The sequence below is a fragment of the Tursiops truncatus genome, chromosome 14 (assembly GCF_011762595.2).
Source record: "Tursiops truncatus isolate mTurTru1 chromosome 14, mTurTru1.mat.Y, whole genome shotgun sequence".
NCBI lineage: Eukaryota > Metazoa > Chordata > Mammalia > Artiodactyla > Delphinidae > Tursiops > Tursiops truncatus.
The window spans coordinates 26640500-27189437 of record NC_047047.1 but is presented as its reverse complement, the minus strand read 5'-3'; the positions used below and the strand labels follow the sequence as shown (position 1 = coordinate 27189437).

Here is a 548938-nt window from a genome sequence, read left to right as displayed (position 1 = left end):
TACTGGCATAAGGATAGACATAGATCAGTGGAATAGAATTGAGATTCCAGAAATAAACCCTTGTATTTACGGCTGACTGATTTTTCAATAAAGGTGCCAAGACCATTCCATAGGGAAAGAATGGTCTTTTCAACAAATGGTGTTAGGACAGCTGGATATTTGCATGCAAAAGAATTAAGTTGAACCCCTTTGCTACACCATACACAAAAGTTAACTCAAAATAGATCATAGGCCTAAATATAAACACTAAAACTATAAAGCTTTTTGAAGAAAATGCAGAAGTAAATATTCATGACCTTGGGTTAGGCAAAGACTTCTTAGATACAACACCAGAAGCACAAACAACCAAAGAAAAAATAGATAAACTAGACTTCATGAAAATTAAAAACTCCTGTCCTTCAAAAGACACCATCAAGAAAGTAAAAAGACAACCTATGGGATGAGAGAAAAGATTTTTAAATCATATATGTGATAAGAGGCTAGTATCCAGAATATTTAAAGAACTCATAATTCAACAATAAAGACAACCCAATTAAAAAATGGGCAAATGATTTGAATAGATACTTCCCTAAAGAAGATATACAAATAGCCAATACATACATGAAAAGGTATCAAAAACATTATTCATTAAGGAGATACAAATCAAAACCACAATGAAGTACCACTTCACTCCCTCTAGACAGATAATAACAAGTGTCGTCAGGATGTGGAGACCCTGGAACCCTCATACATTGCTGGTGGGAATATAAAATGGTACAGCTGCTTTGGAAAACATTTAGGCAGTTACTCAAATCGTTAAACATAGGAGCTACCATATGACCCAGCAATTTCACTCCTAGAAATATGCCCAGGAGAAATGAAAAATGCGTCTTACATAAAAAGTGTGCAAAGGGCTTCCCTGGTGGCACAGTGGTTGAGAGTCCGCCTGCCGATGCAGGGGACACGGGTTCGTGCCCCGGTCCGGGAAGATCCCACACGCCGCGGGGCGGCTGGGCCCGTGAGCCATGGACGCTGAGCCTGCGCGTCCGGAGCCTGTGCTCCGCAACGGGAGAGGCCACAACAGTGAGAGGCCCGCGTACGGAAAAAAAAAAAAAAGTGTGCATGAATATTCATTCCCAGATTCCTACCTCAAACCTACAAACCTATGACCACCTGCATTTTTCCTATCTCAGAGAAAGAGGTTTTCCTGTGTGCTCCATTTTCCTCTCTGTGCCTTGGGGCAGCCTAAGCTTTCATCTCCTCCTTCATTTCTATGTTTCTTCTCCACTGGTTCCTTCATCTCATCATATAAATATGTTCGTCTCTCCCAATAAAAACAGAGAAAACAACAACTCCCCCTCTCTATCAGTCTGTACGATGTCCTTCTTTCCTTCAGGTTTCCTGAAGATGATTTACCCTCCTCGTCTTTATCCCCTTCTTCCTCATTCACACCCCAAACCACAGCAGCCAGGCTCTCCAAGCTCCTACCCCATCTGTGATTGCAAAATTCCAGGCCCCTCCTTCAGGCTTTATCTTACTTGACCTCTCTTTGGCATTAATCACTCCCTTCTCCAAACTCCCTCAACCCCACTCTCTGCCTCTGGGCCTGCTCTTTTTTTTTTTTTTTTTTTAATTTATTTTTATTTATTTGGCTGTGCCGGGTCTTAGTTGCAGCATGCGGGATCTTTAGTTGCAGCATGCGGGATCTTTAGTTGCAGCATGCGGGATCTTTTAGTTGTGGCATGCGGGCTCTTAGTTGCAGCATGTGGGATCTAGTTCCCTGACCAGGGATCGAACCCAGGCCCCCTGCATTGGGACCACGGAGGGAGTCTTAACCGCTGGACCACCAGGGAAGTCCCTGGGCTCTTCTACGCGTTTACTCCTGCCTCTTCCTCCACTCACTACTTCTAGGTCTCCTTCAGGGGCTTCTCTTCCTCCCCCATTTCTTAACATTGGTTTATTTCTCAGCCCTCTTCTCTTTTCAATCCTCAGACTTTCCCTGGAGATTTCTTTGGAGAAATGGCTGATTCTAGGACTAGGGCAGGGAAAATACAAGATGAGCTTGTATGATTTTGTAAAGCCAGAAAACAAGGAAATCCTCAGGAAGAAAAGCAGGGGAAGTAGAAGGGTAGTGTCAAAAGAGCACAGACGCCAACATGAAAGAACTCCCAGTGGCCAGAGCTGGAACAATTTGAGTAATACAATATATCACAATAGTATTGGATTATAACCCATAAAATAAAATAAATATCCATGAGTCTAAAGTTATATCAATAAATGATTGAATGAATAAATAAGTAAATGAGGAGAAGAGAAAATTCTTCCTTACAGAAGAATTCTAATAGATACTGCCCCCTCCAAGAAGTGGAACTTAATTCCCCTCTCCTTGTGTGTGACTGGACTCAGAGACTCACCTTCAAAGAACAGAGTATGAAAAATGGAAATTTTACAGTGACAAAACCTGGCAAACACCACCTTAATCAAGTGATCTAGATCAACATCCCTGGTGATAAATCATATTGATTAGCATGTTCCCAACGCTATAAGGGCATTTCACCTCTGTGCCTTTCTAAAAACTCATAGCTGCTTTCTAAACAAGAGAAAGACAACAGACAAATCCAAGTTGAGGGGCATCCTTCAGAATACCTGAGTAGGACACTTCAAAAGTGTCGAGGTCATGATAACCATCAGAGGTGGGAGGAAATTTATGAGACATGTCCTTCCTTGAGGGGACCTGAGCCGTGTACATCCCTAACACATCCCCCAAGTGCGATCCTTAAACACTAGGTTTTAGTTTTACCTGTTATTTTGAAGAAAAGACCTTTTAAAAATTAATTCGTTTATTTATTTTTATTGAGATATAGTTGATTTATAAGATTATATAAGTTTCAGGTGTACAACATAGTGATTCACAATTTTTAAAGTTTATACTCCTTTTATAGTTATTATAAAATATTGGCTATATTCCTTATGCTGTACAATCTATCCTCTTAGCTTATTTATTTTATACATAGTAGTTTGTACCTCTTAATCCCCTACTCCTATCTTGCACCTACCCCTTCCCTCTCCTCTTATAACCACTAGTTTGATCTCTATATCTGTGAGTCTGTTTCTTTTTTGTTATATTCACTCGTTTGCTCTATGTTTTAGATTCCACATATAAGTGATAACATACAGTATTTGTCTCTCTCTGTCTGACTTATTTCACTAAGCATAAGATCCTCCAAGTCTATCCATATTGTTGCAAATGGCAAAATTTCATTCTTTTTTAGAACTGAGTAGTATTCCATTGTGTATATATATATATTTAACATCTTTATTAGAGTATAATTGCTTTACAATGGTGTGTCAGTTTCTGCTTTATAACAAAGTGAATCAGTTATACATATACATATGTCCCCATATCTCTTCCCTTTTGCATCTCCCTCCCTCCCACCCTCCCTATCCCACCTCTCTAGGTGGTCACAAAGCACCGAGCTGATCTCCCCGTGCTATGCGGCTGCTTCCCACTAGCTATCTATTTTACGTTTGGCAGTGTATATATGTCCATGTCACTCTCTCACTTTGTCCCAGCTTACCCTTTCCCTTCCCCGTATCCTCAAGTCCATTCTCTAGTAGGTCTGCATCATTATTCCCGTCTTGCTCCTATGTTCTTCTGACCATTTTTTTTTTTTAGATTCCATATATATGTATTAGCATACGGTATTTGTTTTTCTCTTTCTGACTTACTTCACTCTGTATGACGGTCTCTAGGTCCATCCACCTCACTACAAATAACTCAGTTTCGTTCCTTTTTATGGCTGAGTAATATTCCATTGTATATATGTGCCACATCTTCTTTATCCATTCATCTGTCGATGGACACTTAGGTTGCTTCCATGTCCTGGCTATTGTAAGTAGAGCTACAATGAGCATTGTGGTACATGACTCTTTTTTAATTATGGTTTTCTCAGGGCATATGCCCAGTAGTGGGATTGCTGGGTCGTATGGTAGTTCTATTTTTAGTTTTTTAAGGAACCTCCATACTGTTCTCCATAGTGGCTGTATCAATTTACATTCCCACCAACAGTGCAAGAGGGTTCCCTTTTCTCCACACCCTCTCTAGCATTTATTGTTTGTAGATTTTTTGATGATGGCCATTCTGACTGGTGTGAGATGATATCTCGTTGTAGTTTTGATTTGCATTTCTCTAATGATTAATGATGTTGAGCATTCTTTCATGTGTTTGTTGGCAATCTGTATATCTTCTCTGGAGAAATGTCTAAAAAATATGAAACGCTTCACGAATTTGCGTGTCATCCTTGTGCAGGGGCCATGCTAATCTCTGTATCGTTCCAATTTTAGTATATGTGCTGCCGAAGCAAGCACCCACTGTATGTATATTGTTGGACACTTAGGTTGCTTCCATATCTTGGCCATTGTAAACATGCTGTATGAACACTGGGAGTTCATATGTCTTTTCAAATTAATGTTTTCATTTTCTTCACATATATACCAAAGAGTGGAATTGCTGAATCATATGGTAGTTCTGTTTTTAGTTTTTTGAGGAACTTCCGTACCATTTTCCACAGTGGCTGCACCAACTTACCTTTTCACTTGTACATTTAGTGCACGAGGGTTCTCTTTGCTCCACATCCTTACCAACATTTGTTACTTGTGGTCTTTTTGATGATAGCCGTTCTGAGAGGTGTGAGGTGATATCTCATTGTGGTTTTGATTTGCAGTTCCCTGATGATTAACAATGTTGTGCATTTTTTCATGTGGCTGTTGGCCATCTGTATTTCTTCGCTGGAAAATGTCTGTTCAGGTCTTCTGCTTATTTTTTAATTGGGTTGTTTGTTTGTTTGTTTTTGATGTTGAGTTGTATGATCTGCCTATGTATTTTGGATATTAACCCCTTATCAGTCATATCATTTGTAAATATTTTCTCCCATTCAGTAAGTTGTCTTTTTGTTTTGTGGATGGTTTCCTTTGCTGTGCAAAAGATTTTAAGCTTAATTAAGTCCCATTTATTTTTTGCTTTTATTTCTTTTATCCTAGGAGACAGAGCCAAAAAGAAAATATTGCTACAATTTATGTCAAATAGTGTTCTGTCCATGTTTTCTTCTAGGAGTTTTATGGTTTCTGACCTTACATTTAGATCTTCAATCCCTTTTGAGTTTATTTTTATATGTGGTGTGAGAAAATGTTCTAATTTCATTCTTTTACATGTAGCTGTCCCGTTTTCCCAGCACAATTTATTGAAGAGACTCTCTTTTCTCCATTGTATATTCTTGCCTCCTTTGTTGTAGATTAACTGACCGTAAGTGCATGAATTTATTTCTGGGCTCTCTATTTTGTTCCATTGATCTACATCTCTGCTTTCGTGCCAGTACCATACTCTTTTGATTACTGTAGCTTTGTAGCACAGTCTGAAGGAGAAAAGACTTTTATTCTATCTTTAGAAAATATTACAAAATCATTGTTATGTGAAGACATGGTCAAATGAAACCAAAAAACAGCAGGAGAAAAGTATTACAGAAGTATGTGAGGTGGTTAGCTTTTTAAAATTACATTATTTTCTGGATTTGAGGATGTTTTTGGTATTTGTCAACTTAATTTTTTTTTAACTTTGGGGATAATTTTAGGTTTACAGAAAAGCTCCAAAACTAGTACAGAGAGTTCCCATTTATCCTTAACCCAGCTTCCATTAATGTTAACATTTTACAGGTACATTCATCCAAACTAAGAAACCAACATTTGGTACAATATCATTAACTAGACTACAGACTTTATTCCGATTTCACCAGTTTTTCCATTAACATCATTTTTTCTTTTCCAAGATCCAATCCAGGATCCCACATTGCATTTGGTCATCATGTCGCCTTAGTTTCCTCCCACCTGTGATGTTTACTTGACAGTAATTCATTAAATGATACACTTGCTTTATATGATTTTCTGAATCTGTGTTATATTTAACAATAACAAATTAAAAACAAAAACAATCATAATGGTTTCTCATTGCTCTTAGAGTAAGGGCAGCCAGCCTCAGCCTGGCCAGTGAGGCCCAAATGACCTTGTGCCAACCTACCTGTACAGCCTCTCCCTGACTCATAGTAGCCTAGTCAAGCCGGCCTCCTTTCCATCTCTTGTATTTTACCTTGCTCCTTCCTGCCACAGGGGCTTTGCACCTGCTATTTCCTCTCCCTGGCACACTCTTTCCTCCTCTTTGCCAAGGTAACTCCTACTCCTCTGTTGATATCATTTCAGCATCTCTCATGCAGTCCAGCCTTGCCTGGCCTCCCTAGCTGTGCAGAATCTCCTTACCACAGGCTCTCATTGCTGTCCACAGGGGCAATGCTACATTGGTTTGAGTTTTCAAGGAGAGGCTAGAGAACCTGAATCGCTGTGTAGAGTGAGAAGAATTTCAAGTTTCCCACAGCCACCTAGCAATCCATGAGGGAGGGGCAGGCAGAAGAGATCAGAGGGGACAGCAGAACCAGCAAAATGCAAGAGGCATATGTTTTTAAGCACGACTTTTGTTATTCTAATTTTAGTGCATTAGGGGCAGATGACATGGTCTGTATGATATTGATTCTATGAAATTTATTACAGCTTCTTTCACGGCCAGTTTAAATGTTCTTCTGGCGCTCAAAAAGAGTGTGAGTTCTCTGTTGGGTGTAGGGTTCTATTATACCTAATAGATCAAATTTATTAATTGTATTGTTTAGATCATCAGTATCTCTAATTTTTGTCTTGTTCTGTTGGTATCTAGGTTTCTAAGGGGAGTGACTTTGGAGTTACACAGGCTTAAGGATATTTATTTATAAGTAAAAAGATAAAGATTAATTTCTAAAAATTATACATTTTTCAAATTGTTGGGGTTGGGGAGAAACAACAAAGAAAACACAGACCAGAAAGCAAAATGAGGGAAAACGAAGGGGTATTAAAAAGCAATCTGAATCTATAAAAGATGACACAACTAAATCTATCTGCATAACAATAATTGAATGGGAGAGACTTGCCAGCTGAAAGAAAATACTTTCAGATACAGTTTTTAAAAACTTAATGAAAATATATGCTATCAATAAAAGATATGCCTAAAATAAAAATGCTCAAGGAGTTTGAAAGTAAAAGAATTGAAAGTCAGTGGGTTTTAAAATAACTTGACGGCTTTCTGCCCATGGATGCCGCCAAGTGAGCATCGTTGATGTCTCCCCCCTCCACTGCCGTCATGTCTAAGTCAGGGTCTCCCAAAGAGCCCGAACAGCTGCAGAAGCTCTTCATCGGAGGTTTGAGCTTTGAAACAACCGATGACATTCTGAGGAGCCATTCTGAGAGATGGGAAGCGCTCACAGTTTGTGTGGTAATGAGGGATCCAAGCACCAAGCGCTCCAGAGGCTTCGGGTTTGTCACATATGCCCTTGCAGAGGAGGTGGATATGGCCATGAATGCAAGGTCACACAAGGAACAGAATAGAAAGTCCGGAAATAGCCTTACATGTGCATAGGATTTAATCTATGATAAAGATGATATCTCAAATATGTAAGAAAAGGACAACTTTACTTCCCACTTGTAAAAAAAAGTCATAAATATTAAATACAAAGGTAGAATTCCAGCTCATAAAAAAATGTCAGATAAAGATCTACACATTAAAAACCCCACTCAAGTAATAGAATAAAATATAGGAGTTTACTTTTATATTTGGGGTTGCATCTCAACTGCTCAGAGAATTTGAATAAACAGTTCACAAGGGAAATACAAAGGGCAGTTTAACATATGCAAAAAAGTTTAACCTCACTGGTACCTTAAAATTGTAAATGAATACAAAGTGATACCCAGTGTGGGGGGCAAAAGGATACACTTGGGGTGAGTATAAACTGGCAAAGCCTTTTTAGAGACCAATTCAGCAATATCTATCAATAATTTAAAACAAGTTATCCCTATAATCTGGCAAGTCTATTTCAAGGAATTTACACTGTGGAAATCCTCACATAAATGCACAAAGAACATTGTAAAAGGGTGTTCATTTCTGCTTTAAAACAGCAAACCACTTGGGATGGAGCCTAAATATCCATTAATAGAGATGAAGTCACAGCATGTCAGAGAAAAGGCCATGAGCGCTGCAGGCTGCTGAGGAAAGGGGAGCCGTAGTCTCACTGGCCCTGTGCTGAGAGTCTGAGGGTTACTCAGACCTTCAGTCCCATCCAGGATGAGCTGTGGTCTCCAAGTGCCAGAGTTTCTTTATACTGCTAGACTTCAGCTTTGGTGACTAACTTCTCATTTATTTTTAGAAAAACACTTAAGCCCTAGGCCTTTTAGTTAGGCAAATTATAAAGATATATCCAACATCCTATTTTAAAATAAAAAAGGTTTAAAACAGTAAGACTCTCTGCATATTTTATATTGCCGCGGATGGAGGGGAAAAGTGTCTTTGTAAATGGTTCCGTTTCATTCATGTATTGATTCAACAAATGAGGGTCAGACAGCCTCTCAAGAAGCTGTCTTCACGGAGGGAGGAACTCTCGCGAGGGAACAGTTATTAAATACTTAACCACAAAAATACAAAACTGAAAACTTCAGTAAGCACTGGGAAGGGATGGCATAGGATGTGGGAGGCTGTATTATGGGGGCTTATATGTAGGAGTCTATAGTATAGGGAATATAGCTAGACTTCATTTTGGTTGGTCAGGGAAGGTTTCCCTGAGGAAATTGCCTTAGGTGAGACCCAAGAAAGATGAGAGGCAGAAAGGAATCCCAGAACAGTTTGCATAAAAAGGAAAGGGCTTGTGCAAAGGCCCAAGGTAGGGAATTGCTGGGAACATTTACGACATTAAGAAAAGGCTGGTGTGGCCTGAGTATGGAGTGGGATGGCAGGAGGGAAAGGCAGGAGCCTGTGGGCCACTTTAAGGATTTGGGATTTTCTACTAAGGGCAATGCAAAACTATTTGTGGATTAGGAAAATGTTTATTTTCAACAAATATGATTCAGACCAGGCAGTCTCCAGAGTTTTGGGCAAGGGTGTGGGTATGTACTAGTCAAAACAGTTACCCACAGGAAATTGGGAGGAGAGCCAGGAAGGCAGCCAGAAGTACTCCAGGGCGAATCTCCTCTTCAATATGGAGACCCTGAGGGGCCCCCACTGGCAGTGCCAAAGCACATTTTTGAGGCTGTTTTGTGAGGCTGTGCACAAGCTATAATTCAGACAGATGAATCCAGACATTGGGAGGTACACTGATGGTGTTCTTGGGTGGGGATGGGATGCAGGAAACGGGTAAGTTTTGAGTAAGTTCTGCCATATTGATGGGGAATTGTGCTGCCTAATTTTCCAATTAAAAAAAAATTCAGATTATAATATGAAATTTTAAAGTTTTTAGTGTTTGCAGCAATTTCAAAATTTATAAAATATAAATCAAATACATTTGAGGTTGGATATTTTATTAGTTGCCTGTAGCCAGTACAATAAATTACCACAAACTTTGTGACTTAAAACAGCACAAATGTATTCCCTTGCTGGTCTAGGGTCCAGATATCTGCAATCAGTTTTACTGGTCTAAAATCAAGGCATCAGCAGGACTGTGTTCCTTCTGGAGGCTCTAGGGGAGAATCTACTTCCTTGCATTTCAGAGGTTTTGGCAATGCCTGCATTCCTTAGCTCCTGACCCCTTCCTCCAGCCTCTTGTTTCCATCTTCACATCTCTTACTTCTGTAGTCAAATCAACCCCTGCTTCCTTCTTATAAGGGTACTTGTGATTACATGTAGGGCCCACATACGTGGATAATCCAGAATAATCTTCCCACTTCAAGATCCTTAACTTAGTCACATCTTCAGAGTCCCTTTTGCTATATGTATAAAATTATATTCACAAGTATCAGGGATTAGTATCTGAATATCTTTGGGGCCATTATTCAGCTTATCACAGGTATATAGTTGAATATAGCCCTCAGATTTGAACCTATCTCAGATTTTCCCCCAGCTACAATAATAAAATGTCCCTAAATTATCCCAATACTCTGGGCCCTAAACCTATGATACTTTTTTTTAACAGCTTTACTGAGGTTCAATGTATAGGCTCTAAAATCCACCCATTGTAATTATATAAGTACATACATAATTCAATTATGTTTAGTAGATTTACAGAGTTATGCAACTATTACAACAATCCAGATTTTTTGCAGTCAATCCCCACCCCTAAATCCGGCCCAGGCATCCACTAATCTACTTCTATCTGTATAGATTTACCTTTTCTGTATACTTCGTGTTAATGGGATCATATCATATACAGTCATTTGTGTCTTGTGGCTTTCACTTAGTATAATGTTTTTGAGGTTCATCTCTGTCATAGTGTGTGTCAGTAATCAGTAGTTACTCCTTTTTATCACTGAGTAGTGTTCCATTGCGTGAATAAATCACATTATGTTTATCCATTGAGCTGTTAATGGACATTTGGATTATTTCCTAGTTTTGGCTATTGTGAGTATTGCTGCTACGAATATTCATGTACAATGCTTTGTGTGGACATATGTTTTCATTTGTAAGCTTATTTTTAATTTTTTAAGGAACTGCCAAATTGTTTTCCAAAGTGGCTGCACCACTTTACACTCCCGTCACGAATGTATGTGGAATCCAGTTTCTCCACGTCCTTGCCAACACTTGTATAGAATATCTTTTTCCCATTGAATTGCCTTGGAAACTTTGCCAAAACTAAATTGACCTTATGTGTGAGGGCTAATTTCTGGACTCTCAATTCTATTTCATTGGTCTATATGTCCATCTTAATGCCAGTACGATGTTGTGTTGATTACTGTAATTCTGTAGTAAGTTTTGAAATCAGAAATTGTGAGTCCTCCAAACTTTTTCCTTTCAAGATTGTTTTGGCTATTCTAGATCTTTTGCATTTCCATATTAATTTTAGAATTAGCTTGTCAATTTCTGCAAAAAACACAGCTGGGATTTTGATAGGGATTGCCTTGAATCTGTAGATGAATTGGGGCAGTATAATCATCTTAACAATAGTAGTTTTTTTGTGAATTTCTTAGCATTTTCTATAAGCAGGATCATGTCATTTTTGAATAAAGACAGTTTTGCTTCTTTTCCAATGTGAATTGCTTCATTTTTATTTTTTACTTTTTGGCCTTATCACACTAACTAAAACCTCCAGCACAATGTTGATTAAAAGTGGCAACAGGGAATTCCCTAGAGGTCCAGTGGTTGGGACTCTGTGCTTCCACTGCAGGGGGCATGGGTTCAATCTCTGGTTGGGGAACTAAGATCCCACATGCCACCCGGTGCAGCCTCAAAAAAAAAAAAAAGAAAAAAAAATGGCAACAGCAAATATCCTTGCCTTGTTCCTGAATTTATAGGGAAACATTCAGTCTTTTACCACGACATTTAATATTGACTATAGGGACTTCCTTGGTGGCTCAGTGGTTAAGAATCCGCCTGTCAATGCGGGGGACACGGGTTTGAGCCCTGGTCCGGGAAGATCCCACATGCTGTGGAGCAGCTAAGCCCATGCACCACAACTACTGAGCCTGTGCTCTAGAGCGCACAAGCCACAACTACTGAGCCTGTGTACTACAAGTACTGCAGCCCACGCGCCTAGAGCCCGTGCTCCACAACGTGAGAAGCCACCACAATGAGAAGCCCGCGCACCATGATGAAGAGCAGCCCCCACTCGCCACAACTAGAGAAAGCCCGTGCGCAGCAGCGAAGACCCAGCACAACCAAAAAATTAATTAAGTATATATATGTTGACTGTAGATTTTAGTTAGATACACTTTATCACGTTGAGAAAGTCCCCTTTTATTCCTAGCTTAAGAGCTTTTATCATTAATGGATGGTGGATTTTGTCAAATGTTTTTTCCACATCTACTAAAATGACATTACGGTTTTTGTCATTTATTTTATTAATATGGTGATTTACCTTCATTGATTTTCAGATGTTAAACCAACCTTGCACTAACTATTTATATGTTGCTGGATTTTACTTGATAATGTTGTGTTAAGGATTTTTGCAAGTATGTTCATAAGAGATATTGGTCTGTTTTCATAGAATGAGTTGAGGAGTGTTCCTTTCTCCTCGGCTTTATGAAAGAATTTGTGAAAGATAATATTATATCATCTTTAATTATCTAATAGAATTCACGAGTGAAATGTTCTGGAACTGAGCTTTTATTTTTTTGGCTGTGCTGAGTCTTTGTTGCTGTGTGCGGGCTTTTCTGTAGTTGCGGCTAGCAGGGGTTACTCTTCGCTGCAATGTGCAGGCTTCTCATTGCAGTGGCTTATCTTGTTGCAGAGCACAGGCTCTAGGTGTGCGGGCTTCAGTATTTGCAGCATGCGGGCTCAGTAGTTGCTGTACGAGGGCCCCAGAGCCCATGGGCTTCAGTAGTTGCGGCATGTGGGCTCAGTAGTTGTGACACACAGGCTTAGTTGCCCCACGCATGTGGGATCTTCCTGGCCCAGGGATCAAACCCATGTGCCCTGTACTGGCAGGCAGATGCTTATTTATTTATTTAGTTTTGGCTGCATTGGGTCTTCGTTGTTGTGTGCGGGCTTTCTCTAGTTGTGGTGAGCGGAGGCTACTCTTTGTTGTGGTGCGTGGGCTTATTGCAGTGGCTTCTCCTGTTGCGGAGCACGGGCTCCAGGCACACAGGCTTCAGTATTTGTGGTTTGCAGGCTCCAGAGTGCAGGCTCAGCAGTTGTAGCACACGGGTCTTAGTTGCTCTGCAGCATGTGGGTCTTCCCAGACCAGGGATCGAACCCGTGTCTCCTGCATTGTCAGGCGGATTCTCAGCCACTGCGCCACCAGGGAAGTCCCCCCTAGAGACATTTTTTAATGTGGCTCTTAGTACAGCAAGCATTTTGAAGCCTTGTTGCCTGAGAATTTCTTTTTGAAGTATAGTTGATTTATAATATTGTGTTAGTTTCAGGCATACTGCATAGTGATTCAGGGGGTTTTTTCAGGTTATATTCCATTATAGGTTATTACAAGTTATTGAATATAATTCCCTGTGCTATACAGTAAATCCTTGTTGCTTACCTATTTTATGTATAGTAGTTTGTATCTGTTAATTCCGTACTCCTAATTTGTCCTACCCTCCTTCTCCCCTTTGGTAACCATAAGTTTGTTTTCTATGTCTGTGAGTCTGTTTCTGTTTTATATATAGATTCATTTGTATTATTTTTTTAGATTCCACATGTAAGTGGTATAATATATTTATCTTTCTCTGTCTGACTTACTTCACTAAGTATAATATTCTCTAGGTCCATTCATGTTGCTGCAAATGGCAATACTTCATTCTTTCTTATGGCTTAGTAATATGCCATTGTATGTTGTATACCACATCTTTTTAAACCAATTGTCTGTTGATGGGTACTGGGTTTGTTTCCATGTCTTGGCTGTTGTAAACAGTGCTGCTATGAACATTAGGGAGCATGTGTCTTTTCAAATTAGAGTTTTCTTTTTTCCTAGATATATGCACAGGGGTGGGATTCCTGGATCATATGGTAGCTTTATTTTTGGTTTTTTAAGTACCCTCCATACTGTTTTCCATAGTGGCTACACCAATTTACATTCCCACCAACAGTGCAGGAGGGTTCCCTTTCCTGAGACTTTTTTTTTAAGTCTTTTCACATTTGAAAGACAAGCTGGCTGGATATAAAATTATAGGTTCAAAGTTATTTTCTTTTAGTACTTAACAAATATTACTCCATTGTTTTCTGTGCCCAATGCTGTGACTGAGAGGTCTAATATCAATTTAACACTGTTAGAATTTTCTCTTTGGCATTTTTAAATTTTGACATCCATTATCTCATGTGGGCTTTCCCTTCTCTCTTTTATTTTCCACTCTATGGCCCTTTCAATCTGAGGTCATTCATCCTTTTTAAATCTGAAGAATGTAGATCTATTGTTCTTCAAATATATTCTTCTTTTCAGTTTCATTTTCTCCTTCTGAATTCTTGTTATGTGGATGTGGGCGTTCTACTTCTTTCCTCCTTATTTCTTAACTTTTATTTTTTATCTCCTCATTCTTCAATGAGTCCTTCTTGGACTCACATCTCAATATGATATTCTGACTAATTAATCTATTTTTATCTGTTATATATCTCAATTATTGTTTTCTTTATTTCAATTATTATCTTTTTCCTTTGATTCTTTCAAATTTCTTCTTGTTTTTGTTTTACACTGCTAATATCTCTTCTGTGTATTTATAGAACTGATTTGAAATTCTTGGCCCATCTGTACTAATGAATATTTCTGCTTCTGTCCTGCTGTTTCTGATCTTACATGTTGTGATTTTATTTTTCTTTTGGTTTAATTTTACTCTTTGAGTATCTCAACATTTTGGCTTGTTAGCCCATATTCCCTGGGGGTATTGGCTGCTCTGTCCTACACTGACTTTGGGGGAAGGACAGAAGGCCACTCAGTGTCTGCTAGCCTGTTAAGTTCAAGGAGAGGACAGAGACTCAGATCTCGAGTGGAGTACCCCAGGCATCACGCAGTCACAGGTCATCACTCCTGCTTGTTGGCATTTGGCCCCAAAACTCCTTGGGTTCTTGCTTTCACTTTCCACCCTGTGTTGAAAGGAAGCTGCCTCTACTGATTGGAAAGGCCAGCCTGGGGGTTTGGAGGACAAAGGGTGGAGGAGTGAGGGATTACTCAAAAACAGTTGTTCCCCCAGTTTATCAACTCTTGACACTGGCAGGGCTTTATGCTGCCCTGAATTCATCCCCAGAGACACCCTGACCAGCGGTCTGAGCCACTGCATCTGCAGTTCTGCAGCGAAGGACAAGCAATGACCGTCCAATGCAAAGGTGTGGGAGAGGCAAGAGCAAAAAGTCAATCACTTTTCCACACCTATGGTCAATTAATCTTCGACAAAGGAGGCAAGAATATACAATGGAGAAAAGACAGTCTCTTCAGCAAGTGGTGTTGGAAAAGCTGGACAGCCACATGTAAATCAATGAAGTTAGGACACTCCCTCACACCATATACAAAAATAAACTCAGAATGGCTTAAAAACTTAAATATAAGATATGACACCATAAAACTCCTAGAAGAGAACATAGGCAAAACATTCTCTGACATAAATCATAGCAATGTTTTCTTAGGTCAGTCTCCCACGGCAATAGAAATAAAGGCAAAAATAAACAAATGGGACCTAATCAAACTTATAAGCTTTTTCACAGCAAAGGAAACCATAAACAAAATGAAAAGACAACCTACGGACCAGGAGAAAATATTCGCAAATGATGTGACCAACAAGGGCTTTATTTCCAAAATATACAAATAGCTCATACAACTCAGTAACAAAAAACCAAACAACCCAATCAAAAAATGGGCAGAAGACCTAAACAGACATTTCTCCAAAGAAGACATACAGATGGCCAAAACTCATATGCTCAACATCACTAATTATTAGAGAATGCACATAAAACTACAATGAGGTATTACCTCACACCAGTCAGAATGGCATCATCAAAAAGTCTACAAATAATAAATGCTGGAGGGGGTGTGGAGAAAAGGGAGCCCTCCTACACTGTTGGTGGAAATGTAAATTGGTGCAGCCACTGTGAAAAACAGTATGGAGGTTCCTTTAAAAACTAAGAATAGAGTTACCATATGATCCAGCAATCCCACTCCTAGGCATATATCCAGAAAAGACAAAAGCTCTAATTTGAAAAGATACATGCGCCCCAATGTTCATAACGGCACTATTTACAATGGCCGAGACATGGAAGCAAACTTAGTGTCCATCAACAGATGAATGGGTAAAGAAGATGTGATAGATGATAGATAGATAGATAGATAGATATAGATATAGATATAGATATACACACACACACAATGGAAAAGAGTGAAATAATGCCATTTGCAGCAACATGGATGGACCTAGAGATTATCATATTAAATGAAGTAAGTCAGACAAAGACAAATATCATATCACTTATATGTGGAATCTAAAAAATAGTACAAATGGACTTATTTACAAAACAGAAACAGACTCACAAACATAGAAAACAAACTTATGGGGGGTGGGATGAATTGGGAGATTGGGATTGACATAGATACAGCACTGTGTGTAAAATAGATAACTAATGAGATCCTACTGTGTAGCACAGGGAGCTCTACCCAGTGCTCTGTGGTGACCCAGATGGGAAGGAAATCCAAAAAAGAGGAGATATATGTATACGTATAGCTGATTCACTTTGCTGTACAGCAGAAACTAACACAACATTGTAAAGCAACTATACGCCAATAAAAATTAATTAAAAAAAGATTAAAAAGAAAGAAAACAAACTTATGGTTACCAAAGGGGAAGGCGGAGAGGGATAAATTGGGAGTATGGGATTAAACTGCACATTACCATAAATAAAATTAAAAACAAGGATTTACTGTATAGCACAGGGAACTAGATTCAATATCTTGTAATAAACTATAATGGAAAAAAAGCAAAAAATGAATTTTAAAAAGTCAGTCACTTTTCTTTTATCCTTATGGTTACAGCTACCCTTGCCTTGGACTGTAACTACCCTCCACCCACACACACACACACAACCACAAACACACAGTCCAATTCTAAGTAGCTGTTTAGCTCCCCAGTGGTTTCTTCTTTGTTGCTATTTCCAGGATTTCATATTTCTCTCTATAATTCCTCCTGTGTTCAGCTCAGGGAGGGAGCCAGCTGCTCAAGTGAATTCCCATCTTGGCAGGAACTGGGGCAGCCATGAGATGTCTATTAGTCAATTCGAAGGAGAGGTAAACTAGACAGTTGGATAGACAAGTAAGGGGAGAGACTGGGGCTAGAGATACATATTTGAGTCATCAGGGCATAGGTGGTTTTCCAAGCCATGAGTCTGGATGCAATCCTCTGGGGAAGGAATATAAATAGAGGAGGCATTTTGTATAGATACAGGAGTATATTTTGAAAAATATACTCCTTACTGTAAGTAAAATTCTAAATCTGGTTTGTACATTAATCCCTTATCAATTTGGCCAGTGTGAATCAGTCCTGGTGAGAATGCTTACTTTGGGGACCTCACAAAATTCAAGTGTCTGGTTCAGCAAATCTAAGGCTCAGAACCTGGCCTGTTATGTCTCCATGGTCATGTGCCATGCCCTGTCCCCACCACCAGACTCCCTCTGCTCACATTTCCTATATTAGTTTAACTTCCTGGGATAATGTGAGGGGTAGAAAAAATGGTGCTTATAAAAAAGTTTTGGAAATCAATAGCGTCTGAACAATTGTAAAATACATAATCTTTCTAACTGTGATGTTCCTTTTCTCTCTGAGTGGGCAAATAGATGTGTTCACATCCTCACAGCATGCTCAGGACTTGAGGACAAGCTCCTGCACAGGCTGAAGATCCATGAGTCAGGTGACAGCAGATCCTGAGGCATATGGAAGAGCACAACTGGGCTGTTGTCATTGCTTGGGGTACCCAGGGGCTCAGGCAGGTTCCCACTCAGCCAGGAAGTTAACTGAAGAGGCTGAGTGAAGGCACAGGCAGAGAATGTACAATCAAAGACCAGTGAGTAGGGAGATCGGAGACCACAGCCTGGACATCTGAGACCCTGGTAGGCAAAGGAGGGCACTCCAAATTTTAAGATCTCCCAGCATTCAAAAACCCTCACTATCCTGTGATTTCTTCAAAAGACCTTATCTTCCACCCCATTCCATCAAGCCATAGCTAAAATATTGTCATGGCCAACACCAAACCACTGTTGAAACCCTAGCCTCTCAATATCCCACTTTCTGACACCAACCTGCTACCCCTCCAACTCTTGTACCCTTAGTCTCTCAATGCTTGCTCTTCAATCTTATTGAGGCTTCTATCCCTTGACAACCAGTATTCACTGAGTATCTACTATGTGCCAGGTATAGTATTAGGTGCTTTCCTTCCTCATTCCCTCCTATTGGATGCTCCAAGGAGCATCACTCTCAACCTGACCCCTCAAACTTCCACTGCACCTGCCCCAAACAAGGTCTACCACCCAACTTCAACAATCCTGCTAGGAAGGAATTCCCTGGAAGTCCAATGGTTAGGACTCTGTGCTTCCACTGCAGGGGGCATGGGTTCCATCACTGGTCTGAGAACCAAGAGTCTGCATGCCACGCAGCACAGCCAAAAAAAAAAAAAACCAAAAACCCAATCCTGCTCTGAAAGGGTCCTTTGATCAGGCACCAACACCATCAGTCCCCGACCATCACACATAAGCACATACACTCAGAGAAACGAGCCAGTAACAACCTTGAATAATATTCACAGCTTCCACAACAAATCATCCTGAGCCATCTACCCTTCCCAGCCTGTTTCTAATCCTTCAGACTTCCAGTTTCTCGTTCCTTGTTTGCCTGTTTAGGACCACACCTTGCCCCTCACTCCTGTTCGGCCTGCTGTCTTTCCTCTCAGGCTCCATCCTATTAGAACTTATTAGAACCTTTACTTACTCTGCTCCTATATGGTGGCTTCCTTGCCTGTCTCACTCTTTCACAGATGCGCTTCCTGGCTCCCCGCCCCACCCACCCGCCACCCCTGCCGTCTGGAGTCCACCTCACCCACAACTCGTCCTGAAGTTACCAGTAGCCTCCAAGTTGCCAAATTCAGTAGATACTTTGCAGTCCTTCCTTGGCCTCTCTGAGGCAATTGACACAGCAGAAAACTTCCTTTTTAAAAGGGAATTTACACAAATACTATGTAAGTACATTCTATTATTCCAAAAGAAAAAAGAAATCAAAACCATACTGATATAAAGGGTAAAATTCAGCCTTAGCCTCCACCCCTGCCTCTTCTTGCCCCAGAGGTAATTTTTATTAACAGACTGCTGTGGCTTCTGCAAGGGCTTTTTTAAGTTATTTACCTCCATATAGATTGACTTGGACTTTTTCTAGTATATAAATTGGATAATGCCACATTGCTTTTTCATTAACAACATGCATAAGAGATTTTCCAGTCATTATGCATAAATCCATCTCTTTTTTTATTGAGGTATAGTTGATTTACAATATTATGTAAGTTTCAGGTGTACAACATAGTGACTCAAATTTTTATAGATTATACTCCGTTTAAAGTTATTGTAAAATATTGGCTATATTCCCTGTGCTATATGACATATCTTTGTAGCTTATTTTGTACATAGTAATTTGTACCTCTTAATCCCATACCCCTATCTTGCCCCTCTCCCCTCCCCTCTCCCCACTGGTAACCACTAGTTTGTTCTCTATACCTGTGAGTCTGTTTCTGTTTTGTTATATTCACTCGTCTGTTTTATTTTTTAGATTCCATATATAAATGATAACATAAGAATATTTGTCTTTCTCTTTCTGACTTATGTCCATCCATTTTGTTGCAAATGGCAAAATTTAATTCTTTTTTTATGGCTGAGTAATATTCCATATATATATTATCTCACATCTCATTACCCATTCATCAGTTGATAGACACCTAGGTTGTTTCCATGTCTTGGCTATTGTAAATAATGCTGCTATGAACACTGGGGTGCATATATCTTTTCAAATTTTGTTTTCTTCAGACATATTCCCAAGAGTGGAATTGTTGGTAGATCCGTCTCTTCTATTTTTTTTAAGATTTTTTTTGATGTGGACCATTTTTAAAGTCTTTATTGAATTTGTTACAATATTGCTTCTGCTTTATGCTTTGGTGTTTTGGCCATGAGGCATGTGGGATCTTAGCTCCCCGACCAGGGATCGAATCCGTACCCCTTGCATTGGAAGCTGAAGTCTTAACCACTGGACTGCCAAGTCCCCATCTCTTCTTGATTTAAACTATTCCATAGTGTTCCATTGTAGCAATGTTCCATAATTCGTTAAATTGTCACCCTACTGATGCAATTCAGGTTGTTTCCACATTTTAATTCTACAAACTGTGCTGTCAGCTCCCACTTCCTTGCAAGAGTGTGGCTTACTAGATACTTATGAAGGTCCCTCCCACTACAAAACAACTAGAGGTTACATAAAATGTGAAATTTTTCTGAGCTCACTAAAAACAAGAAAAATCTCAAAAAAGAAAAGAAAAACAAAACCAAACAAAATACAAAGAAACAAAAACCTTAAGCTGAAACCAGAAAGGTAAATGATAGGAATTCAAGTCAGGGCTGCCTGAGCCAAATGCCAACAGCAGCCCTCGATCAATCTGCAGGACTGAAGCAGGTGGGCACCTGAGCCTGGGGATCAACATCAAGGCCAGGACTCTATAAGGGAACCAAGGTGTTTCCATGCCCTGGTGCCCACAGTTTCTCCTGGAAGCAAAACCAGCCCCTTTCTGGAGGAAAGCATCCCTATTCACCTAAACAGTCAAAGAGTACCACGCAAACCACGAAGAGTGGCAGTCAGCAGAAACAACAAACAACAGATGTAGATTCTCAATTAGAGTGGAATTATCAGCTACATAATGGAAACTCCTATGTATGAAGTGTTTAAGGAAATAAGAGATGGAATCACAAATGAGCAAGAGAAAAGAAACTATTTAAAAGGACAAAATAGGACTTCCCTGGTGGTCCAGTGGTTAAAAATCCGCCTGCCAATGCAGGGGACACGGGTTTGATCCCTGGTCTGGGAAGATCCCACATGCCGAGGGGCAGCTAAGCCCGTGCAACACAACTACTGAGGCCAAGCTCTAGACCCCATGAGCTGCAGCTACTGAGCCCATGCGTCACAACTACTGGAGCCCGCGAGCTCTGGGCCCCACGTGCCACAACTACCGAGCCCACAACGACTGAGCCCGCTCTGCCTAGAGCCCGTGCTCCGCAAAAAGAGAAGCCAACGCGATGAGAAGCCCGCGCACCGCAACGAAGAGTAGCCCCCGCTTGCTGCAACTAGAGAAAGTCTGCACGCAGCAACGAGGACCCAGTGCAGCCAAAAAAATAAATACATAGATACAATTTTTTAAAAAGGACAAAATAGAATAGAAAAAATTAGTGCTTCTAGAAAAGAAAAATGGAATTGTTAAAGTGAGAAAACAGTGAACATGGAACAAATGGACAATATGAGCATGTTGATGTGATGCAATATATAGTACACAGCCCACTGTACAAAGTGGTCTCAACAAAACAAGAACCCAAAGCTGATCAAGCCTTCAGAGCTGATTTCCAGTTTACAGCAACACAGGACAGAAAAAAAAAAAAAATTAAACGATACCACACCACAAGGAAGGTCAGAGATAAAAACAAAAATTGGGACATTCCACAGGACAACTGATCCAATTTTTTCAACATGTCACTGTCACGAGAAAAACAAACAACAAAGAAAAAAAGGAGAGATGGCCCTAGACTAAGAAAAATTTATAAGACACAATTACTAAATGTAGTATGTGGATCCTAATGCAAACAGACCAACTATGAAAAGACATTTCTGAGAAAATTGGGGAAATTTGAATATGACCTGATATTAGAGAATACCAAGGAATTATTGTTAATTTTGTTAAATGTGATAATGGCATTATGTCTATGAAAGAAAAAGTTCACATATTTTAGAGATGCATTAAGTCTAAATTTTGTTTCCAAATACTTCATCAACACACACACAAGGGGAAAAGATGAAGCAAGTTTGACAAAATTTTGATAATTGTTGAATCTGGGTAATAGATATATAGCAATTCATTAAACTGTTCTCCCCCATTTTTCAGGCATGTTTGAAATTGTCCATAATAAATTACTTTTAAATCTCTAGAGAAAGATATTATACTTATCTTGTTAACATTTGTAAAATCTCCCAAGTTTTACTGTTAGAGAATGCTTTATAAATTCTATATGAACAGGGCTTCCCTGGTGGTGCAGTGGTTGAGAATCTGCCTGCCGATGCAGGGGACATGGGTTCATACCCCGGTCCGGGAAGATCCCACATGCCGCGGAGCAGCTGAGCCCGTGAGCCATGGCCACTGAGCCTGCGCGTCCGGAGCCTGCGCTCCGCAATGGGAGAGGCCACAGCAGTGAGAGGCCCGCGTACCGCAAAAAATAAATAAATAAATAAAAATTCTATATGAACAATTTTATGCTTAGTCTTTCTAATTCATTTTTCACAGTAATTAATACTTGTAGAATACTGTGTAACATTCTCTCAGTGTCATCACTTTGAGAACATTGCAATAATCTTGTGAGGTACATATTATTGCCATCATGCAAAAAACAAAAATACATGTTGTTTTCTTCTTATGCATGAGGGACAGTAAAACATCGCACCTAAATTTTCGGGTTTTTTTTAACATTCCAATAGAAGACTCATTTCTTTTTTTTTTAACTTTAAAATTTTTATTTATTTATTTATTTTTGGTTGTGCCTCATGGCTTGTGATATCTTAGTTCCCTGACCAGGGATTGAACCCCTGTCCCCTGCATTGGAAGGACAGAATCTTAACCACTGGACTGGCAGGGAAGTCCATGAGGCTCATTTCTAAAAACAGTCTTCTTTTTGCTGCCAACTTTCCAACTTAACTAGGAGATTTTTTTCTGACCATAAAAGTAATACATTCTTGCTGTATAAAATTTTAATGACATATAAAAATATAGAAGAGGGGAAAAAAATCACACATAATCAAAATGCCCAGATGCAGTAATGAATATCACTGTGATATATTTCCTTTTATTCTTTTAAATATATGGTCTTATTAAATACTGAATAATTATAAAAGAATATTTATTACATATGTTTAAAATACAAGGAATAAAAACAAAGCAAACATCAGTGGATCCACCACCCAGTTAATAAACCAGAACTTTTGAAATCCCTGCTGCCCTTCCCAGATCCCAGACCTTTCATTCCCAACGACATTAAGGTGTTTTGAATTTTCACTTCACTTTTCCTTATAGTTTTACCACATATGTATTAAGCAATTCCACATGGTCCAAACTGGTACCCACTTCTAAGCAATATGTTGTTTCATTTAGTCTTGACTTTTCTATAAAATCATACTGCATGTATTTTTCTGTAGTTTGCTTTTTCATGGTCATGAGATTTGCTTTTTCATGGTCATGAGATTTGTTCGTGTTGATTTGTGTAGCTATATTGCATTTATTTTTCACTGCTCTATTGTGTTGCAAGGACCACAATCTTGTCTATTTTTCTTATCTTTCTTGTCTATCTTTCTTGTCTATTTTTCCAAAAGTGGATCACACTTTTATTTCTGTGCATGATTTATATATAATTGAGATAAGTGTGTATATAACTGATATATTGATTTTTTTGCTTAAAATTATTTAATATAGGGCTTCCCTGGTGGCGCAGTGGTTGAGAATCTGCCTGCTAATGCAGGGGACACGCGTTCGAGCCCTGGTCTGGGAAGATCCCACATGCCACAGAGCAACTGGGCCCATGAGCCACAATTACTGAGCCTGTGCATCTGGAGCCTGTGGTCCGCAACAAGAGAGGCTGCAATAGTGAGAGGTCCGCGCACCGCGATGAAGAGTGGCCCCCGCTTGCCACAACTAGAGAAAGCCCTCGCACAGAAATGAAGACCCAACACAGCCAAAAATAAATAAATAAATAAGCCAAGCATTTGAAGCCCTTTTAAAAAAAATTATTTAAGATAATTTTGTACACTATTTTTAAAACTTTATCAATACCATGTAAATGACTTCATAATATTCATTTTATATACATATAATAATTTAGTTAAACATTCCCCAGTGGTGGAATTTAATCTTCCTTCAGTTTTTCCATCAATAAATAATACCACACAGAGAACTATATTCAATATCCTGTGATAAACCATAATGGAAAAGAATATGAAAAAGAATATTATGTAAAAATAATATAGAGTATATATTCAGTTGTCTAACTGAAATACCAGAAGGGCATTATAGAGAGACTATAGGAGAAGCAATATATGAAGAGATAGAGGAAGAGTATTCCAGAACTGATGAAGTATATGAATACACAGATACAGGATGGATGCACAGCATAATATCAAGCATGATAAATAAAAAGAAATCCATCCCTAGATGCTTGGAAGGAAAGTGGAGAATACTAAAGACAAAGAACGAGTTGTAAAAGCAGCCAGAGATTAAAATTTGTTTAAGTTTAGTTAAAAATCTTATAATTTTAAAATTGAATTGGAAATATCAATATGAACTCAGGGCTTACTTTTTAAAAAAAATAACATGTATTTTCCAGCTCTGTCTTCTGAAGAAATGAGAATCCAGTAGCAATAAGCACCTTTAGTGACCAAACTTTGCTCTATAAATACCATCTCTCACAAAAAGGAACCAGGGCTCCCTGGAGAAAAGAATGATTCCCGCTCTAGGGCAGGAAACGTTCAAGTTGAACCTAGGAGATCTATTGAACCATAAAGTAAAGAAGTTGTCAACAACTACCTGAGGAATTTTTAAAAGATCATGGGAGGCAGTTTGAAGGGACATTGGCTAAAGATCGAATAATTTCAGCATCAAAAATAATAAATAATAATGACTGTATATTGAAGCACATGGAATACAGAAACTTCCATAATTTCATAATCCCACATATACACACCCCTCATCAGTCACCTTGAGGGTACATCAACTGCATTTCAATCAAGTAGTTAATGAAGAAAAGTTTCTGTTAGATTAATTCCAGCTAATAAATGGAGAAGGAATGACAGATTAGAAGGAAATTGCCATTTTGCACTCCCTAATTCAGTAACGGATGAATTTAACATCAAAGTGAAACAATCAGGGACACAGTGGTTAAGAATCTGCCTGCTAATGCAGGGGACATGGGTTTGAGCCCTGGTTCGGGAAGATCCCACATGCCACGGAACAACGAAGCCCATGTGCCACAACTGCTGAGCGGGCACTCTAGAACCCATGAGCCACAACTACTGAACCCTCGTGCCACAACTACTGAAGCCCGCGCTCCTAGAGCCCGTGCTCAGCAACGAGAGAAGCCACCGTGGGCTTCCCTGGTGGCGCAGTGGTTGAGAGTCCGCCTGCCGATGCAGGGGACACGGGTTCGTGCCCCAGTCCAGGAAGATACCACATGCCGCGTAGCGGCTGGGCCCGTGAGCCATGGCCGCTGAGCCTGCGCGTCCGGAGCCTGTGCTCTGCAACGGGAGAGACCACAACAGTGAGAGGCCCACATACCGCAAAAAAAGAAGCCACCTTAATGAGAAGCACACGCACCGCAACGAAGAGTAGCCCCCACTCGCCGCAACTAGAGCAAGCCCTCACGCAGCAGCAAAGACCCAACATAGCCAAAAATAAATAAGTAAAATAAAAAATAATAAAAAGCCAATTCTTAAAAAAAAGTGAAACAATCAAACACAGTGTGCCTCCTGTCATGATGCACCAGGAGCTACATAGTGCCACCTATGCAGGTTTTCCAAAATAATTTAACCTAAATCTAATTAAGGTTCTAGATATAACTACCAATTTATGGGAAATACAGGGCTAGAGGAACAAGTGAGATGACACCATGAAGAGGTAATCAGCAAATCCTGTTTGTGGGAAATTCTATAGGACAAATACCCTGTTTTTATCAACAAATAAATGACATAAAAAAGGAGGTGGAGTGGGACTATGATAGATGAAAACAGACTTGAAAGCCATATAAACCAAATGCACAGCGGACTTTGAATGCTGAGTCAAACAAACCAACTGTAAAAGACCTTTTTGGAACGGAGGAATTTGAACATGCATGAGGAATTAGATGACATTAAGAGATTAACATTAAAATAAAGCAAAAAGTCCTTATCTATCAAAGACACAATCTGGGGGCTTCCCTGGTGGTCCAGTGGCTAAGACTCCATGCTCCCAATGCAGAGGGCCCAGGATTCGATCCCTGGTCAGGGAACTAGATCCCACATGCCACAACTAACAGTTTGCAAGCCTCAGCTGAAGATCCTGCATGCTGCAACAAAGATCTCACATGCAGCAACTAAGACCTGACACAGCCAAATAAATAAATAAATAAATAATTTTTAAAAAGACACAATCTGACCCGTATATCCATATAAGATGTTTCCATAGCATCGTATGGAAAAACCCGAACGAATTTTTTGGCCAACCCATATATAATCTGGAATTTTCTTTAAGTGCTCCAGCAAAAACAAAACATGCTTCCGGAAGCCAGGTATTGGGAATGTGGAAGTTCATTAAATTCTTCTCTCTGCGTTGGGGTATATTTGAAATTTTCCATAATACAAAGTTTTTTTGGGAATTCCCTACTCGTCCAGTGGTTAGGACTTGGCGCTTTCACTGCTGGGGCCTGGGTTCAATCCCTGGTCAGGGAATTAAGATTCCACAAACTGCGTGGTACGGACAAAAAAAAAAAAAATGTTTTCTTAAGGCAATCAGGAATAAAAGTCTTATCACCTACAAAGAAACAACAATTAAGCTGACAAAGATTGCTCAACAACGAGTGGGAAACAGAAGATACCAGAATAATATATACAAAGGACTAAGAGAAAATAGCTGTCATGCTAGAATTATATATTCAGCAAAACTATCTTTGAAGAATGAGGGGAATTAGAGACATATACAGATAAACAAAAACTGAGCTTTGCACGAATAAACCTGTACTAAAGAATGTTTTTTCAGGAAGAAGGAACATCAGAGATTTAAGAAGGAATGGTGAGCAAAGAAACTGGTAAACATGTAGCTAAACAAATGTTGCCTGTATAAAATAATTCTAATAATGTCTAATTTGTGTGGCTTAAAAACATAATTAAAATACTAAACAACAATAGTATCTAGGAATGTGGTGTATCTCTCCATTTGTTTAGCTTTTCTTCTTTTAAGTAATGCTTTAGAATTTTCTTCATATAGGTGTTGCTCTTTTTTTAATTAATTTAAATCCTAGGTATAGTGTTTTTTATTTTTTATTGTGTAAATATAAATAACATAACATTACCAATTTTAACCATTTCAAGGTGTATATGCACAGTGTTTTATAGTTTTGGGGGGATTTTTTTGGCCACACTGCACAGCATGAAGGATCTTAGTTCCCCGACCAGGGATCGAACCCTTGCCCCTTGCATCGGAAGCGTGGAGTCCACTGGACCACCAGGGAAGTCATGATACAGTGTTTCAGTTTTTAGTTCCTATTGGAAATGGTATCTGTTTTTTTTTTTTTTTTTTTTGCGGTACGCGGGCCTCTCACTGTTGTGGCCTCTCCCGTTGCGGAGCACGGACGCACAGGCTCAGCGGCCATGGCTCACGGGCCCAGCCGCTCTGCGGCATGTGGGATCTTCCTGAACCGGGGCACGAACCCGTGTCCCCTGCATCGGCAGGCGGACTCTCAACAACTGTTCCACCAGGGAAACCGGAAATGGTATCTTTTAACTCATGTTTTTTAATCACTTATTGTTGGTCTGTAAGAGAACTGCTGATTTCTGTACGTTGATATTGTATTGGCCACTTAATTCTCTTGTTCATTATAATAGTCTTTCAGTTAACTCTCTTTTCTAGGTACATAATAGCAACATCTGCAAATAATAATATTTTGATTCTTCCTTTCCAAAAAGTAGACTTTCTTTGTATCTTCTTGTCAAAGTAGGACCTTCAGTACAATGTTGAGTAATAGCAATGATAATGGACATTTTTGTCTTGGTCTTACGTTTTATGGGAATGCTTTTAACAATTCACCATTAAGTATGCTATTGATTTCTGGTAGTTTCCCTTTGTTGTGTAAAGGAATATTTTTTTCTATTTCTAGCTTGCTAAAGTCTAATGAATTCTAATAAAGCTGAGATCCTATGTGATTCAAAGATGTGTTTCACTCAAAGATGTGTTATCTGGCCTCCAAATAGAAATCAAGAAGAAATTTCTATTTGTATTCTACTAGAAGAACATACTTTCCAAGAGCCCCTTTTTCTTTCCTTCCTCCAATTTTCTTTTACCCTGGAGCTACTCTGGAGACCTTAACATTCCCAAACCCAAAGCTTTTCTTAAGCACCAATGCAGTGACACCGCCCCGCCACCCTGCATGGATTTTCTTTCTCTAATTTTTTAAACGTACTCTTTTTATTAGGTACTTAGTCTCTCAAGCTAAGGGTCCCACCTTCCCTCCAGCCTCTTGGTTTTGTCTCTCTTTTCTCACTCTCTGGGCCATACATCATAAAAGATCCTGGGACCAGGCTGGCAGCTTCTTCTTTAGAGGACTAGCAGTTGGGACACTCATCTACTTTTAAAATGTCTCATCCTTTGCATCTACCACATTATCCCTTGGTTATTCTCCAACCTCTCTGATATATCCACTCCCTCTCTTCCCAACCCCTTAAATACTGAGGCTCCCCAGGCCTCTGCCTTTGGGCTGTCTCTTTCTCATGCTCTCTGGGCAATCTCAGCCACTTCAGATCTTGCACCATTGCGTACACAATGATGACCCCAAATCTGCATGTTTACCCCAAATCTCTCCCCGCTCCAGAATTGTATATCAATTGCCTAGTACACATCTCCCACAGGGTGTCCCTCAGGACCTCATACTCCATAGGTATGAGAACCCCACTCACTTTCCCTGACTACCACCACACTGCTCCTCTCCTGTATTCCTGACTTTCGGATGTTATACATGTGAGAAACGTGGAAGTCAGCTCACCTCTCTCTCGCACTTGCTTCCCACATTCAATAGCTTATCAGAACCTTCCCATTACATCTTGCCTGGCACACTCCTCCCGCAAGGAGCAGAGGTGAACTGAGCGCTCCCTCTGCTGGTAGTTTGAAGAACTACAACTCCTTCGAGCCGCTGAGCTCCCTGAGTCCTCTGGACTTGGACTTGGATCTCTCCACTGAATTTGGTTGCTTTGCCCCAACCAGCAAGGCCGCCCCCAGGGAGGTCTGCGAGCAGTGAGGAAGTCGCTCATTCCCCCCTCTTCCAGCTGCAGGCCATCCTCACTGCACCCACTGCTCCACGAGGCACACTGCCCCTCTGCCCCTTCCCCTCCCCTCCTACCACCTCTCCTGGCTAACCGCAGAGTGGGACCTCCCCGAAGCAGGAGTCCCCTGCTTTCCTTGGGCTTAGTTGGATTTGCAGCCTGCTGGACCAGACTCTGGGCGTGGATGGATCTCGCCTTTGAGTGTTGAGAAAGAGCTGCCCCTTTTGATGCAACTCTGAGGACATGCAGATTTAAAGGCTCCCCTTCCCCTTGGATGGAGGGTGGCGGCCAGGGAGGCATAAGGGGAAGCCCTGTGCCAGGTCCCACAGTTTGGTGCCCTGAGAGCAGGCTGGATTTCATTCTCCTGTAGCATCTTATTAAAGTGTCCTGGGTTCACAGCTCTGCCACCTCCGAGATGGGTCCCACAGTCTAATGGAGGAACAAACAAATAACAGGCAGTAGAAGATGGTGGAGGGAGGTCAACAGGTCTTAGTGTCATTCAGACAGTGGAATCATCTGGACTTGGTGGTTGATTAAAATCATTAAATGAGTATTAATTGAATGTTCCTGAGTGCTGGACACTGTGTGGAGTCTGAAGAAGGGGGGCAGGGGACGGGGGGAACTCCCAAGTACCTAGTGTGAGAATCTGGAACCGGGAAGTGGAAAGGACAGACTAGAAAGCTAGAGGAGGAAGATAATGGGACAAACTGAGTGCGTGGTGCATGTGAGACCTCCACGTCAGCTGCCCAGCAGACAGCTGACAGACAGGCTGGAGCTCAGGTATGACGTGACAGCAGGGAGCTCATAGGACCTGATGGGAGCCCTCAACATACAGGTGTAACTGCGGCCATGGTGAGTGGGCTCCCCGGAGAGGGGGGTGTAGAGTGAGGAGAGAAAAGGACCAAGGAGAGAGACGCCCCAAGATCATTTACTCTGAAGAGCCTGAGAAAGAGGAGTGGGCAGACAGGTAGGGAGAAGGTGTGTGGACATGGAAACCCAGGCAGAGTAGTTCAAGAAAGAGGAAGGGGGCAACAGTGGGAAGTCCTAGGGTAATAAAGGTACAGAGAAGTGGCTAGGACTTAGCCATAAGGAGACTATGGAGGAGGGAATGGTTTTGCTGAGTGGATACAGGCAGCAGGTGCACTGCAGTGGACGGAGAATTTGGTAGTGAGGAAGGGGAAGCAGCAAATGTAGGAATTCTTGGGGAAAGAAGAGTGCTGTTTGTCTTAGTGAGAGAAACCTGAGTGGGGTCTGGGAAATCAGGGAGAGAAAGTTGAAGATAAAGGACAAGAATTGGTGATAGAATAGGTAACATAACATATGGCCCCAAACAATCTGGCCAAAAGTAATCTGGTTTGAGATGGGATGGGATCATTTAAATATCCAAAAAGGGATTGTTTAGGTCAGATAAATGTCTAATAATATGGGATTTATAGCAAAATATTCGTCTAAAACTTGGTAACTAATTGGAACAAACACAACATCTAACAATATAACTTTAAATGCTTTCTTTTCTTATGTTTTCTTTTTTTTAATATTTATTTATTTATTTGGCTGTGCCGGGTCTTAGTTGCAGCACGTGGGATCTTCACTGTGGCATGTGGGATCTTTAGTTGTGGCATGCAGGATCTAGTTCCCTGACCAGGGATCGAACCTGGGCCCCCTCCATGGGGAGCGCAGAGTCTTAACCACTGGACTGTGGGGCGCGGTCAGCTAACTGCTACGCGGCAGGAAGCTGAAATAAGCTGAGTCATCCTTCCTGTGGCCACTGCGCTTGCGCTAAGTATACTAATGAGGTTTTAAAGTAGTGACCTATCCGATGCTGGCTCACAAATCGCACCATCGGCGAAGGCCAATCACAGAGCGACACATGTTCTTAATCCCTATATAAGCAGACTGCTATAGGATTGCGGGGTCTTCCTTCCATCTTTCTTCAACCAAGCTGTGCTCCAATAAAGTGTGATACGAGAAGAATCTTGCGTGTGGCGGCTCGTTATTCTGCTGGTCGGAAACGGCCCGCCGCACTGGACCACCAGGGAAGTCTCTGTTATGTGTTCTTATAACTAAGAAATACATACTTCTTTCAGGAAAAATCAGAAAATGCCATGAAACGAAGGCACTTAAAGAACACCCATAATCACTCACCCAAAGTGAGTGATACTTATACTGGCATTTTTTATTCCAGATCCTCTTCTACGCGTTTATCATTATTCGGCAAAAACTGGGATCATAGTGCACATATTAGGGTATGCATATTATGGATCTCCTGCTGCAGAGTATGTTATCCCAATTCTTAGTGGACTAAAACAAAAGATGTTTATAGTTAGTCCTCCTTATTTGTGTATTCTGTATTTGTGAACTCACCTACTCATGGAAATTAATTTATAATCCCCAAATCAATACTCGAAGTGCTTTCATGGTCATGTGTGTGTGTGTGTGTGTGTGTGTGTATACAGAGCAGCAAAAATTTGAGTTGCCCTGTGGGCATATTCCCAGGTGAGTTTGAATAAGGTGCTCTGATTCAGCTTTCATACTGTAAACAAGTGTCCTTTTCTTGGTCTATTTAGTGCCATGTTTTTTGTATTTTTTTTGGTGATTTCACTGTTTGAAATGGCCCCCTTAGGCATAAGAAGACTGTGATGTGCTTTATAGAGAAAGCACATGTGTGAGAGAAGCTTTGTTCAGACATGAGTTGCAGTGCTGTTGGCCATAAATTCAGTGATAATGAATCAACAATATATGTTAAATTAAGGTATCCTTAAACAGAAACACAAATAAAACAGGTTATGTATTGATCAGTTGATGAAAATGTGACCAGAAGTTTGCAGGAACCTAACTATATTTCCCCTAGGAGCAATGGTTTAGTATATGACAATTCAGTGTTCTTGGTGACTTTATAGAACATAACTGCCATGAATAATAACAATCAACTGTATTATCTCATAATCTCTGTAGGCCAGAAATTTGGGTACTTAGCTGGGTTGTTTTGGCTCAGGGTATCTCATGAGTCAAGTTGCAGTCAAGTCATGGGCCAGGGCTGCAGTCATCTGAAGGCTTGTCTGAGTGGAAGTTCTGCTTCCAACACACCTCCCTCACATGGCTGTTGGCAGGAGGCCTCAGTTCCTTGTCATGCAGGCCACTCCAGAGGGCTTGCTTGAATGTCCTTATGACATGGCAGCTAGATCCACTAGAGCAAAACAAGGAGAAGGCCACAATGCCTTTTACACCCTAGTCTTGGAAGTCTACCCACTACCACAAGTGAGTCAATTAGTCCATCCCACACTCAAAGGAGGAGTATCAAAGAATTTTTAGACATTTTTAAACTACCACAACCAACTATCTCTGAAAAAAAATGCACAAGATACTAATAATATTTGTTTCCTGTGAGCGTAAGAACTGGGTGGCAGGGAGATGAGAGGGAGAATTTTACTTCGTACCCTTTCTATCTGCAGAATTTTTAACAATATAAATCTATTTGTTATCCAAAAATAAACAAATGAATTTTAAATGACTCTGGAGTATCCTTTTTAATCTTTTCCATCAAACTGGTTTCAGTCCAGCATAGTCGTTAAAAGAGACCTCTGAGCAGGTAGCACTGGTTAGAGTGGGAGTACAGAGGCTGGTAAGGAGGAGAGAAGTCTGAGTTGAAGGTATTCTCTTTTTATGGCCACTATTTACTTTGTGAAGTGGGAGGCTTTGTGGAGGAGGTAACATTTAGCTGAGCCATAAAGGATGGCATGGATTTGACCTGGCTGAAAAGGGGGACAATGGCACTCCCAGCAAAGGAACGCGTGAGCCGAGATGGAAACGTGGGACTGAGGAGGACACACCCAGACAACTGGAGGTTCAGGCGCATGTGGGAGGCTGGATGGGCAGGCTGCGCCCAGGGCATGGAGGACCTTGTATGGCAAGCCTGGCATCAAGGTTTTATTTGGAGGTAGTGAAGGGTTTTGATCCAAGTTATGGCCTAGTTAGAGCAAGGCTTTAGGGATATCAATCTGTGAGCCGACTATCAGTTGGATATGGTAAGGTCTGGAGGCCAGACAATCTGTTATAAAACAATCTCAATGAGTAAGGTGGTGCGATGATGTCGTCGCATGCACAGGCTCTGGACTGCTCGGGACCAAATCCTGGGTTCACCATTTCCTAGATGTGCTACTGGATCTGAGCTTTAAAAGCTAATAGAATCTTTCTTGAAGGCTGTGTGAGGTTTACATTCACTTGGTAATTCTTTTTTGTGTGTGTGTGGTACGCGGGCCTCTCACTGTTGTGGCCTCTCCCGTTGCCGAGCACAGGCTCCGGACGCGCAGGCTCAGTGGCCATGGCTCACGGGCCCCTCCACGGCATGTGGGATCTTCCCGGACCGGGGCACGAACCTGTGTCCCCTGCATCGGCAGGCGGACTCTCAACCACTGCGCCACCGGGGAAGCCCCACTTGGTAATTCTTGCACCATGTCTGGGACACAGCAAATGCTCAGCAAGAGTCAGCCCTTACTGTGAAGGGAAGCCCAGCCTCAGAGTGATTGGTCGTGGAATTAGAAGGGGAAGAATCATGCGAGGGGCAACTTTGGGTGACTAATTAGTAGGAGGAGAGAGTGAGGGGACACAAAGCCCTCCAGTTTCCTAGAAGCATGGCAGCTGCATAAATAAAGCCAGGGCTGGCAAGTGAGGAACAGCTGTGGAGGGCAGCAAGATGCTGAGTCAGGTTTGGGATGTTGGGCTCACAATGTGGGCAGGAAGTTGACTAGAGCTGGGAACAGAGCTCGGAACTGTGGACTTTAAAGCAGGAGCTGCCTGATAGCAAGTGCAGCTGAAGATGGGGGTGGGATGCAAGGGGCGCAGGAGAGAGCCGAGTGTATCATGCTGAATGTCTGCAAGGGCTGTGGGGAGGAAGTGGAAATGTGGAAGAGATCATCAGACAAGTAAGGAACCTAAGAGAGACCAGAAACCCCGAAAGGAATGTTTCAAACAGAAGGGTGGTGTCAGCAACACTGACGGCCTCTGAGAAATCGAGGAGGATGAGTGTGAAGGGCCAGTGCTAGCCTTGGTGACAGCCATTTCACTGGTGTGCTGGGGGCACTGGCCAAACTGCTATGGGCCAGGCAGGAGTGGAGGCAGGCGGCAACTGGCAGTTGGGATGTACACTATTCTTTTAAGAACTCCACCTTTGGGCTTCCCTGGTGGTGCAGTGGTTGAGAGTCCGCCTGCCGATGCAGGGGACAAGGGTTCGTGTCCTGGTCCAGGAGGATCCCACATACCGTGGAGCGGCTGAGCCTGCGCGTCCGGAGCCTGTGCTCCTCAACGAGAGAAGCCACAACAGTGAGAGGCCCGCGTACCGCAAAAAAAAAAAGAACTCCACCTTTGAGTTACCCTGTAGTTGTGCTCAAACCACAGCTCAAGAAGCATATACGGGTGTCCCCCACTTTTCAAAAGCTCACCCCATGCCGCTTCGATCTTACGATTTTAAAAAAGATGGGCATTGGCAACTGTTTTTGCTAACCAAAAGAAATTTGAAGAGGAGTTTCCCTTTTACGGTGAAAAGCGAAAATAGCCTTCCGCGTTTGTTTTGCAGTGAGCTGTCCTGGAGGCAGCTCGCACCCTCAGCAGCAAGAGGGGCACCACCAAACTCCTCCCCTGGGAACTACTCTCAGCATCTCAGCATCAGCTGCCATCGCTCTGAACTGTGTCCGTGAGCATCTTGCTTTATCTCCATTTATTTTGTGCATCTGTTAGCAAGATGTGTCCTAAGGTATACGCTTCTTCACTTTACACCATTTCAGCTTATAAAAGGTTTCATAAGAACACTTTACTTTCAGACAGCAAGGAAAACCTGTACAGGATGTTTGTTACAACATTGTAATTTTAAAAAAAAATCAGAAATCATCAATACGGAGTTGTTAAGTAAAGTATGGTATATCCAGTACTCATAGAAAAGAATGAGACAGAGTTATATGAATTAAGAGGGTATAATCTTCAAGATCCACTAGGTGAAAAAGGCAACAAAAGCAAAATATGTGTATTATCTGATCACTTCTATTCTTTAAAAAAGATTATATGTTTTCTCTGTGTGTGTGTGTCTCTCTCTCACACACACGCACACACATCTTTGGCCAAATACAAAGAAAAATGTAATGGAGGCTTCCTGGGGAGCTAGAGGACTGGGAAGGAGATTTGTTCTCTTTACTTTGAAATAACTTGCCTGTGACTTAGCAACCCTACTCCTAGGTATTTACTCAAGAGAAATGAAAACTTATGTTCTTACAAAAACCCGTACACCAACGTACATATAGCAGCTTTATTTATTATGGCCCCAAACTAGAAACTACTCACATGTCTGTCACCTGTAATGGGTAAGCAAACTGTGACATACTTATAGAATGGACTACTACTCAGCAATAAAAAGGCACAAACTATTCATACATGCAATAACATGACTGAATCTCAAATGGGCTATGCTGAGTGAAGAAGTCAGGCTTAAAAGGCTACATACTCTAGCATTCCATTTATATGACATTTTTGGAAAAGTTAAACTATGGGGAAGGAGAACAAATGAGTTGCTGCAAGCGGGTGGGTGGAGGAGAAGCTGAGTAAAGTAAGAGGGAGGACGAAATTTGGGGAGGTGATAGACTGTTCCATATCTTGATTTTGGTGGTGGTCACAGGACTCTCTGCGTTTGTCAAAACCCATAAAACCATATGCCAGAAAGAGAAAAATTTCAATTTATTCAAATTTAAATGCTGGGGCTAGTTCTCTGGTGCTTCTTTGTTCCACCCTTGTGTTGTTTGTCTCCATTAAGACAGCTAAAACAAACAAACACAGCCCTTTTGAATGCTTTTTTCAGGTTTCTAAAGATGAAGAAATTGAAGGTGCTGGCCTCGTGGCCAGTGATGGCTGAGATGGGCCTGGCTTAACCCAGGTCAGGGAAAGGGCTTTGGGGAGCCAGGTGCATTAAGCATTCTTTTTAGCAGGACCAGAGAAGAGAGGAAGGAGGCTGACCTGAGGACGAAAGCCCTGGGGAGAGGTGAGCTTGTACAAGAGTGCTGCCGGTGGTAGAGAGAAGGAGCAGAGTCCGCAGGAGGGAAGTGGCGGGCTGCTCCCACCTTCCCAAATGACCTTAGGTTGGCACACTCGATCCAGGTCTGCAGGGCGTGTCTGTCTCCCGCCCCACTGGCTAGGGGAGGGGGGTGGGCAGTGCTGGCCAAGATAGGCCTGCCTGGGGTGGGGGGGATGGGAGGAGTCAGGGGTCGGCGGCCAGGCCCCCCAGGCTGGGTCACAAGGGAGCGGGACTCGTGGCTTATCAACCTCATCGGTGCCTGCCACGCTCCACCACCCCTCACCCCGACCAACTGCTCCAGCCCTTTGCCCAGCCGGAGGGAAAGTCTGGAAATAGACTCTCCTGGATTTCATTCATGTCTGCAGTTATTTGACCACTAAAGGGCTGCCCGCCCGCCAGTCACATCTCCAGAGTGGGAGCAATCGGAGGGAAAGAAGTGTGATAATAGCTTACAATTACTGACTGCAGGCACTGTTCTTAGGGCTCTATATGTATTAACTCATTTGATCTTTGAAACTCTTTGAGGGAAGGAGGTATTATTACCTATGCCCATTTTACAGATGAAGAAACTGAGACACAGAGAGGTTAGGGAACTTGCCCAAGGCCACTTTTGAACTTGGGTGGGATTTAGTTCCATTCTTAAGACTTCGCTACACCAACGGGGGGAGGGGGAGTCTGGGCTGCTCACCGTGGAGTGTTTTGAGTTTTTGCTTTGCTTTCTATATGGGGGCCTGCCTGTAATGCCTTTCGATTCAGGGGCCCCTTGGGAGGTAGGGGTGAGCATAGGCGATGGTTCAATTCTGTTTTAAAGATAAACCTCTGGGCTGACACTTGGGTTGGTAGTGAATGCAGCCAGCGCTGCCACCCTGTGGTCACTCCAGCAAAGAACATCTCTCCCAATTCCCTCAGGGACTTGAAACAGAAAAATCTCCTTGCTTCCTCTCCAGAACTGGCAGGACTCTTGAGAGCCAAGGCTCTCTTAAGAGGGCCCAGGAGCCCCATCAGTTTAGACAGTGTTTTCCAAACTGCAGTTTGGAACCCATTAATGCTTGAAATCTATTTAGAGGATCACAACCAATAGTTTTTTTGTTTTTTGGTTTTTTTTTTTGCGGTACGCGGGTCTCTCACTGTTGTGGCCTCTCCCATTGCGGAGCACAGGCTCCGGTCGCGCAGGCTCAGCGGCCACGGCTCACGGGCCCAGCCGCTCCGCAGCATGTGGGATCTTCCCGGACGGGGGCACGAACCCGCGTCCCCGGCATCCGCAGGCGGACTCTCAACCACTACGCCACCAGGGAAGCCCACACAACCAATAGTTTTAAAGGGAAATTTTTAAAAGAATAGAAAATACTATGGTGTATGACATGTACTAAATGCAAATATCATTTTGTGGAATTTCAGATATATATACATGTGTGTACTGGGATCTGCTAAAAACCTATTTCTCACTATGACATGAGGCCAAAATTATTTTTTTCAATCTCAAATCTACTGATTCGAGAGTCTAGACTTCCTGGGATTAAGTATCTATTTTCTTCAATTTATCTAACACCTACATCCTCCTCTGTGCCATTTTTTTTTAAATATAGCTATTTGGTTTTTTTCCTAACAGTATTCTTCACTATATTCTTTTTGTTTTAATTACAGAAGTTATGTAAGAATACATTCTGGTTGTAAGAGTCAAGCATTTCAGGAGTGCCGAGGAAAGAAGCTTGCCTTCTTCTCACTCCACTCCCAGGCACAGAGGTCACCCCAGAACGGTGTGCTGCACTTCACTGCCCCTCTTTCATAGACGGGCAGGTATATATGTGCACAGGTGCACATTGTTTTACTTAAATTAAACTGTGTGTACTTAAACTTGCATTTTTTTCACTTATGATATCATAGAGATCTTTTGCTGTCTGTACCTATAAATTTATCTCATGTCTTTTAAGGGTTGAGTGATATTCCACGGTATGAATGAACCACAGCAAACTTAGCCTCTTGCCTGTAGGTTCCTTACCCTATTGTCTGCCGTCCCCTCCTATGAGCCTTGGCCTCCCTTTTCTAGACACTCCTCTTCCCTTCTCTCTCCAGTGCACTCCTCTCCCTTACCCTGGCCCTGAAACATCTGGGGCTCCCTCCCCTCTCCAACCTCTGGCTCCACCCACCAGCCTCCCCGTCTCTGCTATGGCCAGACGCTGGCTGGCAGCAGCCACGGCCTGGCATGGGGGAGCCTCCAGGACTGGAAGATGCTTTGCTGAGGGTGCCCAGGAACACTCTGAGTTAATTATTTAATTGGGGGAAACATCCATTAGAGAGGATTCTCACTTTCCAGACAGCCTGTGAGTAAACATGTCAAGAAGAGAAGAGTGAGGTGTTGGCGAAAGCTGCCATTCACCCTGGCTCCTCCTCCAGCCCCCACTCCAGCTAGGGAAGGGGAGCCTGCAGGACCCTGCCCAGATGCATCTGCAGCCTGGACCGGGACAAGCTGGCCAAGCAGGCCCCAGAGACAGGCTGTGTCCCTGAGGAGGGAAGATGTGGCTCGGGGCCCTCAGCCCCACTACTGGCATGTATGGGGAATAATGTTACAGTCAGGAAAAGCCACTCACACCAGATTGCTCACTCCAGAGGGGATTTAATTCACGAACCCAGTTACAGGAGTGTTGGAAGTGATGAAAACTGGGGAAGGCGAGGCAACTGACAGATTAACTGTTGCAGGAAGCTACTAGGACCCCGGAGCTGGACCATCAGGGGAGGAGGTGGTATTGACCAGAGCCAGAGGCTGGGGCTTGCAGGTGAGAGCTACAACTCCGAGGGGCCAACAGCTGGGAGCTGGAGTCATTTGGGGGAGGGTGGTGCCTGGCAGAAGCTGGCTACACAGAATAGATGCCACTGGAAGCAGAGAGAGGATGAGAAATACTCTGGGCTTTTCCCTCCTCCCACCTTCCAGTCTCCCACCAGTGCCTCACGTTGGTTGAACCCAGCAGGAAACCAATGGACAGAGCGGCTTGGGAAACATAATTTGCAGGGTCAGCTCCCTGCACATGGGGCAGAGCAGGGGAAGGGCAGGAGGTGAATGGAAGTACAAACGAGCAATGACCAGCACGTGAAGCCCATGTGGTGCTGGGTCTGCAGGTGTGAAGGGTGAGACTTTCTCGGAGAGGCGGAGACCTTGTAGCTCCTGCGCTGTGAGTATGCAGGATAAAGAGAAGTCCTGGTTTGCACCTGTGCCTGTCAAGGTTCTGTGTAGAAAAACCCTTTGGACATTTTAACCAAGGAGAGATTTAGTAAGGAGAATTAGGTGTTTTCCAAATTGTTGGAAGGGCCAGAATAGTAAATTTGAGACTGAACACCCAGGCATGATTTCCGGAAGAATTCTAAACTGACCCCAGTGGCACTACAAACTCTATTGGTCTCATCTTTTGAATGGGCTCAAACCCACTGTAGCTAAAATACAGAGATCAAGAAACCAGAATCAAGTCACTACTGACGTTGTCACCACTGTCTGCCTCTTGACGTCCAGAAGCTAGAGAAGGGACCATGTGAAGCTGCTGTAGAAAACAAACAAAAACCCAGAAACAACCAGAGACAGAAAACAGCCTCAGCCTCACATCCACCTTCCAGATGTCACGAATGTAATTGATTGGTGGAATCCTTTCATTTCTAGAGCCCTAGCTGCAAAGGAGACTGGGAAATGCAGGTTTTAGTTTTCCAGCCTCTCCAGCCAAAAGGAGGGAGGAGACATGGGAGGTTGGGAGAGCCCATTCTCAGTGTCCACCACCCCACTTGTGGGAAACTCCGATGGAGGAAACAGTGCAAGACTGCAAGCCACATAGTGTGACGGGGACTCCAAGTGGTACAGATGTTCTGAGAGGGCAGCTCACCTTATGGCCTCCCAGAGTGGTAAGCTAACATATTCACACATTCACAAGGCCCAGCCCCCTGCACAGCTCATTCCATCCTCCCACCTACCTCATAAGACAGGGCTTAGTACATCCCCATTTACTCACAGGGAAACGGAGGCTCAGAGAGGTTAAACAGCCTGCCCAAGAGGGGCAGGTACACACAGGCAAAGGGCAAAATAGGGCATAGAACCAGGGCTGGTTGACACCAAAGCTCTTTGGCTGGGTATGAAGAAGGGGACGAAAACAGAGTAGATGGGAGGTGGGAGGGGGCTGAAGGAAGACCCTCCGGGTGAGGAAGCCACATGAGCAGAGGCGCTGAGGTGTCCGAGCGTGCTGGATGCGGGCAGCAGCGAGCAGGAGGTCTGGCAGGGAGTGGGCATGCTTAGGGGAAGGGTGGAGAAGGGGTGGACCATGGGCTACTTGGGAGGAGACTGCCTGCTGCACACACCATGAGGGACACTGGCTGAGCACAGAGGGAAGGGGAGCTGCAGGGCCTGGCACTGCGTGGCAGGAGCCCATGGGGAAAGGGGCAGGAACTGGAGGAAGGCACTGGTGAGGGAAAGAGTGGGGTCAAGGTCAAAGGAGGAAGCCGAGGCTCAGGTGAGCAACAGAGCATGGGGGCAGCCTTGCCCAGGTGGGAGCTGTTAGTTCCACCACCAAGTAAGCATCATTTCTGGGCTGGAGAACAGGCACTGCCAAGGGGAAATACAGCCGTGCTGACAGCTGTTCAGAAGCTGGGGGTTCCTGCCTTGTCCCCTCCACCCACCCAGGGCTAGCCCTGGTCAGCTGGAACCCTCCCCAGGGTCTCAGGAACAGCACTCCTTGCTTAAGAATGGCCTCATTCCTCCCCCAGAAAGCCTTCTTGGATTACCTCCACCAGGAGCTCCTGCAGCCAGGGCCAGTTACATGTATGACCTGTGCAGTTGCCCAGGCCCCGTGCTCAGAAGAAGGTCCCCGTGCTTGGTTTAGCGAGTGCTCGGCCATCACCACCTTGAAATTCTCAATAAGTTTTTAACAAGGGTCTCTGCATTTTTGCTTTGCACTGGGCCCACAGATTATGAAGTTAGTCCTGCCTGGCATGAAGAATAATCTAAGAAAGGTTTCCATGATTCCTTGGGATTGGGGTGGGGTCTCCCCATGGACCTTTCAGGGAGGGTGACTGAAGGCCTTAAAAGGAATTCCTCCTGTTGTTTTGGGTTCCTGCACCTCACAAGCCCCCGGTATATTCCTCTATAAGTGCGTGTGACTCTCCCATATCCTGTGCCCAGCCTTGCTCTAAGCTCTGAGAAGCAGCGGCTGTATCAACTGTTTAGTGCGCACTGGTCCCCCGCACCCTGCCAACTCCACAAAGAGCCATGCACGTGGTGGGTGCTCCATGGGGCTTGCTGAGCCAACGTGAAGGCCAGGTGGACTGGATGGACAGACTGACCATCTCCGATGGTCCTCTCCTGCAGCCTGGGCAGGAGTGGAGTGGGGAGAGAAGGGAGGGAGACTGAGTGTGTGTGCGTGTGTGTGTGTGAGAGAGAGAGAGAGACAGAGACAGAGACAGAGACAGAGACAGAGGGAGGGAGGGGGCACATAAAACAGAAACAAATAAAGAGTTCCAATGTGAAACGATTAAAAAGTAAATCGAAGAGAGTGAGATAAGGCGGAGGAGCCTCTGCTCCCTAGTTAACATTCATTGGATTGAATAATCAGGCTTCATTATCTCAAATTGTCTGCATATTTGCCCTCAAAATGCTAATTTACAGTTGGCTGGGAGCAGTCTCGGCCTATTTTGACTAAAATGTTATTTCACTTTATTGAGCATTGTTCTTAGCTGTCGGGCATCTTGGTTCACAGGGAAAGGAGGGGAAGAAATAGAGGGACAGAGGAAAACATTTTCTATCAAAGCTCTGCCCCGCTCAAGTCTGATTATGGGCTCCCTGTTTTGCGTAGAAATGGCATTTCTGAGCCTCCAAGTAAAATTAGAGTCTTTATCATTTTCTTTTAGGGGATAGACAGTTTATCATTAATCTCAGCCAAGGAAATAGGAGAAATGATTTTTTTTGTTTCACTGAAGGGATGGAAAGTCTCACTCACCACTCCCCCCTCCCTCTTCAGCGCTGAGGCAGCCGGCTCCCTCCTCCACCACGTTCTCCCACCAAGTTCTCCCGACCTCCAAAGGTCTGGTGTTCTCTGCCTCTTGCCCTTCTCTGTCCTAAAGGCCTCAGTGACCAAAGAAATGGTCGCAGGTTACTCACATTAGCTCTGGAGTTCGGCTGGACTTTCCCAGAATCTCAGCCCTGGAAGTCCTAAAGATGTGAGCTCCAAATTTAATTCTAGAATTGACTTAGAAAGACACAGCCCTCCTTGGAGCTAAAAGTTTGTAACTGTCCTTTCAAGTCTTTGTTCACTTGTGAGCACGGTGTTCCAGACAGCGAGATCTGGGCCCTGGGCTGGGTTTCCACTCCACTGAGCGGCACACACTCTCCCAGCTTCCCCGTGACTGAGGGCAGGAGCTAGTGTGAGCCGTCACTGGGTCAGGCCGAGGCCAGGCCAGTTCTCTGTGGTTAGAGTCACAGGGAAATGAACCTTAAAATTGTTTTAGTTCAACCCCCAAAACCAGATGACAAGACTGAGGACAGAAGTTAGCAGTTGGGGATTGCAAATCCAGTGAGTGGGTCATCTTGGTGACTCTTATTACTGTTTGGGAGGCTTCTCTCCTCTCCTCTATCAAACTCCTTTCTGAATGCCCTTTTTGGTCAGCCCTCCTTCTACTTTTTTGTCATCCATTCCCTGTCTTAGCTCTTCCGTGGGCAATGAGTGGCCATTCTGGCCCTCTGTGGAGTGGAGAGGTTCTGGATTGCGGGTGCCTTCTGCCTTGCCTTCCCTGTGAAGGTCAGCCCAGGACCCAGGAGTCAGTGTGCCCAGCCAACAGGCCTCCAGCTATCCTGCCCCAAAGCCATCCCCTCCTCAGCCAGCCAGGCCTTCCACCGCCTTCAAAGCCTAAGAAAGCCGTCCTCTTCTTCTCTACCCCAGAGTAGGCAAAAGTTGCAGGTTCCCAGGCCAAGGTCCAGGGTCACTGTGTGCACTTGGGCAGACTGTACATTGTACAAGGGCACTGGTCAGGTCAGCAATGGGGCTGAGATCCAGCCCCTGCTTCCTTAGCGCTCAGAGCTGACTCACTTCTCTGTCCCACCTTCCCTAACCATCTGAGCTCAGCCTTCTCCCCGGGCTCTTCTGAATTGTCCTAAGCCTGAATGTGTTGACTGGATCGAGACCCAGATTGATGTGTCCGCTCCCATCCCCCATCCTGGATCTGTGTGGTGTGTGGGGCCTTGCCATCTATACTCAACGGGATTCGAGACTGGCCTCTGTCCACTTATTGCAGCCAGCTCCTGTCCCTGCCTGGGTCTCCATGCCCCTGCTCACAGTAGTTACTGCTGTCTCTCAGCTTCTTGACCTCCTGAGACACTGGACTCCCCAGACACTCCGTGCATGGCTCCTTAGCCAGCCTAGGCCTAGAGGCAGCAGCCTCTGGCCAGGCACAGGGTCATTGGTCAGGGGATATCATCAGGCATTTTGCACAGAGGCTTCTGGAAGGCAGTATCGTGTAACAGCCTATAGGCACTCTAGCCATCATGCACACAGAGCAGACATCACATACATACATCCCAGCCAGCACAGCACACACTCCGCAGACACACCCCACAGACACCACTTACCCTCATCCTTCGCAAACACTACAAACACATAGACACAACCCAAGAGATACTACACACACACCCACACTCAACAGACACACACACCCAGCCAACACCCTCCCCACCAACCTATGCTCATATCCAACAGAAGCTGTATACACCCTCTGCTGACGGAATCCATATACACCCTCACACTTTCCCAGGCACACACACATTCATACGCAGCAGACACCACACAAACACACACACCCAACAGATACTATACACAAGCCCACCTGCTCACACGTGCTCTGTCACATTTATTACAGTTGGTGGCCATGCACCTGGTATGATATGAGAAAGCTGAGAAGCCCCCACCAGGCCGCACCTAAATGCATGAGGCGGAGAGCATTGTACCTTCATAATTTGCCTGATGAAATTACGAAACAGGAGGAGGAAATTCCACTGCTTCTGGGATGCAGGACTCTGGCTTTAGCTCAGTTCTGTCACTGCGGAAACATGTGACCTGGATCACCCTCTCCACAACAAGAAATAAGGCATTAGGAGGACTTGTACAAAGTCTTCAGATGGGTGTTAGGGCCCTGGGTGTTCATCATACAGCATATATTGAGGGCCACCCCGGCCTGGGTGCTGCAGGGCAGATAAGGAATTCCAGGCCAGGCTTGGTCCCTGTCCTCAGAGAGTCAGCGTCAGGCTGGAGAGAGAAGCAGGGCTTAGTATCAGAGGATGGAAGAACAAACACACACCAATTGTGCAAATTCATTCTCAGGCAGAGGGCCTGAGGATTAAACGGGGTTCGAGGTAAAACAAGAAACCCTGGGGTGGCCACTGCAGCCGGCCATGTCCAGAGGGAAGAGTTCAGACTTGGGGGCAAGGAGGGTAGGAGATACAGTCATTTATTCATCCATCAACTATTTATTTATTCAGCACCTACTGCCTACCTAGTGCTTTGAGGAATGAGGTCCCTGCCTCATGCTGCTTCTGTTCCAGCTGAGAGGCTGTCAGTATGAACCAAGTGAATAGTAAGGATGATATCAAGGTGGTGTCAGGCTATGAGGCAAATCAGCAGGTAATGGGCAATGACTGGGGCCACCTTTGTACAGGGGAGTGCTCACTTAGGGCAGGTCTGGGACTAGGGTGAAGCAAGGAGACACTCCCTCTCAGGAGTGTACGACCTTGAAAGGGAGTGCCTCCTTAAATTTGTGCCCTCAGTGGTGCCTCACTTGCCTCACCCTCATCCCAGCCCCATTCAAGGGCATTAAGGGGAGGCATCTAGGCATGAGCCTCTAGTTATCAAGTCCTCGCAGCCTGATTTCTCTCCTATATCTCTGTTTTTGTGCTCCATTTCCGTAGACCTCCACTTACCCTGGCCCAGCCTCTGGCCCCAGCCCTAGCTTTCCTCCCCTAGGCCTCAGGGTGTCAGAGAAGGCCCCTGCTCCCTGCCCACCAAACCCCCCCACTACCACCACCACAGCGCCGAGGCTTGCCACCGACCGCACAGAGAAGCCAAGCTTTGAACTGTGGGCCTAGGCCCAGGGAGGTCGCTCAGAAGGCCAAGGTTCAATTTCCCGGGCCTGCGGTGGCTGTGCTGGGAGGGGAAGGGGTGCACTGTGGGGCCTGGATGGGAGGCTGGGAAGAAAGAAAACTCACCCCAGCGAGGAACAGAGTCTTTTCCCTGTAACGCCATCACCTGGCCTCAGTGGGTTTGCCCCCAAAGGCTCCCATATCACGCTATTTCTCTCTTCCCCTGGCACTGACGTCTCTCATTAAGAACTTGTAGAAGAGACCATGTCTATTTCCCAGCTTGGAGCACTTGGCACTCTGCACCCCATATTCAGTGAAGAATGACTAAATGCGGTTGCAGTGAGATTCAGGCCACTCTGGCAGACCCCAGGAAGTGGGTCCCCGCCACTGCAGAAGCACTGAGGTCTACGGGGTGGTTTGGGGCACACAGGGACCTCTCAACCCCCAGCTCCATAGTGGGTTCTCAGGGGGTCAAGCCCAGCGAGGCCCCTGTGGGTCCTCTGCACCCCTGCCTCACCTAACAAAGGCCGGCGCGATCTAGGATCTCACCTCCCTCAGCCTGGCAGGCCGGGGCAAGTTTGCGGGTATTCCCTCTTCGCCCCACCCCCCCATTTACCCCTGGCAGCCTCGGTGCCCTTTCCAAGGACATTCTCCGCCTCCAAGTCCGGACTGACCTCGGCTAGAGAGAGGCGCCAGGGATAGGACATGGGGGACGGGTAGGTGGGTCCGGACTGTCTCCTAGACCCCGGGTAGGGGGTGGGGCGCCCCTCCCGGAGCTGGGCCGAGACCCCGGCTCCTGCGCTAACAATCAATGGGCCGCAGCCGGCGGGCGGGGCCGGGCCGGAGGATTAGGGCGGGGAAGGGCAATTACAGCCGAGCGGCCGCGCTCCGGATTTCGTCCGCTGCGCTGCTCAAATGCCACATTTCGGATGCAGCGCCGCGCCCGCCCTGTTTGCTCGGGGAGTGGGGGCCCCGGGGCAGGAAGCCAACTCGCAAGTGTATCGGAGATTAGGGCCGGCGGCGGCGGGGGCGGGCACTGGACAAACACGCGGCGGCCGCCTCAATCCTCCGTCCTCTATTCCGCCCGCGGCGACGCTGGCCGGGCCGTGACTCGGCGACGCGCGGACGCGGGTTGGGAAGGCCGCGGCCCCTACCCCGCCCAGGGCCTCCGCGCCCGCCTCAGGGGACTCCCCGCCTGGGCTTGCGAGCGGGCGGGGGCGGGGCGCTGAGCTAGCAGGGCCGACTGGCACCTGGCGGGGGAAGCAATGGATTTTTTTTCTTCCTTCAAATATTTATGAATTTTGCATCTTTTCCTTAATGAGCTTACACGTGGAGGACCAACTCCCGTAAAAATTGGCTTGGTACCAAAGATCATGGTGGGAGAATGAGGAAAAGAAGGAGGGCACGGGAGAGAGAGCAGGACTTGGGTGGAGTCGGGAGGACGAGGAAAGGGCGGGGGAAGGGGAAGAGGGAGGGCGAATGGAGGAAACCCAGGCGCGGTCTCCTTCAGTCCCTTCGACCCTCCGTGACTCGCCCCCCAGGCCTGGCTCAAACCCTCGTCCTCAAACCCCTACTTCCCCTTCTGCCTGGTGAGGCGAGGGGAAAGAGCCCCCGGTTGGGGATGGGGAAGGAAAAGGAGGAAAAGGTGAAGGTGTGGGAGTGGTGGGCCCCTCGCCCGAGTGAACACCAGGGAGCTTAGCAGCACTGCGGAAAATCCAGCGGTCCCTGGGCGGAGCAGCCCCGGACCCGCGTGGCAGTGGATGGCGCCTCCTGGTGTTCAGGAGACCGCGCTGCCCGGCGCTAACCGCTGCCCTAGGTCTGAGTTCTCTGCCCTGGGAAGTGAGCCTTTGATAGGCCTCCAGGAGCCCTGGAGGACATGTCCAGACTCTTAAGCCAGAGTTTCCAGGGACTCAGAGGTCAGAAGGACCCCAGAACAAATTCCTCTCCTGGGAGCTGTAGGGTTCATCCCTACACTGGCTTCTGCCACATCCCCAGCTAGAGCTCCTCCTGCCCTTCCACAACTCACCCTCAATCCGTGCTGCTTCTTGTTCCCTGAGCAGACTGACCATTCCTACAAACATGCCTTTGCTCAGGTTTCTGGGAGGGTCCAAATCATCACCACCTACCAAGGCACATCTAGTGTGCAACCTCTTCCTCCAGGAAGCCCTCCAGGGCTGCTCCAGCTCAGAGGCTCTTTCAACCAATTTAGCATCTGATTCCATCTCAAGATCCCTCTGTTGGGCTTCCCTGGTGGCGCAGTGGTTGAGAGTCTGCCTGCCGATGCAGGGGATACGGGTTCGTGCCCCGGTCCGGGAAGATCCCACATGCTGCGGAGCGGCTGGGCCCGTGAGCCATGGCCGCTGAACCTGCGCGTCCGGAGCCTGTGCTCCGCAACGGGAGAGGCCACAACAGTGAGAGGCCCGCGTACCGCAAAAAAAAAAAAAAAAAAAAAGATCCCTCTGTGGTGGGTCTTGGCCTTCTCTCTTCTTCAAAGTCAGGCTATATGTTCTCTTGGAACTGAGTGGTTTTGGCCAGGGACAGGATCTGCCCCCCCCCCACCCCCGCCTCCAGACAGCTGGAGCTTAAAAGGTTAGTGGGCTGGTCCCTGAGGCACTTGTGCCCAGGAGGGCCCTTGTCCCTTAGGAGTAACAGAGTTTCTCTTCCAGGGAACCCCACCCAGTTCCTCACTCCTCTGACTGGCTCCTCTGCTCCATCCTGCACCCCACTATGATCCCTTGGGAGGTAAGGCCACTTTGTAATCACCCCTGTTCTCAGAAAGGTTATGAAGTCCTTTCTCTTGCTATTGACACCCCTGAACTGAACAAACAAGCTTCCTTTTCACACTCTCATGAGGTCCTTAGTGAGCTGCTGAAACCTCCAGAAATGACCAGTTCAGGCAAGCTCCAAGATTTGGGAGGTTAAGCCCTCACCTCAAGAGAGGTTGTAGCTAAACCCACAAGGAACCTGCCCTCACCATGGGTGGATATACTGACCAGAGAGACAGTACAGCCTGTGGAGGGCAATGCAGCAACATCAGCCATTTCAAATGAGCCTCTCTCTCATCCCAGGAATTGCACATTTAAGAATCTCTCCTAGGGACTTCCCTGGTGGCGCAGTGGTTAAGAATCCGCCTGCCAATGCAGGGGACACGGGTTTAATCCCTGGTCCAGGAAGATCCCACATGCCGCGGGGCAACTAAGCCCATGTGCCACAACTACTGAGCCCGCATGCCGCAACTACTGAAGGCCACACGCCTAGAACCCGTGCTCCGCAGCAAAAGAAGCCACCGCAATGAAAAGCCTGAGCAAAGAAGAGCAGCCTCCGCCCACTGCAACTAGAGAAAGCCGTCACGCAGCAACGAAGACCCAACGCAGTCAAAAAAAAAAAGAATCGCTCCTAAAAAGTACTTGCAGGGAGCACAGCGCCTATAAGGATGCTTGTCATGAGGGGAAAGGGAAAACCATCTTAAAGCCCATCAGTGGTGGGCTGGCTCAACTATTTGCATGCTGTGCAACCATTTGTTAAAAATTTGGTGGAGGTATATACACTGACACAGTGATGTGTCCAATATATATTAAGTGAGAAATAAAGCAAGATTAAAAACAGTTTAAAATACTTTGATTCAATGATTTTTGTAAAAATCATTATAATAAATGTTAGTATATGTATGGAATAGAAGTAAACCTGAAAAAAGGTGGTAATTTTGTTAGGGGATTACGGAGGGGCTTTCATTTTCTTAATGGTAATTTTGGTATTGTTTAATTTTTATGCAAAATGTATATATTATGTTTGGAATCAGAAAAGAAAAATAAGTCTATGGACCCATCTTGTCAGGACAGAAGGGTCTTGGCTGGAAGCACATTTGAGGCTGGCAAGGGTTGTGGTCTAGGAGCAGGAAGATGGGTCCCACCGACACACAGCCACCTCCTAGGTGTGACTGCGTAGGAGGAGGGTGGATTTCCTAGTAACCCCCCCTCTGTCCCCCACCCCACCCCCCACCTCCCCGCCCCAGGGTCTGGAAGGGAACCAGACGAAAATTGTAGCCTTTTTCGTTTTAACATTTGGGAATCTCCTGCAATTGACTATCCTCTTCCCACTGGGAGGAGGGGGGCATGCTTGTTTCTACCCCGAAGTTAGGAAGCGTTGACTCCACCAGCCAGAGAGCAATGATCTTAGGCACCCGACCTAACTAACGTCCTTCCTTCCCCCTCTACTGCCCTCTGAGCACAGCGCCGCGCGCCACCTCCCGAATCGGGCTTCATTTCCCGGAGCTTCTGAGAGGTGTGTACAACAAGCTGGCCCTAACTCCTAGCCTCGCGGGTGAGGGGCCTCTCCCTCCTCGCACAGCCTCCTCGCGCGCCCTTGCCGGGGCTGCTGAGACCCCGCAGGTGCGGTTGCAGGGGACGGCCAGCGGAGGCGGTGCCCCCATCACACGGTCTGCGCGCGCTCCCTGCTGCCCGCCGCGAGAAATGACACTCCCCATCGGCCCGGCCATTTGGCCCTTCAGTCCCTGAGTGCCGAGCACACCCCGCCCCCGCCCCCGAACCTCTCCTATTACGTGCGTTCCCCAGGCCTTCCTAGGCCAGAGCCCAGGAGGGACAGGCACTTAAAAAGCAAAATGGTGTCCCCGAGGCTATCATCCCACTTCAGAGGAGGCCTAAGTGCCTGCTGCATCACATCACGCAAGTTAGATACAGGGGCAGGGCAGAGCAGAGCCTACATTTCCTGACCGCATGTCCAGACCTCTACAAAGCACTGAGGGAACAGAGGGCTTAAATTCTCCAGGGCACTGTATGAGGAGCTCTGAGGAGGCTGAGAAAACGGGGTCCTGCCTTCCAAAAACCTAGAGCCCCAGAGCAGGAGCAGGACTGATTCTGTGTCCTGTCAGCTGCCCACACAGGCCAGGGGCCAGCATTGTGAGTGTACCTGTTCTGTCACTGGGCTGGGCCTACCCAGGTGATGAGCACTGACAAGGGCCTCCCCAGTACCAAGTCCAGGTGTGCTTCCAGTCAACAGAAAAGCACCAGCTCAGGAAAGCTCCAGAAGCACCTCCTCCCCCAGGGCTGAGGCTATGAGTTCCCTGGGGAAGAAGAGACAATGCAAGATCAGGGCCAGAGGATCCTGGAGGGAGGAGAGGGTGCCCTTCTACTATGTACTAGCTGTGTCACCTGGATAAGTAGCTTACCCCCTCTGAGCCTTACATTCCTTATCTGTAAAGTAGCATACGTGATTTTTCACAGGTTGAGATGCGGATTCACTGCTACAATTTTGCTATATCCAGCACATAGCACATGATCCATAAATGTCCATTAACAGTATAATGGAAAAACAAATTGTAGTCTATTCATTTTTGGAATACTCTATAGCAATGAAAATTAATAAACTGGCTACGTATATAAAACTCACAAACATAGTGCTGAGTGAAAGAGACAAGCTGAAGAATGACAAGTACAGTATGATGCCACATATATAAAGTTTAGAAGCATGCAAAACATTTCATGCTGTATGCTGCTTATGGGTAAGTAACTGTGGAGCAATTGTATGAGACCATGAATGGAAATGATAACACCAGGTTAGAATAGTAATTAACTCCAGTGAATGGAACTGCTGAGAGGTGCAAAGGGGCTACATATGTGTCCGTAATGTACTTTTACTTAAAAAAACAAAAACTGAAGTAAACGTAGCAAAAGCTGCAGTCTATAAAGTTGGATGTTGAGTTCTTGGGTATTTATCATATTTTTATCTATAACTTTCTTAGTGTTTGAAATATTTTATTGTAATAAAAAAGGAGAAGAAAACAATTGCTTACCTAATAATAGACCCTATGATAACCCCCTGCTTTCAGCAGCCCCACCCACTCACCTCCCCACTTGACCTATTCTCCTCCATCTTTGATCTCATCCATCCATATTTTTCTTTTAAAACTAGAACCCAAATGCAGATGACTCCCAAATCCAGCCCAGACACCTTCTCTTACCTAACTTCTTGTCAGATGTCCCCACTGGAATACTTCTCAGAAAACTCACCCTCAATACAGCCAAAAGTACCCCCCTCCAAATGCCTGCAGCCCACAGCTGGAAGGACATGCAAGTTGAGAGAAGATAGATACCTAAACATCTTGTTGAAATCTTTGAATGCTGATGATAAATAAAAAGATCTTCCAAGCTTTTTAACATTAGAAAAGGTTTTCTACAAATAAAAATCAACCTGACAGCAGACTTTTCATCTGCAATGTGAAATACTAGAAAACAGCTGTTAGAAGCAATGAAACTTCTATCCATAGAGCACCAAAGAGAGAACTTTAAAATGGTTTTGAGTAAAGAGGAAAAGAAAAAGAAAGGTTTACCATTTATGTAAATTTAAAACATATATACAAAACAGCCCTACATGTTTTACATGGGTCCATAGATAGTCAATAACAAATGGTTTATTAGGGTAGCAGGGGAATTGGCAAGGGGATGAGGATAAAGAGGAAAAGACAGACAAAAAGAAGAGTGGGATCTGGTATGGACCTCAGATAGTAATGGCCATGAACAGGTAGGAAGGATTACCTCAACCTTCTGCTCCTGAGGTCCAAAAGGGGAAAAAAATCATTAAAAAAGAAAAGTGTTCCCAAATTCAGAAAAAAGGTTGACAGGCAATGGATTAAATGATGAGTTAGTTATAAGATGATTTGGAGAGATGGCGAGAAGAGCTTGCAGGAACTTGAGATCAGGTATTTATTTTTGCTTAGAAAAGGGACATTTGAAGAAATATGGCAATGTATTTGCCTAAATCAATCCCTATCCCAAATTCCTTAAGTAAAAGCTGAAGCCCTGGTAATCCTGGGCCAGAAACTCAGGCTGGTGGCAGCTCACCTGGCTCCTTTAGAGCCCTTGAGAGGGACACCTGGCCATAGGGGCAGACATTGATTGGGCTGATGATCTATCTGTTCCTGCCCTGCTCACATCCCACGAGCCTCTGTTCCGTGCCAGGAACTGTATCTTTAGTACTTGTTTTAGATTTCAGTAAACCCAACAAAGTGGGCTGTATTAGGTGAAGTTAATACCATCAGTAACATTCACTCACTCATTGGTTTATTCATGTAACAAATATTTGTGGGCTGACCATTCTGTGCCAAGCTCAGTTCTAGGCTCCAAGAGAAAAATCAGTAAGCAAAGCAGATAAAAAACCTCTGCTCTTTAGGGAGCTTACATTATTGTTGAAAGAGCTAATAAAAATAAATAAATAAGGAAAATATATGTTTGTTGGATAGTAATAAGTACTATGGAGAGAAATTAAGCTGTATAGGGAAATAAGGAGCGTAGGACAAGGCAGGGAAGGCCTCATTAAGAAGGTGATATTGGGACTACCCTGGTGGTGCAGTAGTTAAGAATCTGCCTGCCAATGCAGGGGACATGGGTTCGATCCCTGGTCCGGGAAGATCCCATATGACGCAGAACAACTAAGCCTGCGTGCTGCAACTACTGAGCCCACACGTTACAACTACTGAAGCCCGTACACCTACAGCCCGGGCTCCACACCAAGAGAAGCCACTGCAATGAAAAGCTCACTCACCACAATGAACAGTAGCCCCCACTCACCGCAACTAGAGAAAGCCCGTGCGCAGCAACGAAGACCCAACGCAGCTCCCCCCACAAAAAAATTTTTTTTAAAAGGTGACATTGTAGCAAGGACTGCAAGAAGGTGAGGGAATGAACCATGCAGATAGCTGAAGGACAAGCAGGAGGAGGGAATAGCAAGTGCAAAGGCCCTGAGGCAGGAGTGTGTTTAGTCAAGGGAAAACCAGAAGGCCAGTGTGTCTAGAGCAGAGTGAGACTCGGGAACAGTCGTGGATGAGGTTAGAGAAATAAGGGGAGTGGAGGGCCTTGTCAGCCCCCACCTGGGGTGACTTGGGGAGTCAGGGGAGTTGAGAAAAGGGGTGACATGATCTTACCCTGTTTACCAGAACCATTGAGTTGAAGTCTGTAGAAGAACAAGGGTGGAAGCAGGGGAGCAGATAGGTCATTATTGCAGTCATCCTAGCAAGAGACAGGAGGCTTGGTCCACAGTGATATCAGGGGAGGTGACTGGGCGAGGTCAGATTCTGGATATATTTTGAAGGTAGAGCCTTATGAGAAGTATGCTGATGGACTGGATGTGAGGATGAGAGAAAGAGTGGATCCAAAGATGATTCCAAGTTTTCTGGCCTGAGCAGCTAGAAGGATGAAGTTGCCATTTTCTGGGGTGGGAAAGGCTGTAGTGGGAGCAGGATGGGGACAAATGGGGAGGTGGGAGGCTCCTCAAACTCTCACAGCTTGAATGTGCACAAGCCTGATGTGAGCCTACGTCTGTCTGACTCCAAAGACCCTTCTTCTTTAGCTCCTCCACACTGCCTGCCCCAGAGAAAAGGCAAAGCAAGAGGGGTCCTACCCCTGCCCTCCTCTGCCCTCGTCAGGTCAGCATATTGTGGGGAAATGACACCTTCAAACACTGGATTGTAGTTAGTTTTTGACTCTGTTGCATTCTGTAAGCAGTCTTCATCTTCAAAGATCTGTCCGTTTAGTGAACAAGCATTATCATTTTTCATTGGTCTTAACCCATGAGATTCCCAAATCATTGACCTTCCCCATCCTCCTCTCATGAGTCTCCCATTCTGCCAGAGTAAACCATTCAATGTGTTTTGGTTATCTGCTGTTGCATAGCAAACCACCTCAAAACTTTGTGGTTTAAAACAACTATTTTACCTGCTCACAACTCTGGGGGTCAGGAATCTGGCAGGGCTCGGCTGGGATGTGCTTCTTCCTCACAGGGTGTCAACTAGGACCTCTTATGAGGTTGCAGTCAGGCCTGGCTTCATAGGTGTGGTACCTGTGCAATTGCACAGGGCCTCACGCTGAGAGAGACTCTGCAACTGGCTTAATGCTCTACTCTTGCTGTCTTGAAATCGTAACTATTTTTGAACAATAGACCCTATGTTTTTATTTTACACTGGACTCCACAAATTATGTAGCTGGTCTGGCTTGCAGTCAGATGGTGGCTGGGACTGGAACATTCAGGATAGCTTTATTCACAAATCTAGTGTCTTGGCAGGGTTGGCTGGGAGGCTGGGACTCTCTCATTCTCTCAACACAACTAGCTTAGTCTTCCTCACATATAAGCTGGATCCCAAGGGCGAGCACCCCAAATAGCAAAGGGAAAACTTCAGATCATAGGGTCCTGCCTCAGAAGTTACACAGTGTCACTTTCTTCATATTCTGCTGACCAGAACAAGTCATAGGGCTAGCCCAGATCCAACAAGAGGGGATAGGGAAATGGCAAGGCCTCTCTGAAAACAGAGCATATGGGAAGGAAGCCATCTTTGGACACATACCCTACCGCTCAATGTTTGTGTCCTATCTGCCCGTAGGGCCTGAGTTCCCAAGAGGACAAGAGAAGGATGCGCCTGCTGCTTTTGCTGCTGCCCTCTCCATGCCTCTGCCACACTCCCCAGCTGGAGCCAGTTGAATTGGTTTGTCTCAGGTAGGGTAAGGGATCTGTTTTGTCCACTTAGACTCTGAAAATGACTAGAGGACTGGCCTTGGCCAGAGAGGCTGTGAAGTATGCTGATCACTTTACCAAGCAAGGTGGTGGGGAAAGGGTGGGTCGAGTAAACAGGTGCAGAAAGCTTGGGGACACGGCCCCACCCCCTTCCCCCTGATAATTGGAAGGAGAAGTTGAAAGCAGGTATAGGGGCTTGCCATTCAAGGAATGGTCCCCAGACTAACAGCACCAGCATCACACGGGAATGTGTTAGAAATGCAGAATGTAAGGACCCACCTCCGACCCACTGAGTTGGATCTACAATTTAACTAGATTCCTGGGTGATGTGTATGCACATTAAAGTTTGAGAGGCTAGTAGACTCTAGAACAGAGGTTCTCACCTTGGCCACACAGTGGAATCACTTGGGAAAGTTGTACAAGTCCCGGTGCCCCAGGCACACCACAGACCAACTAAATCAGCATTTCAAGGTGGGAGCCTGGCATTAGGATACTTTGTTCCTCACTAGGCACTTCCCCCGGTGAGTGAGGAAGCCAAACTCCGAGGCTTCCTGCCTTAGGACTCCTCACTGGGTGAGCCCCATGTGGTTCTCCTCTGGAAAGCAGGGAGCCAGGGCTGAGCTTCCAGTGGGGTCCAACCCACCTTCTCATCAGGAGCTTGTAGACATTGATTTTCCCAGAGTACTCTCTGGACCCTGCAGGCTCTGAGTCTGGCCATCATTCCCACTTCCCATGCCTACCCCTACGTTTGAAGCCAGGACTCCAAGGGGCAGCTCACCATGTGAGTGTGAACAGCAAACAAATCAGTCTGAACACAAATAAGGTAACTTCCTAACAGGAACCTCAGTTCAGGGCTGAACAAACAGGCAGCCAGAGCCCCCACCCGACTCCTAGACCCCCAGCTGGTGGCAAGGACCAGCCTCTGCACCTGGCCTGGAAAGTGAGGTTTCCCAGGACTTCCAGTGCCCCCTTCCACCCAGTTCTCTCCCCATCCCCGGACTTGACCTCCTCAGCCTTAGTAGGGGATGGCAGAGGCTTGGTGACAACCCCAGAAGCCCACTTGTGGAAGAGCCTTAAAAAGGTTACAAGGGCATGAGGGAAGGTCTGGGCTGGTGTGAGGGCCCATGACAAGTCTGTCCTCTTCTCCCCGCCCAACACCCCTGACACCTGCCTGCAATCCACACACACCATCACCACCACCGTCATCTCTATTTTCCTTTCTTCTGAACACAGAAACCGCTTTCTAGGTGGTTCTTTCATCCTCTCCCCCTCGAACACCATCTGCTTACAAGACACTTGGAGAGATGACACACATGATAACCCAACTCTTTCTGTGTTTTTCCATTTCAACAACACCCCTGAGTTTCTGGACCCTCAGACCAGGTTTGAATGTGATGATGCAGAGACGGGCTGAACCTGTCAGTGACTTTTTAAAAAGAACCAATACCTTTGTTCACTTCTTCTACTGGTATTGGAAGTTCAGTCAGTTATGAGTAGTTGAAACAAGTTGGTCTTTAAAAGGATTTATTCTCTCTTTCACACACATACACCCTTCTACTACAGCTCTATCCCCCGTGCACCCCCAAAGGGAAAAAATAATCCTTCCCCCTTGAAGGGCTGTGGGGCACAGAGGAGAAATTAACTCAATTAAATTCAATTTCAGCCATTTAAGTTGATACTCTTAGTGTGGAATTTACCGTCAGATGGACCTGGGTTTGAATTCTTACAGTTCACTAGCTGCAAAACAAATCTTAGCTCTTCAAGATCCAGTTTCCCCATCTATAAAATGGGAATAACAGCAGAATCATGGGGATCAACAAGATACACCCCTTACCCAGTGCCTGTGGTATAAATAGTGGTTTGGTAGAGGACCATCCCTCTTTCTTTCTTTTTTTAAAAAAATTTTTTTTAATTAATTTATTTATTTTTGGCTGTGTTGGGTCTTCATTTCTGTGCGAGGGCTTTCTCCAGTTGCGGCGAGCGGGGGCCACTCTTCATCACGGTGCGTGGGCCTCTCACTGTCGCGGCCTCTCCCATTGCAGAGCACAGGCTCCAGACGCGCAAGCTCAGTAGTTGTGGCTCACGGGCTTAGTTGCTCCGCGGCATGTGGGATCTTCCCAGACCAGGGCTCGAACCCGTGTACCCGGCATTGGCAGGCAGACTCCCAACAACTGTGCCACCAGGGAAGCCCCCCATCCCTCTTTCTTGTTCCTTTCTTTATAAACTGGAGGAATAAAGGAGAAATAGAATTCAATTCAGCAAATATGTGTGTACCTACTGTGTGCTGGGTACTGTGGTAGGCGTGGCTGGTGGGTAACATGACAAAGAAGCTGCTGACCTGGGTCTGGGGTTGTCACAGGGGTATGGTGTACAGTGAGCTGGAAGCTGAGTCCTGGACCAAGTTTTGCCTTTTGTGCAAATCTCTCCCCACTTAGTTCAGTCTCAATGTCCTTCCTTTCAGTACAACAAATGGCTTTGACTAGTTGGCTGCGAAGGCCCCAACCAGCTCTAAAGTACTCTAAGTGGGTAGAAAACATACTAGTCGCACTGAATGAGGTTGTTTGCCCTGGTCCTTACACTTCCTCTCTGATCACTGTTTCTTCCCCCTGCCTTTGGCCCTCCTTAAAGCTGGGAGTCCACACGGGTCCATACTAGCTAGCCCTTCTCTCTTCTCTCACAGCACATTCTTTTTGCATAATCTCCCCCACTCCTTGCCTTTGTAGGCTATCCTCTCTCTGGAAGTATCTGCAGAGGAAAGCCTCCCCCAAGAAGCCTTCCTGGATCTCTGAAGCTATAGCTAATCTCTGTCCTTCATACTCACATAGAATCTGCCCTTTTAGTTTGACAGTCGCATTACTTAGTTGTGAATCTCCCCCAACATGAGATTGTGAGTTCCCAGTGGGAAGAAATGGTAGTCTTCATTCCTTTGCACCCCTCATAAACCCAGGACATAAAATAGGTCTCAAACAAATAGATGTTTGTTGACTTCAGTCTAATTAAAGAGCACAGGATTTCAGAGAAAGTCTTAAAAGCAGCATACATAAGAAAAAGCTAGGAAACAGTAGGTAACTGCAAAGTGCAATGTGTGTTAGCAATGTGTGCCTCTTCTGTGTCACTGTGCATTCCTGGGAGAGAGGAACAAACAACAACTTGTTTGCTCTTGGCCTGTCAGGTGCAAGGGGGTGCAGGAGGGGCAGATGAGGGGAGAAGCAGGTGTGGGGGGAGCTGAGACAGCTGGGCAGGGGGAGGAGGTGTAGGGCTTCCCCCGAGGTGGCCCTCAGGCCTTCTCTTCCTGTAGGCTGGACTTGAAGACTGATGTGTGTGGGCCCTGCATCTCAGCTGCAATGACCACCATATTCCCTAGTTAGCACTTTTCTTCTGGGTGAAAAAGTCTCCCTTTGGCAAGATGAAAGAGAAAGAGGGATGAGGAGAGACTCTGCGAAAGAGAAGGTGGAAAAGGAGAAAAGGGACAAGGATTCTCGAGGGTGTTGGAGGAAAGGGGAGCCAAGGGGCCTCCCAACATGCCTTCTCCAACTTCCTCGGTCCCGGTGGCCCTGGGGTCCTGACTAGGGTTCAGAATATTGGTGTCTACAGCTATGTTTCTTCCCTCAGTCCAGAGAAAGAAACTAGTTCTCTACTTAAGTGTGATAATCCAAGTGCAAAGCTTAAGCGATCAGTAAGTATTAGCAATCATTATGATTACCATTTTCCCCCTCTTCCTGCTCTCTACATGTCAAACCTATAGACAAGTATAGAGAATTAATACAAAGCATATCCATATGCCCACCACCACCCACTTTTATCAACCATTTTTACTCTAGTTGTTTTAAGAAATATTACAGAAAATTAACAGTATATGTACCCCTCCCTAGTCCCATTCCCTTCTTCTTCCCCGGAGCTCATCCCTATTTTAATTGTCATATTTACCATGCTCAAGAATGTCTTTATACTTGTACCACTTATTTATGTTTTACCTTATACATGTTTTAAACCTTTTTATATAAATAGGCTCGTGTCTCTGTACTGGGTCAACTTAGCTAAGCTAGAACTACATTTCCCAGAATTCCCTTCCTTACATGGTTCTGGGCTAGGTTCAGCCACAGGAGAAATCTGCATGATACTCATGTGGCAGAAGTGACGCTGCAGGAAGCACGTTCACACTGTGTGAGGTAGGCCCTGGGGTGGCTCACGCATCGCGGCTGAGCTGCTGGCTCCCCTTGCTGGTGGGGGCAGCAGCTGGACACAAAGCTCCTTTATCTGTCCCCAGACCCTCTTCACTTTCCCCAACTCCTGGGCTAGGTATGTATTTAGCTCTAGAACAAAGGACACCAGAGTCTTTTGCAGGTCACCTACATCAGTGACGTTAGAGGCTTGGAGAGGGTGTGAGATGGAGGCCGTTTCCAGCTCATTCTCGCTCTTCCTCCTGGATCCTGGTTCGTCCTTGCTTCCCCACTTCATATCCATCTTTCCTTCTCGACTGCCTTTCCAGGGGATTTCAGTCCCTAGACCCAGAAAAAGAAGTAACAGCCTCACATAGAGTCTATAACCAGCTCCCATGATTGCATAAAGTCAAATTCCCATAATAAATCCCTTATCCTATGTCACTCCTCGTGGCTCTGCTTCACAGATTGGATCCTGACTGGAATAGAATTTGCTAGCAGACATAGTTCCAAGAAGAACAGAACCTTAGTGAGTGATGGGTTCTCTAAATTTGGTCTAAATTGTCTAGAATTGATTCTGTGATCTAATTAGATCTAAAGGCATAAATGACACTTACCAAGGGTCACCAAGGGTTACCAGGGGTAAAGGGATCACTGTTACTCCATGGCATATAACAGGAGAAAACGTTTTAAAATAGTAACCTGTAGGGACTTCCTTGGCAGTCCAGTGATTAAGACTCCGTGCTTCTACTGCAGGGGGAGTGGGTTCAATCCCTGGTTGGGGAGATAAGATCCTGCATGCCCTGTGGCATGGCCAAAAAAATTTTAAAAAAAAAAAAGAAGGAAAGAAAAAAAATCACCTGTAGACAATCGTAATCAAGTGCCTATAGAAGTCAATACTTTGATTGACCAAGTATTTGCTTGAGCATAACAATTAGAATGAGATTGGTATGTTGCTAAAGTGCCCTGAAGAACTTGGGGAAAGAATATGATGAGTCAGGGCTTTACATTCCCATCTCAAGGTCCATGTAGGGACTACGGCTTGTGTCCTCAGAATTCTCTTCTGTTAAAATTAGGTAGTTGATGGGGAAGGAGTGGGACCATGAAAGTTAGGATGGAGACATGTATTGACAGATTCCTGTGAACCTGGGGACCTTGAGTCCCTAAGTTCTGCTGAACCACTTTTTTCAGTAGAAATGGCCCTTCCACCCCTACATGAGGAAGTCTCCCTTGCCTGTGGGGCCTGTAGTGGCCTTCCCTGAAGTAGAAGTGTTGATTTTTCTCAGGATCTACCTCCATTGCTTATAGGCTCAAGTCCAAACAGACTCCAAAGGGTGAAGTACAAAGCATGACCCAAGAGAAGGTGTGATACACACCAAAATAATTTCATGACTTTGCCAATTTATATCAATGGAAACCTGGGGAAATATATAGATATGGATCCCTAACGTGCAGACTCGGGGTGGAAGGAATATAAAGTCAGATTAGGCTACATTTATTTATTAGTGTAGAAATTTCTGATTCAATGTGTTAGCTTGAGTGGTTCCAACCATTTGCTCAGTTGGCTGATTGAAATCTGGAAGCTAGAATGCCAAAACTTCTTTGGTATACAGTAGAAGAAAGTGTTCAAAGGCTAAGGAAGATTGGAATGCTACAGTAGATTTATCATATAAGACCTATTTACCTACCTCCTAAAAATGTGCTCAGGAAAGTCCAGAGGACACTCCTTTCCCCAAGGCTGTGAGAAGCACATTCACAAGGAGAGCCCTGACATCCTTGAAGAGCTCTGTGGTGGCTATTCTCTGTAGGCCAAAAATAATGGTAGGAATTTACACTATTGAATCTGGCTCCCCACATTCAATGGGGATGATGAAATCCCAGGTTAGCAGGGACCAAGTAATGGTACTTAATCACCAAAGACAAAGTAGGTATTGTTATTATAATGGACTCATGGAAAATGTGGCCATGGTGGGAGGGATAGAGGTCATGTGTGGGCTTAGTAACATGGATTCTCACTCACCAAGGCCAGTCTGGCTACAGCCACTGCTGAGTGCCCAACCTGCCAACAGTAGAAGCCAACACTGAGTTCCCAATTTGGAAGTCAATCAGCCACATGGTGGCAGGTTGTTTACAAAGGAAGGAGCAGGGCTTTGTTCTCAATGGAATATCCAGTAACTGTGACATGGATTTGTTTTTCCTGCCCACAATGCTTCTGTCAAAATCACCATCTGTGAACATACAGGATGCCTTATCTGTATGTCATGGCATTCCACATAGCATTGCTTTTGACCAAAGAATTTCTTTTACAGCAAATGAAGAGAAACAATGGGCTCAGGCTTACGGTCTTCACTGGTCTTACCATGTTCCCCATTACTCTAAAGTAGCTGGCCTGAGAGAACAGTAGAATGGTCTATTGAAGACTCAGTTATGGTTCCAGCTGGGTGGCAACACCTTGAGGGCTTGGGTAATGCCCTTCAGGATGAAGGATATGCTCTAAATGAGCAACTGACATAGGGTGCTGTTTCTCCCAAAGCAAGGATTCGTGAGTCAGGAAACAGAGTATAAATGAGATAACACACAGTACTTCTCTAGCAGAATTATTGCTTTCTGTCTCTGAAACTTTGGGCTATGCTAATCTAGAGTATTAGTTCCCCAAAGAGAAATATTTCCACAGGAAACACAGCAGTGGTCCCACTGAGCTGTAAAGTGAGACTGGCCCTGGCTACTTTGGGCTTCTCTTGCCAGTGAATCAACAGGCAAAGAAGGTTATTGTACTGCCTGGGGTGGTTGGTCCTGACAATCAAGGGGGGAATGGGGAGTCTCTTTACCAAGTATTCTCACCTCCTGTGATTAAAATCGACAGCAAAACTACTACAAACTAATGCAGGAAGGAGTGCTATTGGCAGAAACAAGGGTCACCCCATCAGGCAGGGAATATGAAATGGGGAGTGGAATCGTATTTTTAAATATCAGCTAACACAACACAACCAGTTGCAGGAATGAGGACGAAAATGTCTTCTTATTTCAATGTAAATATTTTTGTGTTTTAACCAAAATTTCCCTTCGGCTTCCCATCCCTCTACTGTCTAAATAAGTTTTTAACATTATTCATCAGTAATTGTTACAGGATATCACAGGGGCAGTGTGACATAGCTAGAAGAGAAGTGAACATCACCAAACTATGAAAACTATGAACTTACAGACTTTGTATCTTCTTTTGGCAGGGGAGGGTTAGAAATGAACTTTTTCTTTTTCCACATGGATAACCACTTGATCCGACATATTTTCATTGTACAGGGATAGGTATATCATGTTAAGCAGAAACAGAATTTCGCTGTAGTTTGCTTTCAAACTTTATTTGAAAGTTACGTCTGGTGAAAACAGGTATTTATGGATGCCAAGTTGACAAAAGGTGGGCAGTGATGGCTTTGGACTGTATCACCTTAACTAAGCTGGAATCATACTTCCTAGAATTCCCTTTCCTCTATGGTTCTAGGTTAGGGTTGGCCACAGGAGAAATTTCCATGATATTTGCAAGGTAGAAGTGAAGCAGCTATGTTTATACTTGGAAGGTCGCTGTAGGGTCAGGTGTTATTGCAGTTCAAGCACAGTGTTGTGGACCTATTGGTTCACTTTATTGGTGTGAGGCAAGAGCCAAGTCTGCAGCTCTTTCAGCTCTCATTGGATCTCCTCCTTCAGCTTCTTCAACTCCTGGGCTAGGTGCATTTTTAGCTCTGGGATAAAAGACACCAGATTCTTCTACTGATCTCCTGCATCATGGAAGTTGGAGGCTTGGAGGTAGTGAAAGAAAGAAGTGAGTTCCAGTTTCTTCTTGAGAGCTTCAGCTCTTCCTCGAAGGTTCCAGCGATCCCTATCCTCCCCACTTCATGTTCACTTTTCATTCCTCACTGCCTACCCTGCCTACTTGAGGCCTCAGTACTAGATGCAGAAGCAATAGCTGTACGTGAACTGTTTAAATAGTACCCATAATTACATAAGATCAAATTTCCATAATAAATGCCTTATGGCATGCCACCCCTAGTGGTTTGGATTCTCTGATTGAACCCTGTCAGCTCTGGGGGTTGTACATATATTATCTCAGTTTGTGACTTGGCTTTTATCTTTGTTTATGGTGTCTTTTACTATACAGAAGTTTTAAGTTTGAATGTATCAAAGTTTATTGTGTTTCTTGTATTTAAGCAAGTCTTCCTTATCCTGAGGTCATAAAACTATGCCTTTTGAAAAAAGAAATCTCCTTTTTTCTTTTTCCATATTCATAACCAAATAATATGTCCACATTTTTACTATAGCTTTATAAGAAGTGTTGATATTGGGTAAGGTAAGTTCCTTTACCTTATTCACTTTTTTCAAATTGTCTTAGATACTCTTGGTGTTTTGTTCTACAGTTTTTGAATCAGTATGTCAAGCTCTATAATTGGGATTTTTTAAAATTCTAATTGCATTTAATTTTTGGATAATTTTGGGAATAGTTGTCATCTTTTGACCTTGAGTCTTCCCATTCATTTATTAAGGTCTTATTTTATGTCCTTCAATACTGTTTTCTACTTTTCTCTTTAAATATTTCACACATCTCCTAAGTTCATTCCTATGTACCTTATAGTTTATGTTGCAGTTATGAATGAGATATATTTTTCTATTACATTTGCTAATAATATTTATATTTACCAATTTTTATATATTGATCAGATACCCAGCAACTTTACTAAATTTTCTGATTAGTTTTAATAGTTTCTTTGTGAATTTGCTTGAATTTTCTCTGTAGTCATATTGTCTACAAATAAGAGTAATTTTATCTATTCCTTTCCAATTCTTACATCTTTCTTTTTGTGTCTTATGGCATTGTATCACCAGTACAATGATAAATAGACACTACAATACTGGGTATACATCTTATTCCTGACTTTAATTAGGGCTACTTCTGAAGTGTCATTTTGAAATATAATTCTTCCTGTAGGTTTTTTTTTGATTTTTTTTTGTTGTTTTTTTGGCTGTGTTGGGTCTTCATTGCTGTGTGGGATTTCTCTAGTTGCGGTGAGTGGGGGCTACTCTTTGTCGCGGTGCGCAGGCTTATCGCGGTGGCTTCTCTTGCTGCAGAGCACAGGCTATAGGCCCGCAGGCTTCAGTAGTTGTGGCTCGTGGGCTCTATAGCGCAGGCTCAGTAGTTGTGGTGCACGGGCTTAGTTGCTCTGCGGCATGTGGGATCTTCCCGGACCAGGGCTTGAACCCATGTCCCCTGCATTGGCAGGTGGATTCTTAATGACTGCACCACCAGGGAAGTGCCTAATGAGGATAGTTTAAAAGACTTCTGGGACAATATCAAACATGGTAATATTCACAATCCAAGGGCCCAGAAGGAGAATAGAGAGAAAAGGGGGCAAAGAACTTATTTGAAGAAATAATAAGTGAAAACTTCCCTAACCTGGGAAGAGAAACAGATATTCAGATCCAAAAAGCATAGAGTCCCAAACAAGATGAACCCAAAGAGGTCCACACCAAGACATGCTGTAACTAAAATGGCAATAATTAAAGATAATTATATTTAGATATAAAATAATTGGCATAAATATAAAGATATTTAAAAGCAGCAAGAAAAAAGCACTAGTTATATACAAGGGAACTCCCATAAGACACTCACAACAAAGGAAAGGAATCCAAACATAATACTAAAGATAGTCATCAGATCAAAAGGGAAGAGAGCAAAAGGAGAAAGGAACAAAAAAGAACTACAAAACAACCATAAAACAATTAAAAAGGCAATAAGTGCATACCTATCAATAATTAGGGAATTCCCTGGTGGTCCAGTGGTTAGGACTCCATGCTTCCACTACAGGGGGCATGGGTTCAATCTCTGTTTCGGGAGCTAAGATCCTGCAAGTCACACGGCATGACCAAAAAAAATTACTTTAAATATAAATGGATTAAATGCTCCAATCAAAAGACATAGAGTGGCTGATTGGATACAAAAACAAGACCTATATATGTGCTGCCTATAAGAGACTCACTTCAGATCTAAAGACAACACACAGACTGAAAGTGAGGAAATGGAAAAAGTATTCCATCCAAATGGAAATGAAAAGAAAGCTAGGTTAGCAATACTTATATCAGACAAAATAGACTTTAAAACAAAGACTGTAACAAGAGACAAAGAAGGACATTACATAATGATCAAGGGAACAATCCAACAAGAAGATATAACAGTTGTAAGTTATATGCACCGAACATAGGAGTACCTAGATATATAAAGCAAATATTAACAAAACATAAAGGGAGAAATTAACAAAAATATAATACTAGTATGGGACTTTTACACCCCACTTACCCCAATGGACAGATGATCTAGACAGAAAATCAATAAGGAAACAATGGCCTTAAATGACACGTTAGACCACATCGACTTAATAAATATATATAGAACATTCCATCCAAAAGCAGTAGAATATACATTCTTTTCAAGCACACATGGAACATTCTCCAGTATATATCAAATTCTAGGCCACAGAACAAGTCTCAATAAATTTAAGAAGCTTGAAATCATATCAAGCATCTTTTCTGACTACAACAGTATGAGACTAGAAATCAACCACAATTTTTAAAACTGCAAAAAATGCAAACACATGGATGCTAAACAAAGTACTACTAAACAACCAATGGGTCACTGAAGAGATCAAAGAGGAAATTTTTAAAATACCTGAAGACAAATGAAAATGGAAACACAATGATCCAAAATCTATGGTATACTAAAAAAGCTGTTCTAAGAGAGAAGTTTATAGTGATACAAGCCTACCTCAGAAAACAAGAATAATCTCAAATAAACAATTTAACATTACACCTAAAGGAACTAGAAAAAGAAAGACAAAAAATAAAACATGTTAATAAAAGGAAAGAAATAGTAAAGGTCAGAGTAGAAATAAATAAAAAGAGACTAAAAGAACAATGGAAAAGATCACTGAAACTAAGAGCTGATTCTTTGAAAAGCTAAATAAATAGATAAACCTTTAGCCAGATTCATCAAGAAAGAAAGAGAACAGTCCCAATAAATAAAATCAGAAATAAAAGTTACAACCGACACTACAGATATACAAAGGATCATAAGAGATTACGATGAACAATTATATGCCAATAAAATGGACAACCTAGGGGCTTCCCTGGTGGCACAGTGGTTAAGAGTCCGCCTGCCGATGCAGGGGACACAGGTTCTTGCCCCGGTCCGGGAAGATCCCACATGCCGCGGAGCGGCTAGGTCCGTGAGCCATGGCCACTGAGCCTGTGCGTCTGGAGCCTGTGCTCTGCAACGGGAGAGGCCACAACAGTGAGAGGCCCACGTACCGCAAAAAAAAAAAAAAGAAAAGAAAAAGGACAACCTAGAAGAAATGGATAATTTCCTAGAAATGTACAACCTCACAAGACTGAATCAGGAATAAATAGAAAATATGAACAAATCAATTACCAGTAATGAAATTGAATCATCAATCAAGAAACTCCCAATGAACAAAAGTCCAGGACCAGATGGTTTCTCAGGTGAATTCTACCAAACACTTAAAGAAGAATTAACACATATTCTTCTCAAACTACTCCAAAAAATTCAAAAGGGAGGAATGTTTCCGAACTCATTCTACAAGGCCAGCATCACCCTGATACCAAAACCAGGCAAAGACACCACGAAAAGATAAAATTACAGTCCAATATCTCTGATGAACATAGATGCAAAAATCCTCAATGAAATACTAGCAAATCAAATTCAATAATACATTAAAAGAATCATACACCATGATAAAGTAAAATTTATTCCACAATGCAAGGATGGTTCAATATCTGCAAATCAATCAATGTGATACACCATATTAACAATTTGAAAATAAAAATCATATGATTACCTGATGCAGAAAAACTCTTGACGAAATTCAACATCCATTTATAATAAAAATTCTCAACAAAGTGGGTATAGAGGGAGCATACCCCAACATAATAAAGGCCATATATGATGAACCTATAGCCAATATCATATTCAATGGTCAAAAGCTGAAAGCATTTCCCCTAAGATCACAGGCAAGACAAGGATGCCCACTCTTGCCACTTTTATTCAACACAGTATTGGAAGTCCTAGCCACAGGAATCAAACAATAGAAAGAAATAAAAGGAATCAAAATTGGAAAGGAAAAAGAAAACCTGTCACTGTTTGCTGATGACATGATACCACATATAGAAAATCCTAAAGATGCCACCAGAAAACTACTAGAGCTCATCAATGCATTTGGCAAAGTTTCAGGATACAAAATTAATATACAGAAATCTGTTGCATTTCTGTACACTAAAAAAGAAGTATCCAAAAGACAAATACAGAAAACAATCCCTTTTACAATTGCATAAAAAAGAATAAAATACCTAGGAATAAATCTAAATAAGGAGGTTAAAGACCTGTACTCAGAAAACTGAGACATCAATGAAAGAAACTGAAAATAACACAAACGAATGGAAAGATATACCACGTTTATGGATTGGAGGAATTAGTATTGTTAAAATGACATACTACCCAAGGCAATCTACAGATTCAGTGCAATTCCTATCAAAATGCCAATGACATTTTTCACAGACCAGAACAAATAATTCTAAAGGTTTTGTAGTAACACAAAAGACCCTGAATGGCCAAAACAATCTGAGAATGAAGAATAAAGCTAGAAGTATTATACTCCCTGATTTCAAGTTATACTACAAAACTACAGTAATCAAAACAGTATAGTACTGGCACAAAAAGAGACACATAGATCAGTGGAACAGGATAGAGAGCCTAGAAATAAGCCGATACACTTACAGTCAATTAATCTATGACAAAGGCAGCAAAAATACACAATGGAGAAAAGACAGCCTCTTCAATAAATGGTGCTGGGAAAACTGGACAGCTAGATGCAAAAGAATCAAACTGGACTACTTGCTCACACCATATACAAATATAAACTCAAAATGGATTAAAGACTTAAAAGTAACACCTGCAACCATAAAACTCCTAGAAGAAAACATAGGCAGTATGCTCTTTGACATAGCAATATTTGGGGGGATATGTCTCCTCATGAAAGGGAAACAAAAGCAAAAATAAACAAATGGGACTACATAAGGCTAAAAAGTTTTTGAACAGTGAAGGAAACTATCAACAAAAGAAAATGTAACCTACTGAGTGGGAGAAGATATTTGCAAATGACATATGCAAGAAACGGTTAATATCCAAAATATACAAAGAACTCATACAACTAAATAGCAATAAAACAAACAACCCAATTAAAAAATGATCAGAGGACCTGAATAGACATTTTCCCAAAAAGACATAACAGATGGCCAACGAACACATGGAAAGATGCTCAACATCACTAATCATCAGGAAAATTCAAATCAAAACCATAATGAAATATCACCTCACACTTAGCAGAACGTCTATTATCAAAAAGACAACAAAAAAAAATGTTGGTGAGGATGTGGAGAATAGGGAACCCTCATGTGCTTTGGTAGGAATGAAATTGGTACAGCTACTATGGAAAACAGTATGGTGATTCCTCACAAAATTTAAATAGAACTACCATACAATCCAGCAATTCCAGTTCTGGGTATTTTTCTGAAGTAAAAAAAACACTACTTTGAAAGCATATATGCACATCTATGTTCATTGCATCATTATTTACAATAGCAAGATATGGAAGCAACCTAAGTGTCTATCCATAGCTGAATGGATAAAGAAGATGTGGTATATATACATATACAATGGAATATTACTCAGCCATAAAAAAGGATGAAGTCTTGCCATTTGCAACAACATGGATGGATTTAAAGGGTATTACGCTATGTGAAGTAAGTCAGTCAGATAAAGACAAGTACCATATGATTTCACTTATATATAAAATCTAAAAAACAAAACAAATGAATAAACTTAAAACAGGAACAGACTCAGAGATACAGAGAATTAACTGGTGGCTTCCAGAGTGGAGGGAGGGAGACGAGTGAAATGGGAGAAAGAGATTAAGAAGTACAAACTTCCAGGGACTTCCCTGGTGGTCCAGTGGTATAGAATCCGCCTTCCAATGCAGGGGACATGGGTTCGATCCCTGGTTGGAGAACTAAGATCTCACATGCTGTGGGGCAACTAAGACCACGCGCCACAGCTACTGAGCTCCCACACCTCAACTAGAGAGGCTGCGTGCAGCAAACTACAGAGCCCACATGCCCTGGAGCCCGCACGCCACAACTAGAGGGAGAAAACCCACAGCCACAACTAGAGAGAAGCCCACATGCTGCAACGAAGAGCCCACACACCACAACAAAAAGATCCCGCATGCCACAACAAAGACCTAATGCAGCCAAAAATAAAAATAAATAAATAAATAAATAGAAGTACAAACTTCCAGTTATAAAATAGGTAAGTCATGGGGGTATAATGTACAGCATAAGGAATATAGTCAATAATATTGTAATTACTCTGTATGGTGACAGATGGTAACTAGATTTATTGTGGTGATCATTTTCAATTATACTTCAGTAAAAAAAGAAAAAAAGAAAAAAGATTCCATTGTATGTATAAACCACGGTTTGCTTACCCATTCTTCCATCAATGCACACTTGGGTTTCTTCTATGTTTTAGCTATTGTGAATAATGCTGCTATGAACATGGGTGTGTAAATATTTCTTCGAGACCCTGCTTCCAACCCTTTTGGGTATAGACTCAGAAGTGGAATGCCTGGATCATACGGTAATTCTATTTTTAATTTTTTTTTTTTTTGCAGTACGCAGGCCTCTCACTGTTGTGGCCTCTCCCGTTGCGGAGCACAGGCTCTGGACGCGCAGGCTCAGCGGCCATGGCTCACGGGCCCCGCCGCTCCGCGGCATGTGGGATCTTCCTGGACCGGGGCACGAACCCGTGTCCCCTGCATCGGCAGGTGGACTCTCAACCACTGCGCCACCAGGGAAGCCCTTCACTGTAGTTTTGATTTGCATTTCCCTAATGATTAGTGATTTGAGCATTTTTTCATGTGCTTATTGTTCTTTCATATATATTCTTTGGAGAAATGTCTATTCAAGTCTTTTGCCCATTTTTGAATCAGGTTGTTTGCTATTTTGTTGTTGAGTTTAGGAATTCTCTATATATTCTGGATATTAATCCCTTATCAGATATAAAATTGCAAATATTTTCTCCCATCCTGTGTGGCCTTTCTACTCTGTTTATAGCATATTTTGATGTACAAAATTTTTACATTTTTTGTTGTTGTTGGGTAGAGTGTTCTGTATTTGTCTGTTACATCTAGTTGGTTAATTGTGTTGTTTAAGTCTTCTATTTCCTTACTTATCTTCTCTCCATTTGTTCTATCCATTATTGTAAGTAGGATATAAAAGTTTCCAACGATTATTGTTGAACTATTTCTCCCTTCAATTCTGTCAATTTTTGCTTTGTATATTTTGATGGTCTGTCATTAGGTACATAAATGTTTATTATACTTCTTCCTGTATTGAATATTTTATTAATATATAATGTCCTTCTTTGTCTCTCGTAACCCTTTTTTTTTTTTTTTTGGTTTAAAGTCTATTTTGTCCAATATTAGTATAGCTACTCCTATTCTCTTTCGGTTACTATTTTCATGGAATATCTTTTTCCATCCTTTCACTTTCAACCAGTTTATGTCTTTGCTTGTCAAGTGAGTCTCTTGTATAGAGCATATAGTTGGTTCATGTATTTTTATCCATTTTGCCAATCTGTCTTTTGACTGGAGAGTTCAATCTATTTAAAGTAATTTAAAGTAATTGATTATTACTTTATTGATAAGGAGTGGCTTACTTCTGTCATCGTGCTGTTTTCTGTATGCCTCATAGCTTTTGTCCCTCATTTCTTACAGTATTGTCTTCTTTTGTGTTTAGTCAATTTTTTGTAGTGAAATGTTTAAATTTCTTTCTCATCTTCTTTTATGTATATTCTATAGCTATCTTCTTTGTGGTTACCATGGGCATTACATTTAACTTACATCCTAAGTTATAACACTCTAATCTGAATTTATACCAGCTTAATTTTGATAACATACAAAAACTCTGCTTCTTCACAGCTCCATCCCTACTCTCTTTCAGTTGTTGATGTAACAAAATTACATTTTTATATGGTGTGTGCCCCAAAACATAAGCTAATACTTATTTTAAATGCATTAATCTCAAATTATGTAGAAAACAAGATTTGGAATTACAAATAAAAATTACAGTAATACTAGCTTTCACACTAATAATATTTTCTTCAAATGTGTTAGTCTCAAATCATTTAGAAAACAAAGTACAGTTACAAACCATTATTATAATTAATTTTTAAATTTTTGTGTATTTAAATCAATCAATATTTTCCTTTATTGATTCAGATTTTGACTCATCCTTGAAAAGTCTTTTTTCTAACACCTCCACAAAAATCAATTCCAGACCTAAATATAAAAGGTAAAATAACAAAGAATTTTAAAAATAACAGAAGAATATCTTCATGACTTTGGATAGGCAAAGGTTTCTTTTAAAGGACACAAAAGCAGATGATTAAGCTTGATTAAAATTAGTAATTTTGTTCACCAAAAGAAAACTTTAAAAGAATGAAAAGGCAGGCCGCAGAGTGGAAGAAGATATTTGCTTATATATAAATATTTAACAAAAGACTTGATTCCAAAATATCTATCTCTATCTATACATAAATATTCTTACAAATTAATAAGAAAAAGATAGTAACCCAATGGAAAAATAAGGAAACCACTGGAACAGGCGCTTCACACAAAAGGGGATATCCAAATCGCTGATAAGCTTAAGAAGAGATGCTCAACTTGAACAGTCTTCAGGGAAATAAATGTAAATTAAAACAAATTTTGCTAAGGGTGAAATAGCTAGGGGATTTGAACCTAGGCAGTCTGTTAACCTCTCTTGCTCTATTTACTTATATGTAAATTGAGGATATTAATGTCTATACCCTCAGGAGCTTACAGTTTGAGGAGAAATAAGTGAAACAACAGAATATAGATAACTATGTACTGAAATACAGTGAATTATGTATGGAAAATCCAGACCTAGAGACAGTGACCATATTTTTTACCTAAAACTCAGCACAAACATACTTAACAAAATGGTCATACACCTTCCATCTTACAAGCTTTTTCTTGTTCTTTGTCAACTTCCCCTGATTCCAGGGTGCATGCTGTTATTGTAAATAGCCTCTCTCCTCCCCATAATAGCTAGCATGTAGCTAAAAACTCAATCTCATTCAACTCTTGTAAGAATCCCATTAGGTATGATTTTCTCACTTAAGAGACCATTCCCGTTTTATAAGAAACTGAGGCTTAGAGTGAATAAGCCACTTATCTGAAGTCACAGAAAAGTTCAGTGACAAAGTTGGGATTTGAAGCCAGGTTTGTCCAACTCCAAAATCCACATTTTCCATCATCTTGCTCCACTGTTCCCTGACTGCATAAGCTGCTGTCTTTGTGGGCCCAAAAAAGTGGGTGTGTGTATCCAGGCTCACAAGGCCTGCTTCTGGTGCCTTGGCACTGCAGTCTGGGTGGGTCCTGGGTGGGGTGGGGGGGGTAACACAGCCCCTCCTTCTTGGAGAAAAAGCTCCTCCAAAAGAAACACGTTGAGAAATGGAATGGTGTGTGTAAGATTTGGGAGTTATGGGAGGGGGGAGCATCTAGAACTTTCCAAATCCCAGTGGGTCTGACCTCACGTAAGACAGAGTCCTTCCCATCCATGCCCCATCCCTAGGGCTCTCATTCCTGTATCCTCATCTCTGACCCTGCGTACTCTGGTCAGAACACAGTAAGCCTAGACCTGGGATCAGATCGGACGCTTGCACATCATTTTGCCCACAATCTCACGTTCCAGGCTGCCTGGGGGGTTGCTCAGAAGGCAGGGCCGGTAGTTGCTGAATTAGGAAGTGGGGGAGGGCAGGAACCCAGTAAGGTTCCTCCAGCCCTTACTTTGCAGAACAGACAGGGCATGTTGGTGTTCCAAACAGCTGACACCTATGGACAATGCCACTGAACTGCACCTCGACCTGGTAGAGTGGTTTCAATGTTAGGCATTGATTTGGGGAGGCAGAATGCTATGGGAGCCTGGAAGGCAGGAATCCCTCAGAACTCTGCAATCACAGCATAGTGCTCACCGGCCAATTCTAAATGATTTACATGCATTAACTCATGTAATCACACAGCAACTCCATGAGGTACCTACCATCGTTATCCATTTTACAGGTGAAGAAATTCAAACAGCAACTTGTAACTTGCCCAAGGACATGGGTAAATACTGATTATCCAACTGTAAAACTGGATACAAATGCCTGCCTTACACCTACATAATTCAGGTTTTGTAGGACATCAACTCTCATGCATTTGCAATAAATTAGTATTTCTTAATCTGGAACCATTAATGTTTTTACCCTTCTACTTTTTTGAATACAGGAAAGATTTTTCCAGTGGGCCCTAAGTAATGTGGGTGCAGAAAGTTCCTGGAAAGACTCAAAAGAAATTGGTAACTACAGCAGTGTCTCCAGTCAGGGAAAGGTGGGAAATTTACATTTCACAGTGGTTAAACAAGATATTTAAATTAATTTTTTTTTAAATTTAAGGGCTTGCGCAGTCACAGGTGAGTGTGGCCAGGGGCTTCTGCTTCACAGACAGTGAGAGGATGAGCTAAAGCTTGAAGGCAAAGCTTAACATCCATCTACACTGGCAGGGTGGCTCGCCCAGGATCACCAGCAAGTCACAGCGAGCTCAGGGTCCTTTACCCGACAGCACGGGCTGGGGTTGGGGGTGGGATTTTTTTAATGCGTAAGGAGGGAGGGCGCTGGGGCACACGGAGCTTTGGAACTTTGCGGGGTTGGCTGCGCCCGGGAGGCGGTGCCTGGGCTGCGGGAAGAAAAGGCCCGGCCAGTCCGGCCCCGCCCTGTCCAATTTAAGAGACCTCGCCGGCAGCGGCGGCTGTTCCTGGACAGCAAGGCTCGCTCCCTTATTTAAAGCAGGTGTCCTCACTCTCTTCTCGCGCTGCCCACACAGCCCAGAGGCCCCCGGCTCCCCTCCCTGCGCCCGTCCGGGCAAGGGCAGCGCCATGCCCAGCCCCGGGCAGCGAGGCTGCCGGCCGCCCGCTACCTCGGGCGCCCGGGTCCAGCGCCCGCGCTCCAGCTGCTCTCCCGCGCCCGCGTCTCCCGCGCCCGCGTCCCCCGCGCTGCCGCGCCGCTCGGCAGGCCCAGGCCCACCCCGTGCAACCGGACGCCTCGAGTCCTCCTTCTCTGTCGAGGCCATCCTGGCCAGACCCGACCGCCGTGCGCCCGCCATCTCCTCTCTGTCTGTCTCCGCCGGCGCTGCCGGGGGCCTCTGGACCGCGCCCGCCCGGCCTCCCGCTCCGGCTCTGCCCAGCGCGTACCCGGCTACGTGGCTGCCCGCCTACCTGAACGCGGGGCTCGACCAGCGGTGCCCCCAGCTCCCGGTGCTGCGGCTGCGCACCGCCCACTTTTGCGGCCTCCAGGGCCTCGGCGTCACAGGTACGAGGTGGCGGACGGCCGTGACTGTGGGCACAGGGTAGAGGAGAAGTCCCCGAGTTTGAGAGCCACACACTGTTAGAGTGGGTGGAAACGCTATGACCCTTGAGCCTGCCGTTGATACCGGGCGGAGAGAGGGACCCAGACCGGGTGGGAGGCTGCCCGGCCCGCCGCTGAGGTGGGAGAAGATGTGTGTGGTGAGGCGGGTGCGGAGCGGGAGGTGAGGGCGGGCCAGAGGGGGCTCGGAAGACAACTAGGACCAGCGCAGGGCTGCAGCGGGCCCAGCCCCGCGTCGCTGGACGAGGGATTGGTAGAGGCCCTTGCTCCCTCCCACACCCGCTTCGGATAATGCTTGGTGGCGCAGGCTCTTTCCCAAAGCGGCTCTCGCCGCGAACCCAGGGCCCGGTCTTAGACGGGAGAAGCGGATGCTGCCGCTGGTACCCTCCAGCGAGGAGCTGTTGGGAGTTAGCCGACGCGGTTACGGCTCTGCGCCTGCTTGCTTATAGCTCTTAGAGTGGTACCTTGAGGCTCTGGGTCCTTGGAGCGCAGTCACTTAAATCCCAGCGAGACTTTAACCATTGAGGTAACTTTCTCCTCTAGCATTAACATCCATCTACACGAGTTTCTGCCATCTTTGGCTCTCTGGTTCATGCGTCTGCGTGGTTCCCATGAAGGAAAACAGAAGCAAAGTTAGTGCAAGCATTATTGACCCATACCAAGATCCTTGTAAGACAATCTTACCTGGTTCCTACTTCCTGGGTTCCCCCCATCCTGCATCTCTTCAACTCCTTTCAGCTGGCATTTCTCCTAACCATGTGGGAGAGAAACACTGGTCTCCCAACCCCATCCAAATTCGTGCCATGAATAAGAGCCACAGCCCTCACTCCAAGCCACCTTTTTCTAACATCCCCACACACCTGAGGTTTGAATTGCAGTTTACGACTTTGTATATGGTTGTCTCATTTTCAAGTTAGTTTTTGCATGGGTATTACATCCATACAGTTCAAACTTCAAAATGTTAACTGAGATATAGTATGGAAAAGAGTTTCCTTTACCACTCTTGTCCCCCAGCCACCTGGTTCTCCCCACCCCGCAGGCAGCCAGACACCAGTTTCTTTATTCTTCCAGTGGTATTTTATACCTGCACACACGTATATATGTGTGAGAATAAATATATATATACATACATAAACACGCACACATTCTTCTAACCCCCATACTAGACACACTGCTCTGCACCTTACTGTTTTCACCTGACCGTGAATCAGAGATTTTTCCTTGTAAGTCCATGCAGAGCTTCTTTGCCACAGAATGGGCCATTGTTAGGATGTACCATATTTTAAATCTGGCCCCATTGATTGTTCTTCATAGTTTTCTATTAATGCTTATGTTTATGGTAAGCCAGGTGAGCCCAGTGGTTTGGGTCTTGGGCAGCCAGGCCTCACTCCCTTCACTGGGGCAGTTTCGTTTGCCAGCCCTGGAGCCTCCCCAAGGCTAGTGGGAGCTGAGCAGTCTTAGCACTGCACTTGCCAGGCCTCTGTCTGGAACACTTCCCTCCAAGCTAGCCCAAGGGCTTACTTCCTCACTCCTTTGGAGTTATGACTCAGGTACTGCCCTCTGGCAGACCAATCTCCATCTCTGCTGGCCCACAGCTCTATGAGCTGAAAAGCACCCTTGTGTGCATTAGAAAAGGTCACCCCCTAACTTCAAGCTGGCACAACACCTTGTCAGGCAGGAAGAATTGGCCTGTGGAGAGTGGTCAGAATTTCAGACTCCACTTACCCTCTCAGCTGGGTACCTGTGTGCAGGGCACAAGCTATACATAGTGGCCCTGTTCAAGTGTCAACTTAGTGAGGTGCCTACCTTTCTAAAGATACAAACTATCCCCCCTCCCCCTCCCACACACTTAACCCTGTCCTTCCTTGCTTTATTCTTCTCACTAGTGCTAATCCTTTTCTGACATACTCAATATTTTACTTATTTGCCTTTTTTTTACTATTAGGGATTTTCTGTTTTGTCCTGGAACCATGCCTGAAACATAGTAGACATTCAAAAAGTTGAATGAACAAAAAGGATGAACCCTCACTCTTTGTTCAGAAGCAGGTCTCTTCTCTGCTCATCCCATAGGGTTTTCCTGAAGTAGCCAAGGAAAGGAAAGGAGAGATGGAGGTTTGGCAGCTCCTCTTAGGGCCAAAGATTATGCCACTCACTTGAAGAATAATGGAGCCCGAAGCGGTCTCACAACACTGTCCCTTCTTTCTCATTTGTTTTACTTCTGCACAGTCTCTTCCCACCCTGCCTTCTTGCTGTGTTACCTGGCCAAGGGTAAGACAGGGCAGTGGAGCTGTGAGCTTGTTCTCTCTCCTCTAAGATGAGAAGCTAGGGGGTTACTGGCTAACCTCTCCTCCTGCTAATTGCTCTTCAGGCTTGGAGCTGGCTCACTGCCTAGGCCTCTGGGGTCCCCGCAACTGGGCCCAAGCTCAGGACCTTCAGGACACTGAGAGATCCCAAAAGAGGGTCCGAACCATGTTTAACTTGGAGCAGTTGGAAGAGTTGGAGAAAGTGTTTGCAAAACAGCACAATCTAGTGGGGAAGAAGAGAGCCCAGCTGGCAGCCCAGCTCAACCTTACAGAGAACCAGGTGAGAGCAGGGACTCCTGTGGGGCCTGGGCTGTACCTAGGGACAGATACTACTCTCTCAAAGACCCTGAGTTGGGGCTGGGAGGAATTTGTAGGCCTTCATCCTCTGTGCCATGCCGATGGGGGAGACAGGCCCTAACCACTGGCACACTCCCTTCCCTATATGTTGAGAAAAATAGTCCTATTTGAAATCACATTATGGAAACAACACATGGTGTTAATCTAGAACTTTATAATGTAATGTCTCCATGCTAAATAAGGAGCTGACAGTGAAATTAAGTAGGTATTCAAGGGACTAAATATTAAAAATAATAAACATCCCTTGACCTCATATTCCCCTCTGGCTACTGCATCATCTTTCTGCTCTTTTCAGAGGCAAACCTATCAAGAACTGGCTATGTTCTCTGTATGTCCTCACCTCCCATCTACTCCTTAACTCATTGCATTGTGAATTCTTTACCTACCATTTCATTGAACCTTCTCATCAAGGTCTCTAATGTCCTCCATGTTGCCAAAGTCAGCAGATGCTTTCCTTTCCTCATCTTACCCCACCACTCAGTACAGGCAACCACTCCTTCTCTTAGGAAATACACTCTTCTCTTGGCTTCCAGACACCACACTCTCTTGGTTTTTCTCCTGGCTTTTTGGTCCTTTCTTCTTGGTTGCCTTTGTAGGCAACTCTTCTCTTTGTGACCTCGAATTTTCCTCCCTAGCTGATTTAATCTATCCCCATGGGTTTTAAATACTATCTGTAAGCCAATGACTCCCTAATTTTTATCTTCAGCCCACCTCTCTTTCCTGACTTGTACATCTAACTACCTTCTTGCGGCCTCCACTTGGATGTCTTGTGGGTAGCCATTTTAAACTTAAGTCAGAACCTCAATTCTTGATTTTTTTTCCTCCCCATATCTCTTCCTTTTCCCACACATGGCACCACCGTCCACCCAGTTGCTCAAAACACTTAGTCATCCTAGATTCCTCTTTCTCTCCCACTTCCAATCCATCAGCTAGCCTTTTCACTTCTACCTCCAAAATACAACTGGAATCATTTCATTTCTCTCCATTGCCCCCAGTTCCAAATGGGACTGTTTTTCTCATCACACAGGGAAGGGAGTGTGCAGCCCCAGCTCTCACTAGATCCCTGCAATAGTCTCCCCAGCTATCTCCCCAAATCTGTTTATATCCATTCTTCACACAACTGCCAGATGTGCAATTTACTTGACATGTAAATAGGACTGTGTTTCATCCCACTTAAAAGCTCAAAGTTGACACTTCTAACCCATGGCCTTCACAGTTTCCCTTCCTTTGCTTTCCTCTCTCAGATGTGCCTGCAATGCTGTCCTCTTTTTTGGTCCTCAGACGCTCCAAGCTTGGTTCCCCTGCCCTGGCTTGCTTTTTTCTCTGTTCCCATCGGGCTGGCCTCTCATCCTCTGAGCCTCAGCTTAAGTGCTGGTTCTTCAGGGAGGCTCAAACCCCTGTTCATACCCCCTTTTGTGTTTATACATTTGTTTCCATGTTTGTTATTAGTCTCCCTCCACTGGACTATGAGCTCCATGAGGGCAGAGATCATGCCTCTACTGCTCACTATTATCACCGTCACCTAGGGTGATGCCTAGTTCATATCAGGAGCTCAATAAATATTTGCTGAGTGAATGAGTGGTGACTGGCATTAGAGGGAAGGGTGTGCTTCCCTTAGAATGAAGAGTAAATTTTGACCAGAGAGGAGTGGGGACTGTGGGAATGGGGGAAGCAGTGGGAACTGCTGGTCACATTCTGATCTCTTCTCACTGCCTCAATTACAGGTGAGGGTCTGGTTCCAAAACCGCAGGGTTAAGTATCAGAAGCAGCAAAGGCTGAGACTGCCAGCTGCATCTGCCATGGCTGCCTCCCCGGATGAGCCCTCCAGCAGCTCCAACACCACCATCCAGAGAGAAGATGCAGAGTCAGGAGTGGACAGCTGAGGACTGGGACAGAGGCTCAACCCAAGCTGTTTGGGCTAGTTCTTCCTGGGGGCACCAACTGGACCTCCCTGTTCCAATTCTTAATGAAGAGCTTGTCAGGTCAAAGGGCATCAGGGGAATCTGAACTGTCAAGCAGGGGTCCCCCTTTCCTATATCTACCCCTGGGAGCTGTAATAATGCAAATGGTCATGGGTACAGACTTTGGCCTTCAGCTGTGTCCTTGGCTAAGTTACCGAACTTCTGAAGTTTTTTTCCCCACCTGTATAATGGGTATGTTGATAACGTAGACCTCCCAAGACTGAGATGATGTCTGTAAAACACTTATAGTGTGCCAGGCTCAGTACTAAGTGTGCAGTAACTATTAAGGCTTATAGGCCCCCTTCATCTGTGGGAGTAATACCTCACCCCTGGCTTCTCCAGGGATTAATCTTTGCCTGGCCTGGCTGTAGACGAGAGAGGGCCTCCTTGAATCAGTATATGGGCCTAGAAGACTTCGCCATTGGAGATGGTGGAGTTGAGAGCAAAGAAGGAAGGGCAGATCATTTAGCCCATTTCCTCTCCCAGAATTTACCAAAGTTTTCTTATTTTGTCTGAAATGTTAACACTCTCAGAAGGAGCTCAGGCCCAGCTGCCTCCTTGGAGCAGACATACTACCCTGAACACCATCTTTTTCCGTCTAGCTACTTGACTTGACCCCCTATCCATCTTCATACAGAGAGATTTAACTCTGCCTTTGCCAAAACTGGCATTTTGTCATAAACTCTGCTGTATTATTATTCCCCTGCTTCACAACCAGTTCTCATGGCTCCCGTTCCTTCCCAGGAATCTACTCAGTTTCTTTCCAAGAAGCGTAGCTGATAGCCTACTCTTGTGAAGCCTGCCACCAATATTTCCAGAGCTAATTTCTCTAGCACTCCACATTCCCTGGCGGGCTTCCGTTGAGGGTATTCATTTAGAATACAGAATGACTTCTGGGTGTTGAGATGAACTGGTGGAAGGAGGACTGCCCTGCCACCTGGTGGTGGCAGAGTTTTCTGAGGGAGGGAGAAAAGGCAGGGAGCAGGGGTGGCCTTGGGAAACCACCTGCCGCCAAGTCAGTTGACCATCGCCTCCAGGACCAAGCTGCAGCTGGAGGGAGGCCAGGGTCCAGCTTCAAGAACCCTCCTGTTCCTGTCTTCCGGGAAATCCTTCCTAATGCTGGACCCAGTCAGCTCTATTAAAGGAACACAGCTACATTGCCTCTTCCGGGAACCATGGGCTCACTTTTTTTTCTTTTTTTTTTTTAAATCACCAGCAGTGACCTATTCAGCAGTTACTGTGCTCTATCAAATCCCTAAATGTCACCATGAGACCGCAGCAGATGCAGACACAGGTCCCTTTTCAAGTAGCACGGAATCAATTGGAGGACGAGAGAACAAACTGAGACATGGTGGTCAGGCCTGGCTGTGGGGACAAATGTTCAGGTCAGTCCTGAACAAGAGAATAGATCCCTCTCCTGTTGTCAGGACAATGAGAATCTGCAGACTCACTTCTGCATACAATTTCACGGGTCCTTAGACCTCCAGCACCCCCAGGCTACAAGGTCCCTACGCCCTGAAGAGTCTGAGGAAGACACATGTCCAGCTTGATCTTTCGTAGGACAGTTTGTCCCGCTGCCAGACTGCCTACGGAAATAGGAAATCTTGCGCCGGACTTTGTAGGATGGATAGGTGGGGGTAAGCTAGTTCTTCCCTTCAGGTTGAGGGCCAGAGAGGATAGCAGTAAGTCAGCCCGTTGCTGTCCCACCCCATGACTGGGTCCAGAGAGCGCTTTACTCAAGACGGACCACTGGGTGGCAGAAACAACAAACACAAACGTGAACTCGGATACAGGTACACAGGTCAAAACTACACGCACACACAAGCTCTGGTACTGGCCACGAAGATAGAGACAGGCAAAACTGCGCAAAGGCAGGCCCAGCTACACCCAGTAAACGAACTACTTAACCTACAGATACATAAACCAAAAAGATCCAAATTAAGACCGGCTAGCGCGCAAACCCTCGCAGCCTCGGGGACGCTCACGCTGGGGTCGGGGCCAGTGAGGGGCGGGGCCTCCCGGGTCGAGGCGGGGTCAGGGGTCAGCAGGCGGAGGTACGCCCAAGATGGCGGCCTCCATGTGCGATGTGTTCTCCTTCTGCGTGGGCGTGGCGGGCCGAGCCCGGGTAGCCGTGGAAGTCCGCTTCGTGAGCAGCGCCAAGGTGAGGCCGCGGCGGACCGTGCCGGGGTCCCCCCACTCGGCCCGGCCTTGGAGACAGCCCCACCGGACCCCATGCCTGGAATCTAGAGGCTCCTCTGCCGCTCGGGCGCTGCGGCCCGTTCCCGGCTCGGGGCCCGGGGGCTACCTGTCCCCGCGCGCAGGGTTCCGGGGCGGTCATGCGGTGGGCCCGAGCCCGCTGAGTTTCCGTGCGCGTCACCTGCCCCCGTGGAATCGGGCCTTTCCGCCAGTGGGGCCGGGGAGCGCCAGGCCGGGGGACATTACTGCTGGGTCCTGGGAGCTTTGGGCGGGACGTGCTGGGCAGGGGGAGCTGCGGTACAAAAAGGCCTGGGTCCTCAGGGAACTTTATGAGTGAGATTTGGGTGGGGGTTGAGGGAAAAGGCCAGGACACTTCACGAAGGGGCTTGGAGTGTTAAGGAGTTTGGACCGAAGCCCGTAGTAGCATTGAAGGGTTTAAATCAAGAGGGTGACATTTTGTTGTTTTATTATCGTGTTTTAGAAGTTCGTTGTAGAAAAAAAAGCGCATGTAAGGAAAGAGAAGGTAAAACACTCAGAATCTATATTTGTGCAAATATATGCATATTAAAACTGTATTTTTAGAAACTGCTTTTTGATGCAGCAGTCAATATTTCAATATCAATAATGCTACATATTAATTTTTAAGAGTTGAGTAATAGTCTGTTTCATGGGAGGACCATTGTTCACTCAACAACTGCTCATTTATGGACCCTTATGTTGTATCTTGTTTTTTATCTCTGAGGTCAAAGATATTGGAGCTCAGTGTCTGTGCACACATCCTTTTGTTCTCACCAGCACTGAGTATTTTCTTTCTTGGATATCTTTGCTGGTTGATTTGTGCAAAATGATATCGCTTTGTTCTCATTTATATTTGTTTACTAATGAGGTTGAACAGTTTGTCATGTGTAGTGGCTGTGTGTATCCTTGGTCCTTGCCCTAGATGTCAGCCTTCTAGTCATCTGTCTCCTGCTCTCAACATCATCCTACTCATCCAGTTCCCGAACCCAACCTTCCATTGTTCTCTTTTCACTCCAGAGGCATCTGGAGTGTTCCTCTCTTCCCGTGGTAAATCAGCTCCCATATCCTTGGCCTCCTCAGCTGCCCACAACTCCATCTCTACCCCAACGCCTCCAGTGCTCTTCATTGGTTCACAGTTTGATGGTGTCTCAGTTCCGTCGCTCCTAGCCTGCAGAGATACTCACCTTTACTTTCACTTCACCCCTATCTCTCAGGCCCCTCCTTGTTTTACTTCTTCCCTCCTACTTCATCACTTCAGCCACTCTCCTTGCCCAATTGTCCAGTCCTAGCCTTCTATCAAAACCCCAGCTCTGGAAGAATGAGTTGGCTTCCCTCTTCATGCCTACATCATCTGCTGCTGCAGAAGAATCACATACCCAGACCTGGTGACAAGATGGCTTATCCTGGGCTTTTTGCCTCTACATTCATAAAGTGAGATTAGTTTGTGATTTTTTTTTTTCCTTTATGGTATCTTCCTTAGGTTACCACATCAAAATTATGCTTGTTTGTTTTTTAATAGAGAGGCTTTCCATTTTTTCTCTGTTATTGGATAGTTTAAATAGCACAAGAATTACTTATTTGGTTTGAGAGAGCTTGCTCATGAAACCATATAGACTAGGGGTCTCACATGGGGATAGTTTTTGACCACTTTCTCTATTGCCTCTATGGACATTGGCAGGAATGATTTCCAAAATTTTACCAATTGCTATGCCAGGGACATGACCAGTCAGAACAGAAACCTGACCAAATATGGTAGATGTCAACCAGGATGCTGTACTAATGCACATCAGGCAGGTACTGGCATTGCAAGTCTGTCTTGGCTTTCTTCCTTTTGAATTCACTTTTGGCACTTGATATTTTTCTAGAAAATAATTTAATAAAGAATTAATTTACTACATAGTCTTAGATATTTTGGTACAATCTTTTTTTTTTTTAAACTTGAACTTTTCAAATTGGAGATAAACTTTGCATAGTTTGTACCCTTTCCATTCAGGTTCCGTTCTCTCCAGTCTTCTTGGTAATATGAATTAGAGTTGTTTTTCTTGAAATACTTTATATGTTTGGGGGATAAGTGGTTTCACAGAGGAACAGCTCTGATTCTTCCCTTTGCTTTACTAAATATTTCCTACATTTGGTCCTCCAGAAGGAGGGAGAAAGAGATCAATATTTATTCAATATTGAGATTTGGGATTGTCAGAAGTAATGTGGATAGCTGTCCATATCTTGTTGTCCCACAGAGGAAGGCCAGGTTTTCATTTTGCTGGGTGGGTCCCAGGGGCTACTAGGCATGGAGGTGGGCTTCTAGAAAGACAACCAGGCTGCATCCACGGCTTTGCCAGTGGTTTTGTTCCAGCTGCCCCACTGTACCATATTAGAGCTCCCAGAGTTATTCACAGGATTGAGATGTGTGGCTCACGGGGTGCTCAGGGCCTGTCCAGGTCTTTACATCCTGCTGCTGATTTTGGGAGGTGCCCCTGTCTATCCAGAGTGCCAGTGCTAGAAGGAAACCGGGAGCTACCCAGGAGGCAACGTGACAGGACATTTCACTGCTGTGTCAATCATTTCCTTTCTATCTCTTTTCATGACAGTTCACTGTTGGCAGGGGCACCACTCCTCTGTAGAGTGGGAGAAAGTGCCCAGCTGGGCCAGTAACTGCCTAGGTTCTGAAGCTGTCTCCTGCGTCCCTTTGCACATTTGAGAGATGGCAATTCAACAGTTTTCTCATCCTTCATCCTGTACATATCCACAGTGCTTTAGACCAGTATTTCTCATTTAATGTGCATATGAATTGCCTGGGTATCTGCAGCTGATTTTAACAATGCAGATTCTGATTCAGCAGGTGTGGAGTGGGGCCTGAGATTCTGCATTTCTAACATCTCCCAGGCAATACCCATGCTGCCCAGTCCATCACTTCACTTTGAGTAGTAAGGAGCTAGAGTTCATGAAATTCCTTCACCTGTGTTATATCACTGCATCCTGGAAACTACCTGGTAGGTATTATTATAATACCCACTTTTCACATGGTAAACAGATGCAAAAAAGTGAAGCAACTGGCTCAAATTTTCACAGCAAGTTAGCATTAGGACTGGTGCTAGGATTAGTCATTCCTTTCAGTGTAACACCTGAGAACTTGTTGGGTACCAGGTGCTATGTATGCTAGGTGCTGTGAGTACCCAGCTGACCAGGGAAGAAGGGCATATTCTCCTGCATAGGCCTCTCCCTCCCGTGGTGTAGGATTTCTATGCAACCCTGAGGAGCAGCATCACGACCAGGATCCTGGAGGGGCATGTGGGTGACTCAGAGAAGGCCGCCCTGTACCAGTTCCTGGTACTGGAGGCTCCAGCCTGCTGTGAACCTTGGCCCTGCTCTGGCCATCCTAAAAATTCTCTGATTAGTCTGACATGGCTGATGTGGTGGCTCTCTTCCCATCCCAAGCCCTCTGCTCTAGACAGGCTGGTAGAAGTGCGACTGAAACTGGGCAGAGCTGCGTTTCCAGAGAAGGCAGTTATGGAGGGTGCCGACCATGCTCCGTGAACCCTCCTGAGGCAGAGGCCTCTGATGAGAGGGAAGCACGTGGGGGTGAGGGGCCCTTGAAGCTATGTCCTCTGTCTCTTCTTATGGCCATCCTATTCTTCTCTGCCCTCTTAGGGAAAGGGGTTGTTTGCCACACAGCCGATCCAGAAGGGGGAGACCATATTCATCGAACGGCCCCTGGTGGCTGCACAGTTTCTCTGGAATGCACTTTATCGCTACCGAGGTGAGCACATCTCACCTACTCCTGAGGGCTGTTGGGCCCAGCAGCCTTTGCGCATGGAAGAGAGTACGTACATCCCTACCGGCTGCCATCTCTAGGACTCCAGGTGTTGGGAGGAAAGTGCGTCTTCCCTTGGAGAGCTGCACCTGAGAACCATGCCTCTGTCTAATCTCAGGCCATTTGGGGCTGTGAGCCTGCTGCAGAGAGGTTCTTCCAAAGTGCTCCTTGGGGGAGGACTGCTGGAACTCAGTGTGGCCTATACTGTAAGGTACTAGATGTCGTGCTGAAGGGCTCTGTGCCAAAGTGGAGCCCTCTACCAAGTGGAGACCCCATGCCCCTTGGTCAATAAAGGCTGTGTTAGGGGTCAGAAACAAATAGGACGCTCTTAGCTTTGCCAGTCACATGCTTTTTTCACACTTTTCTTGGGCTAGAGAAAAATCTGTGAAAGGAGGGTCACTCGGCTCCAGAATGTGGGGAAAGCCCAGTTTGGGGGCTGGGTGGGGAACCCCATAGACTAAGTCCCATCAAGAAGCAGAGAGAGTCTGCCGGGAGGAGTGGGGACTCCGGAGAGGGAAGAAGGCATCATCTATAATGCGTGTGAAATACATTCATTTAACATATTCATTCACTCACTTCTCATACTTTTATTGAACACCTTCTCTGAGCTAGGTGCTATATTAACCCTGGGCATATTGCTGTGAAAAGGACAAATGTGGCCCCTGCTCTCAAGACACTTAATTGTCAACATCTGGCTCTCTCCCCCAGCCTGTGACCACTGCCTTCGGGCACTGGAGAAGGCAGAGGAGAACGCCCAGAGACTGACTGGGAAACCAGGCCAGGTTTTGCCTCACCCTGAGCTGTGCACTGTGCGGAAGGACCTGCACCAGAATTGTCCCCACTGCCAGGTGAATATCCCTGGGGGCTAAGCTGAAGTCCTCTCTGGGGAGACAGGAGTGAGGACAGACTTGGTCATGGCCCTTGAGAGCCCGAATGTAGGGAAAGACATGAAAAAGACATTACTGTGCCAGTTTCGTCCTCTGTTCCAGTCCCATTGTCTAGAAAATAGGCTTGGTGGGAGCTTGCCCTCTTCCTAGGAGCCTGGCAGGGGCCCTTCCCTGTACCTGAGAAGCAGTCTCTCCTTCCCACGTTTTTACAAGCCTGGGTCAGGTGCCCCTCTCACATGTCTCCAGAGCACTGTATGCTTTTTCATCTCACAATACCACTGACTACTGCTTAGGGGCTGTTTGTGGAAGGAGTACAGTTAGAGGAGGTGAGACCACATGGGTGTCTGTGCCTCACCCCACTGCCAGATCCTAGGGTGCTGACCTCCACCTCCCCCAACAGGTGACGTACTGCAGTACAGAATGTCTGCTAGCCGCAGCTGAGCAATACCATCGGGTCCTGTGCCCAGGCCCCTCCCAGGATGACCCCCTGCATCCTCTCAATAAGCTGCAGGAGGCATGGAGGTAGGTAGCATTTCCTCTCTTCTTTCCTTTATCCTTCCCTCCCTGCCTGCCTTCCCCACGCTTAGTGGATGCAGCCATCTTTGTTAAGTTACCACCCCCTAGATTTTTCCTCCATTCTTAGGGCTAAACTATCACCCATTCCCCCTGCCTTAAATCTGAGCCGCCAGTCCTACCATTCTCAGTATTTTACACACTCCCAGGAAGAGCCCCATGAAGCCCATAGGGATATAAAATCCTGCCCAAGTCCTTGCCAATGACTTTCTCTCTTTGGTTATAAATGAGATTGGTAGGAAAGATTCTCTGTAGTAATCAGACTGGGCTTCCCTGAATTCAGCTACTGGGGAGGGAAGTTCTAGGCCAAACCTTTTTCTTTCTCCCCAGGAGTGTTCACTACCCCCCTGAGACTGCAAGCATCATGTTGATGGCCCGGATGGTGGCCACAGTGAAACAGGTGAGCCCACCTGATCTTCTCAGGGAAGCTGACTCCGGCCTCATTCAACCCTTGGCCTCAGTTTTCTTCTCACCTTAACACTCTGGCTTGGATACAGAGTTCCTTCTGGGCTTCCCAAAGGAGAGCTGCTTGCTGTGTAAACCTTAGGAGTAGCTAACCATAAATCTAGCAGGGGACATGGGGGCTCATCTTGCCTGTGGTCTGTGATCTATGGATGACTTCCTGTGCAGCAGCAATTCATATATAAGCACCACCTTTTCAGGATTGTGTCTCTTAGATAAAGCGAGAGAAGCCACTCTGACCCCTTTAGTGTTGTTGCTCGTCAGCCTCATCCTCCTATTTTCCCAAGTGTCGTGAACTGGCTAGCTTGGCACCAGCTGGGAAGATGGTTGGGTGTGGGCAGGGTGGGCAGGAAGGGTCTACTTAGAAGCTCATGTGTGATGGTGTTTCTCAGGGCAGGGGTTTTAGAATGACAGCTTACTCCTCTCACGTGGGCAGGAGTGGCAGTAAAGAGGAGGGTGTCCGTGAGTCCATGTGTGCACATGCATGCGTGAGCATGTGTGAACCTGACCCTGAAGTATATTTGTTCACTGCAGGCTAAGGATAAGGATCGTTGGATCAGGCTCTTCTCCCAGTTCTGTAATAAAACCGCCAATGAGGAGGAGGAAATTGTCCACAAACTCCTGGGGGACAAATTCAAGGTTGGTCTCTCCACATGACCCTCCCACCCCCCCAGTAGCCTGGGGATGTCCATGGCTACCTAAGGGAAGCTCCACATTTGCTGCCTTCCCAGCCACAGGAAGAAGTTAGAGCCTGGGTCCAAAAATCTGTTCAGAGACTTGTATTCCTGCCACTATTTAACTTCATGACCTAATGTGGACTTAAAATTGGGAAGTGGGGTGATGACAGAGGACAGAAGGGCTGGGTGCCCTGATGTGGGAAGGCAGGACCCCATGATAGGATAGCAGTGGGTGAATCAAGTGTAATGGAAAGTGAAGGGCTGGGGTTCCACAGGGTCAGGGAGCGGTGTGAAACAATTTTAGTTGCCAATGTACTGAGCACTTGCTTCAAATCAAAGAACTATGCATTCTCCCTGAGAATAGCAGACTTCCATGCAGGAGCTGCCTGAAGGTGGAGGTAGGTGTGTGAAAGGGCGCTGGGGTGGGCCTTCCTGCACTGAATCTGAGGAAAGGAGGGGGAGGGTCAAGCTGGTCTGGAGGCTGGGGCAGGGAGCCTGGAGGGTGGTGGTGAGGACAGACATTTTAAGCCAGGCTGCCTCCGCCCTGCTGGTACAAGGGCTAGAAAATAGGGAGGAATTTGGGTTTGCTACCCTGGGTTGGAACAGGCCAGTAGACTGCCAAGTCTCTTGGAGATAAGGATTCTGTGGCTTTCCTTTGCCCCCAGAGAAAGCTCGGTCTGCAGAGCTCACCCTTTTCCTTCCCTTATGTGGTCTTATGGGCCCTGCCTGGGTGCTAATGGGAAATCCCCAGGGATGCAAGTCTCTCCCTGCTTCCCCTAAACCAGGGCCAGCTGGAGCTTCTGCGGAGACTCTTCACAGAGGCCCTTTATGAGGAAGCACTCAGCCAGGTGAGTGTGGGGAAGGTGGGACCAATGGCCTCCCAGTCACTCCAGCACTCCAGGAGCAACCAGGTCAGCGTCTCCTACTGGGACAGCTAAGCCAGAGCAGACCTGGTCTTCTGGAGTTGGGATGGGACTGACTCAACAGCAAACTTCCTCAACAGGAAGAAAAGCTAATGGCTGTAACCTGAATGCTCTTCTCCCTTTTTCCCCACAGTGGTTCACTCCGGATGGATTCCGGTCTCTCTTTGCTCTTGTTGGGACCAATGGCCAAGGAATTGGGACCAGGTTAGGAGAGAATGTTCCAGAGCTGTTGGGTTTGTCCCTCAGGGCTGGGGTGGGAGATTGACTGAGGAAGGTAGCCACATCTCTTTTCAAGACTAGGGTGGGGCAGGGTGTGACTCTGGCCAGAATGCTGGACTAAACTCAGTGGTGGGGGTCAGAAAGATTGAGTCTTGGGAGCACTTAGTCTGTTGGGGAAGGACACACCCACCCACCCCCACCCTCCCCCTGGAGAAAGAAATGGACTTAACTTGCTTGGAGTGGGGGAGCCCTGTGAGCTAGGCCTCCTCCTCTCCAACCATGGCTGCCTGGGACCCCCAGCTCCCTGAGCCAGTGGGTGCATGCCTGTGACGCTCTGGAGCTGAAGCCTCAGGACCGTGAGCAGCTGGACGCCTTCATTGACCAGCTGTACAAGGACATCGAGACAGGTTGGTGAGATGGAGTCTTGGCCTCACCCAACTTTGGAGACATCCGTCAGTTAGACAGTGGACACAGTCTTCCCCCGGGGAGCTCTGAGTTCGTGGTTGGGGAAGGTAATTCCTGTGTGCCTATGGGAAGCTTCAGATCTGTTTGCAGGACATACACAAGAAATGGCTCCGCCATCCGTGCGGAGGCTTGATGCTGGGGGTGGGGGAGGGCTGGACAGTAAGGTGGTACCATTTATAGGAAAGCAAGGCTTGTGCCTCAGAGAAGCAATTTCAGGTAAAATAGTAGTGATTGGGTGGCAAGACAGTGGAGCCAGTGCCTGTCCTTATTAGCCTAGTTTCTTTTTCCCACCTATAAAGTGGATGCAATAACATCTGCATATTACTGTCTTACAGCAACTGGTGAGTTTCTTAACTGTGAAGGATCTGGCCTCTTTGTGCTGCAGAGCTGCTGTGAGTCCCAGCATTGAGAAGGGGTAGCCCCACAGCTGCAGTTCATCTCTCTTGGCCCCTTCTGGGCTGGTAGAGTTGAGTCTAGGAGTGGGGTTAGGGCTGAGCTTCCTGGGGATTTCCCCTCAGCCTTCTCCTTCTATTATTTTTCATTCATTTATTGGACTCTTGTGCCTTGATATAAAAGCTTCCAGTGGGCTAGGCCCAGTACTGAGGCAGGGCACAGAGCTCTGATTCTTGCAAAGGGAAGCCTGGGTTTTGCCCCACCACTGCCCTGTGAGCTTTGGTAGGAGAGTGTTGTGATAGCCCGGGAGGAGCTCAGGCTGGAAGGCAGTCTCATCAGCACCTGATGGAGCGGGCAGAGCCAGCTCAGACTGTTGTCTTTTCCAGATCCCAGCCTCCCACCCTCTGCTCTCCTCACTGCAAAACCTTCCTCCCAGGCTCTGGGGACACTACTCCTCCCAAACTGGGCTCTCAGAGGGCCTGGCTCAGCTGTTACCAGACATCCAATAACAGACAGGACTGAGTTAAGTGGCCTGGCACGGGCATCCCTTTCACAGCCCTGTCCCTCCGTTTGTGAGACACTGGGAACACATCTGAGGATCAAGTTGACCAGTGAGGAGAGAAGGGGCAGTCATGGCAGGAGGGGAGGGGAGTGATGCGGGATTGCATTAGTGCCTGTGCTCTTCAGGAAAGAGCACTGGACAGGGATATAGGAAATGGGTCCCAGGACCTGCCTAGCCCTAGCAGGGATCAGAGAACAAGGAAAGATGGGACCTAGTGCTCTGCACAGTTAAGGCTGTTATTTTTATTAGTCAACAATCCTCATTACCTGCCTCTCATGACCCAGGCAACCACAGCTGTGTCCCCAATGCAGAGACCTCCTTCCCAGAAAACAACTTCCTTTTGCATGTCACCGCCCTGGAGGATATTAAGCCAGGAGAGGTGAGGGGGCCAGTAGCTGTCGGGGTGGGTGGGCAGTGGGCCTTGCAGGTTCTCTCCAGGAATTGGGAGCAGCAGTGGCTACAGTCCCAAGTTCAGGCTGTTGGGTTGAATCCCCACATGCTCCAGGACATGAGTCTTCCCCATGAGTATACTCTAACCCCACCCCACTTCAAAAAATAACTCCAGAAAGCGTCAGAGCAGTGTTTCAGAGACAACAGTGTGCCTAAGTTCTTGTCCCCAGCTATCTTTTGATCAAGGAATCTGCAGCATCTAAGGAAGCAGGACATGGCCCTTTGTGGCTTGGACTGTGGGGTACTAGTGTGGGTGTGGGGTCCTGGCTCTTAGAGCTGTGCACGGAGCCTGGCTGAAACGTCTTTCAGGGCAAGTAGCTTCACACCAAGATAACCTCTGCCCCAGCCACAGACCTTGGCCATGGCCCAAGGCCAAGCATAGCCCCCTGTCTCAGACACAGATTGTGAAAGCCTCATAGTGGCCTCTGCTGTGAGCACAGGGGAATGGATCAGGGTGACCTGCGCCTTCGCTGAAGGGCAGCTCCGGCTCCTGGGGATGGGGCAATGGTTGGACATAGGGCAGAGGTTGGGGAGGCCCTAATCCCATCTGTTAGAAGCACAGACTGTCAGAGCCCACCTCTCTTCTGCCCGTTAGGAAATCTGCATCAGCTACTTAGACTGCTGTCAGCGGGAGCGCAGCCGCCATAGCCGCCACAAGATCCTCAGGTGCCAGCTGGGGGTGTGGTGGGAAGCCGGGCTCTGGGCTTCTCCGTGCTGGTGGCTGCCTGACTTTGTACCCTCACCATCATCCCCCCCAACCCTCTGCAGGGAGAACTATCTGTTTGTCTGTTCCTGCCCCAAATGTCTGGCAGAGGCTGATGAACCCAACATGACCTCTGAGGAGGAGGACGATGAAGAGGATGAGGAAGGAGAGCCGGAAGATGCTGAGCTGGGGGATGAGATGACTGATGTGTGATGTCATCCTGCCTGGAAGTGGTCCTACCCTAGACCCTGCCAGAAGAGGGGGCCTTCCCCCAGAGCAGAGGCTTGGAAGGAACTCCCACTCCTGTTGCCTGCTTTCCCCCCATGCCAGCTCTGTTTCTTCCAGAGGGTAAGACAGGCTGGACCCTAGGCCCTCCACCTCCCGCCAGACCTCATGCCCAGGACACTGCTGTTGGGCGGCTCAGGCTCTGCGCTGTCACTGAGCCTCTCAGAACTGGCCTCCCCCTGAGGTATGGGTGTAAGTGGCTGGAACCAAGGTCAGGGCCTAACAGTGTTTCTTCCCCTTGGCTCCATGGCCCCACTTACTCATCCACCTAAGGCTTCACCCTTCTCAACTCACTGTTGGGGGGGTGGTGGTTGGGTCACAAAGTGGCAACCTGCGAACAGCCTGACTCCATTGAAGAAGAGAGGGGGTTAGACACCCTTACCCTCTTCCCCACTAGCACAGCTGGGAGAGGCAAGAGGGAGGAACTGGGTCTCCAGAGCACCTTCCTAAGGCTTTCTGTGGGGGACACTGAACCGGGGGCATTACCTCCCTCTGCTCACCTCCCCACACCCACCATTTAGACATCCGGGGAGTAGAGAATCTCCCCAGACCCCAGAATCTGTCCTTATGCCTTGCCTCTCAGGCCCTGGCACAGTGCCTGGCCTCACAGGGTGTGGAAGAGGTCTCTGCCTCCCTTGGGAGGGACATCATGACCCCTTCCTCCCACCCTCCTCCCACTGAGGACTCTAGCAGCATGGCTGAATTCTGGGGGATGAAAGGCCTGTGCTCCGTAATTTAGGATGTCCTAGAATCTTCTAGAGCATGGGTCAGTGAGGGGCTCTCCTAGTCTCAGTCTCCATCTTTAGGATCATTTAGGAACACTGAAGTCTTCCAGAAACCTAGGAGAGCTAGGCTAGATACTCAGATTAGCCCTGACTCTCTCCCTCTCCTCCCCAGATTAGCACTACCCCTTACTCTTGGGTTGGAAGCTGTGGAAATTATAACCTATCACCTGCAATTCCTTTCTGCCTACCTTTCCTGAGGGGCTGCCACATGCCCCTGCTGAGGGATCCCAGGGAGGGCAGGTGCCGCCCCACAGGCCCTTTCCTGCATCGTGAGCCAGGTGGAATCTGCCTGTCTGGCCTATTGGGTTCTTAATCCTTCGCAGTAGCCAGCACCCCCTCCCCACCCGCCCACTGTTCTCAATAAAATATGAGTGGTGACAGGCCTTTGCAGGAATGCTTTGTGGAGAATGGCTTGACAAGCTGCTCCAGGAAGGCAGCAGTCACATGGGTGGTGCAAAAGTGCATAGGATAGAGCAGGTGACTGCAGGAGATGGGAGCTGCAGCTCCCCAGTTTGGGTTCATCCCTGGTCTTGCCTATACTCTGCTGTGCAAATGTTTCTAAAGTCCAAGAGCAGGGCTCTTCTGAGGTCCAGTGTGGATCCTCAGTACCAGGCTACAAGATGAGGCTTTTGCTCATCTGAACTACAGCTTCCCAAGTTTTTGAGCAGGAGGCTGTTGTGATCCAAGATTAGCAATCTGAGCACTGGTCCTACAGGACCTTGGGCAAGTCATGTATCCTCTCTGGGCCTCAGTTTCCTCCCTTCAAAACAAGAGCATGGGACCAGATAAGTGTTTGAAGGCCCCTCCCACCCCTGTGTACTTTCACTCTAGGACACAGTTACAACCCTGATGAGAGGCTTTATTGCTAAAAAAAGTCAGTGAGGGTTTATTATGTAGTCCTCAAACACCAGCTCCTTATACCATTCCAGCAACTGCTGTGAAAGACCCTGGGTGGGGAGGCTGAAGCCAGGTGGGATGTGACAGGTCTCAGATGGCTCTCAGACCACCTGCTGTTGGCCCCTTTAGTTCCAGACCCTAGCCCATAAGACCTGGGGCCTGGGTCTTGCCTCTTCCCATAGCATGAGACACCTTAGGAGCCCAGGGGAGGGAAGGCCAGTGGTGTGTCTTCCTTTAACTTAGCCAAGGCCCAAGCCCTTTTCCTCTGCCTGGCTCCCCCAGTCCCCAAATGCTATCCCCAAGTCCCAAACAGCAGAATTCCTGGATTTTCCCCTTCCCAGCCCAGAGTTGCTTATGGCTGGAATGTGGGACCAACTCTTCTACCAGAAGGTCCAGGGCGGTTGCAGCAGCTCAAAGGTGGGGATGCTGGTGACATTGACTGGGATGGAAATGATGGCCCATGGCAGCCCATGCTGTTCCAGGGAGCGGCGGATCATGTAGCTGGGAGAGCATGAAGAGAGGTGGTGATGGTCACTTTCCTGACACCCCATTCTGCCCCACTGTCCCCATCACTCTGGGAGTTCCAGAGCCTGAGGACTTTTTTGGCCCTCCAACCAGGGCATCCCAAGATGAGGCTTGTGGGTAGGGACTGGTGATTGCCCTTGACCTCCCCGAGTCATGGCACCCAGCTTGGGGCTGATACAGCCAGAGACAAAGAGCCCTCACCCATCTCGGCCAAGCAGGAAGAGGGCGGGGATGTCAGCTGTGCGCTGGGTACTGTCTTGGATCATCTCCACGTAGAAGCTGTCATTGTCAACTGCGTTGTCAGAGATGATCACTGCCCGCCCACCGTGCTCCTGCACCACCCGGGTCTTGGAGAGGAAGGAGCAGCCCCTGGAAGAGGTGGTGATGAGACCAAAGGAAAGGCAGGGTCCTAGCTATCCGTTCCCCAGACCACCACCCTGGGAAGATGAAAGGAGGACCTTGGAGGCTTTTTGATAAAGGCTCACAAGTAAATGGCCAAAGGCTTGGATAATCTTAAGATGTTTCTTAAAGACCCTTAAAAAGATGAATTATTTAAAAGCAGCTATTTCAAAGCATCACCACCAACACTGATCTCAGAATCTACCCTATGCCTGCCTTCCCCTTGTGCCCATGCCTGTCCGCTCCTTACCCCCTCTCCACCAGAGCGATCTGGTCCTGGATGAAGAAACCGTTGCTGAGTTCCCCGCAGGCCTCTGAAGGTTCAGCAGGGACAAGGTGAATCTGCTCATACCTTGTGTGCTGAAAGACATTTAGACAGGTGAGAGTGTGGGGAGACACACCTGCTTCTCACAAAGTGTGAGGGAAATGAGGAACGATTTCTGTGTACTGGACACTTGAGCATTTTTACTTAATTCTCACAAAGGTCTGTCTACTCCTATCCCACCCTGCCTTTCCCAGACATAGGAAGGGAAGTTGGTATGGACCCAGAGAGGGGAAGTAACTTGCCTTGAGTCATGTAGTTCAGAGGTGGAGCTAGCAGAGCCCTTGGTTTTTCACTACTTCATGTCCCTAAGAAGATAGCTTTTCCCTCCGTGGTGCCCAGGTCTGTATTATACCCAGAGGAATAGCTGGAAGCCATTCCTGGCTTTGTAGCCCCTGGAAGACAGCTGGATTCTGCCCCCTTCTCTGTCCCAGCACTCAGGTATGGGTTGAAGCCATGAGGGTCACCTCGGCTTAGTGCGGGGAATGTGGAGACAGGATCAGAGATGAGGGGGCCTCCCTGAACTTACAAAGATACCACCAAAGTCCTTGGCAGGCGTGGCAGTAAAGATGTATCGAATGTCCCCAGGACTCAGCACTTGAAAGTACAAATAATCATGGATGCGTAAGCCTGAAAGGTAAAATGTACAGGTGAGAAGGCTCAAGGGAAAAAAGCTGGTTCAGGTTCAGATCATGGACCCCATGCCTTCAATGGGGCTGGTTAAGGTCTGGGCCCAGAGACCCAGCTTCAGCCAGTTGGGTCCTGCAGGTGGGTAAGATAGAGGTCTCTGCCCTGGAGAGGATAGAGTTGATGCAGACAGAGTTAGTAACCCCAGAGATTTACAGCTGCTGCTGTTGCTGCTTACACAGATGAGCCAGGAAGACATAGCTCCAGTGTTAACCTCTCTGAGGGTTAATTCATTCATCTTTGCTCTGAAGCAGACTTGGGAATTTCAAGATGGAGATGTGGTAGCCTACGTATAAAGCAACTCTCACCAAAACTTAAAAGTTGACTCTGGTTCCACTGCCATCCTCCTAGTCCAGCCACTATCATTTCTTGTCCTGGCTGTTGCAGCTTTTTAACTGGTCTTTTTTTTTTTTTTTTTTTTTTTTTTTTTGCGGTACGCGGGCCTCTCACTGTTGTGGCCTCTCCCATTGCGGAGCACAGGCTCCGGATGCGCAGGCTCAGCGGCCATGGCTCACGGGCCAAGCCGCTTCGCGGCATATGGGATCTTCACGGACCGGGGCACGAACCCGTGTCCCCTGCATTGGCAGGCAGACCCTCAACCACTGCGCCACCAGGGAAGCCCTAACTGGTCTATCTTAGCCTCCATGTTTGCTCCCTACGGTCCATTCCCCCAATAACTGCCAGGGATTTTCTTAAAACATCTTAAAGCAAATATGATCATGTCACCACTTCAATACCCTTCAACGACTTCCCTTTGCACTTAAAATCTAAACTGTGGTCTGCAAGGCCCTGCTTGATCTGGCCCTCCAACTTCATCTCTTCCTATGTTCAAGCTACACTGCCCTCCTTTCAGTTTCTTCACATCTCCAAGGCTTCTTGCAAGTTCCCTCACCCTACCCCCACCTCTACCCCTTTATATGGCTCACTTCTATTCATCTACTAGGTCATAACTTAAATGTCACTTAGGGAAACCTGCCCTGTGACTGCCCTCCCCTTATGCCCATTCAAAATGTACTTTTTCTCCAATGACACTTCTAACATCATTTGTAATTATACAGTATTTGTAATTTTTTGTTTATTGTCTATCTCCTGCACTAGGACAAGGGCCTAAGTTTGTAACTTCATTCAATACTGTATCCACATTATCTAACATAGTGGCTAGGATACAGTTGGTGCTCAAAAAGGTTGTTGAATGAATGAACAGCTATTTCCAGCTCTACTGTGTTGAGGAAGGGAATTGCCAGAATAACCAGATATTTCTGGGGTGTGGATCTCTTTAGCACCAAAGTCTAATGATTTACCTGAACTTGAGTCCCTGGTTTCCTTAGCCCAGAGAGACTGAGGAATGTGAAAAGGTGGAAGCTGCTGCCACAGGTCTGTTAGTCAATCAACAAACTATCAAGTCGCTACTGTGTGCCAGCGTTGGGATGGATTGTGGCTTTTGCTGTCCTTTTCTACTGTCCAAAATCAGCCACCCGGTAGAGCTCCACTGGCTTGGCACTGGGCTACATATATGGCCTTTTATCCTGGGAGTGAAGACTTCCCATCGGGTACAGATACACTCCCAAGGAAGCTTTCCTGGATTAGCACTAAGCTTCCCCTCCTCCCCACATACATCTTTGCCTGGCCTTTGCATCTGCTGATCTGTGTAAATCAAGTGTAGGTATACACATGTGCTCACGTACGTATATGGGTGTATGTTTATGTTCTCGTGTAGGTGCAAACAAGTTGGGTGTGTACGTATGTGCTAGTGCCTGTGAACCCACGTGTAGCAATGTGTGGCCCCGTTTACGTATGTGAGTGCTCACGTATCTCCAGCTTGTCGTATCGCTAGTTGCTCCTTGTTCCTCGTCCCCTTCGCCACCTAAGTCAGCGCTAGTGGGGGTAGAGGGAGTCTTACTTCGACGTGGGGGGCTGAGGACTCACAGCCCAGTCTCAGGCCGCACACAGTTCATGTCCCTCGGGAACCACTACCCACCCACTCCAGGCGCCCGTCTCTGAATCTGCCCTGCTCCGAATTCGCGGGGTCCCCAAGGTGACCCGTGGCCCCCGGCCCGAGCCGGGCTTAAGCTGGACCGCCAGCCCCACCCTGAAGCGCAGCCCCGCCCGTTGCCGCTCACCGTGGGCCGCGACGCACGCGGGGAGCCAGAGCACGAGACAACACCAGCCCGCGGCGCCGGGGACCATCTCCAGGGCCCGGCCCGGCGCCGCGCTTCCTCCAGCCGCCCTGCTGCGCGTAGCTCGCCGGACTTCAGCCTGACAGCTGCTCTGGACTCCCGCCCCCAGACCCGCTTACGCCGCCGGTTGGCGCACCGGAGCGAGGCCCAGGGCTGATTGGTTCTGACGCCTGCTCGTGTAGCCACATTTGTCGCCCCTGTGCCCTAGCCCACTTCCTATTGGTGGAGAGAAGTGGGGCCGAGGGCTAATTTGTTTTAACTCTTAACTGCAACTGCCGTCCCCGCCCCAACATTTCTCTGATTGGATTCGACTCCGCAGGACCTCGCTGGCTGGGGCGGGGGCGGGAGAACTGCAGGTGGGAGACCCGCAGGACTCGCCTCAGCCGCCGAAAGTCTGGGCCAATCAGCTCGTGAGGTCTCGGCCGGATCCTCCCTGTGGCCGCTTCGGAAGACGACGATTTACCTTCCCCTAGTTGTGTTTTCCTCCTTCCCATCCCCTCTTTGGGAAGGCATTCGTCTAGCGCCCAGGTGGTCTCCGGCGACCCCTGCCTAGTTCTACCGGCGCTTGCGCTCTCATAGTCAGTAGGCTCTGGGGACATAGACTGATGTACACGACCCTCGAGGAAGCGCTGGCCAGTGCCGAGCCAGAAAACGAGCATTGGGGCCAGGTGCCCGAGCCTGTTTATCTACCATTTACTGTACAACTGTGATTTTGGACACCTAACCTCTCAGCCTCAGTTCTCTCATCTGTAAATTGGGCATGATTTCAGTGCCATCGCGATAGCGTTGTGAGGGTTAAATGAGCTCACTTACGTCAAATGCTTACTCAGCAAAAGCCTATTCCGCAGTCAGCGCTAAATAAATATTTGCGTTTATTGCATTCCTTGGGCTGGCGTTTGAGGGGAGAAGGGAAATGGAATTAGAGTTAGTGGGCGACGCGGGCCGAGCAAGGATCCTACATGCTCAAAAAGAATGGCACCATCGAAAACCAGCGACTGACTGTTCCTTTACCACCGCTTCTCGTAAGACGGCTGGCGGAAGCCCAGCCTCTGGCCCTTCTAGCTACGCCGACTCTGTGATAGCGAACCATAGAGTGGCGGAAGCGGCCCATCCCCTTCCTCTCCCTTTGCAACGGCTTGGCGAAGCTTCTGGGGGTTTCTCTGGCGCGGAGGATTGTGGGGTTGCTGGGCGGCCCGGGCGCAGAGAAGAGGAGCAGCGGGCCACTGAATAGGCTTCCAAAATGATGGTGAGTGGTGTCTTGCGCATCTGGCTCCATCCGCTGCCATCTGGTCAGTAGCTGGCGCCGCCTGGCCGGGGCCGGTCCAGTAGGACCTTCCCCCCCCCCCCACCGCCCCCGCCAGCCTATTGCCTCGGTCCTTCCCCCGAGCCCTGTCTGTGGGTGATCCCGGCCCGCCGCCGTCTGGTGGGCCCGGGCACGGAGCAGGGGCCCTCGATGAGGGTTGTGTGGGGCTCAAGAGGAGGCTCTGGTCGGCCCGGCTGGGGACTGCAAATCCCAGGGTGCTTCGGGGCCGCGAATCCGCATCGGCCACCCAGTTTTCTGAGCCCCCATAATCATGACCTGGGTTAAATGACTGCGGGTTGAGCGTGCATACGCGGTCGAGGCCAGCCTAGGAAGCTCTGGCTGCCCTGGAAAATGCGGATGTGAAGCGGGTGCTTCCTAGAACCTGCAGAGGCAGCATGGGGACCTTATGTTGGGCCGAGCCCAAGGTCTCAACTGTGGTCTCCCACTGCTCCCCGCCTGCTGCTGCGTAAATGGAAACAGACCTCTCCGCTCGTACTTTAATTAACTCACTCGTTCATTAAGCAAACGCATATTTATTACCTACTGAATGTACCAGGCTCTGCTGGTTGTCGGAGGTCCACCTCCTCAGCCAGGAGAATAGGTAGGGCAGATGGGGACACTGCATCAGAGGTGGGAAGACCCGGCCTCTGAGTCCGACCCTGTCTGCGCCTCCAGATGTGACATTAGACGGCTTTTCTAGTTGGCCACCTAACTCTGGTTCTCGTTTTCTTAAGTTAGGGAGGTTGGTGAATCCTGGAGTGTCTCTGTAGCCCTCCTCCCCTCCCCGCTTCCACGTTGTCCGTTTTTCCATCTCAGCTGCAGATACCTTACGTGGGTCCCAAAGCACCTCGGTGGTGTCTCCTGAGTTGCTGTTGAACAGTGTTTGAAGCGAAACCCTAAGATACTGCTCCCTGTGCACTTGGCAGTTCACTCGTTCATTTTAGCCTCTCAATCCAACTCAGTTCTCTGTTCTTTTCCTGCTTCCTCAGCTTATCCCTGACCTAGTAGATGTCAAACTGACCCTTATGAGGTGTTCATTGTGGCCAAATGCCCTGTGAATCCCGCCTGTACCCAAGATAGAAGGAACCTGGCATTAATCTGTATTCCCTCTCCCTTTCATACCTCTAGTACTGCCTTTTTCAGTCCATCTTCAACGTTACTGTTCCTGAAGTCATCTTCATCTTGTGTGCAGAGGCAGCATAGTAGAGCAGTGGAGAGTAAGGGCTTTGGAGCTACACTGAATGCCTAGGTTCGTAACTAGCTCTGCCACTTACTAGGTGTGTGACTTTGAGCATGGTATTACATTTCTGGCCCTCAGTCTGTTAAAGGGGATTAAATGAATGAATACATATGAAGTGCCCATCAGGTAGTAACACTCAGCATGTTAGCTAGTCTGCTAGGTGGTTGCTTGCCTTTTCGTCCCTGTAATCCACCTTCCTGCCAAGGCTACCATAAGAGTTTTGGTTGGCCTTTAAAGAACTGGGGATCAGAACCAAGATTCTTCTGACTGGTGATAAAACCCTTCACCAAGAGGCTCCAGACCACCACCTTGGGTTTTTCCTGAACTGACATCTTTTCTGTTTCTTTGCTGTATTGACCAATTATAGTTGTCCTTTTGGTGTGTGAAACTTCAGTCACCAAGAATTCTCCTTGCTGTTATTGAATTGGTACTTGATATTCTGGAAGCCTTCTGGGATTGAGAGGTAAAACGGTTCCCCAGAAAGCTCAGTCTTTGGTACAGCCGTACAGAATGTATGCTTGCCTTTGTGGTGTTGAGCACTACATGACTTAGCATATGAACACCTGTTGTTTTATAGAGCGTCAAGCTTAATAATGCTTAATACAAGTTTTTAAGGAGGATGAAGAAGAAGACTATTAAGCTGAAATTACCAAGGCTTCCATGGTACCCTTGGCAGATTACTGGATTCTGCTGTTGTTTCTTTACTTGAGTAAAAATGCGGTTGGAAAGTAACTTAGGGACAGAAGCTGGGCTTTCCATAGCAGTGCTTACCCCCGGGAAACTGACAGAAGAGGACCCATCCTGATTGATCTGGCTTGGCTCAATCCAGCCCTGCCACCTTTCCCTCCTTAAATGATCTCTGTACCCAGCCTGCCATTTATGTAGGGCCTCTAAAGCGTAGGGAACTTGGGGACAACGTGGTGAGCTGCTTCCAAGCCCTCCTTGCTTTGTACTTAAGAATTTTCAGTGAATTTAGTATCACCGTGATGCCGATGCTTTTCCAAAAATAACTGACTGCCACCTTATTTCATGACTTGTATAAAGCATTTTCAAGTGTAGTTGACCCTTGAAGAACTCGGGGGTTAGGAGGTCTGACTCCACTCAGTTGAAAATTTGCATATGATTTAGTCAGCCCTCCATATCCGGGGTTCCTCTGTATCCGAGGATTCAACCAACCTCAGATAGTGTAATACTGTAGTATTTACTATTGAAAAAACATCCAGGTATAAATGGATCCACACAGTTCAAACCCATGCTCTTCAAGGGTCAGTTGATATGTAACAGTTGAATTTTCAGCACCAAAAGCTTCTGTATATTGTTTCGTATGTGACCAAATCTAGGCATTCTACACATTGAGATTAGTGTACTCCTTACCTTTGGGAAGCTTGTACTTTAAGATGGATGGCAATGTAAACATTGTGCTCAAGAAGGAGCAGGGAGTGTTGGGACCCCCTGTTCCCAATGCTTATGTTAACGGCTGTTGAGAAAATTTGGAAGAATGGAGACTCTGAGGAATTGCTGGCCTAGTGGTAAGCAGGTGGTTTTGGTAGAACAGGGCAGTGTGGCTCTTGTTGGCGGGGGTACAATTTGGAGGTAGAGGGAGAAAAAGTTTATAAAAACATTGGATAAGTTAGCCTTGGAGAGGTGAAAGAATCTGTCAAAGGAAATAGGAAGGGATTAAGACTCAAGTTGGTTTTTGATTTAAAACGTAGGGCTTCATCCGGGGCAGGGTTGGACCAGAGGTGACTTGAGGTTGCCCTGAGGAATGATTTAGCAGGACTGGGAGAAGGTGGGGCCTTTTGGGGGACACAGCTTTCCTTGTGAGGAACCCGAAGGAAAGCTGAGAGTATAGAGAAGCCATTTCTTGCCACCAAACCTGGGATTCTACCATGAAAAGGAAGGAATTTTCCTTCCAGTATTCTTTAAAAAAAAAAAAAAAGTAATGTGTGATATGTTTGTTAGAAAAAGTTGAAACAAAACAAAATATCCAAGTGTCAAAACTTTCTTTACTTACCATACTTACTCATTAGAGTTTGTTGTACATTTTTCCAGCCTGTTTTTATGCATTTGCACATTATATCTTGCCTCTTCTTACCCATTTTCTATAGTTGTTTTTTGTTTTTTTCCCAGTGTAAATTAGACTATGCCATTCCTCTGCTAAAAGCCTTTCCAGGGCTTCCCTTCTTTGTAGGACTAAAATCTAAACTCCTTACGATAGTCTGTAAGTGAGTAGTGACCTGGTTCCTGCCTGCTTCTTCAGCCTCATTCCAGTCTTCCACTTACTCACTACCCTCCAGCTACACTGGCCAAAGGAGTCGAATTTTTAAAGAAACTGCTCAGTTAATGTGGAGTCAGCCTCATGGGTTGCTCGACTTTGTAGTGTGTGAATTCCTGGCTCCTTTTTGTTGGGCTGAAACAGCCCTGTGCTTTCCTATGCCTTCCCTGCTCAGACACCTGAAGTACCCCCTAGGGGTGGACATGGGCAGTGATTTTCAAACTTTATATTGTAACCCACAGGAAAAAATAAATTTCAAAGCATAGCGTAATAGCACTTGCATAACTAACATAACAAAAATGTTGCAACAGTATTTATCCTTAATTTGTTTTATACACATAAAATCAGTCACAAATGCAGGGAAGACTGGGCCTGGTTCATGAGCTCATCTCTGAAGGCACAGGCTTGGATGCAGAGAGAAAGCAGTCTTGTGTGCTAAGCTAAGGAATTACTGTCTGCTAATGGTCACTGGAGCAAAGGTACCTAAGCAGGCGCTTTAAAATAAGCAGATATCCCTGTCTTCCCAGAGTTTCTAAAGCAGTTCCACAGATAAAGCCTCTACGAGAACAGTGACTGTTCTGGAAACCAATGCAAAATAGAGAAAAACTTGTTTAGGGTATCTGGTTGGAGATTAGTCACAAGGAGGCTTTATGGACCCAGCATGAGAGAGGGAAACATTGCTGTACAAATTAGATTTGTTGTCATTTTGTGAGGCGGACAAAGGTGCCATTTGTTTCTCTGCCTAGCCATTTCCCTACACTCCAGCTAAACATCATTGGTAAAGCTGTCTGCCTGGGCATCTCCAGGACAGCATCTGAAGCTGTTAGCACCTCATGTTTTGCATCAGTGCCCCATCTACTTCTCTACGATTAAGCTCTAATGCAGATAAATGAATGCTTGCTGGAGGGTGAACACTGAGCATGGCCTGCTTCCTCCTGTGATGTGGCCTAATTCCTTAAAACAGGGAATAAGTTCAGAAGTTGAAAGGGCTATGCTTATGCAGTTGGGCACTGGAGAACACATTATTTGATTTGTTCTTTTTGACTAAATCAGTGCTTCTCAAACCATTTTCTGGCACACCTGCAAGTATGCTATCTCTGGAGGTAGAGGCAGTTTAAGGAATTGATATAGTGGATGGACAGTGGAGGAATGTGGTTTAAAAGGGCCTCCAGATATATTTCTGTTATTGGGGAGATGAGAGCATTTTTCCTCTCCCTCCTTAAGTCTTATGTAATGAATGATTATTTTTTTAAAAAAACCATTCAATTGCTCTTTCTTCTCTAGCCCACACCAGTTATCCTGTTGAAAGAGGGGACTGATAGCTCCCAAGGCATCCCCCAGCTTGTAAGTAACATCAGTGCCTGCCAGGTGATTGCTGAGGCTGTAAGAACTACCCTGGGCCCCCGTGGTATGGACAAGCTCATTGTGGATGGCCGAGGTAAGTCTGCAGAGTTCCTCAGGCCAGTTGCAGAAGAGGAGGCTCCCCCAGAGTGTTTGGGGCTAGCAGAGGTTGGCATTAGAAATCTCACTGCCTTTTTTTTTTTTTTTTTTTTTTTTTTTGCGGTACGCGGGCCTCTCACTGCTGTGGCCTCTCCCGTTGCGGAGCACAGGCTCCGGACGCGCAGGCTCAGCGGCCATGGCTCACGGGCCCAGCCGCTCCGCGGCATGTGGGATCTTCCTGGACCGGGGCACGAACCCGTGTCCCCTGCATCGGCAGGAGGACTCCCAACCACTGCGCCACCAGGGAAGCCCAGAAATCTCACTGCTTTTAAGACCTCTGAAGGATTGCTCACTGTGAAGCAGTTTCTTTTCAGACATTGTCCTGAATCCTGAGCCCCCTGGGAATATATGAGAGAAGCCTGGCTCAGGAGCCTGTTGCCTTGTAGAGAGATTTAGCCTAGAAACACTATGGAATCTTCCGGAGTTGCCTGTGGTCACTCCCATTGGATCATGTTGCCAAGACAAATTCCCCCTTACGTTTTAGTGTATTAATTTACAAGTGAAATACTAGGGTATCAACTGTTAAGAATATCTAAATGATTATTCATTCTTATTTTTTAAAATGTTTTCTACATCCAGTAGAGGTGTGCTCTTTGCTCTTCAAGGAAAATCAGGAGTTCATGGTCTTTGGAATGTGTGATTTTAGGTGGCCCTTTTTGCACAGAGCTAACTCTGTAAAAAGATCAGTTCATTCCCACCATGAGCCCCTCTGTCCCATCCCAATAATGTGTATATGGGCTCCAAGTCCAACTAGAAGACAGAATTTAAGAAAAGGTCTTTACATTTTTACTTTGTGTTTGTTCCTTTTAAGGCAAAGCAACAATTTCTAATGATGGGGCCACAATTCTGAAACTCCTTGATGTTGTCCATCCTGCAGCAAAGACTTTAGTGGACATTGCCAAATCCCAAGATGCTGAGGTAGGAAAATCAAGCCTATGTGTTTCAGTGAAACACATGCCTGCTTGCTCCTTTGCTCTCCTTTCTTTAAAAATTTTGATTTTATATCTAAAATTATAATTTCACAAGTAATTGCTTGCGAAAATATTTAGGTGGAATTAATAGTCTTTTAAAATTCCTGCTGATCCACTGTGTGTGGCTGAGATCTTAAGATCAGGCCTGTGTGCTGTCATTCATTTGAATTGCTCGGTAAATAATTTAACCTCTAATCTGTTGGTTGCCTTATAAGATGGGGCTGGAAACTGTTTCCAGTTTACCTTTCTTTTTAAAAGAAAATATTTTTATGGTGGTAAAATATACGTCGCCTAGAACTTACCATCTTAACGTGTGCAAATCAGTGACATTAACTCGTCTGCCTTTTTCAAAACCATTTCTGACACTGTAGTCTTGATAATAAATGTTGAGAGAGGCAAGTTTGCATTTCAGAGTATTACAGATATGTCCTGAAGTTATATCAAAAGGTCTGTTAGGACCCAGTAGCCTGTAAAACAGTATGGGTTATATAAAATTAAAGTGAGAAGAGTATAGATTTGATTGGTTAATATTTTCAACAAAGGAATACCTTTCTGTTCAGGAATTTGGTGGCTTAAACCCTTCGCCACAGTAACCATTTTTTCTCCCTGAAGTCCCTTATATTATACAGTGGACATAAGTGAATAAAAAATAAGTATCTTCTAAATCAGAGGTTAGCTAGTTTTTTTCAAAAGCTCTTATTCTTAAAAGAGAGAGAGAGAGAGAGAGAAAGCTCTTATTCTTTTCCTCCTTCATTAAAAATAAGGTTTAGATCCTATCATAGAAAATAGCTATGTAAGAAAGATTAGCAGACTAGTGATCTGCTAATTCCAAATAGTGTTTAAAATAAAAAGGACCTTAGCTGGTCCTTAGAGGTTTGTTTTGTAAACTCCTGTAGTATTTTGTGCTCCTTAAAGAATATTTATCTCATACCTCTTGCTACTATGGTTATTTGTGACATGTGAGCATTGTATTATAAGCATCTCTGGAACTGTCTTACTCATCATAGTATCTTGTCCGTAATAAATAAGTTCTTGGCTAATATACATATATGATTTCATATTCTGGGGAAATTTGTCCAAATCAGCTCTCTTTGGAGAATGGCCTGGCTGGGGAATTAATTTTGTGGCCCAGGACCATTTGATGGGATGAGTACCTATCCACCAACACCTTTCTTCTACTTGTTGCAAAAAGCTGTGCTTCCCAGAAAAGGCTTAATATCCATTTAAACAGTCCCCAGTTTAAATGGGTAGATTGCTTAAAAAGTGGAGTTTTGGAGCTTTATCCCTGAACGTGAGAAAACGTGAATTTACTGTCATCCTCTTCCAGGTCGGTGATGGCACCACCTCAGTGACCCTGCTGGCTGCAGAGTTTCTGAAGCAGGTGAAACCCTATGTGGAGGAAGGTTTGCACCCACAGATCATCATCCGAGCTTTCCGCACTGCCACTCAGTTGGTATGGGAGTGCTGGTGAACTTGGGCGCTTTGGGCACCTTTGTATTTCTCTTAGGATACTATCTTTATTGGGGTGTGGAGGGACTGGGAACAAGGTTCCTTGGACATTTTCTGAATTCTGCTGCCTAGGAATCTCAGTTCTACCATTCAGTAGCTTTTGACTAGGTATATTACTTAATCTCTTTAAGCCTCAGGTTTCCTGATAGACTATGATAATAAGCTCTTGGTGAGAGCTGTTTTTGTTTTTATCAAGTACTTCATGGCACATCTTGAGACCTTGCTTTTATTGACCTTTGACTTTCATTCTGTAACCGGGGGTAAGTCAGTTCCTCTATGCCTTACTTTGTCTCGTTACTATCTCTGTTTTGGGGTGGTGGCATTAAAACGAAATCATACATGAGAAGTAAGTATGAACGGATATCTTTTGAAAAAGATGGCTTTGAAAAGATACCATGTTTAACATACAAATATGTGTATCGTATATAACATACCTAATTAATATATAAAGTGCTAAAAGTTGTCACAGGTGCTGTTTGTAAGCCAGAAAATTTGGCCTAATTTAGTGTCGTAGTGTGTTTCCATTCATTTGTTTTAGTGTGTTACCTGCAGATCCAGAGCTGAATCCTGATGTACCCTGATGATTCTTCAGAACTATACCTACTCTACATTTCTAACTTTGGGCATTTTCTAAACTATAGAGATTTATATTTTTCTGGGCAGCTACAAGACTTAGAAATGTTGTTTCAGCTGTGGAGTAGAAATGCTTGAGATTTGGGAGCAGACAGATTAGGGACTAGCAGGAGCTACTGGGACGCACTTCTCCAGTTTGTCTTGAGCATGAGAGACTCACCCAGCTTGTGTTCTTGGCAGGCGGTTACCAAGATCAAAGAGATTGCCGTCACTGTGAAGAAGGAAGATAAAGTGTAAGTTTGCAGTGAACTTTGTCAGACCGTTGACTTCCGTGGCCAAATTGAATGGAGAAGCAAGTGGAATCCCTGCATGGCCTGGGGCTGTTTGGCTCTTGCTAGACCTCTGGCTGTGCCCCAGCCCATGCATTACAAAAGAGGCTGTAGGTTGTAGTTTAAAAGCTATCACTCATAAGGTCTTTGACTGCAAGTCACCGGCTGTCACTGATAATCTGCCCTAAAGATACAGAAGATGAAATTGTTGAGGGCTGAGTTTAGAGACTAGAACAGAAACTATCTCCACATTGCAGTAGAGTCAGGTAAGAGGGGCTTTCAAGGCCTGATGCAGGTCCCACCCTTGTGTCCCAGGGAGCAGAGGAAGCTGCTAGAGAAATGTGCCGTGACTGCTCTGAGCTCCAAGCTGATCTCCCAGCAGAAAGCCTTCTTCGCTAAGATGGTGGTGGATGCGGTGATGATGCTCGATGACTTGCTGCAGCTTAAAATGATTGGAATCAAGAAGGTTCAGGGTGGAGCCCTAGAGGTGAGCCTGCTGTGGCCTCCCTAGGAGGCTCTTGCTTTCACATTGACCCTTCAGACAGCTTGGTGTAGGAGAGCACACGGTACAGGAACAGAGAGAATGCATGTTGGGCTGGAAGGCAGACTGGAGCTGTTCCCCATACTGCTGCTACAGGCTTCTCCTGTAGGTGCATTTTGTAACCTCTGCAGACCTGTATTTACTTGTCAGCAGAATGGAAGATTGAACTGGCTGATTTTAAGAATCTCATTGTTAATGTGGGAGGGGGATAGGGCTAGCTCTGATAAATTATCTAAAACCCTCAATAAATATATGAGAAGTACATTTCAGTCCATTCTTCTCCAAGTGATATGGCCAACCTCTCCCTTCTTTTATTCATTAATTTTGAATAGATAATACATAATTCAAACTGTTTAGAATTCCTAAAAGAAAAAACAAATGTCCCCTACACCACTCCTGCCCCAGATACAGCCACCAGTTAACTGTGTGTGTGTGTGTGTGTGTGTGTGTGTGTGTGTGTGTGTGTGTGTCCCCGTGTCCCTGTCCATGTCCCTCTTCTTCCAGAAGTACTCTGCATCTCTAAGTACAAATGTAAATATTGTTTTCTTAAACAACTGCTCACTTGTAATACATAGTGTTCTGCAACTTGCTTTTGTCTACTTAACAACATATTTTTTCACTTATTTAAATTTAAATAGAGACATGTTGGCTAGTGGCCACTATATTGCACAGCATAACTATAACTTTTTTCTTTTTTAACACAGAAGTATCTTTCTGGAAACCTTCTTTAATGTTGGTGTCTCCATGTTGGACCTTTCTAGTCTTTGGCCTGCTCTACTTCTTACTTTACTCTTCCTTGGTGACCTCAGCCTGAGGTGATTTGGACAGGACAAGACCTGCTTGAAATATTATATCCTGGCCCTTTACTTTTTGTTCTTTGAAGTCTTTGGAGGGACTTCTACCCCTCCAAATTGCATTTCATTCTGTCCACCTCCCTCTTCCTCCTGTCATGGCACATGTCAGTGGGATGAGGTTCTCTATATAATAAAGCTGTGAGGAATCTGGAGGTCATCTGAGCCATTCCCCATCTTCAGCCCCCACTACCACTCATGTTTCCGCCCATTCTTTGCATCATGGCTTGCCGACTTTGTCTTTACACACTGCTTTGATAGCAATATTCCATTTTCTCCTGGGCCTTCCTACTCCCGTAAACCCTTGAGATTAGACTGGCATTCACTAAACTAGGGGTCAGAACTAATCTTATCTGGTGAGAAAGCCAGGGGCTCCAAGCCACACGTATGTTCTTCAGACTGTCCCACATCTCTTAAATGCATGTAAAACCCTTAACACAATACTTGACACACAATTCAGTAAATGGTGGTAGTAATTATTTACTTGTTCTCAGGATTAACTGAAAACTTCCTGATATATATCTTCAGCCTTTACCTCTCTCTTGAGCTTCACACTCCTGGATCTCACTGCTACTGAACTCATTATCTCATCCTCCAAACCTGTAATATTTTCTGTATTCCTTGACATAGCTGCTATCACCACCATTATTCAGTCACTCAACCCAGAAGTCTGGGGTCATCCTTAAAAATATTTCCAATTCCCCCCAACCTGTTGATCACTGTTGTTTCATTTTACCTACCAATCTGTTGTTTCCTAAGTCTGTCTCTTTTACTAGACCATTGTCCTGGTAGTGGTCACTCTTCCTCCAGTCTTGCATCCCCTAAGTCCATTCTATTTTTTGTTGCAGCGTGAAGTTCCCCAGTTTACACTCTGTGTGTAAAGCATTTTGGGGTTCCACATTGTGTACAGGATAAGAGTCAGGCCTTAGCAGAGCCTTTAAGATTCTCCTAAACTGGTCCCTGTCCTCTTATTTTGTATTCCAGCAACTGCAGGTAGCTTTTCATCCCGATTGCACCACACTGCCTCTGTCTTTTGGGAACATCTCTTTCTTTTTTCTGTTTGACTAATTTCTGCTTATCCATCTTGATTCAGCTCAGGCATCACCCCCTTTAGGAGGCTGTGGATTTGAATGATGTAGCAATCTGTTTCACCGATAGGCTACAGTATTATAGACTAGTATTGTAGATTAGCACTAGCAGAGAACATATAGGTCGTTGAACTGAATACACTATTTTAAAAAATTTATTTTTTTGACGTATAGTTGATTTACAGTGTTGTGTTAATTTCTGCTGTACAACAAAGTGATTCAGTTATACATATATATGTATATATTCTTTTTCATACTCTTTTCTGTTATGGTTTACCACAGGATACTGGATATAGTTTCCTGTGCTATATAGTAGGACTTTGTTGTTTATCCATTCTATATATAATAGTTTGCATCTGCTAATCCCAAATTCCCAATCCATCCTCCCCCTTGGCAGCCACAAGTCTGTTTTCCATGTTTGTGAGTGTTTCTGTTTCATAGATGAGTTCATTTGTGTCATATTTTAGATTCCACATGTAAGTGATATCATATGGTATTTGTCTTTCTCTTTCTGACTTACTTCACTTACTGAATACACCCTTCTTTACAGAGTGGGAAATGACTAGGTTTTTGAGTAAGAAAGAGATCTGAGATTTGAACCTGTCTTCTGATACTGCTGAAGCCACTCCCAAGTGCAACATGCTTTCTATTATGCCCTGCTATTAAATCCACCCCACAGCAAGCTCTGTTATGGAACAAGTGGTAGTAGTTCATATTTTGAGGGATCAAGATGGGAATAGCCACAATGATAGCTTGGGAACTGCAGGAAATTTCTGACCCTTAGGACCTTTTGTTTTCATCTCCTGGAAGGAGGAAGCACCTAGGCTACAGCACACAGGTATGTGTGTGCTCGTGTGCAGTACAGGTAGGGAGGGGTATGTGTACGTATGTGTAGAAGACTGGGAGGTGGGGAGTTGGGATCAAAGTTCATCCCTTGGCACCCGCTTTGGAAGTCAGCCTCAGAGAACAGCCCAAACAGGCCTTTACCATGCTTAGTCTCTGCAAGCAAACTGGTTTTCCTTATACTGAAGACACAACCAAAATATGCTCTGTATTTTTCCTAGCTTTTAGGATGATGGAAAAGCTTTGTTACAACAGTGAAATAAAAACATGGTTAACTCTTTCAGGTTCACAGAAATGGACACGCATTATTAGTCCAGCACACCACTAACTTGATTTCATTTCATGCCAGTACTGAACTGTTGAACTGTTTGTTTTTTTAAACAGGAGTCCCAGCTTGTAGCTGGTGTTGCATTCAAGAAGACTTTCTCTTATGCTGGGTTTGAAATGCAACCCAAAAAGTACCATAATCCAATGATTGCCCTTTTAAATGTTGAGCTCGAGCTGAAAGCTGAGAAGGATAATGCGGAAATCAGAGTCCACACAGTTGAGGTAGGCCCTACCAGCTGGCAGTGGCATGGAAATGGGCAACATTCTGGGCCATAGCCTTGGGCCTTTGTGGCCATCTTGGGCTTAGCTTTGTTTCTCAGGTACCTTATGGGCTCCTTTCTCTTCCTATCCCCCTAAATATTAATGTCTAAATACTGGGTCCACTTCTTTTCTCACTCTATGCTCTCTCTCAGTGACCTGGACCTGAGGAGGTTTGGATAGGGCAAACATGCTGAAATACTATCCTCTGGCTCCAGGGAAGGGGCTTGCAGGGGCCTCTCAGCTATATAGTGAGCCCAGTATTTTGATTCCTCTTATTTGGGCAGATGTGAACCCTGCCCTTTCTATACTGGGTCCCGTGTTGCAGGGACAGGTGTGCTCCCAACATTGATATCACCAAGGCTGTCTCTGGAGGTAGCAGTGTCACCCAGCTGTAAGCAAGTATTTTTGGAAAATGTATCCCCAACACAGAATGGCCTTTGGGGGAAAGGGTCTTGTCATTGGTAACTCCATGGGTGCAGTGCCTCAGAGGAGCTAGAACTTAGCCGGGCTAAAGTAGGTCTCGCACCGTAGCAAGTGCTAGCTCTGGAGTAGCTCCTAGTCCTGGGGTTACTTTCTGCCTTTGTGTTTGAAAGTTTTAGGTGACTCTTACGTTACGTTATAGGGTCCTTGTATATTTGGACTGAGAGGAGGCTCTTCTGTTTATCCCTGTTAATTCCCAAACAAATCAGTATATTTTAGTTGGCAGGGGTGTGTTATATTTTAACATACCACATAGGCTAACCTCCACTCCAAAGCACCCTCATCCTTTTCTGGGTCTCTTCAGGATTATCAGGCAATCGTTGATGCTGAATGGAACATTCTTTATGACAAGTTAGAGAGGATCCATCACTCCGGAGCCAAAGTCGTCTTGTCCAAACTCCCCATTGGGGACGTGGCCACCCAATACTTTGCTGACAGGGACATGTTCTGTGCTGGCCGAGTGCCGGAGGAGGACCTGAAGAGGACAATGATGGTAACCAAACTTTCACAGGCTGCTTCTTGGTCTTTGTGGCCCCAGGGGGGTTTTCACTTACCCCTGGTGTACTGGAGTGATTGGTATGTGAATCTAGACCTGTCTTCTTAACTCTTTTTGCCATGAAACACTCCAGTTCCAGTGTGTATATGCTCGGTATACAAGAGTTAATCTAACCAAACAAGTCAGGGAAGCTGATTTGTAAGGAAACCTAGCAGTAGGGCTATGATTAGCTGGCTAAACTCCAGGCTGGATGCTTCCGGCCAGGTTTCCTCCCTTTCTTCTTGAGCATCTCACCAAAGATGTTTCAGGTCTAAGGCACTGACCCTGACTTCAGTCGCTGGGCCCAAAGCACCCTAGTTTAGGGGAGGGGGTATTGGGTGAAACAAAGGGTCACCATCTCCTTTTAACCAGGCTTGTTTGCCCTTCATGTGTCTTAGTTCTGTTTTGTTTTCTCCTCTTCCAGAGGGAGCCTGGAGGTCAAGGGTGAGAGTGGGTCATCCAGTGAGGAGAGCTCCGGGGCACCATGGCAGTCTAACATGGGAATTGGCTTTAAGACTAAGTGGCAGGAAGCTCACTTCTGGCCTCGTGTGAGCCTTCACTGCTAGATGATGTTGTCTTGTGTTCCTCAGGCTTGCGGAGGCTCCATCCAGACCAGTGTGAACGCTCTGTCATCAGATGTTCTGGGCCGCTGCCAGGTCTTTGAAGAGACCCAGATTGGAGGCGAGAGGTGAGCAGTAGTCCTGGGCTCCCTGTTTGCTTAGCTCACGAGACTTGCCTGATGGCCTTCTGCCATCTTTGGGGTGTGCTGTATGTATAGCACATGCTATTATTCTCTTCTGAGGTCTTATACCTCATGGGGCATAAAGAGCTCAGATATAGAGAGTGTTTTGGGAGGGAAGAAGATCAAGTTGGGTCTAAAGTCTGATTCCACATCTTTTATGCCCCTGTGGTACAACCAAGCCCCTGTGGTACCTTCCCAAGAACATGTCTTTAAGAGTGGGCTTGGAGAACCTTAGTGAGGAACAGAAGAGCAGCTGCTGAGTGTTGGGAGGACTTGGTAAGGTTCGAACACAGCAGGTTGGCAGCAGAAAGGAGTTCACAAATATGATTTGACCCTGGGTGTAGGTACAATTTCTTCAAAGGCTGCCCCAAGGCCAAGACTTGTACTATCATTCTCCGTGGTGGCGCTGAGCAGTTTATGGAGGAGACAGAGCGGTCCCTGCACGACGCCATCATGATTGTCAGAAGGGCCATCAAGGTACTAGGCTGGGAGCTTCCAGCCTGCACAGCTCACTCTGCCTCTTGAGCTGATGAGACCCTGGATTTGTGTGGTGATTCCTTCCCTGTATAACTTGTGTCCTTCCATGTGGGGCATGTGGGCCCTGATTCGTCTCACAGATGATAAAGAAACAGCCTCAGTCTCTCAAAATAAGTCATGCTGCCTTAAAAGCTAAGACTTGTTCTTGGGAGCAGCTGTGGAGCTGATAGAGTCAGCCATCCCAGGGATTGTGCCAGTGCCCTCAAGCTACAGGTGACCTTGAAGATGGTCAGAAACCATAAGATTCACCAGATTGAAGTTGGGATGTGCTAGACAAGGTCCATGTCTGGGCTTCCTGGGGCTTGGGCTGAGGGAGGGAATGTGGAACCAGCCCTCTTTCTGGGCTGGAGGGCCTATTGACTGAACGGCCTAATTTGGCCAGGACTGGAGCTTAGACCTGGGGACCCCTTGCATTTAGTGGTGGGTCTGGTCTCTGCAGAATGATTCAGTGGTGGCTGGTGGCGGCGCCATTGAGATGGAGCTCTCCAAGTACCTGCGAGATTACTCAAGGACCATTCCAGGAAAACAGCAGCTATTGATTGGGGCCTATGCCAAGGCATTGGAAATTATCCCACGCCAGCTGTGTGACAACGCTGGCTTTGATGCCACAAACATCCTCAACAAGCTGCGGGCTCGGCACGCCCAGGTGGGTTATTCCTCTCCTCCGGGTCCAGGGACTGGGTGGACGGGGCTAGATTCTGAGTGTGTGTTGTGCTTACTCAAGCTCTGTGTGGTCAGCCCAGGTGATAGTGCTGGAACCAAACCCAGTACCAACTGCCTGCCTCCTCTGAGGTCAGAAGGAAAGACCAGTGCTGGGACTGGTGGTTCCAGGGTTTGTTCAGTGCTTCTTCCAAGAGTCTGATCACTCCTCACGGTGCCGTGAGGGGAACCAAAGGAACCCTGTGGCCTTCTGCCTGGAAGCACATACCATGTGTACTGGGTTCCTTGGTGGTGAAGCACTCCAGGGCCCTGCTGACAGCAGTCCAGCCATGGCTCTACCACTTCCAAGTTGTGATCTTTCTGAGAATTTAATTTGTTCATCTGCTGTTTAGCAAATACTCATTTAGAGATGTTTCTTAAATGCTGTCTGTTAAATGCTCAGTGCGGTGACAGCAGCATTAAGTGAGTGACTTAGTTTCTGACTTGTGTTAGAACTTTAAGTAAGTCACTCTCTGCGTCTGTTTCCTTGTCTGTAAAATCGGGACTAATGGAAGCAGTGAGATGATGAAATGAGATAAGGGATTGGAAAGTGTTCCTCTTGAAAAGCCTGGTTTGACATACACAGTCCTCAGGTGACCTGAGGATGGGGCCTCCCTAAAAGCCAGCAGCTTGCCTGGGAGAGGGCCCGGAGGTCTTCTGTGGTCAGCACTTCTCAGGTTGGGGGTGGGGGAGGGGTGGGAAGAGGCTTCCAGGCTCCTGTTGTAATGCCACCTTCCTCAGGGAGTTGCCAGCGGGTTCAGAGAACCTGAAGATTCCTAACAATCCGAGTCGTTCAGAGGGTGTGCAAGAAGAAATTTGAGAGCAGTTCCATATCACTTTCCCTCTTTTTCTTCTCTTTCAGGGGGGCATGTGGTATGGCGTGGACATCAACAATGAGGACATTGCTGACAACTTTGAGGCCTTCGTGTGGGAGCCAGCTATGGTGCGGATCAATGCCCTGACTGCAGCCTCTGAGGCTGCGTGCCTTATTGTGTCCGTAGATGAAACCATCAAGAACCCTCGCTCCACAGTGGATGTTCCCCCAGCTGCTGGCCGGGGCCGAGGTCGTGGCCACCCCCATTGAGAGGCACCCCAGCTCTCACTGCAGGCTGCCTGCAGGCTGTGCTCACTCTGTCTTGGTGAAATGGTATTACAAGGAAGGGGTAGTATTTGGCCCACTCTCTTCTCACTGGAGGTTATTTAAATAAAACTTAAAAGACTTAGAATTCATTTTGCAGATTATTTGGGCACAGGAGTTGTACTCATACATGTCTGGACTGCAGCTCACAATTGTAGCTTTATATGTACTCACCCAACAGGTAGAAAAGAGAAAATCATCTTCCCTCTTGGGCTGAGTCCTTCACAGCCTCTAGTCATTGTTGGGCAGAGTGTAGGTCCACTCTGCCAGGGGAGGAGGAGCTCCACCTGAGTAGCCCCTGTCTGGAAGTTTAGCTTTGGTTGTTTTCTCAGTCCTAGCAGTGGCTGGGAGGTGTGGAGTTGCTTCCTTTTCTTCTGACATCACCTTACATAGCCCTGGCCTCGCCTGGCTCTGCTGCCAGGGTTTCTCTGGGTTTGAGTTAAATGCATTACATTACCTTGTCTACCCCCTTCTACTTCTGTATTCTTTTGGCTCAGTCTTTTCATCCCTCTTTTTCAAGATCTTGAGGTTGAGGGCTTTCGGAGGAATGTTTCAGAGAGGACAGATCCTTTCTAAACTCTGTGACTTCTTAGAAGTAAGCCCATTGAGGAGGAGGCTGAAGGAGCCACCCGGTCTTCTCAGTTCGGCCACCAGTGGTCCTTTCTGCTTTCTTCTGACCAGAGGAAGTTTAGAACAGCCAGCACAGATAAAATCAGCAGTCTGACTGCCTCCTTGTTTATTGCTAGTTCTGAGAGTTGGCCTGCAGCTACCTGTAATTAATAGGAAGCTTCTGCTCCCTAAATCTGGGAAGTGATTTTTTAAAAAATCTCTTGAGTTCCAGCCAAGTCAGATGAACTCAAAAGCAGAATGGGGGTGGTGGCAGGTTCAGACTTCGGAGTTTGGCATCCCTCCTAACTTGATTGTCTGTAAGTAAATTTTTTTCAGCTCTTCTACCTGTATAACGGTAATAGCTGACTCAGAGTTGTGGGGATAAGTTCTCCTCTACTTGTTTGATGCTAGAGCCACACACAGTTTAAGCCTAAACACCTGTTCTTTTTTCTGATTTTAAATGTTTCAAGACCTGAGTAATTAAATCAGTGGGGCAGCCCCATTTTGTAAAATGGGAAAGTTGAGCCAGACCATGATGGGGAACTGGTCTCCATCAGGCCAAAGTCGGATTGGCTGGCCAGAGCATCCTAAGGTTACCAAGCCAGTGAGGGGATGGGCAAGTGTGTGCTGTTCCTGCTATATTTGTGCTGGGGTTGCCCTTAAAAATGGCTTCTCCTGGCTGAGAGCCAGAAGGGACACCCTGAGGCTCTTTATCTGCCTGCACACACTGAAAGCTATGGCACGGTCAGTGACCTGCATGGCCTTCCTCCAGCAATGATGTCTACTGTCCTGATACAGGTCTTCCTAATGCTTCAGTTCACCTCACTGATGCCATTCAGATCATCCACCTCCTTCCTACCTCAGTGCATTTCAGCTGAAGGAATGTTTGGTGACAGACTGGGAAATGTGGCCACCTACCATTTACTTCCCTGAGGCAGATACGATTCCAGTTTCACCATCTTTTATTGGATACAGAGCCACAAATTCTGATGCCCATCTGAGTCCTTTTAAATACATACGCTCGGGTACATTCAGCAAAGGGCATCTACGGATGATGTGGGGCAAAGTGCTGGGATGGTGATGCCTGGGTGGGTGGGGCAGAAAAGTGTGGCCAGGGAAGGCCCCCTAGGGGCTGGAGGTACTGGCGCCACTTCGGAAACAAAACCAAAAAACGCTCTCCACCCCTCTGCCTGATGTGCTCGGGGTGAGGGAAGCTCCATTCTCCCAGCTCAGGCCCACTGCAGCCTGGCTGTGCAGGGAAGGCAGAGCCTGGGGCCAGTTGTGGAGGTCCCCGCCAGCAGGGCTCACTAGAGCCAGGCCTACTGGCACTAGCCATGAGGTGAGTCTGCCCCTGCATGCAAGACCCCTGCCAGGGCAAAGCTGAGGCCTGGGGCCCTGCCAGCAGTGGCAGACAAGGCTCGGACTTGTGGCGGGGAAGCCTGCCTGATTGTCGGGGCAGTCTTGGGACTGGCCAGGGTCCCAAGGGGTTGGGGTCAGACTAGGAGCTGGTTGCCTCAGTTGGCCCTGGTATTCTGATCTTCACCCAATCCTAAACCTTATCCTCAGGCAAGGCTGTAGATGCACACACTTGTCCGGGAATAAATACACACACAATACACAGCAATATATACAGAAATGGGGCCTGGGACAAGGCTGGGTGAGAAAGCACAGCCACCAGGGGTAAAAAGAGAAGTGCCAGGCCCCTGGGGGAGGGAAGTTGCACTCATCAGGGGCTGATGGGCTGGGACAGATCCCACTGGTATGAGTTAACTCCTCTGGGCACTTGGGCCCTGCACCCAGTCACCATCTCTCCTGTTTTCACCCCAAGTCCACCAGGAACTGGGTCTTTGGCACCAATAGTCCCTCTGGAAAGATCTTCAACTTGGCGCCCAAGAGGGACTGGGGCATGGGCAGCTCCCCACCGGCAGCCCAGAGGACTAGAGACCAGGACCAGGGGGACAGGCAGGACCCAAAGGCAAAGGACAGAGTCAAACCTTGGAGCAGCAGGCCTTGGGAAGGAGGTGGCGCTTTTTTTTTTTTTTCCCCCCCAGCAATTGCTGAGGGACTGGCTCAAACTCCACTCTCATGGGACTAGGAAACCATGAGCTGCCTTGGTCCTTAGGTGGTCTCCTGGCCAGTGAAAAGCCATGGTTCTGGGTAGCCCACTTTCTCTCCCTCAGGGATGCAGATACAGCATCTCCTTTGTTCCCTGCCAGTGCTGTGGGGAGGCAGCCTGAATAAAGCACGATACACTCAAGCCAAATACCCCAAGCCTCCCAGGCGCTGGGCTGGCAAGGAGAGGTGGTAAGGACACCAAGTGGCCATCACCCATGGGGCCTCTACACATGCTGGGACCCCTGGAGCAGGGCCTGTGTTGGTTTGCTCTCACAGATACTCCTCTTTTGCATCTCATCAAGGTGTGAGATGTGGAAGAGGGCTCTCCTGTGGGTGAGTGAGGGATAAGGTGCTCCTAGGGGGTGGCCAGGCCCTCCCCATCCCTGTTCCCCACCCTCAGCCCTAGCTGTGTGCTTGCCAGAGAAGTGACCAAGTGAACAAAAGCTCTCCACTCAGCAGCAGGGCTCATCCCCTGAGGAGAGGCAAAAATAGCATCAAGCTGGTGGGGAGCCCGCAAACCCGCCAGTTCTCAGGGCACATATGAAGGCCAGGGCACGCAAGTCTGTCAGCCCCAGGTGTGCAGCGGTACAGGCTGTGACCCATCGTTCCCACGGACCTGTGCAATATGCTCCCCACACAGCCCTCACACACTCAGCTAGAAAATACAGGGCGGGGGGCTTGGTGGGTTTCCTGGAAACAGCCATACTTGTTGAGAGGCAAACTCCCCACCAGCAGGAGAGAGGAGTCTCGTTCACTCTGCTGCCCCAGTGCCGGTGGTGCTCGGCGCTACTGCACAGAAGGAACCTACGACAACCGTCAGGCCTTTCAGCACCACCTTTCTCCCACTCAAGCCTGCTGCCTGTGCACCCTGACCTCTCCCAGAACTGATGCCAGGCATTCCAGCAGGCATCTTCCCAGGGAGAAACTGCCCAAAGCCTTGTATTCAGGGATGGAGGCTACCTAGGGCAGAAAAAGCCCCTCAGTAGGACAGGCTCAGGCCAAGCAGGGCATCCCTTTGTGCTTTGTCCGGGAGACATCCTGGGGTCACAGGGGGCAGGGGCTAGGGAGGGAGGATGCAGTTGGCAAAGCAGAACAGACACACCCAGGGCAACCAGGCCGAGTGGACCTCCACCTCCGTCCCAGGCCCCAGAACAGAGGAAAGTTGTGCTTCTCCTTCATGACTCCTGGGGACAGGGCTGAGGAGGTAAGAGCCAATGGAACTAGCTGCTCTGGGGTGGGGATGCCACACAGACAAGGCCTCGTGCAGGACTGGACAAGGAGCTGCCAACATGCCACCCTTGGTATTTGGCGTCTTCAAAGGGCAGGGCCCGAACAAGCCACGGGAGGAAAATCATCAACAATGAAAACAGCCAGGACACAGCTGAGTGGGGAGCCAGGAGAGCTGGGTACACTTCTGATCCTGTGGGGTCCCAGCTCTGGACGCCTCGTTGCAGGGTAACCCAGAGCAGGGCTGATGTCCGTGCCAGGTTGCGGCAGAAAGTTGGGTTTCTGGAAAGGACTGAGAAACTAGAGGAGCCCAGCCCCAGCCAGGGCCAGTGGCCTAATGATTAGGGCTGAGAGCCCACCCTGTAACAGGAGAGAAGGAAACCCTAAGATGGACCTAGATCAATGTTTGAAAGAACTTTCCAAATGAAGGTTGGCAGGACCCACGGCCTTTGCGCCACTGTGGAAGTCCTGAGAGGCGGAACTGGGGAGACCTGAGTCTTTAGAGCCATAGTGCCAGGACCTAGCCCTCTGGGAACCGTGCAAGGGTCGGTGAAAGCCCCCATTTGCATTTTAAGTCAGTGGTTCTGGCTCAGGTCCCAGCACTGCCCCTGGCAGAAGACCCCCAACACAGCCCTCAGCCTGTGAGGCCAGTGGAGATTGAGGAGGGAGGCAAGTCCAGTGAGGCGGGGGCTCTTCCTCATTCTTGGCCCCATGGGTCTGGCTCCCTACCAAAGCCACATCTTTAAGCAAGCTAGCCAGACGAGGAAGCAAACTAAACCACCCTCCTTCTGGACTCCTCCAGGCCCTAGCACAGAGGGCAGCCTAGTGATTCCCTCTCACACAGCCTTGGGGACCCAAAGACCATCAGATTCCTGCCCAAGCACCCGGATTAGAAGTACATTCCTGGAGGACAGGAACTGCTGACACCGTTTCCCAGAGACTTGGGATTGGTGGAAGTTATAGAAACATGCACCTTTTAGCTCTGAATTTAGTTCTGGTGTGTCGTGGGTATGTGGTGGCTGGGAGGGATCTTGTCTTTTCTACAGCAATAAAAACTCGAAGTTTTCTCTACCTTGGTAGGGGTGGTCTCGATGTCCTGGGGAGAAGTTCTGGACGAACGTCTTGCCCTTCCACGCCCACCCCACTACCTCGCTGCACCCCCTACCTCTCACTTTCGGCTGGCCGCATCCCCAGACCCCTAGGGTTATCCCTGGAAAATACGGACCCAGAGCCCCAGCGGGCTGCCTGGAGGGGGTGCCCCACAGAAGGCTGGGACACGGCAGGGGGAAGAGAAGAGCCCTCCTTGCCAAGTCCGAGCTGCCTTGTGGAGCAACCCTCTGGCCTGGAGCTTAACAGAGGCTCCTGACCAGGAGGCTGGACCTCACAAAGGGGAGGCCTGCCCCAGCAGCCCGAGCGGCCGAGGCGCCACTGGTGGTTATTGCAGATCTTCAGGGCGACGACACCAAGTGCTGGTGGGACTCAGCTCTTCGCTGACTGGGCCCAGAAAGCTGCTTCAGCTGGGGTTGGGGTGGGAGTCGGGGGACAGCTGTCCAAGCCCCTGCCCTGGAGAGGCAGTGCTCAGGGTCAGGCCTCTTGCTCCACTGTCCCAGCAGGACAGGAGACTGACAACCCCTCCCCGGAAGCCAGGGATAACACTAGGCCTCCAAAGGTCTAGTACAAATCAGGGTCCCTCTGGAGGTCCAAAGAGGGTGCCCTGGTGTGGGGCTGGCAGGGGCCCTGCCGCCCCCCACCCGGGTTAGCAGCCGCCTTCCACCTTGATGTGCAGGATCTTAGAGAAGCCGGGCCTCCGCCGTAGGGCCTGCGGACCAAACCTGCGTTAGTTCCCCTCAGGGCAGACAGGTGGAGCCCTCCCTTCAAACACCCAGGTCACCAACCCCAACCTAGGGATGCCACTGGGGGTCTTGGGCAGCCTCAGAGACAGCTGCTCACCTGGAGTTTTGTCACCATGTCCTCAAACAGCTTCTGGGCCTCAGGGCTGCTGGGCTCTTTGAAATAATCGGCAATCCCAATCTGGACCACAATGGACTTGAGGTTCCGGCAGATGCCTGGGAAAAGGTAAGATGGGGGCCCATGCCTGATCTGTTTACTAATTAACAGAATCAGAACCCTCTGAGAGACAATCGTGTGCCAAGCACTGGGAGCAGATCCATGCTGCCCCGGACTCAACTGGGCAAGGGGAGAAGGTGGAGGGTGAGGTCAAAGAGCAGAGGCTGTGGTGGACTCTGGGAGGACGAGTGGACAACAGCCAGTTGTGCAGGGGCTCTAGCAACTTCCCTGGCAGAGGAGACCGCTGTGCTATGGTCTGGGCATGTGGAAATGAATTACAAGGACGGAGTGGCTGAGGTTAGGCTGACGGATCTCAGCTGGAGCACTGGAAGGGGGGAGGCAGGGAACAAATAAGCGGGGAGCAGAGGGCTTAAGGGACTGGATGTTGCCATGAAGTCAGGGGAGGAGAAGCAAGAAGGCCAGGAGGCTGAGAGGATTCTAAAGGTTATGATTTTGGAGGCCAAGCAGTTAGTTCTGGTGGTTAGTCCAGGGCGGGGCCCTGAGGCTGAATTGGGGGAAGAAGAGGATCCTGGAGATGATAAGAAGGTCGAGGAACCTTCAGTGCTCAGGACGTGAGGTCCTGCCAGGGGCCAAATGGTCCCGGATGATGGTCTACCCTTGGGCGTGTGCAGCCCCAGCTGGGTACCTGTGTCCTTAATGAAGGTGGAGGAATGACTGGGAGGGGAGTAGGGGCTGGAGGGAGGCAGGGGCCAGCGGAGGTGTGTGTGTGAGTCCCCTGAGAACTGTTCTAGGGGGCTCACACATTATCTCATTAATCCTCCCACTCATTCGGTTTAGAAGTCAGCTTAAAAGATGGGGATACAGGGCTTCCCTGGTGGGGCAGTGGTTGAGAGGCCGCCTGCCGAAGCAGGGGACACGGGTTCGTGCCCTGGTCCAGGAGGATCCCACATGCTGCGGAGTGGCTGGGCCCGTGAGCCATGGCCGCAGAGCCTGCGCGTCCGGAGCCTGTGCTCCGCAACGAGAGAGGCCACAACAGTGAGAGGCCCGCGTACCGCAAAAAAAAAAAAAAAAAAAAGATGCGGATACAGAACCCAAGAGAAGTACAGTAATTTGCCCAAAGTCACACAGCTAATAATCAGTAGAGCCAGAACTGAGACCTAGGTCAGCCAGTTCCAGAACCCATCTGTTCTGCCTTTGCCCTTGGCTGGAGGCTCGTGTGGGGGTAGATGGTAGATGGTGCTGAACAGCTCATGCCTCCAACGTGGACAGAGCACAGGGCAATACATATCACTGAACCATTTGGGTCAGATGCTGGCAGGCCTTAAATGCCACACTGGCCTCAGAAGGCACTGGTGGCAAAGCCAGGACTAGAACCCTGGTCAATCTGACCCCAGTGCTGGTGTTTGCTGACTAGGAGCGAGAGGGAGTCGGTTATGCTACTTACTGACAAGACATGGTAAGAGGCAACACTGGGACCCCACCCCACGCTACCCATCACTCACTGTTGAAATGCAGCAGGGCCTTGGGGGTGACAGGGGTGGCCGTGAGCACCAACATCTCCAGTCCCTTCAGGCCTTCCCGGCAGACCTCAGCCGCCACCTCTTGGGTGATCTCCGACACGTGGTCCAGCTCCAGGACCTGCAGTCGCATGCAGTTTCTCGCTAGGAAGAGGGAAGAAGAGGCAAGGTCCTGCTGACAAACAACCCCAGGTCACCTCCTGCCACCACCCAGGCTGCAGCCCCGAGTCCCTCTGGGATTTCAGTGTTGCATCCACGCCTGCTTCCCATCACCCCCTACCCCAGTCCCAAGGAAAGACTCACCGAGTGATGCCAGGCCCTGCACCCCACAGCCAGCACCCCCGACCCCCAGGGCCCGGAGGTGGGGCCAACAGCGACCGATCATCTGTAGGCAGCGGTTACTGAAGCGCGTGGGCTGCTGGCTGGAGAACAGGGTGGAGGGAGGGCTGTCAGGGAAGCCCCTGGCTGCATGATACCCTGAGCCTGCTCCTCTGTCAGGACCCGCCCCTCAAAGGCGAGGCCCCACCAACCACCCAGCTGTTCAAGTCAGAAACCTGGGATCTTCCCTGACTCCTCCCCCTCACCTCCTGGTAAGACCTGTAGATTCCGATTCCTGAATAACTCTTCAACCCACAGTTCAGACCACCATCCATATTCATCTGAGTTTACAACTAGTCTCCCTGTCAGTTCATCCAGCGGCTGCTGACAGCCAGCCACTCACTCCCATATCCTTTCACTCAGTCATTCAACAGAAGCTTCGCAAGTGCCTGTCATGACCAAGAACAATTGAGCTGGGCCCTGGGGACACAGTGGTGACACAGAGACATGGTCCCTGCCTCCAAGAGGTGGGCAGTGGGGGGGATGACACAGAACATTCCTAGTCTGACGTCATCCCGTTTTTTAAGATCTAAAATCCCCCAGTGGCTTCCCAGTGCTTTCTAGACAAAATGCAAACATCTAAAACCCCTTAGGCAAGGCCTTCTGACCTTGGCCCAAACCTTCCTTTCCACACTCATTGCTCGCTGGGCCCTGCCCACCACTCACACCACACTTGCTCCTTCCCTGAACACTTCATCACTTAACAATCGCCCACCATCTGCCACGTGCTCAGTACCAGGGATACAGAAATGGACATTCACAGCCTCTGCCCTTAGAAACATGAGTCTGGTGTAGACTGAAATATAGAGAAATTATTGTAAAATGGACTACAGCAGGGGCCATTCCTCTCAGAGGAATGGAGACAGGGGAGCAGTGACAAATTCTACCAGGGTGTTAGTGACAGGACACTGGGGGAACCCGGAAGGAGGTGTCACGTGGAGAGCGGCTTGAAGGGCAGGCACAGGGAGTGAAAAAGCCTGGCATGTGTGAGGAATTCCAAGTAAAGCGATGAATGATCTCACACCCTGGATTCTCAGAAAACCAGCTCTTTTTTACATTATACGATGACCTCCCTGAACTGCCTTTCATGTGCCAAACAAACCTGGCTATTGCCGGCTAGTGTGGGAAATAGCCCACTGTGGGCTCTGTAGCCTTTATGCACACATCTCATTTGAGCCAGCTATAGTCCTAATAAGATCGACAGATCTAATACCACCTTCATTTTACAGTTGAGAAACTAAGGCACGACTGGGTAGCCCAAAGTCACACTGCTAGCCGGCCAGGACATGATCCCATGTCTGATTCTGAAGCCCTGCTCCTGTCGCCTAAAGACACAGACTGATGAATGTGAATCTGTCACCCCAAACTGCATATGGAATGGGCCCAGATCTGCTCAGCCCTCAGCCCCACACCCAGCCCCAACCCTGCCCTTCCCCGCCCATGCCTGGGCTCACCAGGGGTGAAGTGGCGCCACCTGGAGGGAGACAATCTCTCTGCAGCCTGCGCCCAGGGCCCAAATGACCTCATGGCCCACCGGGTCCGTGGCGCTTCTGTTGAAAAGATAAAGCTGGGGCCACCAACTCTGAGGGCCTCTGCTCCTTTCCCTTGGGCCACAGAGCTCTTGGGTCCCTTTGCCCAAGAGCCCTGGGGGAAGGGTATGCAGAGTCCAGGGATCCCTGGGGCCCGAGGCCTTGCTTCTTGCGGTGCGGACCCACCTGTAGGTGACAGCCTGCAGGGCGCGGCAGTAGCAGCTGGCCAGCCAGAGCGAACGGTCGGTGAGGACGTTGGGACAGTGGGAGATGCGCAGGATCAGCAGATTCCCCCCAGCTGCCTTCAGCAGAGATTCTAGCCCTGCTTCCAGACAGCCCCTGGGGATAGCCAAGAGGTCAGGGCACTGTGTGTGGCCAGCTCCTCCTCTGGGAAGCATCCCAACATCACTCTGGGTCTGCAGCCCAGAAGCAGCCCCCACCCACCCACCGTGGCCTCACCGGGTACTCCGGGCATACTCCTCTTTGCTCTCCTTCTTGCCCCGCTGCCGGGGCTTCAGGTTCTGCAGTGTCAGCGAGTGCGCCTGGGTGCACCACTGAGCCAGCATTGCCAAGAACTGCAGGGAGAGAGGGGTTACCTGGGGATGAGGGGATCTGAGTTTGGTTGGCTGGAGGTGGACCAGCCCCAGGATAGGAGGCCTCACAAGAGCATTTCGGGGAGTCAGGTTGGAGCCGGGGTGCTGAAAAGGTTGCAAGGACCAGAACTTGCGGGGCCAGACTCTGCCAGGAAAAAGGTGGGTTCACAGCAAGGGTGATTGGGAGGGCAGGGCGGCAGGCAGGGACAGGCACCTTGGAACAGACGCGGGCATTCTCAAGCAGCACCCGTGTCCAGACGGCAGGGTGGCGGGCCACGAAGCGCCAGTCCCGGCAGACCTCGGCGGCATGTAGCAGTGTGCGCGTGTCCAGGTAGGTGAAGATGCAGAACAGGGCGGCTCGCATCTTGAGGATCTCCGGGCTGATGACCTCATTGGAGCGTGAGGGGCTGCCCCTCTCAGCTCGCCGACCCCGCCCACTGCCTCCCTCAGGGCGGGCTGCACAATATCATGGGGTCAAAGGTCAGTGTGGGGTATGGGTGGGGAGCTGGGGTAGGGTAGGAGCTGCAGGAGGAATGGGCATGACAGAACCATACCAGGGGACCAGCAACTTGGGAGGAGGGACAAAGGGCCTCTGCTTCCCCCTCCTCTGCATCACCCTCATTCTTAATTTTGCAAATTAGAAAAAGGTGGCCCTTCCTCAAGGGAGCTTTCTTTTTAAGGTCGTATATCATCACATAGTCCAAAGTCATCCCCCAGATGAGGTGACTGAGTCAAGGTTGGAGAAGGAAGGGGCTTGGACAGAAACCCTGCATCTGTGAACAGAATGCCGGCGAGAGGTTGCCCAGAGCAGTCACCAAGGCACAGCCATGCACCCTGACCTGAACTCTCCAGCCTCTTGACCCTGACCCACTCACATATGCACATGGCTTTGTGTGGATACAGGAGAGGGTTCACCCTGCTGTGTCCAGGCTTCAGTTTGAACACTCAACTCCTCTCCTGTGAATGTCATGTGAAGGGACCCCCTTAGCTGTGGCATCCTTGTGCAATACCTAACCTGAGTGCCCCTGTGCTACATCACCGCCCTGTCCCAGCAGCTCCTGCTCCAAACTTGCTGGGCCCTGTGCGGGAGCGAGTTTGTCATTCTCATTGTGGGAAGTCTGGGGCAAGGCGAAAGGCGGTGCAGAAGCCCAGGAGATTTACTGCCTCAGCCCCATGTCCCGAGAGTGCCCAGCACCATGGAAAGACTGGCCTCTCAGTCCCCCTCCTGAGACTCACCAGAGAGCCGGCAGCTGCTCAACGGCCCAGCCATAGCAGGCCCAGGGCGGGGGGCATCCGAGGGGCCCTCAGCCTCTGACTCGGTGGTTCGGGAGCCCACATCCGAGACGTCACCTTCCTCCCCCTCCGTGCTGTGTTGGCGAGGTCTGCGCTGCCAGTTCTGGATGGCCTGGCGCCGCAGGCCTGAGCTGCGAGGGGGCTGGGCCCGTTCCAAGCCGCCGTTGGCAGCCTGGACCCGTGTGCCCAAGCCCCCGGGGCCACTGTCCTCAGGGGCCCCCTCTTCTGGCCGGGGCAGCTCCAGACTGTCACTGTCATAGCAGCCTGAGCTCTGGGATGCAGCTGGGATGCGACTGCAGGCCCTGGGGTAGGGTGGACCAGGTGGTGAGGAGCAAGGGGTCCTAGGCCTGCCTGAACTCCCCATGCCACCCCACCACTGGCCAAGGGCAACCCACCCACCTTACTTTCCAAGAGTCCCCTCTGAGTGTGGAAAGCCAGACAGAGGTGACCCGAGGAGGACGGGGGGAGAAGGGGAAGCCACGGCCCAGATGGGCCAGCCAGCCAGCGAGCCAGTGGATCTTTCCAGGGGGAGGGTGGGCTGTGTGGGGCGGGCCAGGCCCGCGGCTTACCCTGTGCTGGGAGAGGAGCCATGCCGTGACACTGCATACGTGCTAGGCATGGCCAGGCCCGCGTGGTGTTCTCGCTGTGGGCCCCCAGAGTGGGAGGGAAGGGCAGGGGGCAGAGAAGGCCAGAGGATGAGAAGGAACAGGAGAAACAGGGTACAAGATGGAGAGAAGGGGGGGTGGAGAAGAGAGAAGGAGAACAGTTGGGAAAGATGGACAAGTAGACAGATAGACAGCCCAGAGAGGCAGGCTCCCCAGCCCCCTCCCCACACCCACCAAGCACCCCAGACCCCGGCTTGTGGCTCCTGGGCTCTCATTTGCAGGGATGGGCAGAGGCAAACCCCTGCCTGAGGACTGGGGTTGCTGGATGGTATCTCACTACAGCCTCAGGGCTGGCACGTCTGCTGTCAGAGGGTCTCCCCTATTCCTGGACCCCAACTTCAGGCCTGGAATCTGCTTATGGGGAAGAGCCAAAGAAGGAAGCACGGAGCATCATGGGGCGGGGGGTTGTCAGGCCATGTGTGAGGCATGGCTGTAGGGGGTCAGGTGTGCAGGTGGAGGAGGAAAGGCAGGTGGGCACTCACCGTCCTGCCTGGACCCCGGGTACTGGGCCCAGCACCACTTCCCCCACCTCCGCGGCCCAGGCTGGCACTGGGAGTACTGCCACAGCTGCTGCTGATGACCTGCAGCTGCCGCTCAGCGCGGTCGGCCCGCTCGAGGAGCTCCTCGATGAACTGCTGCAGCCGCAGCTTGGCGCTGGCCTCCCGCGCCGCTGTCTCCTTCAGGAACTGGTCAATCTGCACCACCTCCCTGGGCCCGGAGCAGTCTCTTTACCCCAGTGCCTTGGCCTGGCTGCCCACCCACCCTCCGGAGGAGACCCTGAGCGGTAGGGAGAGACAGGGGCACAGCTGGCCGCAGGGTCCGCTCGCGGTCACGTGGGTACACACAGAACACACCCAGGAACACTGCCCCACACAACACCACGGCACACACAAAAATGCAAGCGCATGTTCCGAGTCATACACGCACACCCCACCAACCCAGGCCCAAACACACAACCAGACACCGCTGCTCCCCACAGAAAGACTCACAGGCGTGCTCAGTCACACACAGTCACCTCCCCTCTCCAGAAACGCTCACGGGCACACGCTTACAGTCCACATAGCCCAGCAGACAGCCCCCCACGCTCATGTACATGTACTCGTATCCCATTCATTCACAGGCACACAGTCTGAGGCACAGTCCTACCAACACATTCAAACACACACACTTTCAGAAACGTTCTCAGATTCAGAAAAGCACACTTATAGTTGCACCAACCTCCAGGAGTTGCACGGACACACAGTACACTTAACAGTCATGTGAGTATTTACTCTCGAGTGCATTCACAGTTGTTCATGCATCCATTCACCATTTACAGGCACCTTCTAGGTGCCAGGCACCATTCTAGGTGTTGGGGTGTCCCATCAGTAAACAAAGCAGAGAAAAATTCCTGCCCCCCATGGAGCTTATATCACAACGGGGACAAATAAATAACATCTGTGTTCTTCATAATTCTACACTGAAAGACCAGAGGAATGAGGAGAAGCCAGCAAAGAAGACTCAAAAGAAGCCAATAGAAAGACAGACGGTAATTCCAAAGAGAGTGTCTTAGAAGCCAAGTTAAAGAGGCGTTTCGAGGATCAGCTGTGTCAAATGCTGCCAATGGGGCAAGTAAGATGATGACTTGGCCTCCGTAACATGAAGGTCATTTACGACATGGAGGATAGTGATGGAGGTGGACAACTGATCAGAGTGGGTTCAAGAGAGAAAATGGGGAAAGAAATTGAAGATGAGGAGTAGAAACAATATTTTCAAGGAGTTTTTCTGTAAGGAGGAGAGAAGGGGTAGTAGCTTAAGGGGGAGATAGGGTTAGGCAGAGTGGAGAAAGGACCGTATGTCTGTATGTTTTCAGTAATGATACAGTAGATAGGGAAAACCTGACGGGGGCAAAGGGAGAAGGGAGAATTGAGCCATGTCTTTGAGTAGGCAAAAGGGAAAACGATCTGGTGTCACAATCAGGAACTGGCCTTGGTAGGAGGTCAGATAAGGAAGAGAAACCATCTTTACACACGCGGTCACACTGCCATGGACTCAGAGTCCTAAACACACACCTTCATGACACTCTTGGCCACACGCGCACCACCATTACATGCTAGTGGCCACAGATCCCATATAATTTGGGCACATACATAGCCACACTCACGGTGGTGGCGGCGGCACAGTGACACGCGTGGTCACCTACTCAGGAACATTCGCGGACACACCCACCCACAAGGCCCTTCGGGCCACTCACTGCTGCTTGCGGCTCAGCTCCTGTTCCTTGTGCACCAGGTCCTGCTTGAGCGAGGCCAGCAGCTCCACACTCACGTCCACCTGGCGCGAGAGCTCGGAAGCGCGCTCCTCCAGCTCCTCCTTCTCGCGCCCCAGCCGCGCGCTCTCCTGCCGCGCAGTCTCCAGCTCCGCCGCCTTGCGCTCCAGCTCGGCCTGAAGCCGGCCCACCTGGCCCGCGATTTTCTGCTCCACCTCCTCGCTCAGCCGCTCCAGCCGTCGGTCCACCTCCAGCTTCTCCAGCGCGCGGATCTTAAGGCGAGCCAGGCCCTCTTCGTAAGCCACATCGGCAGGCGAGGGAGACGCGGGCGAGGCAGAGGCGGGCCCGGGGCCAGGCCCGGGCGGCGGCGTCGAGCACGCCGAGGAGGCCACGGACTTGCGGGCGAATAGCTCCCCTAGAGGGATCTCGATCTCGCGGAGCGCGTAGCGCGCGGCGGCGGCGGCGGGCACGAGGCCCGGCTCAGCCAGCTCCTCGCAGGGCAGGCTGGCGGGCACCAGGTCGCCAGGGAAGTGGGCGAGGGGTGCGTGGTGGTGATGGTGGTGCAGCAGGTGTGGCGTCGCGGGGGACGGCCCGGCCGCCTGCTCCTTGCCCTGGAAGGACGTGCTCTCGAAGACCTCGCGCCGGGCGCCTGGCACGGCCAGCAGGGCGGCAGGCTCAGGCGCCAGAGGGAAGCCGGAGGCGGCGGCGGCGGCGGCGGCTGCCGCCGCGGCCGCCGCGGCGCCGTCGCAAATGCTGTTGGTCTTGGAGAGGATGTAGAGCGTCTCGTACGTGTGGCTGTACTCCAGGTGCGCGCGCAGCGACGACAGGCTCCGGAAGCGCTTGTGCTCCCCGCAGCGGGGGCAGCGGTAGGGCAGGTCCAGCGAGGCCATGGTCCCGCCGTACCCGCGACTCCCGGGCTCCACCGCGGCCGCCCTGAGGGTCAGCCGGGCGCGCTCATGGGGGGCTGCGGGCGAGCCCCCCTGAGGGGTCAGGCAGACTCAGGGCGCTGGCGGCCAGGGGCAAGGAGGCTAGAAGAGAGGGAGCAAGCCTTAGGAGGTTGGTATCCCTCCCCACCTCCAACCCGTATCCTCCACCCATGACAAAATTGACTTCCCCAGAAAACACGTGCCCAGAAGAGAGAGGCGAGGGGAGACCAATGGCCAGACCTCCCAGAAGGGACTGGCCTGCTCCAGTACCTGTGAGGGCTGTGCATGTATGAGAGTGAGAAAGAATGAGAATTCTCTAAGAAAGAAAGAAAAAAAAAGCATTAGTTTTATTTATAATAGTTACAACCTGGACATAACCGAAGTGCCCATCACCAGTAGAATGGATAAATTGTGTTATATTCATAATGGGATGTTACCCAGCAATAAGAAAAGGAACTACTGGTACGTGCAACAACATGGGTGAATCCATTTAATATTATGCTGCATGAAAGAAGCCAGACTAGGTTGCATACTGCTGGATTCCACACATATGGAGTTCAAGAACAGACTAAATTGATGATGACAGAAGTCAGAAGAGAGTTTACCCCTGGGGCCTATACAGACTGGGCAGGGGCAGGAGGGAACTTTATGTAATGCTGAAAATGCTCTCTATCTTGATATGAGTGGTGGTTACACAGGTGTATATGTAAGGTTATACAGTTTACACATATGTACACTTACGATTAGTGTACTATATGTACTAGCTTATTACATCTCAAAAAACATGCTTATTTCGTGTCTTGCAAACCACACTCATTAGGCCAGCTGGACTACTGGTACCATGTTGCAGTGACCAAGATGTCACCTCACCTGATGATACCTATGTATGTCACTGTTCCCGTTCCTGCTTCTGTCCCACTCCCTCCCATCCCTGCTCTGCCCTTTGCCTCAACGGCCATGATACTTGTCTTCTCCAGGTTCCTTCTGGCACAAGTCACCACCCTTCCTGGCATCCCACTCCTGGTCACCCTGAATGCCTGCTGCCCATCCCCCCTCATCTCTGGCTTCCGGTCACCCTTCCCCTGCCTTGTGGGATCCCTACCCTATTCTTCACTGCCCTCCTCTTCCTAACTGCCTGCTACCAGGCTTCAACCACCTCCGCTATCACTGTGCTCTTCAAGTCACAGACCACCTGCTAATCAGACAATGTAGTTGTCATCAAGGGTCTTCACCTACTTCGTCCCTTGGATAATACTACTGACCACTCCATGTTCATAGGCTGCCATGAAGCTGCCCCGTTTGGGTTCTCTGACCTTTTCTTCTTGCTGTCTTCCTAATCTTCCTATCTCCTGATGGGAGGTCTGCCTTCAAGCCCCCTTTGCCTCTCTCTGGTTCACTCCCACAGTCTGGTTTACTCACATCTTTAAGCCTTGACTCTCAGCCCTACCTCTCCATCCTGACCTACTCTTGAGTTCCGTTTGCCTTCTGGCTTTCCACATGGATGTATGGGTGGATGCCTGTTCCCTTTGCCAGCCCAGCACCCAGTCATCCCCCTGGCAACAGCACCCTGCTTTGACCTTGGGGAACCATCCTTCCTTCCCCACTTTCTCAGTCCATGTGGTCTGGGTGGGGGTTGATGGTTCACCCTTGCTCCAGGGGTAAGAATGTGATATAGGCCTGGCCAATCAGAGTCCTGAGATGGGCACAGATCACCCAACTTGAGTCAATGAGTCATTTCTCCGGGACTTCTCTGGCATTACTGGGGAAAGCATCCTCTTTGGGCTCAGGTTTCAAAGCTGATGGGGAGGGCCAGAGCTGTGAGGGCCATCTTTGCCTCCTTTGGGAATGAAGCCTGGGAATGAAGCCAACACAGACAGGTAGAAGTGAGATGGAGAGAGATTCCTCACACTGTTTGAGATCCTGGTCTGTTCAATTGTGTGAGCCAATCAATTCCTTTTGCTTTAGCCAGTTGGAGTTGGGTCTGTGTTATCTGCACCAGAAAAAATTGCAAACTCAGAAATTAGAATCAGAAGTCAAATTTTTGGGGAAAAAATTTTAGAAGGAATTAGCTGAAGAGGGACCATAATGCTTCCCCTGCTCAGAAGTCGGTGAAGCCTGCTACACAGCAGCAAAGCAGCTGATGAAACTCTCCCACGGCCTCTAGAGCTCAGATGTTCCTACCAAGGCTGGAACTTTAGGGGACTTGTAGAAAAATGTCCAACAAGAAAGAGACACACTCTGGCTAAAAGGGGCCCATCTGAAAGCAGAGAGGAAGAAAATGCTCCTTTGCCCAGAGAGGCCCTTTCTGCCTGAGGCCAGTAATTCAATATGGCTGAGAGTCAGATAATTAAGAGCCAGTTCTCTGCTTCTAGCTAAAGTCAGCTCAAGCAAAGACAGGCAGGCTGGAAACGCAGAGGGAGACAAACCTGGGGCCTGAGAGGTTCTTCACTCCTCAGGCCTTCTTGAACCCCTCCTGCTGTGCCCTCCCAGCTCAACAGAGGCAACCGTTGCTTCCAATACAAGTAGCCTTCCAGTGGGATGCAGCTTGAGGGAGAAGGGGCAAACGAAACTCTGCCTCTCATCACAGACTAGGAGTTTGCATTGCCCTGCGGCAGAGGCCTAGCTAGAGCCACAGAATCATGGGCTCCTGGGACAGGCAGAGCATCAAGCCCTGTTGCTAAGAGACAACTCCTCCTCCTCCCCCAACAGCATCACCAGGGACTTGATTCAAGAATTATAACTTTCGGGCTTCCCTGGTGGCGCAGTGGTTGAGAGTCCGCCTGCCGATGCAGGGGACACGGGTTCATGCCCCGGTCCAGGAAGATTCCACATGCCGCGGAGCGACTAGGCCCGTGAGCCATGGCCGCTGAGCCTGCGCGTCCAGAGCCTGTGCTCCGCAACAGGAGAGGCCACAACAGTGAGAGGCCTGAGTACCGCAAAAAAATAAAAATAAAGAATTATAACTTTCAATAGGTCTCTAGTTTGGTTAATAGCTCTGGGGATGGCTGAATACGAACTGACTGAGAGCTTTCTAATCATTAAAGGGATTGTATTGCCAGGAAAAACCCACAAACCTGGAAAACAAAGGCCAGGGATTACTCAGCCCCTAAAGTTTCCCACCCCCAAACCTGCATGGGAGGTGACCCCTCAAAGCCCCTTTTGCACATGGCCACAGAGCATGAAGGATAAGGGATGCTCTCCGAGACAGCAGAACCAGAGCAGCCGATAGGTGGGCCAGGGAACCTCATTCACGCCGACTGGTCAAGCATGTGGACTGGGCTATGGACTTATGACCCCTGAGCGTTCTCCCTCACCTCCCCTCTTCAACTGGGAGGGTTTTGTTCTTTCAGTTATCCAATTTTTCTTCCATCATTGTAGTTTGGCCATAAATTGAAAGACCATGAGGGGCTAGCTCAGTACCACGACAGATAAGATCTTGAATTGGGGCTGGGCATGGTAAGTGGTGAGAACTTGGAACGTCTCCTTCCGGAGGTGGGACAAGTGTGTTTTAAGTTTTGTGAGGGACAATTGCATTATGAGAAACAGAGAAAGTTTTAAAATTATACGAGAAGGGGGATCTGTCTAGATCTTGGACAGAGGTGGAAGGTAGTGGACATTTATTGGTTTTGCTGTTCAACTCCAGTCCCCCTTTGTAGGTAGACACCCCAGTTTTCCCTTGGAGAACCGTTTCCCCCCCACTCTGAGTCGATGTTGTTTGGGTAGGGCTGACCCCACCCCCAGGCTCCAGGGGAGCTCATGTGACCTTGGCCTGTTCATCAGTCACAGTTATCCCTCCGTACTGGGTGAGTTTCCTAGGCCAGGCCAATACAGCCACTCTAGACCTGTGCTCAGCCGGCAGAGTGTGAGGCTGGAGCTGCTGGTGGCCCTTTCTGTCCTCTCTCTGGGTGAGAAGAAGAAAAAGACTCCTCATGACATCCCTTGAGCACCCAGATCCAGATGTGCCCAACACTTTAACCCAGGACTTGTCAATTGTGTGAGGCAGCAAATTTTTTTGTAGATTAAATCATTTGAATTGGTAGCCAGTAATGAGGCTCTAAACTACCACAAAGACCCACAGCACCAAAAAACAAACCTTGGACTTCCCTGACCCACTCCCCAGCATCCCTGTTTCCCTCAACAGTGCCACTGTCCTCCCAGGCACCCCACAGCCCTGGCCACCTTGATTTGGCTGTCTGCTAGCCATCAAGACCAGCTGATTTCTCCTTTGAATTCTCTCAACACAGCTGTTCTCTTCTCATGCTTTGTGCTCCCCTGACCCCTGGACTGCTAGTCCAGCCTTTGGTCTCACAGCTCTCTACCGCCCTATATCAGGCACCAGATGCCTCTGACTAGACATAGCTCCTGCTTACGATCCTTCCATGATGCCGATCATCTGTCGGCTGCAGCCAAACTCCACAGCTTCATGCTTTGGCCTTGATGTACTCTTGCCCATTTGAAAAATGGCCTGGCTGTGTCACTTGCATTTTTTTGATTACTAATGGCTGGACATTTTTTCACAATTTATCGGTCATTTATATCTTTTTGGTGCCTTGACTATGTACTACTTTGCTCATTTTTATACTGAACATTCATCTTTTCTTGTTGATTTTTTTTTTTTTTTTTTTTTTTTTGGTGGTACGCGGGCCTCTCACTGTTGTGGTCTCTCCTGTTGCGGAGCACAGGCTCCGGATGCGCAGGCTCAGCGGCCATGGCTCACGGGCCCAGCCGCTCCGCGGCATGTGGGATCTTCCCGGACCGGGGCAAGAACCCGTGTCCCCTGCATCGGCAGGCAGACTCTCAACCACTGCGCCACCAGGGAAGCCCTCTTGTTGATTTTTGAAGACTTTTTATAATATTGATATTTTGTCATTTATATACTACAAATATTTTTCTCGAGTGTGTTGATTAGCTTTTACTTTTGTTTACAGTCTTTATTGATATACTAAAGCTTTAAAGTTTCCTTCAGTAAAATCTTTAGGATTTCTCATTTTGTTGTCATGCTTAGGAAGTCCATCCCTATCCAAGGATTATATAAACTTTTAGTACTTTGTGATCTCTTTTTTTTTTTTTTTTTTTTTTTTTTTTTGCAGTACGCGGGCCTCTCACTGTTGTGGCCTCTCCCATTGCTGAGCACAGGTTCCAGACGCGCAGGCTCAGAGGCCATGGCTCACGGGCCCAGCCGCTCCGCGGCATGTGGGATCTTCCCAGACCGGGGCACGAACCTGTGCCGCCTGCATCGGCAGGCGGACTCTCAACCACTGCGCCACCAGGGAAGCCCTGTGATCTCCTTTTTTAAAAAGTCCAGAACATTTTTTAAATTAAGGGCTTTAAACAAATAACCATAATATTATAACTGACAATGACTGGTAGCATGCAAATATTTCAGGCTGTGTGGTTTCCTTTATACACTGGAGTTTTCATCCATCTAGAAATTTTTGGTATGCATGGTGAAACAAGGATTTTAAAAAACCCAACTTTTTGTTATGGAGATTTTCACACATATTCCAAAATAGAGAGAAAATGATGATGAACTCCTATGTACCCATCATCTAGCTTCAGAAATTATCAACTCGTGGCCAGTTTTTTTCATCTGTACACTGTTCTCCGGCTCACACCTCCTCCGTCACTGGATAATTTTGAGCAAATCCAAGTTATTGTATCATTTCATCTAAAAGTACATTAGTATGTATGAGATAGGGACTTAAATTTCTTTTAAAAAACTAAATATTAGTCACTGTTCTAACATCACCATCTTTTAGGTATATTAACACTCAAGAATCTGAAAAAATTGGTATAGACGATCTTATTTACAAAGCAGAAATAGAGACAAGACATACACAACAAACGTATGGATACCAAGGGGGAAAGGGAGGGTGGGATGAATTGGGAGATTGGAATTGACATATATACACTATTGATACTATGTATAAAATAGATAACTAATGAGAACCTACTGTATAGCTCAGGGAACTCTACTCAATGCTCTGTGGTGACCTAAATGGGAAGGAAATCCAAAAAAAGAGGGGATACATGTATACATATAGTCGATTTACTTTGCTGTACGGTAGAAACACAATATTGTAAAGCAACTATACTCCAATAAAAATTTAAAAAAAAAGAGAGGAAAAAAACCCCCTCAAACAGTAGCCTTGAGGGGTAAATCCAAAAGATGGTTCTCTGAAAAGACCAACAAAATAAATAGCCCTCTGGCAAATCTATTCAAAGAGAAAAAGAAAGAAAACAAATACATAACACTATAATGAAAAGATGGATATAACCACTGACACAGAGATTTTTTTTTAATTACTGAAATGCTACCAGTTACAACTCCTGGCCCAAATTTTTGAAAATCTGGATGAACTGAATGCTTTTCTAGGAAAATATAAATTATCAAAATTGACTCAAGAAGAAATAAAAAACCTGAATAGACTAATGGCTATAGATAAAACTGAGGAAGTTGGCAAAGTGATCAGGTATATATTATAAGGAGAACTTGGTTCACACACACACAACTGTTCAGGAACAGGGTTATTCTTCATGCACGTTCAGCCGGGTTTCTGAGCGCCTGTGTATGCCTGTCCATCTCAGCTAAACACTGGTCCTTCCTGTGGGGGAATCTTGCCTACACCTTGCTAGCACCTTGCTAGCCAGGCTTCTAGAAGAGCAGGGGAAGGGGGAGGCCTGGGGGTATAGGCCTAAGTGTGGATGTGCGAGCTAGAGGAAGGAAGGGGCTTCTGGGATCCAGGTGGCTCTTCACCTGAGGCCAGCCCACCCCACAGTTTCCCTCCATCTGCTGGAGCTGAGGAATGACTATGAATCATTCTTAGGAATATTTCTGCCTAGATCTACCCACCTTCTCAGCATGAGCATGAAGCTTTGCCTGAACGCAAGCAAGAAGGTGATGGAGGGAGGAAGGGAGAGAAGGAAAGGGCAAAATAGAAGTGTTGTCTATTCAAATTCCATCACAATCCTGTACTGTGATCACCTTGACAGAACAGTCAGAGATTTTCCTTTTCTAGTCTCCCCAAATCAGCAACCTCTGCAGACCGAAGACCTGCCTCCCTTCTCAGCCTGGCCCTGCCTCCCTGCCATCCTCAGGACCTGTTATCTCCTTCCCCCATCTCAGATACCTATCTCAAGTCTACTTTTTTTTTTTTTTAAATCTAGGGGGATTCCAGGGACTCCAGTCCCCAGTCAATACTATTAATACCTCATTTTTTTAATTTATTAATTTATTTGTTTTTGGCTGTGTTGGGTCTTTGTCGCTATGCACGGGCTTTCTCTAGTTGCAGCGAGTGGGAGCCATTCTTCGTTGGGGTGTGCGGGCTTCTCATTGTGGTGGCTTCTCTTGTTGTGGAGCACGGGCTCTAGGCACACAGGCTTCAGTTGTTGTGGCAGGCGGGCTCAGTAGTTGTCGCACACGGGCTTAGCTGCTCCGCAGCATGTGGGATCTTCCCAGACCAGGGCTCGAACCTGTGTCCCCTATATTGGCAGGGGGATTCTTAACCACTGAGCCACCAGCGAAGTCCAAGTCTACTTTTTTTTAAGTCCAGCCCAAGGTTGTTTTCTTTGGGTAGAAAACTCGATCAGAAGCATTAGCTTTTTTTTTTTTTTTTTTAAGGCTTTCCAGTGTGTGAGTTTCATCTCCTCTCAAATAAGACCAACCATGTCCAGATGTGTGCCTTCTCTGGCTCCTGTCTACTGTCACATTTTCACATGTTGACTCTGCCAGAAACACAGACAGTCTTGCATTTTCATGGCCTCCACTACCACGTAGTCACTAAGAGTTCCTGCAGTGAACATTATTATTTTTATCTGCTCAGCAAGTCTTCTTTACCTTCTGGTAATAGCAACATCTCATCTCCTCTTTGGTGAGCTGCCCCTCCCCACTCCATGTGGTTCTGACAGGGCTGCCAATCCTAGTAGGGTGGACCCAGACCTGACCAATCACTGTACCCCCATCTTCTTGGCCATAATGATTCCTCAGGCTGAACCAACTGAATCCTTCACTGAGAATTTATATGAAAGACTGAGGAGTCCTCTTGACTCTCTGGGATCACATGCTAGGGATGATGAAGCTGTCTAAGGCCTTTTGCAACCTCCACCCATGACATGGAGAAAACCCATGACTGGTGGGGAAAAAATGTGGCAACACTCAGAGTGAAGCCTAGTCAAGAGTTAGAGAGTCTTCACCCACTTTTTTTTTTTTAATATTTTTCTTATTTATTTATTTGGCTACGTTGGGTCTTCGTTGAGGCACATGGGCTTTCTCTAGTTGCAGTGAGCAGGGGCTACTCTTTGTTGTAATGCGTGGGCTTCTCACTGAGGTGGCTTCTCTTGTTGCGGAGCACGGGCTCTAGGCATGCAGGTTTTCAGTAGTTGTGGCACGCGGGCTCAGTAATTGTGGCCCTCAGGCTCTAGAGCACAGGCTCAGTAGTTGTGGCGCACGGGCTTAGCTGCTCCGTGGCATGTGGGATCTTCCCGGACCAGAGCTTGAACCCATGTCCCCTGCATTGGCAGGTGGACTCTTAACCACTGCACCACCAGGGAAGTCCTTCACCCACCTTTGAGAACCTGTGTACAGTTATGCCCAAGATCCACTCATCCCTCTTTTTTCCAGTTATATGAATTGGTACATAAATAATACTCTGGGTTGGGTTGGATTTCTGTCATTTGCAATCAAAAGTCTTAACTAATACCCTTATAAATCTGTATTTCAAACCTAGAATTCTCTCCTAAACACTATTCCAACATGAATTCATTCAACGTACATTTACTGAGTACCTCTCTGTGCCATGAACTATACCAGGTGCTGTGCTAGGGATGTTGAGGACACACAGACCTACAAGATCCAATCCTTGCCTTCAAGCAGCCTGTGATCTGGGACAGACTAAGGGATTGGATGGTGTAGTCATGAGATAAATGTTATGCAAGAGACTGGCACAGAATTCTACACTTAGCTTGAGGAACTGGGGGGGGGGGTGGGGAACCCCCAGATGTAGTAGCATCTAGGTCGACTCTTTCTTTATTATTAATTTTTATTGGAGTATGGTTGCTTTACAATGTTGTGTTAGCCTCCACTGCAGGCTGACTCTTGAAGAGCAAAATAGAGTTGTCAGGTGAGGAAGGGCAATTATAAGGTTGGGGAGGGGAAGAAACAATCCTGAGCAGCAGAAAGAGCACGTACAAAGGCAAGGAACTGAGAAAGAGTATACCTCTCACAGGGAAGGAAAATGTAAACTCCATGAGGGTAGAGACGTTATCTTTCTCCATCACTGCTATTTCTCCAGCACTTAACAACAATGCCCGCTAAGTGCTCAGTAAATGTTTGTGGAATGAAGGGATGGCAAGGACTTAATCAGATGTAGTTTAGAGAATGGACTACAGAGGGCCAACGTCAGGAGGAAGGCTACAGGAACACACACGGAAATTGTTAGCCAAGGTAGCAGGAGTGCAAATTGGGAGAAGGATGGATCTGGGAACAATTAAGAAAGGAGAAGGGAGAAGGCTTGGTGACAGAATGACTGCGGTGGGTACGAAAGGGAGGAGTCAAGGGTCAGGCTCAGGTTTGGAGTTTTGAGCATCTATGTAGATGGGGATGAGGTTCAGTAAGGAGGGAAAATGAATGAGGGCAGGTTTGGGGGAGAGAGAGTGAGTTTGGTTGTAGATTCCATGAGTTTGAGGTTCCAGTGGGCCTTGGAAATAGAGATATTTGGTACATAGTTTGCAATATGCAATATGGAGCTGAAAATACAATTTTGGCAATTTAAGCCTAAAAACAAAAGTGGATGAACAGGACCACGGAGAGGGTGCAGAGAGAGGAGAGCAGGGGTGGAAAGGTGGACCCTCAGAGAGGCAGAGGAGGGAGAAGAACCAAGAAGTTCCTAAGAACCAGCAGCAGAAATGGGAATTCTGGCAGGAAACCTTCAGGAAGAGAGGACGTCATGGATGGAAGGAGTGGGAAGGAGTAGAGAAAACAGTGTAAACAACAGGAGTTGACAACTCGGTCAGAGCAGAGGTGGAAAAGGTCCACTAGTGACTTTAGAGAGGGCCACTTTGATGAGCCTGGCTGCTGTGGGTTAAGAAGAGAGTGAGGTGAGGATGTGAGTAGACAGTGAGTAGACGCAGGAAGCTCAGCCGTGAAGGGAAGGGGGTTGCATGGGAGAATCAGAGACAGTATTGAAAATGAAAGACACCTGACATATTTAAATGCTTCTTAGAGATAACCTAATTTTAATCTATACCATCACTTCCGCTAGCCTGAGGCATGGATAACTCAATGCCTCAGACCTGTAATTTATAGCAATTCTTTTTTTAAAAGTGTTTCTTAGAAGCAGCAAGTAGGGAAGACGAAATGGATGATATTTTAATGTAGGCGGCTGAGAGCTTAATATGACCAATAGTGAACTCATGATACCACAGTGCTCCCCTTGAACCCTGCTTCTTCCTCCTGTTTCCCATCTTGACTAACATGCTCATTGTCTACTTGGCACCCTGCGTGCAACCCCCAACGCATCTCTGAATTCTCAAAGTCCCCCTCAGATCTCATCAGTTGCTGATTTTTGTCAATACTATCTTCTAAATATTTGACTCTATTTGTTGCTTTTCCTATAGCCCTTTTCCTATTATCCTCTTCTATCTGGACATTGATACTGTTTCTAACTGGAGTCTAACTCCTCCAGCTTTGAATTCTCATGGTTTCCTCAAAAAGAGATCCAGTCATGTCACTCTAATTCTTATAAAACATCTCTGAAGGCAGGCCATCTTCTAAGAAGTAAAGGCCACCCTGCCTTGCCTGCCCTCAAGGCTGACTGGAATCTGACCACCACTCAGCCTTGTCAGCCCTAGCTTATGCTTCCCACGTGCATCCTTAGTGAGCCCTATGGGGCTTAGCTTCACTGAGAAGTGCCATGTGATGTCATATCCTTGAGTCTTGGCCCATGCTGGTCCCTCTTCCTGGGACTACCTCCTCTAATCGGTGAATTCTGCAGGCCCAGCTCAGATGCTACCCTTTCCATGCGGCCTTCTACCCGCTCCTCCAGCTCAAGTCACATCACAACATGAATCACTCCTCATCATAGCTCTTCACACATGGTAACAAGTATCACATACTGGATGGTCATGGACCTGTTTGCACATCAGATCCTACCCTTCACATATATTGGAGGGCAGGGGCAATGCAACTGACTCATCCTCACACCTTCCACACACACATTAGACCTCAGTATATTCTTAGAGGAATCACAATGAATAATGGAGGATGAATTGATTGATTTATGTAACCAAGGTGATTTCCACCACTCATTGTCATGGAACTGGGTGAATTTGGTTACAATTAAATCAATCCGAGAATCACCTTGAATAACATTTGCTTCTGCAACTCTGCAAGTCACCCACTGGGAGGTCAGAACTTGCTGTGTCTTCTCAACACTGTCGCTCTAGCAGAGCTCCAAGGCTTAGGACTTGTCTGCTTCATTCTATTTTATCCACCCAACAAAAAGATGTTGAACACAAAGGCCCATGCCAGGCACTGAGGACACAAAGATGACTAAGACAGTAATGCTCTCAAGGTGCTTGCAGTCTAATAATCAAAGCAGGGAACATTGACCTACTAGTTATTCTGGTGAGACAACATCGTTTTCACTTAGTTCTCACGACAGTGCTGCCAAGTACGTAGTATCACCTCCATTTTAGGATGAGGAAATTGAGGCTCAGAGTGGCCAAATCACTGGTCCAAGGCCAGTAAGTGACTTAACAAACTGTCGCTTTGGTGGCACCCAATGAGCCATCCCTCCCAGTATTCTTGCCCTTATGCGGTCCTCTCCCACACTGACTCAGAGCTTCGCCGTGTGACTTTGGGCAATGGGACATTAAAGCCTGATGCAGGCAGAGGTTTGATAAGCAGTTCCACAGACCTTATCCTCTTTGAATACTTCCTCTTGGAATCCAGCTGCCATGGAGAAAACTTGAGCTAGACTACTGAGTGATTTAGATGCCGTGTGTGGAAAGGCCCTAAGGCCTAAGGCCAAGATGGAGGATGAAAGGCCATCTTGATGTTCCTTTCCAGCCAGTCTCTCTCAACTGTATGCACCTGAGAAGGGCCAAGTGAGCCCACAGTCACAGCCAACCCACATACCATAATAAGTAATAAATCAGTGTAGTTTTAAGCCCCTGTATGCCGGAGAGGTTTGTTATACACCAGTGAATAACTGAAACGGTGACAAGCTGGGATTTGAACCCAGTCAGTCAGTACCATTTGACTGACTTCAAAAACCATGCTCTTAGTTTCAGTACTATGTTCCTTCTGGTTGGGAGTGGAATGTCATACCAATACTATAATATTCATAGGTTGGCCCATAGTAGCACTCAGTAAGTATTTGTTGAATGAATGAATAAAGGGTGTGGTGGGCTACCAGAGAGGTAGGAAAGCCCAGGGAATTCAAAGGCAGGTTGGCAATTACCTTTCCACAACCATGACCCACTTTCCCACTACAAATATTCCAAAAACAAATATTCCCTAAATCTAGAAACAAGTATGTGGATATCACCAAACTCCCTCTCTAGGTCTCTTTCTCTGTTAAATTCAGATCAGGCAAAATTGAGAATTTCACAGAGTTTGGTTTTCGATGGTCATTCCCCTTGCCCCCAACTCTCTACCATGCCCCTGGCATCTTCTCTCCCTCCCACCTGGCCTTCTGGGCCCAGCAGCTCTTTCTCCCTCTTTCCATATAAAATCCACACGCAGGAAAGCAGAGAAGGTGGAAATTACAGAAATGGGGGAGGAAGATTTGGATATTAGTAGATGGCATTACAGGCCAAAGAAATGAAACTCTAAGCTCAGTGCTTCCAGGAGACATCTGCCAGCAGGTGGAGGAGGTATTTTAAGGATGGGGAGCCAGCTGGAGGTGTCCCTGTGGTTGGGGAATAAAGGAATGCCCCCTGAATCCCCCAAGAAGGCAGAGGCTCTGGCTCTCCACACCTGGGGCTGTGGCCCAACATCTGTAGTTCCCAGAGTAGTCACTATAGCCTGGTGAAGACCCACAGGGGTCACTGCGTCCAGTCCGCTGCTTCTTGGCAGCTCTGACAACTGCCTTTTCTGTTCTAAGCTCCCCCTCATTCTTAGGCTCCTGCAAGCATGCACACACCCCCCAAGGTCACACACACATGGCTCCAGCACCTGGATCCACACCCTGAAAACCATCTGGGTCCTTCACTGCAGACTCAACCTAAGGAGAGAGCAGGCCCCACTCCTGCTCACAGGCAGACTGTGGCAAGTGCACACAGGCACCGTGGCACACACTCACATGCAAAGCAATGCAGTGGGGAGCACACATCCAGACCACTGTGGGCACAGTCACCGGCGGAGGCACTGGGATATGAGGAGACATAAACATGCGTGCACACACATGCACACCTCCAGACCATCCAGACTTACCACACGTGCACAGGGGCACCCAAACCCTCCCACCCTCAGACACCCGCACAGGTGCCCAGCCAGGCCGCAACACCAAGCCCCTCCCCCACCCCTTTTCAGAAGCAGGTGGAGAGGGCTGGGGTTCGAGGGCGCTCTTCCTCCTCTCTCCCTCTGGCCCCGGCTCTCCAAGGTCCAGAGTCCCAGTGGGATCTGGAGCCCGCCCCGCCCCCCAGCCTGGCTCGAGGAGCGACTGGCGAGAGGGGGGATGGGAAGCCTGGTCCCAAATCGTTCTGATTTTAAGTCCTTAAATTAACCGCCTCCTTGCCTCTGCCCTGGCCTGCCCAAATCCCCTCCCCCGCCCCGGTCCGGGAGCCTCTCCGGCCTCCAGAGGGCTGTGGGAGAGAAGCAAGAGAAGGCGGCAGCGGCTGGGGTCCTCCCTGCCTTCTCTCCAGGAGCGGTCCCGCAGCACGCCCGCGACTCGCCCTTACCTACTCCACCCCGCGACGAGGCCAGGCCCCGCGGCCCTCGGCTGGGGGTGCAGAAGCAGCCCCCGCGTGCCCGGGCCAGATGCAGGGCCGCCTCGGGGCCTCGGATCTCTTTCCCCTCCGCAGCCTCGGGTAGCCGCCGCGGCTTGCGCCCCCGCCTCCCTCTCGGGGCGGGGGCGGCCAAGCCTCCCAGCCAGTCGCAGCGGGAGGGGCACACAAACAGGGTGGGGGAAGGATACAGGAGGGAGGAGGGGGCGCGCGGCCCGAGGAAAGGAAGGGAAGGGGGAGGGAGGTGGCAAGGAGGTGGGGCGGAGCCGGCCCCTCCTCCGGGGCGGGCTCTCCCGCGAGCTGGGGAGCCGCAGATACCGCCAGAAGCGGCTGCGCCGGGACCCCACGTTTTCCGCTGAAGGTGGCTTCGGTGGGGGAGGGGTCCGCGGCGCCGCCCTGGGGGTGCAGGGGCCTCTCCAGCCGCGCTCCTCCTGAGTCCCTGTCTTCCCGGATCGCGGCACCGCCCAGTGCACTCTCCCTGCCCCGGGCACCTCCAGTTGTGACCTCTGCTGCCCACCTTTAATCCGAACCTCTCCGCCCTAACTCTACCACTCTGGCTTGGGCCTGCTTCCACTCGGAGCACGTCCTGGGGTGGGCGATTCTGTGGGTCGGGAAGAGGGCCGGCGCGCTGCATTTCTACTGGGATCTGCGCCACGGGCTCTGTGCAGCCTCCTGAGACGCGCGCCTGGGTGTGCACTCAGCGACCCCGGGTCCGAGACACAGTCTCCGCAGACACTGCCTATGTCAGTCCCCTCTGGGCATCCCTAGGGAACCACGGGAACTAGGAGTGTCTTCGGTCAGACTCCGTCATGTCCCGGACCCAATCTTGCCCTTGAGGGTGCCGTCTAGGAGCACGTGTCCCCGTCACAAATCCTATCCGGGACCTGGTGGAGGAAGAAAGGGACAGTGGGCTCCGGCCCTGGTTCCTTCCCACCCACTCCCACCTCAAACTTGGTTAGGGGAGAAGCCTGGCTCCCTGGGACTGGAGCACCTAGAGGGCCCGCCCTTGGCTTAAGGCCCATCCAGCTATTGAAGCAGGAGCAATCTGACTGTCCTGGGCTTGGAGGAAGTTTACAGGGCTGCAGTGGGTAAATCAGATAGGGTGTTGGGGCTACTAAGCCCTGGGCTGAGATGAACTGAGCTTTGGATGAGGAAAAGAAGAAATGGCATTTCAGGCTAGGGGCAGTGCTTGGACAACGGCAAAGAAACTGGCTTGGGCAGGGTTGAGGTCCAAGACCACTAGGGGTCGTACAGCTGCAGCAGAACAGAAATCTAGCATAGCCCCAGGATTCTCCAATAAACGAGGCTGATGGGGACTTTCCTTGACCCCATCCTATTCCTGCTAAGGCAGGGACATTGGGCATTTAGTATCTGGAGGGATAATTTGTAGAGTTGTCAGGTGGCTTTTGAAGAAAGGCAAATTTAATAAGGACCCAAGCCAGTCAGTTCAAACTTCCCTCCTCCCCCACATCTTCTCTTCCTACCCCATAGCTCCTGAATTTCCTTTCTCCTCAAGAAAGTCTTAGATTGAGCAAATAAGAAATCACTTCTCCTAAGACCTAAGTTATACCAGCTCCTATTAACCAAATGCCGGGCATTACACTAATCATTTTTAAGCATATCATTCAATTGTCAAACCTATTGAGTAGGTATTATTATTATCCCCACTTTACAGATTGGGAAACTAAAGCTCAGAGCTCAAAAAAGGGCACCGTCAGGATTTGAACTTAAGTCACCAAATTCCAAAGTCTGTGCTTGAATACAGTGCCCTCCTGCCACCCCTTTGCTCTATTAAGCCTACTGAGCCTTCCACTGCCAAAATGAAGATTCCCTAAATCCACCTGCTTTTGCAGACTGCCAAAAATATCCATATATTATTTTTTCTTCTAGTGATGTTTGTTCTCACTCTGTGCTTCCTATGAATATGCAAAACCAATTTGAGGGACTTCCCTGGTGGCGCAGTGGTTAAGAATCCGCCTGCCAATGCAGGGGACACGGGTTCAAGCCCTGGCCCCGGAAGATCCCACATGCCGCAGAGCAGCTAAGCCCGTGTGCCACAACTACTGAGCCTGTGCTCTAGCCCGTGAGCCACAACTACTGAGCCCGCATTCCACAACTACTGAAGCCCACGCGTCTAGAGCCCATACTCCGCAACAAGAGAAGCCACCGCAGTGAGAAGCCCACGCACCGCAACGAAGAGTAGCCCCCACTCGCCCACGCGCAGCAACGAAGACCCAACACAGCCAAAAATAAATAAATAAATAAAATAAATTTTAAAAAGAACAAACCAATTTGAGGCATGCTTGTGTATGAACACGTGTTTTCGTGAATGTGTACATACATGCATGTGCATACAGGTGTATATCTGTGCATATGCACGCGTGTGCATTGTGTTTGTGAGTGCATGCACGTGTGAATGTATGCATGTGTGTACATGTGGGTGTGCTTGTGCATATGAGTGTGTATATACGAGCGAATGTAAGTGGGCATGCATGTACTTTATGTGTGTATTCGGGTATGCATGTGCACACGTGCACACATGTGCGTATGTGTGTGTGCATGTGTGCCCAGGCTACGTTTTATGGACAACAGTTTCTGCTTGGTTGTTATGGGAACCACAGTTCTAAAAATGTTAAACTGAATCCCACTCCATGTGGGCCAGAAAAGCCAAAAGGGAGAGAGAAAGCTGAATGACAGACACATCTGGGGACCCAGACCTGAGGGAGAGAATCATGGGCTCTGGAAGAATTAGACAGGCACAGACCATCCAGGAGTGTGGTCCTACTCATGGAACCCCACGGATTGCATCGGTGCCTCGATCTTGCTTCTTCCCATCTCCCTCCTGATCCTTTCCCAGTTTCATGCTCTCCAACCACCTTCCTTCCTTCCTCTTTCCCCTTCTCTTTTTCTCCTCTCCTTTTAGCCAACCAATCAACCCAATAATTAAGCACTTAAGGTGTGCTGGGCAGAAGGCCTAGTGATATGGTGGCCACACATGTGGATGATCAGACAAGGCCTCTTGCCCTTGAAGGAGCTCAATGGTAGGAGGATTTGGACAATACGTAGGGGGGAGGAATGAGCACAGAGCAAAGGGAGAGACTACAGAGGAGGGTGGGTGATAAGTTTGTATCAGATATGGAGGGCTTTAACTGCAATGTATTTTTTGTAGGAAGGTGGAAATTGTGGTCAGTTTGGGATAAAACACTACGAATAATGGTTTAGGGAAATTACATCAGTAGTGCTGTGTAGTATGAAACGGAAGGAGAGAGAATGGAGGCAGAGGGACCACAGGAAGCAGTTTGGTCTAGTGCAGGCTTGTTTCAAACAGGGCACAGAGGTTGGGGTGAAGAGGGAGGAAGGAGCACTCTGGGTTGCTTTGTCAAACTCTCCCCCATATCCTGCCTCATCAAGATTCTTATTACTCTTCCCTGTCTCTCCAGGGTGAGAGTCAGGATTTGAGTGAGGCTTTGTTACTGATGTGCGTGTATCGAACTCCTCAGGTGCACTAGAAAGTAAAAAAGTTGGGAACCATGGGCCCAACATATGGTAGGCACTCAGTAATACTTGTGAAACAAGTGGATATATGGATATGCACTGGTCTTGGAACTGGAAAGCCCAAGTTCAAGGCCCACTTCAGTCTCTCATCATCTGTGTCCCCTTAAGAAAATCCCAAACTTCTTGGGCCTCAGTTTCCTACTCTGTACAATGAGGGGTCAGACAAGATGTTCTTGTAAGCTCCTTCCAACTATTATGTGATTGTCATAGCCAAAGTGTTTGCGTATGTGGAAGGGGTGGAATGGACTGAGGTGCTGGCAATAGGAACAGAGAGGATAAATGGGGGAAATATTTTAAAAGAGGAATCAATATCTTCTGGCTTTAGTTTTCAGCAATACTGTGGAATAAACCAAAGTCCCTCAAGAATGCATGGACTGATTCACAAAACATAACAGACATCTGAAATGCTTAGCTGAGCTTGCAAGAAAGGGAAGAAAATCTACTTGGACCAAAACAAGGGAACTGAGACCGACAAATGTAAGCTCAAGATGTGCTGTGACTAACCCCAGGAAGTATGGGGAAGGAGTACCTTCCCATATTGCTTGTCTGTCCTGACCTGGGCCCTGGGTGGAAAAGGGGGAGTTCCCTCTGAGAATTTATAACTACTTGAGTTAGAGTTTAAACTCACAACACCTACATAGTACAAGAAGCCCAAGTCAAGAAATGAACATAAAGATTGGTCTTCGTCAGTTGATATTCCTGGAATGCCTGGCAGAAGCAAGCACAAAACTACTCAGGAGAAACATACCCTCAACCCAGCCTACAGAATATTACTGACCAGGTAAACCCCCACTCACTGAAAATTAAGATGAGCTCACAAACTGAAAATTACAGTATGTAAAAGGAAACAATGTACCATGAATTAGAGTAGATAAGACCCTTTAGCACTTCAATAAGATCCAGTAAGTCTGAGTGACAGCCTGGATGTGGGGGAAAGAGGGGTAAAAAATGAATCCTACAGAAGAACTGTAGTGGGCTTCCCTGGTGGCGCAGTGGTTGGGAGTCCGCCTGCCGATGCAGGGGACGTGGGTTCGTGCCCCAGTCTGGGAGGATCCCACATGCCGCGGAGTGGCTGGGCCCGTGAGCCATGGCCGCTGAGCCTGCGCGTCCGGAGCCTGTGCTCCGCGACGGGAGAGGCCACAACAGTGAGAGGCCCGCGTAACGCAAACAAACAAACAAACAAACAAACAAAAAAAAAAGAACTGTAGTTATTTAGGTGATTTGGGGGAACCAAACAAATGATGGTCGCCTTTAGCATAAACTGGGTATATGGAAGGATGATTTGATTTTAGACAGATCGTATTTGAAATTGTGGTGAACATCCCCATATGGAGGTGTTCATTAGTCAGAACCATGGGCTTCAGCTGGAGTAGAGATGAGGGCTGGCTGGCTTAGAAGTCATCCATGCATCAGTGATAGCTGAAAGCCTAGGAATTCATGTGATCTCCAAGAAGAGTGTGGAAATGGGGAAGGAGGGGGCTCAGAACTAAGTCTGAGAAAACAACATTTTGAGGACCAGATAAAAAATAGGAGCAAGTAAAGAAAATGAGCTCTCTGTTAGTCCCCGATTATGTTTGGGTCCTGGGTTTGGGACGATTTTCTGATTGTTTTATTTAATTCTTTCCATCTCTGGCCTAACATTCTTTTCCATCAAAATCCCTAGGGGAAGTTCCAGTAAATGGAGCAGTTTCCCTTGGGAGTAATAGGAGGGACTTCTCAGCTGGGAGTTGTAGAACCAGGCTGGGCCCTGGTACCAGCACCACTATGAAGTCACTTCTTTGGGGTGCAATTTTCTCATCAGTGATTTTAGGCCTAGGTGGGTATGAGGACAAGGTGGGGCACAACAGAGCTGATAGTACTTGATGGGACGCTGCTCAAGGGGGCAAGGGTGGACCGGTTAGACACCACCCACCTACAGCCTGTCTGCCCTTCTTCTTTTGTTCAGGTTGTGTGGTTTGGGACCAGTTGCTTGAAATCTGGGCCTTTATGCTCTTTCTTACCCTATTCTGCATGGAAAGTGAAGTCAGGTGGTCCATGCCTATAAGTGAAAGGTGTGGTCACTTAAATAGTAAGATAATGAGAGTCATCATCGTCTTATGTCTCCATGAATCTACCACTTCCCTATTACAGTGCCTGATGGTCCATCATTTGAGCCTCACTACGGGGTTAAACATTGCCCTCTATAGGCTACTCTATTAAAATGTTAACTCTCCTAGAAGAGGTAGTATTGAATCCTTTACCACAAATTGGTTTATTAGATGCAAGGTACTCAACCACATGAAAGCACTTACCACTCAGGGAGAAAAATGGGTGGAATTCACTGATAATTGAATTGATAATTTTGTCTCTGGTCAAATGGACTGTGGGGGTGGAGGGTGAGCACATCTGAGAGTGAAGGGATGAAGTAGCCAAAGGATTAGAAGCTGGGTTGATCTGGCATCCTAGGGCTGTAGAACTCTCTTAATTCAAGAATAGCTCAGCTCAGAAAAGAATGAAGCCCCCAGACAGGCTCTATCCTTTCCTTAGCAGAGAGGAGCTGTTGGGGAGGAGAGATGGGAGCACAGCAGGCTTTTAATGCTCCAGCGTCTACCCAAGATCGCCAGAAAGAGTAAAAGCTTTTGGGTTGGGAGTTTAGGGAGTAAAGTGTGTGTGGGGGGGGGAGTTTCACCCATTCCCCACTTTCCCCATCACAGGATCATACTTTCCTCACCACCCTCCTAGCTCCACCACCTGCCCCCCGCCCTGAAAAGCCATGGAAGTTTCATCTGGAAGGAGAGTTAGGGAAAAGGGGCTGTGGCCAGTGCTTGACTAGATGGTAAATGGGCTGCTGTGGGAAAAGCAGCCTCTGGCAAGCACCCTCTTCTTACTGGGCTTGGCTCTGCCCATCAACGGTCTAGCTGAATGCTGAGTCCCTTTTGGGCCTGACAGCATGTGATTCTCATACAGATGCAAAGGCACTGGCTGGAGCCTCTGTGATACCCAAAGCTCTGGGTGTTCACAAACAGCACTGAAATACTGCAGTCTTTTGCTGCTGTTGCTACTGCCTGGAGCTCCCTCTAGTTGCCAAATCTATTTCACCTCTTGGATGCCTTTCCAAACAGTGCTGATAAGCTGAGGTGCCGCCATTCTGGGGTTGGGAAAAAAAGCACTGGCTTTGGAGCCAGACAGATCTGAGTTTGACCCTGTCTGTTCCTAGCTGGGTTACCCAGCAAGTTATGTCTTTGCTTCCCCATGCTGCACTCAGGATTGTGAGGACTGAGGAGGATAATATATGCACAATGTTTAATACCTAAGCCTCTCAACCACTCTGAAAGTTCCAGAAACACCTTGAACCCTTAGGTCAGCTGTGATTAAATTCATTTGTTAATTCAGTACACATTTATTGAATGCCTACCACGTGCCAAAGTGCCTGACGGTAGGTGTGTAATGATGCCATGAGCGTGAGGATCTCCCGTCTCTTCTGGCACATATACTCCTGGGGGAGTGGGTGGGGAAATGGTCAGGAGCTTGGATGGCAGATTCAGTAAGCTTTTAGCACAATAATTTTAATTGCAAAAATAAACAGTTTTGTCAACTGCTTGAGAGTAGCGTCTGCTTTACAAAAATTAACGACAACAAAAAAGGAAATAACCCCAAAGCAAAACGTTACAACCAACGGCTGCTGAAAACGACATTGCTGTACAAAATCCCGCGCGAGACCAGCTCGGCTCTGCCCCTACCCGTCTCTGGGGGTCTAGGAGAGGGCGTGGGGCGTGCGCCATTACAAAAGAGTGTCTTAAGTCCCAGGGAAGTGCCTACTCAGTGGGTGGCCTGAGAGAACTTCCCTCCAAAGCGCGGCTGACTCGGAAGACAGCGCCCGGACCGCGGGAGCTGTCCATGGAGCTAGTGCTGTACGGAGAGTGTGCGGCGGGCGCTTCAAGGGAACTAGAAGCCGGACCAGAGGCCCGCCCTAGGGCGTGCCGGAAGAAAGTGGGCAGAGGAGCGGGGAGGGGTGGGCAGGTTTTCTCGTGCGCGCCGGACTGCGGCGCCCCAATGTGCAAACCCATTTCACCCTCACAGCGCAGCGAAGGAGAGGCCCAACGAGTAAAAGCCAAGGCCCTTGAGCCGCTCCTCGGCGCGCGCCTTCTGCTTGAGGTGCACCTTGCTGTGCCGTTTCTTCTCATCGCTGCGCGCGAAGCGGCGGCCGCACACGTCGCAGGCAAAGGGCTTCTCGCCTGTGTGGGTGCGCACGTGTGTGGTAAGGTGGTCGCTGCGGCTGAAGTTGCGGAGGCAGATGCGGCACTGGAACGGCTTGTGGCCCGTGTGGATGCGCAGGTGGCGGTTGAGCTCGTCAGAGCGCGCAAAGCTGCGCACACAGCTCTCCACCGGGCAAGCAAATGCCTTGGCGTGCGGCCGAGGGCAGAAGCAGCGTGCGCTGCACTTGCCGCCTCGGCGCCCCTTGCGCCGCGCCTTGGCTGTGGGGAATGGGACCGGCGGCGGTCCTGGAGGCTCAGGCACGCCACTGCTCCCGGGGAGGTCCGCCACCAGAGGTTTTGGGAAGTCCGCCCCGGCGCTGCGAAGGCCCAGCGGGGAAAGCTCAGGCTGCGTACCATCTAGAAACTCTCCGCCTTCGCCGCTACTCCCTCCCTCCCCACTAGTAGGGGTCAGGAGCCCCGGGAGGCTCTCGGTTCCCTCCCCTAAGTCACCCGGGGCCAGCGGGAAAGCCTCGTAGGCCCCCGTGGTGTATACTCTGCTGGAAGGGCCAGCCGGCAGCTCCGCGGGGCAGCTGATGGACAGCAGGTCTTCAATCTTGGCCCCCATCGGGGGGAAACGGGCCTCCGGGGCGCCCTGGTAGCCTCCCTGTGACCCACAGCTCCCTGGCGCCCCGGCTGAGAGCAGCTCCCATGGAGCGTAGGGACCTTTGAAGGCCGAGGCAGTGTCCAGCGCAGGAGAAGCCGGAGGAGCCCGGAGGCCGGGCTTAACGTCGGGTGGGGAGAGATGAGGCTCATACAGGCACTGTGAGGGGGCGCCCGCCGAGGGTGAGGCCTCCCAGAACGCCTCTGGGAAGACGGTAGCGCCCAGATCCGGGGAGAAAAGGTCTGGCGGTCCCGGCAGCAAGGCGTCGGAGCCTGCGGGAAAAGAGGCGTCCAGAGGAGACCGGGATGCTGCCGCCTCAGCGCCCGGGAAAGGTGCCAGGCCTAGGATGCCCGACATGAGGTTGAAGAGTGCCTCCGGATCGTGCGGGTGTTCGGGTACTGCCTGGATGAAGAAGCTACCACTGTAGCTGAGGCCGGGAGGAGGCGTGGGCGCAGGCCCCTCCAGGAAGCAGGAGTCGGCTAAGTCCCCCCCGGCGCCGCAGCTGCTCAAGGCCCAGCTCAAGAAGTCACCTGCTGAGGAGGGAGCAGGAATCAGCTCCGCGCACATCAAAGGCCGTGCCTCGGAGCCCGCAGCCCCTACGCAAGAAGCCCTTGGTGCGCACTGGCACACACAGAGTGCCTTTTGCACATTCTGATCCAGCCGGAGCCAGCATACGCCCCAAGACGCACATACAAACATGCACACGCAAAACACACGTGCAAAGGCAAAAGGATGCCTTGATACACGCACAGGTTCCTGCGGAGGCGCTGGAGGCGTGGTGGGGGTGGCATTGGGGGTACGCACACACAGGACCCCGAATCTCCTTCCGCCCCTAGCCCCACAGCTCCAGCGTCCCAGTCCCTGCCTGTTCTCAGGCACCTTGCGTCCCCGCGCTGCGCCGCCGTCTGAGCACCCCTGGCCGCGCTCCTTACCTCCGGGATAGCCGGCGGCTGCGGGTGGGTCCCTGGCGGGCAGCCGGGTCAGTTCGGTACTGGATTCAGAGCAACAGCCCTCGGTGGACTTTACCAGGAGCGCGTCGGGGCCAGAAAACTCGCTAAGGTGGAGCATGGTTCGGCTGCGGCTGCGGGGCTCCGGGGGCCTCGCCCGCTGGGCTTGGGGGCGCACGGATGGCCGGGAGGCCGACAGTCGGGGCGCCCAGCGCCTCGCAGACCTAGGCTCTCGGGCTCCTGGCTCCGGGCTCTCACCTCTGGGAAAGGGTTGGGGGTGGTGGTGGCCGAGGCGCCCTTGCTCGCTGGGACCCGCCTCGGGTGGCGGTTCCTCGCCTGTCCAAAGCGCAGCCGGGCTCCCCCAACCCGCGGCCCCCCCACTTATATAGCAGCGGCGGCGCTGGCTCAGGGCTTCCGACTCCCAGGGCCACTGCCATTTCGGGAGGCCCCGGCCCAGCCGCCGTGACGTAAATGCCCAAACATGGACACAGGATGTGTACCGGGGACTCCCGAAAAGGAAAACTCGGGCTGTGACGTCTTCGCCACAGCCACCGCCGGGCCCGCGCCGCTGCGTGCGCGCGCACTCGCTGAGCGTGGAGCACCGTGCGCGCCGGGACCGCGGGTGCGCCTGGCTGGGGCGCTGCGTCGCCTGGGTCCGGACGTCAAGTAAGTGCACTTCTCTCTTGGAGGGAGAGGCCGAAGGACGGTTAGGAAAAACAGTGGGCTTAGGGTTTCCACAGTTTGGGCTCGAATCCTCTCTCTGCCACCTTCTAGCTCTGTCATTTCATCTCCCCGAACGTCAGTTTCGTCACCTGTGAAATGGAGATACGTACGTCTACTTCATAAATTTGCTATAAAGATTAATTGGGTTAGAGCATATGAAATTCTAGGCACGGGGCACTCAATAAACCGTAGGGATTATTGCCATTATTCATTATTTGCTCACATCTGTGTGTTTTTCATATTCTTAATAGTCTTTTGTTGTTTAGCTTGTTCTAGGAAAAATAACTTATTTAAATTAAAAAGGATCATATCGTGAGAGAAAACGTCAATTAGCACAGAAAGGTATAAATTGAAAATTAAAAGTCTCTCTTTTCTCTACTCACCTCCCTCCTGAGGTAGCCACGTCTAAATTTCCTGTGTATTCTTTAAGAAAAAAATTATGCATATTGCAAGCATACACACTGTCCTGCAATAGAATTTCCCCCCGCTTATAATAGCCGAGCGATTGCTCCATGTCCAAACAGAGAGGTTGGTCATTCTTTTCTAAGGCTGTATAGTACTCCACTGTAAGGGAGGTAAGTTTGTCCCCTATCCATTAACGTATAGGAAGTTTCCAACCTTTTGCTTGTCATCGTTGTTGTAGTCCTTGAGTAAATAAATGTGAATATATCTGTGGGATAAATTCCAACGAGTGTAACTCTGGGTCAAAGAGTATGTAAAATTTTGATACAACTGGCAATTGTCCTCCAGAGAAGTAAGGCCAATTCCTGCTCCCTCTTCTCTCACCTACAGGGTGTGAGATGCTTGTGTAGTAAACTTTTTTTCCTACCTTTGTATAAATGGCTTTACTCTAGGGGTGTTGTTCTCAGGAGCACACGGAGAATCTACAGGCTATATTTCCCTGGAATCAGTTCCTGGAATAATTGGGCTGCTTCTGAAAAACTTAAAAAATATATTTCATATCCTTATGGAAGCCGTGGATATTGGCTGCAGAAGGCTAGTCAACCCCTGCAAAGAAGCCTGCCTACTCTCCTGATCTCATCTCTCTTCTGCTATGGTTTTCCCTTTGTTTTATCTTCTCATCTTTTTAAATTTTTCATTTTATTTTGTGTTATAGTTCACTTAACTCCTTTCTGGACCAAATTAGGGGATTAGGTATATACATGGGATAGTATGTTTTTTTTATGAAGAGCATCAATTCTTGGGACTCTGGGTGCCAGAAGGTAGGAGGGGCAGGGCTGGGATTCCCTCTTACTTCTCTACTTTCTTAGGAATGGGCACAAAGCCATTCAGGGGTGATGGGCTACAGCATGACTGGCAGTGTATCTCCCAGCCCCCCTTGCCCAGCCTCCTTTTTCAAGGGAGAGTGCCAAGAATGCCCAAACTCCACCAAATTCTCAGGTCTTTCACCCTGTGTTCATTTTGCAAACATTCATTCATTCAGCTTCTCAATGTTTGTTCATTCAGTATTCATTCCTTAAGTGCTTACTATGGACCAGAAGGTGGATTTTGGTTTTTATTCTACAATGACTGTGAGACCTATCTCCATTGCTAGCTGCACTGTGAGATCCATCTCCATCCCTAGCTGCCCTACCCACCACCCCAAAACAATGCTACAAGTGTGTTCACAGAATATGTCATCACATAATCACCTGCAAAATACATGCTGACACACCTGCATTTATCCTCTTGTGTCTGGAAATCATGCACGTGCAGCATGACCTAACAAATGCCACAGACATAGGTCTATGTTAGCAGCACATGTGTTTCCATTTAGGAAATGCAGAAACCCAGCACTTGTCTGTAAGGATTAGACACACAGGGCAGCATGTCCTTTATACTGTATTTCAGACTCTGGGTTTGATTCTAATCCAAATGCATTGCTAAGGCCAGGTGATCCCACACCACACATACAGGGCACACATGTCTCAAATCCATGCTGGCATCTTGCTGCCTGGGAGGGAGGGGGAGTGGAGGAGTTTGGCTAGGCCGGTGTCCAGGGCTCGCCAGGTTGCCCCGTCAGGCCAGATTGGCCAGCCCCAGGTTCTCCATCCCTCTGCTGTTCTTCCCTCTGCCGCGGCATTCCTCCTCCTTCTTAGTCATGGATAATTCTCCTACTCCTTTGGCACGTTCCCAGGCCATTGCTGCTCTTTGCCAAGGGCAGTTGGGCTAGGTCTGTGTTAAGACAAAGGTCCAGCTTCCTCTTGTTAGAGGCCAGGCCTGCAGGCAGAGCTGGGGAGGAAAGAGGGAATAGGAGAGGAGGTGGGGGACACAGCTTGTGCTCTGGATGTGGGCTGGCCCATATTCCTACCCCTGTGCCCCTCACCTTCAGCAGACACACATACACATACTCTCGCACATGGGATGGTTACCTCTGGAGGGCAGTTGCATCTACATTTGGCTCCTTGAGGAGGAGGAGGGAATATAAAGAGGGAATGGGCATTTTGTAGCCCTTCCCAGCTCAGTCCATCTTACTCCCAAATTTTAACAGCTTAAAAATAGATTCCTGGTGGTCTAGTGGTTAGGATTTGGCATTTTCAATGCTGTGGCCCAGGTTCAGTCCCTGGTCGGGGAACTAAGATCCTGCAAGCTGCGTGGCATGACCAAGATAAAAAAAAAGAAAAGAAAGATTCTGGGCCCAGATAGAATAAAGGTCTTTGGGTGGGCATGGAAGAGAGAGGAGTTTAGATCTATGAGCTCTACTTTAATTCACACTTCAAATATAAAAACACGAATTTACACACAAGAGGGAAATCTCATACACTGAGCACTCTACAAACATATCACTTAATCATTACAAAAGCTCTATGGAATAGGGAAATTAAGACCCATTTCACAGATGAGGAAACAGACTTGAAAAGGTTAAACAACTCACTCAAGGCTATACTTCTATTCAGTGGTGGAACTGAGAGTCAAGCCCGGGCTAGCCTACTCCACAAGATAATTTAGGAAAAGATCATTCATTTTACAAAGAGTTTAACTTTAAGATGGCTTTAGGTGGAGAATCTTCCTCTAGATTTTCAAATGTGCAAACTCCATCTGGCTGGTTTCCATCCCTGCAAGAATTCTCTGGAGTGACTGCCATTAGGAACACTGTGGGTCGCATCAGACACGTGCTGAGGAGGAGAGCATTCCAGGTTCTTGGGAGCCATTGTGAAAGGTGGTGGTGGTGATGGTGTGTATGTGACCCTGGGGAGGCTGAGAGGAAATTTTGGATTTCCATGGGAAAAGGTGATGGAAGGAGAGTTTACTTTCTAGACAAGCACCGAATAGACAATTACTGAATGAATTAATGAATGAACAAATTCATTCATCAAATGTTCATTGAATACAGCCCTGTGCCAGGGGCGCTGCATGGGCCCTTTGGATGCTGATGCTCATGTCGCAGTGGATGAGACTGGAAGCTCTGGGGAGGGCAGAAGGAGAGGGATCAGAGAAGTAAGCCTCCCTTTTCTGTCTCCTGGGAAGAGCCCAGCCCCTGTCATCATTCTGGTAATGCAACTGTCTCCTCCCCCACTCCCCACCTTGATCTTTCTGCTCTAAATATCATTGTGTTCAAATAATAGTGTATATTTTAAAAGACTCCAAGAAGACAGCTGCCTCAGAGTATTAATCACGTAGAGGCCAGCGCTCAGTCTCCATGGCGACTCCTGGCACAGAATGCTGAGGAGCAGCTCCACGTCCCACTTCCTGGGGCCATGGAGATGCAGGCACGTAGCATTTTTCTTTCCTCTCTTCCTCTTCTCTCTCCTCTGGCCCCTCTTCCTCTCCTTTCTTCTTCTCTCCCATACCCCCTTCCACTGCCTCTCATTTTCTCTCCCTAAAGGATTTATTTAAAAGCATGGGCAGAGGCAAGATCCAGACATCAGACTAACACAGAATAAGGCCATTGAGGCTGTAGCAAAGATGAAGTTTGCCTCCAGCTGCAACTTCTGCAGTACACAGCTCCTGTCCCCAAGACCCTGCGGTGCCCCTAGGCTTCACTGACCACTAGGCCAGAAGGAGCCCAATATCTGTCCCTGAGGCAAGGTACCCATCATCAGGGTCCTTCTCTGTCCCCTCCCTCTTCCCTGACCATGTTCAGTTGTTGGTTTGTGGTTTGGGTTCTCACTACTATTATTTTTCTTAATGACCACACAAGTAACATAGGCTCGCTGGAAAAAGACAAACATGTTAAAATTTATAATGCAAAAAGTGAAAATATCTTTCCCTTCTCTACCCAGATATATACAGCTTAAAAGTTTTAGGTCGATTCCTATAGATTTTTCTTCATGCATATTCATTCAACATTCATCTATTCAGCTGTAGCGTCGTTATCCTCATCATTATTGATACCGATGGTATCATACTATATATACTCTTGTAACTAACTTGACATTGTACCTTGAACAGTTTCTTTTTTCCCCCAATCATGGTACAGACTAATCTATAGTATTAATAACAATTGCTTCAGAGTATTCCATCATGTAGATGTACCTAATTTTTTAACTCGATAGTTCCTTTTTTTCACTATTATGAAGAATCTGGCTGTGCATAGCCCTTTATGTATACTTGGTGTACTGATAAGGGTAATAATAATACAGTATGCTGGCTAACATTTGTATACCACTTACTGTGGGCACTATTAACTGGGTATTGAGAGCTTTACATATACTCACAATTTAATCCTCACAACAACTTGCTAAGTACTATTACTATCTCTACTTCATGGAGATAGTGATGGGGAAATCGAGGCATGAGGAGGTTAAGAAACTTATCCGAGTGTACAAGGTTAAGATTAATGAGAGTGCCAGGATTTGTATAGCCATAATATACAAACCATAACCATAGAATAGATTCCAAAAAGTAGAATTCCTAGGTCAAGGTAGAAATATTTAAAAGTACTATATATGTTGTCAAACCTTCCTCTAAAAAGATTGTTCCAATTTGCAGAACAGAGAGCAGCACATGAGAGCCAACTGGTAAGCAGAAAAAGGTATCCCTGTGATATTTAAATTTGCATTCTAAAAGTTATCAGTAAAGACAAGGTACTTTTCACAGGGCCTTGCTCTTTATTTCCTTTTCTGTGATCTAGGAGCCTAATGCCTCACCCAAAGACATCTGAGTGGGAGCCTTCCTCATGCTACTTAAAACCCCGCACTGGGCACTAGAGATGAAGCTGTTCTCATGTGGACTGGCGTGGGGACATGGGGTATAGGGGCTTCTGCACCCTCCTTAGTTTTGTTTTTTTCTAGTTTGGGTCGTGGGGGAGGTGGAGAGGAGAACAAGGCAGCTGCAAACCATTCAGGAAAAGCTTCTTAGTTTCTTCCAAAGCAGCTTCTAAGCTTTTCTCCCACAGGAGAGAGGGAGGTTATCCTTTCTCTTATCTTCCATTCTACATTCCTCCTTGGGCAAAATCAACATTGGACAGAGCTGATCACAGAAGAGGTGTGACTAGAATGGGTTCTAGGAGGGTCAGAGGCAGGGGGATGGACAGAATGATGTCTCCATGCTGCTACCCACCCTGGTATTTGGAATCAGCCTCCCACCACCCCTTTGTCTCTAAGCCTGGTTCTCCCTTCATGGGCAGTAATGGACTTGGATCTTGATATGTGTTTTTATCTGATTAGGTAATGGTGTTCAGAACATTGGTTTTCAATTCATGAGCTGAGAAGGAGAAAAAGAGGCTGAGAGTAGACTGAGAGGCCTATAGCTCTAGAACAGAAGCAGAATCAGAAAGAAGCCCATTAAACCAACCTGGTGTGCTTCTCTTCTCCCTCGCCTCCTCCTGCTTCCTCTCACCTGCGCTCATCTCCTATTTTTTATCATCTCTCCTCTCCCATCTTGTAATAGGGTTCCTTAAACTGCTTTGAAGTAGATTAGTCAGTGTACTTGGATCTGACAACATAACTCCAAAATACTCAGGCAGTTAATCTACAGCTGGGCCACTGAGCCATAGCCTGAGTCCTCTGTGTGTCCCTGAACACTGTCCACCACTAATCTAGGCTTCTGCTTGCAAGTGATAGAAATGCAACCTGAATTAGTTTAGACAAAAAAAGAAAAGAAAAGAAAAGAATTTATCAGCTCACAGAATCCAAGGGAGTGTCAACCAACCAACCTGCAAGGGAGTACGGACACAGCTGGTGTCAGGAGCTAGTGGAACCAGAGGCAAAGAGTTTTTCAAATACTTTCAGCTCTTCCTCTTTTCTCCTACTGATGACTGAAACCCTGGCCACTAGCAGATTCTGTATTCTCCATGCCCACCTCCTGTGATGAGTGGGTTCTCATTCTCAATTCCAGGTAGGAGATCCCAGGAAAGACCTCTGCTGTCCTTCCTAGGACAATGATCTGGCTAGGGGTCAGAGTAATATACCTGACAAGACCACTAGGGGCTTACACTTGGGTTTTGAGAGCAATTCCTGGAGAAGGGGAAACCAGTGGGAGCCAGGAAGCCTCCCAAGAGGCCTCCATCTCAGGTCTTGAGGGCAGGAGCTGGGCAGCAGTGGGCTCTGCAGGTTCTCATAATGGGGGCAGAAGTGGATATTTCCCTCTGCTTAACAATGCCCCTGGAGCAAGTTGCATACTCCATCTGTCTGCGAGCTCCAAGGAGCACTGCCCAAAATAAAAAGCCCTAATTAGCAATTCCTGCAATCCAAAGCAAAACAATGTATTTGTTTCCTAGAATAATCTGGAGCCATATTTGGCTTGGCAACCAGTGGGTCCCGCACATGCATGTGGTGTGCCATGTGAAGACTCTAGCAGGGACCTTTCCTCAGTCAGGGCATGAGGGGGAAGGCCCCAGGGGCCCCTGCCCAGATAGCAGCAAGCTGGGGCCCAGAACAGAACCGGATTTATCAATCATGTACAGCAGGTTTCTGAAACAGGGAGGTAGGGAATGGAGGGAACGTCAACAGGACTTCTACATCCAGTCCCCATGAAAGCCAGACTAGGCACACACGGCCTGCAGGGTCATAGAGAATCCCGTAATAGAGTAGTGACCTCAAGCCTGGAGTCAGGGGAGCAGATTCCAACTCAGCTCTGCTGTTAGCTTGTTCTGTGACCTTGAACAAATTCCCAATCTTTCTGTGCTTGCATTTCCTCACCTGTGAAAATGGGAGTATGTTATCTGCTCTACCTACAGTCTGAGGACTGAGAGCTAGAATTAACAAATTAGGCAGCCGAAGCACAATTGTGCACTTTCTGTAGCAATGAGAGGTGATGTGAGAAGCAGTATATCCAGTTAAGAAATAGTGGATAAGGAAAACATAGGCAGAACACTCTATGACATAAATCACAGCAAGATCCTTTTTGACCCACCTCCTAGAGAAATGGAAATAAAAACAAAAATAAACAAATGAGACCTAATGAAACTTAAAAGCTGTGTACAGCAAAGGAAACCATAAACGAGATGAAAAGACAACCCTCAGAATGGGAGAAAATATTTGCAAATGAAGCAAATGAAAAAGGATTAATCTCCAACATTTACAATCAGCTCATGCAGCTCAATATCAAAAAAACAAACAACCCAATCCAAAAATGGGCAGAAGACCTAAATAGACATTTCTCCAAAGAACATATACAGATTGCCAACAAACACATGAAAGGATCCTCAACATCACTAATCATTAGAGAAATGCAAATCAAAACTACAATGAGGTATCACCTCACACCAGTCAGAATGGCCATCATCAAAAAATCTACAAATAATAAATGGTGGAGAGGGTGTGGAGAAAAGAGAACCCTCTTGCACTGTTGGTGGGAATGTAAATTGATACAACCACTATGGAGAACAGTATGGGGGTTCCTTAAAAAACTAAAAATAGAACTACCATACACCCCAGCAATCCCACTACTGGGTATATACCCTGAGAAAACCATAATTCAAAAAGAGTCATGTACCACAATGTTCTTTGCAGCTCTATTTACAATAGCCAGGACATGGAAGCAACCTAAGTGTCCATCGACAGATGAATGGCTAAAGAAGATGTGGCACATACATACAATGGAATATTACTCAGCCATAAAAAGAAACAAAATTGAGTTATTTGTAGTGAGGTGGATGGACCTAGAGTCTGTCATACAGAGTGAAGTAAGTCAGAAACTGAAAAACAAATACTGTATGCTAACACATATATATGGAATCTTAAAAAAAAAAAAAGGTTCTGAAGAACCTAGGGGCAGGACGGGAATAAAGACACAGACCTACTAAAGAATGGACTTGAGGACACTGGGAGGGGGAAGGGTAAACTGTGACAAAGTGAGAGAGTGGCATGAACATATATGCAGTACCAAATGTAAAATCGATAGCTAGTGGGAAGCAGCCGCATAGCACAGGGAGATCAGCTCAGTGCTTTGTGACCACCTAGAGGGGTGGGATAGGGAGGATGGGAGGGAGGGAGACACAAGAGGGAAGAGATATGGGGATATATGTATATGTATAGCTGATTCACTTTTTTATAAAGCAGAAACTAACACACTATTGTAAAGCAATTATACTCCAATAAAGATGTTAAAAAAAAAAAAAAAGGAAATAGTGGATAATCCTGACAAGCCCAGATGTGCTCCCTATGTTTTCTGGGCACCTCCTTATATGGGGGTGGGACTGGTCACCATGACCTGAATTTATTTTTCTGTATAAAACAACATCCATTTTATTATATCTCATTATTTTTGTGGGTAAGGAATTTGTGTAGGGCTTGCTTAGCCAGCCCATTTTTCTGCTCCACATGGCTTTTTAAAAAAACCATTAAAAAAATTGAAGTATAGTTAATTTACAACATTGTGTTAGCTTCAGGTGTACAGCAAGGTGATTCACACACACACACACATACACACACACATATACATGTGTATATATATGTATATACATATACATATATATATATTCTTTTTCAGATTCTTTTCCACTAGAGGTTATTACAAGATACTGAATATAATTCCCTGTGCTGTACAGTAGATCCTTATTGTTTATCTATTTTATATATAATAGTGTGTAGATGTTAATCCCAAACTCCTAATTTATCTCTGCCTCATCCCCTTTGGTAACCATTAGTTTGTTTTTTATGTCTGTGAGTCTTTCCCTGTTTTGTAAATAAGTTCATTTGTATCATTTTTTTAGATTCCACATATAAATGATATCATATGATATTTGTCTTTCTCTGACTTACTTCACTTAGTGTGATAATCTCTAGGTCCATACAAATGGCAGTATTTCATTCTTTTTTTTACTTCATTCTGTTTTGTGGCTGAGTAATATTCCATTGTATATATGTACCACATCTTCTTTATGCATTTATCTGTCAGTGGACACATAGGTTGCTTCCATGTCTTAGCTATTGTAAATAATGCTGCTATAAACATTGAGGTGCATGTATCTTTTCAAATTAGAGTTTTCTCCACATAAATGCCCAGGAGCACGATTGCAGGATCAGATGGCAACTCTATTTTTAGTTTTCTAAGGAACCTCCATACTGTTCTCCATAGTGGCTGCACCAATCTACATTCCTATCAACAGTGTAGGAGGGTTCCTTTTTCTCCACACTCTCTCCAGCATTTATTATTTGTAGACTTTTTAATGATGGTTATTCTGACTGGTGTGAGGTGATACTTCATTGTAGTTTTGATTTGCATTTCTCTAATAATTGGTGATATTGAGCATCTTTTCGTGTGCCTGTTGGCCACCTGTATGTCTTCTTTGGAGAAATATCTATTTAGGTCTTCTGCCCATTTTTTTTTTTTGACCACGCCACACAGCATATGGGATCTTAGTTCCCCAACCAGGGATTGAACCTGTGCCCCCTTCAGTGGAAGTATGGAGTCTTAACAACTGGACCACCAGGGAAGTTCCTCTTCTGCCCATTTTTAAAATTGTTTTGTATTTTTTATATTAAGTTGTATGAGCTGTTTGTATATTTTGGAAATTAATCCCTTGTCAGTAGCATTATTTGCAAATATTTTCTCCCAATCCATAAGTTGTCTTTTTTGTTTCGTTTATGGTTTCCTTTGCTGTGCAAAAGCTTTTAAGTTTAATTAGGTCCCTTTTTTAAAAAAAATTCCATTACTGTAGGAGTTGGATCAAAAGAAAATATCACTGTGATTTATGTCAAAGAGTGTTCTGCCTATGTTTTCCTCTGGGAGTTTTATAGTATCTGATCTTACATTTAGATCTTTGATCCATCTCAAGTTTATTTTTGTATATGGTGTTACAGAATGTTCTAACTTCATTATTTTACATGTAGCTGTTCAGTTTTCCCAGCAGCACTTACTGAAAAGACTGTCTTTTCTCCATTGTATATTCTTGCCTCCTTTGTCGTAGATAAGTGCATGGGTTTATTTCTAAGCTTTCTATCCTGTTTCATTGATCTATATGTCTGTTTTTGTGCCATTACTATACTGTTTTGATGACTGTAGCTTCATAGTATACTCTGACGTCCATGACCTAAATTTTTTTTAACATCTTTATTGGAGCATAATTGCTTTACATTGTTGTGTTAGTTTCTTCTGTATAACAAAGTGAATCAGCTATACATGTACATATATCCCCATATCCCCTCCTTCTTGCGTCTCCCTCTTACCCTCCCTATCCAACCCATGACCAAAATTTTATGACTAGCTCTTTTCTTCTAATCCTTGCTCTCCTTCACTCATTTATTTATTGAGGACTTAGCTTATCAATACTTCAGTAGATTATTACAGAAATGTGTGATGCATGTGAAACTAGGGGAAGGAGAGGGTGGTTTGGGATCATAGAATGAGGCAGAAGGTAGTTATCTAGCCAAGAAATTTGGGGGAAGCTTCCTCAAGGAAGTGACATTCTAATTGAAACCAGAAAGTTGAGTAAAATGTTAGCCAAGAAAAAAGGAAAAGTTGCATGGGGAGAATGTTCTAGGCAAAGGGATAGCATGTGAAAAGGCCAGAAGGTAAGAGAAAGAGGGGTGGAGGAGAGAGAAGGATTCAGGGAACTGACAGAAAGCCATGATGGCTGGAGCATAAGGTGTAAAAGAGGCTAGGAAGTGGGGAAGTGGGGTCAGGCTGCAGACTCAGGATCATAGAGGACCTTTTGTTTGAATTTTATTTTATTTGTTTTTATACAGCAGGTTCTTATTAGTTATCCATTTAATACATATTATTTTATATATGTCAATCCCAATCTCTCAATTCATCACACCATCACCCACCCCACCCCCTGCCACTTTCCCCCCTTGGTGTCCATATGTTTGTTCTCTACATCTGTGTCTCAATTTCTGCCCTGCAAACCGGTTCATCTGTACCATTTTTCTAGGTTCCATGTATATATGTTAATATATGATATTTGTTTTTCTCTTTCTGACTTACTTCACTCTGTATGACAGTCTCTGGGTCCATCCATCTCACTACAAATAACTCAATTTTGTTTCATTTTATGGCTGAGTAATATTCCATTGTATATATTGTCCATTCATCTGTTGATGGACACTTAGGTTGCTTCCATGTCCTGGCTATTGTAAATAGTGCTGCAGTGAACATTGGGGTGCATGTGTCTTTTTGGATTATGGTTTTCTCACGGTATATGCCCAGTAGTGGGATTGCTGGGTCATATGGTAATTCTATTTTTAGTTTTTTAAGGAACCTCCATACTGTTCTCCACAGTGGCTGTATCAATTTACATTCCCACCAACAGTGCAAGAGGGTTCCCTTTCCTCCACACCCTCTCTAGCATTTGTTGTTTGTAGATTTTCTGATGATGCCCATTCTAACTGGTGTGAGATGATATCTCATTGTAGTTTTGATTTGCGTTTCTCTAATAATTAGTGATGTTGAGCAGCTTTTCATGTTCTTCTTGGCCATCTGTATGTCTTCTTTGGAGAAATGTCTATTTAGGTCTTCTGCCCATTTTTGGATTGCGTTGTTTGTTTTTTTAATATTAAGCTGCATGATCTGTTTATATATTTTGGAGATTAGTCCTTTGTCCGTTGATCCATTTGCAAATATTTTCTCCCATTCTGAGAGTTGTCTTTTTGTCTTGTTTGTAGTTTCCTTTGCTTTGCAAAAGTTTTGAAGTTTCATTAGGTCCCATTTGTTTATTTTTGTTTTTATTTCCATTTCTCTAGGAGGTGGATCAAAAAAGATCTTGCTGTGATTTATGTCAAAGAGTGTTCTTCCTATGTTTTCCTCTAAGAGTTTTATAGTGTCCAGTCTTACATTTAGGTCTCAAATCCATTTTGAGTTTATTTTTGTGTATGGTGTTAGGGAGATTTCTAATTTCATTCTTTTACATGTAGCTGTCCAGTTTTCCCAGCACCACTTATTGAAGAGACTGTCTTTTCTCCATTGTATATCCTTGCCTCCTTTGTCATAGATTAGTTAACCATAGGTGCATGGGTTTATCTCTGGGCTTTCTATGCTTTTCCATTGATCTATATTTCTGTTTTTGTGCCAGTACCATATTGTCTTGATTACTGTAGCTTTGTAGTATAGTCTGAAGTCAGGGAGTCTGATTCTTTCAGCTGTGTTTTTTCCCCTCAAGACTGCTTTAGCTATTTGGGGTCTTTTGTGTCTCCATACAAATTTTAGGATTTTTTGTTCTAGTTCTGTAAAAAATGCCATTGGTAATTTGATAGGGATTGCATTGAATCTGTAAATTGCTTTGGGTGGTATAGTCATTTTCACAATATTGGTTCTTCCAATCCAAGAATATGGTATATCTCTCCATCTGTTTGTATCCTCTTTAATTTCTTTCAGCAAAGTCTTATACTTTTCTGCATACAGGTCTTTTGTCTCCCTAAGTAGGTTTATTCCTAGGTATTTTACACTTTTTGTTGCAATGGTAAATGGGAGTGTTTCCTTAATTTCTCTTTCAGATTTTTCATCATTAGTGTATAGGAGTGCAAGAGATTTCTTTGCATTAATTTTGTATCCTGCAGCTTTACCAAATTCGTTGATTACCTCTAGTAGTTTTCTGGTGGCATCTTTAGGATTCTCTATGTATAGTATCATGTGCTCTGCAAACAGTGACAGTTTTACTTCTTCTTTTCCAATTTGTATTCCTCTTATTTCTTTTTCTTCTCTGATTGCCATGGCTAGCACTTCCAAAACTATGTTGAATAATAGTGGTGAGAGTGGACATCCTTGTCTTGTTCCTGATCTTAGAGGAAATGGTTTCAGTTTTTCACCATTGCAAATGATGTTTGCTGTGGGTTTTTCATATATGGCCTTTATTACGTTGAGGTAGGTTCCCTCTATGCCCACTTTCTGGAGAGTTTTTTTTTTTTATCATAAATGGGTGTTGAATTTTGTCAAAAGCTTTTTCTGCATCTATTGAGAGGATCATATGGTTTTTATTCTTCAGTTTGTTAATATGGTGTATCACATTGATTGATTTGCGTATATCGAAGAATCCTTGCATCCCTGGGATAAATCCCACTTGATCATGTTGTATGATCCTTTTAGTGTGTTGTTGGATTCTGTTTGCTAGTATTTTGTTGAGGATTTTTGCATCTATATTAATCAGTGATATTGGTCTGTAACTTTCTTTTTTTGTAGTATCTTTGTTTGGTTTTGGTATCAGGGTGATGGTGGCCTCATAGAATGAGTTTGGGAGTGTTCCTTCCTCTGCAATTTTTTGGAAGAGTTTGAGAAGGATGGGTGTTAGCTCTTCTCTAAATGTTTGATGGAATTCACCTGTGAAGCCAACTGGTCCTGGACTTTTGTGTGTTGGAAGATTTTTAATCACAGTTTCAATTTCATTACTTGTGATTGGACTGTTCATATTCTCTATTTCTTCCTGGTTCAGTCTTGGAAGGTTATACCTTTCTATGAATTTGTCCATTTCTTCCAGGTTGTCCATTTTATTGGCATAGAGTTGCTTGTAGTAGTCTCTTAGGATGCTCTGTATTTCTGCGGTGTCTCTTGTAACTTCTCCTTTTTCATTTCTAATTTTGTTGATTTGAGTCCTCTCCTTCTTTTTCTTGTTAAGTCTGACTAATAGTTTATCAATTTTGTTTATCTTCTCAAGGAACCAGCTTTTAGTTTCATTGATCTTTGCTACTGTTTTCTTTGTTTCTATTTCATTTATTTCTGCTCTGATCTTTATGATTTCTTTCCTTCTGCTAACTTTGGGTTTTGTTTGTTCTTTCTCTCGTTCCCTTAGGTGTAAGGTTAGATTGTTTATTTGAGATTTTTCTTGTTTCTTGAAGTAGGCTTGTATTGCAATAAACTTCCCTCTTAGAACTGCTTTTGCTGCATCCCATAGGTTTTGGAATGTCATGTTTTCATTGTCATTTGTCTCTAGGTATTTTTTAATTTCCTCTTTGATGTCTTCAGTGATCTCTTGGTTATTTAGTAACATACTGTTTAGCCACCATGTGTTTGTGTTTTTTACATTTTTTTCCCCTGTAATTGATTTCTAATCTCATAGCGTTGTGGTCAGAAAAGATGCTTGATATGATTTCAGTTTTCTTAAATTTACTGAGGCTTGATTTGTGACCCATGATGTGATCTATCCTGGAGAATGTTCCATGCACACTCGAGAAGAAAGTGAAATCTGCTGTTTTTGGATGGAATGTCGTATAAATATCAATTAAATCTATCTGGTCTATTGTTGTCATTTAAAGGTTGTGTTTCCTTATTAATTTTCTGCTCAGATGATCTGTCGATTGGTGTAAGTGAGGTGTTAAAGTCCCCCACTATTATTATGTTACTGTCGATTTCCTCTTTTATAGCTGTTAGCAGTTGCCTTATGTATTGAGGTGCTCCTATGTTGGGTGCATATATTTATTTATTTATTTTTGCGTTACATGGGCCTCTCACTGTTGTGGCCTCTCCCGTTGTGGAGCACAGGCTCCAGATGCACAGGCTCAGCGGCCATGACTCACAGGCCCAGCTGCTCTGCAGCATGTGGGATCTTCCCGGACCAGGGCACGAACCCGTGTCCCCTGCATCGGCAGGCAGACTCTCAACCACTGAGCCACCATGGAAGCCCCATATGTATTTATAATTGTTATATCTTCTTCTTGGATTGATCCCTTGATCATTATGTAGCGTCCTTCCTTGTCTCTTGTAACATTCTTTATTTTAAAGTCTATTTTATCTGGTATGAGTATTGCTACTCCAGCTTTCTTTTGATTTCCATTTGCATGGAATGTGAGTTTCCATCCTCTCACTTTCAGTCTGTATCTGTCCCTAGGCCTGAAGTGGGTCTCTTGTAGACAGCATATATACAGGTCTTGTTTTTGTATCCATTCAACAAGCCTGTGTCTTTTGGTTGGAGCATTTAATCCATTCATGTTTAAGGTAATTATCGACATGTATGTTCCTATTACCATTTTCTTAATTGTTTGGTTTTTTTTTTTTTTTCGGTACACGGGCCTCTCACTGCTGTGGCCTCTCCCATTGGGGAGCACAGGCTCCAGATGCACAGGCTCAGCGGCCATGGCTCATGGGCCCAGCCACTCCGTGGCATGTGGGATCTTCCCGGACCGGGGCACAAACCTGAGTCCTGTGCATCGGTAGGCGGACTCTCAACCACTGCGCCACCAGGGAAGCCCTGTTTGGGGTTTTTTGTAGGTCCTTTTCTTCTGTTATGTTTCCCACTTAGAGAAGTTCCTTTACCATTTGTTGTAGAGCTGGTTTGGTGGTGCTGAATTCTCTTAGCTTTTGCTTGTCTGTAAAGCTTTTGATTTCTCCATCAAATCTGAATGAGATCCTTGCCAGGTGGAGTAATCTTGGTTGTAGTTCTTCCCTTTCATCACTTTAAATATGTCATGCCACTCTCTTCTGGCTTGTAGAGTTTCTGCTGAGAAATCAGCTGTTAACCTTACGGGAGTTCCCTTGTATGTTGTTTTTCCCTTGCTGCTTTCAATACTTTTTCTTTGTCTTTAATTTTTGCCAATTTGATTACTGTGTGTCTCAGTGTGTTTCTCCTTGGGTTTATCCCGTATGGGACTCTCTGTGCTTCCTGGATTGGGTGGCTACTTCCTTTCCCATGTTAGGGAAGTTTTCGACTATAATCTCTTCAAATATTTTCTCGGGTCCTTTCTGTCTCTCTCCTTCTGAGACCCCTATAATGCAAATGTTGTCATGTTTAATGTTGTCCCAGAGGTCTCTTAGGCTGTCTTCATTTCTTTTAATTCTTTTTTCTTTATTCTGTTCCGCAGCAGTGAATTCCACCATTCTGTCTTCCAGGTCACTTATCTGTTCTTCTGCCTCAGTTATTCCGCTATTGATTCCTTCTAGTGTAGTTTTCATTTCAGTTATTGTATTGTTCACTCTGTTTGTTTGTTCTTTAATTCTTCTAGGTCTTTGTTAAACATTTCTTACATCTTCTCGATCTTTGCCTCCGTTGTTTTTCCGAGGTCCTGGATCATCTTCACTATCATTATTCTGAATTCTTTTTCTGGAAGGTTGCCTATCTCCACTTCATTTAGTTGTTTTATCTTGTTCCTTCATCTGGTACATAGCCCTCTGCCTTTTCATCTTTTCTATCTTTCTGTGAATGTGGTTTTTGTTCCACAGGCTGCAGGATTGTAGTTCTAAGAGGCTTGTGCAAGTTTCCTGATGGAAGGGACTGGTGGTGGGTAGAGCTGGCTGTTGCTCTGGTGGGCAGAGCTCAGTAAAACTTTAATCTGCTTGTCTGCTGATGGGTGGGGCTGGGTTCCCTCCCTGTTGGTTGTTTTGCCTGAGGCAACCCAACACTGGAGCCTACCTGGGCTCTTTGGTTGGGGTAATGGCAGACTCTGGGAGGGCTCACACCAAGGAGTACTTCCCATAACTTCTGCTGCCAGTGTCCTTGTCCTCACGGTGAGACACAGCCACCCCACCCCCTGCCTCTGCAGGAGACCCTCCAACACTAGCAGGTAGGTCTGGTTCAGTCTCCTATGGGGTCACTGCTCCTTTCCCTGGGTCCCAGTGCGCACACTACTTTGTGTGTGCCCTCCAAGAGTGGAGTCTCTGTTTCCCCCAGTCCTGTCAAAGTCCTGCAGTCAAATCCCACTAGCCTTCAAAGTCTGATTCTCTAGGAATTCCTCCTCCTGTTTCCGGACCCCCAGGTTGGGAAGCCTGATGTGGGCCTCAGAACCTTCACTCCAGTGGGTGGACTTCTGTGGTATAAATGTTCTCCAGTTTGTGAGTCACCCACCCAGCAGTTACGGGATTTGATTTTATTGTGATTGTGTGCCTCCTACCATCTCATTGTGGCTTCTCCTTTGTCTTCGGATGTGGGGTATCTTTTTTGGTGAGTTCCAGTGTCTTCCTGTCGATGATCGTTCGGCAGTTAGTTGTGACTCCGGTGCTCTCGCAAGAGGGAGTGAGAGCACGTCCTTCTACTCCGCCATCTTGAACCAATCTCTCTCTAGAGGACGTTTTAAAGCATGTTTAGCATCTGGACTCTATCCCTAGGGCCATAAGATGCCTTTGAAGAGGTTTAAGCTGCGTAGGAGATGCAGGTTTTATTTTAGAAAAATCAGTCTGCCTCCTGTATGGAAGGTGACCTGGAGGGGAGGTCAGTTAGGAAGGAGGCTGCTGTAGTAATTCAGGTGAGAGAAGTGCATGAGGCCTGAACCCTGTTAGCAACAGGAAAGGAGAAGCTTTCAGAATCAACAGCAGTTTAGGAGCTAGTCTATAATGGACATATATGGGTGCTTAGCTACACATCGGGCAGAAGGGAGAGGAAGGAATCAAGGTTGACTCTTGGGTTCTGGGTTTGACAGTGAGGTAGTCATTTATTTAGGTGGAGGATCAGCAAGAAAAGCAGAGTCCTCCAACCAAACAAAAGTGTTTTATTTATGGAGCTATTATTCACATACAGTAAAAGGAGCAGCTCTTAAGTGTACAGTTTAATGACTCTATACCCCCATCAAGATATAGAACATTTATATCCCCCAGAAAGTTCCCTTGTGCCCCTTTCCAATTGGGGTAACCACTTTTCTCAATTCTATCCCGATAGATTAGTTTTGCCTGCTCTTGAACTTCATAGACATGGAATAATTCAGTAAATACTGTTTTGTGTCTGACTTCTTTTGCTCAACACAATGTCTGTTAGAGTTATCCACTCCATGTTTTGCATGTATCAATAGTTTATTCATTTTTTTGGTAATCACTGACTAACATGCCATTGTTTGAACATACCACCGTTTGTTTATCCATTCTCCTACTGATGGAAGTAGGTTTTTGTTGTTGTTATTGTTTGCTTTTATGTTTGTTTGTTTTGAGGAATCCAAAAGGGAAATGATTTAGAAATGAATGACAATGAAAAGATGTAACAGGGACTTCCCTGGTGGCACAGTGGTTAAGAATCTGCCTGCCAACACAGGGGACACAGGTTCAAGCCCTGATCCAGGAAGATCCCACATGCCTTGGCGCAACTAAGCCCATGCGCCACAACTACTGAGCCTGCACTCTAGAGCCCATGAGCCACAACTACTGAAGCCCACGCACCTAGAGGCTATGATCTGCAACAAGGGAAGCCACTGCAATGAGAAGCCCGTACACCGCAATGAGAAGTAGCCCCTGCTCGCCACAGCTAGAGAAAGCCCGCGCACAGCAACGAAGACCCAATGCAGTCAAAACTAAATTAAAAAAAAAAGATATAACAGTTATAAACTCTTGTGCCCTACTATATAGCATCAAAATATATAAATAAAACTGTGAATAAAAGATCTCATTTACTTCAGCAAAAAAGAGAGAAATTTTGTAAAAATTTAGTAACAAACTCAAGAATGTGTAAGATGAATATGAAGAAAACTATAAAAATTTCCTGAAGGACATTAAAAAATAGAATAAGTGGGGAGATATGCTTTTTTGGTTGGAAAGACTCAATATTATAAATATGTCAATGTGTCTGTGTCAGTGGGTTCTCTGTGAAGCAGACATTGAGATGGAGTTAGGAGTACACAGGGTTTATTTGGGAGTAACATATGTGACAGATAAAAGAGAGGCAGGAGAGCGTCAGCCTGCAATGCATATCTGACAGGGTTTCAGTCAATCCAGTGATGAGTTCCAGAGCAAAAAATGCGCATTACAAGAGTCTTGCCCTGGGAAGACGTGGCCTGATACCCTGATACCCCCTCTGTACTCAGTCACTGGTGGGAGCCTTCCTGGAAAAGGCATGGCCTTGGCTTGAAAGCTGAGGTGAACCTTAAAGGTGCTAACAGCTGGAGGCTCAGCTATATCTGCACTCCATGCAGCTGTACAGCACATTCTTTCCTGAAGCAAAACTTAAGGGGCACACCTCCATAGCTGCCACAGTTAGTTCTCCCCAAATTAATCTGTAAATTTAATGCAGTGCCAATAAAAAATGCAAAGATGACATGATTATGTACAGGAAAATATCCAAAGGAATAAATAGATGAATTATGAGAAATTATGAGACTTTATAAAAGTTTCTTGATACAAAGTAAACATATAAAAATCTATTTTTCTATATATCAGCAAGAATGAGTTAGAAAATGAAACGTAACAGGATAAGAAAACAAAGCAGAATTTTAAAAATTCAATCATTTTCCAAAAACAAAAATATGAAGTACTGAAGTATAAATATAACAAAAAAGTAAAATATAAAGAAATTGATAACATTTTATTGAGAGACATTATACAAAGCTTAAATTAAGTGGGGCAATCTATCATTTTCATGTATTGAAAATTAAGAAATTTTACGATAACAGACTTCCCCAAATGCATTGATAGTGAAAACAAACAAAATAATGTTTTTTGGAGTTCTTGATAAGTTGATCATGAGGTATTTATGAAAATGCAAAGAACCAAGAGCAGTTAAGATGCTTTTTGAAAAGAATAAGGATGGGTGGGTCATGCTGTTTAATATCAGAACATATTATAAATCTAGAGTAAATGGTGTAGTATTATCATAAGTAGTAGGGGAAGGTATCCATGAATACAAAAAAAAGTAATGCCAATAAGGTGTGGGGTTTTTTAGGAATTGGGGTGCAATTTAACAAATTATTTCTGAAGTATGTTTGGAAGAATATGAGAGAATAATCAAGAGAATTTTAAAAATTATGACTAATGCGCTATTAAATATCAAAACCTATTAAAATAATGTAGTGTTTGAACAAGAGATACCCAAATAAATCAGTGGAATAATTAAGAAACCAACTCACATATATATGGAATTTAGAATATGATAAAAGACAAATTGTCACAGTAATGACAGAAATTTGATTATTGAATAAATGGCATTGAGAGAACAGGGTAGACCTGAAGAGGAAAAAGTAGAATACATATTTTATAAGATATTCAAAAGTAAATTACAGACATATTAAAAAAATATAACAAACCTAAAACTATAAAATGGCAAAAGAAAATTGTATGGGAGAATACTTTTATAATCTTGGCATGAGGAAGGTCTTTGCAAGCATGAAATAAAACTTGGAAGAAAAAAATTGGCAAGTTTGTCTATATGAAAATTTTAAATGTTTGACAAAAGCCTTCATAAAATTTAAAACAAAGGACAGTCTTGGAGAAAAAAATCTCTATATATTTAATAGACATGGCTTAATACCTACAAATAAATTTAAAAAGACAACCCAGTAGAAAGATAGCCAGAGGATATGACAGGCAACTTAAAGAAGGAACAATACAAATGATAAAGAGATAAAAGATGTTCAACCTCATTGTTAATAAGATAAATGAAAATCAAACAATGAGATGTAAGAGATGAAGATTTTTACCCTTCAGACAGGCAAAAGCTTAATAATATTCATATTGGCATTAAAAAAGAATGAAGTGTATCTAAACAGAGAGAGTTATTTGTGATAATGCTATTATTATACATTTAAGTTTTTAAAATATTGTTAAGTTTAAAAGCAGCACAGAACAATATATACATAAAATGATCCCATTTTTGAAAAACAAACAATTTATGTGTATGTGTTTCTGGTGTGTGTGTTTGCATATTCGTACAGGAAGGCCTTGAAGGACACACATCAAACTGTTAGGAGTATTTAACTCTGGGGAAGTGCTGTGGAGGGATTTCTACATTTTACTTTATATAACTCCTTGTTCGAATTTTTAAACATTAAAAATGGCTTTAAAAATCAAGGAAAACAGTAAGAATTTTCTTTGATTCAACAGCTACACTTCTACATCTCCGTGCACCACAACTAGAGATCCTGCGGGCCACAATGAAAGATCCCGTGTGCCGCAACGAAGATCCTGCATGCTGCAACTAAGACCTGACACAGCCAAATAAATAAATAAATATTTTTTAAAAAATTGTTAAAGCAACAACAATCATTTATTTTGCTCACAAATCTGTGATTTGGGCAGGACTTGGCAAGGAAAGCTCATTGGAAGGGTTCTACTGAAGGCTAACTATGCACTTTCAAGAGGACTCACTCATATAGAGGGCAAATTGGTGCTGGCTGTCAGCTGAGTTGCCTCTTCCTATACCCGTGGGCCTCTCCTCACAGCACAGTGGTTGGGTTCCAAGGATGAGTGTGTGTATGTATGTGTGTGTGTGTGTGTGTGTGTGTGTGTGTGTGTGTGTGTGTGTGTGTGTGTGAGAGAGAGAGAGAGAGAGAGAGAGAGATCATCTTTATTACTTACCTTCAGAAGTCTGTAGCATCACTTCTGCCATACTGTAGTAGTCGAGACAGTCACAAAGACCCACCCAGGTTCAACCCTCTCAGGTTCAAGGGGAGGAGACTTAAGATACAACCTCTTGATGGAAGAGTGGCAAAGTTCTAGAAGAGCGTGTGGGATGGAAATATTGTGGCCATTTTTAGGAAGTACAATCTGCCACATTCCTGCTCTGAAACATAACTGATACAGTTAATAACAAAGTTGCTTTTCTTTTTAAACCTTAAGAATAAAAGATTAAGCTAAAATTAAATTCAACAGAAAATATTAAGACTGAAAATATCTAAACAAGTAACATTTTAAAGGAATATACAAGAAAAGAAAAGAAAGGGTAGATCTTTACAAGATTTTTTTTAATAGAAAGCCTAAAATATAGAAGCAAATAGTTTTCTAAAGAATAAAGTTTAATACATAGGATGTGAAGGTAAAGGAAAATAACAGAGAGAAGGTAGAACTAGAACAGGAGTCCCCAACCCCCGAGCCATGGACCAGTACCGGTCCGTGGCCTGTTAGGAACCAGGCCACACAGAAGGAGGTGAGCAGTGGGCAAGCGAGCGAAGCTTCATCTATATTTACAGCTGCCCCCCATTTCTCCCATTACTGCCTGAGTGCTGCCTCCTGTCAGATCAGCGGCGGCATTAGATTCTCATAGGAGCGCCCTGCTGTGAACTGTGCGTGAGAGGGATCTAGGTTGTGCACTCCTTACGAAAATCTAATGCCTGATCATCTGAGGTGGAGCTAAGGCAGTGATGCTAGCATGGGGAGCAGCTGCAAATACAGATTATCATTAGCAGAGAGGTTTGGCTGCACAGAGACCATAAAAAATCAATTACTTGATTGGGAAGAAGAAAATATTGAAAATGTGATTGAAAATATTTAGTGTCTCCTTCTTTTAGAAAATTAAAGAATGGTGGGTGTGGTGGTGGGGTTCAATGGGGGATGAGGCCCCTGCCCACAGCTGCTTTCCTATAGGGCCTCCCTCAAGACCAAGGGCACCTGTTTTCCAGTGGCTGTCTGCTCCCCACCAGGGTGGGGTCTGTGCTGGAGGTGTGCTTCATCTCTGATGTAGAGCCAAGAAGTGTTAGTGGACCCATAGGAAGACAGAGCCCCAACCCACTGCCTCAGTAGTACACGTTTTGACCAATTGAATGAATTGTCCCTGGATTAAATGGAATGTGGGGATAGAGAGATGACGGGCAGGTGTGGGGCACTGAGGCTGAGTGCCTAGAGGCTAATCCTAGCTAACACTGATGAGGGCTAACTATATGCTAGTAGTTGTCAACTCATTTCCTGCTCATCTCAGCTCTAAGAGGTAGGTCATTTTATTGTCCACATTTTACAGAAAAGAACTCTGAGGAACAGAGTTTAAATTTTAATCCAAGATTAAGGAGCTAGAAAGTGGAAGATATGAGACATAAATGCAAAAGTTGGATTCCAGACCATGTCCCTGGCCACTACAGTCTGATGGCTGTACTTTCTCACATCCCAAGCAGCACCTTCCTACAAGTATCTTGACCCAGACCCCGATTTGCCTCTCCAACCAGGGAGCCTCCTACCCTGCACCAGAGCTTCCCCTTCACAGACAGCCTCCCAGGTGGTGGGTCCCAGGACAGATGCAGCCTTTCGTCTTTCCCAGCATCTATGCCTGACCCTCCTATCATTTTGGCCATGTTAACTTCATTCTTAGGGACCCTTGGGCCTTCTGGGAAGCCCAGAGTGTGATTCAGATTTAGAGGCTGCCCTTCCTCATGTCTCTTGTTTTCGTTGCTTCTCATCCACCCTTTCTAAGCCTTCGAGCATGTGGTATCCCTGTCTCTCTTCTCCAAGCCCCTCACTCATGGACTTCTCAGATGAGGCTCTCCCTGGCTTTTCCTCTGGGCCCCAGCATAAGGTGACTCAAATTTCCAAACTAGTCCTTTCCCTTCTCACTGTGCATTCATTGTCTTCCCCCATCTCCCCACCCCCCACCCCCCACTTTTTAATTCCTGGTCAAATTCTGTGTTTTTGTATAAAATAGCTATCCGTGTAGACACCTATCTCCCCAGTGAGACTCCAAACTCCTTGAGGGCAGGCACCACACCTTATTCATGTTTGCAACCTTTTCAGCACCCAGCCTGGGCCTGGCACACCTTAGACGAAATGCACGTTTGTCCAGGTGACTTGCCAGGGAGGTGCAGTTTATTATTGGCCCCACACTTTACTTGTCACTCATCAAATGCCCTTTACTTTTTTCTTGCTTGAATGGAGTGAAAGCACCCTCCTTTACATTCATGTAGTCATTTAATAACTGGTGTTCCAGTCTTTCCTAATCATTCCTAAATAGCAAGCTCATGAGAGTTCCAGGATCTGGGTCCATTCACCTCACTTTGCTCATTACTGAGACTCACATCATGGAAAATATTTGTGTGGAAACACTTTTGAAGATATTTAAAGGGATATTTTAACCAAATGGATTGAGGGAGCTGATGAAACAGAAGATCTGCCTACTATAATGCCATTTTCTAAGTTAGGAAATGCCCACCCCAACCCCACTGTGGTCCCCTTCAGGATTTAGAGGGGTGGTGGGAGAAATGTTTATAATTCTCACATCCAACACAAAATAGGGTTATAGAGATGTTTACTCTTTTATCAATCTAGTATTTTCTAAACATTAAAAAAATCCCATTTAAAAGATAGGAACATGTAGTTGCTAAAGGCTGACTCTTCTGCCCTACCCCTCATCCTCCTTTATAACTTACTTTTATTTAGTTAATTTTAATAATGTAATAAGCACCCATAAACTCACTACTCAAAACAAAACCCGGCCCTTGGCAGTACTCCACATCCGACTGTGTGGCCCCCCACCCCATGCCTTCACCTTCCCTCACCCAAGGTGACTTTCCATGCTACAGTAAGATCAGGTTTGGAGTCAGGGACCTGCCTTGCCATATTACTTTCTCATCTGTTCCCACTGTCACCAATAGGGCAAATCTACTTTAGCAGGCTTAACATTTTAAAATATCCTTAAATGGCCTCACTTGGCAGAGAATAAAGCTCAGATTAAATGCTACTTCTTGTAGGATAATTTTCTATGTTTAACAGGAGCTCAAATATAGCTGAGATATTATTCATCTTGAAGCCATCACCCACTAATTTGGATATAACTTCTTTTGTCATATTCCAGAAATTCTTCTCTCTAGGATAGGACCAGGGCCGCTGACTAAGAGATTCCCACCCCACACGCCCTGCCCACCTCCTCTCCAATACCAATTAGTGTTTTTCCCTCAGCCTCTGCCATGGGACATAATGGCTCCTGAGTGACAGTCTCCATCTAGGCTCATAATTTAGAGAATTTAGAGGCTGCTGCATGGAGTGACACATACTGCCATTAGTCACTTCTCCCCCCACTGAGTTAGTATCATGTTTCACAGGTACAGACACCAAGTAGGAGTCATAAGACACACACCCAGACTTGAAGAGGGGATAAAAAGAATGATACGTTGTGGAACCCTTCTTGTGGCGAGGGTCTCTTAGAATAAAAATGAATTCTGGGATATGGAAAACTAATGGTTACCAGTAGGGAGAGGAAATGGGGGAGGGACAAGATGGGTGCAGGGGATTAAGAGGTACAAACTACTATGTGTAAAATAAATAAGCTACAAGGATATATTGTACAGCACAGGGAATATAGTCAATATTTTATAACTGTAAATGGAGTATAACCTTTAAAAATTGTGAATCACTATGTTGTACACCCGAAACTAATATAATATTGTCAATCAACTATACCTCAATTAAAAAAATGAATTCTGGGAGATGATTTGAATTAGCAGGATAAATCCCTGTTTGTCTTACAGATGTCTTACTCTGAAGAATCTGCAAGACCTAAAGTTATCTAGACTTGAAGTGCTATAAGGAGGCTCCATCTACCACCAAGAGAATGCAGTCTCTAAGACATTGACCACAAGGGGCTCTGTCAGAATGGAACCGGAGCCTGAAGCCTGTGGGTAGGGTGAGGGTGGGGGTGGGGTGTGATAGGTGGGAACCAAGGAGTGTTTTTGTTTTTGTTTTTGTTTTTGTTTTTGTTTTTGCGGTACGCGGGCCTCTCACTGTTGTGGCCTCTCCCGTTGCGGAGCACAGGAGCACAGGCTCCGCACGCGCAGGCTCAGCGGCCATGGCTCACGGGCCCAGCCGCTCCGCGGCATGTGGGATATTCCCGGACTAGGGCACGAACCCGTGTCCCCTGCATCGGCAGGCGGACTTGCAACCACTGCGCCACCAGGGAAGCTCAGAACAGAGGAGTAGAAAGAGAAGAGGGAGGAAGCCAGGGAAAGGAGGGCCTTGGGACTTCCCACCTAAGGCTGATTCAGTCTGCACTGAAGGACTGTATTAAGGAAAAAGTAAGGACATGTTTATCATTCTCTGGGTTCTTGGTGTCATCATGGCTGGCCACAGGAAAGATTGTTTCTTTCTGGTCAAGACATTGAAGGACATAAGAACAGGGTGACATAAGGAAGTTCATAAGCAGGGGCAAAGATTTGGGTTGGCTCCTGCAAGCCAGAGCTCTTCTAAGATGTTGTGCTAGTGAATATGGCTTACGATGGGCCCTGTGGTAGGGAGCTCTGTAGGTGGTACCCAGCCCACAATTGCTCCTTGTCTGAGAGCTGCCCCCAAATCAGCAGCATGGCCCAGCAACCAGATCTGTGTTCTTTAAATCTTCCCTGAGGTAGGTGGTTGGCCCAGAGGAGAACAGGTCTAGGTTGGACCCATTGTATCCTATCTTCTGATAGGATCTGTAATGTGAAACAGAGACACATGGAATGGGAGTCCTTAGAGCCAAGTCACATCCATGGTGATGTTGTAGAGGGAAACGGATCCTTCAGCCTCAGTCAGGCTTTCAGGCCAACCTCTTTTTATTTATTTATTTAGCTGCACCATGTCTTAGTTGCCGCATGCGGGATCTTTGTTGCCCCATGCAGGTTCTTCATTGCGGCATGTGGGATCTTTTTTACTTGTGGTATGCGGGGTCTTTTTTAGTTGCGGCATGTGAACTCTTAGTTGCAGCATGTGGGATCCCCTTCCCTGACCAGGGATTGAACCTGGGCCCCCTGCATTGGGAGCGCAGAGTCTTAGCCACTGGACCACCAGAGAAGTCCCCAGGCCAACATCTTGACTTTAACCACCCGAGACTTTCACCAGAGCCAGAACCACCCACTTAAGCTACTGCTGAATTCCTGACCCATAGAAACTGTGTGAGATAATGTTTTTGTTGTTTCAAGCTGCTAAGTTTGGGGTGATTTGTTATACACCTAAGTACATATGTATATACATCTAAGATGTATCAACTAGGAACGTTTTTGGCAGCAACTAACAGAATGCCTGACCACAGTAAATCTTGAGGACATTTAGAGGTATGAGTTTCCTAGAGCTGCCATAATAATGTCCCACAACCCGGGTGGCTCAGAACAACATAAAGTTGTTGTCTCACCAGTCTGGAAGCCAGAAGTCTAAAATCAAAGTGTCAGTGGGGCTATCCTCCCTCTGAAGGAGCTAAGTAAGGATTTGATCAGGTTTTCTCCTGGCTTCTGATAGCCTCAGGCATCCCTTGGCTTGTAGATGGCTGTCTTCTCCTTGTGTCTCTTCACATTGTATCCCTCTGTGCGTGTCTGTCTTTGTGTTCAAATTTTCCCTTTTTATAAGGACAACTGTCATATTGGATTAGGGCTCACCCAGATGACCTCATTTTAACTTGATTACCTCTGTAAAGACCCAAAGAAGGTCACAATCTGAGGTATTGGGAGTTAGGACTCCAACATATCTTTTTCTGGAATATAAAATTTAACCCAAACAAATGTTTACATATCAAGAAGTCTGGAGGCAGTTCTCAGGACTTGTGTGGCATTCATTAGTGTAATTCCTAACCTTTGACCAAGGAAAATGAAATGACTTCTCTGATCAATAAGGCTGGGTAGAATGATCTGAGGACCTGTTTTACTCCAGCTTTTTTCCCTCATGGCAGTCAGCTGCCAGCAGAAAGGTCACGTGTTCTTCAATGCTATTTCTCACAACAAATGTTATATGGGAATGGGCCTTGCCCCTGGATGCACCTTCAGTTTCGGAATGTGCAATCTCAGAAACTTAGGCATCTGCTACATTGGCCAGAAACATTTAGAAACAACGTAAGAGTGGATGTGGAGGAACGAAATATTCATATGGAAAAGGTTTTGGTGGGCCAGGATGTGTGGTTTGTCTTGTACTCTAGTTACGGAGGTTTGTTAAAGGAGGAAGGACTTTTTCTGCAGCTCGTTTTTTAATTTTATGACCCAGGTGACAGGATTTTAGCTGCCTATATGGTATTTAGCTCTTAAAGTGACTGTAACTGATGGAGGTTTTGTCTGTAGCTGAGTGACTGTTTCAGTGGAGCAGTGGTTCTCAACCTTGAATGTGGATGGAATTGCCCAAAGGGCTTGTTAAAACACACTTCATTGTTCTCTTTCCCCCAAAGGAGTACTCTGAGGCAGGATTTTTCCACATGGCTTACCTGGAAGATATCCTGTATGGCTGAGCAAGCAGCCATGTTTCCTGTGAAGCTGTGGCCAGCTTGCTAGTGCAGCAGCTTGGGTTTGCTCCCCTCCTTACCTGCCTTGCTTCCCATTTTACCTCACTCTTGGTGCCCTGGGCTTGTCTCTCTCAGTAAAGCACTAGCACATAAGCTTTGCCTCTGGGTTGTTTGCTAGGCAACCGGGGCTAAGAAAGGGCTGAAAGGGAAGTGGAAATTAAGGGATTATATGTAGGTGGATTCTCCCCACAGAAATGACTTAACACAGAAGTCATAGCTTTTAGCAAAAGAGACCCTATCGGGCTTCCCTGGTGGCGCAGTGGTTGGGAGTCCGCCTGCCGATGCAGGGGACGTGGGTTCGTGCCCCAGTCCGGGAGGATCCCACATGCCGCGGAGTGGCTGGGCCCGTGAGCCATAGCCGCTGGGCCTGCACGTCCGGAGCCTGTGCTCTGTAACGGGAGAGGCCACTACAGTGAGAGGCCAGCATATCGCAAAAAAAAAAAAAAAAAAAAAGAGCCCCTATCAAGTCTGAACACCCTGTAAGCCTGGGCTCAGCTGGGGATGTGGGGACTAGAGTTTGGATTTCCCATTTGTGTCCCAGTGGGAACCAAGAGCAAGCGATCAGACTCCTTCTGGTCTACAGCTACCAATATATGTAACCCTGGGAAATTCATGTAGTTTCTTTGAGTCACAATTTTATCAAATCACAGGTGCTGAGAATTGAAGGCTCATTTTACAAAAAGGTGTGTGTAGTGTGAAGAGCACTGGACTGAGAACCAGGAGAGGTTGCTAGACTTTCTGAGCCTTAATTTCTACCTCTATAAAGCAAGGTGGTATAACAATGCAACCAGCAACCAGAGGAAGAAATAAAATATTAACCTGAACATAAAATAAAAACAAAAACATACATGAGGTGGCAGGAATAAATAAACTTCAAGACTTCTCACTCTAAATTGTGAAATTAAAGATTTTGAGACTTACTTGGGGTCATAGCATGAAGAAATCGGGAACTAAACCTGCTTTTCCCTGCTCCCAATCTGGGATTCCAGTCTTATGGCTTGAGACTTGAATGTGCTCACTGTCTTTGACTCTTTAGCTCTGCTCTCCTCTTGACTCTTTGGGGTTGGGCTATGTAGGTTTGGGACTATGTGGGATTTGAGGTTGGACTAAGTGTTTCAAGACCTTCCCAAACCTGTGGGGACATTGTTTATAACACTGTATACTTTGTGTTTTGTTTTGATGTGGACCATTTCTAAGGTCTATTGGATTTGTTACAATATTGCTTCTGTTTTATGTTTTGGTTTTTTGGCCACAAGGCATGTGGGATCTTAGCTCCCTGACCAGGAATCAAACCTGCACCCCCAGCATTGCAAGGCAAAGTCTTAACCACTGGAGGACCAGGGATGTCCCTAGCACTGTGTACTTTGGAAGGAGATTTTAAATATATTATCTGGCCAGGACCCGACAGTTTCCTAAGAACTACGTATTTATATCTACTTTCCAGATGAGAAATTGACTCTTGGAAGAGTTAAGGACTCAGAGTCCCAAGGCTGGCGATTTAGGGGCAGAACTAGGTGAGAATCCAGGTCACCTGACTTCCAGCCACAGGCTGTTTACTCACAAATGTAGAGGATTCTGGGGAGAAATAGAGTGGCTCAATGAGGGGAAGCAAAATGTAGTAGGAAGGAGTTGAAGTATGGCTCAAAGGAGAAGAAAAGAGGAGGGGTTTCCCTGCCTGGCTCCTCTTCCCTGCTGCTGAGCCAGGTTAATGCCTCCGTTTTCTTTCAATCACTTCTTTATTACTGTAGAAGCCATATGGGCTCATCATAAGTGATTCCATTAGAACAGAAGGATAGAAAGTAACATGTCAATCTCTTCTGCTCTCACCCATCTCAAGAGTCCTCTCAGAATGTCTCAAGAGTGTCTGGATTAGTGTTGCCACCTTTCCATGGTCCCTGGCATGGGTCATGTACTCTTGAAATGTTTGTGAAAATATTGAGGTTCATCCCACATGTCCCCTACTTCAATTTGGGGTGGAATTTTAGAGTCCGGATCATAGCACATGTCCCTTATCCATCCTGGGATTCCCTCAGCTACACGTGGAAGTGGGAAACACAGCAATAGTGAGTAATAGTGCACAGCAATAGTGAGTAATAGTGCACAAGTAGATGTCACCTGTAAGAAACAGGGCTTAGTTCTGAAAATCTAGGAGGGGTTTCCTATGCCCTCTCTTCTAAACTGAGAAAAATAGAGCCTGCAGAGCCTACACACTCCCCTCCCTCCCACAGATCCAGGCAGACAAGACAGAACAGGATGGCTGACCAGAAGGACAGCCAAACCTGCTCTCTCACTGCATGAAGGCACGGAGTGGAAGAAAGAGTAGAGCCCAAACTCTCACCTGTTACAAAATGCAGTCACTCTGCCCACCAGTAAAACATGGCTCAGGAATGCCCTAGGCTTTGGGCAACTCTTCCTCCCTCAGAAATGACTAATAATGTGGTATTCCCTCCCTTAAGGGCAAAAATGGACATAGGAGTAAAATAGTAGAAATAGCCTTGATTTACATATAACTGAAGTTTCCCCTTTTGGGAAACAAAATTGACACTTTATTTAGGGCACAATCCTTACAACAGCCCCATTTAAATGTACAAATTACCCTTTGAGCAGAATATATTAACCCTTACTGTGTTAGGGATTGGGAATCAGAGATAACAAAGATGTAGTCCCTGCTCTCAAGGAGCTTACAATCGAGAATGGGAGACAGACACCCACCTAAATGAAATAAAGTTCTATAATAATAACAATGACAATGGCTAAATGTCCATGGAACAATTACTCTGTATAGGTATTATGCTGATCACATTACATGTTTTATCTTGTTTAGTCTTCACAACAATCACACTAAGGTAATTTTAGTATTCCCAGTTTTCAGATGAGGGAGCTGAGGCTTAAAGAGGTTAAGAGCTTGCCCAAGTCCACATAGATAGCATGAGGCAGAGCCTGGAGTCACACCAAGTTCTGATTAAAGTCTCTGTGTGCAACCACTACATGATGTTCCTACAATAGAGGACAACACAGGTGCTACAAGAGCCCAGGGACGGGCAGTCACCCTGATTGCTGGGGTCAGGGGAGGATCACAGAGAAGCTCACACATCACTCTGTGAACGCTTGAGCACCTATTAGGGACCAGCCAGTTAAATTAGGGCAGAAAGAGGGAGCATTAGTAGGTCAGGTCTGCACAGGATATCTCAGTGGGAAAGGGAGGGGAGGAGGATGCTGAAAGGGGCAAGAGGAGTGGAAAGGGGTGATATGAAGGCTGAACTTCACAAGTGTATATCATTAAGCTCATTCACCTCAAGGTTAATCCAGAAATGTTCAATAATGACCACTATTGAGGCTGGTTGATATAAAAATATTTATCTTTGAGGAGAACACAAATGAAAATATCTAAGAGAGGAGGGAGGGGAAGACATCAGGGCATCAGGAGCCGGAATCTCAACCATCTGGAATCCTACTGAGATTTGGCAGCCCATTCCAGAGTCTCAGGTATCTTGCCAAAATGTTTTTGAAAGGAGAAAAAAAATAATGTTGCCTCTGCTATAATAATGCACTGGAAACTCCTCACATGGACATTTACAGATTTCCTGCCAATGACCCAGAGAGCATATAATGGATGGATAGCAAAGGCAGCAAGGGGGAAAAAAGCAACTGAGTGATTGAGTTGTGCCTCCTTGGGTTTTTATTATCATTGCTGCCTTTAGCCATATGCTTTTCAAAGGCACTGACAAGCCTGGACCAATTTCAAAGGAATTCCTAAACCCAGATTTCAAAATCATCATTGCATCTCCGGATTGTCAGTGCTCTGTACAGGAAACACAAATTTATGTAAGTTCTTAAATGTTTCCCCTAAATGTTGATCAGCCTCTCCTGTCAATACATGAGATACCTCGGATGTTGAAATAGATGCTAATAAATTGCCAATCCAGCTTATTGCCAAGTAATGAAAAGCATTTCTCTTCCTTGGAATAGGATGTCTTACCGCTTGAGTGGCTTCCAGAAGCTGCATAAAAAAAGGAAAAAGATGGTTTCTTTTTTAGCCTGGTTGTTCCTTACCACCCCCACCCCCACTGCCACTCTTTAAAATGGAATGGAAACAGATTCAATCTGGTGGGAACGCCGGTCTTTAAGTACAGGATGGACTCTGTTTGCGCTGCAGCTGTCATCCAAGACTTTTGTCATTCTTTGCCACCACTGGATAACCTAGGTGGTATGATTCTCCACTCATTCCAGGTCTTTCCCTATCCATTTTCTTGTCCCCCTTCTCCATACCAATTTTGCTCAATCTTACGAACAGAAAAATTAAACCAGAGGCTGATAAATTAGGTGGTTGATGAGTCAGGAACACAGTCTGGGAGAACCCACAACCAAGCGGGACTCTGGAACACTGCAGTGTCCCTGAATCCATCTCCATCCCAAAGGACAGCATGCTGCTTTGCAAGAATGATGGTGTCATACTAAAGGCTCTGGAGAACTAGAAGCCACAAGTACACTGGGTATTTTGGTAAGATTTGTGTGAAGAGAGCAAAGCAAAGGGATAAATCCTGTGAAAATACAGAAGTCTTTTACTTTAGAGAAATTCTTGGATGGATGGAGTGTGCAGAAATCTGGGTTATTTTGGGATATTCCATCCAAAATGAAAGACAAGTTGCTTCACCTTGTGCCTCATCACTGAAAAGAAGACCAATGTTTCAAAGACACCCTTGAATTTTGGAGGCAGCATAATAATGTTTTAACTCTCTGCTCCACACCACTAATTGGATCACACAAAATACTCCCCAGCAACCAATACAAAATCACATTCAGCACCTTGAGATGAAAGCATGGGACTATTAAATTCTTTTCCTGAACACATATTGTGTGTCAGGCATTTTTCTAAGTATTTTATTCATGTAGTCCTCACAGAGCACACATGTTGTATGGCAGAGTGAGTATTTGAACCCAAGCATGTGGCTCCCAAGTCCATTGTTCTTAACTACCATGTTCTATTGTTTTCATTTTCAGAGCTGCTAGTTAATCTTGGAGATTGCAATTTCCAGGTGATGCCCATTCCTCCTCTAGTCTATCATAATTCCAGGATTCTTTGACCTGTGAAATGAATGATAAATTTAACTACTGCCTACACACCTACTTAGAATAGTGAGAGGTAGGAATGAGTAAGAGGAAGAAATTTGCCATAAATAATATTTTAAAGGAAAGGAAAAGGAGAAAATAATTATTCAATCTTCAAATACTCAAGAAGTAGTACACAAGTATGCAATTAATTAAGAATATGGTATCTGCACATACTTGTCCCTTTTTCTTCACTACCACAATTGGGGGAGTATATAACCTCCAGGATTTAAGGATGAATCCAAAAGCCTATAACTTCTAAAACAATATTTTTTTCAGCATTTTCCTTCAGAATTCTAATGTCAGATAAAGCAGTGCTTCTTGTTCATGTCTCACACAGCCTTGAGTACTTTAAAGCTCTGGTGTGATTCTTCCTTTGGCTGCACTTAACATTCTACCCAAGTGAGAACATACTTTGCTCCCAGCCCTGAGCTACCTCCTCAACTTCTTTCACTCTTCAGCAAATGGAGGGTCCCCAACGTCTAATTTTCAAGGCTTATTTTGTAGAACTCTCAAATATGGTAGAACAAAATTTTCCTATTATTTTTTAATCCCCCACTGCCCTCTAAAGATGATGGGGTCTTTTGTTTGCTAGGTTCAAATGAAGTCATCATCCTTAGTATAATAAGAATATACATATATACTTCTACATTCTTGAGGATAGAATGTAAATGCTGGGAGGGGTATAGATATGCAATTTTATTTCTTTTTCTTTTTTTTTTTTGGCCGCACCACGTGGCATGCAGAACTTCCCCGACCAGGAATTGAACCCGTGTCCCCTGCATTGGAAGCATGAAGTCTTAACCACTGGACCACCAGGGAAGTCCTAGATATGCAGTTTTAGATACAGAGACTAGAAGAGAAAAAAATTACCGTGTTTACGGAATAAGGAACTATAAAATAGAAATAATAACTTCCAGACGTAGGATTGTTTTGAGGGCTAAATGAGATAATTTAAAGTGTTTGGGTAATAATATTGTTTATATGTGGAATCTAGAAAAATGGTAGAGATGAACTTATTTGCAAAGCAGAAATAGAGTCACAGATGTAGAGAACAAACATGATTACCAAGGGTCGGGGGATGAATTGGGAGATTGGGACTGACATATATACACTACTATGTATAAAATAGATAACTAAGAAAACCTACTGTATAGCACAGGGAACTCTACTCAATGCTCTGTGATGACCTAAATGGGAAGGAAATCTAAAAAAGAGTGGATAGGGACTTCCCTGGTGGGAAGAATCCGCCTCCAATGCAGGGGATGCTGGTTTGACCCCTAGTTGGGGAACTAACATCCCACATGCAGCGGGGCAACTAAGCCCACATGCTCTAGGGCCCGCGCACCACAACTAGAGAGAAGCCCACACACTGCAACTAGAGAAGCCCACACGCCACAAGGAAGAGCCTCATGCCACAACGAAGATCCCACTTGCCTCAACTAAGACCCGACGCAGCCAAACAAATAAATATTAAAAATTAATAAATAATAAAAAAAGAGGGAATATATGTGTATGTATGACTGATTTACTTTGCTGTACAGCAAGAAACTAACACAGCATTGTAAAGCAACTATACTCCAATTTAAAAAAAAAGTATCTGGGTACAGTTCTCAGCACTAAGCGAGGGCTGAACCAATGTTAAAATGTTTTGCACTGCTATTATTGTTGTTGTTGTTGCTATTGTTATATATTGCTGTTGAAAAAATATGCTAATGATAGAAACAGAATCAAGAAGAGAATCAAAATAAGAACTAGAGAAATGTTTGGAAATGTTATTTGCAGTACTAATTTAAACATAGAGATAGAAATAAACACAAAAATCTAAGGTTATCAAATGAAATGTATACGTTATAAACCTTGACAATGGAAAATAAAATAACATGTACTAAAAGTCAGGGAATGGGAAGAAGTATAAAAATACTAATTTGTTTTAGGTGTGTCTCTAGAATATAGCATACAGTTGGCTTTTGCTTGGTAAGTCAACCTGAAAGTCTTTTTGTCTTAATACCTAAATTTTGCTCATTTACATTAATTAAGATGTTTTGTTTCCCTTTGTTTCTGTAATATTTTGGTCTTCAGTGCGTTTTAGCTTTAAAAATATTTTGCTCTGTTTGCTTTGTTTTCTTTTTCATTGCAATTTTAACTGAGATAATTGTAGATTCACATGCACTTGAAATAATACAGAGAAATCTCATGTACCCCTTATCCAGTTTCCCTCAATGGTAATGTTCTCCAAACTCTAGTACAATATCACAACCAGGATATTGTCACTGATACAACCACCAATCTTATTCAGCTTTCCTCAGTTGTTTGAGTGTGTGTTCCTTCTAATAATTTGGAAATTAAACATTTTTATTCTGGTTTTTAGCTTTGTAATTTTAAGTAACTATCTTTTAAAAATTGATATTAATTGACATGTAATGTTGTCTGAGTTTTAGGTGTACAACATAATGGTTTGATATATGTATATATTGCAAAATGATTCTTAGAATAAGCTTAGTTAACATCCATCACCCCACACAGTTTCAAAACTTTTTTCTTGAGATGAGAAATTTTAAGACCTGCTCTCTTAGCAACTTTCAAATATACATACAATACAGTGTTGTTAACTGTGGTCAACATGCCCTACATTACATCCCCATGACTTTTAACTGGAAGTTTATACCTTTTGACCACCTTCACCCATTTTGCCCACCCCACAGCCCTACACCTGCCTCTGGCAACCATCAATTTGTTCTCTGTAAATATGAATTCAGTTTTTAAAATTTTGCTTTATTTTTAAAAATAAATTATTTTATTTTATTTTTAAAGGGCTCTTTTTTTTTTTAACATAAATGTATTTATTTATTTATTTTTGGCTGCCTTGAGTCTTTGTCGCTGTGCAAGGGCTTCCCCCAGCTGCCGTCATTCTTCGTGGCAGTGCGCAGGCCTCTCACTGAGGTGGCTTCTCTTGTTGCAGAACACGGGCTCTAGGTGCACAGGCCTCAGTAGTTGCGGCTTGCGGGCTCAGTAGTTGTGGCTCGTGGGCTCTAGAGTGCAGGCTCAGTAGTTGTGGTGCATGGCCCAGTTGCTCTGCAGCATGTGGAATCTTCCCGGATCAGAGCTCGAACCCGCATTGGCAGGCGGACTCCCAACCACTGCGCCACCAGGGAAGTCCCAATTAATTTATATTTTTGGCTGCACCGCACAGCTTTCAGGATCTCAGTTCTCTGACCAGGGATTGAACCTGGGCCGCAGCAGTGAAAGCCTGGAATCCTAACCACTAGGCCACCAGGGAACTCCCAAATTCAGTTTTTTTAGATTCCACATATAAGTGAGATCATACAGTATTTGTCCTTCTCTCTGTCTGATTTCATTCTACATAAAGACCTCAAGGTCCATTCATGTTGCAGCAAGTGGCAGGATTTCTTCTTTCCATTGTGTGCATCTTTATCCATTCATCTGTTGATGGACACTTAGGTTGTTTGCTTGTCTTGGCTATTGTAAATAATGCTGCAATCAACATGCTGCAACGCAATGCTGCATCAAATCTAGTGAAGGGAAGTCCATATTGAGTTCATGCATAGTGTCCATCCCAGCCACTACTTTGTTCAGGTGCCCATGCTCCGGACCGCATTCTAGGCACCTGCTACCCATAGAAGTTTTCTGTTTCTCCACTGAGTTCCATGAGCTACTACTTTCCTTTCCCCCAATGTTAATTGAAATCTCACTGCCTTTTGGGTCACCCCATATAGGGTCACCCAATATGAGGGTGACCTCATATAGGGACGCTATATGAGGGGTCCTTCCCATATAAGTTTGCTGTAATCTTCCATTGACTTTTATTACAGCATATGTCATTGTTAGGAAGTGTTCCAGAGGATCACTTGTGTTCCAGACATAGCCTTCTCTCACTCAACGTTGTGGCAGTGTTCTTATTTCTCTTTGATAATACTATTGCCCTTTGGTAATCCCCAGCCAAACAGTAACCTCCTTTTTGTCCTGTTAATCCAGGTGCATAAGGAGCACAAAATGGTCAGGTGACAGTTTCGACTTTCAGTTCAGTGGAACCCTTGTTTTGTCCAATGGTGGAAACACTAATTCCTTGGGTACAAAGACCTCTTAACCAATAGGACCAAAAATTGAAGGAACAAGAAGCAAACATGTAGATTTAATATTGAAAAGTAACACTACCACTTTCATCCCTTTGGCTCTCAGATCCATGTATTCTGCCTGTAGGGGAAAGAGCACTGTATATTAGTTCAGAGCATGTATAGCACCCACCCCTTTCCCCTGACTGCCCCAGTTTTTTGCCAGTCGGTTCAGTAACTGAGTCTTAATTGGACAGTTAACCATTCTATATGTTCAGCTGTTTCTGGATGATGAGGTACATGACAAGACCACCAATTTCTGTCTGTATTAGCCTATTGCCTTCTCTGCTAGCTAGAAACAATGTTGTGCAGATACCATGACCAGGAATAAGGCATCCAGTAATTTCAAGGATGGTGTTTGTAGCAGAAGCATGATAAGTAAGAAAGGCAAATCCATGTTTAGAATAAATGTCTATTCTAGTATAGACAATACCCTGGCAGGGATCCAATAAAATCAATCTGCCACCAGGTGGCTGGCTGGTCTGCTCAGGTTATATTACCATATTAAGTGCTCACCATTGGTTGGTTTGGTTGGTTGGTTTTGTTCTTTTTTCCCCCAGCTTTATTGAAATATGACTGACATATAACATTGTGTAAGCTTAAGCTGTACGACATGATGATTTGATACACGTATATACTGTAAAAATGATTACCACAATAAATTAGTTAACATATTTACCACCTCACATAATTATCATTTTTTGGATACATGTATATAACATTTCTTTATCCATTTATTCATCAGTGACACTTAGGTTGTTTCCATGTCTTGGCTATTGTGAATAATGCTGCAGTAGAACATGGGGGTGCAGATAACTCTTCAAGATAGTGATTTCATTTCCTTCAGATATATACCCAGAAGTGCAGTTGCTGGATCATACAGCAGTTCTATTTTTAATTTTTTGAGGAACCTCCAGCTCCATACAGTTTTCCATAGTGGCTATACCAATTTATATTCCCATCAACGGTGCCCAAGAATTCCGTGTACTGCACATTCTTGCCAACATTTATTTCTTGTGTTTTTTGTATTTATATTACTATCTTAATTTTCTATTTTTCTAAAGAGTCTATTAATTCCTCACTATGAGCAATGGTGAAATTAGTATGTTTCTACTTCCTTCCCATTTCCTCTACTCTCCTCACCCCCTCCTAATTTTAATTGATAGTTTTATTTTCATAGAGTTAAATTTTGTATTGTTAAATATACTTCTCTCACTTGATTTGGCAGCTCCGTAGCCCAAGCTATTAAAGATGAAGAAACACATTTATGCTGCAATGTATTTATCCTACCTTTGTCCCCCCTTTTCATCTGAACTTTTGTCAGTTAGATCATTTCCAGATCATTTCTAATCTGCTCTTCAGCCATATTCACTGCATGTGTTTTGTCTTGGTCTATAGTAATATACATCCAATGCTCTCTGCCAGTTCTTTTGTTGCAGCTTTTCCATCATCCCTTGGTAGGCCCAAGTTTACACTCCAATAGAATCCTCCATTTGAACTCATAGGAATTCTCAGAATTCTTTTATGTTCGAAGCTGTTTATCTGTTACCTATGTACTTGAATGACAGTTCGGCTTGGAGTAAAATGTCATGTTTATTTTCCTTGAGGTTTTCCTGATTCTTCACTGTCTTACAGCATTTAAAAAGTTGTGGTGAAGTCACATGAAAATCAAGTTATTATTCTTGAGGAGAGAGAGAGAAGAAATGAGGAAAGAGGACTGAAAAATAAAAGAGGTTATTTAAAAAATTTTATTTATTTTCTTTTTGACTGCTTTGGGTCTTCGTTGCTGCCGGCAGGCTTTCTCTAGTTGCGGTGAGCGAGGGGTACTCTTCCTTGAGGTGCGCGGGCTTCTCACTGCAGTGGCTTCTCTTGCTGCAGAGCACGGACTCTAGGCGTGTGGGCTTCAGTAGCTGTGGCACGTGGGCTCAGTAGTTGTGGCTCATGGGCTCTAGAGTGCAGGCTCAGTAGTTGTGGTGCACAGGCTTAGTTGCTCCACGGCATGTGGGAACTTCCTGGAGCAGGGATCGAACCCGTGTCCCCTGCATTGGCAGGCAGATTCTTAACCACTGTGCCACCAGGGAAGCCCCAAAAGAGGTTATTTAATAATATCAATAAAGAAAAATACGTCATTAAAAGGAATAAACAAAAAGAAAGTTGGGTAGCAATCTTTGTGTCTCATGAAATATCAGTAGATTCCTAGAGAAATATAATAATAACAGACAAAGAGTATCATCATATGCTGGGAAAAGGAACCACGGGACAAGGACATATAGCCATCATGAACATGTATGCAGCAACATAGCCTCAAAATATATAAAATAACAACTGACAGAACACTGAGAGAAACAGATTACCAATTATCATCAGAGATTTTAACTACAAGTTGATAGATCAGCAAGCAAAAAATTAGCAGAGATATGGAAAATCTGAATATCACTAATATTTAGCTGCTAAATTTATATCAAACTCTATACCAAACAGAGAATGTATTCTTTTTTAGTATACGTGTAATATATATAAAAATTTACCATATACTAGACAACAAAGTAAATATTAAAAAATTCCATAGAATCAATATCACACAGACTATTTTCTGTAAAGGACCAGATAGTACTAAATATTTTTGTCTTTGCAGGCCAGAGGTATCGGTCTTGACTACTCAACTCTGCAGTTGTAACACAAAAATAGCCATAGACAAGTGAGTCGGTGTGTTCCAGTAACTTTTTTTTTTACACAAAAAAATGGTGCTGGGCAAATATGAAGCATGGATTTTAGTTTGCTGACCCCTGGTGTAGGCTAATAAGGACATTCTAGAGGGTAATAATATAATCTGTGGCTTAGTAATCCTACTCTGCATATATATCACAAAAGAATTCTCACATAAAGTCATAAGGTGGGGGGGCATATCTGGAGATTTCAATGCTCTTTGCAGGGATTTGGAGGCAATCTAATGTTAATTTCTGGGGAGTTGGATAAGTAAAATGCACTGGACATACCCCAGGGAAGACTATGTAGCGTGTAGAAGCAAGAGACTGGATGTGCCCAAGCAACACAAATATAGTACTAATAACAGAGTGCTGAGTCAAAAACATGAGAAACAGAATGAGGTCTAAAACAAAATAATAATTTTTAAAACTCTTAATAAATTAGGAATATGGGATTAACAGATACAGACTACTCTACATAAAATAGATAAGAAACAAAGATTTCTGTGTAGCACAGGGAACTATATTTTCTGTATAGCTCAGGGAACTATCAATAGCTTATAATAACCTATAATGAAAAACAATCTGAAAAAATATATATAACTGAATCACTGCCAAAACCTGAAACTAACACAATATTGTAAATCAACCATTCTTCAATAAAAAAAAATACACAAAACATAAATACATGTTTTGTGAGACATGTATGCAAAATATATGTTATACATGTGTATATGTTAAACACATTTGAATGTGTTATACACACATTATACATGTATGTTATGTATAATGTATGTTTATATATCTCTCTCTGTGTATAAAGGATACATTATAAATTCATTTAAATACTTGCCTGTGTGTGTATGGGGGTAGATAGGCTTTGGGGAATGAGCATAAACAAAGAACAAACTAGAAAGTGCTTTGCCCAGAACAAGCATGATAATGGTCATGGATTATCTCCGCCTCTGAGGTCCAAGATGTTACAGATCAGTTGTAGAGTGTTTTCAACTACTTATACTCATTTCTCTTTGAGTGCATTGTTGTTTCACTGTCTTCCCATTTAGCAATTATAGTTTGATAATTACAGTTTAAACAGTGTTATAACGTTGTAATTTATCTTTTGATAATGTTTCGGTATAGCTAGTTTTGCAAAAGCATTACTTGTCTATGACTTGTATCTAGTTAGAACCACATAATCAATTGCTCTAATTGATTCGGCTCCTAACATTACACTGCAATCAAGAAAATATTGCCCAAGTATTCACAGCCCCATGAACAGTATGAAACAAAAATGTTCAAATTTTAAAACTTGGATGTACACTTTGAGTATCTTACACTCTCATTTGTCAATTATACCTCAATAAAGCTGAAAAAAGCTTGATTAAAATCTTACCATCAATCAGGACTTCCCTGGTGGCGCAGTGGTTAAGAATCCGCCTGCCAATGCAGGAGACATGGGTTCGATCCCTGGTCTGAGAAGATCCCACATGCCGCGGAGCAACTAAGCCTGTGCACCACAACTACTGAGCCTGCGCTCTAGAGCCCACGAGCCACAACTACTGAGCCCGCGTACCACAACTACTGAAGCCCACGCGCCTAGAGCCCATGCTCCATAACAAGAGAAGCCACAGCAATGAGAAGCCCGCACATCGCAACGAAGAGTAGCCCCAGCTCGCCACAACTAGAGAAAGCCCAAGTGCAGCAATGAAGACCTAACACAGCCAAAAATAAATTAATTAATTAAAAAAATCTTATCAGTCAAATTGTACTTAATTTTAAAATGTATTGTACATATTTATCTTTGTTGTACTCAATGACTAAAACATATAAGCTACTATTAAAGACTTTGAAATAGATATTACCATCCATAGCAAATGAAATTGTTCTTGAGAATTCTTTCAAAAACAGATTTGGCTTGAGGGTTGAACTTATTTACTATCCCAGTCTAGGGGAAAGGATCTCACATTTATAGAGCAACTACCATAAGCCAAGCACTATACATGTGTTATTTCAATTAATACTCACAACAAGTCTGTAAAGTAGGCAGTATAATTCCATTTTATAGATGGAGAAATTCAGGTTCATATAAATCAAGTAATTTCCCCAAGGTCTCGTAGCCGGTAAGCGGTGATGTTAGAATATAAACTGAATAAACACAAGTTTTATATCAATATTCAAAGTTTAAAACATCATGACAAGGTTTGAATTCTACCATGGTGGTATGCACAGCCCATCTCTCCTACTGATTATGAGTAAGATCACTAGACAAAATACAAAAAACCACTACCTGAGGACTCTGAAAATTAAAAAAAAATTTTTTTAATTAAAAGTGCAAAAAAAAAAAAAAAAAAGTGCAAGCAGGGCTTCCCTGGTGGCGCAGTGGTTGAGAGTCTGCCTGCTAATGCAGGGGACACGGGTTTGAGCCCTGGTCTGAGAAGATCCCACATGCTGCGGAGCAACTAGGCCCGTGAGCCACAACTACTGAGCCTGCGCGTCTGGAGCCTGTGCTCTGCAACAAGAGAGGCCGCCATAGTGAGAGGCCCGTGCACCGCGATGAAGAGTGGCCCCCGCTTGCCACAACTGGAGAAAGCCCTTGCACAGAAACGAAGACCCAACACAGCCAAAAATAAAAATAAATAAATTAAAATAAGGCTCAACATTAAAAAAAAATGCAAGCAGATTGTGGAGGAAAGTAAAAAATTGGAGAGGCAACTACCATGGAGTGAGCTGCCCTTTGTTTCCCCTCTTTTCCCTTTTGACCTTGCTCTGTGGCTGAGCCCTGGTTGTGGAGAAGTATAGAGGCACCTACAGCTAGAATGTGATCAGAAACCCAGTGTTTAGGGCCAAAGAAAACAGGAAAAGAGTCCCTGCATGCCCGATACTAGGGAGTAGAATCCTATATGGAAAGACCCAAAGAAGGAAATCCATTAATTCTATACATGAACCCACATAAGTCTTAGCACAAGCCCTGAGCTATGAATGCATGGACAGATGCCAAGGTTTGAACCACATGATCAAATATTTGTGTCTAACCACTGAAGAGCACATATGCAGAACAGATGCAGACAAAGGTGGCGAAGGCTTGGAGAACTAAAGCAGAATTTGAACCACCCGAACAACTTTCAGAATAATCTCTGTGTTGCACCTGAACAGGTCAGAGCCAAAGCAGCATTACAGAGGCTTAGAGAACTGAACTGTGATTTGAACTACCAGAGAAGGTGAGGCAAAAATGTTGATTGCCTGCTAAAACAAAAACATAAACATTCTCCAGAGGACTTTAATAGAATCCAGAGTCTATCCAACATGACATTCACAACTTCAAGATACAATACAAAATTCCTCAACATAATAAAGAACCAGGGGGACTTCCCTCATGGCGCAGTGGTTGGGAATCCCCCTGCCAATGCAGGGGACGTGGGTTCGAGACCTGGTCCAGGAAGATCCTACATTCCACGCAGCAACTAAGCCCATGTGCCACAACTACTGAGCCTGTGCTCTAGGGCTTGCAAACCACAGCTACTGAAGACTGCATGCCTAGAGCCCATGCTACGCAACAAAAGAAGCCACCGCAATGAGAAGCCTGCGCACCACAAAGAAGAGTAGCCCCCGCTGGATGCAACTAGAGAAAGTCTGCATGCAGCTACGAAGACTCAATGCAGCCAAAAACAAACAAACATCTGTCACCATTGGCTTCTGCACATCTCCAATATCTTGATTTCAAGCATCTCTTTCTTTGACTATACCTCTTATCCTTCCAGTGTACTTGCTCTAGTAACCCATTCCAGCAATTCTTAACCACAGTGAGATTGTAATTCAATGATTTTCACTATCCATCAACCCCTTCACAACCTCATTCAGTTCTTATCCAGCCTGGGCATCTAAGACTCAGGGAAGTTGTGAATCTAGATGTTTATTTACTTTTAGTTGATTCCTTACAATTTACCTACTTCCCAGAACAGTTTGAGGTAGATTGAAATAGGAAAAACACTTATGACAGAACAGAGTACAGATTAAGAAAGGGAAACAAAATTATTTAAAACGTCAATCAAGAGAGAATTGGTTACATAATTAGAAGAGGAAACATCTTTTCTCTCTCGCTATCAGAGAGTAGAGGGAAGATGGGCCTTGGCTAGTAATTTAATTTGGCTGATGGTTAAGAGAAAGGGCAATTCCAAAGACAGTTCTTTGTGTAGCTAACCATTAGTTATTAAGAGGTCTGTAGTTTAATAATGAGTCCAGAACACTAGTGGTTTGAAGGGAGTGAAGAAAGCTTGAGAGAGTAAGATGGATAAGAGGAACCCACAATTTTGCATAATTTCAGGTACTCTCAGGTAGGGGGCTGTCTTAAATTTATGTGACACTAAGGAAAAATCTTTTCTTCTGCAATATAAATTTAGACTGTGCTATCTCCAAGAAATCAGTATTTGTTCTTGGGAAGTAAGTGTGATTGTGTGTGTGTGTGTGTGTGTGCGCGCACGGTGTGTGTATTTGATCAGTAGTTACCTGTTGGATATCAGGAAGACAAAAAGGAATAGATGCAGCCCACTCCATGTGGTGAACAGACTCTAAGGTGGCTCCCATAATTTCTGCCTCCTGGTGTCCACAATTTTGGTAATCCCCTCCCTTCAGTGCAGGTAGGACCTGTGACTTATTTCTAACCAATATAATGTGGTAAAGATGATAGGAATATCACACTTGCAATTACATAATATAATGTAATATAATATATAATATAGTGTGAAGTTCCGTTTTGCTAGCTGACTCACACACACACACACACACACACACACACACACACATACACTGGCTTTGAAGAAGCCAGCTGCCATGGAATAAGTGGCTCTGCTGGAGAAGCCCACATAGCAAGGGACTATGGGTGGCCCCCTGGGACTGCAAGGAAATTAATTCTTCCAACAATCTAAGGGAGCTTGACAGTGGATCTTTTTCCAGTCAAACCTCTAATGAGACCACAGCCTCAACTGACTCATGGATTGTAGCCTGATGAGGCCTTGAGGCAGAGAACCCAGCTAAGTGTGCCCAGACTTCTGAGCTACAGAAAATGTGTGGTAATAAATGTGTTTTTTAAAAATTGAAGAAAAAATTTATACAATTTTTAAACGTTAGTTTCCATCTACATATATTACAAAATATTGGCTATATTCCCCATGATGTACAATGCATTCTTTTTAAAAAAATTTTATTCATTTGTTTATTTATTTTTTGGCTGCATTGGGTCTTCTTTGCTGCACGCAGGCTTTCTCTAGTTGCGGCGAGCAGGGGGGTACTCTTCATTGCAGTGCACGGACTTCTCATTGCAGTGGCTTCTCTTGTGGCAGAGCACGGGCTCTAGGTGCGTGGGCTTCAGTAGTTGTGGCTCGCGGGAGCTAGAGCCCAGGCTCAAGTAATTGTGGCACATGGGCTTAGTTGCTCTGCGGCATGTGGGATCTTCCCGGACCAGGGCTCGAACCCATGTCCCCTGCATTGGCAGGTGGATTCTTAATCACTGCGCCACCAGGGAAGTCCCTACAATACATTCTTGAGTCTATCTTACACCCAATACTTTGTATCTCCCACTCCACCACCTCTCTATGTTTCCTACTCCTGTCTCCCCACTCGTAATCACTAGTTTGTTCTCTACATCTGTGTGCCTTCTTCTTTTTTGTTATATTCACTAGTTGGTTTTTTTTTTTTGTACTTTTAAGATTCCACATGTAAATGATATCATACACTATTTGTCTTTCTCTGTCTGACTTATTTCACTTAGCAGAATGCCCTCCAAGCCCATCCATGTTGCTGCAAATGACAAATTTTCTTTATTTTTTTATGGCTGAATAGTGTTCCATTGTATATATATGCCACATCTTCTTCATTGATTCATCTGTTGATGGACACTTAGGTTGTCTACATGTCTTGGCAATTGTAAATAATGCTGCTATGAACATTGGGATGCATGTATCTTTTCAAATTAGTGTTTTTGCTTTTTTCAGATATATACCCAGGAGTGGAATTGCTGGGTTATATGGTAGTTCTATTTTTACTTTTTTGAGAAACATCCATATTGTTTTCCAGAGTGTCTGCATCAATTTACATTCCCACCAATAGTGTACAAGGATTTCCTTTGCCCCACATCCTCACCAATATTGGTTATTTGTGTTCTTTTTGAGGATAGCCATTCAGACAGGTGTGAGGTGATATCTCATTGTGGTTCTGATTTGCATTTCCCTGATGATTAGCTATGTCAAGCATCTTTTCATGTGCCTGTTGGACATCTGCACTTCCTCTTTGGAAAAATACCTATTTAGTTCTTCAGCCCATTTTTTAATTGGGTTGTTTGTTTTTTGGATGTTGAGTTGTATGAGTTGTTTACATATGTTGGATATTAATCTGTTATTGATCCAATCATTTGCAAATATTTTCTCAGTATGTTTTCTTTTAGTTTGTTGATGATTTCCTTTGCTGTGCAAAAGCTTTTAAGTTTAATGAGGTCCCATTTGTTTATTTTTGCTTTTGCTTCCTTTGCTTTAGGAGACAGATCCAAAAAATATTGCTGTGATTTATGTCAGAGAGTGTTCTGCCTGTGTTTTCTTCTAGGAGTTTTATAGTATCGAGTCTTACATTTAGATCTTTAATCCATGTAGAGTTTATTTTTGTATATGGTGTTAGAGAATGTTCTAATTTCATTCTTTTACATGTAGTTGTTCAGTTTTCCAGCACTTACTGAGAGACTGTCTTTTCTCCATTTTATATTCTTGCCTCCTTTGTCATAGATTAATTGACCATAAGTGTGTGGGCTTATTTCTGGGCTTTCTATCCTCTTCCATTGATCTATGTGTCTGTTTTTGTGCCAGTACCATGCCGTTTTGATTACTGTAACTTTGTAGTATAGTATGAAGTTGGGGAACATGATTCCTCCAGCTCTGTTCTTTCTCAAGATTATTTTGGCTATTTGGGGTCTTTTGTGTTTCCATACAAATTTTAAAATTATTTGTTCTAGTTCTGTGAAAAATGTCATTCATATTTTGATAGGGATTGCACTGAATCTGTCGATTGTCTTGGGTAGTATGGTCATTTGAACAATATTGATTTTTCCACCCAAGAACATGGTATATCTTTCCATCTGTTTGTATTGTCATCAGTTTCTTTCATCAGTGTCTTATAGTTTTCAGAGTATAGGTCTTTTGCCTCCTTATGTAGGTTTATTCCTAGGTATTTTATTCTTTTTGATGTGATGATAAATGGGATTGTTCTCTTAACTTTCTTTTTGATATTTCATTGTTAGTGTATAGAAATGCAACAAATTTCTATATATTAATTTTGTATCCTGCAACTTTACCAAATTCATTGATAAGCTCTAATAGTTTCCTGGTAGTGTCTTTAGGATTTTCTATGTATAGTATCATGTCATCTTCAAGCAGTGACAGTTTTACTTCTTCCTTTTCAATTTAGATTCCTTTTATTTCTTTTTCTTCTCTGGTTGCTGTGACTGGGACTTCCAAAACTGTATTAAATAAAAGTGGCAAGACTGGGCATCCTTGTCTTGTTCCTGATCTTAGATGAAGTGCTTTCAGCCTTTCACTGTTGAGTATGATGTTAGCTGTGAGTTTGTCATATATGGCCTTTATTATGGTGAGCTATGTTCCCTCTATGCCTGTTTTCTGCAGAGTTTTTATCATAAATGTGTATTGTTTTAAGCCAGTAAGTTTGTGGTAATATGTTACATAGCAATAGAAAACTAATACACTGGGGATGGTGGTGCATTTTTGGAAACAGAAAGCACTGGGGAGAAAGAGATTGGAGACATAGTCATGTCTTAAAAGTTATGTTTCAACCATGTTAAGTTTAAGTTTCCTATTAGATATCAGATTGAAATGTTAAGCAGGCAATGAGACATATAAGTCTGGAACTTAAAGAAGAGCCAGAATCATAATATAATTTGGGGAGTTATCAGAAGATGACATTAAAGTCATGAAACTGGATGAGCTCTCTACAGATAAGGTGAAGAGGAAAACGAGAAGAGGGTCCAGATTGTTCACTAAAATATACCAACGTTTAGCTGTTGGACAGAGGAGGATGAGGAGAAATCAAGGGAGAGAGAAAAAGTAGAGAAGTTAAAGAGAAACTAGGAGAGTGTGGAATCCTGATACCAAGAAGGAAGGAATGATTGATTATACATGTTGAGTGTTGCTAAAAGGTTGAATAAGATGAGAATAGAGAAGTGGCCATTGCATTTGGCTGCATGGAGGTCACTGGTGACCTTGATAAAATCAGTTTTAGTGGAATGTAGGAATGAAATAAGAGGGATGAGGAGGGAATAGAAGGTGAAGGGCCAGGAAGTATGAGTTTAGGTAAATTGCTAAGTTTTGTTGTAAAGAGAGACAGAGAAATGAGACAATATTTGGAGGAAGATGTACAGATAAAGGTGGGTTTTCCAATGATGGGTGATCCTAGGACATCCTTATAATCAATGGGAATAATACAATAGAGAGGGAGAAATTAATGATGGAAGAGAACAAGGGAATGGTTGCAGGTACAAGATCTTAAGGCAAAAGGCAATGGGATTCAAAGCATTAATGGAAGGACTGAACTTAGATAGGGTTAGGAATCCATCCGCTGTTAGAGGAAGAAAGACAGTGTATGGATATAGATAGAGGCAGCAGATCCGGTGGCGGAAAGGTGAGACTATTCCTATCTGGCTGTCACTGTGATTAGTGACATTTGACATGAGGGCTTCAGCTGAGAAAGGAGGTGGAAAGGGTGTTGGAGGTTTGAGGAGAGATAGGAGAAGCTTTAAAACAGACTTCTCGTGCACATTCATCTCAGCAGAGAAATGTAGGACTGCCAAGCAGTATGGATTTGTGATCCCACTTTAAATTTTCAATCATGACTTTAGCGTGAAACCACTTTAAAATGGAGGATATTATGCTAAGTGAAATAGGTCAGACAGAGAAAGACAAATACTGTATGATATCACATATGTGGAATCTAAAAAATAAAACAAAGTAGAGAATATAGCAACAACAAAAAAAGAAACAGATTCTCAGATATAGAGAACAAACTAGTGGTTACTGGTGGGGAGAAAGGAATGGGGAGGGGCAAGATGGGGTAAGGACTTAAGAGGTACAAACTACTATGTATAAAATAAATAAGCTACAAGGATATATAGTACAACACAAGGAATATGGCCAATATTTTATAACTGTAAATGGAACATAACCTTTAATAATTGTTACTTTGTTGTACGCTTGAAACATATAATATTGTACATCAACTGTACCTCAATTAAAAATAATAATAAAAAATAAAGTGAAACCAGTCCAGATAATAATACAGGAAACACTGGGGAGAAACAATATTGTTCAACTCTTCAGGTACGTAAGTAGGCAGATTGTTGAGCTTGACCAGGCAAGTGAGTTGGAAGAAGAGAGGGTCAAGGAATTAAGGTTGTTTGCAAATAAGTCTGTGTAGTGAAAGACCATTAGGAAGGGTCTGGGTACAGAGGATACTAAGAGAAGGGAAGGGAGAATGAAAAAAGGCAGAGTCACTGGAATGGAGAATTGCCTAGTGTGGGGTACTAGAATTAGCAGACTGGAAGTTTGGGTGGTGGTCAGAGAGATGCTTGAAACTGAAATTTTTGGAGGCAGCATATTGATTGATAATGATAGCTATTTGGATACTTGTCCTTTGCTTTTATCAACCATCTGAACCCTTGAAGTCCTACTTTCATGATTCACACAGACCACAGTCTCTAATTATTTAACCTCACTCTTTCTCTTATTCCTAAAATAGTGAAATCACATCATTCATGTTTTAAACTAATTTAAATTTGGTTCTACAGCCTGTGAAAAAAATGAGAAAAAGAAAGAAAGAAAAATTTAAATAGCACAGTTGTGGGACTTCACTGGTGGTCCAGTGGGTAAGACTCTGAGCTCCCAATGCATGGGGCCGGGGTTCGATTCCTGGTCGGGGAACTAGATACCGCATGCATGCTGCAACTAAAACATACCGCGACGAAGATCCCACATGCCACAACTAAGACCGGTGCAGCCAAAATAAATAATTTAAATAAATAAATAGCACAGTTGTTTCATGGCCTTTTCTTTCAATGAGTATGTGCTGAAGAGTGAGGATGAGGTGGGAGCCATGACTGCTGTTTTGTAGGTTAACCTCAGTTCCCTTGTACCTCTTATTGTGGGAGCATCTCGTTGCCCTCACTGTGATTCTAGGGGTTAAAGAACACTCCTTATTTTTGTCTGTATGGCCTCTGAACACATGCCAACTACTCACATGCTGCTCAACCAAAGATAGAGTTCTAGGCCAGTGCTGACTTACTGAAAAATGGTATGTCAGGTTGTCAGTGCAAACTATATTTTAAGGCTAATTTAAGGAATTTTCAACGGGAAGTTTGACCTCATGAAATTTATGCCCCAAGTGCTGCCTTTAGAGTCTGGTCCCTTCTGTGATGCGACTCCCTATATTCCCATTTTGGCCACAATCTGACAGTAGGTCCCTCGTCCACTCCATTCTTTCCCAGTGAAATCAGCATCCTCATGCCATCACTTGTTTCCTGTTGAATCTCTACCCTTTTATCCTTTCTATTTCCCTAGGCCTTTTTGACCTTTGACATGCCAGTGTACTTGACCTACTGAACCCCAAACCTCAGTTAATCCAAGCATTCAATTGCTCAGTTTATTGCTGCTGAAGAAATTTACACAAGACTGCTTTCCAATCAAAGTCTCCAATTTTATCTGGGCCTTTATACCTGCTCATCAATCCCTCTCTTTTTTAGAAGTTATGCCCCTTTTCATCTCTCCAGCACTTAATTCAACCTCTTCGCTCTTTCCTCAAATCTCTTTCCCCATTATCTTCTTCTCAGCTAAGGACTTACCTATTCCATTGGGAAAATTGAGGCCATTAGGCAAGAACTCTCTCAACTTCTTTCCCAATCACCTACAAATTAAACCCTCTCTTGACCTGTTCCTGTCTCCTTCCCTCTTGCCTCAGGGAAAGTGGTTTCTCCCTCCACCAGGCTTGGAATCTCTCTCACTTCTCAGGAATTTGTTCACTGACCTACAACTCTCTCCCCTGTATCTTCAACCTCTTCTTCACTCATGGTGCTTTTCCTTAAGCACTTGCTCAAGTCAAATCCTCCCTATCTTACTATCCTATAACTCTTCATCATTTCACAGCCAGGATATTTGAAAGAGTCATCTGCAAGTACTGTTGTTAATTATTTCACTCAAAACCACTGCAGCCATGCTTCTGTCCCCACCACTCCAATGAAACTCTGTTCCCTGAGGTCACTGATGACTTCCTGAATACCAAATCCAACGGACCATTGCCTTTCCTTATCTTATGTAACTTCTCACTTTAGTCCTCTTTGAAATTCTCTTGTTACTTGGTTTCTGTGATACTACACTGTCCTGGTTTTCCTCTACCCTGGCTGAACCAGCTTAGCACCCCTAAAATCTCCCTCCTCACTCTGGCCATGAAGGGAAGGGCTGCCATTACAATCTAAAAATCTATACAGCTATGATATATTGTACCAGTCCTTAGGCCAGTGGCTCTCAAAGTGTGGTCCTAGACCAGCTGCCTCAGCATCATCTGGGAACTTGTTAAAAATGCAAATGATTGGGCCCTGCCCCAAATTTACTGAATCAGAAACTGTGCAGATGGATTCCAGCAAACTGTGTTTTAACAAGCCCTCCAGGTGCTTCTGAAACAAGCTCAAGTTTGAGAATCACTACCTTAGGCCTCTGACTCCCAGCTTTCCACCCCAATTAAAATGTCTTCATTTATGTGGTTACATCTCTGGGGGTACTTCCAGCTAATAGCTGGGAAAGCAACGATTGGAAGATGACCTTAGCCATTTTGGCTTTGCCATGATGCCTGTATGTTTGGGCAGAACTCTGAAAATTTTTTGGCACTTAATAGCATCTCGAGTGTCCGTAGTGAAAAGGAGCAAGAATTTATAGGGAAGGGAAAATCACAGTAGGAAAGGCAAATGTATAAAGGGATTGATGGTCACTTAAATAAGGCAGTACATAGATTAGAAAACAATAAAAAAATTTTGTAAAAGTGATTGTAACTACAATTAACAGCAAAAGGATAAGCATGAAGATGTAAAATAGGACCTCAAAAATCACAAAATGTGGGGGAGGGGAATATAAAAATAGAGATCTTTTAGAATGTGTTTGAACTTGTATGACTCTCGGTTTGAATGTCCACAGAACTCTGGATAATACCCCGATGCATTCCCCAAACTGACATCTCAGTAGTCATGTATTCTACGCAGTCCTCACTGTCTGCTAAGTGCTTCCCCTGGAAAAATCTGGGGAAGTGGGGGCCTGGTGGTTCAAGGTAGAGTTTCCAGGGTCTTGTTCTATCCAGCCAAGAGGTGGGCATACTTACCAAAAAGAGGCCTTTGATGTGGAGTGGGGCCTCTGCTGTCAGACAACCAGAGTCTCCTGAGATTGCTAGATTCTCCTGATAATTCATTCCTGACATTTTCACCCTCTGATATTGTTCCAATATCAGACATCCATAGGAAGGAACGCTTGGGTGATGAAGATTTGTACAGCCAAAGTACTTATTATACAAGTCTCTCTCCTGGACACTTTTATGGGTCTGCCCTCCTCCATGGCTCTTCCCTGCTTTTGAATCCTGGCTTTGCACTTTACTAACCAGGTGACCTTGGCCAAGTTGTTTAACCTGTTTGAGCTTTAGTTTCTTCATCTGTAAGATAGGTATAAAGATACTACCTTTTAGGGTTGTGAGGATTAATTCATGTTAAGCTTTTAGCACTGTATCTGACAATAATAGGCATTTTATATATGGGGTCTAGTATGAGCATTATTACTTTTTTTTTTTAAATAAGGCACCTACCGTGGTTTATGTCTGGAGATTTTATGGCTGTGTCTCTTGTAGACAGAAAAAAAATCCAAACACTGAGAAAATATACAGAGAAACAGAATGACTTTAAATCCAAGTTCCAGCAGGACACTGGGAACAGAATATTAGGTTCAAAGAGATCTAATGAGAGAAACAAGATCACACAACAGGAAAGCTCTAACTGAAGCCATTTCAGATTTTTAGTTTAATGATTTGTATAGTGGGTTAATTTTGCTTTCTGCCTGATTCAGATACCATGGGGAGAATAAAAGACTACTTTGACAGAATCAGGGGATATATAAAAGAGTATTTAGTGGATTGCCAACAAAGTTCTGAATAGATTTTCCTTCTCTTTCTTTTTTTTTCAACATTTAACAAAATATAAGTAGAACATGTTTATGATAGAAATATCAAATAATTCAGAAAGGCAAAAAAAGAAAGAAACCTGTAATCACCAGTTAATGTTTTGGAGTGAATCCTTCCACTTAATTTATGAACACACACACACACACACACACACACACACACACACACACACCAGAAACACATGCCACACACATATATATTTTTTAAATATTTATTTATTTATTTGGTTGTGCTGGATCTTAGTTGCAGCAGGCGGGCTCCTTAGTTGTGGCATGTGAACTCTTAGTAGCAGCATGCATGTGGGATCTAGTTCCCCGGCCAGGGATTGAACCCGGGCCCCCTGCATTGGGAGTGTGGAGTCTTAACCACTGCACCACAAGGGAAGTCCCACCACATATATTTTTTAAAAACAAATGGACTTGTACTGGATATACTATTTTGTACTCTGCTTTTTCCACTTAGTAAAATGTTATGAAAGTTTTCCATAGACGTTATTTTAAATGACAACAAAGTATTTAATTCCGTGGATATACCTCAATTTATTTAACTAATACCATAACTGATGAATCCAATGACATTATAGATAATGCAATGAGGAACATTGTTGTATATACATATTTTTCATTAATAAAGTAATTGAGGTATTACATACAAAAATGAAGAAATTATATGTGCATAGCTTGATAAACCATCGAAAAATAAATATACCCAGGAAACTCCTCCCAGCTCAAGAAATAGAAATATACCAGCATCCCAGAAGTCCCCCATTGTGTCCTTCCTAATCACTACCCTTTTCCCATTCCTCAATCTTAACCATTATTTTAATTTCAAGTACCATAGATTATTATTGCCTGATTTTGCATTTTATATACCTGGAATCCTACAATATATGTTATTTTGTGTATGGCTTCTTTCACTCGATGTTATAAATATGAGATTGATTTAGCATTGGTTGGTTCATATTCATTGCTCTATACTATTCCATTGCATGAGTATACCTTTATTTATGTATTTATTTGTTTGTTTGTTTGTTTTTGGCCCCTCCCTGTGGCTTGTGGGATCTTCATTCCCTGACCAGGGATCGAACCCGGGCTCTCAGCAGTGAAAGCACAGAGTTCTAACCACTGGACCGCCATGGAATTCCCTATCATAATTTATTGATTGATATTATTGTTAATAGACCCTTGGGTTGTTTCCATTCTTGTCTATTAAGAAAAATATTGTTCATAAATGTTCTTCTACATGTCTTTTGGAACACAAATGTATATATTTCTGGAGTATAGGAGTAGGAGTAGAATTGCTGAATCATAGTATATTTTCAACTTCAATTTATTTTCACTTCCAAATGGATTGTATCAATTTATATGTGGGAGAGAGCTCATTGCTCCATATTCTCTCCAACACTATATTGTCAGTTATTTTAATTTTAACCATGCTGGTAGGTAATATCACATTGTTGTAATATTTTGCATGAGGTTGTGCCCTTTTTAATATGTTTATTGACTATTTGGATATTCTCTTTTGTGAAATGTCCATTCAAGTCTTTTGATGATTTTTCCATTTGGTTACTAACTTTTTCATTCTAAGAGTTCTTTCTGCAGTCTGGAAAAGAGCCATTTGTCAGTTATATGTGTACTATGGCCTGAATGGTTTTGTCCCCCCCAAATTCACATGTTAAAGTTCTAGCCCACAATGTGATAGTATTAGGAGGTGGGGCATCTGGGATGTGATTACGTCATGAGGGTAGAGCTGTCATGAGTGGGATTAGTACCCTATAAAAGAGACCCCAGAGAGATCTCTCACCCTTCTTCCATGTGAGGACACATGGAAGAGGAGATGACTGTGCATGAACCATACAGCAGACCATCACCAGACAATGAATCTGCAGGTGCCTTGATCTTAGACTTCCCACTCTCCAGATTGAGAAATAAATGTTTATTGTTTGTCACCAGCCTGTGGTATTTTTGTTATAGAAACTTGAACTGACTAAGACAATGTGTTACAAATATCTTTGCTAGTATGTGGCTTATACTCTTTTTTTTTAACATCTTTATTGGAGTATACTTGCTTTACAGTGTTGTGTTAGTTTCTGCTGCATAACAAAGTGAATCAGCTATATGCATACGTATATCCCCATATCCCCTCCCTCTTGCATTTCCCTTCCACCCTCCTTATCCCACCCCTCTAGGTGGTCGCAAAGCACCGAGCTGATCTTGCTGTGCCATGCAGCTGCTTCCCACTAGCTATCTGTTTTACATTTGGTAGTGTATATATGTCAGTGCTACTCTCTCACTTCGTCCCAGCTTACCCTTCCCCAACCCCGTGTCCTCAAGTCCATTCTCTATGTCTGTGTCTTTATTGCTGTCCTGCCCCTAGGTTCATCAGAACCATTTCTTTTTTTTTATATTCCATATATATGTGTGTTAGCATATGGTATTTGTTTTTCTCTTTCTGACTTACTTCACTCTGTATGACAGACTCTAGGTCCATCCACCTCACTACAAATAACTCAATTTCGTTTCTTTTTGTGGCTGAGTAATATTCCATTGTATATATGTGCCACATCTTCTTTATCCATTCATCTGTCGATGGACACTTAGGTTGCTTCCATGTCCTGGCTATTGTAAGTAGAGCTGCAATGAACATTGTGGTATATGATTTTTTGAATTATGGCTTTCTCAGGGTATATGCCCAGTAGTGGGATTGCTGGGTTGTATGGTAGTTCTATTTTTAGTTTTCTAAGGAACCTCCATACTGTTCTCCATAGTGGCTGTATCAATTTACATTCCCACCAACAGTGCAAGAGTGTTCCCTTTTCTCCACACCCTCTCCAGCATTTATTGTTTGTAGAGTTTTTGATGATGGCCATTCTGACTGGTGTGAGGTGATACATCATTGTAGTTTTGATTTGCATTTCTCTAATGATTAATGACGTTGAGCATTCTTTCATGTGTTTGGTGGCAATCTGTATATGTTCTTTGGAGAAATTTCTATTTAGGTCTTCTGCCCATTTTTGGATTGGGTTGTTTGTTTTTTTGATATTGAGCTGCATGAGCTGCTTGTAAATTTTGGAGATTAATCCCTCGTCAGTTGCTTCATTTGCAAATATTTTCTCCCATTCTGAGGTTGTCTTTTCATCTTGTTTATGGTTTCCTTTGCTGTGCAAAAGCTTTTTAGTTTCATTAGGTCCCACTTGTTTGCTTTTGTTTTTATTTCCATTTCTGTAGGAGGTGGGTCAAAAAGGATCTTGCTGTGATTTATGTCATAGAGTGTTCTGCCCATGTTTTCCTCTAAGAGTTTTATAGTGTCTGGCCTTACATTTAGGTCTTTAATCCATTTTGAGTTTATTTTTGTGTATGGTGTTAGGGGGTGTTCTAATATCATTCTTTTACATGTAGCTGTCCAGTTTTCCCAGCACCACTTGTTGAAGAGGCTGTCTTTTCTCCATTGTATATTCTTGCCTCCTTTATCAAAGAGAAGGTGACCATATGTGCGTGGGTTTATCTCTGGGCTTTCTATCCTGTTCCATTGATCTATATTTCTGTTTTTGTGCCAGTACCATACTGTCTTGATTACTGTAGCTTTGTAGTATAGTCTGAAGTCAGGGAGCCTGATTCCTGCAGCTCCATTTTTCTTTCTCAAGATTGCTTTGGCTATTCAGTGTCTTACATGTTTCCATATGAATTGTGAAATCTTTCGTTCTACTTCTGTGAAAAATGCCATTGGTAGTTTGATAGGGATTGCATTGAATCTGAAGATTGCTTTGGGTAGTATAATCATTTTCACAATGTTGATTCTTCCAATCCAAGAACATAGTATATCTCTCCATCTGTTTGTATCATCTTTAATTTCTTTCATCAGTGTCTTATAATTTTCTGCATATAGGTCTTTTGTCTCCTTAAGTAGGTTTATTCCTAGGTATTTTATACTTTTTGTTGCAATGGTAAATGGGAGTGTTTCCTTAATTTCTCTTTCAGATTTTTCATCATTAGTGTATAGGAATGCCAGAGATTTCTGTGCATTAATTTTGTATCCTGCTACTCTACCAAATTCATTGATTAGCTCTAGTAGTTTTCTGGTAGCATCTTTAGGATTCTCTATGTATAGTATCATGTGCTCTGTAAACAGTGACAGTTTTACTTCTTCTTTTCCAATTTGGATTCCTTTTATTTCTTCTTCTTCTCTGATTGCCGTGGCTGAAACTTCCAAAAGTTGAATAATAGTGGTGAGAGTGGGCAGTCTTGTCTTCTTCCTGATCTTAGAAGAAATGGTTTCAGTTTTTTCACCATTGAGAACGATGTTGGCTGTGGGTTTGTCATATATGGCCTTTATTATGCTGAGGTAGATTCCCTCTATGCCTGCTTTATGGAGAGTTTTTATCATAAGTTGTTGTTGAATTCTGTCGAAAGCTTTTTCTGCATCTATTGAGATAATCATATGGTTTTTATCCTTCAGTTTGTTAATATGGTGTATCACATTGATTGATTTGCATATATTGAAGAATCCTTGCATTCCTGGGATAAACCCCACTTGATCATGGTGTAGGATCCTTTTAATGTGCTGTTGGATTCTGTTTGCTAGTATTTTTTTGAGGATTTTTGCATCTATGTTCATCAGAGATATTGGCCTCTAGTTTTCTTTTTTTGTGGCATCTTTGTCTGGTTTTGGTATCAGGGGGATCGTGGCCTCGTAGAATGAGTTTGGGAGTGTTCCTTCCTCTGCTATATTTTGGAAGAGTTTGAGAAGGATAGGTATTAGCTCTTCTCTAAATGTTTGATAGAATTCGCCTGTGAAGCCATCTGGTCCTGGGCTTTTGTTTGTTGGAAGATTTTTAATTATAGTTTCAATTTCAGTGCTTGTGATTGATCTGTTTATATTTTCTATTTCAGCCTGGTTCAGTCTCAGAAGGTTGTGCTTTTCTACGAATTTGTCCATTTCTCCGAGGTTGTCCATTTTATTGGCATATAGTTGCTTGTAGTAATCTCTCATGATCCTTTGTATGTAGTGTCAGTGACTACTTCTCTTTTTTCATTTCTAATTCTATTGATTTGAGTCTTCTCCCTTTTTTTCTAGGTGAGTTTGGCTAATGGTTTATCAATTTTGTTTATCTTCTCAAAGAACAACCTTTTAGTTTTATTGATCTTTGCTATCGTTTCCTTCATTTTTTCCCATTTATTTCTGATCTGATCTTTATGATTTGTTTCCTTCTACTAATTTTGGTTTTTTTTTTTTGTTGTTGTTCTTCTTTCTCTAATTGCTTTAGGAGTAAGCTTAGGTTGTTTATTTGAGATGTTTCTTGTTTCTTAAGGTAGGATTGTACTGTTATAAACTTCCCTCTTAGAACTGTTTTTGCTGCATCCCATAGGCTTTGGGTCGTCGTGTTTTCATTGTCATTTGTTTCTAGGTATTTTTTGATTTCCTCTTTGATTTCTTCAGTGATCTCTTGGTTATTTAGCAGTGTATTGTTTAGCCTCCGTATGTTTGTATTTTTTACAGATTTTTTCCTGTAATTGATATGTAGTCTCATAGCATTATGGTCAGAAAAGATACTTGATACAATTTCAATTTTATTAAATTTACTAAGGCTTGATTTGTGACCCAAGATATGATCTATCCTGGACAATGTTCTATGAGCACTTGTGAAGAATGTGTATTCTGTTGTTTTTGGATGGAATGTCCTATAAATATCAATTAAGTTCATCTTGTTTAATGTGTCATTTAAAGCTTGTGTTTCCTTATTTATTTTCATTTTGGATGATTTGTCCATTTGTGAAAGTGGGGTGTTAAAGTCCCCTACTATGATTGTGTTACTGTCGATTTCCCCTTTTATGGCTGTTAGTATTTGCCTCATGTATTGAGGTGCTCCTATGTTGGGTGCATAAACATTTACAATTGTTATATCTTCTTGGATTGATCCTTTGATCACTATATAGTGTCCTTCTTTGTCTCTTGTAATAGTCTTTATTTTAAAGTCTATTTTGTCTGATATGAGAATTGCTACTCCAGCTTTCTTTTGGTTTCCATTTGCATGGAATATCTTTTTCCATCCCCTCACTTTCAGTCTGTATATGTCCCTGGTCTGAAGTGGGTCTCTTGTAGACAGCATATGTAGGGTCTTGTTTTTATATCCATTCAGCCATATCTTTTGGTGGGAGCATTTAATCCATTTACATTTAAGGTAATTATCAATATGTATGCTCCTATTACCATTTTTAAAATTGTTTTGGGTTTGTTTTTTGTAGGTGTTTTCCTTCTGTTGTGTTTCCTGCCTAGAGAAGTTCCTTTAGTTGTCAAGCTGGTTTGGTGGTGCTGAATTCTCTTAACTTTTGCTTATCTGTAAAGGTTTTAATTTCTCCATCAAATCTGAATGAGATCCTTTCTGGGTAGAGTAATCTTTGTTGTAGCTTTTTCCCTTTCATTACTTTAAATATGTCCCACCACTCCCTTCTGGCTTGCAGAGTTACTGCTGAAAAATCAGCTGTTAACCTTATAGAGATTCCCTTGTGTGTTATTTGTTGCTTTTCCCTTGCTGCTTTTAGTACTTTTTCTTTGTATTTAATTTTTGATAGTTTGATTAATATGTGTCTCAGCATGTTTCTCTTTGAGTTTATCCTGTATGGTACTCTCTGTGTTTCCTGGACTTGATTTACTATTTCCTTTCCCATGTTAGAGAAGTTTTCAACTATAATCTCTTCAAATATTTTCTCAGACCCTTTCTTTTTCTCTTCTTCTTCTGAGACCCCTATAATTCGAATGTTGGTGCATTTAATGTTGTCCCCGAGGTCTCTGAAACTGTCCTCAATTATTTTCACTCTTTTTTCTTTATTCTGCTCCCTCGCAGTTATTTCCACCATTTTATCTTCCAGCTCACTTATCCATTCTCCTGCCTCAGTTATTCTGTTATTGATTCCTTCTAGAGTATTTTTACTTCCAGTAATTGTGCTGTTCATCACTGTTTGTTTGCTCTTTCGTTCTTCTAGATCCTTGTTAAATGTTTCTTGTATTTTCTCCATTCTGTTTCCGAGATTTTGGATCATCTTTACTATCATTACTGTGAATTGTTTTTCAGGTAGGTTGCCTATTTCATCTTCATTTATTTGGTCTTGTAGGTTTTTATCTTGCTCCTTTGTCTGTAACATATTTTTTTGTCATTTCTTTTTTTTTTTTTTTTTTGATGCGTGGTGCTGTATTCCTGTCTTACTGATGTTTGGCCTGAGACATCCAGCACTGGAGTTTGCAAGCAGTTAGATAGAGCTGGGTCTTGGTGCTGAGATGAGGACCTCTGGGAGGCCTCACTCCAACTGATATTCCCTGGGGTCTGAGGTTCTCTGTTAGTCCAGCAGTTTGGACTTGGACCTCCCACCACAGGAGCTCAGGCCTGACCTCTAGCCTGGGAACCAATATCCCGCAAGCTTCGTGGTTCATTTTTTTAAAAAAAGGAAGAAAGAAAGAAAAAAGGAGCTGTACAATATCAAAGAATAAAAACCATATAAAATTAGAGAGATAAAAAATAGATTAGGAAAAATAAAACTGTAATTGAAACAACTGCAACAAGGTAAAATAAAACCACAGCGGAAAAAAGAAAAAAAAAGGTGGGGGGGGGCAACAAGCTGAAAGGAGAGATCACTAACAAAGTATAAAGAATAAAATAAAATCAGAAAAATAAAAGATTTATTAGGAAAAATAAAAATATAAAAGAATCAACAACAATGAATCAACAAGGAACCCCGATCTAAAAGAGGAAAAAAGAAAAGGAAAAAAAAAATAGCCTTGGCTATGTGGGCAGAGTTTAGGTGGGGTGGAACTTAGGCAGGGGCAGGGTTTAGGGTGGGGCAGGACCTAGGTGGGTTGGGGGGTGACGTTTGAGCATGGGGTGGGGCCTATGCGGGGCAACTTTCAAGCATGTGGCAGGGCCTCTGCTTAGGACCTGTGCAGAAGGGGCGAGGCAGCAAGTGGAAAGGAGGGCCTCTGGAGTATGGGATTCTGGAGTTTGTCGGTAGGGCCCTGAGTGAGGGTGTGTGGGTGGGGTTTAAGCCCAGTTCGTTGGAGGAGGTGCCTGAGTGTAGAGGTAGAACCCTGGGTGGGCGTGTAGGGGAGGGGCTTGGGCTCTGTGTTGCAGGAGGGAGGCTCGGAGGGCAGAGCCGAACAGGCTCCTCAGTGCCTAAGTGGACAGGGAAAGCACTGGCCCCATTTCCTTCTGTTTCTTTGTGCCCCTAAACCACTATCTCCCCCAGGGTCTCCCCCCCAATTTCCACTGGACCCCTAACTGTGGATGGGTCCCACTGGGTGTAGGAACTCCTTCCCTTCCTCAGCCACCCCTCAGAGGTGCCTGCCCAGAGGTCTGGCCTTTACTTTTGCTCGCCCTTCCCTCCCTCCCACTCCCTCAGCACCCGCGCTGCTGTAGGGGCCCTTAGTGGGCAGAGGATCAGGCCCGGGATCTCAGCAGATTCCCGGGGGGCCCAAGTGGGCAGGGGAAACCTAGCCACGCTCCCTTTTGATCCTCTGCCCTCCCCGTGGTTCCCCAATTTCCCCGTTCGGGCATGGGATCCCTTCCCCTCCCCCAGCCGCCCCTCAGGGGTGCCAATCCCGTCCCACCTACACGTCTCCTCCCCCTTCACTCCCCTCACGCCCCACGTCCTACCCAGTCGTTGGGGTTTCCTCCTGTCCCCTTAGGTGTCCGTGGTCCCCCACCGGTGCCTGGTAGGTGCCCTAATTGTGAGGAGATGCGAATTCAGTGTCCTCTTAGTACGCCATCTTGAATCCGCCCCTTACTCTGTACTCTTTATGGTGTCCTTTGGTGAGCAACAGTACCTGATCTTAATGGAATCAAATTTATTTGATTTAATCTTTTCCTTCTTAGCTAAGCACTTTGTGTCCTGTTTAAGAAATTTTTGCCCTACCCCAAGGTCAGGAAGATATTCTCCCATGTTTTATTCTAAATCTTTATTGTTTCACCTTTTGCATTTAGATCTGCAATCCACCTGGGAATGACTGTTGGGTATGGTGTGAGGTGTGGTTAAGTCTGATTTTTTAGGTAGGTATATTCCATCGACTCAATACCATCTACTGAAAGGACTATCTTTTTTTTTTTTTCTTTTCTGCTCTACAGTGCTACCTTTGTCATTAATTCAGTGTCCATGTATGTGTAGAACTGTTCCTGGACTCTAGCCTTCTCCATTGGTTTATTTATCCATCTTTTTACCCAGACCACACAGTGTTAATTACTTAGTTTTATAGTAAGTGTTCATATCTGTTTGCGTAGGTCCTCTCACTTTGTCTCCTTCAGCAACTGTAGATGAGACTATGGAGCAAGAGGAAGTCTTCTATACTGTTAGAGAAAGTATAGAGAAACTGTTTAGAGAAACTGTTTTTGAAAAACAGTTTGGCAACACATGCTGAAGATTCATATATGCTATGACCTAGCAATTCCATTCCTATGTATGTACCCAACAGAAATGTATGCAGATGTTCACTAAGAAAGTATGTACAAGAATATTCTTAGAAACATTATTTATGAGAACAAAAATCTGCAAATAACCCAAATGTCCATCAACAGTTGAAAGGATGAATGCATTGTGGTATAGTTATCTACATAGCCATACAAATGAATGGATCCAGGGTGTGACTGTGTCCTTCTACAACTATAGCTCCTGTCAGGTGGCTCCTCCATCCCCCAGCTCTTGGTGGGCTCCTGTAAGACACCTCCTCTTGTCTTCAGGGCTCCTGTAAGACATCTCTTGTCTTCAGGCTTTGGAGGGGTAACAGCTTCTCACTGTTGTGAGTCTGTAAGTACAGTAATCCTGCCCACATGTCTGTATCTAGCTCCTTCATTACATCTCTTTATTAAATTGTATATGATGAATTATTTTTCTTGCCAGGACACTGGACAACATACATACACACACAAACTTTTCATATGGATGCATAAATGTGATCATATCATATATGCAACTGTTAAAAGTTTTATACAATTAAACTGTTCTAATACAATCTCTATTTTATTTCTTTTTTTTAAGATTATCAGATTCTAGAACGAAGAGAGACTTAAAAACTCAACCTAGCCAATCCCAGCTTTGGGCAGATAAACTGTTTTCACCATGTAACATATATGTCACTGTGGCCCAGAGAGGTTAAAACCCTTACTTCAGGTCACACATCTGTATTGGTGGCTATGTGAAGACTTGAACCCAGGCCCTTGATACTGAGCCAGTGAAGTACCATTCCTCTTACACAATGGTTCTTAAACTTGGCTGCACTTTGGAATCACCTGGGAGCTTTAAAGAATACTCATGCCTGCGTCTCACCTCCAGAGAACTTAATATAATTGTCTGGGGTGTGACTGGGGTATAGGAAGTTTAAATATATATATTTTTTGTTATAAAATAAAACAACATTACAGAACACCACACAAATAAAACATGTGGCTTAATGAATTATTTTAAGGTGAACACTATCCAGACAAAAAAAGTAGAACTTTGCCAGGCATTCCAGAAGCTCCTTCCATGTACCCCATCCCAATCACACATTCTTTCCTCCCATAAGTAGCCACTATCCTGACTTTTATAGTATCACTTCACTGAGTTTTCCTTTTTTATAATTTTATCACCCAAATGTGCATTCCTAGATACCATAGTTTACTCTTGCCCATTTAAAAAACATATTCAAAAAAAGAAAAAGAAAAAAGGAATTCCCTGGTGGTCCAGGGTCAGGACTTAGCACTTTCACTGCCCAGGGCCCGGGTTCAACCCTGGTTGGAAAACTAAGATCCTGCAAGCCATGTGACGTGGCCAAAAAAAAAGAAAATATATATTTATATAATGTTAAGTATCTTTTAATCTATAGGTTTCTCTTCCATCCTTTCTTTTGCTTTCAGGCCTTTTGATCTGTAGAGTCTCCCCAGGTCTGGAGTTTGTTACTTGAATACTCTTGGTGCAGTTCAGTGTGTTCCTCTGCCCTCTGAATTTCCTATAGATAGACAGCGGGTCGAGAGGATGTAGAGATACAGTTTTGATATCTTTGACAAAACTATAGGTATTATATGGCAATACTATAGGAGGCACATGTTGTCTGGTTGTCATTTTCTGTGATTTTTAGCAGATGCATAATGCCTATATCTATTATTCACTGGGGGAGGCTTGCCAAATGTTGATATTCTGATGCTATAATGTCTGTTTCATTTTTTACTGGAATATTCCTATAAAAACACACTTTACCTCATCCACTCTTTTGTTATACAGTAGTAAAATTCATATAGAAAAGGTAGGATAGTTGTTATATTTATTCCTTTTATTCACCAGTTTCAAGATAATAAATCTGTTCCCTATCATTCTCTGAAGGTGATCAATTCTTGTTTTTAAAAGTATCATTATGAACTCGTAGATTTAGACATATTTAATGAATTTTAATCCATTGCATTAACATTATTGAAGCTCAAATAGTCTTATGGCCAGTGAGAACCTCCTCAGATTGGCTCTTGAGTCCTTTTGACATAATCCTAATAGTCTTCAGTAGCTTCCTTGCAACCTGGAGCATTACAAGATGCTCCAGGTTCATCTTATACATTTACTTGTCCCAGACTTGAGATGAAATATTTCTTCAGAAGTCCTGTTTTTTTTTTCCCCCCACCTCACGACTTCCGGGATCTTACTTCCCCAACCAGGGATTGAACCCAGGCCACAGCAGTGAAAGCACCGCATCTTAACTACTGGACTGCCAGGGAACTCCCCAGAAGTCCTGATTTTTTTTAGTGAGAAATGATATTTCAAGACTAGAGTCTAGATACTAAGGGATGCTCCTTGCTACATAGTTGCTTATTATCTTTGGGCTTTTTCAGCAGACAGAGCTAAATAATTCATGAGTTCATATTAATATTTATAATTCCAATGACAGACTATAGAACTTGCTTAACCTCTTCTCTATTACGATAGTCTTCTTTCTTTTATGCTGAGAATCCTGTTTCTCAAGGATATAGGGGATGACAAATTACTCATTATTTTTATCCCATATTACACATATGACTGTCAGAATAACAATTCTAATACTACCACAAATATAATTGCTGAAAACACTTAAAATTTGCATAATCCTTCTCTGTCCTCTCTCACCATTAAAAAAAATGTTGTTCTACCAGGACAACTGGATCCCACATTCAAAAGAATGAAATTGAACCTCTACTTTATGCCATAGAAAAAAATTAACATGGATCAAAGATAAAAATGTAAGAGTTAAAATGGTAAAACAAACTCAAAAGATAACATAGGTGCAAATCTTTATGACCTTGGATTAGTCAACAGTTTCTTAGATATGACATCAAGAGAACAAGCAAGAAAAAATAGGTAAACTGACATCATTAAAATGAAAAACTTTTGGGAACTTCCCTGATGGCGCGGTGGTTAAGAATCTGTCTGCCAATGCAGGGGTCACAGTTTCAAGCCCTGGTCTGGGAAGATCCCACATGCCACGGAGCAACTAAGCCCATGAGCCACAACTACAGAGCCTGCACTCTAGAGCCCATGAGCCACAACTACTGAGCCCTCGCACCACAACTACTGAAGCCCGCACACCTAGAGCCCGTGCTCTGCAACAAGAGAAGCCACCTCAATGAGAAGCCCGCGCACCACAATGAAGAGTAGCCCCCACTCACCACAACTAGAGAAAAGCCTGTGCACAGAAATGAGTACCCAATGCAGCCAAAAATAAATAAATTTATATTAAAAAAAACTAAAAACTTTTGTACTTCAAAGGGTACCATCAAGAAAGTGAAAAGACAACCTACAGAATGGGAGAAAGTATTTGCAAATCATGTATCTGATAAGGGACTTGTAGTTAGAATTTATAAAGAACTATTACAATCCAATAATGAAAAAGACATATAATCCAATTTAAAAATAAGCATTGGCTATGAATATGAATAGAAATTTCTCCAAAGAAGATGTACAAGTGGACAGTAAGAACATGAATAAATGTTCATCATCATTAACCATTGGAGAAATGTAAATGAGAACCACAACGAGACATCACTACACATCTACTGGGATGGCTATTATCTGAAAAGATGAGAAGTCAGCATCCCTATACATTGCTGATGGAAGTATAAAATGGTGCAAACTGCTTTGAAAAATAGTCTGGCAGTTCCTCAAAAAGTTAAACATAGAGTTGCTATATGACCCAGCAATTCCATTCCTAGGAATCTACCTACGAGAAATGAGAACACACAAAAAAGTGTGCACACAAAAACTTGTATAGTTGACCCTTGAACAACTGCTGGGGTTGGGTTGCCAAACCCCCAGCAGTAGAAAATCCATATATAACTTCATAATCTGCCCTCCGGACATGCAGTTCCGGAGGATTCAACCATCTGGGGATTCAACCAACTGCAGATCAAGTAATACTACGTATATACGTAGTATATACGTATATACTACGTATATACGTATATATCAAATACTACTACGTAGTATTTATTGAAAAAAAAAATCCACGTATAAGCGGACCCAAGGACAGTTCAAACCTGTGTTGTTCAAGAGTGAACTGTACAATCTGACTACAAAGTAGTCAGTCACAAAGGATCACATGATGTATGATTCCATTTATATGAAATGTCCAGAGTCAACAAATCTACAGAGTCAGAAAGCAGATTAGTAGTTACCTGGGGCTAGGGGGTTTGGCTGGGAGGTTTAGGAAATAACTCAAGAGGTATGGGATTTCTTTTGGGGATAATGAAAATGTTCTAAATTTGATTGTGGTGATGCTTGCACAACTCTGTAAATATGTTAAAAGCCATTATTAAATTGTATACTTTAAATGGATGAACTGTATAGCATATGAATTATAACTCAATAAAGCTGTTTTTAAAAATTAAAAATAAAGAAGACACTGACATATTTACATTGTCAGAGTACATATTCATTATATATGATACTCTATCTTTTAACTCTCATTTACTCATAGTTCTACATTAATTATATATTGAATGCCTAACATCTGCCCTTATATCAGTGACTCTCTAGTTATTTTGGTGGTCTGAAGCTCTTTCTCTGGTAGATTTTTCTGGGAAGGGCTCATGAGAATAATGTTCCCTGGTCTTCACCTGTTGATAATAGTTTCTCTATGTTCTTTATATCTGCAAGTAATTTGGGAGGGATATAAAACCCTTATTTCACATTTTCTTTCCTTGATTATGTTATGTTACTCCTTTTCTCTCTCTCTCCTTTTTTTTCCTGGTGTAAAGCATTGCTTAAAAATTCTGATGATAATCTAATTTCCTTTTCCTTAAAAATCACATGCTCTTTTTTCTAGACGTTGAGCCTTTCTCTTTTTCTTTAAAGTCCAATAGTTTAAAATAATGTGTGGTATTGTTTGCTCTGGGTCAATAACCTCAACTGTGTGGTATGCTCTTTTGCATGTGCAGTTTCAAATCTTTTCTATATTCAGGGAAGAGTTGTTGTTGTTGTTATTTGTTTTATTTTTTAATTTATAGGTTGTAGCACTTGTTCTATGCCCTTGCTTTGGTTTTCTCCTTTAGGAATTCCTATTCCCTGTGTGTTTGATCTCCTTTACCTTTCTCTCTCTGCATTTCTTTTTGATTTAAAAAAATTTTTCCTCTTTTTCACTTTCTATTTCTCTTCAGATATTATCTTGCATTTACTTGCTCTTGTGTTCTTTCTAGCTTAGTCTTCATTTATGAAATGATTTTTTTCCTTTTGATTCTTATTCTTCCTTGAGTTTGGTCACCTCATTTCTGAGTTTTTCTAATTTATGTAGTTTTTCTGTGTTTTCTATAATTTTCTTAATATTTATTTTGAAATAGTATGTTACAACTTTTGTGGGCATGTCTTTTTGGCATGCCTTTGTTGTCTTTGGAATGTTTTATGCTTCTTATTCCCTTTTTTCTTATAATAATTTTGTGTGGGATTTGACTTTGAAACTATGTATTCTGTTTCTTATTTTTGTGTGAAATTAGTTTTCCTGAACTTATAAAGAAATAAGATGGAGTTTAGGAAAGTTTTTCTAATTTCATAGAGCTCCCTCTTCTGTTGTTTCTGTGTAGTGTTCAGAAATACGGTGGTTTGCTTTCTGGGGTTTTCTGGTTCTGTTCCCCTCCCCCATTTAGATCTAGAGTTTCTATTTCCATGCAATATTTGGGACATACTTATACTAAAAAATTATTCATTGTTTACCGAAATTTGAATTTAACTGGGCAGCCTGTATTTTTATTTGTTAAATCTGGCAATCCTAGTTGTAAATATTTTTCATGTATGTTGGCTTTGCTATCTAGTTGCTCTGCTGTTGTTATGTGGAGATTTGTAGAGGTTGAAAAACTATGCTGATGCTACTACTACTGCCACCTTCCAGGAATCCATCATGTAATTTTCAAATGTAGTCTCCTTTGCTTTCTTCTTTCTTCCTTCGTATAGTCTTCCCTTCCCTCACACATATATCACCCCATATCTCCTCTGATAACCCATGTTCTAAACTTACTGCCTGTTTTTCTATAGTTTTTATTATATTCATATAATCATGTACATTAAGCATTATATATGGTTTCCTTTTAATTATTTTTTACAGAAACAAGATCATATGTACTTTTTTTATCTTGCTTTTTTGTCAACATCCTAAGGAAATGGCTCCAATAGGTGAATAGAGTTCACCTTATAAAACTCTATTTCCTTTTTTTTAATTATAGCATTCAGAGATGCGCATGGACTGTAAATAATTCAACCATGTTCTTAGTGTTGGGCCTTCACTTTGTTTATGGATTTTTGCTGCTACAAAGCATCTGTAATAGACATCCTTACATAAATCCTTACATGTGAGTTCTTTCGTTTCCATGAGGTAGACTCTCAGTAGTATATTTACTGGGCAGAAAGTGTTTCTCATTGCTGCAGGAATGAAGATTGGGTAATTCAATATCCGTTGCATCCCTCTTCTAGCATGCTTTCCCATAGAAGCAGGGATGGAAAACTAAAACAAAATCCCAGACTCCAATTAGTTCATCCAAGTTAATACACCTGTGAAGGATTAGTTGCTAGAAGTGAGCTATGTGAGAAGTGGCTATGCATATCATGTGGGGGAAGCATTTGATTCTTTTGGGGGAAGCTGTGTTGGAGTTCCTTTCTACTGTCTTTCTCCAGCCTCATACATGTCTATGAAAGGCAGTGGTAGCAGTGGAATTTCCACTGGGACCTTCCACGGTGAGGTTGGGTGTTTCTCCTGGCTGCATTATCACCCCCAATTTCCTGGAAATTCTTAAGACAATATTATATAACAAACCTCTCTTTATTAAAACATGCTAGAGTAGAGTCTGTTGGCTAAAGCAAATAATCCTGACCAATAGCAGCTGTGACTGCAGACAGTACTACCTCCGTGAAATGGGAAAGTGGGATTGGTCATTTGACCTGGGTGTTTCACATCAGAGAACGGGTTGTTAGAATGGTGCATCATACACAGTGGTGAACAATTACTTCAACTATCATCTGTGGTTGTCTGGAGTGAAAAGTACATATTGAAGACAATACCTTGGGACTTCCCTGGTGGTCCAGTGGGTAAAGCTCTGCGCTCCCAATGCAGGGGGCCCAGGTTCGATCCCTGGTCGGGGAACTAGATCACACATGCATGCTGCAACTAAGAAGGCTGCATGTCACAAGTAAATGATCCTGAGTGCCGCAACTAAGACCCGGTGCAGCCTGAAAAAAAAAAAAAAAAAGACAATATCTTAATGATCAAAGTGCTTGCTGTGATAGACCATGTGAAGGGCAGAGAAATATAAATGTTGTGGCTTGGACTGGCTATTTCTAACTCTGCTTAAAGAAAGAAAATGAAAGTCTTTGGGTGTTAAATTCTTGCCTCGAGGCATAGTTAGAGAATCAAAGAGTTCTTACGACTGCTCTAAAAGAATCTCTTCAGGTAGTCCCACATGGCTGAGTGGGTTTCTGGATTAACATAAACTGAACCCTTAGTCTTATCTAATCTTTTAGGCAAAAGTTAGGGCATCAGTTGCAAAAGGGTGGTACTATGAGATTGGAATGGGAAAGCTGGAGGATCTGGCTGATACAAAGTACCTTAAACATCACTGAGCTTCTCTTGATAGCAGAAGAAGCCCCTCTTCCCTGCCTTTGTCTGATGTGCCTATTCCTGCCCTGGTTGAAAAGCCTTTCTTATGACTTTACCTGAGATAGTTTCCTTGCAAGTGAATGCCAATTCTCCTCACACCCCTCCTATCCCCTCTCATTACATTCAGACATATGTCATATTGTCCCATGTCCCAGGGGACCAATTACAAAGTCAAAAATTACTTAGCAAGAGAATTGCAAAATTTTGCTAATTTATTTCAACACAAAATGTATAATATATGTGAACATGGAGTTCAAGAGATTAGGGACATGATTCTGTTGGTCTAAATTAATTTTAGAGGCTCCAACGGCTTAGTTGGTTGATTGAAACCTGGTGTGGCTTATGCTACATGAAGTTTAGATACCAGAAAGTCTTCAGTATGGCATAGAGAAATCCAAAGACTTCGGTATTTTGGTATTCTGGAGTGGATTTATTAAATGTGGATTTATCATTCACTCACCCCTCTCCTAATTAAGTCACTTAAGAAGTCTCAGAGAACATCCCCTTCATTATGGCCTAGAAAAATACACTGGTGTGGAGAGCCCTATATCTCTAAAAGGAACCATAGTAGCTGTCCTTTGTAAGCTGTGGATGAGGTGAGATATTCTGCTATTGAAATGCATTCCTTGATTTCAATGGAGATAATCATATCTCAGAATGGCAGAGGCTATAGCTTGGCACTTAACCAATGGAAAAAGGTGAGCATGGCTACCACAATAGGCAGAAAGGCTAGAGTGGTAATCAGGATAATTTGACCCACAGAAAACTTTGATAATGCCTAACATGGGGTATTTAGGGCCAAAACAAAGAGCCCACTGAGGTTCTACTAAAATTGCAATAACAGGAAAGATCTTTAGGTGTATGAAAAGAGTCCTGACATAAGCCATTGCAGTGAAGAGTCATGGCCTCTTACCTCCTTTCCATTACTGAATCAGTTCAATGTCCTAGGACCCCTTGAATGAAGGAGAGATCAGGAACCCTTGTGGAAGTACCATGTGATAACTTAGATACCTACAAAACTCTTTTTCTTAGTCTTTCCCAAAGGGACTCATGCCTACTTACTGTGGCAACTGAAGCTAGGGAAAGAGAAACACCCAGACCTCTCAGGAATTATTAGTTACTAGCTCAGAGCCAGAGTTAATCCCTTAAGGAACTTGAGTTCCCCTGTGGTCTGCCAGTCAGTGTGGGGCTTATGAGAGCTATGTGATGGAGTTTCGTTATCATTTTTCTCACAAGGGCCCAATGGGTCTTCAAATCCACCTGTGTTTATTTTCCTAGTTCTTGAGTTTATAGTTGGAGTAGAGACATTTAGCTCCTGATAAAAAAATATACTTTGCTCTCTGACCCATGATATAATGTCTATTATGGTAGAAAGAACCAAATGGAACGTCCTTTTAAAAAAATTTTTTTTATTTATTATTTTTGGCTGTGTTGGGTCTTTGTTGCTGTGTGCAGGCTTTCTCTAGTTGCGGTGAGTGGGGGCTACTCTTTGTTGTGGTCGTGAGCTTCTCATTGCGGTGGCTTCTCTTGTTGCGGAGCACAGGCTGTAGGCACGTGGGCTTCAGTAGTTGTGGCATGGGGGTTCAGTAGTTGTGGCTTGCGGACTCTAGAGCACAGGCTCAGTAGTTGTGGCGCACGGGCTTAGTTGCTCCGCGGCATGTGGGATCTTCTCGGGCCAGGGATCAAACCCGTGTCCCCTGCATTGGCAGGCGGATTCTTAACCACTGCGCCACCAGGGGAGTCCCAAATGGAAGTTCTTAAGAGTTACTTCCCTACCAAAATTATAAACTAAAGACAATATCAAGTCCCTTGGGGGAATTTAGGTGACTAGGCACCATCAAAGACTTGGAATACTTATAATTGGTGATTCTTATCACATCTCCATTTCACTCACCTGTTTGATGTGTGTCTTAGATATTTTTATTGGATTACCATAAGCTTAATCAGATGATAAATTTGATTGTAACTGCTGATTCAAATGTGATCTCTTTATCAGAGAAAAATCAATACAGCCCCTGGTATCTGGTAGGCTGCTATTGATCTTGAAATTGCCTTTTTTCTATCTGTAATAAAAGTCAGTGAAAGATTGCAGCAACCCTATATGGGAAGGACCCCTCAGAAATGGTGGTTTGGGTCACCCCAAGAGTAAAAAAGCCCAGCTGGTTGAGATGTCTGCTGAAAGAGAACATGAAATAGACATTATAGAATCATAGTAGTGCTGTGTAACTTGTGCCCAGCTACAGAAATGAGGACACTAGAAGTCATCTTATTTTCCTCACATTATGCATATACATATGTGAATAAATATCTATTTAGAACTATACATCTTAATTTTCCTTGTATCTTTCTTCTATTATTTTATATAAGGTGGATGCTTTGTTATCTGATGCTGGGTAACAAACCACCTCAAAATTTAATGGCTTAAAACAACAATTTATTACCTTTCACAATTCTGTGAGTTGACTGGGTTGTTCTGATTCACGTAGTATGTGAGCTAGACTATATCTTTTCAATAAATTTCTCTTTTAATTAAGCTGACCAGAGTCATTTCTATTGCTTATAATCAAAGAACACCAAATGGAACAGAAATTGTTACCTGAGAGTGTGTCCCAAGCGAAAGACCCTTGAAGAAATATGGGGTATTTGGAATTGATCATCAGACCAAGATAAGGCAAAAGGCAGTAAGACTTCAATTAATATTGGGGGAGAGGAAAGTAGTAGCTCATGAAACTCAGTGGAGAAACAGTGAATTTCTACGGGTAGCAGGTGCCTAGAATGCAGTCCGGAGCATGGGCACCTGAACAAAGTGGTCCTAGTTGTGGGGATGGATACTATGCATGAACTCAACAATATGCACTTCTCTTCACTAAATTTGATCTGCCTACCACCACTGTTACCTACCCAAATGCTGATAGTAGCATCCACTTGTGATCCAGTAACGTGGTAGCAACCCTCAAGGGGATCAGTGAGTTGAGACAGTAATTTTGCACTTACAGGAATAGAAACTTTTTGCATAGTCTATGTTGTCCTTACTGATTTATCATTTACTAAAATTATTATATATATATATATACACACACACACAGACACACGTATACATGTATAAAACAAAATTTCTCTCTACATATGCCATATACTAACTTTTATAATTTCTTTTTCTGATTATAAAAGCGTTATAAAAATGAAGCTATTAACTTAGCCATCAGTGGAAATGACTCCTCCTAAGGGAGAGCTTGCCACCAAGAGTCAACTGCAGGTTGTAATCAGCTTCGCCTCCACCCACTCAAGCACCTGAGATGCACCTCACTTTCTGCTCACATAATACTCCCAGGAGCCAGGTGGGAGAGGAAATTAAAGGTTCCCTAGTAGGCAGACATCTTTATCAGCTTCAGTGAAACCAAACTTATTCTGAAGTTCTATTCAGAAACTTTTGACTGGCTAATTCAATTCAATCTCCATTCATTTCATTCAACAATGTTTACCAAGCACATTTTTTGTGCCAGACTGTTTTAGGCACTAGGCATACAGTGGCATGCAAAACAGACAAAAAAATTCCTTCTCTCATGGAGATTGCATCCTAATGGGGGGTGGGGTGGGGAATTAACAAGACAATAACAAACAAATTTTGGGTAGTGATAAGTGCTAAGAAGAAAAATAAAGCATAGGTAAGGGTGTGGGTGTATTGGGTTACTAGAGAAGCCCTCTCTGATAAAATGAGCAGAGACTCTGTGGTAGTGTGTTCCAGCAGTGGGAACAGCAGGTGCAAGGGCCCTGAAGTGGGAGTGGGCTTTGCATATTGTGGAACAGTGAGGAGGCCAGCGTGGCTGGAGTGGGGTAAGCAAGAAGGATGGGCAGAAGTTTAGATCTGGAAGTATCCGGGTAGGAGCCAGATCATGTAGGCTCTTGTAGGCCCTGGTTAGGACTTCGGATTTTATTCTGAGTGATGTTGAAAGCCCTTGTGAGGTTTTGAATAGAGACATGAAATACTCAGATTAAAGATTTAATTAGATCACTCTTGTTCCCCTATAGAAAATTGTCTTTGATGGAAACTAGTTCCATACCTCTAAGTTTCTTCATTTCAGCCACATCCACACAGGTGAGCTCCTCCCATTTCCTGTTGCTGCAGGGCTTTCCTCTGCATATTTCTGCAAGTCTTCTTTAGCTCTTCTTCCTGCTGACCTCCTTTCCCAAAACCTATCCCACAACTGTTGAAAGCCTTCCCTCGTCGCCACAGCCACTCACCTCATTCTGCCTTTAACTGATACCTAGTTTGCTCCTGAGGACATGGCTGTCCTTGTAGCCTCTGCAGGGAAGGTTGACAGTTTCCCATGTTCCACTTACAACTGGACTAGGAGTTGGGCTGTGCTTGCTCCTGCTGCCCCACTGGATGCTTCTACACCACATGGTTAAACAGGAAGGGGCATAGACTGTGTAGTCAGACTGGGCTTGGAACCATACATCACCCACTCTTACTAGCTGGGTTATGTTGGGCAAATTATTTAACTTATTGACCTTGGATTCCTCATCTGTAAAATGCTTTGGCAAATTGTTGTGAAGATTAGAGGAGGTGATGATTGTAAAATACCCATCATAGTACCTGGCACTCAGAAAACCATAGACTTCCCTTCCCCCGTCCCTTTGATGTCCATATTGTCCTCCTTGTCACTCATCTGGTTAGTGTGCAGGGAGAATGTGGCATCTGGCCCACCTTCTCTCTAATTCAGCTTTTGTCTCCATCCTAGGGGGTTTTAGTAAGTGCATAAGGAGAACTGTTTTAGGAACTCACTCCTGTAGCCACACCTGAGGCCTTTTAAACTCCTGTAGCCACACTCTGGACATTCTAAACACCAGTAACTTGGTCTCCAGTCAAAACCCCCTATTTCTCCACTCACCCGTTCATGCCATCTCACCATCGTGTGCACTTAGTCTCCAAGCGCTTCTTCTCCAAGTCTGACAGCTGCATCCTGGGACTCCACCTTCTCCCCCATTTGGCTTAGACTTCCTCCTGTGGATCAGTCAGTGAGGGTTTTTGGTTTCAGGCAACAGAAGCTGGCTCTGGCTAGCTGCAGCAGAAAAGGAACCTCCTGGAGGGATTTTGCAGGGGTCCTAGAACCAGTGGTAAAGCTGGAAGCCAGGCTTAGAAAAGGGGTGGTATCATATGTTAGGTTTATCATTCAGTAAATATTTATTACTTCTCCTCCATCAGCCTCCATGGGAGAAGCATGAAGTTGGATGGGCCCATGTGATTTGCTTTGGCCAATGAAGTGTGGGAGGAATGCCTGCGGCCTTAAGAAGGATTGGTGTTTCCACTTACCTCTGAGAGCTTCCTTCCTCTGTCATAGAAGGAGCATGCATTGGGTAACCTGTCCCAGAATAATGAAAAATTTGTGGAGAAAAGTCACCTCAGCCAAGTCATTCACTGACGACACAGATATCCCCAGGCAACTATTTGGTACACAAGCAAGAAACAGTGTTTTTTATTATAGGTCACTAAGATTTTGTGTTTGTTTGTTACACAGCATTGTGTGAATAGCTGACCAAGAAAGGCATGAACCAAGGAAGGTGGGGGAGTAGAACCCATTACTAAGGTCATGCCAGAAGAACAAGTTGGTGAGGATATCTCTGCTTGTTCCATTGGTTGTTGCTACTGCTGAACTCTCGACTTCACTACTACTACTTCTAAACCAGTGCTCTTCAAACTTTAATGTGCCTACGAATCACTTGGGTCTCTTGTTAAAATGCAGATTCAGTAGGTCTGGATGGGGTCTGAGATTCTGCATTTCTAACAAGCTCTGGGTGATGCTACTGGTCCCCAGACTATACTTCGAGTAGTAAAGTTCTGAACTGTTTCTGCCTTACCCCCTTAAGAGTCAAAGGCACAGAGGAGAGCAACCAAATGTGTGAATCTAGGTCACATGTCTATTCCCTGGCTGCTGGGTGGCAGGGAGAAGGATGGCTTTCTATAGTGGGTGGGGAATATTGTCCTTGAGAAAAGGAAGGAGTGATTCTCTACCATGACCGTGCATCAGCATTACCTGGGGGTGGTATGTGTGATAGTTTAAAGATCAGATCCTGAGCACCAATCCAGACTCCCTGAATCTTATTCTCTGCATGATGGGAGCTGGGATTCTTCATAAAATATATACCTCAGGTAATTCTGATGAAGGTTGTCTGTGGATCACACTTTGGTTAACATGAATAAAAACCAGGAAACATGAATTCAATAAACTTATTGCCCCACTCTCCTGAGTAAATGATATTTATTGGCACGTATCTTTCTTCTGCTTTATGAGAAAGCCACATACTTCTCTTGTCTGAGGGTAATTCCTCCACCTGAATCACCCAAAATTCTCTCTGCTTTTATCAATTTCCTTTTTGTGTTCTAGCTTCAATGTCTTTCTTTCCTTTGGGTCAGTCTTCTCAGCATAGCAATATTAAAAAATCCCAATAGTTCCTTTCCTGCCCTGGCTACTACCTAATCAATTTCCTTTCTTTTCATGGGCAACTTCCTTCTTTCTATACTCAATGTCTCACCTTCCTCACCCCCAATCATTTCTCAACTGCTGGACTAGTTTCCTCTTACTATCTCATCAAAATAATTTCTTATGCAGGTTACCAATAAATTTCTTAATGCCAAATTCAATAGACACTTTTCAGTCCTTATTTTATCTTTCTGCAGCATTTGATACTGTTGGCTTCTCCCACCTTGAAACTCTTTGAGTTCCTGTATTATATGATACCACTCTTTTTGTGTTTTCTTCCTATCCCTCTGGTAGTTCTTTCTTAGTCTGTGTTCACCTCTTCCTCTCTTGGGATGTGTGTATTATTCAGGGTTCCATCCTTGGCACATGTACTGAGTTATGACTTCCTCTAACACATATATGCTCATTGTCAGCAACCTACACCTCCCTCTTTCCTGAGTCCTAGATCTGTATATATAGCTGCTAACTGAACTTCCTTCCTGGGTATCTCTCAGGCAACTAAAACTCAATGCTCATAATTAAACACATGACTTTTCCCTTCAGAGCTGCATCTTTCTACTTCTATATTTCTATCATCAACTCAGTTGCCCAAACCAAAACCTGGGATTTAGCTTTACTCTTTCCTTTCCACCTCTCTTCCCCACATCCAGTCACCAGGTACTACTGATGTCACTCCCTACATAGCTTTTGCATCTGTTCTCTCCTCTCCTCCGTTCTTTCAATCATCATCTGAAGTACTGTTGTAACTTCCTTAGGGGATCTCCTTTTTTCTACCAGGGCTCTCCTCCACAACATCATATGTTTTGATTTCTAAGGACAATGGGTGAAAAGATATAGGGACATATTTGTATAACTCAAGGATGCAACCATTTGTTTAAAGGGTGCTGTAGTTGAAGGATGATTCCAGTTTGTTCTCTAAAAAGCTCAGACCCATGTGACACCAGTTTGTCTTTCAGACTGTTCGCTTGGAATGTGAAAGCTGCTGGACAGGCTTAAACATTTCAGATGTAGACATTGGGATAGCTTGCCACCAGCTGATAGATCTAATTACTTCCTCACTTATACCTAACTTTATACATTCTTGAAGAGTCATCTTTGGAGAAAGTCACAGTATGCAATCACAGCAGAAGGACTCAATGAGAGCTCTGCCATATTGACCAGTCCCAGGCTTGGTTCATACACTATAGAGAGCAATGGCAATTAAAATGACTTTAAAAAAATATTGTGGTAAGAACCACATAAAATCTACCCTCTCAAAATTTCAATTATACAGTATATTATGGTTAACTCTATTACAAGGATTACTGAAGTTCCTCAATTCATAATTTTATTACTGGCTTCATGAAAAATATCACCATGGTGGAGTCCAGTGATGCTTTGGAAATGAGATACAAGCAAGACTGGACATTGATTTCTAAGGGTCAAGTCTGACTACGTCGCCCCATAGATTGTAACTCTTCTGAAGGCAGAGAAAGTGTCATTCAGTCTCTGTTGCTCTAGTATCTGGCAAAGTGACTGGCATTTAGTAGTTGGTCAATAAATATTTGTTGAGTAAATGCCATTGGAGACTTGGGGCTGACCCAGAGATGCCAAGGTGACAAGGCACAGCCTCAGGCCTGACAGGTAGATAAAGAGGGATGTAACTTGATTAGCTCTGTTGTAACCTGACTATCTGGGGTAATCTGCCTATGTACACTCTTTTCCCATTTAAAAACAAAAGCCTGAACCTTTAAAGGCTTCAGTTTGAAAAGTGAATCTTTTGATAGGAGAAAGCCAGCTGACCCTGCAATTTGAAGTAGCCCAGAGTTTCATCTTTTACAGGCAGTAGGCTCAGTTTAATGACTCCTGTCACTGCCATACAGGGCCCACATGCTTCACATGTTCTGGCTCAAAGGTCGTCGGAGACTTTTTCCATGGATTTCCCTTAGCACAGCTCTGGCAAGCTGGAGATTCATAATGTTTTTCCAAACTAAAACTTCACCAGCCTCTGGCTTCAGATAAGTCCCAAGTTAATAGTAATCTCCCAATTCATTGGTTCTGTTCTTTCTTCAAATAGTGCCTCATTTCCCCCTTGCCCCCAGGTAGTGGTGATATTAAAATAATTAACAACTGGAATGGCAAGGGCATAGGCCAATCAAACCAGAGGCTCAAGCTATAACAGGCATTAACCCTTTAGTTTTTCTATCCTAGGGAGGTAGATCTGGGGTACCAGAAAGTAATGGGAGTGGAGACGGGAAGGGTGCTTGAGGCATTGGCTAATTACCAATGAATATGGAAATACCTCAATATTTTAACAGCCAATATGGCTGTACCTGTGCATATCAGATGAGTATCAGCCCTGCCTCCAGATTTTTCTGGAAGTTGTCAGTCTGTCATTCATGACTTTCCCAAGAAGCCTAGCTAGCTGTCATGTGATGGGTGGCATTGTTGCCACTCCAGCAGTGGACAGCTTCTCCCATGGTCACACTGGCCTCATCTGGGCATGGCTGTAGTTTCTCCTAGGTTGTTCATCTCTGGAGCACTAATTCCTCCACTAGACTCTATAATTGCTTCTGCTATTGCCTGATAGGCCTTGTGGTCTTCAGTGGGTATCAAAGCTGCCTTGGGCATCTCTGGGCCTCACCACCAAAGTCTGGAAGCCCTCACATCTGATTTTCCAGACATCTATGGTAGAATGGGTGAGAATGCCTCTTGCTCCTTTTAAATTCCTTTTGTGAGAGGATTACCAAAATAGCATTCATTTATTCATTCACTGGACAAATATTGAGGGCAACTATATAGCAGGCATAATTCCAGGTGTTAAAGTTGTGAAAAAGATAGGGTCTCTGCTTTCATGAAGTTTATATTCTAGTGGGTAGAAATAGAAAATAAACAAACATATACAATGTCAGCTAATGATAAATGTATGAAGAAAAATAAAGCAGAGTGATGGGTTAGAGAATGAAGGAGGAGGTGGGGATAGGGATGCCATCTTAGACCAGGTGATCAGAGAAGACCTCTGACGTTTGATCAGAAACCTTAATAAAGTAAAAGAGTGAGCAATAGGGGGTATCTGAGGGGACAGAAAATGCAAAGACCTTGTAGTTGTTTGCATGTGATCTCGTGTTTTATGGTTTTAGTGAATCGGATCCTTCATTTTTTACTGAAATCTGCCTTTTGCTCTACATTTGAACTTCAAAAACCCAATTAAGATTTCTTTCCTTCCTAATAGATAGCTTTTTGCTTTCCTCATCTCTGTTTATCCAGAAAAGGAGACGGGGAAGAAGAAAGGAAGTGGAGGAGGGTGAGGCAACGACAATGAATGTGGGAGGAGGAATGGAGGGCATGATGCCCTTACCCCTGTTTCACTGCCTCCTGGCTCCTAGATGAAGGAGTGGGCATGCCCCATGAGTGGGCAGGTGTAGTCTGATCAGCCTCTCAGTTCTGTGGGCACATTAGATATGTGGTATGGGAATCTATACCATTTTGAATTGGCAAATTTCAACTTTTTATGCACTCATTTAGGTGTAGTCCTGCTATAGGAAGTGATAGCCAGGAACATGCACTGTAAGTCTCAGTTGTCAGACCGTCTGTTCAAGGTGTATGGGTAGGTCTCATCCTCTCCATAGTTCTCCACCTGTCTTTTCCCATCCTTTGGGCCTCTGCTTCAATAGATGGCTATCACAAATAATAGTAATTTTTTTTTCTGAGTGCAGTATCAGTACCTAATTTATGCTTAACGTTTTTAGCTAGGACCCTTTGCCATAATCTCAGGCAGCAGGCAAGGTAAACTTATTATTCATTGATGTACCTATGTACTTAATCTATAAACAGGGTTAAGTGGTTAAGAATCTGCCTGCCAATGCAGGGGACACGGGGTCGAGCCCTGGTCTGGGAAGATCCCACATACCGTGGAGCAACTAAACCCATGCACCACAACTACTGAAGTCTATGCTCTAGAGCCCACGAGCCACAACTACTGAGCCCACGTGCCTAGAGCCCATGCTCTGCAACAAAAGAAGCCACTGCAATGAGAAGCCCACGTGCCACAACAAAGAGTAGCCGCCGCTCGCCACAACTAGAGAAAGCCCGAGCACAGCAATGAAGACCCAACACGGCCAAAAATAAATAAATAAATAAATAAATAAATCTGTAAACAACATTTGTACAGCACTCTTTGCCAGAGCTGGAGCCACTACAATGTATTATGGGTGGTAAAATTGTATGTGTGGTAAAAGTGTATGTGTGTGTGGTTTTTGATGTCTCCAAGCACAGTGTGCTCAGAATCACCACTCTCTTTCAGTGACTAAAGCTTTCTGTTCCTGCATTGAGTGCATCCTTGCCCAGTTTCTTCCTTCCTAGAGAAACAGGAAGGCCTGAATCCTGATTTGGGCAAAAGCTGAACTCTCCAAAGAGATAACAGCAGGGAAACAGTTTGGAGAACCCAGGGAATAGGAAGAGTCTGAATGATGAGGCTTGGGTTTAATCTTACTATAGTGGATGGCCAGGTTTCTCCGTGCTCTCAGGGAAAAAGGATCCTCAGCTCCTGTCCTGTCTTCTTGTGGCAGCGCCATCTTTAACACCAGCTACTACTACTGCTAGAAGGAAATATCAACAGGGGCGCTTGCTTAGACATAGAAAGATTGGTGCCTGGAGATGGCATTCCTACTTCCTAGCACGTGCCTTGAACCTACAAAGCAATCAATCTTTGATCAGGAGGTATTGTGCTTCAGAGCAGAAACCAGAATTCTAGTAACTGAGAATGCACTCCACTCACAGTAAATTTAAAACTAGCATAGAACTTACATAGTTCCTTTAGTTTAATATGTCAATGCTCTCCAGCCAGGGAACATCACTGGGAATATTCCTATAGTTAAGCAAAGTTGGATTTATTATTTGTTGCAACAAGGGAGAACACACATAATGGGAAATTGTGGAGTATCTCAGTAAGAGGATGTTGTTAGGACTTAACAGAATTTGGGCTTGTGTTAAGTGATTTTGAGGAAGGTTCAGAGAAGCAGGGCTTTACTGAGTTGGATGATATCAGGGGGGATAATTCTATGATTGAGTATCTTAATGAACCTTATCTAGAAGAAGGAAGAACAGAGTGATGCTACAGCTATAACTGAAAAAGAAGCAGCAGTCCCTCAAATTAGTTGGAAGAGGGAGATGTTTAGTATGTTTATGGTTTGCACAGTAACACTGTCTCTGTGCTTAGACAAGACTATGAAGCGGTCTTGTTTTTTGTCTCCATTCATCACAGTCACAGAGTGACCTTGTGTGATGCTGGTGTTCTATGAGATTGCTTATGCTCAATAGGAAAATATTATGGCATAGCTCTGACTGCCAGGCCAGCTCCTAGCAACACTGAGGCTTAGTTCTTAGTGTCAGGCCAGTTTCCAGATGCCAGAGGTTTATTTTCTTAGTCCCCCAACCCAAACACTTTTGGTCAAAGGCAAAGTTAGGCCATGGAATGTTAATCCATGATATTCAGATTTTTTTTTTTTTTTTTACTATTGCTGGGATCCTGCTGACTCAGAGAATGGACTGTAGTGGGACTAGGGTTAATCTTTCCTTGTCCTCCAGCTGTAGGATAAGTTGTTGAATCATACGCCATGACAATGACTGTGTAGTAACATTTAAGACTCTGGACAGGGTACAGTGACCAACTGCCAAAAAAACAATTACCAGAAACAAAATGATTATTCACCTTTGCATTAAGTCTGGAAGCCAGGGCCCCAGATTATAAAACCCTGCAATGAAAAAATACCCCAGAATAATCCAGCTGGGTCTGTTTTAGAAAGCCAGGTGGTTTTATCATCTTTTATCCTACTCATGTTCTACTATCCTGAAGGATACAGATGGAGCAATAAGTATTGCTAAACACAAACTCCCCTGTGGCTAGCTAAATGGAAATCAATGCCTATGTGATTGTTCATGAAAACTCTGGCTAATGAACTCAAATTTAATTGGTTGAGCTTCTAAAGCAGAAGTTGTGATATTTATAATGTTTGCTAAAGTCAGAGAAAAGAGTTTGGAGCGTCTTTTTCAGTTGTGTTACTTTTGTTGTGGGACTGAATTTCATTCACAGTACATATGCAGAGAAAGTCAGTTATCCCTCCTGGGTGTTCTCCCAAGTAGCCTGTGAGTCTGTGCTTGCCTCATTTTCTTGGTTTGTGGGTACTGCTCTCAGAGAAATATGAGCCACTGGAGGAGTGGTAATTTTAAGCTCCTGAAAACCTCTAACAATTAGATTCAATATACAGGGTAAGTTAGTAGGAGGGTGTAAGCCTTATGTTTATGTAAGAAGTAGTACTCTAGCGGGGTACAGACTATACTGGGAGTATAAGTATTATTAAGTATATCAGGAGCAAGCCAGTATTTTGTCCTCAAGATGGGCAGATTTCTTGTTTAAGTAAAATAGGTTTTTGCAAAGTGGGCTGTAGTGTTTCTGAAAAGAACAAACTGACTATTGGAGCAAGGATAGCCCCAATATTAGTTGCTATTCCTGAAGGGCTAGGTTTTTCTGATACGGTTGTGATACTCTCAGAGAAACATTTTGTTGAGGTGTGGATCAAGGTCCAATTTTTATAAGATTGAAGTTTGGGATTAATCACGCGAGAAAAGCTTAAGAACCAGAAGAGACCTATAGATGAAAATCTACATTATGAAGTGTTTAAAAGTGCAGCTACTGAATTTTGTCAATAGTCAGTTTAATTAAGAGCAGTAGTTATGGTTTGAGAAAAATACACCACGAGGCTTCTTTTTCTTAAGCAGCAGAAGAGCACAGGAGTCAAACGTAACAGGATGAAGATAAGGGAGATCATACTGAGAAATCATTTTGTTAGTTGTTAAAGTACAATAATAGGCAAGATTAGTGGTAGGGTAAAGGATGCTGAAGAATCAGAAAGTTAATCTTTTTCTGTTGTCATGGGTCAAGCTGTCCATTTCTATAATCAGCAGCTTCTGGAGAATTCCCAAGGATCTTCAGTCTTCCAAAGGAATGGACGTCCAGTAGTCAGGCAAAAATGATGCATGTATTTTTAGCTGGGAAACGTGAACCCAAGATCAATGCCTTGGAATTTTACTGCTGAGTCAGTTGTTAGCAGTGCCTAATAAGTCTTTTCCATCGAGGTTCATGGGAAGTTTTCTTCTGATGTTTTTTTCAGAAAGATCAAATCTCCAGCTTTGAGGTCATGCAAAGTTTGCTTAGGTGGGTGCTTTGGAAATGCAGCTCCTACCTATTGTTCATAAAGCAGTAGTTATTGTGTGGGCTCCCTGCAGTAATTAGTCATATCAGCTTGCATCAAGGTAGAATCTAGTACTGGAAGTAATTCCCAAATACATGAGGCAGCCTATTATTAACTCAGAAGGAGATATGTATATCCTAGAATGGTTCATGTTATTGCTATCAAGGTAAACAGAAGTTCTTTGGGTCTTGGAAGTCTGAGGGTTTCTGAGAGCTTTGATAATTAGTTTTATAATTCCATTAGTTCCCTTTATTTTTCCTGACATTTGTAGATGATAAGGACAGTGAAGTTTCTAAGTAAATGGTAAAGCTTTACAGAATTACTTAATGATAGTGTCAGTGAAATGTGTGACCCTGTTACTGGAGAGGTACATTGGAATTTCTCAAGTCAGAAATATAAAACCAAGCAATTTTTTCCCCACCATTACAGCCATAGCTCTCCAGCAGGGAACATCTTCAATCTACCATAAAAAGAATTGTATTTGTATGTACTCAGTTCATTTCGAGGTGTTCAAAGGAGCACTGAGGCTTTGGGCTCCAGCCCATATTCTAGCTTTATAGTTTTGCCAGGATTGAGTCATTGGCAGATAGGACCTACATCCTTGGCAATACCCCTAATTTATGCCACCAATGTTGGTTGCCAACTTATCTCTGCTTTTGTGGGTAATACCGTGAAGAATTTTTTGCTGGACTCCACTTTAATTGTGGCTATCTCCTTAGATAATAGCAAAGGATCTCAAGATTCTTTAATTTGCCATTCATTTCATAGGGCTTCTTAAGTGATAAGGAAATCTTTGTTTTTAAAGCATTTTGAAATCATTGACTAACCCCCAAATGTAGGTACTATCAGTATAAATATTTGCTCTTTTGTCCTTTTTTAGCTGATAGGTCTGGGCAAGGGCAACTACTGGACTTACAGAAGGCCTGGGATGGCATTGCCAGCCCCTTACGAGGTAAGAGACATTGGGCAAGTTATTTTTCTGAGGCTTAGATTCTTCAAATACAAAATGGTAATAATACTTGTCTCACAGAACTGTAAGCATTTAATGTTACTGTACAATAATCAACAAATAATACCTACCACTAAGTCCTTCATATTGGTTATCTCCCTTAACTATCACAACCATCCTATGCGAGGGCCTATTACCTCATTTCATAGAGGCTTAGTCTCACTGCTGTTAAGTGGCCATGTTTGGATTCAGTCCCATCTTACTGATACCAGAGCCCTGTTCTTACTTAACCCTCTACTGCCTCTGACACTTTTCCACTGTTAGGTTCAAGTGCCCATGATACAGCCTGTCATACATTAGGCACTCAACCTTTAAAAATTTATAATTTTTAGGTTTGATTATTTTGGGTTTGTCCGAGGGTCTGATCGTCCCTCTGTGCAGGGGCAAAATTCAATTTTGGCCCGGCCCAGCCGAGGACTGAATTCTCCCCTCTTCCGACAGAAGCCCAGTCCGGGTTCATTGTGAGCTTACAGTACTGTGAGCAAGATCCCATCGCGTGACAGGGGCGAGGCGTCGGCGTCGCCTGTCAGCAGCTCCGCCCCTCTGAACTTCCCGCTGTCCCCGCGGGGCACCCTTAGCAACAAGAGCGCGCACTCCCTGCCCCGACCAGTCCGCGCGGCGCCGGCGCGAGGCGTCGGCGGTCTCCGCGCCTGCGCGCGGCCACAACCGCCAGTAGGCTCTCTTCCCCTCCCTTCCCTCCCTCCTCCCCCTCCCCCTCCTCCTCTTCAGCTTCCTGGAGCTAGACGCCAATATGGAGCTAGAGGACATACCGTGGCCAGGAGAGCTCGAGGAGGAGGAGGAGGCGGCGGAGAACTTGGACGAGTACGACGTGGTGATGGCGGAGGAGATGGAGGAAGAGGAGGGACGGAAGCCGGACGCGGATTTTAACCACGAGAGCCAGCGTCGGGAGAGTACGGACGACGAGGAGGATGAGGAGGCCAAGGCCTGGCTGCAGGCGCACCCCGGCCGGACTTTGCCTCAGCCGTCGCTCCCGAGGCACCGCTGCTCGGAGGGCGAGCTGACTAGCCTGGGGAAGGTGAGCCGGGTCGGGGAGGGGTATGGGCCGTGGTCGGGCAGGGTGGATCCTGAGCGCTTTGCCTGCTCTCCCTTGCGGGCTTCCTCTTGCTCTCTGACTGTCATGGTGCCTGACGAATAGTACGCGTGCTTTTAAAGGTTTGTAGGGCCATTTCGTCTCCTAGGCCCCGACTCTTGCCCAGGCTTCTGGCCGACTACTCCAAGTCTCCTGTTCTTTCAAGGCAAAGATCTCTCTTGTTACCTCCCCACCCTCCCTCTCTCCCCTGGGCTTTTAAAATTACTCCAGATGTTCAGAGGAGCCAATATGGTGGTTAAGAAACGCTCTGGGGAGGAGGTGGGCTTTATACCCTGAGGGAGGGGAAAAGGGCGTTGTAGGAGTGGAGACAGTGGTTGCCCAGGGACTATCTTGTTGGGGAGACAATTAGGAGATTAGTTTGCCTGAAGGGCGGGACTGCCCTTGAGGGAGCAGAGTGGATTCTGTGCACCCTTTGAGTAGTTAGTCTCTAGAGGCTTCTTGCCAACTGTGCTTCTCTGACCTCTCGTTTGTAGCAATAAAGGGGTCCCCAGCCGGTAGGAGGGGCTTAGAAACGCAGGAGGCTTAAGTTGCAGCTCCCAACTGTCTGGAAAACTAGAAAGAGCTGATTTTATGGTTGCCTCCTGAAGATCATTTTGAAAATAACTGCATTTAATTGATTCCTTTTCAGGGACAAAGGAAAGGTTTGCTATACGATTCAGATATCTAGTCATCAGACATTTATGAAATTTCTATTCTGTGAAAGGTACCTTGTGGGGACAAAAAGAAACCTAAGGTTTATTGTCTAGGACTGCTCCTTAGACAAGATGTCAACTGTGCAGAGTAAAACAACAAGGTACAACAATTGAAAAGACAGAAGAAAGACTATATAGGCCTGTGCCGTTCAATACAGTAGTCATAGCAGCGTGTGGCTCCTTACATCTTAATTTGTTAAAATTAAATAAAATTAAAAATTCAGTGCTTCTGTTGTACGAACAATGCTCAGTAGTCACACTTGACTAGTGGCTATGTAATTGGACAGTGCAGATATAGAATAATTTCATCACTACAGAAAGTTCTGCTGGACATTGATGCTGTAGACTGTTGATCATTAAAGAGTAATAGTTGTTGTTTTGCCTGGTAAATGTTCCAATTGGTGCTGAGTTCACTGAACATATATCATTGAGCATTCTTCATGGGCCACACATTGTGCTGGGTGCTGTGGAACCTTGGTGAACCCAAACATTTGTTGTCTCTGCTTTTCTAGCGTACGCAGTCTAAAGAGGGAGGCAGACAAAATTCAGTTGGGTCACAAAAATAAAAGTAAAATTGATATGTGCTAACATGCTTTGAAAACATTCAATAAGGGAATCTCATCTTGCCAGTGAAGCTGGGGAAAGCTTCTCTGAGGAAGCTATGACAAGCTGAGATCTGAAGACAGGTTACAGTCAACTAGGTGAAGTGAAAAGGAAGGAGCTTTGCAGCTGAGGGAAAGGCACATAGAAAGGTACTGTCGGTAAGAGAGAGTGTGGCATTGTCAAGGAACCAAAAGCCAGTATGGGTTGAGCAGAGACTTCAAGGCTTTGTGTGCTGTGCAAGGGATTTGGAAGCTTTATCCTGGGAAGTCATTGAAAATGTTTTAAACAAAGGGGTATAGGATAAGATTTGTGTTTCAGAAAGATCACTTTGTAGCACAGTAGAGAACAGCTTTGACAGCAGGGTGGGGTGGGGAGCTGCATTAATAAGTCAGGGATGCTAATTAGGAGGTCATTGCAGTATTGCCAGGCAAATGATGATGATGGTATTTTGGAATAAGGAAGTGTTGGTGGATATAGTAAAACGTAGACTGATTCAAGAGATATTTAAGAGGTAAAGTAATCACACTGATACACTAATTTTACATTATTTTTACACTAATAGTGGATTAGATGTGGAACACTAGGGCAAGAAGGTGTCAGGTTATTGGATAAATGGTTGAAATATGGCCAGGTTTATGGTAGGGGTGGTGGCCATGGGGTGGGGTGATGGGATGGTTGGGATGGGTGTTAAGATTATGGGTTTGGTTTTAGAGATCAGAGGAGGGGTCTGGGCTGGACATGTCAAGTTGTAAGTTATCTACATATGGACCATAATTAAAGCCACACTTGTGGATGAGGTCTCCTAACTTTAATTTTGTTCTATGACTTCTTGTTTGAATAACTATTAATGTATAAATTTAATATTCCGAGAAGATTTTAATTAAACCACTTTACCGCTTATTACAGCCAGTGTGAAAAAATTATTATCCTGTCTAACAGTGATCTATCTATGTGTAATAGAAGATATTGCTTCTTAGAGCCCAGAGTGCTTTTTCCATAGAGCTGTTTTGTTTCTGTTTTTGAGAGAAATCAGATATTGTCCTATTTACCTTGGAGGGTATATGAAGGTGTGGGTGATGTGCTGTATTAAAGGTAGTTCTAAGATGATATAAAGAGTATTAAAATAATTTTTTGTTCACTAACATATTAAGATTTACTGGTGTAAGTTGGAAAATGTTTAAAGGAGAAACTTTAATATATTTCTTGCTAGAAATTTATTATAACATTTCTTTTTTTTTTTTTTTTTTTTTTTGGCCTCTCCTGTGGCGGAGCACAGGCTCCAGACGCGCAGGCTCAGCGGCCATGGCTCACGGGCCCAGCCGCTCCGCGGCATGTGGGATCCTCCCAGACCGGGGCACGAACCCGTGTCCCTTACCTCGGCAGGCGGACTCTCAACTACTGCGCCACCAGGGAAGCCCCTATAACATTTCTTTTAAATTAATTTATTTTTGGCTGTGTTGGGTCTTCGTTGCTGTACGTGGTCTTTCTCTAGTTGCGGTGAGCGGGGGCGGAGCACAGGCTCCGAACGCGCAGGCCCAGCGGCCATGGCCAACGGTCCCAGCCGCTCCGCGGCACGCGGGATCCTCCCGGACTGGGGCACGAACTCGCACCCCCCGCAGCGGCAGGCGGACTCCCAACCACTGCGCCACCAGGGAAGCCCACGGTAGCTTCTCTTTTTGCGGAGCACAGGCTCTAGGCGTGCAGGCTCAGTAGTTGCGGCACATGGGCTTAGTTGCTCTGCGGCATGTGGGATCTTCCCGGGCCAAGGCTGGAACCCGTGTGCCTTGTATTGGCAGGCAGATTCTTAACCACTGCACCACCAGGGAAGCCCTGAACTATAAAATTTTTGAAGATGAGTTTGTTGTGTAGTATTTAATTCAGTGTATTCAAAGGAAGACACCAAATGATAGGAAACATTAATTTCATTCAGTCTAGTCTCAAGTTAAATGACAAAATTGTAATATTTGATTCACTCTCATGTATCTCTCTTAGTAGGCAATTAGGATGTTCTAGTGGTGATCTGTAAGGTGTTGATTAAGTTTGCAAGTCCTATTAATGAAACTGAGCTAAGGCGTGGAACTGTTTTAAGTTCAATGCAAAATATGACCCGCCTTACAACCAAGTTTTTTTGAGTTCAGGGAAGTGAGCCCTTGCTGTATTGGTCTTATGCTGGTCCTGCAGACCATTCAACATGGACCATTTCAAACACCTCTACTTGTAATTCCTAAACCTAAATTTCTGAACTGTGCTAGGGAAAATAATTCAATTCTGTGGATTGGTATCATAGAAATTCTTGGTCTTCAACTTTTTTTTTCTTTTAGTTTTATTGTTTATTTACTTTTCTTCCAGTTTTATTGAATATAATTGACATAAAGCACTGTATTAGTTTAAGATATACAGCATAATTATTTGACTTATATACATCATGAAATGGTTATCACAATAAGTCATCTCATATAGCTAGAAAATTAAAGAAATAGAAAAAAAATTTTTTTCTGGTGTTGAGAACTCTTAGGATTTACTCAACAATTTTCGTATATAACATACAGCAGTGTTAATTATATTTATCATGTTGTGCATTGCATCCCTAGTACTTATTTATCTTATAACTGGAAGTTTGTACCTTTTGACCACTTGGACTCCAACTTTTTTTTTTTTTTTTTTGGCTGCATTAGGTCTTCATTGCTGTGTGCGAGCTTTCTCTAGTTGCGGCGAGTGGGGGCTACTCTTCATTGCAGTGAGAGGGCTTCTCATTGCGGTGGCTTCTCTTGTGGTGGAGCACTGGGTTCTAGGCGTGCGTGCTTCAGTAGTTGCAGCACACGGGCTCAGTGGTTGTGGCACGCAGGCCCTAGAGTGCATGGGCTTCAGTAGTTGCAGCATGTAGGCTCAGTAGTTGTGGTGCATGAGTTTAGTTGCTCCATGGCATGTGGGATCTTCCTGGACCAGGGATCGAACCCGCGTCCCCTGCATTGGCAGGCAGATTCTTAACCACTGCACCACCAGGGAAGTCTGGTCTCCAACTTTTAAATGGGTCATCAACAGTGCTTGGAAATCTTTTTATGTTTCCTCCTTCAGCTTCTGCTTTTTCACTCTTTTTTTTTTTTGCGGTACGCGGGCCTCTCACTGTTGTGGCCTCTCCTGTTGCGGAGCACAGGCTCTGGACGCGCAGGCTCAGCGGCCATGGCTCACGGGCCTAGCCGCTCCGCGGCATGTGGGATCTTCCCAGACCAGGGCATGAACCCGTGTCCCCTGCATTGGCAGGCGGACTCTCAACCACTGCGCCACCAGGGAAGCCCTGCTTTTTCACTCTTTTCCTCTAGATTTCACCCAATGTTCAGCATTCTCCTATCAACAGGTTACCATTTCATAGAAGGAGAGAACACAGGCCTGAACCCCTACACCTTCCTGCTCCCCATCTCCAAATTTATCTACACTGTACAATTCTTAATCTTTTTTGACCTGTTAATACAGATTTTATTCTTAGTATTAATCCTTTCTTGTGCTTATAGGATAAAAACTATCAGTTATTGCGTATTTTTCTCTTAAGGAAGTGCTGGATTTTATTTGTAGATATTTGATAAATGATAATGGTTTAAGTTTTTTTAAAAGTGTTTTCTTGACCTTTCTTTGTCAAATTTGGAATCAGAATTATGCCGTTTTTCTGCAAGGTACTGGGAAGATTTTTATTTTTCTGTGTCTTGGAACAGTTTAAATAATGTAAAATTTTCTTGCATGTTTGAAAAATAATCACTTGTGAAACTACTGTGCCTCTGGATTCCTTTCAGGGTTATAATCTGTATATACTCTCTCACTTTTCTTGGGTTAATTTTGTAATTTATGATTTTTCTAGAAAATCATTTCAGCAAGGGTTTCTGGTTAATTATAGTATTCTTTATTTTTTTCTACTGCATCTGTGGTTATTTCCATTTCTCATTCCAGATTTTATATGATTATGTTTTATTCTTCTCTTGATCTGACTAGCTATGGATTTGTCTTGTTAATTGTTTTCATCCAAGGAAACAGCTCTTAGATTTAAGTTTAATTCTATTGCTTTTCATCATTTAATTCATTAATTTCAGTTCTCATCTTTTACTATTTCCCTAGATATATTTTATTTAATTTTACTTAATGTGCTGAATGCTTACCTGGCTTATTTAAAAACATTTTTAACAGTTTTGTTGAGATATAATTCAAATACCATACAATTTACCCTGAATTTTAATGCACAATTCAGTGGTTTCAGTAAATTAATAGATATGTGCAGCCATCACCACAATTTTAGAACAATTTTTTCATTACCTCAAAAAGAAACTCTGTATACTTTGGCTATCACCCCTCTAGCTTCCATTCCGCTAAGCAACCATTAATCTACTTTCTCTCTCTTTAGATTTGCCTATTCTGGGCCTTTAATATAAATGGAATCATATAACATGTAGTGCATGCCACACAGCTTTCAGGATCTTAGTTCCCCCAGCAGTGATCGAACCCAGGGCCTTGGCAATGAGAGCACCGAGTCCTAACCACTGGATCACCAGCGAATTCCAATATGTGGTCTTATGACTGGACTCTTTCACTTAGCATAATGTTTTTAGGAAACATCCATGTATATAACATCAATTTTTCATTCTTTTTTATGACTTAATAATATTCCATTGTATGGATATACTACATTTTTTTATCCATTCATCAATTGATGGACATTTGGGTTGTTTTCTGCCTGTTGTCTATCTCAAAATGTTTGAAAATTCTCTTCGTGATTTCTTTTTTTGACCCATTGGTTATTTAGGAGTCTGTTGCTTGATTTCCACGTATTTGTTAATTTCCTCAATTTCCTTCTGTTATTGATTTCTAATTTCATTCCATTTTGGTTGGAGAATATACTTTCCATGATTTCAGTTATTTAAAAAATTTGAGACTTATGTGTATAATTGAGTCACTGTGCTGTACAGCAGAAATTAACACAACATTGTAAATCACTTATACTTCAATAAAATAAAATTAAAAAAAAAATTTGAGGCTTGTTTTATGGCCTAACATATGGTCTGTTCTGGAGTTGTTCCATGTATGCTGAGGTGTATTCTGCTACCCTAGGCTGGAGTGCTCTATAATATCCATAGACGTAGTTTGTTTATAGAGTATTCACATCTTATATTTCCTTGTTGGTCTTGTCACAGGTAGCTATCATTTTTTTTTCATTTTAATTAATAGACTTTTTTGGGAGCAGATTTATGTTTAGCAGAAAGTACAGAATTCTCATGTACCTCTTTTTCCTCCCCTGTTTTCTCTATTATTAGCATCTTGTATTAGGGTGGCACATTTGTTACAATCGGTAAGCTGATATTGATACATTATTAATTGAAGTGTATGTTTTTATCAGAGTCCACTTTTTGTACATTCTGTGGGTTTTGACAAATGTATAATGACATATATCCACTATTACAGTATCACACAGAACAGTTTCACTGCCTAAAAAAATCCGTGTGCTCTACCTGTTTATCCCTCCCTTTCTTCCTCTGAAACCCTGGCAGCTGCTGATATTTTTACTGTATCCACAGTTTTGCTTTTTCCAGAAAGTCATGTAGTCAGAATCATACAGTATGTAGCCTTTTTATTTTTTATTATTTATTTATTTTAAAAATAAATTTATTTATTTTTGACTGTGTTGGGTCTTTGTTGCTGCGCGTGGGCTTTTTCTCTGCTTGCGGTGAGTGGGGGCTACTCTTTGTTGTGGTGTGCGAGCTTCTCATTGAGGTGGCTTCTCTTATTGCGGAGCATGGGCTCTAGGTGCATGGGCTTCAGTAATTGTGCACGCAGGCTCAGTAGTTGTAGCTCGCAGGCTGTAGAGTGCAGGCTCAGTAGTTGTGGCACACAGGCTTAGTTGCTCTGCGGCATGTGGGATCTTCCCAGACGAGGGCTTAAACCTGTGTCCCTGCATTGGCAGGCGGATTCTTAACCACTGTGCTACCAGGGAAGTCCCTATGTAGCCTTTTTAGAATGGCTTCCTTCACTTAGCAATATGCATTTAAGTTTCCTCCCATGTGTTTTCATGGTTTGGTAGCTCATTTCTTTTTTTCCAACTTGATTTCTTTTTCTTTTTTTAAAAATTGAAGTAAAATATATATAACATAAAAGTTACCATTTTAACTTTTTAAAAAAATTATTTATTTTGGCTGCGCTGCGTGGCTTGCAGGATCTGAATTCCTCGACCAGGGGTTGAAGCCATGGGCCCAGCAGTGAAAGCACTGAGTCCTAACCACTGGACCACCAGGGAATTTCTCCATTTTAGCCATTTTTATGTGGCATTAAGTACATCCACACTGTTTTGTAATCTTCACTACCATCCATCTCCAAAACGTCTTCATCTTTACAAACTGAAACTCGAATATGTCTGCCTTATCTGATTCTGGTTCTGATGCTTGCTTTGTGTCTTCAAACTAGTTTTATGTATTGTATGTCTTGTAATTTTTTTTGTTGAAAGCCAGGCATGTACTGAATGAATATGATATGAAAGGAACTGAAGTAAATAGACCTTTAATGTGAAGTTTTATAAGTTTATCTGGTTAGAGGTGATTTTGTGTTTATTGTTTGCTATAGCTGTAGGTGTCAAAGGCTAAAATTTCCTCTGGTGACCTTGTTTTTGTTCCCCCTGTTGTCTTTGGATTTCTCTAAGGACTTCTTTTTTTTTATTTTTAAATATGGAATTTTAAAATAAATTTATTTTTATTTATTTATTTTTGGCTGTGTTGGGTCTTTGTTGCTGTGCACGGCCTTTCTCTAGTTGCGGCGAGTGGGGGCTGCTCTTTGTTGCGCTGCGCAGGCTTCTTGTTGGGATGGCTTCAGGTGCGTGGGCTTCATTAGTTGTGGCACACGGACTCAGTAGTTGCAACTTGTGGACTTCAGAGCGCAGGCTCAGTAGTTGTGGTGCATGGGCTTTGTTGCTCTGCGGCATGTGGGATCTTCCTGGATCAGGGCTTGAACCCGTGTCTCCTGTGTTGGCAGGCGGATTCTTAACCATTGTGCCACCAGGGAAGTCCCTCTGAGGACTTCTTAAGTAAGGTATGAGTTGTGCTGTTCTTTCATTCATATACCATCATTATCAGGAGCCCTGTTGATGTAGTGGTAAGGTGTGGGTGGAGGGTAAGTGTTCTATAGTCCTATTATTAGGACTTTCCCTGGGCTGTGATCTTCACTAGGGTTTCTCATTGTTTTCCCCTTAGGTGAGACAGGAAAGCTAGAAGGGGGCTGGAGTTGGGTATTTCCCTTCCCCTGCATCACTTAGTCTCTGGTAAAACCCCAGGCTCTGGTAAAATAGTTTCTTTTGAGGGCAGGTCTTGTTAAGAACAGAATACTCTAGGCTTGTTTCAAAATGGCTGCTTTTGCCCTCCCCCTGCCAGAGCGAGAGGAGATTTTTCTCTGATCTTAACTGTGGAACCTGGTACAGTTCCTGGAGGTAAAACTCATAAAGTGTGGGAGCCCCTCTAAGATTGTTTCCCAGGAGCTTTTAAATCTCAGGGTTGTCTACCCTGAGCCTCTAGCAATTTGTCAATTACAGTTTAGGCTTGCCTACCCTAGTACAGGTCCCCATGGTGGTGTCTGCTCTGGGATTCTGTTCCATTAAGTTGTGATTCTCTGTATCCGTTTGTCTCTCTAATTTGGGAGAATGTAGTTTGCCCTTCATTTCAGTTCCCTGGTGGATGTAAGAAGAGTTGTTGATTTTCAACTTGTTCAGCTTTTTCTCTTTTTGTGGGGATGGGAGTGATGATTTCCTAACTCCTTGCATTGCTGGACCAGAGGTTTTTTTGTTTTGGTTGTTTTTCAATAGACTATGTTGTTGTTGTTTGTTTGTTTTTTTTGCTGCACCCCACAGCTTGTGGGATCTTAGTTCCCCAACCAGGGACTGAACCCGTGCCTTTGGCAGTGAAAGCACGGAATCCTAACCACTAGACCACCCTGGGGAATTCCCTCAACAGACTATTTTTTAGAGCAGTTTTAGGTTCAAAGAAAAATTGATCAGATGGTACAGAGATTTCCCATCCACCTCCTGCCCCCACACATGCACAGCCTCCTCCACTGTCAATATCCCACATCAGAGTGGAGTGTGTTTGTTACAATGAATCTACATTGACATCCAAAACCAGAGTTTACATTAGGGCTCACTTTTGGTATTGTACATTCTATGGTTTTTGACGAACGTATAATGGCATGTATCCACCATTATGGTACAGTATAGTTTCTCCATGTCTTTTCATGACTTGGTAGCTCATTTCTTTTCTCTTTTTTTTTTTTGCGGTATGCGGGCCTCTCACTGTTGTGGCCTCTCCCGTTGCGGAGCACAGGCTCTGGATGCACAGGCTCAGCAGCCATGGCTCACGGGCCCAGCCGCTCCGTGGCATGTGGGATCTTCCCGGACTGGGGCACGAACCCGTGTCCCCTGCATCGGCAGGCGGACTCTTAACCACTGCGCCACCAGGGAAGCCCAGCTCATTTCTTTTTAGTGCTGAATAATATTACGTTGTCTAGTTTATCTTATCCATTCACCTACTAAAGGATATTTTAGTTGCTTTCAAGTTTTGGCAGTTATGAGTAAAGCTGCTCTAAACATCCATGTGCAGGTTTTTGTGTAGACATATCTTTTCAGTCCATTTGGGTCAGTACCAAGGAGTTTGATTACTAGATTGTATGCTAATAACATGTTTAGTTTTATAAGAAACTGCCAAATTGTCTTACAAAGTGACTGTACCATTTTGCTTTCCCACCATCATTCAGCAGTGAATGAGAGTTCCTGTTGTTCCATATCCTCGGCAGCATTCGTTGTCAGTGTTTTGGATTTTGGCTATTCTAATAGGTAGGTAGTAGTGTCTCATTGTTTTACTTTACAGTTCCCTAATGATAAATGATACTCAGCATCTTTTCATATGCTTATTCCAGTTGTATATGTTCTTTGGTGGTCTGTTGCCCATTTTCTAACCAAGTTGTTTGTTTTCATATTGTTGAGTTTTAAGAGTTCTTTGTATATTTTGGTTAACAGTCCTTATCAGATATGTCTATTAGAAATATCTCCCAGTCTGTGGCTCGTCTTCTCATTCTCTTAACATTATCTTCCACAGAACAAAGGTTTTTAATTTTGATGAGTGCAGCTTATCAGTTATTTCAGGGATTGTGCCTTTCGTGTTGTACCTAAAAAGTGATCACCATAGCCAAGGTGATCTAGGTTTTCTCCTATATTATCTTCTAGGTGTTTTATAGTTTTTATAGTTTTGCATTCTGCATTTACATCTATGATCCATTTTGAGTTAAGTTTTGTGAAAGGGGTAAGATCTGTGTCTAGATTCACTTTTTGCACGTGGATGTCCAGTTATTCCAGCATAATTTGTTGAAAAGACTGTCTTTGCTCCATTACGTTGCCTTGGTTCCTTTGTCAATTATCAGTTTTCTTTATGTGGGTCTATTTCTGGACTCTGTTGTGTTACAGTGATCTGTTTGTCTAGTCTTTCACCAATACCACACTCTTGATTGCTGTAGCTTTATAGTAAGTCTTTAAGTCAAGTAGTATCAGTCCTCCCACTTTGGCTTCTTCAATTTTGTGCTGGCTATGCTGGGTATTTTGACTCTTCATATAAACTTTAGAACCAGTTTGTCAATGTCCACAAAATAATTTTCTTGGATTTTGATTGGAATTGTATTGAATCTATACAACAGGTTGGGAGGAACTGACATTGACAGTATTGAGTCTTTCTAACCATGAAAAAGGACTATTCATGCATTTAATTAGTTCCTTTTTGATTTCTTTTGCTGGAGTTTTATAGTTTTCCTCATGTAGATCTTGTATATATTTGGTTAGATTTATACCTAAGTATTTAATTTTTGGGGTGCTAATGTAAATGGTATTGTGGTGTTTTTTTGTTTTTTGAGGGTTTTTTTGGCCATGCCATGTGGCATGTGGGATCTTAGTTTCCTGACCAGGGATCAAACCTGCACCCCCTGCAGCAGAAGTGTGGAGTCTTAACCACTGGACCGCCAGGGAAGCCCCAATGGTATTGTGTTTTTAATTTCAAATTCCAGTTGTTCATTGCTGGTATATAGGAGAGCCATTGACATTTGCTCTGTTGTTTTTTTTTTAATGTTCAAGAATCATCCACAGAATCTCCATCCATCCACTGCTTTTGGAACCTGGAGTATTGAGGTCTAATTATTGTTGGATTGTCTCTTTTTTCCTTCAGTTCTGTTAGTTTTTTTTTTTTAAATAACCTTATTTATTTATTTATTTTTGGCTGTGTTGGGTGTTCGTTGCTGCGTGCGTGCTTTTTCCCTAGTTGTGGGAGTGGGGGCTGCTCTTTGCTGCGGTGCCTGGGCTTCTCATTGCAGTGGCCTCTCCCTTTGCGGAACATGGGCTCTGGGCACACTGGCTTCAGCAGTTGCAGCACATGGGCTCAGTAGCTGTGGCTTATGGGCTCTAGAACGCAGGCTCAGTAGTTGTGGTGCACGGATTTAGTTGCTCTGCAGCATGTGGGATCTTACCGGAGCAGAGCTCGAACCCATGTCCCCTGAATTGGCAGGTGGATTCTTAATCACTGCACCACCAGGGCAGTTCCCAGTTCTGTTAGTTTTTACTTAAGGTGTTTTGGAGCTCTGATGCTAGGTGCATATATATTTTTAATTATTAGGTAGTCTTGGTGGATTGACCCTTTTATCATTCTGAAATGTCCCTTAGGCACTTCCCTTAGTATTTCTTGTAAAAGAAATAAAGAAATTTTCTGTTTTGGTTTATGTGGGGATTTTTTTGAAAAAAAAAATTTTTTTTTAAATTTTATGTGGTAAAATACACATAACATCTTAACCACGTTAACCATTTTAAAGTGTACAGTTCAGTAATGTTAAATATGTTAACATTGTTGTGCAATCAATGTCCTGAACTCTTAAACTGAAGCTCTGCACCTGTAAACAACCAACTCCGCATTCCCTCTCACCCCAGCCCCTAGTAACAACCATTCTACTTTGTGTTTCTGTGAATTTGATTAATCTGGATACCTCATTTAAGAGGAATCATACACTATTGGTCTTTTGTGACTGGCTTATTTCACTTAGCTTAATGTCCTCAAGGTTCATGCACGTTGTAACATGTGACAGATTAACTTCCTTTTAAGGCTGAATAATATTCTCTTGTACTTTTTTTTTTTTAACATCTTTATTGGAGTATAATTGCTCTAAAATGGTGTGTTAGTTTCTGCTTTACAACAGAGTGAGTCAGATATACATATACATATGTTCCCATATCTCTTCCCTCTTGCGTCTCCCTCCGTCCCTCCCTCCCACCCTCCCTATCCCACCCCTCTAGGTGGTCACAAACCACCTAGCTGATCTCCCTGTGCCATGCGGCTGCTTCCCACTAGCTATGCACCCTACGTTTGATAGTGTATATATGTCCATGCCACTCTCTCACTTCGTCACAGCTTGCCCTTGCCCCTCCCCATATCCTCAAGTCCATGCTCTAGTAGGTCTGTGTCTTTATTCCCATCCTACCCCTAGGCTCTTCATGACATTTTATTTTCTTACATTCCATATATATGTGTTAGCATACGGTATTTGTCTTTCTTTTTCTGACTTACTTCACTCTGTATGACAGACTCTTGGTCCATCCACCTCACTACAAATAACTCAATTTCGTTTCTTTTTATGGCTGAGTAATATTCCATTGTATATATATGCCACATCTTCTTTATCCATTCATCTGTTGACGGACACTTAGGTTGCTTCCATGTCCTGGCTATTGTAAATAGAGCTGCAATGAACATTTTGGTACATAACTCTTTTTGAATTATGGTTTTCTCAGGGTATATGCCCAGTAGTGAGATTGCTGGGTCGTATGGTTGTCCTATTTGTAGTTGTTTTTTTTTCTTTTTGTGGTATGCGGGCAAAAGCTTTTAAGTTTTATTAGGTTCCATTTGTTTATTTTTGTTTTTATTTCCATTTCTCTAGGAAGTGGGTCAAAAAGGATCTTTCTGTGATTTATGTCATAGAGTGTTCTGCCTATGTTTTCCTCTAAGAGTTTGATAGTGTCTGGCCTTACATTTAGGTCTTTAATCCATTTTGAGTTTATTTTTGTGTATGGTGTTAGGGAGTGTTCTAATTTCATACTTTTACATGTACCTGTCCAGTTTTCCCAGCACCACTTATTGAAGAGGCTGTCTTTTCTCCTTTATCAAAGAGAAGGTGATCATATGTGTGTGGGTTTATCTCTGAACTTTCTATCCTGTTCCATTGATCTATATTTCTATTTTTGTGCCAGTACCATACTGTCTTGATTACTGTAGCTTTGTAGTATAGTCTGAAGTCAGGGAGCCTGATTCCTGCAGCTCCATTTTTCTTTCTCAAGATTGCTTTGGCTATTCGGGGTCTTCTGTGTTTCCATACAAATTGTGAAATTTGTTGTTCTAGTTCTGTAAAAAATGCCTGTGGTACTTTGATAGGGATTGCACTGAATCTGTAGATTGCTTTGGGTAGTAGAGTCATTTTCACAATGTTGATTCTTCCAATCCAAGAACATGGTATATCTTTCCATCTATTTGTATCATCTTTAATTTCTTTCATCAGTGTCTCATAAATTTCTGCATACAGTTCTTTTGTCTCCTTAGGTAGGTTTATTCCTAGATATTTTATTCTTTTTGTTGCAATAGTAAATGGGAGTGTTTTCTTAATTTCACTTTCAGATTTTTCATCACGAGTGTATAAGAATGCCAGAGATTTCTGTGCATTAACTTTTTATCCCGCTACTTTACCAAATTCATTGATTAGCTCTAGTAGTTTTCTAGTAGCATCTTTAGGATTCTCTATGAATAGTATCATGTCATCTGCAAACAGTGACAGCTTTACTTCTTCTTTTCTGACTTGGATTCCTTTTATTTCTTTTTCTTCTCTGATTGCTGTGGCTAGAACTTCCAAAGCTATGTTGAATAAGAGTGGTGAGAGTGGGTAACCTTGTATTTTTCCTGATTTTAGTGGAAATGTTTCAGTTTTTCACCATTGAGGACGATGTTGGCTGTGGGTGTGTCATATATGGCCTTCATTATGTTGAGGAAAGTTCCCTCTATGCCTACTTTCTGCAGGGTTTTTATCATAAATGGGTGTTGAATTTTGTCAAAAGCTTTTTCTGCATCTATCGAGATGATCATATGGTTTTTCTCCTTCAATTTGTTAATATGGTGTATCACGTTGATTGATTTGCGTATATTGAAGAATCCTTGCGTTCCTGGAATAAACCCCACCTGATCACGGTGTATGATCCTTTTAATGTGCTGTTGGATTCTGTTTGCTAGTATTTTGTTGAGGATTTTTGCATCTATGTTCATCAATGATATTGGCCTATAGTTTCCTTTCTTTGTGACATCTTTGTCTGGTTTTGGTATCAGGGTGATGGTGGCCACATAGAATGAGTTTGGGAGTGTTCCTCCCTCTGCTATATTTTGGAAGAGTTTGAGAAGGATAGGTGTTAGCTCTTCTCCAAATGTTTGATAGAATTCGCCTGTGAAGCCGTCTGGTCCTGGGCTTTTGTTTGTTGGAAGATTTTTAATCACAGTTTCAATTTCATTACTTGTGATTGGTCTGTTCATACTTTCTATTTCTTCTGGGCTCAGTCTGGGCAGGTTGTGCATTTCTAAGAATTTGTCCATTTCTTCCAGGTTGTCCATTTTATTGGCATAGAGCTGCTTGTAGTAATCTCTCATGATCTTTTGTATTTCTGCAGTGTCAGTTGTTGTTTCTCCTTTTTCATTTCTAATTCTATTGATTTGAGTCTTCTCCCTTTTTTTCTTGAAGAGTCTTCCTAATGCTTTATCAATTTTGTTTATCTTCTCAAAGAACCAGCTTTTAGTTTTATTGATCTTTTCTATCGTTTCCTTCATTTCTTTTTCATTTATTTCTGATCTGACCTTTATGATTTCTTTCCTTCTGCTAAATTGGGGTTTGTTTGTTCTTCTTTCTCTAATTGCTTTAGGTGCAAGGTTAGGTTGTTTATTTGGAATGTTTCCTGTTTTTAAGGTAGGATTGTATAAACTTCCCTCTTAGAACTGCTTTTGCTGCATCCCATAGGCTTTGAGTCCTCGGGTCTCCATTGTCATTTGTTTCTAGGTGTTTTTTCATTTCCTCTTTGATTTCTTCAGTGGTCACTTTGTTATTAAGTAGTGTATTGTTTAGCTCCATGTGTTTGTATTTTTTACAGATCTTTTCCTGTAATTGATATCTAGTCTCCTAGTGTTGTAGTTGGAAAAGATACTTGATACGATTTCAATTTTCTGAAATTTACCAAGGCTAGATTATTGACCCAAGATATGATCTATCCTGGAGAATGTTCCATGAGCAATTGAGAAAAATGTGTATTCTGTTGTTTTTGGTTGAAAAGTCCTATAAATATCAATTAAGTCCATCTTGTTTAATGTATCATTTAAAGCTTATGTTTCCATATTTATTTTCATTTTGGATGATCTGTCCATTGGTGGAAGTGGGGTGTTAAAGTCCCCTACTATGATTGTGTTACTGTCGATTTCCCCTTTTATGGCTGTTAGTATTTGCCTTATGTATTGAGGTGCTCCTATGTTGGGTGCATAAATATTTACAACTGTTACACCTTCTTCTTGGATCTATCCTTTGATCATTATGTAGTGTCCTTATTTGTCTCTTGTAATAGTCTTTATTTTAAAGTCTATTTTGTCTGATATGAGAATTGCTACTCCAACTTTCTTCTGATTTCCATTTGCATGGAATATCTTTTTCCATCCCCTTACTTTCAGTCTGTATGTGTCTCTAGGTCTGAAGTGGGTCTCTTGTAGACAGCATATATACGGGTCTTGTTTTTGTATCCATTCAGTCAGTCTGTGTCTTTTCGTGGGAGCATTTAATCCATTTACATTTAAGGTAATTATCAATATGTATGTTCCTATTCCCATTTACTTAATTGTTTTGGGTTTATTTTTGTAGGTCTTTTCCTTCTCGTGTTTCTTGTCTAGAGAAGTTCCTTTAGCAGTTGTTGTAAAGCTGGTTTGGTGGTGCTGAACTCTGTCAGCTTTTGCTTGTTTGTAAAGGTTTTAATTTCTCCATCAAATCTGAATGAGATCTTTTCTGGGTAGAGTAATCTTGGTTGTAGGTTTTTCTCCTTCATCACTTTAAATACGTCCTGCCACTCCCTTCTGGCTTGCAGAGTTTCTGCTGAAAGATCAGCTGTTAACCTTATGGGGATTCCCTTGTGTGTTATTTGTTGTTTTTCCCTTGCTGCTTTTAATATGTTTTCTTTGTATTTAATTTTTGATAGTTTGATTAATATGTGTCTTGGCGTATTTCTCCTTGGATTTATCCTGTATGAGACTCTCTGTGCTTCCTGGACTTGATTAACTATTTCCTTTCCCATAGTAGGGAAGTTTTCAACTATAATCTCTTCAAATATTTTCTCAGTCCCTTTCTGTTTCTCTTCTTCTTCTGGGACCCCTATAATTCGAATGTTGGTGCATTTAATGTTATCCCAGAGGTCTCTGAGACTGTCCTCAGTTCTTTTCATTCTTTTTTCTTTATTCTGCTCTGCAGTAGTTATTTCCACTATTTTATCTTCCAGGTCACTTTTCCGTTCTTCTGCCTCAGTTATTCTGCTATTGATGCCTTCTAGAATATTTTTAATTTCATTTATTGTGTTCTTCATCATTGCTTGTTTCCTCTTTAGGTCTTCTAGGTCCTTGTTAAATGTTTCTTGCATTTTCTCTATTCTATTTCCAAGATTTTGGATTATCTTTACTATCATTATTCTGAATTCTTTTTCAGGTAGACTGCCTATTTCCTCTTTATTTGTTAAGTCTGGTGGGTTTTTACCTTGCTCCTTCATCTGCTGTGTGGTTTTCTGTCTTTTCATTTTGCTTATCGTACTGCGTTTGAGGTCTCCTTTTCGCAGGCTGCAGGTTTGTAGTTCCCATTGTTTTTGGTGTCTGCCCCCAGTGGCTAAGGTTGGTTCAGTGGGTTGTGTAGGTTTCCTGGTGGAGGTGCCTAGTGCCTGTGTTCTGGTGGATGAGGCTGGATCTTGTCTTTCTGGTGGGGAGGTCCACGTTTGGTGGTGTGTTTTGGGGTGTCTGTAGCCTTATTATGATTTTAGGCAGCCTCTCTGCTAATGGATGGGGCTGTGTTCCTGTATTGTTAGTTGTTTGGCATAGGGTGTCCAGCACTGTAGCTTGCTGGTCATTGACTGAAGCTGGGTGTGGTCTTGGTGTTGAGATGGAGATCTGTGGGAGATTTTCGTGGTTTGATTTTACATGGAGCTGGGAGGTCTCGTGGACCACTGTCCTGAAGTTGGCTCTCCCACCTCAGAGGCACAGCACTGATCCCTGGCTGGAGCACCAAGAGCCTTTCATCTACACGCCTCAGAATAAAAGGGAGAAAAAATAGAAAGAAAGAAAGAGAGAAAGAGAGAAAGAAAGGAAGGAAGGAAGGTAGGAGGATAAAATAAAGTAAGATAAGATAAAATAAAGTTATTAAAATAAAAATAATTATTAAGAAAAAAAATTTTTTTTAAGTAAAAAGAAAAAGAGAAAAACCGGACGGTCAGAACCCTAGGACAAATGGTGAAAGCAAAGCTATACAGACAAAATCTCACACAGAAGCCTACACATACACACTCACAAAAAGAGGAGAAGGGCAAAAAATTATTTGTCTTGCTCCCAAAGTCCACCTCCTCAATTTGGGATTATTCATTGTCTATTCATGTATTCCACAGATGCAGGGTACATCAAGCTGATTGTGGAGATTTAATCTGCTGCTTCTGAGGCTGCTGGGAAAAATTTCCCTTTCTCTTTGTTCACACAGCTCCCGGGGTTCAGCTTTGGATTTGGACCCGCCCCTGTGTGTAGGTCGCCTGAGGGCGTCTGTTCTTCACTCAGACAGAACGGGGTTAAAGGAGCAGCTGATTGGGGGCTCTGGCTCACTCAGGCCGGGCGGAGGGAGGGGTACGGATGCGGAGCGAGCCTGCAGCAGCAGAGGCCGGCGTGACGTTGCACCAGCCTGAGGCGTGCCGTGCGTTCTCACGGGGAAGTTGTCCCTGGATCACGGGACCCTGGCAGTGGCGGGCTACACAGGCTCCCGGGAGGGGAGGTGTGTATAGTGACCTGTGCTCGCACACAAGCTTCTTGGTGGCTGCAGCAGCAGCCTCAGCGTCTCATGCCCGTCTCTGGGGTCGGCGCTGCGCGCCCGTCTCTGGAGCTCCTTTAAGCAGCGCTCTTAATCCCCTTTCGTCTCGCACCAGGAAACAAAGAGGCAAGAAAAAGTCTCTTGTCTCTTCGCAGCTCCAGACTTCCCCTGGACTCCCTCCTGGCTAGCAGTGGTGCACTAACCCCTTAAGGCTATGTTCACGCAGCCAACCCCAGTCCTCTCCTGCATCCGACCTAAGTCCGATCCTCAGCTCCCAGCCCACGCCTGTCCCGGCGGGTGAGCAGACAAGCCTCTCGGGCTGGTGAGTGCTGGCGGGCTGGTGAGTGCTGGCCGGCACCGATCCTCTGTGCGGGAATCTCTCCGCTTTGCCCTCCGCACCCCTGTGGCTGCGCTCTTCTCCGTGGCTCTGAAGCTTCCACCTCTGTCACCCGCAGTCTCTGCCCGTGAAGGGGCTTCTAGTGTGTGGAAACTTTTCCTCCTTCTCAGCTCCCTCCCACTGGTGCAGGTCTCATCCCTATTCTTTTGTCTCTGTTTTTTCTTTTTTCTTTTGTCCTATCCAGGTACGTGGGGAGTTTCTTGCCTTTTGGGAGGTCTGAGGTCTTCTGTCAGCGATCAGTGGGTGTTCTATAGGAGTAGTTCCACGTGTAGATGTATTTCTGGTGTAACTGTGGGGAGGAAGATGATCTCCACATCTCTGTTCTCCAGAATCCTTTTTGTATCACATTTTGTTTATCCCTTTATCAGTTAGTAAGACACTTGGAATGTTTCTGCCTATTGGCTATTGTGAGTAGTGCTGCTGTGAACATGGGTTTGTAAATATCTCTTTGAGACGGTGCCTTCAGTTCTTTTGGATATATACTCAGAAGTGGGATTGCCAGATCATGTGGTAGTTCTATTTTTAGTTTTCTAAGGAAACTCCCTCCTGTTTTCCACAGTGGTTGCACCATTTTATATTCCCACCAACACGACACAAGGGTCCCAGTTTCTCCACATCTTCACCAACATTTGTTATTTTCTCTCTCTTCCTTTTTTTTGTTTTTGATAGCAGCCATCCTGATGAGTGTGAGGTGATGTCTCATTGTAGGTTTTTTAAAATTGTTTTTACAGTAGGTCCTTGTTGGTTATCTATTTTATTTTATTAATTTATTTTAAAAATATTTATTTATTTATTTGGCTGCACTGGGTATTAGTTGCGGCACGTGGGATCTTTTAGTTGTGGCTTGTGAACTCTTAGCTGTGGCATGTGGGATCTAATTCCCTGACTAGGGATCGAACCTGGGCCCCCTGCTTTGGGAGCAGAGAGTCTTAACCACTGGACCACCAGGGAAGTCCCTCATTGTAGTTCTGATTTGTATTTTTCTAATGATTAGTGATGTTGAGCATCTTTTCATGTGCTTATTGGCCATTTGTATATGTTTGGAGAAATGGCTCATCAAGTTCTTTGCCCATTTGATAATTGGTTAATTGGGTGTTTTGTTTTGTTTTTGTTTTTGAGTTTGAGTTCTTTATATATTATGGATATTAATCCCATATCAGATACATGATTTTCAAATATTTTCCCCCATTCTGTGGGTTGCCTGTTTACTCTTTTTTTTTTAAAATTGGAGTGTAGTTGCTTTACAGTGTTGTGTTAGTTTCTGCTGTACAGTGAAGTGAATCAGCTATATGTATACATATATCCCCTCTTTTTTGGATTTCCTTTCCAGTTAGGTCACCACAGAGCACTGAGTAGAGTTCCCTGTGCTATACAGCAGGTTTCCTTTTTACTCTGTTGATGGTGTCTTCTGATATACAGAATTTAAAAATTTTCATGAAATCCAGTTTGTCTGTTGTTTCTTTTGTTGCTTGTGCCTTTGGTATCATATCCAGGAAATCACTGCCAAATTTGCTGTTGTGCAACTTTTGCTCTGAGTTTTCTAAGAGTTTTATAGTTTTAGGTCTTAACATTTAAGTCTTTGGTCCGTTTAGAGTTGAGTTTTGTGTATGTTGCTAGGTGAGAGTGTAACTTCATTCTTTTGCATGTGGATAACCAGTTTTATGAGCAACAGTTGTTGAAAAGACTATCCTTTTCCCATTGAATGGTCTTGATACCTTTGCTGAAAATCATTTGACCATGTATGTGAGAGTTTATTCCTGGGGTCTCTTTGCTCTAGCCTGGGACTTCCAATAATGTGTTGAATAGAAGTGGCAAGAGTGGGCATTCTTGCCTTGTTCCTGGTCTTAGAGGAAAATCTTTCAGTTTTACACTGTTGAGTGTGGTGTGAGTTAGTTGTGGGCCCTCATAAATGGCCTTTATTATATTGATTAGTTTCCTTCCATTCCTGATTTGTTGAGTGCTTTTTCATGAAAGGGTGTTGAGCATTGTCAACTGCTTTTTCTGTATCAGTCAAGATGATCATGTGGTTTTGTCCTTCATTCTGTTAATGTGAAGTATTATATTGGTTGATTTTTATGTGTTGAATCATCCTTACATTTCATGGTTAATTCCCACTTGATCATGGTGTATACATACTTCTTTTAATGTGTTGTGAATCCTGTGTGCTAGTATTTTGTTGAGGATGAGTGAAGCCATCTGGTCCTTGGCTTTTCTGTGTTGGCAGGTTTTTGATTACTGATTGAATCTCCTTGCTAGTTATATGTTTGTTCAGATTTTCTATTTTTTCATGATTCAGTCTTGGTAGGTTGTGTCTTTCTAGGGATTTATGTATGTCTTCTTGGCTATCCAATTTGTTGGTATACAGTTGTTCATAGTATTTATTCTCTTATAATCCTTGTTTCTGTGGCATTGGTTGTAATATTCCCTCTTTCATTTCTGATTTTATTATTTGAGTCTTCTTTTTTTCCTTAGTCAGTCTGGCTAAGAGGTTGTCAATATTGTTGATCTTCTGAAAAATACACTTTTAGTTTCATGATTTTTTTTTTTCTGTTGACTATTTCATTTATCTGTGCTCTAATCTTTGTTATTTCCTTCCTTCTGCCTGCTTTAGGTTTAGTTCTTCTTTTAGTTCCTTGAGGTACAAGTTAGATTGCTTACTTGAGATCTTGCCTTTTTTTTAATATATACATTTACGGCTATAAACTTCCTTCTTAGTACTTCTTTCGCTGCGTCCATAAGTTTTTTGGCATTTCGCGTTTTCATCTGTGTCCAGGTATTTTCTAATTTCCTTTGTGACTTCTTGTTTGACCCATTGGTTTTGTAAGACACGTGTTTAATTTCCACATATTGTAAAATTTCCAGTTTTTCTTGTGCTATTTGTTTCTAGTTTCATTCCATTGTGATTGGAAAAGATACTGTGTATTATGATTTCAGTCTTCTTGAATTTATTAAGACTTGCTTTGTGGCTAGACATGTGTTCTATCCTGTAGAATGTTGCATGTGTACTTGAGAAAATGTGTTCTGCTGTTGTTGGGTGGAGTGTTCTGTGTATATGTTATGTCTGATTGGTCTGTAGTGCTGTTCAATTTCTATATTTCCTTATTCTTCTGTATGGTTGTTCTGTTCATTATTGAAAGTGGGTGTTGAAGCCTCTTATGTTGCTGTGTATTTCTCTCTTCAATTCTTTCAACATCTGCCTCATTAATTTAGGAGCTCTGAGGTTTGGTGCATAAATACTTAACAAATCTTGGTGAATTGACCCCTTTTTAAAAAAATAAAATTTATTTATTTATGGCTGCATTGGGTCCTTGTTGCTTTGTGTGGGTTTTCTCTAGTTGCGGGCTTCTCATTGCAGTTGCTTCTATTGTTGCAGAGTATGGGCTGTAAGCGTGTGGGCTTCCGTAGTTGTGGTATGCGGGCTTCAGTAGTTGTGGCTCGTAGGCTCTAGGGTGCAGGCTCAATAGTTGTGGCTCATGGGCTTAGTTGCTCCGCGGCATGTGGGATCTTCCCGGACCAGGGCTCGAACCTGTGTTCCCTGCATTGGCAGGCAGATTCTTAACCACTGCACAACCAGGGAAGCCCTGAATTGACCCTTTTATCATTATATGATATTTTTCTTCGTCTCTTGTAACGGTTTTTGACTCAAAGTCTATTTTGTCTGAAACTAATATAGCCACTCCTGTGCTCTTTTGGTTACTATTTGCATGAAATCTCTTTTTTCATCCTTTTACTTGGAATCGATATGTATCCTTATATCTAAAATGTTTCTTTGATAGACAACATGTAGTTGGAAGACTACTAAAGACCAGTATTTCTTTTTTTAAATATTTATTTATTTATTTTGGCTGCACTGGGTCTTAGTTGTGGCACACAGGATTTTCGTTGTGGCACATGGGATCTTTAGTTGTGGCATGCATGCAGGATCTATATCCCCGACCAGGGATCGAACCCGGGCCCCCTGCATTGGGAGCGCAGAGTCTTAGCCACTGGGCCACCAGGGAAGACCCAGACTGCTAACTTGTAATATTAAAAAATGACTCAGGGAAAGACTCTGAAACTGTTTATTTATACCAAAAGACATTTAATCTCAGATCAGAGAGTTGCTGATGACACCTGCTTAGTTTTGAAGCATTATTCTTAAGAATTCTCTTTCAAGTATTTGGGTTATACCACTATCCAGAGGCAACTGGGAAAACTGATCAAACATGTGGGAATTATTAGAAATTAATTTCCTTAATGAAGTCTATAAACCATCAAGTAGGTAATAAAAGTAAGTTCAGGGAAATGTATTTTTTAATAAGAACTTTTAATATTTAATTTTAACTTTTGGGGTTTTTTTTTAGCTGATAAAATTGAGAGTGTTCTTTTTTCTCACACGTTGGGTTAGTTGTCAAAGTGCTGGTTTCTTAATATTGTATCATTAGTGTTCTACAAATATCCTAATGAATCAAACTCTCTTATTGTAAGCTAATGTGAATCAGCAATTTTCAAAGGCAACACCCTGTGCTCTACACCCAGTATTATTTAGTTGCAGTGAATAACCATTTTGAACATTCATTTTGGCATTCTTTCCTCGAGGGCTCAAAGAAGACTGACTGTGCCAAAACATTGGCTGCATTGTTATTTATTTAGGGATTTCAAATTGCCAAAATGAATTTGCAAAATGCCTTTCTTTGTTTTCTGTTCTTTATCCCTTAAAAAATGCCATTGAAGCAAGGTGGGTGTGCCCCATGGTGTTCTACCTTTTGAGAAAAACCTCTTGGAAGAGTTGATACCATAGAAATCTCTTTAGTTGAATAGATTTTAAGTTAAGCTTGCCTTTCTATGGTCAAAAGCACATTGTTGTAAGCGCTCTGTAAAAATGTTTTGTTAGTGTAGTAACTTTTAATTCTGGGGGGAAAAAATCTTAATGACCTTGAGTTTCCTTCAGAGGCTCTTTCACATTTTTGGTTGTGTTAGCATTCATCTTTTCTTGACTCATAACTGCCTGTTTTACTTTTAATAACCTCTTCTTTTTTTATGGACATTGTGTCTTTTTAAAAAGTCTCTTTAAGGGTCTGAGATATTCTCATTTTAAAGTCTTTTGAAAGTATAGTTTGTAATCTCATTTTTAGCAGGAGTGTTATTTTGTTTTCTCTTTTGGTGCATCCTTCTCTACCTGGTGTTTTTTTTGGTTGTCTCTGCCTTGCCCCTTGTGGTTCCTTCTTTATAAGGAAGGTTTATATTGGAAGCTTTGGGTTCTTACTCTCCAGGAATATTGGGGAAAATCTCAATAACCAGTACCTGAACCAGCAGGTGAGTTGACTGAGGTCACTTTTGTTTGATAACCTCTGATCTTTTCCATGTGCATTGCTTCAGCCTTGGGCAGTAGTCACAGCTTTTATTGCCTTCTTTCACAGAAGGGAGAGCCCTGCTTCAACTCCTGATTTCACAGAATGAGCCTAACTTTGTCCCCACTTTCCATGCTATAAGATGATTTTAGTTCCTATTATTAGAGTTAATTTCTTAGGTGTCTCAAATAGTAAGATTGTAAAATAGATAACTTGCTTGTTTCTGCTTGCTTCTTTTACTGCTACAAATATAGGAGGTTAAAGAACTGCTGTGGTTTGTTGGAATATGTTGAGTCCTTACTGGGTAACCTTAAATCCCTGTTTCCTTATTTTTAAGTGAAGATAATTTGGACAGTGGTTGTGAAGCCCAAATGTTACTATATTTGTGAAAGTGCTTTATAAACAGAGAAACATAATCTAAATGTTAGACTTTATTATTGTTTAGTCATAAGGATTGTGTTATTATTCTATTTAAATCTTTTGATCTTCAGGTTGTTCCATTGACCTGTCATGTATGGCAACAGCCATTATATCAAAACAATAGTGGAACACAGATTTCTGATACTAATACGGTCTCTTTGGAAAAAACAGCTCAGTGGTGTTCTGGGGATGATCTGGTATGTCTTGCATAACTGGCAAACTATCTTTTGGTAAGCAGCATGAGAAATTCTGATTTAGCTATGAAGAATGGAAAGAGGTGAATTACTTTAATATTCCATTTTTCTAATAGATCTTTGGCAGCCTTAATTATGTAGAACAGCGTTTACTTTTTTTTTTTGGTCTCAGGACTCCTTCACATTCTTCAAAAGTATTTTAAAGAGCTTTTGTTTATAAGGGTTATCTGTATCAATATTTAGCTTACAAAAAAATTAAAACATTTAAAAAATATTTACTTAGAAATAACAAACTCATTACATATTAACATACAAATATATTTTTAAATGAAAAATGGCTATTTTCCAAAACAAAAAAAATTAGTTGAAAGGGTGGCATTGTTTTACAGTTTTGCATAGCTCTTTAATGTCAGGCTTACTAGAAGACAGTTGGTGTATTAGGCAGGGTTCTCCAGAAAAATAGAACCAATAGGAAACATATACGTATGTAAATAGGTAAATACAAATATATATATATATATATATATATGTAAAATAAGGAATTGGTTCATGTGATTATAGAGGCTGAGAATTCCCAAGATCTGTCCTGGGGATCCAGGAGAGCTGACAGTATAGTTCCAGTCTGAAACTGAAGGCCCGAGAACCAGGAGCTGACTGATGGTGTATGTTCTAGCCCAAGTCTAGAGGTCCGAGGACCAGGTGAGCTGATGGTGTAAGTTCCACTCCAGGTCCAAGTCCGAAGCAGAAGACTGATGTCCCAGCTTGAAGACCATCAGGCAGAGAGAGCGAATTATCTTTTGCTCAGCCTTTTGTTCTATTCAGGCCTTTAATGGCTTGGATGAGGCCTGCCCACCTTAAGAAGGGCAGTGTCCTTTACTAAGTCTGTGGATCAGATGTTAATCTCATCCAGACACACCCTCACAGACACACCCAGATGTTTAACCAAATACTTGGCACAGCCAAGTTGACACATAAAGTTAACCATCATAACTGAATTCCCAGATCTGCTTCTGCATTTAGTCCATTGGGATATATTGTTTTGGTTGAATTATGTGAAGAAAATCTGACCTTACATAGATATGTAGTTAGAAAAGGGAGGCCCACTTAACTTCCCTGAAAGGGTGTCAGTGACCCCCAGGGATCTTTGGACCATACTTTGGGAACCACTGATCTAGAGCATAGTAATAAACTTAGAAGAAATGGAAAAAATTGTGAGCAGATAGGAAAAAGCCTCATATATGTTTGTTGGAGAAAAAAATGCATCCTTACTCATAATGATTATTTAAGGTTGATTATCTAATAACTTGGGTATCAGATTTCTTCTAGTACCTTCAATTTCCCCTAAATTGCATTTATTATCCATTAAATGCAAGGTATGGAGGAAGGAGATTTACTGTTGCCAAGTGAAAAGGGTTAAGAGAAACCCTGACCAGAAAAAGCATGGTACTCTGTGATCATTAAATGGAAGGGGGATTGTTATGGGTTGAATTGTGTGCCCCAAAATGATGTGTTGAAGTCCCAATCTGCAGCACCTCAGAATGTGACCTTATTTGGAAATATAGTGATGGAAGATAGAACTATTTAAATTAAGAAGAGATCATACTGGATTTAGGGTGGGCCCTTAATCCAATATGACTGGTGTCCTTGTAAGAGAGAGACACACAGGAAGAGGTCTGCTCTATGAAGACAGAGGCAGAGATGGAGTTATGCTGCCATAAGCCAAGAAATGCCTGGGGCTTCGAGAAAGAGGAAGAGGTAAGAAGGATCCTCCCCTAGAGGCTTTGGATGGAGCATGGCCCTGCCAACACCTTGATTTCAGACTTGTAGCCTCCAGAACTGTGAGAGAATAAATTTCTGTTGTTTTAAGCCCTCCACTTTGTGTAAGTTCATTATGGCAGCTTTAGGAAACGAATACAGAGGTATATTCCTAAGTAGTTTAATATTCTCTGAGGGCATGTTTATGGTAGAGCACAGTCCAAAAATGGATATCTTGCCTTTTTTTGGTCCTTGTTTTATAAAATATAAACTGTGGATAGATCCTGTAGCTCTTCATTTCTGCCTTTATGCCTGTGTTCCTCAGAAGAACTGGAGGATTATACCACTTCCTAATTCTCTCCCCTCTTTTCTCCTTCTGGTTATTCTGCTCATTCATCCTTGTTGCTGTCATCCAAATTAACTTTTTTTTATTCATTGAAAACTATAGCCCTTGCTACACTGTCGTCTTTTAGTTTCTTTCACTTCAGCTTACATTACCCATCCAAGGTCTGAAACTCTTGGATCTTTGATCTAATGTGCAGAGATTTTTTTCCTTCACTCCTCCCAACCTTCTCCTATCCCTGCTTACCCCATGGTCACAGTCTAGACCTTATCAGCTCCAGCAACTTGAGTACAAATGTCTCATCCTTTCTTCCCTCCAGCTACTGCCCCATTTAATGTTTCTGCTCCCTGTTAAGTGAAATTTTCAAGAGTTTTTGGTCTCTATTTTCTGATACCTTATCCTCATGTTTTAAAAAGTCAGGTTTATTGAGGTATAATTTAAATACAGCAAAATTAACTCTTTCAGGTGTGCAGTTTGATGAGCTTTGACAAATACATACAGTTATATAACTACTACACATTTGACTGCCATCACTCCCAAAAAGTTTCCTTGTACCCCTTTGTAGTCAGTCATCTCCCCCATGCTTAGTCCCTGGCAACCGCTAATCTCATTTCTGTCTATAGTTTTGCCTTTCAGAATTGTAGTGTGTAGATTTTTTAAAAAATAATTAATTTATTTTTGGCTGCATTGGGTCTTTGTTGCTGCACGCGGGCTTTCTCTAGTTGTGGCAAGTGGGGGCTACTCTTCTATGCAGTGCGCAGGCTTCTCTTTGCAGTGGCTTCTCTTGTTGCGGAGCCTGGGCTCTAGGTGTGTGGGCTTCAGTAGTTGTGGCACGCGGGCTCAGTAGTTGTGGCTCACGGGCTCCAGAGCACAGGCTTGGTAGTTGTGGCGCATGGGCTTTGTTGCTCTGTGACATGTGGAATCTTCCCAGACCAGGGCTCAAACCCGTGCCCACTGCAGTGGCAGGCGGATTCTTAACCACTGCACCACCAGGGAAGTCCCATGTGTAGATTTTTGAATCTGACTTCTTTCACTTGGCACATGCTTTTGAGGTTCATCCATGTTGTTGCATAAATCAGTGGCTCTTTAAAATTTATTTCTGAGTAGTATTCCACTTATGTACAGGTTTTCAGGTAGACAGCTGGTTTCATTTCTCTTGGGTAAATACCTAGGAATGGGATTGCTGGCTGATATGGTAACTGTACGTTTAACATTATAAGAAAGTGCCAAACTGTTTTCCGAAGTGCCTGTACCATTTTGCATTCCCCACGATGTATAGGAGTTCTAGTTGCTTTGCATCCTTGCCAGCTCTTGGTATTGTCAGGTTTTTTTGTTTTTGTTTTAAAATTTTTAGTCATTCTAGGTATGTTGTGGTGTCTCATTGTGTGTTTTTTTAAAAATTTTATTTATTTGTTTATGGCTGTGTATGGTTCTTTGTTTCTGTGCAAGGGCTTTCTCTAGTTGTGGCAAGAGGGGGCCACTCCTCACCGCGGTGCGCAGGCCTCTCACTATTGCGGCCTCTCCCGTTGCGGAGCACAGGCTCCAGACGCACAGGCTCAGTAATTGTGGCTCACGGGGCTAGCCGCTCCGCGGCATACGGGATCCTCCCAGACCAGGGCTCGAACCCGTGTCCCCTGCATCGGCAGGCAGACTCTCAACCACTGTGCCACCAGGGAAGCCCTCATTGTGGTTTTAATATGCATTTTCCTAATGATAATGTGCATCTTTTTGTGTGCTTATTTGCCATCCATGTTTCCTCTTAATGAAGGGGTTGGTTTAAATCTCTTCCCCATTTTTTATGGGTGATTTGTTCCATTTGTTGAGTTTTGAGAGTTCTTTATATATTCTAGATGTAAGTCCTTTATATGTTTTGCAAATATTTTCTCCCAGTCTGTGGTTTTCCTTTCAATTGTTCTATTTGTTTTTTGAAGAGTAGAAGTTTTAATTTTGATGAAGTTGAAGTTGGTTTATTGATTTTTTTTTTTTATGGTTTTTACTTCTTATGTCTAACCTGGTAAATTTTGACCTAATCCTAGATCACAAAAATTTTCTCCTATATTTTTTTCTAGAACAGGATTTCTCAGCCTTGGTGCTTTTGATATTTGGGCTAGATAATTCTTTATTTTACAGGACTGTCCTGTGTATTGTAAGATGTTTAGCAGCATCCTTGGCCTCTTCCCACTAGATATCAGTAATACTGCCCCATGTTTGTAAATGTCAAAATGTCTCCAAACATTGCCATATGTATCATGGTTGAGGGGAGAGGAGGGTGTCAAAATCTTGCCCAGTTGAGAATGAGTTTTTGAAGTTTTATAGTTTTAAGTTTCACATTTATATCTAAATCTGTTTTGAGTTGGTTTTTGATTATGGTGTGAAGTAGGGGTCCAGCTTCATTTTCTTACATACGCATATCTAATTGTTATTCCAACACCATTTGCTGAAAATACTCCCTTTTCCCTTGGCATCTTTGTGTGGGTCTATTTCTGGACTCTCTATTCCATTGATTTATATCTCTATCATCATGCTAATACTGTGCTCTTAATTACTGTACTGTCTTGAAATCAGATAGTGTGAGTTCTCCCACTTTGTTTTTCTTTTTAAAAATGGTTTTGTTTATGCTAGATTCTTTGAATTTCCATATAAATTTTAGAATCAGTTTGTCAATTTCTATTTAAAAAGTCTGCTGGAATTTTGATTAAAATTGCCTTGAGTCTGTAAATCAATTTGAAGGGAATTGACATCTTAACAATATTGAGTTCTCTAATCCATAGACACAACAGTTCTTATAGTTTTATTTAGATTTAATTAGATTGCTAATTTCTTCATCAGTGTTTTGTTGCCTTCAGTGTACCAAACTTAACACATGTTTGTATTAGACTTACTGAAATGTTAAAAAAATTGCAATTCCTACTGTTCATCACAATTATATAGGAATATAATTGACTTTCAATATTGACCTTGTATCCTATGACCTTGCTAATCTCATTTACTAGTTCTAGTATAGTTCTTTTGTAGATTCTTTAGGACTTTTTAATGTATAGACAATCATATCCATTGTATTTTTTTTTCCTTTTTCCTTTTTGATATATATGCCTTATCTGCTGGCTGGGATCTACTTATTCTTCTACTTGATCTTCTTGTGTTCTGTCCTCACTTCTGTGAAAGCAAGTGTCACCAACAAATTTGTGTAGCTGAATACAGTAAGCACTTTTCTGTCCTCATCTTAGATGCAATAAATAGCATTTCATGTTCTTAACCAATGCTTAACTTCTTAAAATTATTTCCTTTCTCGGCTTCTCCTGGTTTTCTTTCTACTCCTCTGGCTATTCTTTCTCATCCCCTGTTAAACCTTAAAATCAGAGGTTGCAAGCTGTGGGCCTGCATATGGCTCAAATGTGGTTTGCAGAAAAAAAATTGGGGGGGCACAGTGTTTTAAAAATTTTTAAACAGAATACTTTAAAGTGTGCATGCAGTGCATAGTTGGCCACAGGTCCCATTACTCTCTAATATCAGGCAGGTTTACTCATTTCTTTTACCTCCCTGTACCTCATTTCTTTTACCTCCCTGTAAAAACACATTTGAGTTTTTAACTTCTGTTTGAAATGTTGGAATGTTTTGGTTCTTGTCTAGATCTAGGGCTTTAAATATGCCTGTGTACTTAAAAATCCCAAGTTTGTATCTCCAACCTTTACTTCTCCCTCAAAATTTGTTTGTATTTATTCTGTTGTTTATTTGTCATCCCTCTTCACATCTGTCAAAAAATATTTAGAGATTTGAGGCCCTTTTTATATTGGTTAAAAAGGTATAACACTCAGAATCATAGCAGCAAAATAAGCAGAAAGAAAAGAATGGTCAACAAATTTTTTTAAATTTTATTTTATGAGGGGAAATTATAAGAGCATGTTTACATGGAGAGAGGAATGATTCAGTAGAAAGGGAAAATGCATGAAGGAAAATGGGAGAATCACATATAGGAAAGAAATCATTGAAAAAAAATGGAATGAGATGGGAAGGTCTTTGATAGGTAGTAAGACTTTTTTTAAATCACAAGATGAAAAGCTGGGTTAGGTAATGGGGTTGTAGATCTTGTGCTAGGAAGATAAGGAAGGTCCACCTCCTGTTCTTCACTTACTAAAGTAGGAAATGAGGTCATCAGTTGAAAAATGAGGAAGGAGGGTTCAGTAGTTCTGAGGAGAGAAAGTATAAAGTAATCATTTTAGCCAATCAACTTACCCGGAAAATAGAGTAGAATTTCCAGGCAAGGCTGAGTGCCCTTGAGGTTTAATGTCATCAGTCTAAAGGAAAACCAGTGTAGGTGTGTGCTTTCTTCAGCAGTGTGCTACTGCTTGGATTAAGGCAAGCAGAAGGTTCAACCAGAACTGAGCTTTTGCCAGGCAAATAGGATAGTCGGGGAAAAGGGTAAGAAAGAAGAGATGTTTGCAAGGTAGTGATTATAAGGATGATTATGAACTCTCAGAGTGGTAAAGAGGGAAATACAAGTAAGAAAGGAATTATGAAAAGTGTAAATGTGACAGGTTAGTTGTCTTCAGAAGGTTACAAAATTATTGCAGTTGAGGAGCTAGAGTTAAGTAAGTGATCTGTGGAGGTCAAAGGATGGGCAGGAGAACACATGGATATGTCTCTCATCAGTAGTGAGGAATAAACTATGGGATGAGGCTCAAACCCCGGTCAAAGGGGCTAAGAGATGAGTTGGGGACCCGAGATTTTGCTATAATGAGAGTCACAAGATGACTGGAATTCCCTTGCTTTAAAACCTGTTCATTTGGCCCACTATCCCCTATTGAATAGAGTGCTCTCAAAAGAAAAAAATTAAAATAATCATTCTCGTATTCCTTTTATTTTCAAGTATTAAAAATGTAAAAAGCATGTTTCCAGTAGTAATGTTCGATGTTAAGGATTTGACTGATTTATCTGACATAGATGGGATTGGTATATTTTGGAATGTGAAAGGTCTATAATCCCATAAGCCATAGATGAGTAGTGTTAATATTTTAGAATATTCACTCCAATATTTTTCTCTATACCTATTTATATAACTGATATTAGGTAGTGGATAGTTGTGTATCTTTTTTTTTTTTTAACTTACTGTAAGAGCATTTGGTTGGTGAATTTTAAATACTGGAAATAATCCTTTAAAGAAAAAAGTCTTGTTGAAATTGTGAAATCTTTCTAAATTGTAGTACAACATATTTTTATGGGTGGGTCATTTGGGAATGAAAACAATATATATTCTCTTAAAAAAATTTGAGTTGATTAAGGAAGGAGAGTAATAGACTACAAAATAATGAAAATCAGTACATTATATATCTAAGCATGTTGATTGCCGTCAATATAATGTCTCATCTTTTTATTTAAACAAATAAATGTAAATCAAGTGAATTCATTATTTAACAAAAAATTTTACGTAAATAATGAAAAACTGCAAGTAGAAGAAACATGGCAAAGAGAAAAACAAATAATTAAGTTAGAAAACAGAATTGTTAAATTCAAGACAAAATATATACATTCCTAGCAAATCCAGTCAAGAAAAAGAAAAACACCTTAATAAAATAGACTTAATACAAACCTATCAAAGCTTATAGAGTTGGATTAGAACTAGGAAGAAATCAAGAATGTTATAATAGTACCAGCTATCAAAAAGGTTTCTGGATCTAATGGATTCACTGATGAAATCTTTTATATTTTTAAGGAAAATCAAATTTCCTTGTATTAAAAAAATATAGAACAAGGTTAGAAAACAAAAGAAGCATTCTAAAATACTGATTAATCTAATGAGTGAAAATGTAAAAGACTGTGCTAGCAAATATGATTAAGGTCTAATCTACTACTACCAAGTAAGAAATGTGAAGTTGTTGCAATATGAAGAAATTTATTGCTGTATTTTAACAGATGTAATTGGGGAAAAAAAGATGCTATAATGCAGTTTGATCAAATTTAGTGCTCATTCCTAATAAAATTAATTTAAAATGAAAATAAAAGAATAATAGCATGATAGGACGAATATTCTTTTTTTTTTTTTTGTGGTACACGGGCCCCTTTCACTGTTGTGGCCTCTCCCGTTGCACACGCTCCATTTGCGCAGGCTCAGCGGCCATGGCTCACGGGCCCAGCCGCTCCGCGTCATGTGGCATCCTCCCAGACCGGGGCACGAACCCGTGTTCCCTGTATCGGCAGGCAGACTCTCAACCACTGCGCCACCAGGGAAGCCCAGGACGAATATTCTTAATTATTAACTAATACCAAATTTAAAAAGAAAATGTGTTTAAAAACTGCTTACCGTTAGTATTTAATTCAACTTTATTTCAACATTGCTACCTAGTGTGGTCTGTGGATTGGTGCCAGGCCATGAATTGCTTGTTACTGTCAAGAGATAAGTACAAGAATTAAGAAGTGTTTAGAAACTTTTATAGCAATTTGATGTTTTTTAGAACTAGAAATCAGATACTTAGACTTGTGTTTTGTATTTTGGGCTTATATATCTTTTCAATTTCATTTTCCTAGTTATTTTTACTAGTTTTTAAAATTAGTTTATTATTTTTTTTTACTTGTTACCTGTTAATTTTTATTAGTATTTTAATAAAATGTCAGTCTGTAATGAATAGGAAGTAGGAAAAACTGATCCTTCCTATAGATACTTTGAGAAACATTTTTCTGAATCATGCCACTAATATAAGAGTAAATATTTGAAAGAGACAAGTGAACCACTCACTACGCATGAACCATATGATGTTTTGCACTGAGAAGTCCGCTAGAAACTAGTATAGCAAGTAAGAATTCAGTAAAGTGGTCACATGTAGAGAATATCGTAGCTTTAGTTTTGGAATCTTTTTTTCAGTTTTATTATTATCACATTGTAAGATTTCATCATGAAGAACCAAATTTATTGTTTTAATGATGAGAAGTAACTATTAAAGAATAGCAGAAATGCCAGTGATTCAACATGTTGAAAGATGGGTAATAATGGGAAAAGATCAAAAATGTTATCAATATTGTGAAAAACACAGAACAGCTTTACTTTTTACAAATTTTGATGAGAATGTTGTGAAATAGGAAGCTGTATCCTACGTGAAGGGACGTTTTAATCTAAATGTTAATATGTATGGTAACTCAGTTAATGATTTAGCATATTTTCCTTCAAAATTATTGTTTTAGAGAACAGAATCTTGGCATTATCTTCCTCAAGAAATGGACTCTTCCCACACCTTGGATACAACCCAGACCAGGTTTAATGTGAGAGAGAAAGGGACTGAAGTGACAGACTTCCCCTCTCTGGAGGAAGGTATATTGACCCAATCAGAAAATCAAGTAAAGGAGTCGAACAGAGATCTCTTATGTTCGCCATTGCTAGGTAATGCCTCTTTATTTTTAACTAGTAGTAATACCTCACATTTGTAAAATACTTATGGGGGAGTGCAAATCTTGCGTCTAAATCCTTTCTTGAGCTGAGGAGCTCTGTAGAACTGTACTCAAAGGTAGTAGCTTATTTCTCGTTTTCCACACTGGCCAGCCCGCCTAGTTATATTTAAATGTGCAGTTGCTCCTCATTTTATCTCCCCTTGTTGTTCTCAGAAGGGAAAAAAGTGGTAACTTCCTCTAGTGGGTATGCCTCCTTAGTCCTGAATTTGTAAACATATATGTAAACCATATATTTATCCTTTGACTACTTCTCTCAGCAGTGGAGGCTCCATGATGTATAAAAAACAAACAAAAAACAAATGTTCATGCTTAAGCTCATTAGATTCTTAAAATTAGTTAAGACATATATTATTATCCTAAGTTTTCAGACCCAGACATTGAGATAAAGAGGTTAAATGACTTGTCTGAGGTAGAGCTTCCTGCTTTCCTCTGTTTAATGTGGAACTGATTTATTAGCTCTTTACAAAAGATGAACTTTAAGTACTTTTCAAATCATCAAGGTAGGAGGTAGAATTGTATTATCATTACTTTGGATTGTTGCACATATATAAGAATGCTTAGCCAATATGGTAATTTCAGTTTTTTCATTCCTAAATCATAATTCAGACAAATATTCTTTGGTTTTTCCTTCCGTTTTCTTCAGATTTTTATTTTCAAAAATTGAAGAAAATGCCACAACCACATATTTTACAATTAACTTTTGTCAAGGGAGTGGGATTCAACCATGGAGTTGTCGTATCAGTTTTGTAGAGGAGCAAGAATTAGGAATTAATTCAACAAGTTCCTTTCAAATACAAGCAAATACTATCCAAGTAAAAATACTAGTGCCAGTATATTCAGTGATGTAGATCATCAAAGTCAATTTTAGTTTTATATTTTAAGAAAGATGTTAACATTAGAGTTCCCTTGTGGGAGGAGATTACTATGATAGTAGATGAAAGGGAAGACTTTGCTATGATCAGGTATTTGAAGGGCTGTCATGCTAAAGAGGAAGCAATGTATTTTTCATTTATTCATTTATTTAACAAATATCTAAGTGCCTATTGTGTGTTGGATGCTAGGGATATATAGATGAAAGCTACTTCTTCTTTTGGGAAGACAATACAGTAAAAGGAAAATAATAGTACCATGGGATGAGTTGGATAGTGGTTTAGAGCAGGAGTCTGCAAACTACTAGCCATAGTCTAAGGCCTGATTTTGTGAGCTAGAAAAGGTTTTAGCATTTTTAAAGGATTGTAAAAAGAAAAGAAGTATATAGGATAGAGATACCATGTGTGATCAACAAAGCGTAAAATATTTACTAGCTGACCTTTTATAGAAAATGTTTGCTAATTCCTATTCTAGAGGTTAAAATGAGACTACGTAGCTTATAGGGAGGCTGTTTTCAACTTGATACAAGAAAGAACTTTCTAATAGAGCCATTTAATACTGGAAAGGCTGTATAACAAAAAAAAGTGAGCATTATGTCATAGCAAAATGTCAAGCGAAGTTCTCTAATAGGATAGTTTCAGCATTGGGTTGGAGATTGTGCTACATGGCTTCTAATGTATTTTCTAATGTAAAGTTTTATAACTCCAGCTTCTCATTTACTATAGATAAAGTAGAACATTTTAATTATTAGATCCCAGGATCTGATGGCCAGAGGAAATTTCATCATTGCTTTTTTGTTATGCTTGAATCCAGTCATTGTAGGGTGTACCTCACCAATGGCAAATGTCATGATGATGACTGGTGCCAGAACAGTTAGGTATCTCAAAAAAGAGTGATCCAGGCCATCAGTAATTGCCAAAATGTGAGGAAATGTGGGGTCTTTGTTAAAAAATCTTCATGATTCTTAGAGGGGTAAAGATTTCTGTTATGAAGGTTTAAGACTGAGTCTGTAGCCAAAGAGGAACCATACCGATTAGTCCTTGGTGGTAAAGGTTATCGTTATCTTTCAGTTTCTTATTTTTAATTAATCCATTCAGTAAATAAATAATTGTATTTTGAGTGCCTACTAAATGTAGCTGGTACTTTGCTAGGCACTGAGGGTACAGCTGTGAATAATGCAGACATGGAGTTGATAACCTAGGTGGGAAGCAGACAGACCAAAGATTAAAACAAGAGTGTGACAGTTATGATAGGGAAGGTATGCAGTATTATTAGAGGCATTCTGAAATCAAGAAAGTATACTGTAGCAACAGTATTGCCTTTATATTGAAAGAACAATTCAGTTTTAGCAAAACATCACCAATCTATTTAAATTAATATGAAATAGAATGCTGTTGGTTTTATAGTTTTGTTTCTATTAATATTTTTTTGTTTTATAGTTGTAGAAATACTATAAGGAATAAGGAGTTTATACCTAGTTGTACATATTTAAGGACATTATAATAAACCTTATTTAAGGTGGCATTCAGGAATTCAGAAGAACTTTTTTTCCTTTATATTAGCAATTCTCAAACTTCTTGTTCACAGAATTTCCTTGACACACTTTAAAGTTACTGAGAACTTTTGTTGATGTGGATTATTGATATTTTCCCATATTAGAAATTATTAAAACTGAGAAATTTAAAAAATATTTATCAACTCATTAAAAAGTAACAACTCCATTGCATGTTAACATAAATTATCTAGTTTTTTAGAAAAATAACTATTTTCCAAACCAAAAATGTTTAGAAGACTAGCGTTGTTTTACTTAAAAAAGAAAAAACTGTAATGTCTGACTTAATAGAAGACAGGTGGCTTCTGCATTCAGGATGTTGCTTTATCATAGGTAATGTAGCTTCTGGAAAATTCCAGTGTATCCTTATGAGAGAGTGAGAGTGAATAAGGCACATGATATGTTAATATTACTTTGAATATAATTTTGACCCCAGGCATCTTCTGAGAGTGTCTTAGGGATGCCTGGGAGTCTGTGGACCACACTTTGATGTAAGATAGGAAGAAACACTCATAATGGTTAGGAGCACTTGCTAAAAAGTAGAGTGTTTAGATTCAGATTGCACTCTGGTACTTAATCTATTTGAATGTGGACAAATTACGTAGTATTCTTTAAGATTTATGATCATGTTTCCTCATCTATAAGATGGGTATAAAAATACCTATACTTCAAGGTTGTTATGAGGATTAAATAAAATATTGTATGTTAAGTGCCTGGATCTTGTCAGGCTATTAATAAATGGTATTTGCTGCTGCTGCTGTTATATTATCATTCTAATGCTTGTAGAAACTTCCAGATGGCAGCATATTTAGGTTCTTTAAAATACTATATAAGCTAAACAATTAATTTTCAGCATTCCCAACATCTTTATATTTGAAACTTTGCAGTCATACAAGACAATTTCGCTTCTCCTGATTTGCCTTTGCTGACATGTTTGACAAAAGATCAAGAGTTTGGGCCTGATTCCTTGTTTCACCAAAGTGAACTAGATTTTGCTCCTCTGAGGTAGGATGATTTATTTTTCTGTTTGCATGTAACCTTTCTACTCTTTCTTTTCTTCTAAGTTGTTACTAATATTAATGACTTCAGGTGAGACTTTGGGTTGGGAGCTAGATATTCTCAGTACACACTCTGAAGATAACAAGGCCCTAAATTAAGGCATGATACATGTTAATTTGGCATAGTAATATGTGTAAAAATGAGCCAGGGGACTTCAGTTTCTTTAAAAATAATTTCTAATGTATTCTAGTATATTAGGCATATTTTAATTTAGAAGGCACACTAATTTTCTTCCTTCTAAATCTTCCCTTTTGCTGCTCATCAGCCCACACCCATTCTGTAAAAAGCATTCATTTCATGGTCACTAGCTTGTTTGGCACTGTCATTTTTGTCAGCCAATATTGAATGAATCTAGCTATCCCTCCTTCATAGGAGGTGCGAATATGAACTAACACGATTTTTCTAATAAACACATCGAAATTAACAGTTACTCCAAATTAATGCCCTTTAGTCATAATGAGAGACAAGTCTGGAATTCTCCAAAGCATATTTGGAATTATCCAAGAATATGTTTTCTTCTTTTAGAAATAAAAAAGAAGCCTTAAATTAAAAAGTATAAATGTTTACAGAGTAAAAACCTCTGCCCTGTGCTATGTATTACTTTAAAATTACTTTTGTGAAAAGTGTTCTATACACAATAGTCAACCAATGCTTAGGTTACTGTTTTGTTTGGGGAGTAGCTCACTTAATTGGTTTTCAAGAGCATAATAAATGAGTAGTAGAAGAATTAATGCAGGTTAAATGAATATTAAATTATGGTAGGTGATAAACTATGCATTTTAAATAGTAAAGTTTGATATTTTCATTTAAAGAATCACTTTTTGGGGCAATATTGTTTTGAGGGAAGCCTGAGAAAATATCAGGGTCATAGGATGGTAGTTTACCTTCTGTTTTAAAAGAATTTGCTTTGTTCAATCATTAGCCACCCTAAAGGAATTTGAAATTAGGACTTTGTTTTTCAATATACTTTCGAATAACCTCGATTTCAGTGACATATCAGTTTTGTATTTTTTCATGTTAGTATTTTAAAAAATAAATGTTTTTAATGTGTTATTTATTTATTTTTAACTGTATATTTTCAGGGGAATTCCTGGTAAGTCTGAAGACACTGAATGGTTTTCTCGACCGTCGGAAGTTAGTGAAGCTTTATTCCAGGCAGCCTCAGAAGTAGCTTCAAACTTAGTTAACAGTTGCTTTAGAGTATCTCAGCACCCACTTATAGGTAGTACAGCTATTGACTCTCAGCGCTCTTTATTAACTCTTGAACAAGGGACTAAAGAAGAGATTGTTTCACCTGATACACTTGAGGATCTGAAAACCCCCAAAGACTCTGATAGTTATGATGCTCTTTATTCATATATGTCATGGAAGACACAAGAAGTTATACAGGAGCCAGAAACCAATTTAGCTGATAAAGATCAAGTTTCTTTTTCAACTGCATCTGATACAAGTGATGAATACATAACTCCTAAAGGAAGTGACAATTTTGATGCTTCTTGTTCATATGTGCAATATGGGAAACAGGAAGCTTTACAACAGTTAGAAAAATATTTAACCAGTAAGGACCATGATTCTTATTCAGATTCATCTGACACAATTGATAAAAATAAAATTCATAAGGAAAGTGACAATTTTAGTGCCCCTTTTTCAGATATGCCATGGAGCAAACAGGGAGCTTCACACCATCCAGAAATATGTCTAATCAGTAAGGACTGTGTTTCTTTTCCACATGAAGTTGCTCCTCGCTTTTATAGTAAAACGCCACATTGTTTTTTGCATTGTTTGTTGGAAAGAGGAGGAAGAGAGGTTCCCTTGACAGCTGATAGTCATTATTTTGAGAGTGTTTATTTAAGGGCTCCTGCTGAGAATGAGATGAAACAAAAGATGGATTCTTTGGAGGGTTATAAAGGAATTGAAGAAGATCTGGGGAAAGAATTATCTCAATGTTTTGAACTAAAGGAGAATAGAAATACTTTAGTATTATCAGAGGTGCATCCCAGATCTTCAGAAATACAATATATTGAGAATGTTGTAGTTACTGATAATTCTGTAGAAGTGTCAGAAGCACATATACTCTCCACGGGGCATGATACCTCTAAGATGGAGGTTTTTGGTGGTCCTCTTCAGACTATTAAATCCAACTCAGATGAGACATCAGAACAGCTGTGTTTTCAAGAAGAAGGAAACCAAAAGCCACCTTCTGCTTTTGGTGGGAAAAATGTTGATGCTACTGAAAATGTAGCCTTTCAGGCAGTTATTGCCTCTATTGAACCTTCTGAGAAAGAGAGTACAGTAAATGAAATCCAAACTGACATCAATAAATCTTTAACAAATGACAGCCAAGAAAATGAACCAAAAAATCCAGATCTTTCCCTATTAAATTATGCTGAAAACTTTTTCTTTGATAAACTTAATCACCCACACTATCAATCTACTCCTGGGGTGTTTGAATCAGCAGCTTCAAAACCATTGTTGTATAAAAAAGATGATGGTGATAGCTCCCTGTACTGGCATCCTAATATAAAATCACTCCCCAGTGCTCCTCAGGAAATATTCATTAAGCCACTTTCTCTTAGTCCAGAGCTTAAGTCGTCATCTTCTTTAAGTGAAAAATCTCTCAGACAGGCTGTTGGTCTTGGCAAGACACAGTCAGCTTTATTTCAGTATGATACAGACAATGAACCATTTCTTCCCATTGGGAAGATAAAGTCTGTTTCTGCTCTTGACCTTGCAGAGAAGTTAGGATCTTCAAACATTATTTATCCAATGAAAGTATGGACTTCAGATTCTTTGGTTTTACAAGATTTAAAGCAGCACACCTTTGAAGAAGTTGCAGATTCCTCAAACTGTATTTTGGGTAAGAATGGAAACTCTAGTAACGTCATTGAAGGTCCATCTGCAGCTGTAGGAAGCAGCTTTTCAGCAAACTTGGTGGCATGTAATGCAAAGTCACAAGGTACTTTGCCAGTGATCAGTGATGCATCATTAATTGCAGTTGGCCAAGAGACATTGCTGAAAGCTGATATAGACCAAGGTGAAATTCCTTGGCCTGTGGGAGCCAAGTCCAGTTTTACTGTCTATACAATTATGCAAAATGACTCCTATTTTGTAGAGGGCCTGCAGGGGAAGGCTGAATCTGACATCTGTACTCTGGATGATGATACTGAATGCTGTAGCCTAGATGAAAATGATGTTGTATGCAGGAAAAGAGTTGTTGAACCACAAAGAGAGGTGAGACAATAAAATGATGGTTGGGGAGAGACATGGTCTTTTCCAGTATTGTTTCAGAAAATGGTATTGTTATTTGTTTTTACTTTTACTCTTTACTGTTTCCCAGATATGTGACCAAGGTGACTTGACTGGTGAGTGCATTAAGCTAGCAGGTTTAGAAAATTTGCTTGATGATCTAGAGATTTGTGACAGCTCCCTGCACTGGCAGTCTACTGTACAGCTACCATCTAAGGAAGAGAGCAGTTTTGAAGAGCCTGTAAGTTTTTCTGTTTGACATTTCTTATGCGGTAGGGAAAGAAATATTTTAGTTGAAAAATGGGGATGAAAGTATAGGGCCATTTATATCCTCTAATACCAAATTGTGATGTGTAATCTGGTTTTCATCTGATATCCAGGAATATGCTGCATTAATTTGTTAGAGGTTGGCGTAAAAGAAATATTTGTGCTTCGTAGACCATGAGATTTAGTGACTTCTGTGGTGTTTTGGAAAAGACCATCCTTTGGAGCTTGCAGGCCTTTCATCTTGAGGCATCTTAACTCTTCCAAATTGTGCCAGCAGGAACCTTTGGGATGGTGTTAAGATTAGACTCATTCATGGAGATATTCAGTTGTGCTTTTTTCCCCCTCTGGCCTTCAATGTACAGGCCTTGGTATATAGGCCCTGACATATTCAAGTATTTGTTTAGAAACCCCTGAAAGATTTTAACTTCAGAGGTATCTTGAAGTCACAATTTTCTTTTATGTACAAGGCTTCATTTACCTGGATCCTTGGATCTTTTGGCTTTAATGTTTCTCTGGTCCCATTGCTCATCCGGTTTTGTCTGATACTGTCAGCTCCAATCTGGGTCCCACTTCCTGATAATATATCCTTACATTCTGTTAGTCATTAAAGACAGTTAGGTCATATATGTGGTATACTTAATGTTACTTTCCTTTTCCAGTTTTCCCATGTATAAGATTAGTATGTCATTGGAAAGCTGCTAGTTTGAGTTGCAATTATATTTTAAAATATTTATTTATTTATTTATTTCACTACGCCGGGTCTTAGTTGCGGCATGTGGGATCTAGTTCCCTGACCAGGGATCGAACCCTGGGCCCCTGTATTGAGAGTGCAGAGTTTCAACCGCTGGACCACCAGGGAAGTCCCTGCAATTATATTTTGACCTTTAGGTTCAGGTAGTTGAAAAGAGAAACTGAACAAAGATATTGTGATGAATTTTTCCTTTTATTTACAATTTATTTAAAAATTTTAATATAGAGAACTGTTAGGTTAGTTTTATTTTCTTCAACATTCTAGACATTGTTTAATTCTAATTTTCAATTTAATAACGATGGGGGTGAAAATGATAGCTAACACACTGTGCTCAAATAATATGCTAAGAGATTTACTTACATGCCTCAATTCATTTAGGCCTTTGGTCAATCCTGTCAGGGAGGATTGTTGGGGATTATTATCATCCCCATTTTACAATTGATATTTAGAGGGTTAAGGAACTTGCAAGTAGGGGAACTAGTATTTGAAACTAACCTTGTCAATATACTTAACCACTATACCATAAACTGTTCTTCAGTGAAACCAAAGCCAAGATTTTGCATCATTTTGGCAAGAGTGAAGGTCAGAGTTAGTTTTAATAAGAATGAGAAACAAAATATCAATTTTAAACTTTGAGTTTCTTTTTGCCTTTTTCTTCTAGTTTTATTGAGGTATAATTGACATACAACACAGTATAAGTTTAAGGGATGCAGTGTAATGACTTGACTTACATACATCATGAAATGATGACCACAATAAAGTTAGTGAACATCCATCGTCTCATATGGATACAAAATTAAAGAAATAGAAAAAATATTTTTTCCTGGTGATGAAAACTCTTAGGATTTACTTTTAACAACTTTCATATATAACATACAGCAGTGTTAATTATATTTAAATTGAGAGTTTCTAATTTTTTTGATAGTGCTACTTTTGTAATTTATGTCATCAACTTTTCATGTAGATAAAATATATTTAAAGACATGAAGATGTATATTCAGTTAACAGTGTTGTGCTGAGATTAACTGTGACACAATTTCAAATTTTATTTGCCCTTAACTGTAGGTTTTTAGTCCAGGGAGGATGCTGTTCTCTATATTGTCTTTCACTCTTAGCTCTCTTCTATGGTCTGGGAGTTACATAATGCTAATATGAGGGAAACAATGAGCCAGACATGATGATAATCTTCCTGCGTGGCCCAGCTTGCTCTCAGGGGGTTTGCCTACTCTTTGGTTTCTTCCTTATTCTCATCTGTGTCTCAGAAGAGGCATTCATACTTGTTTGCCTCACTTTGATACGTATCCATCATTCTCTAAATGATTATTTGGGTATCCACTTATGTATGATGTAGGTTAGGGCTATGAAGAGACTTGAGAATTGGAGTCAAAACCCTGTTCAGTTACTTTGTTATTAGCCTTGTGCCTTGGGCAAATGATTTTGGAGGATCACTCTCCTTCCTTGTCTACATAAAGAATAGGAACAATAATAATCAACCTCAAATGTTGTTATGTTAAATGGGGTGTAAGGTATGTAGCACTTACATGGTTAGTGCCTGGCTGTTAGTTCCCTTTACTGAAACTAGACCATTAGACTCTTACCAGGACTTCCTACTCTAATTCATTATTCTGTTCCTTCTCTCTCCTTGTTCCTGGCAGCAGCATATTACATTCTTTTAACCTCTATAATAAAATACTGTTTTAGTATCCCTTATTTTGGCCACGTAACTCTTAAATATTATTTAAGGTTGACTCCTTAGATTTCTTTCGTGTTTGTTTTGTTGGTCCCCCCTCCATCCCAAAGAATTTGTTTCCTCTCAAGGTTTAAATGCTTTTCTCTGTGTGGATGGTTATCATCTCTATTTTAAGACCCTAGTATTATTTCTCCTAGGTAGAAATTTCTTGCATGAAATTTTCCTGTGAATAGTCCCAACATCTCAAATTCACCTTGCTTAGATCAGAATAATTCATTTTTTTCCTAAAATCAGAGTGACTTACAGATTTTCTCAGTTCTTATAGAGGTGTTAGCATTTCTTGGTTTCTTCATTGTCTTTGATTCTGTCTTCATTATTGATAAAAACTAGGAGATAAACAAATCTTGATTTTTTTTTTCCCTCCTGACTCCTTTAATTTTTAGTGACAAACATCTGTTGATCTCTTAAATAAATATATCTCATCTTTTTCATTCTGCATTTTCTTTTTTATTAACTGCTCTAATAATCTATATATTTCGAAGCTTTGAAATGTTATCAAAGTCAAGATTGGAATAGAAATTTTTTCCCCTATGTTTGGAAGCTTTAGGGGAAAACTTCTATTAAACACAGTGCATGCATGAGCACACACAAGTATTTATCTATCATATATGTGATATATACAGTTGACTGAACAATGTGGGAATTAGGGGCACTGACCCTCTGCGAAGTTGAAGATCCACAGTTGGCCCCCTGTATCCCCGATTCCACCATATTCATGGTTCTTCCACATCCACAGATTCAACCAATCTTGGATCGTGTGTAGTACTGTAGTATTTACTATTGAAAAAAAAAAAATCCATGTGTAAGTGAACCAGTGCAGTTCAAACCCATGCTGTTAATGAGCTGCATGTCTCCTTTGGCAGTAGGATAATTGAAAACTAAGAACTTTGTGCTATGTTTAGAGCAGGGTTCCTCTACACTATTGCTTTGGGATTGGATGATTCTTTGTTGTGGGGGGCTGTTCTGTGTATTTTAGGATGTTTAGCAACATCCCTGGCCTCTACTTACTAGATGTCAGTAACATTACCCCCACTAAAGTTATGACAGCGAAAAATGTCTCCAGGTATTGCCACACGTTCCTTGGTGGGGGGAGGTGGGGGAGTGCAAAATCTTCCCCATTTGAGAACCATGGGTCTAGAGAAACTATATGGGCAGTAGAAGTAGAATTATTTATTTCCACATTCTGCCAGCTTCTTAAGAATATTTGTTACTACACACTGAAAAATCTTTCATAAAAGAGGATAGAAAAATTCATGCTTATGTACATTTTTAGACTCCCTCCTGAGAGGGCAGCACTGGAATAACTTTTTAGGAAAATAAAAGTGGTATGTTGTTTTTATATGAGAGTATACTGTGAATTTGGTGAAAAGTTGTGTAATATTTATGTACCAACATCAGTACTAATAGTTTCTAACTTCTTTTTTTTTTTTAAGATTTTTTTTTGATATGGACCATTTTGAAAGTCTGTTGAATTTGTTACAATATTGCTTCTGTTTTATGTTTTGTTTTTCTGGCTATGAGGCATGTGGGATCTTAGCTCCCCAACCAGGGATCGAACCCACACCCCTGCATTGGAAGGCGAAGTCTTAACCACTGGACTGCCAGGGAAGTCCCCTCTGATTTCTTTTTTAACAAGGACTTGCTGGAATGTCATGAAACTTCAGGAACTTCTTTTTCAGCATTTAACCTTTACTTCATCAGTTTATATTTCCCACTACTTTTGTTTCAAAAAATTTGAGAACTTATGATTTTTGGTAACTGATCACAGATACAGTTCTTTGATGCGTTTATTTTTCTTCTAAACATTTGTGGATTTCTTGAAAATATTTCTGTTCTCTCTTCCCTCCTTTCCTCTTTCCTTTCCCTAACATACCTCTCCTTCTTAAAAAACAAGTCCTTGAGCTTGTCAAGAATATTACCATAGTTCAGATCATACTATTGTTAAGTAGCAAACTTCTGAGTAATAGAACACTTCTAGGTCTCCTATCTGTAATATTCTATACAGGTAGACTTCCAAACCCTCAAATAATTTGTAGAGCCTTCCTGGAATTAACCAAACAAGATATGATCTATATATGAATTCAGGAGGGTTGAGAATATGATCTTGAGGAACTGGTATAACTGCTTAACATTCATTTTCATAAAAATGAGGTTATTTTTTAGTAGATGAAGTCTAAAATTAATCTTATTTTCTTCATTTTTTATCTCTTTTCATAGGTATGTCTTTCTAATATGGACATTAATCAGTCTTTTGCATCTGTATTGCCTCCATCTGTTCCTCATGAGCCAACTAGAGAGTTGGAGTATCACTCTTCAGATCTCAGAATGTTGAGGGTATCTCCTGACACTGTGCCAGGGACTTTCAAACATTCAACAGGTATGTAAAGAAGGAGATATCAAGTGTCCTTATGACTAGCTTGTTAAAAATATCTTGCTGTGCCTAATTTTTTACTTTTGAACTCCTGCAATAATGTTAACTTTGGATTAGGTGTATTTATAGATCCTCAGATCTTTTGTTAGATGAACCATTTGATTTTCATTGCATTCTTCATGACAGTGTTTAGAACTGAATTACATGGAGGAGTCTGATATTAGAGTCAGTTTGTTTCTATATTCCTTTCTGTGACTTGAAGGGAAAAGGGAATTAAATGAGCATAAGAACAGATACACGTTTACAGAGAGGAAACTGAGAGATTAGTTTTGAGGTAGAAAGCAAGATTGTCTGCTGAGGGAGGTTGAGAGTTGTGGAGGTGAGTTAAGGGATTTGAGGAGAGTGGCTTGGTGAAGGCTTAGAATTTATGTTGAAGTGAATAGGGGATGGAGCTGACCAAGGATAAGCAGATGGATTGGCAGTAGTTCTGAGAAGTCAGCTGAGGTTGGAGATGCCTATCCTGGACATTTTCATGTGAGTGAAATCATACAATATGAGATCTTTTGTGGCTGGCTTCTTTTACTGAGTACGTTTTCAAGATTTATCCATGTTATAGTGTATATCGGTACTCATTCCTTTTTATTGCCATAGGATGGATATGTCACATATTGTTTACCTGTTCATCAGTTGATGGACACTTGGGTTGTTTTCCACTTTTTGACCCTTAGGAATAATGCTGTTATGAACATTCACGTACAGGTTTGTGTATTTGTTATTTTTATTTCTCTTTGGTATATATCTAGGAGTGGGAATTTCTCGTTCATGGTAACAGTGTTTAACATTTTGAATAACTGCTAAACTGTTTTCCAAAGAATATGCACCATATTACATTCCCACCAGCATTATGAGGGTTCCAGTGAAGTTTCTCCACACCCTCCACAGCACTTGTTTTTCTGTCTTTCTGATTATAGCCATTCTGGTGGCTGTGAAGTGGTATCTTGTAGTTTTGGTTTACGTTTCCCTAAATGTTATGTTATTGATTTGAGATTTTTCTTTTTAATGTAGGTATTTACGTTGATAGATCTAAACACTACTTTAGCTGTGTGCCTTAAGTTTTGGCTTGTTGTGTTTTTGTTTTAATTCATCTAAACTATTTCCTAATATACTTTATAGGATTTTTGTGCTTTTAAATTTAACTGAGGCATGTTTTATGTCCTACCATGTTTATCCGGTAGAATGTATGGTTTGTGCTTGAGAAGAAATGTGCATTCTGCTGTTGTTAGGTGGTGTGTTCTATACATGTCTCTTAGTTCTAGTGGGTTTATAGTGTTCAAGTCTTCTGATCCTTGTTGATCTTCTGCTAGTTTTCTCCATTTTTGAAAGTAGGGTATTGAAGTCTCCAATTATTATTGTTTGTCTGTTTTTCCCTTTTCTGTCAGAATTGTTTCATATATTTTGAGACTTTGATATTAAGTGCATTTATGTTTGTAATTGTTATATATTCCTGATGAATTGACCTTTTTGCTGTTGTCCCTCTTTAATTCTAGAAACATATTTTTTTGTTTTAAGGTCTATTTTGTCTTATGTCTCTGTGGACTTTCCAGTTCTTATGGTTGCTGCTTGAATGTTGTATCTTTTTTCATCCCTGTACTTTCAACCTATTTATGTTTTTGAAACTGAACTGTATCTCTTGTAAATAGCTTATAATTGTATCTTTTTATTTCTTAATTCCAGACTGACAGTCTTTGCCTTTTTTTTTTGCGGTATGCAGGCCTCTCGCCACTGCGGCCTCTCCCGTCGCGTAGCACAGGCTCCAGATACTCAGGCTCAGTGGCCATGGCCGATGGGCCCAGCCGCTCCGCGGCATGTGGGATCCTCCTGGACCGGGGCATGAACCCGCGTCCCCTGCATTAGCAGGCGGATTCCCAACCACTGCACCACCAGGGAAGCCCCAATCTTTGCCTTTGATGTGATTGTTTAATCCATTCACATTTAATGTAATTATTGATAACATTGGATTTATACTTGCTGATTTACTTTTTCTTTTCCATATGCCTTATGACTCTTGTTCTTCTGTTCATCCTTTACTGCTTTTTATTGCATTAAGTGAATATTTTCCAGTATTTTAATTTCTTTAATAATTTTCTAGCTAATTTTTACTTTTTAAAAAGTGAATTATTTATTTTTATTTATTTTATTTTTGGCTGTGTTGGGTTTTTGTTGCTGCATGTGGGCTTTCCCTAGTTGCGGCAAGCAGGGGCTACTCTTTGTTGTGGTGTGTGGGCTTCTCACTGCGGTGGCTTCTCTTGTTGCGGAGCATGGGCTCTAGGTGCACAGGCTTCAGTAGTTGTGGCATGTGGGCTTCAGTAGTTGTGGCATGTGGGCTTCAGTAGTTGTGGCTCGCAGGCTCATTAGTTGTTGCACACGGGCTTAGTTTCTCTGCGGCATGTGGTATCTTCCCGGACCAGGGCTCGAACCCGTGTCCCCTGCATTGGCAGGCGGATTCTTAACCACTGCGCCACCAGGGAAGTCCTAGCTAATTTTTAAAGTTATATTATTAGTGGTTGCTCTAGGGTTTATAAAATTTACCTTACCAGAATATACTCCCAGTTTATACTAACTAAATTCTAGTGTGATACAGAGATGTTTCTCCTATATAGATCTATTCCCTCTTCTTTGTATTTGCAATTATTATAATACATAATACACCTATATGTTACAAACCCAAGAGTAGATTGTTACATTGTCATAATTATTTATATAATTTTATGTATTTTAAAGAAGCTCAGAGAAGTAGAGAGAGCAAATATTTATATTTATAGAGCTTATTACATTAATATTTGAATTTATTCTTTTTTCTTATTCTCTTTATTTGTTCCTGTGGATTTGTTATCACCCAGTGTCATTTCCTTGCTGTACTCTAAGTTTGCTCCCATGTACTTCCTTTTGATGTTATAGTTGAATATGTTACATTTCTATATGTTATAGCCCCAATAATACAATTATATATGTGTTGTTTTATGTAAGCTTGCTTTTAAAATCTGTTAGGAGAAAGGAAAATATGCAAGTGTCCTGTCTTTTTGTAATTACCTAACATAATTATCTTTACTAGCACTATTTGTTTTGTTCTGTAAATTCGAATTGCTGTTTGGTGTCACTTGCTTTCAGCCTGAAGAACTTCCTTTAGTATTTTTTGTAAGATGGGCCTGCCACCAACAAATTCTCTCAGTTTTTGTATATCTGGGAATGTTTTTATATTATCTTTTCGAAAGATAGTTTTGCTGGGTTTTGAATTCTTGGTTGACAGTTTTTTCCAGCACTTTGAATATGTCTTTCCACTCACTGTATTCTGCCTTTACTGTTTCTGGTGAGAAATCAGCTATTCTTATTAGTGTTCCATTGTATGTGATTTGTTTTTTTTCTTGCTGCTTTCAGGATATTCTCTTCGTCTTTCAGCATTTTGATTTTGATTATGATGTGTTGGCATAGATCTCTCTGTTTATCATTGAGTTCATTGGGATTCTCAGATGTGTAGGATAATGTTTTTCATCAAATTTGGGGAGTTTTCAGCCATTATTTTTTTCTGCTCTTTTCTGTCTCAGATATCCCCCATTATACATATGTCAGTACACTTAATCTTGTCAAATAGCTCTCTGAGCCTTTGTTCATTTTTATTTATTCTTTTTTTTTGCTGTCCTTCAGCTTGCATAGTCTCTGTTATCATCATATTCACTGATTCTTCTGTCTGTCCCTATTTACTGTTGAGCCTCTAGGAAATTTTTCATTTTAGTTGTACTTTTCAACCCCAGAACTTCCATTTGCTTCTTTTGTAAGTTCTATTAGCTTATTTTCTATTTGATGAGACATTGCCATTACTTTCTTTTAATTTTATTTTTTAATGTTTTCTTAACATCTTTATTAGAGTATAATTGCTTTACAATGCTGTGTTAGTTTCTGCTGTATAACAAAATGAATCAGCTATATGTGTACATATATCCCCATATCTCCTCCCTCTTGCCTCTCCCTCTCACCCTCCCTATCCCACCCCTCTAGGTGAACACAAAGCACTGAGCTGATCTCCCTGTGCTATGTGACTGCTTCCCACTAGCTATCTGTTTTACATTTGGCAGTGTATATATGTCCATGCCACTCTCTCACTTCGTCCCAGCTTACCCTTCCCCGTCCCCATGTCCTCAAGTCCATTCTCTACGTCTGCGTCTTTATTCCTGTCCTGCCCCAAGGTTCTTCAGAACCAATTTATTTTAATTTTTTTTAGATTCCATATATATATTTGTTAGCATACAGTATTTGTTTTTCTCTTTCTGACTTACTTCACTCTGTATGAACAGTCTGTACGTCCATCCACCTCACTATAAATAACTCAATTTCATTTCTTTTTATGGCTGAGTAATATTCCATTGTATATTTGTGCCACATCTTCTTTATCCATTCATCTGTCGATGGACATTTAGGTTGCTTCCATGTCCGGGCTATTGTAAGTAGGGCTGCAATGAACATTGTGGTACATGACTTTTTGAATTATGGCTTTCTCAGGGTATATGCCCAGTAGTGGGATTGCTGGGTCGTATGTTAGTTCTGTTTTTAGTTTGTGTTTTTTTTTTGTTGTTGTGGTATGCGGGCCTCTCACTGTTGTGGCCTCTCCCGTCGCAGAGCACAGGCTCCGGACGCGCAGGCTCAGCGGCCATGGCTCACAGGCCTAGCCGCTCCGCGGCATGTGGGATCTTCCCGCACTGGGGCACGAACCCGTGTCCCCTGCATCGGCAGGCAGACTCCCAACCACTGCGCCACCAGGGAAGCCCTGTTTTTAGTTTTTTAAGGAACCTCCATACTGTTCTCCATAGTGGCTGTATCAATTTACATTCCCACCAATAGTACAAGAGGGTTCTCTTTTCTCCACACCCTCTCCAGCATTTATTGTTTGTAGATTTTTTGATGATGGCCATTCTGACCAGTGTGAGGTAATACCTCATTGTAGTTTTGATTTGCATTTCTCTAATGATTAGTGATGTTGAGCAGCCTTTCATGTGTTTATTGGCAATCTGTATATCTTCTTTGGAGAAATGTCTGCTTAGGTCTTCTGCCCATCTTTGGATTGGTTTGTTTGTTTTTTTGTTATTGAGCTGCATGAGCTGCTTGTATATTTTGGAGTTTAATCCTTTGTCAGTTGCTTCATTTGCAGATATTTTCTCCCATTCTGAGAGTTGTCTGTTCGTCTTGTTTATGGTTTCCTTTGCTGTGCAAAAGCTTTGTAGTTTCATTAGGTCCCATTTGTTTATTTTTGTTTTTATTTCCATTTCTCTAGGAAGTGGGTCAAAAAGGATCTTGCTGTGATTTATGTCATAGAGTGTTCTACATGTGTTTTCCTCTAAGAGTTTGATAGTGTCTGGCCTTACATTTAGGTCTTTAATCCATTTTGAGTTTATTTTTGTGTATGGTGTTAGAGAGTGTTCTAATTTCATTCTTTTACATGTAGCTGTCCAGTTTTCCCAGCACCACTTATTGAAGAGGCTGTCTTTTCTCCACTATTCTTGCTTCCTTTTTTTCTCCACTTTTCTCCACTATTCTTGCCTCCTTTATCAAAGATAAGGTTACCATATGTGTGTGCGTTTATCTCTGGGCTTTCTGTCCTGTTCCATTGATCTTTATTTCTGGTTTTGTGCCAGTACCGTACTATCTTGATTACTGTAGCTTTGTAGTATAGTCTGAAGTCAGGGAGCCTGATTCCTCCAGCTCCGTTTTTCTTTCTCAAGATTGCTTTGGCTATTCAGGGTCTTTTGTGTTTCCATACAAATTGTGGAATTTTTTTGTTCTAGTTCTGTGAAAAATGACATTGGTAGTTTAATAGGGATTTCATTGAAGCTTCTTTTAATTTTTAAAGCATGGTTTCCTTTTCTTCTTTGAACATATTTATAATAACTGCTTTGAAGTCTTTGCTGGCTAAAACCAAAATGTGGGTCTCCTTAAAGGCGGTTTCTATTGCTTGTTTTTTTCCTGTGAAAAAACTTTTCTTTTTCTTTGCGTGTGTCACAACTTTTTGTTATAAACTGGACATTTTAGATAATATATTGTTGCAGCTCTGGTTACTGATTCCCTCTCTAGGCTGAGAATATTTGTTATTGTTTTGCTTGTCTGGTTATTTAGTGACTAGTTTGGAAGTGAAGTCTGTTTCCCCTGCAGTATGCACCTTCTGAATTTCCTCACTGGAAAGCAGAGTCTTTTTTTTTTAATTGGATTTGCATTTGATTATTTTATTTTATTAAAAAAATATTTTATTTATTTGGTTGTGCCCTGTCAGTTGCAGCCGTTGGGCTCCTTAGTTGTGGCATGCATGTGGGATCTAGCTCCCTGACCAGGGATTGACCCCAGGCCCCCTGCATTGGGAGCATGGAGTCTTAACCACTGCGCCACCAGGGAAGTCCCAAAAGCAGAGTCTTTGGTATATGTACAGCCTCCCTGACTGTGGTCTCCATCCATTCCCTCCTCCTATGACTGTGGCTTTAACTGAGTTCTCTTTTACTGTCTCTTTCATCTCCTTGTTAATCTTCTTGTTTGTCTTGCAATATTGGTATCAGCTGTTAGCCTCAGCTAAGCTGATTGCTGTATTGTTTTCAACAATGCCTTGAGGCATAAATTGCTCCTGGTCTGATTCAGTTACTGTAAGGCCCTTTCTTAGAGGTAGTCTTTTAGGTCAGTCTTTGAGCCTTTCTTTTAAACTTCTAGCTTGTCTGCTGTGTGGCTTTTTCGTATCATGTAGCTAGCAGCTTCCTCTTAATTGCTTTACTGTGATCACCATTGTTTTTGCTGGTGTTCTTAGGCCTGAACTTCTCCCTGTTCTATTCCAAATGAAGTCAGTCTGCTTATGGAGATATGTGGAGCTCTCTGTTCATATGGCTTGCCTCTCCTGGGAAAAAGCTTTGTGACATTGCTCTGGGAGTTGGAACAGTGACCCACTTATATTGGAGTAACACGTCCCTTCTTTATAAGAATGGTGTTGGGTGTGGATGGTATTCTCTGGTCTTCTTGGATCGCCTCTTCTGGAGTGGAACCTCCATCCTACTAGTAAGGTCGGGTGGGGCTGCAGCCCAGTATTCTCAGCCTACCGTGCCTGGGGTAAATCTCTAAAAGTGGGGAACTAGGTGAAGGTAGGTCACTCTTTGTGCTCTTCTTTTGCAGCCTGTCTTCCAAGACATCCTCTCTGTTCAGCCTCTTTACCTTATGCTTTATTTCTATTGATGCACCCAGTTGTACCATTTGGTTATGTCTCATTCCTCCCAGTAAGACCCTGAGCTCCTGAGTGATAGTAGTTTGGGGAAAAGCCTGAAATTAGATTCAGCTGCCTTGACATCTGAAGCAGTTGAAAAAATGGGAAATGAGAAAGACAAATTTGAAAGACTTCAACAACCCATGATTAAATTATGCTGTAAGAATAGATAAGCTCTCTGGGGGAGCCTGAGTATAGAGAACAGCAAAATTCCAAGGATAAAACTTTATAGAATATAGTAGGAGAAAGGGGAGCCAATAGAGAATACAGAAAAGGAACAGATATTTTGTTTATTAATCAGATTTAGTTTTTACTCTTTTAGTTTTCATTCCCATTTCTTATTGCCTTTGTCACATCACACTGGATTTGGTTGCATACACGTGTAAGATTGCTAAATCTTCTTGGTGAATTTATCCTTTTATCATTATGTGGTAATGCTCTTTGTTTTGAGTAATTATTTTTATTCTGGAGATTACTTTATCTGCTATTATAGCCATTACTGCTTTTAAAAAATTGTACAGTATTTCTTTTTCTGTCTTTTTACTTCAACCTTCTTATGTCATTGTGTTTGAAGGGATTTTCTTCAAACACAATGGGCATATAGTTGTATTTTTTTTAAACACTGTGTTAATGTCTGTATTTTAGTTGGTGTACTAGACTATTTGCATTAAAACCATTATTGATATACTGGGCTTAAAGTCTGCCATTGTATTTGTTTTCTCTTTGTTCCTCTGTTTCTCTTTTCTTGAATTACTGTGGATTACAGGAACATTTTGATCTATCTATAGTATTTTGAGTATATTGCACTGTATTGTTTCTTTAGAGGTTGCTTTAGGTGTTACAATATACATACATAATTTATAACTGTTTACTGGTATCAACTTTCACCTCTGAGAGTGAAGTAGAATTAGTTCCCTTTACCCTTCCCACTTTAAAAATAATAATTGTTTTAATATTTCGTTTAACATATATTGAGTACAACAGCAAATAGTGTTAGACAATTTCCTCAGTCATCAAATATGATTTAAGAAACTCATAAAGAGACTGAAAGTCTGTTATATTTCCTCTATTTTTATCCATTCTGTTGTGGTTTTTGTTTTTGTTTTTTTTGGTCTTTATGAACTTTCAGGTTTTTTTCCTGCTATTTTCTTTTGGTTGGAGAATTTCTCAGCCCCTCTATGTGGGTGAGTCTATTAGTGACAGATTTATTTTCTTTACCTGAAAGTGTCTTTATTCCTCATTCATTCTTGAAGGATAATTGAGCCAGACATAGAATTAATGGTTTATGGTTTTTTTCTTTCAGCACTTGCAAAATGGCATAACACTTCTTACTGGCTTCCATGTTTTCAGATGTGAAATCTACTATCATTCAAATTGGTGTTCTCCTATATCTTCTGAAATTTAATTGTGTTGTGTCTTGGTGTGGATATCTTTGAGTTTCGTATTTGGGATTCACTTAACTTCTTGAACCTGTAGATATATGTCTCACCAAATTTGGGAAGTTTCCCATTATTTCTGTGAATAGTTTTTTTTAGCGCCTCCCTCCCCACCCCCACCCCCCTTCTCCTCTGCTTATGCCATTCTGTTGATATGAACGTTAGAGCTTTTGTTATAGCCCAAGAGCCCCTGTCTTTTAAAAATTGATTTTCTTTCTGTTGTTCAGACTTATTAATTGTATTGATATGTCCTCAAGTTCACTTATTCTATTTTCTGTCATTTCCATTCTGTCATTGAGCCTCTCAAATGAGGCTTTTATTTGTTACTGTATTTTTTTCAATTTCCATTTGTTCTTTTTTATAACTTACGTTTCTTTACTGAGATTTTATCTTATTTCATTTTCTTCAAGACATTCTTAATTGCTTGCTCAAGCGTATAAGATGGTTGCTTTTTAAATCCTTGTCAGATAATTCCATCATCTGTTTCACCTTGAGGTTGGAATCATCTGATTATCTTTCTCATTCAAGCTGTGATGTTCCTGGTTCTTGATATTGTGAATGATTTTTAATTGTGTTTTGTACATTTTGAATGTTACAGTAAGAGACTGGATCCTATTTAATCTGTTTTAGCATTCAGTTGTCTTATTTATATGTAACATATAGGTCCTGGCCTACTTGTATGGGCTTTGGTTTCAGAGACTGTTTAGTTTTCAGTTTTCACTGAACAAAGCAGATTTGCATTATAGTCTACTTTGCTCAGTGGTGCTGCTGAGGCTCATGCTTGATCTCTGCTGGTGCTGCTCATGCGGTAGAATGCTCTTCCTTAGGCCTACTGCTGTTGAGTGGAAAGTGGGAGATATTGGCCCATAGGGTGAAGGATGCTTTCCTGGGCCTGCTCCCTGGGCACCTGATGCCAGTGGATCTCCCACTTGATTCTTGGTCCTGCCATCAGTCGGGGCAAAAAGTGCTTTTCTAGGCCTCCTGGTACATTTAGGTGGGGGATGTAGGAATTCTGGGCTTCTAGGGTACTGACTTTTCCTGGGCCAGCTCTCTGGGCCTCTTAGTGCTGGTGGGCTTCTCTCTTAAGTTTCTGCCAGTACTGTTGGGGAGGAAAGCACTGACCTGGGTTGCCTTCTGTCACTGGGTTGGAAATCAGGAGATTTGGAATCAGTTGCTGGCCAGAGGGTTAGGAGATTCCATCCAGGCCTTCTCTTCCTCCTTCCCCATCTTGGTGCAGGTTCCAGGACACTAGCCTCACCTAGGTCCATTCAGGATATATGAGAATTAAAAAGAAAATCCAGGGAACTCAGTGTTGTGTTGTTCCTCAAGTTCCTCAAGTGTGGTCCCTAGCCATTTGGCCTTCCACTTTCCAACCTTTCAGAGTCTTTTTATGATTTTCTGTTGAATTGTTTACAGGGAGAAGCAGAGAAAGGTGAGTTTATACTCTTTTTGTCTGGTGACGAGAAGACAACTGGAATTTTGAATATGTGAGAACTTTGGAGGCATTATTGTCTTCGGGCTGTTGGTAGAAATCATCAAATGAGGGAGTCACGGTGGTAAGAAGTGAAGTAAAGATCTTTCTCAGGCAACATTGAATAAGTTCAGGGATCTCTAGCCACAGAAGGTAGGGACACCTATGCCATGAACTTTCCCTAGGTTTTCTAAAATCTGCCCCATAATGAACTAAAAATAATAGCTAACATTCATTCCTTGCTTACTTTGTTAAGCATTTCCATAGATCATATTATTTTATATCTATACCTAACTTACGATGTTAGGTACTACTATTATCCTATTTGATAACTGAGCAAAATGAAGTTTAGAGAGGTTAAATTACTTGCCCCATAGCTGGTGAATTGGAGTGCCAGTTGTGAACCCAGGCAATATCCTCCAGAGCCTGCATTCTTAATCACTACATTATTCCACCTTTTATCTTCCCTAAACCCAACTCTTTTATTCTTCTTAAACATCAGTGATAATGTATTTCTTTCTTCTCTGTCAAATCTAAACTCTTCTGGCTGATTAAGACCTTCTGAATTCTATTTGTCCAGCTTTAAGTTTGTACATTTTGGTCATTCCAGGCAAACTATTTTATTGTTGTTATTTTTGTTTACTTTTCTACCTCTAAAGTCATGTTCATTCCTTACCCTGGTATTTTACTTATACATTTTCCCTTCCCTGGAATGCCAGTTCCTTTCTTCACATCTCTACATTCTACTTATAATTTAAGGCCTAGCTCAAGCCCCACTTTTTCTAAGAGGATTTTTGGTTACTTCATTCCATACTGTTCTTCCTTTTTTTTTTTGAATGTTAAATACCTATGTAACCTCACCATAAATAGCACACTTACAGTTTATTAAAATCCTCATGTATAAAGGGCACCACATTTTATTTCTGTTCAATGCCTAACACAAATATTGGCACATAATAAAGGCATGGAAAAATCTTGATGGTTGTTTCCTAACTTAAGAGTATCAGTCAGTGGAACAGTACTGGCTGTCCTCAGCTTGTTTACAGCAGCAAGCAGGAACATGGTAGGAAACAATGCTTTGTGCAAGAAAGGATCTTAAGTTCTTCTGAGCTGATATCTGCTCCCAGTGCTTCATTTACTTTCTGTGGCTGATGACTTCCAAATGTAGCACTCTGTCCAGATGTGTCTCATACTCTAGATGTTTGTGGCTAACTACCTATAGAAAATCTTCATTTATATGTCCCATGGCACTATAGCCCCAGAACTCCACGGAACTGATCATCATCTTTTCAAAGTACTCTTTCTTCTTAGTGAATGGGCATCTATCTACTTAGTTGCCAAGCTAGAAACTTCTCTTTCTACTCTTGCTCTCACCCCTGTCCATTTACACAGTCCTTTTGATTATGATTCTCAAACTACTGTTTTCACCTTTTTGGATTATTGCATTAGTAATAGGAAACTCGTCATCTTTTCTGCCTTCCTATCCATTCTTTTCATTAAGCCAGAATAGTCTTTTTTCATGACACACTTGATAATATCACTTCTAGTTTGAAACCCCTGCTTTCCATTGCTACCTTCAGGATAAATTCCAAACTCCTTAATATGTCATAGGAGGTCCCTGCTCACCTCTTTAGCCTCACACTTGTCTCTTTGATCATATTGAACTACTGCTATTCGTTCATTATGCTAGGTCCTCTAGTCTCCTTGATCTTACAGATGCTATTTTCTCTGTTTGGATGACTTTCTTCCTCTACTCCTTGTGCCCCATCTTTGCCCAACTCTTCATCCTTTCATTCTCAGCTTAGATGTCTTCTAGGAAATATTTCCTGGTTTCCACCATTCACCATGTGTCCTTGAGAAAGAGTCAGTACTCCTTGTATATGTGTTCTCATGGTATTCTATAAACACTCACATTCATCACTGCTCTGAACACATAGTATAGTAATTGCTTGTTTACTTATTTCTGTTTCCCACTAGACTTTAAACTCTTTGAGGGTAGAGCTGGGGCTTTGTTAATATTTTATTTACTTCTGGCCATGAGAGGTGCTTAGTAAATAGTACATATTGAAGGACTTAGTGAATTATTGAATATTAAATGAATTAGATGTCTGGGTAGACTTCAGTAAGAGATGGGTGAAATAAGGAGGTAGGCTTTGTCCTTTTTGGGGAGATCAGTTCTCAAGAAAGTGGGTTAAATGAAAAGAAAAATCATATAAACAACTTTATTTCAGTTGTTATTATGAAGGCTTGTGGATTTTTTTCTTGTATTAAAAGCTTTTATTGATCTCATTAATATGGGGCCATCTCTATGACTTGTATGCATATATGCCTTTTTTTATGTTGTTTGGTTGTTATTAGGGTTTGTGATCCCTGACCACAACCTTAATTGGTTTAATTATCCATTAGTTTTCTTGCCGTAATTTACAATTAAAGTCATGTCTTTGGTTTAGCCTACTTCACGTTATTTGTTTGGTTTCTGTCTCGGAGATGTGACTTTGGTTTGGGGCAGGACATTGGGAGCATTCTCTGAAAGATGAAGGGCCTGGAAGCAAGACCCAAAATACCATCTTCCACCTGCCCTCCCTTCTGTAAGGGTGAACTTACTATTTGCCAGGTATATTACATACTTACCTCATTTAACCTTCACAACCATATGAGGGTGGTATGATGAGGGAACTGACTTTCTGGTTATTCTATTAGGAAATAGTAAACTTTGGATTTGAGCCTGTGTCTGAGTGCAGGGTTCATGATCTTTACACAAGACCAGTAGTTCTTTAGCTTTTAGGAACTGCTGCCCTTTTAGGAATGCAGAGGAGTCTATAGCCCACTTACCTTACCAAATACCACTTTCACATAGAAGAACTTAGTGATAGCAACAAAAAAGTGAGGTTATCTAATGAGCTTCTGTATGTGATTTTCATGTTACAAAACAGTGCCCTATAAACTCAACAGTTTTCTTACATTTAACTTGATATTGCGTTGCAAGTTATTCAGATGACATACATTTGTCAACAAGACAACATCCATAAAGTATCACACTATATAGGCACTTTGTTTTTTTTAAAAAATATGTATGTATGTCTGTCTGTCTGTCTGTCTGTCTATGTCAAGTCTTAGCTGCGGCATGCAGGATCTTTTGTTGTGGCACGCAGGATCTTTCGCTGCAGCATGCAGGCTGTTCGTTGCGACGCACGGGCTCTGTAGTTGTGGCGCTTGGGCTCCAGAGCACGTGGGCTCACTAGTTGTGGCGCACGGGCTCAGTAGTTGTAGTATGTGGGGTTAGTTGCCCCACGGCATGTGGGATCTTAGTTCCTCGACCAGGGATTGAACCCACGTCCCCTGCATTGGAAGGCGGATTCTCAACCATTGGACCACCAGGGAAGTCCCTATAGGCACTTTGGAAGGGTTATATTTACATCTGCTTTGTCAATAATGGTATCAAGAATTTCTATTTGAACTATAATATATACATGTATTATAGTCTAGGTTTGAGAAGACTTAGGTTAATGTTGATACAAACATCTATCAATTTACTCAAGGATTAACCAAATAACCCACAAAAAATTATACTTACCTAGTTATCAGTAATTACTAATTAGGAAATTGTAAAAACAGTAAAGTTACAGTAGTTCATAATTAGAGAGCAAGAATAACAACAATGAAAACAAAGACCAACTTAAAATATTACCAGTATCCTTTTTAAAACTGCAGGAATTTCAGTGTACTTGCTGTGCAGACAAAATAGATTCTCTTCAGGACAGCCAGACCTGTTAGTGGTGACTGAATTGGAGGTCTTGAAATCCAGAAGTATGCTAATTTATTTTTGTGTGCTAATATTAATAATCCATAATAATTCACTTGATGATTACTAATAAGAAGCCCTTAGTTGTATGTAAAACAAAACTGGAATTGCATCTCATTTTGTCTGTGAGAAATAAAGTACTTGCTTGTTGTTCTTATTAAATGAGGTCATAGAGGATTTCAGATTATACTTTGAGAAATAAAACTATGCTTTTTGTCTCCCATAGAAATCCTCTATGTTAATAAGCATTTGGCTCCAGTGGGTAAACAGTTCTTCAGAAAATCCTAACCAGGTTGTTAGTCTGTCTCTAAAAGGCATCAATATAAACTTTTGGAATACTATAGTCTTTTTCTGGGCAGTTCTCTTCTTCCTCATGTCCAGACTTTTCTCTTCAACCCTTCCCCTAAAAATGGATTTTGAAGAATTCAGTAGATATACAGTAATGTTGTAACGTTCACAGTCAGCATATTTATTCCTGTTTCAAGGGCTGAGAGGGTAGTACTCTACAACTGTGCCATTCATCATCATGTATTCCTTACATATGCAAACATATTTCAAAAATGATAGTGGATTTATTATCAACATTGCTTCTGACAGTTTGAAGTGTATGTCCTTAAGCTTATATGGAACTGCCAGAAATTTCTTCATGAACACAGGTCTCCTCCTACACTTTTTGCAGCTTAACTTGCAGTAGTTCTTCTAGTTTCCTTTACTAATCTTTTCCTTCCTGCTGAAGTCTTCTTAAGTAGGGACTCGTTATTTTGTGTAACACATCTTTCAAGGATCTGGGCTGTATATCTTAACTCCTTGGTTGTTATCTCATTTGTTCCCTTCTAGGTACTAGATGTCACTATTAATTTGTAATGATCAAAACATGTAAAAACTTTGAAAAATTAGAAAATCATTTGGAACAAATGTTCTTTAATCTGTTTATTTTTCATTTTTAAATATGTTTCATATGTACAACATTATGTTTCGACATCTGTATGCACTACAGCATGTTCATCACCAAAAGTGTAGTTTCCCTCTGTCACCATACAGTTGACCCCCTTTATCCATTTCAGCCACCTCCCACCCTCCTTTCCCTTGGTAACCACTACTCTCTTCTCTGTATCTGTGTGTATTTTTTAGTTTGGTTTGTTTGTTCGGGTATTTATTATTTATTTTCTTATTTATATGAGTGAAATCATGCAGTGTTGTCTTCTCTTTCTGACTTATTTCACTTAGCATAATACCCTCAGGGTCCATCTGTGTTGTTGCAAATGGCAAGATTTCATCTTTTTTTTTAATGGCTGAGTAGTATTTCATTGTATGTACAGTTGACCCCTTGTACAACGTGGGGGTAGTCTGCATATAACTGCAGATTCAATCAACCGCAGACTGTTGTACTCTAGTGTTTACTGTTGAAAAATATCCACTTGTAAGTGGACCTGCAAAGTTCAAACCCACAGTGTTCAAGCATCAACTGTACGTACCACATCTTATTTATCCATTCATCTGTCGATGGGCACTTAGGTTGTTTCCATACCTTGTCTATTGTAAATAATGCTGCAATCAAGGGTGTTATTATTAGTGTTTTTTCTTTTATAATTAGTGTTTTCATATTCTTCAGATAAATACACAGAAGTGGAATAACTGGGTCATATGGTAGTTCTATCCTTTTTTTTAATATTCATCAGTCCATACCCTTGAAGGGGTATCTTTATGTATTTCTCCTTGACCTTTCTTTCTTCCTTCCTTCCTTTCTTTCTTTCTTTCTTGCTTGCTTGCTTGCTTGCTTGCTTGCTGCGTCGGGTCTTAGTTGCGGCACAGGGATCTTTCATTGCGGCATGCAGGCTCTTCATTGCGGCGCATGGGCTTCTCTCTAGTTGTGGCATGTGGGCTCTGTAGTTGCAGCACATGGACTCTCTAGTTGTGGCATGTGGGCTCAGTAGTTGCAGCACACGGGCTTAGTTGCCCTGAGGCATGTGGCATCTTAGTTCCCTGCCCAGGGATCGAACCCACATCTCCTGCATTGGAAGGCAGATTCTTAACCACTGGACCACCAGGGAAGTCCCTATTCTTAATTTTTTTGAAAAACCTCCATACTGTTTTCCATAGTGGCTACACCAATTTACATTCCCACCAACAGTGCACAGGAGTCCCTTTTTTTCCACATCCTCGCCAGTACTTTTTATTTCTTGTCTTTTTATTAATAGCCATTTTAACAGGTGTGAGGTGATAGTTTCATATGATTTTGATTTGTATTTCCCTAATAACTAATGATGTTTAACATCTTTTCCTGTGTCTGTCTATATGTCTTCTTTGGAAAAACGTCTATTCAGGTTCTTTGCCCATTTTTAATCAGGTTGTTTTGTTGTTGTTGTTGAGTTGTATAGATTCTTTACATATTTTGGATATTAACCCCGTATTGGATATATGATTTGCAAGTAGCTTCTCCTATTTAGTAGGTGATCTTTTCATTTTGTTGATGGTTTCCTTTGCTGTGCAGAAGCTTTAGTTTGATGTAGTTGCTTTTGTTTCCGTTGCCTGAGGAGACATATCAGGAAAGATACTGCTAAGTCCAATGTCAAAGAGTATACTGTGTATGTTTTCTCGAGGAGTTTTATAGTTTTAGGTCTTACATTCAAGTCTTTAGTCCACGTTGAGTTACTTTTTGTGTATGGTGTAAGATGGTGGTCTAGTTTCATTCCTTTGCAGGTGCTTTTCCCGTGCGGTGGTGGTTTCCCAACACCATTTATGGAGGAGATTGATTTTTCTCCATGGTATGTTTTTTGCTCCATTGTCATAAATTAATTGTTCATATGTGTGTGGGTTTATTTCTCGGCTCTCAATTTTGTTGCATTGATCTTTATATCTGTTTTTCTGCCAATACCATGCTGTTTTGATTACTGTAGACTTGTAGTCAAATTTGAAATTAGGGAGTGTGATACCTCCAGCTTTGTTCCTTTTTCTGAGGATTGCTTTGAGCATTTGGGTCTTTTGTGCTTTCATATAAGTTTTAGCATTGCTTCTTCTATTTCAGTGAAAAATGCCATTAGTATTTTTATAGAGATTCCATTGAATCTATAGATTACTTTAGGTAATACGGACATTTTAACAATGTTAATTCTTCCAGTCCATAAGTACAGACTATCTTTCCATTTCTTTGGGTCTTCTTCCATTTCTTTCAACTGTGTCTTATAATTTTCATTGTATAGCTCTTTCACCTCCTTGGTTAAATTTATTCCTAGGTATTTTATTCTTTTTGATGCAGTTGTAAATGGGATTATTTCCTTAATTTCTTTTTCTGATCATTCATTATTAGTGCATAGAAATGCAGCTGTTTTTTGTATAGCAATTTTGTATCCTGCAACTTTATGGAAATCGTTTTTCGTTGGAGTCGTTAGGATTTTCTATATATAGCATCATGTTATCTGCAAAGAGAGACAGTTTTACTTCTTCCTTTCTGACTTGGATGTCTTTTATTTCTATTTCTTGCCTAATTGCTCCAACTAGGACTTCCAGTAGTATGTTGAGTAAAAGTGATGAGAGTGGGCATCCTTGTCTTGCTCCTGATCTTAAGAGGAAAAGCTTTTAGCTTTTCACCATTGAGTCACTGAGTATGATGTTGGCTGTGGGTTTGTTGTATATGGCCTTTATTATGTTGAGGTACATTCCTTCTGTATCCCTTTTGTTGATAGTTTTTATCATAAGGGAGTAGTGAATCTTAGCAAATGCTTTTTTTCTTTTTAAGGAAAATCATTTATTTTTTTACACTAGAAATAATGTACTTTAAGCTGAGGAAATTCTACATTATAAAATGATATAGTTTGTTGTAGGAAAAAAATAAGAGTAGTGGATAGGGGTCTTGGTTTTTATATACTTTCCTGTTACAGATGAGAAAATCTAAGTTCACAGAGACCAAACAAAATTCCTAAGGCCATAGAGGAAGTTGATTACAGAATGATTACCAAAAACCGAGGTTTCTGAGTCCAGGTCAGTTACTTACCCAACATGGCCTTGGATGCATTTGGTCATTTTTTTCCAAAACACTGGTTTGTTTAATGGGGCAAAAATGAATCAGTTGTTAGGCCAAGGGAGCCGCTCAAATTTGAGAGATTTATACACTGTTATGAGGTTATAAATTCCAAGTCTATGTAAGGTAAATGAGGAAACTGAAGGCTATACAAGTAATTCAGACATAGTCACTCAGGAAGATAAAGACTGATGTAGAGATAGAAACAAGTTCTGCTTCCTGACCTATTACCCTTCATAGGAAGCTTTTTTTTTTGAATTTATTTTTTTATACAGCAGGTTCTTATTAGTTATCCATTTTATACATATCAGTGTATATGTTTCAATCCCAATATATTGCATATATTGAGATGATCACAATTTTTATTCTTCATGTTGTTAACAAAGTGTATCTCATTGATTGACTTGTGGATGTTGAACCATCCTTGCATCCCTAGATTAATTCCCACTTGATCATGGCATATCACCCCTTTCATGTATTGTTGAATTTGGTTTGCTAATACTTTGTTGAGGATTTTTACATCTGAATTCATCAGGTATACTGGCCTGTAATTTTCTTTTTGTGTAATGTCCTTGTCTGGTTTTGGTATCAGGGTAATGCTGGCTTCATAAAATGCGTTTGGAAGTGTTCTCTCCTCTTGTATTTTTTAGAAAAGTTTGATAAGGATTGGTTTTAATTCTCTGAATGTTTCATAGAATAAAACAGTGAAATTATCTGGTCCTGGACTTTTGTTTGTTGCGACACTTTTTTTTTTTTTAATATCCCATTGCTCCGTTTTATTTATTTATTTATTTGTTTATTTTTGGCTGTGATGGGTCTTTGTTGCTGCACACAGGCTTTCTCTAGTTGTGGCAAGTGGGGGCTACTCTTCCTTGTGGTGTGTGGGCTTCTCAATGTGGTGGCTTCTCTTGTTGTGGAGCACAGGCTCTAGGCATGCAGGCTTCAGTAGTTGTGGCACCTGGGCTCAGTAGTTTGTGGCTTGCAGGCTCAGTAGTTGTGTCGCATGGGCTTAGTTGCTCTGTGGCATGTGGGATCCTCCTGGACCAGGGCTTGAACCTGTGTGCCTTGCATTGCCAGGTGGATTCTTAACCACTGTGCCACCAGAGAAGTCCCTTTTGGGTCACTTTGAGTGCTGATTCAATCTCCTTACTAGGCTGTTCAGATTTCCTATTTCTTCATGATTGAGACTTGGTAGATTGTACCTTTCTAGGAATTTATCCATTTCTTCTAGGTTGTCAAATTTGTTGGCCTAAAATTGTTCATAGCAGTCTCTTACCCTTGTTATTTCTGTGCTATTATTTGGAAATCTCCTTTTTCATTTCTCAGTTTATTTATTTGAGTCCTTTTTCTTCCTCTGTCTAGCTAAGGCAGTGTTAGGAGCCAGCTCTTAGTTTCATTGATCTTTTACATTGTCTTTTTAGTCTCTATTTCATTTATTTCAAGTACGATCTTTGTTATTTCCTTCCTTACTAACTTGGGGCTTTGTTCTTCTCTTTCTAGTTCTTTTCCTTTGAGGTGTAAAGTTAGGTTATTTTACATTTTTGTTGTTTCTTGATGTGGGCATTTATCACTATAAACTTCCCTCTTTGAACTTTTTGCTGTATCCCGTAAGTTTTAGTATGTTGTATTTCCATTTTCATTTGTCTCCAGGTGATTTTTATTTCCTTTTTGATTTCTTCTTTGAGCTGTTGGTTGTTCAGTTTGTCAGTCTTTGTTGATTTATTAATTTTCTGAGCTGTTTATTTTCTCACAAAAATTTCTGTATCCCATTTTCCTTCTCAAGTTACTACACAGGTTACATTGTTCCTTGTTTAGTTTTTTTGAAGAGTTAGTACTTGGTACTTTACTTCTTTACTTTACAATCATTATTCAAGCTGTTTCATCATACATTCAGCTACTTTTTTGAAGCTCATTAGTGGATTTAGAACGGCAGTTAGTTGTAGTGAAAAGAGTTCAGAATTTGGAGTTAGGATTAAAAGGTTAAAGTGCCTGTTTTTGTCACTTACTCAACATACAACTCTAGAAAAATTATATATTTTTGCTACTCACAATGTAGTCTGAGGATCAGTAGTATTGGGCATTATCAGGGAGCTTGTTAGAAATGCAGAATTTCAGATCCCACCCCAGACCTACTCACTCAGTCAGAATCTGCAAGTTAACAAGATCTCTACAAAGAGAAGCACTGTTATATCATTATCTTTGAAACTTAATGTAAAGTAGAGACAATACTTGCTGTATATATTAATCATCTTATCACTATCTGACATAGCGTATGTTTTACTAATTTGTTTATTGTCTGCTTCCTCCTATTAGAATGTAAGCTCTGTGAGGGAGAATTAGAATGTAAGTTTTGTCTGTTTGCTTATTGCTCTATTTTCTATATGTAGAACAGTGACTAGCACATAGTAAACATTCATTTTTTTGAATCAGCAAATGAATGTCAAATCTTGTAATTTTGATTGCAGTCATTTACTTTTCACTGCTATTTAGAGCTACTTTCATTTAGTATTAGATAGTACAAATATAGAACGTTTCCAGTGTTGCAGAAAGTTCTTTTAGATAGTACTGCTTACGACGCTTTTGCATTCCCTTCCACCCAGATTCAAGAGAATCTGTATTTCTGCAGTACAGTTCTGATCAAATCTGTCAGCAGCTCCCCATGCCATGTAGAATTAATTTCAAACTCCTTAGTGTAACCTTTAGAGTCTTTACAGTTTCATTTAATTAAAAATACATATTTTATTCAGGGTGTATTTATTAGGAGAGTCAGTTAAATCCACTGCATGCATAGCATCCATCTGGGCTATATTGCTTTGCCCTCATATGACTTAGGGGAAAGGGGATTTCATGAAAATAAGCTGATGATCCTTTGCTATGCCTTGGAGTAAAGTATTTTGTCTCTGATTGAGGAGTCTTACGTCTTCTGAAAACATACATGACACAATAACAGGCTAACTTATTAGCTTAGGGGGAAATCAAATCCCATACTAGATAGGATTTTTCCATCACACTGAAAATTCTTTAAAATCTAAATTTTAAGATCCACATAATATTCCATAAAATATATATACTGCTATTTAAAAACATTACCCTCTTGTTGAATAATTATTTCCACATTAGTCTGTTCTTATAAATCACTTTGTAATTAATATCTTTATGTATAAATCTTTATTTCTTCTGATGAGTATTTCTTTAGGAATCCTTTCTGGAAGCATAAAGGCCAAAGGAAGGAAAGCTCGCTTTATTTCTTTTAGAGCATAAAAGGAATCTTTTTAATTCAAAATATGTATATAATATCAACAGTATTAACAAATCTCTTTTTCTTTAGGGGATACGTCCAAAGGAGACATAGCTGAAATTCCTCAATCCACCTTGAAACCAGGCATCACTACCACTCCTGAAGATTCAGACACTGTATCTCATTTCTCCTTGTCCCCTGAGGACTTTTCTCAGTTGGCTGGAAGGTCTCCTCAAGTGAAGAATATTGGTCAACATACTGATACTCTCAACCAACAGACATTAGCAGACAGTCGTCTAACTGAAGAGGCTCTAAAAGTTTCAGCTGTTCCTGGGCTAGCTGACCAGAAGACTGAGATAGCAACAGTGCCCTCTAGTTCCTACTCACAAAGAGGGAAGCCAAATATTTTCTACCCACAGGGCTTGCCAGATGGTTATCTAACTGAAGAGGCTCTAAAAGTTGCAGCTGTTCCTGGACTTGGTGACCAGAAGACAAGTATATCTACAGTCCCTCCAAGTTTCTACTCACTTGGAGAGAAGCACAGTATTTTCTACCCACAGGCATTGCCAGACGGTCATCAAACTGAAGAGGGTCTGAATGTTTCAGTTCTTCTTGGACTAGCTGATCTAAAGACTGGAAAACCAACAGTACCGGCTAGTTCCTACTCAGTTGGAGAGGAGCCTGGTATTTTCTACCAACAGGCCTTGCCAGGCAGTCATCTACCAGAAGAGGCTCTGAAAGTTTCACCTTCTCCTAGACCAGTTGATGAAAAGACTGGGTTGCCTACTGCATCCTCTACCTCTTACTCACATGGAGAGAAGCCTCGTATTTTGTATCAACAGACATTGCCAGAAAGTCATCTAACTGAACAGGCGCTGAAAGTTTCAGCTGCTTCTGGACCCCCTGTACAGAAGACTGAGATTCCCGTAGTAACTTCTACTTCTTACTCACATAGAGAGCAGCTCAGTATTTTGTGTCAGCAAGAATTGCCAGACAGTCATCTAACTGAACAGGCTCAGAAAGTTTCAGCTGCTCCTGGATTGGCTGAGCAGAAGACTTGGCTTCCTACTGTACCCTCTATATCTTACTCACATAGAGAGAAGCCCAGTATTTTCTACCAGCAAGAGTTGCCAGACAGTCATGTAATTCAAGAGGTTCAACAAGTTTCAGCTGCTCTTGGATTGGCTGAGCGGAAGACTGGGATTCCTACCATACCCTCTACTTCCTATTCACATAGAGAGGAACCTCTTATTTTCTACCAACAAGAGTTGCCAGACAGTTGTCTAACTGAACAGGCTGAGCAAGTTTCAGCTGCTCCTGGATTGGCTGAGCAGAAGACTGGGATATCGACAGTACCCTCTACTTCTTACTCACATAGAGAAAAGCCCAGTATTTTGTACCAGCAAGAGTTGCCAGACAGTCATCTAACTGAACAAGCTCAGAAAGTTTCACCTGCTCCTGGAACCCCTGAGCAGAAAACTGGGATTCCTATAGTAACTTCTACTTCTTACTCACATAGAGAGAAGCCCAGTATTTTCTACCAACAGGATTTGCCAGATAGTCATCTAACTAAAAAGGCTCAGAAGGTTCCAGCTCTTCCAGGACTAGCTCTCCAGAAGAGTGGGACACCAATAGCACCCCCTGCTTTCTACTCACATAGAGGGAAGACCAGTGTAATCTATCAGCAGGAGTTGCCAGACAGTCATCTAAGTGATCAGACTCAGAAAATTTCAGCTATTCCTGGACTAGTTGACCACAACACTGGGATACAGACAGTACCCTCTAGTTCCTACTTGCAGAGGGGGAAGCCCATTATTTTTTACTGGCAGGAGCTGCCAGACAGTCTTCTAACTGAAGAGGCTGTAAAAGTTTCAGCTTTTCCTAGAACAGCTGACCAGAACACTGAGATACCAACAGGGTCGTCTAGGTCCTACTCATTTGGAGAGAAGCCAGGTGATTTTTTCTACCAGCAGGTGTTACCAGATGGTAATCTAAGTGAAGAGGCTCTGAAAGTTTCACCTGCGTCTAGACCAAGTGACCAGAAGACTGGGATACTCTCAGTACCTGCTAGTTCTTACTCACATAGAGAGAAGCCTAGTATTTTCTACCCACAAGCCTTGCTCGGCAGTCATCTATCTGAAGAGGCTCTGAAAGATTCAGCTATTTCTGGACTAGCTGATCAGAAGACTGGGACATCAGAACCTTCTGGTTCCTACTCACATAGAGAGAAATCCAGTGTTTTCTACCAACAGGAGTTGCCAGATAGTCATCTAACTGGAGAGGCTCAGAAAGTTTCAGGTGTTACTGGAACAGGTGACCAGAAGACTGGGATACCTATAGTAACCTCTGCTTCCTACTTACATGAAGAGAAGCCCACTATTTTCTACCAGCAGGCCTTACCAGATAGATATCTTACTGAAGAGGCTCTGAATGTTTCAACTGCTCCCAGACCAACTGACCAGAAGACTGGGATACCTGCAGTACCATCTAGTTCCTATTCATATAGAGAGAAGCCCATCATTTCTTACCAGCAAGAGTTGCCAGATCTTACTCAACTGGCTTTAAAAGTTTTAGAGGTTCCTGGACCAGCTGACCAGAAGATTGGGATACCAGCAATAATCTCTACTTCTTCCTCATATGGAGAGAAGCCCATCATTTCTTACCAGCAAGAGTTGCCAGATCCTAATGAAGATGCTTTAAAACATTTAGAGCTTCCTGGACAAGCAGACCAGACCACTGGGATGCGAATTGTGCCCCCTACTTCCTATTCACATAGAGAGAGCCCCATCTTTTCTTACCAGAAGGAGTTGCCAGATATTACTGAAGAAACTTTGAAAGTTTCAGCTGTTCCTGGACCAGCTGACCAGAAGATTGGCATACAAACAGTCCCCTCTAGTTCCTACTCATATAGAGAGAGCCCCATCTTTTCTTACCAGAAGGAGTTGCCAGATCCTACTGAAGAAACTTTAAAAGTTTTTGCTCTTCCTGGAGCAGCTGACCAGAATGCTGAGATACCAACAGGGCCTTCTAGTTCTTACTCACATAAAGAGAAACTCAAGATTTTACCAGATGACCAGAAGGCTGAGTTACTGTCAGCTCCCCTTAGTTCCTACTCACATAGAGAAAAGCCTAAGACTCCAACTGTGATTGGACCAGACGACCAGAAGACTCCATTACTGACAGGTTTTCCTAATTCTTATTCTCAGAGAGTAAAGCCCAGTATTTTCTTTCAACAGCAGTTGCCAGATAGACATCAAAGTGGAGATATTCTGAAGATTTCACCTGTTTCTGAACCAACTGATGTGAATTCTTGGATACAAATACCTCTTTCTAGTTCCTCTTCACACAGAGAGAAATCTAATATTTTCTACCCAAAGGAATTGCCAGACAAACATCCCACTGAAGATTCACTGAAGGTTTCAACAGTTCCTGGACCAGCTGACCAAAAAACTGTGTTACCAGCAGTTCCTCCTAGTTCCTTTTCACATAGAGAGAAACCAGTTCTTTTCTACCAACAGGATTTGCCAGAAAGACATCTAACTGAAAATAACCTGAAGTTCTCAAGTAGTCTTGGGCAAGCTGGTCAGATTACTGGGTTATCAACAGTTCCCCCTAGTACTTATTCACATAGTGAGAAGCACAAACTTGTTTCAGACCATGTCCAAACGCTGATAGATAATTTGGATTCTTCTAACGCCAGTGTTATCTCAAACAACATGCCTTTAAATTCTCAGGCTGATGGTAGAATTGTAATAAATAAGCCAGAATCTTCAGGTTTTGAAGATGTTGGCTCTAAGGAAATCCAGGATACGGAAAACAGTTCCAAAACTCTTAAAGAGATTCAGTCACTTTTAATGGAAGCAGAAAATGTAGCACTGAGACGATGCAATTTTCCTGTTCCCCTTGTCCCTTTCAGAGATGTTAGTGATATTTCATTTATACAATCTAAGAAGGTGGTTTGCTTCAAAGAACCCCCCACAACTGATGCATCTAATGGTGATTTGTCTCAGAGACAGCCATTCACAGAAGAAAGCCCAAGCAGCAAGTGCATACAGAAGGATATTAGCACACAGACGAATCTGAAATGCCAGAGAGGCATTGAAAATTGGGAGTTTATTAGTTCAACTACAGTTAGAAGTCCTTTACAGGAAGCAGAAAGCAAAGCCAGAGTGGCATTAGACGAGACCCTTAGGCAATATAAAGCAGCCAGATCTGTAATGAGATCTGACCCTGAAGGGTATAGTAGAACCATTGAGAATAAGATTGTTATTCCTATGATGACTGTCATTAAAAGTGATTCAAGTAGTGATGCAAGTTCCTGCTCATGGGACAGTAATTCCTTGGAGTCAGTTTCTGATGTGCTTCTAAACTTCTTTCCATATTCTTCACCCAAGACAAGCATGACAGATAGCAAAGAGGAAGAGAGTATGTTAGAGAGTGACGATGGCAGTGGTAGCAGTGTAGATTCACTGGCTGCACATGTGAAAAACCTTCTGAAATGTGAATCCTCATTGAACCATGCTAAACAAATACTCAGAAATGCAGAGGAGGAGGAATCTCGGGTACGGGCACGAGGTAGGAAAACATAATTTGTTATAAAGGCAGGGCAAACTCATAAACATTATAGTTTAATAATTTGCTTAAAGTTAAGTGTTGGAGCTCTAAATTAATTTTCTTGCAGAACTGTTAGATGATTACATTTTCTACCAGCAACCCAGAATAAACTCATTTAACCAATAATGAAGTCACAGTATTAATAGTACTAGTTTAAGGTCTTAAGGAAAAGTAAGTTCTGATGTCTAAAGAAAAGGGGAGATAAAACTTGGGTTTCCAAACTCCTAAAGCTTGGATGTTTTCCTGATCTTTTCATTGCACTGTCCTTATTTTGGAGGCAGTAAAAATCTTCAATTTGTGCTTCTCTAAGTCACTCTGTATCGTCAAACTACATATAGTTTCTATCCACTTTTCTAATAAAATTCTTAAAGCAGATCTTAGATAGACGTCAGAAAAAACCAAATCAAGGTATTTCACACTAGAACTTGGGTTAGAGTTAAATTTCATTCATCTCTAATTGTAGAATTCCATTAAAAAAAAAGAAAAAAGTCTTTAAGACAACATGGCAAATAAATTTGGAAGGCAATTTATAAGCAGTTCAGGCCTACTTGGAAATCTCTTGAGATTAACTTCCTGCACCATTCCTTCTATCACTTATGCATATTTTGATTCTCCAAAAACTTCAAGTTTTATTTATTCTTTTAAAATATTAACTATCATGGAAGTGGCAGTGACTGTAGCAGGAGCTAATTGGGGAGACAAAGGGACTCTTGGTTGGAAGGAAGATAAAGATAAAATGGCTGAATACTATATTTAAAGTGGTCTCTTTGGAGAAATGTCTGTAGAATGTTTTTTTAAAAAATCTGACTTTTCAGTGAAATTATATCTCTCAAGAACTTCTAATAGTTTGTCATAAAATTGAGAGTACACACTGTTTAGTAAGCACTGTGGTAGGGCATTAAATTGCATATATTGATGATCTTCTGTGCTCTTATAGTCACTGATACTTTTGCATTGTATGATCTTAAATGTTTTTATGCTTTTCTCTCCAGCCTGGAATCTGAAGTTTAATATGGCTCATGAGTGTGGCTACTCCATTTCAGAAATAAATGAAGATGACAGGAGAAAAGTAGAAGAGATCAAAGCAAAGTTGTTTGGTCATGGGAGAACAACTGACTTGCCCAAGGTATAAAAGAAATCTAGAAATTAAGAGAGAAAATGTGACAGAAAGGGTGTGAAATTTGGATCTCTTTACTGGGGCATTGATGACTCCAGTTGAGTCACTGATAGTCTTTGGCTGAAGTGTTAGGAGTCTTAAGTCTTCAAAAGTTAAGATTTAAGGATTAGGTTCTATAGGTTTTGATTAATTCTAAATTAACCTATTAAAAATTTTTGTCTTAGAAAAATAAGAATGGATTTGCTTGTTTTATCAATATATTCTTATCACTTTTATTTATTCTTGAGGGTGGTATCTTGAGCTGCAGATGCAGTCCAGCTATTTTCAGATATATATTCTCTGCTTAAGAACACACAGCTATAATAGCTTATGTATAAATGACTTTCTTTTTAATAGTACTCATTTTCCATCTATAGTGAACTATTTCATGCATAGAAAAGAATATATATGAAGCGTGTATAAAGAAAAAGTAGAAAGAATTCCTGTTTATTGGCCATCCAGCTTGAGAAGTAGAATGTTACCAAATATCACTGTATTACTGTGTGTTCTCTTCCCCAGTTATATCACTCTTACTTCCTATCCTGACATGTATTGGTTTTTTTGCTGCTCAGTATGGTTTTGAACTATGTAACAGATGGAATAAAGATGTTATATATTAAGATGTTATATATTCTTCTGAGAATTGCAATTTTAACACAGTCTTTGGCTTCTGAGGTTCTTCTAGATAGATATACATAGTTTTAATTTATTCCTTTTTATTGCTGTAAGTATTCCAGTGTATGAATATATTATAGTTTATCCATTCTCTTGTGCATGGGGCATTTGGTCTGCTATTACGAACATTAATGGGGTATAATGATACCTATCTTACAGGATTTTGCTATGGCTTACATGAGATAATGCCTATAAAAGTGCTTATTAGGGTGTGTGATATTGCTCAATAATTGGCAGCTGTTATTATTAATTCCATAAAAATTGATATAGCTATCAGATATGTACACTTAATGGCGTAATTCATACAGTTTCTTAGAAAATTGTCAGTGATATAACAATTATTTGACTTACCAATTTTGGAAAAGTTTTTTGAAAGTATAAATTAGATGGATTTTAGTTTTGTATATATGCTTGTGAAAAACAAAATTAACAGATAATAAAATGGATAAGTAGTTGTTCTAGCACCCTTTTTCTTAAAAGCACATGTTTTCCCCAGTGATTTGCCTGCCTTCCTTCCTTCTTTCCTTCCTTCGGAATTTTTTATTATGGTAAGATAACATGGGATCTACACTCTTAAAACTCTTATATGCAGAATACAGCATTAATTATAGGTTTTTTTTTTTTGCGGTACGCGGGCCTCTCACTGTTGTGGCCTCTCCCGTTGCGGAGCACAGGCTCCGGACGCGCAGGCTAAACGGCCACGGCTCACGGGCCTAGCCGCTCCGCGGCATGTGGGATCTTCCCGGACCAGGGCACGAACCCGTGTCCCCTGCATCGGCAGGCGGACTCTCAACCACTGCGCCACCAGGGAAGCCCTAGGTTTTATAGTTAATGTTGTATAGCAGATTTTTTGACTCTGCTGGTAATTTTTCTAAATATTCTTCTGTGAACACATAACAAAAGTTAAGTTGTCTTTTCTGACTATTAAGCTATTTGCTATTCATTTTCCTCAGAATGAAATGTACAAGTAGATATATTAAATTACCTTTTCAAAAGTTGAAGTACAAGTATAATTGACTATGTTAGTTTCAGCTTCACAGCTTAGTGATTTGATATTTCTAACATTACAAAATGATCACCAAGATAAGTCTAGTTACCATCTGTCATGATACAAAGTTTTTACACTAGTATTGACTATATTCCCCCATGTTGTACATTTCATCCCCATGACTCATTTTTTTTTGTTTATCTTAGTCTTTTTCACCTATTTCACTCTTCCCTCCCATCCCCCTCCCCTCTGGCAATCACCTGTTTGTTCTCTGTATCTATGAGAATACTTCTGTTTTGTTATGTTTATCCATTTGTTTTGTTTTTAGACTCCACATGTAAGTGAAATCATACAGTATCTGTATCTCTTTGTCTGATTTATTTCATTTACCGTAATACCCTCTAGGTCCATCCATGTTGTTGCAAATGGCAAGATTTCATTCTTTTTTATGGTTAATAGACCATGATATATATATATACATATATATATATATATATATATATCATGGTCTATTAACCATATGGGGTGTGTGTGTATATATGTGTGTGTGTGTCTATATATATATATCTTTATCCATTCATCTCTTGGTAGACACTTAGGTTACTTCCGTATCTTGACTATTGTAAGTAATGATGTGCTGCGTATAGGGGTGCATGTATCTTTTTGAATTAGTGTTTTTGTTTTCTTTGGAAAAATACCCATAAGTTAATTGATGGATCATGTGGTAGTGCTATTTTTAATTTTGTAAGGAACCTCCATACCGTTTTCCATAGTGGCTGCACCAATTTACATTCCCACCAACAGTGCATGAGTGTTCCCTTTCCTTCACATCCTTACCAGCACTTACTTGCTCTCTTTTTGATAATAACCATACTAACAAGTGTGAGGTGATATCTCATTGAGATTTTTATTTGCATTTCTCTGATGATAGTCATGTTGAGCATCTTTTTGTGTGTCTGTTAGCCATCTGTATGTCTTTTTTACAAAAATGTCTATTCAGATCCTCTGGCCATTTTTTTTTTTTTTTTTTTTTTTTTTTGGGGTATGCGGGCCTCTCACTGTTGTGGCTTCTCCCGTTGCGGAGCACAGGCTCCGGACGCACAGGCTCAGTGGCCATGGCTCACGGGCCCAGCCGCCCCGCGGCATGTGGGATCTTCCCAGACCGGGGCATGAACCCGTGTCCCCTGCATCGGCAGGCGGACTCTCAACGACTGCGCCACCAGGGAAGCCCTGGCCATTTTTTAATTGGGTTGTTTGGTTTTTTTTGATTTGAGTTGTATGAATTTTTTGTGTATTTTGGATATTAATCCCTTGTCATATATATCATTTGCAAATATCTTCTTCCATTCAGTAGGCTGCCATCTTGTTTTGTTGATAGTTCTGTTTGCTGTGCAGTAGCTGTTTAGTTTGATATAGTCCATTTGTTTATTTTTGCTTTTGTTTCCCTTGCCTAAGGAGATATATTCAAAAAAATATTGCTAAGAGTGATCTCAGAGTATACTGCCAATATTTTCTTTTAGGAGTTTTATGGTTTCAGGACTTCCATTTAAGTCTTTAATTCATTTTGAGTTTATTTTTGCATATGGTGTGAGAAGGTAGTCCAGGTTGCTTCTTTTGCATGTAGCTGTCCAGATTTCCCAATACCATTTATTGAAGAGGATATCTTTTCCCTGTTGTTTATTTTTGCCCCTTTGGTCATAGATTAGTTGACCATGTAAGTTTCTGGGGTCTTTACTCTGTTCCATTGTTCTATATGTCTGTTTTTGTGCCAATACCATACTGTTTTGACATCTGTAGCTTTATGGTATAGTTTGAAATCAAGGATAGTAATACCTCCAGCTTTGTTTTTCTTTCTCAAGACTTTAAGCTATTTGGGGTCTTTTGTGTTTCCATACAAATTTTAGATTTATTTTTTCTTGTTTTGTGAAAAATGCCACTGGTATTTTGGTAGGGATTGCATTGAATTTGTAGATTGCCTAGGGGAGTATGGTCACTTTAACAATATTAATCTTCCAATCCATGAGCAAGGTCTATCTTTGGATTTTGTGTTCAAATTCAAGTGTTTATTTTTTTTTAACATTCTGTCAACTTTTGTTTAAAAGATTATATCTTTTAGAGCTGTTTTAGGTTCGTAGCAAAATTGCAAGGAAGATACAGAGATTTCCCATATACCCCCTGCCCCCATCACATGCATTTCCTCTGCCATTATCAACATCCCCCACCAGAGTGGTACAGTTTTTACAATGGATGAACCTACACTGATGTCTTAAGCACCCTAAGTCCACAGTTTACATTAGGGTTCACTTCTGGTATTGTACATTCTGTATGTTTGGATAGTGTATAATGACATGTATCCATCATTATAATATACAGAGTAGTGTCACCACCCTAAAATTCCTCTGTACTCCATCTATTCAAGTCTACCACCCACAGTGCAACCACTGATCTTTTTACTGTCTCCATACTTTACCATTTTCCACATTGTCTTACAGTTGGAATCATACGTTTTGTAGCCTGTTCAGGTTGGCTGTCTCGATTAGTAATATGCATTAAGGTTCTTCCGTGTTTTGTTATGGCTTCATAGCTCATTTCTTTTTAGCAATGAATAATATTCCATTGTCTGGATGTACCACAGTTTATCCATTCATCTACTTAATAGAATTTATCCCTACATCTACTGAAGGACATCTTGGTTCCTTCTAGGTTTTGACAATTATTAATAAATCTGCTATAAACATCAGATGCAGGTTTTTGTGTGGACATAGTTTTCAGCTCAGTTGGGTAAATATCAAGGAGCACAAATGCTAGACCGTATGGTACGAGTATGCTTAGTTTCATAAGAAACTGCCAAACCATCTTATAAAGTGACTGTTTCATTTCACATTCCTACCAACAATGAATCAGAGTTTCTGTGGCTCCACATGCTCGCTAGCATTTGTTATTTTCTCACCGTGTCCGAGGTCATATAAGTTTTCTCCTATGTTGTTTTCTAGGAGTTTTGCATTTTACATTTAGGTCTATGATCCATTTTGATTTAATTTCTGTGAAGGGTTTAAAGTCTGTGTCTAGATTCATTTTTTCTACATGGATGTCCAGTTATTCCAGCACCATTTGTTGAAAATGCTACTTTTACTCTGTTGTATTGCCTTTGTGTCTTGTCAAAGATCAGTTGACTGTATTTACATGGGTCTGTTTCTGGGCTCTGTTCTGTTACAGTGATCTATTTGTCTATTTCACCAGTACTACACTGTGTTGATTACTGTAGCTTTATAGTAAGTCTAAAATTCAGAAAGTGTCAGTTTTCCTACTTGGTTCTTCTCCTTCATAATTGTGTTGGCTCTTCTGGGTCTTTTGCCCCTCCATATAAACTTTGGAATCAGTCTTTCAATATCCACAAAATAACTTACTGGCATTATGATTGGACTTGCACTGAATTTATACATCAGTTTAGGAGGAACTGAGGATCCTGAAAATATTGAGTCTTCCTGTCGATAAACGTGGAATCTCTCCATTTATTTAATTCTTCTTTAATTTCTTTCATCAAGAATTTATAATTTTTCTCATATAGATCTTGTATATATTTTGTTAGTTTATATGTAAACATTTCATTTTTATAGGATGCTAATATAAATGGTATTGTGGTTTTAATTTCAAATTTCGCTTGTTCATAAATGATACATAGGTGAGCGTTGACTTGTATATTAACCTTGTATTTGGCAACTTAGTGTAATTGCTTATTAGTTCCAAGAGTTTTTTTTGTTGAGTCTTTCAGATTTTCTACAGATCATCATGTAATCTGCAAACACAGTTTTATTTCTTCCTTCTCCAGCTGTATACTTTTTATTTCCTTTACTTGTCTTAAAGCATTAGCTAGGATCCAGCGTGCTGTTGAAAAAGAGGGTGAGATGGGCATCCTTAATGAGTTTCTGATCCTTGTGGGAAAGCTAGTTTCTCACCATGAAATATGGTGAGGAAGTTTTCCTCTGTTCCTGGTTTACTGATCGTTTTCTCATGAATGGGTGTTGGATTTTTTCAAATACGCTTTTTGCCTCTATTGATATAATTGTGTGATTTTTCTTTTTTAGGCTTTGATGTGATGGATTACATTAATTGATTTTTGAATAATGAACCAGTCTTGCATACCTGGGATAAATCCCACTTGGTCACTGCATATAATTATACTTTGTTGGATTTGATTTGTTAATACTTTATTGAGGATTTTTGCAACTATATTCATGAGAAGAGATATTGGACTGTAGTGTTTTTTTGGTTTTTTGGTTTTTTCCCCCTTGAAGTGTCCTTGTCTGGTTGTTTTATTAGGGTAATGCTGGCTTCATAGAATGAATTAGGAAGAAGTATTTCTTCTGCTTCTGTCTCTGAAAGAGATTGGAGGGAATTGGTATAATTTCTTCCTTAAATGTCTGGTAGAATTCACCAGTGAAGCCACTTGGGCCTACTGCTTTCTTTTTTTAAAAGGTTGTTAAGTTACTGATTCAATTTCTTACATAAATTGGTGCCTATTCAGCATGTCTTTTTCTTCTTATGTGAGTTTTGGCACATTGTGTCTTTTAAGGAATTGGTCCATTCCATCTAGGTTGTCAAATTTGTGGGCATGTGGTTTGTTCCTAATATTCCTTTGTTTTCCTTTTAATGTCCATAGGATCTGTAGTGATGTCCCGGTTGCATTTTAGATACTAGTAATTTGTGCCTGCTCTTTCCTTTTCTTAGTTTGCTTGGCTTATTGATATTTATTTATTTATTTGTTTGTTTTGCTTACCTTGGACTTAATTTGCTCTTCTTTTTGTAGTTTCCTAAGGTAGAAATTTAGACTATGGATTTTAGATCTTTCTTTTCTAATATATGCATTCAGTGCTATAAATTTTCTATGCACTGCTTTCACTGCATTCCACAAATTTTCACAAGTTGTATTTTCATTTTCATTTAAGTTAATATAGTTCTTCTTTGATTTATATGTTTTTAGAAGTATGTTGTTTAATCTCCACATATTTGGGGGTTTTCCAACTGTCTTTGTGTCATTTCTAGTTTAACTTTATTCTGGTCTAAGAGCATTGTATGGTTACTGTTTTTTAAAATTTGTTAAGGTGTGTTTTATGGCCCAGAACATGGCGTATTGTTCCATGTGAGCTTGAGAAGGATGTGTAGTCTGCTGTTTTTGACTGAAGTAATTTATAGATGTGCATTTATATCCATTTTATTGATGTTTTTGAGGTGAAGTATGTTCTTACTGATTTGCTGCCTGAGAGATTTGTTCATTTCTGATGGAGGGGTGTTAAAGTCTCCAACTATTATAGTGGATTCATCTATTTCTCTTTGCAGTTCTATCATTTTTTGTCTCATGTAGTTCTACAGTCTTGTTAGCTGAGTATATACATTGTTTCATCTTCTTGGAGAATTGACCCCTTTATCATTATGTTATGCCTTTCTTTATCCTTGATAACTTTCCTTCCTTTGAAGTCTGTTCTGTCTGAAATTAATATAGCACTTCTACTTTCTTTTGATTAGTATTAGCATGGTATATTTTTCTCCATTCATTTACTTTTCATCTACATGTGTTTTTATATTTAAAGTGGCTTTCTTGTAGATAACATATAGTTGGGTCTTGTTTTTTGATCCACTCTGGCAATCTCTGTCTTTTAATTATTATACTTAGACCATTGGCTTTCAAAGTGATTATTAATATAGTTGGATTGATGTCTGTCATATTTATTGCTATTTTCTATCATTGCCCTTGTTATTTGTTCATATTTTTGTCTTCCACTCTTTTCTGCTGTTTGTGTTTTATTTTGTGTGTATATATAAAATGGAGGATTTATTTATTTATTTTAAAATTTATTTTATTGAAGTATAGTTGATTTACAATGTTGTGTTAATTTCTGCTGTACAGCAAAGTGATTCAGTAATACTGCCTTTTATGGTTTTCTATGTATGTATGTATTTATTAACTTTCTGTTTTATACTGGAGTATAGTTGATTAACAATGTTGTGTTAGTTTCAGGTGTACAGCAAAGTGATTCAGTTATACATATACATGTATCTGTTTTTCAAATTCTTTCACCATTTAGGTTGTTATGTAATATTGAGCAGAGTTCCCTGTGTTGTATAGTAGGTCCTTGTTATCTATTTTAAATATAGCAGTGTGTACCTGTCAATCCCAAACTGCCTAACTATTCCTCCCCCCCACCCTTCCCCTCTGGTAACCATAAGTTTGTTCTCTAAGTCTGTGAGTCTGTTTCTGTTTTGTAAATTACTTCATTTGTGTGTGTGTGTGTGTTTGTGTGTGTGTGTATTTGTTTTTACATTCCGCATATAAGTGATATCATATGATATTTGTCTTTGTCTGACTTCACTCAGTATGACAATCTCTAGGTCCATCCATGTTGCTGCAAATGGCATTGTTTCATTCTTTTTATGGCTGAGTAATATTCCATTGTATATGTGTACCACATCTACTTTATCCATTCATTTGTCGATGGACCTGATTTAGGTTGCTTCCATGTCTTGGCTATTGTGAAAGGTGCTGCAGTGAACATTGGGATGCATGTACCCTTTCGGATCATCCTTTTCTCTGAATATATGCCCAGGAGTGGGATTGCAGGATCATACGATAGCTCTACTTTTAGCTCTTTAAGGAACCTCCATACTGTTCTCCACAGTAGCTGTACCAATTTACATTTCCACCAACAGTGTAGAAGGGTTCCCTTCTCTCCACACTTTCTCCAGCATTTATTGTTTGTAGATTTTTTGATGGTAGCCACTCTGAACTGATGTGAGGTGATATCTCATTGCATCAATGGTTTTGATCTGCATTTCTCTAATAATTACCGATGCTGACCAAATTTTCATGTGCCTCTTTGTCATCTATATGTGTTCTTTGGAGAAATGTCTATTAGGTCTTCTGCCCATTTTTTGATTGGGTTGTTTGTTTTTATGTTATTAAGCCGCATGAGCTGTTTGTAAATTTTGGAGACTAATCCCTTGTTGATTGCATCTTTTGGAAATACTTTCTTCCATTCTGTGGGTTGTGTTTTCGTTTTGTTTATGGTTTCCTTTGCTGTGCAAAAGCTTTTGAGTTTAATTAGGTCTCATTTGTTTATTTTTGTTTTTATTTCCATTACTGTGGGAGACAGATTGAAAAAGATATTGCTGTGATTTATTGAAGAAGATATTGCTGTGATTTATTGAAAAAGATATTGCTGTGATTTATGTCAGAGAGTATTCTGCCTATGTTTTCCTCTAAGAGTTGTGTATGGTGTTAAAGAATTTCCTAATTTCATTTTTTTTTACATGTAGCTGTCCAGTTTTCCCAGCACCATTTATTGAAGAGACTGTCTTTCCTCCATTTTATAGTCTTGTTTCCTTTGTCATAGGTTAATTGACCATAGGTACGTCAGTTTATTTCTCGGCTTTCTATACTGTTTCATTGATCTATATTCCTATTTTTGTGACAGTCCCATACTGTTTTGGTGACTATAGCTTTGTAGTGTAGTCTGAAGTCAGGGAGCCTGATTTCTCTAGCTCCATTTTTCTTTCTCAAGATTGATTTGGCTATTTGGGGTCTTTTGTGTCTCCATACAAATTTTAAGACTTTTTTGTTCTAGTCCTGTGAAAATGGCCATTGGTAATTTGATAGGGGTTGCATTGAATCTGTAGAGCACCTTGGGTAGTATAGTCATTTTGACAATATTGATTCTTCCAATCCAAGAACATGGTGTATCTTTTGATCTGTTTGTGTTGTCTTTGATTTCTTTCATCAGTGTCTTATAGTTTTTGGAGTACAGGTCTTTTGTCTCCCTAGGTAGGTTTATTCCTAGGTATTTCATTCTTTTTGATGCGATGGTAAATGGGATTGTTTCTTTAATTTCTCTTTCTGATCTTTTGTTATTAGTGTATAGAAATGCAGCAGATTTCTGTGTATTAATTTTGTAACCTGCAACTTTACCAAATTCATGGATGAGCTCTAGTAGTTTTCTGGTAGTGTCTTTAGGATTTTGTATGTATAGTATAGTATCTGCAAACAGTGACGGTTTAACAACTTCTTTTCCAATTGGATTCCTTTTATTTCTTTTTTTTTTCCCTCTGATTGCTGTAACTAGGACTTCCAAAACGATGTTGAATAAAAGTGGCAAGAGTGGACATCCTTGTCTTTTTCCTGATCTTAGAGGAAATGCTTTCAGCTTTACACCATTGAGTATGATGTTAGCTGTAGATTAGTTGTATATAGCCTTTATTATGTTGAGGTAGATTCCCTCTATGTTCACTTTCAGGAGAGCTTTTATCATAAATAGGTGTTGAATTTTGTCAAAAGCTTTTTCTGCCTCTATTGAGATGATCATATGGTTTTTATTCAATTTGTTGATGTGGTGTATCATACTGATTAATTTGTGATATTGAAAAATCCTTGCATCTCTGGGATAAATCCTACTTGATCATGATGTATGATCCTTTTAATGTATTATTGGATTTGGATTGCTAGTATTTTGTTGAGGATTTTTGCCTCTGTGTTCACCCGTGATATTGGCCTGTAATTTTCTTCTTTTGTGGTATCTTTGTTTTTGGTATCATGGTGATGGTAGCCTCATAGAATGAGTTTGGGAGTTTTCCTTCCTCTGCAAATTTTTGGAACAGTTTCAGAAGGATAGGTGTTAGCTCTTCTCTAAATGTTTGATAGAATTTGCTTTTGAAGCCATTTGGTCTTGGACTTTTGTTTTTTGGGAGTTTTAAAATCACAGTTTCAATTTCAGTACTTGTGATTGGTCTGTTCATATTTTCTATTTCTTCCTGGTTCAGTCTTGAGAGATTGTACCTTTCTAAGAATTTGTCCGTTTCTTCCAGGTTGTGCATTTTGTTGGCATACAGTTGCTTGTAATAGTCTCTTATGATCCTTTGTATTTCTATGGTGTCAGTTGTAACTTCTCCTTTTTCATTTCCAATTGTATTGATTTGTGTCCTCTTCCTTTTTTTCTTAATGAGTCTGGCTGTAGGTTTATCAATTCTGTTTATATTTTCAAAGAACCAGCTTTTAGTTTCATTGATCTTTGCTATTGTTTTCTTCATCTCTATTTCATTTATTTCTGCTCTGATCTTTATGATATCCTTCTACTGACTTTAGGTTTTGCTGTTCTTCTTTCTCTAGTTGCTTTAGGTGTAAGGTTAGGTCATTTATTTTACATTTTTCTTGTTTTCTGAGTTAAGATTGATTTGCTATAAACTTTTCTCTTAGAACTGCTTTTGCTACATTCCATAGATTTTGGATCATTGTGCTTTTGTTTTCATTTTCTCCAGGTATTTTTTGATTTCCTCTTAGATTTCTTCAGTGATCCATCGGTTTTTTAGTATAGCATATTGTTCAGCCTCCACGTGTTTGTGTTTTTTAAAGCTTTTTTTTTTCTTGTAGTTTATTTCTAACCTTATAGTGTTGTGGTCAGAAAAGATGCTTGATATGATTTCAATTCTCTTACATTTACCGACGCTTGCTTTGTGGCCCAGCATGTGGTCAGTCCTGGAGTATATTCTGTTTGCACATGAGAAGAATGTTTATTCTGCTGCTTTGGGATGGAATGCTCTATAAATATCAATTTAGTCCATCTGATCTAATGTGTCATTTAAGGCCTGTGTTTCCTTATTGATTTTCTGTCTGGATGATCTGTCCATTGATGAAAGTGGGGTGTTAAAGTCCCACACTATTATTGTGTTACTGTCAATGTCTCCCTTATGGCTGTTAGCATTTGCCTTATATTCAATATATTGAGGTGCTTCTATGTTGGGTGCACATATATTTACAATTGTTATATCTTCTTCTTCTTGGGTTGATCCCTTGATCATTATGTAGTGTCCTTCTTTGTCTCTTATAACAGTCTTTGTTTTCAAGTCTATTTTGTCTGATATGAGTATTGCCATTCCAGCTTTCTTTCTTTCTTTTTTTTTTTTTTAAGAAGATGTTGGGGTAGGAGTTTATTAATTAATTAATTTATTTTTGCTGTTGGGTCTTCGTTTCTGTGTGAAGGCTTTCTCTAGTTGTGGCAAGTGGGGGCCACCTTCATCGCGGTGCACGGGCCTCTCACTATGGTGGCCTCTCTTGTTGCGGAGCACAGGCTGCAGACGCGCAGGCTCAGTAGTTGTGGCTCACGGGCCTAGTTGCTCTGCGGCATGTGTGATCCTCCAAGACCAGGGCTCGAACCCGTATCCCCTGCATTAGCAGGCAGATTCTCAACCACTGCGCCACCAGGGAAGCCCCCCCAGCTTTCTTTTGATTTTCATTTGTGTGGAATACCTTTTTCCATCCCCCTCACTTTCAATGTGTATGTGTCCCTAGGTCTGAAGTTGGTCTCTTGTAGACAGCATATATACAGGTCTTGTTTTTGTATCCATTCAGCAGGTCTGTGTCTTTTGGTTGGAGGATTTAATCCATTTACATTTAAGGTAATTATGAATATGCATGTTCCTATTGCCATTTTGTTAATTGTTTTGGGCTTGTTTTTGGAGGTCTTTTTTCTTCCCTTCTTTTCTTGTTTGATGACCATCTTTAGTGTTGTGTTTGGGTTGTTTTTTCTTTTTTTGTGTGCATCTATTGTAGTTTTTGGGTTTGCTGTTCCCATGGGGTTTTGATATAGCCATCTGTATATGTACAAGATTGTTTTAAGTTGCTGCTTTCTTTCTCACCTACAGAATTGCCCTTAGCATTTGTTTTGAAGCTGGTCTGGTGGTGCTGAATTCTCTTAACTTTGGCTTGTTTGTAAAGCTTTTGATGTCTCCATGAAATCCCAATGAGAGCCTCACTGGGTAGAGTATTCTTGGTTGTAGTTTCTTCCTTTTCATCACTTTAAATATATTGTGGTACTCCCTTCTGGTCAGCAGAGTTTCAGCTGAGAAACCAGCTGATAACCTTTCAGGAGTTCCCTTGTATGTTATTTGTCAACTTTCTCTTGTTGCTTTTAATACTTTGTCTTTAATTTTTGTCTGTTTGATTACTATGTGTCTCGGTGTGTTCCTCCTTGGGTTTATCCTACCTGGGACTCTGCAGTTCCTGGACTTGGGTGACTATTTCCTTTCCCATGTTAGGGAAGTTTTCAGCTATTATCTCTTCAAGTGTTTTCTCAGGGTGCTTCTCTCTTCTCCTTCTGGGACCCCTATAATGCGAATGTTGGTGTGTTTAATGTTGGTCCCAGAGGTCTCTTAGACTCTCTTCATTGCTTTTCATTCTTTTTTCTTTATTCTTTTCCGTGGCAGTGATTTCCACCATTCTATCTTCTAAGTCACGTTCTTCTCCTCACTTAATTCTGCTATTGAATCCTTCTGTATTTTTCATTTCAGTTCCCATATTATTAATCTCTGTTTGTTCTTTAGTTTTTCTAGGTCTCTGTTAAACATTTCTTGAATCTTCTCTATCCTTGCCTCCATTGTTTTTCCCATATCTTGGATCATCTTCACTATCATTATTCTAAGTTCTTTTTCTGGTAGGTTGGCTATCTCCACTTAGTTGTTGTTTTGGGGTTTCATCTTGTCCTTTCACAAATTCCTCTGCTGTCTTATTTTGACTAACTTTCTGTGATTGTTGTTTCCATTCCACAGGCTGCAGGATTGTAGTTCTTGCTTCTGCTGTCTGCCCTCTGGTGGATGCCTTTTATGGTTTTAGTCGAGCATTTATGTGATTACATTTTCTCTCATTTCTTAGCATATATGTTATAGTTTTTTCTCTTTAAAAATTTTTTTAGTATTTGTCCTAGAATTTGTTTTCTGAGATCCTGGATCATCTTCACTATCGTTATTCTGAATTCTTTTTTCTGGAAGGTTGCCTATCTCCAGTTCACTTAGTTATATTTCTGGGGTTTTATCTTGTTCCTTAATCTGCAACATAATTCTCTGCCTTTTCATTTTGTCTAACTTCCTGTGATTGCGGTTTTCATTCTACAGGCTGCAGGATTGTAGTTCTTGCTTCTGTGTGCCCTCTGGTGAATGAGGCTGTCTAGGAGGCTTGTGCAAGCTTCCTGTTGGGAGGGACTGGTGATAGAACTGGGTCTTGCTCTGGTGGGGAGAGCCATTCTCAGTAAAACTTTAACCTTGTCATCTGCTGATGGGTGGGGCTGTGTTCCCTTACTCTTAGTTGTTGGCTGAGGTGACCCAGCACTGGAGCCTACAGGCTGTGTGGTGGGACCAACGGCAACCTCCAGGAGGGCTCATGCCAATGGGTGCTTCCCAGAACCACTGCTGCCAATGCTCCTCTCCCCATGGTGAGCTCCTGTCTCTCATGGTGAGAGACCCAGGGCCTCTCTCTGCAGGAGACCCTCAAACACTAGCAGGCAGGTTTGGTTCCGACTCCTGTGGGGTCACTGCTCCTTTCCCCTGGGTCCTGGTGCGCACAGGTCTCTGTGTGTGCCCTCTAGGAGTGGAGTCTCTGTTTCCCCCAGTCCTGTGGAAATCCTGCAGTCAAATCTCGTTGGCCTTCAAAGCCATATTCTCTGGGGATTCCCAGTCTTGTTGCCAGACCCCCAGGCTGGGAATCTGGACATGGGGCTCAGAACCTTCACTCCAGTGGGAGGACTTCTGTGGTATAATGGTTCTCCAGTTTATGGGTTGACCACCCTGTGGGTATGGGATTTGATTTTATCGTGATCACGCCACTCCTACCATCTCATTGCGGCTTTTCCTTTGTCTTTGGATATGGGGTATCCTCCTTGGTGGGTTCCAGCGTCTTGCTGTCGATGGCCGTTCAGCAGCTTGTTGTGATTTCTGTGCTCTCGCAAGAGGAGGTGAGTGCACGTCCTTCTACTCCACCATCTTGAAACAATCTCTAGAATTTGTAAAATACATTTGCACCCAATCTAGGTCTACTTTCAAATAACACTACACAGATACTTCACAGATAGTATTGAGCACTTTCTAATACCAAAATAATCCCAGTTCTTCCCTCCTATTTCTTATATCATTGCTGCCATTCATTTCATACATACACATACACATGCACAAACTATATATATATATCTTTTTTTCCTCCCAGCTACAAAAGAATTTTAAAGATCACTTAATCATTTTTGAGTAGTATATAATGAAGATGTAATTTTATTATTTTTTTAATGTGGCTGTTTTGTTATAAAACTTTATTGACAAAAGCAGGAAAAAATAAACAGGAAGTAGACTGGACTCAGCCCACAGGCCATAGTTTGAACTATAGTGTAATACAGTATAATGTCTCATCAATATACCTTAATTTACTCAACTATTTTTTTTTTTTTTTTTGCGCTATGTGGGCCTCTCACTGTTGTGGCCTCTCCTGTTGCGGAGCACAGGCTCCGGACGTGCAGGCCCAGCGGCTATGGCTCACGGGCCCAGCCGCTCCGCGGCATGTGGGATCTTCCTGGACCGGGACACAAACCCGTGTCGCCTGCGTCGGCAGGTGGACTCTTAACCACTGCACCACCAGGGAAGCCCAACTATTTTTTTTATCACTGGGCATTTATTTTATAATTTATAAAAAAATTTTTTTGGGAACTGTTGTTGATTTACAATATTGTGTTAGTTTTAGGTGTACAGCAAAGTAATTCATACATATTCATAATTCTTTCCCATTATAGATTCTTTTTCAGAATCTTTCTCATTATGGGTTATTATAAGATATTGAATATAATTCCCTGTGCTATATTCAGTAATCCCTTGTTGTTTATTTTATATATAGTGGTGTGTATCTTTTTAAAATTATTATTATTATTTTATTAAAAACATTTTTTAACCTCTTTATTGGAGTATAATTGTTTTACAATGATGTGTTAGTTTCTGCTTTACAACAAAGTGTATCAGTTATCCATATACATATGTCCCCATATCTCTTCCCTCTTGCATCTTCCTCCTGCCTACCCTCCCTATCCCACCCCTCTAGGTGATTAACAAAGCACCGAGCTGATCTCCCTGTGCTATGTGGCTGCTTCCCACTAGCTATCTGTTTTACATTTGGTAGTGTATATATGTCCATGCCACTGTCTCACTTTGTCCCAGCTTACCCTTCCCACTCCCTGTACCCTCAAGTCCATTCTCTAGTAGGTCTGCATCTTTATTCCTGTCTTGCCCCTAGGTTCTTCTGATCATTTTTTTCTTTTTTTTTAGATTCCATATATATGTGTTAGCATACGGTATTTGTTTTTCTCTTTATGACTTACTTCACTCTGTATGACAGTCTCTAGGTCCATCCACCTCACTATAAATAAGTTTCGTTCCATTTTATGGCTGAGTAATATTCCGTTGTATATATGTGCCACATCTTCTTTATGCATTCATCTGTTGATGGACACTTAGGTTGCTTCCATGTCCTGGCTTTTGTAAGTAGAGCTGCAATGAACATTTTGGTACATGACTCTTTTTTTTTTCTTTTTTCATGACTCTTTTTGAATTATGGTTTTCTCAGGGCATATGACCAGTAGTGGGATTGCTAGGTCGTATGGTAGTTCTATTTTTAGTATTTTAAGGAACCTCCACACTGTTCTCCATAGTGGCTGTATCACTTTAAGTGATGTGTATCTGTTAATCCTATTCTCCTAATTTATCCCTCCTCCCCTCCTTTCCCCTTTGGTAACCATAAGTTTGTTTTCTACATCTGTGAGTCTATTTCTGTTTTGTAAATAAGTTCATGTGTATTATTGTTTAGATTCCACATGTAAGTGATGTCATAATATTTGTCTTTCTGCGTCTGATTTCACTTAGTATGATAATCTCTAGGTCCATCCATGTTGCTGCAAATGGCATTGTTTCATTTTTCTTTTTATGGCTGAGTAGTGTTCCATTGTATATATATGCCACATCTTCTTATCCTTTCGTCTGTCGATGGACACTTAGGTTGCTTCCACGTCTTGGCTATTGTAAATAGTGCTGCTGTGAACGTTGGCGTGCATGTATCTTTTTTGTTGTTTTTTTGTGGTACGCGAGCCTCTCACTGTTGTGGCCTCTCCCATTGCAGAGCACAGGCTCCGGATGCGCAGGCTCAGCGGCCATGGCTCACGGGCCCAGCCGCTCTGCGGCATGTGGGATCTTCCCAGACCGGGGCACGAGAACCTGTGTCCCCTACCTCGGCAGGCAGACTCTCAACCACTGTGCCACCAGGGAAGCCCTGCATGTATCTTTTTGAATTAGAGTTTTTGTCTTTACTGGATATATGCCCAAGAGTGGGATTTGGATCATATGGTAACTCTATTTTATTTTCTTAATTTATTTTTTATTTAATTAATTTAATTAATTTATTTCTGGCTGCATTGGGTCTTTGTTGCTGCACACGGGCTCTCTCCAGCTGTGGCGAACGGGGGCTACTCTTCATTGCGGTGCGTGGGCTTCTCATTGCAGTGGCTTCTCTTGTTGCGTGCAGAGCACGAGCTCTAGGCACATGGGCTTCAGTAGTTGTGGCACATGAGCTCAGTAGTTGTGGCTTGCAGGCTCTATAGCACAGGCTCAGTGGTTGTGGTGCACGGGCTTAGTTGCTCCGCAGCATGTCGGATCTTCCCAGATCAGGGCTTGAACCCATGTCCCCTTAATTGGCAGGTGGATTCTTAACCACTGCGTAACCAGGGAAGCCCCGGTAACTCTATTTTTAAAGTAATGTCCATACTGTTTTCCATAGTGGCTGCACCAATTTAAATTCCCACCAGCAGTGTAGGAGGGTTTCCTTTTCTCTACACCCTCTCCAGCATTTATTATTCGTAGATTTTTTGATGATGGCCATTCTCACTGGTGTGAGGTCATTCTAGTTTTTTGTTTCTTTGTTTTTTTTAATGGTAGAGAATCTTTAATTTTTTTTTAAATTTATTTTTGGCTTCATTGGGTCTTTGTTGCTGCACGTGGGCTTTCTGTAGTTGCGGCGAGTGGGGGCTACTCTTCGTTGCAGTGGACTGGCTTCTCTTGTTGCAGAGCACAGGCTCTAGGTGCACAGGCTTCAGTATTTGTGGTGCATGGGCTTAGTAATTATGGCTCGCGGGCTCTACAGCACAGGCTCAGTAGTTGTGGCGCACAGGCTTCGTTGCTCTGCGGCATGTGGGAATCTTCCTGGACCAGGGCGTGAACCTGCGGCATGTGGGAGTCTTCCCGGACCAGGGCTCGAACCCATGTCCCCTGCATTGGCAAGGTAGATTCTTGACCACTGTGCCACCAGGGAAGCCCTCATTGTAGTTTTGATTTGCATTTCCCTAATAATTCGTGATGTTGAGTATCTTTTCATGTGCCTGTTGGCTATCTATATGTCTTCTTTGTAGAAATGTCTATTTAGGTCTTCTACACAGTTTTTGATTGCGTTGTTTGTTTGTTTGATATTGAGTTTTATTGGTTGTTTGTATGTTTTGGAAATTAATCCCTTGATGGTCTCATCATTTACAAATATTTTCTCCCAGTCCGTAGGTTGTCTTTGTTTTGTTATGGTTTCCTTTGCTGTGTGAAAGCTTGTAAGTTTGATTAGGTCCCATTTGTTTGCATTTGCTTTTATTTCTTTTACCTTGGGAGCCTGATCTAAGAAAATATTTCTGTGATTTATGTCAGGGAATGTTTTGACTATGTTCTCTTCTAGTTTAATGGTGTCATGTGTTATATTTAAGTCTTTAAGTCATTTTGAGTTTATTTTTGTATATGGTGTGAGGGAGTGTCCTAACTTTATTGACTAACATGAGGCTATCCAGCTTTCCCCGCACCACTAGCTGAAGAGACTGTCTTTTCTCCATTGTATATTCTTGCCTCCATTGTCGAAGATTAATTGACTGTAGGTTCCTGGGCTTATTTCTGGGCTCTCTGTTCTGTTCTCTTGATATATATGTTTTTGTTTACTGTAGCTTTGTAGTTTTGTCTGAAGTTGGGAGGATTATGCCTCCAACTTTGTTCTTTTCCCTCAGGATTACTTTGGCATTTCTGGATCTTTTGTGATTCCATATAAATCTTAGGATAATTTGTTTTAGTTCTGTGAAAAATGTCAGGTAATTTGATAGGGATCACATTAAATCTATAGATTGCTTTGGGTTATATGGCCATTTTAATAGTATTAATTCTTCCAATTAAAGACTATGAGATATCTCATTTCTTTGAATCATCTCTGTTATCTTTATCAGTGTTTTATAGTTCTCAGCGTATAGGTCTGTCATCTCCTTGGTTACATTTTGTCACTAGGTTTTTTTGGTTTTGTTTTGTTTTTTTTGCGGTACATGGGCCTCTCACTGCCGCGACCCCCCCGCCGCGGAGCACAGGCCCTGGAAGCACAGGCCCAGCGGCCACAGCCCATGGGCCCAGCCGCTCCGCGGCATGCAGGACCTTCCCGGACCGGGGCACGAACCTGCGCCCCCTGCATTGGCAGGCGGACTCCCAACCACTGTGCCACCAGGGAAGCCCGTCACTAGGTTTTTTTGTTTGTTTGTTTGATGCAGTTTTAAATGTGAATGCTTTTTTAACTTTCTCTTTTTGTTATTTCTTAGTTAAAGAAATGCAACAGATTTCTATATATTCTTGTATCCTGCTGCCTTGCTGAATTCATTTGTTAGTTCTAATAGTTAATAGTTTTCATGTGGAATCGTTAGAGTTTTATTTATAGACTATCATGTCATCTCCATTCAATGACAATTTTACCTCTTCCCTTTCAATTTGGAAACCTTTTATTTCTTTTTCTTGTCTGATTGCTGGAGCTAGGGCTTCCAATATTATGTTGAATAGAAGTGGTGAGAGTACGCATCTTTGTTTTGTTCCAGAATTTAGCAGGAAGGCTTTCAGGTTTTCACTGTTGAGTATTATATTGGCTGTGTGTTTGTCATAAATGGCTTTTATTATGTTGAGATTTGTTCCCTGTATACCCACTTTGGTGAGAGTTTTTTTATCATGAATGGATGTTGAATTTTATCAAATATTATTTCTGCATCTATTTAGATGATCATGTGGTTTTTGTCTTTGCTTTTGTTGATACGGTGTATCACATTGATTGATTTGTGTATGCTGAACCATCCTTGTGACCCTGGGATGAATCTGACTTGATCATGGTGTATGATTCTTTGTATGTGTTGTTGAATTTGGTTTGCTAATATTTTGTTGAGGATTTTTGCATCTATATTTATCAAAGATATTGGCCTGTAATTTTCTTTTTTAGTAGTGTTTTTGTCTGGTTTTGGTTATCAGAGTGATGATGGCTTCACATGACTTTGGGAGTATTCCCTCCTCTTCGATCTTTTGGAAGAGTTTGAGAAGCATAAGTGTAAGTTCTTCTTTGTATGTTTGGTAGAATCCCCCACTGAAGGCATTTGGTCCTTAACTTTTGTTTGTAGGGATTTTTTTTTAAATTACAGATTGTACTTCACTTTTAGTGATTGCTCTGTTCAAATTATGTTTCTTCTTGGTTCAGTTTTGGCAGTCTGTATGTTTCTAGAAACTTTTCCACTTCTTCTAGGTTGTCCATCTTGTCATATAACTGTTCCTGGTATTTTCTTATGATATTTTGTATTTCTGTGATGTTGGTTGTTTTTTTCTTCTCTTTCATTTCTTATTTTGTTTATTTGGGTCCTCTTTTCTTCTTGGTGAGCCTGGCTAGAGGTTTGTTGATTTTGTTTATCCTTTCAAAAACCCAGCTGTTGCTTTTATTGATTTTTTAATATATTTTTAAATCTTTATTTATTTCCTTCTGCTCTTTATCATTTGCTTCCTTCTGCTGACTTTAGGTTTTGTTTGTTTTTCTTTTTTTTAAAAATTATGATTTTCTTTTTTGTTAATATTAATTAATTAATTAATTTGTTTAGGCTGCACCAGGTCTTATTTGTGGCTAGTGGGATCTTCGTTTCAGCATGCAGACTCTTAGTTGCGGCATGCAGACTTCTTAGCTGCAGCATGCAAACTCTTAGTTGTGGCATGAATGCAGGATCTAGTTCCCCAAGCAGGTATAGAACCTGGGCCCCCTGTGTTGGGAGCAATGAGTCTTATCCACTGGACCACCGGAAGTCCATGTTTTTCTTTTTCTAATTTTTAGGTTTTTTGTTTGAGATTTTTCTTGTTTTTTGAGTAAGGCCTGTATTGCTATAAACTTCCCTCTTCGGACTGCTTTTGCTGCATACCATAGATTTTGTATAGTTGTGTTTTCATAGTCATTTGTCTTGAGGTATTTTTGATTTCCTCTTTGATTTCATTGTTGACCAATTGTTTTTTACCAGCATATTTTTTAGTTTCCATGTAATTGTTTTTTTCTTGTTTTTTTTTTCTGTGGTTGATTTCTGGTTTCATGCCATTGTGGTCAGAAAAGATGTGTGAGAAATTTGTTGAAAAAACTATTAAGACCAATTAGAGATAAGGGAAAAAAAGTGTTGTTGTTTTTTTTAACCTTCACTTGTTTCTTCTTTGATGCTCTCCCTATCATTATGTAGATCTGAGTTTCTGAACTATATTTTCTCCTCTAGAGTGCATCTGTTAACATTTATTGCATGGCAGACCTACTGGTAACAAATTCCCTCAATTTTTGTTTGTCTGAGAATGTATTTCTTTATCAGTTTAAAAGATAATTTCATAGGGAGGGTATAGAATTCTAAGTTGGAGGGATTCTTTTCTCAACCTGGTAACAAATTCCCTCAATTTTTGTTTGTCTGAGAATGTATTTCTTTATCAATTTAAAAGATAATTTCATAGGGAGGGTATAGAATTCTAAGTTGGAGGGATTCTTTTCTCAACACTTTAAGTATTTCACTCTATTTCTTCTTGCTTGTATGGTTTCTGTGGAGAAGTTGGAAGCAATTGTCTGTTTCTCTTTAGATTTTTTTTCCCTTTGGCTTTTTTCAGGATTTTTTCTTTATCTTTGATTTTTTTGTACTTTGAAAATGTAATACTTAGGCATAGTGTTTTTTTCCTTGACATTTATTCTGCCTTGATGTTCTCTGAACTTCCTGAATCTGCAGTTTGTTGTCTGACATTAATTTAGGGAAAATTCTTAGTCATTGTTGCTTCAAATATTTCTTCTGTCCTTTTCTTTCTCTGGTATTTTCATTCTCATGTATTACACCTTTTGGAGCTTTCCCAGAGTTGTTTGATTTTCTGTTCTGCTTTTTTTTCCTCCAGTCTTTGTTCTTTTTGCTTTTCAGTTTCAGAGGTTTCTATTGAGATATCTTTAGCTTAAAGTTTCTTGTCTTGACCATGTCCAGTCTACTAATAAGCCCATCAAAGGCATTCTCCATTTCTGTTACAGTGGTTTTTTTGTGTGTTTTTTTGCAGTACGTGGGCCTGTCACTGTTGTGGCCTCTCCCATTTCCAGAGCACAGGCTCCTGACGCGCAGGCTCAGTGGCCATGGCTCACGGGCCCAGCCGCTCCGCGGCATGTGGGATCCTCCCAGACCGGGGCACGAACCTGCGTCCCTTGCATTGGCAGGCGGACTCTCAACCACTGCGCCACCAGGGAAGCCCCTGTTACAGTGTTTTTGATCTCTAGCATCTTTTTTTTGTTGTTTTTTAGGGTTTTCATCTCTCTGCTTACTTTGTCCTTTTGTTCTTACATGCTTTCCACTTTATCCATTAGAGCCCTTAGCACATTAATCATAGTTGTTTTATATTCCTGTTTTATAATTCCAGCATCTTTGCCATATCTGGTTTCGATGCTTGCTTTGTCTCTTCAGGTAGTTTTTTTGCTTTGTAAATATGTTGTGTTGTGGGGCCTGTAGCTTGTATATTAAATTAAGAATATTCTTAATATTAAGAACATTATGACTTGCTGAATGAGTAGGCAGGCACAAGCCATCCACATGGGGTTGGCATACTGTTCTCTTAGCATCTGAGCTTTCACTTTGGGCAAGTGCAAGCACTGGGTCATTTTGATTGAAGGCACAATGTCAGTACACTCACACAAGGGAGGAAAGTCACAAGATTTATTACTTACGATCCCAGAAGTGGGGGTGGCGTGTGCAAGAGCCTGGGAAGGGCAGTCCTCTGTCCCAGGTCACAAGTGAACAGGAGATAGAGAGCAGAGTAGCAAGCACCTATTACTTATAAAGTGTTTGGGGCAGATTTTGTTACCTTTTTCAAAATTCAACTCTAAGTGGTTATTTTAAAAGGTTCCCTGAGAAAAAGCAAGCAGGAGCTTGTGGCAGGAATCCTAAACTCAGGTCCTTATCTAACTATCTAGACTCTGGGTGTGAGCAGGGTTGTCATACTGTAAAATGCTTAGGTAGCAACTCAGAGTAGCTGTTTTCTCATCACAATTGACTCTGTGATGCCTAGGTATTAGTCTTTAGGGAAAGTCATGGGCACTGTTTAGATGGTGGAGATTTTAAAAGCTACTGGCGGGGTTTTGGTCACCCAGCACATGAAACATCTAAACAAAACAAAAATGCCACTCAGCAATATCTATAAGCAAATGGTAGTTTGAAATCCTGTCTGTAACCATCTCCCATTTTTGGGGTCCAGACAAGAAAATAAATGAAAGTCCATGGATAAGATTAAGGTAGGTATTTGATTTAAAACTTGGGTGAGATTATGGAATACTTGTACCTGTTGGGCCATCTTTTGTAAATTTACCAGAATTTGTCCAGAATTATTAATATACATGTAGCAAGAGGTACCCTTTACAGTTCCCCCTTCCTTGGCCATTAGTAACCTAAATGGTTATCCAAAACCATCTGCACTAAAGAATCGTGTTGTTGTTGCATTAGGGCTGGGCTTTCATGTAACAGCCCAATGTGTTTAGCCAGGGTAGCCGACAGTTTTGTGTTGCCTTAATAATTTGTTGTTGCATGCCTATTGTGGTGGTGCCTAACCCAGTTCCCATGCAGAATTGTCTCAGCCCTACTCCCAACATACTGGGGATGAGTACTGCAGATTTTTTACATGAGGTGGCATAAAGAGATACAGTTTGGGGATCCTATTCAGTGCTTTGTAAGGGTAGTCCCAGCGAGACTAAAGTACCTTGGTATGAACAGACAGGAGGAGGCAAATGCATTGGAGGCTGAGAAAAGGAGAAGTGCACATATGGGGAATCATGTATATATACTGGCTCTTGGGTACTGGACCCACAGTGGACACTGATTGTTGGATTGGGGATGTCTAAGACCATGGGGATTGTGCTTCTTGGGATGAGAGGTATAGGTCGTATTCATCCATGTGGTGTCACAGGTGGAGTGTGTTAGTGCCTGGGCAGATATGGGAGATTATAAAGGGCATGTGGGGGCTCCTGCCAGATGCTACATACTGTATTGCAAAGTGTTGCATGGGAGCTGTTGAGCAACATAGAGAGTAGCTGGGTAAGCCACAGGGATGCATGGGATGCCTGTGTTGGGCAAATGGAGGCAGAGTCAAGAAATTAGCCAGGTAGGCCACTAACTCAGGAAGAAGCCTTTGTTGAGTTTGATAATATGTTCAGCAATTACAGCAGCCAAAAAAATGAGCACTGGTTTCTGCCCATTGCATAAAAATATTAAGACTGTGGGAGGGCTTGAATGAGAAGATTGTGAAGCCCTGAGTGCTGACAGTGGGAAAGGACCCCCTTGGGGTGGTGTAGGGAGATGACTCTGGCTGCAGTTGTGGAGGGTGTATGTGTGAGGGGGTTGGGGAGGTGCTCTGGTGGTTGTAGCATCTGTAGCCAGGGAGGGGTCCTCCCAATAGAATTTAAATTCACTAACCCTCAGTAGGTCACATAATGTGGAACAATCTAGTGTGTGTAGTGAGGGCAAGCAATTAAATGAAGCATTTAATCAGACCTCTGTAAGGTTATGAGACTCGATATGTACCTTAGCCTATCAAAATTTAAAGGTGCAGTGGAGAGCAGTCTGGCAGTCATAGTGCCACCGGACACTTGAGCAGCAAGCATAATAATAAGCAAGGGGACCTTGGGGTAAATAATATTTAACTCTACAAAATGCCACTGAAGTGGGTCATCAGCAGGGAATTTAGATAAGCATTCCATTCAGCAACCACGTCCTGGGGAGTGCTTGCCATCGTCAGCTGCCATGTCTTCCTGGTGTCACCTCCTTCTATAGTGGAAGGTTGCGGAGGTGGCATTCATGATGAAGTTGTGTCCCGCGCTGTCATGGACTGGGGCATTGTCATCAGCAGTGTTGCAGGTGAAGGGAGCCATTCTATAGTAGGTGGCTCTCCAGCTACCCAGGAGGGGAACTGAGGGGCCAAGGGGTCTAATAGGGTTGCATAAATTTCGGATGCTCTGGTTAAGGTTTGCTTGCACCATTGGGAGTGTCTGTTGGTATCTCAAATTCTCAGTAAACTTTAAGCGTCTTTGGGTGTGCCCCTCGCAAGTGATTAAGCAGTGCCGTTCTCCAAGGCATAGGAGGTCTCCATCATAAATAGTAAAGATTAGAGGCCCAAGAATATTTAGTTATACGCTCATGACAATTTAATGTTTAGTCTTGTGTTACCAGAGATGGTAACTGAGATGGTCTGAACTGCATAATCTTATCAGCCAATTAGGGTTAAAATTAGGGCAGTGTAATGGCTGGTGGCAATTAAGCATTTGTGCCCTTGGTCCCATTTAAGATAGAGGGCTTGAATTGTCCAGCTAGTATCTATACCTGGTGGTTTTTTGGGCCCAGCCCCTCTAGGGCTGACTTCCAACATACACCATCCCCCCATCCTGGGGTTCAGTTGTGGGCGAGTGCTGTGGTCTTCCAGTAACTTTCTGGTGTTGCCTCTTTGGGGTCATGGAGAAATCCCCATGACCCAGATGGCACAGAGTAGGGACAACAGTAGCAGGCATCTACATTTTATAGTTTTGTGCCTGCCTGCTGTGTGCCCCATGTGATGACTTGTTATTGGGCTCTTGTAAGTCAACATCTCATTGGCAGCCTCCTCCAGAGTGAGGTAGGGCCAGGTGCTGTGATTGTATCACTATGATGTCATCTTCTAATGTTGCTGGTGTCAACCTGAGTGCCTTTTCCCCCCTTTTGGAGTTCCATCCACACCATTCTTTCACTGGGTCCAAGGTTAATTATTTCTACTTCTTGTGGGGGGGTATAGTTAGGAGAAAGGAGCCATCCACTAAAGGCACTCACTATACATTGGAATTTCAGTGGGAATTTGCGTATCAAGTGGATAAGTATGGTCCAGTAGTAACCTAGTGGGTCTGTGTTCCTCTAATGGGCCAGGACTATCTCTGACCAGGGTGGGTCATAGCTAACCACCCATCCCCAATCAGGTTGCAGGTGAGTATTGGAAGGCAAGATGATTGACATTTTAAAATCTGTAAGGGGACTCAAAAATGTTGGGGAAAATGTAAATTATATTGTCCTGTGAGATGAAAGCATCAGATTTCCCCATGATAACAATCTGTCTTCCTTTGTGATTTGTAAAATTTTTTTGTAGGGATATGCTTTGACTGTTTTCTTTGTTTCTCTTCTTTATCTTTTGTGGTATTTTCTTTGCGGCTATCATGAGACTACATAAAACATGTTATGGGTATAGCATAGACAACAAAAGCAATAATGGACAGCTGGGACTATATCAAATTGAAAAGCTTTTTGCACAGCAAACAATCAATAGACTGAAAAGGCAAACTATGAAATGGGAGAAAATATTTGCAAACCATGTATCTGATAAAGAGGTTAATATCCAAAATACACAGGGAACTCCTATACCACAATAGCCAAAAAAAAAAACCCAACCTGATTAAAAAATGGGCAAAGGACTTGAATAGACATTTTTCCAAAGATATCCAGCTCTCCAACAAGTACATGAAAATATGCTCAACATCGCTAATCAAAAGGGAAATGCAAATGAAAACCACAAGGAGATATCACCTCAGACGCATCAGGATGGCTACTATCAAAAAGCCAAAAGAGGGCTTCCCTGGTGGCACAATGGTTAAGAATCTGCCTGCCAATGCAGGGAACATGGGTTCAAGCCCTGGTCCGGGAAGATCCCACATGCCGTGGAGCAACTAAGCCCATGCACCACAACTACTGAGCCTGCACTCTAGAGCCTGTGAGCCACAACTACTGAGCCCACTTGCCACAACTACTAAAGCCTGTGTGCCCAGAGCCCATGCTCCGCACAAGAGAAGTCACCGCAATGAGAAGCCCGTGCATCACAATGAAGAGTACCCCCCCACCACAATTAGAGAAAGCCCATGCACAGCAACCAAGACTCAGCGCAGACAAAAATAAATAAATAAAGTTATTTTTTTTTTAAAAAACCCAAAAGATAACAAGGGTTGGAGAGGATGTGGAGAAGTTGAAACCCTTGTACATTGTTGGAGGAAATGTAAAATTGTGCAGCCACTATAGAAAACAGTATGGAGGTTTTTCAAAAAGTTAAAAATAGAATTACTATATCATCTAACAATCCTACTTCTGGGTAGATATCTAAAAGAATTGAAATCAGGATCTCAAAGAGATATCTGCACTCCCTTGTTCTTTGCAACATTATTCACAGTAGTCAAGATTTCACAATAGTCAAGATATGGAAATAACCTATATGTTTATTGATGGATGAATGGATGAAGAAAATGTGGTAAATATGTATAATGGAATATTAGCCTTTAAAAAGAAAATCCTGCCATATGCAACAACATGGATTAATATGGAGGATGTTATGCTAAGTGAAGTAAACCAGTTACAGAAGGACAACTGCATGATTCTACTTATATGGGGTTTCCAAAATAGCCAAATTCATAAAAACAGAGTAGAATGGTGATTGCCAGGGCTGTGATAAGTCGGAAGTAGGAAATTAGTGTACAGTTTCAGTTACGTAAGATAAATAAATCCTAGAGAGAGACCTATTCCCCAACATGGTGCACTTAGAAAAGTGGACCCTTTGCCAACAGGACAGATCTCATATTAAGTGTTCTTAGCACAATATACATATTAAAAAAAGAATGTAATGTGTCAAATAGATGAAAAGTGTTTAAATAAATATTAGTATTTGGTATTCACTATCATATTTTTAAAAATAATGTATCATGAACAGGTAGAGCATAAGCCAGCAAAGCGGATAGTTCAGTCTTAGGAAATTTATAAACATACATTTTACATTAGCAGGAAAACTGTAGTTATTTCAGTAGGTTCCAAAAAGGTATTTGGGAATAAAAATAAAAAGTAAAAATCTGTTCTCAATTAAGAATACTTCTCTAAATTAGAGTAGAGCAATAGTGCCTCAGTATAATAAAGAATATGTATTTGAAATTAGCAATCAGCATAGTCAAAGGTCATATACTTTTTTTATACATATAAAACATTTGTGAGTGATATTACCATAAATGGTCAAGTAGGGAACTCCAGGGCTCCATTTCTGCACAAAAAGAACTAATAAGCTGGCAAAATCTGTCAGAACCAACTTTTGTAGATCTCTGGAATCTAGTTAGAACTTTAAAAAAAAATAGGGAATGATTACTAAAGTAAAGAGCTGTTGTACTATAGTAGGAGAGCATTGACTGAGGTATCTTAAATCGTAGCTTTGATGATGACAGACCACACTCCTAATACAGGTTAATAGTTACAGAGGGCACAATACAAACCTTATTCTTAAAAAATTGTTATCGAGTGTTTCAACCTGTCTGACAGCTCCCTGAAGGACTAGTGCAGGAACTTCCCTTTGCTTTACTCAACTAAAAGCTTTCCCAAGGCTGAGGCAGCTTCCCTGCCAGTGTTTGACGAAAGCATTTAATGGCCAAAGCATCGGCTGCAGCAACCTGGGTCTTGGTATAACAGTCAAGATAAACAACAGGCACACTGAAAAGCTTGGGAAGGAAGCAGTTGAGAAAGGAGGTAGATACATGGGGAATAGGACTTTTTAAAGGTCCTGCTTATACTGGGGAATTTAGGAGGCCATGTGCGTGCCCAGAGCTCGACTCATTCTCAGCAAAGGCCTAAGAAGACCTTAAGCTTTCACCTCTGGCCGACCTTTCAGGCTTTGCATTGCACAAGCTATAAGTGAAGGCTGAAGGACCTGTCTAACTAAGTGTTGGAATGCTTCCACATAGAGAAAATCAGAACAGATTGGGAGAAGTTGTTTTCTGTTTTCTTTTTCTTTTTTGGCTGCAGGTGTTTAACGAAACTGTCAAAATAATAGCTGACAGTTAAGCTAAGAGAACACAGACTTCAGTGCCACGCACAACAAAGAATACAAACTTTTTACAAAAGTAGTTCAGAAAAGTATCAAAGAGACAAACAATAACCCACAACAAGCAGCAACACCAAACTCCAGGTAGGGGGGAGAATCTGGTATCCAGAGTTTCCAGACTATATTTGATATGTCCAGTTTTCAACAAATTATGAAACACTTAAAGAAACAAGATATGGCTCTTGTCAGGAGGAGAAATACAGTTTACAGTAACACTACACAGGGATTAAGTCACATATAACTTATATTCAGTTCTCCATTTCTGTGATATTTTTTCCCCATATGTGGATTCAACCAACCACAAACCACGATGTACTGTAGTATTTACTATTGCAAAATATCCACATATAAGTGGACCCTCACAGTTCAAATCCAAGTTGTTCAAAGGTCAACTGTAATTAATAAAAACTGTCCGTGAGGAAGCCCAGGAATTATAAGAAAAAGATTTTAGATCAGCTGTCTTAAATGTGCTCAAAGAGCTAAAGAAAGCTATGGTCAACAATCTAAAGAAAACCAAGAAAAGGATGTGTCACCAAATAGAGATGTCAAAAAAGGGATAGCAATTAGAAAAAGGATCCAAATTCAAATTCTGGAGCTGAAAGTACAATAACTGAAATGAAAAGTCCAACTAGAAGGACACATTTGAGCAGGTCAAACAAAGAATCAGTGAACTTGAAAATAGGTCAGTTGAGATTATCAAGTTTGAAAGCCCAGAAGGAGAAAAGAATGAAGAAAAATTAACGGAGCCATGAGGTACCACCAGCATACCAAAATGTGTATAATGGAAGTCCTAGGGTGAGAGAAAAGAGAAATGGACAGAAATAATACTTGATGAAGTAATTGTTGAAAACTTTACAAATTTGATGGAAAACATGCATATATACATCCAAGAAGCTTAGTGAACTTCAAGCAGGAAAAACTGAAAGACTTCCACACTGAGACACATTACAGTTGGTCCTTGAACAATGCGGAGGTTAGGGACTCCGACCCCCCCCCCCAACCCCCACCAGTACAGCTGAAAATTCACATAAAACTTTACAGTCATCTCTCCGTATCCATGGTTCTGTATCCTCTGATTTAACCAACTGCAGGTCGTTTAGTGCTGTAGTACATATTTATTGAAAAACATCTATGTATGAGCGGTTCTGCATAGTTCAAGACTCGTGTTGTTCAGGGGTCAAGTGAATAGTCAAATTGTTGAAAACCAAAGACAGGAAATCTTGAAAGCAGCAATAGAGAAGCAACTCATCACTTATAAGGGATCTTCAATAAGATTAGCAGTCAACTTCTCTTTAGAAACCTAAGTGGGCTAAAGGAAGTGGGTTGATATATTTAAAGTGCTGAAGGAAAAATCTTTTGTGTGTGTTGTGCTTGCTTTTACATTAAACATTCTTCCGAAAGAATGTATTTTACAGAGCTGTAAAATATCCACACGCATACAAAGTATTGTTGCTTAGACTTACTGTTGTTTAGAATATAAATAATGAAGTTCGCATCCCGGTAGGTTTAGGGTTGGTTTTAAGTGTATAGCAAGATTTTCAAGTTTTTCCAGAAAACATTTTAAAAGAAGACTTAGCATACCCATTGGTTCTAGTGCAAGTAGAAATTGCTTTAACTGTTGTAGTTTTTGGGGTTTTTTTAAGTTTTGACTTTGAGGTCCTAAAATATAAAATTATGAACAACTTAGACAATTAATCCTGTCAAGTAATTCCATGGTAGTTTATAGATTTTTCTAAAATTTTACACTCAAGCTTAAAATAACCCTTATTTATTTTTAAAACATTTGTTTCCATAAGTTTATTGATTTTCAAGGGAGTTTTAAAAATAATTTTTATGTTTTTAAAAGCTTTACTTACTTATTAATTAATTAATTAACTTATTTGTCTGCACCGTGTGGCTTGTGGGATCTCAGCTCCCCAAGCAGGGATTGAACCAGGGCCCTCGGCAGTGAGAGCGTAGAGTCCTAACCACTGGACTGCGAGGCCGTTACCTCAAGGGAGTTTTGCATGAAATAGTAATCCATGTTTCATTTCTTTGTAGAGAGTAGATTTTTACTTTTAGTGCTAGATGACTGTGTATGTGTGGCTGTGTGTGTGCGTGTACATGTGCATGTGTGTGTTTAGTTTTGTTTGTTTTATGTGACAGGGAGGAACTATTATTTCCTTTCTGGTTTGTTACATGAAGTCTGTGACTTGTGATATTAAGCTGAGCAATGAGTGAATAATCTGACAAAACGCAAGTAGCTCTGTTAGGTGAAAATTTTAATTAAGAAATAGTCTGGAAATTCATAAAGGACATATCAGCTAAAAGTACTTTTGTAACAGCTTTATCTCGCTACAATTTATATACAGTAACATTCACCCATTTAAAATATATAATTCAGTCGTTTTTACTTTATTTACAGAATTGGCCAATAACTAAATTTGAGAACATTTTTACCATTCTACCCCTCCACCTCCATTCCCTTAGCCCTAGACAACCAATAATCTACTTTCTCTCCTTATGGATTTGCCTATTCTGGATGTTTCATATAAATGGAATCATTTAATATGTGATCTTTTGTGACTGCCTTCTTTTTTACTTAGCATAGTATTTTCAAGATTCATCCATGTTGCATAGTAGCATGAATCAGTACTTCAGTACTTTTGATTGCCAGATAATATACCATTGTATAGATATATTGTATTTTATTTATCCATTCACCAGTTGATAGACATGTTGTTCTACTTTTTGGCCATTGTGAATAGTGCTGCTATAAACATAAGTGTACAAGGTTTTGAATGGACATGTTTTCCTATCTCTTGGCTATATATACCTAGAAGTGGAATTGCTAGGACATACAATAACTCTATGTTTAACATCTTAAGGAACTGCCATACTGTCTTTCAAAAGTAACTGTACCAGGGCTTCCCTGGTGGCGCAGTGGTTGAGTCCGCCTGCCGATGCAGGGGACACAGGTTCGTGCCCCGGTCCGGGAAGATCCCACATGCCGCGGAGCGGCTAGTCCCGTGAGCCATGGCCGCTGAGCCTGCGCGTCCGCAGCCTGTGCTCCGCAACGGGAGAGGCCACAGCAGGGAGAGGCCTGCGTACCGCAAAAAAAAAAAAAAAAAAAAAAAGTGTACCATTTTACATTCCCACCAACAGTGTATGAGGGTTCTAGTTTCTCATACTAGAAAACCTTTTCAATGTCACTATTTTCTGCCTTTTTGATTATAGTTATTCTGATGGGTATGAAGTGGTGTCTCATCTTGTTTTTAATTTATTTTCCTAATGATTAATGATACTGAATGTCTTTTCATGTGGTTATTGTCATTTATCTTCTTTGCAGAAACATCTCTATTCAGATCTTTTGCCCATTTTAAAATTTAATTGTCTTTTTACTGTTGAATTGTAATTCTTTGTATATTCTGAATATTAGATTCTTATCAGATATATTACTTGTACGTATTTTCTCAGATTCTTTATACTGTCATTTCACTTTCTTGATGGTGACCTTTGAAGCACAAGTTTTTAATTTTTTTATAAATTTATTTATTTATCTTTGGCTGCGTTGGGTCTTCATTGCTGCATGCGGGCTTTCTCTAGTTGTGGCAGACGGGGGCTACTCTTCATTGCAGTGTGCGGGCTTCTCATTATGATGGCTTCTCTTGTTGTGGAGCACAGTCTCTAGGTGCGCAGACTTCAGTAGTTGTGGCACACAGGCTCAGTAGTTGTGGCTCACGGACCTTAAGAGCTTAGGCTCAGTAGTTGTGGCACATGGGCTTAGTTGCTCCACGGCATGTGGAATCTTCCAGGACCAGGGCTCGAGCCTGTGTCCCCTACATTGGCAGGCGGATTCTTAACCACTGCGCCACCAGGGAAGTCCTACAAGTTTTTTATTTTGACAAAGTCCAAATTATACTTCTCTTTTATTGCTTGTGCTTTTGGTGTCATATTAAGAAATCATGGCATAACCCACAGTCACAAAAATTCATCATTATCTTCAAAGAGATTTAGTTTTAGTTCTTATATCTAGGTCTGTTATCCCCTTTGAGGCAATTTTAAATTATTTTTATTTTTAAAAATTGTGCTAAAATAATACATAACAAAATTTATCATCTTAACCATTTTTAACTCTGAAGTTGAATGGTGTTAACTGTGTTAACATGGTTGTCAACCAATCTTCAGGACTCTTTTTCTTATAAAACTGAAACTCTATATCCAGTAAACCATGATCTCCTATCCCCGCCTCTTCTCCAACCCCTGGCAACCACCATTCTAAATTGTCTCTGAATTTGATTCCTTTAGGTAGCTCCATAAAAGTGGAATCATACAGTATTTTTCTTTTTGTGACCAACTTATTTTGCTTAAACTGCGTCCTCAAAGTTCATCCATGTTGTAGCATGTGTCAGAGTTTCCTTCCTTTTTAAGGCTGAATAATATTCCATTGTATGTATGTACCACATTTGTTTATCCATTCATCCATCAGTGGCCACTTGAGTTGCTTCCACCTTTTGGCTCTTGTGAATAGTGCTGCTGTGAATATGAGCATATAAATATATCTCCTTGAGACCCTGCTTTTAAATTCTTTTGGTATAGACCCAGAAGTGGAATTGCTAGATCATATGGTCATTCTATTTTTATGTTTTTGTGGAACTGCCATACAGTTTTCGATAGCAGCCATACCATTTTACATTACCATCAATAGTGCATAAGGATTTAAATTTTTTCACATTCTCACCAACACTTAATACTTTCTGTGTTTTTTTTTTTTTTTTTTTTTCCGGTATGTGGGCCTCTCACTGTTGTGGCCTCTCCCGCTGCGGAGCACAGGCTCCGACGCGCAGGCTCAGCGGCCATGACTCATGGGCCCAGCCGCTCCATGGCATGTGGGATCTTCCCGGACCGGAGCACGAACCCATGTCCCCTGCATCGGCAGGTGGACTCTCAACCACGGTGCCACCAGGGAAGCCCTGTTGTTTTTTTTTTATAATGGCCATGCCAGGTATGAAGTGACAACTTATTGTGTTTTTGATTTGCATTTTGCTGATGATTATTGATTTGAACAACTTTTCATGGACTTGTTGACCAGGTATGTATCTTCTTTGGAGAAATGTCTATTCAAGACCTCTACCCATTTTTGAATTGGGTTGTTTTTTTGTTTGAATTGTAAGAATTCTTTATATATTCTAGATATTAACCCTTTATCAGATATATGATTTGCAGATACTTTTCCCCATTCTGTAGGTTGCCTTTTAGCTCTCTTGATTGTACATTTTGATAGAGTTTTAAGTTTTGATGTCTAATTTATATATTTTTACTTTTTAAATTTATTATTTTATTTTCCAGTTTTTATTTTTCCTACTGAAGTGAATCAAAAGAGTTAATCTGAGTTCCTGTGAAACCCTTTACCACTGAATGCTGTGATGGATTTAAACTCAAATTTGTAAATTTCCTTGTTAAAACTAAATTATATATGAAGGATTCAAATTGTACCTGTCTTTATTTTAATCTAGAGATCTTTAATATTTCAAATTCACTGAAAAATTCCCAAACCAGAGCTTATGTAACTAAGATTTCTCTCTTTAAATAAACAACAAAAGTATTAACATTAGTTTTCTTTGAGAAGGGTCTTTCACTGATTATATGCACCTGTATTTTTTTTTAATTTGGTGTGTATTTTTTTAAATTAATTTTTATTGGAGTATAGCTGCTTTACAATGTTGTTTTAGTTTCTTGTTGTGCAGCAAAGTGAATCAGATATATATATATATATATATATATATATATATATATATATACACACACACACACTCTTTTTTAGATTTCTGTCCCATTTAGGTAACCACAGAGCATTGAGTAGAGTTCCCTGCGCTATACAGTAGGTTCTCGTTAGTTATCAATTTTATACATAGTAGTGTTTTTATGTCAGTCCCAATCTCCCAGTTCATCCCACCTCCCCCTTCACTCCTTGGTAACCATACGTTTGTTCTCTACATCTGTGACTCTATTTCTGCTTTGCAAATAAGTATTTTGAGTTTATTTTTGTGTATGGTGTTAGGGGGTGTTCTGATTCAATGCAATCCCTATCAAATTACCAAGGACATTTTTCACAGAATTAGAACAAAAAATTTTACACTTTTTATGGAAACACAAGACCCCAAATAGTGGAAGCAATCTTGAGAAAGATGAACAGAGCTAGAGGAATTAGGCTCCCTGACTTCAGACTATACAACAAAGCTACAGTAATCAAAACAGTATGGTACTGGCCCCAAAACAGAAATATAGGTCATTGGAACTACTGATTTTCTAGAAAGTCCAGAAATAAACCCATGCAGCTATGGCCACCTAATCTATGACAAAGGAGGCAAAAATATACAGTGGAGAAAAGACAGTCTCTTCAATAAGTCGTGCTGGGAAAACTGGACAACTACATATATATTTTTTTATTTTTGTTGCCTGTCCCCTTAGAGGCATTTTTTAATATATGGAGTGCAAATTCATTCTTTTACACTTTACATTCTTTTAGTTGTCCCAGCAATGTTTGCTGAAAAGACTATTCTTTCCCTATGAATTTTCTTGGTCTTTTTGTCAATTCATCATAAATGTTAGTGTTTATTTCTGGACTGTCAGTTCTATTCTCTTGATCTATATATCTGTTCCTGTGCCAGTACCACCCTGTTTTGATTACTGTAGCTGTGTGATAAGTTTTGAAATCAGAACTTGAGTCCCCCAGCTTTGTTCATCATTTTCCAGATTGATTTGGCTACAGTGGGTCCCTTGAATTTCTGTATGAACTTTGGGATCTGCTTGTCAATTTTTGCAAAGAAAAAAATGCCAGTTGGGGGCTTCCCTGGTGGCGCAGTGGTTGAGAGTCCGTCTGCCGATGCAGGGGACACGGGTTCGTGCCCTGGTCCGGGAAGATCCCACATGCCGTGGAGTGCCTGGGCCCGTGAGCCATGGCCGTTGAGCCTGCACGTCTCCGCAGCGGGAGAGGCCACAACAGTGAGAGGCCCACATACCGCAAAAAAAAAAAAAGCCAGTTGGCATTTTGTTAGGAATTGCCTTGAATCTGTAGATCAATATGGGAATATTGCCATCTTAACAATATTAAGTCTTCCTATCCATTGGGCCAGTTTACCATTTATTCTGATCTTCTGTAATTTCAGTAATGTTTTGTGGTGTACTAGTTTTATTTATTTATTTATTTTGATAAATATATTCTTAAGTATTTTATTCTTATGCTGTTGTGAATGGAATTGTTCTATTTCATTTTTGGATTGTTCACTGTGTATGGAAATGCAGTTGATTTTTGTCTGTTGAGCTCACATCCTAAACTTTAATGAACTTGCTTATTAGTCCTAGTTGGTTTTTTATGATTTCCTTGCTATTTTCTGTGCAGAAGATCTTGTCATCTGCAAATAGAGGTACTTCTTCCTCTCCTTTTTGGATTTCTTTAAGTTGCTTTCTAGATTGCCCTGGCTAGAACCTCCAGATGATAAGAGGAAGTATGGCCATACTTGTGTTGGTCTTATCCTAAGGAAAAAGCATCTGATCTTTCACTATTTAGTATAATGTTAGCTGTGCATGTTTTGTAAATGCCATTCATCTGTTTGAGGAAGTCCCTTTCATTTATAGTTTACTGAGTGATTTTATCATTAAAGAGTGTTGAATTTTAAAAAAAAGTGTTGGATTTTGTTGAGTTAAATAGTAGCTTTTAACATGTGATACATTGTTGGGATATAAGATAAGTTTTTACGGTTTATCTGGAAAAGGTTATATGAAAATACTAAAATTTATTTGCCAAATACCAAAGCTATAAGAATTTTTTAAATGGAAAAGTTATTTGAAAGCTGTTTATAATTGTTATAAAGCTTGAAAGAGGTGATGGAAGGCTGTAAGGTTTGGAGTGTTCCAAAGAATTGTAAGATACAGATTATTGGAAAGGAGGAAAAAATGTCTTTTGGGATGAATATAAATCTAATCATGCCCTGCTTTAAGAGGCTGGACTAAGTTTATGATTCTTAGTCATTGTAGTATTTATTTCCAATTGGAATATTTATTTCCCAGTGATATGTCAGGCAGTGTCAGGGTAATAAGAAGCCATGGAATAAATATCACATTTTTAAAGTGTTTTTTTGTCCAGTGGTGTTTAATTAGTTTGTTGGCTTTTTAAAAATATAAACATTTTACTTTGAAGTAATTGTAGATTCCCATAAAGTAGTAAGAAATAATATAGAATGATTGCTTTTCCCCTTTACCTAGTTTCCAACAATGATGAGGTCTTGCAAATCTGTAACAATATATCACAACCACGATAATGACATTGATACAGTCAGGCTACTTAATGTTTACACCACAGCAAGGGTCCCTTATGTTGCCCTGTAATAGCTACATCCACTTCTCTCTTATTCCCATTCCTTTCTTAACCCCCGGCAACCATTAATCTAGTTTCTATTTCTATAATTTTGTCATTTTAAGACTCGTATAGATGAAATCATACAGTGTGCAGTCATTTAGTATTGGCTTTTTTTCACTCAGCATAATTCTCTGCAGAATATTCAATATCAACAGTCTGTTCATTTTTATTGATGTGTAGTATTCTATGGTATGGATGTGCTACAATTTGTTTAAATATGTACCTGTTGAATGACAACTTGGTAGTTTTCTAGTTGTTCGCTATTACAAATAAAGCTGCTATAGACATTCCTCTGCAGCTTTTTGATGAACATAGGTCTTTATTACTATTGCTGGGTCATATGGTAATTGCATGTTTTAAATTTTTGAGAACTTCCACACCATTTGTACTGTTTGACGTTTGTACCATTTTACATTCCCACCGGTAATGTGTGAGTGATCTCATTACTCCACAGCCACACCAGCATTTGATGTTGTCATTATTTTTTTTTAGATTTATTTATTCTATTTTTATTATTTATGTTTTGGCTGCGTTGGGTCTTCGTTGCTGCACGGGCTTTCTCTAGTTGCAGCGAGCAGGGGCTACTCTTCATTGTGGTGTGTGGGCTTCTCATTGTGGTGGCTTCTCTTGTTGCAGAGCGCGGGCTCTAGGCTCATGGGCTCTAGAGCACAGGCTCAGTAGTTGTGGCTCATGGGCTCTAGAGCACAGGCTCAGTAGTTGTGGCTCACAGGCTCTAGAGCACAGGCTCAGTAGTTGTGTTGCACGGGCTTAGTTGCTCTATGGCATGTGGGATCTTCCCAGACCAGGGCTGAAACCCATGTTGGCAGGCGGATTCTTAATCACTGCGCCACCAGGGAAGTCCTGTCGTTATTTTTTATTTTAGCCATTCTCTGATAGGTGTGTTGTGATATTTCATTGTGGTTTTAATTTCCATTTCCTTAATGATTAATGGTGTTGAACATCTTTTCATGCCCTTATTTCCCATCTCTGTCCTGTTCAGTGAAATGTATATGTTTTTGCCCCTTTTGGGGGACTGGATTGTTTTAAAAATTTTTTTTTTTTACTCCTCAATTTTGAGAGTTCTTTGTAAATTTTTTATTGGATATGAGATTTGCAAATCTTTTCTTCCAGTCTGCAGCTGGGAGAGAGAGAGGCACCTCATTATTGTTAAGTGGGAATGAAAGCTATCTCCCCATGTCGTCTCTACTGACATCACAGGGAGGGGTAGCTCATTACTAGCCATCAGGGTTGAAAATAGTTCTGGGATCTTGCTTGACCATCTCTAATTCCACACTGGCCTGGATGTTGGGGTTCCTTATTAGAGTTTTGAAAGGATAGAGCTCAAGCTCCTCACTTGGCTTTTGCTGGTGTGAGTGTGGGTGAGGCCACAGTGTTTTTCTGTGATGTTTGGCTGGAAGAGAGCAGTTATTGTCTAAAGGTTTTGTGTCTTGCTAAACTTTACCTTTGCTTGTTTTTTAGCTAACGAGAGCAGGTTTTTGTTAGAGCTTTTGTGCTGTTTGTGCTCTTCTGTGCTCTTTGTTCATGGGTCGCTGTCTTCACCTCCAAGTCTGGGATATTTGAAGTAAAAAGAAAACCCAGGGATCTCACTACCTTGTTACTCCTCAGGTCCCAAGGTCCCTAGCCAGTCTGCCTTTTCCTCTACACCTTTCAGATTCTTTTTAAGTTTGTTGTATATATAATATCCAGGATTTTTAGTTCTGCTTAGCAGGAGGAATAGGGAAAAGTACATCTCCTCCATTATGTGACAAATGGCACCATAATTTAAAATATTTTTCTATGAAATCAAATGTGGCACTAAAGTTAAATAGAATGCCAGGTTATAACTTTATAGGTAAAACACCGAAATCTCAAAGAAATGTTATATTTATCTTTAAGCACTGATCCTATACCCCAGAAAGAGGTACTAGTTCTTTTTCCTATTGTTAATGTTAAATATTAGGTTGTAGGCCAAGCTTCTGTAACAAAGAGACTCAAATACAGTGGCTCAAATAAGGTAGAACTGTATTTTTCTCCAGGGTAGGAAAGAAAGCTCTGCTTCTTGAGGTCTTCTGAGGAACCAAACTGGGTGGGCCGCTGAGCCATCCTTACATTTGGCTTCCCAAGATTGTTCTAGACATCACCATTTTCAGTTGGCAAAGGTAATGGTGATGGTAATGATGGTTGGGGTAGGGAAACATAGAGGTCAGGAACTTGATTTTTTTAAGGACAGGAACCAGAAATTGTATTTACTGCTTTTGCTCACATCCCATTGGCCTACACCTAGTCACATGGTCACATCTGGCTGCAGAAGAAACTGGAAATGTCTCTGCTGGCAGTCATGTGACCAGCAGAAGTTGGGGTAAGGGACCTCTGTTACTAGAACAAAAAAGGTGAGTAGTAGTCTTTGCTTTTGTTACTTCAGTGAAAATTTTTAGAAGAAATTAACTGTGTGGTCTTATTTATCATGAGCCATTTTATTCTATAGTTAGTTGTATTTTTCTTGTTGTGTTCTTACCTGTTTCATTATAAAAGATCAACATTACCTTCATGGTCAGATCTTAGCCTAGATAGGAATCTAATTTTTATATAACTATTTGGACCACGTCAAGTAAGAACTTGTTTATATCTTCTAGGGTTTACAGAGTCCACAGGGGATAGAATGCAAGCCAGAAGCTGTATGTAGTCACATTATTATTGAGAGCCATGAAAAAGGATGTTTCAGGACTCTAACAGCTGAACGGCCACAATTGGACAGCCACCCTTGTGTTTTCAGATCTGCTGAACCCTCAGAAATGATCAGAGGACAACGGAGCCCATCATCATGGACAACTGGGCACATCAACCTTGCCAAGTCACTGGACCAGAACAACTCCCATTTCAAAGTTTGGAATTCATTGCAGTTACAAAGTCATTCCCCATTTCAAAACTTTATAGGTGATGACTTGAAAATTAGCAAGGGTCTTCGAATGCCATTCCGTGAAAAGTTGGACCCTTGGCTATCAGAATTAGTAGAACCTGCTTGTATGCCACCTGAAGAAATGGATTGTCAGTCGTCATCACAAATGCTGCCCCCAGAACCCATGAAAAAGTTTACTACCTCCATCATTTTCTCATCTCACCGACATTCTAAATGCTTTTCAGATTCCTCTTTTCTTAAGGTTGGTGTTACTGAAGGTAGCCAGTGTACTGGAGCATCTGTGGGGCTAGTTAGTTCTCATATCACTGAAGAGCAAAATCCTACTAGAGATCTAAAAGAGAAAACCTCTTCCCCTTCATCATTTAAAATCATTAGTCAGTCACCAGATAAAGCTGTGACTATTTTAGCAGAAAATAGTAGGCAAAGCCAAAAATTATCTGTTGCACATTCTCACCAAGAAGAAAAACCCTTAGAAAGATCAGATTTTAAAGGCAGTCATTCTAAGCCCAGTACCAGTGCAAATGATAGCAATTTCAAGGAAGTTCATTTTTCTGATAACGATACTCTCATTAACATGGGCAGACCCAGTTCCACACTAGGAGTAAAAGAGAAGAATGTAACTATAACTCCAGATCTTCCTTCGAACATTTTTCTTGAACAAGAGCTCTTTGAACAAAGCAAAGCCTCACATGCAGATCACCGTGTGAGAAAACACAATTCTCCCCCTCCTCAACATCAGGATTATGTAGCTGCAAATCTCCCTTGTCGTGTTTTTCTTGAAAAACGAGAACTCTTTAAACAAAGCAAGACCCAACATAAAGATAATCAGTTGAGAGAAAACCACTCTCCCCTTCCTCAAAGTCAGGATTATATAGCTTCAGACCTTCCTTCTCGCATTTTTCTTGAACAACGTCAGCTCTTTGAACAAAGCAAAGCCCCAGATGTAGATCACCACATGGGAGAACACCATTCTTCCTTTCCTCAAGGTCAGGATTATATAGTAGAAAAGAATAATGAACATGAGCCTAAATTACACATTTCTGATATGATAAATGTTGAAGGCGAATTCAGTGATGTGGCCTCCCCATCAGCCCCAAATCAATGTACAGTAGTAACATCTGCATCTACTCCACCTTCAAATAGAAAAGCACTTTCTTGTGTTCGTATAACTCTTTGTCCCAAGACTCCTTCCAAGTTGGATAGTGGAACCTTAGATAAAAGTTTTCATTCATTGGATCCTGCCTCTAAAACAAGGATGAATAGTGAGTTTAACTCTGACCTACAGACTATATCTTCAGAATCACTGGAACCAACCTCCAAATTATTGACCAGTAAACCTGTAGCACAGGATCAAGAATCTTTAGGTTTTCTAGGACCTAAATCTTCACCGGACTTCCAAGTCGTACAGTCTCCTCTTCCAGATAGTGATATTATTTCCCAGGACTTGAAAACCATACCTTTTCAGAATAACCAGATAGTAACCTCAAGGCAAACACAAGTGAACATTTCAGATTTGGAAGCATATTCCAATCCAGAAGGGACTCCAGTATCTGCAGTTCGGTGAGTCTCATTGTGATTACAAGCAAGCTGATGGAATTTATGATAAAGGGTTTAAAATACTTAAGCAAATGTAAGTTCTTGGGGGAGAGGCAGTATGATTTCTCTTAGGGGAGGTTGTATCTGCCTAAGCTAGAATTCTGTCAAGGAATAAACACCTAACTAAGAGAAAACACCTGAGAGTAATGTATTTATACTCTCAAAGAGCTTTTGGAAAACGACTTGACATCAAGTATTTTAAAACACTGAATTACTCTAAGAAGAATCTTTGATCACTGAGTGGTACAATTTACTAATTCCTTATTTATTACATTGGAAATATGCTGAAGACCAGGCTTTGCTCCCTCTCCTCTCTTTGTTTCCATTTCATGATTCCCCTCAAATATTTAGTACTTAGAATGAAAAAAGTGAAATTTCCTGGCAGACATCACTTCAGCCAAGTTGTCAAGGTTAACATCACCAGTAATGCACGTCAACCTAATGTGGTCCCTGATGTGATGCCTTATTACTTCACAATGATTGTAGGAATGGAAACCCAATTCAGGGATAAATGCATTAGATTTATACTATTCAGATTGATTTTAAGACTGTCATTGATTCAGTTTTACATTAGTGAGTCTTTTACCATATGGCTAAACGAATTACTGTCTGTGTTTAATGTTTCCACCTTATAGTTGAGACGGTAGTATTTCAGAGTGGAGAGCACTGGCCTTACAAAGAGGGAAAAAATGTGTAATCGACATCGGCATGTGGTAGTCATGGCAGTGAGGGACTTAAATATGTTATCTCATTTAATACTTGTGATAACCCTATGAGGTAGGTGGTGGTATCCTTATTTGCCCTCTGGGAAACTGAGACACTGACATTGCTATCAAGCAAACCTCATTGTCTCAAATAATGCAGTCTGTTCAGTCTAAGCAAGAGCTTGTTCACCACGTGGTACTGTCTCTCCCGAATCCTAAACCGTACTTAAACTATTCTATCAACTCTCCTCTTGGACAAGTCATTTAATGTCTTTGGCACTCATATATGGATGACTGATGGAAGGAAAGGGTTGGAAAGCTTAAAGGTCCATTATAGCTTGAAAAATTAGTGGTTGAGAATTGGATTGGGGCAGGAAAAAACAAGGTCAATCTCTAATTTCAATACTATTATAAATAGTAGAGTGTTATAGAGATCAGTACTGTGTGTGAAAAATGTTTAGAAATTAAAAGATTGACAAGTTTACATACAATACTTAAACTCTTCTCAGTGATAAAATGCCAAGTTATTGGGACTGAATTCCTTGAATGAGAAGAAAATTATAGATGATTTTAAATATGAACTAATAATAATGCTGTTTGTTCAGAATGTACTAAATGCCAGGCATTGTAGTCAATGTGTGTATCACTTTATACTTAGTATAATCATCCGGAGGTAGATATTATTACCTCAATTTATAGATTTTAAAAACCTAATACTTAGAGAAATTAAATGTTTTGCCTAAGATCACATGGCCATTAAGTGTTGGAGGTGGCATTTGAACCTAGGTTTGTCTGACTCCAGAGTCTGTAAATAATTCTAACTGTATATACATACACACACTTATCTGTGTGTGTGCATATATATATGCATAAAACATTTATATATGTATTAAACTTTTTTATTTTGAGATAGTTTTAGACTTACAGAGGAGCTGCAAAAAATAGTAGAGTTCCTGTGTTATTTATTGCAGTGTAACCTATTACCCTGAAATGTAGCAGCTTAAAACAATAAATATTATCCCAAAGTTTCTGTGGGCCAGAGATCTAGGCATGGCTTAACTGGGTGCTTCTGGCTTAGGGTCTCTCACAAGGTTGCAAACAAGGTATTGACTACAGCTGTGGTCCCATCTCAAGACTTGACTAAGAGAATGTCCTTCCAAGCTCACTCACACAGTTATTGGCCAGAAATAATCAGTTTCTTCTTTCCATATGGCAGCTATGACAGCAAAGCTTTTCTCAGAGTGAGCAATTGAGACTGCAGGAGAAAGTGCTGAAGACAAAACCCACAGTCATTACTTTGTAACCTAACCTTGGAAGTGAATCTCACCACATCTGCCACATTCTACTAGAAAGAAATGAATCACTATTTCCAGCCAACCCTCAAGGGTTAGGGATTACACAAGTGCATGAATACCAGGAGGCAGAGATCATTGGGGGGATTTTTTTTTTTTTTTTTTTTTTTGGCCACACCATGTGGCATGTGGGATGGGATCTTAGTTCCCCCACCAGGGATTGAACCCTTGCCCCCTGCATTGGGAGCGTGGAATCTTAACCACTGGACCACCAGGGAAGTCCCATTGGGGGCCTATTTTAGAGGTTGCCAATATACCCTTTGCTAAAGCTTCCCCTTATGTTAACATTTTACCCTAACATCATAACCATAAAATATTTACCAAAGCTAAGAAATTCTCCTTCATATAAAATTATAATTAAATGTATAGACCAATTTGGATTTCACCTGTTTTTTCCACAAATGAAGCTTTTTTGTTTCAGATCCATTCCATAATCTCACCTTGCAGGTAGTTGTTGTGTCCTTAATCTCCTCCAATCTGTGTCAGTTTCTCAGACTTTCCTTGTTTTTCATAACTTTCACACTTTGAAGAGAATTAGTTATTTTGGAGAAAGTCTTTTCAATCTGGCTTTGTCTGATGTTGTCTCAAGATTAGATTGGGGTTATACACTTTCAGTGCATTTCATCAGGGAGCACATTAAGTTGATATGCATGACTAGTGATGTTAACCTTGATCACTTGGCTAAAGTAGTATCTACCAAGATTCTCCACTGTAAACTTAATGTTTTTCCTTTGTAGATACTAATTTTTTTTTGATACTAAATATTTAAGGGAGGTATTGCTAGACTATGCAAATGTCCTGTTTCTGCTTAAACTTTGACCACTAATTTTAAGCATCCTTCAGTGGATCTTGCTTGTAGCAATTATTACTCTGGTATTCTAATGGAGTTTTCATATTTCCTTTATTCCTTCTACATTTATTAATTGGAATTCTTCTGTAAGCAAGAGCTGTTGTTCCTCCCCCATTTATTTATTCCTTTAGTTTTCCATGTACATTAGTATGAACTCAGGGGTATTTATTTCATTCTTTGGATTACAATCCAATACTACTCAAATTGTTTTAGTTTTAGCTATTGAGAACACGTTCATGTTGGCTCCTGTACCTTGCCACTACCCTGAAATCAACTATTTCCCCAAAGAACCCTCATTTTTTTTTTTGTTTTGGAGAATAAGATTTTTTTCCCCTAGCTTTACTAGATAAAATTGACATATAACATTGTTTAAGGTATACAGTGCTTTGATTTGATACACTTATATTGCAAAATAATTACCATCATGGCATTAGCTAACACCTCCATCACGTCACATAGTTTTTGTGGTAAGAAAATTTAATATCTACTCTCAACAACTTTCAACTATATAGTACATTATTGTTAACTATCATCACAATGCTGTGCATAGATCCCCAGAACTTATTCATCTTCTAATTGGAAGTTTGTACCCTTTGACCAATATCTCCCCATTTCCCCCACCCTCCAGCCCCTGGTAAACAGCATTCTACTCTGTTTCCACAAGTTCGGCTTTTTTAGGTTCCACATGTAAATGGTGTCATACAGTATATCTCTTTCCCTGTCTGGTTTATTTCACTTAGCATGATGCCCTCAAGCTCCATCTATGTTGTTGTTGTAAGTGACAGGATTTCCTTCTCTCTAACAGCTGAATAATATCCTTTTGTGTATATATACACCATGTCTTTTGTTTCATTTCATTTCATTTTATTGCGCTGGGTCTTAGTTGCAGCTCACGGGCTCCTTAGTTGTGGCATGCGAACTCTTAGTTGTGTCATGCATGTGGGATCTAGTTCCCTGACCAGGGATCGAACTCGGGCCCCTTGCATTGGGAGTGTGGAGTCTTAATGACTGCACCACCAGGGAAGTCCCTACACCATGTCTTCTTTATCCATTTATCCATTGATGGACACAGGATATGGTTGTTTCCATACCATGGCTATTGTAAATAATGCTGCAACAAATGTGGGAGTGCAGATACCTGTTTCCATTTCCTTTGGATGTATACCCAGAGATGAGATTGCTGGATTATATGGTAGTTCTATTTTTAATTTTTTAAAGAACCTCCCTACTGTTTTCCATTGTGGCAGCACTAATTTACATTCCCACCAACAGTGCATAAAGGTTCTGTTTTCTCTACATCCCTATCAACATTGTTATTTGTTGTCTTTTTGATAATAGCCTTTTTGACAGGTGTGAGGTGATCTCATTGAGGTTTTGATTTGCATTTCCCTGATAGATAGTGATGTTGAGCACCTTTTCATCTCCCTGTTGGTAATTTGTATATCTTCTTTGGAAAAATGTCTATTCAGTTCTAGTTCCTCTGCCCACTTTTAAATCAGATTGTTTTTTTGTTATTCAGTTTTATGAGTTCTTTATATATTTTGGATATTAATTGCTTATCAGATATATGGTTTGCAGATATTTTCTCCTCTTCTGTAGGTTACCTTTTCATTTTGTTGACTGTTTTGCTGTACAGAGAATTTGGGGTTTGATGGAGTCCTACTTACTGATTTTTGCTTTTGTAGCTTGTGCTTTTGGTGTCACATCCAAAAAAATCACTGGTGAGACCAATGTCAAGGAGTTTTCCCCTGTGTTTTCTCCTAGGAGCTTATGGTTTCAGGTCTTATGTTTAAGTCTTTAACCCATTTCACATTAATTTGTGAGCGGTAAAAGTAGGAGTCCAATTTCATTTTTTTGGCATGTGGATATCTAGTTTTCCCAGCACCTCTTATTGAAGAGACTATCCTTCCCCTACTGAGTAGTCTTGGCTCCCTTGTAAAATATTAGTTGACTGTATATGTGGGGGGTTATTTATGGGTTCTCTGTTCTGTTCCATTGATCTATGTATCTGTTTTTGTGCCAGCACCTTACTGTTTTGATCACTATAGCTTTGTAGTATAGTTTGAAATCAGAAAGTATGATGCCTCCAGTTTTGTTCTTTCTCAGAATTGCTCTGGCAATTCAGAGTCTTTTGTGGTTCCATATAAATTTTAGAATTGTTTTTCCTCTTTTTATGAAAAATGGCATTGGAATTTTGGTAGGGATTGCATTGACTCTATCAATGGCTTTGAGTAGTATGGATGTTTAAACAATATTTATTCTTCTGGTTCATGAACACATTTCATGTGTCTTTCCATTTGTTTGCATCTTCCTCAGTTTCCTTCATCACAGTCTTTTAGTTTTCAGTGAACGGATGTTTTAGCTCCTTGGTTAAATTTATTTCTAGGTATTTATTGATTTGATGCTGTTGTGAATGGGATTGTTTTCTTTAGTTCTTTTCAGATATTTTGTTGTTAGTGTATAGAAACAACTGATATTTGTATGTTGATTTTTGCATCCTGCAACTTTACTGAATTCATTGATTATTTCTAACAGCTTATGGTGGAATTTTTAGGATTTTCTATTAGATATTAGATCATATCATGTACAAACAAAGACAACTTACTTCTTCCTTTCTGGTTGGATGCCTTTTATTTCTTTTTCTTGCCTCATTGCTCTGCTTAGGACTTCCAGTGCTATGTTGAGTAAAAGTGGTGACAGTGGGCACTCTTAATCTTGTTCCTGATGTTAGAGGGAAAGCTTCAACCTTTCACCATTGAGTGTGATGTTGGCTGAGGGTTTGTCATACATGACCTTTATTATGTTGAGGGATGTTTCTTCTATACTCAATTTGTTGAGAGTTTTTATCATTGAAGGATGTTGTATTTTATCAAATGCTTTTTCTGTATCTAATGAGATAATCATATGATTTTTATCTTTTATTCTATTAAAGAAGCATATCATATTTATTGATTTGTATATGTTGAACTATCCTTACATCCTAGGGATAAATCCCAATTGATCATGGTGTATAATTCTTCTATGTGCTGTTGAATTCAGTTTGCTAATATTTTGTTGAGAAATTTTATGTCTGTATTCATCAGCTGTTGGTCTGTAGTTTTCTTGCATGTCTTCATCTAGCTTTGGATCATCATGGTAATATGATGGCCTCATAAAATGAGTTTGCAGATGTTCCTCCCTCTTCAATTTTTGGACAAGTTTGAGAAGGATTGGTGTTAATTCTTCTTGAAATGTTTGTTAGAATTCACCACTTAAACCATCTGGCCCTGGACTTTTCTCTGTTGAGAAGATTTGATTACTGATTCTATCTCCTTACTCCATGGGTCTGTTTATATTTTCTCTTTCTTCATGATTCAGTCTTGGTAAGTTGTATGTTTCTGGCAATTTTTCCATCTCTGCCAGGTTATCCAATTTGTTGACATATAATTGTTCATAATCGTCTCTTATGATCCTATATATTTCTGTGGTATCAGTTGCTTTGTCTTCTCTTTCATTTCTGATTTTATGTATTTGAGTCCTCTCTTTTTTTCTTAGTCTAGCTAAAGGTTTGTCAATTTTGTTTATCTTCAAAAATCTAGTTCTTAATCTTATTGACCTTTTCTATTTTTCTGGTCTCTATTTCATTTATTTCTGCTCTGATCTTTGTTATTTTCCTTTCTTCTGCTGACTTTGGGCTAGTCTGTTCTTTTTCTCATTCCTTGAGATGTAAAGTTATTTATTTGAGGCCTTTCTTTTTTCTTAATAAAGGCGTTTAGCACTATAAATGTCCTTCTTAGAACTGCTTTTGTCTCATAGGTTTTGATATGTTGTGTTCACATTTTCATTTGTTTCAAGATATTTTTAGCTTTCCCTTTTGATTTTTTTAGACATACTTGTATTCAGTACTGTGTTGTTTAATTTCCACATATTTGTAGAATTTCCTGCTTCCCCCCAGTATTGATTTCTAGTTTCATATCATTGTGGTCAGAAAAGGTACTTGGTATGATTTAAATCTTGTTAAATTTGCTAAGATTTGTTTTGCAGCCTATATGTGACCTAACTTGGAGAATGTTCTGTGTATGCTTGATAAGAATGTATTCAGCTGCTGAATGTTCTGTAGGTGTCCGTTAAGTCCATTTAGTCTAAAGTATGCTTCAAGTCCAATGTTTCCTTGTTGATTTTGCTATCTGGGTGATCTATCCATTGTTGAAAAGTGGGGTGTTTAAAACCATAAAAGTGGGAGGAGTAAAAGGGTAGTGATTTTGTATGTGATTGAAGTTAAGTTGTTATCATATAAAATATATTGTTTTCTGTAAGATGTTTATGTGAGCCTCGGGGTAACCACAAAGCAAAAATGTATAGTAGATTCACCAAAAAGACGGCAGTCAGAAAATATTACTACGGAAAATCACCAGTTCACAAAGGAAGGCAGCAAGAGAGGAAGAAAGGAAAAAGAAAACTACGGAACAGCCAGAAAACAATAAGATGGTATAAGTAAGACCTTACCTATCAATAATTACTCTAAATGTAAATGAATTGAATTCTCCAATCAAAAGACTTGATGGATACAAAATCAAGACCCAACTATATGCTGCCTACAGGAGACTCACTTTAGCTTTAAGGACATGTGAGCTCAAAGTGAAGGAAAGGAAAAAGATACTCCTTACAAGTAGAAACCAAAAGAGAGCAGGGCTGGTTATACTCGTAGCAGACAAAATAGTAACAATAGGCAAAGGGGAGGTCATTATATAATAATAAAGGAGTCAATGCATCAAGATGATATAACAGTCATACACACACACACACACACACACACACACACACACACAGTACACATACACACACAAACACCCCCAACATCAAAGCACTTAAATATATTAAGCAAATACTAACATCTAAAGGGAGAAGTAAACAACAATACAGTAATAGTCAAGGACTTTAGTACCCCACTTTCAACAATGGAAAGTGGTGTTCAGAAACCAATGAGGTTTGCTCATTGCTACTAGGATGACGCTGCTTCTTGCCCCTCTGAGTGAATAAAACTAAAGATTATAGGTATTAACTCATGCATATACATACACCTATATTCATTTCCATCTCTATTATGTGTGTGTGTGTGTGTATATGTGTGTGTGTGTGTGTGTATGTATTTTTTTTTTTAAACCACAAGTCGATACCTCCAACTAGTCCAAAACCACAGGGTTGATTTTAGCCTTTTCCCTTTCTTTATTTGTAACTTCTTTCTCCAATGGTGATAAACATGGCTCTTATTATTTACAGTATATTTACCCTAGTATATAAATAAAGTTTCAGAATTCTTATCCCATACCCAGGTGAGAAACAAATTTTCCACCTAGAGTACAGGTTTTATGTATAGTATACAGTCCAGACATTGTTTCTGTTTCCTGGGTTAGCTTTTTTCTTCCTTATAGACTTCAGCATGAGGATGTGATTCATTTATAATACAGTTAGATTCATTTCTTACATCCTGTATTCCATTTTGCCCCAATATCTTGGTTAATTTTTTAAAAATTTATATACTATAAAATTTACATACTGTAAAACTTACTTTTTGTGGTGTATAGTTCTATCAGTTTTGATAAATCCACATCACAGTTCCATACAAAGCATTTCTGTCAGTCCAAAAATTCTCGCATGCCATCCCTTTATAGACAGTCCCTCCCCTGACCCCTGGCAATTCCTGATCTGTTTTCTTCCAAGTTTTACCTTTCCAGAGTGTCATGTAAATGAAATCATGAAATATATAATAGCCCTTTGGGTTTGGCTTCTTTTACTTTACAAAGTATATTTAAGATTTACCCATCTCATTTTATGAATCAGTTTTTTACTTTTTAATGCTTTATTACAAGCATAAAGCAATAAAAAGTTTAAAAAAATACAGTTTATTGATACATTCACTCTTTGAAGGATATTTGGGTTGTTTCCAGTTTGGGGTGATTACAGTTAGAGCTGCTGAGTCATGTGGTATATGTGTGTGTTTAACTTTACAAGAACTGTTTAGAACTAAACTATGCTAAACTGTTTTTCCAGGGTGGCTGTATCTTTGTATTTCCACTCGGAATATACAAGTGTTTCAGTTACTCTCCATCCTCGCCAACTTGTGGTATTGTCAGTATATTTAAACTGTTATAATAGGGGCTTTCCTCTATATGTTTCTCCTTGAGCTCCCCTTTTTTGGTCCTCAGAACAGAAAGCAAGGGCTTAATTTACCCCTCTCTTTTATGTGCTTCCTGTGGCTACTTTGTGTCAGTGCCAGGTGGCTCAGTAAAGAGAAAAAAAAAATCAACACAGGTTCACCTCACCCTCTTGAGACCACACCTTCTCTGGTAAAAGAGGAGGGTTTCCCCCCCTCAGAATTTTAAACTTCTTCTGGTCCCTGTTACTGCTGTACCAATGCCTCCATGAGATTACTTGAGTGCTTGAGATTACTAGAAAGAGAGAAAAGAAAAAGGGATTTTTCACACTATTTCTGCTTCCACTCCTCATGCCTGAATTAGAGGGCTTCTTCTGGAGGTCTTTCTGTCTGTGCTAATGTCCACTTCTAAGTGTCAGACTCTATTATTGAGTTCAGGTCATTGGATACTAAAGGAAACAATGATAAACTAACTCATCACCAATTTAATGGTACTTCAGATGTTGCTGGTCTTCACCAATTTGCCTGCTCCTATTTTTCAAGAGTCTTCTAAGAGCTGCTCCATGTAGTTTGTCTAGGTTTTATAGCTGCACTTAGTGGGAGAGACTGAATGGGTTATGACTGATTACCCCAAACTGGAGCTGAATGTACCATTTTTCGTTCTCATTAACAGCATATGCAAGTTACATTGCAACACTTGGTATATCCAGGGTTTTTAAAAAATTAATTTTTGGCTGCGTTGGGTCTTTGTTGCTGCGCGTGGGCTTTCTCTAGTTGCGGCGAGCGGGGGCTACTCTTCGTTGCGGTGCGTGGGCTTCTCATTGCAGTGGCTTCCCTAGTTGCAGAGCACGGGCTCTAGGTGCGCGGGCTTCAGTAGTTGTGGCACGTGGGCTCAGTAGTGGCTCGCTGGCTATAGAGCATAGGCTCAGTAGTTTTGGCGCATGGGCTTAGTTGCTGCGCCGCATGTGGGATCTTCCCAGAAAAGGGCTCAAACCTGTGTCCCCTGCATTGGCAGGCAGATTCTTAACCACTGCGCCACCAGAGAAGTCTCTCCAGTTATTTTTAATTTTAGCCATTCTAAATGTGGATGTGAAATGGTATGTTATTGTGGTTTTAATTTGTTTTTCCCTGATGACTCATGATGCTGATAATTGCTTCTGTGCTTCTTGGCCATTTTTATGTCTTTATGAAGTGTCTGTTTAATTTTTCCATTGGATTGTCTCATGACTTTAAGAATTTTTAATATTTTCAAGATACAGATCCTCTGTGTATTGCAAATATTTTCTCACAGTCTGTGGTTTGATTTTCATTTTCTTAACTGGTGTCTTTTGATGAAGAAAAAGTTTTAACTTTTATGAAATCCAGTTTGTTAATTTTTCTGTTGGAAGTATAGTTGATGTGCAATATTGTATAGGTTACAAGTGTACAATAGAGTGATTCACAATTTTTAAAGGTTATACTCCATTTATAGTTATTATAAAATATTGGCCATATTCCTTGTGTTGTACGATATATACAGCTTATGTAGCTTAATTTATGCATAATAGTTTGTATCTCTTAATTCCCTACCCCTATATTGCCCCTCCCCTTTCCCTCTCCCCACTGGTAACCACTAGGTTGTTCTCTATATCTGTTAGTCTGTTTCTTTTTTGTTATATTCACTAGTTTATTGTAGTTTTTAGATTCTACATGTAATTGATATCATACAGGATTTGTTTTTCTCTCTCTGACTTAATTTCACTTAGCATGATACTCTCCCAAGTCCATCCATGTTGTTGCAAATGGCAAAATTTCATTCTTTTTTATGGCTGGGTGGTATTTCATTGTGTGTGTGTGTGTGTGTGTGTTCATCAGTTGATGGACATTCTAAATCTTTCTTTTATGGTTAGTACTGTTTTGTGTCTTGTCTAAAAATACTGCCTAACCCAGTGTTATGAAAATTTTCTCCTATATTTTCATCTTGAATTATAGTTTTAGCTTTATTTTTTAAGTCTGTGATCTATATCAAACTAATTTCTGTATATACTGTAATTTACACAGTTTAGGATCATTTTCTTTCACTGGATATTCCAGCACCATCTTTGAAATAATGATTATTTCCTTTTTGAACTTAGTTCGCATCTTTGTCAAAAATCAATCGGCCTTTTACATGTGGGTTTATTTTTAAGAGTTTCTACTCTGTTCCTTTGAACTGTCTGTCTTTACAGCTATACCATAATGTTTTGATTACTGTAGCTTTATAATAAGTCTTGAAATCAGGTTATGTCCTCCAGCCTTGTTTTTATTTTCAACAATATTTTTTGCTATTTTAGGTTCTATGCATTTCTGTATAAAATTTAGAATAGTCTTCTCAGTTTCTCCAAAAAAACATCCTGAGATTTTGTTCAATGTTGCATTGAATCTATAGATCATTTTGTGAATGATTGACATCTTAGTAATATGGAATCTCCCTATGAATGAACATGTTTTTTCCCCCTACTTATGTAATGTCTCTCAGTAAGATGTTGTAATTTTCAGTGTGTAGGCTTGCACATTTTTCATTAAATTTATTCCTCATTATTTTGTTTTATGATACTTTTGTATATGGTATTTTAGATTTTGTATTTTCTAGTTATTTGTTGATTGTATATACAAATGCTGTTGTCAAACCAGTTTATCAATGCCAACAAGTTAATTTTAATTTTAATTTCTTACTCACTGGGTCAGAGCTTCCTTGCTTACTCCAGGATAATTTAGGCAATTTGTGTGCAGTGACCATAGGGAATTTAGGCAAGGTAATACTTCTGGTGGTTAAGTTGAGGCATACCTATTTGTCCTCAATTTGTGTCTAGTAACTTCCCTATGATTTAGGGAGTGCTTTGTTTAAATTTAGTGATATCCTCAACTTTAATGTCTATTCTTCATAGACACTCACGTTGCCAGGGCATGAACAGCAGTTTTACTTCTTCCTTTCCAATCTTCATGTCTTTATTTTTTTGCCTGATGCACTGTTTAGGACATTCAGTATAATATTAAACAGAAGTAGTAAGAGCAGTCATCTTACCTTATTCCCCATCTTTGCGTGGGTGGGGGAGTGGATTTAGTGTTTCATCAAATTTGATGTTAGCTGTAGATTTTTATTAGATGCATTTTATGAGATTAAGGATGCCCTCTCATATTCTTAGTTTGCTGTGAGTTCTGTGAGTGGGTGTTGAGTTTTGTCACATGCTTTTTCCTGCTGTATTATGATCATATTTGTTTTCTCCTGTCTGTTGATATGAATTATATTATTATATAATATTATATATATTATATAAATATATTGATTAGATTTCAAATATTATTCTTACTGGGATAAATCCCACTTGATTATGACATATTGTCCCTTTTTATATTTATTGCTGAATTCAGCTTGCTAATATTGGTCTATAATCTTCTTGGAGTGTCCTGACAGCAGAGTTACAGTGGCTTTTAAGAAAAAAACCTCTTTCTCATTTTCTGAGTTTGTGTCAGAATGGTATTATTTGATTTAAATCTACCATATTACATTTTGCTTTCAATTTGTACCATATGGTTTTTGTTCTTTCTTGCCTTCTGTATTAATGATTTATCTTTTATTATTCCATTTTATATTCTCCTTATTTGCTGTTTTAATATACATCTTTGTTTATTTTTTAGTGGTTGTGGCCATCCCGCAGAAGTGGGATGGACTCCCACCCAAAATTTTGTTCAGATACCTAGGCTTCAGACACTCCTCAAACCCAGAGAATTTGAGAGGAAGTTTATTACTCACACAGGGGAACCCCTGGGAAGAGTTGGGTGGGCACAAGCAGGTCCAGGCTGTCTTGGGCACAGCAGAGGGGGCTTTGTAGGGTGGAACTGAGAAAAAAGTCTATATATGGGCAGTTTAAATTTTCTGCTGGTGCCAAAGGAGGAGGCAATCATACTCAGGCTTATCAGCCTTTCCAGATGTGGAGCAAAAGGTGAGGCTTAAAAAGAAGTCAGTAATCAAACATCAAAAATTGTGTCAGACTCTATTGCAGTAGTTATTGTAGAGATTATCATATGTATTCCTAATTTATGTATTATCCTTCTTGCTAGATACAATCTACCTAATTAATATTTTGTTAGGAATTGTACATTTGTGTTCATGGGGGATATTCACCTGTAATTTTCTTCTCTTGCAATATCTTTGTCTGAGTTTGGTATGAGCATTGGGCTGACCTCATTAGTATATCAGGACACTCTGAAAGAGTTTGTGTAAGATTGGTACTATTTCTTTCTTAGATATTTGGCAGAATTCACCATTTTGGCCTGGAGTTTTTATTATAGATTCAATTTCTTTAGTAGATTTGACTATGCAGATTTTTTTTTCTTGTGTCAGTTTGGAAAGTATTCTTCAGTTAAATAAGTTGTCAAAAATTGTTGGCATGAGTTATTTTCACAATATCCTTATATCCTTTCAATTTCTGAATCTCCAGTGATATTAGCTTTCTTATGTCTGGTATTAGTAATTTGTGTTTTATCCTTTTTTGTTTGATCACTCTTGCTAGGGCTTTAGCAGTTTGGGTTTTTATGATCGTCTGATGTGTTTTTTTCTGTTTCATTAGTTGCTGCTGTATCTTTTTTTTTTTTTTCTGTTTTGGGTTTAACTTAACTTTTTCTATCTTTCTGAGAATAGATACTTTTTTTACATATTCATTAATTTTTAGCTTTCTTGTCTAGTGTACACAGATTTTTATGTAGTTTTTCATCATCATCTTTGTACAAAATATTTTCTCATATCATAACTTTTTCTTTGATCCATGGCTACATAGAGATGTGTTTCTTAATTTCCAATTATATAAGAACATATAAATGATTTTTTATTTTTAGTTAATTCTTTTTGGTCATTGAGATTATATTTTTAATGATTTCAGTATACTTAAATTTTTTAGAACTGCTTTATGATATGATATATTTTTATTTTGATCAGTGTGCAATTGAAAGAAATGTGTATTCTGCCATTGCTTCTTGTGATATTCTGTGTATGTTACTTTGGTCCATTTGGTCAGCTGTTATGTTGAAATCTTCATTTTTACTGAATTTTTGTCTGCTTGTTTAATCAGCATTTGAGAACAGCATGTTAATACCTCCTTTTTTCTCCTTAGCCATGTGGTAGTAAGTTATTGAACTACTGCCCCATCACTCTCATCGTTTCCTATGAAAAGAACATTGTCCTACATAACCAGTAAAGCTGTAAAAATCAGGAAATTAATATCAATGTGTTATAGACACTATTCCAGTTTTTCCAATTGTCCCAGTAAGATTTTTTATAACAAAAAGGAGCAACTCAAAATCACATGTTGCTTTAGTTGTCATGACTCTTTAATTTCCTTTAATCTGGAACAGTTCTTCAGTCTTTCCTTCACTTTCATTACCTTGACACTTTCTCTAAAAAATTAATTAATTAATTAATTTATGGCTGTGTTGGGTCTTCGTTTCTGTGCGAGGGCTTTCTCTAGTTGTGGCAAGCGGGGGCCACTCTTCATCACGGTGCGCGGGCCTCTCACTATCGCGGCCTCTCTTGTTGCGGAGCACAGGCTCCAGACGCGCAGGCTCAGTAATTGTGGCTCACGGGCCCAGTTGCTCTGCGGCATGTGGGATCTTTCCAGACCAGGGCTCGAACACATGTCCCCTGCATTGGCAGGCAGATTCTCAACAACTGCGCCACCAGGGAAGCCCTACCTTAACACTTTTGAAGATTACAGGTCAGTTACTTTGTAGAGTGTTTTTCAGTTTGGGTTTCTCTGATGTTTCTTCATGATTAAGTTCAGGTGAGATATTTTTGGTACGGTTATCACAGAATTGACATTGAATTCTTCTTATAACATCTTAGCAGCTGTCGTACACTTCTATTTGTCCCACTGCTGACAGTGATCACTTTAATTACTTAGTAAGGTTGTGGGCTAGGTTTCTGAACTGGAAAGTTACTGTTTTCCACTTTGTAGCTAAGTGTTTTATGGGGAGGAACTTTGAAATTATGTAAGTATCTCAGTCCTCAGAAGACTTCTAGTTTATTTATATCTGTACAGAATCATGCTTTCATTCAGTGGGTTATGATTTATTACTATCTTTTCTTCACTCTTTATTTTAAAAATACATAGACTTAAAAAGAGATTACAAAAATAGTCCAGAGAGTCCCAGGTATCTATCGCTCAGCTTTCCCATTGGTAATGTCTTATATAACTATAGTACATTTTCAAAATGACATTAGGAAATTGACATGGGCACAATATAATTAACTAAACTACAGAACTTAACCATATTTCACCAAGTTTTGCATGCACTCAGGCTTTTTTGAGTGCATATGTGTATAATTTTGTGAAATTTAATCACATTGTGATTTCACATAACTACTACTATAATCAAGATACAGGAATATTCTGTCACCACAAAGAAATTCCCTTATGCCTGCCCCTCTGTAGTCACACTCCTCTCCCCTGCCCTCTGCATTCTTTAAACCCTGGAAACTAGTGACCTGTTTTCCTACTATATGGTTTTGTCATTTTGTGAATGTTTTGTAAATTGAATCATATAACATGTAACCTTTGAGATTAGCTCTTTTTACTTAACATGATGACCTGGAGATCCATCCAAGTTGTTGTGTATATCAATGGTTTTGTTTTTTTTTAATTGCTAAGTAGCATTCCATTGTATGGATACATACCAGTTTATTTAACCATTTCTCTGTTGAAGGATGTTTGGGTTGTTTCCAACTTTTGACTGTTATTAATAAAGCTACTGTGAACATTCATATACTTTTTTTTACACAAATGAAGTTTCTATTTCTCTCAGACAGTGATTCTCAACCAGGGGTGAATTTGGCTCCCCGGAGACAGTAGCAACATCTGAAGTCATTTTTGATTGTCACAACTAGGAAGGAATTTTGCTGTTGCCATCAGGGATGCTGCTGAATACCCTGGAATACACAGAGTAGTCAGTCCCCCACGACAAAGAAGTATTTGGTTCAGTTTTAGTAGTGCCAAGGTTGAGAAACTGCTCTAGGATAAGTGCCCAAGAGTGTGATTGTTGGGTTGTATAGTAAGTATATGTTTATCTTTTAAGAATCTGTCAAACTGTTTTCCAGGGTGGTTGTACCATTTTGCATTTCTGCTGGCAATATATGAGAGATCTAGTTTCTTCACATCCTTGTCAGCTTTTGTTATTGTCAGTATTTTTTATTTATTTTATTATTATAATTTTATTATAAATAATTATTTAATTTTATTATTTTATTTATTAGCCATCCTAATAAGTATATAGGGATATCTCATTGTTGTTCTAATATGCATTTCTCTAAATGACTAATGAGGATGAACATTTTTTCATGTGCTTGTCTTCTGTATATTATCTTTGGTGAAGTGTGTGTTTAAGTTTTGCTATTTTCTAACTGCATTTTTTTTTTACTGTTGAATTTAGAGAGTTTTAATCTATTCTGTATAAAAGTTTTTTGTTGGATATGAGATCTTATACAAAGTTATGTTTTCTTATATTCATTATTACTATTGTAATTTGTTTTCATGCTCAAAATGCCACTGATTTACTGACCAGTGGCAGCTCCTTCAAGCTGGTTTCTGTATCCTTTTTACATGTTCTTGTCATCTTTTGCACATGTCTTTGCCTTCTGGCACAACAAGACACTTCAGGCTCATAACTTCTTCTTCCCCAGCTCTGAAATTGGCCATTTCTCCAAGGAACCTGCTTTCTTTTAGAGGAAAGTGATATTTAGAAGCCAAGATTTGAGCATTGCTATTGGGTTGCTCCCAGCCTTCTTAGTGGATTTATGTACATACGTACATACATACATACATAAATACACACACATACTCATTTACATTTATTTCTGTATCTGTCTATATATATTAAAAACCATAAGCTCACACCCATGTATACAATTCTAATTCAGTTTTATTCTACTTTTTTTTCTCTTTCTGTGTTTGTAACTCCCTTATCCAGTAGTGAGAACCCTCACTTCTTATGTGCTTTATATATTTATTTATTTATTTGCTCAATCTGCCATGTGTAACTAATCTCCCATCATTCCTGCCATCCTCTCCCCAGTTACGATTGCCCTCACTCACTACTTGGATTCTGACTCTCCTTTCAGACTACCTTTTTGTTTGGATGTTCTTCTTACCCTGCTGGGGCTTTGACACTCCATTCTAGACTACCCCTAAACATAGATAACATCCCCAACTTGGTTTTTGACTTCCTCCCATCAGAATGCTCACCCCATGTATGTGGACACCCTCCTCACCTCACTTAGACTCTTAACTCCCTGAGATGGACTACTTCCTCACAGGAGCATCTTCCTCATCCTGCTTAGGCTTTTGGTATCTCACATTGGGCCTCCTCTCTGCTTGGATGCCCTCATCCTGTCTAGGATCTGACTCAAGATGCCTCGCTACCCTGTTGGACACCCTCATCACCCAGGCTGTGACATCTCAGGTCAGATTACCTCCCCTTATCCTGTATGGTAGATATTGCTGTTACCTTGCTTGAGCTCTGACTCACCAAACCGGGCTACTCCCAAGCCCTGGATGACACCCTTCTCATTCTGCAGGGGGTCTGACTTACCAGCCCAGGCTGCCTGTCTGTGAAGATTATTTTCTCTACTCTGCTCTAGTTCTGCCACTTTATGTTAGGCTGCTCCACTGTAGAGACGCCTTCCTCATTCTGGCTGGGCAGTAAGTTCACATGCCAAGCTGGACCTTCTTCTTCATGGAAACCCTCCTCATCCTCCTCTGGTATTGCATAACAAGCCACACCTCCCCAGATTCTCTTTGCCCTGATTGGATTGTGATACTACATGCTAAAGCTACTCCTTTACATGGGCACCCTCCTCACCCCGATGAGGCTCTTATACCTTACTCTGGGCCACTGTTGCCCCACCCACTGTGAATGTCCACCTAATGGTTTTAAGATTCAGTTGTTCAGGAAGGGAAAGGTAAAAGGAGAGAATAAAAAGCCAGGAGGAAGAGAAAGATAAGAGGAAGCTTATTTTTGATTAGTGTTTGCTTGGGGTATCCTTTTCCATTCTTTTAACTTAGTATATCTGTGACCTTATATTAAAGCGTTTCTCTTGTGAATAGCATATAGTTGGGTCTTATTCATCTTGTCAACCTTTGTCTTTTAATTGGGATATTTAGTTCATTTATATTTAATGTAATCATTGAGGTGGTTGATTTTAAGTTTTGCCACTTTGCTGTTTTCTATTACTCTTGTCCTTTATTATTTTAATCAATTATCTTGATTTCATGTTATCTCCTTTACTGGATTTTTTTGTTATACTTTTTCTCTATCATTCTTTTAGTGATTTTTCAAGAGATTATACTTCTTGACTTTACAATTAACCTTAAATTAGTATTCTTACCATTTTATGAAAAATGAAGCATCTCACAACAGTTTAACTCCATGTGCCCCCTCCTGCTGTTTGTGCTTTTGTTGTATATTTCTGTTCTACATCCCCACATTATTATTGTTTATTTATAAAACAACATATAAATATAAAGGTGTATGTACCTGGGTATATGTACATGTATATATTAAACACACACACACACACTTTAAATGCTCTTTGTTCTTTCCTGCAGTTCTGTTCTATGTTGGGCCATTTTACTTCAGCCTCAAAAAATTTCTTCTAGTATTCCCTAAGGTCTGCTGGGGATCAGTTTTCTTATTTTTCATTTATCTGTATTTGATTTTTTAAAATTGATTCCAATTTTCTGTTGACATTCTCCATGTTTTTTTTTTTTTCCTTTTTTGCGGTACGCGGGCCTCTCACTGCCGTGGCCTCTCCCGTTGCAGAGCACAGGCTCCGGACACGCAGACTCAGCGGCCATGGCTCACAGGCCCAGCCACTCCGCGGCATGTGGGATCCTCCCAGACCCGGGCACAAACCCGTGTCCCCTGCATCGGCAGGCAGACTCCCAACCACTGCGCCACCAGGGAAGCCCTAGATTCTCCATATTTTTATCTATTAATCCCCATCTTTTACTCTCAATATAGTCATTTTAAAGTTCTGTGCTAACTCCAGAATCTGAATTCCCTCTAAATCAATTTTTCTTGTTTTTTTGGTCTTAATTTTTAGTCACTTTTTCCTGCTTCACGAATTTCATAACTTTTGATTGTGTGCTGGACATTGTGAATAAAAAAAATCATAGAGACTGAAGATGCTATTGCTTTGCACCAGAGAAGATTTACCCTTTTCTCTGCTAATCAGAGTGGCTGATCATTTCAGTCATTTCAGGAATTTTACTAGATCAGAACTAGGTTGGAGCTTTAGTTATCTCATCCTACCTATGATTTTTCCTAATTTGTGGCCTCACTGGATTTTTGCTGTAAGCCTGACAGGTCTTTGATTCTTCAATAAATACAGTCAGTTATTGACTTCAGTCTTTCAGATGTTTGAATTCAGCTCTTTAGGCTCTCAGTTCTCACAGCTTCAGAGTATGGCAAATGTAAGGAGAGACCAGCTATGTGTTTGTTGCCATTACACTTTCTCAGTGAAAGTTTGTCTCATAAACACTGAAACATTGCAGATGATTTCACTTTTTCTGACTCAGCCCCCTTCTTGGGGATAGCACTTCTGGGTTTTTACTGTGAGTCTGGTAGGTCTCTAATTCCTCACTTTTGAAAGTTCTCTCCCTCAGGCATTAGGTATTTAGCTTCCTGCTTTATATAGGTTCAAAAACTGACAAATGTCTTGAAGAGGAGACCTAATGATTGTCACAGGCCCCTTTATCTAGTGGGATTTGGTTTGTTAGTGCCATGACTGTGCAGGAAATTTCACTCTGCTTTCTTGGCTCAGCTCCCCATAATCCTATACCACCCTGACACTAAGGAAATGTCCTGTGGGGGAAATTGGCTTGACATTCTGCTAGATTTCACTCCATCATGCCAGCAAATGAGTTCATCAAAAGCTCTGGTGATTTCTCTTTTCCAGTGGAGTATGTCTCCCTACACCAAACCCCTGCTCCAAATCTCTAAATGTCCCTCTCTAGCATATTAGTTGACATTGTTTCTTGATTGCTTCCTTAGCTCTATGATCTTTTATTCAATTTTGTTTGCTTGTTGCAGCAGGAGTGATGGCCTGTGCCTTCCTAATGCAGGCATATTAATACGGAGATAGGGGTTTGGTCCCAGACACTACAATAAAGAGAATATCATAATAAAGCAAGTCACACGAGTTGTTTGGTTTCCCAGGGCATGTAAAAGTTATGTTTATGCTATACTGTAGGCTATTAAGTGTGCAATAGCATTATGTCTAAAAAAAGTACATATCTTAATTTGAAAGTAGACTTTAAAAATGCTAACCATCATCTGAGCCTTCAGCAAGTTGTAATCTTTTTGCAATAGTAACATCAAAGATGACTGATCACAGATCATGTAATAAGTATAATAATGAAAAAGTTTGAAATATTGTGAGAATTACCAAATGTGACATAGAGACACGAAGTGAGCAAATGCTGTTGGGAAAATGGCACCACCACTAGACTTGCTTGACACAGGATTGCCACAAACCTTCAATTTGTTAAAAAAAAAAAAAAAAAGCGTTATCTGCAACGTACAATAAAGTGAAGTGCAATAAAGTGAGGTATGCCTATACATCCTGCCTCAAAGTAGAAATCCTATTTAGATCACCTTTAATTTCTCTCTATGATATATTAATAGTTTTCTGTTTAGGGTTCTTACATTTTTTAGTATACTTATTACTAGGTATATGATGTTTTGATGATAATGTATATGGCATATTTTTTAGTTTTTAATTTTGTAACTTTTCAGACACCAAAAAATGTTAGTGGAATTTTTTAAAGTTTGGTCTCTTATCTGGCAACTCTTCTAAAAACTAACTGATATTCTAATAAGTTATCTGTAGATTGTTTTGGATTTTCTGTATCCTTAATTATATCAAATATGGAAAGTATTATTTCCTCCTCTCTTATCCTTATATTTCTGATTTCTTTTTCCTGCCTTACTGCTAATGCCATTTAATACTTTTACTAACATGTTGAATAGAAAAGGTAAGAGTTGGCATTCTTATTTTGTTCCTAATCTTACAGTGGACATTCTCCACATTTCACTGTAAATAGGATGGTGGCTCTAAAGTTTTTTGTAGTTTCCCTTTGCTATGAGTTTTTAATCATACATAATTATTGAATTTTATTAAATGTTTTATCTGACTATACTGCTATGATCATATACATTTCTCCTTTATTTTATTGATGTGGTGCATGACATTTGTTGACATTTGAATGTTAACTCACCTTGCATTTCTGGAGTAAAACAGCTTGGTAGGAATTCACACACACACACACATTCACACATTCACTCACTCACACACTCTACATTTGATTGTCTAACATTTTGTTTATGATTTTTGCTTCTATATACATAAGGGAGATGGGCCTATTTTCTTTTCTCATAATTGTCCTTTTAATTAGTAAATAGTATATAGAGGGTAGAGATTTAAAAGACCTTTTAAAAGGTCTTCTTCTTCTGTGATATAATATAATACAGTATTACTCCATTTTAAAAAAATGACCTTTTTTATTTTCAAATAATTTCAAATCTGCAGAAAAGATACAAACCATAATAGAGTTCCCTTTACCTCTCTCCCAGTTTTTCCTATTGCTAACATCTTATACTACCATAGTATACTTTTCAAAATTAAAAAGCCAACATTTATATATTACTATTAACTAAACTTAAGACTTTTTTTTGATTTCACCAGTTTTCCCGTTAATGACCTTTTTCTGTTCTAGGACCCAATCCAGTATATCACATTCCACTTAGTTAGTTGTCATGTCTGCTTAGTCTTCTCTGGTCTATGACAGTTCCTCATTCCTTCCTTGTTTTTCATGATTTTGACAGTCCTGAGGAATATTGGTCTGATATTCTCCATCTGGATTTGGCTGATGTTTTTCTCATGATTAGACTGGAGTTACAGGTTTTGGCAAAGAATACCGCAGAAGCGAAGTAACCTTCTCATCACATCATTTACAGAGAGTATGTAATGTCTCCGTGACATCACTGGTGATGTGAAACATCATCACTTGCATAACATGGTGTTTGCTAGGTTTCTCCACTGTAAAGTTACTTTTTCTCCCATTTTATACTCTCTTTGGAATTCAGTCATTAAGACCAGCCCAGGACTGGACTTAAGGGGAAGATTAAGCTTCACCTCCACCTCCTTGGGGAGGAGATGGATGCCGGGGGTGAGGTTACCTACATATGGAATTCTTATGTTGGCAAGATTTGTCTTCTCCCTCCCTCCTATTATTTATTTATTTATACACTCATTTATTTACTCCATTATGTTTTAATATGGATTCTTTATAATCTATATATATAGTTACAACCTTAAAAACCTCTGGTTCCCCCACTGACATATAAACTTTTTGAGGAAAGGCTTTGTTTCTTTTTTATTTTTGTACACTCTATGCGTTTAGCATAGTCCCCTAATTTATAGTGGACTTCCAGTAATTATTTTTTAATGGATATCTTTTCACTTCAACTGAAAAGTACCCTTTCCTTATATAATAGCATTCTAAATCCAAAATAAAAGTAGATTTTAAAATAAGTAAAAGTAAACTCATGCATGATCACACTGTAATAAGTATGTAAAAAAGCAAAGGGTACTGCAGAAATAACTTAACCATTTGAGTTGGATGTCTCCAAAAAATATTGAAGCCACATTTGGAAAGAAATTACAGTATTTGATAAGCCAAGGATATGACCTGCTGTGTGTTTTCTCTTTTTTGTTCAGATCACCAAAGGAGACTAAGACCCCGTTTTCTCCCTTCTCTGGAAAATTATCATCTGATGCAGTCACTCAGATAACAACAGAAAGTCCAAGAAAAGCCATGTTTTCATCTGAGATTTTTGTTAATGCTGAAGATCGTGGACATGATATTCCAGAGCTCAGTACACGGAAGTTGGGCAAAGTTCCTGTCAAGTTTGCTTCATCGTCTTCAGTCCAACAGATTACTGTTCCTCATGGCACAGATGGTAAGAGAATTTTAGGTCATATTACCAACTTCTGTGTAATTAACTAAGAAATTTCTTGATTGGGTCTTTCTAGTTAGAAAACCTAATTTTAATTTTAAGCAATAGGTTGTACATGATTATATCATCTTTTATTTACATAGCTATGAAGAGAATATAATTTATTATGTTTTTACTTCAATTTCTAGTGAAGTTAACAACCTATGTGAAACTCATGCTACTGTGGTTGATGTATTTTCAACTCATAATACTTGTCATAAGAATGCAGGTAGTTCATGAAAACATAAAAACTATAGAGGTTCAATTTTAGGGAGGTAGATAATTATTTGGCATTTTTTTTTACTATTGTTTTGCATGATACAATGAACAGATAGCAAACACAATACCAGTCTATTTCTTTTTCAAGAAACGTTGACCAGGGACCCAGGTTGACTGTGACCCTGCTTTCTTTAAAACATGGAACCTTGGATTCATCATCATAGTCAACAGGAAGGGACGAAAAGCATGGAGGAGCACACGTTGGGAGGCTTTTATGGGCTAGGCCTAGGTGTGGCCCACATCACTTTCCACTGACTAGGAATAGTTTAGCTGTGCTTTCCAGGATGAAGAAGAAATGAGTTTTGGTGAACAGCTAGCAATCTCTACCATAAGGTCTACATTTAGAGTGTTCATATGCTATCATGACAGTGATATTTTTATAGTCCTTATACTATATAACGTTCAAAATTATAGCAAGTTATTTTCTTTTTCAGACCAGTAACTAGAAAGTTAAGTTCCCATTCTACCTCCAAATGAGGGTGGGAACTTTAAATTACTAATTTTAAAGTATTCAGTAGTTTGTACAAATCTATTCAAAATATATTTTAAGTTTTCCTACTTATGCAAAAAGTTTATCTGTCTGTAGGTATAAATGGAATATGCCTAAATGTATAAAGAAAATTGCTTAGTTCCACATTTAAATTGTACTGAATTTAATTTGAATAAATATATTTATATGTTGAAATGGTTATATTTCTTTTCTTTTTTTAAAAAATTTTATTTATTTTATTTTTTGCTGTGTTGGGTCTTCATTGCTGCACACAGCCTTTCTCTACTTGCGGCGAGCGGGGGCTACTCTTCATTGTGGTGCCTGGGCTTCTCATTGCAGTGGCTTCTCTTGTGGCGGAGCACGGGGTGTAGGCGCGTGGGCTTCAGTAGTTGTGGTGCATGGGCTCAGTACTTGTGGCTCGCGGGCCCTAGAGCGCAGGCTCAGTAGTCGTGGCACATGGCCTTAGTTGCTCCGCGGCATGTGGGATCTTCCCGGACTAGGGCTGGAACCCGTGTCCCCTGCATTGGCAGGCAGATTCTTAACCACTGCGCTATCAGGGAAACTCGAGATGGTTATATTTCTTATACATTTTTATTGTGAAGTAAAATTTTGCCCCCCAAATGTATAGTCTAATAAATATCACACAGAACACCTTTAATGTGTCAGTTACCTATTGCCACCATGATACTGTATAAGAACCTCGAAAATCTCAGTGCTTTGTAGCAACAGACATTTGCTTTCTTCACTCATAGGCTTACGAGTCAGTTGGAGTTTGGCATCAGGATGCAAAAATGGTTTGGGTCTGTTCCACATGCTTGTACTGAAACCCAGGCTACTCTAGGCTATGTTGTTTTCATGTTGGTGGCAGAGCACAGGAGAGGAAATCCAACTGTGAAAGTGTATTTTATACCTCTTCTGACATCAAACGGATCAGTCTATATAGAGGCCACAGTTCATGTTTTTACCTTTACATACAGGTACTTCGTAGAAAGGACTCCTTTAAAAGATAAATATTATTTGGTTTACTAATAAAATATTATTTTTAACTCTGTGGATTCAGAAGTAAAATTTTTAAAAATATTTTAAAAGTATACAGAGTAGTATGTTGAATTTATGACTATGTGTCCACTGCTCTGAATTAACAAATTAAGAGTAATACGTTATATGTTTATATTTAGTTCTATTTTCAAGTTTTTTGAAGAAATAAATTTTATGGTTGGACTTTCTTCTTTACCCTTCTCCAGTCCTTTCTTTCTCTCCCAGGAACAACCATTATTTGCTGAATAGTCGCTTCTTCCCCCAGAGATAGGCAGTCCAAAGTAACTTTAAGACTTCTGCATCCAAACATAAAGTCGTTGAGAATTTCAAAAAGCCACTTATCTTGTCTCTGAATTCTCCATCTCCACATGGTAACCATTCTTGCTCTGGGTCCATTGTAATTCTGCCCAATTGTCGGTGTCCATTTCCTGCAAACTTTTTTTTTTTTTTTTGTGGTACGCGGGCCTCTCACTGTTGTGGCCTCTCCCGTTGCGGAGCACAGGCTCCGGACGTGCAGGCCCAGTGGCCATGGCTCACGGGCCCAGCCGCTCCGCAGCATGTAGGATCTTCCCGGACCAGGGCACGAACCCGTGTCCCCTGCATCGGCAGGCGGACTCTCAACCACTGCGCCACCAGGGAAGCCCCATTTTCTGCAAACTTTGAACTAAATGGTAAATTTAACCATCACTACCAAGCTTTATATACACTGGTGGAGGAAGAAAACTAATAAATCAATATTCTAACAATAATGACTACAGCAATGTCCAAGTAGAAGTAGAGGCTACAGCCTATTTTTTTCTGTTATTTAAATTCTCCCCTTCTCTATACATTTCTTCATTCTCCTTGAATTCAGCCAGGTTCTCATTGGCTGGGGTTTTGCCTGATAGGTTGGTACAAGTATTCCTAAGTAGTCTAAGACTTTGCTAGCCCTGCATAGGTTTAATGTAATTTTTTGTTAATTTCGATGACCAGGCTTGGTAAAGTGGTCCCCTAGGTGTTAGTCATACTCCTATTGACTTTCTTTTTTTAAGGTAACCTTATTTCTCCCTGATAGTTAAGGTCAATTGTAGTTTTAGTCAACACTATGGCATCCTATTCCCTGTATTGTTTCAGTGACATAAAGAATGTAAAATGACTAGATGGCTCCTGTCTCCTGGTAGAAGTGCCCCTCCCTTATTTCTAAGATCTTCCATCAAACAAAGCAGAGTCATAGAGATAGAAAGCAAAAGATTTTAAAGGCTTCTGCCTTTGTTCCTAAATACATGCATTCTGTCTGTGGGATAGGCAAGTACCATATATGGTTCTGAGCACATGCCATATTCTGTAAGCTAGCATTCCAACCTCAGAAAGTTATGCCTCCCAGCTTGTGCCATACCAGTTATCAGTAAATTGTTCACTCACTTTTTTTTTTTGAGTTTACCATAGTTGTGGGTGATCAGGCTTGTGATGAGAACAGTGACTCCTTTTAGGCATCAGCCTTTTGTCTCATTTCCTTCACTATGAAGTCAGTTCCTTGGTTGGAAGCAGGGTACTAATAATATGGATTCCGTGTCAAATCATCAGAATGATGGAGTGGTCAAGGATGGTAACACAATTCTAAATAATGTAAAAGTTGTTATTGTGTCCAGAATGAAGGAGATCTCATTCTACTCTGGGACTATCAGACTCTGTCTAGAGTATTTTGATTTTTATAAACTAGACATGGGCAACTAGGAGTCCATCTCTTAGAGGTAATTACAGGATGCAAGAGAAGACCATGGTCTATAAGGATAAACTGAAGAAGCTGTTGTGTTTAATCAGGAGAAGTGGAAGCTATCTACAAAATTTTATTTGAATGAGCAGTACAACCCCATAAATACTCAGGAGTAACCTAAACAAGAATTTTATAGGACTCATGTGATGGAAATACTAATCCTTTGTGTAGGCATAGAAAAGGACAGTAGACTAAAAGAAGGGATGGGATATTTCTGAATGGGAAAATTGAATATTGTAAAGATGTCATTTATTCCCAAATAAACTTAAACTCTAACGTAATTCTACTAAAAATTCTAATGGAATTGTTCTTTTGAACTTGTTTAATTGATCTTAAATTTTTTCAGGAAGAATAATAAAGAAAATACTGGAAAAGAAGAGTAATGGGGAGGATAAAGTTTAGCAGCAGCCAGTGGAGTGTTTTAATGGGATGCCTGGAAGTTGCAGGCATTATTCTCACCCTTGACCTATGGGCCCAGACTTAGTCATATGTCCATACATGTCTGCAAGGGAGATTGGGAAATAACAGTGTACGCATGAGCAGTATGTACCCAGCTAAATATCAAAATGCTGTTACAGAGAGAGAGTTTCTACCACATCATGAAAGAAAAACGAGTATATAGAAAAAGATTTCAGGGACTTCCCTGGTGGCACAGTGGTTAAGAATCCACCTGCCAGTGCAGTGGACACGGGTTTGAGCCCTGGTCCGGGAAAATCCCACATGCTGTGGAGCAACTAAGCCCGTGTGCCACAACTACTGAGCCTGTGCTCTAGAGCCCGCAAGCCACAACTACTGAGCCCATGCTCCACAACTGCTGAAGCCTGCGTGCCTAGAGCCTGTGCTCCACAACAAGAGAAGCCACCGCAGTGAGAAGAGTGAGAAGCTTGTGCACCACAACGAAGAGTAGCCCCCCTCTCCGCAACTAGAGAAAGTCCACGTGCAGCAATGAAGACCCAATGAAGCAAAAAAAAAAATAAGAAAAAGATTTCATCTTCTATAATAATCAAATTACTACCATGTCATAGACAGTTTAGAAAGAATTTTACCAGTTAGTATTTAAGAAAAACAAACTTTATAAATGTAAAGTAGAAAAACTGAATTCCAAATTATACATACTCTACACAACTATGTAAACAAATAAGAAATACAGAGGAAAGACCTGTAGAAATACATTAAAATATTAATAATAGTTATCTTTGAGTGGTAAGACTTTGTCTTTTTTATTTCTGTGTGTTTTTTTAATATTGAGAATTTATACTTTTATAATGGAAAACTTATTTTGAAAATCTGCCACATAGAAGAGAATTAGATTTACTTTCTATGACTCTGGAGGAAGAACCTCCAAAGATCAGTAGTAGGGGTTAACAGTGACCAGGTTTGGGTTCAATATAGATAAAGTGTTTCTTAGTTAGAGCCATCTAAATATGGAATAGATTGCTAAGAAGTCATCTTCTCAATGGATCCTGCCCTTACCACTCTATTTAAACAGCATCCTGCTGCAATTTCCCAAATACTTCTAATCTTCCTCAGCATTTTCTAATTTTTTGGCGGGGGATGGCTGTTTTTTGGGTCTTTATTGCTGCACATGGGCATTCTCTAGCTGTGGCGAGTGGGGGCTACTCTTCGTTGTGGTGCACAGGCTTCTTATTGTGGTGGCTTCTCCTGTTGCGGAGCACGGGCTCTAGGCGCGCAGGTTTCAGTAGTTGCAGCATGAGGGCTCAGTACTCACAGCACGAGGGTCCTAGAGCACGTGGGCTTCAGTAGTTGTGGCACATGGGCTTAGTAGTTGTGGCGCTCGGGCTCTAGGGCAGGCGGGCTTCAGTAGTTGTGGCACACGGGCTTGGTAGTTGTGGCACACAGGCTCAGTAGTTGTGGCGCACGGGCTTAGTTGCTCCACGGCATGTGAGATCTTCCCAGACCAGGTATCGAATCCATGTCCCCTGCATTGGCAGGCAGATTCTTAACCCACTGCGCCACCAGGGAAGTCCCAGAATTTTCTAATTTTTTTTTTTTTTAAAGAAGATGTTGGGGGTAGGAGTTTATTAATTAATTAATTTATTTTTGCTGTGTTGGGTCTTCATTTCTGTGCGAGGGCTTTCTCTAGTTATAGCAAGCGGGGGCCACTCTTCATCGCAGTGTGCGGGCCTCTCACTGTCGCGGCCTCTCTTGTTGCGGAGCACAGGCTCCAGACGCGCAGGCTCAGTAGTTGTGGCTCACAGGCCTAGTTGCTCCGCGGCATGTGGGATCCTCCCAGACCAGGGCTCGAACTCGTGTCCCCTGCATTGGCAGACAGATTCTCAACCATTGCCCCACCAGGGAAGCCCCGTATTTTCTAATTTTTTATGTCACTAATAATTTATAAAAATACTAGATTATTTACTTATTTAGTATGCTAATTGTTTACTGTATATCTCCCTCTTCTAGAATGCTAGTTTACTGATATATTCCAAGAATCTTGACCACTCCTTGGCACAATAAAGGTACTTAATATTTGTTCAGTTAATTAATAAATGTTTTCTTATTAATTATTCTGATCTTTATCTCCTTAGGCCAGCCTTTACTGTTGCCATATAAGCCTTCTGGTAGTACGAAGATGTACTATGTTCCCCAATTAAGACAGATTCCTTCATCTCTGGATTCCAAGTCAGACACCACCATTGAGAGCTCACACTCAGGTACTGTGCAGAAATTATTCAAAATTTTATTTTTTGAAATTTTATTTGTGGATTGGCTGTTTAATTCTGGATGACATATGAAAGCTCAGTGCTATTTAATCTTTAAGTGAAACATGGAGCTTTTCATGACTCAGTCTCTGGTTCAGATAGGTGAGTTATTTGGTCAGATGTATTGTGTACACTCAAACATTTGATAAATATTTGAAGAAAATTGTATGAACAGTTACTTGTTTGGGTTAGTGGACTCCATCTAGGACAAAGGTTTCCGAGTTTTCTCTGTTCACAGTCACCTTAGTGTTTGGGTGATTTCTTTTCTCATCATCATGGGGATATAAATCAGCAGCAGCATATAAATACATGAAGTATTTTTTCAGATACTAAGCTATTATGTTATTAGGACATAAAAATACTTACCATTTTGATCTTACAACTTAATAAACAAAAATATTTTTGGTTTTGTGTTTGAAAGAAAACATTTTACTTTGTTCATAAATATGCATAATTACTTGCTAATGAGATATATGTGGCTATTAGGGCACAGTTTCTCAAACCTTGAGATGAAATTGGACACAACCACCCCCATTTATTGCTTTTGTTGCAGAAACTGTCAAGAATCCAACTCTGCAGAGATACAGACAGCAGCATTGAAAGGAATGTAGCAGTATCTAATGTTGGAACTTTAAACTATCTTTAGCTATTAGTTTTTGTCCTGTACACCAGATATTAAATATCACTGTTTCCCTAGAATTTTAAAATATCCCACAGCATCCCTGTGAGATCACCACAATAGAACTGCAGATTTAGAAAATGAATAGCATCCCGTGGAGGAACTGAATAAATATTTTCTGTGGAAAATTGTAAGATAAGGATACTGAGTTGGTGTGGTGTGGGGTTTTGATTGTTGGGATAACATATTGATCGGTCCACAGGAGTTGACTCGGTTCAGTTTAGATATAAATTGTTAATGATTTGTCATAAGACATCTTTATAGGTGTAGAAATTAAAAAGAAAGTAGTTGTCCCTGGTCTTACGCAGATTTTCTGTTAATTTTAAGAGGACCCAGCTAGTATCTGATAGTAACTGAGTTAAAGCCCCTGGTAAAATTGCTCCTGATTTCCCACTGTGATGCCACTGAAAAAAAGAACCACAAAATGCTCATATGTTAGGATTGATTATTAAGCCTATAACCAGGAACTGGAAGAAATTTTCACTACCTGCATGGCTATGATTTTAAAAACACTTAATGGCTACCAGAAATAGAACAAGCTTACTTAATTGATTGTAGGTAGGAAAATCTTTTATCTCAGTCTCACTTTCAGCCGCCTAGTTCAGAAAACAGAATATAACAATAGAAGTCTAATCAGGTGTTCCAGTATTTTTTGAGGCCTCCTGTGTACTTCTGTTCATTTACATCCTAACTCTTCCCTTTGGAGACATTAACTTTAGAAAAATTGGACAGTAGTGGGAAGAGAAGATGACTCAGGGATGGTACATTGTATCCTGAGGTATACTGTCCCTATAAATAAAGTACTGAATGCATCAATTAGACAAGAAGAGATCTGTTAGCTATATACACTTGAGGTTGTCATTTATCATGTTCTGCAACTATTCTGAGAGTGAGGGAGTTGACAGTTGAAAATAATAGTTTCTTAGACCAGTAGAGCTGCTCTAGATGAAAGCCTAGGAATTGTTCTGATAGATATTGTCTATTAGTATGTTGTGATTCTATAGATATTAGAAAGATCCAACTAGAGTTTGGGGCCAAGGGCAAGTCATAAACCATTGCAGATATTTGGACCAAATAATTTCTCTCAGTTGAGAATGAGTAAACAATTGAACTCATAAAATTCTTTTAAAAACAAAAACAAAGGGACTTCCCTGGCGGTACAATGGTTAAGAATCCACCTGACAATGCAGAGGACATGGGTTCCAGCCCTGGTCTGGGAAGTTCCCACATGCCACAGAGCAACTAAGCCCGTGCGCCACAACTACTGAGCCTGCGCTTTAGAGCCTGCGAGCCACAACTACTGAGCCATGTGCCACGACTACTGAAGCCCGCACGCCTAGAGCCCATGCTCCACAACAAGAGAAGCCCGCACACTGCAACAAAGAATAGCCCCCACTCGCCGCAACTAGAGAAAGCCCGTGCACAGCACCAAAGACCCTACACAGCCAAAAATAAAATTACATAAACTAAAAACAAAACAAAAACAAAAAAACAAGGCAAAGGTAACCTCGCAAAGAAAGAGATAGATGTTAGAGATTTACTCATTAGGTCAAGTAACACTCTTAAGTAGTAACAGGATTTCATTTATATGTAAGTTCTGTGAATATAGGTACAATAGATGTTAGAGATTTACTCATTAGGTCAAGTAACACTTTTTTGTGTGTGTGTGGTATGCGGGCCTCTCACTGTTGTGGCCTCTCCCGTTGCGGAGCACAGGCTCCGGACGCACAGGCTCAGCGGCCATGGCTCATGGGCCCAGCCGCTCTGTGGCATGTGGGATCTTCCCAGACCAGGGCACGAACCCATGTCCCCTGCATCGGCAGGCGGACTCTCAACCACTGCGCCACCAGGGAAGCCCCAAGTAACCCTCTTAAGTAGTAACAGGATTTCATTTATATCTGACAGTAAGTTCTTTGAAGTTAGGTACTATGTCTTTTTTTCTTAAGCCATTTTATACCTCATACCAATATATAATATAGATGTTATTTTTATATTCATTTAAAGACATTTAAATACTTTATGTACTAATACTTACTGTCAATAGGAGCAAAAAGCCATGGGGAAAGAACTGGCTGGGATTTTTAAAACAAAGTGACGAGTTAATAGCAGAAAAAAAGGGTGGAGTAAACACCTCCAAAATTTTGCCCTGTGATAAAAGCAACAGAATTTTGGCAAAACTTTTCCAAAACTCTGGAAATTAACCAAAGGCCTGTAGCTTTTGTAGCAAGCATTTATTCAAGAAAAATGGCTGAACCTTGATAAGAATAGTAAGCTTGTGGCATTTTAACTTGCCCTCTTCTCATTGCCACACTCAGCTCAGTGATAAAATTGAAAAATATCAGTCTGCATTCCCAGGACTGGAGGGAGCAGAACAGAGCTGGACCTCTTTCAAAATTTCATTCCCAAAGAATTATCAGTATTTGACCTGTCTGATGGCTCTCTGGAAAACTCCACTCAAAAGGCTTATCTTTATTTGACCTTACTCAGAGCTATCCAGTGTGTATGAGCCTCTGTGTCTGTGTGTGAGGTGTTTGTCAAAAAACACTTACAGGCAAGTGTTTTATTTTAGTTTCTTAAATATTTATTTATTTTGGCTGTGCCGGGTCTTAGTTGCACCACTCAGGATCTTCGTTGCGGCATGCAGACTCCTTAGTTGCAGGACCTAGTCCCCTGACCAGGGATTGATCCCAGGCCCCTTGCTTTGGGAGCTCGGAGTCTTACCCCCTGGACCACCAGGGAAGTCCCCAGGCAAGTGTTTTAATGCCACACTGCATGAGGCAGTGGATAACACTTGAGACAAACAATAGACTAACCAAAAGCTTTAACGGAAAAACTGAGGATGAGATGTCCATAGATATTTTGAAAAGCATTGACATATTCCTAGGACTCTAGAAGACCACAAGTGTGCACAGGCCTGAGTGCATGCTGAGGAAAGACCTGAGAGGGGCCTACCCTTTACTTTGGCTGCCCTTGAGGCTCTGGGCAAAAAGAAAGGGAAGGCTAAGGCAGAATTGATAACTCCCTGCCCTCAGCGTTGACGGCTATGTGCACGTAGTCCCTCAGCAAAGACTGGGAGATTTGTTGTTTCTAGATGTTTAAGGATATCTCCATCTAGGCGTTAGCTGACCACTAAGCTAGTTGAGTGGCAGCTTCCATAGACTCTATAGAATTTGTTCAGAAAAGTTACTTTAAAAAAACAGCATAAAGCAACAGCAGGAAACCCTAGGGAGGTAGTAGACTCTGATTTCCAGGGTTGTCACATTATATTTTTTAAGATGTCCAGTTTTCAACAAAAAGTTACAAGATATGGAAATTCAAAATAAAAAATATATATATGGTCCATACAAAAGAAAAATAGCAGTTTAGAAACTGTGAGGAATCTCAGACATTGGACTTACTAAATGAAGACTTTAAAATAGCTATTTAAAATATGTTCAAAGAACTAAATGAAATCATGTCTAAAGAAGTATAAGAACAGTGTCTTACCAAATAGAGAATATCAATAAAGAGAAATTACAAAAAAGAACCAAATAGAAGATCTGTAGTTGAAAAGTACAATAACTGAAATAAAAAATTGACTGGAGAAAGCTCAGTATCAGATTTGAACAGGCAGAAGAATGAATCAGTGAACTGGAAGATAGGCCAATTGAGATTATCCAGTGTGAGAAACAGAAAGAAAAAATAATGAAGAGAAATTAACAGAATCTCAGAGTCCTATGGGACACCTTCAAGCATCCTATTATATACATAATGGGAGTTCCAGATGAAGAGACAGAAAAAGAGACTGAAGGAGTATTTGGAGAAATAATGGCCTAAAATTTCGCAAATTTGATGACTGCTGTTAATCTGCACATCCCAAAAGCTCAAGGAAGTCCAAGCATGATACAGTCAAAGAGATCCAGATCTAGATACATCATAAACCATCAAATGACAAAGACAGTGTTAAAGCAGCAAGAGTGGAGTTATCATGTACAAAGAATCTTCAATAAGACTAATTGCTGATTTTTCATCAGAAACCATAGAGGCCAGAAGGCATTGCAATGACATATGCAAAGAGCTAAGGAAAAAAACCTGCCTACCAAGTGTTCTGTACCTAGCAAAACTACCCTTCAAAAATGAAGGAGAGATTAAGACATTCTCAGATAAACAACAGTTGAAAGACTGCTAGCAAACTGACCCACAGAAAATACTAAAGAGATTTTTTTCAAGATGAAATGGTGGACACCAGACAGTAACTTAAATCCACATGAAAAAAGTACCAAAGGTAACTACATAAGTAAATACAAAAGACAGTATAAATGTATTTTTGTTTGTAATTCAGTTTTTCTCCTATATGACTTAAAAGACAAATGCAGTATAAGCAAGTCCCAAATACATAAACAAAAACTAACAGAATTAAAATGAAAAAACCTGACACTATTTTTTAAAATAAATTTATTTTTATTTTTGACTGCGTTGAGTCTTCGTTGCTGTGCACGGGCTTTCTCTAGTTGTGGCGAGCAGGGGCTACTCTTAGTTGTGGTGCGTGGGCTTCTTGTGGTGGTGGCTTCTCTTGTTGAGGAGCACAGGCTCTAAGTGCATGGGCTTCAGTAGTTGTGGCTCTTGGGCTCTAGAGCGCAGGCTCAGTAGTTTTGGTGCACGGGCTTAGTTGCTCCGCCACATGTGGGATCTTCCCAGACCAGGGCTCGAACCCATGTCCCCTGCATTGGCAGGTGGATTCTTAACCACTGTACCACCAGGGAAGTCCAAAAAACTGACACTGTTAAAGGGAGAAATAATTCAAGCCAATAGCAAAAGGTCATATATTGTATAATTCCATGTATATGAAATGTCCAGAATAAGCAAATCCATATAGACAGAAAGTAGATTAGTGGATGCCAGGGGATGTTGGGGAGGGGAAAATAGGGAGTAACAGCTAACATATACAAGATTTCTTTGTGGGGGCGCGACAGAAATGTTCTGGAATTAGATAGCAATATTGGTTGTGAAAATATTAAGAACTAGTGAATTGTACACTTACTTTAATTGATGAATTTTATGTTTTGTCTCCATTTTGAAAAAAAGTGGGGGGGGCAGGAATGAACATATGAAGGAAAGACTGCCTAAAACTAAAGATTTGGTAACAGATTTAAAATACATTTTGCAGGCAAGAAAGGGTGGAATTAACATGAAGGAAGTTAAATTAGTGATGAGGACAAATCTGAGAGTCTGCAAAATTACAGAGGAAAAAGAAGAAAATGAACATGCTGTGAAAGATGATGAGAGACATAAGAAACAAAGCTAAGTAAACCAAACCAAGAACTATATCTGTAGCTGAGGAAGAAAGTAATATTCAAACACTTAATTGAATAAAACATCCCTCTCCTGAAAAGGGGAACACTGTATGCAGATTGAAAATTGTCTTAAAAATCCAGGGAAAAGTCAGAGACTGAGATACATATCAGAAAAAGATTTTTGAGTCAAAATAAAAAAAGGGCTTCCCTGGTGGCGCAGTGGTTGAGAGCCCGCCTGCCGATGCAGGGGACACGGGTTCGTGCTCCAGTCTGGGAAGATCCCATATGCTGCGGAGCGGCTGGGCCCGTGAGCCATGGCTGCTGAGCCTGCGTGTCCGGAGCCTGTGTTCCGCAAAGGGAGAGGCCACAACAGTGAGAGGCCCGCGTACCGCCAAAAAAAAAAAAAAAAAGAAAAAGAAAAAAAGAAAAAAATCCCATAAATATACAATTAAAAAAAAAGTTAGAACAAAATTTATTCTGATATCAGGCTTATTTAAAATACTAAATGTAAAAATAATGGAACCAAATCTGTATTTATTGGGAAAATTCAAGGATTTATGGACCCAGTGCATTTTCATTAAGCAGTATGACAATGAAGAGACATTTTCACAAGTACACAGCAGCTAGAAAGTATATTCAACCTCTGTACCTTCTTGAAAAATTCACTTGAAGACTCACCCAGCTGAAGAGATGAATCAAAATGAAGAATTCATTACAGAGAAATGAAGCAGTGCTGAAAGTGATCAGTGGTGAACTTTGAAGTCAGTTTAACACAACACTCATCTAAATAGAAAATTTAGTTACAAAGTGGGAAAAAAAATGCCAAAAGTTAATTTTGGAATGAGAGGCATGAAAAGAAAAAACAATTGTATTTTTTGTCTTTTTGACTAAAGAGCTGTCATTTTATTCATGACTTGGTGATCAGATAGGTTAAAGAAGTTTTCATAAAAAATAAATTGGACTTGATTAAAATTTAAAACTTGTGTGCACCAAAAAAAACACTATCAACATAGTAAAAAGGTTGCTCACAGAATTGGGAAAAACATTTGCAATTCATATATCTGATGAGAGATGACTATCCATAATATATGAAGAACTCTTACAGTTCAACAACAGCAAAAAGCAATCTAAGTTTTAAATGAGTACAGAATCTGAAGAGACATTTCTCCAGGAAAGATACAGATGGCCAAAAAGAACGTGAAAAGATGTTTTACATCATTAGTCATGAAGGAAATGCAAATAAAAACTACAAAGAGATACCACTTCATACCCATTAGGATGGCTTTTATGAAATAAGAGCAAGGGTTAGCAGGGATATGGTGAAATTGGAGCTCTTGTGTATTGCTGATGGGAATGTAAAATGGTATAGCCACTGTGGAAAACAGTGTAGTGGTTCCTCAAAAAATTAAGCATAGAATTACTATATGATCTAGCAATTCTGCTTCTAAGTATATACCCAAAAGAATTGAAAGCAGGGATTTGAACAGATTTTGAACAGCCAGGTTCATAGCAGCATTATTAACAATAGCCAAAGGGTGAGAACAATCCAGATGTCTATGAACTGATGAATGGATCAATACAATGTGATACATACATACAATAGAATATTATTCAGCCTTAAAACGCAGTGAATTTCTGACACGTGCTACACTGTGGATGGACTTTGAAGGCATTGTGCTAAGTAATACAAGCCAGTCACAAAAGGCTTGGAGGAGGAGGAAAAGAAAAAAAAGAAAAAAAACAATAACAAAAGTCATTGTTTAAAAGGTACAGAGTTTCCATTTGGGAAAATGAGTTAATTCTGGAGATTGATGGTGTGATGATTGCACAACAATGTGAATATACTTAATGCCTTAACTTGTATACTTAAAAATATTTAAAATAGTAAATTTTATGTATATTTTACTACAATGGAAAAAAGCTACCAAAAAAAAAACCTCTAAAAGAATTTTAAAACTAGATATCTGTCTTCCAAATTATTGTTGAGTATATAAAATTAGCAAAATAACATAGAACAAGAACAGGAAACAAGAGGGGCTTCCATGGTGGCTCAGTGGTTAAGAATCTGCCTGCCATCGCAAGGAACACGGGTTCAAGCCCTGGTCCAGGAAGATCCCACATGCCATGGAGTAGCTAAGTCCATGCACCACAGCTACTGAGCCCTCATGCCACGACTACTGAAGCCCGCGAGCCTAGAGCCCATGCTCCGCAACAAGAGAAGCCACTGCAATGAGAAGCCCGCGCACCACAAGGAAGAGTAGCCCCTGCTTGCCGCAACTAGAGAAAGCCCACACACAGCAACAAAGACCCAACGCAGCCAAAAAAATACAGGAAACAAGAAACTTAAGATAGCATAAATAAGTCAGATGAATGGATTACAATGAAATATCTTTAACTATGATGAGTAATTTTGGCGTACGTAGGCATTATGTCACACATGCATTTAAAAAAGTTCAATTACACGTATTTAACAAAAAGAGAAGAGGAGAATGAATCTTAAAAGTACAAGTGTGTTGTACCCTCCACACTCTTATCAGCATATTATCATGAGAGAGTTTGAAATGAGAGGTGGGAAACCTCAGTTCTCGAAGTTCATTGTCAGCATTTGACTTTTATAGTTTAAGCATCTTTTAACTTGCTTCCCTGAGTATGATTCTAGAGTTTAAGTGTTTTTAGTACAATGTGGTCTCTAAACACAAGTCAGGTACTTCATCAGGTGCTTAGATGAAGGCACAGTGATTTGTTACAAGCCAGGGGGAAAAAGTGGACTCTGATGGATTTATTGAGCAGACAAGATATCAATTTCAACCTTCAAGGATGATTTTGACCCTGCATGTTTTTTCACTTTATATGCTGACTTTAAATTCCATTTAAATAAAATGTATCTCTATTTGGGTGGGAAAAAAAGATACTGAAAGTATATACATTTTGATCCCACTATATATTCATTTAGAAGGATCTATAACCAAAGTATGGTCGAGTTTTTTGGTTTGTTTGTTTTCTGCTTACTTTTCTGAATTTTCTGCAATGACCAGGTTATTTTTTTTTTAAGGTCACAGAAACTTTCAGCTTATGTTCATTTTTTCTTCAACCAAAAAAGTATTAATGTTCTTACCGTGTTTCTGGCAGATACCGTGCTAGGTGCTACATTTATACCGCTGTGCAAAATAAACATGCCCCATATGATCATGTTCAAGTGGAGAGACACATATTAACAAATAGATACAAATAAGTACATAATTACAAATGACGAGTTAGGAAAATAAAGAAGAGTTTTAAGAGAGTAAAAGGATCCAGTTTAGTTTTAGGAGCCCTTGAAGGCCTTTCCAAAGAAGAAACTTTTGAGCTGAGATCTAGAGGATATAGATAAGTTAGGCAGGCAGAGAGTGGGGAGTGAGAGTGTTCTGGCGGAAGGGAACAGAATGGGAGGAGCTCCAGAAACCGGAAAGTTTGATGCATTTGACAAGTGAGAAGAAGGCAGTGTGGGTAGAGCAGAGCTGTGGCTAGATAGGGTTAAAGATAGGTAGGTTCAAGATGATCCAGGGTTGTGTAAACCATATTAAGGCATTTGAACTTTCTTCTAGTAGGCAACTGTGGTTTGATTTACATTTGTAAATTTTTTTCAGGCTGCTATATGGAGAATAGCTTGTGGATGGAAAGGCAAGGAGCCCAGGTGAAGGGAGGGTCAAGAAGTAGAAGTGAGGATACCAGTTAGCTGAAGGCTGTTGCAGTAATTAGTGTCAGAAGTGGTAGCACCTAGGATTAGAGTGATGATGACAGAGATGGAGAGAAGTGGACACATTCAACTTATTTTTAGGAAATAGTTCTTCCTGGACTTGGTAGTAGAATATGGAGAGTAAGGGAGAAGGAGGTGAAAAAAAAATGAGTTCTAGTTTTCTAGAATAAGCAACTGGGTAAATAACGGTGCCATTTACTGAGATGGAGAAGCCTGAGGAAGAAGCAGATTTGGAGAAGATGGTTAAAATATCTGCTTTGGACATGTTAAAAATGAGATTTCTGTTCCACATCCATGTAGAGATGTTAAACCTGCAATTAAATGTAAATTGAATGTTTACAGTTGAGTTTGTATGCAAGGGCACTATCTAGAAGGTGGCTCTGTTCACGTCATAAACATATGCCATTTTTTATGAAAACACCCAGGTGTGAAGATTCCAAATCTCCTGTTAGAGTTCTGGAGCAATAATGTTAACTCTCTTCCTGCCTGAAACGTAAATCTTCACACATTCTGCAGCTGTGCACAGATGCAGGAAAATAAGTACACATACATTCAATGGCATATACACATATGTGTGGCTACACTCTCTTTCAACTGCCTCTCAGCTCCAAGGAGGTTGATTCTCTTGTACATCCATGCACTGCTCTCAGGAACTTAATTATTCTTCCTTACCTAACTCTGAACCTGACATAATCACCTCTTTTGGAGAATAAAGGGAGGTGGTGAAGAGACCCTCACGTATAGTTGTTTGTGTTGTATCATAATATATAAAATAAAATTTTTTTTTATGAGGAAGGGACATCTTTTTCTAATTTTTCCTCCAAATGCTTTAGAGGCTAGCTGTGTCCTGAATGCTAGAATCTGAAGCTCAGAAAACAGGTTCCAGCTAGATATATATATTTGTTGGTCATCCACATGTAGTGTTCCATATATTGATGATCAATGAGTTCATCCAGGAAGAGAAGAGAACCCAGTTCTGACCCCTTGAGGAACTCCAGCATTGAGAGATTTGGTGGAAGAAAGGACACTAAGGATTTACCAGAGAGGTAGGGAGCAAATAAAAGAACGTGATGCCACGGAAGCAAAGAAAAGCTCAGTGTACATATGACCCGGAAGGCTTAATAGGATCCTTGCAATCTGTCCTGAAATATAACTCATGACTTATTTATATTTATACTGTACAAATGAACTGATACTTACCCAGCTTTTATTGCCATACACATTTTAGGTGCTTAGAAAATGCATGAAGTATGGAGTACAAGTTAAGAAAGAAAAGCATCTTTGTAGAAGATAATTCTATAGTTACTATAAACTCTTGTACGTCCAGAGATGTTCTTTTGCCTCTTATATGTGACATGGATAAACTTCTCTTATCAGTTCCTATATTAGTGGTTTTAAGAATATTGAAATATATTTTAAAGAAAATAAAGTTACTTTCAAATCTTGTATTTACTTTATCACATAAAATTTTCCTTACAATGTTTTGTCTTTTGTATTATTGTCAGATTAAGCTTCCTAAAATGTAACTGATTGCAGTTCCCTTTATTAAAAAATCCTTAATGATGTTGCATTTCATGTACGGTAAAATTTACACTCTTTACCCCTATAGCTTGGGATTCCATGCCCTGCTGAATTTTGTCCCAAACAATTTTTTATTTTTATTTTTTTGTGGTACGCGGGCCTCTCACTGTTGTGGCCTCTCCCGTTGCGGAGCACAGGCTCCGGACGCGCAGGCTCAGCGGCCATGGCTCACGGGCCCAGCCGCTCCGCGGCATGTGGGATCTTCCCGGACCGGGGCACGAACCCATGTCCCCTGCATCGGCAGGCGGACTCTCAACCACTGCGCCACCAGGGAAGACCCCAAACAATTTTTAATAGCTCCCACCACTGTCTTTAATGTAGTCCATAATACAGTCTGACCACAAAAGTATCTGATTTTTTTGTTTAATCTGTTTTCCTGCTTCCTGGTCTTTGCTAATGCTGTAACCTCTACCTAAAATACCTTTGTTTCTTCCTCTCCATATTTCAAAAAGCCTACTTATTTTCCAAGGTACAAACTATTTTCTCCTCCTCTGAAAATGTTCCTGAGCCAGAAATTGTCTCCCTTCTAACTTATATGTCTCCTCTTATGTCATTTGCTTCTCCAGTATATTGTTGCAATATTGTACATTTCTGACAGCTTCAGTTTGACTGATGTCTCCTTCTGATTACCCTGTAACACTCCCATGGTAGTGCCTTTTTTTTTTTTTTTTTTGGTAGTGCCTTTTTTATAGAAGTGGTTTAAGAGGTAAATTTTTTGTCTTTCTTCAATCTGTACTTGTGTTAACTGTACTACTTTTCCATTTTTCTGTAGGATCCAATGATGCCATTGCTCCAGACTTCCCGGCTCAGGTGCTAGGCACAAGGGATGATGACCTGGCAGACACTGTTAACATTAAACATAAAGAGGGAATCTACAGTAAGAGGGTGGTAACTAAGGCATCCTTGTCAATGGGGAAAAAACCCTTTCAGAAAGATAATGCAGGTGACTGGATTGGCTTTGTGTATTCTGTGGCCTTTTTTTTTTAAAAAGGAACTTCTTTCTTTCTTTCTTTCTTTCTTTCTTTCTTTATTTCTTTATTTATTTTTGGCTGTGTTGGTCTTCGTTTCTGTGCGAGGGCTTTCTCTAGTTGCGGCGAGTGGGGGCACTCTTCATTGCGGTGCATGGGCCTCTCAGTATCGCGACCTCTCTTGTTGCGGAGCACAGGCTCCAGATGCGCAGGCTCAGTAGTTGTGGCTCACGGGCCCAGTTGCTCCGCGGCATGTGGGATCTTCCCAGACCAGGGCTCGAACCCGTGTCCCCTGCATTGGCAGGCAGATTCTCAACCACTGTGCCACCAGGGAAGCCCTCTGTGGCCTTTTTTTTTCCTGTTCATCTTAAATGAGAGTATTGTTCAGGCTTTCTTTTTTTTCTGCTTTGTTAATGGAAACTTTTCTCCTAGCTGTTTTATTGGATATGTACAAGAAGGAAAATATAAAATCTTTTTAAATGCTTTAGATTTTTGAAAACTGTAGACTTTATTTTCACTATGGGAAATATATTGCAACTTTTGAAATGAAATAGTATCCATTTAAGTATGTTTTAAAGACTAAAATTCATAGAAAATCTTGATTAAAATGCCTCATGAATTTATCTGTCAGATGGTACAAACTAATGTCTCATAGGTTAGATTCTGCAGGAAAGTGTATGGCTCACATGGTGTTTTAAATTTTTAAAAATTTTGCTGCCAACATCTAAAAATAAGATTTGGGGCTTCCCTTGAGAAGTCAGAATATGTAGTGGCACTCAACTTGTATTATTCCATGGCAGTTATCAGTTGACCCTGAGGCATGGTTGTCCTCTGCAGAGAGGACATACATTCTCCTGTTTGCTTCAGTCCCCACGAGTCTCGGACTCAATCCACTTCATACATCTACCTTGTCAGTCTGGTGACTGTGGGTATTTGAATTTTCATCCTTGCCCCCAGATATAGGTCCCACTGTTTTATAAAAGCTTTTAATCTTTAGGAATCTGCATGATTGTTTTTCCTTTGCATCCCTGACATTGTGCTTCTTTAACTGATGCACAGTAGTATTTATTAAATAAAAATTCCAGGAGCCACTGAAATTTCTACATGTATACTTGCATGTGTTGCTTTGTTGCATTTACAGTTTTTTATTCCTGTGCATAGCTATTAGGCAAATAGGACCTACTGATCCCGGGGCAGTATTCAAACATAGGCTGGCTCTATGTTCCAGTTTTGGCATAGTGTTAATGACTTCATATGATGTTGTTAATGCTTTTATGAGGAAACCGAATGAAAGGCTGCTTGCTAAAGTGCACACATTTATTCTTCCAGATAACTTTTTGTTGCACTGAAAAGCATTTTGAAGTCTTTTGAAATAAGATAAAAGAAGTACATCTGCCAGTTAACGTTGAGGCTGCCAAGTAAATAGAAAGGCAAATATTTTTGCAAAATGTAGTTCATAAATAAAAACTCTCATATACAAGCTATATATTAGTGGTAATTTGGTACATATAGATAACCCTGTGATCCCACTGTCAGACAATTGAGAAGGAGGTGGATGTAGAAAAATTGGCAGGGAACAAAGTGATAGACTAAGGGAACTCCATCAGAAGTCTGCACAATGAACTTACCAAATATAACTCACCTCTAGTTTGCATTTGGTAAGGATGATGTGTGTGAAATAAGTTAGGCTTTGTTCACTGAGGGACCCCTATAACTTCCCACTTGTTATGTGGGTCCACTGCTACTATTATTGTTGGTCTATTTCCAGACTTAACATCCTAAGGAGAAGTCCTCTTATTTCACCGTTTGGAGAAGCCCAGCCTCAGAGCCTCTCACTTTAAAGGATTTAGAAGAATAGGGGGAAGATACTTGCTGGGGAAAATTGAATAGTGACTTCTGTATAATAGCTAAGTGAGCCCATTAAATATATCAGAAGTAAAAATCTCAGTAGAAGGATTGGAATATAAAAGTGAGGAAATCTGTTAGGAAACAACATAAAAAGAAGGGAAAATGAAAAAAAATTCAAGATTGGCCCCAGAGGGTCAACATCAAAAACAGATGTTCCATAGAGATAGTAGAGAAGATAGAAAAGAAGAACTCAAAGGACTAGTATAGGAATAAATTCCAAAACTGAAGGATATGAATTTCCATGCTAATAGGAATTGTCATGTACATAAAAATCCACACCAAGGCACATGACCTTGAAATTTTGAAACACTGGCAAGGAAAGAGATTCTGAAAGCTTCCAGAAAGAAAACAGGTACCATATAAAGAAATGCAAATTAGACTGACATTAAGCTTTTCAAAAATAATACATGGAACTAGAAACCAAAGGAGTGATGCCTTGAAATTCTGAGGGAAAATTATTTCACTAAATAAAATGAAGGAGTAGATTTAATTTTTTTTAAAGGAAAACATGGGATGGAGGAAATGGGGCCAACATAGAAGAGGGGGGAAAGGAATTGCCATTGCAGCAGTGGTACAGAAGATCTAGAACAAGTTCAGATTGAGGACTGTAAGAAAAAGGTCGAGTTGATAGAATACCTTATGTAGTTGACTGTATTTAGAAGAGATTTTCAATTCTATTTACATTTATGAGGATGATGTAGGGATTGGTATATAGAAACATAGCAAATGCAAAAATAGGCAATTATTAACTCCTCAGTAAAAGCAAAACTTTGTAAAAGAAAATAAATGTGATTACGGTATACTAGTTGGTTTAACTGAATAATAGAAACATAACACAATCACTGAATATTGATTTAATCATCATGACTACAATTTACATAATATATAAACAATGAACATTAATATAGGGCTAAAACTTTTCAGAAGATAGATTGAGGGAATATGGGTGTGACAGGAAAGTTCTATAAAAGGTAAATCCATGTTGATCATAGAAGGAAATAAAAAATAATTTCTGGAACTAAAAAGGATACAGCAATATAAAGGCATGTTATTTGGAAACAAGGATAGTGATACTAGAAGAAATGGCTAAATAAATTGGTGGTATTTGAAAACTGTTGATTTCTGTTATAAGTTTACTGGAACTATTTGACTTTCAAAACCATTTGTATATGTTCTTTTGATTAGATTACAGTTTATTTTGCCTTACCTCCCAAAACATGGAAGAGATGGAAAATGATATATTTGGCAAATACTAACTAAAATAAAGCTAATGAGCAATGTTAATATTGACAAAATAAAATTCCAGGCCAAAAAATATTAATATATATTATGAGTTTACCTCATAATAACAAAAGTCTCAAATATACCAATAAGATAAAATTTGAGTTTATTTTCTTTTACTCAAACTTGTATGCAGGAAAAATGACAGGAAAATATAGGTAAACCCAACAATACATATCTATCAGAAAGTGAGAGACCAGGAAAGAAAATTAAAGTAGACAAGATTTAAAAATGGAATTTAAAAGTTTGACTTACTATAGAGAACTTTTCATTTTTTTAAGAACACACGGAACACTTAGAAAAATTGATGAAGCTGTTGGTTTTGAAGAATTGATGTTCAAACAGAACAGCTTCTTTGACTACAGTGTAGCTAAAGTAGAACTCAACAATAAAAACATGGAATAACAAAATGAAACAAAAATCTGTTTTATGGGTTAAGTAGTAATCCCCCCAAAATTCATGTCCACAGGAAACTTCAGAATGTGATGTTATTTGGACATAGGGTCTTTGCAAATGTCATTAGTTAAAGATCTCTAGGTTATATCATCCTGGATGTAGGGTGGGCCTTAAATCCAATGATTAGTGTACTTATAAAAAGAGGAGAGGAGGCCATGTGAAGACAGGAGCAGAGATTGGAATTATGCTGTCCGAAGCCAGGAGCACTAGGGGTCACTAGAAGCTGGAAGAGACAAGGAAAGATTCTCCCAGATAGACTTTTGAGAGACCATGTTCCTGCTGACACTTTGATTTCGACTTCTAAACTCCAGATCTGTGGGAGAATACATTTATTTTGTTTTAAGCCACTCAGTTTGTAGTAATTTATTGTGGCAGCCCTAGGAAACTAATATACCTAATATGTAAATATTATATATATATACTAATATAATAAACATGTATTTGAAAATTTAAAAATGTAATTCTAAGTAACTCAGAAGTTAAAGTCATACTGGAAGTTACAATATATTTAAAACTAAATAATAATAAAATTCTGCTATCAAAATGTATAGAAGATAGCCAAAGTGATTAGGGGTAACGTTACACCCTTAAATACAAATAATAAAAAATTGAAAAAGATTCTAGAAGGTTTACACTACCAAGTATCAAAACTTATTATGAAACTTTAGTAATTAAGACAGTGTGATGTTGGCACAAGAATAAATAGGCTGACCATAGAAGAGAATACTCCAGATTCACATATATGGACACCTGATTTACAGTAAAGGTACCACTGCAGTATGGTGGGGGAAAAGATGATCTTTTCAGTAAAATGATGTTAGGTAAATTGGATGTTAGGAAAAAAATAGAACTATGACCCCCCTACATTACACTGTACACCAAAATCAATTCTTTATACTTCAGATTTAAATATGAAAGGCATAGATAGATGGATAGGTCAGTCTTCTGCAAGAAAATACAGAGGAGTATGTCCTCACAATCTTGGAATGGGAAAACATTTATTAAATTGGATCCCCACCCCCAAAAAATAGTAGCCATAAAAAAAAAAACTGACAGATATGCCACATTAAATTAAGGGATTCTATTAATTAAACACCAAATAAAAGAGTAAAAGGCAAGCCACAGAGTGGGGAAGATATTTACAATACATATCTCATAAAGGACTTCTATCCAGAATATAAAAAGAACTCATACAAATAGTATGAAAAAGTTAGGCAATCCAATTTTTAAAAAGGACAGAAGGCTTGAATAGGTACTTTTTATAAAAGAGACTATCCAGTAGCCAATGAACGTATGCAAAATATTCAACTTAATTCATCAACAGGGAATTGCAAATTAAGACCACAGTAAGATATCTCTGCATACCCATTAAAATGGCTGAAATGAAAAAGTTAATACTGTGTTGGTAAGAATATAGAACAAACAGTACTTATTCACTGCTGGTAAGAATGTAAATTGGTAGAGTGACCTTGGAAAGCAATTTGCCATTATCTACTAAGTTACACAAAAGCATAACAGAGCAGTTCTGTTCCTAACTATATACTCCACAGGAAAGGATGTGCGTGAGCACCAAGACATACATGAATATTCTTTTTTTTTTTTTACTTTTACAGTTTAATTTGCAAACAATTTTTATAACAAATTATTTTTAACCAAATCATATCTTGAAAACTGTTGATATAGAAAACCCAGGGGAAAAGTGAACTATTCATTGTGGAAGGCCTTAAATTACATTATTACAGTAGAAAATACAGGAGGTAGAAGATAAGTGAAAAGACTAATGCAACATTAAATTCAAATCTGTAGCTCCTGTAGCTACTTAAAACATGGTTTCAGAAACTAAATCCAACATTTCCAGTAACCGTAGAAACAGTTAAAATTTGCCATGAAAGCCCTTATATCGTGCTTGATATAGGGAGGTAGGAAGATGTAAGAACCAGGACACAGGAGACATGATATTTTATCTACAACTCCTGTTTGCTTTACTGAGGGTGTAGTTTCAAATTCAGTCACCTCCTTCAGCTTCAGACTCAGATTCTTCTTCAGCATTTTTGAGCCGCTCTACAAACTTTTTCATTTGTTCAAGGAAGACACTTTTCCCCTTGGCAACATGTGCATCTTTATACCACTTCAGAATGGGTTCTTCACTCAGAACTTCAGCTTTATAAAAAAGCACCACTATTTTCTGGAAGGCTTTCATGAAATGAATGTTGTCATAGCAATACTCCTGAATCTTCAGTTACAGAATCAGCGCAGACTGACCTTGAGTTGTAAAGGCAGCAAGTAGAGGGCTGTATTGCTTCAAGTGCTTGATGGCTTGCTCTGCTACAAGCTCCTCTTTTTTGTTCCATTCCACGGTGCTCATTACACTGGACCATACTATTCCAATGACAGCTGGTTCTGGGATGTTGTTTTTCTTCACCTCCTCCTTGACATACAAAATTGTATCCTTAAATGGATCACCACGGGACATCTGTTCTTGAAGTTCTTTCTGGAGTTCCTTACGAGCTCCTATGGTTTGCTGATTCCAAACATACTGTGAAAGCTCTTTCAAGCCTGCCTCAGTAAAATACTTTGTGAAGTGTTCAACGCTTTGTTTATTGGCAGGAAAAAGTTCCATCAGTCTGTTATCCATGCTCACTTTCCAAAGACTTGGAGCTACTGCATTGATATCTTTTTCATTTATCCATGATTTAAAGAGCTTTACAGCAAAAGCTGCTGAAACCCCTTCTTTAACCAAATTCTCATGATAAAGGCTATTAAGAATGGATGCATTAAGTGTTCCATTAGCCAGAATAACACCAGTCAACATAGCCAGCTTGTTCCTCTCCGACTCTGAAAAACCCTTTAAGAACAGCAGCAGCTTTTTAACTTCCATCTTCAAAACTTTTCTCCAGGTATTTGTAGCACCTGATTAACTTGTTAAAAACCTGAGCAAATGCTTGCATGGTCTCTAGGTCCTCTTGTGCTGCAAACACACTAACATCTGTACGCATCATGTCATCTGCCAGTGTACCACCTGGGGCCAGCATTCCACCGGCCACCAGAATGTCAAAGAGTGTTTCTGCATATCGGCGATAGTCAAGTTTTGCTCCAGAAGCATCAAGAAACTTTGCTACTGCTTCCAAATCAGTACCAGTTTCAGTTAAGCCTTGAATAATACAGTCTTGAAACTGAGTAGGGTCAAACCTCTCTTTTTCATCTCTTTTTCTGGTTTTAAAACGCTGGCCTGATAGCGTTGCCTTTTGCTGCTTTTGATTATTCATAAAAGACACCCGAATTTAAGGCGAAGAGAAAAGAACCAGAAATCCCGGAGGTGGCGGCAACTGTGGCGGTGTCTCCTCTGCCACATGAATATTCTTTACAGCAGTTTTTGTAATAGCTCCAAACTGGCAATTACCCTGATGCCATTATTTTTATATTTATTATGCCATTATTTTTCCAGTAGTATGAGTGAATTGTACCATATTAACACTGTTGAATAGTAACCAGTAAATGAGACTGAGTAAAAGACAAATATATGTTTTAACACTTAACGAATCTGACAAATATAATGTAAGAGAAGAAAGCAAGACATAAAGGCTATGTGCTGTATTATTCCATTTATATAAAGTTCAGATATATAAGTAATTTGTTGCATTTAAAATGGGGTGTTATGCTCAGCCTGAGGGAGATTGAAAGAATGAGGGGAGAGCATATAGGGTTATATAGGCAGATTTTTTTTTTTTTTACCTGGGTACATGTTCACTTTTTAACAATTAACTGAGTTCTCTGTGCATTTTTTGATACATGTCTTCTGATACATAATGCAAAAGATTTTTTAAGATACTTTTTTTAAAAACAACAAAAAATAAGTACTTAGAAATGAATCTAACAAAGGACATGAAAAACTAGAGAAAATGATAAAGCTTCATTGAAATATATTAAGGAAGACTTAAATAAATTCAATGAATTGCTACTCAAAATTCCAGTAGATTTTTTCATAGAACTTGACAGGCTGATTCCAAAATTTTTTTGGAAATTCAAGAAGTATATTTAAAGAATAAGGTAAGGGAACTTGCTATACCAGACATCAAAAGACGTGTGTGTGTGTGTGTGTGTACACATATATAAAATTTATATATAATTTATATATATATATAATATATATGTTTAAGACCTCACTTGCAAAGGAATAAACAAAGAAAAGTGGAACAACATGTTGACCCAGAAACACACCCATGAATGTGGAAACTAATATATGAAACAGATGACATAACAATCCTGGAGAAAGGGTGAACTATTCAATAGTGTTTGGACCATTGATTATATATGTAAGAAAAAATAAAATCAGATAGATCCCTGCTGCACATTAAACAAAAATGTAGTCCAAATGATATTAAATGTAAAAAGAAAACTTTAAGCTTTTAGAATTCAGATGACCTTTGACCATGAAAGAATGATTTCTTAAATAAGACACACAAAGCACAGACCGTGAAGGAAAAAGAAAATAAGTGGTATTATTAAAATGAAAAATTTTGTGCACCGAAAGACATCATAAATAATTCAAAGACAAGACACAGACTGAGAGAAGATATTTGAAACTCATACAACCTACAAAGAAATTTTATAGTAATGTTCATTGTAATGCTTTTCAGTATTAAACAATTAGAGGGCTTCCCTGGTGGCGCAGTAGTTGAGAGTCTGCCTGCCGATGCAGGGGACACGGGTTCGTGCCCCGGTCTGGGAAGATCCCACATGCTGCGGAGCGGCTGGGCCTGTGAGCCATGGCCACTGAGCCTGCACGTCTGGAGCCTTTGCTCCGCAATGGGAGAGGCCACAACAGTGAGAGGCCCGCGTACCACCAAAAAAAAAAAAAAAAAAAAAAAAATTAGAAATAGCCTAAAGTTTACCAACAGGTGAAAATTGATATATTAATTCCATAGAATTCTACATAACACTGAGAATGAGTTAATTAGAGTCACTATGAGTAAATCCCCCAGTCGTAATACTGAGTGTAAAAGGCAAGTTATTTAAAGGTACACAGAGTATTATACCCTTTATATAAAGTTTAAAGACACGCAAAACCATCCAGTACATTGTTGACTAATACATGCAGCACTGTATAGTAAAAAGTTCAAGAACATCCTTGAGATTGACGAACTCTAAATTGAGCTTAAGGTTGCTACTGAAAAGAGAGAATGGTATCATTGAGGCTTTACACAGGGTATCATTATATCATTATATCTGTAATGTTTTATCTTATTTCTTATGCTCTATAGTAGACACATTGGTGTTCATTATGTTGTTTTTCGTAATCTCTATTGCCTTTCTGACTGCTTTGTTGAAAAATATTCATTCTTAGAGATAGGAAATGAATCTCTTGTCAATCCATTGTAAAAAACATATAACCGTATTAACTGCTTGATAACTGTATCCTAGTTGTTGTATTGGTGATTTTTAATTTATTTACCAACATTATTATTTTGCACTTGCGTTTTCTCATACAATAAAAAAGAAAAGAAAGCTTCCCTGGTGGCGCAGTGGTTGAGAGTCCACCTGCCGATGCAGGGGACACAGGTTTGTGCCCCGGTCTGGGAAGATCCCACATGCCGTGGAGCGGCTGGGCCCGTGAGCCATGGCCACTGAGCCTGCGCGTCCGGAGCCTGTGCTTCACAATGGGAGAGGCCACAACAGTGAGAGGCCCGCGTACCACAAAAAAAAAAAAAAGAAAAGAAAAGAGCTGATTTTAAAAGACCAATAAGGTAGATAAATCTCTAGCAAGTATGACCAAGAAAAACAGAAGGAAAATAGAAAGCATTAGACAAATTTAACCTCAGGAGATTTTAAAGAATTATATAAGTACTATATATAAAATCTAGATGATATAGATGCTTTTCTAGGATTATATGAAATATCAAAATTTGCCCCCTAAGTGACAAAAATTTTGAATAGTCTTGTTCAGATGTACTTTGCCACTTTGAAAGATACCTGATCTGGATTTTTTTTTTAAACTGTTGCATCAAAACAGCAAAGAACAGATTTTGTTTAAAGTGATTGTACACAGAAAAATATGGAGAACTTTCCAAACCCCCCAAAACTGTCATATGTTATAAAGTCCTTAAAACTGTCACAGCTTTTACATGGTTGAGCCTAAGAGATGCTTTTTTTCCTAATATATAAAGAGGTTTTTGTTTTGGTTTTTGTTTGGGGTGGAAGGGGTGGATTACTTGCTTGTGTTATCTTTTCCTTCTCCCTGGGATCAAATGACATCATTATTCCAGATGCTCAAGTTCAAGTTCTTACCACTGGGGATGAGGACCTCTCAGACAAAAACCAGAAAAAGGAGATCTACAGTGAAAGGGCAGTGACCGAGGCTTCTCGATCTGAAGAAAAAGAATCCTTGCAGAAAGACATTACAGGTAGTGGAACTGAATCATCTGCCTATTGTTTTATTCTGACCTTCTAAAATGAATATAAATAGAAAAATATTATATATTCTTGCTCTCTTCAACCCTCCATCTTGTTCATATGTGAAATAGGATGTTAGCTGCAACTTTTGGTGTACACTGGCAGGTAAAACTAACATTTTTAAAGCTCCTTGAGATATTTTTGGAGAACTTTATGAATATTATACACAAATTAATCGCATTGCCAGAAATTCACATAATGGACTTTTAAAAACTCTACTGATAAAAACATTTGTTGCCATGAGATGCTAATTCTCTAATAAAATTGTTTTATATAGGCCTTTGTTCTTCAGGAATTTAGCTTGTTTACTTCCTAACTACCTTCCCAGTTAATTTACTTTGGTAGGACTGTGCTGATTAAAAATGCCTGTAAAAGTGTGTTTCGTTTAGGATAGTTTTGGCTCTGAGAGATGAAAACAAAAACAAAATGACATTGGCTTAAAGAAGACAGAAAAGAGTATCAGGGAACAAAGCTCTTTCTCTCCTTTTGCTTCAACATTTTAGCCTCCATTCTCATGCTGTAGTTGTCAGACACGTATTCCAGCCAGCAAAAAGGAAAACAAAGGAAAAAGAGGGCTTCCCTGGTGGCGCAGTGGTTGGGAGTCCCCCTGCCAATGCAGGGGACACGGGTTCGTGCCCCGGTCCGGGAGGATCCCACATTCGTGCCCTGGTCCGGGAGGATCCCACATGCTGCGGAGCGGCTGGGCCCATGAGCCGTGGCCGCTGAGCCTGTGCGTCCGGAGCCTGTGCTCCGCAATGGGAGAGGCCACAGCAGTGAGAGGCCCGTGTACCACAAAAAAAAAAAAAAAAAAAAAAAAAAGGATAAAGAAAAAAGTGTATTTCTTCCTTTAAATACTTCTCAAAAGTTAAATGTACCATTCCCCTTCCATCCTATTGGCCAGACTTATTCACATGGTCACACCAACCTATGTTGCCCGGGAGGCTGGGAAATATAATCTCTATTATGGTATGCCCAGATAAATCAGGTTCTATTTTAGAGGAAAAGGAAAATGGATTTCAGAGGACAGCTGGTAGTCTGCCACAAGTATAAATAGAAACATATTTTGGAGTATAATTAGCCACTTCTCTTTTTTGTGTATTGATTCTTTTTCAGAAGTTATATTGTATTCTGGGCAAATATTGTATTTGAAAACTTACCAGCTTTTTTGCTGTTTTTAAACAAATGCTTCAGAAAAAGTTTTGATCATGTTAATTTCCTCATCAAAAAGTTTTCATTGCCCTTGAAAATAAAAACTAGGACTTCGCTGGTGGTGCAGTGGTTAAGAATCCGCCTGCCAAAGCAGGGGACACGGGTTCGAGCCCTCCTGTGCTCCGCAGCAAGAGAAGCCACCGCAATGAGAAGCCTGCGCAAAAAAAAAAAAGAATGAAAACTAAATTTTTTAGCCTAGTCTTTCAGAACAGTAGAATGGGCTCCCAAAGAACTTTTCAAATGCTAATTTTTCTCTCTTTTCCTTACAAATTCTATAATCTAATAAATTATATACTTGCACTGTTTCTTAGATGTTCAGTTGCTTTCCTGATTCCATTTTTTTCATATGTAGTCACCTTTGCCCAAAATGCTTTTCTCTTTCCATCTCTTTTTTTTTTTTTTTTTTTGCGGTACGTGGACCTCTCACTGTTGCGGCCTCTCCCGTTGCGGAGCACAGGCTCCGGACGTGCAGGCTCAGCGGCCATGGCTCATGGGCCCAGCCGCTTTGTGGCATAGGGGATCTTCCTGGACCGGGGCACGAACCTGTGTCCCCTGCATCGGCCGGCGGACTCTCAACCACTATGCCACCAGGGAAGCCCTCCATCTCACTTTTTTTTTGTTTTAAACATCTTTATTGGAGTATAATTGCTTTACAATGGTGTGTTAGTTTCTGCTTTATAACAAAGTGAATCAGCTATACATATACATATATCCCCGTATCTCCTCCCTCTTGTGTCTCCCACCCTCCCTATCCCACCCCTCTAGGTGGTCATATAGCACTGAGTTGATCTCCCTGTGCTATGCGGCTGCTTCCCACTAGCTATCTATTTTACATTTGGTAGTGTATATAAGTCCCTGCCACTCTCTCACTTCGTCCCATCTTACCCTTCCCCCTCCCCGTGTCCTCAAGTCTGTTCTCTACGTCTGTGTCTTTATTCCTGTCCTGCATCCATCTCACTGTTTATCCAGCGTAACTATCTTCTCACACTAGTAGATGCTTGAGAGGTATTTTAAAATAATTTTTGTCAGCTTCCTGTCTGAATCTTGATTTTCCTCTCTTAGGTTCCAGTGCTGCTGCTGCTTCAGAGCAGTCAGCTCAACTACAAGACACGAAGATTGTTAATCTACCAGACACTAAAGCCACTAAACAGAAAGAGGAGATCCACAGTAAGAGGACAGTTCCTAAGGAAGGCTGGCCCGAAGAGAAGAAATCCTTGCAAATAGATATTGCAGGTAATGGGGAGTGGGGTAGGGGGTGTGAGAGAGAGAGAGCATGCGCACGCAAACGCCTGTGTCTATGTGTTTCCACTTAATTCTGATGAGACTGTAGTCTCACAATTTAAACAGAGTTCCATTTTTTTATTTTTTGCTTTCTTATGCATATCACTTCAGTGCTTCTCTGTCTGTGTGGATGTATGTATTTATTTGTAAGATAATTGTTACTTCTGGGAAAAGATACTGGCAATTTAGAAACAAAATTACAATTAAATACTCAAGGCTGATAGTATTAGAAGTGAAGTATCATGTCTCAACACTGAAACAGCAGAAAGCTTAAGGCATTCCAGATGACTGTGACAAAGACAGAAAGAACCTCAATACAAACTTTTTAAAAATTACGATAAAAAGGACCCAAGATCAAATCTATTTATGTTTACCCATGGCCCCCTTTCTCTAATAACATAAAAGAAAACTGTATAGGACACAAGCCGTTACTACCTAGCTGTCAAACTTTATGTCTTAGAGGAATATAGAACAGTATCCAGATAAGAAAAGAAAGGAGTCAAGAAGCTAATCTGTGGATACTGTATTTTGAAAATAGTCCTCGTGCAGCTGCTAACATCAAGAATGTATTAGGTGGATGATTTTCCATAAGGGCACCAAGACTACACAGTAGGAAAAGAATAGTCTCTTCAACAGATGGTGTTGGAAACCTGGATATCCACGTGCAAAAGAATTAATTTGGACCATTACCTTTTACCATATACAAAATTAACTCAAAATGGATCAAAGATCCAAACAGAAGAGCTAAAATTATAAAACTCTTAGAAGAAAACGTGGGGGAAAAGCTTCATGACATTGGATTTGGCAATGATTTCTTGGATATGACACCAAAAGTATAGGCAACAAAAGCAAAAATAAATAAATTATACTGTATCAGAATTTAAAACTCTGCTTCAAAGGATACAATCAACAGAGTTAAAAGACAACCTGTGGAATAGGAGAAAGTATTTGCAAATCATGATAAGTGATGAATATCCAGATTATATATGGAACTTCTAAAACTCAACAACAAAGAAACCCAATTTAAAAATTGGTAAAGGACTCGAATAGACAATTCTCCAGGGAGTATTTATGAATGGCCGACAAGTATATGAAAAGATGCTTAATATCACTAATCATCAGAGAAATGCAAATCAAAACCACAATGAGATACTACTGCACACCTATTAGGATGGGTACTATCAAAAGAACAGAAAATATCAGTTGTTGGCAAGGAGGCAGAGAAATTGGAACCCTTGTGCACTGTTGGTGGAAATATAAAATGGCACAGCCATTATGGAAAACAGTATGGAGGTTCCTAAAAAATTAAAAATAGAATAACGATATGATACAACAATCCCACTTCTGGGTGTATATCCAAAGGAATTCAAAGCAGGATCTCAGAGATATCTGCACACCCATGTTCATTGCAGCATTACTCACAATAATCAAGATATGTCCATCAGCAGATGAATGGATAAATATGTGTGGATAAATGGATAAAAATGTGATATATATACAATAGAATGTTATGCAGCCTTAAAAAAAAGAAAATCCTGTCACACGCTATAACTTAGGTGAATCTCAAGGACCTTGTGCTGAGTGAAATAAGCCAGTCACAAAAAGATAAACATTGTATATTCTACCTATAGGAAGTATCTGAAATAGTGAAAATCTTAGAAACAAAGTAGAAAAGTGGCTGCCAACGGCTGGGGAGAGAAAGGAGGGAAAATTAATGTTTATTGGGTGTAGAGTTTCAGTGTTGCAAGATGAAGATGTTCTAGAGATCTGTTGTGCAACAGTGTGAACATACTTAACACTGCTGAACTGTATGCTTAAAAATTGGTTAAGATGGTAAATTTAATCTTCTGTGTTTATCACACACAAAAAAGAATGTATAAGATGAAAAAACAACATTGCAACTCTGCAGTGGGTAGTCTAGGAGACATAGCTTGGAAAAGAAAGATGGAAACATAACCTGCAGAAACATACTCTAGACCAGGCCGCACAGAGGAGGTGAGTGGCGGGCGAGCGAGCGAAACTTCACCTGCAGCTCCCTATCGCTCCCCATTCCTCATGTTACCGCCTGAACCATCCCCCTACCCCCCACCCCCATCTGTGGAAAAATTGTCTTCCATGACACCGGTCCCTGGTGCCAAAAAAGTTGTGGACTGCTGCCCTAGAGGACCCTCAAGGAGAAATGGATAATACAGAACACTAGGGAGCTTGAACACACATACTTAGCCCATAACAGACCATGGAAATGAAATTTAAAAAAAAAAAAAAAAAGCGTTAGAGAAACATCTGGAAATAATGAGGTTGATGTGTATAAATGTTTGTATGCTTTTTAAAAAAAACCTTTCAAATGATCATAGAACATTTTTTTCAACAGCTTTTTTGATATGTAATGCACATATATAATTCTCCCACTTAAAGTGTACCATTTAATGATTTTTACCCTATTCACAGATATGTGCAACCATCAACACAGTTGATTTTAGAACATTTTTATCACCTCAGAAAGAAACCCTATACCCCTTAGCTATCACCCCTCTGTTTCCTCATCACGCACCTCCCCCCAAGCCCTAAGTCAACCACTGATCTACTTTGTCTCTATTATAAATTTTCCTATTCTAGACCTTAATACAAATGGAATCATTTAATGTGTGGACTTTTGTGACTGGCTTCTTTTAACTCAGCATGATGTTTTCAGGTTCATCCAAGTTACGGGCTTATATCATTATTTTATTCCTTCTAATGGCTCAATAATATTTCATCGTATGTATGTATCACATTTTGTTTATCCGTTTGTTGATGGACATTTGGTTGTTTCCACCTTTTGGCTACTATGAATAATGCTTTTATAAAATAATGATTTTATATTTATAAAATATAAATGCTTTTATGTTCATGTACAGGTTTTTATATGAACAGTATGTTTTCATTTGTCTTGGGTATGTACCCAGGAATGGAATTCCTAGATCATGTGATAACTTTATATTTAATCGTTTGAGGAGTTGTCAGACTGTTTTCCAAAGTGGCTGCACCATTTTACATTCCCAGTAGCAATGTATGAGCGTTTCAATTTCTCTACAAACTCACCAACACTTATTATCTGACTTTTTCATTGGGTCTATTCTAGTGGATGTGAATTTGTATCTCATTTTGATTTTGATTTGCATTTGCCTCATGATTATGATGTTGAACATCTTTCTGTGTGCTTATTGGCCAGTTGTGCATTATCCTTGGAGAAATGTGTATTCAGATCCTGGCCTGGTTTTCATTTGGATTATTTCTCTTTTTTATTGAATTTTAAGAGTTCTATGTATTCTAGATACACACTCTTATCTAAATTTTGATTTTGATATATTCTCCCATTCTGTGAGTTAAAATTGGGAAGTATGAGTCCTCCAACATTATCTTATTTTCATGATTGTCTTGGCTATTCTGGGTCCTTTACAATTCCATATGCTTGCAAAATTTCTACTAAGAAATAAGCTAGGATTCTGATAGGGATTGTGTTGAATCTGTGATCAGTTTGGTGAGAATTGCTTTCTTAACAGTTAAGTCCATGGACTTGGGATGTTTTCCATTTATTTAGATATACTTTAATTTCTTGCAGTAATTTTTTGTAGCTTTCAGAGTAGAAGTTTTTCTCTTCTTATGTTAAATTTACATTAATATTTTAATTTTTTTGAGACTGTTGTGAACAGAATGGTTTTCTTTTGCTTTTGTTTTAGTTTTTGATTTTGTTTTTGGCTGTGCTGCTTGACTTGAGGGATGTTAGTTCCCCAACCAGGGATCTAACTTATGCCCCCTTGCAGTGGAATTGCAGAGTCCTAACCACTGGACCGCCAGAGAATTCCCCCAGAATGGTTTTCTTAATTTCATTTTCAGTTTGTTAATTGCAGGTATATAATAATACAATTGGTTTTTTTAATATTTAACTTTTATCCTGCAACCATGCTGAACTCGTTTATTAGTTCTAAATGGTGAATGGGATTGTTTGCTTAATGTGTCTTTCTTATGTTTCATTGTTAGTATGTAGAAATGCAGCAGATTTCTGTGTATTAATTTCATATCCTGAAACTTTAGCGAATTCATTGATGAGCTCTAGTAGTTTTCTGGTAGCAACTTTAGGATTTTATAGTATCATGTCATCTGTAAAAGTGGACAGCTTACTTCTTCTTTTCCAATTTGGATTTGTTTTATTTCTTTTTCTTCTCTGCTTGCCGTGACTAGGACTTCCAAAACTATGCTGAATAAAAGTGCGAGAGTGGACATCCTTGTCTTGTTCCTGATCTTAGGGGAAATGCTTTCAGCTTTTCACCATTGAGTATAATGTTAGCTGTGGGTTTGTCATATATGGCCTTTATTGTGTTGAGGTATGTTCTCTCTGTGCCTACGTTCTAGAGAGTTTTTATCATAAATGTGTGTTGATATTTGTCAAAAGCTTTTTCTGCATCTATCGAGATGATCATATGTTTTTCTTTTAATAAATTTATTTTATTTATTTATTTTTGGCTGTGTTGAAAGTGCGGGCTTTCTCTAGTTGCAACAAGCGGGGGCTACTCTTTGTTGCGGTGTGCGGGCTTCTCGTTGCGGTGGCTTCTCTTTTGTTGCAGAGCACGGGCTCTAGGTGCACAGGCTTCAGTAGTTGTAGCACGCGGGCTCAGTAGTTGTGGCTCACAGGCTCTAGAGCACAGGTTCAGTAGTTGTGGCACACGGGCTTAGTTGCTTCGCGGCATGTGGGATCTTCCTGGACCAGGGCTCGAATCCGTGTCCCTTGCAATGGCAGGTGGATTCTTAACCACTGTGCCACCAGGGAAGCCCGGTCATATGGTTTTTATTCTTCAGTTTGTTAATGTGGTGTATCACACTGATGGATTTGCAGATATTGAAAAATCCTTGCATCCCTGGGATGAATCCCACGTGATTATGGTGTATGATCCTTTTAATTTATTAGTGGATTCGGTTTGCTAGTATTTTGTTGAGGATTTTTGCATCTATGTTCATCAGTGGTATTGGTCTGTAGTTTTCTTTTTTGTAATATCTTTGTCTGGTTTTGGTATCAGGGTGATGGTGGCCTCCTAGAATGAGTTCAGAAGTGTTCCTTCCTCTGCAAATTTTTGGAATGGTTTCAGAAGGATGGGTGTTAACTCTTCTCAATGTTCGGTAGAATTCACCTGTGAAGCCATTAGGTCCTGGACTTTTCTTTGTTGGGAATTTTTAAATTGCTGATTCAATTTCAGTTCTGGTAATTGGTCTGTTCATATTTTCTGTGTCTTCCTCATTCAGTCTTGGGAGATTGTACCTTTCTAAGAATTCATCAATTCCTTCTAGGTTGTCCATTTTATTGGCGTGTAGTTGCTCATAGTAGTCTCTTGTGATCCTTTGTATTTCTGTCGTGTCGGTTGTAACTTCTCCTTTTTCATTTCTGATTTTATTGATTGGGGCCCTCTCCCTTTTCTTCTTGATGAGTCTTCCTAAAGGTTTATCAATTTTGTTTATATTTTCAAAGAGCCAGCTTTTAGTTTCATTGATCTTTCCTATTGTTTTTTTAGTCTCTATTTCATCTATTTCTGCTCTGATATTTATTTCTTTCCTTCTACTAACTTTGGTTTTTATTCTTCTTTCTCCACTTGCTTTAGATGTAAGTTTAGGTTGTTAATTTGAGATTTTTCTTGTTTCCTGAGGTAAGCCTGTATCACCATAAACTTCCCTCTTCGAACTGCTTTTTCTGCATCCCATAGGTCTTAGATCATCGTGTTTTCGTTTTCATTTGTCTCTAGGTAGTTTTTGATTTCCTCTTTGATTTCTTCAGTGATCCATTGGTTGTTTAGTAGCATATTGTTTAGCCTCCACGTGTTTGTGGGTTTTGCAGTTTTTTTTTTTCTTGTAGTTGATTTCTAGTTCCATAGAGTTGTGGTTGGAAAAGAAGCTTGATATGATTTCAGTTTTCTTAAATTTACGAAGGCTTGTTTTGTGGCCTGACATGTAATCTATCCTGGAGAATGTTCCATGTGCACTTGAAAAGAAGGTGTATTCTGCTGCTTTTGGGTGGAATGCTCTATAAATATCAGTTAAGTCCCTTTGGTCTAATGTGTTATTTAAGGCCTATGTTTCCTTATTGATTTTCTGTCTGGATGATCTGTCCATTGAGGTAAGTTGGGTGTTAAAGTCCCTTACTATTATTGTGCTACTGTTGATTTCTCCTTTTATGTCTGTTAATATTTTGCCTTATGTATTAAGGTGCTCCTATGTTGGGTGCATATATATTTACAGCTGTTATATCTTCTTCTTGGATTGATCCCTTGATCATTCTGTAGTGTCCTTCTTTGTCTCCTGTGACAGTTTTTATTTTAAAGTTGATTTCATCTAATATAAATATTACTACTCTGGCTTTCTTTTGATTTTCATTTGTGTGGACTACCTTTTCCATCCCCTCTCTTTTAGTCTGTATGTGTCTCTAGATCTGTAGTGAGTCTCTTGTAGGCAGCAAATAAACGGGTCTTGTTTTTGTATCCATTCATCCAGTTTGTGTCTTTTGGTTGGAGCATTCAGTCTGTTTGCGTTTAAGGTAATTATCAATATGTATACTGTCATTTTGTTAATTGTTTTGTATTTGTTTCTGTAGGTCGTCTTTTTCCTTCTTTTGTTCTCTTCTCTTGTGATTTGATGACTATCCTCAGTGTTATGTTTAGATTCCTTTTTTGTGTATGTGTGTATCTGTTATAGATTTTTGGCTTGTGGTTACCTTGAGGTTATTGTATAGCAGTCTCTCTCTCTATATATGTGATTCTTCTGAGTTGCTGATGTCTTAACTTCAAATGCATCTTAAATACCCTACATGTGTACTCTCCTTGCCTCATGATTACTGTTTTTTATGTCATGTTTTACGTCAAATTGTTTTTTGTATCCCTTAACTGCTTATCGTGGATACAGATGATTTTACTACTTTTGTCTTTTAATCTTCCTGCTAGCTTTGTTTGTGAATGATTTCCTACCTTTACTGTATGTTTACTGGTGAGCTTTTTTGTTCCATAATTTTCTCATATCTTTTGCACCTAGAGAAGTTCCTTTAATATTTGTTATAAAGCTGGTTTAGTGGTGCTGAATTCTTTTAGCCTTTGCTTGTCTATACAGCTTTTGATTTCTCTGTCAAATCTGAACAAGAGCCTTTCTGAGTAGAGTATTCTTGGATGTAGGTTTTTCCCTTTCATCACTTTAAATATATCATGCCAGTCCCTTCCAACCTGCAGAGTGCCTGCTGAAAAGTCAGCTGATAGTCTTATGGGAGTTCCTTTGTATGTTATTTGTTGCTTTCCCCTTGCTGCTTTTAGTATTCTCTGTATCTTTAATTTTTGACATTTTGATTACAGCGTGTCTTGGTGTGTTCCTCTTTGGGTTATCCTGTATGGGATTTTCTGCACTTCTTGGACTTGGATGACTATTTCCTTTCCCAGGTTAGGGCGGTTTTCAGCTATTATCTCTTCAAATATTTTCCTGAGCTCTTTCTTTCAAATATTTTCCCGGGCTCTTTCTCTTTTCTTCTGGGACCCCTGTAATGCAAATATTAGTGCTCTCGATGTTGTCTCAGAGATCTTTTAAACTGTCCTCATTTCTTTTTTTTTTTTTTTTTATCTTTTTTCTGTTCAGTGGCAGTGATTTCCACTACTCTGTCTTCCAGCTCACTGATCCATTCTTCTGAATCCTTTAGTCTACTTTGATTCCTTCCACTGTATTTTTCATTTCAGTTATTGTATTCTTCATGTCTGGTTGTTCTTTATATTTTCTAACTCTTTTCTTAAAACTTATAACTTCTCGTTCTGTGCATCCATTCTCCTCCTGAGTTCTTTTTTTTTTTTTTTTTTTTTTTTTTTGCGGTACGCGGGCCTCTCACTGTTGTGGCCTCTCCCGTTGCGGAGCACAGGCTCCGGACGCACAGGCTCAGCGGCCTTGGCTCACGGGCCCAGCCGCTCCGCAGCATGTGGGATCATCCCGGACTGGGGCACGAACCCGTGTCCCCTGCATCGGCAGGCGGACTCTCAACCACTGCGCCACCAGGGAAGCCCCTCCTGAGTTCTTTGATCATCTATATGCTCATTACTCTGAACTATTTCTTGGGTAGATTGCCTGTTTCCACTTCACTTAGTTCTTCTTCTGGGATTTTATCTTGTTCCTTCATCTGAAACATATTCCTCTGCCATCTCATTTTGTCAATAAGTTGCTATTTGTATTTTTATGTATGCAGTAGGTAAGTTACATCTCTCAACCTTGGAGGAGTGGCCCTCTGTAGGAGGCATCCTGTGCACTCCAGCAATGCACTCCCCTCTTGTTAACCCAAGCTGTGTACTCCAGGGGTTCACCCTAAGAGGGCTACTTGGGCCTTCTGTTGTGGTAGGCTAACTATGTGGGCAGTCTGGTAGGCCCCTAGTCTGGTTGGTTGCTAGGTCCTGCCTTGTGTGGATGCTGCTGGCTGCTGTTTAGCAGGGCCTGGTCACAATGTGGCTGGTTGCAGAATCCTAGGGGCCCCGGGGCTAATGCTGGCTCACTGGTGGATGGAGTCAGGGTCCTGAAGACCCTAGGGTTGTTGCCTACCCACTGGTAGTTGAAGCCAGATCCTGGGGTTAGTGCTGGTCTACTGGCAGGCAGAGCTGGCTCCTGGAGTCCAGCTGCAGGGCCCTGGGATCCCAGAGCTCATTTCAGGTTGTTGTGGGGGTGGTGTCGGTTCCTGACACAGTTGGGTACAGGGTCTGGAGTGTCCTGAAGGTTTCTTTGGCCTGCTAGTGGGCCAGTCCAGGGCCCAGCTGGTCCCAGGGTAGGCTCTGGCCTGCACTGCAGAATCATAGTTTTCTTGCTTTTGGTGCCTGTATCCTGGTGAATGAGACTGGTCTAGAGGCTTGGCCTGGCTTCCTGGTGGGAGAGTCCTGTGCCTTTCTACTGGTGGGTGGTGCTGGGTCTTGGACCTCTGGTGGGCTGGGCCATGTCTAGGGGCGAGTCCAAAGGCAGCTGTGAGCTTTTTAGTCTTTAGGCAGCCTGTCTGCTAATGGGTGGAGCTGTGTCCTGACCCAGTTAGTTCCTTGGCCTGAGGCGTCCCAGCACTGTTGCCTGCAGGCTGTTGGGTGGGGCCAGGTTTTGGAACTAATGAGCCAATATGTCATCCACCAACAACAGTGTTCCCCAATATGTCTGCCACCAGTGTCTATGACCCCAGGGTGAGCCTCAGCCACCCTCCCCCAACCCCTGACGCTCCAAGAGACTCTCCAAGACCAGCAGGTAGGTCTGGCCCAGGCTCCTATCAAATTACTTCTTTGGCCCTGTGTCCCAGGGTATATGAGATTTCATGTGCACCCTTTAAGAGCGATATCTCTATTTACCCCAGTCCTGTGGGACTCCTGCAATTAAGCCTTCTGGCCTTCAAAGCCAGATGCTCTGTGGGCTCATCTCAACAGTGCCAGACCCCCAGCCTGGGAGAACCTCTGTAATATATTTACTCTCCAGTTTTCAGGTTACCTACATAGGGGTTATGGGATTTGATTATATCGTGAGTCTGTCCCTACTACCAGTTTTGTTGTGGTTCCTTCTTTATGTCTTTTGGTGTAGGAGATCTTTTCTCGTGGGTTCCAGTTTTTTGTGTGTGTATGTTTTTTTTTAATGGTTGTTCTGCAGATAGTTGTGATTTTGGTGTGCTTGTGAGAAGAGGTGAGCTCAAGGTCTTTTTACTCTGCCATCTTGCCCACTTCCCTCTATACCACATTTTTTTTGTTTTGTTTTAATTTTTATTGGAGTATAGTTGCTTTACAGTGTTGTGTTAGTTTCTACTGTACAGCAAAGTGAATCAGCTATACATATACATATATCCCCTCTTTTATGTATTTCCATCCCATTTAGGTCACCACAGAGCACTGAGTAGAATTCCCTGTGCTATATACAGTAGGTTCTCATTAGTTATCTATTTTATACATAGTATCAATAGTGTATATATGTCAGTCCCAATCTCCCAATTCCTCCCACCCCCCATACCACATTTTCTTTATCTGTTCATCCATCAGTGGACACTTAGGTTGTTTCCATGTCTTGGCTATTTTAAATAGTGCTGCAGTGAACACACATATACGAATATCTCTCCAAGACCAAGCTTTCAATTGTTTTGTGTATAGACCCAGAAGCAGAATTGTTGGATCATATGGTAGTTCCATTTTTAACTCTTTGGGTAACCTCCATACTGATTTCCATAGCAGCAACACCAATTACATTCTCACTAACAGTGCACAGAAAAAGGAACCTCTAGCTCCATATCCTCACTAATGCTTGTTATTTCTTGTCTTTTTGATGATAGCCATTCTGACAGGTGTGACATGATATCTTATTGTGGTTTTGGTTTGCATTTCTCTGATGATTATTGATGCTGAGTATCTTTTCCTGTATTTGTTAGCCATTCGTATGTCTTCTTTACAAAAATGTCTATTAAGATCCTGTGCCCTTTTTTTAATTGGGTTGTTTGTTTGTTTTATTTGAGTTGAAGTCTTTGTGTATTTTGGATGTTAACCCCTTGTCAGATATATCATTTGCAAATATCTTCTTCCATTCAGTAGTCTGATGGCTTCTTTTGCTGTGCAGAAGCCTTTCAGTTGGGTGTACTCCTACTATTTACTTTTGCTTTTGTTGTCTTTGCTTTTGGTGTCAAATTCAAAAAATTATTGCTAACACCACTGTCAAAGCTCTTAACTGCCTATGTTTTCTTCTAGGAATTTTATGGTTTCAGATCTTACATTTAAACCTTCAATCCATTTAGAATTGATATTTGTGTATGGTGTAAGATAATGGTTCAGTTTCATTCTTTTGCATGTGGCTATCCAGTTTTTCCAGTACCATTTATTGAAGAGACTATCCTTTCCCCATTGTATATTCTTGGCTCCTTTGTCATAAGGTAATTGGCCTTATATGTGAGAGTTTATTTCTGGTCTCTCTATTCTGTTCCATTGATCTACATGTCTGTTTTTATGCCAGTACTATACCATTTTGATTACTGTAGCTTTGTAACATAGTTTGAAATCAGGGAGTGTGATGCCTACAGTTTTCTTCTACTTTTTTAAGATTGCTTTGGCTATTTGGAGTCTTTTGTGGTTACATACAAATTTTAGGATTGTTCTATTTTTGTGGAAAATGCCATTGGAATTTTGATAGGGATTGCGTTGAATCTGTAGATTGTTTTGAGTAGTGTGGACATTTTAACAATATTAATTCTTCAAATCTGTGAGCACAGAATATTTTCCCATTTTTTCATGTCTTTTTCAGCTTTTTTCATCAATGTTTTCAGTATACAGGTCTTTTACCTCCTTGGTTAAACTTATTCCTAGATATTTTATTCTTTTGATGCAATTATGAATAGGATTGTTTTAATTTCTTTTTCTGGTAGTTTATTTTTAATATATAGAAATGCAACAGATTTTTGTCTGTTAAATAATTTTGTATACTGCAACTTTACTGAATGTATTAGTTATAACAGTTTTTTTTGGTGGAGTCTTTAGGGTTTTCTATATATAAAATCATGCCATTTTCACATAGTGACAGTTTTGCTTCTCTTCTGATTTGGTGCCTTTTGTTTCTTTTTCTTGCCTAATTGCTCTGGCTAGGACTTCCAATACTGTGTTCAATAAACGTGATGCCAGTGGATATCCTTGTCTTGTACCTGATCTTAGAGGAAATGCTTTCCATTTTTCACCATTGAGTATGTTAGCTATGGTCTTGTCAGAAATGGTCGTTGAGCTATGTTTCCTCTAGACCTACTTTGTTGAGAGTTTTTATCATGAATAGATTTTGAGTTCTCTCAAATGCTTTTTCTACATCTATTGATTATATGATTTTTATCCTTTATTTGGTTAGTGTCATGTACCACATTGATTGATTTGTAGATGTTGAACCGTCCTTGCATCCCTGGAATAAATCCCACTTGATCATAGTGTATAATCCTTTTAATATATTATTGAATTTGGTGTGCTAATGTTTTGTTTGGGTTTTTTTTGCATGTATGTTCATCAGGGATATTGGCTTGTAATTTTCTTGTAGTGTATCTACACTGGGTATCTAGGTAACGTCTGGGTAACAGGGTAATGTGGGCCTTATAAAATAAGTTTGGAAGTGTTCTGTTCTGTTTATTGGAAGAGTTTGAGAATCTTTCATATTAATTCTTCCTTAAATGTTTGGTAGAATTCAACAGTGAAGCCACCTGGTCCTGGACTTTTGTTCATTGGGAGGTTTGAGAGTCTTTTTATACTTTAGATATAAAAGCAGACTCCATGTATCCCACTATATATTGGGGAAATTGTCTTAGGGATTCCCAGAGTATTTAGTGAAAATTCTGATTACCAATAATCTATAGAGAAGGAAGAATGGATCCCATAGTTACAAGTGATACTTTGTTTCATGTGTATGTCTGTTTCTTTAGACTTAGAACTCTAAAAATGTGTATGGAAACTGAATTAATGTTTACAATTACGGCTTATAGTTGTTAAGATGTTCTACATCTTAAAATGCCTGTTTTGATATAGAATGACTGTCAAAATGTGAAGATGGAAGATGGTAATTTATATTAGGTGTATTTTACCACAAAAAAAAAAATTGAGGGGGTGTGAAGATGGTTCACAAAAAAGAATTTTTCAAGGCTCTAAAACATGTAAAGGGTTGGAGTTTTTAAAATTCCATCCATTTAATTACTGATGATAAAAATAAAGTCTCAGGTTTCTTAGCTGAAAATGAGATTAATAATACCTCTCTCTCAGTTTTATAAGAGGGGAAAAAAACAGATATAGAGCATATTCATAATACCCCACACATAGCAAGCAGTAATACATAGCAGCTGCTGTTACATCCCAGGGACCAAAATGCCCTCCTCAAGGTCATAGAGCCAGTCTGTGGCAGAATCCAGCCCAGAATCTGGGTCTTTTGATCCTGAGTCTCTTAAACTATTACCATGCCAATCTGGCCACTAGGCACAAGGCATGAATCCTTTGTCCAGGCAGTGAGTTTTCTTAATCTTTATATAGACCATTCTTTCCTTCAGTCTCTGTTTTGTATCTAAAGAATTAAATGTGAATACTATTTTTAAATGGAATGCAAATATCTTGAAAGTCCTTCAAAATCTTTTTTTTTTTTTTTTTTTTTTTGCCTTTTCAGAGTCCAGATGTCATTCAGAATTTGAAAATACCACCCATTCTGTCTTTAGGTCAGCTAAGTTTTACTTTCATCATCCAGTGCACCTACCAAGTGATCAAGATTTTTGCCATGAATCCTTAGGAAGAAGAGTTTTCATGAGTCATTCTTGGAAAGATTCCTTTCAGCATCATCCAGACAAACAAAGAGAACACACTTGTCTTCCTTCCTCTTATCAAAATGTGGCAAAGACAAAGTCAGATTATACCACAATAGAGAGCCTCAGTATCGATGTAAACTTGGAAAACAAAGAAGTAAAGCATACTACTAAAAGTCAGGCTAGAGATTTTCTAAAATATGACAAACAAGTTAATGACCTAAAAAGGGATCATAAGGCCATCCCAGAGTTAACAGCTCAGCACACTGTGAGTTTAAATGAACTCTGGAACAGGTATCAGGAGCGACAGAGGCAACAGAAACCTCCTGAGTTCAGTGCCAAGAAGGAACTTTCCTTGGTGGAGCGACTTGATCATTTGGCTAAACTTCTTCAGCATCCCATCACACATTTTCTCCAGCCCTCAGAAAGTACACAGGATGATAGCAAAGGGAAACAAGATGTTAAGGAATGGAGTGGTAGACAGCAACAGCAGAAGAACAAGCTTCAGAAAAAGAAACAGTATAAAAGCCTGGAGAAATGCCATAGAAACACAGGCGATCTTAAAAAAAACAAGGTTCTTTCTACTCATCAAGCTGGGAGGTCCAAGCAGATTAAAATTGAACAGATTAAATTTGATAAATATATTTTGAGAAAACTGCCAGGTTTTCATTATATAAATAACGCTTCTTCAGATTCTAGACACTCAGAGGAGAGTGAGCTGCTCACAGATACTGCCACCAACATCCTTTCCACCACCACTTCTGTGGAATCAGATATATTGACCCAAACAGATAAGGAAGTGACTCTGCATGAGAGGAGCAGCTCTATTTCCACCATTGATACTGCCCGACTGATCCATGCTTTTGGTCGTGAAAGAGTTTGTTTGTCACCCAGGCGAATTAAATTATACAGCAGCATCACCGACCATCAGAGGAGATACCTTGAGAAGCGGAGCAAGAAAAACAAGAAACCATTGAATACAGGTTATCCCCAAATTACTTCAGAACACACCAGAAGGAAACACGTCCAGGTACATGGCTGCAAATTCCATCTGGCAATATGACTGCATTTTTCATGGACTTTTTAGTTAAGCTTTGCACACAGGTGAAAAAAAGCCAATTGCCCTTTCCTAACTGTAACATTTCTTACCAGCTGGAAAAGAGTGAGAAAGTGTAGTACAGTGCTGTTTGAGTTGTCATTCTTTTCATCAACACTCATTTACGAATTACCCTTTGGATGAAAGGCTTTGCTGCTAAATGCTGCAAAATCTGCAAAGTCTATACCTTTGGTACAGGGGATCTTCAAGTTTAGAATGACCTCCATTCTGAACAATATTGCCTGTTGGTTTTTGTTTATTCATTCCTCCCTGTCTTTTGAGAAATTTTGAGGTGCTTTTAAGCATACACACACACACACACACACACACACACACATATAAGTAATATGATATGATTGTTTTTTAAGTAAATGAAGAATTGGAATGATGGAAAATTAGACTGAAGCCAGGGAGGGGTGAGGTACAACATGATTTAAAAAATAAATACATGAAGAATTAAGAGTGATGGGAAGGCAAGTTGATACCTTGTGGATATGGTTGCTAAAGATGAGCCACAAATTTTGCTTTATGTTTTCTAGAAATTAGTGTTGCTAGAATTTTGTGATCAATTACATAACTCTAATATAAAAGCAAACTAAATTTTCAAAAGCATTACAGATATTTCTGATACTAAGGCTTCTTAAATTTCTCTCATCTGTCCTCATAAAGAAGGCATTGTGGTGTAACAAAATCCTCATCGGCATCCTTACAGTACATTCTCAGTAACAACAATCATATAAGGCTAATATGGCCTTTGTTTAGGGAATTCCATAAAGGCAGATTTCAAGGGGTCAGTAAATTGCAGACCATTACTTTAACGCAAGATAAAATTGATTTGGACAGGTGCTCTCCAAATAGGGATACTTGCAAAATGGTTCATTGGAGTATGAACCTTTTAAAGTTTATATTTTTGTATATGTTTTACAGTGTATGAGTACAGCAATAATATATAATTTATAAATAAATATCTACTTTAGTAATTTGTACTTAAAAATGTTTTATCAGTGGGACCCCATGATCAAAACAATTTGGAGACCACTGGTTTAGCCGAAAGAAGGCACAAAACATTCAGACATTTATCCATAAATATTATTTCTCAATTGAGTTTTTGGTAGGTATTAAATGATAGTAATTACACATATAAATAGTACAATAAGACTCTTTTTTAAAGTAAGCCAAAAATTGGGAAAGACACAGATTGAGGCCTTTTGTTCCATAGAGGAGGTAGGGGGAAAGGATGCAGATAGAGGGTTTTTTGGTGTGTGTACTAAAATACATATACATAACAAAGTTTACAGTTTTATCATTTTGAAGTATGCAGTTCAGTGGCACTGAGTATATTCACAGTGTTTTACAACTATCACCACTATCTAGTTTCAGAGCTTTTTCATCACCCTAGTGGAAACCTCATACCCACTAAGCAGTTACTCTCTATTCCCCCTTCCTACCAGCCCCTATCAATCACTAATCTACTTTTTGTCTCTGTGAACTTGCCTATTCTGGTTATTTCATTTAATTAGAATCATATCATATGTGGCCTTTGTGTCAAGCTTCTTTGACTCTAGAATAATCTTTCTGAGATTTATCCATGTCCTAGCACCTGTCAGTACTTCATTGCTTTTTATGACTGAATAATATTTCATTATATGTTTAGACACATTTTATTTATCTGTTCATCCATTCGTGGACATTTAGGTTGTTTCTACCTTTTGGCTATTGTGAATAGAACTGATATGAACATTTGTGTACAAGTTTTTATTTGAACACCTACATACAGTTCTTTTGGGTATACACATAAGAGTTGAAAATGCTGGATCATTTGGTAATTTTATTTTAAGCTTATTTAGGAACCGTCAAACTGTTTTTCACAGTGGCCACACCATTTTACATTCCCAGCAGCAATTTCTAAGGGTTCCAATTTCTCCATATTCACCAACACTCTTTATTTACTTTTTTTTTTTTTTGCCATCCCAATAGGTACAAAGTGGTATCTCATACTCATTGTCATTTTGATTGTGGTTTGTTTTGCCTTTCCCTTTGCATAATGACTAATGATGTTAAGTATCTTTTTATGTGCTTGTTGGCCATTTTTTAAAATTAATTTTTGGCTGCCTTTGGTCTTCGTTGCTGTGCATAGGCTTTCTTGAGTTGCGGCAAGCAGGGGCTACTCTTCGTTGTGGCATGTGGGCTTCTCATTGTGGTGGCTTCTCTCGTTGCAGAGCACGGGCCCTAGGTGCACGGGCTTCAGTAGTTGTGGCTTGCTGGCTCAGTAGTTGTGGCTCGTGGGCTCTAGAGTGCAGGCTCAGTAGTGTGGGGCCCGGGCTTAGTTGCTCCTTGGCATGGGGGATCTTCCTGGACCAGGGCTTGAACCCTGCATTGTCAGGTGGATTCTTAACCAAAGTCATGAAGATTTGTCCATATATTTTCTTTCAAGAATTTTATACTTTTAGTTCTTTCATTTGCATCTTGGATGTATATTGAGTTAATTTATTTGTATGGTATGAGGTAGGGGTCAAACATTCTTTCCACGTGGAATTGTCCCAAAATCAGCTGTTGAGACTGTTCTTTCTCCATTGAATGGTCTTGGCACCCTTGTCAAAAATCAGTTGACCATAGATGTGAGGGCTTATTTCTAGGCTTTCAGTTCTGTTCTATTGATCTATATGCCATTACTGCGCCGATTTAGTTACTGTAGCTTTGTAGTAAGTTTTAAAATTGAGAAGTATGAGTCTTCCAAGTTTGTTCTTTTTAAAGACTGTTTTGGCCAATCAGGGCCCTTGTGTCTCCATATGAATTTTAGGATCAGCTTTTTAAAATTTCTGCTGAAAAGGTTGTTGGGAATTTTATATTAATTGCATTTAATATTTAGCTTGCTTTGGGGTTTATTGCCATCTTAACAACATTGTCTTCCAGTTGATGAACACAGGATGTTTTTCAATTTATTTAGGTCTTTAATTTCTTCCGGTAAGGTCTTGTAGTTGCCAATGTACAAGTGTTATACCTTCTTGTCTAAATTTATTCCTAAGTATTTGATTCTCATGTTTTCTTTCTTTTTCTTTATTATTTTTAATTGTGATAATATATGCATAACAAAATTTATCATCTTAACCATTTTTTCTTTGTAATTTTATTTTTCTTCCAGTTCTATTGATTTAATTGACATACAGCACTGTTTGTTTGAGTACAGCCTAATGATTTTACTTACATACATCATGAAATGATTATCACAGTAAGTTTAGTGTATATGTATCATCTCATACAGATTCAAAATTTAAGAAATAGAAAAAAGTATTTTCCTTGTGATGAGAACTCTTAGGATTTACTCTCTTAATCACTTTCATATATAATATACAGCAGTGTTAGTTTTATTTATCATGTTGTACATTACATCCCTAACAGTTGTTTACCTTATAACTGGAAGTTTGACTGCCCTCAACCAATTCCCACTCCCTCCCCCCACCCATTGCCTCTGTTAACCACAAATCTGATCTTTTTATATGAGTTTTTTTTTCTGAAGTATAATTAATCTACAACATTATGTTAGTTCCTGTGCACAAAATAGTGATTTGATATTCCTATACATTTCAAACACCATGGTAAGTCTAGTTACGATATGTCACTATGCAAAGATATTACATAGTTATTGACTGTATTCTCCACACTGTACACTTAATACCCGTGGCTCATTTATTTTACAACTGGAAGTTTGTACTTCTTAATCTCCCTCACCTATTTCTTTCCTCCCTTCACCACCTCCCCTCTGACAACCACCTGTTTGTTTTCTATCTGTAACTCTGTTTCTGTTTTGTTGTGCTTGTTTTGTTTTTTAGATTTCACTTAGCATAATAGCCTCTAGGTCCATCCATGTTGTTGCAAATGGCAAGATTTCATTCTTTTTATGGCTGAACAATATTCCGTTTCATAAATATATACACCACATTTTCTTTATCCATGGGCATTTAGGTTGCTTCCATATCTTGGCTATTGTAAATAATGCTGCAGTGAACATAGGGGTGTATATATCTTTTTGAATTAGTGTTTTTGTTTTCTTCAGAAAAATACCCATATGTTAATTGTTGGATCATGTGATAGTTCTGTTTTTAATTTTGTGAGGAGCCTCCAAACTTTTTCATAGTGGCTGCACCAATTTACGTTTCCACCAACAGTGCATGAGTGTTCCCTTTTCTCTTCATCCTTGCCAGTACTTGTTGTATTTTGCTAATAGCCATTCTGACAGGTGTGAGGTGATAGATATCTCATTGTGGTTTTGATTTTCATTTCCCTGATGATTAGTGATGTTGAGCATCTTTTCATGTGCCTCTTGGCCATCTGTATGTCTTCTTTGCAAAAGTGTCTATTCAGATCCTTTGCCCATTTTTTAAAATTAGGTTGTTTGGGATTTTGATGTTGAGTTGTATGAGTTCTTTGTATATTCTGGGTATTAACCCCTTATTAGATAGATTGCTTGCAGATATCTTTTCCCATTCAGTAGATGATAGTTCCCTTCACTGTGGAAAAGCTCTTTAGTTTGATGTAGTTCCATTTGTTTATTTTTGGTTTTGTTTCCCTTGCCTGAGGAGACATATGCAAAAACAAATTACTAAGATCAGTGTCAAAGAGCTTACTGCCTATGTTTTCTTCAAGAAGTTTTGTCTTTTTTTTTGGTTGTGGTTTCAGTTCTTACATTTAAGTCTTTAATCCATTTTGAATTTGTTTTTGTGCATGGTGTAGTTTAATGGTATTAAATACATTCATATTGTTGTGCAGACATCACCGTCACCCATCTCTAGGACTCTTTTCATCTTGCAAAACTGAATTTCTACACTGACTCAAATAGCAACTCCCCATTCCACCTTATGCTCAAGCCCCTAGCAACCACCATTCTAAGAATTTGACTACTTTAGGTACCTCATGTAAGTGGAATACAGTGTTTGTCTTTAAGTAATACGTTTATTTCACTTAGCATAATGTCGTCCTCAAGTATCATCAGTGTTGTACCATCTGGCAGGATTGTCCTTTCTTTAAGACTGAATGATACTGCATTGTATATATATACCACATTTTGTTTGTTCATTCATTCATCCATCCATTAATAGATACTTGTGTTGCTTCCATCTTTAGACCATTGTGAATAATGATGCTAGAGTGTACAAATATCCATTCAAGATCCTGCTTTCAATTTTGGGGGGTACATATCCAGAAGTGGAGTGGCTGGATTATATGGTAATTCTATTTTTAACTATTTGAGGAACCACCATACTGTTTTCAACAGCAGCTGCCCATTTTACAGTCCCACCAACAGCACACAATGGTTCCACTTTTTCCACATCTTTGTCAACACTTGTTATTTTCTGGGTTTTTTTATAGTGGCATCCTAATGCATATGAAGTGATAAGTTTTTGATTTGCATTTCTTTCATGATTATATTGAGCATCTTTTTATATACTTCTTGGCCATTTGTATATCATCTTTGGAGAAATGTCTATTCAAGTACTTTGCTCCTTCTTGAATCGTGTTATTTTTTGGTCATTGAGTTGTAGAAGTTCTTTACATATTCTGAGTATTAACCTCTTATCAAATATATGATTTATAATTTTTTCTCCCAATCAGTGGGTTGCCTTCTCACCTTTGTTGATTGTGTCCTTTGATGCCCAGAAATTTTTAATATTGATGTAGTCCCAGTTGTCGAGTTTTACTTTTGCTGCCTGTGCTTTTGGTTTCATATCTAAGGAGTCATTACCAAGTCCAATGCCATGAAGCTTTTCCCCTGTGTGTTCTTCCAAGAATGTTATGGTTTTAGGTCTTTAATCCATTTTGAGGTAATTTTTGTATATGATGTAAGATAAGGCTCCAACTTCATTCTTTTTCTTTTCCAGTTTCATTCTTTTTAAGAGCATGTGGATATCCAGTTTTCCCAGCACCATTTGTTAAGGGGACTGCTCTTTTCCTGTTGAATGGTCTTGGTCCCTTGTCAAGGGTCAGAGGTCATTTGACCATGTGGCACAAAGGTTTATTTCTGGGCTCTCTATTCTAGTCCATTGATCTATTTATCTTTATGCCAGTACCACACTGTTATTATATTACTGTTTTGAAATCAGGAAGTGTGAATCCTCCAACTTTGTTGTTCTTTTTCAAAATTGTTTTGGTTCTTCAGGGTTTCTTATCATTTTTAATGATTTACTGTTTTCAATTTTTTTTATTGCTATATGATCTCCTTCAAGTTGTTTTTTTGCTAACTTAGCAGCCATGTAATTAACCAATATGCTTAAGCCACTGTCTCAAAATATCACCCAGATATGAAATAGTATCTATTGACTCCATTATATGAAAAATTAAGAAACTGGTTGCACTTGCCCTACTTCTCCTCACTCCCCACCTACACACACTTCCCCCAACATAACAATATTCGTTATATTTTGTGAATGTTGTCTCAGTTCATTATGGTAGTATTACTACTGTATTGATTAGCTTTATTTTTAAGAAGTATAACATTTTTCTTCCGTGTTGTAAGCAAAATCACCATTTTATGTCTTTTTTTTTGTTGGTTTTTTTTTTTTTTTTTTGCGGTACACAGGCCTCTCACTGTTGTGGCCTCTCCCGTTGCGGAGCACAGGCTCCAGACGCGCAGGCTCAGCGGCCATGGCTCACGGGCCCAGCCGTTCCGTGGCATGTGGGATCTTCCCGGACCAGGGCACGAACCCGTGTCCCCTGCATCGGCAGGCGGACTCTCAACCACTGCGCCACCAGGGAAGCCCTTTTATGTGTTTTTTAAAGAGGGTCAGTATCGTGAGTCTTTTCAGTGTAACTGTGAGTTTATTAATTTAAATAATCTAAATAAAAATAGATTTTTCAACAGTTGTTCAGGAGTGAGCATCTCTTCAGTTCTTATAAATTTGAGATTATCATTCTGTAACCTTTGTATAGGAATAACAACTTGTTTGGGTATAAAACTTTTGAATAATAACCTTTAATTCAAAACTCAGTCAGATTTGCTCCCCCTTTCTGGGCATATACATTAATATTTCTGTGCCAGAGGCAACCCTAATATTTTTTCCCTATTGGATCCTGGATTGTTGTTGGGTTTTTAAAATCTAAGTTTTCTTACTTTCCCAGGGTATGTCTCCGTGTTGGTCAATCTCTATTGATTTTTTAAAAATAAAATTTACATACCTTACAATTCATTCTTGTAAAGTATACAATTCAGTGGTTTTTAGTATATTCAGAGGAGGTTATACAGCCGTCACCACTAATTCCAGAACTTTTTGTCATACCAAAAAGAAACCCTGTGCCCGTTAACAGTCATTTCCTGGCCTTCAACCATTAATCTACTTTCTGTTTCTATGAATTTGCCTATTGGGGACATTTTTTATAAGCAAATCATGCAATATGTGGCCTTTTGTGTCTGGCTTCTTTTACTTAATATTTTCAAGGTTCATCCATTTTGTAGCAGGAATCAGTACTTGTTGTTTGTTATGAACAGTAACAAGCAGTATTTCAAATACATATACAACATGTTTATTCATGAGTTGTTGGACATGTGGATTGTGTCTGCTTTTTTGGCCATAATGAAAAATGCTGCTGTAAACATTAATGTACAGGTTTTTGTGTGCACAAATTTCTTCAATTTTCTTACATATATACCTAGGAGTAGAATTGCTGGATCATATGGTAACTCTGTTTAAGCTTCTGAGTAACTGCCAAAGTGCTTTCCAAAGTGGCTGCACCATTTTATATTCCCATCTGGATCATATTTCAGTTTGTCTACATCCTCATCAACACTTGTTGTCTGTCTTTTGATAATAGCTATCTTAATGGGTGTGAAGGGGTATCTCACTTTTTAATGATTTTAATTTGCATTTCACTAATGACTAAGATGTTGAGCATCTTTTCATATGCTTATTGGCCATTTGTTTACCTTTAGAGAAATGTCTATTCCGATCCTTTGCCCATTTTAAAATTGGCTTATTTGTCATTTTATTACTGAATTATGTTTCTTTGTCTATTCTGAATACAAGTCCCTTATTAGGATATGTTTTGCAAACATGTTCTTACATTCTGTGCCGTCCTTTTCACTTTCTTGATGATTTTATTTGTGGTACAAAAGTTTTAATTTTGACAAAGTACAATTTGTCTGTTTCTTCTTTTGTCACTTGTGCTTTTCATGTCATATCTAAAACTATTGTCTAACCCAAGGTTACAAAATATTTACTTTTTTTCTTCTAAAAGTTTTATAATTTTAGTTCTTACTTTTAGTTCTATGATCATTTTTTAGTTAACTTTTGTGTGTGGCGTTGAGGTAGTACAGTTTTATTCTTTTGCCTGTGGATATCCAGTGTCTTAGTACCATTTGTTGCAAAGACTGTTCTTTCTTCCATTGAATTGTTTGGGCACCCTTGGCAAAAATCAATTGATCAGAAGAAAAAAAAAATCAGAAAAATAAAAATAAAAGAATGAAAAAAAGTGATTGATTATAAATGTAAGGGTTTATTCTAGACTATAAACCCTATTTTATTGATCTATATGTCACTCTTTATGCCACTACCACACTGTCCAATTAGTGTGAGTCCTCTAACTTTGTTTTTTCTTTTTCAAGATTGTTTTATCTATTCTTAGGTCATAGGAATATTCAGATCAGCTTGTCAGTTTATACCAAAAAGAAAAAAAAAAGACAACTTGAATCGTGGGTAGGGATTGCATTGAAACTGTAGACAAATTTAGGGAGTACTGCTGTCATAACGATATTAAATCTTCTAATCCATGAACTAGGGTGTTTTCCATTTATTTAGGTCATCTTTAGTTTCTTCAGTGATGTTTGTGGGTTCCACTTCTTTGTAGTTTGGCACTTCTGTTGTTAAAAGTATCCCTGAGTATTTTATTCTTTTTGATACCAATGTAACTAGTATTGTTTTCTTAAGTTCATTTTGGGAATTTTCCTTGTTGTACAGGAATATTACTGATTTTTGTATTTATTTTGGTTCCTGCAACTTTGCTGAACTTGCTTATAAGTTTGAGTAATATGTGTTTGTTTGTGTGTTCATGTGTTCCTTAGTGTTTTCTGTATAAAATATTGTGTCATTTGCAAATAGAGATCGTTTTCCTTCTTCTTTCTGATATCATGTCATTTATCTTTTTCTTGCCTAGTTGCCCTTGCTAAGAACCTCCAGTACTGTGTTGAATAGAAGTGTTAAGAATGAGTATCCTTGTCTTGTTCCTGATTTTAAGGAGAAATCTTTCTCGTCATTAAGCATGATGTTAGCTGTGAGTTTTTTTTTATAAATGCCCTTTATCAGGTTGAGGAAGTTCTCTTCTATTCCTGTTTTGTTGAGTTTTTTTATTTTGGAAGGGTTTGGGTTTTGCCATGTGCTTTTTCTATGTATAATGAGATGATCCTATGTTTTCTTCATGAATATGGTGTGTTACGTTGATTGATAATCATATATTGAACCAACTTTGCCTTCCTGGGATAAATTCCTCTTGGTTTTGATGTATAATCCCTCTTCTGTGTTGCTGGATTCAGTTTGCTAGTATTTTGTTGTGGATTTTCCTTCTATATTCATAAGGAGTATTGGTCTGTAGTTTTACTGTATCTTTGCCTTTTTTATCAGGGTAATATTCTCCTTATAGAATGAATTGGGAAGTGATCCTTCTTCTCATTCTGTTTTGATGATGTTGTTTTTTGAGTTTATGAATGGTTGTTGTTAATTCTACTTTAAATGTTTTTTAGAATTCACCAGTTTGGGCCTGGGCCAAACTGGTGAATTTGGCCCAGGCCCAAACTGGTGAATTTGGGGGGTGTTTTCTGATTACTGACTCAGCCTCTGTCCTTATTGTAGGTCTGTTCAGATTTTCTATTTTTGCTTGAGTCAGTTTGGGTAGGTCGTTTTTCTAGGAATTTGTCTATTTCATCTAGGTGACCTAATTTGTTGACATGTAATTGTTCATAATATTCCCTTATGATCCTTTTTAATTTCTGTGTGATTGGTAGTAACATCCCCTGGTTCATTCTTAATTTAAATGATTTGGGTTTTCCCCTTTTTCCCTTTGGTAAGTTCTAGCTAAAAATTTGTCCATTTTTGTTGACCTTTTCAAAGAACCAACTTTTGATTTCTTTGATTTTTCTCTTTTTTTGATTCTCTGATTCATTTATTTTCATTCTAATCTATATAATTTCCTTCATTTTGCCTGCTTTAGGTTTTATTTGGTCATCTTTTTCTGGTTTCTTAAGGTTGAAGGTGAGGTTATAGTTTCAAAATCTTTCTTCTTTTAATATGGACATTTACAGATACAAATTTCTGTAAGCTCTGCCTTCACTGCATCCCATAAGTTTGGGTATGCTTTGCTTTCATTTTCATTCACCTCAGAGTATTTTCTAATTGCCCTTGTGATTTCTTCTTTGAACATTGGTAGTTAAGAGTGTGTCATTTATTTCTCTATATTTTTGAATTTCCCAAATTTCCTTATTGATTTCTAGTTTCATTCCATTGTGGTCAGAAAACATACTTCGTATAATTTGTAAATGTATTGTGACTTGTTTTATGGCCTAGCATATGGTCTGTCCTGGAGAACATTATATGTGCCCTCAGAAGAATGTGTATTCTGCTTCTGTTGGTTGGAGTATTATGTATATGTCTTTAGGTCTAGTTGGATTATAGTGTTGTTCAAGCCTTCTATTTCCTTATTGGTCTGTCGAGTTTTTCTGTCCATTTTGAAAGTGTAATATTGCAGTCTCCAGCTATTACTATTGAATTGTCTATGTCTCCGTTCATTTCTGTCAGTTTTTTTCCTTTGGTACCTGTCCTTGGTTTCCCAACACATGGCAGACATTCGTTAATTTTTTGATGAAGTATGTTAATTTGTCAACTACCTTTTAGTCTCCCTCTATTGTCTGAGCTTATCTTGGATCCATTTTATTAAGTCCATGTTCTTTTTAAATTTTCTCTAGAGTGAGAGTACAAATTCTTTATTGACTAAAATGGGTAAACCTTCTGGCAAAATAAATTCTTTCTCTTTCCCTTCTTTTTTTCCTTCCTTTCTTCCACTTTTTTGTTTATAAATTTATTTATTTATCTTTGGCTGCATTGGGTCTTCATTGCTGCGCCCAGACTTTCTCTAGTTGTGGTGAGCGGGGGCTACTCTTCATTGTGGTGCACGAGCTTCTCATTGCCGTGGCTCCTCTTTTTTCTTTTTTTTTTTTTTTCTTTTTTTTTTATTTCCGGTACGCGGGCCTCTCACTGTTGTGGCCTCTCCCGTTGCGGAGCAACAGGCTCTGGACGCGCAGGCTCCGCGGCCATGGCTCACAGGCCCAGACACTCCGCGGCATGTGGGATCTTCCCGGACCGGGGCACAAACCCATGTGCCCTGCATCGGCAGGCGGACTCTCAACCACTGCGCCACCAGGGAAGCCCTCGCCGTGGCTCCTCTTGTTGTGGAGCACAGGCTCTAGGCACGCAGGCTTCAGTAGTTGTGGAGTGTGAGCTCAGTAGTTGTGGCTCGCAGGCTCTAGAGCACAGGCTCAGTAATTGTGGCACCCTGGCTTTGTTGCTCCATGGCATATGGGATCTTCCTGGACCAGGGCTTGAACCCATGTCCCCTGCATTGGCAGGCAGATTCTTAACCACTGCGCCACCAGGGAAGCCCCCTTTCTTCCACTTTAATGCTATAGAATATTTTCATAAATCCTTTTCTTTTGTTTTCAGATTACCTTTGTCTCAAAACGGTTCTGTGGAAACCATTTATTTGATCACAACCATTTATTTGATCACATTTGATGACCTTATTACCTATTTACAAGATACTGCTTGAGTCCCCTTCCTAGGACATGAACTTGAAGGCTGATTGTGTATGGCTTGTATTTCTTTTGCCCCTCAGAGTTTGGGAAAGGCAGAAAGATAGTAATTGATTCTAGAACTCTGGACAGCTACAGTAGGTGACATTTTTCTCTGCCATTGTTTTCAAACTCATAAATTGATGGCCACCTTATCAAGTGTGGAGGTGAGGAAAGTATCTTGTTCTATAGGACATGCTCTTGGGGTTTTGCTATTACACTACTGTAAAGTCACCTGGTAGCTGCTTTCATAGCATTGTTGTGTAGGCAGTGATATGACTGAGGCCTTATTTTTTTCTAGCAAATCTTAGTAATAAAACTAAGATGTTTAGACTTAAAAAGTTATTTCCCATCCCTTTTTCTGACTTCTTCCTGGCCAAAGCTGGCATACAGTAAACCATTCTGGCAAGGGCATAAGGAGCTATTTTTTCACAGGGAACATGTCTCCAATTGGGACATTTACCTTTCTCCTGGGCCACTTATTACCTCAGTCCCTTTTCTGAGATACCAGTGGGGTAGTTTGAATTGTTGACTCACCTTTTACCCTTCTGTATGGTCCTTTGTGTAGGAAGAGCTTTGTGGTGGCTCCTTATATTTATTCCCAGTTGTTTCTTCAGATATTATTTCTGGAATTTTGTGGCGTGAGTTGAGTCTGTTCCCTAGATTCTGAATTTTTTTTTTACTTTTTTAATAAATTTGTTTTTTATTTAGTTAGTTATTTTGGCTGCGTTGGGTCTTTGTGTACGGGCTTTCTCTGGTTGTGGCGAGTGGGGGCTACTCTTGTGGTACACAGGCTTCTCATTGCGGTGCCTTCTCTTGTTGTGGAACACGGGCTCTAGGCATGTGGGCTTCAGTAGTTGTGGCACGTGGGCTCAGTAGTTATGGCTCGTGGGCTCTAGAGCGCAGGCTCAGTAGCTGTGGCACACAGTCTTAGTTGCTCCACGGCATGTGGGATCTTCCCTGACCAGGGCTCGAACCCATGTCCCCTGCCTTGGCAGGCAGATTCTTAACCACTGTGCCACCAGGGATGTCCTATTTTTTAAAACTTTTTGATACTTTTTGTTTGTGTCTTTCAGTTATGAAAGAAAAGGTCTCTGTGCTGTCATGTTTTCTAAAATCCATTATCTGTTTTCTCAGTTTTGTTTCCTCTCTCTCTTTTATATTCGATTTCTTCCTTTTCTGTAGGCTCATTCCTCTCAGCTAGAACGATGCTTATGTCTTTCCTTATCATAGCCTGTGGAGTGAGGGACTTGGCCTGCAGTTGATGCTTCTACACTTTACATCTCTCTCGTCTCTTTATTACTAAATACTTTTGTCAAAAAAGATATTTCATTACTTTTGAGTATAAAAGTAAAAAGATAACTAAATATAAAGAGTTTAGATAATATATAAAATATAAAGACCTTGGAAACCACCCATAATTCTCACCATCCTGAAATAGTAATGATTAACATTATAGATAAGCTTCGAGGTTTATATTTTCTGATTCACATACCTACTGCCTATCTTGGATCTATTTTATTAGGTCTGCAATCTAATGAAGCTAAATATCAAATGACGAACTCCATGAGAGCATAAAATGAGAGCTTTATTAATGTTTAATTAAATGTTTACCAGTGTTTCTTACACTTTTATAAAACAGGCTGATCTCATATCAGTCTTCACAATCATGTTCGTATATGGAGAGAAACAACAGTCCAAAAAAATGAAATCATACTATGTATATTGTTTTGAAGCTCTGCACTTAGTATATCATAGACATTTTTCTATGCAGTAAATAAAGATTTATGTAGTCATTGTTAATAGCTTTATGGGTTCCATTGTATAAATGTAATATTTAGTTAGTTCCTAATGACAGATATTTAAGTTTGTTTTTGAATTTCTCTTTATCATAATCTGCACTTCGATGGGTAGTCTTGTTACATCTTTCTGAATTTTTCAGTTTCCTTGAGAAACATTTCTAAACATGGAATTTCTGGGTTACCAATTGTGCACATTAAAAATGTTTAATCCACACTACTAAATTGTCCTTCTGAAATGTTGATTCAATTATTCGTTCACCAGTAATGTGTAATAATATTTTGGTCAGTACCTGCCAATAGCATTCTTGTTAATATTTGCCACATAGGGCAGAAATATGGTATCTATCCTGATCCACATTTCTTTAATCATACGGAGTTTTTAGTTTCTTTTGTGTGTTTATCGACCGTATTTCTTCTTTTTTGAACTGCCTATCTTATCTTTAACCCAGGTTTCCTTAGATATGCTAATGCTTTTTTTTCCTGAACATGTGTACCTAGGACGTGTACATTTGAGGGGTTAAGAGTCAATATAAGGGAATAAGTGCAACTGCCTGCTTGTTCTTCCCTTCTTCCTTTGATTACACCTACTCTTTCTTTGACTCATTCTTTCTGTGCCTCTCTCTGCTGTGTCTGTGCAGGCTGTCCCCAGGCTCTATAGTTCATGCTTTTGTCTTATTACAGTATCTTTGCACCCTGTCTGCTTCTGTGTTCTTTCTCTCTACCTCTGTGCACCCGCATTCTGTGCACTTGTGCTCTCCTCCACCCCACCCCATGCTGTCTCTTGTCTCACTGTCTCTGCTGTGTATCTCTCTTGTTTTTCTGGTTACTCCTTTTCTCCTCTCTTTCTCTCATGTTCTTGCTGTGTTTGTGTCTGTGCTCTTTCTCTCTCTCCCTGTTTTTTCTCTCGTTCCCCCTCCCTTTCCCATCTTTTTCTCTCAATGTCTGGATGTATATTCAGATCAAAGAAAAGGGATAGTTTACTGCTGTCAGTACAAAAGAGGTCATATTTATTCAGTTTTTGTTTATGGAGAAAAAGCTGAAGATGAATGATTTCTCTGTATTTTTGACCTCTCATTATTTCCAGTTGCCCACATTTTCAGCAGTGGGGCAAATGAACAACACAAGCTAACTACCAAACAAAGAGACCTCCATGAGAGAATAAAATGAGAGCTTTAGTAATATTTAATTAAATGTTTACCAGTGTTTCTTACATTTTTATAAAGCAGTCTAATTTTATATTACTCTTCACAATCACACATATATGGAGGGAAACAACAGCCAAAAGCAGTATCTTGGAACCCAAGGATAAATTTCATTATATGCTAAGAGGTAAAAAGCAAGATATGATATTTACATGTATTTATATGACTGGAACAAAATTAAATATTAGCAGATTAAGATTATGGGATTATACATTTTTTCTTTTTAATTTTTCATGTTTGTTTTAAACAAGAAGCACGTCTTTTCTAATATGAAATCAGAAAAATTTCTTTGTGACATTAATTAAAAAGTGACCTCAGCCAGACTGATCAAACATAAAATATTAGTTATGAGCTGGAAGAGAGAATTCTCAAGCTTTTCATTGTGTTCTAGTTTCTGCCTAAAGTACCTGTTTGAAACTCCAATCTAGTCATAACAAATCCTTCTAGAAGCAGAGTGATAGAATAGAATTAATACACAGTTTCTATGTTAAGATCAAGTTAATTTTTTTTAATATTTTCATTGGACTATAATTGCTTTACAATGGTGTGTTAGTTTCTGCTTTATAACAAAGTAACTCAGTTATACATATGTTCCCATATTTCTTCCCTCTTGCGTCTCCCTCCCTCCCACCCTCCCTATCCCACCCCTCTAGGTGGTCACAAACCACCGAGCTGATCTACCTGTGCTATGCGGCTGCTTCCCACTAGCTATCTATTTTACGTTTCGTAGTGTATATATGTCCATGCCACTCTCTCACTTTGTCACAGCTTACCCTTCCCCCTCCCCGTATCCTCAAGTCCATTCTCTAGTAGGCATGTGTCTTTGTCTTTATTCCCGTCCTACCCCTAGGTTCTTCATGACCTTTTTATTTTTTCCTTAAGTTCCATATATATGTGTTAGCATACGGTATTTGTTTTTCTCTTTCTGACTTAATTCACTCTGTATGACAGACTCTAGGTCTATCCACCTCACTACAAATAACTCAATTTCATTTCTTTTTATGGCTGAGTAATATTCCATTGTATATATGTGCCACATCTTCTTTATCCATTCATCTGTCGATGGACACTTAGGTCGCTTCCATGTCCTGGCTATTGTAAATAGAGCTGCAATGAACATTTTGGTACATGACTCTTTTTGAATTATGGTTTTCTCAGGGTATATGCCCAGTAGTGGGATTGTTGGGTCGTATGGGTGTTCTATTTGTAGTTTTTTAAGGAACCTCCATACTGTTCTCCATAGTGGCTGTATCAATTTGCATTTCCACCAGCAGTGCAAGAGTGTTCCCTTTTCTCCACACCCTCTCCATCATTTATTATTTGTAGATTTTTTGCTGATGGCCATTCTGACTGGTGTGAGATGATATCTCATTGTAGTTTTGATTTGCATTTCTCTAATGATAAATGATGTTGAATATTCTTTCGTGTGTGTTGGCAATCTGTATATCTTCTGGGAGAAATGTCTATTTAGGTCTTCTGCCCATTTTTGGTTTGGGTGTTTCTTTTTTTGTTATTGAGCTGCATGAGCTTCTTGTAAATTTTGGAGATTAATCCTTTGTCAGTTGCTTCATTTGCAAATATTTTCTCCAATGCTGAGGGGTGTCTTTTGTCTTATGGTTTCCTTTGCTTTGCAAAAGCTTTGAAGTTTCATTAGGTCCCATTTGTTTATTTTTGTTTTTATTTCCATTTCTCTAGGAGGTGGGTCAAAAAGGATCTTGCTGTGATTTATGTCATAGAGTGTTCTGCCTGTGTTTTCCTCTAAGAGTTTGATAGTGTCTGTCCTTACATTTAGGTCTTTAACCCATTTTGAGTTTATTTTTGTGTATGGTGTTAGAGAGTGTTCAAATTTCATACTTTCACATGTACCTGTCCAGTTTTCCCAGCACCACTTATTGAAGAGGCTGTCTTTTCTCCACTGTATATTCTTGCCTTCTTTATCAAAGATAAGGTGTCCATGTGTGCATGGGTTTATCTCTGGGCTTTCTATCCTGTTCCATTGATCTATATTTCTGTTTTTGTGCCAGTACCATACTGTCTTGATTATTGTAGCTTTGTAGTATAGTCTGAAGTCAGGGAGCCTGATTCCTCCAGATCCTTCTTTCGTTCTCAAGATTGCTTTGGCTATTCGGGGTCTTTTGTGTTTCCATACAAATTGTGAAATTTTTTTATTCTACTTCTGTGAAAAATGCCAGTGGTAGTTTGATAGAGATTGCATTGAATCTGTAGATTGCTTTGGGTAGTAGAGTCATTTTCACAATGTTGATTCTTCCCATCCAAGAACATGGTATATCTTTCCATCTATTTCTATCATCTTTAATTTCTTTCATCAGTGTCTTATAATTTTCCGCATACAGGTTTTTTGTCTCCTTAGGTAGGTTTATTCCTAGATATTTTAATCGTTTTGTTGCAATAGTAAATGGGAGTGTTTTTTTAATTTCACTTTCAGATTTTTCATCATTAGTGTATAGGAATGCCAGAGATTTCTGTGCATTAATTTTGTATCCTGCTACTCTACCAAATTCATTGATTAGCTCTAGTAGTTTTCTGGTAGCATCTTTAGGATTCTCTATGTATACTATCATGTCATCTGCAAACAGTGACAGCTTTACTTCTTTTCCGATTTGGTTTCCTTTTATTTCCTTTTCTTCTCTGATTGCCGTGGCTAAAACTTCCAAAACTATGTTTAATAAGAGTGGTAAGAGTGGGCAACCTTATCTTGTGCCTGATCTTAGTGGAAATGGTTTCAGTTTCTCACCATTGAGGATGATGTTGGCTGTGGGTTTGTCATATATGGCCTTTATTATGTTGAGGAAAGTTCCCTCTATGCCTACTTTCTGCAGGGTTTTTATCATAAATGCGTGTTGAATTTTGTCAAAAACTTTCTCTGCATCTATTGAGATGATCATATGGTTTTTCTCCTTCAATTTGTTAATATGGTGTTTCACGTTGATTGATTTGCGTATATTGAAAAATCCTTGCATTCCTGGAATAACCCTGCTTGATCATGGTGTATCATCCTTTTAATGTGCTGTTGGATTCTGTTTGCTAGTATTTTGTTGAGGATTTTTGCATCTATGTTCATCAGTGATATTGGCCTGTAGGTTTCCTTCTTTGTGACATCCTTGTCTGGTTTTGGTATCAGGTTGATGGCGGCCTCGTAGAATGAGTTAGCGAGTGTTCCTCCCTCTGCTATATTTTGGAAGAGTTTGAGAAGGATAGGTGTTAGCTCTTCTCTAAATGTTTGATAGAATTCACCTGTGAAGCCCTCTGGTCCTGGGCTTTTGTTTGTTGGAAGATTTTTAATCACAGTTTCAGTTTCAGTGCTTGTGATTGGTCTGTTCATATATTCTATTTCTGCCTGATTCAGTCTTGGCAGGTTGTGCATTTCTAAGAATTTGTCCATTTCTTCCAGGTTGTCCATTTTATTGGCATAGAGTTGCTTGTAGTAATCTCTCATGATCCTTTGTATTTCCGCAGTGTCAGTTGTTACTTCCTCTTTTTCGTTTCTAATTCTATTGATTTGAGTCTTCTCCCTTTTTTTCTTGATGAGTCTAGCTAATGGTTTATCAATTTTGTTTATCTTCTCAAGGAACCAGCTTTTAATTTTATTGATCTTTGCTATTGTTTCATTCATTTCTTTTTCATTTATTTCTGATCTGATCTTTATGATTTCTTTCCTTCTGCTAACTTTGGGGGGTTTTTTTGTTCTTTCTCTAATTGCTTTAGGTGCAAGATTAGGTTGTTTATTCGAGATGTTTCCTGTTTCTTAAGGTAGGATTGTATTGCGATAAACTTCCCTCTTAGAACTGCTTTTGCTGCATCCTGTCGGTTTTAGGTCCTCATGTCTCCATTGTCATTTGTTTCTAGTTATTTTTTAATTTCCTCTTTGATATCTTCAGTGATCACTTGGTTATTAAGTAGTGTATTGTTTATCCCCCATGTGTTTGTATTTTTTACAGATCTTTTCCTGTAATTGATATCTAGTCTCATAGCATTGTGGTCGGAAAAGATACTTGATACAATTTCAATTTTCTTAAATTTACCAAGGGTAGATTTTGTGACCCAAGATATGATCTATCCTGGAGAATGTTCCATGAGCGCCTCAGAAAAATGTGTATTCTGTTGTTTTTGATGGAGTGTTCTATAAATATCAATTAAGTCCATCTTGTTTAATGTATCATTTAAGGCTTGTGTTTCCTTATTTATTTTCATTTTGGATGATCTGTCCATTGGTGAAAGTGAGGTGTTAAAGTCCCCTACTATGAATGTGTTACCGTCGATTTCCCCTTTTATGGCTGTTAGTATTTGCCTTATGTATTGAGGTGCTCCTATGTTGGGTGCATAAATATTTACAATTGTTATATCTTTTTCTTGGATCTATCCCTTGATCATTATGTAGTGTCCTCCTTTGTCTCTTGTAATAGTCTTTATTTTAAAGTCTATTTTGTCTGATATGAGAATTGCTACTCCAGCTTTCTTCTGATTTCAATTTGCATGGAATATCTTTTTCCATCCCCTCACTTTCAGTCTGTATATGTCGCTAGGTCTGAAATGGGTCTTTTGTAGACAGCATATATAAAGGTCTTGTTTTTGTATCCATTCAGGCAGTCTGTGACTTTTGGTGGGAGCATTTAATCTATTTACATTTAAGGTAATTATCGATATATATGTTCCTCTTCCCATTTTCTTAATTGTTTTGGGTTTGTTATTGTAGATCTTTTCCTTCTCTTGTGTTTCTTGCCTAGCGAAGTTCCTTTAGCATTTGTTGTAAAGCTGGTTTGGTGGTGCTGAACTCTCTCAGCTTTTGCTTGTCTGTAAAGGTTTTAATTTCTCCATCAAATCTGAATGAGATCCTTGCTGGGTAGAGTAATCTTTGTTGTAGGTTTTTCTCCGTCACTTTATTTTTTTATTTTATTTTATTTTTTGTGGTACGCGGGTCTCTCACTGCTGTGGCCTCTCCCGTTGCGGAGCACAGGCTCCAGATGCGCAGGCTCAGCGGCCATGGCTCACAGGCCCAGCCGCTCCACGGCATGTGGGATCTTCCTGGATCGGGGCACGAACCCATGCCCCCTGCATCGGCAGGCGGACTCTCAACCACTGCGCCACCAGGGAAGCCCCTTCCTCACTTTAAATATGTCCTGCCACTTTTTTGTGGCTTGCAGAGTTTCTGCTGAAAGATCAGCTGTTAACCTTATGGGGATTCCCTTAAGTATTATTTGTTGTTTTTCCCTTGCTGCTTTTAATATATTTTCTTTGTATTTAAATTTTGATAGTTTGATTTATATGTGTCTTGGCGTGTTTCTCCTTGGGTTTATCCTGTATGGGACTCTTTGTGCTTCCTGAACTTGATTAACTATATCCGTTCCCATAGTAGGGAAGTTTTCAACTATAATCTCTTCAAATATTTTCTCAGTCCCTTTGTTTTTCTCTTCTTCTTCTGGGACCCGTATAATTCTAATGTTGGTGCGTTTAATGTGGTCCCAGAGGTCTCTGAGACTGTCCTCAGTTCTTTTCATCCTTTTTTCTTTTGCTCTGCAGTGGCTATTTCCACTATTTTGTCTTCCAGGTCACTTATCCATTCTTCTGCCTCAGTTATTCTGCTATTGATCCCTTCTAGAGTATTTTTAATTTCATTTATTGTGTTGTTCATCATTGCTTGTTTCCTCTTTAGTTCTTCTAGGTCCTTGGTAAATGTTTCTTGCCTTTTCTCTATTCCATTTCCAAGACTTTGGATCATCTTTACTATCATTATTCTGAATTCTTTTTCAGGTAGACTGCCTATTTCCTCTTCATTTGTTAGGTGTGGTGGGTTTTTACCTTGCTCCTTCATCTGCTTTTTTTTTTCTGTCTTCTCGTTTTGCTTATCTTACTGTGTTTGGGGTCTCCTTTTTGCAGGCTGCAGGTTCGTAGTTCCCGTTGATTTTGGTGTCTGTCCCCAGTGGCTAAGATTGGTTCAGTGCGTTGTGTAGGTTTCCTGGTGGAGGGGCCTAGTGCCTGTGTTCTGGTGGATGAGGCTGGATCTTGTTTTCCGGTGGGCAGGTCCACGTCTGGTGGTGTGTTTTGGGGTGTCTGTGGCCTTATTATGATTTTAGGCAGCCTCTCTGCTAATTGATGGGGCTGTGTTCCTGTCTTGCTAGTTGTTTGGCATAGGGTGTCCAGCACTGTAGCTTGCTGGTCATTGAGTGAAGCTGGGTCTTGGTGTTGAGATGGAGATCTGTGGGAGATTTTCGTGGTTTGATTTTACGTGGAGCTGGGAGGTGTCTTGTGGACCAGTGTCCTGAAGTTGGCTCTCCCACCTCAGAGGCACAGCACTGACTCTGACTTGAGCACCAAGAGCCTTTCATCCACCCAGCTCAGAATAAAAGGGAGAAAAAATAGATAGAAAGGGGACAAAATCAAATAGAATCTAATAAAGTAGGATAAAATAAAATAAAGTTATTAAAATAAAAAGTAAAAAATAATTGCCAAAAAAGTTTAAAAAGTAAAACAAAAAAATTAAGAAAAATAACGGACGGACAGAATCCAAGGACAAATGGTGAAAACAAAGCTATACAGACAAAATCTCACACAGAAGCATACACATACACACTCACAATAAGAGGAAAAGGGGGAAAAATAATCTATCTTGCTCCTAAAGTCCACCTCCTCAATGTGGGATGATTCATTGTCTATTCAGGTATTCCACAGATGCAGGGTACATCAAGGTGATTGTGGAGGTTTAATCCGTTGCTTCTGAGGCTGCTGGGAGAGATTTCCCTTTCTCTTCTTTGTTCGCACAGCTCCCGGGGTTCAGCTTTGGATTTGGCCCCGCCTCTGCGTGTAGGTAGCCTGAGGGCATCTGTTCTTCGCTCAGACAGGATGGGGTTAAAGGAGCACCTGTTTCGGGGGCTCTGGCTCACTCAGTCTGGGGCTGGGGGAGGGGTACGGAGTGCGGGGAGAGCCTGCAGCTGCAGAGGCCGGTATGACGTTGCACCAGCCTGAGGCGTGCCCTGTGTTCTCCCGGGGAAGTTGTCCCTGGATCACGGGACCCTGGCAGTGGCGGGCTGCAGAAGCTCCCGGGAGGGGAGGTGGGGATAGTGACCTGTGCTCGCACACAGGCTTTTTGGTGGCTGCAGCAGCAGCCTTAGCATCTCATGCCCGTCTCTGGGGCCCACGCTGATAGCCGTGGCTCGCGCCTGTCTCTGGAGCTCCTTTAAGCGGTGCGCTTAATCCCCTCTCGTCGCGCACTGGAAACAAAGAGGCAAGAAAAAGTCTCTTGTCTCTTGTCAGCTGCAGACTTTTCCTGGACTCCCTCCCGGCTAGCCGTGGCGCACTAACCCCTTCAGGCTGTGTTCACTCTGCTAACCCCAGTCCCCTCCCTGCGATCTAAGCTCCGAAGCCCAAGCCTCAGCTCCCAGCCCCCACCCGCCCCGGCGGGTGAGCAGACAAGCCTCTCGGGCTGGTGAGTGATGGTCGGCACCGATCCTCTGTGCGGGAATCTCCCCGCTTTGCCCTCCACACCACTGTTGCTGCGCTCTCCTCCGTGGCTCTGAAGCTTCCCCCCTCCGCCACCCGCAGTCTCCTCCCGCGAAGGGGCTTCCTAGTGTGTGGAAACCTTTCCTCCTTCACAGCTCCCTCCCACTGGTGCAGGTCCCGTCCCTATTATTTTGTCTCTGTTTTTTCTTTTGCCCTACCCAGGTACGTGGGGAGTTTCTTGCCTTTTGGGAGGTCTGAGGTCTTATGCCAGCATTCAGTGGGTGTTCTATAGGATAGGAGCAGTTCCGCGTGTCGATGTATTTCTGATGTATCTGTGGGGAGGAAGGTGATCTCCGCGTCTTACTCTTTGGCCATCTTCTCCTGGTCCCTAAGGCATCCATGGCTTGTCTTTTTAAAATTTCATTCCCATAGCCAATCCTCATTCCTGCCCTCCCATCGGAACTGGCCTTGTTATGTAAGTATCTTTTGGCTTACAAGAGTTCTTACAAAATATGTATTCTGTGTTTGTCATGTATTTTCAGTTTATATAAAAGGTATATCATTATTTTTGTTATTTTCGCTAAGCATTGTATTTTTAACATTCATCACATTGCTACACATACATATAATTCAGGTTTCTGATCATTGCATAGTACTCCATTGAGTGCATCTACCAATTTACCTATGCGCTTTCCCTGTAATGGACACCCAGGTCGCTGTCAATTCCCAACAATGCAAAACACTAGCAGTGCACATCCTTGTCCATATTGCCTTATGGACCTTGTGAGACTACCTTTGTTGCACAGACCCAGAAGTGGAAATCTTGGATCATAAGCTATATGTATACTTAATTTTCTACATTAGTACCAAATTAATTTCCAGTCTATATTCCTACCTGCAATGCATGAAAATTCCTATACTTCCACCTTTCTGCCAGTAATTTATAGTTTTGCCAGATAAGAAATGCAAGTTTCTATACCATGGAAAGGTAGGGTTTTTTGGTCATTTTTAATTAAATGTTACTTGTCTTGAGAATCTACCCTATCTCCACTCTGTAATTTCCAAGGGAAGAAAGAGTCTTTCAGAGACTTCCAAAATTACTGCTGTGCTTTCCACCAGAGTGCATTCATATGTTCATCCAGACATAATTACAATATACAACGTGACAGAAGTACAAGAATGGGATATTTTCATTGTTTTTGTCAGATTTTGACATATAACAGATAAAAGATATGGAAGATTTTAATAGCAGTATTAAGAAGTTTGATTTAAAGTACCTGTATAAAACTTTATTCCCAAAACACAGCATCCACAGTTGTTCCAAATGCCCATGGAATATATACAAAAATTAACTGTACATTTAGGCAAAATGTTGATAAATCCCCAAAGTAGAACATTTGTAACTAAGCTTATATTCTTTAACCACAATACAATAAGGTTGGAATCTAACAACTACAACTCTTTCCTTAAATATTTTAAAACATTCTAAACTTTTGGGCTATAGGAGAACTAAGAATTGAGATTATAGAATTTTTTTTTCATTAATGAGAGTAAAAGCACATATCCAGAACTTACGGGATGTGACTAAATCTATATTTAGAGGAAAATGTATTAAATGATATTTAGTTCAACAAACTCAAGTAAGCATTCTATAAATCAGTCCCCAGAATTGATCGATATAACCAAGATCTAGTTCTTTCAAAAAAAAAAAAAAAAAATAGACCAAATCTCTGGTTATTCTGACCATGAGGAAAAGGATCAACACTAATAGTATGGAAGGGTATAACCACAGTCAAAGAAGTGATTTTTTTTTTAAAGGATTACTGTATGCAACTTTAGGCTGATATATTTTAAAACCTAAATTAGATGGGTGATTTTCTAAGAAAATATAAACAGAATTGGCCAAGAAGTTTTAAATCCTAAGTAGATCATTAATAATAGAAATTTAAAAGACTGTCAGTAATCTGTAGACCTCCCCACCTCTAACTATGTGCCCTCCAGAAATTTTGTACAAATATATATGCCCACCAGAAGTATGAGAGAATGTGTTTCTTCATTCCTTTGCCAACTATGGGTAGTATCAGTCTTTTTAATATTTGCTAATCTGATGTGTAAAAGAACTCATTGCTTTAAATTGCAGTTTTTAAATATTAGGTTTCAGAGATTGCTCTTTACATTTCTTGTTTTGAGAATTAGCTGCTTATATCCTTTGCCCATTTTTCTCTGAAGAATTTTTCTTATTAATTCTTGAGCATTATTTATATTGTATTGATAGTGTAATAGCATTGCTGTGTACTCAACTTCTTTATTTCTTTTTTCCATGCTAAGAAAGATGTCCCCAACCACAAGAGTATAAAAAAGTATTCTCCCCTATTTTTTTAATACTTATTTAAGGGGGAGGGCAATGCATTTAAACACTTAATCCACATGGAATTTATTTTGTGTGTCTAGATATAATTTTATTGCCAAATGTTTATCTAATTGTCAGTAGAGCTTTTTAAATAAAGTCATATTCATAAATTAATTTATGAGAAGAAACTAAACTGGACTCTAATCACTTGGACTTGGTAATTAATAGCCGTGGTTCTTTTGAAATTTCTACCCAAAGCAACTAAAATACTATGCAAACACCTTATCAAAATGGAGAGATTGGAAGAGGAAACTAATTCTGACTGAAATATGAATGAGTTTTATTTATTAAACTTGAAGTTAGATCAAAACATCCAAGTGAAAATATCTAAAAACATAGATACATATGATCTCATGAGTATGTCATGATTGGAATAAAGATTTTAGAGCCATCCATGTAAAAAAGGTGATCATAATCCTCATAAATACTAAAACTAAGAGGAAAGATTTCAGAGAATGCAGAGAAGAAAGGAGAGTGAGAGAGTCACTTCCAGACCATAATTTTTCAAACCTGATAGAAAATCCTTTGGGACTTATGTCATCTAGCTCTACCACCCTCTACAAGATTTTAATGATCATTTGCTAACCTTCCAGTTTTTCCTGTATATTAATTGAGGACTTTAGCTCTTGATTTTCTTTCTTTTCTACCCCAAACCCAGCCATTATCTGGGAAACCTTACCATCCTGTTAGTTTCTTGACCTTGGTTCTAATGACAAGTACTTCCATTACATTTTAACTATACAGTCTCATGGCCATACTTTGAATTTTGGCATTACTCAGATTCGTTATGTCTCTGCAATCTTTACTCATTCGTGTATGAAAAGAAATTTTCTGAGGACCATTCTGCAGGCACAATGCACTTTTGATTTGAGGGGGAGGATATATTAGAGTTATCATCTACCATACTTGCAGAAATAATTGACCAGTTCTGATTTTCTGATGGTGAATAATAGACAGTTATCACCTTAGTTCCTGCTTTTATAAGTTCTAATCTTGCCTCTCAGAATTAAATCTACATCAAAATGTTATTTTGGGGGCAGACTGGCTAGTAAGTTTTAGTATTGAAACTCCAGTTGCCAGTTTGATCCGTGCATATCTAAAAACTTTTCACAAGAAAAGACTGTCTTTTGGTGCCATCGACTGTATTTCTAATTTTGACTGTCTTATCAATGTGTATCTCTGGTCCTAAACTTTAGTGGTTATAAATTAGCATAAACCCATTTTTCTGAAAGAAAAGCATCTTTCAGCAGGCACCTTGCTGGCAGAAGGTCAGCAATAACAATCTTCATACATGAAGAATAGCTGTATAAGGTGATGTAAGAAAATATAGCCTTTTTCCTATATTTGATATGTTTTCCTAAGCTCAGTTTCCACCTAAAAAGTCATTATTTAATTGAAAATCTTTTTTTTTTCTGGGTCTCTATGATGGTTTGTCTGATCAATGAATATGGGAATGAATTTCACGTAGATTTTAATTAAACTAAAAAGTACTACGTAAAGCCTGAAACATCTCTGAGATGGCGGCAGTTACTTTTTCCCCAGTTGTAGTAAGGCATTAACAGGTGGGTTTACTCTCACAATAATAGAAATTAAAACAGAAGAAGCCAGCCAGCGTGTATCTCCTTTTAAGACTCTCTGCAACAGAAAGCTTAAACCATGGTAGCTGATAATGTGAGTTGACTTGTAGTCACAAGTCTTTATGTGTAAGCCCAGTTGCAGAGAACTGGGTGGGTTGATTCACATCCAGGCGCTAAGGGACGATGAGATCATTAGAGGAAATGCCTGAGACTCTCCCACGGACTAAGGAAAGTGGATTGTTGTGGTTTAACGACAGCATCTGTAAATGAATTCAGTAGCAATTATGTTCTATCCTATGGTGGGTCCTCAGCACAAATTGTCAGGCACGGTGCAGGCCTGTGAATTGTGGTTATTGATTGAATCTGTGGAAGTCAAAAGAGCGTGACGGCACGGTTCTGACGGTTTGCACTTAGCGCTAGCTGTAGTGTGTGTAGCGCTGAACCATACGTACCATACCCAGCGCCCACATTTTTGTTAGGACTGTCCACTGTTAAATGGAAATGACGCTGTTGGTCACCTTCCATTGTTCTTGTACCCCTGATTCAGTAACAGAAGATATAAGAACAGAGAGCACGAGAACCTTTTTTCTCCAAATAAGGCTTCATAATCTACATGTATTTCAGTTTGCGTACATGAATAAACACATTGTTACAGCTTTCTTGAGATCTTTAACATACCATAAAAGTCACCTATTTAAAGTGTACAGTTAAGTGTGTTTTAGTATATTCAGAGAGTTGTGCAACCGTCACGACATTTTCAACACCTACCATAAGCACCCTATATACATTAGCAGGCACTCATTTCTCCCAATTTCCCACCCCTGCCCCAGCCCCTGCTCCGGCTGTGGTTACTAATCTGCTTTCTGTCTCTATAGATTTCTTTATTCTGGACATTTCATGTAAATGGATCTTTTGTGACTGGCTTCTTTCACTTAATATTTTCAGAGTTCATCTACATTGTAGCATGTATTCATTCCTTTTTATAGCCAAATATTCCATTGTATGAATATACATATTTTACTTATCTGTTCATCAGTTAATGGATATTTGGATTTCTTCCAGTTTTGGGCTACTGTTAACAAAGCTGCTGTGAACATCCATGTACAAGTTTTTGTGTGGACGTATTTTACATTTCTTTTGGGCATATGCCCACGAATGGATATACCCTGGATAATATGGTAACTCTATATTTAACCATTTGAGGAACTACCAGACTTATGAAAAGTATTGTTACCATTTTGCATTCCTAGCAGCAATGTATGAAGGTTCCCATTTCTCCACATCCTTGAAAACACTTGTTTTTGTCTGTCCTTTTGATTTTCACCATCCTAGAGGGCTAACTAGATACATTTTGTTGAGAAAGAATTTATTTTTAGACTATTTTCTATTTTTAAATGTTTACCGTTTTATAGGCAGGAATGAACTTAATCAAAAAGATTGAAACTAGAAGCAGAAACACACACACCAAGGCTCCTCATTTAATCCGATGTAAACGTGTGTGCTTTACACCCAGTGGTGCATACCATGTACTTTGGAAGTGCCAGAGGTTCTCAGACTCGTTCTTGGAAGGGACCATCAACACTTCTGCTGCCTCTGCTCCCCAGGGTGCTCCAGCCTCTGCTTCAACAGCTCCACCACTCACTTACCGCTCATTGGCAACTTGTTTCATTTGTCTAAGGCTCCAGTTGGCAAAGGTTTTAAAACTTCAGAAGATCTAAAATCTGCCTGTACTAGATTTCCTGGCTCTGCTTCCAGTTCTGCTCTCTGAAGGCACAGAAAAGAGATCTAATCTTCTACCTCTCAGGTCCCCACTTCCTTCCCTGAAGTATTTTCCCTCAGGTCTTCACTCTTTGAACCATTTCTCACAGGTCATCCTTTCTACTCCCCTTTCCTAAGTTGACAGCTTCTGGGTCTATTTGTTGGCATCCTGTTTTTAAGCATGTCCCTTTGAACTAAGCATGTTGTACTTCAGGTGGTGACAGAGAATTTATCATCTTCCTTTCTGTAAGCTAGAATATTTCTATGGCCTAACATATGTTTTACCCCTACTGAACTCACCAAAACCATTAAACCTTTATTGCCACACTCTTCCTTATAAGTTTTTGTTTTGTTTGTTCTCATTTCTTAAACTATAATACATGGTACAAAATTAAAAATATATAAAAGAGTGTTTGATAAAGTGTCTTCCCTCTCCCGTTCCCAGGCACCCATCTTTCCTTTCCAGAGCTACTCAGTGTTACTTGTTCTTGCAAATCTTTACAGAGATTTTTAAAACACTTTATCGAAGTATAATTTACATACCATAAAGTACATCCATTTTAAGTATACAATTCAATTCTTTTTGGTAAATTTACAGAGCTGTGCAATCATCACCACAATCCAGTTTTAGAACACTTCTGTCACCCAGTAAAGTCCCTTATACCTGTTTGCAATCAATCCACATTCCCAGCCCCAGACAACCTCCAATCTGCCTTTTTCCTTTTCTGCACGTTTCATGTAAAAAGAATTATATAATATCTAGTCTTCTGCATCTAGCTTCTTAGCATGATGTTTTCAAGATTCATCCTTGTTATATAGTATGTATCAGTACCCCTTTTTATTACTGGTTAGTATTCCATTGTATGGCTCTACCACATTTTGTTTATCCAGTTGCCAGTTGTTGGACATTTGGATTGTTTGATTTTTTTTTTCTGGATAATGTGAATCATGCTGCTATGAACATTTTTGTAAAAGTTTTTGTGTGGACATATATTTTCATTTCTTTTGCATATATACGTAGGACTGGAATTGCTGGGTCATATGGTAAGTTTATGTTTAGCTTTTAAGAAAATGCCAAAGTGTTTTCCAAAGTATCTGTACCATTTTACATTCTCAGCAGCAGTTTGTGAAGTTTCCAGTTTCTCCACTTCCTTGTCAACACTTAGTACTGCCCATCTTTCTTATTATAGCCATCCTAGTGGGTGTGAAGTAGTATCTCATTGTGATTTTAATTTGTATTTCCCTAATGACTGATAATGTTGAACATCTTTTCATATGTTTATTGGCCACTGTTATATCTTCTTTGGTGAAATGTCTATTCAAATCTGTTGTCCATTTTTAAATTACGTATGTGTAATGTCTCACAATTTATTTAAACCTTTAATTTCTCCCACCAATGTTATATAGTTTTTGGTGTGCAAGCCTTGCACTTATGTTGATAAATTTATTCCCTGATTTTCTTTGCTTAATTTTATTTTCAGATTGCACGTTGCTAGAATATAGAAATACAACTGATTTTTTTATCTTGTTGATCTTTTATTCTGCAATCTGGCTAAACTTATTATTAGTTCTAATACTTTGGGGATTCCTTAGTATTTTCTACTGATAGCATCATGTCATCTGCAAATAAAAAGTTTTACTTCTTCCTTTCCAATCTGGGTTCTGTTCTTTCACAGATATTTTATACATAAAAAGCAAGTAACTGCATATGTTTTCTTCCCTTTTCACAAAAATGGCAGCAAACTTTGTTTTTTGTACTTGACAGTCTATATTGAAAGTCCATTTTAGTGCATAAAGTGTTCTCTCTCTTTTTTTAAAAAAAACAGCTGCAGAAAAATTATAGTGGATTGCCAGTCAGATCTTCCTCACCACCCTTTCAATACATATTGATTTAATATCATCATAGTCTCATAGTTTTATATTAGTAGCTTTTTACATTTTTTAATCTAAATCATTTGTTCTTTGTAACACTTCTATAATTTCAGAAATTTAGGTGTTCCCTTTTCTAGATGGGGAAACTGGCACAGAGATTATGGCTTGCTCAAGTAGAGACAGCTAGTAAAGGGAAGATCTGAGACTGGTTTAGGTCTTTGGACACCCGACTCAGAGCTTTTTCTACTGCCTCAGAGTTGCTGCTATTCCTTCTACCTGATGTGTAGGGCCTGACAATTATCCCTTGTTTGATTTGGCCTATCATGCCTGTTATTATTTGGGATCTTGACAGCACTTTCGGCCCTCCCAGATGTGCATTATATGGGAAAGCTGGTTCCACCAACTTATCCTTCAACCCCTATAACTCCATCTTGCCCTCAAGTACATAATGAGAAATTTTGTTGTTTTATTCAAATCTAGTTGTGACCATGTCGACTAGGAAAAACAAGGCTAACCCGGCAGGGCTTATTCTGCCAGCCTTAATGAACCTTGGCTAAAATTTTCTCATCTTTTCTTTAACCTCTAAATGCTTGCAAATTATCAAATTTGTGATCCATGCTAGAATTTTACAGGTCATCATTATTAAACCCCGCAGTTTGCAATGCTTATCTTTTTGAAAATTAAAGTATTTCCTGTCCCCAGACAGCTAACATAGCCAGCCCCGTCTCCTCCAGGATCTGTTGCAAATTCCCTGAAGACCCTGAAATATAGTTTATCTAGTTCAGGGAAGCAGATATTCTGTTTCCTTTCCTGACTTGGGCTTCAATTTACTCTACCAAATGTGTTTAAGTAGACAGGCATCTGACATTTATTCAAAATATAGATGCCCAGAGCCCTCACCTAGAAACTCCAATTCATTGTTCTGGGTTAGGACCCTCCCTCAGGAAATTGTTCTGATGAACAAGTTTAAGAAATACTATTTTATATCATATTTGTTCGACTATATTTTGGTAATCTTTTTGTCATCCACTAACATTCCACCATCAACTCCCTTTATTGCTCTACTTGCTAAAAACAACCTTTTGGGCTGAATCTTTAAGTGCTTTTTACAATATTCCACTCACTCAGGACTTCTCATGGCGCCTCTCAGGTCTTTGGCATTTACCCTTTAAGTTTCTAAGTCAGATCTTACTGGAAAGCACTCTCTGCAGTTCATCACTCACTCTCTTTAGTTATCCCCTGCCTTCTTTATCTCTCATCAAAATTTTATGCTGGTGTCAACTCAGAATTTCACTCTGAAGGCACACCAGGCTAATCTTTCTCTTGCATCCTCTTCAGAGTTTTTTCAAGTCCTGGGAGCATAGCCAGTCTCTCCTGCCTTCTTAAAACAGCTCAGGCCTGTATCCAACTGCAGCAGCATCCCCCTCCCCATCCAGAAGTGTGTAGTAGCATGTTCACATCGACACAAGCTTCCTGGCAACCTCATCTCAAACAGTTTGAACTGAATTAGAAAGGGCTCTTGGTGATAGTATTTTCTTATCCCTTGGGTAACTGTGCCATTGACTACAGGTAATGATGACAGGATCTCTTGTTTTTCCAGGTGACAGACCATATTTCTTCTGACTCTGTTTCGTCTTCTACCAGCAGTTTCTGGAGCTCGAGCTCTACCCTTTGCAACAAGCAAAATGTACATATGTTAAATAAGGGCATACAAGCAGGTAAATTAATTTAAACATTTCCATTGAAATACAGGTAGCACTTAAAACTATGGTAAGATACTCAACCTCACTCACAAAAAAGAAATGAAGATTAAAACTGTACTCAAATGCCATTTGTCACCTATCAGATTGACAAAAATCTAAGTTTGATAGTAAGTTTGTGGGCAAGCCTGCAAGGAAATAGGTACATTCTAGTAGGAATATAAGTTGGGAGTACAACCCCTATTTGGCAGTTTCTATCAAAATTACTTTGACCCAGCACTTTTACTTTAGAAGTTTAGCCTATAAATATACACTGCATATGTGTAAAATGGCAAGTGTACAGAATTAACCACTGGAGTATTGTTTATTATAAGCAAAAAAGTAAAATCAACTTAGATGTCCACCAGTAGCCAAATTGTTAAATAAATTATTGTATATCCATATAATGAAGTCCTACATGGGATGAGGAAGCTCTTGCTACTAATACGTCAAGATCTCCAAGATATATAGTTAAAAAGAAAAAGCAAGGTACAAAATAGTGTATAGCATGCTACTACATGTATTCAAAAAATAAAGGAAGGAAGAGAATTGCTTGAATGTGTGCAAAAAATTCTCTGGAATCACAGGGTTAAAAACTTAATGAATGGAGAAGAAGAGTGGGAAGGAGGCTTTTCACTTTATGACTTCCTATATCTTTTGACTTTATAACACAGAAATAAACTTGCCCCTTGATTATTTTTCCCTTCGAGTCATGTCTTTACATCTGTTAACCTCTTCCTTACCTGGGTAACTGCCAGTAGGACTATAAGCACTTACTGTCCCTCTCACTTGGGACCAGAACTGAAATCCTTTTCCCATTGAATCCATATTAGTAGTTCTTTCCCTCTAATATCTAAACTGACAAATGAAAACCCTCTCTCCCTCTCTCTCTCTGTCACAGACACACACACCCTCCATCTCTCTATCTCTACCCTCGTCTTCCCTCTCTTCTCTTTCCCTCATACGCCTTCACCCCACCCAAGAGGAAGCAGTAGCCTGCGATTTTGAAGGCTTAAATTTTTTTCATTTACTGAAGTGGAATAAAAAAATCCAACTCCAATGGTAATAGTGAAACTACCCTTCCTTATTCAGGTATCATAATAAGAAAAACATGTATGTTACTTATCATAGTTAGGATACTTTCTGATGACAATAAGAGAAAATACAACTCTAACTTGTTCTAAAAAATAAGGAAATATAAAATCTCACATACCGAAATTACAATAAAACTTTGAAGAGGCTTGATGTAGTAAGTACAATAATATGATTCCAAAACAGTTTATATCGCCTTTCAACTCTGCTTGCATTGTCTTTTGCATTCATTCAGAGCACTATCTTCAACAAATATTTTTACATAACGATACTTGTTAAAAATATGTCTCAATGATTGTTTTGAATATTTTACCAGATTTATTTATTTATTTATTTATTTTATTTATTTTGCCACACTGTGCGGCACGTGAGATCTTAGTTCCCCAACCAGGGATTGAACCTGTGCCCCCTGAAGTGGAAGTGTGGAGTCCTGACCACAGGACCGCCAGGAATTCCCTATTTTACCAGATTTAGATATGAAAATTATAGATCTTCTCAATTCCTTTTCTTTGCAGAATAGAAAATAAATGATTAGTTGTTTTTTTCAGTTTTCATTTACTGACTTGAATATACCTGCCAACCAAGTCCCAAGGCTCTTCCCAGAGATAGCTGTGATCTTTCCCCTTAGGTACGTTGGAGATTGTGAATGGTGTCAGAAAACACACTCGAGATGTTGGAATGACTTTCCCAACTCCAAGTTCTAGCGAGGCTAGAGTAGAAGAGGACAGTGATGTGACTTCTTGGTCAGAAGAAAAGATAGAAGAGAAAAGGCTCCTTACCAGTTATCCTGGGGACAGAAAGTTAAGGAAGAATAAGCAGAGCTGCTGGGAAGGTCAGTTTCTAATTCTGCTTTCTTAGTAGAAAAACTAGTGAATTTCAAGTCTTTTGCAAAGCTAAGATTCTTTGTTTCTAAATGATTTAATGTTGACCCTATCTTTTCCCCAGCACCACCTTGGCAAATTTTCAAAGTACAGTCATCCCTCCGTATCTGCAGGGGATTGGTTCTGGATACAGAACCAATTTGTTCATGGATACCAGAATCCATGGATGCTCAAGTCCTTTATATAAGATGGCATAGTACTGCCCCCTGAATCCAAGGATCCCGTGTACATGGATACAGAGGGCTGACTGCATCCAACACTACAGTTCCTGAGTCACACCTGCAGTTAAGCAGACTCCAGGGCCTCCTGGTGGCCGCTGACAGCTGAGTCCCTGAGAGCCTATATTATGCACGTCTCTGATGAAAAAAGTGAAAAATCTTCTTTTTTTCTTAAAAATAATTCCTATAGGAGTTTCATGGTTTGTTCCTGTGGAAAATGTGAAGTCTGGTCCTAAGAAGGAAAACCTGCCCAAGTTTCATGGCCCTGGTGTCTCCTGGTTTGCACCAGTAACCAACACCACACCTTGGAGGGAGCCACTACAGGAACAGAACTGGCAAGGACAGCACATGGACAGCCACAGTTCACTAGCAGGCCCAGGCAGAGATCCACTGAAGCCATTTGTGAGAGCAACCCTACAGGTACAATGACATTGAGTTAATTTTAGCCATATGTTTAAGGAGGAAGAAGGAGCAAGATACAAAAGAGTTAAACCTGTGACTTGGCTTTCTGAAGTACAGTCAACTGATCCTCATTTCTAGCACCTCCACAGTTCATCTGTTCTCACACTCATTAATCAAAGGCTGCCTTACTGTTAGCCGTTATAAATCGTGCATCACCCTCAGTATCTGGGGCAAGGCACTAGAAGGGAGGATGTTGTGTAGCTGCTCATTGGGTTTGTAGATACATACCAGCACGTGGAGTGCAGTAGAGGCCTGATGTTTGCGTCAGCCTTATATTTGTTCCTGCATTTACATAACTCCTGTTTCTGCTTAACACAGGGTTTTAAAGGCACTGGCTCTCTTCTTTATAAATACCTGGGGAGCTAAAGAAAATGTTTTTGTTTTGTTTTTAAATTTTATTTATTTATTTATTTTATTTTTGGCCTCATTGGTTCTTCACTGCTGCGCACGGGCTTCCTCTAGTTATGGCGAGTGGGGGCTACTCTTCTTGCTGTACACAGGCTTCTCATTACGGTGGCTTCTCTTGTTGCGGAGCACAGGCTCTAGGCACGCGGGCTTCAGTAGTTGTGGCACAAGGGCTTAGTTGCTCCGCGGTCTGTAGGATCTTCCCGGACCAGGGATCGAACCTGTGTCCCCTGCATTGGCAGGCGGATTCTTAACCATTGCACCACCAAGGAAGTCCAGAAAATGTTTTTTTTTAATGATGTATTTCTTTGAAGGGAAATTAAAAATAGCACAATGGGCCAAGCTTTATCCCATCAACACTGGGGAGAGTTGTAATTGCCACAGTCTTAGTTCTTGGCTTATTCCAAAGGCATTTCTTTGATCCCTCTGATTTTCCTACTGGAGCTTTCCCGCACAGGGAGTTGTTATATAATTCTTCAACTCTAGATATTTTCTATAAGTTACAAACAGGCTTTCCAAACCTGTTAGGCAGGTACTGTTTTTTCTAGGCCCTTGGAGAAAAGCCTACATCATTAATGTGAGGTTGGGGGCTTTTTCTCCTCCTCAGGAATCACTGCAACTTCACAGACCTGACTTCATCTCCCGCTCTGGGGAACGGATAAAGCGCCTGAAGTTAGTAGTCCAGGAGAGGAAGCTGCAGAACATGTTACAGAGTGAACGGGAGGCACTGTTCAACACTGTGCGAGAATGGCAGGGCCACTGGGACGCCATGCACCTGCTCCCTAAGAGAGGTATAGTCTTCCTGTTCACTTTCCTATGACTTGGTAGAGAGGGCAAGGTCTGCTTCATGCAAGGCAGCACTGCTCAGTGCCAGGCTAGTTACAGATCAAAAAGTGACCTTTTGCTTGTGGAGACTCAAATCTCCTTAGGTAGCAGAACCTACCCAATTTAGCTCTCAGCATTTTCACAATCCAAATAAGCCCAGTTACTCTTGCCCTGTCACTACACTTTAAAAGTGAGAGTGTGCAGTGAGAATGGTGTTTGGGTTTGTTGTTGTTTTGGGGGCGCCACGTGGCTTGTGGAATCTTAGTCCCCTGACCAGGGATTGAACCTGGGCCCTCAGCAGTGAAAGCACAGCGTCCTAACCACTGTACCGCCAGGGAATTCCCAAGAATGGTGTTTTTAAAAACCAGCTCTGTCACCATGAGCAAGTTAATTCCAAAAGTATAATGTTTTGAGGGGCTTGGGGCTGATTCCAGTCTTGCCTTCCTCATAGGGTAGCAATAATAATAATAATAAATACTTATATAGCCCTTATGTTTTGCCCAGACATTGTTCTTGTTTAATGCTTACAGAGCCTCTCTGAGGTGATACTATGAATATCCCTGTTTCACAGATGAGAAAACTGGGCCAAAGAGAGATTAAGTACCTTGCCCAAGATTTACACACCTGTTAAACTGGGATTTGAACCCTGGTGAGCTGGCGCTAGAGTCTGTTCTCTTAACAATTATGCTAGATGTAAGATCTCAATAAAATAATATGTGACATCTGTGAAAACTATAAAGTACTACCTAATGATTTCATCACAGCCTTACCTGTAAACTGGTCAGTGTTTCAATGCACACTGTCTAGTCTGTGCCACAGTGTTGTGTCTTCAGAAGCCTCAGGCTGCTATCATAGTCATCATAGTCTAACCCTGGCCTTGGCCTTGGCCATTACTCACCACCCAGCACTGCCAGCTCAGGGTAGGGGCGCAAAGTCCCAGCAGCTCCCTCTCACAGTTCTTGAGCAACACACCCTTCCTTATTAAGGCACAATACCCTGTTACTGATCCCCTAAGTGTCGGGGACCCCTCAATGGGTCCTCTGCCTAGAGTCACAGATGTCAATTGAATGAGACCAGGTTCGACATAGCAGAGCATAGACTTTATTCATTGATCAAGGAATGGAGAAAGGAGAACTCATGTTCTAAAGATACTTTCTCCCTGAAGGGAGCAGAGTAAAGGATTTTAAGGGTTAGGAGGCAGATAGGTCATTAGGGCTTGAGGAAAGGGGTGGAGATTTTCAGGGGCAGCCGGGGGCAGCCAGGACATGCACAGTCTTCCATGGTCCTTTGCACATGCCACAGATTGTGCCTAGCAGAGTACAAATGTCCCCTTTGAGCAGAGATCATAGCATGGTAACGAAGCAAAGGTAACTTTTGGACACTTCCAGGTTTCATCCGCGCACGCTTGTTCTTACGGTCCAGTCAGAACCGGTTTGGGGGAGTTCACCACTATATATCTCTCAAAGCATGTATCTCTCAAAGTACAGCTGCAAAACATCTCTGCCAAATGCCAGGTACTTTTGAAACGAACACAAAGATAAATCAGGGCAAGTGTCCTTCAGCTCTCAGGGGCTGGTATGGAAACAGAGAGATAAATCAAGTCACAGGTCCTTCAGTTTTTAGGGGCTGGTATGGGTGACACCACCACTGCTACTCAGCCATAAAAAAGAATGAAATTTTGCCACTTGCAGCAGCATGGATTAACCTGGAGGGTGTTATGCTTAGTGAAATAAATCAGACAGAGAAAGACAAATACTGTATTACATCACTTATATGTGGAATCTAAAAAATACAACAAACCAGTAAATATAACAAAAAGATATAGACCCACAGATATTGAGAACAAACTAGTGGTTACCAGTGGGAAGAGGGAAGCGGGGAGGGCCAAGATAGGGGTAGGGGATTCAGAGATAAAATAAATAAGCTACAAGGACATATTGTACAGCATAGGAAGTATAGCTAATATTTTATAATAACTATAAATGGAGTATAACCTTTAAAATTGTGAATCTCTATGTTGTACACCTGAAACTTATGTAATATTGTAAATCAACTATACCTTAATTAAAAAAAAAAAAAAGATACAATCCATTAAAAAAACCTCTTCTTCTTTTGCTTAGGCTTCCTGGCTGCCCAAAAGAAAAGACCTGTTGGAAAGAAGGAAATGATTCAGCGGTCTAAATGGTAAGGCCAAAAGAATAAGTAACTATAAAAGTATAAATCAGGCCACCAAATGGTCAGGAGCTATAGCTTGGCCCCAGAATAAAGGCATATGCTCTAGTTAAAACATTTTGAGAGCTAAAAAAGAAAAAAACAATACATTATGAGAAAATTAGTTATAAAAATAGTTTCTCACTTATGGCACTAAAAAAGAAATGAAAAATAGCAGATCATGGTATGGATGCCTCATATATAAAAAAGACAAAGAATCGCCACTAATTTGCTTGCCTTAATCAGGCTTGTGTTTGTTAGAAACAAATATAAATAAAAAATATTTTTAAATAAAAGTAAATATCTGGGGCCTTACATCTAGACAATCCTTTTACTAGGAATTGTATCCAGTACAATGGGAGATAGGGGAATAGTCTCCAAAACACAGTAAACTAGGCTTAAAAGAAAATCAAGTTTCAGAAGCATGTGTACACTGCCACCATTTGTAGTCTTTAATAAAAAAGTATTTGTGCTTACATAGATGCATATACTTGTATATGCATAGACTATCTCTGGAAGGATACCCAAAAAATTTGTAATAGTTGTTGCGTTTGGGACAAGGAACTGAGTGACTGGGGTACAGAGGTTGGAGAAAGACTAATTTTTTACCTTTTGAAATTTTGTGCCTTTGCATTTATTAGCAATTAATTAATTAGAGATATGCATATATTGCTCATGAGACTGCCATATAACTAAGTTAATGGTTGGTTACCTCTTAGGGGGTCATTGGAGACTTCCTTTAATAAGAACAGTTTTATAGTTGGCATAGTGCTTGAAAACAATTTATCTTAGGTAAATTAAAACATTGCTCTGCTCTTGAAATCTTTTTACTCTCCATTTAGTAAACCATTTCCTTATAGGTATTTCAAAGGGATGCTTTAATCAAGTGGTTCTCAAAGTGTGGTCCATGGGCCTCTGGAAGTTGCTGAGACCCTTTCAGGGGATTTGTCAGGTCAAAACAAATTTCAAAATAATACTAGGATATTATGTGTCTTTTTAACTATTGACATTTATACAGATGATGCAAAAGTAATGAAGGGAGGACTAAAACTGCTGATGCCTTAACACTATTTGGGACAGTGGACCAAACTGCTAGTCTAGTTGGCATTTTATTCTTCACAGCCACATGGCAGCAGTGTAATGGAAGTACACATAAAGCACTTCTGCTGCATACCAAGATACGACGATTGGTTCAAGGAAAAGCCTTGGTTTGTGTAGTGAGCTGAACTAGCTGCCTTTTTCATGGAACATAGCTTTTACTTGAAAGAATGACTGATAAACTAATTATTCCAAATTGGGTATATGACAGATATTTTCTTGAAAATGAGGAAGTGAATCTGTCACTTCTCTGGGAAAACAGCTGACAGTATTTATTGCCAAAGAGAAAATCTGAACTTTCAAGTAAAGAATAGAATTCTAGAAAACTTATGTCTACCACTATGAAATTGACTATCTCCCAGTACTTAGACTTTTCTGATGATATCAGCAGTGACATAAATAATTGTAATATTTTTCATATTATATAAGTAAATATGTCAACATTTAAACTACCACTTGTCAAGATTTGGTATAGTATCAAGAAAATCAGGGAATTCCCTGGTGGTCCAGTGGTTAAGACTTGGCCCTTTCACTGCTGAGGGCACAGTTTCAGTCCCTGGTCGGGAAACTAAGATCCTACATCCCGAAAGCTGAGCAGCCAAAAAAAAAAAGAAAATCGGCAATTATCTGAAAAGAATATTAAAATACTCTTTTCTTTTCCAACTACATATGTGTGTAAACTGGATTTTTTTAAATGTACACTTTAACCAGAACAACATATAACAGCAAACTTAATACAGAAGCAAATATAAGAATTCAGCCGTCTTCTATTAAACCAGACATTAAAGAGATTTGCAAAATATGTATAACATGCCACTCTTCTTATTTCTGTTTTGGAAAGTATATTTATTTTATATGTTAACATGTAACAGGCTTATTTTTTTTAATAAATTAAGAAACAAGTTTTTTATTGAAGTATAGTTGACTTACAATATTATATTAGTTTCAGGCATAAAACATAGTGATTCAATATTTTTATAGGTTATACTCCATTTAAAATTATTACAAAATAATGGCTATGTTTCCCCGTGCTATACAATGTATCCTTGTTGCTTGTTTATTTTATACATAGTTTGTATCTCCTACTCCTATACCCCTATTTTGCCCCTCCCTCCTTCCTTCTCCTCACTACAAACCAGGGGTTCGTTCTCTGTATCTGTGAGTCTGTTTCTGTTTTGTTATATACATTCATTTGTTTTATTTTCTGGACTCCACACGTCAGTGATGTAATACAGTATTTGTCTTTCTCTGTCTGACTTGTTTCACTAAGCGTAATACCTTCTAGGTCCATCCATGTTGTTGCAAATGGCAGAATTTCATTCTTTTTATGGCTGAGTAGTATTCCACTGTATATACGTACCACACCTTCTTTATCCATTCATCTGCTGATGGACACTTAGGTTGTGAAATAAGTATTTTTTAAATTCTTTTTAAATGTTTTAATTTCTAATACAGTAAGTATCAATAGATAAAATCCACTTTCACCAAAATTGCCCTCAATTTTTAGGAGTATAAAGGTGTCGAAAGTCCAAAAACTTTGAGAATTATTGCTTCATTCTGAATGTCACAAAATTTAATTAATGGAAATTACATAGTGTTCGTTGTGTGGCAGCTAATAACACTCTCACCTCAGCAAGAGGAGTCCTTGCTATATGGGACTATGAAGCTTGCCTGCAAGAAGGTAGGGCATCTTCTGAAAGGTATCTGTGCTTTAAAATATAAGTATAGTTGTAGGGGTGGATTAAGTACCCATCTTCTAGGAAGAGACAGGTTTTAAACTGACACATTTTCATTAGAGTACTTCTGTTCCATTTTATTTCTGATATGGCCCCCTTTCAAAGAAGCCATCTACTTCCATGTGAGAATCATAGAGTTGAATGGGATCTTAAAGGTCATCTAGTCTACCTTTAACTTTTAGGAAACTGTAACCCAGAGAGAGGTTGCCAGCAAGTCAGGGCCAGAGCTGGGGTTAGAGTCCGGCAGCAGGCTCCCCACCTAGCACTCCTTCAGGTGTATCATGTGGTGGACTTGGAGCTCTGGAGCTCGGTGTTACTCATCATCTTTTCCCATCACCTACCTCTACCAAAGATGTTTAAACGTTTCTGATAAGAAAAGATTTGGAGAAGAGAGAACCTGACTCTCTTAACTTGAAGCATTTCTTCCAATGTGTCCTTTAAGAGAAGTGTTTTCACTAACTTATTAATGCATATATTTGGGTATGCTCCAGGCACTGGACTAGGTACTACAAATGAAAGATAGTTGACTCCAGACCATGAGCAGACAGACAGTTCCAATAGTATGTAGTAATTGCTTTCAAGGATCCATTTACAAAATGCAATTTCTGGCTACTCTGATTAGCCCGACTCCCAGCTTTCCAGCCCTAGAATACAACCTTTACTGGCCCAAGCAGATTTTCTCTTCACATCACATGTTCTCCTTGGGATAACTCGTCTTTTTCCAATGGCCTTTGTTATCCCTTCTGTAACCGTGACTTTTTTTCCAGCTTTACTGTGATATAATTGACATTTAACATTGTATAAGTTTAAGCTATGTAATGTGATGATTTGACATACATTTGTATTGCAAAATGTTTACCACAATAAAGTTAGTTAACACATCCTTCACCTCACATAATTACCATTTTATTTTTCTTGTTGTTGTTTTAGTGAGAACATTAAAGTTCTACTGTCATAGCAACTTTCAAGTATACAGTGCAGTGTTGTTAACTACAGTCACTGTGCTGCATATTTGCTCCCCAGAACTTATTCATCATAAAACTGGAAGTTTATACTCTTTGACCAGCATCTCTCCATTCCCCCATCCCTCAGCTCCTGGCAACCACCATTCTGTTCTCTGTTTCTATGAGTTTGATGTTTTTAGATTCCACATATTAGTGAGATCATACAGTTTTGTCTTTCTCTGTCTGACGTATTTCATTTAGCACATTGCCTTCACGGTCCATACATGTTGTTGCAAATGGCAGGATTTTTTTCCTTTTTTATGGCTATTCCATTATATGTATATATATATCACATTTTCCATTATATGTATGTTCCATTATATGTAGATATATATATCACATTTTCTTTATCCATTCATCCGTCGATGGACACGTACATTGTTTCCATGTCTTCACTATTGTAAATAGTGCTGCAATGGACATGGGGGTGCACATATCTTTTTGAGATCATGATTTCATCTCCTTCAGATATGTACCCACAAGTGGGATTGCTGGATCATACGGCAGTTCTATTTTTAATGTTTTGAGGAACCTCCACACTGTTTTCCATAGTGGCTGCACCAGTTTACATTCCCACCAACGGAGCACATTCTTACCTCCTCACCAGCATTTGTTATCTCTTATTTTTTTGATAATAGCCATTCTAACAGATGTGATATACTATCTCATTGTGGTTTTCATCAACAGTGACTTTTAAAAATATATGTTTGTTCTTCTTTGGTCTCTTTCCTGACCTCCACTTTTGTGTTTTCATTTAGTGATTATCCTCACTGTGTCCAAAGTGGAACTGCCCATTTTCCTCTCCCACACTTACTTGGGCCACCCACTCACCCACTAGAAAAGCTGGGGAGCTATTGCCTCCAGCTCCGTGACCCCGCACTGTTCGTGCAGCCAGCTAGTGCGTCCTGGAGACTCGCCTTCATGATTGCCCTGGAACCCATTCTCCTCACTACCTTGATGCGGGCTTAGCCTCCTCTCTTGGAGGACTGCTCTTCTCCCCCTTCTGCTCTTTATCTTCTCTAATCTCTTTTCCACAGAGCCACTGCATCATTATCAATGATTTTCTTTTCAGATTATAGAAAACTTTGGAAAATATAGAAAAAATTAGAAAGAAGAAAATAAATGTCACTCATAATTCTTCCATCTAAACATAACTAACACTAGTCCTGTTTCTATGGGGATTTTGCAGAGACCTGTGTTAACACACTTCTTTCTCCCCAGATTGTTTATCATACTATATCTACAGGTTTGTAGCCTGCTTTATTTTGCTTAACATTGTATTGTGAACGTTTTCCCATAGCATAAAAACTATTTGAAACATTTTATGCTTTGTAATAATTTTATTATAGCCCATAATTTGTTTAACTGTTCTTTTGTTGGAGATTTACATTATTTCCAGTTAGAGTGTATTTATCAAGTGAATGTTTGATCATGTTCCTCCCTACTTAAAATCAGTGGCATCCAGTCCCTGATAGGACAGAGCCCAAGGTTTTCACACGGCTACGAGACCTTCACCCCATCTGCTTCCCTCCTGTTCCCCTACACTCTCTCCGTGAAGCCTTGACTCCATTCTTACCAACACTCCCTTCTCCCCACCTCCCCTTTCTGCTCCTAACTATTCTTCAAGACCTACCTCAAGCTTAGTCTCCTCTCTGGTCTTCCTTGACCTCCTTCAATCAGAATAAGTTTTGTTTCTTTTCCTATGTAGCATTTTGTAGATATGACGATTATTGTATTTTCTTTTGCATTATTTTTCATGCTTAAAAATATGGTAGTAATACAAAATCATTATCTTATATTGAAACCATACATTTTTCCATATAGAGTGAAAAGAAGTTCATCTCCACCCCTTATTCCACTTCTTTCCCATAAGTAACCACTATTAGCAGGATTTTATTATATTTTTATCTGTATCCCTTTTCAGATCATGAGCACTCCAGGCCAGGGTTCTTTGTGTCCAAGTGTCTAACAGGAAGCTGGACACACAACAGGCCCACAGCCTGTCTGAGGGACTGAGTGCCTGGAGAGCAGTAGAGCTTAGGGAGATGTGGGGAGGAGTGATCGTGTGCCTCTGTGGTCAGGTGGCCTCACTGCTTTCTGTCTTTCCATCGGTGCCATTTCTAAGGATTTATGAACAGCTTCCAGAAGTACAGAAAAAGAGAGAAGAGGAAAAGAGGAGATTGGAATATAAGTCGTATCGGCTGCGAGCCCAGCTATATAAAAAGGTCAGTCAGTCCTAGAGCAGGATTGATGAGGTTTATCAGGGGAAAGAGAAATTGAGAAAAACACATCTGACCTGCTTGAATTAACCACATTTGGAGAGTGAACTTAAGCTCATAACGCATTATACCACTACTAAAATTTAGAAGATAAAAGCACCTGTAACTAGACTTCAAATCTGAAAATCTAGAAAGGCAAATCTAAAAAAGGCATCTTCCAGGGACTTTCATGATGGTCCAGTGGTTAAGACTCAGTGCTTCCACTGCAGGGGGCACAGGTTTGATCCCTGGCCAGAGAACTAAGATCCCACATGCCTCACGGCACGGCCAAAAAAAATTGTTTTAATGTTTTAAAATTGTTTAATAAATAAATAAATAAGGCACCTTCCAGGCATACATTTGGAATGAAACCAAATTTCATACTTGGCTGTCAGTTTAGATGCCATGCTGGAAATGCCCACATCTGATGAGTTTTCATCCAGAGTCCCAAATGGTAGTTTTATGCCCCTTATGGGTGAATCATACACCACTAGAACTTTTTAAATAAATTGGAAAATGTCCAAGTGTAGCATACAAGTTGGCAGTTTGGGTACTCAGAGCCTTGAAGCCACTACCATTTCCTGCCCACAGCCCCAGTAGAATCAGTGGTACTGCAAGTTTTAGAACCTCACAGGCCAGGGGACTTGATACCAATTAATTCCTTGAGAAAGCAGATGGGCTACTATGCCTGAAGGTCCAGATCCTTCAGTGTTCTCATTTCTTTCCCAGCCCCCTCACTTCACCCCCAGAGGACTCTGAAAGTCAGAAACCAAGAGATGAGTTCATATCAGACCGATGTGGGATTGGAGAGCTGCTTCTGGAGCACATACTGCAGCTCAGGCTGGGCTCCCTCAAGTGGGGACGCCCCAGGCACTACATGGCCTGTCTGGTGTGTCAGCATCACAAGGCCAGGCCTCTTATTGTGCTTGTGTGTTTGTGAACTGATAGGTGGATTAGTCTATTAGGATTATATTAATATTATATTTCTGTATAGACTATAATAGACTACAGATCATCTTCCCTAAACACTTCAGGAAGTATTTTTTGTATAATTACCATCGTTTCTTTAGCTGGGGAAGATAAACAAGATTTGGGGAGAACAACACTGGTCTCTTCAGCAACATGTCTGGGGTAAAGAGTGGCTGTCTGCCTCTAGTGGCAAGAGTATCTAACTTCTTTCCTGCCTTTCTTTTCTTCCACAGAAATTGACCAATCAACTCTTGGGGAGAAAAGTTCCTTGGAACTGACATAAGAATATTTTCCTCAGAGCCTTGGAATTATATTTTATCAGCCTGAAGGAGCACAATCCTTACTTTTATGAGTCTGGTTTAATAAAACTTATCTTGTTGTCCATGTGTAGTTTAGAAGTAGTAACCTTCTGAAGAGTCTTGGGTAGAATGATGACTAAGATTATTAATGGTTCAGGAGCAATACTTTCTCCACAGTGGCCTTGCCCACAGGGACGTTTGTTACAATGGTATTATCTTAATTCTAGGCAAGAGTAAGTCCCTTTTTGTATGTGTTTTTATAGAAAATAACTTCTGATTGACTCATAGTAAAGCAAGCAGCAGAGGGTTATTTCCCATCTGTAGAGGTGCAGGGAGCTATGCAGTGTCTCCCTGAGGTGTGTGGGGAACTTCAATCTAAAAGCACCAGTCAAGGAAAAGAAATGCAGCATAACATGGTGAGAGCCCTTTGTTGACTTGGTGTCAGGCAGTGTCTGGTTAGGGTAGCCATCAGGTGGGCCCAGAGACTCTCAGCAGACACAGGTGCCTTGGGTCCAGAGCTACCTCCTAGCCTCATTCCAGCTTCCTTCGGGGCCGTTAGCCTTTAGTAGACAAAACTCAAGAGGCAACAGAAGCTTGATTTAAATCATGACCTGGCCCTGGCCAGTGGGATGTGGGGTTGTGCCACTTCTAGGCCTAGTCCATGTCAAATCCCACACTCTGTCCCTGGCTGCCTTCTTGCCCTTCAGCAGAGACCTTGGGGCCATAGCAGACTGATGGCATCATTGGCCCTGATCCTTCTCACGTGGATTCTTCTCACACTCCTTCTCCTCACCCTTTCCACATGACTTCGCATTTCCTCTCACTGAAGAGGCAGGGCATGACACCTGGAGATCTAAGGGGTGGCCCAGCTGAGCTCAGCCTAAGCTACTGACCCACAGACTCATGAGCTGAAAAAATGTTTATCATTATTTATTTTGTGGTGGTTTTTTTATGCAACATTCTCGTGGCACTAGATAAATGAAACAGTAGCAACCCCAAAAACTGAATGGAGCAGAGCCACCCCACCACCAAGGCCATTGGGTTCCAATGTGAGCAAGCAGTAAGCTTTTACTGTACCGTCGCAGTGAGACTTCAGGATTTGCTTATTACTGCAGCAGAGCCGATCCCTCCTAACTAATCCACAATGACACAGATCATAGGGCCCCCTCCTTGCTCCAGTGCCTGAGAGACCTGAGCAGAGGGGAGACGGTAGATAAATTGAATTGCAGAGACAGCAACTAGCCTATAGCTTGTGGAGAAGAAAAACTAGCCCATCTTCTAGAAGCCGAGGCGCTGGTAAAGGGCCAGGGCAGAGTACTGCAGTGTGCTGGTGCTGAGGACCACTTTGCTGTAGCCCTGGTGCCACGCAGACTCGGACAGTCCTGACCAGGGCTTTTACTTATCCCCTGACCGCGGTACTCCAGGGCCACACGTAGGTGAAGCAGCTGCAACTGCTCATTCCACAGGGTGGCCTTCTTAACAGGTAGTGCTCCCACCATGCCCACCACCTGCCCCTCAGACTCAACCACCCAGAAGCAGGAGCCACTCTCACTGAAGTAGGATTTGGTGATGTCAGACATGTCTGTGCAAAGACATGACCTCAAACTGGATCCAGTGGTATTTGGCAGGAAACCTCGGCAGCAAGGAGGGCAAGGCTGGCCACGAAGGTCAGGACCCAGGAGCCAGAGACCAGGAATAGGGCAAGGGGCCCCCGCAAGCAAGAGCACAAGGGTTCGGGGCAGCTTTAGGATGTGGTAGAAGGTTGTGGGAAGGTGCTCGGTCATCACCTTGGAGAACAAGCCCACGACCCATTTGCGATAATTTTCCTGGTATTTGTGGATTTGATGAGCCATGGAAGACTTCTGTGTCTGGATCTCAAAGTTCAAGAGAGAGGTAGGAGTATGAGAGAGGTAGGAGTATGACTTCCTGGCAGCCCTGGGGGAGAGAGAAGAAGCCATGTGAGTGGCTTATCCTCCCACCCCCCAGAACCGGGATGACCCTGCTCAAGGATGTGTCCTTCTGCTTCTACCCAAGAGGAAATAGGCCACAATCACTGGGAGAAGGTGTAGAGTCAGCAGAAAGGTCTGCATTTGGTCCTGTCTCCATGCATGACCTTGGGCATGTTACATAATCTTCTCCAAGAACCTGCCTTCTGAAGTTGTTTAGAGGACTTAATAACATACACAAATCTCTGGTTATGAAGTACCCTCCCCTCTCCCTCGTTCCCCTTTCCCTGGCTCTCAGCTTCTCCATACATTGGGGTGGCACCATGCAGCAGCCAAGCGTGTATCCCTCTCCCAGGGACCGTACACTGCAGTAGTCCTGTGTTTCCACGTACAAGTTTCAAGAAAGGCTTCTTCCCACTTGTTTGCAAATTTTCAGGCTGTTGAGGTGGCATAAGAGCCAAACACCAAAAATAGACCAGCCTTGAGAGCCAGAGGAGGGTCCAGAGCTCCAGGCCACACCTAAGAACACTGTCCTTCCACCCATGGCCTCTCACCTGCTACCACAAGAGCCTTGAGTGTCCAGGGCAGCCGCTGCCCCCAGCCTCCAGCTGGCATCCAGGGGAGACTGCAATGGGCACGCTCCACTTCCAGGGACCAGGTCCTGGATGGCACCTCATTGGCCAGCTCCTGGATATTTGTTCATCATAAATCCCAGGCTCAAGTAGCTGGGCTATGATGGAGCAGGGAGTCCATTCCGCATTCTCTGATCACTGGGGAATTAACCTGGAAGGGTACGCAGGGTCTGGAACAGCTCAGGAGTCCTTGCCTTTGTGGATGGCCTATACCCCACACCATGGCAGTTCACCCAGCACCTTGGTGCTCTCTGATGTCCACCCTCAGCCCCTCCACACAGCTGCTATGACCCTGGTGAATTTGCCCCTCACCCTGTGCTCTGTCATCACAGACCAGAGTCCAAGTCCCCTGGCTCAGCACACAAGGTGCCACAGCTGGATGAGGGCAGCAGGGACCTGGCCATGCAGGGCCTATCATCCAGGTTAGGAAGTTTGGACTCTATTCCAAGAACACCAGGAGGCCATTGCTATGCTTTTAGCTGGGGAGTAACATAACCAGAGGTAGGGGTGGGGTGTGTGGTGTGTGTCTATTACTCTGGCTACATGTGGAAAATAGATTGGAAGAGCCAGGAATGGAAGCATATATCCCCCTGCCCCCAGAGGCTAGCACAGCAGTCCAGGCAAAAGAAGGGCCTCCAGATACAGATATGCAGGCTGCTCATTGTAAAAGAGCACCTCGCCCAAGAAGGCTAGTGGGAACTAAAATCCATGAGCCCTGGCACAGAGCTGAGTCTGACCAAAGGAAAAGGCACCTTTTTCTTATTTGCTCAAAGGTGTCGCTGCTCAGTTGGTCCTGCTAGAAAGCAGTGACTTGGACCAGAGTTGGGCCATGGGTGTGACCTGGCCCACTTGGAGGTGCATTTTGGGGGTAGAAATGGCAGGAGTTGATGATCTGAGGATGAAGAAGTGGTCAGAGATGACAGCCAGATTTCTGGCAAGAGCATCTAGGAAGACACTGGAGAGAGACCAGACTTGGAGAGACAGATCATGACCACCCCAAAGGTGCCATCCTGGCAGCTGGAATCCAGGGCTGGTGACGGAGACTGCTGAGGCTCCAGATCTTCAGCACGCAAAAAGGCCACAAGGGTTTAACTAACGTGAAGGAAGGGTGGTGAGCCATGGGTGTGTTACATTGTTTTCAGTACATTTTAATATTTTTTTTAATGTTAAGCAAAACTTGAAGACTCAAAAGAGAATAGAAGGCTCCAAAGTACAGCTGAGTATCCCTAATGAGTCTATCTAATAATAACTAGTCAGAAACCTAACAGTCAAGCTGAGAGGCCAGAGGTCCTTGATCTGTCCCTGCCCTCTCTTTCCTGTATTCTCACCAGCTTCTGTGGCTTCCTCAACACCCAATGTCCTTGGTTTACATTCAGGCTTTTCAACCTTCCTCATAGCCATGAATAATGAGGAGGATTTATTGACATGAAAAATAATTGTCAAAATATAGCACCAAGCTATAAAGGTTATAAAACAGTATGTTTTCATTCGTTTTTGGAAAAATAAAACAAAAATAATTTATACACACAAGCATGCAGAGAGAAAAGTCTGAACGGTTACACCAAACATTGGCAGCATTTGTCTCTGGATAGAGGAATTATGGGTAATTCTCTGTGGAAGAAATGAAGTCTGGAAGTCTCAGCACATTCCAGACTCTTGGCCCTGCATGCAGATGATGAAACTGAGGCTTGGGAATCTACCTGTCTCTGCCTCAGCCAACTTCTTCTTTTAATTTATTTTATTGAACTATACTTGATTTACAATGTGTTAAGTTCTGCTGTGCAGCAAAGTGATTCAGTTATACATATATGCACATTCTTTTCCAGATTTTTTTCCATTATGGTTTATCACAATATTGTATATAGTTCCCTGTGCTATACATTAGGACCTTGTTGTTTATCCATCCTATATATAATAGTTTGCATCTGACCATCCCAAACTCCCAATCCATCCCTCCCCCACGCCCCCTCCCCCTTAGCAACCACAAGTCTGTTCTCTACATCTGTGAGTCTGTTTTTGTTTTGTAGATGAGTTCATTTGTGTCATATTTTAGATTCCACATATAAGTGATATCATATGGTGTTTGTCATTCTCTTTCTGACTTCACTTAGCATGATAATCTCTAGGTCCATCCATGTTGATGCAAATGTGCCTCAGCCAACTCTTTTTTTTTTTTTAATATTTATTTATTTTTGGCTGCATCGGGTCTTAGTTGTGGCACGTGGAATCTTTTGTTGCAGCGCACCGGCTTCTCTCCAGCTGTGGTGCACAGGCTCAGTAGTTGTGGCGCAGACTTAGTTGCCCCACGGCATGTGGGATCTTAGTTCCCTGACCAGGGATCGAACCCTTGTCCCCTGCATTGAAAGGTGGATTCTTAACCACTGTACCACCAGGGAAGTTCCCTCAGCCAACTCTTAAGAGTCTAAAGAGACCCAGCTAAGATTGTGAACTCCTAAAGGTAAGGCAGGTGTGTTATTTTATTCTATTATTTTATTTTTAATTAACCATTTAAATGTGTATAATTCAGTGGCATTTAGTACATTCACAATGTTGTGTAACTACCACCTCTATCTAGTTCCAAAGCATTTTCTTTACCCCAAAAGGAGAACTGTTAGTCAGTAGGTAGTCACTCCCTATTTCCACCGCTCCCGAGCCCCTGGCAACCACTAACCTGCTTTCTGTCTCTGTGGATTTACCTATTCTTGATGTTTCATTTAAATGGAAACATGTAATATGTGAACTTTTACGTTCAGCCTCTTTCACTTTTGTTCTCAAAGTTGACCCATGTCCTAGCATGTATCAGTTCTTCATTGCTTTTCATGGCTGAATAATGTTGCATGGTATGGATAGACCACATTTGTTCATCCAGTCATCCATTGATGGACAACTGAATTGTTTCCACCTTTTGGCTATTGTCAATAGTGCTGCTATGAACATTCTGTACAAGTGGTTGTTTCAACACCTGTTTTCAATTCCTTTGGTATATACCTAGGAGTGGAATTGCTGGGTCATATGGTAAGTCTATTTTAACATTTTGAGGAGCTGCCAAACTGTTGTCCAGAGTTTTACTTTGCCACCAGCAGTGAGTCTTATTTGGTTTTACTATCTACCTCAGCACTATGCAGGTACATACAGGGAAGGAGAGACAGCCGTTATTCACTGAGATATTAGATGCCTGGTACTGTGAGAAAGCACTTTTCCTATGCTGTACTATTTGATATTGGCAGCAACCTAAGAGCTAAGGTTGATATTGTTTCCATTTTACAAATGGGAAACCGAAGCCCACAAGTCTGCAATATCCTTCCCACAACCCCATAGAACATGGCAGGGTGGGACCCAAGCCTTGGCTGCTCTGACTTGAAAGCCTGAACATTTTGCTTTTTCAGTACCACAGGCTGACCCCATCAGGCAGCTAGCTATCTGACAAGTGAATTATTAAGTAGTGTAAAGCACTGTATTCCAGGAGAACCAGCTCTGTCTGCTGGGATGCAGGATTCATCTCCAAGCCTCATTACGCCCCTATCACCAGTGGTCAGACCATACTTGACCAAATTCCAATACGTGACTAAGGCTCTGTTCTTTCTTCAAGATCCAGTTTAGTGCTACCTTCTCCATCAAGACTTCTGACCTCTCCCAACCAGATGGATCTTGTATCTGCTCCCTCTTTGAAGCCTTTGCACTTCTCATTAAGCACTTATATCATTGTTAATTTGTTACTTACTTAACAAGTAACTGTTAACTTATTACAGTTAATTAAACAGTTACAAGTAACTGGATAAATTATTTTTCTATTGCCTATAGGAGCCTGATTATAATATAACATAATATAATATATTATTAATATATATAATATATATAATATTATTAATATATATTTATATATAATATAATATTATATATATTATATATTATTATTATATAATATATAATATAATAGATAATTATATTTTTGGAATCACTGTTATTCCCAGAGTTGTGGGACTTGAGAGCAGCATGTCAGTGAAATCCCATGCTTGCATTTATGAAGAACACTTGCCTAATAGACCGGCTCAGTCCAGAAATGGGCCAATGAAATGGAAGGTACATGACTCTACCTTCCATTTCATTGGCCCATTTCTGGGCTGAGCTGGTCTATTAGGCAAGTGTTCTTCAAGAGTCATGTACCAAAATGTTCATTGCAGCTCTATTTACAATAGCCAAGAGATGGAAGCAACCTAAGTGTCCATCATCGGATGAATGGATAAAGAAGATGTGGCACATATATACAATGGAATATTACTCAGCCATAAAAAGAAACGAAATTGAGTTATTTGTAGTGAGGTGGATGGACCTAGAGTCCGTCATACAGAGTGAAGTAAGTCAGAAAGAGAAAAACAAATACCATATGCTAACACATACATATGGAATCTAAGGGGGAAAAAAAAGGTCATGAAGAACCTAGGGGTAAGATGGGAATAAAGACACAGACCTACTAGAGAATGGACTTCAGGGTATGGGGAGGGGGAAGGGTAAGCTGTGACAAAGTGAGAGAGTGGCATGGACATATATACACTACCAAACGTAAAATAGATAGCCAGTGGGAAGCAGCCGCATAGCACAGGGAGATCAGCTCTGTGCTTTGTGACCACCTAGAGGGGTGGGATAGGGAGGGTGGGAGGGAGGGAGATGCAAGAGGGAAGAGATATGGGAACATATGTATATGTATAACTGATTCACTTTGTTATAAAGCAGAAACTAACACACCATTGTAAAGCAATTATACTCCAATAAAGATGTTTAAAAAAATAAAGAAATGGAAGGTAGACAATCAAGACTCATAGTGTTTTAGAAGCCTCCGAAAGAGAAGGAAAATGTCCTGGAAAGAACATCATCTCCCCTGATCTCTCATCGGGGCTCCCAATAACCTAGCCTCAGGTCAATGCCCTGGTCTCCCACTGAGAACTCATAACTTAGACGAATGAGAGGAAATAACAGCAAATTATTTCAAGGGGAAAGAAAGTGGACTAATAGGTCCTTGGCAGGATGTTCAGAAATCCTAGAACAATGATTCAGCTCTACAGAAATGTTTCTAATCTAACCTAACTTAACCTTTTAAGAAATTTAGCAAAAGGGAGATGGTATCAGCACTGAAATTAGGATAACTCGAGCTGATTTTACAGATATAGATCACCAGAGGGCCTAATTATGAAGGTGTGGATGGGTAGAGGGGAACGAGGTGTGTTATTGCTCAGAGGCCTGAAGCGAGGCGGAGGGAGAGGTGACAAGAGCCTGACCCAGGAGTTGAGTAGCGCAGACTGCCCTGAGAGGTTCAGGGCCAAAGCCAGCCTAGGGGTCCTTGCAGGGAAGGGCCAGAGGAATAAATACCCTGGCCTCGTTCTCCTGCTAGCCTCCCCCCTTCACACACACTGGCCAAACCCAAGTAGAAGCCAAGGGAAAGGGAGGACCTCTTGCTGGGTACACGGTAAGTCAGCCTCCAGGGCAGAGAGAAGAGTGGAGAAAGATGAAGGGTGACCTGGAGGGAACGATGGGAGACTACTGGCACAGAGGATATGAAAACAAGAACAGGCAAATTTGATGAATACAAACTTTGCTCATTGCACCCAATCAACCTAGAGAGCTGTGCCTTACTCAATATTGTAACATGGAGTACAGATGGCACGTCAGTCTGCAAAACAAAGCCAGGAGCAGAGAAGCAGCTGCAACCCCAGCACAGGTTTCAGAGCAGAGGAATTGACTACTGCAGTTTGCAGACAAGTGGAAAGGTCATCAAGGGAAAAGCAGAATGAGAATGGCAGCAGGAGGCCTGAAATATCCTGTGAGCCATGAGGCTCCTTCTAAAAAGAAGGTGCAGGGCTTGGGAGCAGTTCTAGTAGTTCTTCTGAGTGTGTGGTGGGGAGGGGAATAGGGGATTAAAGACCATTTCACTGTAGTTACAGCCTTAGTTGTTGCCAAGACTGGGGAGATGGCAACAATGATTGCCTGGGTAACAGAGCCCCCTTCCCTTACCGTATCCCAGAGACAGCTGGCTTTTTACTTTAATATGTAACCCTTGACTAGGGAGCTAGATAAGGGTGTCCTACCAAACTGCATCCCTTCTCTGCCAGCACCAAAGTCCCTATAATTACAGCTTGCTTTTGCTGGGGAGCCTTTAGGCTCTGAAGCAACCTGGTTAATTTAGGAACAAAGAACATTGTTCCTAAATTGGATCAATTTGTTTAGAGAAAAAGCTTGTGGAGCTTACGTTAACTTCTTTCCCAGGAAATGGCATTACTTTTTCTTCTTCACCCAAAGGCTCACAAAGAGTTGAAAACATTATAAATAGTTACAGAAATAAACCCTTTCAAAACACTCTTCATAGCAAACTAATAAACAGTTCAACTTCACCAGTAGTCTGACAACTCAAAATGGTGAAAATGTTGAAAGGTTAAAAGGCATTGTTGGCGAGTCTGCTGAGACTGGCACACTTGTGCCAATTACCAGTGCAAAGTGGCACCTTTCTAGTATTAAAAAATTCATATCCTCTTCCCTAATAACTCCACTTCACGGAAGCTATCCTAAAGAAAGAGACATGGGGCTTCCCTGGTGGTACAGCGGTTGAGAGTCTGCCTGCCGATACAGGGGACACGGGTTCGTGCCCCGGTCCGGGAAGATCCCACATGGCGCGGAGCGGCTGGGCCCGTGAGCCATGGCCGCTGAGCCTGTGCATCCGGAGCCTGTGCTCCGCAACGGGAGAGGCCACATCAGTGAGAGGCCCGCGTACCGCAAAAAAAAAAAAAAAAAACCTTCCTTTGGGCTTCCCTGGTGGCGCAGTAGTTAAGAGTCCGCCTGCCAAGGACGAGGGCAAGAGGGGAAGATGGCGGAAGAGTAAGACGCAGAGATCACCTTCCTCCCCACAGATACACCAGAAATACATCTACATGTGGAATAACTCCTATAGAACACCTACTGAACGCTGGCAGAAGACCTCAGACCTCCCACAAGGCAAGAAACTCCCCCACGTACCTGGGTAGGGCAAAAGAAAATAAAGAAAAAACAGAGACAAAAGGATAGGGACGGGCCCTGCACCAGTGGGAGGGAGCTGTGAAGGCGGAAAGGTTTCCACACACTAGGAAGCCCCTTCGCAGGCGGAGACTGCGGGTGGCGGAGGGGGGAAGCTTCAGAGCCACGGAGGAGAGCGCAGCAACATTGGTGCGGAGGGCAAAGAGGGGGGGATTCCCGCACAGAGGATCGGTGCCGACCGGCACTCAACCAGCCCGAGAGGCTTGTCTGCTCACCCGCCGGGGTGGGCGGGGCTGCGAGCTGAGGCTCGGGCTTTGGTCGGAACGCAGGGAGAGGACTGGGGTTGGCGGCGTGAACACAGCCTGAAGGGGTTAGTGCACCACGGCTAGCCGGGAGGGAGTCCGGGAAAAGGGCTGGAGCTGCCGAAGAGGCAAGAGACTTTTTCTTCCCTCTTTGTTTCCTGGTGCGTGAGGAGAGAGGATTAAGAGCGCTGCTTAAAGGAGCTCCAGAGATGGGCGCGAGCCGCGGCTAAAAACGCGGACCCAAGAGACGGGCAGGAGACGCTAAGGCTGCTGCTGCCGCCGCCAAGAAGCCTGTGTGCAAGCACAGGTCACTATCCACACCTCCTTTCCGGGGAGGCTGTGCAGCCCGCCACTGCCAGGTTCCCGGGATCCAGGGACAACTCCCCCGGAAGAACGCACGGCGCGCCTCAGGCTGGTGCAACGTCACACCGGCCTCTGCCGCCACAGGCTCGCCCCGCACTGCGGCCCCTCCCCACCCCCCGGCCTGAGTGAGCTGGAGCCCCTGAATCACCGGCTCCTTTAACCCTGTCTTTTCTGAGCGGAAAACAGACGCCCTCCAGCGACCTACACGCAGAGGCGGGGCCAAATCCAAAGCTGAGCCCCTGGGAGCTGTGCGAACAAAGAAGAGAAAGGGAAATCTCTCCCAGCAGCCTCAGAAGCAGCGGATTAAAGCTCCACAATCAACTTGATGTACCTGCATCTGTGGAATACCTGAATAGACAACGAATCATCCCAAATTGAGGAGGTGGATTTTGAGAGCAAGGTTTATGATTTTTTCCCCTTTTCCTCTTTTTATGAGTGTGTATGTGTATGCTTCTGTGTGAGATTTTGTCTGTATAGCTTTGCTTCCACCATTTGTCCTAGGGTTCTATCCGTCCGTTTTTAAATTTTTTTTCTTTCTTAAAAATTTTAATTTTAATAACTCTATTTTATTTTACTTTATCTTCTTTCTTTCTTTTTCTTTCTTTCCTTCCTTCCCTCCTTTAGAAAACGAATCATCCCAAATTGAGGAGGTGGACTTTGAGAGCAAGATTTATGATTTTTTCCCCTTCTCCTCTTTTTGTGAGTGTGTATGTGTATGCATCTGTATGAAATATTGTCTGTATAGCTTTGCTTCCACCATTTGTCCTAAGGTTCTATCCATCCGTTTTGTTTTTTTAATTTTTTTCTTAATAATTATTTTTTAATTTAATAACTTTATTATATTTTACTCTATTTTATTTTACTTTATCCTCCTTCTTTCTATTTTCCTTCCTTCCCTCCTTTCTTCCTTCCTTCCTTCCTCCCACTGTCTCTCCCTCCCTCCTTCCTTTCTTTCTTTCTTTCCTTCTTTTCTTCTTCCTTCCTTCCTTCCTTCCTTTCTTTCTCTCTTTCTTTCTTCCTACTTCTACTAATTCTTTCTCTCTACTTTTTCTCCCTTTTATTCTGAGCCGTGTTGAGGAAAGGCTCTTGGTGCTGCAGCCAGGAGTCAGTGCTGTGCCTCTAAGGTGGGAGAGCCAACTTCAGGACACTAGTCAACAAGAGACCTCCCAGCTCCACATATCAAATGGTGAAAATATCCCAGAGATCTCCATCTCAACGCCAGCACCCAACTTCACTCAACGACCAGCAAGCTACAGGGCTGGACACCCTATGCCAAACAACTAGCAAAACAGGAACACAACCCCACGCATTAGCAGAGAGGCTGTCTAAAACCATAATAAGTCCACAGACACCCCAAAACACACCACCAAACGTGGACCTGCCCACCAGAGAGACAAGATCCAGCCTCATCCACCAGAACACAGGCACTAGTCCCCTCCACCAAGAAGCCTACACAACCCACTGAACCAACCTTGGCCACTGGGGACAGATACCAAAAACAACAGGAACTACGAACCTGCAGCCTTTAAAAAGGAGACCTCAAACACAGTAAGATAAGCAAAATGAGAAGACAGAAAAACACACTGCAGATGAAGGAGCAAGATAAAAACCCACCAGACCTAACAAATGAAGAGGAAATAGGCAGTCTACCTGAAAAAGAATTCAGAATAATGATAATAAAGATGATCCAAAAGCTTGGAAATAGAATAGACAAAATGAAAGAAACATTTAACAAGGACCTAGAAGAACTAAAGATGAAACAAACAACGATGAACAACACAATAAATGAAATGAAAAATACTCTAGATGGGATCAATAGCAGAATAACTGAGATAGAAGAATGGATAAGTGACCTGGATGATAAAATAGGGGAAATAACTAATGCAGAGCAGAATAAAGAAAAAAGAATGAAAAGAACTGAGGACAGTCTCAGAGACCTCTGGGACAACATTAAACGCACCAACATTCGAATTATAGGGGTTCCAGAAGAAGAAGAGAAAAAGAAAGGGACTGAGAAAATATTTGAAGAGATTATAGTTGAAAACTTCCCTACTATGGGAAAGGAAATAGTTAATCAAGTCCAGGAAGCACAAAGGGTCCCATACAGGATAAATCCAAGGAGAAATACGCCGAGACACATATTAATAAAACTGTCAAAAATTAAATACAAAGAAAGCATATTAAAAGCAGCAAGGGAAAAACAACAAATAACACACAAGGGAATCCCCATAAGGTTAACAACTGACCTTTCAGCAGAAACTCTGCAAGCCAGAAGGGACTGGCAGGACATATTTAAAGTGATGAAGGAGAGAAACCTGCAACCAAGATTACTCTACCCAGCAAGGATCTCATTCAGATTTGATGGAGAAATTAAAACCTTTACAGACAAGCAAAAGCTGAGAGAGTTCAGCACCACCAAACCAGCTTTACAACAAATGCTAAAAGAACTACTCTAGGCAAGAAACACAAGAGAAGGAAAAGACCTCCAATAACAAACCCAAAACAATTAAGAAAATGGGAATAGGAACATACATATCGATAATTACCTTAAATGTAAATGGACTAAATGCTCCCACCAAAAGACACAGATTGGCTGAATGGATACAAAAACAAGACCCATATATATGCTGTCTACAAGAGACCCACTTCAGACCTAGAGACACATACAGACTTAAGTAAGGGGATGGAAAAAGATATTCCATGCAAATGGAAACCAAAAGAAAGCTGGAGTAGCAATTCTCATATCAGACAAAATAGACTTTAAAATAAAGACTATTACAAGAGACAAAGAAGAACACTACATAATGATCAAGGGATCGATCCAAGAAGAAGATATAACAATTGTAAATATTTATGCACCCAACATAGAAGCACCTCAATACATAAGGCAAATACTAACAGCCATAAAAGGGGAAATCGACAGTAACACATTCGTACTAGGGGACTTTAACACCCCACTTTCACCAATGGACAGATCATCCAAAATGAAAATAAATAAGGAAACACAAGCTTTAAATGATACATTAAACAAGATGGACTTAATTGATATTTATAGGACACTCCATCCAAAATCAACAGAATACACATTTTTCTCAATTGCTCATGGAACATTCTCCAGGAGAGATCATATCTTGGGTCACAAATCAAGCCTTGGTAAATTTAAGAAACTTGCAATCATATCAAGTATCTTTTCTGACCACAAAGCTATGAGACTAGATATCAATTACAGGAAAAGATGTGTAAAAAATACAAACACATGGAGGCTAAACAATACACTACTTAATAACGAAGTGATCACTGAAGAAATCAGAGGAAATCAAAAAATACCTAGAAACAAATGACAAGGGAGACACGACGACCAAAACCTATGGGATGCAGCAAAAGCAGTTCTAAGAGGGAAGTTTATCGCAATACAATCCTACCTTAAGAAACAGGAAACATCTCAAATAAACAACCTAACCTTGCACTGAAATCAATTAGAGAAAGAAGAACAAAAAAACCCTAAAGTTAGCAGAAGGAAAGAAATCATAAAGATCAGATCAGAAATGAATGAAAAAGAAATGAAGGAAACAATAGCAAAGATCAATAAAACTAATGGCTGGTTCTTTGAGAAGATAAACAAAATTGATAAAGCATTAGGAAGACTCTTCAAGAAAAAAAGGGAGAAGACTCAAATCAATAGAATTAGAAATGAAAAAGGAGAAGTAACAACTGACACTGCAGAAATACAAAGGATCATGAGTGATTACTACAAGCAACTCTATGTCAATAAAATGAACAACCTGGAAGAAATGGACAAATTCTTAGAAATGCACACCCTGCCAAGACTGAACCAGGAAGAAATAAAAACTATGAACAGACCAATCACAAGCACTGAAATTGAAACTGTGATTAAAATTCTTCCAACAAACAAAAGCTCAGGACCAGATGTCTTCACAGGCAAATTCTATCAAACACTTAGAGAAGAGCTAACACCTATCCTTCTCAAACTCTTCCAAAATATAGCAGAGGAAGGAACACTCCCAAACTCATTCTACGAGGCTACCATCACCCTGATACCAAAACCAGACAAAGATGTCACAAAGAAAGAAAACTACAGGCCAATATCACTGATGAACAAAGATGCAAAAATCCTCAACAAGATACTAGCAAAGACAATCCAACAGCACATTAAAAGGATCATACACCATGATCAGGTGGGGTTTATTCCAGGAATGCAAGGATTCTTCAATATACACAAATCAACCAACGTGATACACCATATTAACAAATTGAAGGAGAAAAACCATATGATCATCTCAATAGATGCAGAGAAAGCTTTCGACTAAGTTCAACACACATTTATGATAAAAACCCTGCAGAAAGTAGGCATAGAGGGAACTTTCCTCAACATAACAAAGGCCATATATGACAAATCCACAGCCAACATCATCCACAATGGTGAAAAACTGAAACCATTCCCACTAAGATCAGGAACAAGACAAGGTTGCCCACTCTCACCATTCTTATTCAACATAGCTTTGGAAGTTTTAGCCACAGCAATCAGAGACGAAAAAGAAATAAATGGAATCCAAATCAAAAAGGAAGAAGTAAAGCTGTCACTCTTTGCAGATGACATGATACTATCCATAGAGAATCCTAAAGATGCTACCAGAAAACTACTAGAGCTAATCTATGAATTTGGTGAAGTAGCAAGATACAAAATTAATGCACAGAAATCTCTGGCATTGTTATACACTAATGATGAAAAATCTGAAAGTGAAATTAAGAAAACACTCCCATTTACCTCTGCAACAAAAAGAATAAAATATCTAGGAATAAACCTACATAAGGAGCCAAAAGACCTGTATGCAGAAAATTATGATACTGATGAAAGAAATTAAAGATGATACAAATAGATGGAGAGATATACCATGTTCTTGGATTGGAAGAATCAACATTGTGAAAATGACTCTACTACCCAAAGCAATCTACAGATTCAATGCAATCCCTATTAAACTACCACTGGCATTTTTCACAGAACTAGAACAAAAAGTTTCACAATTTGTATGGAAACACAAAAGACCCCGAATAGCCAAAGCAATCTTGAGAACGAAAAATGGAGCTGGAGGAATCAGGCTCCCTGATTTCAGACTATACTACATAGCTACAGTAATTAAGACAGTATGGTACTGGTACAAAAACAGAAATATAGATCAGTGGAACAGGATAGAAAGCCCAGAGATAAACCCACGCACATATGGTCACCTTATCTTTGATAAAGGAGGCAAGAATATACAGTGGAGGGCTTCCCTGGTGGCACAGTGGTTGAAAGTCCGCCTGCCAATGCAGGCGACATGGGTTCGTGCCCCGGTCCGGTAAGATCCCACATGCCATGGAGCAGCTAGGCCCATGAGTCATGGCTGCTGATCCTGTGCATCTGGAGCCTGTGCTCCACAACACGAGAGGCCACAACAGTGAGAGGCCCTCGTACCAAAAAAAAAAAAAACAGAATATGCAGTGGAGAGGAGACAGCCTCTTCAATAAGTGGTGCTGGGAAAACTGGACAGCTACATGTAAAAGTATGATATTAGAACACTCCCTAACACCATACAAAAAAATAAGCTCAAAATGGATTAAAGACCTAAATGTAAGGCCAGAAGCTATCAAAGTCTTAGAGGAAAACATAGGCAGAACACTCTATGACATAAATCACAGAAAGATCCTTTATCACCCATCTCCTAGAGAAATGGAAATAAAAATAAACAAATGGGACCTAATGAAACTTCAAAGCCTTTGCACAGCAAAGGAACCATAAACAAGACCAAAAGACAACCCTCAGAATGGCAGAAAATATTTGCAAATGAAGCAACTGACAAAGGATTAATCTCCAAAATTTACAAGCAGCTCATGCAACTCAATAACAAAAAAAGAAACAACCCAATCCAAAAATGGGCAGAAGACCTAAATAGACACTTTTCCAAAGAAGATATACAGATTGCCACCAAACACATGAAAGAATGCTCAACATCATAATCATTAGAGAAATGCAAAGCAAAACTACAATGAGATATCATCTCACACCGGCCATCATCAAAAAATCTAGAAACAATAAATGCTGGAGAGGGTGTGGAGAAAAGGGAACATTCTTGCACTATTGGTGGGAATGTAAATTGACACAGCCACTATGGAGAACATATGGAGGTTCCTTAAAAAACTACAAATAGAATGACCATATGACCCAGCAATCCCACTACTGGGCATATACCCTGAGAAAACCATAATTCAAAAAGAGTTATGTACCAATATGTTCATTCCAGCTCTATTTACAATAGCCAGGACATGGAAGCAACCTAAGTGTCTATCGACACATGAATGCATAAAGAAGATGTCGCACATATATACAATGGAATATTACTCAGCCATAAAAAGAAACGAAATTGAGTTATTTGTAGTGAGGTGGATGGACCTAGAGTCTGTCATACAGAGTGAAGTAAGTCAGAAAGAGAAAAACAAATACCATATGCTGACACATATGTATGGAATCTAAGAAAAAAAAAGTCATGAAGAACCTAGGGGTAAGACAGGAATAAAGACACAGACCTACTAGAGAATGGACTTGAGGATACGGGGAGGGGGAAGGGTAAGCTGTGACAAAGTGAGAGAGTGGCATGGACATATATACACTACCAGACGTAAAATACATAGCTAGTGGGAAGTAGCCGCATAGCACAGGGAGATCAGCTTGGTGGTTTGTGACCACCTAGAAGGGTGGGATCGGGAGGGTGGGAGGGAGGGAGATGCAAGAGGGAAGAGATATGGGAACATATGTATATGTATATCTGATTCACTTTGTTATAAAGCAGAAACTAACACACCATTGTAAAGCAATTATACTCCAATAAAGATGTTTTTAAAAAAAAGTAAATTACAAATAGGGTGGTTATATGCTATGAAGACAAAACCAGAGGAAATGGGGTAATGTCAGGCCGTGGGTATTACTATTTTAAATAGGATGGTTAAGAAAGATCTCACCAAATAGGGCCATTTGAACAGTGACTGGAGGAGGTCTGGAAGCAAGTTCTATGTGTATTTGAAGAGCAGCATTCCAGGCAACAAAGAGTGTTCAAAGGCTGAGACAGATATGGCCTTAGCCTATTTAAGAAAGAGCAAAGAACCTTGTGGCTTGAGCACAGTGGGAATATATATGAAAAAAAAATTGTTCTGACAGAAGACTGGTATCTAGATTATGTGAAGAACTCCAACTCAAAAATTATGAGACAACCTAATTAAGAATAGGAGACATTTTTGAACACACTTCACAAAAGATATATGAAAGGCCAATAAAAACTTGAAAAAATGCTCAACATCATTATTCATCAGGGAAATACAAATTAAAAACATAATGAGATACTACTACATACCCGTAAGATGACTAAAATTTAAAATACCTTAAAAATTTTAAATACCAAGTGTTGTCAGACATGCAGGACAGGAACACTCACATGTTGCTAGTCTGAGTATAAAATAGTATAACCACTTTGGAGAAGAGTTTGGCAGTTTCTTAAGAAATTAAATGTATTTTTACCATACCCAGCAGTTTCACTCCTTGGTATTTACCCAGAAGTGAAAACGCGTCCACACAAAGGCTTGAACGTGAATGTTCATAGCAACTTGACTCATAATAGTCCCAAACTGGAAACAACCCAATGCCCAACAATACATCAATGGATAAACAAATTGTGGTAAATTCATGTCATGAAATACTATTCAGTAATAAAAGGAATGAATATACTTGCAACAATACTTGCAACATGGATGTATCTAAAAACATGCTCAGCAAAAAAGCAAGAAACTAAAATTATGTTACTGTATGATTCCATTTCTATAAAACTATAGGAATTGCAAATTTATTCTAGAGTGACTGAAAGCAAATTAGTGGTTGCTAGGAATGGGCAAGTGGGAGACAGTGACTGAAAAGTACACCCAAGGGAACCTTTGCAGTGAAGCCAATGTTCTATATCTTGATGTGGTGTTAGTTAAAAGGGAGTATGAATTTGTCAAAATTCATCAAATTATGTACTTTTAAAGAGTACATTTTATAAAATTATGCCTCAGTAAAGTCAATTAAAAAATAGACGTAGAGGGCTTCCCTGGTGGCGCAGTGGTTGAGAGTCCGCCTGCCGATGCAGGGGACGCGGGTTCGTGCCCCGGTCCGGGAAGATCCCACATGCCGCGGAGTGGCTGGGCCCGTGAGCCATGGCCGCTGAGCCTGCACGTCCGGAGCCTGTGCTCCGCAATGGGAGAGGCCACAACAGTGAGAGGCCCACGTACCGCAAAAAAAAAAAAAAAAAAAAAAAATAGACGTAGAAAAAAAAGTTGTTCCAGTTCAGTGGCTTGTCTGTGACCACCAAAAGCTGGAAACAACCCAAATGTTCATCAAGTGAATTGACAAACTATATATCCATACAGTGGAATACAAGTTGGCAGTAAAAAGGAAATCAACTATTGCTACATAAAATAACATGGATAAATCTCAAAATAGTCATGCTGAAAGAAAAAAGCCAGACCTAAAAATAGTGTACACTGTATGACTCCATTTATATAAAACTAATTTATAGTGACAAAGCAAATCACTGGTGGCTTGGGTAGGGGGCCTGGGGTGGAAAAGGAGAATTACAAAGGGGCACTAGGAAACTTTGGGGTAATATCAATAGATGTATTCTATCTTAATTGTGGTAATGATCTCATGGATGTATACATGTCAAATTTATCAACCTGTTCACTTTAACAGTTGTACAGTGTAACATATGTCAATTATATCTCTAAAGCTGTTTTAAAAATCATGAGACAACACTACATCTGTATTAGAACAGCTCAAAGAAATGAAAAAACTGACAATATAAGTGCTGGTGAGCAACTGGAACCATTCCTGTGTCATGTGAAAATAACCCCCCAAATGAAATCTGTACTTCTTGATAAACTGTTACTTGACATCTCTGTATTCCTAAAAGGTATAAATATTTGTAGGATCTCAATGTCAAGTCAGTGGAAGAGCTCTGGTACTTCTTGGTCTCATATGCGTGGTTGAAAAATTAACAGCTATGACTGCCAGATTTATTAACAAATAATAAATATATGAATTTTATTATTTTTAAATTTTAGTTATTTATTTTTGGCTGCATTGGGTCTTCATTGCTGCGCACAGGCTTTCTCTAGTTGTGGCGAGCAGGTGCTACTTTTTGTTGCAGTGTGCATGCTTCTCATTGCAGTGGCTTCTCTTGTTGTGGAGCAAGGGCTTTCAGTGCATGGGCTTCAGTAGTTGTGGCTCGCAGGCTCTAGAGTGCAGGCTCAGTAGTTGTGGCGCATGGGGTTAGTTGCTCCATGGCACATGGGATCTTCCTGAACCAGGGCTCGAACCCGTGTCCACTGCATTGGCAGGCGGATTCTTAACCACTGTGCCACCAGGGAAGTCCCTACATTTATGAATTTTAAATGTGTTACATTTGTCTTGCTGATGTCCTCTAGAAAGCAGAGCCTGAGGCAAGGATTAAAATGCTGGTATTTTATTTGGGGTATGTAAGAACAGAGTTGTGAGGGTGAGGAACAGGCTTCACAATGAGACAAAAAGACACACAGGTTGTTTGGTATATGTGTTCACTCAGCAGGCTGGACTTTCTTTGGGAGGCTTGAAAGGAAAAACCATTCCTGAGAGTAATCCACAGAAGGGAGAAAGAAGCGGGAATTTGCCTGCCAGGCTTCCTCCTGTCTTACGCATTTCATTAATCAAGGCTCCTTCCATGGGAGACAACTCCTCTACACTTCTGTTCATCATCTCACCCTTCTCTGGCAGCTCAGAAAGCCAGAGTTGTGGCCTGATATGTAGCATTTCCTCCAACTCTAACATGGAGGGATGGCTGAGAATCGAGAGGGCTTGGTATGGAGGCCCAGAGTTTAACTTGGGCTCTAGTGAGCTTAAAGAGCGCTAATTAGGTTTGCTGGCAAAGGCAAAACAAGAGAATGTGGTCCAGGTGGCAGATGGCACCTTCAGGGAGGAGGAAGAGGTTGAGGGAATCTGAGACCATTCTTAGAACCTGTGTTTCACATAACAGGAGATATAAATGAAATGAATGCTAAATAGTGATACAAGGTACCTTGTAGAAAAAGGAGTAATTCAGTAGGGGGTAGGGTTGGGAGAGAAGGCTTTACTGAGGAGAGGGGGCTTCAAGAATGATTTGTTCACAGAGGCTATATGAGAGCCATTACAGCCAAGGGAACAACCTGAAAGACAAAGATACTGTGGCATAAACATGTATAATGTTGTGGTCAAGAAACAGCTGGCACACTGAAGAATGGAGCAGAACACAGCAGAGGCTTTGAAAAGTCAGCTGGGAGGCAGATCACACAGGGCTCTGACAAGGAGTTGGAAATGGATTCTGAAGGCCGTAAGCCATCAAAGGTTTCCAAGAGGGGAATAACATTAATGAGCTTGTTTTAGGACATAATTCTGGGGCAGTTGTTAGAATTACATTAGAAATGTGGTTCAGACAGGATCTAGATAGGGCCTACCTCCATAGCAGGAGTGTTTGTAGTTGATTTTGTGGGTCCAAATCATGACTTAGGACCCTGAATGGCCTACAGTCCTGAGATACGAGGCATAAAAATCAAGCTTACCAGACTGAGGTTAAACCCAAAACCAATTTAATGGCAAAGTCTCATTACACTGGCTAGATTGAACTCATGCCTATATCTCTACTCTTTACTCAAACCCTACCAAGAAGATAAGACTCCTAAAGATTAAGAACTCACAAGAGAATGGGAGGGATGATGAATGGTAGACAGAGAGAGAGAGAGAGAACAATAAAAATTTCAAAGATATTAACTCTTAGAATGGAGAAAAATAAAACCTAATTGTGTGCAGCAAGGGGAAACTAAACAAAAAAGTCAAGGTGCCTGACCACCTTATTTCAAGTCTACCATACACTTCCATCAGCTCTGAGTGCCTCAATCTTAAGTACTAAATGACAGGCAAAGATCACCAGATATTTCAAGATCACATCTAACAGGAGAGAAAGGCATCAACAAACAGGAGAAAACAAAAACAGCTGACACAGGGAACAGAAGAAACTTAAAAACTGATAGCTTTAGAGAGAGAAAAGATAATGCATTCATTTAAAAAAATAAAAGAATGAAGTGCCTGGGGAAAAAAACTATTCAGAAAAGAAGAGCTAGCTCTTGGAGATTAAAAACATATAGCAGGGGACTTCCCTGGTGGCGCAGTGGTTAAGAATCCACCTGCCAATTCAGGAGACATGGGTTCGAGCTGTGGTCTGGGAAGATCCCACATGCTGAGGAGAAACTAAGCCCGTGCACCACAACTACTGAGCCCACGCGCCGCAACTACTGAAGCCCACGTGCCCTAAAGCCCATGCTCAGCAACAAGAGAGGCCACCATAATGAGAATCGCTTGTTGCTGAGGAGCAACTAAGCCCGCGCACCACAACGAAGAAGAGCCCCCGCTCCCCGCAACTAAAGAAAGCCCACGTGCAGCAACAAAGACCCAAGGCAGCCAAAAATAAATAAATAAATAAATTTATTAAGAAAAACACATATAGCAGAAAAATATGTATATAATACGTAGAAGAAAACCTAAACAATCAACAGAAGGGTGGAAATAAAGCTGAGAAAATTCTTGTGATTTAAAAAAAAGAAGAAAGGAAAGGTTAAAAATGGAAAATAAAAGAAAAAATTTAATTAACTTAGAGGTACATTTCAGAAAATCCAATAGTCAACTAATAGAAGTTCCCCAAAAAGAAAATAGAGAAGATAAAGTGAAAAGAAAATTTCCCAGAACTGATGCACATAGCCTGCCAGACTGGAAGACCTCACTTAGTATCTAGCATTACGAATTTTAAAAATACCCACACTAAGTCATATCATGAACTTTCAGGACACCTGAAACAAAGATCCTAAAGCTTTCAGAAAGAAAAATTACAGTTCACAAATAAAAGTTCTGGAATCAGAATAGTACAAGGCTTCAAACAGCAACAATGAACTATGGAAAACAATGAATAAATGCATTTTAAAGTGCTTACCTACAATTGTACAGTCTATCAAACTATCAATGCAGTGCAAGAATAAAATAAACCCATTTCAGACATGCAAAAGCCTCAAAAAATTTACATCCCATTAATCCTTGGGAAACCATGGAAGGATATGCTCCACCAAACAGGGAAGTAAACCATGAATGCAGCAGCTGTGGATCCAGGAAACAGAAGAGGGATATAAGAAAGGACCAGGGTGAAGGCAAAGAGAAATCTCAGGGCAAGAGCTATGCCCCAGGTGTAGAGAACAACCAACGTGCCTGTCACGTGTTGAGCTGTGCTCCCGCAAAAGTCATATGTTGAAGTTGTCCTAACCACCTGGACTTCAGAATATGACTGTACTTGGAGACGACATCTTTAAAGAGGTAAGTTTAAATGAGGTCATTAGGGTGGGCACTAATCCAATATGACTGGGTATCCTTATAAGAAAAGGAAATCTGGACGTAGACACAGAGGGAAGACCATGTGAAGACCAAGGGAGAAGATGGCCGTTTACAAGTCAAGGAGAGAGGCCTCAGAAGAAACCAGCCCTGCCAACACCTTGATCTTGGACTTCTGGCCTCCTGTACTGTAAGAAAGTAAAACATCTGTTGTTTAAGCCACCCAGTTTGTGGTACATTTTTATGGCAGCTCTGGCAAACTAAAAGCAGTGCCCAACCTATAACAGGTCAAGAACAAGTCCAATCAATCCAGGAAAGATTTCAAACAAAAAAGAATCTGATGTGTTTACCCTATCCACACTGAGAAATGTTACAGTGGTGTTAGAGATTTGGAGGATGAATTAGTGATAGGTTCATAGGAAAAGACACAAACAAAAATGAAGGGGACAAAATGGTGTAAGAATGGAAACATACTCGTGCACGATGGTTCAGAGGTGAATGATACTTACCTAGCAAATAACATAAACTTAGAATATTGATTAACCAAAAGTTGGGAAATAACTATCCTGAAAAGATGAGGGGAACAGAAGTGTGTATGTGGACAGATGATGTGAAAGAGCTAAATTCTCATCTTTCACAGTAGGAAGTCAATAGACAGTATCAGAAACTGAAAAATCAAGACGTGGTAATATAAGTCTAGTATTTAAATATGGAGGCAAATATTAGAAAATAATGCTAAAATACTTAAAGTGGTTGCCTTTGGGTAGAAAATAATGCAAAAATACTTAAAGTGATTGCCCTTGGGGAGTGACAATCAGGGGATAGGGCAGGGGTGCTGATGGGAAGACTACTCTCTTTCATAGACATCTCAGTAGAACTATTTGAATTTTAAACTATTGGGTTGGCCAAAAAGTTCGTTTGGGTTTTCCGTAACATCCTGCAGAAAAACCCAAATGAACTTTTTGGCCAACCCAATACTTACCTGTGTTTTTTTAATAAAAATAAAAAAATTAAAAGCTTAAAAAGACCACTAAAGACCTTTAAAAAAAGTTGCTTGTCCCTTTAGCCAGAGGACTTTCAGTGGTGTGATGTGAGCAGAAGCCGGGAAAACAGTGTGTTGAAGAATAAATGAGACACGAGATAGCAAAAGGAGACTGGTTTTCAATAAGCTGTGTTGATAAATGAAATGGGATGGGGACAGAGAGGACAACACGATCAAAGAAGGTTTTCAAAGGTGGCAGTGCTTAAGATGACACTTCTGCTGGCAATGTCCTCCTCAGAAACTGCTTGCCCAGGAACTCCTTAAAACTATTAGATTAGCTGGACTCACATGCCTGTCCCTGGTGGTTCTTTTTTTGCCTCACCAGTTGTCTTGCTGCGCCAGTATCTTTCCAAGGGAGAGTTCACGATGTATGCGAAGGAACAATTCCACAGAGCAGGCTTCTGGCAAGAAGAACTCTTGTATCTCTGTTAAATGTGGCGGGCAGAAAAAAACTTTCTGAGCCACCACCTAGATGAAAGGTAGTAACCTGACTGAGCTCATCAGACACAGACCAGGGAGTAGCTGAGTTAGAGCACATCCTTAGGGTCAGGTTCCACATGATGTTCATTTATAACACAGAACAGAGAAAACAACTATCATATGCAATATCAGACTTCCTATGATACAACACTTCAAAATCAGAGACTTAAACAATGCAGCCAATTTGCCCAAGTATTCGTAAAATATTTACCAAGGCTTATGATGTCATGGTAGTTAGACCCTTTCTTGAGCAAACAAAGGTTTCTGGCTTCCTCTGCAACTAAAAATAATTAACACCTCCCACATGATCCAGCTGTGTGTTCCAGAGGTAAACTAGCAGAAGGGGCAACTTAGAAAAAGTCAAGGTCAAGGCACCATTCCACTGTGAGAGGCAAGTGGAGAAAGACGGCAGCAGGTTATGGTCAACAAAGAAGCAACAACACAAGGAGCCATGCAAGTCTCCCCAGATATTCCAGGCTTTAAATGTCGCACCCTATTCTTTTCATCAAGCAACCTTTATAGTCTATAAAAGTTTTCAAGTTTTCTAAGTAGCTCCACCCAGTTGATAACAATTACCTCGTCAGGTAAATTACCCAGCATTTAGCATTTACATTTACCAATTGGTCTCTCCTGCTCAATTGACAATAAATCCCTAAAAGTTTATCCAGTGTTAGATGGTGTATCTGACAATTCAGTGAAAGGAAATTGGTCAAATCCAACAGTAGACTGCCAAAAGAAAGAAAGAAATGTCTAATCACAAAAATACTACAACTAATTACAAATAGTGATTAGGTTCTAAAGAGATTATCTCCTAGGTAGATTTTGATAGAAATCTTGAACAGTTTGTGGGGGGGGGGGGGAGATATCCTGATGATTGGGTAATAACAGAACATGACAGAAACACTAAAAATTTTCTGCACACACACACACACACACACACACACACACACACACACACACTCTAACATTACAAGTCTAGTCAGAAGGAAATACACCAGAAAAGGAAGATAGAATTTTTAAAAATAATTTACAAGCGATGTTCTTTATTACTTTTTATCAGTTCTAAAATATCATCCTCCTTTAAAAAAAATTTAAGATTAGAATGACAGACTATTTCCTTCACTGTTGTAAATACTGCAAATTTATCAGCGGAGCTAAGTATCAATATAATTTTTCCTTAAGCTCAAACACATAAGGGAGCACTAAAATAGATTATAAACCTCATTTGACCTGATTTTATAAAACATCACTCTGGCTGTCTTCAGTCCTGTTCTGTCTCCAGGTAGATTTCCAGGGTAGGCTTGTGTCACTTGGTCCATCTATAATAGGTCGGATAGGGTAGTCTGTAGTAATTGCCAGGATACCACCTTCTGTTCTGCGCTGCTTGACTGGCGTTTGGCTCTACATTCCAAGAGTACCTCCTTTGTAAATAGTCCTCTCCGTGGGGACCAGGAGTAGGAATATGGCCTCTCTGGTAAATGTTTTGATTCTGTGAAAATTTTCTTAAACAAAACAAAAGTAATACACCATTATTAGTTTTAATAAATATATATAATAAGCTTTATAAAATTATACATAGATACTCTGGTTCTACTGTTTTCTACCTGTGTGATTTTAGCAGATAAAATTGCTTAATCTGGGCTTCCCTGGTGGCACAGCTGTTGAGAGTCTGCCTGCCGATGCAGGGGACACGTGTTCATGCCCCGGTCCGGGAAGATCCCACATGCCGCGGAGCAGCTGGGCCCGTAAGGGCCGCTGAGCCTGGGCGTCCAGAGCCTGTGCTCCGCAACGGGAGAGGCCACGACAGTGAGAGGCCCGCGTACCGCAAAAAAAAAAAAAAAAAATTGCTTAATCTTTGGATTTCGTAGTTCTTTATAAAATAGAGCTAATAATACCTTCCATCTTCATGGATTGTTTTGAAGGTAAATTAAGATGATATACTTCAATTACCCACCACAATGCCTTGGCACACTGTAGGTTCCCAGAAGCCTTTCCACCTTTCCCTATAGAGATAAATGCCCATACTATTCTAATCAGATACATTCTCTCTAAGTGTGGCAGTGTTGACATGAAACAGAATAAGCTATTTATTTTTGAAACCAGGAACCTACTTTCACTTTATAAGTAAACACATATATAAATTAATTATAAAATGTAGAAATTCTAACCATGGCACATGCAGCAAATTTGGAAAATTAGAATTTAATTGTTTCAAAAGTAACATCAGTAAATCTAATATAATCATACAAAAGAAAATTTGGAGATCTGAGAAAAGTAAGCACCTCCCAAAACCCCTCAATCCCACTTAATCTAAGTAAACTGGTTAATATTACTTTTGGTCTTTTTCCCCCTAGCATCTTTTTTTGACTGCTGAATCATAACCTATTATTTTCACTTATCATAAGTAAGCTATCACTTTCAATGGCTTTATAAAATATCATAGTATGGATATAATAATTTACTTAGCTATTCTTCATCGTTAGAAATGCAAGCTGCTACCAATTTTTCCACTACTGTAAATAATGCTGGGATTAACATCCCAGAACATATACAACTGTATCCTAAGTACCTAGTCCAGAGTCTGATACATAGTAGGGAGTTTGAGGAATGTGCTGAGTGATTAAATGCATGTAGATTTTTCCATATTTTAAAGTATTTCTGTAACCTCATGGTGGAATTACCAGGTATGAACATTTTTATGGCTATTACAGTTATGTTTTGAAAGGGCTATACCATTTTTCAGTGCCCCTGGCAACACAAGCAACACCTTTTTGAAATGTTTACATCTGCTAAAAATGTCAAAACATCTTTTTGAAAACTGAAAGTTTACAATGTGCTAAAGTACTTTATTAACTCATGTAATAATCAACAACAATCCCAAGGTATATGTTATTAAAAATTTATTTATAATATTAGTAAAATTTCCATCTAATTGATAAGAAAATGGGAATTTAGAGATCTTACTCAAGATCACATACAGGGTGAACAGCAGAGCCAGGATGCAAACCCAGTTCCAGCCTTACAATCAATACACTGGACTACCTTGTCAAAAACTTGATAAATTAATAGCAAAATGACAAAAACTGTTGTTGTTTTAATTGTACTGAGGTTTTTCCTGTTTCCCAAGTAAAAGTATGTTTGTGATTTATGTGTTCAACCCCTTTGCAAGTTTCTCTACAGGAATTTTACCATTTTCCCTATAATTTGTATTTATTCTTTTTTTTTTTTAACATCTTTATTGGAGTATAATTGCTTTACAATGGTATGTTACTTTCAGCTTCACAACAAAATGAATCAGTTATATATATACATATATTCCCATATCTCTTCCCGCTTGCGTCTCCCTCCCTCCCACCCTCCCTATCCCACCCCTCCAGGCGGTCACAAAGCACCGAGCTCATCTCCCTGTGCTATGCGGCTGCTTCCCACTAGCTAACTACCTTACTTTTGGTAGTGTATATATGTCCATGCCTCTTTATCGCTTTGTCACCGTTTACCCTTCCCCCTCCCCATAGCCTCAAGTCCATTCTCTAGTAAGTCTGTGTCTTTATTCCTGTTTCACCCCTAGGTTTTTCATGACATTTTTTTTTAAATTCCATATATATGTGTTAGCATACGGTATTTGTCTCTCTCTTTCTGACTTACTTCACTCTGTATGACAGACTCTAGGTCTATCCACCTCATTACAAATAGCTCAATTTCGTCTCTTTTTATGGCTGAGTAATATTCCATTGTATATATGTGCCACATCTTCTTTATCCATTCATCCGATGATGGACACTTAGGTTGTTTCCATCTCTGGGCTATTGTAAATAGAGCTGCAATGAACATTTTGGTACATGACTCTTTTTGAATTATGGTTTTCTCAGGGTATATGCCCAGTAGTGGGATTGCTGGGTCATATGGTAGTTCTATTTGTAGCTTTTTAAGGAACCTCCATACTGTTCTCCACAGTGGCTGTATCAATTTACATTCCCACCAACAGTGTAAGAGGGTTCCCTTTTCTCCACACCCTCTCCAGCATTTATTGTTTCTAGATTTTTTGATGATGGCCATTCTGACTGGTGTGAGATGATATCTCATTGTAGTTTTGATTTGCATTTCTCTAATGATTAGTGATGTTGAGCATCCTTTCATGTGTTTGTTGGCACTCTGTATATCTTCTTTGGAGAAATGTCTATTTAGGTCTTCTGCCCATTTTTGGATTGGGTTGTTTGTTTTTTTGTTATTAAGCTGCATGAGCTGCTTATAAATTTTGGAGATTAATCCTTTGTCCGTTGCTTCATTTGCAAATATTTTCTCCCATTCTGAGGGTTGTCTTTTGGTCTTCTTTATGGTTTCCTTTGCTGCGCAAAAGCTTTTAAGTTTCATTAGGTCCCATTTGTTTACTTTTGTTTTTATTTCCATTTCTCTAGGAGGTGGGTCAAAAAGGACCTTGCTGTGATTTATGTCATAGAGTGTTCTGCCTATGTTTTCCTCTAAGAGTTTGATAGTTTCTGGCCTTACATTTAGGTCTTTAATCCATTTTGAGCTTATTTTTGTGTATGGTGTTAGGGAGTGATCTAATCTCATACTTTTACATGTAGCTGTCCAGTTTTCCCAGCACCACTTATTGAATAGGCTGTCCTTTCTCCACTGTACATTTCTGCCTCCTTTGTCAAAGATAAGGTGACCATATGTGCGTGGGTTTATCTCTGGGCTTTCTATCCTGTTCCATTGATCTATATTTCTGTTTTTGTGCCAGTACCATACCGTCTTGATAACTGTAGCTTTGCAGTATAGTCTGAAGTCTGGGAGCCTGATTCCTCCAGTTCCTTCTTTCGTTCTCAGGATTGCTTTGGCTATTCGGGGTCTTTTGTGTTTCCATACAAATTGCAAAATTTTTTGTTCTAGTTCTGTGAAAAATGCCAGTGGTAGTTTGATAGGGATTGCATTGAATCTATAGATTGCTTTGGGTAGTAGAGTCATTTTCACAATGTTGATTCTTCCGATCCAAGAACATGGTATATCTCTCCATCTATTTGTATCATCTTTAATTTCTTTCATCAGTGTCTTATAATTTTCTGCATACAGATCTTTTGTCTCCTTAGGTAGGTTTATTCCTAGATATTTTATTCTTTTTGTTGCAATGGTAAATGGGAGTGTTTTCTTGATTTCACTTTCAGATTTTTCATCATTAGTATATAGGAATGCCAGAGATTTCTGTGCATTAATTTTGTATCCTGCCACTTTACCAAATTCATTGATTAGCTCTAGTAGTTTTCTGGTAGCATCTTTAGGGTTCTCTATGTATAGGATCATGTCATCTGCAAACAGTGACAGCTTTACTTCTTCTTTTCCGATTTGGATTCCTTTTATTTCCTTTTCTTCTCTGATTGCTGTGGCTAAAACTTCCAAAACTATGTTGAATAAGAGTGGTGAGAGTGGGCAACCTTGTATGTATTTACTCTTTAAATAAAGCAAACTTCCTTATTCTGAAAACTATACCACTATTAATGCAGCCTAAGAATGTAAGATCCTTTCTGACACTCACATCAAATTATTGGCTTAAACTAAGTTTAAGAATCAATGAAAATTTCTAAGTCCTCTTCCCAACTGCCTCTAAAAACTCACCTATTCCCCCTCCTATACTTGACTTTCCATCCCTAAATGCAAAATATGGAACAAACAATACCCCCTGGTTGACACTGATCAGCAAGAAAACACCAATTCTTCACATTATAATGTGTTTGCACTAATTTATAATATTAATTTCTATTTCAATTCTAGAAAAAGGGAAAGCAGAGATACCTTTCTGATTGCTGCAAATCTTGGGTCTGGGTATGGAAATGCCGAGATGTTGGGTAACCTGGGGTCTAATGTAGGTTATACTTCCTTGGTTAACAGACTTATTAGCTGTGTGAACTGGTTCCATCATATGTGTTGAGTCATCAAAACCACTTGTTCTGGATACACTGGAATCCCGATTCCTCAAACAGAATGTTTCCACAAAATGTTACTGGTCTGCAAATTCAGTAGCCAATTTAGTGACTATATTTTGGCCTGTGAAAATAACAATTCCATCCTCCCCCCATTCCTATTTGTTTAGGTTTCCTCGAGCAAGTAAACAAGCTACAAGAAGAAGGGACATGTACAACTTAAATGATATAAAAATAGATCTTTCTAACCACAAATTTCATATATAAAATGCAACTTACTTTCTGATGAGACCATTCTGAAGGTTTTCAATGTAGTTTTGTCTTTCTAAGCAATGTCCATGGCTCCTATTAAATACTGAGGAGCGGATGAACTGTTAGAAATAACTGTACAAAAAGCAAATCTTTCCCAGAGAAAGCAGATCAAAGCTGAAATCCAGGGACTTCCCTGGTGGCGCAGTGGTTAGGAATCCGCCTGCCAATGCAGGGGACAGGGGTTCGAGCCCTGGTCCGGGAAGATCTCACATCCCGCGGAGCAACTAAGCCCATGCGCCACAACTACTGAAGCCCGAGTGCCACAACTACTGAAGCCTGAGTGCCTAGAGCCCGAGCTACACAACGAGAAGCCACCACAATGAGAGGCCCACGTACCACAACAAAGAGTAGCCCCTGCTCGTAGCAACTAGAGAAAGCCCGCACAGCAATGAAGACCCAACGCAGCCAAAAATAAATAAATAAATAAATAAAATTTTAATAAGAAAAGAAAATGCTGAAATCCACTGACTAATTATTTAGGCTGTTATATCTCACTATTTCCAGATACATCCCTTTATAAACTTTTGGTAAAAGGTTATCTTATGTCAGAACAAATGAATTACAAACTTTTCTCTTTTTCCAAAATTTGAGAAATTCTCCTACACTTCTACCTTCAAATTTTATAAAAAGGGAAAAGTAGTGACAACCCTTATACTTACATCCAATTGCATCGTCTGCCCACATGCCTTCTACATCAACCAAATATCTAAAAAACAACAAAATTCGAGTCATTTGTAAATAAAAAGAAAAGAAAATCAAGGTTTTGCAAAAAAGGTCCAATTTTGCTTTACAAATATAGATATAAAAGTCCTAAGAAAATATCAGCACATCTAATCAATAATTATTAAAGAATGATATATACCATGAATACAAAAAGGCTTTATTCCAAGGATGCAAGGATAACGCAACTTTAGAAAATCTATTAATATTTTCTATTAATATTAATATAGTTGTATTAATATTACACTAATACAACAATTTAATTAATAAATGAAAGAGAATAAAATACAGGACCAAACTGGCAGATGTTAAAAAGTTATCTGAGGGCTTCCCTGGTGGCACAGTGGTTGAGAGTCTGCCTGCCAATGCAGGGAACGCGGGTTCGTGCCCCGGTCCGGGAAGATCCCACATGCCACGGAGCGGCTGGGCCCGTGAGCCATGGCTGCTAGGCCTGCGCGTCCGGAGCCTGTGCTCCGCAACGGGAGAGGCCACAACAATGAGAGGCCCGCGTACCAAAAAAAACAAAAAAACAAAAAAAGTTATCTGATAACATACAACAGTCAGTTTTGGTCAAAACGCTTTGTACACTCAAAACAGGAGACTTAATATGACACAGTATTCATCACCAACAAATAACAAAAGACAAATTAGGATAAATATTAACATCATATCTAAAAACCCTATCTAACCAACCATAGGAGCCAGAAACTTAGGAATCACCATCACTGACAGCTATTTCTCCCTCACCCTCATCCTCAACCCACCACCAGTGCTAACAATGATACTGCCTACATACCTCTAGAATCTGTCCACATCTTTCCACCAAAATGACCACCATACCCTGGTCCAAGCCACCATTATGCCCAATTTCTACAAAAGTCTCCTAACTTCTTTCCTCGCTTCCACTCTTTCTCCCTGCAGTGTATTCTCCACTCGGTAGCAAAATGATAGGTTGAAAATGCAATTGGGTATGTTCCACACACTCACCTTCAAAAAAAAAGTTCAGTGGTTTTCTATTACTCTTAAATTCTGAAACCTTAAACATAAGCCTGCACGATCGAGCTCCTGCCCACACTTGTAGCTCCATTATAATCACATGCTCCCCCAACAGCCCCATCTTCCTGGCCAGTTCCTCCAACACAGCATATGCTTTCCTCTTATAGGGTCTTCTGCTATTCCTTATGCTCAGAAATCTGTCCCCAACGTCCGTATCTGCTTAATACCTACTCAACCTTCAGATATCAGCTGAAACATCCCTAAATAAACCTTCTCTCATCTCCATGATGAGATCAAATCCTCCCTAAAATATGCTCTCATGGTACCATGTCCCTCTCCTTGGCACTTGTCAGAGTTGTAATTCTACATGCACAGTATGATTCTTGAATATCTATTCCCTCTCTGGACTGTTAGAATTCACAAAGGGGAGGTCAAGTCTCTTCACTCACGAAATTTCACAAGTCTTTTTACTAGCACCCAGCACAGTGCTTAAATATAACAGATGCTCAATAAGTATTTCCTGCATGAACAACCATAAATTGGTACAGAGTAGCAACATCCACAAAAAGCAAAAGGACATCAACTCTTTGATGCAGAAGTCCCATTCCGAGTGAAGTTAACTGAGACAAAGCATATATATTCAAAGATGTTCACACAGGAATGTCCATTACTTTGATGTTTTATAATATCAAAAACTTCTGACTTTTATATGTTCATCAGTGAGCAAAGGTACAATGCAGCCTTAAAAAAAATAAGCAAATGGGACCTAATGAAACTTAAAAGCTTTTGCACAGCAAAGGAAACTATAAACAAGACGAAAACACAACCCTCAGAATGGGAGAAAATGTTTGCAAACGAATCAACAAAGGATTAATCTCCAAAATATATAAATAGGTCATGCAGCTCACTATTAAAAAAACAAAAACCCAATCAAAAAATGGGCAGAAGACCTAAATAGACATTTCTCCAAAAGGACATACAGATGGCCAAGAGGCACATGAAAATCTGCTCAACATCACTAATTATTAAAGAAATGCAAATCAAAACTACAATGAGGCATCACCTCAGACAGGTTAGAGTAGGCATCATCAGAAAATCTTCAAACAACAAATGCTGGATAGGGTGTGAGGAAAGGGAACCCTCTTGCACTGCTGGTGGGAATGTCAACTGATACAGCCACTATGGAGAACAGTATGGAGGTTCCTTAAAAAATAAAAATAGAATTACCATATGACCCAGCAATCCCACTACTGGGCATATACCCAGAGAAAAGCATAATTCAAAAAGACATATGCACCCCAATGTTCACTGCAGCAGTATTCACAATAGCTAGGTCATGGAAGCAACCCAAATGCCCATTGACAGATGAATGGACAAAGAAGATGTGGTAAGTATATACAATGGAATATTACTCAGAGATAAAAAAGAACAAAATTGGGTCATTTGTAGAGACGTGGATAGACCTAGAGACTGTCATCCAGAGTGAAGTAAGTCAGAAAGAGAAAAACAAATATTGTATATTAATGTATATATGTGGAATCTAGAAAAATGGTACAGGTGAACTGGTTTGCAAGGCAGAAATAGAGACACAGATGTAGAGAACAAACGTATGGACACCAAGAGGGGAGAGTGGGGCAGGGCGGGGGTCGGTAGTGGTGAGATCAATTGGAAGATTGGGATTGACATATATACACTAATATGTATAAAATAGATAACTAATAAGAACCTGCTGTATAAAAAATAAATTTTTTAAATTCAAAAATAAATAAATTTTTAAAATTAATTAATTAATAATCATTTTAAAAAAAGAATGAGGTTGGAAGACTGTCAAAACAGCACACAGATCACACACTCAAGCCCCAGAAGATGGGAAAGTGCCTTAAGTACCCAACTTCGGATGACATCTCCCTGCCTCACAAGTCTCAGTCCGACTGGGCTAGCTTCGGCAAGGGGACGGAGCTGGATCAGGAGCCACTGCTGCCATATCTGGATCAAGTTCCAGTTTTGGTCTATCATACAACACCTAGCCAGACTCGCCTAGCAACTCAGCTGAGAGGAACAGAATAGGATAGCTCAAAAGAATAGGCCTCATACAGCATCAGCCTAAAGGAGTTTATGATCCTGGAAGAAATGGATCAGAAAAAAGGATCTGGGGGACTTCCCTGGTGGTGCACTGGCTAAAGACTCCACACTCCCAATGCAGGGGACCCGGGTTCGTTCCCTGGTCATGGAACTAGATCCCACACGCATGCTGCAACTAAGAGTTTGCATGCCACAACTAAGGAGCCCACCGGCTGCAACTAAGATCCGGCGCAACCAAAAAAAAAAAATCAATAAATAAAATAAAACAAATATTAAAAAAAAAGATCCAGGAGTGTGTGATCTGTGTGATGGACTTTGTTTATGACAACCCAATTTGATTTCTGCTGTGTATGCAGGTCACCTGGGCTGTACAGATGACTGGCTGATGAGATCCTTCACGTGCCCCTCCTGCAAGGAGACAGTTGATGCAGCACTGCTTTTGTCCTACGAGACTAACTGAGCCAGTGTCTCTCACCTGACTTCAAGAGAACCATCATTTTTGGTGGTTTTGATCTTCTGTCGTTGAGCCCAAAGAGCCGGGGATTAGGAATTAAGATCATGCATGAAAGTTTCCTAATAATTCCTGAACGGCTGCAGATGTTGGGGAAAAGTATGTGATATTTTAGAAATTTAGGGGGAAAAGTAAGATGCTATTTTTATGTAAAGCCTTCACCCAGTGTTTAAAAATATAATTGTATTTAGATCTTGTTATTGCTCCAGTACATAGGATTTGTGTAAAGTGTTACAGCAGCTATATATGTTTCAATTGTGTGTCGAAGATTAGGATAAAGATAGTGGTTGTTTTTCCTAAGTGAGATAACTTTCTTCTTCCCCCTACCCAAATTCTTTTCTGAAGTTGCTGGCATTTGGGTCAAGGTTTTATTTAAAGCTACATTTTATAACACTGGCACAAAAAAAAGTAGTTTTAAGCTTGTTTGCATAGTTATTTTTTTTTTTTAGAATAAACATAGAGCATTTATTTTTTACTTTATAGGAACTCCACAAGTTAAGGTCCCATTGTTCTTTTACTGTGATTGTTGTTACTATTGATGTTGCTGTTTTCTGTCTTTGCTGGTTCCTTCTAATCTACCATTTGTCGTTATTGGCATATAATCATCTCATGGTCACAAAATGGCTGCTGTAAAACCAAGTATCATATTCTCACAAAACAAGGAGGAAGCAGAAAAAGAGTCCAAATGGTCATTTTCCTAATGCATATTTATCTTTTTTCAGAGAAAAATATCATTCTCGTAAGCACAATAACAGCCTTCTCCTGTTTACTTATTTGCCAAAACAGACTGATATGACCATTCATAAGACAATTCATGGCAAAGAGGGATATGATAATGATTGCCTCAGCCTAACAAGGATATATCCACCAAAGCTGAATGCTTCACTCCTCAAATAAATCAACACTTTTCTACATACAACACACAAGTCTCTTGAAGGGTTCTTCATAAGTGCATTAGGGAAGAATTTAGTATGTCATAAGCACTTAAGAATTTTACATTCAACTGTAGTAGTATCCATGTTGGTTAATTTTCTTATAAGCCCCATGATGAGTTTGAAAAAAAACTGAAAGAATTAGAATATCAGGTTCTATTAAACTCTTACATGTATCTTGCTTAAGTTTTTGTTCATTAATTTATATCCAACTACATAAAGCAAATTTGGAGGAAAAAATAATAATAAATAAATAAGATTGAGGTCTCCAAATATTTTCATAGGAAGATGTGTACCATATAGTAAATTATAAACCAGAATGTCTAAATACTATACCATTAAATCACATGTACAGTCAGTTCTGTATATCCAACGGTTCCATATCCTGCAGATATGGAAGGGCGACTATACTACACCATTTTACATACAGGACTTGAGCATCCGAGGATTTTGGTATCCATGGGGAGTCCTAAAACCAATCCCCTGCAGATACCAAGGGACAATTGTATATGCTTATATCTGCATTTTTAACGTCTGAAAAAGTATGTGCTAAATAATTACTGGTCTTAACCTCTGAGTAGGGGGCAAAATTGCCTTCCACTTCATACATTTCTCTGACTGCATGTTTTGCATTCAGCTTACATTAGCTTACATTACTACTGTATACAGTACAATTTAAACAAGGTCTGCCTCCTGGGGTTGACAACTCACCTGCAGATGTGGTAGCCAGTCCTGTTTAAACCATGGGTACAGTGGACACCAATAAGCCTGTCTATAAAACAGTGAATATGGAATTAAGTAAGCAAAGTAGATACACTAAAAACAAGTTATACAATTTTCTGAAGAGTAGCCTTTATTAGTTACCACAACACTACCACTATCCTGAAAAGGAAAAACTCTGAAGAAAAGAGTGTTTTTGCAGGAATGTACTATAAAGTCAAAATTCATTGTCTCTGGGAAATTTTGCATAGCCTCCAATCAGATGCAATAGTGTGGACTGCAGAATGCCCCAAAGGAACTGATTTGACTATAGAAAAAGGGAGTGGAAAAAAACCAGGCTATCAGAAGAATACAATTTGATTTTGAGTGAAACAAATGGAATGCCTTCACTTTTAATGCTCCATATTAAAAAGAACAAACAGTTTCTGAAGGGCTCTTGGGGTCCCAAAGCACTTCCATTCCTTCTCTCATTCACTGCTGCTCACACGTCATGGGTCTATGTGCCTGTGCAGTTCTTGGGTAAGTAACACCGTGCTTATTTCACAATGAAAAAGTAAGGCTTGAGACGTAAGCCCAAGCTGCACAGCACGCAAACAGAAAAAAGACTAGAATCGAGTCTCAGATTTTTCCAAGTATGCCACAGTATTTCGTGGTCCAGCACTGGAAAAATTATATGAGAAAGTAAATAAAAAACAACAACATGTAGCTGATCTCTGCAAAAGGTATGTCTGTGACTAGGTGGTGTCTGGCATTCGTCATCTCCTGCCTGGATTACTGCCGCCCTACAATTCTAACGATCTCTTCTATTTCAACTGATCCAGGCTTCCCTGGTGGCGCAGTGGTTGAGAGTCTCCCTGTCGATGCAGGTGACACGGGTTCATGCCCCGGTCCAGGAGGATCCCACATGCCACCGAGCGGCTGGGGCCATGAGCCATGGCCGCTGAGCCTGTGCATCCAGGAGAGAACATGGCAATGAGAGGCCTGTGTGCCACAAAAAAAAAAAAAAAAAGTCTATTTCAACTGCTCCTCCACATGGAAGATGCTATCTTTCTAAAATATAAACTTGGCTGGATTGCTCTGTTGCTTAAACATCTTCACTTAGAACAGAACAAAGCCCAAGTTTTTAGAATAGCATTGAGCACTCTATATAAACAAATATCACTCTGTCTCTCCAACTGAATTATAAGTTCAAACTATGACTTACAAGGACCTACATCATCCACCTCCCTCTTTTCCCCTGCCACCCTCCCTGATCTTATTCTCTACTGCTCTGCCCTCACTCACTTACCCCTGTCCAGCCACACTGGCCTCCTTACTATTCCTCAAACATGCCAAGCACAGTCATGCCTCAGGGACTTTGCACCTACTATTCCTTCTGCTTCAGAACACACCCTCCCACCTCATCTGCACTCTCCTAGAACACACGATCCCACACCATCTCCTCTCTCCCAGATATCCAATGGCTTGTTTCTCACTCCAAGGCTCTGCTCAATCGACATCTTAATAGAGGGGACTTCCCTGATCACCTACCACATTCCCTCACCTCTTCATCTTCTTTTGTTATTCTCCAAAGCATTTACCACCAATTGACACTCCATATATTTACTTATTTATTCATCTCTCTCTCCCACTAGAATGTAAATTACGTAAGGGCAAGAACTTTGTTCTGTTCCTACTTCCTAGAAGAGTGCCTTCAATGTAGAAGGTATTATACAAATATTTGCTGAAAATGAATGTATGAATTCTCTGCCCTTTCACACTACCCTCTAGTCACACCAGAGGCTGCCCCTCCAGAGCACAAGTTCAAGCCCTATGCCTTCTGTACCTGTCCCCAATACCTGGGCTGTCCTTTCCTCATTCCGGAAAAATCCTCTTCCCCAAAGCCCAGCTCAAATGCTGTCTCCTCAGTCAGGCCTTCCTCAATTTCTCCTCTATATTCCTGCTGCATTTGATTCTTCTATTATAATTAACCCACTTATAGTCACTACATGTTTCTCTTCCTAGATAACTGTAAGTTGCTACTGAACAAAGACTTCTACTCACCTCTGTATCCCCGTGCCCTAACAACAAACCAATAAGGCTCTCAGTGTTTACTGAAACAATTTATTTTCTGAGTCTCTACCAATTCTAGGGAGTGGATAGTATAGTCTCCTCATTATCAGTGAGCCTGGCACCTGTGGGAGGGGCTTATACCACAGGAAGTCACCCATAGATCATAACTAAGGTCCTGAGACTGCAATGGCAGAGAGCATGGTGAAGTTAGCCCACTGCATGCAGAAGACCCACAGAGGAGTCAGCATATGCAATGGACTACACTTGGTATAACATGTGAACAATCAAGGTTTACAAACGTGTTCTCATGCACTTGTAAGGATCTACTAGCCCACGCGGAACAGACAGAACACACACAAAGGAGCCTGGAGGAAGTGAGTAGGCCGGCAGCTGCACCCTAACATCTTAAGAGGTAATATTTCTGTGACTACGTTTACACGAATCAGATAATTTGCCTCCTTTCTAGACACCCTGGTTATCACACGCAAGGTCAAGTCTCTCAAATTTTAAAGCTAAAGTACAGGGAAGATCTGTGAATAGGGCTTAAGATATTTAAGAGCTAGTACCTGCATTAAGCAACCAGGTTATAGAATGAAAAGTTATCTTGAAATTCCAGTCTCTCCCTCTCTCTCTCACCTCCTATCCCCTATCTTCCCACCTCCATCTCTATTCCTTCTCCCCTACTCCCTGTTTTATGTATATATGTGCATCCTTTTATATATACACGGAATATTTACTGTCTGTTAGATTTATTTAATAAAGTGCACACTCCTCAGGCTAAATTTAGAAAGAGGACAAAATGAACACTTTCTCATGGGCGTCAGTGGTGTTCCAAAGACAAAAGATTCCTCAGTCTTAAAACATGACAAATACGATGTTCTTTCTGATAGCTAGATGCTAGAAATAGGCAAGTGGAACCTTAAATTCACACGCTATTAAGACCTACTATTAACAGAGTAGATCTTAAAGTGGAAACAAGAAAACATCAGCCTTTTAAGTTCTTCCTGTCTGAAGATAAGAATAAGAGGTGGGAGTGTTCTTCCTCACTTGCACCCGAAGTGTAAAAGCGGCAAAAATATCTTAAACACATATACGATGAGGAAGCCGCTCTTCTGGTCCACTCTGTTTTGTTTTGCTTCTACGGATCTGTCTCACTCCGAACCTTTGCTTTTTGTTTTCTCTTTTATATACGCTAAGACCCTGAGAGTCTTAACCTTTTCTTCCACCTCTCAACCAATAAATAGGACAAAAGAACATTTTTATGTTTTTATGTATTTTCCATTCAAATTTTTAAAAAAGAGGTAAGTAAGCTAGTTCAGTTGAGATTTCTCACAAAAATCACTTTCCAAACGAAACTAAATTGTTGTGACCATAAACAGGAAAAACACCGTACTCTATTAGCACCATCTGACATTTCCACCTTAATGTTACCAAACACAACAGGCCTAATATCAGAACTATTAAAAATGTTAAAAATCGCCAATCCCACTCAAAATGCATACCAAAGTTCAGGTAAAGGAAAAAAAAAAAAAAAAAAAAACAACTCACCATTATCTTTATTTTCTTTCAGAAACCCTTTAACAGCACATTGGAATTTAAAAATGGTGTGATCATCTGGCACCAGATGCCCAATTGTACAAATTTTTAAATAAGGAATAATTTCTTGTAAGTCCTACAAGGCAAAACCATGAAAATATATATTATTTCCAAGCTGCTTCAAGATAATATGGAATGGGGTGAAACAGGTGGGGGTACAGATAAAACATGACAGCCATCAGTTGGTAAATAATAAAGCTGGATGATTTCATGGGTATACAAGGAACACTTACAGTATTTTAATACTTTTGTATATGCTTAAAATTTGTGATAATTGTTTAAAAACAAGACGACACTGTAGGAAACAGTTTGGCACTTTCTCAAAGGTTAAGCGTAGAGCTGCCGTATGATCCAACAACTCTGCTACTACCTACGCTGCACATCTAACAGAACTGAAAGCAGGGATTTGAACACATATTTGTACACGAATGATCATAGCAGCATGATTCACAATACCTACAAGGTGGAAAAAACCCAAGTGTCAATCAACCGTTGAATAACAAACCATGGTATATACACACAATGGGATTTATCAAGCCAAAAAAGGAATGGCCTTTTGTTACATGCTATAACATGGATGAACCTTGAAAACATGATGTTTCGTGAAATAAGCCAGACACAGAAAGAAAAATGTTGTAGATTCCACTTACACGAGGTACCTAGAATAGGCAAATTCATAGAGACAGAAAATAGAATAGAGGTTTCTAAGGGCTGGTGGGAGGGAAAATGGGGTTGTTACTGTTTGATGGTTACAGAGTTTTTGTTGAGCATGATGAAAAAGATTTGGTTATAGACAGTGGTGATGGTTACACAACACTGTGACTGTATTTAATGCCATTGAACTGCATATTTATAAATGGTTGAAATAAATATAATTTATCTATATTTTACCACAATAAAAAAAAGAGAAATAACTGAGCTGAAATTTCAATTCTTCCTTTTCCGAGAGTCAGTTTCATCGCCTGTAAAATTAGTAATTGTAGTTGTCTATCCTCTGAGCTTAGTGCAGGGTAAGCACTCAGTAGGAGATATCAGTACTACTTCCACTTCAACAGCAAAGGATTGCTGTGAAGATTAACTAAGTCAATGCATATGAAAGAACTTTCTAAATGGCAAACTGCTATACAAATCTTAACGAACATGAGGTGTTACTGTCTCCCAAGGCCATGGAACAGGTCAGAAGAAGGATAATTCTTTTGCACTGGTATGTCCTACATGGGCCAAGAGGATACATGGGTTTTTGTATTATATCAGAAGATATTAGGGAAAGAAAGCATAAAACTTAGAGAACAATTGTCTTTTACTGTGATGCTTAAACATGCTCAGGCAACTGCTTAAAATAAGTGCTAAAGACATAATGGACATACCTTTCTTTCCTTTTAGGCTACTACTATTCTTAGTAAAAGTTTACTTCATTTTCAAAATATAGAACATGGAAGCTTATAGAATTTCTTAAGCATATCTAGAGGCTACTGCCAAATATATAGTTCAATTCATATCTTTAATCTCATTTTGAAACAGCAATTACAAATGTGTATTTAAGGAAACCACTAGCTTCCCTTTTTGAACCCATGAAAGAGGGCCAGGATTCAACTTAGCATAAGATGATAACTACTGAATTACTATGAATTATTCCAGTATCAGAAAGAAGGTCATTTTCAATTATGGGTTCCATTTACCTCTGGCTTATAATAGCGGCGAGTATATGTTAAGTCAATAATCAGCCCAAGTTCTTCATTCTGCTCTTGCAGTTGTTAAAAAAGATCGAAGGGGGAAAATTATTCTTCTGGAGCAAGATTCTTTTCAAAACTCAGAAAAGAATCAGAAAGAATAAAATAAGAAAGCACATGTGTTTAAAATCCTTTACTGTATTATCCATTTATTCAAACCCTGTGATGCTAACATATGAGATTCAAAGTAAAGTTTCCTCCTCTGGAATTTACAAGCGATATTACAATCCTTTCTTCCAGAGAGATTAGATGGAAGAAAATAAGTTCACTTCTCTATATTTATTTCTATGTTTCTTTGTTTCATTTTGGTCTCCTAACCAGACTGTAAACTCCCAGAAGGCAGGGACCACATCAATTGTGCCTACCACTGTATTGCTGGCTCCAATCAGAGTGCCTGAAAATAGACACAAAAATAAATACTTCTTGAATATCTACATATAGGAAGGATGGCTTTCACTGCTAAATATTCTTTCATGTATTTGGCTTATACATGTACCCTGTTCCATTGATCTCTTTGGTTATTCAAGTGTCAGCAACACACACTTTTTAAAAAATTAGTAGACTAGTTTTAGAGCAGTTTGAGATTCACAGCAAAAGTGAGCAAAAAGTACACAGTTCCCACTTATACCCGCTCTCCTTCATCCCTCACAGCCTTCCCCATTATCAACATTCCATACCAGTGTGCTTCATTTGTTAGAATTCATGAACCAACACTGACATATCATTATCATTCAAAGTCCATAGTTTATTGCATTCATGGTACAAGTAACTGACTATTCTATATTTCTAGTATGGTCATCTCTAAACATTTACATACTGAGATACATATTACTTTCTTATAAATTACTTTATTCTTTATTTATAGTTAAGGCATTATATTGTTGTTGTTTTTTTCAATTAAGTACAGAATTAGGTTGTATTTATCTATGAATTCCATTTCTGGAGAGTAAAGGAGGTATTAAAAAGTATTTGCTATAAAAAGGGAAAATGGAGTACGACGGGGTTGAGAGCCAGGGCTCTATATGGTGAATTCAGATTTCTGGAAGAATACGGTATTAACTTTTGCTTACCTTTCTGAAAGGAACTTTGAAAGCAATGAAACGAGTCCCAGGCATCCGCTGTTCAACTGGGAGATAGTCCTTCCACCTGTTAATATATTTTTTGTTAGGCAAATTTTATGTTAGGCTGTCTCCCTGCATAGGATGGATGCGCATTGAAAATGGAAATCATATATAGTAGGTCGTTCTTCTTTATGCTTTGCATTTTGCTGCTCCACTTATTCAACCCCACCTAATAATAACCTATACTTCCCTTGTTCCTGTTTTCCCATCTTGAAAACAGATAAAAGGCAACAAAACAATGCAAAGGTCTCAACAAATAAGGGATATCTAAAACCAGAGATGGCCAGAACTTCTGTATCCCTGATAAAACCTAGCCTGCTGTTGACTACTAAGGTATCATTAATACATGCGTGCTGACTGAAATAGCTCAAACTCAATTCTTCCACTTCACAGTTTATTTTCAGTCCTCATACAAAACCTGATGATAAAATTCCTTAATGCTAGGAATCACAGTGAAAAATAATATCTGAACTGACTTCTGTAAGATGAGTTAGAACTAAGGTTAATTCAGTGTAGCTGAAGCATAGAAAGTGAGGGCAAAAGTGGCGCAAGATTGGGCCAGAGCAGAAGAGAGGATTCTAGACCACGCAAAGTCTTAAAGGCCAACGGTTTGTTTTCTATTCTCAAAACAATGGTTTTGAGCTATGTTTATGGGGAATGTTCCAACTTGCTTTTAAGGTTTCTTGTGTGAAGAATGGATTGGAAGGAAACAAGATATATGGACACTAGTTAGGACCTAATTGCAACAGACAGGAAAGTTCAGTATTAGGATGTTGAGGAAGAGTTGACAGATTCAGAAGAAATTCAGGAGATAAGCTGAAGCGGGCTTAATGGGGTATGAGATGGAGGAAAGGAAGGTCTTAGGGAACTAAAGCGTTTACTGCACATATGAGCAAAGTCTCAAAATTAATCATTTCATCGTACAGAGGTAGATCTCTCAAATGACATCAGTTAGGAAGCAACAGTATGCCCTTTATCATTCCAAGAGACAACACAAATCAACTGTTTCGATGGAAAATTCGGAGGTACCCGTGTGTTTTTTCACTCAAACTTAGTTCCAGTTCCTCTTACATTTTCTGTGCCAAATCAACACAGCTTGAGGAATTGCAGGGGATTCCATTTTGGTAGTTAAGGAGTGTCCCCAACACTGACAGTCCCATCTTAAAAAGCAGTCACTCTGCATTTTACCCGAGGAGCAATGGCCAGAGCCTCCCTTTTAAAACGGTGGGGAGAAATCAGAACATCACACACTGTCCCTTTCAGCTACTGTGAACTGAGCTGCGAGACGACCAATACCCCCTAGCACAGCACGGATGGGCCAGCGCGCGGGAGCAACTGTGACAGGCGACAGCACAAGAGACGAAGCCAACGCCCAGGGGCCAAGGCGTATTACCTTTCCAGGATGTGCTTTCCGCCCTTCCTCTTGGCCGACGAACGTCCGGAAAAGCCGCGACGCTGGCCCCAGCGCCCGCGGGCATGATGCCACTGGCTCATGTGACCCCCAAGATATCGTCCACCCAACGTCAAGAGTACCAAAGTCGCCAACCCGGCGCCCCCGGTGCCAGCACAAGGCCACGAAACATAGGCGCCTAGGCACAAGCCCACGCAGCTCGCAGACCTCCTTCTACTGCGCAATCACCATCGCCCGTCGAGATGATGTCATCACGTCGGCCTACTGAGATTCTTCATTAGTAAAGAGGATTCTGATGCCTGCAATTTCCCTCCTTAGCAGGAGGCTGGTAGCACACGTCCATTAGTTCGTGTGTGTACCCTTCAGAATTCCAATCATACGGGACATGGAAAGTTGTCCCACTCTCCCACTTTCTTGTGTGGTTCTTTCACATATTTCCCAAGTGCTTACATACACACTTGTATCTTGTATGTAAGTATTTGTACGTAAGGGATATCCTGTATTTTATAGAAGAGCAACATACTGTACATAGTCTACAATCTGTCTTGGATAGTGATTCTCCCAGTCAATTTTTGCGTACATCCATTCTATTCTCTTCAATAGCTGCGTAACATTACATAATTTACATGACCAGCCCAATATTGATGGACTTTTAGTTGTTTTCAGTTTGCGGTTTTTTGTTTGTTTTCTGGTTTTGTCCTCTGTTTCAGATAGGCTGCAATGTGAACCTCTTTACACATGTATATAACTATATATAAATTTCTAGACATACAAATTCTGGAATGAAAGAGATGCAAACTTAAAATATTGAAAGATTTTCGATCAATCTAATCTGCCTAATCAACCTTCAAAATTATTCTATCAACTTATACTCCACTCACAGTGAAACATTTATTGGGTTTCTATTATGTGCCTGGTATCATGCTGGAGGTTGACAGTATGGATTTACATTTTAGACAATTCCAAAAAATGCCTGAGAGAGTTAAGAGTGGAGCTCAAGTATAACATTTCCTCACAGTATCAGGCATAGGGATCTGTACCTGTTAGAAAAACTATGAATCCTGCCACAAGTGGAACAGCAAAGAACAGCATGTTCTACAGTAGTTCTAAGGGTATAATAGCATACTAATTTCCATTGTTATTTATAATAACAAATGTTTTTTGTCAGTTTTACTTTTTAGTTTCTAATTTCATTTTTATTAACATCTGTATTGGAATATAATTGCTTTACAATGGTATGTTGGTTTCTGCTTTATAACAAAGTGAATCAGTTATACATACACATATGTTCCCATATCTCTTCCCTCTTGCGTCTCCCTACCTCCCACCCTCCCTATCCCACCCCTCTAGGTGGTCACAAACCACCGAGCTGATCTCCCTGTGCTATGTGGCTACTTCCCACTAGATATTTTACGTTTGGTAGTGTATATATGTCCATGCCACTCTCTCACTTCGTCACAGTTTACCCTTCCCCCTCCCCATATCCTCAAGTCTATGCTCTAGTACGTCTGTGTCTTTATTCCCGTCTTACCCCTAGGTTCTTCATGACCTTTTTTTCCCCCTTAGATTCCATGTATATTTTTTTCCTTAGATTTGTGTTAGCAAATGGTGTTTGTTTTTCTCTTTCTGACTTACTTCACTCTGTATGACAGATTCTTGGTCCATCCACCTCACTACAAATAACTCAGTTTCGTTTCTTTTTATGGCTGAGGAATATTCCATTTTATATATGTGCCACATCTTCTTTACCCATTCATCTGTTAATGGACACTTAGGTTGCTTCCATGTCCTGGCTATTGTAAATAGAGCTGCAATGAACATTTTGGTACATGACCCTTTTTGAATTATTGGGTTTCTAAGGGTATACGCCCAGTAGTGGGATTGCTGGATCGTATGGGTGTTCTATTTGTACTTTTTTAAGGAACCTCCATACTGTTCTCCATAGTGGCTGTAGCAATTTACATTCCCACCAAAAGTGCTAGAGTGTTCCCTTTTCTCCACACCCTCTACAGCATTTATTGTTTCTAGATTTTTTGATGATGGCCATTCTGACCGGTGTGAGTTGATTTCTCATTGTAGTGTTGATTTGCATTTCTCTAATGATTAATGATGTTGAGCATTCTTTCATGTGTTTGTTGGCAATCCGTATATCTTCTTTGGAGAAATGACTATTTAGGTCTTCTGCCCATTTTTGGATTGGTTTATTTGGTTTTTTTTTTACATCTTTATTAGAGTATAATTGCTTTATAATGGTGTGTTAGTTTCTGCTTTATAACAAAGGAATCAGTTATACTTATATATATGTTCCCATATATCTTTCCTCTTGCGTCTCCATCCCTCCCACCCTCCATATCCCACCCCTCTAGGTGGCCACAAACCACTTAGCTGATCTCTCTGTGCGATGCGGCTACTTTCCACTAGCTATCTATTTTACGTTTGGTGGTGTATATGTGTCCATGGCACTCTCTCACTTTGTCACAGCTTATACTTCCCCCTCCCCATATCCTCAAGTCTATGGTCCAGTAAGTCTGTGTCTTTATTCCCATCTTACCCCTAGGTTCTTCATGATCTTTTTTTTTTTTTTTTTTTTAGATTCTATATATATGTGTTAGCATACAGTATTTGTTTTTCTGCTTCTGACTTACTTCACTCTGTATGACAGACTCTTGGTCCATCCACCTCACTACAAATAACTCAGTTTCGTTTCTTTTTATGGCTGAGGAATATTCCATTGTATACCTGTGCCACATCTTCTTTATCCATTCACCTGTTTATGGACACTAAGGTTGCTTCCATGTCCTGGCTATTGTAAATAAAACTGCATTGAACATTTTGGTACATGAGTCTTTTTGAATGATTGGTTTATCAGGGTATATGCCCAGTAGTGGGATTGCTGGGTCATATGGTCGTTCTATTTGTAGTTGTTTTTTTTTTTAACATCTTTATTGGGGTATAATTGCTTTACAATGGTGTGTTAGTTTCTGCTTTATAACAAAGTGAATCAGTTATACATACACATATGTTCCCGTATCTCTTCCCTCTTGCGTCTCCCTCCCTCCCACCCTCCCTATCCCACCCCTCCAGGCGGTCACAGAGCACTGAGCCGATATCCCTGTGCCATGCGGCTACTTCCCACTAGCTATCTACCTTACGTTTGTTAGTACGTATATGTCCATGACTCTCTCTCACCCTGTCACAGCTCACCTTTCCCCCTCCCCATATTCTCAAGTCCGTTCTCCAGTAGGTCTGTGTCTTTATTCCTGATTTACCCCTGGGTTCTTCATGACATTTTTTTTTTTTTCTTAAATTCCATATATATGTGTTAGCATATGGTAATTGTCTTTTTCTTTCTGACTTACTTCACTCTGTATGACAGACTCTAGGTCTATCCACCTCATTACAAATAGCTCAATTTCGTTTCTTTTTATGGCTGAGTAATATTCCATTGTATATATGTGCCACATCTTCTTTATCCATTCATCCAATGATGGGCACTTAGGTTGTTTCCATCTCCAGGCTATTGTAAATAGAGCTGCAATGAATATTTTGGTACATGACTCTTTTTGGATTTTGGTTTTCTCAGGGTATATGCCCAGTAGTGGGACTGCTGGGTTGTATGGGTGTTCTATTTGTAGTTTTTTAAGGAACCTCCATACTGTTCTCCATAGTGGCTGTAGCAATTTACATTCCCACCAACAGTGCAAGAGTGTTCCCTTTTCTCCACACCCTCTCCAGCATTTATTGTTTCTAGATTTTTTGATGATGTCACATCTGACCGGTGTGAGATGATATCTCATTGTAGTTTTGATTTGTATTTCTCTAATGATTAATGATATTGAGCCATGTTGCATGTGTTTGTTGGCAATCTGTATAGCTTCTAGGGGGAAATGTCTATATAGGTCTTCTACCCATTTTTGGATTGGGTTGTTTGTTTTTTTGTTATTGAGCTGCATGAGCTGCTTGTAAATTTTGGAGATTAATCCTTTGTCAGTTGATTCATTTGCAAATATTTTATTTTCTCCCATTCTGAGGGTTGTCTTTTGGTCTTCTTTATGGTTTCCTTTTCTGTGCAAAAGCTTTGAAGTTTCATTAGGTCCCATTTGTTTATTTTTGTTTTTATTTCCATTTCTCTAGGAGGTGGGTCAAAAAGGATCTTGCTGTGATCTATGTCATAGAGTGTTCTTCCTATGTTTTCCTCTATGAGTTTGATGGTGTCTGGCCTTACATTTAGGTCTTTAATCCATTTTGAGTTTATTTTTGTGTATGGTGTTAGGGAGTGTTCTAATTTCATACTTTTACATGTACTTCTCCAGTTTTCCCAGCACCAATTATTGAAGAGGCTGTATTTTCTCCACTGTATATTCTTGCCTCCTTTATCAAAGGTAAGGTGACCATATGTGCGTGGGTTTATCTCTGGGCTTTCTATCCTGTTCCATTGATCTATATTTCTGTTTTTGTGCCAGTACCATACTGTCTTGATTACTGTAGCTTTGTAGTATAGTCTGAAGTCAGGAAGCCTGATTCCTAAAGCCTCATTTTTCATTCTCAAGATTGCTTTGGCTATTCGGGGTCTTTTGTGTTTCCATACAAATTGTGAAACTTTTTGTTCTAGTTCTGTGAAAAATGCCAGGGGTAGTTTGATAGGGGTTGCATTGAATCTGTAGATTGCTGTGGGTGGTAGAGTCATTTTCACCATGTTAATTCTTCCAATCCAAGAGCATGGTATATCTCTCCATCTATTTGTATCATCTTTAACTTTTTCATCAGTGTCTTATAATTTTCCGCATACAGGTTTTTTGTCTCCTTAGGTAGGTTTATTCCTAGATATTTTATTCTTTTAGTTGCAGTGGTAAATGGGAGTGTTTTCTTAATTTCACTTTCAGATTTTTCATCACTAGTGTATAAGAATGCCAGAAATTTCTGTGCATTAATTTTGTAACCTGCTACTTTACCAAATTCATTGATTGGTTCTAGTAGTTTTCTGGTAGCATCTTTAGGATTCTCTATGTATAGTATCATGTCATCTGCAAACAGTGACAGCTTTACTTCTTTTCCGATTTGGAAATTGAACCTGCATCGCCTCCATTGGAAAGCATATTCTTAACCACTGGACAACCAGGCAAGTCCCCACTCTTGTATTATTTTAAATTTAGTCCTCATTTCTGAATGTTTTTTCTTTTATTTTGAATTCCGTCCTGAGTTCTATCATCTTAACTAATTCTGGTTTATGCTGTTCGTTCATCTTTTTTTTATTATGGTAAAATATACATAAAACAAAATTTAGTATTTCTACCATTTTCAAGTATACAATTCAGTGACATTAAATACATTCACAATGCTGTGCGACCATCACCACTATCCAAATTCAAAATAATTATGTCTAAAGATTGAGCAGGACCTCAGAAAGATGGAGGCAGCAGCATAGTTTCTGAATCTCTCCAAACCGTTTCATGGAAGAAGATCAACTAAAACCAAACACCCATAGGTGGCATTTATCAGCATTTACCATTGCCAGAACTTTTTCACCATCCTAAACAGAGACTCTAGAGCCATTAAACAATAACTTCCCATTCCCTCCTCGATTCATGTTCTTTCATCTTTTCCATTGTTTTTCCTAACATCTTTTAGCCCACTTTGAAATAATAGGTTACAGTTTTGATCTGTTTTGTGGACCTGTCTTTTCCAACTTGATTTTATTGTCTGAAGAGATCCTATTCTGCTCCTTATTCTCTTTTTTCTTACACTACCTCTGTGCGGGATTTGATCCCAATCCTTTTCTTTTAATGATTTTTGGTTGAAAAAAGTTTTAAAGCACTTTGAAAAGGAGGTGCGAGGCCATGTGGAAACGTGTTCCTCATGGCTGTTTCATCAGTGCTTCACACACTGTTTTGAAATAACTCTTTTCCAGGAGACATAAACCAGTGGGCTTTATCATTGGACAGAGTGCAGAGAAAGGACCCCACAAAGGCTGATCTCCTTAGCAAAAATGATTTAGTTATGGTTTCACCCAAGATTGGTCACAATCCAGCCTGGGAAACTCAATGAACCAGAGACAAGGTATAATGCCATATTTCCTTCTCTCTGCCTCAGCTCTCAAGGATTGTTCACCTACATGTTATGAGTAATTATTAGTTGATTTCTGTTCATAATTAGTATCAGAAGACACAGCACTTATGGGCCTAATTACACTGCCCAGCTACGCAACATTCTTCTTCATTTTGCCTTCCTGTCCACCAGCAGGAACCTGATTTATTTTTGTTCTCCCCTCACCACAGCCCAGTAATTTTTGTGAATGACTCTCAGTCTCGCCGGAATCTGTATCTCTCACTCTGTCCCAACATCCCACCCCATCATTCGCTCCCTGAAGTGTACTCTAGAAATTTAGGTAAACTGGATGTTTTACCACTGTTCACCATCTCTTATGAAACCAGAAGAAGAGCAGCTCTCTTATGGAATGACGGAGAACTTGTAAGGATAAAACACCAGTCTGCAGGAGAAAGGGAAGAAGAGAATGATGGAAATAGTTTCCAGGAAAACCATTTTTACATTTTGTTTTGTTTGTTCCTGGTAAATAAATTGAAATCTTCTAAACATTAAAAGAAAATCTAAACCACTAAATTCAATAATACAGGAATATAACTTGTTAAAAAAAATTTCTTTGGGTGCGCAGCATGTGGGATCTTAGCTCTCCAACTAGGGATTGAACCCACGCCTGCTGCATTGGAAGCACAGAGTCTTAACTGCTGGACCACCAGGGAAGTCCCAGAAATATAACTTTTAGAGGAGAAGTTATAAACCCATTGGTTATATGAACTGGAGATTTTTAGTAAGAAGTCATATATTTTAAATGACTTGGAGCTTTAAAGGAAGGAAGGAAGGAAGGAAGGAAGGAAGGAAGGAAGGAAGGAAGGAAGAAAAAGGGACTTCCTTGGTGGTGCAGTGGATATAATATCAAAAATAAAGTAATTAATTAAATAAATTTTAAAAAGAAAAAAATGCTGAAATCCACTGACCAAGTATTCAGGCTGTTATATCTCGCTATTTCCAGATACATCCCTTTCAAAACTTTTGGTTAAAGGTTATCTTATGTCAGAACAAATGAATTACAAACTTTTCTCTTTGTCCAAAATTTGAGAAATTCCCCTACACTTCTACCTTCAAATTTTATATAAAGAGAAAAGTAGTGACAACGCTTATACTTACATCCAATTGCATCATCTGCCCACATGCCTTCTACATCAATCAAATATCTAAAAAACAACAAAATTCGAGTCATTTGTAAATAAAAAGAAAAGAAAATCAAGGTTTTGCAGAAAAGGTCCAATTTCGCTTTACAAATATAGATATAAAAATCCTAAGAAAATATCAGCACATCTAATCAATAATTATTAAAGAATGATATACACCAGGACTACAAAAAGGCGTTATTCCAAGGATGCAAGGATAACGCGACTTTAGAAAATCTATTAATATAATTATTTACATTGATACAACAACTTAATTAATAAATGAAAGCGAATAAAATACAGGACCAAACTGGCAGATGTTAAAAGGTTATCTGACAACATGCAGCAGTCAGTTTCGGTGAACATTCTCTGTACGCTAAAAACAGGAGGCTTAATATGACAGAGTATTCATCAAGAACCAACAAATAAAAAAACACACAGTGTAGTGACTCTAAGTGGGTTAATTATGATAAAAGAATCAAGTGCAGCAGGATGTTGAGTGATGATTAGTGATGTTGAGCAGCTTTTCATGTGCCTCTTGGCCATCTGTATGTCTTCTTTGGAGAAATGTCTATTTAGGTCTTCTGCCCATTTTTTGATAGGGTTGTTTGTTTTTTTAATAATGAGCTGCATGACCTATTTATATATTTTGGAGATTAATCCTTTGTCGATTCGTTTGCAAACATTTTCTCCCATTCTGAGGGTTGTCTTTTCGTCTTGTTTATACTTTCCTTTGCTATGCAAAAGCTTTTAAGTTTCATTAGGTCCCATTTGCTTATTTTTTTTAAGGCTGCATTGTTCCTTTGCTCACTGATGAACACATAAAAGTCTGAAGTTTATGATATTATAAAACGTCAAAGTAATGAACATTGCTGTGTGAACACCTTTGAATATATATGCTTTGTCTCAGTTAACTTCACTCAGAATGGGACTTCTGCATCAAAGAGTTGATGCCCTTATGATTTTGTGTACGTTGCTACACTGTACCAATTTATGGTTGTTCATGCAGGAAATACTTACTGAGCATGTGTTATGTTTAAGAACTGTGCTGAGTGCTAGCAACAAGACTTGTGAAATTTTGAGTGAAGAGACTTGACCTCCCCTTTGTGAATTCTAACTGTCCAGAGAAGGAATAGATATTCAAGAATCATACACTGCATGTAGAATTACATCTCTGACAAGTGCCAAGGAGAGGAACATGGTACCATGAGAACATATTTTAGGGAGGATTTGATCTCATCACGGAGATTAGAGAAGGTTTATTTAGGGATGTTTCAGCTGATATCTGAAGGTTGAGTAGGTATTAACCAGATAGGGACGTTGGGGACAGATTTCTGAGCATAAGGAATAGCAGAAGACCCTATAAGAGGAAAGCATATGCTGTGCTGGAGGAACTGGCCAGGAAGGTGGGGCTGTTGGGGGAGCACGTGATTATAATGGAGCTACAAGTGTGGGCAGCAGCTCGATCTTGCAGGCTTATGTTTAAGGTTTCAGAATTTAAGAGTAATAGAAAAACATTGAACTTTTTTTGTTGAAGGTGAGTGTGTGGAACATACCCAATTGCATTTTCAACCTATCATTTTGCTATCGAGTGGAGAATACACTGCAGGGAGAAAGAGTGGAAGCAAGGAAACAAGATAGGAGACTTTTGTAGAAATTGGGCATAATGGTGGCTTGGACCAGGGTATGGTGGTCATTTTGGTGGAAAGATGTGGACAGATTCTAGAGGTATGTAGGCAGTATCATTGTTAGCACTGGTGGTGGGTTGAGGATGAGGGTGAGGGAGAAATAGCTGTCAGTGATGGTGATTCCTAAGTTTCTGACCCCTATGTCTTTTAAGATAGGGGTTCCCTCCTTATGCCTGGGAAAACGCACGTATGTTTTAGCAGTAGGACACCAGCCTCTCAAACAAACTTAAAGGCGGTCGACTCTAGTCACACTAGGATACTAAGCTGAGCGCTTCTCATCATTCGGCTGAAGAGGAAGAGGATTAGGGCAGAGCTCTGCAACCGTTCTAACACACTGCGCCCTCTGGTGTGCACTCTTGGGCAGAGAGTACAAAATAGGCGGAATTCCTTTTCCCTCAATTTGACAAGACGAAAGTATTTCTAGTCGGAATACGGATCGTTTCAGGCAGTGGCAACGATTTCTAGGCAACTCACCGTTGGCTCCCTTACCTGAAGGCAGCTGTAAACTAACGTGCGGAAACCGTTGCGGCATAGGCCTTGCAGAGGGACTGTAGCCTTATTCCAAAGAGACCAAGGAGTTTCAAAGGCCGAATCGATACAATGGGTGACATTTCTGAGGTCTGGCACTCAGGAGACTCACCCATGGTCTACAGAGAGAAGCTAGGACGACACACATTTCACACAGCCTTCACTCTAGATGAATCCACCGTGTACGCTGGCACGAGGGCATGTTTCAAGGGCATGCCTCTTCTTAATTCGCACTGCTGTCCCTTTAACAGGGCTCACCTCGCACTTGACTTCCATTTGACCCTCCACCTAAGGAAAGGGGTCTGCCACTAGACTCTGCCTGCACTACCCAGGAAGCAAGCGCTACTCCTCGTGGAAGAGGAACCCGTCTAAGCAGGTAACACTAAAGACTCCGCCTTCCGAACGCTTCCAGTAAACGGTCAACGTTCGCCCTGAAAGCTGCCCTGGAAAAAACTCCCGTCAGGCTTCCACGCAAAGTGCAAGTTTTTCCTTCTGCAACATTACCACTTTCTCACACCCCTGGAGCACAAGGCTGTGTGGGGTCTTCGTGAGAAAATCCTGAAGCATACACATCTGCACATTCCCTTTGAGGCATGTGGAGGGGTCTGCTTCTAAAGAGTTTGTATTAGCAACTAATCAAGATGTTTTTGCAGAAGGCTCCTGATTAGCTGTTGGTATACTAAGAGTGAATCAGAGTTAGCATAGTTTCTGATTTACATTGTCAATGTGGATGATCATTTTTTACTCCTGGGTGTGGTGGTGGTGAGGAGTGAGGGAATGTTCCTTTCCTGCTGCTGCTGTTTCAGTCCTGTCAAGAGAGCTCTTAGGGTCATTTCAGCCCTGCTTCTTTACTGACTCTGCCCCAGGGTGATCAAGTGACTTATATAGAAATCTTGAAAAGAATTAAGTGAGCATGCTTGCCTTGACTAATTCTGTTCTCTCCCTTGAGAGTGTGAGTGAGTGTCTTCTGTTTCTCTCATTCTGTGTATTACTAGTTAGTAAATCTGCCCAATTCCGGAGTTCTGTTATATGATCATTTCATTGAAACTGGATTCTCAAGCCAGGGCTATCAACAGTAACAGGAATATTCGGCCCTCCATCTTTTCGCTTTTATCTTGTTTCCTAATTTATTCCAAACCAAATGGAATTAAGGCATTGTACTTGCTGGAAGGTAATTAAAAAACCCTAACACTTGGTGCATTACCTGGGAACACTGAGAAATAAAAAGAAAGGAGCAGACATTTTAGAGAGCAAACTGTCCTTGTGGAAGATATTTTGTTACTGCCAAGGAAGGTAGCCTAGTGCCTTGGATTTTAATGTATGGTGGGATTTTGAGACCTTTGACTGTTTGAAAATATTTAGGTTTGTGCAGTAAACTGCTGAAGCCTAGAAAAGGTTTAATGCATGCTGTATAAGTGTCCCGTGCTTGCTGGGAGACTAATAAACTTGGAGGCTTAACACAAGAGAAATTTACTATCTCACAGTTGTAGAGGCCAGAAGTGCGATATCAAGGTGTCAGCAAGGCTGCTCTCCCTACAGATGCTCTAGGGGAGATTCTATCCCTTGCCTCTTTCAGGTTCTGGTGGTTGCCATCTTCCTTGGCTTGAAGCCACATCACTCAGTTTTTGTCTCTGTCTTCACATCACCCCCTTTCTGTGTCTGTATCTTCTCTTTTGTCTGTCTCAAATGTCCCTCTGCCCTTCTTGTATAATAAGGACAACTGTCATTCTATTTAGACCCATCCAGATAATATAGGATGGAAATCCCATCTCAAGATCCTTAACGACATTTGCAAAACTGTTTTTTTTCAAATGAGGTAACAGTCAAGGATTAGGACATGGATATATCCTTTTGGGGGCCACCCATCCAACCAGCCATAAGATACTTTGATTTTGGCTGATGGCTGCAGCTTATGGTGTGGGAGAGTGGCTGTTTCTTTCGAGTCACTTAAGTAAAGGTCTGACATAAAGAAAAGGGGCGTTAGGGAGTTGCAGGTGACTGAGCAATACCTGGAGCGGAATGAATAAGGCACCTGGAGGGTCTTTAGTATACAGAGATCTTTACCTGGCACTTGACTTGAGAGTGTGCAGGAGTTTACAGGGCAGGAAAGTCTCAGGCAGCCGTCCACCTTGCCTTACTCTTCAGGTACAGTTTTTCTCAAGCAGGCTTGACTGAGACAAAGACTCAGTTGTAAGGAAAACATGTCTTGTAGAACTTGTCAGCATTGACACATATGGTCTACCATAGGCTGAAGTGACTCCCTTTACATGTGGACCCAAGCTGACACTGGATTTGTCAATTATGCTGGAGAAAGAAATGTTCTCTTAAAGGCAGCCGCCTTTGGTCTATGCAGTTCCATAGCAGGAGGCAGTGAAAATGGCCATGGCGGCATAGGACTGTCAAATCTACGCATCAGAACTGGAGGTGTAATGTCACTTGACATAATCCGTAATCAGTTCAGTACTGCAGTGTGAACCACAAGGTCATCAAAGAGGAAGGATAACTCAAGAGTCCATGTGTGACAGATGCTCAGGGCTGTGCACTGCACGTGGCAAATTCATAGTGACAACTCAACGTCAGGCTTCAAAGATTCCTCCTGGTTCGAAGTTCGCAAGTCAGAAATTTCAGTTAAATGGCATAGACTAATGGACATCCTAGTGAGGTTAAAATGAAAGAGACTTTATCTTTCTCTCAAATGCCATTGAGTTTCTGCTTTGTTCTTTGGTCAAATTCTGTACTGGATTCTGGGAACAAACATGTGCCTAGTTTCTGTCTTCTTGGAGTGGGGCATTGGCTTGCTTTTGAGATTGTTTTTAAATTTTGGGGATAGTGCTGTAAAATCAAATTGTATCTTAGTAACTCCTTAGACTCTTTAAAAGCATGGTTCATGAGAAACTTGATAAACTGATAAAACAGCCAAGGCCCTGAGAGACCCACACCCGTGTCAGTGACAGAAGTCCAAGCTACAGATACTGAAGGAGCCCTCAGTCCTATTCAGGCAATGAAAGCCCTGTCACTGAGAATGAACCAAATGTACATCTGGGAGGATGGTTTATGGACATTTAGGACTTTGGATTTTTAACCTACAGTAACAAGGAAACTTGATTTCAAAATTGGGCTTTAATACTTTGGGACCTTAACTCATAAGAGCGTTTAATGTGTGCCCTTTTAATTTCTCTGTGAAGAATTTGATACTGGCAGAGGTGTACTTTCAAATTTGCAACATTTCTATGATTTCTGAATTGTATTACTGGATGCTTTTATGTATTTAATCTTAGTTTGTCACTTAACCTCATCAACTTTCTATGGTTAGCTGTGCTGTGGATGGCTGGTAGAACAAACAGTTGTTTCTGATCATTGGATATGAGTAGCCATGGAGTTAATTTAAATTAAAGCAATTTCTCACCCATATCAGAGACTTCTGGGATGAAACTCTAAGTCGTCCACCAGCAGTTCCCAGAAGCCACTCAAACAAGTAGCCCCATAAAAGTGCGAGCAGGACTGTCCCGATAAAGGTCTTTTCTTTGTCCTGAAGGGAGAGCCATATTCCGTTAATTACAGGCTTAACGGCATAGTTGAGTGGGTTGAGATTGAAAAAAACAGGGAAACATTAGTGAAACAGGGAAGCATTAGTGACAATTTCCCTTCTCGTTCCTAATGGTACCAGCATGTGAAGGGAATTTGAGTAGTATAACTTTTAACCTCCCTGCTCTTATACTCACTGACACTGGCTAGGTGAGGTGACCTACTTGACTGGCAAAGTTGGGAAGAATAACTGGCCATGCTTTGCTAAGCTCTTCTTTCCTTCATCTTGGGAGTGAGTCTGGTGATAGAGAGACAAAAGTTCTCTGCTCCATTGTGGACATGCCCCTTTCACATGGGTTTGCCTGGAACCAACTTGCTGCAACAAAGTGTTGGTAAGTCTGGATAATTCTAGAATTCACTTGACAGACTCACTTGGCTGTCTCATGAAACCCCATTTTCCAACATGGGCTCTAAAAGTAAAAAGTGACATAATGTGTGGGCTCCAGTGCAAAATGAAAATATAGTGCCTCTTGTTCAAACTGCAAAGAAAAAGTGTTGTTGAAAGTATTTGCACTGGGGTGCATAGTGTCCTCCCCAAATTCATGTTCACCTGGAACCTGTGAATGTGCCCAAGTAAATTCTTTTTTCAGATAGAATCGAGATAAGATGACATCATACTAGATTAGGGTGAGCCCTAAATGGGATCTATGGGTTGTTCTCTCTTCTGTTTTTCATATATGTCATCTTTTTCAGCAGAAGTGTTTGGCTAACATTGGGAAGTAACACGAGTAAGAAAGGATATGATAAGATTCCTTGGATATTCTTGTTTTTTAAAAAACAACTGCTTTCTTTCTGTGTTAGAAGTAAGTTCAGATTCAAATGGAAAGCATGGCCTCCCAGAGCTGTTAACACCTTCACTTAGTCTTGGATATGAGCAGTAGCACAGAATTCTGGTGAACTCAGTAGGACTCCAAATGGGTACCAAATAAGCATGTCATGGAAAGCACACCATAAGCAGGATGAAAACTAGATGTGAATGGGGCAGCAGGAATGGTGGAGACACACATATTGCACATGTCTCCTCTGCTCATGTGTTTATTTTATTGTCCTATAAATTTTACTTACAGAACGTAAGTTCAAAGATAAAATCATTAAGAATTTCAAGACAGCAATAGCACCAATGAAACCAATAAGCGTGGGGCCCTTCTGAGCATGGTTCATGCGGGACTTGATCGACTGGTAAAAGAGCCAAGGCCCTGAGATACCCACACCATGTCAGTGACAGAAGTCCAAGCTACAGATATTGAAGCAGCCCTCACTGCCACTCAGGCACAGAAAGGCCTGTCACTGAAAATGAACCAAAATGTAAATTTAGGAGGATAATTTATGGACTTTTAGGACTTTGGATTTATAACCCACAATAACAAGAAAACTTCATTTCAAAAGAGAGTGTGAGGTCTTCATGTTTGCTTTGGTTGTTGAGGGTCCTTTGTGGTTACATAACAATTTTGGAGTCGTTTCTTCTATTTCTGCAAAAATAGGGTATTTTGATAGACATTGCATTAAATCTGTAGGTAGCTTTGTGTAATATGGACATTTTAACAATAGTTCATGAGCATGGGATGTCTTCCCATTTATTTATGTTTTCCTTAGTTTCTTTCAATAATGCTGTAGTTTTCAGTGTACAAGTCTTTCATGTCTTTGGTTAAGCTTATTCCTAAGTATTTTATTCTTTTTGATGCTATTGTAAATGGAACTGTTCTCCTAATTTCTTTTCCGGATTGTTCATTGTTAATGTGCAGAAATGCAAGTGATGCGTATATGTTGATTTCATATTCTGCAAACAAATTTTGCTAAGTTTTATTAGTTCTAATAAATTTTTTGTGAAATACTTAGCATTTTCTACATCTTTTTCAATAGTTTCCCTTTCAGCCTAAGTGTATCCTTAAATCTAGGGGACATTTTGACCTCCATCTTAGGCTTTCATCTTAATTCTCAACTTCTTCAGAGTCTTAGCTGGTTAGTGTTCTCCTTATTGTTTGCCACTTTGGAGAATCCAACAAAATGTTCTACTCAAGGGGAGACCTCTTTTCTCTTCCACCTCTGAACCTGATATCACTTATTACTTACTTCATTCTCTTAGAACTTAGCATTCGAAATTTAAATGGTGATCTTTCTTAAAGGAGCTCAATACGCTCACCGAATTCAAGACCTCTGGTGAGTTGTGTTAAGTGTGTAGGAATCATATTAACTTCTTGGCTGTTACCCCCCTGGAAACATTTCTAAAGTGGCGTTTGAGCTTGATATTCAGGTTTATTGGACACCGCATTGAAGAGTTTAACAGAATAAGAGTAAGCTGGTCTTTCCTAAAGCAGACTTTATCCAAGGGTGACCTTGTAGCCACCTGCATCAGGCTCATCCTCGTTGAGTCACTGAGTGTCCTCAACTCCCCTAAACTGTAAACTCCTTATAGACAAGAATTATGTTTTATAGCTCTTGTTCCCCTTCCCTATACCTAAACATGCCTGGAATAGAAGGTGCCTCTACGAACAGGTGTTGCTTTATTTTAAACTACAGTTAGTACATGTATATGTTCATTTCCCTCTGGGAAAGGAGGCTACATTCCACAGGATTCAAATATCAAGCCTTTAAACTTTCTTGAACCCACAGATATATAAATAGTTGCATAACTATCCTCCCTCTATACAACTCTAAGATGATCATATCAAAGTATGGTCATTAATTGTTTTGTTTTGTTTTGTTTTCAGTACGCGGGCCTCTCACTGTTGTGGCCTCTCCCGTTGCGAAGCACAGGCTCCGGACGCTCAGGCTCAGCGGCCATGGCTCGCGGGCCCAGCAGCTCCGCGGCATGTGGGATCTTCCCGGACCGGGGCACGAACCCGCGTCCCTGCATCGGCAGGCGGACTCTCAACCACTGCACCACGAGGGAAGCCCCCATTCATTGTTTTTAATTGCAAACAGATAATAAGCAAAGTGAAAGGAACTTCTTCCACCAAAGTAAAGGCCAAAGTTCAAAAAGTAAAATTAATATGGGGTTTGTTACTATCCTAAATAGAAAAGAACAATGACAAGAAATATCACAGTGTTGGTTGCTATTATCATCTTTTCATTTTCCATTACAGTTGTTTATATTATCTTCATGGGATATCACTGAAGTTATCAAGGTTTCTTAAAAGTCAAATTAAAAAACAAAATCCCTTGAAATGCCAAAACAAAGGAAAATTAGTCAGAACATGAAAAAATGTTTTAGACAATTTGACAACATATATTCTTTGCTCATATCTCTTTTTGAGAGAAGTTCCATCTTATTCACACCCACATGTACTAGACTGAATAAAATACAACCCCATCACTCAATGGTGATAAAAAAAGGAAAGACAAGCTGGTTCCAGAAACTTCCTCTATTTATTCCTAGTATCTGGTTGCATCTGGCAAAAAAGAGCATTTTGAAATATTCTATAAATTTTTGTATTTTATTTTATAATTTGCTTATCTCAATGTAAATATTAAAAACGCATGAGAAATATTTTAACGTTTGGCATTTGACTATTCCTGTCTATTTCCTTAATGTTTCCTTTGTGTCCTATGATGATCTTTTGGGATAGACAGCACACACCTCTCTCATACTCCCCAGACTCTACAGCCCCATACACGTGCAAAATAGCTTGTGGGGATGCGTTAACATACTCTTGGTTGAGGCAGGAAGGCTGTGGAGTACATAGTTTTTACACCTGAACATTTTAAGTGTTTTTGGAAAGTAACCCTAGTTTGAGTGCAAGTTCCATCGATTTATCAAATGCATCTCTGGTATACATAGGTATGTCCAGTAAAATGGTAAGGCTATATTACTGGGAGACTATTTACATGAGCAAGTGGAAAGACATCCGTGAAAGAATATATTATAACCAAGAGTCACATATAATACGTCAATCTAATAGAATGTAGATCCCAGAAACGTATCCACACATATAAGAACAATTGATTATTCAACAGAGCTGCAAAGCGAATTTCGAGGAGAAAGGATAGTCTTCTTGACCAATGGTGCCGGAAGCATATAGCACACGGATACTGTGCATGGATAGCCATATGCAAAAGTATGACCTTTGATCCTTACTTCACACCATATAAAGAATTAACTAAATGTAGATCAAAACATAAATCTCTAAAACGTGGACAAAATCCTTTTGACCTTGGGTTAAGCAAAGATTTCCTAGAGATGACACCAAAAACAAGATCCATAAAAGAAAAAAAGTGATAAATTGGGTTTCATCTTTGGAAGCCATTATTAATAAAAGAAAAGCCACAGGTTGGAAGAAAATATTTTAAAAAAAATTATATACCTGAAAAGACTTGTGTCTCCAACACGTATAGAACTCTCAAAACTCAGTAATTAGAAAAAAAATTTTTAATTAACAATATGGGTAAAAATATTTAAAAAGAGATCCTGCCAAGGAGGTGTACAGATGCAAATAAGCACATGAAGTTGCTCAATGTAATCAATTATTAGCTAAATGAAAATGAAAGCCCCAGGAGATACCACTACACACGTATTGAATGGCTAAAATTAGAAAAGTCCAACCACACCAAGTATTGGTGAGGCAGTGTAGGAACTGCAAGTCTTTTACACTGCTAGTGGGAAGGAAAACGGTACAGTCACTTCAGTCAACAGTTTGGCTGTTTCCTTATAAGTTGAACATACACCTACCGTATGATCCAGCCTTTCTGCACCTAGATATTTATGCAAGAAAAATGAAAGCGTATGTTCATACAAAGACTTGTACATGGATCATCACAGCATCTTTATTTTTAATAGACAGAATTGTAACAACCTCGAGCACCCATCAATAGGCAAATGAATAAACATACTGTGGTATACTCATACAGTGAAACACTACTCAGCAAAGCAAAGTGATTAACTATTGCTACCCACAAAAATATGAATTACTCTCAAAATAATTACATTGTGTGAAAGAAGCCAGATAAAAGAGTCCTCACTGTGTGAATCCATTTATGTAAATTTCTAGAGAAATGCAAACACATGTCTAACGATAGAAAGCATATCAGTGGTCACTTGGGGATGTGGAGGGGTGGAATGTGAGGGGAAAAAAAGGGGCTTTATGAATGAGGCATAAAAACACTTGCAAGTGATGGATATGTTCTTTCTTTTCATTGTGTTGGCAGGTCCATGGGTATATGCATATTTCAAAACTTAAATTGTGTTCTTTTTTTTTTAACATCTTTATTGGGGTATAATTGCTTTACAATGGTGTGTTAGTTTCTGCTTTATAACAAAGTGAATCAGTTATACATATACATATGTTCCCATATCTCTTCCCTCTTGCATCTCCCTCCCTCCCACCCTCCCTATACCACCCCTCCAGGCGGTCACAAAGCACCGAGCCGCTATCCCTGTGCCATACGGCTGCTTCCCACTAGTTATCTACCTTACGTTTGTTAGTGTATATATGTCCATGCCTCTCTCTCGCCCTGTCACAGCTCACCCTTCCCCCTCCCCATATTCTCAAGTCCGTTCCCCAGTAGGTCTGTGTCTTTATTCCTGTCTTACCCCTAGGTTCTTCAAGACATTTTTTTTTCTTAAATTCCATATATATGTGTTAGCATACGGTATTTGTCTTTCTCTTTCTGACTTACTTCACTCTGTATGACAGACTCTAGGTCTATCCACCTCATTACAGATAGCTCAATTTCATTTCTTTTTATGGCTGAGTAATATTCCATTGTATATATGTGCCACATCTTCTTTATCCACTCATCCGACGATGGGCACTTAGGTTGTTTCCATCTCCAGGCTATTGTAAATAGAGCTGCACTGAACATTTTGGTACATGAATCTTTTTGAATGTTGGTTTTCTCAGATAATTTTGGTTTCACAGATTCAGAAACAGGTTGGTTTTCTAAGATAATTTTGGTTTCACAGATTCAGAAACAGGTTGATCAAGGTCACACAGCTGATAAGTAACCCAGCTAGAACTTGAAATCTGAGTTTAGAACTAACACTCTTTATTAATATATTTTGCTGCCTCTTAAAGGATAGTGCAATCCTAAAAGTGAATTCAGTTACAGGTATTAGGACCTTATTCAGGCAATATCTATGTGATAAAGTGAGGGAGAAAATCCATTCTCTTGGGGAATCAGACAGCAAGCACACATTGAAATCTCATTAGAAATTAGTTACAGCAAATAATACGTTTAAATGTTTCAGTATATCATCCTCCTCCACAAAAAGGACACTTCCACTTTCGCTTAATATCCTATCCTTAATTAGCAATGACAAGAGCCTCAATTATGGATTGCTTTCTATATGTGCCTAAAGCCATGCTTAGCGATTTATATAAAATATCTCATTTAATCCTCACAACCAGACTATTAAGTCTACGATTTCTTCCTGTGAATCAAGGGAACAGTATACAAAGCTCAAAGAACTCGAACAGGTACTAACCTACCTAGTTAAGGGAAGCAGAGCAATTCTGGCCCACAAACACCTTGGAAGCTAATCACCTCTGCCTTTCACATGGAAGCCACAGTTGTGAGATTATTCAGCAGTCACCCAGTGAGATGTAATGCATTTTATCTGATACGACTGTGGGAAATGTGCTATAAAAATAAACCCAGTGTGCCTTGCTTGTTGTGCCGAAGAAACCTCCCTGGACAGTGTGAGTGGATAAAATATTGAAGAAATATTGCTGCCCATGATTAGAGTTAGAGGGATGGAAAACAATGAAGCATATATTTGAGAAGGGGATAAACAGCCACAGACTTCCTGACTTTTGTCCAGAGAATGTGAGCAATTCAGCAAAGAGCTCCTAGCCTTCGTCTGTGTAAAACTATTGCTAGATGTTAACTTGCCAGGGCTGCAGGACCCAGCACCTCCTGCATGTATACCCTGTCAATGGAATGTGAGCAAAGGTAATGAATATCACTTCTGGGATGGAGTGATTAAGAGCAGAGCCTCTACACTCTTTTCTCCTCTGTCTTCCAACTACATTCCAAAGGCTTTGAGGCCCTAGGACATAGAGTCAGGACATAGAAGAAGCCTGGGCTCCTAATTCACTTCATGGAGAAAAGATCTCAGCAAATAAAAAATATCATGTTGGATTATGTCCTTAAAAGCACAAACTCTATTAGATAGATTTCCATCTTGGGCAGGTGAATACTCAAATACATAATAAGACTAAATAGAATATTTTTCTCCGGATATTCTGTTCATAAGACTATAATGATACTTGTCCAACTGTACAATAATTATGTGTTAACCTCTATGACTCCCCTCAAGACTGGGAGACCCTCCAAGGTAATGATAATGACTTTTTCACCTTTCCAGCTCAGCACCTAGATCAATACCAGGTATAGTATCCACAGTAACAAATATTTTGTGAATATATGAATGATGTGTAAATAGATGAATACAAGTATGAATAAATGAGTGGAGAGACTGGAGTGTACAGAAAATAAAACAATTATTTTCATAACAAGACCACACAAATTACTTTCCATTTGACTTTAGAATGCATTTTTGAACTTATATTTAAATGTGGGTGTGTCCAAATCAATTCAAAATCATTCAAATAATAGAATTAAGTCAAACCATGAGAGGTTAAAAAAAAGAAAAGAGAAAAGCTTGTCTCTTTTGTTCTTCATCCTCAATTTCTCTCCCTAAACCTTTCTGGCTTAGGCAAAGCACCAACCTAACTTGAATTGTCCTTTTTCATTCAAAGTGTGTTACCTTCCTGCTGAGTGTCTGAAGTAAAAGATAAAGAATAAATATGTTCTCAGCTCCTGTGAGGCTGCAGGTTTAGTCTAGGTAAAGAAAGGGTAAAATAGAGAAGTTTGCCATTTTTTATATTACTTTCAAAGTTCTTCAAGGCTGTTTTAAGTCACATACCTGAATCAGAGGGTACCAAGCAGTCTGCTTAGGTATACAGTTCTGAATCTAATGTTTGTAAGTGGGACATGAGATAATGATCCCCTCAACACTTGGGGCTGCCTGGTACAGCCTGGGTTACCCAGAACCCTGCAACTATTCACATTCAGCCACAAATAGCCTCTCTAGGGTCTCCCAGGAAGGTTACCTGAGAGAGAGAGAGTCAGACAAAAGGTCAAAAGTGGTATCGGATGGCAGACACAGTGAGAAACGCCACACCCATGGGTCCATCAAAGTTCTCTCGCCATTCAACCAGCGGGCATCAACTAGTGCAACAGCCAGCGGCGAGTATGCCAATGCTCATGGTGAACAAGAGATTGCTAGGATTGCTACAAGAACTAATGATCCAGAGCAAAGATACAGCAGGTCAGGGGCAGGAGTCCCAGGAGACCTTGTCAGCGTGGGTTTAGGTGGTTCCCCGCCCATCTCTATCTTCATGTAAAGATGATATGACCGCCTAGTGGATGTGAAGGCTCTACCACAGTCTGTGCCTTCTACCATCATTATTGGGACATACCTTACAAAAGCAACCACCAACTTGGAACGAAATCAGTCTCATACACATCATCAGATGATACTGCAATGAGTTTTTGTGTGCCAAAGAAAGAAGAAACTAGATTCTTTGAAAAACACTGGCTTAAAATTTTTGATCGTAAAAATGATTAAAATTTTGTCTAATGTGACGATCAAAAATAGAGAGATGTTATTAAAACACTGATTAGAATTACAGTCACAACTTCAAGAATAAGACCTGGTAAACAAAACAAAACAAAACGAAACACCAAAAAACACTTATGTTTGTGGAAGCAACTACAAGTTTCTCAGTAAAAATCCTGAAAAGCATTACCTGAAAATTATGTAAATTAAGTATTTGATATCTTTCCCAATACTTTATACTCTATTATGGCTTGTTATTTTAAATTTTTATTTATATTAGTTGTTTTACTTTATCATTGTTTAATATAAAGGCTATATAATTTTTACCAAGCTCCATTTAGATCCCCTCTAGTTTATTCTAGTATAGCATACAAGTATCATTTAATAAGTGTGCCATGAAGTGAAAACAGTAAGCAGTAGTACCTAACTATATAAGCAGCATATTAATATTCACAACTAGACAATGTGTTCTAGAGTCGAAGGGGGCAGAACCCAGAAGATACCCTTAGCCTACTGATTAGGTAAATATTCAATTTAAGATGATATATTCCCTAGACCACACAAAAAGTAGATACCAGTGTAATCATAAGATTTGAGGTCTGTAATTTTATCTAGCAATGTAGCCCTTAAGGCAGCAATCGCTGGTGTTTCATGAATTAATTGCCTACCGTGGAGCTTTCCAACATAGAATACAAATTAATCCCACACACCTTACTATTATAAAATTTACTTACATTTTTCATGACACATGCAGAATCTAAAGATTTATAAATATGGAGTAGATAATGCTTTCCATTTAAATTTGGCATCAAGCCATCGCTCTGAGCCCAAAATAACAATGCAGACAACGCTGGTTTAAAAAAAATCCCAGATTTACTTAATTTTGGCTGTTTGTTCCTTTGCCTAAGTGTTTGGTTTTTTCTTTTTTTTTTAATCTTACTCTCTAAAGCCAAGCCAAAGTTCTTTCTTCGAAGAATCAGATTTTTTGACTGATGGTGAAGCAGATGGATCACAAAATTAGGAGGTAGGACAACTGGATATTTCTGATTACAACTCTTTTACAGATTTCTTTGCTTGAGTATGGTTGTTTGCTTCTTATTTGAGCTAGAGTTTCCTCATCACTAGAATGAAGGTTTTCATTAAATATTTCTGAGTGTTCTTTTGAGCATCATGTGAATTTGTGATCCTGTCTAACTTGTTGCAGAAAAAATTTAAATGTATATAATCTTAGAAGTATTTATACTAGTTATAAATTCAAACAAAGTAGGGATTTTAAATGCTGAATTATCCTGATTTTATGCCATGCTGCCACTAATAAACAAACAGCAAGTTCCCTGATAGTGATTCTCTATTATGGGATATTGATATATTTTGGGATTTGGAGGTTGGATTGACCTTCCCGTTTACAAGACACAACTTTCTGATTTGCCACCTGCTATGTCTCCTATTCATCTTTTTGTAAGACTTTCTAAACATTAAGCAAAACCCTCATGGTACAGAATTTCCCACAAATGGCCCACATTTGAACAGTGGAATTCAACTGAGACTTGAAGATGGGCCACACGCAGCACACCCTGCTGACATGTTCCTCTACCCACGTCCCTCCTTTTCTCACTGCCTGGTAATTGAAGTGTATTTTTGTCAGTGGTGTCAAAGCCTGTCTCCTAGGCTGTCTTATTATTTTTAAATCCCCGACAAGTCCACCACAGTGATCCAGCTCCTTGCACTTTATAGGTGCTCAAGATCTATTAGCCAAGCCAACACGTCTCTCTCAGTTTCTCTAGACTTGCAGGTCCTTAACTGCGGACCCTAGGGTGACTGGGAGACACAGCAGCTGGCCTGGAAGAAACTGTGCATAAACCACAGATTTTTACTTATGCAGCTTTGTGCATTAATTCTGGATAAGCACATGATAGAATGTCATATGTGTGAATTTTATTTTTCAGGTGTAGTGATGGTGGGAAAGAGGCTGGCAATAGCTATTGTAGACCACACTGCATTACAAAAAATCTGATAAATCCAAGCAATTCAATTCAAAATGGTCAATTAAGGGGAAAAATGCAGTCATTTAACTTGATAATTCTACATGATACATTAAGTCTCTCACAGACTCCACCACAATGAAAGCGAAAAGAGTTGAACGAAGGTAGAGGAAGATTTTCTTTAAGGTCCACTACTTGATTTCTTTTAGCTCCTAAATATGTGGGAAGCAGTAAAGCATGGTGCTCAGGCCATTGTACTCACCTGATCTTGGAGTTGGGCAGTGTAATTTGTGCACTGGCTGAACAGATGGATAACTGATCATAGGCAAATTCTTAACTTTTCTCTTCCTCAATGTCTTCATCTGTAAAATGGGGATATTATTGGTACTTACTTCTTAAGAGCTTTGTGAGGATTAACTACACTAATCCATGGACAAGAGACATGTTGTCTACATAACAGGTGCCCAATAAGTTACAGTGATTGTGTTGTGTTGTTGATACTGCCCATGACAACAATGATGGCATGTGTCTATTTTTATCATTATAGTGTGATGACACGTCATATATGTTGTATCTCCTTGTTCTGAGATTAACATAGCCTCTTTTAGAAACCACCAAAAGGCTCAACAGTATTGGTGAGAAACATCTGTGAGCAACAAACATTCAGACACAAACATTCAATTAAGACGACCGCTTCCAGAAGCAGTCTCTGAAGCATGTCTGATCTAGAAGGGATGCCCCCATGCATTTCCTGCTGGGAGAGAATCTTCTATTGTTGCCAGTCAGGATCATTCCCTGTTGGTTTAAATTAACCTGAAAGATCCTCAGCAGTTTAGGTATGTTTAGCTCAACATCGCAGATTGTTTATACCTGTGATGCAGGCACGTCAAAAAAAACCACCACTGAGCCACTGGCTTAGGGTTTCCAGCTGAAGCTACAGCGGTTCTTTTCTGTAAGCACAGGAAATCAGCCAAGCTCAGTTTGCTTAAGACATTCAGGTAAACCATTTGCTTTGTCAGAGCGCTCTCCCAGGAACGACCAAGATATTCCAAATCATTTACTTCTTTCCCATTTGCCATTCTTTTCATGAGGTGGATTCCCCAATCGTAAACACAAAGCAAGTGTTTAATCAGAAGCAGCCAGAAGTGATTGGTGATAACTGGGATTTAATGGCTCAATCTCAAATCTAGTTTCAGTTGTGTTTCACCAGAGATTTTTCAGATTCTTGCTATGAGAGTTTGGCAGAAGACAATAAAAATCATGATTTCCTCACTTTTTTCTCATGTTTTGCTATGGCGCTAAATAATATGTTCAGTATTCCCCTGGAAATATATAAAGCACTTGACGTGGTGTGTTCATCACTTGCCTCTGAATAAAATGTCCAAATGACTGAGAATTAATGAAAATCATTACGGATAGGAGCAAAGGATGTGTACCAAGATGTTCACTAAAGCATTGTCTACAATTGTGAAAATGAAAACATATATTATAAACTGTATAACAATAGGCATGAAGTATTTACTACTACATGGACTACTATGAAACCATTAAAATAATGATGTAGAAACAAAAAAATGTGAAAAATGGGTTTTAAAATTAAACAATAACACACTAATATTAGATTATTTAGTTATTATTCTGGCTCCAACCAGAAGAAAAACAAACAGTAATTTGAGCATGGAAAGTGTAATGAAAAAACTATTAATTATGAAAGACGATTAGAGTAAGGAAGGAATGACCAGCGACAAGTAAAGAGAACGCCAAAACACACAGTTAGCAGAAATAAGGAGAGTCGCTAACCCTCCAGTTGAAAAGAAGACCTCCTCCTCCCTGCCCACAGGACTGAGGTCCAGACCCGGTTGAAAAGAGCATGACTGTGGCTCACTGGATGGTAAAGAAGCTGCTGTGGTGTCTCCTGGTGGAACTTTCTGGAAATATGCCCTCTGTAAGTTGCTGGAAATCCACATTCTAGGGTTCCAGTAAAACTATGCACGGGGAGATTTCTCACCTGAGGCGCTACTCCAAAACTGCTTGATAGAAGATGCTGACGGAAGCTGTCGTCCACTGCGCTCTCTACGCACTGCTGAAGCCGACTACCGGAGAAGTTGTGAGCCCCGGGAGCAGGGCTGAGGACGCCCTCGGAGCTGCAGGAGTGAGTGGGTGCTGAAGACGCCACCAAGAGCCTTCCCAGCAAGCCTCGGGGCATCACGAAGCAACACCTTCCTCAGGTGCCATCAATTAGGAAAGCCTAACATCACACGAGCTGGCCAAGGAAAAACTATTTAAAGGACCCATAGCACTTTTCACAGAGCAAGTAACAGAAGAGTGAATTTCGAGCTGAGAGGCGGTAACCAATGTTACCTCAAGAAAAATTAAATTAAAACGGAGGTTTTTTTTTGTTTTTTTTTTTTTTTGCGGTACACGAGCCTCTCACTGTTGTGGCCTCTCCCGTTGCGGAGCACAGGCTCCGGACGCGCAGGCTCAGCGGCCATGGCTCACGGGCCCAGGCACTCCGCGGCATGTGGGATCTTCCCGGACTGGGCACGAATCCGCGTCCCCTGCATCGGCAGGCAGACTCTCAACCACTGCGCCACCAGGGAAGCCCTAAAAAGAAGTTTTTATCACATAATCAGTGAAATGCAAATTCAGGCAATAAGATGCATTTTTGACTAAAAAACAAACTGACACAAAGAGTATATAATATTAAAACGTTAACAATGGCTCTCTTTGGGTGGGAAATTACCAGTGAATTTCTCATTTTTCTTGGAGCATTGCCATATTCCTACAATATAAATGTACATAGAGTTCCAATGCACAAAAATAAAATACAATTATCAACTCAGCTACCCAATAAACTTAATATTCACTCAATAACTTTTACTCTGTATTTAATTACAGCATAAAATGTAAGAACAAATGCAATATGGATGCTGCATATTAAAGGGACTCGATCAGTCTTACTCATTTTGTGGAATCAAGGAAAGGACCATTCAAGCGTTTGGATGAGTTTCTCTTCCATTCCACCTAAAACTCCCTCTTGCTGGAGGAATTCTGTCGATCAAATTCTAGTTATCCAAATCAACACATTTAATATATTTTACAGGAGTATTAGTGCTTTGTGTGTGGGGGGGGAGGGGTGGTGGGTATAGGTAAAATAAGTTTAGGAAATGATCAATGTACCAAAGGGGAACAGGTTTACATATTATTGTTTCTATCTGTACATACCACACGGGTTTGTACAGAACTGCAATAGTGTTTGGATCTAGCTAGAGCCTGGATATGATTCTGCTTTACCAACCCAACAAGGAACTTCTCTGCACATGACTGAATCAAGGTGAATGAACATGTTTGGGGGAAGTTTTAAAGGCTTACACAAAGAACTACAGCTTTGTCAAGTGATGTAATATAATTATTAAAGTTCTTTAAAAAAAATTTACTGTTGCCTTTCAGTCTACCTTCCTGTATTTTACTACACTCTACCTTATTTTAAATGTGATTTAAGGAAATGTTTTCCTCCATACTTTCTTAGTCTATCCCACCCTTTCTTCCTCTCTGCCTTATAAAAGAATAAATATATAATCGAGCCAAAAAAAACCCCCTCCAGCTTATTTGTACAAAAAAGCTTCAACTAGCAACCTAAGTGTCCATCGACGGATGAATGGATAAAGATGTGGCACATATATGCAATGGAATATTACTCAGCCATAAAAAGAAATGAAATTGCGTTATTTGTAGTGAGGTGGATGGACCTAGAGTCTGTCATACAGAGTGAAGTAAGTCAGAAAGAGAAAAACAAATACTGTATGCTAACACATACATATGGAATCTAAAAAAAAAAAAAAAAAGGCTCTGAAGAACCTAGGGGCAGGACAGGAATAAAGACGCAGATGTAGAGAATGGACTTGAGGACACGGGGAGGGGGAAGGGTAAGCTGGGACGTAGTGAGAGAGTGGCATGGACATATATACACTACCAAATGTAAAATAGATAGCTAGTGGGAAGCAGCTGCATAGCACAGGGAGATCAGCTCGGTGCTTTGTGACCACTTAGAGGGGTGGGATAGGGAGGGTCGGAGGGAGGAAGATGCAAGAGGGAGGAGATATGGGGATATATGTATGTGTATAGCTGATTCACTTTGTTATAAAGCAGAAACTAACACACCATTGTAAAACAATTATACTCCAATAAAGATGTTAAAAAAAAATAAGCTTTAAAAAAAGCTTCAACTACAAAGGGACATGTTACCGCCTGCTACCATCAATATAATACCTAACAATTTATCATTGACGCTGTAAGAAAGTTAGTGGTGTACCTAAAACCATCTTTTATTTTAAATATCCCTTGTTGTGCTAGTAATGATTTTCCTTTATTATCCCCAAGTCATATATTTAAACCTAAAGAGACAAACCCAATTTCATTTCTCTAAATTATTCTACTGTAACCACATGTACCCTAACTGTAGGAGATGCTTGAGCCATTTTCTACTTCAAATTCTGAAAGACTCGTGCTCACATAATCCCCACTGACACTTTTGCAAATGACCAAAAATTTCATCAAGGCCACTGGATCAGAACAATTAGTGGGTACATCAAGTAAAAAGCAATATAAAGGGTTAACACTAAGAATACCTTGAGGGAAAAGCCTAATTGTGTGCCTCTGTAGGTAAGACATCCATATTTCTTTTAAAATGCTTTTAGGGCAATACTACAGATGCATGTTAATATACCCTGCTTGATTTAAAAAAAAAACTTTAATGGTGGAACATATCAAATTCAAATCGCACAAGTTGCAGCGCTTGATTTTTCTTAAAAGGTCCATTTTTACTCCTTACTCTTCAATCTTGACATCACTTTTAGAATGCGTCCCCAACACCTGCCCCCTGATCCAGGCAGGCAGTGATATTTCCTTACGTCTATGTTTCTTTTATCACATTGCATCATAATCATTTACTTAATCAACTTTCTGCTTCACTACAATATGAGTTCTGTGAAGCCAGGATCCATGTGTTATTAAGTTTGAATCTCCAAAGTTTAGTGGATTTGCTGTTTCAACAAATATTTATTAAATGTCTACTCTTTCCCAGATGTGTGTGCCGGGTATAAATAAGGTGGCTTGTCAAAAAGAGAGATGCGGTTCTTGGGCTCATGGAATTTAGAGTTCAGTGAGGGAAACAGTAAATTAACAAGAAAACATTCTAACAAATGATTACAAATTCATACAAGTTCTATAGTATAAAAGAGAAAGACGTTGCAACACATATTAACCTGGGGGAATTTCTCGGGATAAACAGGACAAGGCCACCCTTGGAGGCCACTTGGAAGCCACTTGGAAGTATGTGAGGCTCAACATAAGGGAATAGAGTGTGTGAAGTTTCTGAGTCCAGGAGAACTCAGCAGGAATAAATGGAGGAGTGAAGAAATAAATGATTTGGAAATGAACACTGTGGCAACATGATGGAAAGTTGAAAGTTGAAAGTGTCTCTAAGAAAGTTGAAAGTGTCTCTAAGAAGCTTATAAACAGCAAGGAAATTGAGCCCGAGAATCCCCATCCTTTCCGTCCTGCAAGTCACTCAACCTATTTCTATTCTTTTTTCTTTTAACCAAGGCAGACATTGCTAATCAATCACGGCATTCTTCCCCCCCTAAGGCTGGACAGAGCTTAAATTTTTTTCTTAATTCAGTGCTTCTGCCAACCATTACCACTCATTCAAAATGGGCACTCAAGATGATACCCTTTTGCCCTTCCTGATGTAAGTGGTTAATACCATTTTTACCTAATTAATAAACATTTGATATTGGCTTGAGGGGGACAAGAGGTAGCAAACTGAGCTAATATATATAAAGCAGTGAAGGTTGTAAATGGATAAGCAGCCTGGCTCATTACAGGTGCTGAACTGATAGGAGTGATTATAATGATGCTGGGAAAATATGGGGCATCCAGTAATTGATGGGAGCTAGCATTTGAGGCTACTCCTGAGGGTGAGAGAAATTACCAAGTGGGAAGCACTGAGTCACTGAAGTCACTCTTTCATAACGCCATAGTTTTTAGCTAACATAACGTCATATGTTAGCTTGGGACAGCCAAGCTAATATTTTCTCAAAAATACAGAGAAAAGAATATCTTTACACTCAAGTAAAAAAAAAAAAAAAAAAAAGATCATCATCAGAAAGGATATATGCAGTTGGAAACTAGCATCTTGACCTAGTCCTAGTACATTTAGAAATGAAACCTCATCAGCTTTACTGACTTCACCACTTAGTCCGTGTACCAGAACTTCAGCAAGCCAGAGTTAGCCAGTCTAAAACATTCAGTTTTCCCCCACCTGCACTGAGTGAACCATGCATCTTAGGTATAAAATGATAGCATTTATAATTCAGTAAGAGCTAAACCCAGAAGTACTCTAACGTATTATTAAGGTTGAAAATTTCTTAGAAACCAAAGAAATACAGAGGTTTAGTTCTTATGATGATATTAATTGGAAATACGTTGCATCTACTACATGTTGAGAATCTCCTTGGATATGAATTGATGCACTGAGACCTAGCCATAGGATATAGCTACCCAATCCACTGCCTACTTATAAGTTCTTCTGAATAAGATTTTATTATATATTGTTTCACTTTAGAACTGCCTATGTTGGGCAGAGTAGTTTTCCTGAGTTATAGTAATAGTTACCACTTTGAGTGTCTGTTTTATGTCAGTGCCGTGCTAGGCCTTTTATATATATTATTTATAATGCATACAATAACCCAGTAAAGACTGACCTGATTTCTACCTCACAGACAAGGCAACTGCAGTTCAGAGAATTTAAGGAACTTGTTCAATTTACGTAACTAAATCAATGATAGGGATGGGATTTGGATGCAGTTCTGTCTCACTCCAGAGCTCATGTCATTTTCACTACCCTTTGTTTGCACGTTAGCTCTATCTCATTCCACAGCCACACACAGATTACGGGAAATTAGAGGACCACCCCAGACACCACATTTGTAAGGGCCTGCCTTTAGGAAGGGGGAAAGCGGGCTAGCTTGTGGGGGAGAGAGTTGTTCCCATCTGATGCTAGGGCTTGTATAGCCTCCATCAGCCCCGGAATCTCTCTGACAGCACCTGAGCAATGTATGTGATCAGTACTTTCCACCTTCCTTATGGTTACATATGCTGATTAATTTTTCCTGGTATAGATGCTCATTTTAACAAGTCACTCATTGTAAACAGGGCCAGGTGTAGGGCCCATTTCCCGCTCCACCCACTTTATTGAAGCCGAATGCTCCATCTATATCCTTCCCGAGTTGTATCTCACAGTTATAGACAATAGGCACTGTGAATCTTAAGCATGAATAGATTGACATAAAAGCATTCTCTCTTCACTAAAAGGAAAAAAAAAAAGTACACTTACTGGGTGATAATATGGCAGGAAGTCTGCTATATATCTTTATAAACAGGGTACCGAGGTATAATTATTCCACTTTAGCTCACAGATGCTTTCACTCGTTTCCTGATTTTCGTTTTGTTTTGTGCGGCTCATGACAGACCAATCCATTTCTGCAGAGATCAGGCCCTGCAGCTCAGGGCCGACTCTCATAGATACTCTGAATCAAGTACAGGGATGAGCAGCTGGGAAGATGGGGGAGGCGGTCAGGGAGGCAGGGAGACCTGAACAGATGAGTAACGGGGACCAGGAAGGAGGACAGAGGCTCCATACATGATTAAACATGAATATGGGCCCTCTTGCCAACCAGATGCATCATCTTTATGCAACTGGAATGACCCCTTTTCCCACACCTCCCTACGCTACACAGAATGCTTTGACTGATTTTTGTTGACAGCTCAGCATGTGCTATAACAGCAGTAGCACACCGAGTAGAACAGGTTGACAGTGTGGCAGATACCGCCATCCCTTTCCAATGTTTGTAGGCTTTCTGAGCAGGCCGTGGGCGTCCCGTGCACCTCACTCCTCTTCTAGCAGAGGCCAAGCGATGCAGACATTAACTATGCACCTAAATGAACCTCCTAATGAGACAGAGCAGGACCCTATGATCCTTTCCCCTAACCATGTCCTCTGCCTGCTTTTTGTCTGTGGAAAAACTTTAGCCCAAAATTAAGTTTAATCAGAGAAGTGAGAAAATGCAGAAGCAAAAAATAATAATAATTCATCAGTAAGCAAAGTTAAGGACCTTTAGTTCCTCCTCAATGGCTATAGATAATATTCTGAGCCATATCCTGTGAGCTGTGTGAAACCCCACTAGGTGAAGAAGTTAAGTACATGATGACCAGACTGTAGGCATGACATAAGCTGCCACAATTCACAATTCTGAGAACTGGCCTCAAAGAAATGAGAACGAACCGACCCTGGAACTGAAGACTAACTGTACTTAAAACAATCAAGATGACACTGGTCAGACCACCGATGACCAATTTCAAGATGACGGTCAGAGCTGACTGTGCTGTTTCTGCGTGTAGCCCCCCTCCCTCCGTCTATAAAAGTTCTTGTCCCCTCATTGGGTGGGTGCGGGGAGTTGGCCTTCGGACAGGCGTCCTCCCTCCCACACCCCCTGGTCGCCGGCACCCAAAACAAAGTAAACTTTCCTTTCCACCAACCTTGCCTCTTTACTTGCTTTTGAGCGGCGAGCAGCTAGACCCCACCTCCGGTTACACTAACAGGAAAGGCAAAGAGAAAAAATCATTTAAAAACATGATGTAGAGAACACAGATGTAGAGAACAAATGTATGGACACCAAGGGGGGAAAGTGGCGAGGGGAGGGTGGTGGTGGGATGAATTGGGAGATTGGGATTGACATATATACACTAATTTGTATAAAATGGATAACTAATGAGAACCTGCTGTATAAAATAATAAATTAAATTAAATTAAAAAAAAACATAAGTGGCATTTTATGCACCAGTTCAAATAAGGGGGAACCTAATCACTGTGAATGATAAACCAGTTTGTGAAAAACCCACTGCTTATTAGAACAGCACGCTCCATGTAAAAAGAAATTTTCTAATGGTAAATATAGCAGAAGGCTACAATTACAACCTTTCAATGACTGCAATCCACAGAAAAGCCATTTAGTGATAAATTGGAGAGCAATAGGAGATTATCACCTGTTTAAGCTTCCACTGATTCTATCAAGTTGTTTGCCTGGCAGTAGCTAGGCTATGATGGAAAAGCTGAGAAAAACTCATTTTCCCCCTATCTAAATATTATTAATTGCAAGCATTCATTTTGAAAGATTTGTGGCTCTTTGGGAGAAAAGGATCTGCTTGACAACTACTAATTATACTTAATAATAAATAATACTTATCATTTACATAATTATTTTCATATTTAAATCCTTTCACAGATTTTGTTTCCTCATATGGAATATCAGTGCAACTTGACTGCATATAATGTTATGATATTTCTGTGAAACCAGCCCCAAGTAGTAAGCTTTCATGAGAAAATTGGGGCCTTAATCTTATCTATATTAACAAGTGTTAACAAATCATTAGAATTTCCTTTTTCAGCACCTGAAGAGGCGGGCAGTATTGAACAACTATCTGAGGAACACTGAACTGACTTTTTGGCAAAACACCCAGTTAACGCCAAAATTGTCCAAAAATATTTAGAAGAGGCAGAGACATGAGGCAACAAGACCAATGAGAGACGTATTAAATTAAAAGAAATGCCTCTCTCTCTATCTGCCTACCTATCTATCAACAGGGTGAAAACAAAAGAGCAAAACAAATGAAATCAATATACTTAATATAGTTGTGAATGTAAAGGTCTGAATATAGATTTTTTAAAAATTGTCTGCATGAGTTGGATATTTGACCTAGTGAGTACATGTGTAGAAATTTATTCTAAGGATTTCACAGAAATCTAGGTACCATGGCATTAACTGGAATACTATTTGTAAAAAAGAAAAACTTGGAAATAATTTGTTTCCAACAATAGGGCATTGTTTAAATAAGTGATATCATATGTTGAAATATTAAATAATTTTTAAATTTTCTAAATGAGAAATATTAGATCATGTGGGAAATTGTCATGATAACATTAGGTGAAAAGGTACTAGAAATAAAAATTATATAAACAGTATATCTTATCCTTATTAAATAATGTATGTATAAAATATATGTAAATATACATGTTTATATAAATATATATGCACATATAAGTGGGAAAACGCAAAAATGGAAAAGATAATATTTATCTCAGAGTTCTGCAAGTGTATTTATATTTTTCCTTTACATTTTTCTGTATTTTATAATTTTTCTACCATAAAATATTAATTTAATTACTATTTATTTTGAACAACTCTATTTTTTAAAATTGTTTTTACATATAGAGTGGTCACGTGTTTGCTTAACAGAGTGCAAGTGAAAAATAAAGGCTGTTTTTGTGGTTCTCATGATGTCTAAAAGACTAAAACAAGTTCTGAGACCTCGAAGTCTACTTTGGCCACACAATTCCACATCTAGTCTGGGAGCTCATCATAAGACTATCAAGCAACTGGGTGAAAAAGATATATGCTGCAACACTATTTATAATAGGAGAAACAAGGAACCAACATTAAGGTCTACCGAAAGGGGATTTATGAAATGAATGGTGGTACAACCACTGCCTAGAGCTACAGCTATTAAAATGATCATGTTCCGGGAACACAAATTCACCCAGGAGGGGCTGTTCTTGCAGGCTGTTTGCATCAAACAGGAAACGCTGACGATGAAGCTCTCGTTGGAGAACACCTCCCAGGGCATCAGATGTACCTGCGCTTCAACTTCCCCCACATCCAGGTAAGGCTGCACACCAAGTATCACCAGACTGTCCACTTTTCAGGAGAAGCTGCAACATGCCTAGGCTTTTCAGATGTTGTGCAGGCCCGGGGGTGGGACTGAGGGGTGGGAAATAAAATGTCTACGGGCTGAATTTAACTAGTCAGCCAAGAGTTTGCAAACTTTGAGGCAGAATTAAATTTATAACTATGTAATAATGGCCAATGCTTACATTAAATTTTAAAACGGGTTTAAAACATTATGTTTTTATTTAGGTTAAACTATGCGTATATATTAGTATGTTTGTGTGATGTTCACACAAATGAACATACACACAATATAGGGAGATAAAAAGCAGAGATGAATGGATCTGAAAGTACTTTTCTTTGGGTAATGGGTTATTTTGAATGACTTCAGGGGGTTTTTTCCATACTACTCTATATCTATATTCTATTATATAAAATATTGTATATTTATACTATTCTGTATTTTTATTTTTTGAAACAAACACATGCAGATTTATGATATAAGAATTAGACAATTATACTTAATAGAAATATAGATTTCCCTTTTGGCATATGTTGTCTCATTGTGTCTCAAAAGGACCATGTCAGAAGCACTAGATCCAGTTCTGAGCATTGCCTTTTTGGGAGTATTTTAGAAAACAAAAGCAAGTACAAACATCAATAAACAAGATGGGGAAGGGCCTAGACATACTTTCACAGGATTTTTAGGAAAAAACATTAGATGTTTTCCTGAAGAAAAGTAGACTTCAGTTGTGTGATAATGGACTACAAAGATGTGAAGTGCAAACATGGGTATTTGAAACTCAAATATTTTTCTCTGTAGTTCCATCAGGTCAAGCTAAGACCAATGGGTGACATGCTTCAGGAAGGCAACTATAAGGAAGTACTTTGTAGAAATTATAGCTGTTCGTATGCTGGATGACTTAACTCACCAAGTAGAGCATTCAAGATACGAGGAGAGCTCAAACAGAGGCCAGATTACCAGTACTTTTATAGCATGAATTCTTACACTGGATGAGGTGATAAAACAGATGACGTCAACTTCTAAAATCGAGATCATATTTCCCTTTGAGTCCTAACACTATGATAATATAATCTCAGTTATGGTATAAAGCAGGTAACTGATTTGAGAAGGGTACTGAGTTTGAGGACATATTGACTGATTCATTCCACAGATACTTTACTAAGGGACTATGCTAAGGGCCTGGGATCCCATGAAACAAAATGCCAGCAGAAGTGAATCTCTTTAATGAAGCAAAGTATGTGGAAGACAAATCATTAAATGCTTACTTACAGTAAAGCATGCAATGTATCCTGAAATAGGATATATAAATGAC

At 41.2% G+C, this 548938-nt stretch overlaps 9 protein-coding genes, 2 long non-coding RNA genes, 2 other non-coding genes and 2 pseudogenes across 41 annotated transcripts; 6 read left to right on the top strand and 9 right to left on the bottom strand.

The window, feature by feature from the left end:
- Positions 1 to 4243: 4243 nt before the first annotated feature.
- Positions 4244 to 4347, bottom strand: LOC117307979 (U6 spliceosomal RNA). The gene has a single exon (XR_004521920.1). It is a non-coding gene; the product is annotated as a U6 spliceosomal RNA (small nuclear RNA).
- Positions 4348 to 45522: 41175 nt separating this feature from the next.
- On the top strand, positions 45523 to 48615 carry LOC109551122 (uncharacterized). Of its 2 annotated transcripts, none has more exons than XR_002177817.2 (3): positions 45523 to 45631; positions 47582 to 47657; positions 48012 to 48615. It is a non-coding gene; the product is annotated as an uncharacterized lncRNA (long non-coding RNA). The 2 variants fall into 2 exon arrangements; XR_012325883.1 differs by having other exon boundaries at positions 47984 to 48615.
- Positions 48616 to 55947: 7332 nt separating this feature from the next.
- On the bottom strand, positions 55948 to 76020 carry LOC101327752 (uncharacterized). Of its 2 annotated transcripts, XR_012325647.1 has the most exons (4): positions 74654 to 76020; positions 74042 to 74207; positions 58788 to 58936; positions 55948 to 56658 (listed from the first exon to the last, which is right to left on the bottom strand). It is a non-coding gene; the product is annotated as an uncharacterized protein (transcript). The 2 variants fall into 2 exon arrangements; XR_004521799.2 differs by lacking the exon at positions 74042 to 74207 and having other exon boundaries at positions 74654 to 75995.
- NOTO (notochord homeobox) lies at positions 73080 to 78929 on the top strand. Its single transcript, XM_004311589.4, has 3 exons — positions 73080 to 74135; positions 76558 to 76772; positions 78574 to 78929. The coding sequence occupies exons 1-3, from the start codon at positions 73703 to 73705 to the stop codon at positions 78730 to 78732; spliced, it is 807 nt and encodes a 268-aa protein (XP_004311637.1). The 5' UTR covers positions 73080 to 73702; the 3' UTR covers positions 78733 to 78929.
- Positions 78930 to 80851: 1922 nt separating this feature from the next.
- Positions 80852 to 92602, top strand: SMYD5 (SMYD family member 5). 8 transcript variants are annotated; one of them, XR_012325644.1, is made up of 14 exons: positions 80852 to 80971; positions 84673 to 84844; positions 85544 to 85683; positions 86123 to 86244; positions 86626 to 86695; positions 87292 to 87396; positions 88220 to 88282; positions 88491 to 88561; positions 88877 to 88983; positions 89377 to 89433; positions 89821 to 89956; positions 90281 to 90375; positions 91042 to 91112; positions 91259 to 91324. XR_012325644.1 is itself a non-coding variant. In XM_004311585.4 (13 exons), the coding sequence occupies exons 1-13, from the start codon at positions 80876 to 80878 to the stop codon at positions 91360 to 91362; spliced, it is 1254 nt and encodes a 417-aa protein (XP_004311633.1). In that variant the 5' UTR covers positions 80852 to 80875; the 3' UTR covers positions 91363 to 92602. The 8 variants fall into 8 exon arrangements, 5 of the variants coding, with proteins under 5 accessions (XP_004311633.1, XP_033694148.1, XP_033694140.1 ...); XR_012325643.1 differs by having other exon boundaries at positions 91215 to 91280; XR_012325645.1 differs by lacking the exon at positions 89377 to 89433 and having other exon boundaries at positions 91215 to 91280.
- Positions 92603 to 93057: 455 nt separating this feature from the next.
- On the bottom strand, positions 93058 to 97341 carry PRADC1 (protease associated domain containing 1). Its single transcript, XM_033838258.2, has 5 exons — positions 97170 to 97341; positions 94892 to 94992; positions 94291 to 94400; positions 93843 to 94010; positions 93058 to 93617 (listed from the first exon to the last, which is right to left on the bottom strand). The coding sequence occupies exons 1-5, from the start codon at positions 97234 to 97236 to the stop codon at positions 93497 to 93499; spliced, it is 567 nt and encodes a 188-aa protein (XP_033694149.1). The 5' UTR covers positions 97237 to 97341; the 3' UTR covers positions 93058 to 93496.
- A 974-nt stretch (positions 97342 to 98315) lies between these two features.
- Positions 98316 to 115056, top strand: CCT7 (chaperonin containing TCP1 subunit 7). Its single transcript, XM_004311579.3, has 12 exons — positions 98316 to 98472; positions 103329 to 103482; positions 104356 to 104462; positions 105843 to 105968; positions 106838 to 106890; positions 107242 to 107413; positions 110634 to 110798; positions 111622 to 111810; positions 112443 to 112540; positions 112939 to 113071; positions 113571 to 113777; positions 114693 to 115056. The coding sequence occupies exons 1-12, from the start codon at positions 98467 to 98469 to the stop codon at positions 114912 to 114914; spliced, it is 1632 nt and encodes a 543-aa protein (XP_004311627.1). The 5' UTR covers positions 98316 to 98466; the 3' UTR covers positions 114915 to 115056.
- Positions 115057 to 116527: 1471 nt separating this feature from the next.
- FBXO41 (F-box protein 41) lies at positions 116528 to 144259 on the bottom strand. Its single transcript, XM_033838387.2, has 13 exons — positions 143999 to 144259; positions 129156 to 130198; positions 127405 to 127630; positions 126827 to 126900; positions 126201 to 126559; positions 125179 to 125420; positions 124831 to 124946; positions 124558 to 124710; positions 124297 to 124392; positions 122768 to 122886; positions 122450 to 122608; positions 120870 to 120985; positions 116528 to 120738 (listed from the first exon to the last, which is right to left on the bottom strand). The coding sequence occupies exons 2-13, from the start codon at positions 130058 to 130060 to the stop codon at positions 120676 to 120678; spliced, it is 2628 nt and encodes an 875-aa protein (XP_033694278.1). The 5' UTR covers positions 130061 to 130198; positions 143999 to 144259; the 3' UTR covers positions 116528 to 120675.
- Positions 144260 to 151216: 6957 nt separating this feature from the next.
- On the bottom strand, positions 151217 to 153638 carry EGR4 (early growth response 4). 2 transcript variants are annotated; one of them, XM_019942565.3, is made up of 2 exons: positions 153367 to 153638; positions 151217 to 152967 (listed from the first exon to the last, which is right to left on the bottom strand). In XM_019942565.3, the coding sequence occupies exons 1-2, from the start codon at positions 153500 to 153502 to the stop codon at positions 151652 to 151654; spliced, it is 1452 nt and encodes a 483-aa protein (XP_019798124.2). In that variant the 5' UTR covers positions 153503 to 153638; the 3' UTR covers positions 151217 to 151651. The 2 variants fall into 2 exon arrangements, with proteins under 2 accessions (XP_019798124.2, XP_033694277.1); XM_033838386.2 differs by having other exon boundaries at positions 151217 to 152964; positions 153367 to 153560.
- A 69671-nt stretch (positions 153639 to 223309) lies between these two features.
- Positions 223310 to 229929, bottom strand: LOC141276387 (uncharacterized). The gene is made up of 4 exons (XR_012325882.1): positions 229879 to 229929; positions 229457 to 229569; positions 223970 to 224137; positions 223310 to 223415 (listed from the first exon to the last, which is right to left on the bottom strand). It is a non-coding gene; the product is annotated as an uncharacterized lncRNA (long non-coding RNA).
- Positions 229930 to 239929: 10000 nt separating this feature from the next.
- ALMS1 (ALMS1 centrosome and basal body associated protein) lies at positions 239930 to 500036 on the top strand. 16 transcript variants are annotated; one of them, XM_073791239.1, is made up of 23 exons: positions 239987 to 240320; positions 274457 to 274652; positions 278030 to 278147; positions 279284 to 281432; positions 281539 to 281688; positions 286433 to 286592; positions 307924 to 312408; positions 313440 to 313573; positions 353346 to 355189; positions 378054 to 378295; positions 384441 to 384566; positions 396656 to 396826; positions 406760 to 406897; positions 409218 to 409388; positions 422595 to 423757; positions 455324 to 455441; positions 457183 to 457386; positions 457844 to 458073; positions 459128 to 459311; positions 460734 to 460859; positions 461466 to 461529; positions 467520 to 467619; positions 468855 to 469003. In XM_073791239.1, exons 1-23 carry the CDS (start codon positions 240036 to 240038, stop codon positions 468897 to 468899), a joined length of 12603 nt encoding a protein of 4200 aa, XP_073647340.1. In that variant the 5' UTR covers positions 239987 to 240035; the 3' UTR covers positions 468900 to 469003. The 16 variants fall into 16 exon arrangements, 13 of the variants coding, with proteins under 13 accessions (XP_073647347.1, XP_073647346.1, XP_033694132.1 ...); XM_073791240.1 differs by lacking the exon at positions 406760 to 406897 and having other exon boundaries at positions 239985 to 240320; XM_073791244.1 differs by lacking the exon at positions 457183 to 457386 and having other exon boundaries at positions 239985 to 240320.
- On the bottom strand, positions 402260 to 403776 carry LOC117307840 (eIF5-mimic protein 2 pseudogene; annotated as a pseudogene).
- Positions 469864 to 470824, bottom strand: NAT8 (N-acetyltransferase 8 (putative)). The gene is given in 5 exon segments (XM_033838245.2): positions 469864 to 470295; positions 470297 to 470316; positions 470318 to 470556; positions 470559 to 470631; positions 470633 to 470824. Coding segments are annotated over 5 exon segments (714 nt in total). The 5' UTR covers positions 470774 to 470824; the 3' UTR covers positions 469864 to 470054.
- Positions 494158 to 545630, bottom strand: LOC101335814 (RNA/RNP complex-1-interacting phosphatase-like). Of its 4 annotated transcripts, XM_073791249.1 has the most exons (14): positions 545416 to 545630; positions 538826 to 539421; positions 537080 to 537179; positions 526097 to 526219; positions 520452 to 520498; positions 519652 to 519735; positions 513231 to 513512; positions 511787 to 511862; positions 508939 to 509062; positions 505330 to 505390; positions 500037 to 500083; positions 499345 to 499420; positions 498938 to 499116; positions 494158 to 494649 (listed from the first exon to the last, which is right to left on the bottom strand). In XM_073791249.1, the coding sequence occupies exons 7-14, from the start codon at positions 513329 to 513331 to the stop codon at positions 494549 to 494551; spliced, it is 765 nt and encodes a 254-aa protein (XP_073647350.1). In that variant the 5' UTR covers positions 513332 to 513512; positions 519652 to 519735; positions 520452 to 520498; positions 526097 to 526219; positions 537080 to 537179; positions 538826 to 539421; positions 545416 to 545630; the 3' UTR covers positions 494158 to 494548. The 4 variants fall into 4 exon arrangements, with proteins under 4 accessions (XP_073647350.1, XP_073647349.1, XP_033694123.1 ...); XM_073791248.1 differs by lacking the exon at positions 526097 to 526219; XM_033838232.2 differs by lacking the exons at positions 526097 to 526219; positions 537080 to 537179.
- On the top strand, positions 502915 to 508945 carry LOC117307839 (RING finger protein 11-like; annotated as a pseudogene).
- Positions 545631 to 548938: the final 3308 nt, after the last annotated feature.

What these genes read in the sequence shown, in the direction of transcription:
- NOTO (XM_004311589.4), top strand. Translation starts at nt 73,703, where the DNA reads ATGCCCAGCCCCGGGCAGCGAGGCTGCCGGCCGCCCGCTACCTCGGGC. An exon ending in CCAGGGCCTCGGCGTCACAG is followed by an intron (nt 74,136 to 76,557) that starts GTACGAGGTGGC and finishes ATTGCTCTTCAG; the next exon opens with GCTTGGAGCTGGCTCACTGC. An exon ending in TCAACCTTACAGAGAACCAG is followed by an intron (nt 76,773 to 78,573) that starts GTGAGAGCAGGG and finishes CCTCAATTACAG; the next exon opens with GTGAGGGTCTGGTTCCAAAA.
- SMYD5 (XM_033838249.2), top strand. Translation starts at nt 80,876, where the DNA reads ATGGCGGCCTCCATGTGCGATGTGTTCTCCTTCTGCGTGGGCGTGGCG. An exon ending in AGAATTGTCCCCACTGCCAG is followed by an intron (nt 85,684 to 86,122) that starts GTGAATATCCCT and finishes CTCCCCCAACAG; the next exon opens with GTGACGTACTGCAGTACAGA. An exon ending in AAGCTGCAGGAGGCATGGAG is followed by an intron (nt 86,245 to 86,625) that starts GTAGGTAGCATT and finishes CTTTCTCCCCAG; the next exon opens with GAGTGTTCACTACCCCCCTG.
- PRADC1 (XM_033838258.2), bottom strand. Translation starts at nt 97,236, where the DNA reads ATGGTCCCCGGCGCCGCGGGCTGGTGTTGTCTCGTGCTCTGGCTCCCC. An exon ending in ATCGCTCTGGTGGAGAGGGG is followed by an intron (nt 94,011 to 94,290) that starts GTAAGGAGCGGA and finishes CACCTCTTCCAG; the next exon opens with GGGCTGCTCCTTCCTCTCCA. An exon ending in TTCCTGCTTGGCCGAGATGG is followed by an intron (nt 93,618 to 93,842) that starts GTGAGGGCTCTT and finishes ATGCTCTCCCAG; the next exon opens with CTACATGATCCGCCGCTCCC.
- CCT7 (XM_004311579.3), top strand. An exon ending in GCTCATTGTGGATGGCCGAG is followed by an intron (nt 103,483 to 104,355) that starts GTAAGTCTGCAG and finishes GTTCCTTTTAAG; the next exon opens with GCAAAGCAACAATTTCTAAT. An exon ending in TTCAGGGTGGAGCCCTAGAG is followed by an intron (nt 107,414 to 110,633) that starts GTGAGCCTGCTG and finishes TTTTTTAAACAG; the next exon opens with GAGTCCCAGCTTGTAGCTGG.
- FBXO41 (XM_033838387.2), bottom strand. Translation starts at nt 130,060, where the DNA reads ATGGCCTCGCTGGACCTGCCCTACCGCTGCCCCCGCTGCGGGGAGCAC. An exon ending in GAGCAGCTGCCGGCTCTCTG is followed by an intron (nt 125,421 to 126,200) that starts GTGAGTCTCAGG and finishes GATATTGTGCAG; the next exon opens with CCCGCCCTGAGGGAGGCAGT. An exon ending in CTGCAGGCTGTCACCTACAG is followed by an intron (nt 124,393 to 124,557) that starts GTGGGTCCGCAC and finishes TCTTTTCAACAG; the next exon opens with AAGCGCCACGGACCCGGTGG.
- EGR4 (XM_019942565.3), bottom strand. Translation starts at nt 153,502, where the DNA reads ATGCTCCACCTTAGCGAGTTTTCTGGCCCCGACGCGCTCCTGGTAAAG. An exon ending in AGCCGCCGGCTATCCCGGAG is followed by an intron (nt 152,968 to 153,366) that starts GTAAGGAGCGCG and finishes CTCCCTCCTCAG; the next exon opens with CAGGTGACTTCTTGAGCTGG.
- ALMS1 (XM_073791239.1), top strand. Translation starts at nt 240,036, where the DNA reads ATGGAGCTAGAGGACATACCGTGGCCAGGAGAGCTCGAGGAGGAGGAG. An exon ending in TAAGCAGAGCTGCTGGGAAG is followed by an intron (nt 457,387 to 457,843) that starts GTCAGTTTCTAA and finishes TAATTCCTATAG; the next exon opens with GAGTTTCATGGTTTGTTCCT. An exon ending in TTGTGAGAGCAACCCTACAG is followed by an intron (nt 458,074 to 459,127) that starts GTACAATGACAT and finishes TCTCCTCCTCAG; the next exon opens with GAATCACTGCAACTTCACAG.
- LOC101335814 (XM_073791249.1), bottom strand. Translation starts at nt 513,331, where the DNA reads ATGAGCCAGTGGCATCATGCCCGCGGGCGCTGGGGCCAGCGTCGCGGC. An exon ending in GAAAGAAAATAAAGATAATG is followed by an intron (nt 505,391 to 508,938) that starts GTGAGTTGTTTT and finishes ACTGTTTTATAG; the next exon opens with ACAGGCTTATTGGTGTCCAC. An exon ending in GGCAGACGATGCAATTGGAT is followed by an intron (nt 499,421 to 500,036) that starts GTAAGTATAAGG and finishes TCCGCTCCTCAG; the next exon opens with TATTTAATAGGAGCCATGGA.